This window comes from Syngnathoides biaculeatus, chromosome 5, assembly GCF_019802595.1.
Source record: "Syngnathoides biaculeatus isolate LvHL_M chromosome 5, ASM1980259v1, whole genome shotgun sequence".
Classification (NCBI taxonomy): domain Eukaryota; kingdom Metazoa; phylum Chordata; class Actinopteri; order Syngnathiformes; family Syngnathidae; genus Syngnathoides; species Syngnathoides biaculeatus.
Window position 1 is genome coordinate 18,607,980 of NC_084644.1, and position 567,091 is coordinate 19,175,070.

At 41.7% G+C, this 567,091-nt stretch overlaps 4 protein-coding genes, 1 long non-coding RNA gene and 3 pseudogenes across 12 annotated transcripts; 3 read left to right on the plus strand and 5 right to left on the minus strand.

Moving 5' to 3' along the window:
- Window positions 1-5,288: 5,288 nt before the first annotated feature.
- sqlea (squalene epoxidase a) lies at window positions 5,289-13,512 on the plus strand. The gene is made up of 11 exons (XM_061820575.1): window positions 5,289-5,784; window positions 6,913-7,177; window positions 7,541-7,718; window positions 8,130-8,226; window positions 8,311-8,424; window positions 8,699-8,870; window positions 9,613-9,708; window positions 11,182-11,324; window positions 11,594-11,690; window positions 11,781-11,868; window positions 11,965-13,512. Exons 1-11 carry the CDS (start codon window positions 5,500-5,502, stop codon window positions 12,155-12,157), a joined length of 1,728 nt encoding a protein of 575 aa, XP_061676559.1. The 5' UTR covers window positions 5,289-5,499; the 3' UTR covers window positions 12,158-13,512.
- A 125-nt stretch (window positions 13,513-13,637) lies between these two features.
- Window positions 13,638-260,415, minus strand: oxr1a (oxidation resistance 1a). 4 transcript variants are annotated; one of them, XM_061820571.1, is made up of 19 exons: window positions 260,296-260,415; window positions 259,627-259,722; window positions 253,034-253,236; window positions 215,666-215,753; window positions 130,402-130,598; window positions 72,788-72,870; window positions 63,216-63,323; window positions 59,932-60,045; window positions 46,259-46,408; window positions 42,323-42,507; window positions 40,565-41,229; window positions 37,143-37,302; window positions 30,328-30,490; window positions 22,398-22,478; window positions 19,904-20,029; window positions 18,545-18,697; window positions 18,371-18,466; window positions 15,489-15,562; window positions 13,638-15,411 (listed from the first exon to the last, which is right to left on the minus strand). In XM_061820571.1, exons 4-19 carry the CDS (start codon window positions 215,680-215,682, stop codon window positions 15,276-15,278), a joined length of 2,508 nt encoding a protein of 835 aa, XP_061676555.1. In that variant the 5' UTR covers window positions 215,683-215,753; window positions 253,034-253,236; window positions 259,627-259,722; window positions 260,296-260,415; the 3' UTR covers window positions 13,638-15,275. The 4 variants fall into 4 exon arrangements, with proteins under 4 accessions (XP_061676555.1, XP_061676557.1, XP_061676556.1 ...); XM_061820573.1 differs by lacking the exon at window positions 22,398-22,478; XM_061820572.1 differs by lacking the exons at window positions 130,402-130,598; window positions 215,666-215,753; window positions 253,034-253,236; window positions 259,627-259,722; window positions 260,296-260,415 and adding an exon at window positions 91,053-91,643.
- Window positions 260,416-260,425: 10 nt separating this feature from the next.
- On the plus strand, window positions 260,426-309,371 carry si:dkey-122a22.2 (uncharacterized). The gene is made up of 11 exons (XM_061820576.1): window positions 260,426-260,601; window positions 273,810-273,969; window positions 274,111-274,182; window positions 274,298-274,374; window positions 274,773-274,873; window positions 279,610-279,726; window positions 286,289-286,363; window positions 306,256-306,391; window positions 308,281-308,363; window positions 308,472-308,568; window positions 308,683-309,371. Exons 1-11 carry the CDS (start codon window positions 260,560-260,562, stop codon window positions 308,848-308,850), a joined length of 1,128 nt encoding a protein of 375 aa, XP_061676560.1. The 5' UTR covers window positions 260,426-260,559; the 3' UTR covers window positions 308,851-309,371.
- On the minus strand, window positions 276,815-276,933 carry LOC133501552 (5S ribosomal RNA; annotated as a pseudogene).
- A 3,311-nt stretch (window positions 309,372-312,682) lies between the features above and the next one.
- On the minus strand, window positions 312,683-458,393 carry zfpm2a (zinc finger protein, FOG family member 2a). Of its 2 annotated transcripts, XM_061820568.1 has the most exons (8): window positions 458,004-458,393; window positions 417,079-417,237; window positions 409,488-409,586; window positions 387,648-387,772; window positions 358,436-358,547; window positions 319,620-319,826; window positions 317,057-317,284; window positions 312,683-316,751 (listed from the first exon to the last, which is right to left on the minus strand). In XM_061820568.1, the coding sequence occupies exons 1-8, from the start codon at window positions 458,041-458,043 to the stop codon at window positions 314,224-314,226; spliced, it is 3,498 nt and encodes a 1,165-aa protein (XP_061676552.1). In that variant the 5' UTR covers window positions 458,044-458,393; the 3' UTR covers window positions 312,683-314,223. The 2 variants fall into 2 exon arrangements, with proteins under 2 accessions (XP_061676552.1, XP_061676553.1); XM_061820569.1 differs by lacking the exons at window positions 358,436-358,547; window positions 387,648-387,772; window positions 409,488-409,586; window positions 417,079-417,237; window positions 458,004-458,393 and adding an exon at window positions 345,462-345,601.
- On the plus strand, window positions 320,465-320,582 carry LOC133501560 (5S ribosomal RNA; annotated as a pseudogene).
- On the minus strand, window positions 425,516-425,634 carry LOC133501561 (5S ribosomal RNA; annotated as a pseudogene).
- Window positions 458,394-476,697: 18,304 nt separating the features above from the next.
- On the minus strand, window positions 476,698-481,550 carry LOC133501021 (uncharacterized). 4 transcript variants are annotated; one of them, XR_009795073.1, is made up of 10 exons: window positions 481,503-481,550; window positions 480,458-480,546; window positions 480,106-480,367; window positions 478,140-480,031; window positions 477,947-478,049; window positions 477,679-477,750; window positions 477,429-477,571; window positions 477,202-477,308; window positions 477,023-477,087; window positions 476,698-476,875 (listed from the first exon to the last, which is right to left on the minus strand). It is a non-coding gene; the product is annotated as an uncharacterized LOC133501021 (long non-coding RNA). The 4 variants fall into 4 exon arrangements; XR_009795075.1 differs by having other exon boundaries at window positions 477,169-477,308; XR_009795074.1 differs by having other exon boundaries at window positions 477,202-477,343.
- Between the last annotated feature and the right edge of the window lie 85,541 nt (window positions 481,551-567,091).

Genomic DNA, 567,091 nt, shown 5'->3' on the forward strand with positions numbered 1-567,091 from the left:
TGGCACATTTTCTGCGGAACCGGAACAGTAACAATTGCAGTTGTCGAGCAAAGTGCAAAAAAAATGCCGCAACACTGCCACATGTTTGCAATCCAATCTAATCCAATTTAAAAAAAAAAAAACTCAGACCAGCAGAGTCAAATTCAGCTGTTCCCAAACTTTTGTTTCTTCTCAACATGTTGAACAATTTTGTCCACGAGTACTCCCTTACGGTTACCTGTTGATGAGCCCTCACAACGTCACTTAACATTACTGATTATTGACTGAAAATAATTTAATGTAATCTCCACGACCTCAACAATTATTATACATTTTCTTTTCAACTGAAATTAAACATGAATAATAGTAAAAGTAAAGCAATGAGTGACAGCTTGCAAGATTCTTTCAGCAGCTGTCTGAATGACTGACAGCTGTCTTTTTTTTTTTTTATTAATGAAAACGTCCTCCATGCATACCGTCCAGAGTACCCGTCCCATCGTTGGCTTTGAAACAAGTCGCTTTTAGGAAGCAGAAGTGGCTGTGGTCGCTTGGACCGTTTAGACCTTGATTGAACCATGGCACACCGTTTACAAATCTCACAGTACACCACCAAACAAAAAAAATCCACAAAAAAAAACCTTACATTGTGAAATCATGATGATTTCTTCTCAATTGGCTGAGAAATGTACTTGGTGTGTAGTCTGGCCTTTTTAAATACAACAAAAAGCTATTCTATTGCATTTCTGTGGAAAAAAAGGTGGTTACACAGGTTAATTGTATTTTTACCATCTAGTGACTGACAGCGATGCAAAGATTTCAAAGATGTCATCTGTGTTTTTAGGGACATGGCACCTGAGGGCTACACCCTGGAAGAGTCCAACAAGACTGGAATCAAGGTCCTGTGGGTGACCTGCAACCTCTTTGCCCATCCACGGTCTGTGCAGTACACATTTAGACTGTATTTTATTATTTGGGTTGACACTGGGTCATGAAACCTCCGAGCAAATGTGTCTTAAACAGTATAAAAAATATCCTCGCCATAGCATTACGTTATGTTACGTTTATGTGGCTAAACCTTTAGCGTGTGATTTTTTCGGAGGAAGTTTATCCGATAACAAATCTATAGGATGACCGGCACAACATTGGATATAGCCGACCAATCACTCTTTCCTGGATAAATTGAGATGAAAAACAAAACTTTATTTTACATTTGGATTGTAAAAAAGATAAACGTTCTCTGAGGGCAGAATATTGACATTGATTTAACTTCACAACTTGTGAAAATATAATGCTGTATCATGATGTTGTTGCAGCAATAATGCTGTCAGCGTCAGGCCAGTCTCGTGATAAAGTGGAAAGTGACACTGCCAAGATGTGCGTATAAAACTGGTTCAAACGGGAAGCTATCATCCATCCCTCCATTTTCTGTACTGCTTCCCGTTAAGAAGGGTGGAGGCGCGTTGCTGCCAATGCCAGTTGACGAGTGTCGTTGAGAATGGATGGTTGATAGGCTTTTTGAGTTTTGAAGCAGGCAATTTCGTTTTTGCCGCTGTGGTGAACGTACGGTGTATGGCGAACGAGGGGCTGTTTTCACTTCTCCACATCCTACATCAGTTGTCAATATGGTGAAGTGGTGAACGGGCAGTGCAAACTGTGTATTTGTAATGTACAGTGAAGAAAACAAGTATTTGAACAGCCTGCTATATTGCAAGTTCTCCCACTTAGAAATCATGGAGGGTTCTGAAATTATCATCGTAGGTGCATGTCCACTGTGAGAAAAATAATCTAAAAAGAAAAATCAAGAAATCAAATTTGTATGATTTTTTTTTTTAACAAGTTATCCATGTGTATGATTTTTTAACAATTTATTTGTGTGATACAGCTGTAAATATGTATTTGAACACCTGAGAAAACCAATGTTAATATTTGGTACAGGAGCCTTTGTTTGCAATTACAGAGGTCAAATGTTTCCTGTAGTTGTTCACCAGGTTTGCACACACTGCAGGAGGAGAAACACGGAGTTTCAGCCCCCTTCAAAGATTTTCTATTGGGTTTAGGTCTAGACACTGGCTAGGCCACGCCAGAACCTTGATATACTTCTTACGGAGCCACTCCTTGGTTTTCCTGGCTGTGTGCTTCGGGTCATTGTCATGTTCAAAGACCCAGCCACAACCCATCTTCAATGTTCTGACTGAGGGAAAGAGGTTGCTCCCCAAAATCTCACAATAAATGGCCGTGGTCATCCTCTCCTTAATACAGTGCAGTTGTTCTGTCACATGTGCAGAATAAAACACTCTGAAAGCCTGATGCTACCACCTCCATGCTTTACAGTAGGGATGGTGTTCTTGGGGTGGAACTCATCATTCGTCTTCCTCCAAACACAGTTAGTGGAATTATTACCAAAAGGTTCAGTTTTGGTCTCATCAGACCACAAAATTTTCTCCCATGACTCCTCTGTATCATCCAAATGGTCATTGGCAAACTTAAGACGGGCCTTGACATGTGCTGGTCTAAGCAGGGGAACCTTCCGTGTCATGCATGATTTCGAACCATGACGTCTTCGTGTATTACTAACAGTTACCTTGGAAACGGTGGTCCCAGCTCTTTTCAGGTCATTGACCAAGTCCTGTCGTGTAGTCCTGGTCTGATTCCTCCCCTTTCTAAGGATCATTGAGACCCCCCACGAGGTGATATCTTCCATGAGGCTCCACTCCGATTGAGATTGACTGTCATGTTTAGTTTCTTCCATTTAAGACCCCTTGATGATTTCTAAAGTGGGAGAACTTGCAATAAAGCAGGGTGTTCAAATACTTATTTTCTTCACTGTATTTTTGACTACTTTAAAGGTGTGGTAATGGCACATCATGTATGACATACACAGGAAATTTGTCTGTGCTGTGTTTTCATTTCTGCTTGAAACTGTGAAGTAAGCCACTGAAAAACATGCTTCTGAAAATGTATTTTTATTCATGCTGCCATTTGCTTCAGTATTAGCTCCAGTAATCCCTCATTATTTTGCAGTTCAGTTATTGCCAATTTAGTGCATCTTTTTTAAGTATCAGTGTAGCGTAGTTATCCACCTGGACATCTTTGAGTCAGTTAGCATTGCTGACTACGTATTTGACAATAATGTGGCAGCAGTGACTCCTGTGATAAGCGAGCAATTAGTGTAGAAATTGTGCTTGAATGACACGAACATTATTTTGGTTGTCCTCTTGATAATTAGAGAAGTGACATAAAGTGGGTGGGCTGAATTCTGTGGATATAATTTCCTCAAGTATACAAAAACATACAAATAAACCAAATATGTATTGTGTAATTCCATCTATTTACTTACTGTATGTTACTTTCATCCGTTAGACTTTGGACAAGGACAAATTTTGCTCTTTTCCAGAGCCCTTCCTTTCATTTTTACTGGTTAGATTTTGGAAGATCCTGAATTAGATCATTTTCATGTCTGTGTTGCTGTTTGTAATCGCATGTGGCAGGTACATGAACGGAGCAGCCACCAACCCAGATTGTCATGCTCTGGCCTATGCTGGTGCTCAGGTCAAGAAGGGCTTGGATGTTGCCAAGAAGTTGGGGGCAGAAAATTTTGGTAACTGCCCCAGTGTGTGGATGAATTTTTATAATTGCTCAAATAGACAATCTGACAATTTGAATATGAAATTGATACACTACTGTCCGTTTTCTCATTTTGAGCTGTGATCCACTTTGTTTCAGTGAGTTTGGAAGCGCTTGGGTTTTGCTTCCTTTGGGTACTATTTGTAAATAAGATTTGATGATTAGGAATCATTGCTGACAACATAAAAAATATTTTAGCATTATCGAACTCATAATCATTTTGATTGTTTGGACTTTTTTTCGGACTGCTGGAGAATCCTTGTAGGCCATTTCATCCACTTGGTACCATTTGCGCATTGTAACTCCTCCAAATCAACACTTTTCTGCTTTTTTTCAAACTCTAAATTTAATAATGCACATACAGAAGTATTAACAATATGTATTCACCTATATCCTTTGATCCATTTTCCAAGCCGCTTATCCTCTCAAGGATTGGGGGAGTGCCCGAGCCTATCCAGGCTAATTTCTGACGAAAGGCAGACTGCACACTGACCTGGTCACCATATCAAGCAACTTATTGTTCTTATTATTTATTATTATATTTTATTTTTTTGTGTGTTACAACTCTTCATTTGAGTAACAGGAATGACAGTAACATGAGTTTAGCATAGAATTACCGCACATGAAATATAGCCACATAATGTTATGCCGATACCAAGTTGGTACAAGTCATCATCTATCCAGCCATTTTCTTTGCCGCTTATCCTCACGAGGGTCGCAGGGAGTGCTGGAGCCTATCCCAGCTGTCTACGGGCAGGAGCAGGGGTACACCCTGAACTGTTGGCCAGTCAATCGCAGGGCACACAGAGACAAACAGCCACACTCACAATCACACCAAGGGGCAATTTAGAGTGTCCAATTAATTTTGCATGTTTTTGGAATGTGGAAGGAAACCGGAGCGCCCGGAGGAAACCCACGCAGGCACGTGGAGAACATGCAAACTCCACACAGGGATAGAAACCAGGACGTCAGAACTGTGAGGCCAACCAACGCTTTAACAGCTGCTCTACCGTGACGCCTACAAGGCATCAAATATTGAGAAAAATAAATTAGTCAACTAACTTTTGACCTGCAGAAGATGAGAACGTTGCAACTTCCTCTGTACTACGTGACTGGTGTACTATTTAATATATTTATTTAGAGGGGGCTTCGTATTAGCGCAACAGCACTGAGTGAAAACCCAGTGTTTCTTTGAACCACCTTTCCCCATTTTTAAAATTAATACTTTGGTTAAGGAGTTACACAAGTATGTAAAAAAAACGCAACATTTCCACAGACTGCAATCGTTACATAAAAGTTGTTAGGAAGCAGGGGCAGTATTTTTCCAGAGTTCGAAGTAGTTCCATCTTAAATTGTATTTATTAAATATGCGGGCCACTCCGCTTGATTATAATAAATTATGTATTTCAACATTTTATTTGGTGGGGCGGGCGCCTTGGTGCTGCTACTTCGCCGCTCTTTGACGTCCTATTCGGTTTTACTGTAGTTTTGCCACTGAAGGCAACGCTCACCATCTTTCCTGACATCACATCATACTACTCACCCTGCCGGTCTGCTGTCCAATCAGCAAGCTACGTTCCCACCGCTGTCCAGTCATCGCATAGCGTGAGCTCTGCTCACTCATGCGTCTGATCGGATTGGTGGCGTTGGTGGAGCTCTGTGAAAGCAGCCAATCCGAAACGTCAGCGTCTATTTCATTGTTGATGAGCCTCCCTCGTTTTAGTACGCTCGCAAATTGTAAAACAAGTTAAAAACAAAATACTATAAGTGACCTTTTGCGTTGGAGCACCTTCATTGAACATCGGAAGGGGATTAATTCGGTCAAACTATCGTTTCAATTTGTTTCTTCATATCTTTTTTCTTTATTATTATTATTATTTTGAATCTATCTCCGAGATGTGGACCTTTTTGGGACTAGTCAGCTTCACGTATGTGTACAAAAAATATGGAGCATTTTGGACTTTGGCTCAGAGGGAGCTCGTCACAGCTCTCGTCTTATTTGTGTCCGCGGGGCTGCTTCTGTTGTTTTATTTCCGATATTTCCATGGCCACAAGCTCACTTCGGCCTCTCGGGTGTTCCGTTCACCTCTGAGCCTTTTGTCCCTCCTGCCTGCCATCAACCTGCACATCCTTCAAAATTCACCAAAGAGGAGTCAGAATGCAGACAACACGTGTCGAAAGGTAAGATTTGCCAAAACAAACTAAAAAAAAAAAAACAAAAAACAACATATAGGTGACGCGTTCAAAGATGCGAACTACGTCTTGCTCCAAAAGTGTTACGGTTGCAAACACGGAATGTTTATTTCTGCGGGACAAATGATATCTAAATTGAAAAGTGCTCCATTCCAGTGTAAAAGTTTAGAAGTACTGGAGTAACTTGCATTTAAAATACACTGCAAGAACTCAAAATTTCACCTCTCATTCCAGTCAAAACTAATCTGACTATCATAAAACTAAAACACAAAAACAAAACTGGATTTGACCCCATTTTGACCTGTTTCACGCCGCTGTTTGAATGTAGGAGTATATTAATATAGGACAATATAAGAAATGAAAACTAAGTAGAAGTTACTTTTTTTAAAGGGGGAATATTACGTTAGATGTAATCAGATTAGTTGAGACTAAAAAGCAAGCAAATATTATCGGTAAATTTTGAGTTTTTGCAGTGCTCACACGTGGCCCATAAACAAAAAATGCTGCTAGGCTTCTCCTTGCTAAAATTGCTACCTCGGTGTTAAAACACACACACACACACACACACACACACACACACCACACACACACACACACACACACACACACACACACACACACACACACACACACACACACACACGCACAAAATAATAGGGCAGTGCAATGGCAACTTCCAGCATAATTTAAACGGCCTAATGAGTCAACATAATAGTTCATATTATGCCTGTTGTACTTGTCTGCAGCCTTCATTAGTGTAAATGGAGACACTGTTAATTTTGCACTTATGTAAAAATGTCAAATTCCAACAACTTGAGGTGTTAAATCTGCTACTGTTGACACATGACAAGTTGTTTTGTATTTTGTTTGCTGACTTTACCCACCCAGTGTGTACTGAACCATAACCTTAAAGCAGAGGTATGTACTGAACTGCAATGTTTAGACATATTGTTACATCCTATGTGATTAAAATATTCTAATGGTCCCCTGCAAGCAACAACTACCACGTGGTCCAAAAGAAAAGTTTCAGATGGAAATGTTCTTGTATCAAAGCAAATACTGCAAGTATTTATCCTTTCCCCTCATATGTTATGTCTTCCCTCACTTCCCCCGTAGAGGACAAGAAGAAGGAAACAAGCAGGCTGTGGATCTTGCACATCCACCTCACCAAACAGCTGCTCCGCTGGCCTTGGGACAGATGCCGAGCCAGACGTGGTGATCGTGGGGGCCGGCGTCCTGGGCTCGGCGTTAGCGGCCGTACTCGCGCGGGATGGCCGGAGGGTGACGGTGGTTGAGAGGGACCTGAAGGAACCTGACAGGATAGTGGGCGAGTTACTGCAACCCGGAGGCTATCTAGCGCTCAAGGAACTGGGCCTGGAAGGTCAGTGACTTGCAAGGGCTTCATACTGAGCACCAACCCAGGCTTGGTGTCCACGGAGTTATCATATGAGTATAAGGATTATTTTCATGTAATTTGATCAAAAATGGATGAAAAAAATCAAATGTAGCTTTTTTTTGTAATGGGACCTTGGTTTTAATCCAATCACGGATGGTATACTTTGTACTGAAGTTATGACAATTGAACATCAATAATGTTCACATGGAAGATATTTTCAGGACCAAATATTGCAGAAATTATTGCTGCTTTCATCATAGCAATCCATCAAGCAGCTAACATGGCTCACATGATCACGCATTATTCACCTGAAACCTCCACATTGTCTCCCCCCCCCCCCCCCCCCAGGGTCGGTGGAGGGTCTGGACGCCCATCTGGTACACGGTTACGTGATCCATGACATGGAGAGCAGCTCCGAGGTGGAGATCCCCTACCCCCAGGCCGAGGAGAACGTCCAATGCGGACGTGCGTTCCATCACGGCCGATTCATCATGGGGCTGCGAAGGGCCGCCCAAGAGGAGCCAAAGTAAGTACTGAGAGAAAATGCAAATGGTCACAGTACATTCTTTGGGCTGTATATATTTAAGTGTGCAGATTTTTAGAATGCCATTCATTGTAGTGGTTCTGCTAGTGTCCCCTAGCCCTGCTGCTGAGTTGTCTTACTCGCATGGACAAACAATTTAACAGTAGTGGATCATAAGCCGCTAACGGCTTTTTCCATACATACAGTACTAGAAGGCTGTTGTGGTAAAATTGCTACCATTAAGACACGCTCATTCTGCTATTGTGGAGAGAAAGCTGTACTAGTGGCCCTAAAGCTGCATACCAAAGAAATGCTCAAAGGGCGTGTCATTGCATCTCCAAACAAACGAATAATATCACCCTATATCCCTTCATTCGCCTCTTGCCCCCTCTGCCCGCTGCTTGCGCCCCCTAGTGTCACATTTATAGAAGGCAACGTGACAAGTTTGGAGGAGGAGGATGGCTGTGTAACCGGAATTCAATACAAGGACAAAAACAGCGGGGAAGTGAAGGTGAGGAGAGAAAATGATGATTATCGCACGTGTATTTTTGGGTGGAAGTGAGGATGAAGTTTCTGATGAGAATTGCTCCTGCAGGAAGTGCATGCAGCTTTGACAGTGGTGGCTGATGGCTGTTTCTCCAAATTCAGGAAGAATCTGGTCTCAGGGAAAGCTCACATTTCTTCTCACTTTGTTGGATGCCTCATGAAGGTGCCTGTTTTTTCTTATTTTCACCCAAACTCCAGCACACACATGCACGCACGAAGACTGCCGCTCAGTTGATCGGAAGACGGAGGAATACTTCCATACACAGCCGTGAGTGACTCGGCCGCTTGGTTGATCGGTGCTGCTCACGGCTGTGGAAGGAAGTATTCCTCCGTCTTCCCGATCAACCGAAAGGCGTTTTTTTCTCACTGTTCGATCCGTATCGGACGTTTATCAACATTTAGAAGAGACCTGATTCCGTTCTGATATCCAATTGTAGGACTGCCCCCAGTTTAAAGCGAACCACGCGGAATTGGTGCTGGCCAACCCAAGCCCCGTGCTCATCTATCAGGTCTCCTCCAGCCACACCAGAGTGCTCGTGGATATAAGAGGAGAGATGCCGCGTGACCTTCCGCAGTATTTGGCGGAGAAAATACACCCTCAGCTGCCAGGTAAAGGCATGGCATGCACTTTACATACACAAACGGAACTTGACAAAAAGCTACAATGAAAATCCAAGACAACATTCCAAAACCCTTTCCCAAAATAATTTAGTTTTTGATGAGTAGATTAGGAAGAAGTTTCATGATCCAGCTAGCAAACAAATTGCAACAACAATGTATTCATTGGTGGATAGAATAGTGAGAAAATAATACACATCTCAAAGAATGAAATCATGGGTCTTGTTGAAAAGCATTGTTGAATGTTGAAAACAGCAAAGAATCAGTGGAAAAATAAAATTAATGAGGATTGAATTTAGATTTAAATGGCACCTACAAGTGAAAAAAAAACCCAGCTCAAACAATGACATTTCTACAAAACAAGGCATGATGAGGTTGGGGGGTTCCTACTTGAGAGGAGCTTATCACTCAAGTGCATTCCACATTTTGGAGGCAATGGATCGCAAGGAAGATTTTATTCTTTTTTTCTGTCTCCTTATATTTGATGTGAAGTCAATGGTCAATAATGTCCATAACGTGCAAATGTAGGACTATATATGATAATGTCTTCTTGTGCGGGAAGGGAAGGTGGAAGTTGCAAGATGCAACATATTAGGTGCACTCTGAAAGCTGCGTAACCCTTCAGGGCTCAGCCTGGCTCGAATGTTGCCATCGCTCACTTTTCGACATTATGCACATTTAGTTGGTGTTTCTGCCAAGGTTGCTGTGTAATGTTGCCCCCTCCTCTCCTCAGTGCATTTAAAGGAACCTTTCATGGAGGCGCTGCAGAACGACCGTGTCAGGTCCATGCCGGCCAGCTTCCTCCCTCCCTCTCCTGTCAACAAGTCAGGTACCGACTCACGTGGAGTTGTCGCTTTCTGATTGTTGCTCAGAGAGAACAACGGTTGGTCAAACAGAAAGAAATGGGAAAGAGCACATTGAATAGCGTGTCAAACTCAAGGCCTGGGGGAATGCATCCGGCCCATCACATCATGTTATGTGCTAACTTGAACTATTATCCTTGATTTACGATTTGAAAACTAGTTATTTATACATTTGTTTTGTTTATAATACTACGATGAGGTGAAAAAACATACACAGTATATGGTTTCATAGTCAATGTGGCCCATGAAAAAACAAGTTGAACATCTGTCTCCTAATATAGAAAACAAACATTAAAAAATTGCTAATCACACTTTTATCAGATTCTTCTTTCTTCCTTAGCCCATGCACAATCATTTTCCAACATTTTGTGGAAATCTGATAAATGTGCAACATCAAGTGAGAAAACCTGAAAAATAGCAAAGTTGACTTCCTGTGTATGCTACTCTAATGAGCATGACAACAGTGATGTGGTTGTTTGAAGCCGAGCTTTTGTTTCTTTTCTTTTCTTTGTAATGCCTGGTGTCTTCAGACAAAAGTTAAATACAGTTCTCGTTCTTTTCATTTTTTTCCTCTCAGTAGCAGTTCAGTCCTGCTTAGTCAACAACCATAAATAATATTTAAAAAAAAAATCAGTCCAATAATAAGTGTTATCCACAGATTTTCGTCAATCGCGGGGGTTGTGGACCGGGTAGGACCACAAATAGCAAAAACTCATCCATGACTCCATCCTTATACAAAACCACATAACCTGTTTCAGTTCAGGGGATGTTGGAGCATATCCCAGCTGACACACTGAACTGGTCGCCAGTCAGTTGCATTCACTGTAGGTCTACTGTACATCATATGTACTAAGAATTTATATATATTATACTGTATATGTAAACAAAAATTAAACAAACATTGTCATCTTTGGTTCAACAAAAGTTAAAGTTTCTACAAGGTGCTTTGTCACTGTCCCCTTATTCATTTTGCCAAATTTGGAAGCAGGTTGCAGATATACCGTACCTTTTTTTTTTTTTTTTGCACATATCTGTATCTGTTCTGGTATTTATGATAGATCGTGGTTTGCAGCATATTTTCCTTCAACTGGAACTCAGGCCTTAGTCATGGTGAAAGGAATTTGGAACAGTTCCAAGTACCAGTGTGAGTGGAAAGGGGCAGGGGAAGGGCTATAGGCTTCTGTTCCAAACAAACAATGTTTGGGAAAAGCTTAGTTAGAACAATGGAACTATTTGTGGCCTATCAGTGGTGTTTTAAATGGTGGCAGGTGTGTTGGATCCCACTGAACAGAGAGCCATATCCCCAGTTATCAGGGTGTGCCCACTTGTGCAAACAAAATTTTGTCCACTCTCAAAAAGGTTCTACATCCATTGTATGTACTAAAGGACATTAACAAAGGATGACGATGAGGAGCTTGATTGTGATTGGTGGTGTGCAGGCGTGTTGCTGCTGGGTGACGCTTACAACATGAGGCACCCCTTGACCGGGGGAGGGATGAGTGTCGCTCTCAACGATGTCCGCATCTGGAGGAGCCTGCTCCGGAACATTCCAGACCTGTGTGACGACAGAGCCCTGCTGCAGGTGAAAGTGGACGCCGCAGCCCTATAGTAACCAACTGGCATTTTATGTTCATCCGCAAGTCGATGGATCGCCTGGATGACAAATTCATATGATGTTATACGTACATCGTAGACGTAGACCAAGTATTCACCTTCATGTGTCAGTCTTGTTGTCTTGCAAAGGTGCAAACTAACAGTAAAACCCACCGCAAGCATAACATCAAGGAGATTCTCAATTCAGTATTGTGTACGTTTTCCATGTCGTCAGTCTTTTTTCTCTCCACCAAATAGGCAAAGAAAAAATTTCACTGGGAGCGCAAGTCATCACATTCTTTTGTCGTGAACGTGTTGGCCCAGGCCCTGTACGAGCTGTTTGCAGCCACAGACGGTGACTATCTCCAGCCCGCAATCATTAGCAGCTTGCACGTAATGTACATGGATGTCAAATATTTGTTATTTTGGTGTCTTTTGACTTAAGAGTCACTACATGAGCTGAGGAAAGCCTGCTTTCACTACTTCAGACTTGGAGGAGAGTGCATCGCTGGACCAATTGGACTCCTCTCAGTGTATGTACAATATTACACAATGTGCAGAAAAAGTTTGTCCCAGTTGTATTACACTTATTGCATACTGATACTTGTCAAAATGCCCGCCCCCCCCAGTTTGTCACCCAAACCAATGATTCTCATTGGGCACTTCTTTGCTGTGGCCTTGTACGCTGTCTACTTCAACTTCAAGTCCGAGTCTTGGCACAGCAAGCACAAAGCTTTATTTAAAAGTGGAGCAATCCTCTTCCGAGCCTGCACGGTCATGTTTCCCCTCATCTACTCTGAGCTCAAGTACCTGGTCTACTGAACTGCGGGTGCACAGAGACAAGACCAAACATCGTCGATAGCAAGACTTTACAAAGATTTGTTTTTGTCAGATGTCTTAACATTGGACTGCCTTCAGCATTAACAAGGGTTTAGTGAATTTTACACCCGATGACTTTGCCTTCATGATTACATTACTTGTGTAGAGAAAAACACAGTTGTTGTGCTTCCCTACTTTTTGTTGTACTGTGCAACGGTTTTAGAGTCATGAACCATCCAATGGACAAAAAAAATACATATATCCTGAAGTTGTCCTCCATAAAATTAAACACTTTCCCCTTTTGTGAAAATTGTTTTCATTTTGTTACAATCACAACGCTTATAATACTTAACATGTCTATAGGAGCAAGGCCCTCTTTCATATTGGAAATTTGGATGTGACAGTATTGAAAATTTTTACTTTGGATGAACCACTTAACTAACAAAACAACTATTTGAGCGCGTTTCCAAAACATTAAAGTCCATTCTGAAAATGTTAACATTAATATGAACCTGTTAAAAGAAATACCTGTATGTTCAATAAATGGCAATTGATGTTAGTCTCAAATTGAAATACATGGCATTATTAAGAATCTGCTTTATTGACCAAGTGTGTAAAAAAACATGCAAGGAATTTTCTCTGGCAGTCAATGCTGCCCTGGTACAACATTCAGAACAGACAACAACAAACAAAGAACAGGACTTTTGTTCATAGGAACTATTCCTTATAAGAGTCGTGCAAGATGTAAAATCTTCATTTAGAATAGGTAAAGAGATAAGTGTGTTAACATCTCACATTGTGTTAAGCTTTATATATACATATAATTTATTTTATAAAAATTACATTAATATCAAATTATTATTAAAATTATAGATCATTTGTAAATTTGGCTTTTAATCTTGTTTTGCAAAAGTGCTCTTTGTGGACAGTTTGTACATCGATGCGTGATACAGAAAGTGAACATGCCCGTTTTTCCAAGGTAAACCCCCCCCCAGATTAAATCACTAAAAATGACCTGTAACCAGTGCAAATGAAATGACAAAATCACAAATCTCGGTCCATAATGAAGGTACACTTGGTTTTGTTGCACAACCTTTTGAGGCAATCACTGCAATCAAACTACTATAGCTTTGAGACCTCTATACCTCTCAGCAGCTATTTTGGCCCCACTCAATGATACATGTGATTAGTTACTCCTTAACACTGCATATAGTTAATAATAGACAGTGTTTAAGTACTGTACTCAACACTATTTTTTTAAAACTAATAATCCAATTTAGCATTATATGAAAGTTGGAGCCGATCCCAAAAAATCTGAGTCAAGAGGTGGCGTAGACCATTAACACTAGTGTTTTGGTAGCCAACCAACCATTTTCATCTATCAAGTAGCCCAATGGCTAAATTTCAGATATTCCAAAAGTCTATAAGAGAGGCCTCAAAAAGTGATAAAAATGCAGAGAATGATGACGAATACAGACATATCCCTGGTTATGACCATTAAATTATCTTTATTAATTTGTACATCACTGATACATGGTATTCTGGTGGAATAATTATTCATATTATTCTTTGTGACTCTCCACAAGGACACAAATACTGGTGTGGAAGACCAGAATGGGGTGGTGTTGGGGACAAGGGTCCTTATGATGAGGTTTAGGTAGTGTCCCAGGTCAGTTTGCCAGCATACCTACCTGTCTGAGACTCACCTAGCAGGCCAACGAGCAGATAAAATGTTCCCTCACCACGCCACCAAACCACAATCCCCCCACTTCCGATCTCAGCGGGACCCTCGTTTTAGACAGAGAGCATTAGGGCATAACCTTTTTGATATTGGTAGCAGCAAGCTTTCTACTAACAGTTACCATCTTATGGACCTAAACAAAAAGGTACTGTACAGCTACAGCGAATAGAATCCCAATAACCTGCTTTATAATAATATAAATAATAATAATATAAGCTTTTACACCAGATTAAAGTGCTAGAAGCAAACCCATCAATCCACACTTCCTCATATATATTTATACAGCATCATTTACAGGGTAATATACATTATATTGTAACAGCTGAAATGTCAGCACAAATAGATCACCGTCACACTTAACAGCAAAATATATATGATTATATACACATCTCTATATAATCATACATACTAGTATATAATTGTCATACTGTATATGCATGTAAAACAGTTTACCATGTCTCAGGCTCTTCAGCAGATAGCCAGAAAAGCAATTGTGGATCAAGAAGATCCAAAAGCTTTTCACGCTCTGCTCTTGAAAGCGCCACAGGCGGCAGCCAAAGTGCCACGGGCCCTGGCGGGGCTATTTGAGGTCACAGGACAGTTATTTGCATATTCCACAAAATCTATTGCAACACGTTACTGTCTACTAACAGTACAGTACAGCCGGTGTTAGCTGGACTCACACGTACACCAACTGAACAGAACATTACGACGATGGCTGATCTGGTTATAGCTATGTGCTTTCAGATGATGTGCAAGGACAGTGAACGACATGAGGACGACCACACACACAATTTACTCAGTTAGTTTAGTCTCAAGCGGAGAAGGACCAGGAATTGGACTGAGGGAGGGAAAACAAAACGAAAATAAATCAACAAGCCAAATCTCTCACCTCAGTATTACTGTACCCTTTCCTGTTTTACCACTATTCTCACTTGATTTGGACACGATGTCATCATGGATAGGAATGTGTTTTTCTTCTTTCGTCCTCCCTGATGCACTGAATGGACAAAGAGGGTGCTGGAGAGACGCGTCTGGACCAGTAGGGCAGCACAGTCCCCTTGGATATCCCTTTTAAACGGACTTTGAACTGAGATCCCGAAGCTTGACTCCCCCCCACCCACACACTGCAAAGATGCTGCACGAGGCCGTAACAATGTACACACAAATGTAGTTTTTCACAAAAAAAATAAAAAATAAAAAAAAATAATAAAAAAGCCTCCAGAGTAATTGTGGTAGTAATGCGCAACAAATATCCGATAGCTGGCCCCCAGTGATGTGCAGTTAGGGTTAGGACATTGCCATAGTTCTAAGGAGGACCATTCCTCTCGCTGCCTGAATGCGGGGCTTGTCTGTATCCCCTGTACTGTACGTGTGCAGTTACTCAAAAGCCCAGATCTCTATGTCCTGCACATAGAAATCCTCCTTTTTAGACAGCATGGGGTTCCCGAATGTTTTGCATGAGTGACTCCTGCCGTGGTAAAGGTCTCCATCCAGCCATAGACCGAACTCGCCGCTACAAGAGCAGAAACATTAAGGTGAGTGCCTCTACAAATGTTTCCCACTGCTGTAAACTTCCCAGTGTGACCTCACCTTCCACCACCAAAAGCTAAGGAGTCCATATCGCCTTTGATGAAGAACATGTTGTCACCCGTCCATTTGTACACCTGTTGTAGACACAATTGTGTGGATATCAGATGATACTGCTTGACGTTTATTATTATTCAATAACAATACAATGTGCCAGCTGGATAAACATCCGATCATTTAGACCCTACTAAAGTTAAAGTAAAGCTCTTTCCTTAAAGTGTTCCTTTCCCAAGATGTGGGCGCTCAATGGCTTATCGGTCGACCCATGTCAATGTTGTTGGTAGCCAAGAAGCCAGATTCTAAACACTAAACCAGGAACATGGTCAAACTATTTCGCCTTGAGAACTATTTTTCAAATGACAGACTCAAACTTGTCTACCCACCCTCAAAATGGTAATACAGTGGACCAAACCGTTGATTGGTCAATGCTTTGCTTAGCCTAAACTTGAGAAATGAGCGCTGAGTGGCAGCACAGGCTCCAATAACTTGATAACATCGATATAATGACTAAATATTCTTTGAAAAAAGGGCTGTCAAGCTGTCCATTGCCACTACCAGTTGGAATTTACTTGGAAACTATAAAACAAAGAGAATGATGCACTACGTATTTGAAACAACCATACCCTCCATCAATTTTAAAAAGTCACTCAACGCTCCCTATAACATTTGAACAAAGCATCCCCGCTCCTGTGCGTTTCACTTAGGTCTGTCAAAATTGGGTGGCACATTTAAATGCCCAAGACCTCCAAAAATGGTCTTTTGGAGCCGTACCCTAAACCCAAAAGAAAGACTGCCATTTTTAATTAACTTTCAAATTCTCACCCATGTTTCCCTCTTTTGCAGCAGTCCTATTTTTCCGATCTGAAATAGACTTACTCTGATTGACTTCAAATTTTGGGTGTCGAATCTAAACAAAAACTCGAACTAAAACTATTAAAGCTTTTCCTCGTGTGTAATGCGGTTCTGTTGGCGTTATGCAGTTTGCAGTGCTGTGTTGCATACAATTGTGAAGTGAAATTAAAATTTGATGATTATTTATGATGACATTATTTTCGAGAAAATACTCGGAAAACTGTACTGAGCATTTCTATGAATGAATGGATCTTCAATGTGCCAGTTCCCCAATATGGCCACAGGTACACGGACCCTTAATAGATGCTTGCAGCTCTAGTTATTAATATGGAAATACAAATCACTCTGGCGTTGCATTGTTGCCATATAAAACATTTTATGCATGCTTTCAGTAGATGTTACACTGATATCAGTTTGATCTGATCGGCTGATAACTGGCCTTTTTTGCTGATCGGCCGATTGGTTTTGTGATAATTTGCCGATCCGATCACTGAGAAAGACCTTTACGCTGCATGGGTCTTGCAGAGTATATCTGATTACAAAAGCTAGTTTATTTTTATATAGTAGTATTTATATAGTCTTGTGTCTTTTGAGGTCGTACTGTGAATATCTGATGGCCAATTAAGCTATTAAAAAATATAGAGGTGCAGTAGGAGGGACAAAATGGTTGAGAGATGACGTCACGTAATGCGTGGATCAGACTACATGACAAATTTGCTTTCACGACTGCACATGGTCAGACGACTGCAAAAAAAATCTTGTATTCCCATAACAACGTATCGTCCTGTTTTTTTTTTTTTTTAACAATCATTGGGCTTTATCTATTTAACGCAAATGCGACTGGATACACTTGTTACCATGGGGAGGACAACATGAATTGATTTCACTGACTATTTTAACAAGAAAGTGGGGTTAACAACACGTGTTGGTACTCAGGATAGGTGAGGACGTTCATGTAAGGATTGCTCAAGGTATGTTCACATACTTTTAATACATTACGGCTCGGAAACTATTGACAAAATGTCACGTAGGTGAACAAGATCACGCTACCACTCCTGCTTGTGTGTAACATGCTGCCATTCTGTTGAGCACATGATCTGACCAGAGCAGCGATTTCCAACGTTTTTGGAGCCAAGTGAAATAAATTACAATTGAAAAATCTCACAGCACACCAACAAACACAGATGCCTGCCATATAATAGAATACCATTCATTTTGTCACCATACCCCACTTTTATGAATAGATTAACAAAGACACATTTATTGTAAATATATCTATTTTTGAGCATTTAAGTCCACTAGTATATACAGTATACGAACAGTTCATTTCAATAGACTCACAGATCTATCTTGTGAGGAGATAGGTGATTGGTTTTAAACTTGGTGATTGGGCCAAAAAAAATCCTGATTATGTAATGACCAATTAATTGCAGTTTCCCAAATTAAAAATTTAAGGTCATAAAAATTTTCTATTGCTTATGTCTCTTTGAAGACAATTGGCTTCATTCCTTAACCATGCTCATGCAGAAATAATTTCATCTAATTTTGTAATCAGATCAGTTACCTTTTTTTTTTTTTTTTAAAACCCGCCGATTGGTCCCAAAAATCCTGATCATGCAAAGCTTAGTTTTAAATAGGATTATAACAGTCTTAATGGTCACATTGTAAAATTAAGTCAATCACTGTTAATAATTAAAAAAATCTTTGACAAATGAGAGGGAGGAATGGGAATATCACATTGTAATGTGCCTTGCCTATCTTTCTGTGACATTCATGTTTGACAAGTGTGTAATTGATCACCCGTACCACTAAATATATAAACAGTCTTCCTTATAATCTCCTTGTTCCTTCGGGGCGGGGTTTAGAACAATTGTGGGTCAGAGAAAATCAAGAATTTGGGCCTACCCAATGTTGAAAACAAATGCTTGAACACGGAGTAGCACAGTGTTGCTTGTCAGAGCTTGGGTTTAGAAGGCGAGACGACATAGCCAATTTGCAAGCTAGAAAGCTTATGATTAAAGAAGAACGTGTACCTCAAACGCTGGATTGAAGGTGAAGAGGAAGGTCTCTCCTGTGCCATAAAAACCATCGCTAACTTTAAAGGGCTCTGATGCAAGGGCACCAAAAACCTTGGAGAGAGAAAAAAAAAAGTCTTCCAATTATAGGTAATACAATCTGGCAGTGTAGTAAAACTGTTAAAAGTGTACCTGTCCGTCACTGTCCTTAATGACCATGAGCACTGGGGTGTCCTGTCCTTGCATGGCTCTGTACAGAGTCTTGATGCTCATGCCATGTTTCGATGTGCCAAAGGCTAGCGTCCATGGGTAACCGATGGTCCGCGGTGGCAGATTCCTTGCAAGCTACGCAATAGAAAAGGGAATGAAACGCTAAAAACGCAACAACGACCAATGCGCAATTAAATCTGCAGCGACCTTTCAACACCATTTGACATTTTGAGAGGGAGAAGCATGGCTGCTAACAGCCACAGATGTCACGAGCATCACGAGAGCGCCCGCTGCCAACAGTTAAGGCTTAACAACAACTTTGTTACTTAGCGAAAAAAGGCTAACTGAGGAATGCATGGATCAAGCAGCTTTCTTTTAAAGATTGGCTAAATACTAAAAATGTACTTTTTGCAGTATACTGCAGCGCATGTACTGTATAGTACAACAGCCTTCAAACATTGTGTTCACTCTCTTGTAGCATCAGCCTCTGGCCTCTTCTTGTTGGTTCAGCACATTCGGCCTGAAAATAATGTCACATGCTGACGAGGCTCCCCTTGGCTACCAGAGTTATGTCCTTGGTGTGGTTATCGGAAGTCACATATTGGCAATCCATTGTCAATGTGCCATCTGGGACTCATTTGGAGGTGTGTTAAAAAGCAAAATCCCTGTGGCGTCTAAAACACACATGGAGCAACACTCAGGGTTGGTGACCCAGATATGTACAAGACTAACTCCGGCTACCAGCTTTTTCCTGGTGATTTGGATGTTCTGCTAAAATAAATTCATTTTAACCATTTTGTAAATGATTAGAAAAGTCACCAATTCTCTCAGTAGGTGGCAAAATTAGCACGTAAAAAGCATTCAGTCACATTGCTCATGTTAAATATACGATGCTCAGAGCTCCATGGAGACACTCGCATCTGGTGATTGCGTGAGGGGTGACTAATTAACAAAGATAATGTTTTTTTTTTTTGTTTTAGCTTTCATACAGCATGTCTTGAGCATTCACACATTTTTAGCTGTCTGTCAACTGTCATGTCAGAGAGAACTGTCAGTACAGCAGTGTTTTGTTATTGTTAAAATGTCTTCTCTTTTTCTGCACTTGGCCAGGGAAGTCAAGAAAGTCAAAAAATGCCTTGATAGTTAATAATGGTCTTACAATGACATTGAATTGAGCCTCGAATAGATAATTGCTATTACTTCCCATGTAAAAAATTGTTTTAAATCCCAAGTACAGTAGACAAGCTTTCTCCAAAAACAATGTTAGTTGGAAGTTTAACTGTAGTCTGGTTAACAGTTAAAAACTGTCGATGATGTATGTGAAGACGCAGTAGACAATACCTTCTCAATCTGATCGGCCTCCAGGAGATCACTTGGCTCTCTGAGGTTTGGCTTGAATGTTTCGGGCTCCAGTTCAGTTTTGATGGCCATGTCATGCTTGGAGTTCAAGTCCTCTTTGGTTGTGATCTACAACAATGATCATCAGTCACTGCATTGCACATCACGAATACGTATGAAATTCCCAGATTCCAGAGAGCACTTGGGAGATGGATGGGACAGCTCACTGTTGTTTTAAGACCACCACAGTTACTTCGGCTATAGCTAAGTTCTTATATTTTTGTAGCTTCCCCACTTTAATTTTAAAGGTCAAACACATATTTGTGTTTAAATCAAAGAAATTGTAGAAAATACAACCCAAGTGATCTAAAAAATGCTGTTTTTATATGGTGATTCTAAAACAAAAAGGGGGACGGGACTATTCAACTTTACCTGGCCTTGTGTGATGAAAGTAATTACAGCCTTTAAATCATGAATGAATTTTGGCTAATCAGAATTTTTGGTTCATTTTCACTAGTCTGATTGCAGACAGACGATCAATCCAGAAACGTCTTTCACAGAATCTGCCCTGAAAATATCAAGTCAAATAAAAAGATTTTAAAAAGCTGCAACAAAATTACAGGAAGCAAAGAAATTCCAAAACAGTCAAGAAACAAAAACACTGAAATCTATTGGTTTGGAAAGGGTTAAAAAAAAGCCATATCCAAATTTTTAGGATTTCAACAAACCATCGAGAGAGCCATTATCCTCACGTGGAGTAAACATGGAACCGTGGCAAACCATCGCAGGAGTGGGTGGCCAACAAAGATTACCCGAGAGAACAGCAATGACTCCTTGAAGAAGTCACAAAGGAACTCAGGACAACTTCCAAAGCACTGCAGCCCTCCCTTAGTTCTTAGCTCTTAGTTCCCTCAGTTAATGTGTGTTCATGACACAATGATAAGGAGGAGACTGGGCAAAAAATGGGATCCATGTAAAAGTTCCAAGGTGAAAAACTACTGCTGACCAAAGAGATCACAAAGGCTCATCTTTTGCGAAAAAATATCTGTATGATTCCCAAGATCTTTGGGAGAATATTATATGGGCTGATCAGATGAAAGTTGGAAGGTGTGTGTCATTACTTCAAATGCTACATAAATGTAGCACCACATTTAAGAAAAAGAACGTCATACCAAGAGTAAAACATGGTGGTGATAGTGAGAGGGTTTTGGGCTGCTTTGCTTCTTCAGGACCTGGACAACTTGCTGTGATTTATGGAGTCATGAATCTTGCTGCTTAACATAAAATCTTGAAGGAGAATGTTTAGCCATCACTTTGTGGTCTCAACCATAATCGTACTTGGGTTCTGCAGCAGGATAATGATCCACAACTCACCAGCAAGACAACTGAAGGGCTAAAAAAAAAAAAAAGAAGGCTTTGGCGTGGCTTAGTCAAAGTTCAGACCTGAATCAGACCAGTGGCATGATGATTGAAAAGATACCAGTTTTGGTGAATTCAAACATTTCTGCAAGAAAAAGTGGGCCAAATTATGTCCATAGAGATATGAAAGACTCATTGCCAGATATAGAAAATGCTTGATTTCAGTTGTTGATGCTGATGATGGCCCAAGCATTATATAGGTTTAGGTGGCCATTACATTTTCCAAAAAGGTCATGCAGTTTTTTTCCTTATTAAATGCAATAATTTAAAACAGCATTTTAAGTTTACTTGGTTTATACTGGTACAATACTGTTGTTATTGAAAACTCTAAATTGCTTTTTGTTGTGATGAGTGTGAACGGTTGTTTCTATGTGCCCTGTGATTGGCTGGCAACCAGTTCAGGGTATACCCCGCCTCCTGCCTGAAAATAGCTATGACAGGCTCCAGCACCCCTGACACGCTTGCGCTAAACGGCTCAGAGAATGGATGGATGGATATTTTAAATCATGGAAATGATGCAAGAATAAAAGAATTTGAGAAAAGTATGTGTGTGTGATGGTGGTGGGGGGAAATACTTTTCAATGCACTTATTTACAAGGAGGTAATCTTGATGGTTTTAGGTACGGCTCATTTGATCATCCAAAAGTAGAATTTCAATGGGATTTCCATAAACACAGTTATTTGTATATCAAAAATAAAACCCACATATAAAGTAAAAAAAAAAAACAAAAACAAAAAAAAACCTAGTTATCTTCTATCCAGATTGCTTGGGAACATTAGGAAGAAAAGTCTGACATAAGACTGCAGTCTTGACAAAACAAGCAAACCTCTCTGCACAGAAGTGATAAAATGTTTGCAGGCTACTACTTGGGAAGTTATTTTATGTTTTGGATACGTTTCAAGCTACTTAATCTTACTGAAATATTCTTTTAATTAAGTAGTGACAGAATTTGGTTTCCAAAAGCCTGTGTGCAACAGCTGCAACCGCTGAAGTGTTCAGTCTGCTGCAGCCTAAAGAAGACTTGTCAGGCCTGGGCACAGTATAGAGTGGATGGGCAGACAGGGTTGGTCTAAGCACCTGAAGTCTTTTGCAGAGTGAGCGCAGATCTTCGCTGTTTAGAGCATCGATCCGACGGTGGTACTCAGTCATAGACACTACCTGGTAGTACAAAGACAGGAACAGGTAGAACATATAATTCTGCCACGTCTATTACTGGCAGTGATGAAGACCTTGTGAAGTCCCATATGTGCATGAACCATTGCGACGCAAGAGGCCTCGACTTCATTGCAACAAAGCGAGGAGACATTTTATTGGTTCATTTTGCATGTTTGTGTGATAGATTTAAAAGGATCCCTTAAATAAATCTTTAAAGAAAAAAAAATGGCCAAATTATTAAGCAAAATACTCTTACAGCAGAAAGGCCCACTAATCAAACAAAAAAATGCAAGGAAAACGTCACCCCACCCGAATAAGTAAAAGAACTAGGCAATATTGATACAGGAAAGTAACGTGGATAAGGCTGTATTTATATTCTATCTTCAAATAGCCAGTTATGTTTGAATGCCTATAACCAATTTACTTAAGTGTGTGCCCTCATATTGAATCAATTAGAAAAACTGCCTTTTACCATTGGAAGAACCTATGCAGAGTCAAGAATTGCATGACAAGCAAACGAGAAGCTCATTCATGCTTTTATCTGAAGCAGACTTGACCTTTGTAATGGTCTTTTGACTAGACTCCGCCCAAAAAGAGCATTAAACAGCTGTAGCGCATTCAGAATGCTGCAGCTTGGCTTCTGACCAGAACAAAGAGTTCAGAGCATATCACTCGAAATCAAGTCTTTACATTAGCTTCAAGTCAGCTTTATATTTTGTGAGTCCATTTTTAAATTCTTTCATTGCACGCCATTTTACTTGTACTTTTTTTTTATTTACCCTTCAATTTTCTTTTTAATACATTTAATAACTACCTAACTAGGACAACTCAAAATGAAAAATGAAAAAAAAGTCAAGAAAAAACTGAGAATGTGGTTGCACACATGTGCACACACTCATAACTGGGGATGGAGTTCATCAGAGGGGTCTCATTGTTCAAAGGTATCAATCAGGAGAATGATATAGAATAATTTAAAAAGACAGACGACGTCAAGACTTAAGATTTGGACATCCCTCCAAAATTCACAAAAAGACAATGAGAAAACAGGTTAGGGAGGCTCCCGAGAAGGCGACAGCAGCAGTCAACAATGCTTCAACTGACAGGAATTTCCAACAGAAGCTGGCTGCCTAAACACAATCTCCACCCCTCATATCTTGGGGTTACAGGGCAGTGTGGCAAGACGGACTTATCTTCTAAAGAAAAACATCCAAGCCCAACTATATTTGGTGCAACCAAATTCATGTGGAAAAATGTGTTTTGGTCCTTCTTAACTAAGGTAGAACTTTTTTGGATATAACTCCAAAAGGTATGTTCGGCACAAATGTGACACTGCATATGACCAAAACACCACCATAGCTAAGATGAGCCATGGTGGTGGCAACATTATGCTTTGGAGCTGTTTTTCTTCATTTGTAGTCCACACAAGGTGGCGGGATTAATAAACATTTTGAATAAGCAGTAAATATTTGGGAAAAAAAAGACTTCTGCTTAAAGGCAAAACAAGTGTGAGGTGAACTATGCACAGGAGATGCCCTCACAATCTTGACATATTTTGAGCACTTATGGAAAGAAGAGTGTGCAAATACTTCCACAGTGATAGCTCCCACCCAAAAAAACAGTGGTCATGAGCCATAAGTGCTACAACCAAGTATAAAGTTGAGGATGTGCATATTTATGAAACCAGGTTAATGTATATTGTTTTATTTCTGCGACACAAAGTTTCATCCCCCCCAAATAGAGTTGTACAGGTTATATTAATGGTGTAAAAAAGTTTTGTAATGATTCTTGCGCTCTCTCTTTTACATCCCCAAAACCTAGCATTTGAAGAGGAGGGGTAGAGTTATATCCACCATACATCCAATCTGTGTAAGATGAAGTGGCATTGACAGATAGGATAGGATCCAGCACTCTCCGTGACCCTTGTGAGGATAAGCGGCAAAGAAAATGGATGGATGAATGGATTACACATGTATACGCTAAGGTTTGGGTGTAGATCCCAATCAAACAAAACTCTATTCCATACATTTTAACCCTGTGTATGCTGCCAGAATGTTTATCACGCTGGGTATATAGAGCTCGTGCACGTGATGTCACCATTTTCACGGCCCCATATTGCCGGTCAAAAGGAGCTGCTCAGCAGTGTGGGGGACATTGAACCGGACCAGAATATACACAATGCCGGAGACTTGTGCTGTTGGTTGTTACAACAGACGAGACACATATTCAAAGAGATCAATCTATGGAATACCAGCTGAAAAGACGAGAAAAGATCGATGGATTTCAGCAAATTAAAGGTGATGGATGGTGCCCAAACAAATATACATGACTGTGTAGCGATCACTTCAGCTATGAATTATCCTTCTTAATTCCAAATTCCCAAGAAGTATTTATAATACCAAGTTGGCTCATTTGAGAACAATGCGTTTTAAAAAAGCAAAACAAAAAAATGACGGAGTTGTCTCCATCGTACACGAAGCGTGTTGCGGCCACACGTTAATCTTCGGTAAACCTCTCCCCAACAGACTTTTTTTTTTTTTTTTAAATATGCATTGTTCTCAAACGAGTCCAATGTGTATTTTAAAAAAGAAAATAAACCATCAGTCACACACGTTTACCAAAGTTCAATGTGTGGCCACAACCCGCTTCCGTATACATAGGCTGAAGCCTATCCCAGCGGTTTATTTTCTTTTTAAAATATGCATTGGACCCATTTGAGAACAATGCATATTTTAAAAAAAAAATTAAAAAAATGGCCACAACACGCTTCGTGTACAGAGGAGCCTACTTGCTTGTCTTCCCCCCCCCCCCAATCATAGTTAATTAATGAGTTAGTGGAAAACCAGGAGTCATTTATTTAAATACTGGTATTTGTATTGAAAAAAATCTGAGTGGCTCCTTCACTATGCGGGATTTATTCTTGATTGAGAGCACATCCAGCAACGAAGGATTTGTATGCATCCAGACTTTTCTACGCTTTCAAACTCTTTTGGGTAAATGTCGATGACTTACTCACCAGATACATGTGTATATCCAAATGTCCAAGACAAGCGGAAACTGGTTAATAGTCCAATTTCTTATCGCCGAAAACATCGACTTCGGCATTAAATATGGCTCCTCTATGCCAAGTGTCTCTCATTTTTCCACATAGCTTTGTTTATTATCACCCTCTAAATGTTTAACGGTATTGATCAAAACTCTGGGCGCCGTGCTATAAGACACATTTTCGCGTCGTCGCCAACCGACTTAGCATTAAAGAAGAGTTTGTTTGACCAGCACTTCCAGCCAGTGACTTCATTTGATAACATAGGTGCACAGGCTCTATTGAAAAGTGTGGTAAATCCAGCCAAATATTAGAACAACGTACCAATTTATTTTTGCAGGTATTAAGTAATTCAGGTTTTTGGCTGGATAGACACTAAATTGTTCAAGTTAAATGTAATTTTTTCCCCCACTTTGTTTCAATTTGGGAAAAGGACAATGTGTTAGAAACATTGGGCAGGGGGGAGACCTCCACAAAGCATCAGATACCCTCATTAGAACCAGACCTTGATCTGTGTACAGAATACAAATCAGATAAAAATCTGACATGAATTGGATATCAGCCAACATAAGTAGACGGATATATCGTCCAAACCCTGCCAGGGCAAGCCTAATGTCATTGAATTACTGATATCCTCGAAATACATGGAAATACTGATTAATGATGTGTGTACACACTCACCAAACACTCACGATAAAGACTAAAAAAAAAAAAAAACAAAACAGCAAGAGATAGAGTTGTATGGATTAAAGAAAGAAAAGATTTGTGGAATAATGCAAGGCTTACCAGTATTTAAACAATTATATAAAATAGTCACTGAAATGTAGATGTAAATAAAATTGTAAATTTCAGTACAAACTACTGATTGAGAAGTGGACATGCAGTCTTAATTTCTATTTTTTTTTTTGTGTACTCGAGAACAAAAAAAATAGTAATATTCAGTAAAAATCTAAATGCAATTTTCCATCACTTTACTGACCAGACAAAAAATGGTTGGTCTGCATCAACAGACCAAACTTTAGTCCTGAAACAAAAGTATTTTATGTCTGACCGATTTTATCCCCCTCAGCGCCCAGCCAATAAAGCGTACAATCCAGGGTCCAGACAAATCAACATTGTGACCTTTTAGGTATGGCTTTAGTCCAACAAAGTTACACCCCATGTGGCCAATGCCACCAGGACTCACAGCCTCTGTTTGACCACAGAACAATTGTGAGCAGAAAAAAAAACATCCCACATTATGGAACTTTACAGCCCAGTGAATTGGAGAAAAACAAACACACACAACACGCACACATATACTGCGTCTAGTTCCCAAAAGAAACTTCTGTTTATTGCCAATGAGTAATTTCTTTTTGGGTGGCAAGCTGTCTCATTACGGATGTCAACAATGCAGTGGAGGGACTTAAATACAATTCTCTTAAAAAATGCATCTGGGCCTCATTTCATGTCCAGTTGAAGGCACTTTAGTAATCTTGACAACAACCCTGGTCAAATCTCTCCTGAGTTACCGTAATTTCTCAAAAATTTGCAAATTTTTCCCAAAATATTTTTTAAAAGTTAATAGAGCGCATTTAGGTATGGATGATAAATAAGAAAGACAATCACATTGTATAGTCGTATACAGGGCCATAGAGTCTATAAAAAAAGTGTATACATTTCAATATGATATTTGATGTCTTATTCTACACATTTATATACATTACGGTTATGAGTGCCCCCAACCTGAGCTTGCTGAGTTCCTCAAGGAGCTTGCATTTTACGATCGTTAGTGTACCATGTTTGTTTCTACTGAAGCAAAGATCAGAAATGACTGCCCGTGAGTTTGTTTTAACTTAAACTAAGACAAAAAATGTCGACTACAACTGCTAGTTGTGCAGCTGCTTTTAAAACAAATGCATCATCACTCGTGCTGATTATGCCACTAACCCGGAAGTAGCGTGACAGTCCGAAATAATGATAGCTCACATTAATGGCTTCAGGTGGGAATCATAACAACGTGAGGTCAAACTACGCAACACGAGCATCATGGGCGCATAAAAAAAAACAAACAAAAAAAAAACGAGCGTGTGCACACAATAGAAATGGTTGCTTTTTTTGTTTCCGGGGCCATAAAAATAATTGATAAGCACTGCTTTAGGGGTATTTCCCTGCAAAGTTCAACTTCACTACATCAAGTTAAATATGAAGTTGAACCTTGTCCCATGAAATCCAACCACCCCCTCTAAACCAGAAAACTTAAAATGGATCGTGGATGGGGCTTCCGCATCAAAGACGCCCCAAAGCACACACAGCCAAGGAAATTAAAAGAGTGGCTAAAGCAGAACATTCAGTTAACGAAGTGGCCAAGCCAGTCCGCAAGCTGTTATTTTAAAGTTCATAATTACACTTCCATCAATGCTCAAAATAAAATTTGATCATTTATGGATTTTTTCCTCTACAATAAACAGGACGTTACTGTAACTTTTTAATGCAATTAAGCAAAAACACTTTACATACAAGCGCGCGCGCGCGCACACACACACACACACACACACACACACACACACACATATATATTATATAACAGTATAATGCATATATAAAACAGGGATTGAACACCTCCGTAAATCCTTGTTTGTAAGAGACCAAACACTTTCTATCCCCCCAAAAAAATTCCATTAAAAAAAAATGTATGTATGTTTTCTGAAATCGATAGCACTTCAAAAATTAGAGGTTTGAGACGTATTAACAGGGGAAATGAACACCGATTAAATGATTCTGATGCAGAAATGTTTGCGCTACCACGAGGAAAGTTTTATGGTAGCTGAAAGTGAAGACGAGACAATGTATCACAAGCTTCCACTGCGTAAAAAAAAAAAAAACCAACAACAACCAGGAATCACGAATAGAATACAGCAGTGTGTGGCACACTTCGCGAAAAAACCGCACAGCGGCAAAGTTTAGCCTCGACTTACTCTGCATTTTTTTTCCAGTTTGCACTCTATATAATTCAGAACACTGTTCAGGGAAGTTCATAATTAATTGTACTTTAGGGACACCCAATGACTTGAGTGAGTCAGTATCCTCAATAACAAACCAGACAACTTCCAAGCCCCCCGGGCAACATCCTAGCATAATTAATGGTATCAAAATGCCGTAACTGGCAGATTGCTCATCTTATTTTCTGATTGCTCTCGCGTCGGTAGTCGCTGTGATAACTCAACGAACAACGCAGCCACGAAACACGAGCGGGGACTTACTCTATGAAAGTGACAGAAAAGAACCCGACTCAATGCTAGCGAGCAAGTTAGCTTTGCTAGCAAGCTAGCGTGGCTCGCTAACCACAACGACAGCAGTAGACCGTCCTCTCCACACGTAGAATGTTCATCGCAAATACATGAAGTAACAACAAGGAACATACACATGTATACTTAGGTGCCAGTCGTTTTCCATGGCCCTTTGCCCTCCTAGAAAACATGACTCGCTTCCCAGGGCCAGGTTGAAAAACAGAAAGTCACAGCACAGCTCATCGAATTCCCTGTATTGAGTTGGGATACCCGAGAGAGGTATTGAGGGGTTGAACCATGGCAACCTTACTGTCTGGATTTAAATAGATTTTGCGTGTGTGTGTGTGCGTGTGCCACGCAATGCCCTCAGATTGACACCGCTGAAAGCCAATTACAACGTGCGGTAAGAATAGAACCCCGACCCCATCGGTGCGATATACTGAAACGCCGTCTCGATACTGGAAAAATGTAAGTTCTCGGAACACTTGTGAGTCAGACATAGTTTATGCACATTGCATACCAATATTCATGTTCACTTCGTCTATTTGCAAAACAAGAGATGCATCAAAACGATTTTCTTCTAATTACCCATTAGGTATAATTTATATTTCCACAATATTCGGTCCCTGTGCAGCTGTCTGCCTTTATGTCAAAAAAAAAAAAAAAAATTGAAAAAGCACAACCATTAACATTCTAATTAATTTCTTTTCCGATCTTAAACAGTTCCCCACAGTATCTCTTTTGTATTATCCTGGGTTAAATTTTCACAATTTGATTGAATTAATTTCAATTTCACTCGCAGAGCTACAACTATTAAAATACAACCAAGGTTTTTCTGCCTTGCAATATTCAACAGTAGGAAAACAAAATGTTGAAATGAGCATACTATGGCCTTTATAGCCCAAATACAGTTAGTTTTTTTCCCACTGCATTTTGTAAAGCTCATGTAAAATTGAGAATTCTCAAAAGAGGGTACTTTCCATTGTATAAGCCAGGGCTTTTAGCTCAAGTGACAGCGCAGGTGTGAGCCTGCATGGCGCCGGATCGCCACAGTTACATATAAGCATGTTAGCTGATGTCCATTCAACAAAATAGGTTGTCGAATGTTGACTGACAAAGACGATTTTCACGCAACACTTAATGGTTCAAAAATACACAGACTGAGAAAAGTAAACAATTACACAAACATGCAAAACACTTTGGTTGGAAGTTCAGAATGTGGAATTCCAAGCAAAGAAAGTATCCACAAGGCATACATAAAGTTCACAGAAATTTACAATAAAACCAATAAATAATGTGGCTCACACAAATGCAAAAATACAGAAGCAGTTTACAAAAGTATACATTTACACTGAGCATTGCATAATGAAAGCGAAATAACTGACATGTTGAACATTTAATATGACACGCACATTGTAGTTAAAGCAGTACAACACGAGGAGAGAAAGGAGATGATGGATTAATGAACAGTGAAGAACTAAACGGTATTTTGTAAGCCTGGATCAATAAAACAACAAACACAATTTAGCTGGGAAGACCCTACCTCCCATTCTTTGACATTGAGGCCAGTGATGAACTCGTCCACAGCATTTTCTGACACTAACTTCTTGACAACCATAAATCCAGGTTCTTGTCCCATCCCTCTGACACCCTCACCGTACATATCTGGGCTCCACTGCATGAAGAACACATATAGGTGGTCTGACCTAGGAGGAGTAAATGCAGAAAATTAATTACAAGGCCAATTTGTTTTCTCCAAACACCTAGAAATTAAGACTAAATATCTCTCATCTTTTCATGACTTAAACATTTTAGCATACTGTATGAGACATACAAGATACAACCATGATTACATAACATATTTCTAATAGGATATTTAATAAGGTTTATTCAAAGATATACAATGGTTGTTAGAAATCCCTTCTGTTCTAAAATCTTTGAAAACCAATATTTTGCTTACATGACAAGTTGGCTCGTGTCATATACGTAATCTAATGATCGATCTGCTGTTACATTGTGGATGAATTCAAATGTCACTGACAATAATTCCAGTTCTTTATTACAGTCAAACATTTACATTTTCTAAAGATTTAAAATGGGATTAAGTGTGAAACAGGAAAACAAATGCAATTAGAACTACAAAACAGATAACCCCCTTTGATAATCCAGATTCTTCGAATACATGTCGATATCAAACAGCCCAGTGCCCTCTTTAATCATGTTCAATTCACAAATGGTGCTGCACTAAAGTGGACTCAAATTTGCGGTGATAGGAACTGGCGCCGACCACAAATAATGATAATTTAGTATTCCAAATCTGAGAAAAAGTTCGTTTGGTGAAATTTGGGACCTTCAACCAAAAATCAACATTGCTAAAAACGTAGGAAATAGTAGAGCAGTGTGGCAGTTCGATGTGATCGAATCAATGGTAAGATTGTGGATAGCAGTAAATCAATGGTGCGCATTACACACAGGTAGAGCAATTCTCCAGATTTTTTTTTAGGTCATTTATTGGGGTTCACATTATACTTGAGAGCGGGGGCCCCATAGCTCAGTGGTTAGAGCATTGGTTTGGTAAACCAGGAGTCGTGAGTTTGTTTCTTACTGGGGCCCCCACTCACCAAGAGGGGTTGCGTCAGGACGGGCATCCAGCGTAAAAACCATGCAAAACAAAAATGAGCGTCCATCTGAGATCACACGCTGTGGCGACCCCTAACGGGACAAGCCGAAAGAAACACACACACATTATACTTGAGAGCGTATATTATACATGAGAAATTACGGGAAGTAAAATATGTAAATATCATGTATAGCCCACAAGATTTTACAAACAATGAAATCAATAAATTGAGCTGTATTCAGTGTTTTGGTAGTGTATGGGTCATTCATAAGCTCCCATTTCTTCCTACATCATTCCGAAGTTACTTAAAGAAACATAATACGCATCGCTTCTCATCTAGGTCAAAATCAAGAGAGTCTATTGCTGTCTGGTGAAAAACCTTATGAACTGTTCAGTTGGTCCATTAATTTACGTCAGCAGCAGTCTTCTAACATTCTAGCTGAAGTGCAAAAAAAAGCTAAATAAGTAGTAACAGCTTTAAGCCCCTCTTTTTCTTTGAATCTGACATGTTCCTTAGCTCTTTCTGTACCTGTACGAGCAGCACAATGGAAAACTGCTTGCCAAGTAGGGAATGCTGTAGCTCAGGGGTGCTCAATGTGTCGAACGTAATCGGGAGTTTTGGTCGAGCGCATGACGGCGCGCACCCCCCCCCCCCCCAAAAAAAAAAACCACATTAAAATAAATAAATAAATAAAAGACAGCCTATCATCCATCTCGTCGGTTGATTCAGGTGTGGCCAATAGGTCGATCGCATGCTCATAAAGGCACCTTCTGAGAAGCAGGCCTCCAATTCTTTCTTTTGCTTTCTTCACGGCAGTTGTGGCAATGCGTGCGCGTACCCCCCCCCCCTCATTATTAGATCGCGAAAGGCTGACTGCTTGAAAAGTAGATCTTGGGGTAAAAAAGTCTGGGCACCCCTGCTTTAGCTAAACAACCTGTGGAGCAGAAGAACAAGACCAGGGTAAAATTCTCAAATTCATAATTAAAAGTGGGCTGAATTTAGTCTACTCTGTCTCTAAAATCTTGTACTTAAACACCGCTTCAAAAAGCCCAACATCAAACATGTGTAATGATTCACTTCTAATAGACATTTATGCATGAACTATGCACCTTGAGGCTTAAGAGGCGGGACCCAGTAGACAAAAATATTGGTTGTGCTCTATCAGGAAATATGTCTCCAGATTGTGACAACAAATTCACCCGGAGGTCGCTGATATTGACTTGTATATAGTGTATACTTGCAATGTACAGCTGCCGAAATAAGTATGTAACACGTTGCCATTTTTTCACTATACATACATTCAAAAGAGCTATTGACCTGGAAATTTGACCGGAGGTTGGGGACAACCCAGGTAACCCATACATACAAAGAAACAAGAACAAACAAGAACAGAAATTAAGTTGTGTGTAATGACAGGAGAAAAGTATTAAACACATGAAGGGAGGTGCAAAAAGGCACAGAAAGCCAAGAGACTTAAACTATCAATAATCAAACAGCAATTCAGCCCCTTGGTAGTTGATGGCCTACAAAAAGGTCTCATTGCCAAGGTGTGAGCAAGACACATCTCATGATGGGTCAGAGCAAAGAGCTGTTTGAACACCATTGCCAAAGGAATTTTTGCAAAACATAATGATGGCACTTTGTTACAGGTGCATATCGAAGCTTCAAAATGTTCCAATAAGCACCGGGCATAATATGTAAGTGGAAAGCCCATTGTAACACCACAAATTTGCCTCATTTAGGTGCCGCTTGCAAGATGTCTGACCGGCAGGTGCAAAGAATAATCAGAAAAGTTGTACAAAAGCCAAAGACTACCCGTGAAGAGCGTCAAAAAGACCTGGAATTAGCAGGTTCACTTGTCACAAGGAAAACACTGAGTAATGTACTCCACTGCCATGGACTGTATGCATGCTTATCATGCAAGACCCCCTGAAAAAAAAAAAGCATGTCAAAGCTTGTTTAAAGTTTGCTGAACTACATTTGGAAAAGCCAGTTAAATACTCAGAAATATAGACTGTTCAGTTGAGAGCAACAGTAAAAATTTAGATGTCATAATGGAGACCACGTTTGAAGTAAAAATGGCACGAATGAAACAAGTGGTAAGCTTCACATTGTTAAAGGAAAGATGATTGGTACCGAGAAAGTTTTGACCAAAATCTACTAGCATTTTTGAGGATGGTAAAACTGAGGGTGGAAATTTCAGCAGGATAATGACCCAAATCATATTGCCAAAGTAACTCTCAATTTGTTAAAATAAATACATAAATAAATATGCGAGAATAGCCCAGCCACTCACATGACTTGAATCCAACTGAAGATCTATGGCGAGAACGGAAACTCAAGATCGATCAAAGAACCCCACAGTACCTTCAAGAATGTAACACTACTCTTGTGGAGAAATGGGCCAAAATCACAATGGAACAATACCCAATACTATTTTCTCCACACACGAGGTATCTTAAAGCTGTCATTGCAAACAAAGGCTTTTCTACAAAGTATTACATAAATACCAGTTCAATACTTTTTGCCTGTGTCATTTCACATTACACACAAGTTAATGTCTGATCTTATATGTTCTACTTTCTTTGTGTGTATGGATTATTTGAATTGTTCCAAACTTCTGGTTAACTTTTCAGGTCCATAGCACCTTTGGAAGTATATTTAGTGAGAAACATGGTTAAATGTTAACCTCTCATTTCAGCCGGTGTATATTATTTAAATAAATGTATGATATAAAGCCAGAAATTTACTTACACTGCTTTTTTTCCCCCTCAGTCTGAAATGAAATCAGACTAAACCTCTCCTGTTTCAGGTCAGTGAGAATCACTAATATTAATTTTGTTAAATGACACAATATAAAGAGAGATAATTTGTTGGAGAATTTTATACTGCCCACAAATTTTCAAAGGGATTCAGATCAAGGCTTTGTTATGATTACTCCAAGACATTAAATTTATTATCCTCAAGGCATTTTTTTAACCATTTATGACAGTATACTTAGGGGTCATTCTTTCTTCCAATTCTTGCAGGAGTGAAACAACCCCACAACATGTTGCCATCTTCCTGCTTCACAGTTACTGTGGTGTTCTATGGTCTACAAGCTTCCCTTTTTCCTCCAGATGTAACGTTGGTCATTATGGCCCAACAGCTTCACTTTAGCTTCATCAGACTACAGGACATGTCTCCAGAAGTTAATATCTTTGTTTTGGTGTCTTTTTGCAAACTGTAAACTGGGTTTTTCATGTTTATTTAGGAGTAATGGATTCATTCTCGGTGAGTGGCCATTCACCCCATGTCAGTGCAGGACATGTTTCACTGTGGATAATGACACTTCCTTATCGGCTTCAACCAGCATCTTCACAGTCTTTAGCTTTTGTTCTGGGGTTGATTTGCACATTTCGGATCAAGACACGTTCTTCTCTGTGACACAGAGCCCATATCTTTCCCGAGCGGTGTGATGGCCTGACATTTCCATGATGTTTATACTTGTGTATGAAGGTAGCGCTTTCAAGCATCTGGAAATTTCACCTAAGGATGAGACAGACTTCTAGGGCTCTATGAGTTTTTTCTCAGATTTTCTGATGATTTCTTTTGATTTTTCCCATGATTTCACACAAGGAAGCAGAGTGTTTGAGGTGTGCCGTCAAGTAACTCACGTTAGAGAACCTATCAGGAGCTTCGAAAGCCATGACCTCACCATCTGGGGTTCCCCAAGCTCTTTGAAGACAGCACATTTTGTGTATGTAAAATTTGACCTAAAAGAAAATAAGATAAAATTCTCCCAGAAATTCTCTCTCATTATTGTGGTATTTAACAAATGGAAATAATTTTGATGATCCTGTCTGACCTGAAAGAGGAGAGGTTTAGTTTCATTTGGCCTCAGAAAGTGGGACAAAAAAATTGGTTTTGCACAGTTTAAATAACCTTCTGGTTTTAACTGTATACATCACATGCATTTGTGTCCTCCATGCTCTGCTGGTGGAGCATGGATACAAGGACAACCCTCTGATGAGGAAAACACACTAACATCTATAAAATCCAAAGTATTAGGGCGATCGTTCTGATATTTGATCAAGAGATGTCCACATACATTTGTGACAAATACCTATTTTAATTTAACCCTATTTCATTTTTTTTAAACAAACCAGTGTTATACGTCATTTTCTAAATAGTGAGCATTGTTATGTGTGAATTTTAAAATCCCCTTTAGTCAAACCAGCAAAATGTGACAAAGTAGTTGTATTGTGTTTAAGACAATCTAATCACACACACAACAATATAACACAGACACGATAAAACAACGAACACAAAATAGAAGTTCAAAGACAGAGTAGTCAAACCAAAGGGTGAATAGTCACCAACGCTAAACGAATGTTCCCAAACAGGCAAATGTTCTTTCCAGCGAATATTCTAAGTGAGCGAATGTTCCAGAAATGTCCAAAGATGAAAGGCAGAAGATGTCCGTGTATTTGTCCCAAGCAGTGGTGCCCGTCGATGGTCTTTCTCGTCCTTATATAGGCACTCCTTGGAACATTCCAGAATCCCGCATCACAAAAGATCAACGTCATACTAACGTAAAACTATGAAAGGAAACTGCATCGCAAAAGACTGCATCATAATAAATAGTAAGTTTCTTTCGAATTGTCCGTTAGGGGTCGCCACAGCGTGACATCTCAGATGAATGGTCATATTTGTATGGCACCGTTTTTACGCTGGATGCCCTTCCTGATGCAACCCCTCTTGGAGAGTAGAGACCCCAGTGAGATACAAACTTACGACCCCTGGTTTATCAAACCAATGCTCTAACCACTGAGCTATGGGGCCTCCTGCATCATAATAACTAAGCATATAAACAATAAATACATTATTATTAATAATAATGATAAATAAATAAAAGCATGAAAGGAAAATAAAGAGAATAATACGTGGGGAAAAAGTTTCCTAGATGGCGGGCGCACATTTTTAGCATGGATGAAAAAGGCCTTTTTTTGGAAGAAGAAAGCTACGCGTGCTTCTTCAAGGACCGTGTTTACAATCGTCATGTTGCAATGCTGCAGGTGAGTGAACTTAAAGCTTCTACCAGCCTCTCCTTCGCTGTGTGTGCGTGTGTGTCCTTACAACTACCCTGCCTTTCCAACAACAGTCAGGCGCCTGTTTTAGGAAAGATTAACAAAGGTTTTATAATTAAAGATTTAAGTAAATACAGTACATGTACTGTTGTAATCTTGGTCTCAAATAAAGTATAAATACTGTTTACATGTTTTAATCATTCTGGTACCCAGATACACATCCATGAAAATTCCCAGATTGTGTGTGTCTGGGGTGAGCGGTGGTTGGTGGTGGTGTGTGGGGGCAGTCCTACTTCTCAGTTTTTCACATTTCGCGGGGGGTTCTGGTCCCCATTAACCGGGAAAAATGAGGGATTACTGTACTGGGGTGATCTGATATTTTCAGAGGTTGAAGTGGACATACGTAAAGATGCCGAGATACATTATAAATAACATTTAGCTAATTTAATGTTTTTCTAAATCATGGCTGTATTGAGTTCCCGAAAGTGTAATGAAATGGAATATGTTAAATTTCAGTGCGATTCCCTAGAAACTCGGCTAGTCTCCAGGAGACTGGAAATGTCACAGAGATGTCTACGCAACCAGCGGAGACTAACGTCGTCATGTTGCCCAGTAGTCTCTAGGATAGTGAGATCGGGTTGTTTAGAGAATGTTGCTGAATGACTGACCTCTCCTGTGGCACAGCAAACCAGTACTCGTGCTTCTTGCCCTGTTGGGCATACTGCTGCATGGATGCGCTAGCATTGGAAACAAATGTCTTCTTCATTGGCTTCCCTACCCGCAGACAAAGGAACTTGAGTGAGTGGCTCTTCCTCCACTCTCCAGATCCTAGACCAGGAAAAACAGTCATTAAAAAAATCACAAAGAGGTCATGTTGAGCTAAAATAGTTAATTTTAGTATAGCAGCGAATTTAATTGCAAAGATATACAAGATGTATTTTAAGTACTAGTAGTATCTAGATAAACCATGACTCTTATATAGTAAATTCTTCCATTCACTGGTCAATTCATTGGCATTGGTCATTCTGTGGCATAAATTCAAAAGGAGCAAAAATAAAGGACGAGCCCACAATTTATAGTAGGACAGTCTTCTGTTCATATTATGCTACGTTAATACAATATTATGGTAAGTTATCATGAACATCAGCTCAATGTCAGAAACATTACACTGGCACATATGCTGTGCTATTAGTAGATTATGTCATCACGGACAGATAAAAAACAATTTGGCAATACATTTTTTTTGTATGTACACGTAGTTTATTTTCTGAGGTTGCTGCTGTTACTTGTACGGGTTGTGCTAATGTGTGGGGGATGGAACGACACTGTTGCAAAAAAGTATTTCGCCACCAATTGTGCATGATCTCCTTCTCATAAAGATGAGAGATGCCTGTAGTCTACAACATAGCTATACCATAACTACGAGAGACAAAATCAGGTATGAAAAAAAAAAATTATTAAAAAAATGGTTTTTAAGCTAATCGCAAATTATGGTGGAACCTGAGAATTTGGTCAATAACAAAAGTTCATCTCAATACATCACTATATACACTTTGTTGGCACTGACAGGTCAAACGTTTTCTGTAAGTCTTCACACTGTTGCTGGTATTTTGACCCGTTCTCCATGCACATCTCCTCTAGAGCAGTGATGCTTTGGGGCTGTCGCTGGGCAACACAAACTTTCATCTCCCTCCAAAGATTTTATGTGGTGTTGAGATCAGGAGACTGGCTACGGCACTCCAGTACCTTGAAATCCTCCTTATGAAGCCACTACTTATTTGCCCAGGTGGTGTGCTTGGGATCATTGCCATGGTGAAAGACCCAGCCACCTTTCATCTTCAATGCCCTTGCTGACAAAAAGAAGTTTACACTTAAAGTCTCACAATACATGGCCTAGTTCATTCTTTCCTCTAGACAGATCACTCGTCCTGCATAAAAACAGCAGCAAGCATGATGGGCCTACCCCCATGCTTCACAGTAAGGATACAACTCAACATCATTTCTCCTCCAGACACAATAAATTGACTTTTAACCAAAGTTATATTTTGGATTCATCTGAACAAATAATATTCTCCCAATCCTCATCATCCAAACGTTCTTTGGCAAACTTCAGACAGGCCTAAAACAGGGGGACATGTATGACACTGCAGGATTTGAATCCCCGCTGGCGTAGCGTATTACTGATTGTAGCCTTTTTTTTATTTTGATCCCAGCGCTCTGAAGGTCATTCACTAGGTTTCCCCTGTGTGTTTCTGTAATTTTTGCTCATTGTTCTTGTGATCATTTTGACCCTTGTGAGATCTTGTGTGGAGCCCCAGATCGAGGGAGATTATCAGTGGTCTTGTATGTCTTCCATTTTCTCATAATTGGTCCCACAGTTGATTTCGTTACACCAAGCAACTTACTTATTGCTGACTCAGTCATCTTAGCCTTGTGCAGGTCTATAACTTTATTTCTGGTTTCCTTTGCCAGATTGTTAGTCTTGGCCATAGTGGAGTATGAAATTTGACTGAGGTTGTGGACCAGTGTCCTTAATCCTGATGAGTTCAAACAGGTGTCATTAATACAGGTAACGAGTGGAGGACAGAAAAGGTCTGTGAGAGCCAGAAATCTTGCCTGTTTTTCCACTATCATTTGAAAATACATTCTTTAAAAATCAGACAACGTAATTTTCTGGATTTTTTTTCCCTTTTCATTTTGCCTCTCATTGGCGAAGAACACCTATGATGAAAATTACAGATCTCTCATCTTTTTAAGTGGGAGGACTGCCACAACTGGTGGTTTTTTTGCCCCACTCAATATGTCATTAAACTGTAAACTGCTTTTAGAGTATAATTGCAAGGCAGAGTGAAAATTAAAAAAAAAATTCCTGCTGCTGTCTTGGTTTGTTTCTACTTAGCAAGGAAAAAATTGTTAAGATCTCTGTTGAGCACCATACAGCTAAAGAGGGTGATACAGCACCAACTGAGTCACCGTGAGGCTCTGCTCCATCGTGGCATAGATTATTTGTGATTTTTTTCCTCAAGCAGACATATTAAGTTACACCAGTTCACAGTTTCATCAGAATAAATTAAATGAAAGTAGTGTCCCATTTCAGCATGTATCGCACGCACACACACACACACACACACAACACACACACACACACACCACACACACACACACACACACACACTGGATGGAAAACAATACACTAGCTATGCCTCATCAAATTGACCAGGACCAATCTGATGCAATAACACAAGTAGCTCCACGAAGGTAGAAGTGAAATAAAAACTGCATCCTTCCCTTATCCAATCCCTCTCTGGTGGTGCCTGCTACCTACTATCATGACTGGGCAATGTCTCAAGAAGATCTGGGGTCAAACTTCCATCCAAAGTTAAAAGCCTTATGAATATTGTCCATTAAGTTATGCACTTTGGTTGTATGACTTTTGTTTTTCATGGCATGGTTTAATACAAATGTTTGAATGATTATAAAATTATTAAAACCATATAATAAACTAAATTGCTCTCAACACAATATTTTTCTTTTGCAAATGATAGAACTATCAATGTAAAATACTACATGTATTATAATTTGCTTTATTCTACTGATTTAAGTACTGTAGTGGATGTTTACAGGCTTTGCCCAGTGGTCAATATAAATTAATTGAAAATATGTGCACAAGAAATAAAAAAAAAGTAAATAATTGGATTACTTTCTCAGAAAGTATATGGACGTTGTAATTGTGACTGTGTTCGCTCTCTGGTAATTCCGAGGATTGATTTTGATTCTGGGGTTGATTTGCACAACCAACAGGCACACAAACTATGATGTCTATGTTTACCAAATTAACATCCCCAAACACCAATATTAATTAATATCACCAGAGTGCAAAAGAAATGGCAAAAAACACCAAAAGTCCCTATTGCTGATTAGGACAAAAAGGTGCATTCAAAACATTTTCATCGCACATTCAAAAAGAATCAACAGTCCACCCCAGAAAAAGAAAAAAATCACGTAGAGACTTAAAGAGTAACTCTGCATCACACTTCAGGTATTTTTTTTTTCTTGGGGGGGGGGGGGGGGTGAGAGAAGAGATGTTTACCCTGTGAATTCGGTGTGTTGGCCTTTTGCCCCTGTTCTACATCATAGTTCTCCTCTGTCACTTGTTGCATAGAGTCTGTTTTGGAGACTTCAGTCCCCTTGTTGGCATCTTCCAATAGACTGGCTATGACAGAAAGAGTCTCTGTGGCAAGTGGGGTAGGTGCACTTTCAGACCCTGGACGAGCGGTGCTGCTGTGGCGCTGGGCCTGGCTAGTTGTGGTGCTGGTAGTGGATGTGCTTGGTGGCTTCTCTTCACTGTGCTGTTTGGATCCCAAAGGTGACTCAATATTCTTTTTGGCAGTAGTGTCTGGAGGATTGTCCACTGCTGTGATGGAGGCCTTCGCCACTGGAAGCTCCTCAGGATGACTGACTGACCTGCGGGCACTGCCTAGGGTCTGTGAGCCAGTAGGCTCCTCCTGTGTCACAGTTTGCACAGACTCTGTAGAGGCGCCAGAGGACTTATCCAGACAAACATCCCCACTGGATACTTGCTCTTCCTCCCTTATGGGAGACAGCTCAGACTCTGTGAAGACATCTTCTGAAATTGAGCCCTCTGTGCTGCGTGGGGCAGTGTTGCCACTGTCATTGGCCCCGGGCTCCCGCAGGAGCTGCTCTGAGTCCTTCTGATGGGAAGGATGTCTCTCTGATGGCAGAGGTTCCAGGTCACTGGAAAGACAGTGTAAAATGAGATAAGAAATTCTATCCACCATCAAGAAATAAGACACTTGTGACTAAAGATGTTTTTGTCCACCCAGCAGCAGTGTAGTCCTGTAGTTTTTCAAAGCATCTATGAATCCAGTACACTTAGCTTTGTCATACTGGACAGAATCACACTATGTATAAAAGGAGTGAGAGTGAAAGAGACAGATTGCCAGTACAATAACTGCTCCATGGGGGAGCAACTCCCAACAAGCGAAATGCGGCACTGGTTAGACCATGCTGCCAGCAAAGGAAACCACCCACACCCCCAAAAAAGAAAAAAGACACTAAAAGGCTCCAACACTATTTATCCTTGCATAAATCAGGGTCAGACAGGCTTGTAACTTAAAAACAATCCAACTGACGCAAAAGAGAAACAGACGATTCTGTGGGAGGAAACAAATGATTCCACAGAGGTAGCTAATTCCTTCCGGATACAGAGCAGCAACCACACCGTAGGAAGGTGAAGACATACTTCATTAACCCTGGTATAATTGCATTTTCATTCTTATTTTGGTAAACATGGGAAAAAAATTAAACTGTCAATGGGTTGGTGATGCAATCAGACCATGGGTGCAGCTAGAGAACTGCACTCATTAGAAGAATTTAGCTATATTTCCAAGCAGGTCTGAGATGGGGGGTGGTGTGAAACCATCAGAATAAGCACTGTCACATTTTAGGGGCCGAATTAGTTTGGATAGATGCATCTTTTAATTTAGACCTTGCAAAAAAAAACAGGTGAGATGTATAGCAAATCCATTTAAAAAGATGACCTTTCACCGCATTCACATCACGCACGTTATTATGAGCAAGCCTTTTGCTCTGATGAAGATAAATGCCAGCAGATTTTGAAGAAAAAATAAGTAATAGAGAAAATTAACATTCGATCCACGCTACCTCAGAAATTGTTTAAAGATGTCCTTTAGAAAACTTGGGAAATAAAATAATAATCATTCCCGAGGGAAGAAAAGCAATTAAATTAGCAGAAGGAAGCCACTGAGTGCATGCACATCTTCTTCCTCGTATAATCGATTCAGATTGCGTCTATTAGCTCTCTTACTCAGGCACAGCCTCTCTGATTTTTGGGTCAGTGACCTCTTTAAAGATGGCAGCAGATTGGACCTCTTCCAGAGGACACATGATACCATACTCCTCGCACCCATGGGCCTGAACCAGAGGGTCCATCCGATGAGGATCAAACATGATGTTGTTGGGTGTCACCAGCAACACCCCACTTACTGAACCCTGAAACGAAACAAAAGAAAGAAAGAGAGGGATTGGTATGCTGTTTCAAGATGGGGGTTATGCTTCTATTATCCAACGCTGTTTTCTGTGTCCTGCTGCTTCAGACAGAAAAGCGTAGCCTCACTTTCACAGGGCGCAATCATATCTAAATGTTTCAATACATAGAAAGTAACAGTTGAGATTTTATGGAACACAGGATAATCAAACCCCATTGTAACATAACTTGAAACCACTACTGTTGTAAATCAAGTAGAAGCTACTGACTGCTGGTGTCAACCAGTTAAATGAATTCATTTGGAAGCCTAAAGTGAATCAGCAATGGTTCAACACCGTTGATGGTTGTATGTATTTGTCCAGGAACGCCATCTCAATACAATCATGCTTACAGGCATCCAGTGATGGACAGATGATGGCTGAAGTCTATATAATTCATTCAAATAATGACAGGTTGGTGCCTTTACAGGGGACACACACTGTATTATGAAAAGTTGGCCTTTAGTGTTTGTCTACATATAGTTTGGTTTCCTGAGTGCCTGCCCACCAATCAGTGTCTGTGAATGGAAACAAAGTAAACCTGAAGTTATCTGCCTAGTTTTTAAAATTTGGCTGTGAGCAAACAATTCAGCAAATCCGCCCTAATGTTATGTAACAATGAGGGTAATTAACAAAATAACCACACACAAAACCAGTTTCTGAGCCAGTGACTTGGCAGCCTGGCTGGATGAAGTTCTAGAGTAAAAGAACAACTTTGACACTATGGCCAAAGCACTATCGCGTGAGAGCTAAAAGTAAAGCAGATATGAAATGTTGGTGCAGATGAATGTTGCCTAACAGTGTTACAGGCATTACTGTATAATAACAATGTGAAAATAATAATACAGGTGTCGACGTGGGGGCTGTGGGAAATTTGTGTTTGCTTCTGTGACGTGCTGTGCCACTACATTAATTTACTACTGTAATTAGGCAGTTTGGTGTGTTTACAAATAATAATGCAGTAGGATCTCCGCCTGTGTGTGGGAAGGGATATGGCTAAATTAGCCAGTGTTTGGTTGACTTTGTGCAAGGTAAACAGAAATGTACATTGGCCAACTCTTGGTTCACCACTGTCTACCACCAGCAACGGTTTGTCCCCATAGATGGCTATAACTTAACCTCAGCATCAATAAGTCATTGTGTTCCTCAAGGGTCTGTGCTTAGACCAACTCTCTTCACTGTCTACAAGCTCCCACTTGGACAAATTGTCCATCATGAGAACCTCAATTTCCACTACTACGCTGGTGACACCCATTTATCTCTTTCCACCAAATCATCTTTCCCAAAGCCCTTGTCAACTGCATCTGTGACATAAAAACCGAGATGTCATCAAACCTAAAACGCAACAGTAACAAGACTGAGCTTGTGGTTGTGTCTCCTACAAACTTGTTTTGGAAATTGGAGCTATTCCATCTCTTGATCCACTGAAGTTAAAAACCTGAGACCTCTCTCTCTCTCTCTCTCTCTTCTCTCTCTCTCTCTCTCTCTCCTCTCTCTCTCTCTCTCTCTCTCTCTCTCTCTCTCTCTCTCTCTCTCTCTCTCTCTCTCTTCTCTCTCTCTCTCTCTCTCCTCTCTCTCTCTTCTCTCTCTCTCTCTCTCTCTCTCTCTCTCTCTCTCTCTCTCTCTCTCTCTCTCTCTCTCTCTCTCTCTCTCAAAATCTGTCTTCTTCCACCTTAAAAATATAGTGACTGAAATAATATGTTGGAAACGACCCGAGTAATCTATACATACAATGAAAGTACAAATAAGAACACAAAATAAGTTGTGTGTAATAGTATGAAATGACACAGGGGAAAGGTATTGACCACATGAAGGAAGGGAAGTGTAAAAAGGCATGAAAAGCCAAGACACCACCTAAAATTGATCAAGAATCAAACCGCAATCTAGGCACTTGTCAGTGCACATGAATCTCAGCTGTTTCAGTCTTAAATGATGGTTTACAAAAAGGTTTCATTCCCAATGTGTGAGTCAAGACACATCTTATGTTGTGTAAAAGCACAAAGCTGTCTCAACCATCCCCAAAATATTGTTGCGAAATGTTGGTTGCAGCAGGGTTGAGGCCATAATATGTAAGTGGAAAGCCAATCATACCACCATAAATTTGTCTCAGGTCCTCCCACACAAGATTTCCGATAGAGTAATGCAAAGAAAAATGTCCAAGAACCAATGACCACCTGTGGAGAGTTTTAAAAAGACCTGGAACTTATCAGGTACTGTTGTCACAAGGTAAACAGTGAGTAACGTACTCCACTGCCATGGCCTATATGCACGCTCACCCTGCAAGACCCCATTACAAAAATCACTTAAAGTTTGCTGAACAACATTTGGACAAGTCAGTTAAATACTGGAAGAATACACTGTGGTCAGATGAGGGCAAATTTGAACCTTCTTAGTATGTGACGTCACGTGACGAAGAAAGCGTAACTGCGAATGGCTGGGTGTTCGGTTCTGACCTGAAGTAACCCTGCCTGGTGGCACAGACGGTGAATTTTAGACGGCGAATTGTTGTCAGTTGAATGTCAGACAGCGAATTGTAGCCAGTTGAAGTGTTAACATTGAAAACTTACACTGAAATACAACTATTGAAAATGTGATCAATTTACATTTCAAATTCAAATCCTGTTTTCTGTGGCAATTCAAAATTCAAATCCTGGTGGCACATATTTACTTCCACATAAGATAGACTATCTCAAGCGTCACATTCAACACAAGTCATTTGAAAGCAAAATTGTATGAATATGAAAGATGGGGATCGGTACCTTGCTGGGGTAGAACGGCAAAGACAGACAGGAGGAACAAGCTGACACTGGTAAACAAATCAAACCCAGAGCAAGTTGATATTTTCTGACAATATTCTTCTACCCATCAACATGAATGCATCTCTGCTTTCATTCATCCACACATCCATCCATCTTCAAAGCTGCTTATCCTCACAAGGGTCTTGGGAGTGATGGAGCCTATCCCAGAAGTTTAACAAATTCACAATCACATGGCAAAGTACCTGAGTATACCAAAAAGCTGTCAAAACAAAGATTATACCTCAGATTTCTTTAACTCAATCAATCAATCAATAGTGCAGAATGTGTGTTATGTTAAAATTCTACCTTGGCACACACATCCTGAATGAAAGCACAGACAATACAGTGCACAAAAAGCTAGTTTGCATCATTCTGCTTCCAGCATACACTGCTAAAGATATTGTGTAGGGCGTGTAGGCAATAATTCAGTTTTACACCAAGAAAGACGGATATGAATCTGAATAAAAAAATACATTTCTCAGCGGGCTTTCAAATTTATAGTACATAGTTGTCTTTGTTTGGTTAGCAATGCATTTTTTTCTGTAGTTAAAAGTACAGAAATTTGTTGACATTTTCATACGTTTGCAAAGACAAAATTGGTATGAATAAAAGTGTTGTGGCAGGAAATTTAAATGCTGTTGTCTGCATCTTTTCATAAGCCATGTAACTTCAATGGATGACACTGACTTGACCACAGTGCACATGTCTGATGTTGTTCACAGTGGTCAAAGGGACGGGTCAGGGGCTTAATGTGTTTGCTCAGACATTTAAAAAAAAAAAAAAATAAGAGGGAACACATTGGCTGCGGCTCTATTTTTCTTTTGTTTCTTTACAAAAATGGATGTAAAAGTAAAGCGCTTAGGGTTTAGTCCTGAAATTTTTAAATTTTTGTATCTTTGTTTAACATCAATACGTCTTACCTTTCCATCAGTTATGTACTTGCAGTTGATCTTAAGGAACTTCTCTGTAAGGGCCTCTTCCTCCTCAGATGTGGATGACACCACTCGAGATTGACGTAGGGCAGAAAACAGCGGGGGAACTGCCTCTGGTCTGGAGATCCCATCTGAATCCTGTGAGCAGTGTGAGTGGAGGAAGCACATCGGTGGATTTATGGGTAGAAAGAGAAAAGAAGGCATTTGAGTTATTAGTGAACTAGGTATAACCAATTGAATTCGCAAGTGAGGGCAAATGTCCGAAAAAATTGAATCCTGGTTAAAAAAAAACAAAAAAAAAATCATTCACAAAATAAATTAATACGATAATACACACTGAAAAACATGGAAAGTTTGTTCCACTTGAAAACACGTGGTGTAACTAATTTGTGTGTTATTTGGACAAACTAATGCAATTGAATCTCCAAATATATTAACTATGTATCAAGCATTTGAAACATTGCAAGTGTAATTTCTCATGATTACAGCTGTTGCAATAAAGAAAAGATGATTGTCTTTACGTATATACAGTTACACTACATCTTGACACAAATTGGAAGCAATAACTGTTGCTATATTTTTATTGATGACATGGAACAGTAATTATGCATTCCAGCACAACCGTCTGTTGGAACTAGTAGCCCAATGACACCATTTGGAGGATGGAAATGAAGAACGAAACAAGTGTTTCGAAGAATACTCCCCAAAAACTGGAAAGTGACAGATTGGCAATGGATAGGTTTCCAATGATGTCACCACCACCCTTAGACCAATCAGATGAATTAATGAATAAAATAATAAATAAATTAATTTCTCAATATGGAGTAGGGGCTGCATTGCGTTTTTCCATCTATCTAGTTTGCCAAAAAAAAAAAAAAGGAAAAAAGTTAGATATATGAGAACATAACTAGATGGATTAACTGATGGAGAGCCCCAGAAACGATACAGCAAGGTGAGGATCCAAGGCGGGGTATATCCCCATCTCCTTGCACCGAACAACCGCGGGGTGGGGTGTGGGGCAGGAGTCAAGACAAGTGAAATGTGAAGACCCACAACCTACCATACTACTAAGGCTACAAGGTGCTCGACTTGACCATGTCCACATGTGGTGGAGTGTCATACATTAAAATTGGGGAGACTGACGGACAAGATGCTTAACGGGTCAATGATGACATTCAAACGTTACCCCCAACTGGGCCAGTGAACTCCCCAAAGGATGTGCGAATGTACCTTGGAGCTAATGGGCTACTATCGGCTGAAACATTTCAAAACTTTTAGTGCGTCAATAGTATTTAGAACTGGCAGTGTATCTAACGAAAAACCTAATGTCCTCGGTGGAAGTAACAAATCAGACACAGCAAACGGATGATGTTTGGAGAGCAAGAGTGAGAGATTCAGAATGAGAAAATGAGAGTGCTCAGAGTGATGAACAAAATGTAAAAGGAGGACTGAAAGGAGTGCGTAAGAGTTCTCGTCGAGGGGGATTTGGACCAGGAGCGGAGGGCATCAACGGCCAGAAGAGAAGATCTGAAGAGTCATAGGCGTTAGCAACTGTCTGCTGTTCCACTGGCACCAACCCACACAAATCCCCCACATTATCTCTTGGTGCATTTGACAAAAAGCCTGCAGCTACTGACCCACACAGACAGTGCAACTCAGACTAGGACATATGCCGTCAGATTTGTGAAACAATTACTTAGTTGTAACTGGAAATATTGAGCACAAAAGTGAGATGTGTGTGCACAAGAATGTTTTTTTTTTGTAAGAACTCAGAATTATATCCATCCATTCATTCATTTTTTCATACCCTGGATTCGCACAAGGTTCGCAGGCATGCTGGATCCTATCCAAGCTATCTTTGGGGTAAAGGTTGGAGTAATGACTTACAATTAAATTAAAAATTACAATTGCAGGCCACATATAATCAGATAACCTTGAAGATGTTGAGGTTCTCTCAAGGAGTGAGCAGGTTGGATAGGATTAGAAATAAGATCATTAGAGGGAAAGCCAAAGTTAGATGTTTTGGAGACAAGGTTCAAGAGAGCAGACTTCAATGGTTTGGACATGTCCAGATGCGAGAGCGTGAGTATATTGGTAGAAGAGTGCTTAGGATGGAGTTGCCAGGAAAAAGAGGAAGACCAAAGAGAAGGTTGATGGATGTTGTGAGGGAAGGCAGTGTTAGAGAGGAGGATGCCGGAGATAGGTACACATTGAAAAAGATGACGCTCTGTGGCGACCCCTAACGGGATAAGCTGAAAGGAGAAGACGACGATATAATCAGAAAACCATTTGCACACATATTCACACCTAATGGGTGATTTAGAGTCTTAAAACAACCTACCATGCATGTTTTTGTGATCTGGGAGGAAACTGGAGTACCCGGAGAAAACCCACACAGGCACGGGGGGAACATGCAAACTCCACATAGGCGAACCCTGTATGTTAGTATGTTACATTTGGAAAGGTGTCAGGAATCACAAGTGCAAGGGGCAGTGTTGAGAAGAAGCAAGGCAAAGTACAAGTGTGGAAAAAAAATACCGTTGAGGGAGAAAAACTGTGGAAAAATATAACATTCAGACAAAATATAATATTGAATTCTTATAAAAATCATGGTTTGATGCACAAAAATGTTTTTCGTGTGCGAAATATGCACAAGTGCTCAATATTTCCAGTTTCGTAATGTAATTGTGGCACTAATGTGATGCCATAATGGCAGCCAGTGGAAGACTGGGCACCATATAGAACTACCACAAGTTTTCTGTGAACAGTGTTTAAAAGAAAAATAAATCTATTCAAATCCTACAAAGACAACTACACCTAAATTGAGAACTGTGGGAATTTGTCTGTTTGACTGACTTGTCACCCACTTATAGTAAACTCATCTCACCTACACAACTGCAATTCTTGGCTCCACTTCATGATGAAGTCACTTACCAATGACTCATTCAAGCTCAAAGGTTATATATAAAAGGGAGCAAATTATTCCACATCACACCCAAGATTTAAAATGTGACAGACACACATGACAGCAGAAAAAAAAAATCATTGAAAGTAGAAATGACTAAGAATACACCCGGGATGAAAAAGGCCTGTGGAGATGTCAAAACATGTCTTTGCTTATGGGCATGATTAACCAACACAGACTCACGGCCTCTGTATTTAAACCAGACAAAGCTCAGAAGAGGTGTGTACGGCGCTATGAAAAGGTATTGCCCCCCTTTTTAAATTACTATATTGCTACATAGTTTTTCAACAAATATATAATCAGATAAGTATAATACATTCATTCCTGCGTGAGTTTTCTTCGGGCACTCCAGTTTCCTCCCACATCCCAAAAACATGCATCAACTGGACACTCTAAATTGCCTCTAAGTGTGATTGTGAGCGTGACTATTTTCTGTCTCCATGTGCCCTGCAACCAGTTCAGGGTGTCCCGTGCCTCCTACCCGTTGACAGCTGGGAAAGGCTCCAGCACTCCACTGAAACCTCGTGAGGATAAGCAGCTAAGAAAATGGATGGATGGATGGATGGATGGATACTCCATTCATCCATCTTTTTCTTCTCCTTTTAATTTTGGCTTTTCCTGTTTGGGGTCACCACATTGTGTCATCTTTTTCCATGTGCACCTACAGTATTTCCTACATCTTCCTCTCTAACACCAACTGCCCTTATGTCTTCCCTCACAACATCCATCAACCTTCTCTTTGGTCTTCCTCGCGCTCTTTTGCCTGGCAGTTCCATCCTCAGCAACCTTCTACCAATATACTCACTCTCTTGCCTTTGGACATGTCCAAATCATCGAAGTCTACTCTCTGGGCCATTGTATCCAACACATCTATTTTGGCAGTCCCTCTCATGAGCTAATTTCTAATCCTATTCAACCAGCTAAATCCTAAAAAGAACCGCAACATCTTCATTTCCGCCACCTCCAGCTCTGCTTCCTGTTGTCTCTTCAGTGCCACCATCTCGAATCCGTACATCATGGCCGGCCTCACCACAGTTTTATGAACTTTGCCCTTCATCCAAGCAGAAACTCTGTCACATAACACGGCAGACACCTTTTGCCAGCTGTTCCAACTTGCTTGGACTAGTTTCTTCACTTCCTTACCACTCACCATTCCTCTGAACTGTTGACCCCAAGTACAGTGAAGAAAATAAGTATTTGAACACCCTGGAATATTGCAAGTTCTCCCACTTAGAAATCATGGAGGGGTCTGACATTTTCATCGTAGGTGTATGTCCACAGTGAGAGAGATAGTCTAAAAAGAAAAACCCAGAAATCACATTGTATGATTTTTTTAACGTTTTATTTGTGTGATACAGCTGCAAATAAGTATATGAACACCTGAGAAAACCAATTTTAATATTTGGTACAGTAGCCTTTGTTTGCCAATACAGAGGTCAAACGTTTCCTGTAGTTGTTCACTAGGTTTGCACACACTGCAGGAGGGATTTTGGCCCACTCTTCCACACAGACCTTCTCTAAATCAGACAAGTTGCTGTCTGTCGCAAAGAAATACAGAGTTTTGACTCCCTCCAAAGATTTTCTATAGGGTTTAGGTCTTTAGACTGGTTGGGCCACACCAGAACCTTGGTATGCTTCTTATGGAGCCACTCCTTGGTTTTCCTGGCTGTGTGCTTCGGGTCATTGTCCTGTTGAAAGACCCAGCCACAACCCATCTTCAATGCTCTGACTGAGGGAAAGAGGTTGTTCCCCAAAATCTCACAATACATGGCCGTGGTCATCCTCTCCTTAATACAGTGCAGTGGTCCTGTCCTGTGTCCAGAAAAACACCTCCAAAGCATGATGCTACCACCCCCATGCTTTACAGTAGGGATGGTGTTCTTGGGATGGAACTCATCATCTGTCTTCCTCCAAACACAGTTAGTGGAATTATGACCAAAAAGTTCCATTTTGGCCTCATCTGACCACAAAACGTTCTCCCATGACTCCTCTGTATCATCCAAATGGTCATTGGCAAAGTTAAGACGGGCCTTGACATGTGCTGGTTTAAGCAGGAGAACCTTGCCATGCATGATTTCGAACCATGACGTCTTAGTGTATTATCAACAGTCATCTTGGAAACGATGGTCCGAGCTCTTTTGAGGTCATTGACCAAGTCTTGTCATTTAGTCCTGGGTCTGATTCCTCACCTTTCTAAGGATCATTGAGACCCCACGAGGTGATATTTTGCATGGGGCTCCACTCCGATTGAGATTGACCGTCATGTTTAGTTTCTTCCATTTTCAAATGATTCCTGCAACAGTGGACCTTTTTTCACCAAGCTGCTTGGCAATTTCTCCCTAGCCCTTTCCAGCCATGTGGAGTTGTACAATTTTGTCTCTAGTATCTTTGGACAGCTCTTTGGTCTTGGCCATGTTACTAGTTTGAGTCTTACTGATTGTATGGGGTGGACAGGTGTCTTTATGCAGCCAACGACCTCATACAAGTGCAACTGATTCAGGATAATACATGGAGTGGAGGTGGACTTTTAAAGGCAGACTAACAGGTCTTTGAGGGTCAGAATTCTAGCTGATTGACAGGTGTTCAAATACTTATTTGCAGCTGTATCACACAAATCGTTAAAATAAAAAATCATACATTGTGATTTCTGGATTTTTCTTTTTAGATTATCTCTCTCTCACAGTGGAACTACGATGAAAATTTCAGACCCCTCCATGATTTCTAAGTGGGAGAACCTCCAATATAGCAGGGTGTACAAATACTTATTTTCTTCACTGTATATGAAGTTGTCCTCCCTCGGCATCTCTTCTCCCTGGAGCCTCACTCTTCGCTCCTCTCATTCACACACATATACAGTATTTGGTTTTACTTCGGCTCATCTTCATTCCTCTCCTTCCCAGCGCATGCCTCTATCTTTGTAATTGTTCCTTCACCTGCTCCCTACTTTCACTAAAGATCACAATGTAATCTCCGAACATCACGGTCCAAGGAGATTCCAATCTATCAAACTGTCAGCTTATCCATTACCACAGCAAACAGGAAAGGGCTCAGAGCTGATGCCTGACGCTGTCCCAGCTCCACCTTAAATTTTTCTGTCACACCTACGGCACACCTCACCACTGTTCTGCTGCCTTCATACATGTCCTGTACTATTCTGACAAAATTCTCCGCCACACCAGATTTACGCATGCAGTACCACAGTTGCTCCTTTGGTATTCTGTCATAGCATTTCTCTAGATCTACAAAGACATAATGTAGCTCCTTCTGACCTTCTCTGTAGTTTTCCACGAGCATTCTCAAGGTAAATAATGCATCTGTGATACTCTTTCTTGGCTTGAAACCATACTGTTGCTCACAGATACTTCTGTCCTGAGTCTAGCCTCCACTACTCTTTCCCATTGTGTGGCTCATCAACTTTATTCCTCTGTAGTTTCCACAGCTCTGCAAATCACCTTTGTTCCTAAAATGGGAACTAGCATACTTTTCGTGAATTCATCAAGCATCTTCTTGTCCGCTAGTATTCTGTTGAATAAGTTGGTCAAAAACTCCATAGCCACCTCTCCTGATTGGTTCCATACCTCCACAGGAATGTCATCAGGACCAACTGCCTTTCCGTTTTCTAACTTCCCCCTTATTAATCATTGCCACTTCCTGGTCCTTCACACTTGCCTCTTCTACACTTTCCTCTCTCCCACTTTCTTCATTCATCAACTCGTCATAGTATTCTTTCCATCTATTAAGCACTCTACTGGCAACAGTCAACACATTTCCATCTCTATCTTTAATCACCCTGACTTGCTGCACATCCTTCCCATCTCTACCCCTGTCTGGCCAACCTTTTCTCCTTTTGTGTCCAACCTGGTGTACATGTCATCATATGCCGCTTGTTTAGCGTTCACCACCTCTACCTTTGCCCTAAGTCGCATTTCAATGTATTCCTTTCACCTCTACTCAGTCCTCTGAGTGTCCTAATTTTTTTTCCGCTAATCTCTTTCCTTGCATAACTTCCTGTATCTTGGGGTTCCACCACCAAGTCTCCTTCTCCCCTTTCCTACCAGAAGACACCGCAAGTACTCTCTTGCCTGTCACTCTGATCACCTTGGCTGTTTTAGTCCAGCTTCCAGGAGTTCCTCCTAGCCAGTGAGAGCCTGTCTCAACCCCTTTCTGAAAGGCCGCACAGCATTCTTCCTTTCTCAGCTTCCACCACATGGTTCTCTGTTCTACCTTTGTCTTCTTGATCCTCCTCCCCACCACCAGAGTCATCCTACACACCACCATCTTATGCTGTTGAGCTACACTCTCCCCTACCACTACCTTACAGTCAGTAACCTTTAGATTATATCGTCTGCACAAGATAATCCACCTGCATGCTTCTACCTCTGCTCTTGAAGATCACCCTATGTTTGTACCCAGAATGAGCGTGTTCAATTTTGTTCATCAGGCAGAAATGAACTAAGTTCATTTCACATTCACACAAAATATGAACTACTGTAAGACAGTATTTCATGAATGGTTTGTTCATTGAATGGGTACAAAGGTACAAAACTGTTTACATGAACAATTTATTTTCACATTTTTTTGTGTGCAAAGATTTAAATCAGTTCTTTTGTCTCTTATTTGGAGAACTGAAACAAAAACCATAAACTGTAGAGAATAATATCAAAGTAGAGAGAGCACAAAGTAATACAGAAGCAAAATACCTGTAATGTCACAGTATAATATGGGTGATAAAAATAAATGAATTATGATTCAGATGCTTGATTGGCTTTTTCAGTGAACAGATCTACTTCCTTCAACTTGAAGGCTCCATCATAGGCATTAGCTTGATGAGGGGTTGTGCATGAGCAGAGAACTTGACCACTCATCTGAATGCTTCAACATCTGTACAACTTGACTACAAAAGTTAATTGAAAAATAAAATTCATGAACAGTAAGTACAAACATGGTCCTCCTGGGATCAAGAAAAAAAAAAATCTGTAAATAAACATGTTGCATTGTTGAAGCCGCAGGGTTAAAAGCTGAGGGGGAAAAAAGGCAGAGCATCTGCAGTACTTGTCTCATATTCATCATTTGATGTGAAAATTTTTCACGAACAAAAACGTGATCATTTCCTCTCCGTTTCAACTATTTAAATGTTAGCTTTCACAAACTCAAACATTTACAAAGTGGACTAAACATTTAGAATCTCAATGTTAGCTGTTTTCTGAGAAACCCTTTGGCAATGCACTATGCTCTCAGGCGCACTTAATAAATTGGTGCTTAGAGGAGATTTACAGAGAGCCAATTCCACAGGCTGTTTAAATAAAAAAATATGTCTTTTTTTATATGGATTGTATTCCAAATTCAAACACTTAAAGAGGAATTTTTCAGATGTAGAATGGACTTATGTCTGTCGGCTTGCTTGGGAAATCCCCCTTGGAAGAGCTGGAGGAAGTGGCTTGTAGAGAGGAAAGTCTGGGATTCCCTGATAAAGTTACAGCCTCCGCAACCCGACCTTAGATAAGCAGAAGAAAATGGATGGAATGACATCCAGAAGTAAGTTTAAGTGACTAGTGTTGTGCGTGTGACAGCAACTTTCAGACATTCGTACAGCCCGAAAATAGCGCAACCTTCCTGATTTTTGGCATAAAGCTAAACTTCTGTTTGTCTGTCTTGCACAAGATGACAACCCTCTTTAATAAAAGGATGAATACATGATGGATGAAATGATTAATAAATGAAAAATCATCATGAACAACACACCCACATTGAGCTTGCGTGTTTGTGCATGACAAAGTCCACGAGGGCTACTCAACGGCACAACACTGACTACAAGTGTTCACTTGTAGTGCTGAATCACTTAGCATTCACGTGGATTATCTAAACATATTCAAGGAATTTTAATACCAAATAGGATCTCCGAAACCACTGCTGTCAGATGCGACTATTTTTACACTGACAACTAAATAAAATGCATCTGAAAATTATTTTGTAGAGCAGTTGAATTCGTTTGCATTGTATGATTTTTGCTGGTTGCACCTGTACTACACATTTTAAAGCAACAGATTATTATAAACAGCACGGCCCAAAAGCCTTATAATTAAAATGTGGGAGGAGTAACAGAAATTAGTGAGGTTATTAAGTTTCTTCCTGAAATCATACGAATGCTTCGACTGACAAACACACAAACCATCAAATGGAGAAACACTTTCTTTTTCAAGTACACTTCCTTAGCGTGGAATAATTGCTGCTCATAGGAGAGCAAGCTCTACCATTTATCGGTTGGTCTAACTATCTGACATGGGATTATTTTAAGTTGTAATTTCTTAGCATTTACAGTTGTTCAGTCTGTCCCACCCCCATACCCTATTGAGAGCTGCAGAATGTGCTCCTGTTCTGATATAGGGATGACCCAAATAGATATGTTGTAACTCAACAGGTTGTATTTTCCTTTTCAAAGCCACTGAGAAATTAACACAGTTGAGACCACAAAAAGATACAAATGGAGGAACGGACATACTGGGAAAGTGTCAAAACTCAAGTTGAGCAGTGGAGGAGACAGTGATGGTGGAGACAACAGTGCCCATTTTTTGATACAAAGATGGGAAAAAAGACTATCCTTTTGCATTGTGAACAGCAAAAAGGAGGAGCTCATGGGAGACAAGTGATCTTTGATGGCAGACTACCCTAAGAGATGGTTCACTCCAGGTTTTATAGCTAACAAAGAACCAAAAAAGGCATTTGTTATTGAAGAAAAAAAAAGTCTTTCAGTCCTGGACCCGAAGGTGACTGTAACACATGGTTTGAAACAATTTTCCTTCTTTGAGGAACAGTTTTGGGAATAATTTATTCATTTGAGGAGGAAATTTCTAATTTTGAGGAGCATTTTTTGCCCCAGGTTAATTTCACAAGGACCTAAACCAAGGGTTTTCTTAAAAAATTAAGATACGACAATATAACGAGAGAGGTGAATGTAGGGCTGCATTGAACAAATATTTTCATACTGGAGTATCCTAAAAGAAAAATAGAATTAAACAATCTGTTTTTGGATAAACTATATTTTTGTTTCGTTAAAGAGGAATTGTGCAGCACTGTGGATGACTGTTTAGCACATTTGCCTATGTGGGTTTTCTCCAGGTACTCCGGTTTCCTCCCATGTCCCCAAAACATGCAAGTTAGGTAGATTGAAGAATCTAAATTGTCCGCGAATGTGACTGTGAATAGTTGTTTGTTTCTGTGTGCCTGTGATTGGCTGGTGACCAGTTCAAGGTGTACCCCACCTATTGCCTGGAGTCAGCTGGGATGGGCTCCAGCGTGTCCATTACCTTGGTGAGGATAAGTAGTAAAGATGAATGAATGAATGAATGAAGAGCCTCTACATTATCAAAAGAGAAAAATTTGAACTTTCATGGAATGACATAAGCCCAATTGGTTTCCTTTTTTTAATCTAATCAACAGTTTTTACTTCTTAAATTTTTGTGCATAAGATTAATTAAAAAAAACGAACAACCTTTGGGTATCTTCACTTCAGCAGTATTGTATCATTGCGTGACATACAGTAATACATTAGGTTCATGTGTATGCAGATGACTAGGAATAAACATTCTTTCTTTATTCTTCAGGTTTTGGAAATTTACAATTTGTTCAAATTAAAATTAACCCTTGAGACAAGACAAACACTTCCAACATCTGACTTCACTAAAATCCTCCTCTGATTGGGTATGTGATTTACTTGACTTCTATTCCTCTCTGGCAACATACAGTATGCCAAGTTTTTCACCTATTTGACTCATAGTTTTGCTATCTACAGATTAACAGATGGGAGTAAACTATACTGTCCAGGGGTCACACAGTGACTACACTTTGCAAAAGTGCCCGGGAGTAATTTTATCATTGTTAAATGGTCGCACACTTAGTTGTCAGCTTCGTAATAAGCAGAGCCACACAATCAACTGTACTCAAAATTAACAGTGACGCTCTACAAGGATATCATTATGTTAGTCTGTGATTGGAGCTACCTTTGTCTCTCAGGTCCTGTGATGCGGCGTCTTCAGCGGAGAAAAGGGTCCTTGTTATAACTGACGGCTGCCCGCCTTGCATTTCACTATGAAATGCTCCCACATTGTTACCGTGTCTTCTTTTCTTCTCTCAATTGCATTGCATCTTCCTGCTGATCCAACCAAATAGCTTCACTTCGGAATTCTACTTCCCACGCATGTGACGCAAGCACGTTGTGTCACACAGTTTCCGTTACCGTCTCGGTGATTAAACTACGTTTCGCAGTTCTGCTTTTCAATGTATTTTTTTGAGATGCAAAATGCAAATTTCAACTCGCACACTGTGATGCAAGACTGCTAAATTACAGCCTTGCAATAGTTTCCAGGTAATTGTTAACCCTTAATGGGATGAGATAAATGGCGACTGGACGGACAAAGCACTTGACACACACAGAAACCAGCCGAGGTATTAGGTCAGCATGTCAGTAACCCCAGCTGACCAGTTGTAAGAAATAATATATAGTGGCCGATGTGTTTACCAATTGAAAAGAATCCCTAGAAGGTTCCAAGTGGAAAGGAGGTACCATGCATTCCAAAAGGGGTGCAACAGTGTAAAAACTATCAAGAAAGCTTTTAAAGTACATTCATTCATAGAAGACTGACTTTGAAAGGCCTTTTAGAAATAAAATTCATTATTATTCATTCATATCCATTATTTAGTTTTCTCTTTTTAAAAAAATTAGGTAAAAGCAAAAGAAGAACATATTCAGTCTTCCACTGAATGCAAGGACAACCAGACTTTTTTTCTGCAAACAATGAATACTGAATATTAGACACGCACTCCCTCCAGTCCTTGAAAAAACATAACCTCCACTTTATAGTTTTATCTGCCTTTGGAATTATAGGCACCTATCTTTTTCTGTCCTTGAGAACATGATGTAATTTTGAATTTTGATATTTATGATCAGGGGCGGCACAGTGACTCACCTGGAAAGATTGGCCTCACAGTTCTGAGGTCCCTGAGTTAAATCCCGGACCCGGCTGTGTGGAGTTTACATGTTTTCCCCGTGCCTGCGTTGGTTTTCTCCAAGCACTCTGGTTTCCTCCCCCATTCCAAAAACATGCAACATTAATTGAGCACTCTAAATTGCCCCTAGGTGTGATTGTAAGTGCATTTGTTTGTCTCGATGTGCCCAGGGGCAATTTAGAGACTCAAATTAAAGCATGTTTTTGGGATGTGGAAAGAAACCGGAGTGCCCGGAGAAAACCCACGCAGGCACAGGGAGAACATGCAAACTCCACCCAGGCGGGGCCGGGATTTGAACCCCAGTCCTCAGAACTCTGAGGCCAACACTCTACAGCTGCACCACTGTGCCGCCCTAGGAATGTTTTATGTTACCGGTAATTAAATTCTCTCTCCCTCTGTGGTATTTTAAATAAATGTTGTGGGTCAGTGGTTAGAGCATTGGTTTGGTAAACCAGGAGTTGTGGGTTCGTATCCCACCAGGGTCTCCACTCCCTGAGAAGGGTTGCATCAGGAAGGGGATCTGGCGTAAAACCTGTGCCAGACAAATATGTGCGTTCATCTGAGATGACACGCTGTGGCGACCCCGAAAGGGACAAGCCGAAAGAAATTTACTTTTTTGTGGGATCTTGGATGCAAGAACATTTTTTTGGTTCCTGTTCTTTACAATTTTTAATAAAGAAAAAGTCCATGGGGTTGTTGATTTTAGGTTTTCGTATTCACAATAAATCCTGTTGCAATCTTTTCAGTTTGGTTATTCTTTTTATTTTATTTAGGCTACATAACGATCTCTGCCTTTAACGAGTCCGTTTTCGTGTATTGAACTACGTTCATAGAGCCTGACTTCTGGCTGGTTGAAGTCCTGGACCCGAAGGTGTGTGGACAACTGTAGGTGCACATGCACTGCCTGTACTGGTGCTTGGTCGATCCCTACTACTGGCTGAAGTTGATGCTTCACTATCTTGATATTTTGACAGAAACAGATTCATACTGATAGAAGATGAGACCCTCTTCGCCAAATCAGCGTGTCTTGTGTTTTTCTGGTGCGACTCCAGTTCTTAGACACCCATCTTTCCAAGCTAGTAACTCTGTTTGCACAGAGGACAGAACATGTGCCGAACTTTGGGATCTCGACGAACCCAGAGCCCAAACTCTTTACTTCCAACCCAAGCATCTTGAAAAATGCACTCCCCCATGATACAAGCATCTTATTGGATCAATCAAAGAACTGCGCTACGAAGACGAAGTGAAATGCCTACTCACAAAAACAAACAATGGAATATCAACAAGATGGCGACTATAAGAAAAAGTTGTGAACACAGAGTGACTTCGCTTGGCAATTTCCGGCTGTTTTGGACGCCAGACGGATCTCGATTTTTTTAAAATAAAAGATACATTTTTTTAGGGAGAATTTTGGCGGTAGAGATCCTCCCTTTGAATTCGGTGAATTTTAAGGACTTTTAGGGGCCCCTAAATGGACCCTCAGAAATGTAGGGTTTTTTAGGGACTTTTAGGGGCGCGTGCGAACCCTGTTAGCTCTATTTTAGCAATATTGGAATATTAATATGCTTGATAGTTTTGGAGACTATAATCAATTAGTGATATGACTATTTCTTAGTGTTTCATCCATACATTTTTAATGATGACTAATACTAATTATGGGTGGGATTGTGCAATAGAGGTGTAGTCAACCTACCGTCACCTTCTCTAAATCAGCTTCTGAGGAGGTGGGGGACAAAGGGCTGATGGGACTGAGGGAAGGGGAGCTTCCAACACTGGAGACGTACTCAGGATCAGGAACATACAAAACCTGCAAACACAATACATGTCTGTGTTTACACAGACATTGCCTTTGCACAGACATGCATGAACAAGTACATGCCCAAGGATAGAGCAGGAACAACATCTGCCACCTGTCAACACAGCCTAACAACACCTTGTACAAGATGGGAATGCAAAAGATAAGCAGAAAGGATTAGTTCAGTGGTCTTTCCTGTTCAGGTCACTTGTCAGAATAAGTTATGGCTGGAATCTCTGTGTAGATTCTCATCCATCTAAGACATAGAACTTTGCAAACTTTCAATTGAGACAACTGGAATCTCCATTTGTTGAAGATTTCATATGTAGTGCTTATAAGGTGGCACTTAAAAAAATTAGTTGCCAAATCCACCTCACAGTTTGGAGGTTGCATATTCAAATCCGGGCTCTGGCCTTCCTGTGTGGAATTTGGATGTTCTTGAATCCCTGTATAGGTTTTCTCGAAGTACTCAGGTTTCCTCCAAAGCCCAAAAACACTTATGATACAGTATATTTCATTGACTCTAAATTGTCTATACCCGTTCAGTGGAGTGTGAATGGTTTGTCGTCAATATTACAACTGAGACTGGCATTAAACAGCTTGAAGCCTCTTTTTAATTTAACTGTTTACTTTTGTCAAACTGCTGCTTACAGTAAAGTGTGTTGAGTTCAATGCCAAGTTAAAGTGCTCATATCTCAAGTCGGTGCTTACAAGTTAAAGCAACAAATATCTCTATTTATGTGTGTGTGTGTGTACATAGCCATAAAGTTCAAAGTTACTCATTATTTGCTAAAAACAAAGTTAATTAGTTTGAACATGAAGTACAGTGGTACCGCTTCTGAACATCTCCAGTTACGAAGGAAATTCAGGATACGGAAGAAATAAATAGGTGCTGGATTCGCAGCCCCCAAATTCCACCAAACGTAGACATCGTGTATTTTGGTTTGCCCGGTGTGATAGAGCTGCTCTCCCATTGGCTATCGCCGTAACATCTTCCTACTATCCCAATGGCTAGGAGGAACATGAATCTATACCCATGATGCTTTTCACTCGACTATCATGGAATCACGCTAGCGGTGTCACACGTTGTCAAGCTTGTTGTTGTCACTTTTTCATGAGATTTTTTCGTTTATGTTTTTTGCAAGATTTATTCATATTTCTTCACAATGGGCCCCAAGAAACTTCACTGGAATTAGGTTGTATGCGTGCGTATGTTCATACATAAGCTTTCTCTTGTCTATAAAACGTTTGCCTTTTCCGCCGTCTCCCACGATGCCCTTTTCCTCGCCACACACTCAACGCCAAAGGTAAAGGAACATATTGTATTATTCTTTACATTATGTACTTTGAATGTTTATTCTTGGCAGGGGCGGGGGTGGATTAGGTTATTCACATGTAAAATGCGCTTCTACCTAGGAAAATTTCACGTTACGAAACAATTTCCGGACTGGATTAGGTTCGTAGGAAGAGGTACACCCGTATTTTGTCTTTTAGGTGTATTCAGTTAAATATAGGTTGAACATGATTTTCAGATCATTGTACACAGTTTTTATGTTTAACACAACATTCCAACATTGGAATTGGGTTTGCAATTACTGTAGGTTGGGGGGGGGTGGGGGGGGGTTGGCATTATAATTTTCACAGAGGGGCAGGTAACATTGAATATGTTTCTTCCTTAACAAATGAAATAATCTAAAAACAGCATTGAAGCAGACTTTGGTTGTGACTGTCCAATATTTTGTTTCATGATCTTGAACTAAAAATTTAAGAAGGCTACCCAGAACCTTTTCATAGCACTGTGGTATTTCTCTCTCTCTCTTTCTCTCTCTCTAAGCATTTCATGCTGGCACAGAACTCAACTTAACACTTTCCAAAAAGCAGCAGTTTGGGAAATAGTGAACAATTCATTTAAAAAGAGGCTTTAAGCTTTTTAATGCCAGTCCCACCTGAAATGGAGGGGGATAAACATATTTACACTGCTCATTTTCACTTGAGACTGAGTTCTAGGATGCAGATATCATGGAAACAATAACTCTCATCCCCAGAACATTAAGTCCCTGCAATCCATCATCACTGAATACAGATACAGTAATCTTCCGCTACATCACAACTCTTGCTTCATGATCCAGCTGTATACTCTAGTAGTATTTTATTACTGCTGTTATCTTTTGTAATGTTGGTACAATATTTTTATCCATTGCACTAAACTGTTTTTGAGGTTATGCATTTTCAAAATCTTGTTTTTATTCATAAAGGCTCACAGGGACAGTTTTAACAAGTGCTCCCAGTGGGAACTACCCACAAAGAAGACGAAACAAAAATGGCACTGACTGTTCCATTCTAAGGACCATTTATTCCAAATGTTTTATTTCTTTATCGTTAATATTCTGATCCGTCTTTCACTAAACTTACACACACATACACCCCCCCCCCACTTTGTTTCTCATTCTCTTTGTGTGAGCTGCGTGCAACCAGTGAATTTGGCCCAAGATGCAGCTTTTACAAGGTGTTGACTTAACTCGCATGTGATTGGTTGGTGCGTTTTATCACTATTGTAAAGTCTGTAATATGTTGAGATGCCCCTTATTTCTTGAAACATATCCTCTCTTTTGGGCTATAATATTGTTACGTACGGGAATGCTTCTGGTTCCAGAATTGGTCCATCGGTTAGTGACTTATCTATGTCACCTTGATCAAGTGAGACAGCAACTGTTTCAGCTCCTTAGCTCAACTAGCTAGTTAGGTCATGGCCTTTTTAAACGTAATATACAGTAAACTTTCCCTAAAGCGTCCAAAGTGTCTGCCAACACCTCGCTGCATCATGAGCTGTGTGCCAGGTATTACTGAAAATGTAACGCTGAACACTGAAAATGTATCGAGTTTAAAAAAAAAGTATTATGTCCACTGTAGTCATGGAAATATAACCCACCCTACTCTGCCTCTGATTGGCTAGTGCCAAGAAAGGACTCATACATGTAGTGGATAATGATTCCCTCAAACACTTCAGTAACACACACGCATTGCATTTGTGGATGCAGATTCACCATGCTTGATGCATCCCTATTCATTTTTGTGCTATCATGAAAAAAAAAAGAGAGAATGGCTGTAGTCACGTGGCTGATTTAGAAGAGTCAAAGGGATGGTGCTAAAGACAATGGTGAGGCGTACACGGCGGTTCACACCTGGCCAGGCACAACTGCCCTGGAGAACAGCTTGTTCAGCTGAACCAGCTCGTTGGGTGTGGTGTCAAACTTGAGTGCAATGCTGTTCAATGTGTCCCGAGATTCCACCTGGACCAAGAGAGAGCACAGGAAATCATGCACTTGCTTCTTTTAGGGGTTTCCCATAAAGATGGTCAGACTTTATGTAACACGGTTTAGAAAAGAAGCAGAGGGAATACTTCAAACATCACTCTTGCACAGCAAAATGGTTCCAGCACAAAAAAATACAGAGGCACCATTCTCCAAGGCCATGCAGCTGAACAGGATAGGTTAAAAAAAAAAAAAAGAAGTAATGGCTATGAGAGGCAAATGGGAAAACAATGTTTGCAATCATCACTGTGCAGATGTTAGTATGGTTTGCTTTCTTTTGTGAGCTTGAGTTTGTTGAGTTCTGCAAGTTACAACTCCAACGGAAGAATATTTTCCATGGAATGCAAAATTATTGGCAAAAATATGAATTGACTTGAGTACACATCGCGAGGCATCATGATTCTAAATAAAATAAAATAGCGTTAAGGATACATATGAGAAAAAAAAATTGAGTGGTCTATGTTCTCCTGTGAATGCTAGCTTGCCGTGACAGCTGGAACTTGCCCTAGCTGACTTCGGCAATTATTTAGCAGTCAGCTGAATCTTTGTTGGCTGATTAATCATAGGTTTTTCATATTTTTGTTTTCTTTTCATTTACAAAATAATATGTCTACAGCAACATATTCCATAAGACATACCACAAAGGACTGCGATTAGGTTTGGCACTAGAAAGACAGATCATGGTTATGGCAAGTGGTACGTGTATATTTTAGTATGGATGTACAGTACATGCACTTCATGTAATGCCCAGTGCTGCAAAAAAGTATTCTTATCAAATTCTTGTTTTTGCACAGTTTTCACACTTTAAGATCATCATACAAACGTAAATATCAGATTGAATAATATTTATATTGTGTCTGTCCCATACCGACACCCCCCCCAACTTTATTGACCATCAGATATTTACAGTACAAGATCAAAAGAAACGCGACAAGGCTAAAAATAATCAAGCTGTTCAGTTAAACTATATCATGCAAGATGACAATGAGGAATAAATATCTTTTGACGAGCCAGCTAATGAAGTCATTGATCGGATTGGCGAATCCCGATAAATCTGAGCAGCATAAATTGCTAAATATCGGCCATTACCAAAAAGGCAGATTAGATCGATCTAAAGTCTATTTATGTATTATTTGCGCAATGTGTCTTGCCGTCGGCAGCCATGCCATATCTCAATTCTTGACCATTTGGAAGCCTGACGTTTGAAGTATCTGGCAATTTTTAAAAAGTTCATTATTTAACGTAATTTCGTATAACGCGTCCTGAAGTATAATCCGCACCCTTAAAGTTGACCCATTTAAAAAAAAAAAAAAAAAAAAAAATCAGGAAAACCCTCCTACCATTGTACAATGCGCACCACCAATTTGAATTATCTGTATTTATATTTTGTTTTTAAAAAATCTGTCTGTACAACAATCATGAATTATAATCATTGTGCACGTGCTGTAATATAATCTCGGGACAGGACATAGGACACGCTTGTCCTGGTACCCGCAACTGTCGGAACAGAATCCCTCAACCAACTAAAATAAATGCTTTATAATGGCATAACATTTTATTAACATTGTTGATAACACATATTACAGTCTTAAATAAATATTTAACACTGTTTGACGTAAAGATTTTTTGCATTAAATATTTGTGCATAAACGTTTGCGCATAGTGCAGTTTATGCTCTACATTACACATCCTTGGCCATTACTTCAAAAGCAACATCTGGCTCATCTCCAATCTGAAAAATATCCATCGTAGCTACCTTCGGTGACTTGGTACAGTTCTGGTGCCTCCTGAATTCATGAACAGTGATCTTATTTTGCTCCCACAGCATGTAATCCTCTGTGCCATCCATGACGTTTGTGGGGAATTTTTTTTTTTTTTAATCTGCCCATGACGCTCGTATTACGTAGTTTGAGCTCACGTTGTCTTTGTACCTACCTGAAGATCTCCTGAAGCTATATTTGTTTCTGACTGCAGTGCGACTTCCGGGTTGCCGGCATCATCGGCACGAGTGATGACACATTTCTTTTAAAAGCGGCTGCACAACTAGCCGTTTTAGTCAACATTTTTTGTCTTGGTTTAAGTAAAAACAAACTCACGGCAGTCATTTCTGATCTTTATGCAGTAGTAAAAAACATGCTACATTAACTATCGTAAAATGCAAGCTCCCCGAGGAAGTCATAGAGTTCAGGTTGGGGGGGCACATTACCGTAATAAATATAAATGTGTAACATAAGACATCAAATATCATATCAAAATGTATATGTATACCTTTTTTTTTAACCACTCTATGTACCTGTATGTAACGATACAATGTGAATGTATTTTTTATTTTTTAACCATACCTAAATATAATTCACTCTATTAACTTTTTGAAAATATTTTGGGACAAATTTCCGCATTATTTGTGTAATTACGTTTATTGTTAGGCTTGGTAACAATAATAGTAACTGTCAATAACTTTTCCTGTTTGGGTGAGGATAAGCAGCTTGGAAAACGGATGGATGGTTGCACTATAACTGAGTATTTCTTCTCTGATTCTTCCTTTTACTCCCTACATTTGAAAACAAATAACTGTACTTTCTAGTGTTAACTGGGTAAAAATAGACGTGATTTTAGTTTTTACACTCCTCGAGGTCAGATCCACCGTATATGAGGTTTACTGATTGAAATCTTGGGGTCTAATAAGGCAGACAAAACCAGGGACAAGGAGGGATAGAGGTGAACCAGGGAGCAATAAATGGCAACAGATTAAGCGAAGCAAGATATTCCCCATCCATGGCCTTATTTAAGAGTATTGTTTTATGTTGTTGGCTACAGCAAGGAGCTCAGTCAATCAATAAAAAATAGTGGATGTGAAGCAAAGTCAATGTGGAAAAAGCCAGTAAATGGGGCATTTTTGATGACTCTGCTGTAATAAAATAAAAAGCAGTAATGTACAGTAATAGTAAGACTTAGGGCTGTCATGCAAGAACATCTTATAAATGGATTATTTCATCAATGCACTGAATATTTGGATAAAAATCATTGCATTGAGGTTTAAAACAATTTGGCAATGTTACACATGAAGGAGACGTGACGACTCTTTGAAACTGAACAACTTCTTGGGTACTGATTAATGCAAATGGCTACTTGTTTGATAGACATCTTAGGTTGCTTCAGGTTCAGCCGTAGTACATCAATTACAGGCTAGTCATGCTACGGCTGCAAAAAAAAAAAAAAAAAAAAAGAAATAAACTTTTTTTTTCATAAATGGATGATGATTCAGTTAATGTTAGATAGAATATAGGGGAAACAGTGAAAGCAGATGGTTACAAATAGTTTACCTTTGGCTTAAGAAATAAAGGTTTAGGATCTTGGCAAACTGGCTCCATGTTTCAAACCCCTGCTAATAAGATGGTTATGGGCCTGTTAGAATTGGGCAATCGATTGAATTGCAACTATATCCATCTATCTCAATTAATGAGAAGAGGTCATGGGACATACAAATGTGACCAGTTATTGACCTACTGACAGGGGAATAAGAGAGGGGGAAAAGTGGAAAAGAGAAAACCACTATCACTATCATAGTATATACCAAAAGGAGCCTATGGGTTTACACTGGATCAATAATGAGCCTCTGGGTTTACACTCTGGATCGATAATAGGCATTGTTCATGATATATATATATATAAGAATAAAATGGGACACGATTGTGAAGTGGAATGAAATTCATTGGATATTTTAAACTTTTTTTTTAACAAATAAAAACCTTAAAAGTGTGGCATGCAATATTATTCGGCCCATTTGCATTAATACTTTGTCGTGCCAGCTTTTGCTGCAATGAACCTTTCAGACTGCCGATCTTAAGCTCCCCCCCCCCCCGCTACAGTTGCCATGTCCCACAAGCTTCAAAAATGGGAATTGAACAGAACAGTTTTGAAGTCGATTCTCTATCGCATATTCCAGATAATACTGCGGTATGGTTTTTGCTAAATGCGTCAGACTTGTCCAAGGGGGTTCTACAGAGGTCTCAACTATTTCACGCAAGGATACGTAGACGGAATTATGATTTTGGATGGAGCAGGACGCAATGTCAGAGTTACAGCGAAATGTTGACGATCGATGCAAAAAAGTTTGACGCCTCACAAACTTCATATTGAAGTCCAACAGGATGAAATAGTGGAATCATACTGCACATGTAAAGCAGGATGAGTACTTTTTACTTGGAAAGATCATGAGTAATATCATTGTAGTCTTTATAAGTGAGTTAGGTTTGATTTTCTCAAAGTGCATTTAAACAATAGGGATTAACTTAGTCAGTATCATAGTCACCAGATGAAAAAGTTTGACTTGCTCGTAATCGAACCCAGTGCTCGGTCTTAAAAGTCTGATGTGATACAAATGGGCAAATAGACATTTCTCTTGCATGACATCGCGCATTTACATATCACTAATCCGACTCTTCGGCATAAAACATTACACACTTCATTCAGCAGGTCAGTGATATACTAACAAAGTAAAAGTTGTTCTGCAATGTATAAAGCACTGATAATAGTTAAATCAAACTCAGAGAAGATACTTCTCTCTCACTTACTTTCGAACATACAGCCTTGTGTTTGTTGATATTGGTCACATTTAGTCGTACGTGCGGTCTTCCGCAAGCCTTATTCCATCATAGAAACATGGTCAACTGTGTTTTAGGCTTTGGAAAATGAATCAACCGGGCCTTGTAACCTAGCAGGGTACCTTTGATCAGAATTGCACGTTCCCCAAGCACATTTGAGGACCATTTTCTTCGTAACCTTAACTTTTCCAAGCGCACGCTACTGACAACCAGTATTGCTTGTGGGACAACATAACGGCAGGGGTGTGTCAAGCCAGGGGTTAAGACAATCCGGCTATCTGATTGCCTATTATTGTACGAGTGACTGAAAGGAAAGGTCCATTACAGCTGCATGTCGCTTGGGGTATGTCTCGATGAGTTTTGCACATTGAGAGACTGAAATTCTTGCCCATTCTTCATTGCAAAACAGCTCGAGCTCAGTGAGGTTGGAACAGCAGTCTTCAGCTGTATCCACAGATTCTCGATTGGATTCAGGTCTGGACTTTGACTTGGCCATTCTAACACCTGGATGCGTTTATTTGTGAACCATTCCATTGTAGATTTATGTTTTGGATCATTGTCCTGTTGGAAGATAAATCTCCATCCCAGTCTCAGGTATTTTGCAGACCCCAAAAGGGTTTCTTCCAGAATGGTGCTGTATTTGGCACCATTCATCTTCCCATCAATTTTAACCATCTTCCCTGTCCCTGCTGAAGAAAAGCAGGCTCAAACCATGAGGCTGCCACCACCATGTTTGACAGTGGGGATTGTGTGTTCAGGGTGATGAGCTGTGTTGGTTTTATGCCAAACATATCGTTTTGCATTGTGGCCAAAAAGTTCGATTTTGCTTTCATCTGACCAGAGCACCTTTTTCCATGTATGGTGTGTCTCCCAGGTGGCTTATGGCAAACTTTAAACGAGACTTTTTATCATTGAGAAATTGCTTTCTTCTTGCCATTCTTCCATAAAGGCCAGATGTGTGAAGCGTACGACTGATTGTTGTCCTATTGACAGACGCTCCCACCTCAGCTGTAGATTTCTGAAGTTCATCCATAGTGATCATGGGCCTCTTGGTTGCATCTCTGATCAGTCTTCTTGTTCGAGGTGAAAGTTTAGAGAGACGGCTGAGTCTTAGTAGATTTGAAGTGGTCTGATACTAATTCCATTTCAATATGATTTCTTGCAGAGTGCTCCTTGAGATGTTTAAAGCTTGGGAAATCTTTTTGTATCCAAATTCAGCTTTAAACTTCTCCCCAACAGTGTCTCGGACCTGCCTGGTGTGTTCCTTGGTCTTCATGATGCTCTCTGCACTTTAAACAGAACCCTGAGAATATCACAGACCAGGTGCATTTATACAGAGACTTGATTACACACAGGTGGATTCCATTTATCATCATCAGTCAACATTGGATCATTCAGAGATCTTTACTGAACCTCTGAGTGAGTTTGCGGCACTGAAAATAAAGGGGCCGACTAATGATGCACGCCCCACTTTTCAGTTTATTTGTTTAAAAAGTATAAAATATCCAATAAATTTTGTTCCACTTCAAGATAGTGTCCAAATTGTTGTTGATTCTTGACAAAAAAAAAATGGAAATTTTACATCTTTATGTTTGAACCCTGAAATGTGGCGAAAGGTTGAAAAGTTCAAGAGGGCCAAATACATTCACAAGGCACTGTGTATATATTATATTAAATTAAACATGAAGACGGATGGCTGGCAACAGACTCTGTTGGCATTTTTGTAGAACATTAAGTTGCATTATGAGAGGAAGGAAAGCAAGGACAAAACCAAAAACAATCTGTGAAGTAAGATGGAAATGGCTTTGAATGTACAATTTAACTGCACATATTGGTTAGATATCATCAGCCGTTGCTTTTAATCTTATGACTGGTGAGTCCAAACATTGGGATGACGGTTGGCATGGTGAATTTGTCATTACTCTCCAACAACTACATCAAGTGTTTTGGTCTAATTTTAGAGCCTCTATATGTCACAAAATTGTGTGCTTTTCAAGGGAATTCCTTCATAGATTTCTCTGTGTGTCAGATTAAAAGCCCTGTCTGTGCTTTGATAGTCCTCAGAATGAATTATTAGAACAAAGAAAGACACACCAAGCAGAGAGAAACAGCAATCAAGTGACAACGCAAGCAGCTGTTTTAATTTCAAATGCCATCTTGCTTGTGTTACAATTATAGTTTATCCATTAAGTGCACAACTTAGAATCCCCATATTTTGAATTCTTTCTGTCTGCAATCAAGTAGCTCATTCAATATGCAGCAAGGCTCTTGACAGCCATCAGCCTGTGAAGGTCAAATGTGGAACCTAATCTGGTATCAAAATTTGGAATAAACTGTGGCTGTGATAAAAAAAAAAAAAAGTGTGTGACCCAGAATGGTTACTGAAGTAGTTATTAGTTGGTACTGAAAGGGGAACTCAGATGTACATAACTTCTAGATTTATGTTGTATTTAGAATTCAAACATACAGTAGTGTTAGTTTCTCCTTATGCTGTGTCTAGCATTAGTAGGTGAATGAGGAAACCGTGATGAAGCACATGAGTACGATGAATGTAAAAACATTCTAACTATGCAAGTAAAAGCCTATTTACCATGCATATACTTTTTAGAGTATAAGCAATAAATTATTCAGACAACAGTATATGATTTGACAAGCTTTAATATGCTGAATACAATAAATGTTTAATCTCACTCAGCAAAATATTAATAATTAGACCCATGTTGTTACTGTTGATACCACAGTGATACTGTCAAGGAAAAAAAATGACCATGACCAATGGCATCAGTTCAAATTAAGTGATTCAATTACAAATTTCTGTTTTGATGCCACCGTGTTACGCTTGGACAATGCAGGTAAGAATAGCTTCAGCCACAAATAAATGTAGAGCTGTAAAAAAAATTGAACTCTCTTTCCAGGCTATTATTTGACCGTCAAGGCAGATTCTAATTTTACAGTATTTAAATGCAACGTGGCAGCCAACCTGCACGGCTTATGGAAGGACTATAGTGACATGACATACAGGAGATGTCCTTTCAAAGCTTCATTTACTTTGACTTTGAGAGGGCTTCATCTCTGCCAGATGATGGCTAGATCGAGAACCTCCCTTGAGAGGCTCATGTCTGAGTTACTTTTAATTTTCTTCTGCCTTCATCTTTGTGTGTCCTCATCAATCCCTGTTGTTCTTACAGAGTTCAACCAATTTATAATTGGATGCAGGTCACGCAATAGGTGGACAAGACTGATGGACTGGTGTTATCAGTGCCGAGGCAGATGGGTTATAGCTGTTTAGGTTTTTTTTTCCAACAAGAACAAATGCAGGTAGTGAAAGAGGCCCATGTGTGAAGTACAGGGTGAGTGAGGGGGAAGAAGATGACATTGATAAGGAGGCATAAGAGGAAACCCACCATTTTCCTGTAGAAGCTGGGAGAAAGATAATAAAGTTATCTACTTTAGTGCAAAAGAGGTAAATACGGCCGACTGACCTCTCGGCACAGGTGATAAGTTTAAGATAAAGTTGTTCCTCAAACATTGTCATAGCTGGCAAGGTCTCCATCACAATGCAAGCGAGGCTGTATGACATTGCCTTGGTTATGTCTTTTTTTGTAACATTTTCTTGCCACGAGAATCCCCGCTAGGGGCAATGCTGGATGTCAGGCTGCAGGAAACAATCATTATGCTAATTCATTACATTATCAGCAAAGTGGAATAGTGGTAATAATGCAGAATGTGCAGAAAAGTGTGATTGCTGACAAAAATAATATGGCATCTGCTGGGCTTCAGTATAAAGTGGTTTCTTACCCAAAATTCACCACTACATGTATCCCTTTTAGCTTTACCACCAGTACAGCTATATGTAGGTATTTTTGTGTTGGCGCTCATAGCAAGACAATGACAGTATTTTTAGAAAGAAACTGGTGTACAATCCTTTGTGAGTTAAACAAGGGCATTGTCAATCAGCAGATGTGGAATGACTGATAGATTAGGGAGGTCGTTGTGGAGATGGGCAAGGGTAGAGGATGCCCACTGGCTCAAGAACCCTATTCAAGCAGCCAGAGCAAAACTAGGGACTGGAAAAGTAAGAGAAAACAAACTGGAGTAGACCAGGCTTTTGATCCTCAGCAGACAGACACACAGAATGAGCAGAGCCAGAGTCATCCTACTCCTCACTGTTGCCACGGAGAGGGGTGAGGAAAAGACATCTGACTGCAGATGCATTTGAGGGTCATTTCAAGAACACCCAGCAAAGTAGTACCAAGCTCTATTTTCAGTTAATGCAACTAGAATAAGAGATCCCCCAAAACACTTCACTGGCCTTCTCCTAAACAACAGCTAAATCAATAGACATTACGATGCAATTGGAAGGTCATTCGCAAGCACAGCTAGCTCTGTGGTGGAATGCTGCCGATATGTGGCACAGAGCTGAATGGAAAAACAAATATTCTGCCTTTAATCCACTTACAGAACCACACAAAACTATAAATACCTTCCCCTGCTTTTTATTTATGATGATATAGCTGTACAGTAAGTCCTTCAACACATTTTCCACATTTCAGTCTGCTTTCCCCCCCAAAATGTCAGCACATAAACACACACAAGTAGTTTGAGGCTTTGGTACACGTGTTGCACATGCAAAAACTGAAATAAAATTTTGTTGTCACTAATAAGCTACCAAGCATGGTTAGACCGTCCACACAAACATCCCCTGAAAAGCAAATCAGAACAAGAGATGACTACCAGCTGACGCACACGCAGAGCAGTTGCAGCACCATGCAAGCAGGAGATGGTCAGACACACTAAACAACATTACACAAACAGCTTATTTGCTCGTGTGTTACTCACAGAATATTCAATGGTCCCTTTGGGTCTCTGGAACGACATACGTCTCCCATCCTTCTTCTCTGGGGTCTTCTTCTGGCCAGTATCTGTAAGCAGGCGAGGCAAGGTACGCATTACATTCATGTTCCTCTCTCCCCAGATTGTCACAAGCTGCCGTTTCCCAGCCCTGTGGGTAGACCGCTCATTCGTCAACAGTGAGGGAGCTGGCCAGCCAGCGATGTGAGCTGTGAGCGCCGGACAGCTTTCTCTCTCGCACTCTCTCTCTTTGCTTCCTGCTGCTTCTACACTCTTGCTATTACACGTTCTCTCACGTTGTCCTCGTCTGCCACTCACCCCCACCCCCTCCTCATAGATCACCGTGCAGACCAATGACAGCTGTTGAAAAGAGTTCACATTGTAGTCTTCCCAGGACTGCCTCTCACACCAGAGACCAGGCTGACCTCCATCAGAACGTTGCTCTGGATGAGAAGCTGAGAGGTCTTAAAGGAAAAAAAAGATAAGAAGTGTGACAGTCAAGATAAAGATAGAGAGTTAGGACTGAGGGTGGATAGTAAGAGATGAGAGGGCTTAGCGCTGTATCTTTATTGACTAATGGGTGATATGTGGAATAGTGGTACACGCGGGTTGGTGATGATATAAGCGCATAGTTTGGTAGTGTTGTTTGGGGATTTGGGAGACGCACCACCAAATGTGCTGGGAAGAGAGAAATTATGCTGTATTACTGGCAATTTAATGAAAAATAAAGATGCAGTGATTAGAAATTACATCTGGATATAGCAGCATAAATGTGTGGAGAAATGTAGTGTCAATGTTGACAAGCAACTGAAGAAGGAAAAAGAAGGGGGTGTTGGAGGAACAGTGTTGAAGGAATGAGAGTGGATGAAATACTAAGGGATTAGATGAACGAGTATAACAAAGACTAAAGAAGCTGGAACAAAAGTATTAAGACAGGGGTGCCCAGACTTTTTTTACCCCAAGATCTACTTCTCAAGCATCTAGCCTCTCATGATCACCAGAAACAATGGTGGTGGCTTTCACCGTTGAACTTTTTGCATGAAAAATTTTAGTTCGTTTACTTTTCTCATTCTGAGCTTGCTTTTCGGCGGAATATCAGTGTCGTATTTTCCATAAACTGTTTGAAGATGCCGTTCCATATTTCACTACACTGGCAGATGAGGCGGACGCACTTCGAAAATGACGTGAAAAAAAAAGTCCGCCTAACATTCCGTATGAAAGTGATACATTTTTGTTTTCTTTACTGCAGCATCCATACTCATGTTTGTTATGATTTCTTAAGCGAGAGCTTAAAACAGGGAAGGAACTCCCTAACAGCGTGTTTTCCTGTACTGTCGTTATTTGCACATGCACGGACGGTGAGCTAAAGTAAAAAAAAAATACGGCTGATGTCTGTTTTTTTTTTTTCCTCCTCGCCACACCGTCGCGATCGACCAAAACTGCCTCGCGATCGACGCATTGAGCACCCCTGTATTAAGATATCCAATGAAAAAAATGGCCAACATTCATCTCAGGTCTTACAACAAGAATAATGGGAAAAATAAGATTGAAATATCACTCCTAAATCCTAAAAACTAATGGCCACCTTATCACTATCTGGTTGAAAACGTCCGTTTTGAGGCAATTTTGAAGTTTGATCCTCTCTCGTCTCCTTTGTGTAGTGTCAATCATATGTGTCTGAATGGTCAATAGAAATATGTTACATTGTGCATTTAAAATACCACATCTGATTGCTATGTGTCTTTCAAACTATGTAGTCACTCATTCCGTCATTCATAATTGTTAATCTGCTTCAATACAGCGGTCCCGATCAAATGTGTTGGGAGAGGGACTCCCTGAAAGCACTGCCTCCAAGGATTTAAAAAAATGTGGGTACTCAGTTATCAACAGACAAGACCTGTCCACCCCACATGGCAATGGAGAGAGGATACACTCTCTTTCATCCCAACATACAGGAAGTGAGCCCCAGGGCAACAAATATGCATACACCTACTTGGTCTACTTATCTACTAATATCCCTACACCTACTATCTCCCACAGAGGCCACATCCAGATTGGAAGACTCCAACTCCTCCCAAGAGGACTAGTTTTGGAGCCAAAGGCCCGCATCGAGGCGAGCCCGACTGTATCTAGTCAGAACCTTTTAACCTCACATTACAGATTGGGATCCTTCCAATCATAGAGGTGACATTTCACATCTCCCGAGAGCCAGTTTCTGTTGTTGACACTTTTGTTGTTGTTGTTGTCCACAAAATACAGATCCTGATTCCCAACTTACATCTGCGTAAAACTCTAATTGCTTTCAAATGACTTGTGCGTAATGTGACACTTGAGGAAGTCCAAACCTCTTTCCCTCAATCAGACCATTGAAGATGGGTGGTGGCTGGGTCTTTCAACATGACAATGACCCAAAGCACACAGGCCAGAAAACTAAGGAGTGGCTCCAAAAGAAGCATATCAGGGTTCTGGTGTGGCCTAGCCAGTCTCCAGAAATAAATCCAATAGAAAATCTTTAGAGGGAGCTGAAACTCCTTGTTTCTCAGTGACAGCCCAGAAACCTGTCTGATCTAGAGAAGATCTGTGGGCCAAAATCCCTCCTGCAGTATGTGCAAACCTGATGAACAACTACAGGAAACGTTTGACCACTGTAACTGCAAACAAAGGCTACTGTACCGAATATTAACATTGGTTTTCTCAGGTGTTCAAATACTTATCTGCAGCTGTATAACATTAATAAAAAAATCATAAATTGTGATTTCTGGATTTTTCTTTTTAGATTATCTCTCTCACCGTGGACATGCACCGTGGTAGAACTTGCTATATATTCAAATACTGTATGTATGATCTGTTCAAATACTTATTTTCTTCACTGTATTGTGCATCCAAGAGAGCAGGTGGAAAGGTAATAAGGATAGAACTTTAGGAGCAGGGTTTAAATTATTTTACCATGGCGTAGATGGGATGAAAAATGGAGCAGGAGTTATTTCAAAGGAAGACCTGACTAAGAATGTTTTGGAGGTGAAAAGAGTAACAGATTGAGTGATAAGGCTGAAATTTGAAATTGAGGGTGTTATTTCTAATGTGATCAGAGGCGAAGTCCCACAGGCAGGATGTGACTGAGAGTGGAAGGAGAAATTCTGGAAGGGACTAGACGAAGTAGTCCTGAGCATCCCAGACAGAAAGAGAATTTTGATTGGTGCAGATTTCAATGGACATGTTGGCATAGGAAACAGGGGCGATGAAGTGATGGGTAAGTATGGCATCCAGGAAAGGAACTTTGAGGACAGATGGTGGTGGACTTTGCAAAAAGGATGGAAATGGCAGTAGTGAACACTTTTTTCCAGAAGAGGCAGGAACATACAGTGACCTACAAGAACGCATGTAGAAGCACGCAGGTGGATTATATTTTGTAGAGGTGATGTAATCTGAAGTAAGTGACGGACAGTAAGGTAGTGGTAGGGGACAGTGTAGCTTGACAGCATAGGATGGTGGTGTGTAAGATGACTTGAGTGGTAGGTAGGAAGTTTAATAATACAAAGGTAGAGCAGAGAACCATGTGGTGGAAGCTGAGAAAGGAAGAAAGTTGTGCAGACAGGAGGAGGCCCTGGAAGACTGGACTACGACAGCCAAGGTGATCAGAGAGACAGGCAGGAGAGTACATGCTGTCTTATGAGAGGAAAGGGGAGAACGAGACTTGGTGGAGGAACCCCAAAATACAGGAAGTCATACAAGGAAAGAAATCACTGAAGAAGTGGGACACTGAGGATCGAGGAGAGGTAAAATTAATACATTGACAGTCACTCACATTTGACGAGCAAATCTGCACAGTCGAGCTCGAAAAATCACACAGAAGATTGAAAGACGTTGCTTATTTTGTGTAGTCTTGACATTAATTTACGTTTATTTCATAAATGTTGTTAACTAAACAACTCTGCTCCTAAAAATTCAGTGTTCACCCTGAAACAGGAAATGCAAGCATGTTCGGAAGTTACTGGGCCCTTGCCATATGCGAACACATACAGAGTCTGGCAAGTAAAGTTTTAAAATGGCGAAAAAAATTGGCGGACGTATAAATTAGTTGTTTGTCCTGGCATACGATTCTGTACTGTTACAGACTTTTATGCATATTACAAGAATTCGTATTTGATTCCTGGCTTTAGCGTGACGAAGGTTTTGTCGCAAGCTACACCGGAAGTTGAGCGAATAATTGTTTACATTGGAGACAACTGCGTCCGGGTTCCGCGTCAAACCCATGCTTTCTTTCCATCAATTCATACTGCAGAAAATGTATAAACCTTTGGGATTATCTTCCGAAAAACAAAGGATGGCAGTGTTACAAGTGCAGCTTGTCAGTTGCCAACTTTGACGGATGCCCATTACGCGGGAAAGACGCCCAACACAACTTTGTCTGCTGTCAGAAAATCTACTCCGCATGCAGGGCAGAGACAAAAGATTCGCCAGGAATGGTTTTCTAAATTCAAGTGGCTCAAATTGAGGGACTCAAATTTTTTTCTGCCAATGTTGTATTGACAGTGGAAGAAAAAAATTTTCAGACACGCTGAAAATCATCGGTGGCACCGAGGTTGGATGACTTCGTGAAGCATCAGCAGACAGGTGATCACAAGTTTGCTGCAACTGCAAAGACGTAGTTGACATCGAACGTGGCTTCAGCAGGCATAATATTGTAGAGATGTCCTTCAGGAACTGTCTCAAAACAGAATGTGTAAATGAACTGAAAATTGAAGGCCCTGAAGAAAATGTAAAATGAAACTGTAGAAAATAACATCACTGTTCAACTGTTTTTGCATGATTCCTGCCTGCCTCGAGAGGAGAATCTTTCTGGCAGGAATCTTGCAAAAACTTGGTGTTGAACAGTGATCTTATTTTCTTCAGTCAAGAGTATAGAAGAGGGTTGAGAAACTTTTTTATTTTTATGACACACCTCTGTCATTCTTAATGTTTATTAGAGTCAGTTACCGATAAAAATATAATTCCTTGTATCACAATTACGTCTGAAAGTTATTTGTATGCAAGTAACCTGTAGAACAAGAAATAGTATTAGGCATGTGCATTCATGCATTTTATGTAAGACCGACATTTTAAGAGTACAATAAGTCTCTAAATTCATTTAAATAACATTTTGCTGTTGCTAACCAATGATGACAAATGTACTTTTTACCATTAATGCGACTTCTTTGCCAATGGCTTAGTCGTTTGTTTCATATGTCATAAAATTAAATGTCGTGCAGCCTTTGAGACTGCCATCCGTTATTCATGAACGTAGGTTGGTCTTAATATTGTTTTTAAATGTGAGAAAGACTTTTCATATGCATAGGTAAAACCAAACATGGTCAGTACAGCAATATTCACACGTCGCAGTGTGTGGTATGTGACGAGAAGTGCGTTCCAAGTTTTCCCCAATCAGCTGGTCTGCAGAATGATTTTTTTTCATTAGTCCCCACTTATGTGCGCTCGCCAACAATGCTTGCTGACAGAAGCATGTCTATGTAAAACAAAATTTCCAGTGGTGGGCAGCGTATAAGCACTCTGTCATTATAAACTACATTGATAGGCCGCGTAAGGACTGTAATTTTTGTAATTATGAGTGTACCCCTTTAAGAACGGAGGAGGGGCGGTGCAAGGTAAACGAGGAAGAAGAGTGTGTGGCTGTCATTGGCGGCAGTGTAGCAGGTCGTTTTAAGATAAAGTTACATGTGGTGCCAAAATGTGAAAAAAAAAAGACGTCAAGATGACGTCTTCTTTTTTTTTTGGCTACGCAGTCAAGCGATCAACCAGAACTTCGATTGCGATGGACACATTGAGCACCCCTGCTGTATACAGTATGTCATTATGAGGGCTCTGCGTGGGTGACTCACCCCCTGGAAGTTCTTTTCTTTTCCCAAAGAACTTATCTAGTGTCGCTTCTTTGGAGCCATTATTGGGGGTTAATAGTCCTCAATAGGAAGAAAAAACAGTTAGTAAATATAGCTACTGGGAAACGTCTGCGTAGCGAGGGTGCGTTTTACACAAAGCGCGTCGTGGATCAGCTGATTGGGCAGCGCGTGTTATGTTACAGTCTTTCCATTTTTTTATTCAGTGGCATTGGAATTCACAATAACAGCGCGTCGTGGGTCAGTTGGTCGGGCGGCGGGCGTTATGGAATCTCCGGGTTTTTCGGCAGCGTGGGAATTCACAACAAAGCGCGTCGTGGGTCAGCTCGTCGGGCCACATGCGTTATGTTATTTCTAGGTTTTTTCGGCGGCATGGGAATTCACAAGAGAGCATGTCGTGGGTCAGCTGGTTGGGCTGCGTGCGTTATGTTATTTCCGGGTTTTGACGGGGGCGTTCAAGTACCTATTTTAGTTCGAAAACAGAAACCAATAAAACCTCAAAATTTTCGTTCGAAAACCGATTTGATTGAGAATGTGGGCATTCGAGAACCAAGTATTCACTGTATATCTGCATGAATGAGAGGGATAGGGGGGAAGATTGAGGCTTCAGGGAGATGACATTGTGAGGGTGGACTACTTCAAATACTTGGGGTCAACAATCCAGAGCAATGGTGAGTGTGGTAAGGAAGTGAAGAAATGAGTCCAAGCAGATTGGAACAGCTGGCGTAAGGTATCTGGTGCGTTATGTGACAGAAGAGCCTCTGCTAGGATGAAGGGCAAAGTTTACAAAACAGTGGTGAGGCCGGCCATGATGTACGAATTAGAAACGGTGGCACTGAAGAGACAACAGGAAGCAGAGCTAGAAGTGGCAGAAATGAAAGATGTTAAGGTTCACTCTAGGAGTGAGCAGGTTGGATAGGATTAGAAATGAGCTCATTCGAGGGACAGCCAAAGTTGGATGTTTTGGAGACAAGGCTCGAGAGAGCAGACTTCGATGGTTTGGACATGTCCAGAGGCGAGAGAGTGAGTACATTGGTAGAAGGGTGCTGAGAATGGAGCTGCCAGGCAAAAGAGCGAGACGTAGAACAAAGAGAAGGTTGATGGATGTTTTGAGGGAAGAAATGAGGGGAAGTTGGTGTTAGAGAGGAAGATGCAGGAGATGGGTACACATGAAAAAAGATGACACGCTGTGGCGACCCCTAACGGGACAAGCTGAAAGGTAAAGAACAACAACAACAAATGGAAGTTGAACGCTTTTGAGCATGGCTGGAAATCAAAGCAGATGGGAGACAATATTGTTCCAAAAAATAATTACATTATTTTGTCATTAAAGGGGCAGGACAGTGGCTCAGCTGGTAAAGCGTTGGCCTCACAATTCTGAGGTCCCTAGTTCAATCCCGGACCTGCCTGTGTGCGGTTTGCATGTTCTCCCCGTGGCTGCGTGGGTTTTTTCCGGGCACTCCGGTTTACTCCCACATCCCAAAAACATGCAACATTAATTGGAAACTCTAAATTGCCCCTAGGTGTGATTGCGAGTGCGGCTGTTTGTCTCCATGTGCCCTGCGACTGGCTGGAAACCAGTTCAGGGTGTACCCCGGCTCCTGCCCATTGACAGCTGGGATAGGCTTCAGCACTCCCCGCAACCCTTGTGAGGATAAGTGGCGAAGAAAATGGAAGGGTGTCATTAAAGGTTGTGCTCCATGAAAATAGATGACAGAAGAAATGGAGAAGCTACTGGAGAAATACCCAGTCAAATCATGGAGGGTGACTATAACAATTCCCTCCTTCCCCTTTGCCACATCCATCCTCTGATCCCATTACACTGTGACTCAAAAGGTAAATGATGCACATTTAAAATGCTTTAAATTCATGTATTTTTTTTGGGGGGGGGGGTTAAATACAGGGTGTACATGTTTTTACAAAAATAGGAATTAAAATGAGAATTTACTATTTGAAGGTTGGGAACGCATTAAACTCATTTACATCATTTCCCATGGAAAAAATGTTTCGGAGGTTGAACATATTGGACTTTGGACACTTCGTAAGAATAAATTATGTTCAAACTCCAAGGTTCCACTGTATGAATTCAATGCACTTATCGATCACAAAATGGGAAAAACACCTCTCATTGTCTGCTGACAATGAATCTTCTTCTTCTTTTCGTTTCGGCTTGTCCCATTAGGGGTCGCCACAGCGTGTCATCTCAGATGAACGCACATTTGTTTGGCAGGGAAAAAATCAGGTGAAATGTATTTCAATGACAAAAAGAAACCTCCATTTACCGATCATCCAGTTCAAACTAATCTACAGATCACACATTACGCCATCTAGTGTGTGTAGTGTGTATTCGGCCCCCTTGAACTTTTCAAACTTTTGCCACATTTCAGGCTTCAAATATAAAGATATAAAATTAAAAAACCTGAAAAGTGGGGCATGCAATATCACTCGGCCCCCTTGCATTCATACTTTGTAGCGGTACCTTTTGCTGCAATTACAGCTGCAAGTCACTTGGGGTATGTCTCGATCAGTTTTGCACATCGGGAGACTGAAATTCTTGCCCATTCTTCCTTGCAAAACAGCTCGAGCTCAGTGAGGTTGCATGGAGAGCATTAGTGAACAGCAGTCTTCAGCTCTGCTCATAGATTGATTGGATTGAGGTCTGAACTTTGACTTGGCCATTCTAACACCTGGATACGTTTATTTGTGAACCATTCCATTGTAGATTTGACTTTTTGTTTTGGATCATTGTCCTGTTGGAAGATAAATCTCCATCCCAGTCTCAGGTCTTTTGCAGACTCCAAAAGGGTTCCTTCCAGAATGGTCCTGTATTTGGCTCCATTCATCTTCCCATCAATTTTAACTATCTTCCCTGTCCCTGCTGAAGAAAAGCAGGCCCAAACCATGAGGCTACCACCAGCATGTTTGACGGTGGGGATGGTGTGTTCAGGGTGATGAGCTGTGTTGCTTTTAGGCCAAACATATCGTTTTGCATTGTGGCCAAAAAGTTCGATTTTGGTTTCATCTGACCAGAGCACCTTTTTTCCATGTATGGTGTGTCTCCCAGGTGGCTTATGGCAAACTTTAAACAAGACTTTTTTTGGATATCTTTGAGAAATCGGTTTCCTCTTGCCACTCTTCCATAAAGGCCAGATGTGTGCAGTGTACGACTGATTGTTGTCCTATGGACAGACTCCCACCTCAGCTGTAGATCCCTGCAGTTCATCTAGAGTGATCATAGGCCTCTTGGCTGCATCTTTGATCAGTCGTCTCCTTGTTTCAGGTGAAAGTTTAGAGGGACAGCCGGGTCTTGGTAGATTTGAAGTGGTCTGATACTCCTTCTATTTCAATATTGATTGCTTGTGCAGTGCTCAATGAGATGTTTAAAGCTAGGGAAATCTTTTTGTATCCAAATCCGGCTTTAAACTTCTCCACAACAGTATCTCAGACCTGCCTGGTGTGTTCCCTGGTCTTCATGATGCTATCTGCACTTTAAACAGAACCCTGAGACTATCGCAGAGCAGATGCATTTATAAGGAGACTTGATTACGCACAGGTGGATTCTATTGATCATCATTAGTCAACATTGGATCATTCAGAGATCTTTACTGAACCTCTGAGTGAGTTTGCTGAACTGAAAGTAAAGGGGCCAAATAATATTGCAGGCCCCCCTTTTCAGTTTTTTATTTATTAAAAAAAGTATAAAATATCCCATAGATTTCGTTCCATTTACGATTGTCTCCCACTTGTTATTGATTCTTGTGAAAAAAAAAAAAAATTATAGCTTGAAGCCTGAAATGTAGCGAAAGGTTGAAAAGTTCTAGGGGGCCGAATACTTTCACAAGGCACTCGATTCATCACTTTAAACTGCTTCCTTTGTACAATTCACTTATCCATATAGATTTTACATCTTGCACGTCGTATAAGGAATAGTTCCTATCAACAGAAATGTTTCTTGTTCTTTGTTCTTGTTGCCTATGTTGTTCCTTATTCTTTGTTCTGATTGGCGTACCACGGTAGAACCGACTGCCGGAGAAAAATTCCTTGTGTGTGGTGTGTGGCCATTAAAGCTGATTCTGATTCCTGGTAAGCTCTGCTCTCGGTTCCCTGGGTGCCATGGACGTGCCAGCTGGCCCCACTCCCAGGGCCACTCTCGCTCGGACTGTCTGGGGTCCTCAGCTGACTTGGGGCCTATTGTAAGGTGTCTGCGCCTTCCACCTTTGACAGGCCCCTTGTGTACCTTGTTCTGTTTGCTGGGTAGTAGGATTAGCTGTGGGATGAGGAGGGGCTCCCCCATGCCCCCATTTCTCTGTGGTCTTTCAGGTAATCGGGCCAAGCCTCCAGGAGTCTAGCCTTTTACTTCACATACATTTTGCATACATTTCATTCAGGGTCCACTGGGGGCCTAGCACGAAGCATGATGAGGCAGACACCAGGACGGGTCCTGGCACATCCGTTTTGAGGAGTTGGTTGGCCCAGGTGCTGGTGATGGTTGCGGGTCATCATTTCTTTGTGACCATCTTGTCAGTCTTCCCAATTTTAATGCACGACACCCAACCCTCCATGATCATAGTACAGGGGTAATGGTTGCCTATTGGGGACTTGGTAACCAGAGTAATAGGGTGGATAGTGGGTATTCACATTTTTCTTGGCTTGGCTACAGTGGGGTATGTTGTGTGTGTACATTTGAGATGAATGGAGGAGCTGCCAGGCAAAAGAGCCGCAGGAAAACCAAAGAAAACGTTGATGGATGTTGTGAGGGAGGACATGAGGACAGTGGGTGTTTGAGAGAAGGAATCATGAGAAAGGCTTAGATGGAAAAAGATGACACGCTGTGGCGACCCCTAATGGGAGAAGCCGAAAGAAAAAGAAGAAATTGCGCCGAGGCCTCAGCAAGACTCCTGCCTCCAGCAGCTCCAAGGGAAACTGAGTTTGAGACCCCTGTATTAATATATACTCAAGTTCTTACAGGTGTTTAGACACTATAAGAGCATCCCTATTGGTTAGTTGTTGAACGTCCTCATTGCCCCCCCCACAAAAAAAAAAAAAATCACAAACATAAACACAATATGACTTTTGTAACATTATATGTGTTCAGATATCTAACTATTGTTCTGCTGTGGTTCGCACCCCTACGCTTCTGTCTCTCTGTCGGTCTCTTAAAACCTCTCTCTGTTCTGTATTTCAAACTTTCCTGTTGCATAGCAATACTGTTCCAGCAAAAAAAGACATACAGATCCACCTTTCTGCATATGGCCATGGAGTTGAAGGGGAGAGCTTCAAAAACACTCCAACCAAAAAAAGGTTTACCTTATTAGTCACTTCACAGGGTCACATGTAAACGTGTACTCGGCCAAATGTTCCACAAAGGCCAGAGGTTTCATATTAGAGGAACATTTCAATAAATTTGAATTACAAAACTCAATTCACAAAATGATGTTTAAGGACACAGTGTCAGGATTTGTTATTGTTTTGGTGATTTTGGCTTACAGCTAACAAAGCCCCACATTTTACCATCTGAACAAAAAGAGAATGTTACATACATCATGCAAAAGATTTAAATCTGGAAATGAAGTTGGAATTTGCCATCTGAAAAGTATTTTATACTTTCTCAAAAAAGAATTCAGTTTTGGAATTGCAGTGTTGAAATAAATTGATTCTTCTACACCAGTGTTACCCAAACATTTACTGGAGTGCCCCCCATTTGGAGATTAATTTATTTTCAGATGAGACCCCCCCCCCCACACACACACACACACAGTTTTTCTATAAATACGCATAGGCCTAGCTTGCAATTCTTGGGTTGCAATCACGTGATAATCGCTGCCATTTCTACAGACAAGCTACGCGTTGCAGAGGACATCACCATGGGAATGTCAACAGGCCCATGTGTAAGCGGCGAGCGGCGGATGTTTTCTGTCTACTTTAATTCACTCAATGATGTCGACAAAGCTAGAAATGTACAGAAGATCAAACTCTGAGGATATCAATCCATACACTCTCGACAACGACATACTTTCAAAGGATCTGAAAGACTTCCCTGACGTAGAATATTCGGACAATGGAAATACACATGCTTACCTCTTACAAAATGATCAGAACAGACTTTCAAATAACCATTTGCCTTGTGTAGGAATAATTGTGATCATAATTATCATACATCTGCTTCCAATAAAGAAATGCTTTGCTCTGCTCTAGATAACGTGGCAGCCTCCTAGCAGGAGATAGCAAGAACAAAAACATCTAATCATCAGAACTGTTAGAACTGCTCCCTGTTAAACAAATGATGACCACACATGTATTCAGCAATCTTCCACACATGCACACACCAATGAACAAACATGTACACCTTGTTTCAAATTGTTTTGCTTGTCGTCTCCTTTTTGTAACATCCATGTAAATAAGTGGCGTCTTAAAATTAAATAAATAGAGGTGTTGAGGAGAAGATAATCAGAGAGTGCAGTGGTGAATTGTAAGACAGTTCCTCTCCTCTCTCCTCGCGAGACTTGAACTGGTGTCTTTGCTTCCTTTTTCGTCCTGTTTAATGAATGTCTGATTGGTGAACCTGACATTTACTTGGTCCTTTGAGCTGGATCTCAAGATACCTGAGGTTTCCAGGGGCTGAGTTGATGTCCAGGCAGTACATATATGATGGCAGCAGAACAATGGTGAGGTGTGCCTTAGGTGTGACAAAAGAATTTAAGGTGGAGGTGGGACTGCATCAGGGATCAGCTCTTGGTGGAAGGTGTCCGTTGTTCTATGTGACAGAAGAGTCTATTTTGTATATTGGTGGAAGGGTGCTGAGATGGAGCTGACAGGCAAAAGAGCGAGAGGAAGACCAAAGAGAAGGTTTATGGATGTGGTGAGGGAAGACATGAGGGCAGTTGGGGTTACAGAGGAAGATGTAGGAGATAGGCTAACATGGAAAAAGATGACACGCTGTGGTGACCCATAACGGGACAGGCCGAAAGGAAAAGAAGAAGAAGAAGAAGATGAGAGAGACTGATTACGTGGTCCGCCCCAAACTTTTTTTTTTTTTAGTAGCTGCATACACACTTATTTGGAACCCACGAAGCTCTCGTCCTCTGCACCCGTGCAATCCATTTTTCACAACGAACGGGGTGGGTCTCTTTCAAATTTATGAAGGGTAATTCCATTCTTGAGTGTTCAAGCAATGTCCAGCAATGAAATGAGTCGTCATTTTGGCTAACACGAAGGAACAACGAGCTACCTTCCCGGAGGTAAAACTAATGGAAGCAAAGGAGTCCACGAGGGGGCACCGCTGTCTTTTACGTCACTTCCTGCTTCTTCTCGAAAACAAATCCCTGAGAGGATTTTAATGGCGGGAGTTACAAAAAGCTGTATACATAAAAATCATGTTTTGTGGTGAAAAAACACATGGGACCATATTGGCTGTGGGTTTTTCATTAATAATATACCAAAAGTCATCCATTTCATGACAGGCCCACTTTTGAACATTTTGCAAAATAAACAATAATACTGCTAGTTAGCTAATTTTCTGTTCATCCAAATAAAACAGATACAACAGAGTAATCCATTTTAATGTGGTTTATTGTAGAGAGTAATTTTATTTGCTCATTAATGGCAATAACACATGGTCAAATGTGAAAGGAACAATCAGTAGGAATGCATCCACAGACAATGAAAAAAGGTTTGTGCGTACCACAAAAATAAGGCTACCAATGTATGACCACAGGCTTGTGAGTGTGTGTGCATGTGTGGATTCAACATAAAAAAAAAACCTCTAATACAATATATGGGACAGTATTTAATTTATACTTAAATATTGTGATGATGTTGAGCTACATAACAGTAAAACAAATGTTTTTTTTTTTTCTTTCTTTAAATACTGTTAGGCATGTCGTACTCAAGTCTCCTCAATATGAATCACGTCTGCAATATTTACATTTCCTTTACTTTGGACATAGCAATGAAAAAAAAAACAAGGGGGGAGATATGAGAGTAAATACCAATGTGACTAACATTGGTCTGATATAATGTAAAAGCATCAGATTTTCCTCTGCTCCCTTTTTTTTCCCCTCCCTGCTGGTTCTGTATCCTATCCCTGCTGTTATTTTTAGATTAGCAGTTGGGGAGTCAAAAGCTCTCGGCCACAGGCACAGCGCACAGGTGTTGTACTAATACTGGTTAACACTTTTTCATGGCTAAATTTCATGTTGCCTTTCAACTATTTTATATTGTTAAAGATTGTACTTTAGTAGCCAATGGAAACCGGTTGTGAACTGAAACACAAATTTGTCTTTTTACACATCTGATACTAAAATTATCATTACTACCATTACTTCCAGTGAAGAAAATAAGTATTTGAACACCTTGCTGTATTGCAAGTTCTCCCACTTAGAAATTATGGAGGGGTCTGAAATTTTCATCATAAGTGCATGTCCACTGTGAGAGAAAAAAATCTAAAATGAAAAATCCGGAAATCACAATGTATGATTTTTTAACAATTTATTTGAGTGATACAGCTGCAAATGAGTATTTGAACACCTATCTATCAGCTAGAATTCTGAGCCTCAAAGACCCGTTAGTCTGCCTTCAAAAGTCCACCTGTATTATATATTAAGTATTATCCTGAATCAGATGCACCAGTGTGAGGTCGTTAGCAGCATAAAGACACCTGTCCACCACATGCAATCAGTAAGACTCAAACTTGTAACATGGCCAAGACCAAAGAGCTGTCCAAAGCCACCAGAGACAAAATTGTACAACTCCACACGGCTGGAAAGGGCTACAGAGAAATTGACAAGCCGCTTGGTGAAAAAAGTTCCACTGTTGGAGGAATCATTACAAAATGGATGAAGCTAAACGTAACTGTCAATCTCAATCGGAATGGAGTCCCATGCAAGATATCACCTTGTGGGGTCTCAATGACCCTTAGAAAGGTGAGGAATCAGACCCAGGACTAAATGACAAGACTTGGTCAATGACCTCAAAAGAGCTCGGACCATCGTTTCCAAGATGACTGTTGATAATACACTAAGACGTCATGGTTCGAAATCATGCATGGCAAGGTTCTCCTGCTTAAACCAGCACATGTCAAGGCCCGTCTTAACTTTGCCAATGACCATTTGGATGATACAGAGGAGTCATGGGAGAACGTTTTGTGGTCAGATGAGGCCAAAATGGAACTTTTTGGTCATAATTCCACTAACTGTGTTTGGAGGAAGACAGATGATGAGTTCCATCCCAAGAACACCATCCCTACTGTAAAGCATGGGGGTGGTAGAATCATGCTTTGGGGGTGTTTTTCTGCACATGGGACAGGACCACTGCACTGTATTAAGGAGAGGATGACCACGGCCATGTATTGTGAGATTTTGGGGAACAACCTCTTTCCCTCAGTCAGAGCATTGAAGATGGGTTGTGGCTGGGTCTTTCAACAGGACAATGACCCGAAGCACACAGCCAGGAAAACCAAGGAGTGGCTCCATAAGAAGCATACCAAGGTTCTGGTGTGGCCCAACCAGTCTAAAGACCTAAACCCTATAGAAAATCTTTGGAGGGAGTCAAAACTCTGTATTTCTTTGCGACAGCTCAGATACCTGTCTGATCTAGAGAAGATCGGTGTGGAGGAGTGGGCCAAAATCCCTCCTACAGTGTGTGCAAACCTGGTGAACAACTACAGGAAACGTTTGACCTCTGTAATTGCAAACAAAGGCTACTGTACCAAATAACCAATAACCAAATTTTTCTCAGGTGTTCAAATACTTATTTGCAGCTGGATCACACAAATAAATCGTTAAAAAAAAAAATCATAAATTGTGATTTCTGGATTTTTCTTTTTCGAATATCTCTCTGACAGTGGGCATGCACCTACGATGAAAATTCCAGACCCCTCCATAATATCTAAGTGGGAGACTTTGCAATATAGCAGGGTGTTCAAATACTTATTTTCTTATTTTAAGGTTTTGAGATTCCATCCCTGATCACACCCGCAACTTTATCTGGAGGCATGACTGACCACAACTGTACATTTTTCAAATGTGAGTGACTGATTATATATTTGTACACGTACGCGCACACCCACACACACATATATCTGGTCTGTGAGAAAAATTACTACTCTAAACCGGTCCAAAGTGAAGAATAGGATGGGGAACACTGCACTAACACGGGGCGCCATCTTTACGAAATATGGCCTCTCACCTAGGTCTCCTTATGATGCATTTGTGGCAATTTCAATGATTTTGTGCAATCAGAGCCAGGATTCCTTTATATTTACCAGTTCTACAACTTTTTTTTTTTCCACCATTGACTATTTTTTATTGCTCCGTCTATCTTTGTGCAGGAGGTGGGGTAGACCCTGAAATGGTTGCCAGACAATCGCACGGCACATAGAACCAAACACCTATTCACACTACAATCACACCTAAGGGCAATTTAGAATCTCCAGTGAGTGCATGTTTTTGGGATGTGGGAGCAAACCGGAGTGCCTGTAGAAAACCCACCCAGCCATGAATAGAAGATTCAAACGGCACAAAGGCGGGGCTGGGATTTGAACCCCAGTCGTCAGAATTGTGAGGCAGATGCTCTCACCAGTCAAACACCATGCAAACAATGTGATACAGTGTCATTAAAAAAAGTATTGGCTCCCATTTTCAAATGATTATACCTTTGCATTGTTACGCTATTTTAGTGTTCAAAATAATCCACCAAATGCAAATATTAGACAGATAGTGCAAGTGAACCAATAATTGTTTTGAAATGATTTAATAAGGAAAAAAATACTGTTCAAAGCGACCTGCCAATGTGTTACCCGAACCCCCCTTGTAAAAGCATGAATAAACTGGCTCATCACAATTTTTCACAAACCTGATTACCTCCAGACCTGTTCAATCCAAAAAAAAAATCACTTAAATAGAACCCAAGACTTAATGAAGTCAGCAAAGAGGTCTCAAAAAAATCTGCAACAGAACGCCATGATCCAAAGTAATTCAAGAACAGATGACAAATAAAGTAAGTGACATCTACAGTATCAGTAAGGAAATGTTGCAAAGTCATTTCAAAAACTTTGGAATTCCAGCAAACCACAGTGAGACCCATTCGGAGGAAGGCTGGAAAAGGAGTATCCAAAAATTACCCCAAGAGCACAGCGATGACTTATCCAGGAGGTCACAAAGGAAGCCAGGAAAACATCTAAAGAACGAGGGACCTTTTTTTGATTCAGTTAGCATTCGTGTTCATGACCAGAAATGGCTATTGCTTGAATTCAACTGGAGTTTAACCAAATGACTCTCAATTCCAATTGTTTTAGCGGACTGGGTCATAAAAGTTTGCATGCTATAAATAAATAGTGTCCAAATTATGAACACCGATTTTCTTAGCAGGCTGCAGCATAAGCTAAAATCATATAAAACACCTTGAGTTACCTTGTGCACGAAATGCACAAGATAAATACATTTGCCTTGCGTAAAATTAACAGAGTATGCGTTCTTTTTAACCCCCTATAACTAAAAGGCAATGTGTGTGCAAGCTTTTTTTTTTTTTTTTTTTAAATTTGAATGATCCCAGGAAAATCAGAATGTTCATCTTGGTTCTTGATTCTCAATGCCTGCTTCTTTTAATAGAAAGTGTGGAGAACTGAGCTGGTACCTCTGTGACTATTGAAACTCTTTTGCAGTTGTGATTGCGTGTACATTCTGTTTTTTTTGTGGAACATTTAATGACTCAAATTGCAATTAATTGGTCGAGAAACGAATTCACTGTCATAGTTTGTGTACCCCCTGAAATAGCCTTGGCCTCCCCGAGGATAAAAGTCTAGCTCCGTCACTGCCACCAAAGCAAACAGCAGAATTCCTAAAGAGCAAATATTTGATTTGTAATAATGTTTCAATGACAAAGTCTGGATGAGGAGTGTATTGTTATCATACCGACATGGATGGCTACGATTATGCCATGGCACAGATAAGAGAACTCATCGAAACTGTCAGCTTCAATTGAAGTTTCTTAAAGACACATTGTGTCTTCCAATTTAAAACCCCACGTGTCTCTAGCTCGTGGGAACAGAGCATTGTGCACAATACAGTACAGTAGTTCCGCATTGAAGTACTTCTCAAATATTGGAGTGAAACATTCTGGCGGAAACAACTGTCAACAAGTTGTAATGCTTGCCACCGCAAACGGCAGATGACGCAGGGTACAGCTGCGAATCATAAATATGCTCAACGAAAAGTTCACTGTGTCCAGTTTGAAAGTTATTCGTGGAAACAATGTTATGGGACTGAGACCATGAAAAGGGAGTTATTGCACATACATAGCGCGTTGTCGCACAGCACACGTCAACAAGCTAGTCTGCGTCCTCAAAAGCGACGTCTCTCACCGACCTGTTTTGGAGTGAACGCTGCTGCTACTCAGTATGGTCGCAGCATAGTGCGGGTCGAAGCCGACGTCGTCGTCCTGGCCGAATCCAGACCACAGTCTGTGGATGACCATGTCCCTGACAGCCCTGGCGCCGCTTCCCGTCACAGAAAGTATGGAGCGGTAGTCCATAACTTCAGCGAAACTTCGCAAAAACTACTTGGAATTGGTGCCAACTGTGTGCTCAGTCTGCAGTTAGCACTGGGGGGCGTGAAAACTCTCAACAGTCCACACATTCCTAAACAGGAACTACATACGTCAACACAGACGCATTCTTTTTGTTGTTGTTGCCCCGAGTGTAGTCCGGCTGTGCTACGCATTTTAGCTGCAGGTCGACGTTGCAAGCCTTGAAAACTTGCACATTTCAATAAAATACGGGAGAAGTGTTCATATTTTTTGTGCAACGAGTGCGATAAATCTATTGGCAAACACAACACAGGTCTAGGAAGTGAACCGCTGGAGAGGGTGGTTAAATAATGTCACAGTTTTTTCTCGAAAAAATATTTATTCATGTCATTTAAGATCAGAAATGCCCTAACTTTTTTTTTTTTTTAAAGTGAGATTTGCGATCGACTCAGGGACAAGTTCATCATTAAATGTGCTCTATCTACTGGTGACCGTGAGTAATGAAGCCTTTATTGCTCGTCAACTGAAAGTTTGATGTGATTTTATGCATTTTTTAAGAACAGAAAAACGGAAAGAACTCGTGGTTTTCATTTCATAACATATGTGTGGCATGCTTATATGATAGTGAAACTGTGTATATTTCTCAAGATGTAAAATGTCTGTTGACATTTCCCTCGTTTATTTTCTATCCATCCATTTTCTGAGCCACTTATCCTCACGAGTTTCGTGGGAGTGCTGGAGCCAATTCCAGTTGTCATCGGGGAGGAGGCGGGATACACCCTGAACTTGTTGCCAGCCAATCGCAGGGCACACGGAGACAGACAGTCACACTCACAATAACACTTTAGGGGCAATTTAGAGTCTCAAATGAAGGCCAGGATTTGAACCCCAGTCCTCAGAACTGTGACGCCAACGCTCTCCAGCTACGTCACCGTGCTGCCATTTATTTTCTATTACTAAAATTGTGCAAAATACTTTTACAATCAATACTTTGAGGGATCCAAAAACTATGCCTTATGTAAGACTCCAACAAATCCACTATAGGATAAATGTGTGTGCACTCTCGATTGATTCATTTAATTTGTCCAAAATGTTTAGTTTTGATGGATACCATGATGACTCTTCCCACAAGCACCCACCCAGTGACACAATTGCCTCGAAAAACTACAACTGTTGGGTTTACGTTTTTCTAATAGAAAACATTTGTAATAACACAAACTCAAAATTGCAAAGAGAATTTGTCACAAAACAAGGGCAATTTATTTTACATATCTGTTACCTGGTTTGATTAGATCCATTAAATTAGATGCTCATGGGTAAGTAGCATTTACCGTATAACAGAGTTTTGAACTGTTCGGGCCAGTCAGGTTTACATCACAACATAATAAATGAACTTCTACGGGGGGCCCACTGGTACATTTAGGAATAGGACGGTGTAATCAGATGAGCATCGCACCGTCTCCACGGTAGCCCACAATGACTTGTAGCTGCATGATATTAGCCCATTGTGTTGCTCATCAAATTATCCATAATATCCCCTCTGTTTTAACCGCATAGGATTTAAGATACAGGATTCCATTTTCTTCTAGCTACGGTAAAATACCATGCCGATTCTACAGTACTGCAGGTATGCACTTTTTTTTTTAATGTAGTTATATCCTCCATTCTCCACTGGTTTGACCAAATCAGGCAAAAATTGAGGAACTGCCAAACAGCATTGCCAGGAGTTTTCAAGTCACAAAGACATCAAAGCAAATTTGAAAGAGCATCTATTAAAGCCCCAGTTCAGGGTGTAGTCCGCTTTTTGCCCTAAGATAGCTGGGATAGGCTCCAGCTTTACCGCAACCCTTCTGAGGATAAGCGGCTTGGATAGTGACATGACATCTATTAAAGGCAGTCATTGGTTTCCGAAAATTGACATTTTAATGAAACAGTCATAAACCAATGACCCGCTTTATTTTATTATTTATTGGGCATTCCCGTGACTCTTGTGAGGATAAGCGGCTTGGAAAATGGATGGATGGATGTCACAGAACAGTTTGTGACCAGCAGACACTTTTTCTTTCCACAAATCTGTCATATCAATTAAATATGATCATTAATTACTTACTTGTGATATAGTGTAATCTTTCTATGTGGTCAAAAATGACACAGTTCCTGATGCACCAGTCAATTTTTAACACAAGCGGTAAGAATGCAAATTCGTGCAAGGGCTTCCTATCGGCTGTAACTTAAACACAGACACTCAACACACACACTCTCCCCGACTTGAACCAAAATTTAAGCAGAGCTCGGTAGGGACATGCTACATTCCTCCAGTAAAATTTTGGATAAATTGTCAGACTACCTTTGATCCATCATACTTTTTACTTTTGAGTATTTATCTGAAGAATAAATTATACTTTTATTCCACTATCTTTCAACAAAAATTTTGTGTGTGATCTATTTTCAGACTTTTGTTTGCAACTTCACATCGGGCAACATTGCTACTATTCAACGTTACCACAGTGATGTCTGACCCAAGTTCAAGTTGATCAAATGACACAAAAAAATTCTTCTATTGGGCTTCAGTGGCCAATCAAAGTGACTCGCAACAGCTGTGTGGGACTCCTGTTTAGATTACAAATGACCCAAAAAAAAAAAAAACAGCTTTAATGTAGTGTAGTTTCTTTACACTGCCAAACTTGGATATTTCAGCTCACTCCTGACTTGAGATAACATCATGTAGTAAACCGCAAATGTTTCTTTCTGTTGCTTCGGCTGTGCAAATGGCAACATGAGCCGCATTTTATAGTTATAAGTAACTGTTAAACATACATCGTCTGGAGGAACCTCTGTTCTCTTTCTCTCTCTCTCTCTACCCCTCACTCTCTCTCTTGCCCACTTTCTCACACACACACACACACACACCACACACACACACACACACACACAACACACACACACACACACACACACACACACACCACACACACACACACACGCACGCACACACACTTTTTTCCTTCCTTATTTTTTTGTCCTGTTCGGCTGTCAGGTCAAATACAAGGGAGGGTTTTGTATCCTTTTTCAACCAGTACAAATTTTATTGTGTCACATTCGCGTTTCAAGGTTTCCTCTGTGATTTTTTTTTCAAAATATTATCATTAATATTTATTGAGAGTCGATCAGTCAAACAGAACAAGGTTTCTACAGTGCTAGTTTAGTTAGAAACAGCATGAATGAAAAAATAAAAATAAAATTATATATCTACAACCACGCAACATTAAATGGAAATATTGCCTAGGGCTGTAGTGCTACAAGGGAAGGACAGGACCAAGTTAGGACAGAACAGGGAAAGGTAAAGAAGCATGCAGGACAAGAGTCGTTAACTAGGATATACATGTGAAATTTGTTGGAACTAATGAAGTAAATTGTAGTAGTCTATAGAACAAAAGTTTAAGTGGGGGATACACAAACATTTCGCATATTCAGAAGCTACATTGAAAGAATCCCAGTGATGTGTGCTTTTGGACACGGTTTACATGCACAAAGACTGACAGTAATGTCCCATAATTGCTGTGCCTGCCCCCGTGGAGGGTGAGGACCCCACCCAAGCAATCGGGTCCAGGGATGCGTCTCACAGACCCAGGGTTCCCAGATACAAGCAGCCAAAATTAGTTTCTCCCACAGGGTGTCCGGGCTCTTCATTATATAGATGGGGTGAAAAGTTCAGTCTACTGCAAGGTGCTCAGAAGAGAGCTGCTGCTTCTCCACATTAAAAGGACACAGATGTGGTGGCTCAGGGTGGTGATTACTGACTTCCCAGAGACCTCCCTGGAGAGGTTTTTCTGGGCACGTTCTACCGCAAGGAGACCCCATGGACGAACCATGACACACAGGAGAGACTATGTCTACCAGCTGGCCCGGCAAATCTCAAGATTCACCCTGAAGAGGTGGATGAGGTGGCTGGAGAAAGAGAGGTCTGTTTTTTCCTGCTAAATAGAGATGATAGTGGACTTTCGTGAAAATTCCTGAAAATACAAATGCGAGCACAGAAGGTATGAAGTCTTGCTAGGGGGGTCCTGGGGCATGCCCCCAGGGAAATTTTTTGAAAAAAAAATGGATGGCTGTGGTGCATTCTGGCGATATCTGTGAACAAAATTCAGACAAAAATTGAAAGTAAAATTTCTAAGTCCTGACCAAAAAAAAAAAAAATTGGGCAGAAGTTCCCCAAGTGCCAAGCCCAGATTTTTTTGCCCCCATCCCCTTATCACTAGATAGCACAAAATCACATTTGTCATCAAAATATACTTAAAATATGCCATCTTATCTCAAGACAAATTAATTCAGTGAACTATTCAGTAAAAAGACAATATAAATACTAATACTAGTACTAATACTAATAGTATAATGAATTGCCTTATTTATTTTGGGATATATATTTATATATTCATATATTACGGGTGTGGTCAGTCATGCTCGCAGATAAATTTGAGGGTGGGATTAGGGATGGCCTTAAAATAACTTACTGGATTAGTATAACATAACTGTGAATTAAAAATAAAATAAACAAATACATAACTAAAATAGAAAACCAACATTTTAAACTCCGAAATAATAATTTCCAATTGCAACTGCTATTAGGGGTGGCACGGTGGCTCAGATGGAAAAGCATTGGCCTCACAGTTCTGAGGTCCCTGGTTCAATCCCGAACCTGCCTGTGTGCGGTTTGGATGTTCTCCCCGTGGCTGCGTGGGTTTTTCTGGGCACATCCACATCCCAAAAACATGCACCATTAATGAATGAATGGTCTATACCTGCAATGTTTTGAAAAAGCTGAAAGTTTACTTCAACATAATCGGCGTACGTGGCAACAAGGTAGCGATAAATTGTAACAAACAAACATTCCTGTGGCCAATCGTGATGTGTTGTTGTGGGGGCAAGCATCGCCGCGACTGCCGTAAATAGGAGGCTGGCTTGCTCGAACGCGCCTTTATGTGCATGTTCTTGACGTATTGGCCACACCTGAATCAAGTGCCGAGGTGGATGATAGTCTAATGTGTTTTTTGGGGGGGGGCGGGCACGCCGTCACACTGCCTTGCGATCGACGCAATGAGCACCCCTGGTGTAACTGAATTTCTTTGACATGGCTCATGATGTTGATGACTTTCGTAAATGCGCTCACAATACATAAAGCAGTTCTGAACATGCGCTTTCGGCCGAACTTCCGTACATGCTCAATACGGTTAACTTGCATTTCCGAATGAATACCGGCTGTTTTGGAGCAGGCTTGTTTAGTTAACAACGTTTATGAAAATAAACACGTAAATTAATGTCAAGACTACGCAAAATAAGCGACGTCTTGAGAGAATGCGAGGGGAGGGGCGTTACTCTTACTCGTGTTAGTGCAAAACAACGAACGAACTCAAACGCATGTTTGTTAAATGTTGTCAACTAATATCCGGATTAAGTTTAGGCAATTTTCCGGACGAATTTTCATGAAAACTTGAAAATCCGTAATTCCAGGAAAATCTGGAGGACTTTCATCACTGTGCTAAAGTTACTGTTCCTGTGACCCAACCTCAGACAAGCAGAAGAAAATGCACGGATGGATTAATGGAAGTTCAGGAAATTGGAACTTGCATTGTTGTATCTAAGAAAAAGAGACAATTGGGATGGTTTACTCAGTAGTGATGGACCTCAGGTGGCATTTGTTCAAAAAGAGGACCACAAAAACTCCCATGTTTCACAAGCATTCTGTTCTATTATCCTTCTAGCCTATATAGGAGTAATTAACAAGCTGATTTTTTTTTTTCTTCTGGCTTCCAGTTCCCGAACTGGTGACAACAAGTTGAGTAGGCTCTGACCTGCACAACGGTACAATAAATAAATTGTGCTGAATTTGGATCGTATGTTGTGAATTCTCGACATGGGATGCCCTTGGTGACAACGTCAGTGGACTAAAATCATCATCTCTGTAATCTTAGTACACAAATTGGAGCCATATTCATTTGCATTGAAGCTGAAGGGCCTAGCCTAGTCTAGCATAGCCTACCTCGATAACATCAAACGCTAGTACTTACACGACCTGCAAAACCTACATATTGTATACATCAAGGACCGTGAGTACTTACTGGAAAGTTGGGCAAGTGAAAACGTCAACTTCAACTTATAGGCCTAGACTACCTTCTTAGCTGACTAACAACGAGACTCGTTTGTGATCAAACCGTCCTGATGAAGAAACATCGAACGTGAGTAACTTCATAACTTGTACGACCTAAACAACTTGTACAACGAGGGCCGTGAGGACTTATAGGAAATTTAACAAGTCCTATCTTCGTACATGTTAGTACCCAAATTGGAGCCGTATTGTTCACATTGAAGCTGCTCGGCCCAAGTTAGCCTAGCCCAGCGTGCTAACAACATTACCTACGTAGCATATAAATCGAGGACCAAACATCGAACGTACACTCAACCTTCAACTACTAGAGTGAGGGCCACTGTGGTGTGAATCCTTCCCATCCACATATCCTTTAAATCGCCATATCCTTTTTATTTTCACACAGGTAGTATGTGATTTGTGTATCTTATGTGGTGACTTTGTTTATTTGATTGCTTTTTTTGACTATCTGCTGCCCGAATGGGGGCACAATTTCTGTGCAACCTGTAGGCCGGTCCCAAGCCCGGATAAATGCAGAGGGTTGCGGCAGGAAGGGCATCCGGCGTAAAACAGTGCCAAACATATTTGAGCGTTCATCAAACGAATTCCATAATGGATAGGTCATGGCCCGGGCTAACTACGCTCACCCCAAGCACTGTTAATCTGCCAGGGATAGGTAGAAATTCAGATAATGTAGGTCGAAGACAAAAAAAGAGGAAAGCGGCTGAGTCGTCAGAAAAAGAAGAGCCATGCACAGACCCTACAACTGTGTGTAGGGACTTTGAATATTGGGAGTATGACGACGTATGACGAGTATGATGATTAGGAGAAAGGTTGATATATTGTGTATCCAAAAGAACAAGTGGAAAGGGAGCGAGGCTAGATGTTTGGGAGCAGGGTTTAAATTATTTTACCACGGAGTAGATGGGAAGAGAAATGGAGTAGAGGTTATTTTAAAGGAAGAGCTGGCTAGGAATGTCTTGGAGTTGATAAGAGTTTCAGATCGAGTGATGAGGATGACATTTGAAATTAAGGGTATTATGTATAATGTGATTAGCGGCTATGCCCCACAGGTAGGATGTTACCTCGATTTGAAAGAGAAATTCTGGAAGGAACTAGACGAAGTAGTCCTGAGCATCCCACAGAGAGAGAGTTGTTGCACATTTCAATGGACATGTTAGCATAGGAAACAGGGGCGATGAAGAAGTGATGGGTAAGTACGGTATTCAGCAAAATAACTCTGAGGGTCAGATGGTGGTGGACTTCGCAAAAACGATGTAATTAGCAGTACTCCGCCAGCGAAGTACGAATACGTCCCGAACACGACCCGTCCGGCTCCTCATATTCTTCTGGACTCTGACTTTTCGGAATATGAGGAGGACCGTGATTTGTATGCCGGGCTGCCTGAGTACGACTCCGACGACTTTGATTTTGAGTCTCTTTGCCCGGCTTTTGATCCCAGTCAGTTTGCCCCACCTTCCCGCGTTTCCAGCACACGAGTGACTTCGCCCGGTAGACCCAAGTGCACCTATCGGTACGAGGGAACCCGCTTGGCCATCTACCCGGCACCTCCGCGTGGCGGTCAGAGGAGACGCCCCGGCCGGGCGCTCCCTGGTGTCTCTTACTGCGCGGCAACGAAGACACCGTCCTCCCACTCCTCGATTTGAAAGAGAAATTCTGGAAGGAACTAGACGAAGTAGTCCTGAGCATCCCACAGAGAGAGAGTTGTTGCACATTTCAATGGACATGTTAGCATAGGAAACAGGGGCGATGAAGAAGTGATGGGTAAGTACGGTATTCAGCAAAATAACTCTGAGGGTCAGATGGTGGTGGACTTCGCAAAAACGATGTAATTAGCAGTGGTGAACACTTATTCCCAGAGCAAGAGAAGACCAAAGAAAAGGTTGATGGATGTTGTAAGGGAGGAAATGAGGACAATGGGTGTTAGAGAAGAAGATGCACGAGATAGGCTTAGATGGAAAAAGATGACACGCTATGGCGACCCCTAACAGGACAAGCCAAAAGGAAAAGAAGAAGAAAAAGAACAAGATGATGACAAATGAAGACATCTTCATGGTACAGGAAGCAGGCTTTGGAATCCAGACAATGGGAGCAATTATAGTTGTTTAACTGCACTTGTCAGAGGATGCCACCCTCTTGCGGACTCTTTTCAGAGATGTGAAAATCCCCCTCTCAAAAGCTGTTAGTGCTATAGCAGCTGAGCATGTTTTTCACTTTAACAGCAGGACACAAATATTCATGAATAAATAAAATTATCAAACGTCGTGTACTGCTAGTGACAATGATTCACCAGATCATCTGGGGGATAATTATTCAACACTTTGGTTGTATAGGTGTAAATGGTGTCACAAAAATGACGGGCAGAAATGTTTGTCAATTTTCCTATTGTATGATGCATCCAAATACCATAAAAAGAAATTATGCATGCAAACATTCTTCATCTAAACTGATGGAGGTGTGACTAAAAAAAACAACAAAAAGACTGTACCAGATGGTGAATGTTTCATCAAATGCAGGGCAAAGAATCATGGCAAGTGTTTTTCTTTTTTGTTCCATTTAAATTCGTACTAAAGGTTCGGTTCTTCTCAATACTTAACCCTAAACTACAATAGTGTAAAATTATAAAAGGTAGGTTAAGTTAGCCCTAACTTTAGGGTTAGGGCTAACACAACACAACATTTTTTTCAAGAAAATTCCACCCTAATTTCTAAATTACTTAAAAAAAAAAAGATTATTTTTTTTTAAATAAATATTCAGCTACAAATTTCACTTTGTGTGTAGTAAATCTATATTAGTTTCACTTTTTTAATTGATCTACTGAAATATATTAGATTTTCCACAATATTTTGATGCACATTTATAGCCTTTATACTCTTTTTGGTCAGCAGTGGTTTTTGCTTTGGAACTCTGCAGTGGATTCCAATTTCCCCCACTCTCTTCTTCGATGTCATGTCATGACCTTAATTGAGGCAAGGGAGGCATGCAGTTCTTTAGATGTTGTCCAGAGTTCGTTGTGACCTAGATGAGTCGGGGCTCTTGGGGTAATTTGTGTTTGCTGGCCACTCCTCGAAAGCTTTAGAAATGGATTTTGAATCCTTTGCTGCCTGATAAATGTTAATGTACTATATTTCCGTGACCATAAGGCGCACCGTATTAAAAGGGGGCAGTCTCAGTTATGGGTGCAATTTCTGTATTTACATTAACATAAATAAAGTATTATTGGGTTCAGGCAGGGTAAAACATATGCCATCTTAAACATAAGGTAGTATGCATGCATGCTAAAACATAAGATAGCATGCATCGACATGACTCCCATGTGCACCAAAGCTCCATCCCGCTTGGCCAGCCGGTACCCATCAGCTGCCTCAGGAGTCCCACAGCCCAAAATGGCCCGATGGGACTCCTTCTGCTCGATGGCATCCCTCACCTTGTCAGGGCAAGGGAAACCTTGATCCATTCTTTTTACTCATCATAAGGGTTTATGGAGCTGTGTTTTGTCTGGTCCCTCACCTAGCACCTCTTTGCCATGGGAGACCGTTCATGGGGTGTGAAGACAACTTTGCTCCTCGGATCATTGAGACACACAAACCTGTCCACCATGATAAGGTGATGCCTTAAGGAGGAACACTTACCTGTTATTACATTTATAGCATAATAATTGACATTTCAATATAATTTAATGGTTGTGTAAAATTATGGGCTTACCTATTTTTTGGTACTTGTCTTTTTTTCAATTAAATTCCAAAGACCTCTTTGAAGACACTTTTTAAATAAGTTGGACTTTTTAAAATAAATGTTAACGTTTTTTCAAAATTAACATATTTATTGATTTATTTCTTTTAATTTAGAATACCTTACATAAATTTGAATGAATTACGGGCTTTAACATGGAACCAGAAATAAAAACTAATTTTACTCAAATCACAAAAAAATATCTGCTATTGTGTTAGAATGCTTCAGATGTTGCTGTAAGATATGTGGGCTGCATTGTGTCTGGGACAATGTCGTTGTGCTGTCCGCTATTTCTAAAGATAACTATGACTCAAACACTCCAAAGTGGGTCATAGACAGATGTCAAACGTATGAGACTGAGCATGTTTAAATAGTACTTAAACACGCAAACTGTCATGATCCTGCCGCTTCAGCACGAGCTGTGCGGCTGCGCTGATTGGGAGGCACACACCTGTGCCTCATGCGGCCTGATCATCCCCCGTATATATAGGACCCGGTGACGACTGGTCCTCCGCCAGTTCGTTGAGCTTTATGTCCCGTTCCAGCGCTCTCGTATTCCTGACTGAACCTGTGTGTACCGACCTTCATCCGTTCTCCGACCAACCCTGTGAGCCTGACTCCTTGACACTTCTGCCTGCGTTGATTGTTTCCCCGTGTACCGACTCCTGCCTGTCCGCTCATCCGTTCTCTTCGCCTGACGTCACAACTACCGCTGCTGCACCGGACTGCCTGTTCGATCCCCGACCTCTGCACACAATAAACGTGTCTCTTCTTGAACTACCTTGCGTCTTCCGAGTTCCTGCATTTGGGTCCTACTCTCGTTTCTGATGGGACGTGACAGAACGAACTGGCCATCACAGGACCCAGCAGGAAAGACCCGGCGTCGCCGGGACCGACGCAAAGTAGACAGTCTGCCGGAGGACCAAGCCTGTCCGATCCGGGTAGGCTCCCTGATGTCCTCCGATTCCGTGTCTTACGCTCCGCCAGCGAAGTACGAATACGTCCCGAACACGACCCGTCCGGCTCCTCATATTCTTCTGGACTCTGACTTTTCGGAATATGAGGAGGACCGTGATTTGTATGCCGGGCTGCCTGAGTACGACTCCGACGACTTTGATTTTGAGTCTCTTTGCCCGGCTTTTGATCCCAGTCAGTTTGCCCCACCTTCCCGCGTTTCCAGCACACGAGTGACTTCGCCCGGTAGACCCAAGTGCACCTATCGGTACGAGGGAACCCGCTTGGCCATCTACCCGGCACCTCCGCGTGGCGGTCAGAGGAGACGCCCCGGCCGGGCGCTCCCTGGTGTCTCTTACTGCGCGGCAACGAAGACACCGTCCTCCCACTCCTCGCCGGCAACGGTGAGACCGGCAGACCCGCAGCTGGTGGCGAGGCTTCCAGCCCAGAGGGAGGAGGTGCCGCCAAATCACAAGGCATTCTGTCACGAAATGCGGGCGCAGTTAGAGAGGCAGAGCGCCGAATTGGCTGCTCTCACGGCCCAGGTCCGGCAAGGATTGGCGATCCAGCCGAGCTACGCTGACGTCGCAACGGTGACGGACTCGCTGCTGACTCAGGTTCACGTTGCCGTGGAGACCGACCCGCCCCCTTGTCAAGTGCACGCCACAGTGGGAACAGACTCGCCACCTCAAGTGCACGTCGCAGTGTTGGCGGTTCCGAGCAGAGGTCACGCGGCAGTCGGAACTGACCCGCTCCCGAGACACGCCCACGTGTCAGTTTCGACTGACTCTCCGCCTACTCAGGTTCACGTTGCCCTGGAAACGGATTCGCCACCGCGCCACGCCCACGTTGCCGTTTCAACAGATGCAGTGCAAGCTCACGTGGCAGTGGGGACCGACCCGACGCCGCCTCACGTTGCTGTCCAGGAGGTGGCGACGTCTCCACAGCCGCTTCTCGTCCGTGCTCTGGAGTGGCAGTGGCAACTGGCCCGCGGTCGCTCCACACTCCTGCTCTGTCGGCGACCGGCCCGCGGTCGCTCCCCGTTCCTGCTCTGTCGGCGACGGGCACGCCCTCACGTTCCTGTCCAGGAGGCGGCGGCGATGGGGTCGCTGCCTTCTCTCGTTCCTGTCCAGGAGGCGGCGGCGACGGGGTCACTGCCTTCTCTCGTTCCTGTCCAGGAGGCGGCGGCGACGGGGTCGCTGCCTTCTCTCGTTGCTGTCCAGGAGGCGGCGGCGACGGGGTCGCTGCCTTCTCACGTTGCTGTCCAGGAGGGGGCGGTACTGGCGCCGCCTTCTCAAGTTGCTGTCCAGGAGGGTGCGGTACTGGCGCCGCCTTCTCTCGTTCCTATCCAGGAGGCGGCGGCGACGGGGTCGCTGCCTTCTCTCGTTCCTGTCCAGGAGGCGGCGGCGACGGGGTTGCTGCCTTCTCTCGTTCCTGTCCAGGAGACGGCGGCGACGGGGTCACTGCCTTCTCTCGTTCCTGTCCAGGAGGCGGCGGCGACGGGGTCGCTGCCTTCTCTCGTTGCTGTCCAGGAGGCGGCGGCCACGGGGTCGCTGCCTTCTCACGTTGCTGTCCAGGAGGGGGCGGTACTGGCGCCGCCTTCTCAAGTTGCTGTCCAGGAGGGGTGGTACTGGCGCCGCCTTCTCAAGTTGCTGTCCAGGAGGGGGCGGTACTGGCGCCGCCGCCTTCTCACGTCCCTGTCCAGCAGGAGCTGGGGAGTTCTGTGGAGCCACCCAGGAGCTGGAGAGACTTCGAGGTGGCGGTCATGGCTCTGGTCCTGCTCTCCATCATCTTCTTCACTCCTGAGTTCGCCCAGCCACTTCAGGACCTGGCCTCATTGGCGACCAATCCCTGGTCGTCTTGCAACGACGGCGTGGGAGGTTCTCGTCCGGAGCAGTGGCCTGCCTCGTTCTGGTTCCTGCTTCGCAGTTTTGTTCCTCATAGAGGTCGTCCACCCGAATCGCCCCATGGGGACCCTGGTGCTTGGCGTCCGGGTCGTCCTCCTGACCTGTCCACCCGGACGCCTCGTGTTTGGTGGCCTGGATGGCCACCAGTCTGGGGTTCGGGGGGGGGGGGGGCGTGCCCTCCTCCGGACCCCCTTCCGCCCACCCCTGCCTGTCTTAATTAGTGTCTGTTTTTTTTCGTTTAGGCACGTCTGGGAGCCGTGCCTTTGAGGGGGGGGGGGTACTGTCATGATCCTGCCGCTTCAGCACGAGCTGTGCGGCTGCGCTGATTGGGAGGCACACACCTGTGCCTCATGCGGCCTGATCATCCCCCGTATATATAGGACCCGGTGACGACTGGTCCTCCGCCAGTTCGTTGAGCTTTATATCCCGTTCCAGCACTCTCGTATTCCTGACTGAACCTGTGTGTACCGACCTTCATCCGTTCTCCGACCAACCCTGTGAGCCTGACTCCTTGACACTTCTGCCTGCGTTGATTGTTTCCCCGTGTACCGACTCCTGCCTGTCCGCTCATCCGTTCTCTTCGCCTGACGTCACAACTACCGCTGCTGCACCGGACTGCCTGTTCGATCCCCGACCTCTGCACACAATAAACGTGTCTCTTCTTGAACTACCTTGCGTCTTCCGAGTTCCTGCATTTGGGTCCTACTCTCGTTTCCGATGGGACGTGACAGAACGAACTGGCCATCACAGGACCCAGCAGGAAAGACCCGGCGTCGCCGGGACCGACGCAAAGTAGACCGTCTGCCGGAGGACCAAGCCTGTCCGATCCGGGTAGGCTCCCTGATGTCCTCCGATTCCGTGTCTTACGCTCCGCCAGCGAAGTACGAATACGTCCCGAACACGACCCGTCCGGCTCCTCATATTCTTCTGGACTCTGACTTTTCGGAATATGAGGAGGACCGTGATTTGTATGCCGGGCTGCCTGAGTACGACTCCGACGACTTTGATTTTGAGTCTCTTTGCCCGGCTTTTGATCCCAGTCAGTTTGCCCCACCTTCCCGCGTTTCCAGCACACGAGTGACTTCGCCCGGTAGACCCAAGTGCACCTATCGGTACGAGGGAACCCGCTTGGCCATCTACCCGGCACCTCCGCGTGGCGGCCAGAGGAGACGCCCCGGCCGGGCGCTCCCTGGTGTCTCTTACTGCGCGGCAACGAAGACACCGTCCTCCCACTCCTCGCCGGCAACGGTGAGACCGGCAGACCCGCAGCTGGTGGCGAGGCTTCCAGCCCAGAGGGAGGAGGTGCCGCCAAATCACAAGGCGTTCTGTCGCGAAATGCGGGCGCAGTTAGAGAGGCAGAGCGCCGAATTGGCTGCTCTCACGGCCCAGGTCCGGCAAGGATTGGCGATCCAGCCGAGCTACGCTGACGTCGCAACGGTGACGGACTCGCTGCTGACTCAGGTTCACGTTGCCCTGGAAACGGATTCGCCACCGCGCCACGCCCACATTGCCGTTTCAACAGATGCAGTGCAAGATCACGTGGCAGTGGGGACCGGCCCGACGCCGCCTCACGTTGCTGTCCAGGAGGTGGCGACGTCTCCACAGCCGCTTCTCGTCCGTGCTCTGGAGTGGCAGTGGCAACTGGCCCTCGGTCGCTCCCCGTTCCTGCTCTGTCGGCGACGGGCACGCCCTCACGTTCCTGTCCAGGAGGCGCGGCGACGGGGTCGCTGCCTTCTCACGTTGCTGTCCAGGAGGCGGCGGCCACGGGGTCGCTGCCTTCTCACGTTGCTGTCCAGGAGGCGGCGGCGATGGGGTCGCTGCCTTCTCACGTTGCTGTCCAGGAGGGGGCGGTACTGGCGCCGCCGCCTTCTCAAGTTGCTGTCCAGGAGGTGGCGACGTCTCCACAGCCGCTTCTCGTCCGTGCTCTGGAGTGGCAGTGGCAACTGGCCCGCGGTCGCTCCACACTCCTGCTCTGTCGGCGACCGGCCCGCGGTCGCTCCCCGTTCCTGCTCTGTCGGCGACGGGCACGCCCTCACGTTCCTGTCCAGGAGGCGGCGGCGATGGGGTCGCTGCCTTCTCTCGTTCCTGTCCAGGAGGCGGCGGCGACGGGGTCACTGCCTTCTCTCGTTCCTGTCCAGGAGGCGGCGGCGACGGGGTCGCTGCCTTCTCTCGTTGCTGTCCAGGAGGCGGCGGCGACGGGGTCGCTGCCTTCTCACGTTGCTGTCCAGGAGGGGGCGGTACTGGCGCCGCCTTCTCAAGTTGCTGTCCAGGAGGGTGCGGTACTGGCGCCGCCTTCTCTCGTTCCTATCCAGGAGGCGGCGGCGACGGGGTCGCTGCCTTCTCTCGTTCCTGTCCAGGAGGCGGCGGCGACGGGGTCGCTGCCTTCTCTCGTTCCTGTCCAGGAGACGGCGGCGACGGGGTCACTGCCTTCTCTCGTTCCTGTCCAGGAGGCGGCGGCGACGGGGTCGCTGCCTTCTCTCGTTGCTGTCCAGGAGGCGGCGGCCACGGGGTCGCTGCCTTCTCACGTTGCTGTCCAGGAGGGGGCGGTACTGGCGCCGCCTTCTCAAGTTGCTGTCCAGGAGGGGTGGTACTGGCGCCGCCTTCTCAAGTTGCTGTCCAGGAGGGGGCGGTACTGGCGCCGCCGCCTTCTCACGTCCCTGTCCAGCAGGAGCTGGGGAGTTCTGTGGAGCCACCCAGGAGCTGGAGAGACTTCGAGGTGGCGGTCATGGCTCTGGTCCTGCTCTCCATCATCTTCTTCACTCCTGAGTTCGCCCAGCCACTTCAGGACCTGGCCTCGTTGGCGACCAATCCCTGGTCGTCTTGCAACGACGGCGTGGGAGGTTCTCGTCCGGAGCAGTGGCCTGCCTCGTTCTGGTTCCTGCTTCGCAGTTTTGTTCCTCATAGAGGTCGTCCACCCGAATCGCCCCATGGGGACCCTGGTGCTTGGCGTCCGGGTCGTCCTCCTGACCTGTCCACCCGGACGCCTCGTGTTTGGTGGCCTGGATGGCCACCAGTCTGGGGTTCGGGGGGGGGGGGGGGGCGTGCCCTCCTCCGGACCCCCTTCCGCCCACCCCTGCCTGTCTTAATTAGTGTCTGTTTTTTTTCGTTTAGGCACGTCTGGGAGCCGTGCCTTTGAGGGGGGGGGGGTACTGTCATGATCCTGCCGCTTCAGCACGAGCTGTGCGGCTGCGCTGATTGGGAGGCACACACCTGTGCCTCATGCGGCCTGATCATCCCCCGTATATATAGGACCCGGTGACGACTGGTCCTCCGCCAGTTCGTTGAGCTTTATGTCCCGTTCCAGCACTCTCGTATTCCTGACTGAACCTGTGTGTACCGACCTTCGTCCATTCTCCGACCAACCCTGTAAACCTGACTCCTTGACACTGCCTGCGTTGATTGTTTCCCCGTGTACGACTCCTGCCTGTCCGCTCATCCGTTCTCTTCGCCCGACGTCACAACTACCGCTGCTGCACCGGACTGCCTGTTCGATCCCCGACCTCTGCACACAATAAACGTGTCTCTTCTTGAACTACCTTGCGTCTTCCGAGTTCCTGCATTTGGGTCCTACTCTCGTTTCCGATGGGACGTGACACAAACAAGAACATAACATTGGCCACAGTCTTATTTTTTTAATCAAGTATCTCAACTTAGTGTACAAAGTATAAACCCCAATTCCAATGAACCTGGGCTGTTGTGTAAAATGAAAATAAAACTAGAATACAGTGATTTGCAAATCCTTTTAAATGTATATTCCATTGAAATCACAAGAAAAATAATATTTTTAAATATTAAAAATCATGACTTATTTTTTGGTGAAAATATTCTCCCATTTTTCCGAGAGCCATCACTATGCTGAATTCTCATATTTCTTCTAGCTCCGCTTTTAATGTGTCAGCTTGCTCATTTCAACATCTTGAGAAATACTTTTTATGCATTCCATTTTACACCTCTATTTGTTTTTTTGTGATATATTTCTCATTTTTATTTTTTTAATCTTGCTTATATGTATGCACTCTTACAGGAGAAGATCTCTAATTTCATTGTACAGACTATAATGACAATAAATGGCATTCATTCATTCATTCATTTTGAATTTGCTGCCTGCAACATTTTCGCAAAAAAGCTGAGATGGGCAACAAAACACTCGTGTAGTTGAAGAATGCTTGAAAAACACCAACACAGATGGATTAATTGGAAATGGAGGAGTGTCACGAATGGGTATAAAAGGAACAACCTCAAAATAGATCCCCAAAGTTGTTCACATACAAGGATGGGGATCACCAAGGAATCACATGTTTCAAAACCAGCATCATTGTGTCAAGTGCGTACAGTATATTGCCACACGGGCTAAGGAAAACTTCCACTGTCATTTAGCACAGTTTGTCGCGAATGTAGATGCATCTACAAATGCCTGTTAAAACCTGATATGCCAAGCAAAAGCTGTATATCAAGAACACCCACAGATGCTGGCAGCTTCTCTGGGCCCGAGCTTATTGCAGATGGACTAACGAAAAGTGGAAACGTGCTATGGTCTGATGAGTCAACATTTCAGAATCAGAATAAGCTTTAATGGCCAAGTATCTAATAACACAAAAGGAATTTGTCTCCGGCAGTCAGTGCCACACTGGTACGACATTCATGTTGAGTATGGAGAAGAAGAACTAAACAAAAACCTTGTGAATTAAATTAATTTGTCCACACACTACACATAAGACTCCTTTTTTTTGTTCAATGTTGTATCAGTCACTGAAAAGTCTGCTAACAAAAATATAGTCAGACTGTGCCAAAAGCCATGACTTGCACAGCAACTCCAGTCATAGCAAGAGGAACAATAAGTGCCGGCTGAGTAAATGGAATGCCAGACAATTCTAAACTGCCAGCAGGACGCTCTTTAAAGGTCACTAAAAGTGGACATTTATGGAGAAAATATCATAAACCCAAGGTTTAAAAATGCATTGTCACACTAATCTGATTGTAATGGCTATACTATTCTGAACTACAGTAGAGTAACGTGTTCCTTTTCTGCATTCCAGCAAAAAAACAAAAATGATAAAAATCCATCCATCTTCTACCGCTTCTCTGGTAGAAAATGAATTGATGAATCCGACCCACAGCCCGTGACCATAGGTGAGGGTAGGATCGTAAATTGACTGGTAAATTGAGAGCTTCGCCTTTCAATTTAGCTCCCTCTTTACCACATTGGACTGACACAAAGTCCGCAACGACAAAAATAAAATTACATAATAGGTCTGTGCTTCAAAGTTGGGTGTATTATTTTTGTCAATATAACAGGTACAAAGTGCAAAGACCCAGTGCATCTTCTAAGTCAGAAAAAGAAGTTCCATATTTCATTTTTACTAACAAGTAGGTGTGTCTCTTGCATATTGTGCTTGTGTTAAGAGACTACAGACCACAAGAGAATGATGGCTGACAAGTTGTGCCATCAGGTCTGACAACGTCCTTCTCCTGCAACAATTTAATTCAACATTGTTGCCCATGTTTCCCTCTCGGGATTTGTTCTGCAGAGTGCCTTAGTGGTGATCGATGACTTGTGGCTTCCGAGCAAGCAACAGTATCTTTCACCACCACTTCCACAGCCCCCGCTCATGGTCATCTGTCTTCTGTGGTTGTCTGTGCTGTCTCAAGCCACCTCGATGAATGATGACCACTGGCTTTGGAGAAAGAATACATGCATAGGCAGAACCTCCCACCTCCAATCTTCAGTCAACAGAAGCAACATATTTTTGAGTAGAAGAGAATGATAGTATGAGAGAGAATGTTAGGACAGTATATTTCTGGTAGACAATGTGAGCAGTGGAGGAGGAAACACACATCAGCCAGTGGTCCAAGTTCTATTGAAAAGAATTTATTGAAAGGAATAAAGGACAGAATTACAGTAAAGGCTTGACAATAACCCTGACAAGAGAGACAGAAAGAGTTGCAATGTGACCAAGGCATAGTCACAAATGCAAACAAATGCTCCATTATGTCCGTGTCCACTTTATCTACATTGAACTCTTGGGACAAAGTTAATTGCTTTCTTTTAAACTCAGACATCATCATATATTTCATCATTACCCTAAAAATCCTTGCATGAATCACTAAGCTACATGAAGAGCACAAAAGCACATTGACTGCACAACATAAGCCTCTTCACCCTTCATTCCCCCAAAGGCAATACAATTCAAGTACACTGTGGGAGCAGAGCAAATTATAGCCAAACAGACAGGTGGCAAGAGGTTCTGCACTCTCTTTGTCTGTTGTAAAACTGTCCTACTGTCCTCACTCTGGACACTCCTCATCAATCACCTGATAGTGTTGGCTCCACAAGTACACTAAATTGGATAATGAATCTCAGCCACAAGGAGACACAGTAAATGGATAATTTGGTGGTTAAATTATTAGCTAGGGGCATATTGCATCATCCAAGGTGTTATCGAATGATACCCTCAATTGGATGCTGCCTTTTTGAGGTGCTCAGGGTGGGCCCATTATCATGAATCATGGCTCTATCAAATGTAAATGGGCTATTTTTTGGGGGAAAAAAAACAACAACAAAAAAACCCCAAAAACCAATAAACAAATGTTTAAACTATTTTTCCCTTGGAATAACCAAAACAACAGTATTAGTATTAGCAGTTTTTAAATGTTCATTTTATTTATTAAGGGGGGGGGGGGAATCAACTATTCAAAACTACCTGGCCCTGTGTAAAAATCTATTTACTCCCCTTGTTAAATCATTAATTAACTGTGGGTAAACACAAAACCTTTAATTTCCCTGACCTCATCCACACCTGATTAGCCCGATGTCATGATCCTGCCGCTTCAGCACGAGCTGTGCAGGTGTCCGCGCAGGTGCGCTGATTGGAAGGTGCACACCTGCGCCTCATGCAGCCTGATTATCCTGTGGATTTATATGACCGCGATGACAACTGGCCGGCGCCAGTTCGTATGATCTTCATGTCCCGTTCGTGTGCTCCGGTATCCCTGATTGAACCTGTGTGTACCGACCTTCGCCTGTTCTCCGACCAACCGACTCCTGCCTGTCCGCTCACCTGCTCTCTTCGCCCGACGTCCCAACTACCGCTGCTGCACCGGACTGCCTGCTCGATCCCCGACCTCACCATATAATAAACGTGTCTCTTCTTGAACTACCTTGCGTCTTCCGAGTTCCTGCATTTGGGTCCTACTCTCATTCCGATGGGACGTGACAGAACGAACTGGCCAATACAGGACCCAGCAGGAAAGACTCGGCGTCGCCGGGACCGACGCAAGGTAGATCGTCTGCCGGAGGACCAAGCCTGTCCAATCCGGTTAGGCTCCCTGACGTCCTTCCGCTTCCGTGTCTTACGCTCCGCCAGCGAGGTATGAATACGTCCCGAACACAACCCGTCCGGCTCCTCATATTCTTCTGGACTCTGACTTTTCGGAATATGAGGAGGACTGTGATTTGTATGACCAGCTGCCTGAGTATGACTACGATGACTTTGATTTTGAATCTCTTTGCCCGGCTTTTCATCCCAGTCAGTTTGTTTCACCTCCCCGCGTTTCCAGCACCCGAGCGACTTCGCCCTGTAGGTCCAAGTACACCAATCTGTACGAGGGAACCCGCTTGGCCATCTACCCGGGACCTCCGCGTGGTGGCCCGAGGAGACGCCCCGGCCGGGCGCTCCCTTGTGCCTCCCGCTGCCCGGCAACTAAGACACAGTCCTCCCACTCCTCGCCGGCAACGGCGAAGCCCGCAGACCCGCAGCTGGTGGCGAAGCTTCCAGCCCAGAGGGAGGAGGAGCCGCCAAATCACGAGGCGTTCTACCGTGAAATGCGGGCGGAGATAGAGCGGGAGAGCGTCGAATTGGCAGCTCTCACGGACCAGGTCCGGCAAGGATTGGCGAACCAGCCGAGCTACTCTGACGTCGCAACGGCGACGGACTCGCTGCTGATGCAGGTTCATGTGGCAGTTGGAACTGACCCGCTCCCGAGACACGCCCACGTGTCAGTTTCGACTGACTCTCCGCCTGCTCAGGTTCACGTTGTCGTGGAAACCGACCCGCCCCCTTGCCAAGTGCACGCCGCAGTGGGAACGGACTCGCCACCTCAAGTGCACGTCGCAGTGGGTACGGACTCGCCACCTCGCCAAGCGCACATAGCTGTGGAAACTGACCCGCCTCCTCGCCATTCCTACGTCGAGGTTTTGGCTGTTCCGAGCAGAGTTCACGCGGCAGTCGGAACTGACCCACTCCCGAGACACGCCCACGTGTCAGTTTCGACTGACTCTCTGCCGACTCTCGTTCACGTATCCCTGGAAACGGATTCGCCACCGCGCCACACCCACGTTGCTGTTTCAACGGATGCACTGCAAGCTCACGTGGCAGTGGGGACCGACCCGATGCCGCCTCACGTTGCTGTCCAGGAGGTGGCGACGTCTCCACAGCCGCTTCTCGTCCGTGCTCTGGAGTGCCAATGGCGACCGGCCCGCGGACGCTCCACACTCCTGCTCTGTCGGCCACCGGCCCGCGGTCGCTCCCCGTTCCTGCTCTGTCGGCGACGGGCACGCCCATACGTTCCCGTCCAGGAGGTGGCGAAGGTGACACTGACTCTGCCTTCTCACGTTCCTGTCCAGGAGGTGGCGACAGTTCCCCAGCCGGCTCATGTTCCCGCCCAGGAGGAGGTGGAGTTGCTGATACTGCCTCCGCCTTCTCACGTTCCTGTCCAGGAGGTGGCGACAGTTCCCCAGCCGCCTCACGCTCCCGTCCAGGAGGAGGTGGAGTTGGTGATGGTGTCGCGGCCTTCTCACGTTGCTGTCCAGGAGGGGGCGATGGTGTCGGCGCCTTCTCATGTTGCTGTCCAGGAGGGGGCGATGGTGTCGCTGCCTTCTCACGTTGCTGTCCAGGAGGGGGCGATGGTGTCGCCGCCTTCTCACGTTGCTGTCCAGGAGGGGGCGATGGTGTCGCCGCCTTCTCACGTTGCTGTCCAGGAGGGGGCGATGGTGTCGCCGCCTTCTCACGTTGCTGTCCAGGAGGAGGCGATGGTGTCGCCGCCTTCTCACGTTGCTGTCCAGGAGGAGGCGATGGTGTCGCCGCCTTCTCACGTTGCTGTCCAGGAGGAGGCGATGGTGTCGCCGCCTTCTCACGTTGTTGTCCAGGAGGAGCTGGGGAGTTCTGTGGAGCCACCCTGGAGCTGGAGAGACTTCGGGATGGCGGTCATGGCTCTGGTCCTTCTCTCCATCATCCTATTCACTCCAGGACACTCTGGACACCCCTTCCGCCCACCCCTGCCTGTGTTAATTATTGTCTGTTTTTTCGTTTAGGCACGTCTGGGAGCCGTGCCTTTGAGGGGGGGGGGGTACTGTCATGATCCTGCCGCTTCAGCACGAGCTGTGCGGGTGTCCGCGCAGGTGCGCTGATTGGAAGGTGCACACCTGCGCCTCATGTCATATAAATCCACAGCATAATCAGGCTGATTATGCTGTGGATTTATATGACCGCAATGACAACTGGCCGGCACCAGTTCGTATGATCTTCATGTCCTGTTCGTGTGCTCCGGTATCCCTTATTGAACCTGTGTGTACCGACCTTCGTCCGTTCTCCGACCAACCTTGTAAGCCTGACTCCTTCGTTACTTCTGCCTGTTTTGATTGTTTTCCTGTGTACCGACTCCTGCCTGTCCGCTCACCTGCTCTCTTCGCCCGACGTCCCAACTACCGCTGCTGCACCGGACTGCCTGCTCGATCCCCTACCTCTGCATATAATAAACGTGTCTCTTCTTGAACTACCTTGCGTCTTCCGAGTTCATGCATTTGGGTCCTACTCTCGTTCCGATGGGACGTGACACCCGAGACCTATCCAATCAAGAAATCATAGAAATAGAACTTGATAAAATTTAATTGGCAAAATGATCTGAAAAGATTTGAACAAAATGCCACAATCCAAAGAAACGTAAGCATAGACGATAAATAAATTGACATCCATCAGTCTAGAAAGGGTTACAAAGCCATTTCTAAAGCTTAGTCCTCTGGGGAACCACGGTGAGAGCCATTATTCACAAATGGGGAAAATGTGGAACAGTACTGATCCTTCCCAGGAGTGGCCACCACACAAAGAGCACAAAGATGACTCATCCAGAATATCATCAAGGAGCCCAGGACTACTTCTAAAGAATTGCAGGCCTTTCTTGTCACTGGTAAGGTTAGTGGTCATGACTCAATAATAAAGGAGAGCCCAGGAAAAAATAGCAACCATGGGAGTGTTCCAAGACAAACAACAAAATGTTCATCTTCCAGCCATCCATTTTCAACACCGCTTATCCTGGGTAAGGTCACAGGGTGCTGGAGCCTATCCCAGATGACTTTGGGCAAAAGGCAGATTACACCCTGGATTGGTCGCCAGTCAGTCGCAGGGCACATATAGACACGGACAACCATTCACAGTCACTGAGTAGGCACTAAACCACCATTCAAACATGGTGGCGATCGTGTGATAGTCTGTGCTGCTGTGTTAATTCAGGACCTCGACGACTAGCTTTGATTAATTGAACCAGGAATTCTGCCCTGGAGCAGAACATTTTGAAAGAGAATGAGGGCAACAATCTAAATACCAGTGAGTCAAATGCTGAATGTCTTTAAAAGAAAGAGGAAAAAAAAGGTTCTCTCAGTACATACTCATATCTAATTGAAAATGCTGTTGCATGACCTTAAAAAGGCCGTTCATGTTCAAAAATCCTCCAATGTTGCTGAATTAAAAAAACTCTGCAAGACAGAGTAGTCTGAAATATCTCCAGACAAATGTAAAAGAATTTGTAGAAATGTCTTGATTTCAGTTGTTGCTGCTAAGTATGGGCCGACCTTTTATTAGGTTTAGAGGGGCATTACTATTTCACGCACAGGCAGGTACCATTGAATATTTTTCCCCTAACCCTAATAAATAAAATGTTATAAAATTAACTGCATTTTATTTAGATTTGGGTTATGTACCCTATGGATATTTAAATTTGTTTGATGATCTTAAACATGAACATGAGAAGTGGGCAAATACTGTTGCAGGCCACTGTGGTTCAGCCTGTGGCTCACACTACATGACAAACATTTGAACACATATTTCCTGATATTTATATTTCCAAGATGCCTAACATCATACAGTATAGCACCTGGGAATTTCAATTACAGTACCAAGTTATTCTGTAAATTAGGGCAATCAAGGAGAATGCATTTACTGTAACTCGCAATATCCTCACAATTCTGCCAGATAAACACTGATGTGCACAATAGTGGTCAGGTTTTCTATTCAGTCGTGGGAGACAGACGCATCACTGAGCGGAGTTTTATATTCAGTCGTGGGAGAGAGACTCATTACTGAGCGCAGTTTTAGCACCCCGCCCCTAAAAAAAACGAAAACAAATACAAATCAGGAAAACTGAATTGGTGCAAATCAGTTTCATGCTATTTCTGCACAATTCAGAACTAAAATGTCCTCAATCATTTATGTTTTTATAAAAACATGTAACAAGGCTCTAGAGTACATCGTCTTTATAAAAAGCTAGCAGGGTGAGTCTTAAAAAATATGACTCCAGATAACGATCTTGAAATGCCACATCTTTGCCTTCAAATCTAACACAATTCGATGTTCTTTTTTTTATATCCAGTTTATCGTGCTTGTTCCTGTAGGGTATGTCCATTGTCAGCATATTTGCTAATAACTAACAGCATATAAATTCAAAATAATTTCAAAGCAATTTGAATGAAGGGATGTAATTGTCATCTTACTCAGTTGTCAGTGGACACTCTTTTGTTTAATGGATGCATGAATACTGAAGCGTAAAAGTCCAATTCCACTGATGGGAGTTTTGTTTAGATCATGAGGGGTACTTCACTATCGTCCTGTCGAAAGTACTGTTTCCCTTCACAGTCAGTCATAAGGTAAGAAGCTCATCATCATATTATCCATCTTCGGTACCTTCCAAGGGTCATGCATGGTCGTAAGCTGTCAGGACAGCCAATTAAATGTGGCATAAATCCCCAGAGCGTGTACACGGCCTGCTTGTCTGCCTGATACACAAGTCCCTAAATGCAAACTGTCAAGAAATTCGGGGCAGCAGTCATGACCTTACATTCAGCACACATCAATGCTGAATATTGTCTCTGCAACAACGCAATATAATAAATGTGACACATTTCAAAGACAGAACTGGAAGAACAACAAGAGAACTTTCCAATGTAAAATGTGTATGTTGTTCATTAATGGCAGTTTAATTTCCGCACTGCTGTACTTGCATTACGCATGCTTGTTAGTGATTCGAACAAGAGGGAACCATTCAAAGCTGATGAATGTTTCTTTCGCCATTGTGCTTCTTTCTCACAGTTTTCCAATTTTCCCATCCAGTGAATGTCCAAAGCAATGACCCGTATGAGAAGACAGCATACCACTCTTGACGGCTAAATCCTGTCCTCCAGCTATACTTCCTCTTGGATAAACCAGCGCATACCAAATGTGGCCCCGAAGCATGTACAATACAAAGCTTGGGACATTCAAATAATGGGATGCTAGAAGAAAATGAGGAACGAGCAAAACAGAGCACAAGGAGCTTGTGGCTGAGTCATACTGTAAGTTTGGTCTCTTTGAAGCTTGACTTTTTAGCCACTTGAACTGGTGAAAATATTTGTTTAACAGGAATATCTGAACAAAAGATACACATTTACTTAAAGGGCACAGCTCCATAATTTGCTTCTCAGGACATAATGTAACCTCAGTGAATATTCAGTTGAGTAAATCTTTCTTTCAATAACTTTGCAATTCTGCTGTATTTCCTCAGTGTCAAGAACGGCTTTCCTTATTAACCTAACTGTAGAGAATAAATTACTTTATTTTAAAGGGCTACTGTCATGAAATGGATGATTTTTTATTTATTAATGAAAAAAAATTAGCCAATATGTGCCCATGTGTTTTTTTCCACCATAAAACATGATTTTGACGTATACAGCTTTTTGTAACTCCTGCCATGAAAATCCTCTCGAGGGATTTGTTTTCGAGAAGAAGCAGGAAGTGGCGTAAAGGACAGTGGCGCCCCCAAGTGGACTCGTTTGTTTCCATTAGTTTTACCTCCGGGAAGGTAGCTCGTTGTTCCTTCGTGTTAGCCAAAATGCCGGCTCATTGCATTGCTGGACATTGCTTGAACACCCGGGAGAATGGATTTACCCTTCATAAGTTTGCAAAAGACTCAGTTCATTGTGAAAAATGGATTGCACGGGTGCAGAGGACGAGAAAAGATCCACGTACGAAGTATGTCGATGTGCACGTCGGACGGTGTCGGGCTGCTGCGCGGACGACGGCGAATCTGAAGAACCCAGCCAAGAATGCCTTACTCAGCCGCGTGCGCGCAGTAATACACCCTGGCTCGACGGCGTTCATTGAGTACTGCGGCGTTTATGAACATCCCCCTAAAAGCAGCACGGCTCGGCTCCATTATATGCCACCACGGCCCCTGAAATTAGCCACACCGGCTGAGGCGCCGCGTTCGGTGGTCACTGCTTCCGCGAAGGCTGTGCGTTGGGCTTTGAGGACCGGGGGGGGCTCTGAAGAACCCAGCCAAGAATGCTTCACTCAGCTGCGTGTGCACAGTAAAGCGCCCCGGCTCCATTGTGTTGTTCATCGCTACTGCGGCGTCTATGAACAACCCCCTAAAGCAGCACCACTCAGCTCTGTCTTAAGCCACACCGGCCGGCTGCGATGAGCCACGATGGCTCATTTCTGCCACGAAAGTGGATTGGAAGGGAATGGGGTTTGGGCGTGATTGCATAACATCTGAATATGGCTCGAAACAATGGTGTAATATTGCCCCGAGGGCTCGAAACAATAGTGTAATATTGTCCCGGTAACTTCACTCGGTTGTGTGGTATTCTCCTTTTCAAAAAGAGCTACCGTGTCAGAAGGGGCGCGTTTGTCTCCCATAGTTAGGGTGCACCGCGTGTTTTCATTGGCGAATGTCCGTGTGACGTCACGGACGGAGGATGCAGCCAATATGGCGACCACTTTGATATCGTAGAATGACACTTCTGCAACTCCCCAAGATAAGAGATGCCGAGCAGGTGTGGGTATACTTATTTCCCCCCGGCTCGGGCCTGTATGTTGGGGCTTAGTAGCCTCCCTCTGCCTCCGTATTCATCCATCTTTCATTGCTTATACTGTAGGGTCACAAGGAAACTGGAGCCCTTCATACCTGACTTTGCGTAAAGGGCAGAGTATACTGTATCCTGGACTCAACACTTGGCATGCATGCATGCATGCATGCATATCTATCTATCTATCTGAAACCTACCAAATTTGACAGGGAATACCCACTTTTTAAGGTTGCCTCACCCAAGGTGTTTAAGGCATGAGGATGTGTAAATGGAAGATTTGATTGGATGGAAGAATCTGTGCCTCCAGAAATGCGCAGAGCTCCACATCCATCTATCTATCTATCTATCTATCTATCTATCTATCTATATCTATCTATCTATCTATCTATCTATCTATCTATCTATCTATCTATCTATCTATCTATCTATCTATCTATCTATCTATCTATTCATCCATCCATCCATCCTCTAGCGCTTATCTGAGGTCATATCGCAGAAGCAGTAGCCTTGGCAGGCAGGCACAGACTTCTCTCTCTACAGCCACTTCAGCAAGCTCTTCCAGGGACATCCCAAGGAGTTCTCAAGCCAGCTGAGAGACGTACTGTATTTTAACGACTATAAAGAGCATTTGAAAGTCTTATATTTCTTCCAAAATGCATGGGGCGCCCTTTAATGTGGTTGTGTATGCCCTGAGTTCCAAAATTGGTAAATTTTGTTGTCTGACTACTCCAATGAAGTACAACTCAATAGACTGGTTACATTGTTAGCATGCATGCTAGCATATGTTTTAGCATGCAAGCAGCTACCACATGATGGCGCTCACAAGACAGCGAGGAACAATAGCACTTTTATTTTTGTAAGCAGAAGAACAAGCTTTCATTCCCCCACACAATGACACCTTTAGACAAGTCATTAGTCGACATCCATTCTCTAAGTTGCTTCTCCTCACAAGTGTCGCAAGAGTGCTGGAGCCTATCCCAGCTATGATCGGGCAAGAGGTGGGGTACACCCTGACCCTGTTGACAGCCAATCGCAGGACACATAGAGACAATCAGTCACATTCGCAGTTACAGCTAAGGGCAATTTCGAATCTCCAATTAATTAATTAATTAATTAATTAATTAATTAATTAATTAATCATGTCCTGCACAATCACGAAGTTGAAACTAAAATTATTATACCACAGCAAATGGAATAGCATAACTAAGAAATTATAAAAACTAAAACAATGACTGAAGAAATAATTGACACAATCTTGCACTTTAAACACTATTTACATCCTTACTGCCACAAAGCATGGTGGGAGCGCCTCTAGCCTTCCAGCGATGTTACAGTATTTTACATCCCCAGAACACCTCGCCAGGGAAGTGCTCACCAGGGAGGTATTCCGGGGACCACAACACACCAATACAAAGTCTACATCAGAGGAGACACTGTACTGATCCGTCTGTCGAGCTCACATTTGATTCTTCCCTCACTCATGAACAAGACCCCAAGATACTTGAAGTCCTCCACTTGAGGCAGAGTCTCACACTACCCTTTTCCGACAGAGGACCATGGTCTCAGAATTGAAGGTGCTCATTCTCATCTCAGCCGCTTCACACTTGGCTATGAATGGCTTCAGTGAGAGTTGGAAATCATGACTTGATGAACCCAACAGAACTACATCTGCAAAAAGCAGAAATGCAATACTGAGGCCACCAAAACCGCTTCAGCTGTGCCTTGAATTTCTGTCTGTAAAAGTTATGAACAGATTCTATGACAAAGGGCAGCCTTGGCGGAATCCAACCCTCACTGTTAATGAGTCCGACTTACTCCCGGCAATGCAGACCAAACTGACACCGGTCGCACAGGGACCCAACAATTCCTATCAGGGGGTTCGGTACCCCATACTCCCAACAGAACCCCTCCCTCAGGACTCCCTGAGTGACATGGTCAAACAGCCTCTCCAAGTCCACAAAACATATCTAGACTTGTTGGGGGACCTCCCATCCACCCTCAAGGACCCTGCCAAGGATGTGAAGCTGGTCCACTGTTCCACACTGCTTGAGTTGTGTCCAGTAAGAGAGACGTAGCTACAATACAGTAAAGTGCTAGGTTTCTGATTTTACCTATGTTGATAAAATCACCACGATGTGCATTTGCAAGCAACTTTATAATAGTTCTCTACAGGTGCTTTAAAAGCTAGCAAGAACAGCATGACAATAGAGAGAACCCATAAATTCATAAATTTAGAATAACAGAAACAAATATTGACAGTGATAAGAAGTGACAGATGTTATTTTCTTTCCGCTGCAAAATGAATCAATACAAGTGCTGCACCTTACGCTTGATTGTGGAAAACTGCTGACTCTTCATTTGAGGTATGGCATATGTAATCAATCCTTGGGAAGGGATGGTGAGAGCCTCTTTCAAACTAAGTGGGGAAACAGTGAAATTACTAGCTGTGTGGCATTTATAAATTGAACCCATCAAGAAGAGATTGAGCAGAAGCAGACCAATATACTATATTAATCTTTCTTTTTCTATAACACTACAGGGAATTCAGTTGCAGGCTTCTTTCTTTCTTTGTTTTCACAACTGAAGATTAAATTTGTTGTTGTCCAAATGGGGGAAAATGTAGCTGTAAATCTTAGTATTCTTTTTCCGGGTATTTCCAGGGAGGGATTTAAATCAACAAAAGATTTTATTTACATACGACAGTTTGCTTTGTTGTAGATAAGAATCAGCATTTAACCTCAGAATAGGTGAACGTGGAACATTTTAACAGGGTGGCCAAAACTACTCCCTTTTGAAAGCATGAAGGTTACAGGAGCTGCTTAAAACCCCCAGAATTGATTTAAGGGCTACATGGATGATAGATGTCTCGAAACATTTACAAATGACAAAGGTCAGGCAATATCTAAAGGATATTTGTTGCAGCACTGACATCATAGAGATGGTAGTGACATTGAGGAAGCCTGAGGATAAGTGGTCCTTTTTATTCCAGGTGTGCGTGTGTGTGTGTGTGTGTGTGTGTGTGTGTGTGTGTGTGCGTGCCTGTGTAGCTGGCGAGAGCTTGCTCATACCAGTTTGAGCATTCAATTACAGTATAAAATGTAACTTCAACAAATATTTACATAAACTAAATGCTCACCAAAAATCTGCCTTCCCTTAAATGTAATGGCTGTTTGTTTTGCCCTCCTTGGAGGCAACAACATGACCAGCAAAATTCAGCAGCAAAGGTGTTATATTTTACAGAACCATTTCAAAATAGACTGAATCTGCATTGAATTTTTTTCTCCAGATATGTTTGAAAAAGCCAAACTTTAAGAAGCCATATCAATTGAGTTACTTTGTCTGGATAATAACATCAAAGATGCTGAGGGAATAATAAGGGAAGTTGAAACAGAAAAAAAAAAGTGAAGATTTCTGCCTGTAACCAAGTGTGGTTTACACCTACTCGACTGCTATCTCGGAAAGACAAAGTATACAATTAACCCTTAAAGGTCAGATGACAAAAATGTTATGGGGTCATTTAAAAATCATTATTGCATTGTTTATGTGTTATGTAATACATGCACATAACCTCTAACAAGTTTTCAATATCAATATCAAACCTTTCGGCTTGTCCCATTAGGGGTCACCACAGCATGTCATCATTTTTCATCAAAACCTATCTCGTGCATCTCCCTCTCTAATACCCACTGTCCTCATGTCTTCCCTCACAAAATCCATCAACCTCTTCTTTAGTCTTCCTCTCATTCTTTTTTTCTTTCCTCTCCATGCTCAGCACCCTTCTACCAACATGGTCACTTTCTCACCTCTGGACATGTCCAAACTATTGAAGTCTGCTCTCTCAAACCCTGTCTCCAATAGATCCAACTTTGGCTGTCCCTTGAATGAGCTCTTTTATAATCCTATCCAACCTGCTCACTCCGAGTGAGGACCTCAACATCTTCATTTCTGACACCTCCAGTTCTGCTTCACGTTGTCTCTTCAGTGCCACTGTCTCTAATCCGTACATCATAGCCGGCCTCACCACTGTTTTGTAAACTTTGCCCATCATCCTACCACAGACTCTTCTGTCACATAACACACCAGACACCTTCCGCCAGCTGTTCCAATCTGCTTGGACCCATATCTTCACTTCCTCACCACACTCACCTTTGCTCTGGATTGTTGACCCCAAGTATTTGAATTCGTCCATATTCGCTATCTCTTCTTACTCTTAGCCTCACTCTTCCCCCTCCACCCCTCTCATTCACGCACATATATTTTGTTTTACTTCAGCTAATCTTGCCTCCATCAATGCCTCCATCTTTCCAATTGTTGTTCCACATGCTCTCTGCTTTCACTGCATATCACAATATCATCTGTGAACAAGGGGGTTCCAGTCTAACCTTATCTGTCAGCCTATCCATTATCACATTGAATAGGAAAGGGCTCAGAGCTGATCCCTGATACAATCCCACCATAACCTTAAATTCTTCCATTACACCTATGGCACACCTCACCACTGTTCTGCTGCCCTATTACATGTCCTGTACAATTCTAACATATTTCTCCGCCACACGACAATTCCGCATGCAGTACCACAGTTCCTCCCTTAGTATTCCATCATAGGCTTTCTCTAGATCCACAAAGACACAATGTAGCTCCTTCTGACATTCTCTGTACTTTTCAATTTGCATCCTCAAGGCAAATAATGCATATGTGGAACTCTTTTTAGGCGTGAAACCATACTGTTGTTCGCAGATACTTTTGTCCAGAGTCTACCCTTCACTACTCTTTCCCATAACTTCATTGTGTGGCTCATCATCACTTTATTTTTCTATAGTTGCCACAACCAGCACACTCTTCAGGCATCTTCTCGCCCACTAGAATTCTGTTGAATAAGTTGGTCAAAAACTCCTCACCGACCTCTCCAAATTGCTTCCATACCTCCACCGGTATGTCATCAGGACCAACTGGCTTTCCATTTTTTATCCTTTGTAGTCCCTTTTGAACCTCCCCCTTGCTAATCATTGTCACTTCCTCGTCCTTCACACTTGCCTCTTCTACTCTTCTTTCTCTCTCTTCTTGTTAACCCGGGCCACAATCGATCCGGTATGAGATTTGTTTGATGAAGACTCGTGTGTTTGGCACAGTTTTATGCCAGATGTCATGTCCCATCGGAACGGGAGTAGGACCCAAATGCAGGACTCGGAAGATGCAAGGTAGTTCAAGGAGAAACGTTTATTATATGCAGAGGTAGGGGATCGAGCAGGCAGTCCAGTGCAGCAGCGGTAGTTGGGACGTCGGGCGAAGAGAGCAGGTGAGCGGGCAGGCAGGAGTCGTTACACAGGAGAACAATCAAAGCAGGCAGAAGTAACGAAGGAGTCAGGCTTACAAGGTTGGTCGGAGAACAGGCGAAGGTCGGTACACACAGGTTCGATCAGGGATACCGGAGCACACGAACGGGACATGAGGCTCAACGAACTGGCAGGGACCAATTGTCATCGGGGTGATATAAATACACAGACTAATCAGCCTGCATGAGACGCAGGTGTACGCCCCAATCAGCGCACCCGCGCAGGCACCCGCACAGCTCGTGCTGGAGTGGCAGGATCATGACACCAGATGCCCTTCCTGACACAACTCCCTCCATTTATCCGGGCTTGGGACCAGTCTACAGATTGCACTGGCTTGTGTCCCCCATAGGCCTGCAGAAACTCAAATAAATACGATTAAATAAAAAAAGTCAACACACAAGGTACACAATTCACATACTACCTAGGCTGAGTTAATGTAAGGATCCGAACACATATGAAGATAGAAGAAAGAGAGATAAACGAGATTCAAACCACAATGTCCCTGCCGTGTTTCACACGGCAGGAGTGAAGAAAGTTGAAGTTGAGGGTTGTGTCCCCTTGTCCAGCGTCCTCTAAGTCTTCATGATCCTCGTTGTAGTCTTCCTTCTTGTGGTCCAATGTAGCTAGCCTTAGCACGTCGCTAGCCTTAGCTCGTTGTTGGTTATTTAATTGGATAAGTTTTCAATATAGTTTTGCTAGAAAATTTTTTTTTCTGACGTATATTGAGCCCTCCCCTTATGTACACAAAGCTCAAGACACTGGGGTGTAGTCACCCTATCCAACGCAAGGGCTGTGTATCCAATGCTATCTGCTAAGTCTTTCTAAAAACACCAGCACAGTTTGCAATACTGTACTTGCTAGCCAAGCATAACTGAATGTTTCTTCTGGTGTCGGTTGACTTTCCTTATGCACTGGTTCCATATTGCTTTTTCAGTTGGAAACCCCAGAAAAGAAAAACAATCAAACAAACAAATAAAAATATGCTCTGTTCATTTTAAAAAGTGATTTGTGGTTATCAGTGTTGTTGTTTTTTCCCCCATGTGGATGACAGCCCAAAGGGCTCTTTAAATATTTAAGGTTAAGGTTGCTCATCCCCGTTCTAGACAGAAATATTGCATGTCACTCATTATGATGAACTGCAATTTTACACCATTCAAAGCTACAATGACAATAATTAAATTCCTAAATCAGCTTTCGGTTAGAATACATACCTCTTACTATTTTGCTGGCTGCTTGGAAGAGTCAAGTATTGTGAACATGGACAATTACTGTAACTAGATGCAAAAATGTGAGGGGAATAATGGGAAGCTGGAAAAAAAAGCAGGAGACGAAGAACAGATGTCGACCTAAAAGAAAATGGTGCACGGTTGGGAGAAGCCTGAGCAGGTGAGGATAAAAGAAAAGGCCCTTCATTGGATCACGTTGTGAAGCTAAGCTGTTTTGTGGGGCTACGTGACCAGCCTGTAGCACCAAGGCAAGAGAGCTCAGGCTTATCTCTCTGCACACATGTAGCTCTGCTGGCAAAAGGCACTGTGGCATGGCTGAGGGTGCTGCTGACGGAGAACCACAAATAGCTTTTACTCCAGTCCTCCCTTGTGTTCATTCCATCAACGAGGAGCAGCACGCTAAGGGTTGATGGTGTTCGTCAACATGAGGAAAATTCAATTCATTATTTGATTGCAGTCATTTCCAATTGACAAGTGCAGTTCAAGAAGCAGAATTGATTGTGTGTGTTATTAGATATAGCTATTTACGTAAAGGGTAAACAACAAAAAAATTACATTTTGTTAAAAACTGTTTACAAAAGAAAAACATTTGAAAAAATACCTTGTGGTGCTGCTGCTTCTGTTCCTTCTTCTTTTCCTCAAAAATTAAAAAAATTTCAAATGCAGAAAGATCTGTTGACGTGGACTGATGACTAGTAAGATATGCTCATGGAACACAGTTACAGTTACAGTACAAGTACAAAAAAATCTCTTAATTTTGGTCAGGCTCAATACTTTATAACCTTAAAGCATTTGACCTTTGTGTACCAAAGTATGTGAGATGCTTTTAATAAACGAGCTGCCTCGGTGTGACATAATTGGGACCTCTGGCTACTATCTGGATGTGTAAACAAGAGAAGAGCCACCTGGGAAAACAACCAACCAATGAGAAACATAAACACTGCCTGGCCTCTAGTGTTGGCTATAACTGTCCAACATCCCACTGATTAGAATTCTTATGTCATATTGTGGAGGGAACACTTATCACAACAACTGGACCTTCCTGTGCTCCAACTCACACCAAACTACTAATGGAACTAAAGGGGGAACAGAAGTGCAAATTAATGTCGAGCCTTACAATCCCAATATATTGATATTAATATATTGAAAAGTTGTTGATTTAATTCCGACCTCTGAGTCCTACTCATGAAACTGCAAATCAAGAATGAAACTTTGATGGCAGCCTCCAGCAAGTTAGTGTACTGTATTGCTCCCCCAGCACCGGCACCTCCCTTCTTCGACCCTGCGGTGAAAATTCAATGAATAACTAACATCAGTCTCATGGCTGCCATAGTACAACCACTCTTGACGAGTAAAGGGTAAGCCATACTTGTCTTTTTTATAAGCCTTTGCACTGTCAAGTGTTGAAGAGATGCACTGTTGAATATGCACATTCCGCTAAGCAGTACTTGCATCAGTTTAGCTCAATACAACACATTAGTCTTCTAAAAGGTTATTTATGCAGTTTTTAAAACAAAAAAAGGTATTAAAATTTGGTAGTGGCTCCAAACCAAATTCCAAACAGAAATTGCAACCATTAAATTCAACAGAGATTGCCACAGTACTACCATTCCAGATGAGCTTTTTCCAAAATAATTTTAAGCATTACATCTGCAGCGGTTCTATAGGCATCAGAATTATTATTATTTTTAAAACAAGTAATGTTTATGCATAGCAGCTCGATCCAACATGTTCATTTCAATGTGTAATGAAATAAAAGCTACATTCAGACTGCATTCCTGGTAAATCTCGACATTATATGCATCACAGTATACCGGGGACTTATATGGCTATGCCTTCCAGACAGGACTCACCAAAGCTGGACATTACCAAGTTCAAAGTTTGCGTTCATAGCGCGCATGCAGTTTTTCACATGAATATTACATTCAAATGCATGGTGATATCAGCATGTGCAAGTGGTTTCAACACAAGGAAAAACAGTCCTAAGTATAAAACAGTGTTCGCATGTGGTGGCTGGCAGTGGCAGTCCTGGATCGAATGATGCCCTGTGCAACACCCCAAGATTGCGCTCCCCAAATGACGATTGGCCAGGGGGTGTTTTCTGAAAATTTATTGTGCCATTCTTCCAAATTGTGCACCACTGGACAGGGTAGGGGGCTATTGTGGAATGTGGGGGGTGGGGTGGGGAGTGTAGATGGAGGGCCGCTGCCCGGAGAGTACAAAGTGTCTAGGTTGGGCTGGGGAATCAAGAAAACGGGGCTCTGCTCACTATTTCAACTATAGATTAGGATCAACCAGTCATCAATTGTTCATTACGTGACACAAAACTATGATGCATTGCATATGGGGTATATCTGTCAGCAGTGTGCACTGCACAGGGCAGGCATTGAACTTGCTGAATTTTATCTAGGCCAACATTAGCCATACCAAATGATTAACTGCTGTGGCTCATGCTTTAGAAAAGCTTGTACAATTTGTGCCTATGCAGTTAAAACTTGTAGAGGGAAAAAATTGCCACATTTCATTTAATGGCTGAATTACTGTACTGTTACTACCGTAATCTTTTTTTTTAACAGCCTGCGTATGGCATTGAACAGAAAATGGATGATGAGAGAAGATAAAATGTCAGCAGTGGGCCCATTATATCATCTTTATCCTACAGTTTCCTTCAACTGATTATTGTTGACTGGACTGACAGATATGAAGGCAGATCAATCCACTATAACAACAGAGCCTTCCCAAGGCAGCAGAGTTGTTACATTATGACTCTGTATGTAGTGCTTTTAAAGAGTGAGACATTAGCAGAATGACACATCTCTCTCTCTCTCCTCTCTCTCTCTCTCTCTCTTCTCTCTCTCTCTCTCTCTCTCTCTCTCTCTCTCTCTCTCTCTCTCTCTCTCTCTCTCTCTCTCCTCTCGCTCTCTCTCTCTCTCTCTCTCTCTCTCTCTCTCTCTCTCTCTCTCTCTCTCTCTCCTCTCTTCTCTCTCTCTCTCTCTCTCTCTCTCTCTCTCCTTTGTACTTATAAGAGGCATATTAATAAGAATGTCTGACCAAGGACCTTTGGCGCCGTGCAAACTGTGACATCACGTGGCTGAGCACTATAGAAATTAAATGGATACACTACTGTATGTTCCCCTGCACGTTTGCGATCCGTGAGTAAGAAATTTATCCAGTTGTTGATTTTTTGGGCAACCCATCATCTGTTACTTACTGTTTTCTGCCCAAGCCAAAGCACTGTCTAATCAAAAAGTAGTCTTTTGGCACCATAATGAGAAATACTGTACAGTAATCCCCAACTACTTGTGAGGAATCAACACCCCAGACATAAGTCCCCCCCCCCCCCACGCCCAACACCACCACCACCACCTAAAAATTCTTCAACATAATTCTAAAGCAGCTAATTATGACTAGGTGGGGGAAACAGTCTTATCATAGAGGTAAGTTCATAGAATAGTGATGGGAAGCAATTATAAGGTCTTGTGAAGTTAATATCAATGAGAGTGAGAATCAGATTGCTAGTAATGTTAGCGCAACAGTTCCCATATCCACAGTAGTTATGCAGCCGTTTTTAATGATACAGTCCTCTCTTAATATATTGCAAAATATTTTTTGGAGACCCAACAATGGCTTGTAAGCAGATTCCCCTTTCGTTACAAAATAATCGCTAGTGGAGGCAGACCTGCTGCTTCTCGGTTTTGGCTTGAGTGTTTGTTGGACATACACACAAGAATGCATGCTCATATGTATGGGCTCGTCTTGAGGCATTTCATTTTTATATTATGTAATGATGAATCAAATAAAACTAGTATCGTTATTATAGTGGAAAATATGATATGGCTTATTACACAAACTACAGTGCTGTAAATGTTAGTAATAGTATTCCCTTGTTTAAAGTTGGCAATACCCTCAATAAAAAACTAGATACAATTTGTACAAAATGTAATGAATTATATTGGATTTACAATTAAAATCGAATGATAAAGATCATCATTATTAGTGGGGCAACATGGCAATTAGAAGATTGCTGGTTACACTATAGTTCATCCAGATACCTGGTTAATTTACTGATTTGTTGACATGTTCAAATGTATAAATGATTAAGCTTGATCAGTAAAAATACGATATAGCATTTATCGCACATTTATTTGAGTTTTAATTGGCTTGTTCAGGTGTAAATGTCCTTGGGGTGGGGCTCGTAAGCTTTGCTATCACTTGCCCATCACTATTCACTTTTTATTTAGATGTTTGGGCTTTTCCTGAGGAAGCACAATGTCGTTGATGCAGGGAAATGAATCCTTTTGGGAAATAAAAACATTTTTGATCTTACTGCACTTCTGCTTCCCCGCACTTGGGCCCTCCACGTTTTCCTTTCACTTCCTTGGCCCCAAAACGCCCATTGTGACCCAACGGGAATAAGACGGGATCACTTTGCGTGCCAGCAGTCTGCCACCAGTGGCCTCGTCTGCCGGGTAATTTAAATTTTGAGGAATTTAAAACTTCTTGTTGCACTTGGGACCTCACCATTTTGCCTTGGCTCCAAAACTCAAAACCTTGACAGGCTGTTTGCTTTCAAGAAAAGATTCTCCCCAGCTCTTGCTCGAAGTCACTGGAGATGCATGGGCGACCCCAAGGAGGATAAGCGCTTCCAAGAGAAGCTGGCACACACCGGTACTCTTTTGAGAAAGCCACCACTTCATGGATCGTAATACTGTGGTCCAATGGTTAAGGTCATCACCTGGGACCCAGGTTCAAGACCATGACTGGACCATCCCGGAACTCACGGCTGTGGTGTCCTTGACCAAGACACTGATACACTGAACTGCTCCCCGGGCACTTCAATTGCTCCTTGCTTCAGTGTGTTCCACTAACAAGTGTGTGTGTTCAGGTAAAATGCAGAGAACACGTTTCATGCGCATGCAAGTATGTTTATGACAAAAATTTGTCTTCTTCTTTTTGGTCAAACACAGAGACAACTATTGTTCTAAGACTAGAGTCATTGTTAGGGTTGTTAACTAAATTCGAATTGGCATTGTAGTCAAGATACAGCTGACATAAACAAATTCTGAGGCTAATCATTATGTTCAAGGAATAAGATCGATCCAGTATAATGAAATTATTGAATTCTTTGTTGCACCCAATTTGATCAATTCAGACACAATCCTCTCATCTCTATTATACATTTGACAAAATACCAAGATAACCGGCCTGCTTGCATGGTGACATAAGAGCCATATGACAGCCTTCTGGGAACTGCAGTATATATTCCATACGGAGCCATGCTGTCATAATAATACTGTCTATCAGGAGGAGAGGAGGCATATACAGACCCACCATTATGATAACTGCCACAATGGCACGTGGCCGAATACAAGAGTTGCATCAAATATTCTGCAATATGCCCACTATTTACAAAGATAATAATGCTCAGTGTGTTGACACTAACACGGTTTATTATTATGCATTTAGTTTGGATACATGTCTAACTACAGTGTTTGTTATCTTTGTGTTAAGGAATTTAAAAAAAATCAGCTTTTCCTCCTTTTTATTATTTTGTTAGGCAGATTTTCTCTGATTTAGCAGCTTATATTGAATTGTATAAATCACCATTATTGTCTGGCTATTCAGTTGTATATTTAGATACTATGTGGCACCATTTATTGTAATGCTGCTACACGTGGAGTTCAAAGGTTTTGCTTTCTGGTCTCTTCCATCACATTGAAACATTCAGTTAATACAGAAGCAGACAAAACAAATCACCTACCAATGGTGTAGCCTCTCTTCAGTTCTCCACACCGTGGGCTGCAGCGCTGGGAGTTAGTGGTGTTGTTTTCTTGTACCGCGAGGACGGTGGTTGTCTTGGCAACAGATGATGCAGCTTTATTGAGGGGTGAGGATGGCACCAGAGTCTGGGAGAATCCTTGGCTGGCAATGTCCACTGACTGAGACTTCTTTTTCAATCTGTAGAGAAAGCAGACCACAGAGAACAATGTTTAGATTGATATGTTGTTTGAAACACTTAAGTGTTTTAAGAAGACACTGTAAATTGGGAATTTGACTTTAAGCAACTATTCACTGATCCGGGGCGAACATCTCAAAGCATATTTGCATTTGAGTTTGTTGATTTTAATGGTTTGTCACCAAAATTAGATCATGTACTCTATGTCATTTTTCAGCGGCATGGAAATTTGTAGAAAGAATTGCTAAGCTAATTGTGGCCTTGTAGAAGTGGAATATATTAGCCACACTGCTTGCAAAACATGCAGAGTCTCAGCAGAAACACTGCAGGATACCACAAAAACAACTAGGTTTCAGAGACTATATCACAAAAGTTAAATGGCAACATGTCCATAATCCGTAGTCATTGTATATTTCCTTACTTCAGGTAAGCGCTATCCATCCATTTACTATACATTTTATCTTCACTAGAGTTGCGGGAATGCTGGAGCCTAGCCAAGCTAATTGTGACAAGGCAGGCTTTCCTCCTGAACTCCCAGCCAATTGAAAATCACAAATGAAAAACAAGAAATTACGCAACTCTTTATTCAAGCATCTGCTCCTTCGTTGGACCACCCACTCAACACAAATTTACATGCTTTGCAACAGCCCTCGGTGTTGAGAGTACACGTAGTGTTCTGGAGATGTTGAACATAAATATGAACAATAAAATGATCGTCACTATATGTGGGTTATTGGAACTTATTTATAACTGGCAGGTCTGGACAATAAAGAGTGAGGAAGTAGGTACAAAAAAACAGCAGCGATAGACAATAGCGGGGAAGTTGGTTTGACTTGTTTAAAGAGATCGGGAGTACTTTATTGGTGAAAAAAACTAGCAACAGCATTAGCCACACTCACGGAGGCGCTCAAACCAGTAGTGCAACCGTCTCACCCTCAGGCATCTTGGACCAACTACAATAGCTTGAAAAAGGGCCTCCTGGACATTTCCAATTATATTGCAAACCTGATGAAAGGACATCAAAGAATATGGCCCTTGTTAGGATGTTATAGGTTTTCACAAATTGTTGAGTTGACAAATTGGAGTTTGTATATATGTTGCACCTCAGAATAGCTTCTGCTGGGGTTTAGACTAGGCCTCTTATTTCTCTGCAATTATTCCTCACACACCACACAGTTGGAGGTTAATGATGACTGCTGAGGAAGAACTTGACTGGCGTGACCTCAACCCCATCAAACATCTTTGGGATGAACTATAACGGAAATTCTAAAGCAAGCACTTTCCCACTTCACATTATTAAATAAAAATAGATATACACCATCCTCTTGTAGAAAAAAATACACAGAATAGTGGTCATTACAGCTGCAAGACACTGTAGGTAAAATGATCACACGAATAAATAATATTATATTGTGCAATATCTATGTAAACAAGCATGCTGTTTGAAGGGAATTGCCGGTAATGCAAGAGAATACAAGATTATTTTCAGAAAATATAAAGCAAAACAAAAATATGATCTACAAAGTGAATAAAATGAAACACAAATTATCTGTAGTCTCAAAATGTCCTGAAACAGCAATACAGGGTTTCCAGAACTCACTTTTTCACTCCACACTTTCAATCATTCTAGCAAAACTGCTGAAGCAAACAGTCTTTTTGGCCATTTCACCCAATTGCTCATCTTCTGATGGACCAAGAAAGCAGTGCATATGGCATATTGTCTAACTGTATTATGAAAATGCATAATCTTCATGGAAATGCTCTCCATCACAGCACGTGTTCTTTGGAAATTAAACCCAAATGGTCCAGTTGAGCCAAATTAGGCAGACAGAAGAAAATAATGTCTGTCTCACAGAACTGTTGCCCTTAGAGAAAACACCTACTTCTTGACCATTTTCTATATAATTTTAAATGGAAATTGCATAGTAAAATGTTTCATTTGATGATTATTGTCGACCTTTCATTTTTTGGAAGTTTAATACAAAATAAAAAAAAAACAAAGCCAGTCAATTTTAAGTTTATAGCCGCTACCATTAATGACCATTTTGTTTAAATGGAGCTTAATGACGATGTTGAAGGAGTGAAAAGTAGACACCTGCAGTTTTTGCCTGCAGACGACAAAATAGAGATAGTGCCAAGCTAAGTGAAGTTTATCTCCACTCCCTCAGGAGTTGGTACTAATTACTCTCGCATAAGTAGAGCGGAAGTCCTTATTTCATAGCTTGTTTTATGTGTTCATTGAGCCAAGGCTAACTGGTATCAAAATAGTTGTGTGTGTGTGCGTGTATGCGGGGATGCGTGAACATGTGTTTTTGAGCTTTAGAGATGAATTAGAAGGCGTAAAAAAATTAACATGGTGACTCTGTGTGCATGTGTAGAGATGGCCATGTCCTAAGTTTATTTAGCCACTATTCAAGACAGCACAGTCCTACAAAGTAATGTGTTATTCATACATATCTTCTCAGGAAGACCACAGTTCAAGTTTCAGGAATGAAGCAAATAACATTGATGGATTTTTTGGGAATTCAAAGTGTGAGACAATGAACCTAATCCTAAAGAACATGAAACCATTGGGAATGCCTCAACTAATTTGTTCCCATATAGCCATCCATCCATCTATGTACTGCTTATCCTCACTGGCGTGACCTGGAACCTCACCCAGCAGACTTTTGGGAGAGAGACAGGACACACTTTGAACTGGTTGCCAGTAAATCACAGGAGACATATACTGTATAACCAACTACCCACACTGAGGTTCACATATACAGACAACAGAAGTGGGACCAAGTCATTGCTTTGCAAGAGACAAGTCTCCAATCTTTTCCCTCAAGCCCGAGTCAAGTCCCAGGTCAAGACCGTCAAATCCCGACTCAAGTTGCAAGTCTTATACAGTACTTCAATTTTCTAGTCCTTTGGAGTCTTTTTTTCAAGAAAATGTTCCCATTTTATTTGTTAAGTGACATTAAACAGATGTGTATCCAAAAATAATTTGCATCAAGTAGTCTTGCAATTAGCAAGAGGCCCCATAGCTCAGTGGTTAGAGCATTGGTTTGGTAAACCAGGGGTTGTGAATTCGTATCTCACTGGGCCCTCTACTACCCCAAGAGGGGTTGTGCCAGGAAGGGGATCCGGCATAAAAACTGTGCCAAACAAATGTGAGCGTTCATCTGAGATGTCACGCTGTGGCCACCCCTAACGGGACAAGCTGAAAGAAACTCAGTCTTGCATACCGGTATTGTACTGACAATTCTATCAGAATAATAAAGTACAAGGATACAATATATTTTTGCTTGGTTAAAGCAAGCAATTATGAAAATGAGACTTTTCCCTTGATAATGACTGAGTGGTTTCCTCTTTTAGATAATCAACAGTATTGTTCTTAAATTCACATCGTGCATTAAGCAGGAGACTGCATTTCTTTGTCGACATTGTGAGGCAAATTCAAACAACGATGATTTCAGTTTAAACTTGTTAATTCTCGTGAGCATAAAAAACACAGTATTCATTTGTGATGTTGTCATTATGGTACAATTTTATCCAACTGTGGTATCCTAGGCGGCACATGTTTGGACATCTGCGCCACAGTTCTGAGGGCCAGGGTTCCAATCCCACATCCCCCTCGCACAGAGTTCGCATGTTCTCTCCATGCCCATGTGGGTTTTCTCCAGGTTCTCCAGTTTTGTTCCCACATTCTAAAATAATCCATGGCATGTTGATTGAATACTCCAAATTGCCTGTAGGTGTGAACGTGAGTACAAATGTTTGTTTATATGTGCCCTGCGATTGTCTGGCAACCAGTTACGGATTTACCCCGCCTAACACCAAAAGACAGCCAGGATAGGTTTCAGCACACCAGCAACCCCGACTAAGAATAAGCGGTGAAGAAAATGGATGAATTGATGGCTGTGTTACTGTATCTCAGTCAGAACACTTGGGAGAAATATGTAAAAATATTTAGTCAAAAAGAGACAAAGTAAAGGACACAAAGAAGAATGTAATTTCATGTTGAATAGATGCAAGTATCTTGGGGTCTCATTAACAAGTGAAGGAGAATGGAATGAGAGATAAACAGGTGGATGAGTACAGCGTCAGCACTGATGAGGACTTTGTATCAGTCTGTTGTGGTAAAGAAGGAGTTAAGTTGAAAGGCGAAGCTCTGAGTCTACCACTCACTCTATGTTCCTATCCTCACCTACATTATGGTCACCAGCTATGGGTCATGACCGAAAGAACAAGAACAAGTGGCCTAAATGAGTTTCCTCCGCAGGGTGTCTGGGCTCTGTTTTAGAGATAATGTGAGAAGCTCAGTCAACCAGAAGGGGTTCAGATTAGAGCTGCTGCTCCTACATATTGAGAGGATCCAGATGAGGTAGCTGGGTATCTAATTCAGATGCCTCTCAGATACCTCCCTGGTGAAGTGTTCCAGGTACGTCCCACCAGAAAGAGACCTCAGGGACAACTCAGGACACGCTGGAGAGATGACATCTATCGGCTGGCCTGGGAACCCTTCTGGATCCCCCTTGAAGAGCTGGATGAAATGACGTGGGAAAGGGAAGTCTGGGTGTCCCTGCTAAAGCTACTGCCCCCGTGACTCGACCTTGGGTAAGCGGTAGAAGATGTATGGATGGATAGATGCTTTCTGTGTGCTGATTGACTGGTAAATAAATTGAATAAAAAAGAAATACAAGACTGATTCTTGAGGACACTACTTTGACTAAACCAGACTGTAAAATAAAGGAAGTCCAGCTTCATAATCGTGTGTAAAGGTAGCTGCTAACGTTGACGTAAACAACATACGTGAGCAAAGTTTAGTAATTCCCACAATGTAATTTGGGTTTTGTTTTTCACAATATAATGTCCTTAATTTGTACATCAAATGTCATTGTCATGGCTGTCTATATAAAGAGTGGTTCTTCAAATGTATATGTACCTTATTTAGGTGAGAATACTTTGAAGACCTGAATTTCACTGAAACTCCTTCCCATGAGGAAGCAGAGTCAAGGTTCTCTGAGATGGCCTCTCCTATCTCTAGGGTTGAAGACACCGAGGTGTAACAAAGCTTCTTGTGGCAAGGCCCAAAGTTGGATGAGATTCACCCAAGCATTCCTAAAGGCTCTAGATATTTTGGGGCTGTCCGGGTTAACACGCCCCTGGTAACATCGCATGGACATCGGGGACAGTGCCTGTGGATTGGCAGACTGGGGTGGTGGTCGCACTTTTTAAGAAGGTAGACCGGAGGTTGCCCACCCAGTCTATAGTGGATCGGTGCAGTGTCTCTGTGTCGACCCATTGTGGTAAAGGAGGAACCAAGTTAAAAGGTGAAGCTTTCAATTTACCAGTCGATCTACATTCTTACCCTCATCGATGGTCATGAGGTATGGGTCATGACCAAAAGAACTCGATCCCAGATACAGGCGGCTGAAATGAGTTTCCTCCGCAGCGTGTCCGAGCTCTGCCTTAGAGATAGGGTGAGAAGCTCGATCAGCTGGGAGGGGGTCAGAGTAGAGCCACTACTCTTCCACATTGAGAGCAGCCAAATGAGATGCCTCGGGCATCTCATTTGGATGCCTCTTGGACGACTCTCTGGTGAGTTGTTTTGGGCACGTACCACAGGAAAGAGACCCCGGAGACAACCCAGGACACCCTGGAGAAACTACATCTCACAGCTGGTTTGGGAAAATCTCAGGATCCCCCCCCCCGAAGAGCTGGATGGGGAGGCTGGGGAAAGGGAAGTCTGTTCCCGCAACCCGACCTCAAATAAGTGTTAGATGGATGGATGGATGGATGGATGAATGCTTCCCAAAAAATATCTCTATCCTTTCTTTAGTTCAAAGAAACACAGCAATAAGAAAGTAGTTTTTGTAAACATAAAATTATTCTGCCAAAATTAGTAATGAATACCTATCTATCTAGTTACACCTTTAATGAATTCTAATAGTGGTGCATGTTAGTATCTTAGATTATGTTGAGCAGTTTTTTAGAATTGTTGCTGTCAAGGTGATTAATGACATGCATGAGCCTTATCCATTAATGTTGAGCATTAATGTTTTTTTTTTTCATTTTAAACAATGACAACCTTCAACATGAAATGAAAATACAGAATATCTTGCTATTTTAGATACAGTTTACATAACCATACCTTTGTAAAAGCATGAATTAACACATTTAATTGAATTACAGTATGACTACCTTGGCCACAGGAATGGTTGTAGTAGAAGTGGGTATTCAATTCAGAAAGCCTAATTCAATATATAAGGTCAACTACTACAATAATACTGTCCTTAAATGTTAAAATATCCCAAAACATAAAGCATATAAGGAGCTATAATTGTATGTGAGGTATTTTATGATAAGGAGGAAATGATTTCTACCAATATCATCATCATCTCCATCTATCTCCCATGCATCAAAGTGGTTATTTAAAATGGATTGAAGGGATTTATATTCTTGCTACCTGTAATGGAAGTAATCATTATAAAACTATTGGAAAACTATGACTGTCTTAAGCTCAATGTGATCAAAAGGAAGCTCTGTTCTGCTCCTGACACCCAGAGAACGAGGGCAACAACAACCTGTGGCCATGCATGTTAATGAGGCCTTCAGTTGCATCAGGGAGCATAATGAAGTACGGCTGAACCTCGACACTTTTTGCTCTGCTTTCGGACACCTCCGCATAATGATGTATAGAGCACATTTCACTCATCTGCCCTTGCTAAATGCCACAGCTGCGATTCTCTGTTGAGGGGTTATTGGGCAGTTTTGAGGAATGAGGCTTTTAACCTTCATGTGAATGTAATAGGAGCTAAAGGCGAGCAATCACAAGCTACACAGAAGAAGCTTTTTGGTTCTAAAAGAGTGGTGTCTGAAATAGAAGTGATGACTTATTTTTTTTTTTTAGATGGGAGCCATCATTTGTTTTATTTTGTTTTATTTTATTTTACTTGCGATATGAGCAGTGTATGGTGGCACTGACTCAGTTCATTTCACAACAAGCAGCATTTTGGAAGGTATAACTAAAGCAAAGCCAATCTAAGCAAATTTATTTGTATAGCGCATTTCATACACGAGGTAACTCATTGTGCTTTACATGATTAAAAGCATTTGAAAACAAAGAGATAAAACATTTAAAACGGCATGAAAACAATAAAAATGACAAAATATATCTGAAAAACAAACAAGACAATTAAAACCACGTACAGTGCAAGTAATATAATTAAAGAGTGGATATACTCTACCACCCCCCCCCCTTTCGGGATGTCCTGTTAGGGTCGCCACAGTGTGTCATCTTTTTCCATCTAAGCCTATCTTGTGCATCATCCTCTCTTGACACCCACTGTCCTCATGTCTTCCCTCACAACATCCATCAACCTTTTCTTTGGTCTTCCTCTCGCTCTTTTGCCTGGCAATTCCATCCTCAGCACCCTTCTACCAATATACTACCTCTCTCGCCTGTGAACATGTCCAAAACCATTGAAGTCTGCTCTCACTAACCTCGTCTCCAAAACATCCAACTTTGGCTGTCCCTCTAATGAGCTCATTTCTAATCCTATCCAACCTGCTCACTCCAAGCGAAAAACTCAGCATCTTCATTTTTGGTACCTCCAGTTCTGCCTCCTGTTGTTTCTTGAGAGCTACCGTCTCTAATCCGTACATCATGGCCGGCCTCACCACTGTTTTAGAAACTTTGCCCTTCATCCTAGCCGATAGTTTTCTGTTACATGGAACACCAGACACCTTCCGCCAACTGTTCCATCCCGCTTGGACCCGTTTCTTCACTTCCTTACTACACTCACCATTGCTCTATATTGTTGACCCCAGGTATTTGAAGTCATCGACCCTCGTTATCTTGTCTCCCTGGAGGTTCACTCCTCCTCCTCCACCCCTCTCATTCACGCACATATATTCTGTTTTATTTCGGCTAATCTTCATTCCTCTCCTTTACAGTGCATATCTCCATATTTCTAATTGTTCCTCCGCCTGCACCCTGCTTTCACTGCAGATCACAATATCATCTGCGAACATCATGGTCCAAGAGGATTCCAGTCTAACCTCGTCTGTCATCCAATCCAATACTACCGTAAAAAGGAAGGGGCTCAGCGTGGAACCCTGATGCAGTACCACCTCCACCTTAAATTCTTCTGACACACCAACGGCACAACTCACCATTGTTCTGCTGCCCTCATACATGTTCTGTACTATTCTAACATATTTGTCCGCCACACCAGATTTGCGCATGCAGTACCACAGTTACTCTCTTGGTACTTTGTCATGGGCTTTCTCTAAGTCTACAAAGACAATGTAGCTCCTTTTAACCTTCTCTGTACTTTTCCATGAGCATCCTCAAGGCAAATAGTGCATCTGTAGTACTCTTTCTAGGCATGTAACCATACTCTTGCTCGCAGATACTTACTCCTGTCCTGAGACTAGCCTCCACTACTATTTCCCATAACTTCATTTTGTGGCTCATTATCTTTATTCCTCTGTAGTTTCTAGAGGTTGTTAAAATGGGGGCTAGCACAATTTTTCACCATTCTTCTGGCATCTTCTTTGCCGCGAGTATTCTATTGAATAAGTTGGTCAAAAACTCCACAGCCACCTCATCAAATTCCATCCATACCTCCACTAGTCTGTCATCGGGACCAACTGTCTTTCCATTTTTCATTCTGTTCAGCGCCTCTGTTACTTCTCCCTAACTAATCAATGCCACTTCTTGGTCATTCACACTTGCCTCTTCAACTGTACCTTTTCTCCCATTCTCTTCATTCATTAGCTTCTCGAAGTACTCTTTCCATCTATTTAGCACACGACTGGCACCAGTCAACATATTTCCATCGCTATCGTCAATCATCTTTACTTGCTGCACATCCTTCCCATCTCTATCCCTCTGTCTGGCCAACCTGTAGAGATTATTTTCTCCTTCTTTCGTATCCAACCCGGAATACATGTCATCATATGCCTCGTTTAGTCTTCGCCACCTCTATCTTTGCCCTCCGTCGCATCTCAATGTATGCCTCTCCTCAGTAGTCTTCGTGTCCCACTTCCTCTTCACTAATTAATCTTTCCTTGGATGACTTCCTTTTTTAGGGGGGTTCCACCACCAAGTCTCCTTCTCCCCTTTCCTACCAGAAGACAACCCAAGTAGTCTCTTGCCTGCCTCTCTGAATGCCTTGGCAGGAGTATTCCAGTCTTCTGTGTGCTCTTCCTGTCCATCTGGAGCCTGTGTCACCTATTTCCGAAAGGCCACAGAACATTCTTCCTTCCTCAACTTCCACCACCTGATTCTCTGCTCTACCTTTTTCTTCTTAATCTTTCTACCCACTGCCAGGGTCATCCGACACACCACCATCCTATGTTGTCGAGCTACACCCTATCCCACCACAACCTTACAATCAGTAACCTTCAGATTACATTGTCTGCTCAAAATATCCTTTGTTCCTGTCTCTTCTGGAAATAAGTGTTCACCACTGCCAAGTCCATCTTTTTTGTGAAGTCCACCACCATCTGACCCTCAAAGTTCCTTTGCTGAATGCCTTACTTACCCATCACTTCTTCAACGCCCCTGTTTCCTTTGCCAACATGTCCATTGAAATCTACACCTATCAGAACTCTCTCTGGGATGCTCAGGACTACTTCGTCTAGTTCCTTCCAGAATTTCTCTTTCAACTCAAGGTCACATCCTTCCTGTGGGGCATAGCCGACGACCACATTATACATAACACCCCCAATTTCAAGTTCCATAATCATCACTCAATCTGATACTCTTTTCACCTCCAAGACATTCTTAGCCAGCTCTTCCTTTAAAATAAACCCTACTCCATTTTTCTTCCCATCTACTCCATGATAAAATAATTTAAACCCTACACCTAAACTTCTAGCCTTACTCTCTTTCCACTTGCTCTCTTGGATGCACAATATATGAACCTTTCTCCTAATCATCACGCCAACTAACTCCTGAGCTTTTCCTGTCATAGTCCCAACATTCAAATTCCCTACACAGAGCTGTATGGTCTGTGCATTCCTCTTCTTCTTCTGCCGATTAAGCCGCTTTCCTCCTCTTTTTTTGTCTTCGAGCTACATTACATGAATTTCTACCTACACCTTCCAGATTAACATTTCTGGGGGCTGGCGTAGGAATCCCGGGCCAAAACCTAACTGTGATGGAATTTGTTTGATGAACGCTCATATATGTTTAGCACAGTTTTACACCAGATGCCCTTACTGACGCAACGCTCTCCATTTATCCGGGTTTGGGACCAGCCGACAGGTAGCACAATATTGTCCTGCCCAATGGGCTGCAGATAGTCAAAAAGAAGAATCAATCAAATAAACAAAGTCAGCACATAACATACACAATTCACATACTACCTAATCTATGTTAAAGTTAAGATCAAATGAAAGCAATCACATAAACACAATCAGCACATAAGGTACACAAATCACATACTACCTGTGCGAAAATATAAAGGATATGGCGATGATGTTGATGTATGATTGTTTAAAGTCAAGTCAGAATCAATCAGAACACCAAGGTTTCAGACTTGGTCTTTGGTTTTTAAAGATAGAGAGTCCGGGTGTTTACTAACAGCAATTCTCTCTTTTTTATTGCCTTAAACAATTGTCTGTTTTGTTGTGATTTTGTTGAAGAAAATCTGTTCAGCAGTATATTATGATCTACCGTATCAAAAGCCACGCTGAGATCCAACAAGACCAAAATTGACACCTTTCCTGAGTCAGTATTGATCCTTATATCATTTACCACTTTGATAAGAGCCGATTCTGTTCTGTGATGAGTTAAGAAACTTGATTGAAATTTGTCAAAAAAGTCCATTTAAATTCAAGAAATTACTGAGTTGATTAAAAAATAACTTTCTTAAGAATCTTGGCCATGAACGGGAGATTTGATATGGGTCTATAGCTTGCTTAACATGGAATTCTCCAGTGCTCTGTTTTTTTAAGAGTCTTTACAGCAGCTACTTTAAGAGCTTTGAAAAACTCACGAGATTGAAATGAGTAATTGATTATTTGCTCCAAATCAGGTACGTACTTCACAATAGTTTTGAAAAAGTCAGATGGTATTGAGTCGAGACAGTTCATTGATGATTTCAACTGTTGAACAGTTTAGTTTTTTGGTCAACTGTATCAAATTCTGACAAGTTAAATTGGTTTTCTCTGGGTCTATTTCTCTTTGTGTTGATCTTTGCTGACATTTTACCTTATTGGTTTTTATTTTTTCCACTAAAATAACAGGCAAACTCATTGCATTTGTCAGCTGTTACGAGTTCTGAACCTATGTGATTCGGGGGGGTTGTAAGATTGTCAATCACAGCAAACAGCTTGAGTATTGTTGAGGTTCTTACTGAAGATTTCAGACAAGTGTTGCTGTCTAGCCCTAACTAACTCTTGGTTAAAATTACAAAGACACTGTAGAGGTCATAGTCAATTTGGAGTTTAGTTTTTCTCCACTTGTGTTCTGCTTTCCTTTCCTTTTCCAATATAGATCTCTTGACCACCATTGTGCTCCTCCATGGTGTTCTAGGTCGCCTCAGGATGGTCTTAGTTTTAACAGGATCGACAGCATTCGTGGCATTTGTGATTTTCGAGGTGAACTTGTCCAAATATTCATCAACTGTCTCAGCCACAGCCACAGTCTCTATAGAGCTCGCGCACCTACGTCACCGAAGTCATGTGACTGGCCATATTGCCGGTCAAACAAAACATTGTTCAATGCTAAATCCGTTGAGTTGAAGCGAAAATATGTCTTATACCCAGACAGCCAGAGTTTTGCCCGATACGGTTAAACATTTAGAAGGTGATAATAAATGAAGGTACGTGGAAAAATGAGACACTTGGCATAGAGGACCCATATTTTTAATGCCGAAGTCGATGTTTTCACCGATAAGAAAGTGGACTGTTATCCCGCTTCCGCTTGACTTGGACATCTGGATATACACGAGTCTGGTGAGTAAGTCGTCAACATTTACACGGAAGAGTTTGAAAGCGTAGAAAAGTCTGGACCCAAACAAATTATTCGTTGCTGGATCTGTTCTCAATCAAGAATAAATCCTACATAGTGATGGAGCTACTCAGATTTTTTTCAATCCAAATACCAATATTTAAATAAATGACCCCTGGTTTTACCCAAACTGGCATTCATTAACCATGATTGATGAAGAATGACAGCGAGTCGGGTCCTTTCTACACGGAAGCGTGTTGCAGCCACAGGTTAAACCGTTAAACTTCGATTAACCTCTCTGTGATAGACTTTTTTTTTTTTTAAATATGCATTGTTCTCAAATGAGTCCAATACATACTTAAAAATATATATATATTTCTTGGTAATCACCTGGTGCTGTTGTGTCTTCCTTTTTAAATGTCCCATATTTTTGGGCTTTGATCTGTAACACAACCACTTAGCTTAGCCTTTAAACCTACTAGCTTAATGCTAAATCACAGTGGGATGTAGACACAATCTAGCTGTATGACCCAGAATCATCCTTTGCAACAAAAACAAATCTTTGTGCCATACAGATGAACACTGAGAGGACCTGAGACATCTTAATAAGCAGTCTTGCCGTCTGTATGTCTTTTAAGAATGGGACTCCTGCCAGGGAGTTCAGTGTCTTGACCAAGGAGACTTCGACAGGCCGACATTCCAGGCAGACATTCCGCCCTATACGCACGCACGCACGCACACGCGCACACGCACACACACACACACACACACACACACACACACACACACACACACACACACACACACACACTTTTCTGTCGTCCTAATGGAACTTTCTAATTTTACTTTGTTAGTTATTTGCAAGACAGCATGGTGCATTAATGGTTTGAGCATCTGCCTCACAGTTCTGAGGACAGGGTTTCAAAACCCGCCTATGTGGACTTTGCATGCTCTCGTGCCTGTGTGAGTTTTCTCTGGGCACTCCGGTTTCCTCACTCTTCTTAGAAACATGTATGGTAGGTTAACTGAAGACTCTAAATCACCTATAGGTGTGAGTGGGAATGGTTGTTTATATGATTATACATTTGTTTGTTGGCTGGCACCCACTTCAGGGTGTAACTCCTATCCAAAGAAAGCTGGGAAATTGATGGATGGATGGACTGATAGTTATTTGGAGGCAATGTAATGATGATGTAAATCTGGTGCGTTTATCTTAAATTTTAAGTAACTGTGGTTTGGAGGAGGGGAGGGGGGCAGTAGTTTGCACACCTAAATCATGCCTTTGTGGTGTTTACATAATTCACCCGCGGGACCTCGAGCTGGGGTGCGGGGTTCCGCACGGACTGTTTTTGTTGTTGCGCTTTCGGAGAAAAGGTGAACAGAGTTCCCGCTGTTTTGTGAGTAGTGTTTTTGATGTCGAACAATAAAGCAAGTTCTGTTCCTGTGTCCAACACTCCGCCTCCGACTCCTTTTCTCCGGCGCTACACCTTAATATCATAGCATTTCCCTCAAAACAATATCAGACGGACACTAGCAAAAATTGTAGTCTCACCACACAACCAATTTTTTTATTATTCTCCAATCACTTGGTACTATTTTCCAACAACAATGGCAAACGGAGGGAAAAGTCTGCTCTTCATTTGTGAAAATGTACTGATGCAACATTAGAGGAAAACTCCCATTGGCCAAAGCTTTTTACACGACTGGATGGAGGGAGTAGAGATGGTGGGGGAACCTGATTATTTGACTCCAGGGCATACTTTTTGCACTCTTACCTTCTGGGTATCTGTGTATCACTTGGGTAACGAAATATAGACATGCACAAGAAAGGGGGGAAAAATACAGGAAAACGTGTTTTTTATGTCCTCATCTTGAAAACAAACACCCTGTCCGAGTCAGTTGCTTAATCACACAGCCTCCAGTGCTTGATTCACTCAGTACCGATGGGGATTTTGAGACTGCTACTGCATTCTGCTATTGTCCCACTTTGCTTTTTCCCCTCTACTCCTCATTGCTAGCCTCAATCTTTCTCTTGCCCCCTCATTGGCTGTATGAAGACAACAGCCAGTGAAATGATTGGTCTGCGTAAGGGGCAGATATATCATCACAATGGTGTGGCTTGCGGTAGTGCAGGAATCAATCATGCGTTGTTTCAAATGACCATTTGCAGCAGCGTGTTAATAATATCATGTGAGTTCATTATGGCTTCCAGAGAAAGAAGGGAGACACAGCTGTACAATTAGACTTCACAGTGTCACATTATATTTAAATGCTTGGGAAGAACATTATGTTTACAATTGACACTTCATTGGAATCGCATGACATAAATGAACATTATAGGGATCGAATGAGTCAAATTATATTATAAATTATAAGCATAAATTATCAATCCATCCATTTTATGAGCTTCTTATCCTCACAAGGATAATGGTAGTGCTGGAGCTTATCCCAGCTATCATCAGGCAAGAGGCGGGGTACACCCTGAAGTTTGCCAGGCAATCGCAGGGGAACATAGAAAAAAAACAACCATTTTCACTCACAATCACACCAATTAATGCATGGTATTTTGGGATGTGGGAGGAAACTGGAGTGCCCAGAGAAAACCCATGCTGGCAACCTTTAATGTTTGTGTAACTTGAGTCACTAAGTTGCATGTTTTTCTTGCTTTTGGCAGAAGCCTGGATAATTTAAACAGCTGTGGGAAACACCATCCTAATTATTTTACCATAACCGTGTTAATACTGAAAATGTGCACCATAACTGCTGTAAAGAACCTAAAGTCGTTTCTATCAAGTGCTAAATTTAAATTCAGTTCACAATAGTTTTAAAGTAAACACTGATAAAAGTTGTTTCCATTGCAGATTGTGTAGGCAAGATGAATAAAGATGTATCAACTAAAAAAAACCCACATTGTATGAGCATAGACTGACGTGTGTAGCTCCACCAAAGCAAAGCATACTCTATTACTTTAATCACTACTCCACCGTCCCCCCAAAAAATTCAAACAAAAAGGCACTGTATAAAAAGTTTTAAATTTCCAAATCCTAAATGGACCAACAAACCATACAGCTTGATGAAAACTGTGATTTAGATATGCACAAAATACTGTCTTTTGAAAAGCAAATGTTTATAGTACATTTTAGATACACTTGAACATGAGCTATTCCATGCTCACAAAGTGAAACTTTGCAGCTATAAGTTTCCACTCTTCTGTGATGACTTTCTACAAGATTTTAAGTGTCTCTTTGGGAATTTTTATCATGTCATTTTTCCATTGCTGCAACTGGCCGGTAACCAGCTCAGGGTATACCCCACAACACTCGCCCGATGAGAGCTGGGATAGACTCCAGCATACCCTAGATCCTAGTGAGGATAATCAGTTAAACAAAAATCTGATGGATTTTGCCATTTATTCAGTAGAGCATTTGTAAGGTCACTGGTGCAAGGGTCTGGCTCACAATATTCCTTCTAATCCAGTTCAAAAAGGTTTGATGGGATTGAACCCAGTTAAAATCATTCCACAAAAAAAATATCCAAGGATTCCTTCATGGAACCACCTTGAAACACTCAGGCACGGTGATGCTGAGACGTTAGATCATGGTATACTGAATAATTAAACTCATTGCTGAGACAAGTCTGCCTTATGATTCAACACGTGTGTGTATAGGGGGTGTATAGTGTATATGTATACCATTGTATAAAAAGTATGTGAAGTATTTGATTGGATTTCTACATATAGTCATAGACAGTGATCAGATCATCTTATTTGCAACAATAAATAAAAACAATCTCCTGAAAAAAAAACACACAAACATAAATCTTTATGTTTTTATTGGACATACTATGGAAACCTTCATAGTGCAGACATCTCAGGGATTATTTCCGGGCGCAAGTGTTGCCAACCAGTCCCAATTTTCCTGACACCTAAAATTATGAGTGCATCAGAGGTCCTTGCTTAGCTCCGACAGCCAGGTGGAGTTCTTGAGGAGAACTATTAAAACCTTACAAGACTAAGAGCCATTCAACACATTCAAAAGGCCTCAGTGGCCATTCAGTATTTTGTGGTGGAAGGTCTGTCATGTCATCCACCAGCACCACAAGTATGCAGCTATGAATGAGGACTATGCTGAAAATGACAGGCATAGAGAGATGAGATGGAAACATTATTTAGACAGGACATACAAGTTGATAGTGAATTCTATCATCAAGTCCACAAAATGACTATGCAGCTTGTTCAGTTTTGATATCACTGAAACAAGGACAGCATAGTTTCAGTGGAAGAAATTGGATAAGGCAAATACATACAGATGGCGGGTCATTTTATTTGAATTTGTACTATTTATTTTTACTTTGAACTGGTCCCATGGAAAAGGTTGTTGAGAGGTGATGAGGGATTGTGGTCCATGGTGAACGCAGCCGTGGTGTCATGTTTCCTACTGCTTAACCTCACGGGTGTGTTGGAACCTATCCCACCTGACTCTGGGTGAAAGGCATGGTACACCCTGAACTGGTTGCCAGCCATTTGCAGTGCACATATAAACAAACAACCATTCCCATATCCTGGGTAATTTTGAGCCATGATGCTCCTATTATACCTAATCATGACACTCACCCATTCATGGGTTTGAACAATAGGTATCTTGTCTCTGTGACATATTCATCTGAAGATAGGTTCAAAAGGTTGTGCAAATCATTGTATTCTGTTTTTATTTACATTTTATGTGTCTCAAGTCCCAACTTCATTAGAATTTAGGTTTGTAGACAATGTAATGATACAATTAACTCAAGAATGCTTGGTGAATGTTTGAGGAAGAAAGTGTCAAAGAAAGCCCAGACAATCACAGTGAGAAAATGCAAATTCCACACAGGAAGGCTAGAAACAAGATTTGAACCCCTAACCCTCGAAGTGTGAGGCGGATGAAACCCGTGCCAGACCCTTTACTCGTTAATCTGTGTGATATCTTTGAGTGCATGCTTTTAGTTTGACTGACAGACTCCACAAATGAATAGTGCTATAATTCATCACTGGGAAAAACTTATGGCAGGCTAAGTGTTTTGCGTTTCATATTTTGCAGAGCATAAATAGCATGGAAATGTTGAACTACACACATCAACCACAGCATTAGATACAACTGGATACATTTCTTTCAGTATGTGGTGATGCAACAATCCACTGCATCTCACTTGGCGGTTTTTAAATGTACCCTCTTGTTTAGCCAAAGAAGGAAACCAAAAACCAGAAAAGCCTTTCAGTATTTTTTCACTGCAGTTGTACACCACTGCAAACAACAGCCACAATTATGTTGTCAAATTAAAACCTCGTGACAAAACTAGTGTAATCCTTATAAAAGGAAGAATTAGCCCTCTTTGGATCGTACAGAAATATGAAATGTACACTAAGTGTAATGTATGTACAGGACCATGCATTAGTCTGTTACATGAATTTTCATTCTATAACAGAAGTCCTCAACAAATGTGCAGTTTGTAATTTAAAAAAATGTCAGAGTTGCAAGTCTTGAAGTATTGAAGGATCACCACATATTTATTTCAACCCATTTGTGAACAGAGGACTAAATGGTGACTCTTGTACTTGAAGTTTTGAAATTAGTGTGTCAATGTAGTCTCTAATCATAAGAAAAAATATTACAGACATACAAATTGGCACCCTCAGTTACAATTGGGGTATTAATGTGGTGGGAACATCATTCCCGTTTGCCAAATGTTAATGAATGTTCATATTTTCTCGGCCAACGTTCTCACTTGCACATCTGCCATTTGCGAAAAAACCACTGACTGGCTGATGGCATCATCATCTGCCACTACTGGAGTCAATGCCACAAGCTGATCAGGTGGCATATCCATGCGCCCTCCTTTTAGGTCAACTGGAAGTTAATGTGTGTAGTCATGCCATTATTTGCAGGTTGCATGATGAATCTAATAATGCCAGCTACTTTTTCTGTCTGTCTGATTTCAAAATTCAACACCTCCTTTCTACTTCTATTTCTCCACCATCCACGTCATCCTCCCTCCTGTCTACAGTCAGTTGGCAGCCTGTTTGGCTCAGGCTGGTCAACCCAATGCCCCCCTGTAGCAGGCACATTTGGCAGCAGTTGGCAATTTCTACAACTTTCTCAAATACACAGTGCATATTAGCTTACTCTTGTGTGACACTGACACTTAAGGAAATATCTGACAGAAAATGTAAGCTTTTCCTCTTTATGAAATGAAATGCCAGTTTACAAATAAAAAACAATTTAACATGACAACAGCATTTTGATACACAAAAACATTTCAATTTTTTTTAAAGACACCATTAGAGTTTGTCTAAATTCTGACAACAGTCGATGAAATTACATCCTTTTAGGGGCTATATTTGGATTTTAACATCACAACCAAAGCAACATTTGTTGCATTTGCGTTAGTCAAAACCTCAAGTTTTACAACACTTTGAAAAGAGCACTGCGATAACAAGTAGCGGGGAAACATTTCTAATAGATTCCATCTTTAATTCAGAAACAGGCTTACTAATATTATAAACAAAATAAATATTTGGCTAAGACAGGTATTCTTGAACATCTCTCTTCTTTATAAAGTGACTTCAACTACTGGTGAGGCAAAGATGATACACTGTTTCAACAGTCCTTTTGTCAGGTCATTTTGTGGTGACTATATTTTCAGTTGTATGTGAAACTTACATTGCTTTGAGGCAGTTCCAAAATAGTATTGCCTCAATAGTTAAAAGACTGAAGAAATCTGTCCGGCATGCTGATTTTTTGGCACATGGCCGTTGGCTTCAGTGAGGAGAAATTTTATTTGAGAAGACACTGCTGAAGCTAGTAAACAGAGCGCCACAGTAAAGTAGATATTGGATAAATATATAGTTACCGATTTTGTTCATAACTTTTAAGGACAGAGTTTCTAGGCGCAGCTGAGGCACAGAGGGTGTCCGGTTTGGTGGCCTCAGCATTGCATTTGTGGTCTTTGCAGATGATATGGCTCTGTTGGCTTCATCAAGCCGGGATTTCAAACGTACATTGGAGCAGTTCGCAGATGAGTGTGAAGTGGCTCGGATGAGGATCAGCACCTCCAAATCTGAGACAATGGTCCACCGTCGGAAAATGGTGGCATGCCCTTTTTGGGTTGGGAATGAGATCCTGCCCCAAGTGGAGGAGTTCAAGTATCTTGGGGTCTTGTTCATGAGTGAGGGAAGAAAGGAGCAGGAGATCGACGGGCAGATCCATTTAGCGTCTGCGGTGATGTGGACTTTGTATCAGTCTGTTGTGGTAAAGAGGAAGCTAAGACGAAAGGCAAAGCTATCGATTTACTGGTCAATCTACATTCCTCCCCTCACCTTTGGTCATAAGATGTGGGTGACCGAAAGAACAAGATCACAGATACAACCGGCCGGAATTAATTTCCTTCCCAGGTTGTAAGGGCTCTCCCTTAGAGATAGCGTAAGGAGCTTGGTCATCCGGAAGGGGCTCACAGTCAAGCAGCTGCTCCTCCACATTGAGAGGAGCCAGATGAGGTGCTTTGGGCAGCTGATTTGGATGCCTCCTGGACAACTCCGTGAGCTGTTCTGGGTACGTCCCACCGTAAAGAGACCCTGGGGATGACCCAGAACACGCTAGAGAGACTATATCTCCGGGAACACCATTTGGATCCCCCCGAAGAGCTGAAGTGGCTTGGGAAAAAGGAAGTCTGGACATCCCTGGTAAAGCTACTGCTCCTGCAACCAAACCCCAATAACAGTTACAAGATGGATGGATGGATGGATGGATGGATGGATGAATGGACAAACAAGTATCTTTTCCAAATGAACAACAAGCAGGAATTTTGAATCAGCTGTATTTTAACCGCTCAGCAACCATGAAACCCAAAAGATCAGGCACTAGAAGAAGTACTTGGCAGTAGAGTACCATTACTTGAGTTTAATTTATTTTGTGATCAAGTTCGTAACTCAATCTACTCATATAACAAATATTTTTTCCGGTTAAAATGAAATTAACTCTATCATATGTTTCAGCCCTCCCCAACACCATTTTTTTGTTCCATGTTTTTAATCAAGAAAAATAGTGGTGCTTTGCAAAGGATAAAACAAAACAATAAAACAGAGAATGTACAGAAATAATAAAGGTTTTATGGAGGTGAATTCAGCCCAATGTCAATATTAAATTAAAATTGTTTGTGTGTATGTGTGCAAACTAAGATATCAGTAAGGTGAGACGTGGTGAAGCGGAACATAGAAAGATTTGTGACCCCTTCCTCTTATGAGATGAATGAGACAAAAGGTGTGAAGATGTTGTCAAAAGAAGACTTTCTGAAAGGAGAGTGACACATGCGATGAGCATGGATAAAACAAACTACACAGGATGGAAGAAGAGTCGCACGATAAATGAACTGCAGCAGAAAAACTGTGATCTCTGATCAGGCTTTGAGAGTTATTTTTTTTTAATTATTATTAAACAAAAAAAAATGTGTATGATTGCTAAGGTAGATGCCAGTGTCCATAAAGAAGAGAAAACAAAGACTTACCAATGATCAGTCACCTCATTCACGAACTGCACCCATAAATTTAGGCGACATATATATATATATATATATATATATATATATATATATATATATTATATATATATATATATAGTATAGTATAGCTTGGGTGCAGGGTTTAAATTATTTTACCATGGAGTAGATAGGAAGAGAAATGGAGTAGGGGTTATTTTAAAGGAAGAGCTGGCTAAGAATGTCTTAGAATTGAAAAGAGTTTCAGATTGAGTGATGAGGCTGAAATTTGAGATTGAGGGTATTGTGTATAATGTGATTGGCGGCTATGCCACACAAGTAGGATGTGACCTTGAGTTGAAAGAGAAATTTTGGAAGGAACTAGACGAGGTAGTCCTGAGCATCCCAGAGGGAGATAGAGAGAGAGAGAGATAGTTGTGATTGGTGCAGATTTCAATGGACATGTTGGCGAAGGAAACAGGGGCGATGAAGAAGTGATGGGTAAGCATGACATTCAGCATAGGAACTTTGAGGGTCAGATGGTGGTGGACTTTGCAAAAAAGATGGAATTGGAAGTGGTGAACACTTATTTCCAGAAGAGACAGTAACATAGAGCGACCTACAAGAGCGGAGGTAGGAGCACGCAGGTGGATTATATTTTGTGCAGATTATGTAATCTGAAGGAGGTTACCGATTGTAAGGTAGTGGTGGGGGATAGTGTAACTCGACAGCATAGGATGGGGGTGTAGGATGACTCTGGTAGTGGGTAGGAAGATTAAGAAGACAAAGGTAGAGCAGAGACTCAGGTGGTTGAAGTTGAGGAAGGAAGAATGTTGTGTGGCCTTTTGGAAAGAGGTGGGACAAGCTCTAGATGGACAGGAAGAGGTCCCGGTAGAGTGGAATACTACTGCCAAGGTACCCAAGGTGATTAAAGAGACAGGCAGGAGAGTACTTGGGTTGTTTTCTGGTAGGAAAGGGGAGAAGGAGACTTGGTGGTGGAACCCCAAAATACAGAAAATCATCCAAGGAAAGAGATTAGCGAAGAAGAAGTGGGACATGAACATGACTGAGGAGAGGGGAAGGAATACATTGAGATGCGACGTAGGGCAAAGGTAGAGGTGGCGAAGACTAAACAAGAGGCATATGATGACATGCACACCAAGTTGGATACAAAAGAGGGAGAAAAGGATCTCTACAGGTTGGCCAGACAGAGAGATAGAGATGGGAAGGATGTGGAGCAAGTAAAGGTGATTAAGGATAGTGATGGAAATATCTTGACTGGTGCCAGTAGGGTGCTAAGTAGATGGAAAGAGAACTTTGAGAAGTTATTGAATCAAAAGAATTGGAGAGAAGGTAGAGTTGAAGAAGCAAGCGTGAATGACCAGAAAGTGGAAATGACACCAACGGTATATATATTTCTAACTTGGGGGGGGGGGAGATCGAACGCAGGACCTCGGATCTGTAAGGCCAACACTTTCCAGCTGCGCCACCGTGCCGCCCAGATGCAACTTCTTCCTGCTTAAAGTGCGGGTGACATCCCTATAAACATTCTAAAATAGATATTGTAATGAAAAATACATATAACAGTATTTACTTCAATGTCTATATGAAAAAAAAAAAAGTGAGCGGAGAGCGCGTCATCCATGCACAAAGTTGCACAATTGAGTGTCCCTCGACATTCAAGTGGTCGCCATATTAAACGCGTCATCTGTCCTTGACGTCATCGTCACTTCCGCCGTTGAAAACGCGCAGTGCCTGCTACTACGGAAGCCGAACAACAGAGATATTCGGATTTTTCCAACGCCCCTTCTAACACGGAAGCTCTTTTCAAAAAGGAATACACCACACAACCGAGTGAAGTTACTGGGGCAATATTACACTATTGTTTCGAGCTCTCAGGGCAATATTACACGATTGTTTCGAGTCATATTCAGATGATATCCGATCACGGCCAAACTGTGGTGTTTACATAATTCACCCGCGGGACCTTGAGCTGGGGTGCGGGGTTCCACATGGACTGTTTTTGTTGTTGCGCTTCCGGAGTAAAGGTTAATAGAGTTCCCGCCGTTTTGCGAGTTGTGTTTTTGATGTCGAACAATAAAGCAAGTTCTGTTCCTGTGTTCGACACTCCGCCTCCGACTCCTTTTCTACGGCGCTACACTGCTGACCCCGACGTCAGTCCCGGCGTTTTCGAGACTGAAACGAACATGGCAACCGCCATCCTCAAATTGCCGGAGTTTTGGGAGACGTCCGCGGCAGCATGGTTCGCGCAGACGGAGGCTCAGTTCGCCCTCCGCGGGATCTCAGATGATTCCACGCGTTACTACCACGTTGTCTCAGCACTCGGGAGCTCAACGGCGGCCAGAGCAGTGAACTTCATCACCTCTCCCCCGGCCCGAGATAAGTATGCTGGGATCAAGGCTCACCTTCTCAAGGTTTTTGAGCTTTCACGGCCGGAGCGTGCCCGACGTCTGTTGGCTATTAATGGACTGGGGGACAGCAAACCTTCCGAACTCATGGAAATGATGGTAAACCTGCTGGGCACGGAAGAGCCCAATTTCATTTTCATGGAACTGTTTCTCAGGCATATGCCACCGCATGTTCAGACAGCGCTCGCGAACAGCACTGTCGCTGAGCCCCGGGCCCTGGCCGAGGAGGCCGACCGTTTCTTCCTGGCCACCCAGCGGTTCTCCCCTGAGACGCTGGCCGCGACACGCAGTTACTTGCCTCCGGGCGCGGGGGCGGCATCCAGCAGGGGCCCCATCGCCACCGACGGCCGTGCTGGCATAGGCTTGTGCTACTTCCATGCCCGTTTCGGTGCGAAAGCGAAGACGTGCCGCGCCCCTTGCAACTACGACGCGTCGGGAAACGCCAAAGCCCACGCTTCGCAGCGGCCGTGAGCGTGGGCGCGAAGAGCTGGCTGCTGTTCGTCAAGGACAACCTTTCCGGGCGCAAATTCCTTTGCGACACCGGCGCCCAGAGGAGCGTCCTGACGGCCACTGCGGAGGACGCCGCTGGCGGGACTCATGGGCCACCCCTACTGTCCGCTAATGGCTCCCCTATCCGCTCTTATGGCATGAGGACTGTGGACTTGTGTTTTGGGAGTCAGCGCTTCACATGGGACTTTGTCACTGCGGATGTCTCATTCCCTCTCCTCGGCGCTGATATTTTTTGTGCACACGGGCTGCTGGTGGATGTTAAGAGGGGCCGTCTGGTGGATGCACTGACTTTTTCCACGGTCGCCTGCGTCCGCAATGAGGCGACTTATGGTGGTCTCTCCAGTTCGCTATCGGACGGCACCAAGTACCAACTCCTCCTTGGTGAGTTCCCTGGCTTGACACGGCCCACTTTCTCCTCTGCCACGACTAAACATGGGGTCGAGCACCACATTGAGACCAAGGGCCCCCCGATTCACGCGAGGGCCCGACGGCTTGACCCCGAGAAGCTAGCAGTCGCTAAGTCCGAGTTTGCCAACATGGAGCATCTGGGCATCGTCCGCCGCTTGGATATCCTGTGGGCCTCGCCACTACACATCGTCCCTAAACCGAGTGGCGGGTGGCGACCGTGTGGTGACTACCGCCACTACGCCCGACCGCTACCCTGTTCCACACATTCAGAACTTCTCAGCCCACCTGGCAGGCAAAATCTTGTTCTCCAAGGTCGACCTGGTGTGCGGGTATCACCAGGTTCCCGTGCACCCCTCAGACGTTCCCAAGACAGCTGTAATCACTCCGTTTGGACTGTTCGAGTTTCTGAGGATGCCGTTTGGTCTTAAAAACGCGGCACAATCTTTCCAGTGTTTAATGGATTCTGTGCTCAGGGACTTGCCATTTGTGTTCGTCTATTTGGATGACATCCTCGTCGCCAGCTCCTCGGAGGATGAACATCTGATGCACCTCCGCGATCTCTTCGCAAGACTTGAGCAGCATGGCCAGCCACTGCGGGTCCCCGGCGAATTCATCCCAGACGCCACAGCGCCCTGGTCCGCAGCCAGGCAACGGTCCTCCCTGGTGGAGGCCGCAAAAGGGTTCGCGCCGGTTCCCACGTCGCAACATGGCACCCCAGCTGCCCGGCTGCCCCGTCACCTGCGCTCTGCGGATTTTGTGTTTGTTCGTCATGACGCCCACCATGGACCTCTGCGCCCCCCATACGACGGGCCGTTCAGGGTCCTGGAGCACAGGGATAAGAGCCTGGTCGTGGACATTGGCGGCAGACCCGAGACTGTTTCCGTGGACAGGGTCAAACCCGCGCACCTGGACATTGCCCAGCCTTTGGGGTCGTCCCCCTTTGCCCTGTGCCCCTGCACCTGCCGGGGTGCCCTTGACCCCGCCTGAGCCCTTGTCCCGTGACTCAATGGACAGTGTGGCCCCGCCCCCCTCGGCCCCTACAGTGCACACCCGCCGGGGTCGGGTCATCATCCCTCCACGGCACAAGGATTTTGACTATGGGTGAATTCTGGGGGGGCTTGTGTGGTGTTTACATAATTCACCCGCGGGACCTCGAGCTGGGGAGCGGGGTTCCGCACGGACTGTTTTTGTTGTTGCGCTTCCGGAGTAAAGGTTAATAGAGTTCCCGCCGTTTTGCGAGTTGTGTTTTTGATGTCGAACAATAAAGCAAGTTCTGTTCCTGTGTCCGACAGTCCGCCTCAGACTCCTTTCCTCCGGCGCTACAAAACCACATCCCGTCCGATCCACTCCCGTGGCGGAGATGAGCCAACACGGCTCATCGCAGCCGGCCGGTGTGGCTTATGACAGAGCCGAGCAGTTCTGCTTTAGTCACGGTCGAGCCGGAGCGCTTTATGCGCGCACGCGACTGAGTAACGCATTTTCGGCTGGGTTCTTCAGAGCCGCCCCCGTCGCAAAGCTCGATGCGCAGCCTTCGCGGAAGATGTGACCGCTGAACGCGGCGCCTCAGCCGGTGTGGCTGAGTTTCGGCCCGCCTTGCTGTATAAGGCAGGGGTGGAGCCGAGCTCTGTTGCAGGCTGAGACATTTCATACGCGGATCTTTTGTTACGTTATGAGAGAGACCGATTATGTGGTCTGCCCCAAACTATTATTTTTTTAGTAGCTGTATGCGCACATCAACACATTTCTTACGCGGATCTTTTGCTACGTCATGAGAGAGACCGATTACGTGGTCTGCCCCAAACTATTTTTTTTTTTTTTAGTTGCTGTATACACACCTACCTGTTATTTGGATCCCACGAAGCTCTCATCCTCTGTACCCGTGCAATCTATTTTACAAGACAAACCGGGTCTCTTTCAAACTTATGAAGGGTAATTCCATTCTCCCGAGTGTTCAAGCAATGTCCAGCAATGCAATGAGCCGGCATTTTGGGGAACACGAAGGAACAATGAGCTTCCAACACGGAGGTAAAACTAATGGAAACAAACGAGTCCACGAGGGGGCACCGCTGTCCTTTACATCACTTCCTGCTTCTTCTCGAAAACAAATCCCTGAGAGGATTTTCATGGCGGGAGTTACAAAAAGCTGTATACGTCAAAATCATGTTTTGTGGTGAAAAAACACATGGGACCATATTGGCTGTGGGTATTTCCATTAATAATATACCAAAAATCATCCGTCTGACGACACTTGAGCTTTAAAGATGAATAAAGGTGCTTTGTTGATCCTTACGTCATTGGGACTACCCCCCAAATATATATATATATATATATATATATATATATATATATATATACATTTTTTTATGTTGGTAATAAAACAAGAATGTTTGGCATTGTAACTACTACTGCATTCATTATGCAGCATTTTTTAAGAACATGAAGAGCACATGCAGAACCAGTGAAATGTTTGGATGCCTATTCTTATTAAATTGAATAAAAGATTTGTGTCCAAATGTTGGACCGGTAACATATATCAGACCACTGAGTTAGTGACGATAATGTTTGTTGATGATGTGAGAATGTTCGAGCCCTATTTCAAATTTTACCGTAGCAACTTGTGTTTCAAAATAGTTTAAAATAAATTGAGAATATTTTTTTTCTGTCATGCACCAAAAAAAGGACAGCACTTGATTCACCACGTGGGCACGAATGCTCCCTTTAAATGCTGGTGTGATTAATCTAAAAGTAAATCAGGTGCGAAATTTTAATCAATGCTTCCTGAAGGCAGATCTGATAAAAGGGTTGATGAATAGTGCTGGTTTTGCTCAGATCCAGACTAAACGAAGCCTTATTATCCTGCCTGTATCCTTTTTCATTTCAGAGAAGATGCCATTAATGACTCTATTAGAAGCAAAGCTGTGAAAAGTATGAAAAGCAAAGATGTAACTGAGTGATTAGAGTTACTGGTCGCCAGTAATTAAATCAGTACAGTGATGAGATATTAAAGTCCTTCACTCACATCAGGTTGCAAATGGTTCACGTAACAAAGGCGGTGTTATGTAATGCAAGGACGAAACTTAATCAAATGTGACATAAAATGTTTTGACAGTTGCATGTGGTCTCAGCTCCATAACTGAGATAAAACTACTGCAGGCAATATTATTTGCATATCACTTAAGATTATTCCTTTTTTTTCTTGTCAGCAAGGTATGTTCTGCTCGTTAGTATGATGCAAGACGCAATTGTATTTGCTGAAATATGTGCCACCAGGAATTAAATTTGAATTAGATTTTAATTTGAATTGCTAAACTTGAATAATTGTATTAAAAACTGAAGTTCAAAAACAATTTGAATGTGTATTGTTGAGTTTGAAACACTGCATTGAAAAACAGAATTTGAATAGGATTATTTGAAATAAAATGTATTAGTTTGGAACTTAAGTCCAATAAACTAGAAAGTGAAACTAGGAATATTTTATCCACAATGAAAATTAAAATGATTGGTTTGCACATCTGCCTCACAGTTTTGAGGACCCTGTTTCAAATGTGTCTGCGTGGGTTTTTCCCGCAAACTACAATTTCTTCTCACATCTCAAAAACATGCATGGTTGGGTATTTGAAGACTTTAAAGGGCCTGTGGTGTGAATTTGAGTGGGAGTGTTTGTTTAGATATGCTATGTGATTGGCTGGTGACCAGTTCAGTGTGTACCTGGACTCTTGCCCAGATAGACTTCACCAACTTGTGTGAAAAAGCGGAATTAAAGATGAATGATGTATTTTTGTTCACACTCAGTTTTATCATTTGCGATTCAGCGCAGCAAATTGAATTTCAAATTAGCTATGACAGACATCGAGTAGTGGAGGAATAACAGTCGATCTGCAATACACAGTTCTCCTCTTCGGCCAATCAGCGACGTTATTTTTGATCATATGACACGGACAAGGACTCTACAGAATGTCAACTCTTCTAATCAGCTACATTATTTTAACTTTATACCGCTGTCCCTGATGTCCATGCGATGTTGCAGAGTCGGGTCAACCAGGACAGCTCCACAACATCCAGAGCCTTTAGGAATTCCAGGCTACTCTCATCCACCCCCGGACCCCTGCCACAGAGGAGCTTTTTAACAACCTCGGTGATCTCATTTAAGAAGAGCCCACCTCAGAGAACCCACACTCTGCTTCCTCATGGCAAGGTATGTCAGTGGAATTGAGGAGAACTTCAAAGTATTCGCCCCACCAACTCACAACGTCCCGAATTGAATTCACCAGTGCTTCATCCTCACTATAACACAGTGTTGACGGTGCACTGCTTCTCCCTGCTGAGATGGCGATAGACCAGAATTTCCTCAAAGCCATCTTGAAGTCATTCTCCATGGCCTCATTAAACTCCTCCCACAGCCGGGTTTTTTCCTCCGCGACCACCAAAGCTGCATTCTGCTTGGCCAGTCAGTACCTCTCAGCTGCCTCAGAAGTCAAACAGGCCAGAAATGCCCGATTGGACTCCTTCTTCAGCTTGACTGCATCCCTCACTGTTGGTGTCCACCAACGTGTTTGGAGGTTGCCCACTGACCACCTTACAACCATAGCTCCGGTCGGCCGTCCCACCAATGGAGACGTGGAACATCGTCCATGTGGACTCAATGTCCCCTGCTTCCCCCAGAACATGACCAAAGTTCTTTTGGAGATGGGAGTTGAAATTCCTTCTGACAGGTGTCAAGTATGTTGCCATACCAAAAATAGCAATGGAGCGAATTGATAACAATTGGCTTGTATGGCTTGGGTTCATGTGTTGAGCTGAGCCCTAGCATCAACTCTCAAATTGAACACCAGATGTCGCCAAACAAAATTATACTCGATTGGGTCACCAGCACGGCAAAGATCTCTCTGATAACCGTAGCCTACCCACTTAGCATCTCATTGCGTTGCATACATATATCAAAGTCAGTTCCCTTATATAAACCTGATTATTTTTCATATCTTTGTATTGCATACATATATCAAGGTTAGCAACCTTAAGAACCCAATTATTGTCATATCTTTGTATTCACATCTTATTTTTGACATAAAGACATGATAAAGACATATTACTATGTTAGTTATCATGATAAAAGTATATCATGACTACTATAGTTGCTGTTGGGATTGTTTTATCATGCGTTTGTTTCTGGTAGTCTTAGTCTGAATTGCTCTTATTGTGAGCTGCGTGCGTGTCTTGAAGTGTGACCCAGTGACACCTGGGAGGCTATGCCCCCCTGCCGACCTCAAGCTGATGCCCCTGAACACTGGGAAGCGATGTCTCCATACTGACCTCAGCATGTTTCCTTTCTGATCTTAAGCAGATACTCCTCAACACCGGGAGGAGATAACGCCCTTCTACCGCAGGAGGATACCCCCAAATGCCATAAACATGTCTTTAAACAATGCCCTGCTTTTTCTCTTGTGGGTTTATCAGGACACTCTTGCAGCCTTGAAGAAACATGTACCTTAGTGTTCGTGTGCTGTTGGTGTAGCCATCTGTGTCAGCATTTTCACTGTGTAACCATGTAACCCTTTGACCTGAGAATGCAATAAAAAAGAGCAGACAGGGACTACCACTTTGGCAGTCTGAGGTAGCGCACTCTCACAGTGTGTCCTCCGTCTGTGCACGAAAAGACAATCTTGGTTGGTTTGAGTTCACTCTCTACAGTTCTCAGGCTTGTCTTAGGTGTTTTTCTAGGAACATCTCTGACAAGACATCAAAAGGATGCAGCTGCCGGGTCACACCCAACGCTTTTTCAAGACGTCACTGAACAGGAAGCCCGTCACACTCGAATCACCATGCAGGATGTCTGCAAGCAGAAATAGATTTAAACTATTTTTCCATAAAATTTTTAGCAGAAAATATGATGCTTTGAAACTGCTCTGTGAAAAGAATATAAATTGTGTATGACTGTCTCTCTCAGACAAGGCAACACATGATGAGCAACCAGCTAAAACAAGCCTGAGAATGCATGAGAGAATTGTATTCACAAGAATGTTGATACATTTATGCTGTTGCTCAAAACTAGGGTGAAACCGAACGCGAGTTTGTGGTTACATTTTTAAACATGCATTTATTGATTAAAGGGAAAATGACAAAATTGAGTGAAGCTAAGAAGGACGTGACAAGTCAAGCCAGGAATGGCGAAAGGGGCCTAATAGGATGAACCAAGTGGACTCTTCCCACTAGGCTTGGATTCAGCGAACATTTTCCAGAATGTTCCACCAAAAAGCTGTAAAAACCTTGGATACGGAAGTTCGGGGCTTTTTGTTCGGTTCTCACTGACAAAGAGACAAGGTATTTCTATAGGTGTAATAGTCGTGTGGCAAGCTGGCGGGGAGAAAGTTTCTGGCAACTTGGAATGCTTAATTTTTAACAACTCCTTTTAAGATTGGGTGCAAGTAAAACTACTATAATAAGGTAATGGCAGGATAATACCAGCGATATTACGTGGTTACCTATGAAGGACAAGTTGGTTTGAGAATTTATCCTTCATCCCGAAAACCCTTATTACTAAATGACTAAAGCTATATAGGACTTGATCACCCCTAAAAGGCTCACTCAAAATGTCTATTTTCCCCAATTTCTGATGCTTTTAAATGCTTTGAATCTCACTTCATTTATTTTGCTTTTTACTATTTTTATCATTTATCTCATCCTGCTTACCATCTGTATTATCATTATAATAATTTATACTTTTATTGATTTAAGTTCAATTAACATCGAATTTTCCTTAACATCACAACCATACCCCGCGTCTGGCGGGAATGACTGTCGAGTAAAGAATGTTATCTAAACAATTTTCATCATTTTATTAAATTCTTAAAATTTCCATCTTCATCTATCTTTGTCATTCTTATATTGAGTTATCTCATTATTACCATTCTACCTCATTAAAGATCAATCGTCAACGACATTAACATCATTTAGTTGTAAAATTCTATTTTAATCTGTCACTCATTGATAATCTCCGTCTTAAAATAAAACAAATCTGTACGATCCTAACAAGGATTGTTAAATTTACTACGTCAATGACAAGTGCAATCGATTCATAAGAGATGAAGCTTCTGTAAAAGCGGTGCGAACACTTTGTCACCTTGTTACTCTGAAAGGTTACTCGACAAAGGCTTATAAGTGGGGGCAGACCGGATTGGTTCTGAAAAACTAAAGGCAGCTAGTACACCTCGGCGAATTCATCTCGACCGCGACTTAAGAAGCTCCCATCCTCCTGCACGCACGGCGTTAAGAGTCGGCTGGGGTAAAGGGGTAGCTTAACCCTTTAACTGGAGAGTCGGTCAGGACATTTCTCCGGATTAGTCCTGCGGATAAGCGGAATCTGACACAGGGCAATCTGCCAAATGTTCCTAGAAGACCCTTACAACAAGTTTGAGCCATTCATGTCGGACCGGCATGTTGCCCTACCATTGTGCTAACGTGTGACAGCGCTAGTGTGATTTCGTGACAGTCAAGTGTCCAAGGGAAACGAAAATCATCATGGGTAAAGACTGAAAATGCTACGGCAATAGCCAATGGGAGAGCAGTGCCACACAGACCAAGATACAGCATGTTTACATTTGGTGGAATTTGGGGCAACAAATCCAGTGCCTATGTTTTCCTTTGGTATCCCGAATTTTCCTTTGTAACTAGAAAGAATATTTTTCCGAGGAGGTGCTTCCTAATCAGAATTTTTTGTTACTAGAGATGTTCATAAGTAGAGGTACCACTGTATTTGAGGTTGTATTTAATTATATTCCGTGTGATTGACTATCGACCAGTCCAGGTTGTACCACACCCAGTTGAGATTGCTTCCCGTGATTAATATTATGACATTTGGAATAGAAAATGGATGGATGTGCACACTTAATCACATTTAAAGGAATAATTTAAGATTAGAATCTGTTGAATTGGAGTAACATCAATGATCCACAGGCAATGATTCCAGATGAACTCAGGGTGTTCTCACAGTTAATAAAGAAAAAATAATGTTGACTGTCGAGCCCCAGACCCAAATTCCATTGCCGTGCAATAGTCGTGAAGACACGTTAAACCGAGAGTCATCTCTTTGCTCCTTCAGTGACCACCGCTGATGATCGTAGTGTGCTGATGTAAAAAGCTGCTGACATAAAACGTATGACGTCAGCTCAAGGACTTCACCCTCCACCAAACATGCACGCACACACTGTTGAAAAAAAACAAACAAAAAAAAACAAGCAGGCGAATGTCCCATCTTTGTTTTGTCCTTGTCATGTTGCCTCTTCCTCCCCACTTTTCTCAGCGCCTGATCCTATCCACTGAGTACCAACCACAGCTGTGTTTTTTTTTTTTTTTTAGATGCATGGAGATGAACACAGCCGGATGAAGAAACTTCTCTTTATTCAGTCTCTCTCTCGCTGCCCCCAAGAGCATCTTCTGCACCACTACTCTGCCACCATGATTTCATCAGTACAAACCTCCCATAAACTTCCCAAACAAATGTGAGTTCTGCTCCAAACTTGGTTGATAAATGTTGGCTCTTTTCTGTACAGTACTGTGTAAATTTGCAGGAGCTAATGGCAATTATGAGTGTTTATATTTGCTTCAAATGTTATATAAAAACATGCATGCGGTAATCCCCCACTATTTGGGGAAAGGTATCGTCACCTATCATAAATAGTAAAAAAAAAAAAAAAAAAAAAAAAAAAAAGTGAGAAACTGACTGCTCACTAAAATTCTCTACAATTGCCTAGGTTAATGTCATGCTCCTGGATTCCAGCCAGGGCTGGGCGTGGCCAGCTAATCTGAAGGTGCACACCTGCGCCTCATGACCTTTGATTAGACCCAGTACATATAGGACCCGGGGGACGACTATTACTCTGCTAGATCATTGCTCTTCATGCCTCGTTCCCGCACTCCTGCTTTCTCGACTTCTGACCTCCGTGCACCGACCCACGCCTGTTCATTGACCACCCTCGTAAGCCCATTCGTATTGGTACTACGGATTGTTTGGACTGTCTACCTGATCTCAGACCTCGGACCGAATAAAGGTTACCTCTGTACTGTCTCCTGTCTCTGGAGTCGTGCATTTGGGTCCACCCTTGAGCCCTGCATCGTGACAGTTAATAGTTTGAACCACAAATATGCCATTCAATATTATGCCAAATTGCTGTCATTGCCATCTCTTGCAAATATCCTTCAACATTGATGCATCTTAAAAAAAAAAAAAACAAATCTTACAGCTAAGCATGTTTACCACAGTTTATGGACAACAATGCTCACAACCTTATTACAGTGCTAATACGTAATAAGGAGAATTTTAAGACAGTATTCCATTACGATCGAGGTGATGATGATGATGATTATGGTAAAGTCACGATACTGTCTGACGAATAAGAGTAAAGATATGACTGCAAAGCAAAGGACAGGAATTATATTTGACCAGTGTGACTAAAATTGGAAGTTCTAAATACAGAGGTTCCACAATCAATGTCGGTCATCCAGCAGCACATGATGGCACGCTCATATACCTCAGCCCTAAACTGTATTTCATTTGATTGCTTTACAATTACAGTCAAATATTGTTTTTCAAAAAATAGATATTTACTGTCATTGTGACTAAAGTACTCCATTTCAATTGAAATACAAATGCCCCAAATTATGATGTAGTAATTGCATTTGTTGAGGAGTATTTTGGTAGCTCGGTGATGAAATTCTGCCTCCATGAGTGAGAATCACAGGTAGCATCAAATAGTAATGGGTTTTCGTCAGTATATTTACTGCTCTGACTGTGGCAGGAAAAGTCACAGAAAGTCGACAATAATGGCATACACAGAAGGTAGACTGGTTCCAAGCTGATATTTTTGAAAAACGTTCCTTGAGAGGCCTATACTAAATCATTTTTTTTAAAATATTTGAGGTATTTGACAAAAGCAAGTGACAGTAATGTTAAGAGACACCTGGGAACTATTTGAAATTATTGTTAAAGGTCTAATGGAGAGGACCAATATTTGATTTATATATCACACAAATGTAGCTAATTTTTCATTAAAAAATATTATATTTATATTATATTATTATTATTATTATATATATTATATAAACACAACAGAAATGAAATAAACTAGAGCCAAAGTGCACATTTTCTTTGTAATCCGAATGCCTCCGATGTCTGTTTCAATCCGAAGCTCTGTTGAAGCTGCTGGCGTGTGACGTCACACCAAGACAACCCCAGTAAAGAAAATGGCTTCCTACACAGACAATCATACATGCTGCAAGTGGGATCTCGAGGAGTGATGATGACGTTTTTATGGAATGCTCTGCGGAAGAGATAGGAGTTGAAGTGGAAGAATTTTCTTCTTCTTACCGTGTTCGAAAAACATCCCATGCAAGTGTAATTCAACCATACCGTATATGTTCGAACCTGAGTTGACGAATGCAACAAGGACAGGGTTCGGCGAGACCTGACGTAGTTGACATGGAACTTCACATCCAAAACACAGACTGGTAGGTGCCTCAAGAAATCTACATACACCAAGTTGATGAAATAATCAAATTCAAACATGTTTAAACGTCTGATGCTGCTTGCACACAACAGTGAGTCGTTTGTTATTGTTGTTGTAATAGCAACTGAGTTGGTGTAAAACAAAAATCAAAACCTTCGGTATCGTTCTGCGATTAAAAATCACGTTTATAGGCCATTCTTCACGTTATTTACATGCATTCAGCCCGTATTTTAAATAATGCACCTAACACTTGAGAGCACACACTGCCGTAGCCGAATTTCAGGAAGACCTCAGCGTCAACAGTACACTAACTTTATACAGTGTCCAAATTTCTTCACATCCTAAACATCACATGGATACAGATATTAACTGACATATATATGTGTATTGGTATTGTACTTACATTTAAAACGAGGTTGATACTTGTCAATACGAAACAATTGAACACGTACATACTTACTTGCTAGTAGTTTTCAAAGCAGTCCTCCGTGAAATGCTTGGAACACTTACTTGCTGTTCACTTTGATTTGTAAGTCCAATGCACCCGCTTTGTCTTCACAAACCTGGTCCATAACCTGCCTATCTGTTCATCTATCAGCTATTCATGTAACACTGAACACATTTCCTCAACATCTTTGCTAGCTTTTTCACTCCCTGGAGAAATGTTCTCGTGACATGACGTTACATTCCGAGGAGTTACGGAACTTGCCAAATCTAAGTGACATTTCAAACAAAATCTTGAGACTGACTTTGACACCAATTTATTTCAATTCTGTCGTCTTGAGAATTTTAAAAACATTTTAAAATGAAATTTTAGCTATATTTGTATGATAGACACATAAAATACATTTGCTCTGGATTAGATCTTTAAAATGGATAACAGACCTCATTTTAAAAAAGGATTTGTGATAACTAACTCTTGATTGTATCAATTCTAATATCTCTAATTAGAAAAAAAAATACACCTTGAAAGGTTCTCATTCAGTTTTCTTGTCTCCCTCCCATACATGTGTAAAAATGACTGTTTGCAGATCTCTTTAAGGCAAAGCACCATTTTACCAGTTGCTTTCATTACTGAGATGGCTTCAATCAAATGTACACAAGGTGAGGATAGGCAAATGTCGCAGCCACAAATGGGATTGAACACATTTCTGTAAATGTGCTTGGAAAGGCACGTCAGATTCGGCAAGTGAATAGATTCACTGTGGTGATCTTTAGCATCATCAGAATTTATGAGCCCCCCTTGTTGACTCAATGAAAGCAAGCGTTGGTCACAACATGTATTTATCTCCACCCAACTAAAGATAACGTTTGTTAAATAACATTATGTACTTTTCTAGGTGACATGAAAACATCTGCTTCCAGATACAACTGCAAGTGGAGTAAGACAAGGTACATAGCTGTCCGGTTAAAGTGAAAGCAGCTACAACGGTCCAGGTTCCGCCCCTATGCGCACTTGCCTATTTCTGCAGGATTATCAGATTGTGTATGGGCCAACACTTTTTATTGGATTAAAGTGGATTAAAGGGACATTAGTTAACATTGAAAGCATGTCACACACTGCAATGGTTGGTTTCAGTGTGTACAGATAAGAAATGAAACCTGTCCATAACAAAACCCTGATAGACAAAAAGATGGATGATAATTCGATTTGTGTAATAATGTGGATTCACAGAAGTTACCTGTACATGCATTTCAGTTAGTCATTGAGATATTATGCAAAAGCAACAAAGAGAGAAAAGTATGTTGACGCTGACACTTCCCCAAATGTGTTCGACTGCTGAGTTCACTAAGTTTAAAGAATTGCACAGACAGTTGCCCGCAGCAACAGAGTTGTTTCACAACATGCTTGTTTGAGAGCACAGAAGAATGTGGCAAGGTATCACAAAAATGATTTTACTTAAACACTGTGTCCTGTAAACAGATTTTGTTTTTTGAGATTTTAAATTTCATTTCTGGTATCTTCATTGCTTTTGAATGGCATTATGAAAATAATGTGCTTTTATTAGAGAGTATTTCTCCAAATACCTAAGAAGTGATTGCAGACCAATTCTTGACCAAACATGCGTCATGATAAAAGCTTTTATGTGACATGATGTGGTGTGAAACAAAATAATGATAAATACCATGGTTAAAGGGTTATGGTTTTTTTTTTTTTTTTTTTTAAATCGTCTTTTACACCTCTCAGTGCTCCATTGAGGTCTTAATTATGCGATCAGAAACAGCAGCGAAAGAGTCAAAAGTTTGTCAACCAAGACCACTATATCCACTGCTCAACATCGACCAGTGTCTGGTCTTTGATTAATGTCTTCAAAACATACCTGTGACAAATCTAATTGTTTCCTGTACAGGCACAGTAAGCCTCTCCTAACCCTCCATTTTGTCTGTGCCTAAGGGACATGCTTCTGTGTTCAGCTCCAAAGACGCCTTTTCATTTGGACATAAAACTTGTTTTACAATGCCCAAACGGAACTGATTAAAAAAAGTTTCTAAATGGTCGATGATACATTTGAGGAAAATCAGGTACAGGCATTCAATTGTAAAAAGTTGAAGCTTTTGTCATAGCACTTAAGTATATGAGAAAACATTGGCAGCAGTTCCTTTCAGATTTAATTGAGAGACCACCGATACATCTAAAGGGCTTTGAGTATTTTTCTATTAATAGTTCATATTTGAACTGCAAAATGCATTATGCTTCCAAATTTCATGACTGCAAAGCTTGTTTTTCCTTTATTTTAAAGTCATTTTCTAAATGCCACTAGCAAGATAAATTCCTTTGCAGTATGATGGGAGGAACCAGTGAAAAGACCTGGTACATACCTAGCAGGTTTCTGAGCAGATTCCATTGAGTCTTGTCCAGAAAAGATATACTGCACCCGGAGAACCAATCACTCAAACTGCTGAACTAAACCACAGAAAAGGACCGTCATGTGACCATGTCCTCATTCGGAGATAGGGCATTGTGCTATTTTTTTACCCAGTATAACCCAGACAAGCAAGGAGGTCGCAGATGAGACAAGGAGTTGACCTGGCTAAGCCTATAAACAGTGAGCCTGTTACTGATGCCTGAGCCAAGAATAAGGTCGAAGAGAGGATGTGTGATTACGTGCTTGAGAGAAGGTAAACTAGAAGGAAGGTAAGAGATGGACCATCTAAAAGGAAAGTTTAGAATTTGGAATCAAACCAGATTTGGAGATAAATATACCTGAACTGGTCAAAAAACCATTTTGCACGATGTCACACAAGAAGTCACCAAATCTCATGAAATTTAATCTTAGGGAGGCTCGGAGGGTTTACCTTCACCGGTGGCATGTGTTTTTTTTTTTTTTAGCCTGTGTGTATGTTGTGATGCCAACACAGAAGAGAAATATGATAAAGAAGGATAGAGATGGCCTGATTTACTAAGATCCCAAAAAGCCGGTGGTAAATTGCGTGTTCACTCACTCCAACAGACTAAACACTTTTAGCAACAGGTTTTTCGTTTCAGGTACAGTTGCTATGATGTCCCCCCAACTTTGGAAAGTTTGGGAAAGCACTCCTCTCCTCAAAGGTGCAAAATTAACTCAATTTAAAGGGCCACTGTCAGGAAATGCATGATACATTAACTGAAGAACTCAAATTGCTTATAGGTGTGAACGTGAATCCGAATGGCTGTTTACATGTGCCCTGCGATTGCCTGGAAACCAGTTCAGGGTGTGTACCCCGCCTCATGCTAGAAGATGGCTGGGATAGGCTCCAGCCCCCTTGTGAGGATAAGCGGCTCATACAATGACTAGATGGATAGACAGCTGCAATGTTCACCTAAAAGTGAACTGATCATGACGCAACATACATCCTTCCTCAGTATATACTGTATTATTGAAAGTTCTTATAGTTATATTTACACACGTATGACAGTGAAGAAGATTAAAAACTCTTAAAAGGGAATGGAAAGACCCCAATGCACCTTGTTGATAATATTATAGTTTTTATGCTGAATATGAATCTTAAATACGTTATGAAGGAAACATTTGTATTTTTCAATTATTTGCAACAAATGATCGCACATTGCTGTATCCGCCGGAAAAGGACGGAAACGTGGCAAAGGAAGTCGATCAGGGGTGTAATGTAGGACATTGTGACAACAGCATGGATCTCGTAGGAAGACACCATAAGAATGCCGATGAATTTTCCGATAATTCTAGCGATGAACATTGTTTTGAAGGGTCCCCTGGAAGACTGTGAAGAATACGAGCTTTATGAAGGCATTAAAGGTTATCAATTTGAGCCAGTTCGACAGCACACACGTTCGAATTCAGGCGAAGTAGCTGGCGATGAAGATGCCGACACAACAGTCAGACTTATCGTGGAGGATATGCCTTGTGTTGGAAAAATCGACTGGTCAGCATTTGTGAAGTTCTTGCTTGGTTTAGTTCCTCATTAGTAAAGGCTTCGATATCCTGAATGTATATATGAAGTTTTCGGCCTTGTTGTTAAATTCTGCAAACGCCGTGTATTTAGTGATTTGGTATGCAACAACCGAGACTACTATTTTGCTTGTATAATGCTTATTATTGCACCAATACCCACAGAAGCCGATAACGGAGTCTAAGTTGGTCTATTTTCACAAATAAGTAATATAATGCTGCTTTCTTTTGGCTTGTCCCGTTCGGGGTCACCACAGCGTGTCATCTCAGATGAACGCTCATATTTGGCGCGGTTTTATTCATAATAATAAAAAAAAAAATAATAAATCACAGATTGGTTTTAGCTTATTCTCAAAACGAATGGATTTTTCTTCGGGGTGAATACAAATGACTCCCAGTTTATCATTGTTCCAAAAATGCCCATCTCAGAATTTGTGACGTCAGAGGTCCATCCACGAAATGAGTCGTTTTGCAGGTAAGACAAACTGGGTCATAGTTTGCGGACTTTAATTTATAAACGCTTGTATTTTTTGGTAAAAACATCAAACAGGATATGCATTTCATGGAACATTTCAACATATAGTTTCCTCTAGAGAAGATAATTTGACTTAGAACTTAGACATTCCATACACTCTAAAATTCTTCCTGTACATTTAAATGTTCTTATATGTGCAATGGTTTGATTTTGCAATACAATTTGAAATGAGACAATATGAGAGGTCGATAAGGATTAGGTTTGGCTTTGGACATCCTACTGTAGAAGAGGAAAAACAGAAGCTTGGCAATCGTGTTATGGTGTGTGGTTCTTGAGGCATACATCCTGAGTGGCCACCCTCCAGGGCCATGTCACTTTGGGTGTTGTCCAGGTGGTAAAAGCATAAGGGCCCCTGGTGGCAGGGGTATGCAACACTCAGCCATCTGGTGATGAGTCACTCTGTCACTGCTCTTGTGCGCTCTGACTGGGTGCGAGATTACAGTCCATCACAGTTTGTGTGAATACGCGCATGCATGGGAGTATGTGACAAAGAAAGATGCTACAATGCATTAGTGTTCGATGTAATGCGATAATTCAGCAGTAGCGTAATCTTTTGAAGTCGGAAAACACAAACTGAATTTAGATTCAATTTGTTATAATGCTGAGATGAATATCTTGGCAAGTCATTTAATGTAGATACATGGAAAACAGTGAATCACAAAAGACGTACAAAGTTACAGGATGACATGGTGATAAAAAAAATGTTTGCCATCCAAGGTAACATGTATATCCACGTCGCCGGAAATGAAACTGAATATGGGGGGATGAGCTGGGGTGAATGCATACAGTCCGGTAGGCCAAATACTGCTTCCTAGATTTCATAGGCCAAATAAAAGTCTTGGTTCAGTGAGACAGCTCCACTCCTTTAGGGCATGACTAACACAAACGTTGTTTTTTTGTGTGAGGGTGGACTGAGGGTGGAATAATTTTCTCGCTCAAATCCCCAAGCTGGGGTTTATACAATTATGATGGTAGCATATACAGTACAGCTTTAATGGTCATGCTTCTACTGCCTCCTACCCACCAACGTGTTACTGTACGGAACTGCACAGGAAATGTGCTGTCCACTATTAATGCGCTAGCCTCCACAACAGACTCAAGGTTTTTGAATGACAAATTGTGTCCAAGAGAGAGTCGCTTGCTTCACAAGGAATGTGTTTTCATCTTGACAAATAATGAGCAAGAAAGGCCGCCACACTTCAAACCACTGAAGATTTAAAACAGCACTTAGTTACAGAGTTTTAAAGGTTAAGTAAACATGCATTCTCAGACGCTGAAGATTTTGCCTTTTTACAAAACATTTGTGGAATAGAATAACTAAACTGAAGCAATTAATATTAATTGTGAATGAATGGATTAATATTAAACAGAATTAGAACTGTGTAATGGCCTCAAAATGAAATCACAGGGAGTCCTCAGGTTAAAGCGGTCTCAACCTACAACATTTTGACTTTATGATGCCCGTGTCTCATCTGCCATTTTGTCCCCAGCGCCAGTGTTTCTTCTTAGCTAATACATATTCCTCATATGTGTTTGTGCGTCAGAAGTATAGATGCCTTTTGGCTCAGCTTTTTTACACATTATGGCCCAAAAGAAGAAAGATGTTTTTTAGCAATGCGTCCAGCTGAAAGAAATGCAATGACAATGGAAATGAAACTGAACATCATAAAAAGATCAGAAAAACGAGTAACACAGACAAAAATCGATAGACTTGGGCTTCAGTCAGTTCACCTTGGCAATTATTATTAAGGACAAAGCCGATATTTTAGCGCACGTGAAGGGTTTCGCCCTTATGAGGGATACAGTGATCACGAAGTGACTTTTCGAGAAGAAAAAAAAAATGAAGCAACATTCTTTGATTGTTGCCGAGATGGAAAAATTACTTACGTTATGGATTGAGTATCAGAATCAACGTAGGCTTAAGATCATCCTAATGTTTATTAAGGGTGAAGGCACGGAGTATTTTCCTAACTTTGAAAGAGCAGAAAGGCAAGGATGCTGAAGAGGAATTTATCGCTCGCAAGGGCTACCTGCACTTGCTTCCTTAGCAATAGCTAAGCCCAGCTTCCCTTCCTTCTTCGTCATCTAGCAATGGTAAGTACAGCAACTTTTTTTTTTTTCCTAATTTGAGTGTATTTTAGTTTTTTTTATACAAAGTACATACATCCACCCATTTTCTGAGCCACTTTTCCTCACGTGGGCCGTGGGAGTGCTTGATCTAATCCGAGCTGTCATTGGAAATTTCGACTTTAATGGTGAAATCTGATTTACATGGAAATTCAAGTTTTGTCACCAGTGCAGGAACGGATTTCGGTCGTAAACCGAGGACTGCCTGTATAGATTTTGGGTAAATATTGTGATAACGCTCCTTGAGCATTTACCCTCTTATGATACAAGTGTTTGTGTGTCCCAATGATTTAAGGGCTTATGACTCTGGTAGTGTCATCCATGGCATGGAAGTCAAAGGTGAGAGACCAGACAAAGCACGGCCAATGATCCCCAATCAGAATCAGAATCATTATTAATTAGATTATTATTATGTATTAATGTTAAAAACCTACAGGGAATTTGTCTCCCGTAGTCAGAGCCACTCTTGTACGACAACAGACCTTTAATTGAAGGAATAATTTTAAAAGATAAAAACATCTAAAAATGCACTCAGCAATAAAAGTTTATCAGTAATGTTGTAATGCCAATCAATTTTTTTGACCATGTACTAAAAGATTCAGGGTCCTCTAGAAATTACAGCAGTTTGAAAAGACTAATAATGATCTTGAGCACCAACTCTGTTTTTCATTGTGTACGGAGCCACAGCAATCAAATAGTGGACCGTTTTTGGTCCACTTGGATAGCAAGTAGTTTTCCTTTTACATTCAATTGGATTTTTTTCTACTCAAATTCTTCAATTTCCAGAGTGGTCTCTGATGAAAAGTGTATTCTGTATGTTGCTGGCAGCACTCCAACCTGGGCTTCCATGCGCACCAGTGCTAAGTTGTCCCATGCTTTGGATCGCTTACTGGTAACACTGGCTCTAGAGTGGATAGAATGCAGCGTTTCCCTAGGCACATAGGACCATTCACTGCATATAACACAGACTTTTGTCACATAGCTTCGTGAGTTTAGGACTCAACGCTAATGTGCTCATATGTCTACAAATTACTGGTAGTAAAAAAAAAAAAATGATACTGTGGTATGTTTTACGTCAAAATACCTCAGTACAGTACTGGTTTCTGCACTTGGTCCAGCACAAATATGGACCTAGTCCTTCTTTCCCTGGCTCTGTATGTTATGGGCCCGTCTTGGTTGACAAGCCAGTGCAACATCATGGGGACAGCACTACTGAATTGACAGATGGTGCTCCCTATTTTTAAGAAGTGGAAACAGAGTATCCCAACTCAAAGTGGATCACACGCCCCAGCCTACCTGGGAATGTCGATCCGGGGGTTCCTGAGAAAATGGTGAAATGCAAAAACCAACCTCTAATTGATGACAAGTAGCGTGGTTATCTTCCATCCTATGAAACAGTTGCCAGCCCTACACGCTCATCAGGGTCCTTTCGGGTACATGTTCGTCCAACCAGTCAACATGTGCTTTATGGACTTTGAGAAACCATTTGACTGTGTTCCTAGGGGTCCTGTGGTTGGTGCTCTGACAGTATTAGGTATCGGACCCTATACTATTGGTGTCAAAAGTCAGAATTGTTTCCAGTGACAGGCTTTACTCTGCCAAGGCTTCCCTCTGTCACCGATTTTGTTAATCACCTTTATGGACAGAGTTTGCAGGCGCAGCCCGGGTGTTAATGGTGTGTAGTATGGCGTCCTCAATATTGCCTCATTTGTGTTTTGCAGATGAGTCAAGTCATGGTCTTCCAATCTCAATAGAGAAATTTGCAGCTATTTGCAAAGTGGTTAGAATGAGGATTTTTCTGATGCGCAGGAAAAAAAGCAATGAGTGTGTAGTTCTCTTTGTGGCCTTGAAAGCAATCCAAGGTATGGTTATGTTATAGAATACAGCAAAATGCTGTCTGGAAAAATAACTGCTGTAAAATGACACTTAAAACATACAATAAAGCAATGCCCCCAAAAAACAACTAGCTATCAGTGCTTTAAAGTAAGCCATCAATTTTATCTTGCCCGTGTTAAAAGGTAGTATCAGGCATTAAATATTTATGGCCCACTGAAAGTCCATCTCTGGACATCCACTGACCAATCATTAATTTGGCACTTCCTGGTACAATATATGCAGAGTGCTTTTGGTTGATGTTTTTGTTCTCTTTTGAAAAGTGCTCTTATTTCAAGATAACCTAACGTGATCCAAAAAAACCCTTTTATTGGCAACAAAATACAGATGCATTTATTTAGATAAATATAAATACAGGCAAACTTGAACTTTGCCTAAATCCACCTAAGGATACAAAAAAAATCTAACTTGTAGGTAAATGGACAGTAAATAATAATTCATTGCATAAATGTGCTTATTGTTTTAAACATTCAGTACCTATGGATATTATATTGTATATAGAGCTATGTATACATTAGAGCCAGTCATTAAGACTCCCTGCATATGGCATTTTCTTAACATCCAATAACTAATAATAATACAAATAAAACTTTATCTTTTAGGATTGTTGCAGTCACGAAAAATAAAAATAGATGTGCATATGTATTTAAAGCCTTTTCCATGAAGCGCAAACTTGAGCCCAGGTGGACCCTTTTGACAACTGCTCTTCGTTGATATGTTTCTTCACTTTAATTGAAGCTGACCTGTTCTTAATGAAGTTGATTGTAATTTGACTGGACATGATTTGGAAAGCAAAACACCTGTCTATAGTGTATCAGAGCTGACAGTGCATATCAGAGCAAAAGGAAAAAAAAAAGCATGAAGTCAAAGGATTGTCTTGAGGCAAACATCTGCTGTGGTGAATGTCCCAATGAGCAGAGTGGCCTTCATCAAACTCAAGGATGTTTTAGCTGGCTGCCTGAATTGAGCAATCAACGAAGTAGGGCTTTTGTTAGGGAGGTGATCAAGAACCCAATGGTCACTCTGTCAGAGCTCCACCGTTCTGGGGAAAGAGAAACTTCCAGAACGACAACCATCGGTGTATTCCACCCATCATGCCTGTACAGTAGAGTAGCCAGAGGGTAGGTAATCCTTTTGGGGTTTATCTCACTGGCAGAAACCTCACAAAGACTGCAGAAGTTGATCAGGCGCCGTGAATCCCAGAGGGAAAAATATTGCTTCTGCTCCTAATCAGGAAGCTGTATGGGGGACGTTTTTCCAGAATCGATAAAATTGTCATTATTCAAAAGCTGCCACGTGGATCAGAGTAAGCAAGTTGGATGGCTGTGTCATTAGCCGCTAGTGGGCCCATGGAACGCCAACGGACTGGTACACTCTTGCCATTGTTGGCTCTGTCCAATCCTCCATAGCCTTGCTCCATGTGCAACACCTAGATTCACATAACAGAGGCACTTAAGGGAAAACTAACGGTTTGTTGGGTTTACAATTTAATGAGTTACCTCTTAAGCTAATGACTAGAATGTGACATGAATGGCAATTTTGTTTAAAACAGAGGTGCGTTCCACGTTATTGTTAACTTAGTTATTATTAACTAAGCATGACCTCAATGCCATCTTATTCAGCCAATAGTTGACTACAGCGAACGCTAACACATATTTGATTGGCAAGTGAAGGACATGTCTTCAGGGGACAAACCACACAGTAGCTAAGTTTAAATAATGGTCTGTAGTCTATGCAGTAATGTTGTTGGGAATATTTTCATGTTTATTAAAAAAAACTCTTAAAAAAAGCAACTTACAAGTAGTTAAAAACAAGATATCTGTCACATACAAGCAATGTAACGAGCTATCTTTACGCAATGGCGAAATGAGGTCACCGCGCATTTATGTCAAAATGAGGCATAGACAGAGTGCTTCCCGGCTCTGTGTCGAATGACGGCATACATAGTAAAAATTTACTTCTGAGCCATGTGGCAAAAGAAACATTTCACCCTTTGTTAAACCTAATGAAACTTCATTTGGATTCAGCTTGCTTAACTGATTGATGTGTATGTGGAGCAGTTTCATTCGGTTTGGGCTTCTAAAGCCATGAGGACAATGTGAATAGAAGGCATCAAGTAAACCAGGCTGGTCTTTAAGCCTTTATATTTGTTATTTCAGACCCAAGGCTTCATCCATAGTACAGCATAAAATAATAATAATGCGTCCATTTTCTTCGCTGCTTATCCTCAAAGGTCATGGGAGTTCTGGAGCCTACCCCAGCTGTCAACGGACCCTGAACTGGTTGCCAGCCAATTGCAGTGAGGCCAACGCTTTCCAGCTGTGCCACCGTGCCGCCAATAATAATAATAATAATAATAATAATAATAATAATAATAATAAGGCGGCACGGTGCAGCAACTGGCTAGGTTCAATTCCCGGCCCAGCCTGTATGGAGTTTGCATGTTCTCCTCATGCCTGCGTGGGTTTTCTCCGGGCACTCCGTTTTCCTACCACATCCCAAAAATATGCAACAATAATTGAAAACTCTAAATTGCCCCTTCGTGTGATTGTGAGTTCGACTGTTGTCTGTTTCCATGTGCCCTGCGATTGGCTGGCAACCAGGTCAGGGTGGACACCCCCTCCTCCCCTTTGATTGCTACGATAGGCTCCAGCAACCCCATGACCATTGTGAGGATAAACGGCCTGTTAAATGAATGAGTGAATGAATAATGATATAACAAGAAAGGAAACAATAATAATAATGATCTAAAAAAAAAAAAATAAGGGAAGGATTTATTTTTCATAATTTTGGAGACATTAAAAAAATACGATTCATTGGTTTCGGGCCACTGTATCATCTGATCATGACAGGCTGAGGTGCAAGGCTGTACTTCTGACAGTGGCAATGCAAGTCTTTCAGTATGATGGAAAAAAAAGGCTCAAAAAAGAAAATTGAAAATGCCCAAGGAAATATTTTTTCTTGTTTTGACAATTCTCCAACTGGTTAATTGTCCCTACCCTAATTTGTAAATAAATTGACTTTATAATTCATAAAATAGTAGATATTAGTCAGGTTTAAAAATAACTTGGTTTAATCAAATACATACATTTTGTCATGGTGAGTAGGAGTGAGAAAAATTGTCTGCACAAATGTGATTTATTGAGTAAAGCCTGTGACAAGGAAACATCTGAGAACGGGCTTTTAATCAGGGAGACCAAGTGCCGCAAGGATTGTGTGCAAGGATGGGGGGGGGGCAGCACAACTGTTACATAAATGGATTTATGCTGCATCAAAATTCATTATCAGGGCAGACCATCTTTCAGAATTATATTTAGAAATGGCTTACATCATGATGGCAAAACCAGTTTCACATCTTGCAAAGTGTGCAACAGATTTTTAGGAACGCAACAAGAGAGACAACCACTGTAATGAAGTATACATATATGACTGCCCTACTGGCCCCTTTTGGTGAACAGTATGACGTGCATCGTGAAAACCCTAGACAGTACAGTATTTGCAGATTCCTGCCAAGCATGCTGTACGACTAAGTAGATGTCCTCTCACAAGTATGAGCATAGTTGAGAGCAACTGTAAGTGTGATTTTCCTTTGACAGTCTCTTTGTCTCACAGCTTCTCACAGTTTCACCAAAAATGCACTCATTACCAATGTGAATCACTATATAATTAGTATGTATGCATGCTTGTGCACACACAAAATAGCTTTTTAGGCACCACCACTTCAATGGTGCAAAATTCGGCTGCATTGTCACTATTACAGGCATGTGATTTGACTGAATGAAAAAAGACTGAAAAATAGCCGTGGGCCTGGGGGCTGCAAGCATGATCAAAGAATGATCACCAATTTTAACCTGCAAGTTTTATAAATTGTATTATGAATGAAATATCAAGTAGATCTATAAATAAATGCTATTCTGTTTTCAAAATGTACAGAATATGATCGTTCATTATTTAGGTCCATACTGTAACTTTACCTGAAAAAATTAAAGTAAAATAAAAGTAAAGTAAATTACTAGAAGTGAAACTAAATTGAATTCAGATTTGAATCGTGGCACAAAAGCGTGCTTTCATAGCCTGTATATTGTATCCATTCAAAAACCTTTTAATAACTTGTTTTTGTAATGACTGAAACACATGAATTTGACAATTATTAACATCATGTTTCGTTATCAGTAAATAATAGACATTTTTACAAGTATTTCCTTCTGATCTCTCACCACTAAGCCCATGAGTGCTCCCTTTGACCACTGTGAGCAACATCAGACGTATGCACTGTGGTCAGATCATTGAAGCTACATGGCTCATTCAAAGATTCAGATTACAGCGTTTACATTCCCATCAGAATATTTTTAAGAACAATTTGGTGTTTTTTTTCAAACTCACAATGAAAATGTCAAACAAAAAAATACATTGCTAACTAAACCAAGCCAAATATGAACTATAAATTTGAAAGGTCGCTAGCAACTTTGTTTCTTTTTTTTTTTGTAACCCACAATGATATCCCTGTCTGTTTTTCTTGGTGTAAAACTGAATTGTTGCTTGCAGAATATCTTTAGCAATGCATATTGAAAGGTAAATGATGCTCCCAAACAGTTTTAAGGTTAATGTTATGTTGCCTCCAATATTTAAAATACAGAATTAGTTTTTTGTGCACTGTATTATCTGTGCTTTCATCCTCAATCAGGCTGTACCAAGGTGGGATTTTAACATTAGCCACCATGTCATCCTGTACTTTCTACTTTGGCTTCAGACCAGACCTTTTTTTACTCAAAAAAAAAATCTCATCTAGTTTCACCACTTTTTCTTCTATTATTCACGTACCCCGACATTCATTAAAGCAACAGCACTTCTTTTTTTTTGTTTTTTTACTTTTACCATTATTATCGAGAGTAAATATAAGCAGCATGTCGAACTCTTTGTTCTATGTTGCCCAGACTGTGTTGCTAACTAAAGCATTGGTGGTGGACGGTGTTTGTAATTATTAGTGTACCCCTTTAAGAGTCGAGGGGTGGGGGTTGGGGGGGGATTTTGAGGCAAACTCTGAAGTAGAAGTAGGCTGAGAAGCAGACAGTGTGCTTCAGTGTTAAAAAAAAAAAAAAAAAGTCATCAGGCTGTGGTTATTTGACTAGACTGACAACACAAAATAAGCGACGTTTGCAATTTAAAAAGACAGAATTCCGCCAATAAACGGAAAAATCTCATCTACTATTACTCCCCATTATGATAGGCACAGACATACAGTACTGTAAACAGTGAACTTGCATTTCCAATATGACATGTTGCATGTGGTCTCAATACAATAAAAAAAATCTCATGATACTCATTCTCTTCATTTTTTCTTGGGGGGGGCACCATACACTAAAAAGAGAGCTTGACACTGACTACAATGTCTAACTCCTAGTACTGCACATCAGAACAGCATTGGCTTATTTCTTCTTGGAGCATGAATCAGAAAATGATCTAAGGCAACATTTAGTTGTAATGGCTGGAGGTGAAAACTGAGGCTTAAATGTTGTTAATGCCGGCAATCAAGCTTTTTACAAGTGTAGCTCTGACTACGTGGAGAGAACGAGAGATGATTTGTGAACCCAGCGTCTAATCATATTTAGAACTTCATTTAGTGCATTTCGGTATATAGTCACAACTCCTAGATGCTGAGTGTACAAGAATATATGTACTATCCCTGAGCTCATTCCACTGATTTGTGTACAAAATGGAGGGCATCCTCCATATTCTGACTACATGCCCTTTTGGTAGTCATTGTGCCCCTGTGGCCTTAGGGTGGAAGTGGATATTATGCAACTTGACTTTGTTGGACTATATGTTAGCTTCAAATGTCAAACATGAAGGGTAAATCTTAAGTAAATCACATGACGAATACTACACTGAATGCATGCAGTGCACAGCAAAAAAACAAAAAAAAAAAACCACCAGCCATGTCATCATATTGCGCTATCTAACTGCAACCCCAAGAAAAATAGGTATGGAGAAAATACAGTTTATTCAACATTAGATTGTCCACAAGTGCAGACGGCTGCTAAGTCAAAATTTTACTTTTTAGATTTACTCCACCACATTTAAAACAAGATGATACAAAAACAATATAAATCAATTATTACCATTCAACATACATATACATAGAACATATAGTAACTTACTTTCGTGACCAAATTTTTTATGCATTTCTCATGGAGGATTTTGGAGGAGTAAGTACTCATTCCGAGGAGCCAAGCAGATATGGGTATACTTATTTCCCCCCACTTGGCGCCTGTACGTTGGGGTTCACCCCAGTGGATGAGAAGGTAGCCTCCCTCCGCCTTCGGGTGGGGGGACAGGTCGTGACTGTTGTTTGTGCCTATGCATCAAACAGCAGTTCAGAGTACTGACCCTTTTTGGAGTCCGAAGAGGGAGTACAGGAGAGCGCCCCATCTGGGGACCCATCATTCTGCTGGGGGACTTCAATGCTCATGTGGTCAATGACAGTGAGACCTGGAGGGGCGTGATTGGGAAGAACGCCCCCCGATCACAACCCGAGCAGCGTTCGGTTACTGGACTTCTGTGTTCACAACGGATTGTGAATAACGAACACCATGTTAAGCCATAAGGGTGTCCCACATGTGCACTTGGGACCAGGACACCCTCGGTTGCAGTTTGATGATTGACTTTGTGGCTGTGTCATCAGACTTGTGGCTGCATGTCTTGAACACTCTGGTCAAGAGAGGGGTGGAGCTGTAAACTGATCATGACCTAGAGGTGAGTAGGCTCCGATGGAGGGGGAAAATGTCGGTCTAATGTGGCAGGCCCAAAATATTGTTTGAATTCATATTCCACGTTTACTGAGGCAAGATATAGCCAGTACACACACACACCACACACACACACACACACACACACACACACACACACACACACACCACACACACACACACACACACACCACACACACACACACAGTGTTCCCTCGTTTAACACGGGGGTTATGTAACAAATCATCCCAGCGTTAGTGAAATCTAGAGCCAGTGAAATCTATGAAACAGATTTTTTTTCACTTTTTGTTTATTCTATCTCTCTCTCTCTCTCTCTCTCTCTCCTCTCTCTCTCTCTCCTCTCTCTCTCTCTCCTCTCTCTCTCTCTCCTCTCTCTCTCTCTCTCTCTCTCTCTGTTACTCACATTTGAAAAATGTACGGGTGTGGTCAGTCATGCCTGCAGATATAAAGTTGCGGGTGTGATTAGGCATGGAATCTCAAGACCTTAAAATAACTTACCGAGTTGTTATACCCGAGTATGTAATTGTTATCCAATACCATAATCATAATTTATTGACACTGGAATGGAGGAAGAGAGCTAATGCAGCCCTATGGGGGGCACAAACCAGTGCAATCTGTAGGCCGGTCCCAAGCCCGGATAAATGCAGAGGGTTGCGTCAGGAAGGGCATCCGGCGTAAAAACTGTGCCAAACAAATATGAGCGTTCATCTAAATAATCCCATACCGGATCGGTCGTGGCCCGGGTTAACAACGCCCGCCCCCGGCACTGCTAACCTGCAGGGCGTCGGTGGAAATTCAGCTACTGTGGGTCGAAGACAAAGAAGAGGAGGAAACCGGATCCAGCATCAGAAGAAAAAGAGGAATGCACAGAGCCTACAACTGAGTGTAGGGACTTTGAATGTTGGGACTATGACAGGAAAGGCTCAGGAGTTGGTTGACATGATGATTAGGAGAAAGGTTGATATTCTGTGCATCCAAGAGAGCAGGTGGAAAGGTAGTAAGGCTAGAAGTTTGGGAGCAGGGTTTAAATTATTCTACCACGGAGTAGATGGGAAGAGAAATGGAGTAGGGGTTATTTTAAAGGAAGAGCTGGCTAAGAATGTCTTGGAGGTGAAAAGAGTATCAGATCGAGTGATGAGACTAAAATTTGAAATAGAGGGTGTTATGTATAATGTGGTTAGCGGCTATGCACCACAGGTAGGATGTGACCTAGAGTTGAAAGAGAAATTCTGGAAGGAACTAGATGAAGTAGTTCTGAGCATCCCAGACAGCGAGAGAGTTGTGATTGGTGCAGATTGTAATGGACATATTGGTAAAGGAAACAGGGGCGATGAAGAAGTGATGGGTAAGTACGGCATCCAGGAAAGGAACTTTGAAGGGCAGATGGTGGTGGACTTTGCAAAAAGGATGGAGATGGCTGTAGTGAACACTTATTTCCAGAAGAGGGAGGAGCATATAGTGACCTACAAGAGCGGAGGTAGAACCACGCAGGTAGATTATATTTTGTGCAGACGATGTAATCTGAAGGAGGTTACTGACTGTAAAGTAGTGGTAGGGGAGAGTGTAGCTCGACAGTATAGGATGGTAGTATGTAGGATAATTCTGGTGGTGGGTAGGAAGATTAAGAAGACAAAGTTAGAGCAGAGAACCATGTGGTGGAAGCTGAGAAAGGAAGAATGTTGTGTGGCCTTCCGGAAAGAGGTGAGACTGGCTCTCGATGGACAACCGAAGCTCCCGGAAGACTGGACGACGACAGCCAAGGTGATCAGAGAGACAGGCAGGAGAGTACTTGGTGTGTCATCTGGTAGGAAAGGGGAGAAGGAGACTTGGTGGTGGAACCCCAAAATTCAGGGAGTCATACAAGGAAAGAGATTAGCGAAGAAGAAGTGGGATACTGAGAGGACTGAGGAGAGGCGAAAGGAGTACATCGAGATGCGAAGTAGGGCAAAGGTAGAGGTGGCAAAGGCTAAACAAGAGGCACATGAAGACATGTACACCAGGTTGGACACGAAAGAAGGAGAAAAGGATCTCTACAGGTTGGCCAGACAGAGGGATAGAGATGGGAAGGATGTGCAGCAGGTCAGGGTGATTAAGGATAGAGATGGAAATTTGTTGACTGGTGCCGGTAGTGTACTAAATAGATGGAAAGAATACTTTGAGAAGTTGATGAATGAAGAAAATGAGAGAGAAGGAAGAGTTGAAAAGGCAAGAGTGAAGGACCAGGAAGTGGAAATGATTACTAAGGGGGAAGTCAGAAAGGCACTACAAAGGATGAAAAATGGAAAGGCAGTTGGTCCTGATGACATACCGGTAGAGGTATGGAAGCAATTTGGAGAGATGGCTGTGGAGTTTTTGACTAACTTATTCAACAGAATACTAGCGGGTGAAAAGATGCCTGAAGAATGGAGGAAAAGTGTTCTAGTTCCCATTTTTAAGAACAAAGGGGATGTTCAGAGCTGTGGGAACTATAGAGGAATAAAGTTGATGAGCCACACAATGAAGTTATGGGAAAGAGTAGTGGAGGCTAGACTCAGGACAGAAGTAAGTATCTGCGAGCAACAGTATGGTTTCATGCCTAGAAAGAGTACCACAGATGCATTATTTGCCTTGAGGATGCTTGTGGAAAAGTACAGAGAAGGTCAGACGGAGCTACATTGTGTCTTTGTGGATCTAGAGAAAGCCTATGACAGAGTACCAAGAGAGGAACTGTGGTACTGCATGCGTAAGTCTGGTGTGGCAGAGAAGTATGTTAAAATAGTACAGGACATGTATGATGACAGCAGAACAATGGTGAGGTGTGCCTTAGGTGTGACAGAGGAATTTAAGGTGGAGGTGGGACTGCATCAGGGATCAGCTCTGAGCCCCTTCCTGTTTGGAGTGGTAATGGATAGGCTGAGATGAGGTTAGACTGGAATCCCCTTGGACCATGATGTTCGCAGATGATATTGTGATATGCAGTGAAAGCAGGGAGCATGCAGAGGAACAATTGGAAAGATGGAGACATGCACTGGAAAGGAGAGGAATGAAGATTAGCCGAAGTAAAACAGAATATATGTGCGTGAATGAGAAAAGTAGAGGGGGAAGAGTGAGGCTACAGGGAGAAGAGATAGCGAGGGTGGACGACTTCAAATACTTGGGGTCAACAATACAGAGCAATGGAGAGTGTGGTCAGGAAGTGAAGAAACGGGTCCAAGCAGGTTGGAACAGCTGGCGAAAGGTGTCTGGTGTGTTATGTGACAGAAGAGTCTCTGCTAGGATGAAGGGCAAAGTTTACAAAACAGTGGTGAGGCCGGGCATGATGTACGGATTAGAGACGGTGGCACTGAAGAAACAACAGGAAGCTGAACTGGAGGTGGCAGAAATGAAGATGTTGAGGTTCTCGCTCGGAGTGACCAGGTTGGATAGGATTAGAAATGAGCTCATTAGAGGGACAGCCAAAGCTGGATGTTTTGGAGACAAGATTCGAGAGAGCAGACTTCGATGGTTTGGACATGTTCAGAGGCGAGAGAGTGAGTATATTGGTAGAAGGATGCTGAGGATGGAGCTCCCAGGCAAAAGAGCGAGAGGAAGACCAAAGAGAAGGTTTATGGATGTGGTGAGGGAAGACATGAGGGCAGTTGGGGTTAGAGAGGAAGATGCAGGAGATAGGCTAAGATGGCAAAAGATGACACGCTGTGGCGACCCCTAACGGGACAAGCCGAAAGGAAAAAAAGAAGAAGAGAGCACAGACTGAGATAGACATTTTTAAAGAGGTCAATCGACATTCAATTTCAAAACTAAATATTCATAATCAAATCATTTTATTTCATAATGATGTATTATAATCTATCGTAATTTATGCTGGTATCTATTGTCAATCCATTGATGAAAGCTAGCAGTAGATGATCTATATCTTCCTAAACCATGTTGAGGGGAAAAGTTTTCAACTTCAAGATAATGCGGTACCAAGGGGGAAAATGAACGTTTGCATTTAGATATATGGACAGACTAGTCTAGAGGTCGGGAACCTTTAAGGCTGAGAGAGCCATAAGCGTCAAATATTTTAAAATGGAATTCCAAAAGAGCCATACAATATTTTTAAAACTAAATACATGTGTATTTGTCACTTTTATGTTAGACCAACACTTTAAGAGTACAATAAGTCTCTAAATTCATTTAAATAACATTATACTATTGCTAACCAATGATGAGACTTCCATCTGTTATTTGTGAATGTAGGTTGGTCGTTTTTTTTTTTTTGTTTGTTTTTTTAAATGAGACGACTTTTGCAAATTGATGCATCGGTAGAACCAAACATTGTCAGTACAGCAATACTCACACGGGAAGTGCGTTCCAAGTTTTCACAATCAGCTGGTCTGCAGGTTTAATTTTTTTCATTTCTCCCCACTTATGTGCGCTCCTCAACAATGCTTGCTGACAGACGCATGTCTTTATGTAAAAAAAAAAAATTCCGGGTGTGGGCGGCGCATAAGCACTGTGTCATTATAAACCACATTGATAGGCTGTGTAAGGACTGTAACATTTGTAATTGTGAGTGTACCCCTTTAAGAGGGGAGGGGGGCGGTGCAAGGTAAACTACGAAGAAGAGTCAGGCTGGCGTTTTATGTTTTGATTTTTTTTTTTTTTTTATGGGCACGCCGTCACGCGATCAACCAAAACTGCCTCGCGATCGACACGTTGAACACTCCTGCTGTATACACTATGTCGTTCTGAGGGCTCTGCGAGCCATACGCAACCATCAAAAGAGCCAGTTTTGGCTCGCGAGCCATAGGTTCTTGACCCTTGGACTAGTCTAATGTTACAACTTAGATCAAGTCAAAGTAAATCACAACCTCATCCTTATTATAGTTATAGTAGATACTGAAACATTACCTGTGTTATATCCAAGAAATGTTTTCATTGTAAATGAATTTCCTTTGACATGGCTCATGATGTTGATGACTTTCGACGTAAATGTGCACACAGTACGTGAAGAAGCTTTGAACATGTTCTTTTGGAATTACTTCAAACATGGTCAGTACGGTTAACTTGCATTACCTGTTACACAAAATAAGCAAATAAGCAATGTCTTTCAATATCCATGTATTTCTACTCATAACAAATTTTACGTGCGTGATTTTTTATTGCTCAACTGTGCAGATTTGAGAGTGTAATGGCATGCGGGCATGATTGCGACAATTCACAGTGACTGTTTAATATATATATATATATATATATATATATATATATATATTTTTTTTTTTTTTTCAGTTGCAGAATGTCTTTTTCATTTATAGTGCATGTTATTTTGGTTACAGGTTGTTTTTCTTTGCATTTACAGTTCTGTATTCTTATCTTTTACACTGTTTTTATTGATATCTCATATGTTAAGGATGTTAAACCCCTGATCACACAATTTATAACATTTTATCAGACAGGCATTCACATTCTCTCACATTTCTCTTGTTTAAACACTGTCATAGTTTAAAAAAAAAGAAAAAAAAGACATGACTGTATTGCAGAATGAAACCAAAGATTAAAACATGTTTGAGGCCAAAATATTTGAGAAATAAATATCTAAACGCCATGTCATCCATTTTCCTTCACTTTACCCAGGAGAAATGTTTTCCTATAAAAAGAAAAACATAATTTTTAGAAATAAATTTTAATGATCACTCTATGAGATTGGCTTCTGCTTCCGGTTCCCAAACAGTGACAACAAATCGACGAGGCTCCGACCAGCAAGATTGTACAATAAATAAACGCTGCTGAATTTGGACCAAATGTTGTGAATACTCCATGTGGGACGAAGCTGGTGAGGACTTTAGTGGACTAAAGTCATTATTTGTGTAATTTTAGTTCCCAAATTGGAGCCATATTCATTCGTGTTGAAGCTCCGCGGCCTAGCCCAGCCTAGTTTGCTAACAACAAGATGGGTATGTTCTCAAATATTTGCTGAGGTGGTAAACATCAAATGCTAGTACCTGGATGTCCTGAAAAACCTACGTATCGTATACAATGAGGACCGTGAGTAATTATTAGGAAGTTGGGCAAGTGGAAACATCAACTTAAACTTTCTTACAGGCCCAGACTACCTTAGCTTAGCTAACTAACAACAAGAAGCGTTTTGTGATCAAACAGTGCTGTTGAAGAAACATATCGAACATCAGTAACTTCATAACTTGTACAACCTAAACAGCTTGTACAACGAGGGCTGTGAGGACTTATTGGAAATTTAAACACGTCTTATCTTAGTACCGAAATTGGAGCCGTATCGTTCGCGTTGAAGCTGCTAGGCCTAAGTTAGCCTAGCCTAACTTGCTAAAAACAAGACGCATCTCCAATCAAATATTGACTGAGGAAGAAAACAAACGATAGTACCTACACGACCTGCAAAACCCAAGTATTTGTATATAATGAGGACCTTGAGTACTTATAAGAAGTTGGGCAAGTGGAAATGTCAACTTAAACTTGCTTCTCGGGCTAGTCTACCTTAGCTTAGCCTGCTAACAAGAAGACGTTTGTGATCAAATCGTTACTGTAAAAAAAACATTCAATGTGGACTCAACCGTCAACCACTAGAGTGAGAGCCATTGTGGTTTCCATATCCTTTATATTTTTACACAGGTAGTATGTCATTTGTGTACCTTACGTGCTGACTGTGTGTATTTGATTGCTTTTATTCGACTAACTTTAACATAGGTTAGATAATATGTGAATTGTGTCTCTTGTGTGCTGACTTTATTTGATTGCTTGTATTGACTATCTGCAGCCCAAAGGGGGGCACAATTCCTGTGCAAGCTGTAGGCCAGTCCCAACCCCGGCAAAATCCAGAGGGTTGCGGCAGGAAGGGTATCCGACGTAAAACTTTGCCAAACATATATGAGCATTCATCACACGTATTCTATAATGGATAGGTCGTGGCCCGGGGTAACTACGCCCAAGCCCCAGCACTGTTAGTCTCCAAGGCGTAAGCAGAAATTCAGATAATGTGGGCCAAAGACAAAAAAGAGGAGGAAAGCGGCTTCGTCGGCAGAAGAAGAAAAGGAATACACAGACCCTACAACTCTGTGTAGGGACTTTGAATTTTGGGACTATGACAGGAAAAGTTCACGAGTTAATTGACATGATGATTAGGAGAAAGGTTGATATATTGTGCATCCAAGAGAGCAAGTGGAAAGGGAGTAAGGCTAGAAGTTTAGGAACAGGGTTTAAATTATTTTACCATGGAGTAGATGAGAAGAGAAATGGAGTAGGGGTTATTTTAAAGGAGGAGCTGGCTAAGAATGTCTTGGAGGTGAAAAGAGTATCAGATCGAGTGATGAAAAGAAGAAGCAGGAACATAGAGTGACCAACAAGAGCAGAGGTAGAAGGACGCAGGTGGATTACCTTTTCTCAGATGGGTTTGGACGAGAGGCCAGGCACACCCTGAACTGATCAGCCAATCACAGATGAAGAGAGTCAAAGAACCGATCAAATCTGAGAGGTTCCACTGTAGTTGATATTGAATGATTTGCATTGATTAAGACTGGGTGCATTTATAATGTATTAGATGATTAACAAGTTATTGCAATAACCTATTTATAAGACCCATGGGTTATTAGGCTTTATACAGTATTACATAACCAGGAAATTGTCAACATAATAAATAAACCACTGGAAATTATTTATTTTGATTTTGGACCAACTCATCTATGCTCATTACCACAGTTGTGCTGCATAGCGGGCTCAGCTCATGTTCATTCACATCAAGTACACCGACGGTAGTCATTGAACTTGACCTTGTTTCCATACGCTACTGAGCAATTTATATGATGCAATTTTTTTACATGCATGCCGTAAAGCATAGTGAACAGGACACCACCATGTTACTCAATGCCCTCTCCTCCCTTTTTGATGAGTCACAAGTCCAATCTGAGGCAACTGTATGGAAGTAAATATGTGCCACCAGGATTTGATTTTGAAATGCCACAGAAAACAGTATTTGAATTTGAAATGTAGACCGAACACCCAGCCAATCGCAGTGACGGTTTCTTAGTCACATGAAATCACATACTAAGACAATGTAACTGGATTGGCTGGCTGTTTGGTTCTGACCTGAAGGAACCTTGCCTGGTGGCACAGACGGTGAAATTTAGACGGCAAATTTTAGCTGGTTGAATTTCAGACAGCAAATTCTAGCCAGTTCAATTGTTACCATTGAAAAGTTACACTGAAATACAACTATTGAAAATGTGATCACTTTACATTTCAAATTCAAATCCTGTTTTCTGTGGCATGTCAAATTGAAATCCTGGTGGCACATATTTACTTCCATACAATTGAGCTCAGGGTACAGATGCAACAACAGTCTGGGTGAGGAGGAAAAAAAAAAGTTTATTTTAAGATGTCTCTGTTCTACGTGCTAGATTTGTTAAGCATTATGTGACATTTCAGTTGAACCTGAAAATACATTTCAAATATTGTAATGTCTTTTGGTTTACTTTTCTGTGCCCAAGTTATAACAATGCTCCCAAAGATTTTGAATTACACTCAGGTATTGGCAGGGGGGTTGAACATATCTGCTACATTCTGTCCCCTGTTGCTGCATTATTTTCTGCAAAGAATGCTTGTTAATCCTCTGAAGCTACACACTTTTATTCTTTTCTTATTTTTATTCAAAAGGCCGTGAAAAAATAGTCAATGGTTAATGTGTAACAGTATTTTGTTGGGCCACCGCCACCCAAAATCATGTCACAGCTCTTGCTTGCAGTCTTGCTATAAACTGTTGACATTTTATGCTTGGGGACCAAAATGGACTTGTTTTGGGGAAGGTTGGTCTTTCTAAGAGAGGCAGATATGCTTTATTTTCCTGGATAATTTTCCATCTTCTTTCAGCCTCTTTTAAAAAACTGAGCACTGGACACATCCGTGTTAGCAAGCTATAGAGCCATCTCTAATCTTCGTTTCATCGCCAAGATTGTCAAGTGCTTTTTAATCAACTGAGCAATTATTTTGATAAATTTTCACCAGGTTTCCAAACTTATTGCACACAGAATAGAATCTGCTCTTATCAAGGTGCTAAATGATATAAGATTGAATACTGACTCATGAAAGGTAATGCAGGCATAATGGGGCACAAGCCAGTGCAATCTGTAGGCCGGTCCCAAGCCCGGATAAATGCAGAGGGTTATCAGGAAGGGGATCCGGCATAAAACTGCATCAAAGAAATATGAGCGTTCATCGAAAGAATACCATTGATCTATTGTGGCCCGGGTTAAGAACTGCTGCCCCCATTACCGTTAACCTGCAGGGCGTCGGTGGAAATTCAGCTACTGTGGGTCGAAGATAAAGAAGAGGAGGAAAGTGGATTCATTAGCAGAAGAAGTGTGATGACATGATGATGAGGAGAAAGGTTGATATCTTGTGCATCCAAGAGAGCAGGTGTAAAGATAGTAAGGTGAGAAGTTTAGGGGCGGGGTTTAAATCATTTTACCATGGAATAGATGAGAAGAGAAAGTGAGTAGGGTTTATTTTAAAGGAAGAGCTAGCTAAGAATGTCTTGGAGAGGAAAAGAGTATCAGATCAAGTAGCTGAAATTTGAAATTGAGGATTTGTCTAATGTGATTAGCGGCTATGCCCTAGAGGTAGGATATGACCTAGAGTTGAAAGAGAAATTGTGGAAGGAACTAGATGAAGTAGTTCTGAGCATCCCAGAGAAAGAGAGACAGAGAGAGGTGTGATTGGTGCAGATTGTAATGCATATGATGGTGAAGAAAACGGGGGGGTTAGTACGGTATCCAGGAAAGGAACTTTGAGGGACAGATGGTGGTGGACTTTGCAAAAAGGACGGAAATGGCTGTCGTGAACACTTTTTTCCAGGAGAGGCAGGAACATAGAGTGACCTACAAGAGCGGAGGTAGAAGCACGCAGGTGGATTATATTTTGTGCAGACGTTGTAATCTGAAGGAGGTTATGACTGTAAGGTAGTGGTAGGGGAGAGTGTAACTCGACAGCACAGGATGGTGGTGTGTAGGATGACTCTGGTGGTGGGTAGAAAGATTAAGAAGACAAAGGTAGAGGACAGAACCATGTGGTGGAAGATGAGAAAGGAAGAATGCTGTGTGGCCTTTCAGAAAGAGGTGAGACAGGCTCTTGACAGACAGGAGGAGCTCCTGGAAGACTGGACTACGACAGCCAAGGTAATCAGAGAGACAGACAGGAGAGTACTTGGAGTGTCTTCTGGTAGGAAAGGGCAGAAGGAGACTTGGTGGTGGAACCCCAAAATACAGGAAGTCATACAAGGAAAGAGATAACTGAGGAAGAAGTGGGAGACAGAGGACTGAGGCGAAGTGAAAGGAATACATTGAGATGCAGGGTAGGAAAAAAGTAGAGGGGGCGAAGGCTGAACAAGAGTCATATGACAACATGTACACCAGGTTGGACACAAAAGAAGGAGAAAAGGATCTCTACAGGTTGGCCAGACAGAGGGATAGAGATGGGAAGGATGTGCAGTAGGCAAGGATGATTAAAGATAGAGATAGAAATGTGTTGACTGATGCCAGTAGTGTGCTAAATAGATGGAAAGAATACTTCAAGAAGTTGATGAATGAAGAAAATGAGAGAGAAGGAAGAGTAGAAGAGGCAAGTGTGAAGGACGTGGCCATGATGAGAAAGGAAGTTCGAAAGGCACTAAAGAGGATGAAAAATGGAAAGGCAGTTGGTCCCGATGACATACCTGTGGAGGAATGGATGCAATTTTGAGAGGTGACTGTGGAGTTTTTAACTTATTCAACAGAATACTTGCGGGCGAGAAGATGCCTGAAGAATGGAGGAAAAGTGTGCTAGTTCCCATTTTCAGAACAAAGGCAATTTGCAAAGCTGTGGGAACTATAGAGCAATAAAGTTGATGAGCCACACAATGGGAAAGAGTAGTGGAGTCTAGACTCAGGACAGAAGTAAGTATCTGTGAGGAACAGTATGGTTTCATGCCTAGAAAGAGTACCACAGATGTATTATTTGCCTTGAGGATGCTAGTGGAAAAGTACAGAGAAGGTCAGAAGGAGCTACATTGTGTCTTTGTGGATCTCGAGAAAGCCTATGACAGAATACCAAGGTAGGAACTGTGGTAGTGCATGCATGAGTCTTGTGTAGTGGACAAAATATGTCAGAATAGTACAGGGTATGTATGAGCGCAACAGAACAGTGGTAAGGTGTGCCATAGGTATGACAGAAGAATTTAAGGTGGAGATGGGATTGCATCAGGGATCAGCTCTGAGCCTCTTCCTGTGGTCATGGATAGGCTGACAGATGAGGTTAGACTGGAATCCCCTTGGACCATGATTTTCACAGATGACTGTGATATGCAGTGAAAGCCGGTATCAGGTGGAGGAACAATTACAAAAATGGAGGCACACAATGGAAAGGAGACTAATGAAGATGAGCTGAAGTAAAACAGAGTATATCTGCGTGAATGTGAGGGGTGGAGGGAAAAGAGATAGCCAGGGTGGACGACTTCAAATCCCTGGGGTCAACAATCCAGAGCAATGGTAAGTGTAGTAAGGAAGTGAAGAAACGGTTTCAAGCAGGTTGGAACAGCTGGCGGAAGCTGTCTGGTGTGTTATATGACAGGAGAGCCTCTGCTCAAATGAAGGGCAAAGTTTACAAAACAGTGGTGAGGCCGGCCATGATGAACAGATTTGAGATAGTGCCACTGAAGAGACAACAGGAAGCAGAACTTGAGGTGGCGGAAATGAAGATGTTGAGGTTCGCTCTAGGAGTGAGCAGGTGAGACAGGGTTATAAATGAGCTCATTAGAGGGACAGCTAAAGTTGCATGTTTTGGACAAAATGTTCGAGAGAGCAGACTTCGATGGTTTGGATACAGGAAGATGCAGGAGATGGGCTTAGATGGAAAAAGATTACATGCTGTGGTGACCCCTAACGGGACAAGCCGAAAGGAGAAGAAGAGAAGACTGATTCATGAAAGGTGTCAGTTTTGGTCTTGTTGGATCTCAGTGCTGCTTTTGATACTGTAGATCACATACTGTTAAACAGGTTGGAAATATGGGAAGGAGTAAATGGAACGGTCCTTAAATAGTTCAAGGTCTAATTGGAGGAAAGGAGCTACTTTGTAACCACTGGAAGTGCACAACAAATGGCAATGACCTATGGGTTCTCTCAATGGTCCGTTCTTGGACCCCACCCCCACACCCTCTGTCCAACATAACAAACCGGTTTGGGGAGCATAACGTCATTCTCCCGCCACCTCCACCCCACCCCCGGTAGCTCGTGAGAGGCTGGCTGCTTGAAAAGTAGATCTCGGGATAAAAAAGTCTGGGCACCCCTGCAATAGAGCATGCATAATATTGCTTGCTGAAGAGGAAAGTGAAGGGACATACCCGCAGAAAACAGCAACAACCGAGAAGAGGCTGCAGTAAAGATCTAAAAAAATATTTGAAAGGAGGATTGCAACAATCTGGTGAAATCAATAGGTCACGGTTTTGATGCAGTCATTGCAAATAAGGGTTATGCCATTAAATATTAAATGTTATTCACTTGAAGTCAATTTAATTACGTTTGCGGAACAAGTTTTGCTCCTCTGAAAAGTGGGTGGCCTAAAAAAAGTGGTTTGTCTTTTATTGAACACATCTACAGTAAATGCCAATTTGCCAATGCCGAATGTAAATGCCATTTAAAAAAAGCTGGTATTCCGACCTTTTGTCTCATATCCATCTTTTGTTCTGAAACCAAAATGTATTCAAAGTGGAACAAAAGCAAATGAACGGACCTTGCCATTCCAATACTTTTGGAAAGGACTGTAGACGTTGTAAAACGGTATGCAGGAAGAAGCTTTCAAACAGCAAATGCACTTTTGTGAATTTTCAAAGAACTGAACATTGTTTGTTTGTGTAATCAGCTTTAGTAGAAAGTCTCGTAAAAAGGGCAAGTACTAGTATTTTCCAAGGCCAGGTGGGGATGAGGAATCATGTGCAGGTGAAACAGTGCAAATAATTATAGGTAGTTGAAAAGTTATAATTTGTGTTACTGATGAAATGTGATAATTTGTCAAGTCTCAATATTGAAACCCTTGTGAAACTGTTGGAGAGTGTTCCAGCCAAGGCATGGAGACAAAGCAAATTTATGCAGCTGAGAGGTAACTCCTTGATTTTAAAGCAAATCAGACATGACTAAAATGAAATTAAAATCACAGAGACTTGTGCTTATTTAAAGTGGAACATAAAATTGGTTTATATTAACTTCATTTTCATTTTTAGGTTTTCCCCAAAACAAGGAGCCAGTGGTTTTGAACTGCTTTGGCTGGACAAATTGTCCGGTTCAGATGCTCAGGAAGGCATGGTTGAAGCTGATTCTGATTGTGATGCTTGCAGGACAATATATACTAGATGCATTGTGGGCACCATACAGCCTGCACTGAGTAATGCTTTTGTGTGACAGCTATCCACAAATTACGACATACTGGATCCGTTAAGTGTCATGAGATGAATTCTTGCCATAACTGAACAATAAAAAAAAAAGAACAATTCATGAATGTATCTTTGTTTGAATGGATGTGGCCTCCTTCCTTTTGGTATGGTCTATCAAATTGCAGTTGGGGGATGACTCACTACTGTATGCCATGTATTTCTTCTTCTTCTTCTTCTTTTCCTTTCGGCTTGTCCCGTTAGGGGTCGCCACAGCGTGTCATCTTTTGCCATCTTAGCCTATCTCCTGCATCTTCCTCTCTAACCGCAACTGCCCTCATGTCTTCCCTCACCACATCCATAAACCTTCTCTTTGGTCTTCCTCTCGCTCTTTTGCCTGGGAGCGCCATCCTCAGCATCCTTCTACCAATATACTCACTCTCTCGCCTCTGAACATGTCCAAACCATCGAAGTCTGCTCTCTCGAATCTTGTCTCCAAAACATCCAGCTTTGGCCGTCCCTCGAATGAGCTCATTTCTAATCCTATCCAACCTGGTCACTCCGAGCGAGAACCTCAACATCTTCATTTCTGCCACCTCCAGTTCAGCTTCCTGTTGTTTCTTCAGTGCCACCGTCTCTAATCCGTACATCATGGCCGGCCTCACCACTGTTTTGTAAACTTTGCCCTTCATCCTAGCAGACACTCTTCTGTCACATAACACACCAGACACCTTTCGCCAGCTGTTCCAACCTGCTTGGACCCGTTTCTTCACTTCCTGACCACACTCTCCATTGCTCTGTATTGTTGACCCCAAGTATTTGAAGTCGTCCACCCTCGCTATCTCTTCTCCCTGTAGCCTCACTCTTCCCCCTCTACTTTTCTCATTCACGCACATATATTCTGTTTTACTTCGGCTAATCTTCATTCCTCTCCTTTCCAGTGCATGTCTCCATCTTTCCAATTGTTCCTTTACAACAAATTTCAGTTTAACAATTAATGCAGAAATTTCATTGTTTTTTTTTTCTTTTTCTTCTTTCTACAGTAGGTACGTGTCCTCATTAGCTACTTTGTGACGCCAACTAAAAATGTCTTTTTTTTTTTTTCCTCTCTTCAATTCCATATCTCCAGGGCCACAGCATTATGGCATGCAAATAGCTTAGCCAGCCGTAGCCTGAAAGTGACTGAACTAAAGAGAGAGCACCTCAGGGTGGTTTGCTCTTTGATAAGCATGGTAGTTCAATGGGAATGCATCAAAGCTGGTCTGCTTCCTTATCTGTTCACTCTTTGACAATAGTTTTGTCATTTTAGCAAATAATGTCTTATACAAGGACAGATTAAAAAGGGGAAAAAAGTATCTCAAAAGCAGTCTTCTCGCTGTGCTCGGGTTTTCTCTGAATCTCCGGTTTCAGCTCGCGTCGCAAAAACAACCCTTTCCAGCCGTGTGGAGTTGTACAATTTAGTCTCTGGTGTCTTTGGACAGCTCTTTGGTTTTGGTCATGTTACAAGTTTGAGTCTTACTTATTGTATGGGGTGGACATGTGTCTTTATGCAGTTAACAACCTCACGCAGGTGCATCTGATTTAGGATAATGCATGGAGTGGAGGTGGACTTTTAAAGGCGGACGAACAAGGTCTTTGAGGGTCAGAATTCTAGCTGATAGACAGGTGTTCAAATACTTATTTGCAGCTGTACCACAAAAATAAATTGTTAAAAAATCATACATTATAATATCTGGATTTTTCATTTTAGATTAGCTCTCTCACAGTGGACATGCACCTACGATGAAAATTTCAGACCCCTCCATGATTTCTAAGTGGGAGAACTTGCAACATAGCAATGATCAAATGCTTGTTTTCTTCACTGTAGCTGGGATATGTTCCAGCCCACCCGTGACCCTAGTGACGATAAGCAGCACGAAAAATTAATAAATTAATGAAAACAAACAAAATAAACTAAAATTGGAAAAATAATTCATTAATCTAATAAAATAAAAACTAACTATAAACTTAACCAAAACATTTTACGTCTCCAAAACTTAATACAAACAATAATTATAGTGAAAATGTTCTCCATTTTTATCTTTTGTCCATCCATCCATACCATCTATTTTCTGAGCCGCTTATCCTCACAAGGGTCGTGTGAGTGCTGGAGCCAAATCCAAGCTGTCACCAGGCAGCAGGCAGGGTATGTTTTTTTAGATGTGGGAGGAAACGGGAGTGCCCAGAGAAATTCTACCCAGGCACAGGGAGAACATGCAAGTATCACACAGGAGGGGCTGGGATTGAACCCTTATCCTCAGAAGAAATAAATCTAAACATTCAACATTTCAGCTCCTCCTTTGAAAAATTAAATACTTTTACTTTCAATTCTTTAAAATTCAAGTAAACCAAATCATATTACTTTCACGCAAGTAATATTCTACTTCTTCTTCTTCTTCTTTTCCTTTCGGCTTGTCCCGTTAGGGGTCGCCACAGCGTGTCATCTTTTGCCATCTTAGCCTATCTCCTGCATCTTCCTCTCTAACCCCAACTGCCCTCATGTCTTCCCTCACCACATCCATCAACCTTCTCTTTGGTCTTTCTCTCTCGCTCTTTTGCCTGGGAGCTCCTTCCTCAGCATCCTTCTACCAATATACTCACTCTCTCGCCTCTGAACATGTCCAAACCATCGAAGTCTGTTCTCTCGAATCTTGTCTCCAAAACATCCAGCTTTGGCTGTCCCTCTAATGAGCTCATTTCTAATCCTATCCAACTTGGTCACTCCGAGTGAGAACCTCAACATCTTCATTTCTGCCACCTCCAGTTCAGATTCCTGTTGTTTATTCAGTGCCACTGTCTCTAATCCGTACATCATGGCCGGCCTCACCACTGTTTTGTAAACTTTGCCCTTCATCCTAGCAGACACTCTTCTGTCACATAACACACCAGACACCTTTCGCCCGTTAGGGGTCGCCACAGCGTGTCATCTTTTGCCATCTTAGCCTATCTCCTGCATCTTCCTCTCTAACCCCAACAGCCAAGTACTCCCACCATATCATAGAATTAGGTTTTAATGGTGTCTGCTCTGCCTCTTCTGCACACGTAGAGTTGTGCCCATTAAACAACACAGCTTTGGGTTTTTGTTGGTGTATGCGACGTGCATCCATCTTGGAGCATAACTAGTTGGGTTTCCACACGAAAACTGTGGCTAGTGCTATCCTAGCTAGCCTTGTGCATGAACTGATGCAGCCTGCCCAGATGAAAGAGATTGTTTTCTAAGACAACCAGAACAGTTCAGTTGTGATTGATTCACCGACCTGAGAACTCAACTTTGGTTTCACCTATACCCAGAATGGTTAGCAAGTAGCACTGTATAAAAACCAGGTGTTCATATGCAAAGCTCTCGCGATGTTTTATGGACAGTAACTGCTTCCTCGATAGTGACTTCAAAGACAGCCATTCTGTTTTATTATCGTAGATTGAGAGGTCTTTAGCTGACACATTAGGATTCTAGATACCAGAGGAAAACTGGTGAACTACACAACAAACAATCTGTTTTATTATGGACTAGTGAACATCAAGGCTTTTAGAGGTACACTTGTAACCCTTTTCAGCTTCACGCAAGTTAACTCTTCATTGTAGGTGTTCTGAGAGTCCTTTTGAAAGAGGCACCGTTTGCATCACGCATCAATTTTGAAGATACCACTCGATACTGGTGTTTTTTTCTTATGGAGCATGGCAGACATTTTTAATCTTGAAACATTGATTGGACTCTAGGTTTGTTATCTGCTAACTCTGATTAGCTCTTCAAAAAGTCATTAGCCAAGAGGTTCACATACTTGTAGTGAATATACACCCTATGGGACACATCTTCGACACACTCCCGACAAAAAGCGATGGCTTTTGTATTCCTGCTTCCTGACCTCAGCCAGGTTGCCTGGTCTCAAAAGACAAAGGAAACCTGGTTTATATCATTTGGAGACATAAATTGATTGAAAGTCTCCTCATGACTGGCATAGCATGATTTTGGGGTGGGAAGAGTGATTGATGACTGCTGAACAATGTTGAACATTAAAATGACATTGAAGAATTCCCCCGTTTGTAACAAAACAAACCTTTTAACCTCATGAACATTTTTTTTAAAAAATTCCACCTTGATGTCTGTATCAATGTGTCAGTTTTACAGGTTCTGCTACAGGATCTTAAGGCAAACTGTACGAAATGATGTATTTGCTCTCTGCTACTCTGGCAAACATCTCTTCAGCTACGAGACAGCTTCACCCCCCACCCCCTGCCTTTTCTTTTTTCCTTTGTTGTGTCACCACATGGTACAAGAGACCCCAGACCATGACACCGGTGCTGTTCAGGCTTCGATCTGTTTTGCAACCTTGATCTGTCCGTGGGGCCCCCAGGATCAATCACTGCTGGCCTTCTAAGATACACCCACAGTGGAGCGCAAGAGCGGGGCCGGCGCGAGCTCAAACGGGAGGAAAAATTGAGATCGCAGAGCAGACATGACAACTTTTTGCATCTCGTTTTTGCTTTTTATGCATCTTCGTTCCTCTTGAGACAGTTGAGGACAAGACTCAGTGACCTACGTGGTTAGTAAAACATTGCAGTGATTACTGGAAAGTATATACTAGTGCATAGTAATCAGGGGTTCAAGTTGGCGAGCTCACACGAGTACCAGTTTTACTCTCGCTCTCTCTCTTGCCCTATTTATGATTCAAACTAATTTCACACGTTATGAGTTCAGTCATTCATCCTACATCTTATTGTTTACAAATGTTTATCTGTACCTTATGTTTGTAGAAAAGTCCCTCTCCATTGTTCCCTGTAGTTCCCCGTGGATTTAATTAAATTTCCAATAAAATTCCATATTCCTCTTGTTCTTTGTGTGTTTCTCTAAAAACTGCTGTAATCCAAAACTTATTTTATCCATGCAGCAGCCTTCTAGAAAAGATAGATTTATAGAGGTTATCCGTCGCTTTTTGTAAAATTTACACATAAAAAAAAAGACAGGTGGTGCCCCATTTCAAGATAAAGTGTTTAATTATAACCTGAAACGTCTGACTACAGCGGGAGTAAATGTAGACATGTGACTTATTTCTTTGCCAAATTAATTATATTTTTATCCAAAACCAAAATACGCTAAATATGTTTCCCCATCCTGCACTGTGAGTAATTTAATGGGATGTCAAGTAAAACGATAACTGTGATAAGTACAAGCAAGCTGTGTTTGTCTGTGTTTGAGACTTAAATGAAGATTAGATCATAATTAATGACCAATTTGGAAATCTAAATCATTCCACAAGGTGTACATGCTTATTAATTTATCTATGTATGTATTTATTTATTTATGTAAGTATCAATTTACCTATTTATTTATTTCAATCAGGCATATCATAGGTGTTAATTTGCTCTCAGTCTATTTTTCCAGGCAATATATTTGCCAGAAGGAGCATTTTAAATGCTAATTCTTCTTTTCCTTTTGGCTTGTCCCGTTAGGGGTCGCCACAGCCAGTCATCTTTTTCCATGTAAATCTATTTCCTGCATCTTCCTCTCCAACACAAACTGCCATCATGTCTTCCCTGATTACATCTATCAACCTTTTTGGTCTTCACCTCGCTCTTTTGCCATCCTCACAACGCTTCTACCAATATACTCACTCTCTTTCCTCTGGACGTGTCCAAACCATCTAAGTCTGCTCTCTCTAACTTTGTCTGCAAAACATCTAACTTTGGCTGTACCTCTAATGAACAAAGACACAATGTAGTTACTTTTTACCTTCTCTGTACTTTTTCATTAGCATATTGAGTGCAAATAATGTATCTGTGGTACTCTTTCTAGGCATGAAGCCAAGCTGTTGCTTGCATATACTTACTTCTGTCCTACGTGTAGCCTCCACTACTCTTTCCCATCACTTCATTGTGTGGCTTATCAACTTTATTACTCTATAGTTCCCACAGCTCTGCACGTCACCTTTGTTCTTAAAAATGGGAACTAATATACTTTTCCTCCATTCTTCAGGCATATTCTCACATGTTAGTATTTTTTTTAATAAGTTGGTGAAAAACTCACCCATCTGTCCAAATTGTTTCCATACCTCCACAGTCATCAGGACCAACTGCCTTTCCATTTTCCACCCTCTTTAGTGCCTTTCTAACTTCTCCCTTACTAATCATTGCCACTTTCTGGTCCTTTACACTTGCCTCTTCCTTCTCTCTCATTTTCTTCTCTCATCAACATCTCAAAGTATTCTTTCCATCTACTTAGCATACAACTGACACCAGTCAACATTTCCATCTCAATGCTGAATCACCCTTATCTCCTGCACATCTTTCCTATCCCTATCCCTCTGTCTGGCCAACCTGTAGAGATCCTTTTCTCCCTCTTTCTTATCCAACCTGGTGTACATGTCATCATATGCCTCTTGTTCAGTCTTCGCCACCTCTACCATTGCCCTACGTCGCATCTCAATGTATTACTTCCCCCTGTCCTCAGTCCTCTCCATGTCCCACTTCTTCGTTAATCTCTTTCCTTGGATGATTTCCTGTATTTTGGGGTTCCACCATCAAGTTTCCTTCTGCCCTTTCCTACCAGAAGGCACCCCAAGTACTTTCCTGCCTGCCCCTCTGAGTACCTTGCAATTGAGGATAGAATTCAATTATATGTTGTTTAATTTTAAACAATAAATTTGGCTTTACTAACCTTTGATTTAAAAAAAAAAATCATCATTGCCTCCATAAAATAGACACTTTACTGCTGCTGAATAGAGAAAAATATATTTGGTTATCAGCCCTGAAAAATAATCCTGATTAATGGCTAGAAACAGTCCTTAGTTGGGATAAGCATGATACATTGGGATTGGCAATAGATATGTCATTATGTATCGTGCCAGTTGTGTAAATTTACTTTTACTTCGTGAAAATGTACTTTCACTTCTGTACCTTCAAATTATTTTGCAGGAAAACATTTTCTATATATTTTATACAACTATTACCAGCAAAACTGAATTAATTGAAGCTGCATGTTCCGAAATGGCGTGGGAAGTGCCATGCTATTCAATACGAAATCATTTGTGCTGTACCCACTATGAATCGTAATTTAGTTTTTCACATTCCAAACAGTACACATAATCATGGTAAAAAAAATGAACTAAGCAGTTTTAATATAAAGAAACATTTCTACCTTCTAAAATGGTTAAAAACAATCCCTTGGCTGACCTAAATCCTTTTCATTATCCCAGTACAAAAATGGCTCTTGCAATATAACCCATAAAAGGTTTGAGAAACATTTTTGTGAAATTTGATTACGGCATACAAATTGGCTTCCTAACATCTCTTTCTTCTCTCCTTGTAGGCAGTTAATGAGAGAAAGATTTCTTGTTCATGGTGTGAATGGGTTGCTGATGTGAGCTCTGTCAATGCTCACTGTAACATGTTTTGCAATAAAGTAACACAGACTTTAAATGCTTCCGTGAAGGTAAGTTTTCATGCACTAATTGTACCAGCCTCATCCCCAAAATTCCAGTCTAGAAGTCTTGTTTTATTTTTTAATATTCATCCACCATGCCAAGAAACACGGTCTCATCTTACATCATAACGTCAGCCTAATTTTCTCGTGTATTGATATCACTCAATGCATCTGTGTTATCGGAGTGTCAGGAACTAGGACACTGATGAAAGTTTGAGCGTCATCTGGAGTGCAGCAAATATAAACGTACAATTCCATTGGGCCATTGTGTAAAACAAAACAGAGTACAATGATTTACAAATCCTTTCCCACCTATAGTAAATTGAAAACATAAAAAGATGTTTAAGGTCACTTATGGTGTAGTGGTACAGACGCCTGACTCTGGTCCAGGCAGCGTGGGATCAATTGCCGCTCAGTGATTGTGTTGGATTGTGCAACCATTCTGAGGATAAGCAGCTAAGAAAATGGATAGATGAATAAATAAATCAGGAGAAATTTCAATCTTTCCACAAAAGCGGAAAATCTGAAAACCAACATTGAATACCTGTGACCTTCAATGCCTCAGGCAGCACTGCATTAAAGAACGGTACCATTGTGTAAAGGAACTCTCACAAGGGGTCATGAACACTTAAAAAAAAAAAAAAAAAAAACATTGTCAGTTAAAACAGTTCATCGCTATAGCTCTAAATGCAAGAAAAACTCTACCACACAAAGCCAAAGCCATACATCAACAACACCCAGAAACAGCATTGGCTTCTCTGGGCCTAACCTCATCTGAGATACAAAGTGCTGTGCCCTGACAAATCCACATTTCAAATTGGTTTTGGAAGTAATTGGCGTTGCGTCCTCTGATCCAAAAAGGAAAAAGAACATACAAATTGTTACCAGCATAAAGTTCAGAAGTCTGCATCTCTGATAGTATGGGTGTGTGTTAGTGCTTATGGCGGGGATAACTTGCACATCCGCAAAGGCACCATTAATGCCGAAAGGTACATACAGGTTTTGGAGTGACTTATGCTGCTATCCAAGCAATGTCTTTTTTAGTGACGTCACTACTTATTTTAGCTCATCTCTGAACTTTGCAAATCCAACCTGGCCTTCTGATTCTTTTTGCTGATTAGTGGTTTCCATCTTGTGGCTTGGCCTGTATATTTCTTCTCTTGACATCTTCTTCAAACAGTGGATAGTGATGCCTTTACCCTCACCCTGTGGAAGTTGGCAGTGATGTCACTGACTGTTGTCTTTGAGTGTTTCTTCACCGCTCCTACAATGTTTCAGTCATCAATTCCTGTTGATACCCTTAGCTGACAAAAAAAAAAAAAAACAAACAAAACAACGAAAATATGCAAGATCATCGGTTCCTCGCCCACTCAGATGAAAATTTGAATGGTGACCACACTAATCTGAACATGAAAGTCACACAGAAACTCTCCATATGACATTTTGTGGATTAAGAGATTGATTTGCGAGGGATAAACAATAATGTAAACCCGATTAGCTGTGACCATTTGGAAAGCCTCATCATGCCGGGGGTTTGAGAAAAAAAAAAAAAAAAAAAACAGCATACATTACTACTGTTTCAAAACTAAAACATACCCATGGCTTGAAGGCTTTTCACCAGTTTCACACATGTGACACTGAACCATGGTACAATGACCTAATGCGTGATCCAATACATTTCGACATTTACTCTTGTAATCAGGTTCTTGAGGGTAGGTAAAACTATTTTCCAACACCAACATAATCTCGTTTTAAGGTTCTTTGGTGTATAATATTAAAGGACCTCCACAAAAAAGCAAAAAACAACAACAAAGTGCACAACAGGAGAATGCAGTAATAATTAGACCATTTAAGGTTCCCAAGAGCACAGTTCAAGACAATTGCAATGACCATAAAACAAACAAAACAAAATCAGGGCTATTCTGATATATTTGTCTCATCTTGTATCATGACTTAGCTGTGGCACCAGCATGGACCATGTCAGCAGAAAATGTCTGCAAAATTTCACATTCTCGGGCTGATTGGTGTCACTTGCTATTTTTTTACTGGCTCATCAAATTCTGTCTTGCACAGCGGTTCTTTCTGGGATATACTACAAACAGACATTTGAAGCAGTAAAATTAATCATATTAAATATGCCCAAGGGTGACTGTCATCATAAAAGGGCAATGGAACTAACAGCACAAGGTCAATGCCATTGCATTGTTGTTGTTGTTTATTTTTTGCTTCCAATGAGTCATCAACTGTGTCAACTTATCAGTTCAGCTACACTATTTAAAAGAGTAGGCATAGATTGTACCCTAGCCCATTCGCGGCCCCACATATTTGCGGACTTTGCCCTGCAGGTTTTTTTGTTTTTAATTTTATTGAATGTATTTTCATGATCATAGAGGTCTTAAAATCTCTTCCAACTAGATGAGGTGCCACATTAGACATGGTGCCTTACAATGTGGTGCAATTTATATGCACAGTGAGTTCCAACATTTGCAAATGTCTGTCCAATAAAGTACACTTAAACACACTGGTTACACTGTTAGCATGTATGCCAGCAAGTGTTTTAGAATGTATTTCAGCTACCATATGATGGTGCTCACGAGGCAGTGATGAACAATTACATTTTACATGCTGTCAGGTTCACCAATCAGACATTCATTAAACAGGACAAAAAAAGGAAGCAAAGACACCAGTTCAAGTCTCGCGAGGAGAGAGGAGAGGAACTGTCTCTCTAACCACTGCACTCTCTGATTATCCTCTCCTCAGCACCTCTATTTATTTAGTTTTAAGACGCCCCTTATTTACATGGATGTTACAAAAAGGAGACGACAACCAAAACAGTTTGAAACAAGGTGTACATGTTTGTTCATGTGCGTGTGCATGTGTGGAAGATTGCTGAATACATGTGTGGTTATCATTTCTTTAACAGGCAGCAGTTCCAACAGTTCTGATGATTAGACGTTTTTGTTCTTGCTATCTCCTGCTAGGAGGCTGCCACGTTATCTAGAGCAGAGCAAAGCATTTCTTTATTGGAACCAGATGTATGATAATTATAATCACAATTATTCCTACACATGTGTAAGCAGAAGAAGCTCAAAAAGCCTGACTGACAATGTTGTGCACACTCCTGGTGTCACATCGAAACAACTTGGAGCAGGTAAATAGCGTTGTGCATGTTTTGTGTCAATGATTTTGTGAGTCATTCTTTTATATTATAATTTTAGTTTCGATGTGAAGCCGTGGGTATGTAAAACATTGCCAGTAATGACCTGCCTACACAGGCAGTGTGTGGGCCAATGTTAGCTTGTCCTTACAGATGTGAAATGCAATTGTTCCTCACTGCCTCATGATCGTCGTCATATGGTAGCTTAAATACACGCCAAAGCACGTACTGGCATGCATGCTAACAGTGTAATCAGTGCGTTCAGCTGTACTTCATTATACAAGTCACACAACAATTGTGCACACAAGGTATGCTGTCCATTTTGGAGAAAATTTAAGACTTTTAAGTGCATCTTATGGTTGCAAAAACATTGTACATATTATACATAGGTATGTTAATACTGGATCCATTATTCACCGATTTTTGTTATTCGCAGCGGTTTAAGGAACATAACTCCTGCAAATAACAGGGAACACTTACCTGTGTTAATTGTATCATCAAAAATAATATTAAAATATTAATAAAATAATTTACAGGATTAGTAAATTTACTTTGTGAAACAGACTGCCACAATATAGCAAAGCCTGAAAGGTCAGCCAAAGGAGTCATTGTACAGCATTCGGGTGACAGCTTGTTAATAATGATTGGATCAGCAGGCTTCCCAGCACGCAGTCTGGTCCCCCGATACCACTTGCTTCCCTTGGCATACATAAGTAATCAAGTAGAAAGGCCCTTGATGTCAATTAACAGCTGAGAGGCACAAGCAGTTAAATGTTCAAGTACTTTAAATGAAAGTTGTGATAGGTACGTGTCTGTTGTGTGTATGTGAATGTGTATGTGTGTGTGGGGGGAAGGGGGGAGCAGGGGGTTCAATGTCAGGGCTGATAATTTAAGGTTGTAATTACTATGTGTCATTATAGTATGATGAGTATATGACTTATCGATCATTATATATGTACGCGAGTGAATGTGCATTTGAAGTACTGTATAATGTCATAAGGGTACAAGACTATGCCAAGGACATAATGAATATTGTATGGAGTAAGTGACAGAACAGGGTTTGTTATTATTTGGATGAGTCAGACAAATTTGAAAGGCTCCTTGACGGGAAGGCACCTTGCCAGCTTTATGCATGTATGTAAAGTACAGTACACATTCATTTGTGGCAGGCCACTTTGTCCCATTTGACATAATGAGGCGGATCGAACATTTTCAGGGGCACTTATACCACTCCGAGGGCACTCCTTGGCACACACATGGGGCACATGCAGTAAAAAAAAAAAAGAGGCACTTAGGGTAAAAATGATCCTCTAAATAGGTAATATTAATCTAAATAGTCTTTACATGTGCACTCTCGCTACAATTTATCCTGTTGTTGAAAAACCTCTTGTGTTTATCTCCTCTATGCATCCTGTTGCTCTGTGTTTTTGTTTTTTGTAACCATTTTCCATGAGCGACATGGAGTTACTGGATGGCATGAGAGTCATCGCGCTCATATTGTTCAGTGGCTTCTTATGACGACCGTGATCATCCTCAAACATCCAAGATCTCTATCATATTTTTTTCCACATTCCACTACTAAAGTCGTCACCTCAGCGTGGTGAAGGGGTTTGTGTGTACCAATGATCCTAGGAGCTAAGTTGTCTGGGGGTTCACACTCCTGGCTGGGACAAAAAGGTTCTTGGTGAGGGACCAGACAAAGCACGGCTCCATAAACGCCTATGATGAGTAAAAAAAAAAAAAAAAAAAAACTTCTGTGGTCATCATGGATTGTCCATCACGAACACCATGTTCAGGCATAAGGATATCTTAGGTCTTAATGAAAACAGCCCTGTTGCCTTGACATTTGTGATCATGAAGTGCTTTGAATGCCTTGTGCTAAACCCCTTCAAGAGTGTCACGGATACCAAGCTGGACCCACTGCAGTTTGCCTATCGAGCTAACAGGTATGGGCATGGTGCCGCAAAAATATGTCTGCACTTCATCCTTGAACATCTCGACAGCGAGGGAACATATGCAAGGATCCTGTTCGTGGACTTGTGTTTAATATCATCATCCCTGAACTCCTCTCCTCTTAAATTCTCCAGCTCAGCATCTCACCAACTATCTCCCAGTGGACCTACAACTTCTTGACGGGCAAGCAACACAGCAGGTGAGGCTGAGGGACACCACCTAATCCACGTGCAATATCAGCACCGGGGCACCCCAAGGTGGTGCCTTCTCCCCTCTGCTTTTCTCACTTGACACAAACGACTGCACCTTGAGGCACCCTACTTTCAAACTCCTCAAGTTTGCAGAAGACACCACAGTCATTGGCCTCATCAAAGATGGTTATGAGTGCAATATCAGCACCGGGGCACCCCAAGGTGGTGCCTTCTCCCCTCTGCTTTTCTCGCTTGACACAAACGACTGCACCTTGAGGCACCTGGCTTTCAAACTCCTGAAGTTTGCAGAAGACACCACAGTCATTGGCCTCATCAAAGATGGTGATGAGTATTCTTATCAACAAGAAAAGGCAAGACTGGAGCTTTGGTGTGGCCAACACAAACTGGCATTGAACACTCAAGATTGTAGAGATGATCGTGGACTTCAGGAGAAATCCTTCACCACAGCTGCCTCTCACACTATCCAACTGTCTTGTGTCAACCATCAAGGCCTTCAAGTTCTTGGGAATTACAGTCTCACAGCACCTAAAGTGGGAGATGAACATCAACTCCATCCTCAAAAAAAACCCCAGCAAAGGATTTATTTCTTACGGCTTCTTAGGAAGTACGCCCTGTCACAAGAGCTGCTGAGACAGTTCTACACAGAGATTATTATTATGTACCTCCATCACAGTCTAGATTGAAGCTGCCACAAAAAAGGACAAACTCCGACTGCAACGGACAATCAAAACCACTGAATGGATTGTCGCCAACACCTTAGCCACCCTTGAAGACTTGCAGGCCACTCGAATTAGGTCCAGAGCAGGAGGATCCTTTCGGAACCTCCCCATCCTGGCCACCAGCTCTTTCAGCTTCTTTCGTCGGGTAAGCGCTACCAATCAATGCAAGTCGAAACTAGCAGGCATCCAAACAGTTTTTGCCTCTTGCAATTAAGTGATTAAAATCTTGATCAGCGAACCTACTATTTTCTGCATTTCAACGTTGTTGGACACACCCTCAAATCCAGCTGGTCCAATCAATATTAGTATTTCAAATATATACTGTGGACTATCGCATGATTCGTCACTTTAAACTTCTCCCTTTGCACAATTGTCATTGCACTGGTCTATAACGGTGAGTCGCAAATGGGTGAGGGCACTCTGTATTTGCCTATCATTGATGCCCCCTTAACTGCTCTAAATGAAGATGACTCGGCATCTTGCACATCTGTGACTCTTATAATAGTTCTTATGAACTGAATGTCTCTTGTTCTTTGTTCTTGCTGGTTTGTTCTGAAAATCTTACCAGGGTGGCACCGACTGCCGGAGACAAATTCCTTGTGTTGTGCTACATACTTGGCCATTAAAGCCGATTCTGACACATCCACTTGGCACCAGGACACTCTAGGTTGTAGTTCGATAATCGACTTTGTGGTTGTGTCATCAAAGTTGCGACTGCATGTCTTGGACACTCGGGTGAAGTGGGGTGGAGCTGACAACTGATGACAACCTGGTGGTGAGTTGGCTCCAATGGTGGTGGAGGATGCTGGTCCAACGTGGCAGGCCCAAATATATTGTGAGGGTCTGCTGTGTACATCTGCCAGAATCCCCTGTAAGTAAGAGTTTCAACTCCCACCTCCAAAAGAACTTTGCACATGTTCAGGGGGACGCGGGGTAAATTGAATTCGAGTGAACCATGTTTCGCACCTCCATTGCGGCAATGCCCGAACCCGTTGGTGCACATCAACAGTGAGGGATGCAGTTAAGCTGAAGAAGGAGTTCGATTGGCCATTTTTGGGCTGTGGGACTCCTGAGCCAGCTGATTGGTACGAGCTGGCAAAGTGGAATGCAGCTTTGGTGGCTTTGGTGACTCAAAACTCGGGCATTATAGGAGTTCGCTGAATCCATGGAGAAAGACTGCCAAACGGCTTTGAGGAAATTCTGGTCCACCAGTCTAAGGAGGGGGGAACAGTGCACACTCAACACTGTGTATGGTAAGGATAGAACTCTGCTGATCTCAACTTGGGATGTTGTGAATTGACGGGAAGAATACTTTTAAGACCTCAATTCCACTGACATGTCTTCACATGAGGAACCAGAGTCTGGGTTCTCTGAGGCGGGCTCTCCTATTTGTGGGGACGAGATCACTGAGGTGGTTAAAAAGCTCCTCAATGGGTATTCTCCAGGTATGGATGAGATCTACCCTGAGTTCCTAAAGGCTCTGGATGTTGCAGGGATGTCCTGGTTGACACATCTCTGCAACATCGTGTTGACATTGGAGACAGTGCCTCTGGATTGGCAGACTAGGGTGTTCATCCCCATTTTTATGAGGATGGACCAGAGGGTGTGTTCCAACTACAGGGGGATCACACTCCTCAGCCTCCCTGGTAAGGTCTATTCAGTGTCGCTGGACAGGAGGGTCTGTCAGGAAGTCAAATCTTAGATTAAGGAGGCGCAACATGGTTTTTGTCCTGGCCGTAGAATAGGCAGTTTGTTCCCTGAATGACTGGTGTACGAGTTTGGTCTGCATTGCTGTCAGTAAGTTGGACTTGTTTCTGGTGAGAGTTGGACTAGTTTCTGATGAGAGTTGGACTTTGTCACCGATTCTGTTCATAACTTTATGGATAGAATCTCTAGGCAAAGCCGAGGCTTAGAGGGACTCTTATCTTAATCAAAATTTTAAATATTTTGATACTTTTAAAGACAAACCCTTTATCCAGGTGAGGCAATTGAGAACTGATTCACATGTTCAATGCTAACATGTCTTTAGACAGTCTTGGGGTATGGATTAAATTATATCAATTAGAATATATATTTTTCCTGTTCGCCCGTTAGGTCAAGCAGAATGGAAGATCGGGATCTGTTTAATGCTGGTGGAAAAGAGATTTTAAGATGCTGTTGCGTTTGTTTTTTTTTTTTTTTTTTAAGAATTAGAATGGATATCTCCTGAGAAATCTTCAGGAGTATGGGGTACGAAACCCTCTGATACAAGCTGTTTGGTCCCTGTACGACCAGTGTCAGAGTTTGATCCCCATTCCCAGCAGTAAGTCGAGAGGGTCCTGTTTGGTGGCCGCAGTACTGCATCTCTGCTTTTGGCAGATAATGTGGTTCTGGTGGCTTCATCAAGCCATGATCAACACTCACTGGAGTGGTTTGCAGCAGAGCGTGAAGCAGCTGGGATGAGAATCACCACTCCCAAATCAGAGACCATGGTCCTCAGTAGGAAAAGAGTGGCATGCCCTCTCTAGGTCGGGGATGAGCTCCTGCCCCAAGTGGAGGAGTTCAAGTTTCTTGGGGTCTTGTTCACGAGTGAGGAAGGATGGAACTTCAGCCGGATCAGTGCAGCTTCTGTAGTGATGTAGACTTTGTATTGGTCCAATGTGAAGTTGAAAGATGCAGCTCTCAATTTACCAGTCGAGTCATGTTCCTATCCTCACTCACGGTCACGAGCCATGGGTCATCACCGAAAGAACAAGATCCGGGATAAAAGCGGCCAAAACAAATTTCCTCCACAGAATGTCTCAGCTGTCCCCTCGAGATAGGGTGTGATTTTTGTTCTTCCTGTAGGGTCTCAGAGTAAGAGCTGCTGCTCCTCCACACTGAAAGAACGGTGTACCTGAAGTTTGGATGGATGGATGGAATTTTTCACATCCAAGACACCCATATTATAATTAAATGCCATGTTCACTTTGTTGCTGTTTTACTGGTGGTTTAAACCACTGACAGGTGTAATGTGTTGAACTGATGGGATACTGATAATGATCAGGAGAACTGAGGTCTTGACCAGTTACAGTTCACAGAGAAGCTTGTGTGGGAGCCTAAACAAGTGAGTTGCAACAACGTAGTCTGGTGGCTATAATGGCATGGTCAAGGATTGCTGTGCTGCTACAGATTGAGATGAGGGGAGAGGTTTCATATAACAGAGGTGAAAATGGGTTCATCTGAAAACCTGTGCCTCAGTTGCATGCGTCTACAGTTCTGTAAACCAAACGAAGTTTAGATATATCCATAGTTGCTTTTTTGCCATCTGAACTAAGTTTCTTCAATACACACTCTAAAAAGACAGAAAGAAAACATGATAAACCGGTAGTGTAGGGGATGCTATTAAATTATACTTATGCTGTAGCAGCACAGCAATATTCTGTTGGATTTGTGTCTTCTTTTATAATGACGGAAATTTATGCAACCATGCAACAAGAGCAGCCATTTAAAGGGCGACTCAGATGAATAACCAAAAATCACAGCTGTGGTGGCGTCACTTCATAAATGTTCTAGAATAAAAGCGTTGTTTAACAGCACTCAAGTTACATTTTAATGAGGAATTGTAGGCAGGCACAAACAATTTGTAGAAATGTTGCACTCTCCAGTTTAGTTCATTAGAGTGAAATAGATTACGTTTGGAGGCTCGAAGACTGTCAGAAGGACACAATATGCTGTGAAATATCCAGACCTCTGCTCTATCATTTGTTCTATTCAAATTACAACATAATTAGCAACCTCGAGATTACATTTTAATGGAAATGTTAATTACACTGAATACATTGTGTGGTATACAAATGTTTGATATGCTCTGAGGGAATCATGAGGAAACTCAATATTAACAATTCACATATAAAGCTACAACAGCAAATACATACCCCTGACAGTTACATTGATTTCCTACAACTTTTTATGGTTCCATCAGCAGTTCAGAAGAAAAATGACGAGTTTCATATTCAGCAAAAATATGAATGTGATTAAGCGGCTTTGATTTTCCAGATAGCAACCCATTATAGTCATGTTGACCATATCCGTGTCATCTGCTGTGCTGACACAGCTCCCATAAAACTAGCTGCTGGCTTGGTTTAATCATCTTCTCACCCACACTATGATGATCAGACACTGTGGGGAGACAGGTGGATGCTGAATGCAGCATTGTGATGGCACTCAGTCCTCATTACCACAAGACATTTGTGTTCTCTGTGACATGTAATCACGTCTCGTACCAATTCCTGCGAAATTGCTTTATTTCACCAGCAATGGGTAGAATATATTTGACCTTTTAGCACCAACACCCCACAATCATTAAGAGAGGTGACAGTCACTAAATCTGGAGCCTTGCCTGTGATTTTTTTTCCCAAGCTTTGTCCAAAACTACTAGCTTCTTTTTTTTTTGTATATATTAATTCATCATGTTTTCAACCCGTAGTTCACATCATACAAAGAGAGCCAGCTCTCCTGATTTCCAGGTTTGCTCATGTGACGTTCGTAAAGCAAGTGCTAGCGTACTTGTGATGTTTATTTCAGTCAACAGTGGAGGGTGATATTGCCCTACATAGCAATTGATAAACTTGTTAGTTTGATTCTTATTTCATGATCGCAATACTAATCAGTATATTGTGTTAAGACTAGTAGGGGCATATATATTTTTCACTTTTTTTCCCGTTTCTCCTTCCCCGTTAAGGCCGTTTATACAGAACTTAGTTGTTTACATTACCTCACATTATTGGACAGTTTCACTGATGAAAGAAAAGAGCAATGGCACTCAGTCATACTACTTCTGGTAGCCAGACTCTCTATTGCAAAGGTGTCAAACTAATTTTTGTTGTGGGCCACATTGTAGTTATGGTTTACCTCAGAGGGCCCTTGTGACACTGAAATCACATAAGGACCTCATTATATTCCTACTGATTCACAACAAATTGAAAATAAGAAGTCAAGGAAAATAGATCAATCACCTTTTAAAAATGAGGTTTGATAGAAAAAAATGCAGCATCACATTTATAAATGTAATCAGCATAACATTAAAAAAAGTGATGAAATTTGTAATTTCAGTACAGATTTTTCTTTTTTTAGCAAGACATGAACAAGGATAAAACGAATGATGTGGTGAGTCAGATGACACCTGTGCTCTACAGGGTTGTGAAATTTTTGGGAACCCTATCTACTGGCCAAGGCTACGGAATTTTCCTGATGGAACATGAAAATATTCAAATTTCAGCAATCAAAAGCCACTACTTATGTGTAAGTTTGTCAGGCTACTAGAAAGTACTAGCGCATATGAATGAATTACTGAAGTAACCCATCAGGACACAGACACGCGTTTCAGTTCATACCTACTGCATAGTTTTTGTTCATATAAGGTGTTATATTTTAATTAAAAAAAGAATATAAAGAAAATTGTTTTCTTTACTGCAGTTCTATTTCAGAAATGAAACTAACTGTTTTTGTCTATAATGTAGTCGTTCTCCATGACCTCACCGAACTCCTCCCACACCTGTGTTTTCGCCTTAGCGACCACCAACCCTGCATTCCGCCTGACCAGCCAGTACCTATGAGCTGCCTCGGGACTCCCTCTTCAGCTTGATGGCATCCCTCACTGTTGGTGTCCACCAACGTGTTCGGGGGTTTCCGCCAAGGACAGGCACCAACCACCTTACGGCCCACAGCTCCACTCAGCTACCTCAGCAATGGAGGCGTGGAACACCATCCACTCGGACTCAATATCCCCTGTCTCCCCCGGAACATGAGCAAAGTTCTTTCGGAGGTGGGAGTTGAAAGTTCTTTAGGCAAAGGAATCTGCCAGCCATTCCCAACAGACCCTCACAATACGTTGGACCGGCATCTTCCCTCACGGAGCCAACTCACCACCAGGTGGTGATCAGTTGAGAGCTCCACCTCACTCGTCACCAGAGTGTCTAAGACATGCAGCCACATGTCCAATGACATGACCACCAAGTCGATGATCAGACTGCGACCAAGGGTGTCCTGGTGCCAAGTGCACATGTGGACGCCCTTCTGCCTGAACATGGTGTTTGCTATAGACAATCAGTGATGAGCACAGAAGTCCTGTTACAGAACACAACTCAGGTAATGGGGAGGGGGTTCTCCCAATCACGCCTCTCGGTCTCACTGTCATTCGCCATGTGAGCATTTAAGTCCCCCAGCAGAACAATGGAATCCCTGGAGGGAGAGCTCTCAAGGGCTCCCTCTAAGGACTCCAAAAAGGATGGGTATTCTGAACTGTTGTTCGGTGCATAGGAGAAACAACAGTCAAGACCCGTTCTCTACCCGAAGGTAGAGGGATGCTATCCTCTCATCCACTGCGGTGAACCCCAACATACAGGCGCCGAGCCAGGGATGCAATAAGTATACCTACACCTGCTTGGCGCCTCTCACTGTGGGGAATGCCAAAGTGGAACAGAGTCCAACCTCTCTCAAGAGGACTGGTACACATATCCGAGGTCGTGTGTAGAGGAGAGTCCGACTACTGTATATCTAGTTGGAACTTCTCAGCCTCACACAACAGCTTGGGCTCCTCCGATGCCTTAGAGATTAGATTCCATGTCCTTAGAGCCAGTTTTGTAGTCGGGTTTCAGATTGCCAAGGTCCCCACCTTTGGCTACCGCTCAGCTCATATTGCACCTGACCCGTATGGCCCCAGTCACTGGTAGTGAGGCTATGGGAAGGGGGACCCACGTTACCCTTTCGGGCTGTCAGGCCAAGCTCCATGGGTCCAGGCCCGGCCACCAGGCACTCGCCTTCAAGCCCCTCCTCCAGAGGTGGGCCCCGGTGACCAATGCCCTGGGAAGGGAACCCTGAATCCATTTGTGTATATCATCATGGGGGTCTTTTGGCCATGGTTTGTCTGGTGCCTCACCTAAAACATGTTTGCCATAGGTGACCTGACTAGGAGTGTGAAGCCCCACAGAACTTAGCTCCTTGGATCATGAGGACACACAAACCCCTCCACCACCATAAGGTGACGGGTCAAGGCTCTGGATGTTCTGGAGCTGTCTGGGCTGACACAATTCTGAAACATCACATGGACATTGGGGGCAGTTCCTCTGAATAGGTAGGCAAGGGTGGTGGTCCCCCTTTTTAAGAAGGGGGACCAGAGGGTATGTTCCAACTACAGGGGGATCACACTCCTCAGCGTCACTGTTGAGGTCTATTCAAAGATGCTGTGCAGGAGGATCTGTCAGGGAATTCAGTGGGGGCGTCCTTCGGGAGTATGGAATACCGAACCCCCTGATACGGGCTGTTCGGTCTTTTTATGACCGGTGTCAGAGTTTGGTCCACATTTGCAGCAGTAAGTCGGACTCGTTCCTGGTGAGTTGGACTCCCCCCAGGCTGTCCTTTGTCACTGATTTTGTTCATAAGATTTATGGAAAGAATCTTAAGACGCAGCCGAGGCATAGAGGGGTTCTGGTTTGGTGGCCTCAGCATTGCAGCTCTGCTCTTTGCAGATGATGTGGTTCTATTGGCTTCATCAAACAGTGATCAACACTCACTGGAACAGTTTGCAGAAGAGTGTGAATCGACTGGAATGAGAATCAGCACCGCCAAATCTGAGACCATGGTCCTAAGTCAGAAAAAGGTGGCGTGCCCTCTTCAGGTTGGGGATATGATCCTGTCCTAAGTGGAGGAGTTTAATATCTTTGTGTCTTGTTCATGAGTGAGGGAAGAATGGAGCGGGAGATAGACAGGTGGATGGGTGCACCATCTGCAGTGATGCGGACTTTTTATCGGTTCTTAGTGGTAAAGAGGGAGCTAAGTCCAAAGGCGAAGCTCTCAATTTAACAGTCGATCTACATTCCTACCCCCACCAATAGTCACGAGCTCTGGGTCATGACCGAAAGAACAAGATCCCTGATAAAAGCAGCTGAAATGAGTTTCCTTCGCAGGGTGTCCAGAAATGACAGATGAGGACATCGGACCATAACGAGTCTTATTAAATGTGTCTGAAAGATGTGTTACTACACAATTCAAGGATTGTCAAATGTAGATGCTGTAGCTATAAATATATTGTAGCATGGATGCAGAGTTTGTTTATGCTTTGGATTAAATCACCAGGTCTCAACTCCATTTACTGGAGAGGGTCGACTTTACCGATGTAAGAAAAGTGACATTGCACTGACCTTTTGGTGTTGAACATGGTGCTGGCAGTGTCTTCTTTCTCTTTCCCAGAGCTTCCAAGGTGGTCAACACTTTGTTGTCTTTTCAAACCTGCAGGATACGCACATGGTCAGATGGACACACAGACACACACACACGCACAACCATAGGAGAGAAGAATATAGCTGTGAGATTCCCACCATCACAGCCATGACACACTAAGGTTTTCTGCATGACTGTCATGCTGACCTCAGTACACTCTATTGAAATTGACTGACCATAACATAAGGCTCATAACGCTACATGTAGATCAAAAGGTACAGTATTACAGTAGGAGTCAACATTGTAATTTTTGAGAACAGTTACATCAGCAGAGATTATTAACAAAATACAAACAGTTGACAACCTCTGGGGAAAAAAAGGTAAAATTAAATTTCAAAATACAGTATATCTGCTTATTTCAGAATCATGCATGCTATTAGGTAGCACACTCTTTCAAGCTAAGCAATCATTTGCCATTTCTCTAAGTGTATACAGTAATAGCCACAAGTTAGCCTGTGTTCATTTATGTGAAGGTTATCAGAGACCTCAGATGAGAAGCTGGGGTAAAAGAAGACAGGATTCAATAATTAATGGGGAGGAATACACGAGCCTCACTTCTCACCTTCTCCTGTGTATAATGACATGAGTAGATGGCCAGGGGGAAGGTATTGGAGAATTTGTGTGATTAAAGCGCCCATCTTAACCCAATCTAACTTCATCTTGACTCATGCATTGGATAGACATGCCTGCATGTGCATACACATGATCTAATTTTCTCCACCTAGCACATTTCCTTACACTTGCATACAGGCTATGAGCAGAGCCAAGTGGAATGAAGGCAAAAAGTTATGTAGTTTGACATGGGGGGGGGGGGGATGGGCGGGGGACATCGGGTGACAAGAAAATTACGTGATGAAAAAAAGGTACAGTTTCAGCAAATGTGTGGCTATGATGATTATTTACACTGGATATAAAAGCTTGTAATAATAATAATAAAGTGTAATATAAAGAGAGCCTGTTAAGATTAAGTGTTCCGACACTACATTGCTTTATGTAATTATGTATATAATAATTAGTAGGATTTGGGATTTTGATGCCAAACTCCCTAATAAAAAGGAAACTAAATGTTGTACCAAAACACCAAACAACAGTTCAGAGTATCCACCCTTCTTAGAGTCCTTAAAAGGAGTGCAAGTGAGCGCTCCCTCGTGGGACTCCAATGTTCTGGTGGGGTACTTCAATGCTCACGTGGGAACTGACAGTAAGACCTGGAAGGGTGTGATTGGGAAGAACAGCCCCCCCCCCCCCCCCCACATAAGAGCCCTGGATTGTCCGTAACGAACACCATGTTCAGGCATAAGGGAGTCCGTATGAGAACTGGGCACCAGTTCAATGATTGACTTTGTGGTACGTGTCATTGGACTTGCAGCCGCTTGTTTTGGACAAACAGGCCAAGAGAGGGGCGGAGCTCTCAACTGATCACCACCTGTTGGTGAGGTGGCTCCCATGGTCGAGGAAGATGCCGATCCAATGTGACAGGCCCAAACATATAGTAAGGGTCTACTGGGAACAGCTGGCAGATTCCCCTCTCAGAAGGCATTTCACTTCCCACCTCCGACAGAATTTTGCTCATGTTGCAGGGTTGGTGGGGGAGATTTATTCTGAGTGGACTATGATAAGCGTGTCCATTGCTGAGGCGGCTGAGTGGAGCAGTGGCCGTAAAGTGGTTGGTTCCTGTCGTGGCGGCAATCCCTATAAGACTCCAACAGTGAGGGATGCCGTCAAGCTGTAGGAGGAGTCCTATTGGGCCTTTTTAGCCTTTGGGACTCCCGAAGCATCTGATTGGTACTGGTTGGCCAGGCGGAATAACAGCTTTGGTGGTCAGTGAGGCAAAAACCTGTGTGGGAGGAAATTCAGTGAGGCTATGGAGAACAATTTCAAGACTACTTCGTCAAAACTCTTGCCCACTGTCCAGTATCTCAGGTGGATGAAGCAGTGCACCGTAAACACTTTGTATAATGAGGATAGGGTGCTGCAGACCACTACTCAGGATATTGTGAGTCGGTGGGGAGAATACGACAAAGATCTCCTCAATTACACTGACATGCCTTCCAATGAGGAAGCAGAGTCTTGGTTCTCTGAAGTGGTTAAAAAGCTCCTTGGTGGGAAGGCCCCCGGGGTGGATGAAGTTCGCTCAGAATTCCTCAAGGCTCTGGCTGTTGTGGGGCTGTCCTGGTTGACAAGCATATGCAACATCGCATGGACATCGGGGACAGTGCCTTTGGATTAACTGACTGGGGTGGTGGTTCCCCTTTTTAAGAATATGGACCAGAGGGTGTGTTCCAACTACAGGGGGAAATCACACTCCTCAACCTCCCTGGTAAGGTCTATTCAGTCCTGCTGGAGAGGAGGGTCTGTCAGGAAGTCAAATCTCAGATTTAGGAGGCACAACGTGGTTTTTGTCCTGGGCGTAGAATAGTGGAACAGCTCTGCACCCTTGGCAAGATCCTCGAGCGTGCATGGGAGTTCTCCCAACCAGTCTACATGTGTTTTGTGGACTTGGAGAAAGCATTCGACAGTGTGCCTCAGAGAGTCTGTTGAGGCCGCGGAGGAGGGGGTCCTTAGGAAGTATAATGTACCGAACCCCGTGATACAGGGTGTTTGTTCCCTGAATGACTAGTGTACGAGTTTGGTCCACATTGCCATCAGTAAGTTGGACTTGTTTCTGATGAGAGTTGGAATTTGTCACTGATTCTGTTCATAACTTTATGGATAGAATCTCTAGGCAAAGCCGAGGCTTAGAGGGACTCTTATCTTAATCAAAATTTTCAATATTTTGATACTTTAAGACAAACCCTAAACTCTATTTGGCATTTATGTTTCCCTCAGCCTAAAAGGTTCTTGACCACTGCTATAGAACAAGCATGTGAGTGAGGGGATAACCAAACAATTCACACATTCATGAGTAATTTGTCGCAATAGTGATATACCTGTGGAGGAATGGAAGCTATTTGGAGAGGTGGCGGTTGAATTGTTGACCAACTTACTCAACAGAATACTAGCAGGTGATAAGATGCCTGAAGAATGGAGGAAAGGTGTACTAGTTCCCATTCTTAAGAACTAGGACGATTTGCAGAGATGTGGCAACTATAGAGGAATAAAAAGTTGATGAACCATACAATGAAGTGATGGGAAAGAGTAGTGGAGAACAGACTCAGGACTGAAGTAAGTATCTGCAAGCAACAGTATGGTTTCATGCCTAGAAAGAGTACCACAGATGCATTATTTGCCTTGAGGATGCTCGTGGAAAAGTACAGAGAAGGTCAGAAGGCGCTACATTGTGTCTTTGTGAATCTAGAGAAAGCCTATGGCAGAGTACCTAGAGAGGAACTGTGGTACTGCATGCGTACGTCTGGTGTAGTGGAGAAATATGTTAGAATAGTACAGGACATGTATGAGGGCAGCAGAACAGTGGTAAGGTGTACCATAGGTGTGTGAGAAGAATTTAAGGTGAAGATGGAACTGCATCAAGGATCAGATCTGAGCCCCTTACTGTGGTAATGGATAGGCTGACAGATGATGTTAGACTGGAATCCCCTTGGACCATGATGTTCACAGATGATATTGTGATATGCAGTGAAAGTAGGGAGCAAGTGGAGAAACAATTAGAAAAATGGAGGCATGCACTGGAAAAGAGAGGAATGAAGATTAGCCAAAGTAAAATATTGTATATGTGCTTGAATGAGAGGGGTGCAGCGGGAAGAGTGAGGCTCCAGGGAGAAGAATAAGATATCAGATAAGGTCAGTGTTCATAACTCTACCATAAGAAAGACACCGGCCAAATATTTCCCAGGCAAAAACCCTTGCCGTCAGCAAAGAATACAAAGGCTTTTCTCACATTTGGCAAACAACAACATGAGGACCCTCAAGATTTTTGGAGAAACATTCTGTGCACTGATGAGACAAAAATTCAACTTTTTGGAAGGTGTGCGGATCGTTACATCAGTCGTTTAAATGGCACAACATTTGATAAGAACATTATACCAACAGTGAAGCATGGTGGTGGCATTGTGATAGTCCAGGGCTGCTTTGCTGCCTCAGGACCAGGAAATCTTTCTGTGATTGACAGAACAATGAACTATGCTGTGTATCAGAAAATCCTGAAGGAGAACTCAAGGTTATTAGTTCGTGGCCTCAAACTGAAGTGCTTTTGGATCATGCAGCATGACAATGATCCGAAACACACCAGCAAGTCCACCTCTGAATGGCTTAAAAAAATAAAATAAGGTTTTGAAGGGGACAAGTCAAAGTCCGGATTTAAATCCTATTGAAATGCTGTGGTATGACCTTAACCCAAGAGAACCCAAGACATCCAAATCCTCTTTTAAAATTTTATGCACCAACTAAATTAATCAATAAGCATCAAAGGAACACAAAAACATCACATTTGGAAAATGTCATTAATTTACCAGTACTTCCGGTTTAGATATTGGGTCACATATGACTGAGTGGGCCTTAACTACCAAAAAACAATGCATTTAATGCAGACACATGGGGAAACGTTGGGCTTTGAGCATAAAAAGAGGAACAATGGTGCATTGTGTTTGAACAGTGGGCCCTTAATTACACTGGATCTTATGTGACCCCATGGGTTATCTACGGTTAAAAGGGGGAGTTCATGATAGAAACCCTCTAATATGGCAGAGTTGAAACAATTCTGCTAAAAAGATTGAGACAAAATTCCTCCAGAGCAATGTGAAAGACTCACCACCAATTATCGCAAACGCTTTTTTTTTGCTACCAAGGCTGTCACAACCTGTTTTGAGGTTCAGGGGACAATTACTCTTTCACATTGGGTCAAAAAGGTTTGGATTTTTTTTGTACCGTAGTAATTTGAATTGTCATTTGAAAACTACATTTTATATTTCCTTGGGTTCTCTCTGAGTGATAATGGTTTGATGATTTGCAATTTGGCTGCATGGTGGCGGAACTGGTTAGGGCGTTGACCTCACAGTTCTGAGATTCAATGCTCAGCCCCACCTGTGTGGAGTTTACATGTTCTCCCCCTGCCTGTGTGGGTATTCTCCAGGCACTCTGGTTTCCTCCCATATCCCAAAAACATCCATTAATTGGAAAATCTAAATTGCCCTTAGGTGTGAGACTGTTGTTTGTCTCTTTGTGCCTTACAATTGGCTGGCCGTTCAAGGTGTACCCTGCCTCCTGCCCTATGATAGCTGGGATAGGCTCCGACACTCGCATGACTCTTGTGAAGATAAGCGGCTTGGAAAATGGATGGTTTTGAAACATGTGTGATAGATATGTGGAAAAAAAAACTTGTTTTTCCATTTTTCAGCAAATATTTTTTTCACACTGCACCATATAATCAACACTGTTACACTTAAATGTCAAACCCATCCTGTTCTAGACCCCTCAACCCCATGGCACATACTGCATTAAAAATAGATATCTTTGCAAATATATATAACACGTTATGTGGCAAATGTATTAAAGACTAGAACCAAAAAAAAAGCTGCCTTTTTTTGTTTATGTGCATGAATGCATTTGACAAAATGACAGCCTCATTACTACACAATCCTGTGCCTAACAGAGCACACTGATTTAAAAACGATGCCCACTCTGTGAGGAGAGGTTTTCATACATTAGCTACACCGGACTGACTATAGACCGCGGATATATAAATAAGTTATCAAATTAGATACTTTGTAAATATTTATTTACAGACTTTCTTTCCAAACAGTGACTCTAACACATCAGTAAAATGGCTCTAACATAACAGAAAAGTCCTTTTTATTCATCCTCTTCCTATTCACTGAAACCACTAAATTTGTCTAAAGAATCAGTGATGAAGAATTTCAGATTACACCATATACTTCAGGACGCATTATACTCAAGAAATTACGGTAACTATTTCATTTGACATTCTGCTATACTCACAATCTAACTGGTGCATGTCAGTTTTAAACGTCTCCATCCAGGAGCTCTATTCCACCTAGCCCTTGGAGGGTCTTTGATGCTCGATCCTTGCTCCTCCATTCACGTTTAAGACACTTGCAAAGCACCTTACTATGGCAGTGGCAACTTTTTAGGTCATATTCAATGTTTTGTGGAATGAGTATCTAGGAACGTTACATTGAAAGGACTTGAGATACACCCAGTGTAGCTGCAGTGCTGCCTAATTTTCTATGTCAATTGTGTTAGTGTTTACACAAAGGACTACAGTCTTGTTTTTGCTGTATTCGTCATATAAAAAAAGATTCAAACCATTCGAGAATTATGTTTTTGTGTCTCTAGCTAGCTACTAGTCTAGAATGAATGGGTGGCAACCAATGTTCCCTCTAAACTGTGCAACTGTGCATTTGCGCACTTGTCGCACACACTCAGCGCAGAGGAAAACAGATCCACCGCAGTGAACCACAGCCTGACGTCTTTTTTTTTTTTTTAAACACGGCAGCACACTGCTTCTCACAAAGAGCTGCTGCTCGGCCACACTGAGCCACAAACTTTATTTCCTAGTTTACCGGACACTGACTCCTCCATTTTAAAGGGGTACACTCATAATTACAAACACCAGGGTATGTGAATAAAAGAAGAAAAAATAGTGAAACTGGACGAGATTGAAGATTGATTACACTAAAGCCAGAGTAGAAAGTGTGGGATGAGATGGTGTGTAATGTTAAAATTTCACCTTGGCACAGCTAAAAGCTAATTCTGTATTTTATATATAGGAGGCAGCATAACGTTAACCCTAAAACTGTTTGGGAGCCTCATTCAGCTTTCAACATACATTGCAAAATATATTCTGCAAGCAATAATTCAGTTTTACACCTGGAAAAACAGACAGGGATATCATTGTGGGTTAAAAAAAACAAACAAAGTTGGAAGCGACATTTCAAATTTATTAATAGTTGGCTTGGTATGTATTTGTATTGTAATGTATTTTTGTTGACATTTTCAAAGTAAGTTTGCAAAAACAAAATTGTTCTTAAATATGTTCTGATGGGAATGTAATCTGAACATTTTAATGAGCCATGTAACTTCAATGGATGATACTGATTAACCACAGTGCATACGTCTGATGTTGCTCACAGTGGTCAAAGGGGGCGCTCACGGCCTTAGTGCGTTTGCTCAGACATGTAAAAAATTAAAGGGAACATTAGTGGCAACAGTGCGTATATCCCGCAGCAACATATTGAGTAAAACTATGAAGTAGGTAATTATTATTTTTATTATTTTTAACTGTGAACTTTGCTCTTTTCTATTGTACCAGTTCAACTCCCAACTAGCCTGGTTAGGGTTAGGTCATTTTTCAATTGCAATTTTTTCGAGCCTGGACTGTGACAATATCACCAATCTTCAGAACGTCTTCCTTTGTTTGTGTGTCCTGTTCGGCTGTTAGATAAACCAGAATGGAAAATCTGGATCACCTTTATGCCGTAACAATTTCACTGTGTCACAGTGGAGTTTTTGAGCTTCCCCTGTGGTTTTGTCATATTTTAATTGAAGATTTGAGGATCAATCGATCAGACAAACAGTACAGATTGTCTAGAAGAATGAGACAAAAAAGAAAGCACTAAAACATTAACAGAATAAGAAAACTAAATCATTTCATATCTCCAACAAAGAACCAAATATGGATATTGCATGAGACTGTAGAGCTACACCCTTTGAAGGAAGAACAGCACAAGATAGGACAGGAGAAGAAGCATGCAAGACAAGAATTGTGAACTCGGCTGTACAACTGGAATGTGGTGGGAGAGCGTAAGTGAATTATAGATTTCTATAGAATAGGAATATAACTTGGTGTCGTGTATACATTAGTTATTTGTTGCAATAAGTGAGTAGACTCACAGGCAATGAAAAAATCCCAGGGGTGTGAGCCTATGCAAGTAAATTAAAAAATGTGCATGCAAAAAGACTGGAAGAAATGTCGTATAATTGCTCTGTCTCCATCACAGAGGCGAAGGACCTCACCCAATCAATCAAGGCCAGAACCAGGACCAGGGAACTACCCAAGAACAACCCTATGGACAGGACACGTCCCACGCCAAAGGACCCAGGGTGGTTCACCGGCCTCTACGAAGCGCCCAGACAACTGGGCACCGAGTGGTGGCTGGAGGGACCCCATGCCACACCCACCTCTCATCCTGTTCCGTCAAGTCACAACCTCCGAGTTATCACTGTCATCCCCCTCATGAGCATTAAAGTCTCTCAGGAGAACAACAAAGTACCCTGCGGGAGCACTCTCCGACACCTCCTCTAAGAACATCAAAAAAGTGTGGGTATGGTGAACTGCTGTTTGGTGCAACAAACAACAGTTGGGACCCATCCTCTCCACTTCCGCCACTCCCACCCCCAAAGGTGGAGGGAGGCTAACCTCGTCCACCGGGATGAACTGCAACGTACAGGCACTGAGCTGAGGGGCAATATATCTACCCACCTCGCACTGTGGGCAACTCCAGAGTAAGAGAGAGAGTCCAGCTACTCTCAAGAGGACTGGTACTTGATTATTTGCTTGGGGGTTCTCCTGTGCCGGGCCCCCTCCCAAAATGGATGACTGGAGCTACCCTCTCACGCCTGCAGCTTCTCCACCCCCCCCCCCTTATTATTTTTCTCTTGTTGAGTGCCCCGGTTTTATGTCATGTTAGAATCAGAATCAGCTTTATTGGCCAAGTGTGGGTGGGGCACATCAATTATGTGACATTTCTGTCAGTGTTTGGGGACGTAAAATAGCTTCAATTCAGTTGCATGTGTCCATAGGCACACACCATTGGGACTCACTCACTTATTGCCAAGTATATGCGAACTGCTAGTGTATCACCTCACTTATACTCTCATTTTATAGACTTCTAGAATTCTCTTGGCCAGTCCCACCACACTTCTGTTGTATAGTCAGTTTCACGACGCTAGTCCTGCATGCTCCTACTATCTTGCCCTGTCCTTTCCTCACAGGGGACTAAAATCTAATGCAGGGGTGTTCAGTGTGTCGATCTTGATCGACTGTAGTATTGGGAGATCGGATGACATCGCCTGACGCACAAAAAAAAAAAAAAAAAAGACGACAGCCAGCCTCAAGCACACTTCAAAATGTTCATCAGTCAGGGTGGAAAGGTACATTACTCCTTCTCTCAACTACACACACACACACACACACATGCACGCACACCAGCTAAAACAATAAACAGGTTTCTCAACTATTATTAACATTGATTAAACAAGGTTTGAAACAGCTGAATGTCAATCTGCAACACTATCAATTTCAGCAATCTTCTGCAACATTCACAGGAAATCACAATGTCGACCACTGGTTGGATTTTTTTTTTTTTTTTTTTTAAGAACAAGCTCACAGGCTACATGCTGGTGTTCCAGAGCAATATCCGCAATGAAACTCAAGATGACCAAACACTTACTTATGTCACAGTGTGCAAGTAGCTCCAGATTTACAAATTACAAAGTCAATTGGTAACCTATGATGAAGACCATTATCGTTATATTGTAACAAAAAAAAAATCCATTCATGTTAACATCAAATCAACTCATAATTAAAACTATTATGGAGGAACATTCACACTACGTGTGCGTAAAACCTAAACAATGCACCTGTAAAGTCACATGGTTCCTCCTGACACGATTACATTGGACTTTGCCAACTTCTATCTGTATGATAAAACAACCTTGTTTGAGGATGTTTTTTCCCCCTGGGCTTCATTAAGTGAGCCTTGTGATTCATCTTAATTGTCTCTGGGAATGCAGCGCATGCTGAGAGATCCCATCAGCATTCAAGCATTTAATGGCTTGAGGCAAATCATTCCGACAGACAGAGGGACAGTCGGTAGATTCTGCTGGAAGCTGCCAACCCTAAAACATCAATGACACAGAGGTGGTGAGCTCAGACTTAAGACGAGGCAGATTTAAACTGAAGGCTGACTGTGTGATTACATATCAGAATAAGATGTGCGTAACAGGTGCTCATATGACAAAAACACACACAATGTCTCAGTGAATATATTATTTCGTTTTCTTTGCAGCAAAGTTTTCAATCCCCCCCCCCACAAAAACACACACACACACCGACACACGCACACACACACACACACTGACTTTGTAAATGATAAGGGAAACAAGAGATCTGCTGAGCTGTTTGCTTGGAGGGATGCAAATTGTGAGCTGTAGAAGAGAAGTTATTGATCAGGGGTCGGATTGCCTGGCTGAGCAAACAGAACAAAGCAATGAAAGTTGGTATACCTTGAGTACTATCTTCCAAGAGAAGGACCATTCTTTTTCTGTTTGCATCTGTGGTGGTAAAGCAATACATGTTTTTTTTTGTTTCTGACAAATTACCAAAAAAGAAAAAGAAATTGTAGGTATAGCTGAGGGAGGATTTTCAAGATAAGCTTTTCATAGAGGGCAGTCATTGTAATACAAACAAGATGACCTCAAAAGAGCTTTAAAAAGATCCATCCATCCATTTTCTGAACCACTTATTCTCCGTAGGGCCGCAGGCGTGCCGGAGCCTATCCCAGCTATCTTCACCAGAGAGCCAGGGTACACCTTGAACTGGTCCCCACCCAGTTCAGTAAAATAAAACCAATAAAATTCAATTAAAAAATGAATAAAAGTTGCTTATTGAATATATTATAGATGTATAGCAAATATGTAGATAATAAATAATTGAATGTAAATAAATGTGTAAAAAATACTTAATTAAAAAAAATACTTAATATGATGACTATTTAATCCAGCCAAAAATTATCTGCTCATTCACCAACTGCAGTGATATGTCAATCTGTGCAGCGCTGCAGTAAAATGACTCATCTGCTCTCCACTGGTGTCTCCGTGGTCTATCCTTTGTCAGCACCTACCCATTGTTGATGTCTGACTTTAGTCTCTGATCTCTGTTTTCTCTACTATTAATTTCCTTGGCTATGTCTGATAGCACACAAAGCCTGATTCTGAACTACATCTGCTGTAGTAGAGGTCATTTTATCTTTAAAGGAATTGCAAGGCCATTTTTAAAACAGCCAGTCAACGACTAGGCATAGATTAAACACCCTCAGCCATTGATATTTACATGTGATGGATGAGTAATTTCTACATGGCATTTTATCTACAATTACTGCACAAAATATGTCGAGATAACAAAATCACAAATCTTGGATTGCTGGATTCCTTTGGATTTAATATCTCAAATATAAAACATTCTGAAGCACAATTTAGACAAAGATGATCATGCTCAGAGTCCAAATGTCAATTTGTTTCATCTTATTTACAGATTCATCCCAAAAGTCTTAAAAGATTATTGATCAATCATCATCATCATCATTGTCGCCATCATTTTCTACAAAATATTGATCTGCCTTCATTATTTATTGGCTAATTTATTGTTTGATCTATTTTGTACTTTAAATACTTTATATTTATCCTGTTAATATATTCTTCCCGATTTGACTGGATGTCGTTAAGAGGCAATAATGTAGATCTTTTGGATAATGCAGGAATAAGTATATTAATGCTTACTTGAGGAATGGCCTCAATTGCCCTATGCAAGTAATGTGATTTGATTGGTAACCAGCTAAAGATAGAATTTAACTCTTCCGAAATAACTTTGAATGCCATTCTTTTGTGAACAGACTACTCTTAAGTATGCACTGTGCCAATATACCAGTTTAAATTTTATTTCCATTTCACTGATACATGACAACCATCTTTGTGAGAAAAATAAAGAAAAAAAAATCCTGCGCTCCTGTGGCAGATGGATTCCAACAGTGAAGTGTGTTGTCATGGTTGCTTCAGTTCTTCAATTTGCTCCAAATACCACACCTTAGTGTTTTTTTTTTAACAAGTTGTACATCATTGTATATCACATAGCTAGGAGAATAGAAAGGAAGAGAGCGAAAAGAGAAAAAAATAAAAATGAAAGGAAAGTGTAAAATTAATTTACATTCATTAAAATGAAATAACAGTACCTTTATGAAAGTCAGCCAAGGAGGATTTCTCTCTCCTCCTTAAGTAAACCCTTACCGAATCTGATCTAGTAGATAATCCTCAACCAAGGTCATATCCAGTAAGTGAGCAAAGAAATTAACTTTAAAAGGAAAATAATAATAGTAATCATAGTAGTTAAAGAAAATAAAATGACATCTCAAAGCACTTTACAAAAAATGTTCCAGAAATAATTTAAATGATCTATATATTCACTTCAAATAAATTCTTTGAGTTTCAAATTTTCTTAATATCCAAACCTTTGGATGACACCTGCTCTGACAATAATAAAACAAAATGTAACGCATTGCATACAAGTACTGGATAACATAGTAGGGGAAAAAAGGATAATAATAACAACAACAACAAGAGTAATAATAACTGATGGGAACCGATGAAAAAAATTAAGCTATAATTGATTTCACATTATGTAGTGAGATATTTTAATGTTGTGGTTAACTTTGTCTAGTTTTCCCAATGTCTCTCAAACTTGTCTTGCCTCAAAATGAAAGTTAACTTTTCCATTTTAAAGATATCTTGGACCACTTTAATCCAAACCTCAATATCTTAACCATACACATTAGTTTGTGATTCCTGTTTTTTCATTACTTTCTCAAGGTAATGTCTCAGTTCCAAGAATCTATAAAAGTCTTGGTTAGCTAGTCTAAACTGATTCTTTAGCCCCTGGAATTGTCGAATTGTGCCCCGTTCTTTCGTGAAGATCGGTGTGGATAATGAGCCCCTTTTCGGCCCATTGTTTGAATCTTAAATCAATCAAACCCATTGGGTGGGTAATCTGAGAGAGGAGACTTCGATGGTTCGGACATGTTCAGAGGCGAGAGAGTGAGTATATTGGTAGAAGGGTGCTGAGGATGGAGCTACCAGTGAAAAGAGCGAGAGGAAGACCAAAGAGAAGGTTTATGGATGTGGTGAGGGAAGACATGAGGGCAGTTGGGGTTAGAGAGGAAGATGCAGGAGATAGGCTATGATGGAAAAAGATGACACGCTGTGGTGACCCCTAACGGGACAAGCCGAAAGGAAAAGAAGAAGATGGTCTTAGTAAAATAACTATGGAACTGGAATCTCTCTAGTATCCTATATAAGAAATGCCAATCGACAGAATCAAACGATTCCTCTGTGGCAAGCCCTAATAGGACAGTTTCTAATTTGTTCTTGTTTATGTGGTTAATTACATGTAGCGTTCTCATGACATTGTCTTGTGTTTGCCTTTGTTTGATAAAACCTGTTTGATCCAACTTTATAATACGTGGGAGTATTGTTTCAAGCTGTTTTGCTAAAATTGAAGTGAAGAGTTTGTAGTCCACATTCAACAAGCTGATTGTCCGATAGTTTGAGCAGTCTGTGTATCTTTCCCTCCTTTTGGTATTACTGCAATAATTCTTTCTCTCCAGGATGCAGGGATTTCTCCCTTCCTCAAGACCCAATTAAATGTTCTGAGCAACAGTCGGGATAACAAATCTTTAAAAGTCTTATACCACTCTCCTGTAAACTCATCAGAACCTGGGGTCTTGTTGGGTTTTAATCTAGAGATTGCCTTTTGAAGTTAATCTATGGCAGGGGGTGCCCAGACTAACCCTTTTTTACCCCAAGATCTACTTTTCAAGAAGCCAGCCTCTCACAAGCTACCGACGACAGGGAGGGTGATGCTCCCAATGTTATGTCATTAATGTTATGTGGCATACTATACTATATATAAATATATATATTTAAAATACAGAATTAGCTTTTAGCTGTGCCAAGGTGGAATTTTAAAATTACACACCATCTCATCCTGCACTTTCTACTTTGGCTCGAGACCTTTCCCACTCGAAAATACTCTTGTCCAGTTTAACCACTTTTTCTTTGATTATTCTGTCGGATCCGACAGTCATCTTAAAACAACAGCATTTCTTCCTTAACTTTCTCCATTAATATCGAAAGTAAATATGAGCAGCATGTCTAGCTTGTTTTTGCTCTACATTGCCCAGACTGTGTTGCGATCTGAAGTAGCTGTGGTGGACGCTGTCATGAAAAAAAAAAACACATTGATGGGCTGTGTAAGAACTGTAACAGTCGTAATTATGATTCTATGTATTTAAGAGGGCGGATGGGGGGGCGGTAGGGTATGGATGAAAATAAAAAATACAATCACATTGTATAGTTGTATACAGGTACATAGAGTCGTAAAAGACATGATATCCGATGTCTTGTTACACATTTATATATAATACAGTTATGTACGCCCCCAACCTGAACTCTATGACCTCCTCGGGGAGCTTTCATTTTACGATCATTAGCGTAGCATGTTTGTTGCTACTGCACTAAAGATCAGAAACGACTGCCCGTGAGTTTATTTTAACTTAAACCAAGACAAAAATTGTCGACTACAACAGCTAGTTGTGCAGCTGTCTTTAAAAGAAATGTGTCATGACTCGTGCTGATGACGCCGCCAACCCGGAAGAAGCACAGCCGTCCAAAACAACAATAGCTCGCCTCAATGGCTTCAGTTGGCTGTTAAAACAACGTGAGGTCAAACTACGTAATATGAGCATCATGGGCACATAAAAAAAAACAAACAAAAAAAACAGGAGAACACACAATTCAAATGCTCTTTTTTTTTTTTTTTTTTTTTTTTTTAATGTGCCCATTACCCTCGTTTCTACGTAGATTGCGTTCATGTTGATTTAAGGCCCACCTGATGCTATAGGAAAGCTATGGCATCAGGTGGGCGAGAGGCTGCGCTGCGGAACCAAAATTCTTGGGATTAAAAAAAATGTTTGCCCATAAATCCCAAGGATGGCACAGGAGATGACATGCTGTGGGAGTAAAAAAGGATCACTGTTCATGAATTCAGGAGTCACCAGAAATGGACCAAGTCACCAAAGGTAGCTACGATGGATATTTTTCAGATTGGAAATGAGCCAGATGTCGGTTTTGAAGTCTTGGCCAAGGATGTGAAATGCAGAGGATAAACTGCACTATGCACAAACATTTTATGCGCAAATATTTAATGCAAAAAATATTTACCTCAAACAGTTTTTCAAGTCAAACAGTTAAATATTTATTTAAGACTGTAATATATGTTATCAACAGCATTAATAAAATGTTGGCATCGTTGAGCATTTATTTTAATTGGTTGAAGTTCTGACAATTGCAGGGACCAGGACAGGCGTGTCCTGTGGCCTGTCCTGAGATTATATTATGGCTACATCACCATGTGCAAAATGATTATTATTCATGATTGCTGTACAGACTTCTTCTTTTCCTTTCGCCTTGTCCCGTTAGGGGTCGCCACAGCGTGTCATCTTAGCCTATCTCCTGCATCTTCCTCTCTAACCCCAACTACCCTCATGTCTTCCCTCACCACATCCATAAACCTTCTCTTTGGTCTTCCTCTCGCTCTTTTGCCTGGGAGCTCCATCCTCAGCATCCTTCTACCAATATGCTCACTCTGTCGCCTCTGAACATGTCCAAACCATCGAAGTCTGCTCTCTCGAATCTTGTCTCCAAAACATTCAACTTTGGCTGTCCCTCTAATGAGCTCATTTCTAATCTTATCCAACCTTGTCACTCCGAGCGAGAACCTCAACATCTTCATTTCTGCCACCTCCAGTTCTGCTTCCTGTTGTTTCTTCAGTGCCACCGTCTCTAATCCGTACATCATGGCCTGCCTCACCACTGTTTTGTAAACTTTGCCCTTCATCCGAGCAGAGACTCTTCTGTCACATAACACACCAGACACCTTTCGCCAGCTGTTCCAACCTGCTTGGACCCGTTTTTTTCACTTCCTTACCACACTCACCATTGCTCTGGATTGTTGACCCTAAATATTTGAAGTCGTCCACCCTCGCTATCTCTTCTCCCTGGAGTCTCACTCTTCCCCCTCCACTTTTCTCATTCACGCACATATATTCTGTTTTACTTTGGCTAATCTTCATTCCTCTCCTTTCCAGTGCATGTCTCCATCTTTCTAATTGTTCCTCTGCATGCTCCCTGCTTTCACTGCATATCACAATATCATCTGCGAACATCATGGTCCAGGGGATTCCAGTCTCACCTCATCTGTCAGCATATCCATTACCACTGCAAACAGGAAGGGGCTCAGAGCTGATCCCTGATGCAGTCCCACCTCCACCTTAAATTCCTCTGTCACACCTAAGGCACACCACACCATTGTTCTGCTGCCATCATACATGTCCTGTACTATTTTAACATACTTCTCTGCCACACCAGACTTACGCATGCAGTACCACAGTTCCTCTCTTGGTACTCTGTCATAGGCTTTCTCTAGATCCACAAAGACACAATGTAGCTCCTTCTGACCTTCTCTGTACTTTTCCACTAGCATCCTCAAGGCAAATAATGCATCTGTGGTACTCTTTCTAGGCCATAAACCATACTGTTGCTCGCAGATACTTACTTTTGTCCTGAGTCGAGCCTCCACTACTCTTTCCCATAACTTCATTGCGTGGCTCATCAACTTTATTCCTCTATAGTTCCCACAGCTCTGAACATCCCCTTTGTTCTTAAAAATGGGAACTAAAACACTTTTCCTCCATTTTTCAGGCATCTTTTCGCCCGCTAGTATTCTGTTGAATAAGTTGGTCAAAAACTCCACAGCCATCTCTCCAAATTGCTTCCATACCTCTTCCGGTATGTCATCAGGACCAACTGCCTTTCCATTTTTCATTCTGTTCAGTCCCTTTCTATCTTCCCCCTTACTAATCATTGCCACTTCCTGGTCCTTCACACTTGCCTCTTCAACTCTTCCTTCTCTCTCATTTTCTTCATTCATCAACTTGTCAAAGTATTCTTTCCATCTATTTAGCACACTACTGGCACCAGTCAACACATTTCCATCTCTATCCTTAATCACCCTTACCTGCTGCACATCCTTCCCATCTCTATCCCTCTGTCTGGCCAACCTGAAGAGATCCTTTTCTCCTTCTTTCGTGTCCAACCTGGTGTACATGTCTTCATATGCCTCTTGTTTAGCCTTTGCCACTTCTACCTTTGCCCTACGTCGCATCCAGATATAGTCCTTTCGCCTCTCCTCAGTCCTCTCAGTATCCCACTTCTTCTTCGCTAATCTCTTTCCTTGTATGACTCCTTGTACTTTGGGGTTCCACCACCAAGTCTCCTTCTCCCCTTTCCTACCAAAAGACACACCAAGTCCTCTCCTCCCTGTCTCTCTGATTACCTTAGCTGCCATTGTCCAGTCTTCCGGGAGCTTCTGCTGTCCATCGAGAGCCTGTCTCACCTCTTTCCGAAAGGCCGCACAACATTCTTCCTTTCTCAGCTTCCACCACATGGTTCTCTGCTCTACCTTTGTCTCCTTAATCTTCCTCCCACCACCAGAGTCATCCTACACACTACCATGCTATGCTGTCGAGCTACACTCTACCCTACCACTACTTTACAGTCAGTAATCTCCTTCAGATTACATCGTCTGCAGAAAATATAATCCACCTGCGTGCTTCTACCTACGCTCTTGTAGGTCACTATATGAAGAGTTTGTTTTCAAAACGAGGTATAGGCATTTTTTTCAGATTTACGAAACTCTCGCCAAAATTATCCAGCTCCGAAATGCCTATGTCTCGTTTTGAAAACAAACTCTTCATATATTCCTCCCTCTTCTGGAAATAAGTGTTCACTACAGCCATCTCCATCCTTTTTGCAAAGTCCAGCACCATCTGTCCCTCCAAGTTCCTTTCCTGGATGCCGTACTTACCCATCACTTCTTCATTGCCCCTTTTTCCTTTTCCAATATGTCCATTACAATCTGCACCAATCACAACTCTCTCGCTGTCTGGGATGCTCAGAACTACTTCATCTAGTTCCTTCCCAAATTTCTCTTTCAATTCGAGGTCACATGCTACCTGTGGGGCATAGCCGCTAACCACGTTATACATAACACCCTCAATTTCAAATTTCAGTCTCAATACTCAATCTGATACTCTTTTCACCTCCAAGACATTCTTAGCCAGCTCTTCCTTTAAAATAACCCCTACTCCATTTCTCTTCCCATCTACTCCGTGGTAGAATAATTTAAACCCTGCTCCTAAACTTCTAGCCTTACTACCTTTCCACCTGCTCTCTTGAATGCACAGAATATATACCTTTCTCCTAATCATCATGCCAACCATCTCCTGAGCTTTTCCTGTCATAGTCCCAACATTCAAAGTCCCTACACTCAGTTGTAGGCTCTGTGCATTCCTCTTTTTCTTCTGACGATGGATCCGGTTTCCTCCTCTTCTTTGTCTTCGACCCACAGTAGCTGAATTTCCACCGACGCCCTGCAGGTAGGGCGGGCGTTGTTAACCTGGGCCACGACCGATCCGGTATGGGATTCTTTAGATGAACGCTCATATTTGTTTGGCACAGTTTTTACGCCGGATGCCCTTCCTGACGCAACCCTCTGCATTTATCCGGGCTTGGGACCGGCCTACAGATTGCACTGGTTTGTGCCCCCATAGGGCTGCATTGATTGCTGTATAGACAGTTTTTTGAAAAAAACAATACAAGTTCAAACCAAGCAAAATATAAATTCAGATAATTCCCAATATTTTGAGCATATGGGTAGCAGCAAATTGGTGGTGCGCATTGTACATTGGAAGAAATGTTTTCCTGATTTTTTTTTGTTCAACTTTGAGGGTGTGCGTTATACTTGAGAAATTACTCTATATATATATATATATATATATATATATATATATAGTAACAATAATGTTTAGAATATAATAGGGTCGCAAGTGAGCAGGAGCCTATCCCAGATGAGAGTACAACCTGTACTGATGACCAGTGATGGATTTATGGCTTTTTTTTGTTTTTGTTTTTTTTGGGGGGGGGAAGAAGCCCTTTAGAGTTAATGACATTTACATACAATGTTATTTTAATATTGTTATGCTTTAAAAAAATATTGGATAGCTAATTCAATCAAAAAACTTGAGCAAAAGACTTCAATTATTCTTTTATGATAAATAAACCTCATTCCTCTTTCCTTCATTTGCATCTTACCTTTGTTAAAAGTAAGACCACAGAAGAACATCTGATAATTAAATAGAAGTGTACAGCACAATGCTAATACTGTTTACCACAGTTGTCTAATGACTGAAGTATTTTTATTATTATTATTAAAACATGCTTTGCTTCTGATTCGTTAAAGTGAGATTGTGAAGGCTGACTGTAACACACTATCAATAGCAGAGTGACTTGCCTTTTTTAAGTGAATACAAATATAGTTAATAAAAAGATGGTAATGTCGTGCTCAAGTTCTTTAACATAAAGAGGGCAAAATGATTTTATTCATCTTAGAACATTTACTTTGTAAGGAAACCTGATTGAAAAGAAATCTTGAGAATTGGGATCTTAAAGTGCTGATGATTTTTTATGTTGGAGATGAAAACACCCACTCCATAACCCAACATGGGATTTGGTTGTATGAGGACTGACTAGACACATTTACAGAAGTCTTTGCTATGGATTTTAAACTGCACCAACATGAGGTAAAAAAAAAAATTAAAAAAAATACCCGATCCTGATCATCTTTTCACACAAAACATTCCAATGTTATCACTTTTTGTTTTAATAATTACCATGGCCTAACAAAATTATTAGTCCATATTTTAAAAATGTTTTTATGCATTATTTTTGATAGATGGATTATGCAGAATTGCTCAGGCATTACCATCTTTAAAATGTATTTTCTGATTATCCAAACTTTTCTAAATGGGTATGTTTTCCTTCCACTGTTTAATGTTTGAAACATTGCCTTCTTTCAGGTGAGCATGTATTAATTGCCTTGTGAGTTCAAGTATGGTGTAGTACAATGAGAATAATTTTTAATTTTGCCAACTATGTCAAGAACACAGAAGGGCATAATGGTGGCAAATTGTGCAAAAAGATAAAGTTCTCTAGCAATTACATCAGTTTCAAGTTCAAACCTAACAAAATATAAATTCAGATAATTCCCAATATTTTGAGCTTATGGGTAGCAGCAAATTGGTGGTGCGCATTGTACATTGGAAGAAATGTTTTCCTGATTTTTTTTTGTTCAACTTTGGGGGTGTGCATTATACTTCAGGACGCATTATACCCGAGAAATTACTGTATATGCAGACAACTCTGCGAAGGGCGTTGTATGCCGTTAAATAATGCTATAATTTGGAACAATGTTGACGATGCAAATATTGCAGATACTCCTCGGTCAGTTGTGTAAGTGGTGCAGATGCTACTCATGCACATGAGAAGCCAGTATTGTCACCAGATATGCAAATAGTGCAGTGTGGTGAGACGACTACAGTGAATGCACGGGAAATTACCTTCTAAAAGTCTGTTTGAGCACTAATAACTCCTCTCAAAACTCTTTTCTCTCTTTTTTCTGTGTGCATGGAGCCTGCATTTGAATGTGAGTTGTGGGGGAATGAATCCTTATCCTTCAGTAGTGGAGAATAGCTCATGGCAAGGTATACAGGGGACCTGGGACACTGTCACATCATGTTAAAAGACATGAACAAAAGAGGAATGGGGATTTTCCTCTGCAGACTCTTTGTGGCACAGTATTAGGCTGACTGAAGCAAATGTCGAAAGTACCCCCCGCACCCCCGGCCCGACCCAAAAAACAAAAAAACAAGTCTTCCCATTACTTGGAGGTATCTTTAGAGCTCTGTCCTAAAATGAAAACTAAATGGAAAATGAAAAAAAAAGGGTAAAGATCAGAGATGGCCCTCTCCTGTTTTGTAATACAAATAATCAGGAGGACTCTTTCAAACTGTAGAGGGACGTGTACTCTACCTGCCCTTAGTTATTTGATAGCTCAGTGACTGCCCCCCACCCTTGTATTCCTGCAAATAGTGACAGCTAATAGACTCCATGCTCCAATTAGTTGATATGTGAGTCACGTAAATATATTAAGTGCCACAAACCACATACAAGGAGTCTTCAGTGTACGACTGAGATCCGTTCCAAGCGTAGCGACTTAACTCGAATTCGAAATCAAAATACTTTGTAAAAAAAAAAAACAAATACATTTAAAATAAACAAGATGATTTACTTGGAATTACTGCTGAGAGGTGGATGGAGAAGAAGAAGGGGAGGCTGTGCTTAGCTATTGCGAAGGAACATGGTCCTCAAGCCTCTCCATCTCAACAAGTATCAAAGAACCTGTCATGCTCCTGGCATCCTGCCCAGGCTGGGCGTGGTCAGCCAATTAGTCGGCACACACCTGCACCCTGTTTCGGCTGATTACGCCCGGTACTTATTGGACACGGGGGACAACTAGTCCTCCGCCAGATCGTTGACCTGACCTATCGTGTACCGACCCTCGCCTGTTCCCTGACCATCCTAGTAAGCCTGCCTCTTCTGATACTGCTGCTTTTCCTGACTGGAGCGCTGATCATTGACCACGGACCGAATAAAGGCTTTCTGTACACTACCTGCTTGCCTCTGGAGTTATGCATTTGGGTCCGCCCTCGAGCCTCGTTCATGACAGAACGATCTGGCCACAATATGAACCCAGCCGACTCCGAAGCCATCCACCGCTCGTTACAGTTAAAGAGCAGACGCCTGGCTGAGCAGGACGCTGCTCTTCAGGTAACGAATCAACGTCTCCATGAGATCTGTGCCCAGCTGGAGCCGTGGCTGGCATCCCAAGTGAACGCAGCTGCTACGCCGACGATGGTCACTCCACCTGTCGCTCCGAGTCTACCCGTTCTGCCTGTTACAGAGCCCTCCCTTGCCAGCATAACTCCGCTCTCTGGACCGGAAGTCAAACCCTTCCTTGCGCAGTGCGACCTCCATTTCAAACTGCAGGTGTCAGCTTTCCCCACGGACCGCTGCCGGATCGCCTTCGTCATTACCCACATGATGGGAAGGGCGGAGATGTGGGCCACAGCAGAATGGAGTCGCAACTCGGAGATCTGCCGTTCATGGATGATGTTCGTCTGCGCGCTCACCCAAGTATTCCAGTACGCGGCTCCGGAATGCAAGGTGGCGGCCTCACTCATGACAATTCGCCAAGGCCGTCGCAGCGTGTCAGACTACGGTGGAACGAGGAGGCTCTCCATGACACCTTCTACCAGGGACTTTCCCCACAGATCCGTGGTCACCTCATTGCCGTGGATCTTCCTTTCGCTGGACACCCTCATCGCACTGGCCCTCAAGGTGGATCAGCGCTTGGCCATGCAGAAGCAGATGGACGGCATGACAGAGGAGGAGACGAAGAGTCTCAGCCCGGTCGCTTCCCGGCCTCCCACGCTGCTTACTACATCGGAACCCATGCAAGTGGAGGGGCTCGGCAGCTCAGCGGAGGAGCGCTTACGCCAGCGACAAGAAAGGCGTGGTTTCTACTGTGGTCGTCTTGGACCCTTAATCGCCCGCTGCCCGGTTCGACCGAAGCGCTCCGACCTTAGGATCTCTACGCCAGTGAGTGTGCGGTATACTGTCGCTGAGTCAGGGCGGTCGCTTTTGCACCTCACTGTAGGAACGGACTCTCACTCATGCCTAGTGACCAGGTTCATTGACTCCGGTTCAGACGGCAACCTAATAAATCCTCGTGTGGTCGAAGCGTTGCGTGCGGCGTCCTTCCCCCACACAGCGTCTTCGTATTGGTTACGCCGCCAACGGCAAGTTCCTCTGCCGGGTTACACACCGTACACAAACTTTACCTATGGACTTTCCGGACATGCACACGGAGCGCATTTGTTTCCACGTTTTTAACTCTAGCAGCAGTGATATAATCCTAGGGAGTCCGTGGCTCAAGAGACAGAAGCCCCACATTGACTGGGTCACGGGTCGGATAATGGCATGGGGTGAGGACTGTCACAAGCAGTGTCTCGGCGCTCGGGAGGACGGAGGGATTCAAGTTGCTGAACTGAGTACCGCTTCCGAATTAGCCATGGTGCCCTCTTGATACCATGATTTAAAGTTTTTTTCCGAGTCCAAAGCAAAATCTCTGCCGCCGCATCGGCCTTATGACTGTGCTATCGAACTCCTCCCCGGCACCTCACCTCCCAGAAGGAGACTGTTCTCTTTGACAGGACAGGAGCACCAGGCAATGAGGGATTACGTCTAGGAGTCGCTGGCAACTGGACTCATTCGCCAGTCGTCCTCACCAGCCGGTGCAGGGTTTTTTTTTTTTTCATTAAGAAGAAGGATTCCACTTTATGACCCTGCATCGACTACCGAGGATTGAATGACATCACGGTCAAGAACAGGTACCCTTTGCCCTTAATCGCTACGGCATTTGAACTCCTCCAGGGAGCCCGGATCTTCACCAAGCTGGACTTGCGCAGCATGGATCATCTGGTGCAGATCCGGGAGGGCGACGAATGGAAGACTGCTTTCAACACTCCCACGGGGCATTACGAGTATCTTGTGATGCCCTTCGGACTGAGCAATGCCCCGGCCGTCTTCCAAAACTTTATTAATGACCTGCTTCGGGAGTTCCTGAACAAAAACGTATTTGTATATCTTGACGGCATTCTTATCTTTTCAGCAGACCTGACCTCCTATATCTGGTAGGTCAGAGAGGTGCTCCAGCGTCTCTTGCAGCACCAGCTGTTCGTGAAGTTAGAGAAGTGCGAGTTCCACCGAGCATCCGTGTCCTTTCTGAGCTTCATCCTGGCAGAAGGGGAGATACGGATGGATCCCGGGAAGATCAACGCGGTGCTTCGGTGGCACACCCCCGCCAGCAGGAGGGACGTGCAGAGGTTCATTGGCTTCGCAAATTTCTACAGAAAGTTCATTCGGTACTTCAGTGCCGTGGTCACCCCTCTGCACGCCCTCAACTCTCTGCACAACGTTTTCGAATGGTCCAGGACCTTCCAGGAGGCCTTCAATAAACTTAAGGCAAGTTTCACTACTGTACCCATCCTCATTATCCCGGATCCAGATCGCCAGTTCGTGGTGGAGGTGGACGCGTCGGACACGGGAATCAGAGCCATTTTGTCGCAGAGGAGTCCCAAAGATGGAAGGATCCACCCGTGTGCGTTCCTGTCTAGGAAGCTAACCCCGGCAGAGAGAAACTACGACATGGGGGATCGTGAACTGCTGGTGGTCAAGACGTCTATGGAGGAGTGGTGGCATTGGCTGGAGGGGTCACGGGTACCGTTTGTGGTCCTCACCGACCACAAATACCTAGAGTACCTGAGGACCGCGAAGCGGTTGAACGCCCACCAGGCCAGGTGGGCTCTCTTTTTCACCCGCTTCCGCTTCACTCTGTCCTTCCACCCAGGTTCCAAGAACGGCAAGCCAGACGCCCTCTCATGGATCCACGAGGGGGAGCGCACGGAGTTATTAGTGGCTCCTATACTGCCAGAGGCGTGCTTTGTGTCTGGCTCCACCTGGGGGGTCGAGTCGCGGGTGAAGTAGGCCCTGGGAGAAACGCCGCCGCCCGCAGATTGTCCGTCTGATCACCTGTTCATTGTTCCATCACTTCGGGGAGACGTCGTCAATTGGGCCCATTCAAACAAGACTGTCTGCCAACCGGGTATGGCAAAAACTCGTTCTGTAGTCGAACAGAAATTCTGGTGGCCCAACCTCAGCAAAGACGTGAAGGAATTCGTCAATGTCTGCCTGGTATGTGCGGCCAATAAAACATCCCGTTTACGATTGATGGGTGACTTGCAGCCTCTGTCCATCCCTTTCCGCCCGTGGTCACACATCGCGTTGGACTTCGTCACCGGCCTACCGCCCTCTCAGGGAAACACAGTTGTGCTGTCTGTAGTGGACCGATTCTCCAAGATGGTTCACTTCGTGCCACTTCCGAAGATCCCGTCGGCCATGCAGACAGCCCAGCTGGTGTTGGACGAGGTCGTCCGCTACCACAGGTTCCCCCGGGACATCGTCTCGGACAGAGGCCCGCAATTCAGCGCCCACTTCTGGAAGGAATTCTGCACCCTCATCACCGCTTCGGCTAGTCTAACCTCGGGCCATCATCCGGAGTCTAACGGCCAAACAGAGAGGGTAAATCAGGAATTAGAGGCCGGACTTCGATGCTTGGCATCTATGGACCTGAGCACGTGGAACAAGCATCTGAAATGGGTTGAGTATGCTCACAACTCCCTACCCTCCACCTCAACAGACTTTCCTGTGCTGTCAGCCCTGGCAGTGGTACGGCGCTGTAAACGGACCTGGGAGGCAGCCCGGAGGACACTGCTGCACATGGGCAACATCTACAAGTCCGCAGCGGACCGCAAGAGGAGAGTCGCACTGGAACTCATGGTGGGGCAGCTCTCCACCAAGGATCTCCCACTGCAGATGGAATCCCGCAAACTTGCTCCCAGGTTTGTTGGTCCATTCCCGGTCGCCGTATCACTTAGACTACCCAGGTCGATGAGGGTGCACCCTACGTTCAACGTCGGCAGACTACGCCCGGATCGTCCTTCGCCCCTGGCTCCTCCGGCCTCATGCCTCGTTCCCGCACTCCCGTATACCTGACCTACCGTGTACCGACCCTCGCCTGTTCCCTGACCATCCTAGTAAGCCTGCCTCTTCTGATACTGCTGCTTTTCCTGACTGACTCGCTGATCATTGACCACGGACCGAATAAAGGCTTTCTGTACACTGCCTGCTTGCCTCTGGAGTCATGCATTTGGGTCTGCCCTCAAGCCTCGTTTGTGACAGAACCTTGTTTTGTGATCATTGTATCGGACATAGGAAGGATCTTCTTTCCTATATTCTCCATACGTGTAAGCAAATATGCTTTTTAAAAAACAATGATGAGAAAATTGGAAGTCATTAATGTGTAATTGAAATAGATAAACACCCATGTAAAAATGGTCATAATAAATAATCATTTGTGATTTTTGTGAATAATTTATAAAACACTTAAAATACTGACAATTTCTATTCATAACAGGCAATGACTAAAGATAATTCAGTTCCAACAGCATATACCGGCAATTGTAATTTTTTCTTGAACTTTGTACTCTATTGTCAAGGTTGGATTTGTGAGACTTGCACCAATGATCCTCCTCGCCACAAATAAATAAATAAATAAATAAACGCCCTCTGTAAGACTGTCAATTTTGTTCATATTGCTCTTGATTTGGTTACGAATGTGGTAATGTGATTCTTCTGCTGTTCAGTACCGGGATATACAGGACCACTGAATATTCCAAAATCCTAAAACATCTGAAATTCTTTGCCTTATCTCCTTCAAAGAAGACAAATTATGGAAATGGGACTTTTTATCGTTTGTATAGTTATAATAGTTGCGTCTCCACAGTTCCAGCTCAAAATGTATTTGTGCAGGAGGTGTTTGTATGTTTGCTGTTTCCTGTAAACATGTTCACTGTTACGAAACAGTGGGACCAATTAACATAAGCACCCTCACACAACTTTGAAACAGAGCACACACAAAAAAGAGGAGTTAGCACCAACTAGCATTAGCTAACAGCGTTACAAGTACTGTAATGTGTTACTTAATGTGTGATCAATGAGTGATAACTTGGTCATTCAGTCATGAATGCATTGTGCCATTAAGGAATGACCTATCGAACGCTCTTGATCCAACTATTATACAAGTACAGTTTTTTGTTCATGTTTTTAATGTGTTATACATATTGTATATTACTGCATTAAAATGTACAAATAGTTGAAGGATAAAATTATGTTTAGTATTTGAAGGAGTTGTTTAAAGAAATGGTCAACTTGATATACTGGAATATTCAGTACACTACAAAAGTTATTTTTTTTCCTGACAAGCAAAACTCAAGAAATATTGTTAAAAAATGAAAATGTTCTCTATGTAGAAAACCAGGGTGCTAGAGTTTCCACAATTTTGAAGCCTCTTTTTAATACTTGATTTTTGGCCAGGCTAATAAAATTACTTTTTTTTTCTGTGGTGTTTCACATTTAGCAGGCATTCATTTGCACTTTACATGGAATTTATTTATCTTTTGGAAAGTTAGATCTCAGTCTGTCTCCTGTTCAACATGAACAAAATACGAGGAAGGAGAAGAGAAGGGCAGTTTGTTGTTCTGATCAAAGGAGGGGGAGGAGACACGAAGAGGGTCACTGGACTGGGTTCCTGGAGCTTAGTGTTGCAAATCCTCAGTAATCCTCCATCTAGTTCCATGGCTACATTTACTGTAGTATACGTAGGTAACGGCAATAAACAACAAGCTTGCTTCACGAAACTATATGATAAAATCCCATTTTTCTTTCCTTCAAATACTTCACCTGTACAGTATTTAAGAGGACAACTGAGGATACTTTACGTTCTTAAGCGATCATGATCAGTAAACAGAATAACAGTGATAGAGAGAAGAAAAAACAGTAAAGACTGGAAAAAGGCGAGAAAAACAATCATTCCACAAGGTATTAGTACGTAAGAACTGCCTGGAGAGAATCACTTCACTGTCTGATTACACAAGCACAACCTCTTTGAATACAATGCAAAATGTACATGAGGCTCTGTGGTGATCACCTAAACACTGTGCTATCGAAATCGAATGTTCTGGAATTCCTGATAAATATTCACCGATATCCTAAGTTAAATCTTTGAGGTATAATGTGAAGGATGCATTTCCTGAAAGCAGTAACATTTATTTACAGCTTGATTCCCGGGATCACATAATAATATGTTAGTAAATCACACCACCACAGCCTGTTTTATGATCTTATTGGAGTCTTTTTGATCCTTCCTTTCCCTCTGTGCCTTTTCATCAAAATGGTTTAAGACAGCCAGGAATTTGGTGGGCATAACAACAAATGCATATAACGAACATAAATACACTCTGCTATGTACCGCAACATGACTACAGATACAAATGCACAAGTACTTTTTAGAAATAGCACTAGCACTCGAAAATTCTAATTCTTTTGAAGTCTAATTACTGATCAAAACATTTAATAATAATAATAATGAATGTACGGAGCATGGCTGACTCACAGTTCTGAGGACAAGGGTTTAAATCCCTGTTCCATCTGTGTGGAGTTTATTTGTTCTCCCCACGCCTGCCTCGGTTTTCTCCAGGTACTCTGGTTTCCTCCCACATCACAAAATCATGCATTATAGGTTTATGAAAACTCTAAATTTCCAAGTTGTGAATATGAGTGCAAATTGTAGTTTTTTTTTTCTTTGTGCCCTGCGATTGCGCGGCAACCAGCACAGGGTCAGCTGGGAAAGACTCCAGCACGCCTAAAACCCTAATGAGTATAAGCAGTATGGAAACAATAATAATAATAATGATTTGGCCGCAGCACTCCTGCGAACTTTGTGTGGATAAGTGGCTCAGAAAATTCATAAATGGATAGATAAAAATAATACAATGGGTGCCACAGTGGAAGGTGGTACAGACACTTCTCTCGCAGTTCTGAGCACCGGGGTTAAAATCTTGGGGCCCCACCTGTGTGGAGTTTGCATGTTGTTCACGTGCTTGCGTGGGTTTTCTCCTGGTACGTCGATTTCTTCTCACATCCCAAAACATGTGTAGTAGGTTGATTGCAGACTCCAAATTGTCCATAGATGTGAACATGAGTGGTTGGTTGTGTATGTACTCTGTGATTTGCTCGTGACGCTGTTTCGAGTGTACCCCAACTCTTCCCACAGACAGCTGGGATAGACTCCAGCATGCCCAGAACCCTGGTGACAGTATGTGGAGTAGAAAATGGATGGATGATCATGATATAATAAGAATAAGAAGAATAAGAACAAGAATAATAATAAGAAGAAATCTGACCATGAAATTAAAAAATAAAATTTAATTTCAGTAAATCAATTAGTAATTTCCAACATCTATTTTATCTTAGAGCCACAAAGATCTTAATAGTCAAGGGGAACAAAATGGATGTCCCCGGTGACGATAGCTATATTTCTCTATTGGCCAATAAACATGTCTGTGCACACCATAATTGGGTCAGGTTTTGGTCTCATTTTTCAGTTTTGTTTGCAATTTTTCTTATGAAATATCATCTGATATCACCTGGCATGTTGGATTGCCGTTAACATCTGAGGTTTCGCATTGTGTCCCAGAAACCTGAATTTGAAACGCAAAATTGCAGTCAGTCAAACTAGTTTACTGTACAAACATTGCACAAAGCCACTAAACATCTTTTGTTCGCCTCGTCCCTACCTATGGTGGCCTTTACAATAGTTAAAAAAAAGAACAGCCTAATTTGAGGTTCTTGGTTTGCATCTTGGTTTACATTTGAAAAACAAAATACTTTCGTAGTGATTATTGGACAGTGATTCTGGTTTACTCATTTACATACTTCTTTCCCCCTCTTCTTCTTTTCCTTCTGGCTTGCCCTATTAGGGGCTGCCACGGCATGTTATCTTTTTCTATCGCCTGCATCTTCTTCTCTAACATCAACTGACCGCACGTCTTCCATCAATACATCCATCAGCCTTCCCTTAAGGTTTCCTATATTTCTTTGGATGTCAGCTCCATCCTCATCACCATTCTGCCTTGAGACTCACTCTCTCTCCTCTGGACATGTCCAACCATCGAAATCTGCTCTCTTTAACTTTGTCTCCAAAACATCTCAGCTTGGCTGTTGGTCTTATAAGATCATTTCTACTCCTATCCAACCTGCTGACTCTGAGAAAGAACCTTAAATACATTTGTCCAAAAAATATTAAGGTTAATAATGTACAATCTTCAAATGCAAAAAAATAGTTGAACAAAATCCAAAAATCCTTGAATTTTATTAATTTGTTTAATTAATGTGTAGTTTATGTAGACATGAAAGCCTCCATGTAATGAGCTTTGAACAAGGCTATGCAGTTACTGTAGTTATTATTAAACACAATGGGTGGGTCCTTCAGCCCTGATAGACCTCAGACTGAAGCACATGCAATGCCTTGTGGAGGTATTCGCCCCCCTTGATCTTTTCAACCTTTTTCCACATTTCAGGCTTCAAACAAAGAATTTTTTTCATTTTATTTATTTATTTTTTTTTTAAATCAAGAATCAACAAGTGGGACATATTCGTGAAGTGGAATGAAATTTATTGGATTTGAAAATTTTTAACAAACAAATACCTGAAAAGTGGGGTGTGCAATATTATTCGGCCCCCTTGTATTAATATTTTGCAACGCCACCTTTTGCTGCAATTACAGCTGCAAGTCGCTTGGAGTATGTCTCTATCAGTTTAGCACATTGAGTGACTGAAATTTTTACCCATTCTTCCTTGCAAAACAGCTCGAGGTCAGTGAGGTTGGATGGAGACCATTTGTGAACAGTAGTCTTCAGCTCTGCCCACAGATTCTCAATTGGATTCAGGTCTGGACTTTGACTTGGCCATTCTAACACCTGGATCAGTTTATTTGTGAACCATTCCATTGTAGATTTGGCTTTATGTTTTCGATCATTATCCTGTTGGAAGATAGATCTCCGTCCCAGTCGCAGGTCTTTTGCAGACTCCGACAGGTTTTCTTCCACAATGGTCCTGTATTTGGCTCCATTCATCTTCCCATCAATTTTAACCATCTTACCCGTCTCTGCTGAAGAAAAGCAGGCCCAAACCATGAGGCTGCCACCACCATGTTTGACAGTGTTCTTGTGTGTTCAGGGTGATGAGCTGTGTTGCTTTTATGCCAAACATATCGTTTTGCATTGTGGCCAAAAAGTTCGATTTGGTTTCATCTGACCAGAGCACATCTTGCACATGTTTGGTGTGTCTCCCAGGTGGCTTGTGGCAAACTTTAAATTAACTTTTTATGGATATCTTTGAGAAAAGGCTCTTCTTGCAATTCTTTTATAAAGGCCAGATTTGTGCAGGGTACGACCTATGTCCTATGGACAGACTCTCCCACCTCAGCTGTAGATCTCTGCAGTTCATTCAGAGTGATCATGGGCCTCTTGGCTGCATCTCTGATCAGTCTTCTCCTTGTTTGAGGTAAAAGTTTAGAGGGACGGCCGGGTCTTGGTAGATTTGCAGTGGTCTGATACTCCTTCTATTTCAATATTGATTGCTTGTGGAGTGCTCAATGAGATGTTTAAAGCTAGGGAAATGTTTTTGTATCCAAATCCGGCTTTAAACTTCTCCACAACAGTATCTCAGACCTGCCTGGTGTATTCCTTGGTCTTCATGATTCTCTCTGCACTCTAAACAGAACCCTGAGACTATCACAGAGCAGGTACATTTGTACGGAGACTTGATAACACACAGGTGGATTCTATTTATCATCATCAGTCAACATTGAATCATTCAGAGATCCTCACTGAACTTCTGGCGTGAGTTTTCTGCACTGAAAGTAAAGGGACCGAATAATATTACACCACACTTTTCAGTTTTTTAATTTTAAAAAAAGTATAAAAATCCAATAAACAATTGTTTCCCACTTGTTGTTGATTCTTGACAAAAAAAAGAAAAGGTTATATCTTTATGTTAGAAGTCTGAAATCTGGCAAAAGGTTGAAAAGTTCTAGGGGGATGAATACGTTCACAAGGCACAGTAATTGTAAAAATACACGCCTCACTGCTAGACAAAGCACAAAGAATAACAAATGTATCACTCAGAGGGTTTATTATTCCCACAAAAGGCCACACCGTTAGAACTAAACTACTTCCAAACTAAATAATTTCCTTGGTGACTCCTTTTGCTCACAAGCAATCTTTGACCCTTATTGAGAGGTGAAACTACAATAACGTTAACCAAATTTCTTCATTACTTATTACTGAAAAATTAGGTTGTCCGGAAACAAGTCACCTGTGTGTATGCGCGCATGGGCGTAATAGTTGTTACAAACATAAATGTAATGCTGGCAGTTGTTTATACTCAATATTCGACAGATGACAGAAAGATGTAAATTTAAAAACAAAGATTACTGGATGTAGCTACAGTAGGGTTAGCCCTAACCCTAAAGACAGTCGAGCAGCTTGAGCTGGTCACAACAAGAGTTAGCGATCCATCACACAACAGCATTGTTAGTATTCAAGCTAAGTACAAACCCAATTCCAATGAAGTTGGGACATTGTGTTTAAAAAAAAAAAAAAAAAAAAGAATACAATGATTTTCCAAATCACAGTCTGGTTTCCTCCCACGTTCCAAAAACATGAATTAATTGGAGACTCTAAATTTCCCCTAGGTGTGATTGCGAGTGCAACGATTGTCTGTCTCCATGTGCCATGCGATTGGCCGGCAACTAGTTCAGGGTGTACCCTGCCTCCGCCTCAATGATAGCTGGGATAGGCTCCGGCGCTCCAGTGACCCTTGTGAGGATAAGTGGCTCAGAAAATGGATGGATTTGCAAATCATATTCAACCTATACAGTATTTAATAAAATACACTACAAATAAATATTTAAATGTTCAAAGTGATACACTTTGTTTTTTGCAAATCATGAACTTGGAATTTTAGGGCTACAACATATTCCCAAAAATCTGAGACAGGGTCATGTTTGTGTGTCATCTTTTCTTTTAACAACATTCAATAAACGTTTGGCAATAAAGGACAGCAATGGTTGAAGCTTTGTAGGAGGAACTCTTTCCCATTCTTGCTTGATGAACAGCATGGGTTGTGCAAGAGTCCAGGGTCTCCGTGTCATATTTTATGGTTCATATTCCACCACACATTTTCCAATGGGAGACATGTCTGGACTGCAGGGAGGACAGTCTAGTCACTCTTTTAAGACGAAGCCAAGCTGTTGTAACACGTACAGAATGTGCTTTGGGATTGTCTTGCTGAAATAAGAAGGGGCATCCATGAAAAAGGCATTGCTTGAATGGCAGCATATGTTTCTCCAAAATTTGTATGTACCTTTTACCATTAATGATGCCATCTCATTGGCAATAATACAGCCCTATACCATAACAGATGCTGGCTTTTGAACTTTGTATCCATAACAGTGATGTTTCCTCTTTGGCCCAGAGTACATGTCAACCACAATTTCTGGAAACAATTTGAAATGTGAACTTGTCAGACCACAGAACACTTTACCACTTTGCATTAGTCCATCTTAGATGGGCCCAAGGCACGAGAAGCCCCCAGCCTCTCTGGGTGTTGTTGATAAATTTTGCTATCCATATAAGAGTTTTAAGTTACACTAACGGATGTAGCGCGAAACTTTATTGATTGACATTGTTTTTCTGAAGTTTTCCTGAGCCCATGTGATGATATCCTTTTCATATTGATGCCAGTTCTTGAAGCAATGCCGCCTGAGGGATCGCAGGTCATGGTAATGTTGGTTTTCGGTTCTCTGAAACTTTTGATATTATGGACTGTAGATGATGAAACTGTAAATTCCTTGCAAGTGCACATTAAGGAACATGGCCCTTCAACTCTTCCAACTATTTTCTCACGCACTTGTTCACAAAGGGATGAACCTCGCCCCATCTTTGAATACAAATGACTCTGCAATTCAGTGTAGCTCCTTTTATACCCAATCATGAAACCCACGTGTTCCCAATTAGCCTGTTGTGTTCTGTTTGATGAGGATTCCTCAACCTTCTCGTCTTTTTGTCACCTGTCCCACCTTTTTTGTAAAGTGTTACAACCATAAAATTCAAAATTAACGATTGCAATACTTGCTAAAAAATAAAGTGTATCAGTTTGAACATTAAATATCTTGTCTTTGTAGTGAATTCAATTAAATATGGTTGAACATGAATCATCACCGACTGCCGGAGAAAAGTTCCCTGTGTTTTTTTACACACTTGGCCAATGAAGCTGATTCTGATCAATCAACAAAACATTGTAGAGTACAGTATTCTGCTTTTGTATGTTTAACACAATGTCCCAACTTCATTGGAGTTGCGTTTAAAGATACGCTGGTAACTTGATACTTTTGGTATATCAATGTTCTGCCACAGCGACATGTTAATCTTCTTGACAATATGGAATACTGACTTCGATAGTTTAATACGCTAATGAATGTGTCCATACACTACTGTCTCAGTGTAGCAACATGGTATATCAACACTTTACCAATTACACATGGGCAAAATTGCCCTTTTTTGTAACATGCACTCAAAGTTTAAAATACTATTCAAATATTGTTTACTGCTATCATACAATTGATTTTTTTGGAATATATTATTTGTTTAGGATTGAGCAGTATACATCAGGAGGCAAGTACTACATTAAGCTGTTACTTTGTTATGGTGTCATTTTTATTATTTCCACTGCTAAATATATTGCAAGTAAGGAAAATGTTTGATCACACTCCATCACTCTGGTTGACTGTTTTTATTTTGTCCAAATTGTAAAATAATATTTTCCATATTCTTCAAATGCTGCCCTTTTTCTTTAAAACATACACTGTTTCAATAGAAGCATTCACTACATCTTAAATGTTCTGAAGACATGAATTTGTACATTTTTTGGGAGAAAACACAAGTGTAAAAAGTACTTCCGGCTGTAATCGTTACACTCTGAATACTAATCAAATCAGAAGCCAGCTAGCGATTGCAAAACAACTGCTCACATTGAAACATGGAGTCTGACTGTCCATTTTATTAAGTTAATTTGGAAATGATCATATTTACAAACATGTTTTGACCAAAAGGACATTTTCCTCAAGGAAGCCCTTTTTTCCCCACCACATTATCTGGAAAGAAAAAAAATCATTATTAAGTTAATTAGTTAACGAAGTCCCTCAAGGATAAAGAAAAACTCATCTGCGTTATTGGCAATTAGATATTGGCGAATATATATCCACTCCCTGGGAAGGGTTGCGTCAGGAAGGGCATCCGGCGTAAAAATTGTGCCAAACATATATGTGCATTCATCTGAGATGACACGCTGTAGCGACCCTAAAGGGACAAGCCGAAAGAAACTTACAAGTGTGAAGGACAAACCCCAATTTAAAGGAAGTTGAGATTCTGTTTTAAAAAAAAAAAAACTGAGAAAAAAAAAAAAAAAGAATACAACCGGCAACTTCACACACTATATTCAATTGAATCCATTACTGAGACAAGATATTTACCGTTCAATCTGATAAACTTTGGTTTATGTGTATTACCAAATGGTCACCCCATTTGAATTCAAGCAAGAAAAAACATTCCCAAAAGGTTGTTACACCATTGTATTAAATTACTTTTCCTTTTAGTGTTTGGGAAATGAGAACACTAATTGTTGAAACTTTGTTGGGAAAATTCTTTCCCATTCTTGCTTGATGTACAACTTCAGTTGCTCAACAGTTTGGGGTCTCCGTGGTCGTATTTTGCACTTCATATTGGGCCACACATACTCACTGGGTGGCAGGTCTGGACTGCTGGTAGGTCAGTCTAGTACTCAACACTTAAGGTAAAACTTTTTATTCACATTTTACACACTGTCCTAACTTCATTGAAAGTGGAGTTTGTAATTGTATGGATGCATGTACCATCTGTATTTTGTTGGTTGCACAATGACCTACCGGGTGGTTGTATCTTAGGAAGACGCAGTGAGTGGGCAGAAACCCATGTCAGCTCAGCAACCTGCTCAGACCAGCACTTGATTTTTTTTGTCAGGATGTGCAACAAGCGATTAAGGAGACAATATAGCGGCTTCCTTCATCTTCCCCATGAGGCGGCTCACTGTACACCTTATGGGTCGATACATGATTGCATTATGTAATAGAGTAATAAATAGGCTTAGCAACTCCATGAGGGAATTTTGGGTGGACCCTGATGACTCAGTTTATTAAATCTCCCTTCCTCAGAGCTTTCCAGCTGCTGAGGAGTCAAGTTTTTGCACTCCCACATAAAGTCATACTGACTCCTATATGAAGTTATATTAAAAAGTAACAAAAATAAATGAATAAAAAATATATATCCCCTGCCCTAATTGTAATCTGTAAAGGTTCGAAGAAGTAGCCGCAGGCTGGAAATGATACAAGAAAATGGCAAAAGACTAAACCGTGTTGAAGATATAGAAGTTATTTGAAATATTTTACTGCAAGAGCTGACCTTTGTCAAATTACACATTGCCATATAGTTCATGGAATAAAATACTATAGCTCATGTTTCAAGAGACCAGAATAATTTAGAATGGTGTTACTTTTTGATCAGGATTTGGTCATGGATAGGAATACTTTGAAAAATCCATCCATCTATTTTTCAAGCTGCTTATCCTCTCAAAACGTTGTGGGCGAACTGGAGCCTATCCCAGCTAGGCGTTAGGCGAAAGGCAGACTACACCCCGAAATGGATCAATTTTTTTGGATGGGGGGGAAATATATGTCCACCCAGTTTAAAAAAAAAAAAAAAAAAAAAAACTTTATAATTTTTATTTTATTTTTTTAACCGACACAGTAATCAGAATTCTCTTACTTTTCCAAAGACTGAATTCATTTACTTGTTTTTAACCTAATGTTTATATTTACTGTGTTGCGCTTCACTCCTATTATGTTGCTGATCAAAGTGTGTCATTATAAAAAAAAATAATGTTTTTCACATTGAGGTCTTTGTTCTTTTATTTTTTTTTAATTTGCAAACACCCTACCATATTTGGTATAGAAATGTAAAATAGATCAAAAGATACCATATCTGTACCAAAAAGCACAACATATATAAATAAACAAAATATAAACATTATTAGGTTAAAAAAAAAATGGATGACTAGCTTTTTTTTCCTTTTATGATGGTTGAACATGACTGATTGTAGAGCGTTGGCTGCACAGTTTTGAGGACTGGGGTTCAAATCCCGGCCCCACCTGTGTGGAGTTTGCATGTTCTCCCCGTGCCAGCGTGGGTTTTCTCCGGGAAGTCCAGTTTCCTCCCACATCCCCAAAACATGCATTAATTGGAGACTCTAAATTGCCCCGAGGTGTGATTGTGACTGCAACTGTTGTCTGTATTCATGTTCCCTGAGATTGGCTGGCATCCAGTTCACGGTGTACCGTACCTCCTGCCCGTTTACAGCAAGGACAGGCTCCAGCAATTCCACGACCCTTGTGAGGATAAGAGACTAAGAAAATGTATGTATGTATGTATGGATGGATGATTGGATGCTTGGATGGATGGATTGATTGATTGATTGATGGTTATACTAAAGAAACCACCGTGAGATGAAATGTATATTTATGTTTAGGATGCATTTAAGATTTTAGGCTAACACGCCGTAAAAAAAAAAAAAAAAAAGTCTCAATATTATTGCTACAAAGGCTAACAGGGAGTAGAATTTTGTTGTATTTGCACCCAAGATCACATTATAATAAATAATAAGGCAGCACATGAAAAAACGAGTTATTTTTCTTTCCTTTGGCACAACTACATTTGACTTGGAGACTTAAACATCCAGTTACTTACAATCATTTGGGCCGGTGAGCTCACGGAGCTGCGGACCGGCCGCCTGCACGAGAATACAACACTTTCGAAATATGAAATCTTTATTAGAAAACCGGGCATGACAACAGTAGCCAGTGAAACGCTTGGGAGACACCGAAGAGTGGCGGTGGATAGGAGTACTGTACTTACTTTCAGCGCGATGTCAAATGTCCGTGGACGAAAAATCATCGGCGTTCAAAACGTTGTCTTCGTCATTCGCGGGGCATGTCAGGAATGTACACAGTACCACACGCACCCTCAAACATGCGGAGTCATTTGACCTTCGACCAACAGAAAGTACCATCGCCGACAAGCAGGATGGGGGAGGAGCGGAGCATACCAAAAAGGCTGTCCTGGGAAGGAAAGGGGGTACTGATGTACTGTACCATTGAATAATCATGTACAGGTAAATAATAATAATGAGATTTAAAAAAAAAATAATATCAATAAAATAACTTCACATTTCAAAATAATGCGAAATGATTTCAAAAGAAAAAAATACTTACAGGGATACAATATTTGATGGAATTAAATATATAAATAGCATGCAATTAAAGTTAAGAGCAGAACAGGACAGGAATAAATTCAAGGGAAAAAAAATGTGCAATCTATTTTATTGATTGAGCGATTGATTTAATTTTAGGAATCGACGGCATGGTGGCACAGCTGTAGAGCATTGGCCTCACAGCTCTGAGGACTTGGGTTCAGGGTGCACCCCGCCTCCTGCCCAATGACAGCTGGGATAGGCTCCAGTACTCCCGGAACCCTTGTGAGGATAAGTGGCTCAGAGGTGGATGTCACACCATACACCCCACCGCGATTAGTAGGTTCATCAGCTCCTCACATAACACTGTAAAACTGTAAGTCATCGAAAACTTGAGGGCCACACTAACATTAAACTTTCAGAGTAAGGTGAGGGCCACAAAATATCATCATGGGGGCCACAAATGGCCTGTTTGCTGACAGTTTGAGACCACTATCCTAACTTAGTGTGAATGGGTGTATAAATGTTTTTTCGTATGCGTGTGTGCCCTGCATTTGGCTGTGTACCCTGCCACTAGCCCAAAGGCAACAACATGGGACCCACTCAGACCTACCCCATAGGAGGCTCAGCTAGAAAGCGTTGGCCTCACAGTTCTGAGGTTCTAGGTTCAATCCCGGACACGCCTGTGTGGAGTTTGCATGTTCTCCCCGTGCCTGTGTGGATTTTCTCTGGGCACTCCGGTTTCCTCCCACATCCCAAAAACACGCAACATTAATTGGACACTTTGTCCCCGCCAGTTCGTTGAGCTTCATGTCCCGTTCCAGCACACTCGTATCCCTGATCGACAACCTGTGTGTACCGACCTTCGCCTGTTCTCCGACCAACCTTGTAAGCCTGACTCCTTCGTTACTTCTGCCTGCTTTGATTGTTCTCCTGTGTACCGACTCCTGCCTGCCCGCTCACCTGCTCTCTTCGCCCGACGTCCCAACTACCGCTGCTGCACCGGACTGCCTGCTCGATCCCCTACCTCTGCAGATAATAAACATTTCTCCCTGAACTACCTTGCATCGTCCGAGTCCTGCATTTGGGTCCTACCCCCGTTCCGATGGGACGTGACATAATGCACTTATACCTACTGAAAGGATGGGCATCCATACAAATACTGATGATTTGATGATGGTGTTGAAGATCTCCTCTGCCACTGTGAGGTGTTGGTTTGGATTGGAGATTACAGAGGCTACAGCATACAGTATGATTTGCTTTATTTTCATTATGTACAATATTCAGTGGTGCATGGTGCTGCTTTTCATGGAGACAGTATGAATTCAATGCCCAAGCCAGGTGAATTAAAGAAAATTGTGTGGTATTGTGGGTAGTTTAAAAGTCTTCCACCAACATGCCTTCCCATGAGGAAGCTGAGTCTGGTACTGTGAGGAGGGCTCTTCAATCTCTGGGGTTGAAGTCACAAAGGTGGTTTAAAAGCTTCTTGGTGGCAGGACCCCAGGGGTGAATGAGATTTGCCTAGAGTTCCTAAAAGCTCTGGAGATGTCATGATCCTGCCGCTTCAGCACGAGCTGTGCGGGTGCCCGCGCGGCTGCGCTAATTGGGAGGCACACACCTGCGCCTCATGCGGGCTGATCATCCCCTGTATATATAGGACCCGGTGACGACTGGTCCTCCGCCAGTTCGTTGAGCTTTATGTCCCGTTCCAGCACTCTCGTATCCCTGATTGAACCTGTGTGTACCGACCTTCGTCCGTTCTCCGACCAACCCCGTAAGCCTGACTCCTTGTTACTTCTGCCTGCGTTGATTGTTTCCCCATGTACCGACTCCTGCCTGTCCGCTCATCTGCTCTCTTCGCCCGACGTCACAACTACCGCTGCTGCACCGGACTGCCTGCTCGATCCCCGACCTCTGCATACAATAAACCTGTCTCTTCTTGAACTACCTTACGTCTTCTGAGTTCCTGCATTTGGGTCCTACTCTCGTTTCCGATGGGACGTGACAGGAGGTTGTGTGGCTGTCCTGGTTGACACACCTCTGCAACATCGCATGGACATCCAGGACAGTGACTCTGGATTGGCTGACTGGGGTGGTGGTACCCCTTTTTAAGAAGGGTGTCTGGAGGGTGTGTTCCAACTACAGTGAGGAAAATAAGTATTTGAACACCCTGCTATATTGCAAGTTCTCCCACTTAGAAATCATGGAGGGGTCTGAAATTTTCACTGTAGATGCATGTCCACTGTGAGAGAAATTATCTAAAAAGAAAAATCTGGAAATCACAATATATGATTTTTTTTAACAATTTATTTGTGTGTTGTCCACCTCCACTCCATGTATTGTACTGAATCAGATCCACCTGTGTGGGGTCGTTAGCTGCATAAAGACACCTGTCCACCCCATACAATCAGTAAGACTAAAACTTCTAACATGGCCAAGTCCAAAGACACCAGACACAAAATTGTACAACTCCACACGGCTGGAAAGGGCTACGGGGAAATTGCCAAGCAGCTTGGTGAAAAAAGGTTCACTGTTGGAGCAATCATTTGAAAAAGGAAGAAGCTAAACATGACGGTCAATCTCAATCGGAGTGCAGCCCCATGCAAGATATCACCTCGTGGGGTCACAATGATCCTTAGAAAGGTGAGGAATCAGCCCCAGTACTACACGACAAGACTTGGTCAATGACCTGAAAAGAGCTGGGTGGGTCTTTTAACATGACAATGACCCGAAGCATAAAGCCAGAAAAACCAAGGAGTGGCTCCGTGAGAAGCATATCAAGGTTCTGGCGTGGCCTAGCCAGTCTCCAGACCTAAACCCAAGGTAGGGAGCTGAAACTCCGTGTTTCTCATCAACAGCCCAGAAACCTATTTGATCTAGAGAAGATCTGTGTGGAAGAGTGGGCCAAAATCCCTCCTGCAGTGTGTGCAAACCTGATGAACAACTACAGGAAATGTTTGACCTCTGTAATTGCAAACAAAGGCTACTATACCAAATATTAACATTGGTTTTCTCAGGTGTTCAATTATTTATTTGCAGCTGTATCACACAAATAAATCATTAAAAGAATCATACATTGGGATTTCTGGATTTTTCTTTTTCTCTCTCATATTGGACATGCTTCAATGAAAATTTTAGACCCCTCCATGATTTCTAAGTGGGAGAACGTGCAATATAGCAGGGTATTCAAATCCTGATTTTCTCCACTGTTACAACAGACTCCCAGATAGTGTGTATGGCAGTATGTAGCGTACTCAGGAGGACCCATGCCGAGCGAAACACCGGTTGCCGGTGGAGGGGAGAGCTCCTTTCTCCCGCCCGATCCACCACTGGCCCGCGCACCTAAACACATTTAGGACCCCTGACTTACGTACTGTATTCAGTTATTATGACGTGGGTCTTTTGTTACTTCTGAGAGGATTATGTCACCCCCCAACTATTATTTTTTTTTATAGTTATATACACGCTTACCTGTGATTTGGAACCCACGAAGCTCTAGTCCTTTGCACGTGTGCAATCCATTTTTCATGACAAACGGAGTCTTTTGGAAATGTGAAAGGGTGAATCCATCCTCCCGAATGTTCGAGCAATCTCCAGCAATACTACGAGATGGCATTTTAGCTAACACGCAGGAAAAAACAGCTACTTTCCCGCTGGTAAAACTTTGTATAAACAAATAAAAAACAGATGGGTCCATTCCGGTAGCCTTTTTTAAAATTAAAAACAGACTAAAAATCATGCCATACATGTCGGCAGACCTTTCAAGAAAAGGCTCCTCGTAGAAACTAGCAAACGAATTATTTTGTGATTCACTGTGCTGACTACAATGGGACAAGCCAAAAGTTGTAACATTTCATGATGTCCATCCAATTTCCGAGCCGCTTGTCCTGACAATGGTTGTGGGAGTGCTCAAGCACTAACCCAGCTCACTTTGGGCAAAAGTTAGACTACTGGTACACCCTGAACTGGTCGTCACTCAGTCACAGGACAAATGTCGACACCATCACTGAGTAGGAATCCATCCCCCACTGCTCACCTTAGTCAGGCGTGTGTAGCATGACACCATCAGTCACTTTTCATGTCTATTTTTTAAATGAGTCTCTAATTTTTAGGGAACACAAGTCAAGTCAAATATCCATTCCTGTTTTGTCACACGTGAACTCTAGTATGTCTGAGTAAAGAAAAATGTAATCCTTCAGTTTTAGTGACCTTTTTCCAGCATAATAAATGTAATGCAGCGTATAGACTAATTTTACATGACCTAATTTTACATTGAGAGTTATTTTACTAATTTGAAGCAAAAAACAGATATGGCACAAATGGTGTCAGGGTGACTTGGTACTAAAAAAAAAAATCCTCTTTGCTGTATGTGCACCATATGTAAGCATGTTACACATAGCCTGAAGGATGATTAGCTGTTCTATTATTTATTAAAGATGACCTAATTAAGAAACTAGAAAAATACAGATATAGAAATGGCAGCACAGTGGCACAACTAGTTAGAGCAATGGCCTCACAATTTTGAGGACTGGTGTTGAAATCCTAGCCCCGCCTGTGTGGAATATGCATGTTCTCCCTGTGCCTGCATGTGTACCCCGCCTCCTGCCCGTTGATAGCTGGGATAAGATCCAGCACTGCTGCAACTCTCCTAAGGATAAGCGGCCTGGAAAATGAAAAAATATAAAGTCATTTAATACAAAGAGCGTTCTCTTCTTTTCTGTTTGTTCTATTAGGGATTATGCAGAATAATAATGTTGCAGATTGCGAAATGGGTACTGTAAATGCAAATGATACCATATCAAAAATAACATCTTCCAGTAAATTTAGCTGCAATCTTTTTGGATAAATTTTGATTTTGTTTTTGATGTAACAAGTGGGTGGCACTGTGGCGCAGCTGTAGATTGTTGGCCTCACAGTTCTGAGGACCGGTGATTAATTGGAGACTAAATTGCCCCTAGGAGTGCGACTGTTGTCTGTCTCCATGTGCCCTGTGATTGGCTGGCAACCAGTTCAGGGTGTACCTTGCCTCCTGCCCCATGACAGGTGGGATTGGCTCCAGTACTCTCGCGACCCTCATGAGGATAAGCGGCTCAGAAAATGGATGGATGGAACACGCCGTCTTTGATTTCCCAAAGTTTAATTTTTTTTTTTTCAAAATCAATTGTCTCTGGCTCGGAGAAGATATGACTCATTATCCCATCTTCTTGCGGTTCCAAATACAGTATCTACAGATGGAAGAATACCAAAAAAGAGACACGCTTCATCAAACACATTTATCTCTTCTTAGTACTGTACTCTAAATCAAAAAACACCCACATACTTATAAATGGCTGATCTGATGGTGTGTCAATGCCTGACATTCATATTTTCTATGCCTTTTTAATGACTGAAGAATTCTCAGTATGTGGTGGAATAGTCATTATTTGTGGATTGCAGCAACTGAATGGCACAAACCATACTATTTGGCGAATCACGAATGTATGAATAAATAAATTGGTGATTTTTCATGGTATGCTTCATTTTTATATTTGTGTATTTAGAGGTGACGTCTCGACAAACAAATCTAGTTTTGTCTCTTCTGTGCATCTGACATTCTACCAGAATCTTAGTGACTTGTGAACATGCAGTTTGGCAAATTCTAGTCATGCTTTTTTTTATGATTTCTTTTCACCACTGTTATCCCCCTTGACTATCTGCCATGAAGTCCACTTTGGCTCAAACAATGACAGATGATGCAATTTGTCACTGATGTAAATTGACCTTGGTTATCACCTTTAATTTCATCTGAAGTTGTTCTGGACTCTTTTGTTACAATTTGTATCATCTGTCTCTTCAATTTATCGTCAATTTATTTCCACGTCGAGAGATTATCTCCTGAAGCAACCCTCTCCCTCACTTCCCCTGATCCATGTTTCGTGTGGTACACACCATGTCACCAAACAGCACAATTTGGTGTCGATTACTTGTCACATTTTAAATAGGCCAAGTGACTGGTTGATAGAAGTTTGAATACACCGATGATTCTAATTAGAGAACACGCCTTGTTTGAACATGTAGCTATGGTCAATTTTTTCTTTTCTTTTCTAGGAGTATACTAGTATTTTTATTGAGGCCTGTTACCTTATTTTTTTAATGCAGTGATTGAACCACAGTTCCAAAACGATGTCTGATTTTTTTTAATTCATTTTCATTAATTTTTTTATTATTACATTTGTGAGATTCAAGTTATTAACAGAATGGTACCAAAAATGTTACGCACCTGTAGTTATTGGAGATATGCTAGTTTGCTTCCTAGCTGCTGTTGCAGTGCGCTTCAGCAGGGCACTGTCAAAATGTGCCCAGCTCACAATGGTCACTGGTTGAGAATGAGAGATCGAAAGAGACCTGTTCAAGTTGACGTCGTGATGTAACAATGCAACTACTTGAGTTTGTGGAATACAGAGACCTCTGCAGGCCAAAATTGCAATATTGTTCAGTACTGTATATACATCTGTACTCCTGTTTTCCACAGCGTCATCAGGGCGCTACTGTGACAACTACTACCACTGCTACTATTACTACTACTACTACTACTACTACTACGACTACTACTACTACTACTACTACTACTACTACTACTACTACTACTACCACTACTACTACTAGCATCATAAATTTGTTTGTTTGACATCTAAATTAAAGCAAACAAATGATGACAAAAAGCAAGTAATTGAGTATGGTAAGATAATATTATTTCCACGGATTTACCATGGACCCATACATATAAAAACTTTGTGTTACTGGGCGGCTTTTGTCTTCTTTGTCTATCCTGCCAGAAGACTCACCTCTCGTGTGCGGCAGATACCTAGATAAGACCCGGACGTCTGTATTGCACATTCCTTCGTAATAAATACATTTGCTGTTAACGTTTTCTAATCATTGGTCATACCTTCCTCGATTCGTGAACACGCGTAGGGTCCAAACTCACAAATCCCTACATTGTCCATAAAATGTATTACATTCAGGCTAATTAAGACATTCTACCCGATATGAATGGTATTGTTTTCGGCAGCAATACAACGCGTTGTCGTGGGGTATGTTCTTTGTCAGTTTCCGTAGCACCACTAGGAAACTACGGATACGGTTTTCAATTCATATTCTCAGTTTACTTCTCGCCTGCTGAATTGCTTGGATTTCAAGGACTTTATTCAAAATGGAGACAAGACCTGGAGCCAAAGCTGGTGCTGCTAGAAAGGTAATTTAACGCAGAATTCCAATCAGCCAAATACTGAACATTCAATTTACAATAGGCGACTGAAATACAAATGTCAATAAAAACAAAACTTTAATGCTAATATCTACTAGCATTAAAGTTTTGTACATTAAAACAATACAATACATATTAAATATGTATTTGAAAGTACTCTATTTTTTCGATACGAGAAATTCCTAATAAATCAAAGTAAATAAAACGAACGGATAACAATGGTTCTTCAATTAGTGATTATGGGGACTATTAATTGCCTGAATTCTTATAGATTGCTTCATCCACAATCTGTGTACCAAGAATATTTACTTCAGAAATATTTTTATATATTATATATATATATATATATATATATATAAAGGCAGCCTGCGCCACCGTTAACGGCGGCCCGTGCACATCGACACATTGAGCACCCGTGACTTACGTAATTTATTAAATTATTAGGAGGCGGATCTTTTGTTACGTTCTGAGAGAAAGACTCCGTTACGTCGTCGGACGCGGATCTCTGCAACGTTCGGGAGGATGGCTGTCGACGGAGCTTCTTTAATACCACTGCTGCTTTTAGACAAGTACACAAGTACATGGACACCACACTGTCTTCTGGCTTTCGTCTTTTAGACATATCCGGAACATTTGCTGGAAATAACATTTGCCTATTTGGAACATTGGTTCGACTTTGGTGACTATAAGTTGTTTGGCTCGTTAGCTTCATGACAAATCGGGTCTTTTGGAAATGTCTGAAGAGTGAATCCATCCTCCTGAGTATTAGAGGAAAATCCAGCAACACAACGAGCCGGCATTTTGGCAAAAATGCAGAAGAAAACACCTAATTTCTCGCCAAGTGGTAAATACACTCGATCCTGCAGCTGAAGTTGTCTGCAAAATACGTCACTTCCAGCTTCTTCAACTCCACACAGTCCACAGATTTTTCATGGCGTGAGAGTAAAAAATCAATATATGGCAAAAGTCGGACGTGCTGTAAACAAATGGATGATTCCAGTACGACTAGGTATTTTTGGGTTAACAACATACTAAAGTTCATGTTTTTCGTGTCAGTGGCACTTTACTATCCTGGTGAGATGCATGGCCATGCAGAATGGCAGATCTGTTTGCCTTTTTTTCTGGAACAATTTCGCTGTGTAATAGCGATTGAAATACTTATTCTGCTTATTATTACTATTTTTTGTATTATTCTGTTGTTGAAAATGCAGCGAGACAGAAAACATGGGACAGACTGAGGGAAAGAACGCACAAGAGAAATAGGGGTTCTCACACCGGCATAACAATTGTTAGACACTAGATATTTAACGACAACTAACATAAAATCAAATCACATGCCTATTTGTGGATGGGGGGCTCATCAGATGAAGATATGTTACAACGACCCAATAGGTTGAGATGAGAGTGGACAGAAAAGGACTGTATTGAACAGGGTGTGAGAAGTAAGCAACATACCGGAAATGCTACTGATGAATGTTTGTGGTGGAATGAGTGGATATCCTCATACAATGTGTGTTGTTGTTAGGTGTCTTACAACAAGCAATTAAACCCTATAGCGTCTCTATGGACCCTATTAGTGAATGAACACCATGTCACATGCATGTTAGTCAACTGGTGAACGGCGTTGCTGTCCTGGCATATCAAGGAAGGTGCGGACCTGGCCCCCACCACTTGGATGGTTGGGCCGAGCCAATGCGCCATCCCAAATGAAACACCCTGAGCAGTCCCCAAGTGAGTGGCAAGGGGACTGGACCACCACACCCCACGCCTAATCTCCCGCACCCAGCGTTGTTGTCTGTTGTCACCAGCCCCGCCAATCCTGGAGAGCATGGGGGCCGCACCCAGCAACAGGGTCAAACATAGGAGCCAACTACCATTCGAAAACGCCATAACCCACCAACAGTGAGCTCATGTTAAGTGCCTGGTGTGAACAATAGTGGTCAAGGGTGCCAGGCGAGAGGAGAGGGAGGCAGGGATGAGTAGGGGTAGGACACCAATCTCCCCGTGGGCCGACAATTGAATGGGGACGTTGGTGCAAACCCCAGGATGTCAATCAAAAGACGTGAATATCCACCTCCCACCCCATTATTATGATTACCAGGTCCTCAACTGACGCAAGCATTGTCCCTGAACCATGATTATGGGTGATGGAGGGTAGTTCATTAAAATTGGGGAGACTGATGAGGGGAGGCGAGATGGACACAGGGCGGTTACGACTTGCATCCTGTCACAGGCACCCAGACCAACCTGCTCCCCAGAGGATGTCTGAATGTACAACCCCACTTTGAATGAAGTTGGGACTTTGTTAAAGAATACAATGATTTAGAAATCATATTCAACCTATAGTTATTTGAATACACTACAAAGACAAGATATTTAATGTTCATATTGATAAACTATTGTTTTTATTATCATTAACTTACAATTTTATGGCTGTAACACGTTCCAAAAAAGCTGGGACAGTTGGCAAAAAAGACTGATAAAGTTGTGAAATTCTCATCAGTTACCTGTTTGGAACATCCCGTAGGTGGACAGGCTTATTGGGAACAGGTGGCTGCCATGATTGAGTGTAATAGGTCCCTCCCTAAATTACTGTCATTCACAAGCAAACATGGGGTGAAGTTCACCTCTTTGTGAACAAGTGTGTGAGAAAATAGTCGAGTAGTTTAAGGGCAATGTTCCTCAATGTATTACTGCAAATAATTTAGAAATTTCATCTACGGTCCATAATATCATCAAAAGGTTAAGAGAATCTGGAGAAATCACTGCATGTACAGTGAAGAAAATAAGTATTTGAACACCCTGCTATATTGCAAGTTCTCCCACTTAGAAATCATGGAGGAGTCTGACATTTTTGTCGTAGGTGCATGTCCAATGTGAGAGAGATAACTCTCTAGAAAGAAAAATCCAGAAATCACAATGTATGATTTTTATCATGATTTGTTTATGTGACACAGCTGCAAATAAGTATTTGAACACCTGAGAAAACTAATGTTATTATTTGGTACAGTAGTCTTTGTTTGCAATTACAGAGGTCAAACATTTCCTGTAGTTGTTCACCAAGTTTGCACACACTGCAGGAGGGATTTTGGCCCACTCCTCCACACAGATCTTCTCTAGATCAGACAGGTTTCTGGGCTGTCGCTGAGAAACACGGACTTTCAGCTCCCTCCAAAGATTTCCTATTGGGTTTAGGTCTGGAGACTGGCTAGGCCACGCCAGAACCTTGATATGCTTCTCACTGAGCCACTCCTTGGTTTTCCTGGCTGTGTGCTTCGGGTCATTGTCATGTTGAAAGACCCGGCTACGACCCATCTTCAATGCTCTACCTGAGGGAAAGAGGTTGTCCCCAAAATCTCACAATACATGGCCGTGGTTATCCTCTTCTTAGTACAGTGCAGTCATCCTGTCCCATGTGCAGATAAAGACGCCCAAAGCATGATGCTTCCACCCCCATGCTTTACAGTAAGGATGGTGTCCTTGGGATGGAACTCATCATTCGTCTTCCTCCAAACACAGTTTGTGCAATTATGACCCAAAAGTTCAATTTTGGTCTCATCTGACCACAAAACCTCCTCCCATGACTCCTCTATATCATGCAAATGGTCATTGGCAAACTCAAGACTTAAAATGTGCTGGTTTAAGCAGGGGAACCGTCCGTGCCATGCATGATTTCAAACCATGACGTCTTAGTGTATTACCTTGGAAACGGTAGTCCCAGCTCTTTTCAGGTCATTGACCAAGTCCTGTTGTGTAGTCCTGGGCTAATTCCTCACCTTTCTAAGGATTATTCAGACCCCATGAGGTGATATCTTGCATGGGGCTCCACTCCGATTGAGATTGACCGTCATGTTTAGCTTCTTCCATTTTCTAATGATTGCTCCAACAGTGGACTTTTTTTTGACCAAGCCGCTTGGCAATTTCTCCGTAGCCCTTTCCAGCCATGTGGAGTTGTACAATTTTGTTTCTGGTGTCTTTGGACAGCTCTTTGGTCTTAGCCATGTTAGGGGTAGACAGATGTCTTTATGCAGCTAACGACCCCACACAGGTCCATCTAATTCAGGATAATACATGGAGTAGAGGTGGATTTTTAAAGGCAGACTAACAGGTCTTATGAGGGTTAAAATTCTAGCTGATAGACAAGTGTTCAAATATTTTTTTGCAGCTGTATCACACAAATAAATTGTTAAAAAAATCATACATTGTGATTTCTGGATTGTTCTTTTTAGATTATCTCTCTCACCGTGGACATCCACCTATGATGAAAATTTCAGACCCCTCCATGATTTCTAAGTGGGTGAACTTGCAATATAGCAGGGTTTTCAAATTCTTATGTTATTCACTGTAACTGCCAAGGTCGAAAACTAACATTGAATGCCCATGAACCTGGATCCTTCAGGCGCCACTGAACCCAAAACCAACATCAATGTGTAAAGGAGGCCACCACGTAGGCTCAGGAACACTTCAGAAAACCAATGGCAGTAAACACAGTTTGGTGCTGCATCCGTAAGTGCAACTTGAAACTCTCAGATGCAAGCCATTGATCAACAACACCCAGGAATACTGCTGGCTTCTATACCCCTGAGCTCTTCTGAGATGGACAGATGCAAAGTGGAAAAGTGTGTTGTCTGACGATTGCACATTTCAAATTGTTTTTGGAAATTGTGGAGGTCGTGTCTTTCGGGCCTTAGAGGAAAAGAACTATATCTGGTCTATTTTGGATGCAAAGTTCAAAAGCCAGGATCTGTGATGATATGCGGCTGTGTTAGTGCCAATCCCATTTATACTGAAAGGTACTTACCGGTTTTGAAGAAAGCTGCTATCCAGGCAGTGTCTTTTTCATGGATGCCCCTGCTAATTTCAAAAAGACAATGCCAAACTAGATTCTGCACATGTTCCAACAGTGTGGCTTTGTAGTAAAAAATTGTAGGTACTGGACTGTCCTCCCTGTATTCCAGACCTGTCTCCTATTGAAAATGTGTGGTGCATTATGAAGTATAAAATACGACAAGGGAGACTCCTGACTAGTGAACACTTGAAGCTGTACATCAATCAACAATGGGAAAGAATTCCACCTACAAAGCTTCAACAATTCTTGTCCTCAGTGCCCAAACATTTATTAAATGTTGTTAAAAGAGTAGGTAGTGTAACACAGTGGTAAAAGAGAAGATAATGTAACACAGTGGTAAACATGACCCTGTCCCAGGTTTTTCAGAACATTTTGCAGCCTTGAAATTCTAAATTAATGATTTGCTAAAAACAATAACATTTATCAGTTTGAACATTAAATATCTTGTCTTTGTTGTGTATTCAATTAAATATAGGCTAAACATAATTCGCGGATCTTATCAGTCTGTTTTTATTCATGTTTAACACAACATCCCAATTTCATTGGAATTGGGGTTGTATATCTTGCATAAAAAATAACTGGGGGGAAAGGGACACCGTAAGTTGAGTGGAGGAAAACCTGGCTGAGTGTCTTACCCAGCCCGACACTGCCCTCCCTTCACTGATTAGTGTGTGTGTGTGTGTGTGTGTGTGTGTGTGTGTTGTATTAAAATTAGAGGACTGGCTAAGCAGATAACGATAGTGACCAGACCGGAGACCAGCACAAATGTGCTAGGACCTGGCCCAGCATTCACATCATCCATTTCTTGTGCTAGAGGATCTTGAATGAGATGTGAATTTGGCCAATGTGCAAAATACAGTTCCCCCAAAACTATTGGAACGACAAGGTCAGTTCCTTATTTTTTGTTGTATAGACATTTGGGTTTCAGATAATATGGGGCTATTAGTAGTTATGTTTCAAACATAAAAAAACCAAAACGCTAAAACACTGCAGTCTCATAGTAAATTATAAGATAAAGTATAAAAATTTGCTTTAAGATTTGTTTAAAAGATGTACAGTGTGGGAGGCTTTCTTAATATCTCAGGAGAGGTTATTCTTTAGCGATGGACCAGCAAAAGAAAAATATGTTTTACCTCTGAGCCTTTGTTTCATCTTCAGCTCTTAATCTCCATACGCGTCTAGTCCAGAGATCGGCAACCTTCAATTTTTGAACAAATTTGTCGAGCATGAGGCTGCTCTCCAGGTAACTAATCAACGTATCTATGAGATCTGTGCCCGGCTGGAACCGTGGCTAGCATCCCAAGCTAGCGCGGTTGCTATACCGACGATGGTCACTCCGCCAGTCGCTCCGAGTCTACCCGTTCCGCCTGTTACAGAGCCCTCCCGTGCCGGCATAACTCCGCTCTCCCGACCAGAATGTTTCTCAGGTGACTCCGGCAACGTTAAGCCCTTCCTGGCGCAGTGCGAGCTCCATTTCAAACTGCAGGCGTCTGCTTTCCCCACGGACTGCTGCCGGATCGCCTTCGTCATTACCCACATGACGGGAAGGGCGGAGGCGTGAGCCACTGCAGAGTGGAGTCGCAACTCTGAGATCTGCCGTTCATGGACGACGTTCGTCTGCGCGCTCACCCAAGTATTCCAGTACGCAACTCCGGAACGCAAGGCGGCGGCCTCACTCATGACAATTCGCCAAAGCCGTCGCCGCGTGTCGTACTACGCCATTGAATTCCGGATCTGGGCTGCCGAGAGCCGGTGGAACAAGGAGGCCCTCCATGGCGCCTTCTACAAGGGACTTTCCCCACAGATCCGTGGCCACCTCGTTGCCGTGGATCTTCTGCCTTCGCTGGACGCCCTCATCGCACTGGCCCTCAAGGTGGCTCAACGGGTGACCGTGGAGGGGCAGATGGACGGCATGATGGAGGAGGAGACGGAGAGGGGCAGTCCGGTCGCTTCCTGGCCGCCCACGTTGCCTTCTACGTCAGAACCCATGCAAGTGGAGGGGCTCTGCAGCCCAGCGGAGGAACGCTTACGCCGGCGACGAGAAGGTTGCTGTTTCTATTGTGGTCGTCTGGGACACTTAATCGCCCGCTGTCCGGCTCGGCCGAAGCGCACCGACTTTGGGATCTCGACGACGGTGAGTGTGCGGTATACTGTTGCTAAGTCGGGGCGGTCGCTTTTGCACCTCACCGTAGGGACAGACTCTCACTCGTGCTTACTGACCACGTTCATTGACTCCGGTTCAGATGCTAACCTTATAAATCCTTGGGTGGTCGAAGCGTTGCGTGCTGCGACCTTCCCCACACAGCATCCTCTTATTGCTTACGCCGCCAACGGCAAGTTCCTCTGCCGGGTTACACACCGCACACAAACCTTACGCATGGACTTTCCAGACACACACGAGGAGTGCATTAGTTTCCACGTATTTAACTCTAGCAGCAGTGATATAATTCTGTGGAGCCCGTGGCTCAAGAGACACAACCCCCACGTTGACTGGGTCACGGGTCGGATAATGGCATGGAGTGAGGACTGTCACAACCAGTGTCTCGCCGCCGGGGAGGACGTACGGATTCAAGTTGCTGAACTTAGTACCGCCTACGAATTAGCCATGGTGCCCTCTTGCTACCATGATTTAAAGAAGGTTTTTTCTGAGTCCAAGGCAAAATCTCTGCCGCCGCATCGGCCTTATGACTGTGCCATCGAACTCCTCCCGGGTACCTCACCCCCCCAGAGGGAAACTGTTCTCTTTGACAGGGCCAGAGCACCAGGCAATGAGGGAATACGTCGAGAAGTCCCGGGCAACCGGACTCATTCGCCCGTCATCATCACCAGCCGGTGCAGGGTTGTTTTTCATTAAGAAGAAGGATTCCACTTTGCGACCCTGCATCGACTACCGAGGACTGAATGACATCACGGTCAGGAACAGGTACCCCTTGCCCCTGATCGCTACGGCTTTTGAACTCCTCCAAGGAGCCCAGATCTTCACCAAACTGGACTTGCGGAGTGCTTATCATCTGGTGCGGATTCGGGAGGGTGACGAATGGAAGACGGCTTTCAACACTCCCACGGGGCATCACTCGTAATGCCCTTCGGACTGACCAATGCCCCGGCCGTCTTTCAAAACTTCATTAATGACATGCTTCGCGAGTTCCTGAACAAAACTGTATTCGTATACCTTGATGACATTCTCATCTTTTCAGCAGACCTGACCTCTCACATCCAACAGGTCAGAGAGATGCTCCGGCGTCTGTTGCAGCACCAGCTGTTCATAAATATAGAAAAGTGTGAGTTCCACCGAGCATCCGTGTCCTTCCTGGGCTTTGTCCTGGCAGAGGGAGAGATACGTACGGACCCCGGGAAGGTCGACGCGGTGCTGCGGTGGCCTACCCCCGCCAGCAGGAAGGATGTATAGAGGTTCTTAGGTTTCGCTAATTTCTACAGGAAGTTCATAAGGAACTTCAGCTCCGTGGCCGCTCCTCTGCATGCGCTCACCTCGCCACACACAGTCTTCGTGTGGTCCAGGGCCTGCCAGGAGGCCTTCAGCAGGCTTAAGGCAAGTTTCACCGCCGCGCCCATTCTCATTGTTCCGGACCCAGATAACCAGTGTAGGGTGGAGGTTGACGCATCTAATTCGGGAATCGGAGCCATCTTGTCTCAGAGGAGTCCCAAGGATGGAAGGATCCACCCGTGCGCGTTCCTGTCCAGGAAGTTGACCCCGGCAGAAAGAAAGTACGACGTGGGAGATCGGGAACTGCTGGCGGTCAAGACTGCGTTGGAGGAGTGGCGGCACTGGCTGGAGGGCTCGCAAGTGCCGTTCGTGGTCTTCACTGACCACAAGAACCTTGAGTACCTGAAGTCCGCAAAGCGGTTGAACGCCCGCCAGGCCAGGTGGGCCCTGTTCTTCACCCGCTTCTACTTTACTCTATCCTTCCGCCCAGGCTCCAAGAATGGCAAACCGGACGCACTCTCACGGATCCATGAGGGAGGGTGCATGGAATCAGAGGCCGCTCCTATCCTGCCAGAGGCGTGTTTCGTGTCCGGCTTCACCTGGGCGGTCGAGTCGTGGGTGAAGGAGGCCCTGGGAGAGACTCCGGCACCAGTGGATTGTCCGTCGGACCGCCTTTTCATCGTTCCGTCGCTGCGGGGAGACGTCGTCAACTGGGCCCACACCAACAAGACAGTCTGCCACCCGGTATGGCAAAAACGCGTTCAGTGGTCGAACAGAGGTTCTGGTGGCCCAACCTCAGCAAGGACGTGAAGGACTTCGTCAATGCCTATCCGGTATGTGGGGCCAATAAGTCGTCCCGTTTACGACCGGTAGGAGAGTTGCGGCCTCTGTCCATCCCTTTCCGCCCGTGGTCACACATCGTGTTGGACTTCGTCACCGGCCTGCCGCTCTCTCAGAGTAACACTGTTGTGCTGTCTGTGGTGGACCGATTCTCCAAGATGGTTCACTTCGTGCCACTTCCGAAGATCCCGTCAGCCAAGCAGACAGCCCAGCTGGTATTGGACGAGGTCGTCCGCTATCACGGGTTCCCCCAGGACATCGTCTCGGACAGAGGCCCACATTTCAGCGCCCGCTTCTGGAAGGAATTCTGCACCCTCATCGGGGCTTCGGCCAGTCTAACTTCGGGCCATCATCCGGAGTCTAACGGCCAAACAGAGAGGGTAAATCAGGAATTAGAGACCGGGCTTCGATGCTGGGCGTCCAGGGACCAGAGCACGTGGAGCCAGCACCTCAAATGGGTAGAGTACGCCCACAACTCTCTGCCCTCCGCTTCAACAGGTATGGCTCCACTCCACGTTGTGCACGGCTATCCCCCCTCTCTGTTTCCCCCCTTGGCCACAGACTCCGTGGTGCCGTCGGCCCTGGCAGTGGTGCGGCGCTGCAAACGGACCTGGGAGGCGGCCCGGAGGACGCTGCTGCGCATGGGCAACATCTACAAGTCCGCAGCAGACCGCAAGAGGAGAGCGCACCAGAACTCAGGGTGGGGCAGAGGATGTGGCTCTTCACTAAGGATCTTCCGCTGCGGATGGAATCCCGCAAACTCGCCCCCAGGTTCGTTGGTCTGTTCCCAATCATCAAAATCATTAACCCGGTCGCTGTATCACTTAGATTACCCAGGTCGATGAGGGTGCACCCTACATTCCACATCAGCAGACTACGCCCCGATCGTCCTTCGCCGCTGGCCCCTCCGTCTAAACACCCCCCCGCCCTCGTATGGTGAACGGCAAGCCGGTGTACACAGTACCTGGTGGATTGGGAGGGATACGGGCCGGAGGAGCGCTCTTGGATCCTCTCGCGCTTCATTGAGGACCCCTCCCTCGTCGAGGACTTCTACACGGCCCATCCAGAAGCTCCTGGGCTGTCGGGAGCCGGTCGTTGAGGGGTGGGTACTGTCATGCTTCTGGCATCCTCCCCAGGCTGGGTGTGGTCAGCCAATTAGTCGACACACACCTGCACCCTGGTTTGGGCTGAGTACACCCGGTACTTATAGGACATGGGGGACAACTAGTCCACCGCCAGATCGTTGAGCTTCATGTCCCGTTCCAGCACTCTCGTATCCCTGATCGACAACCTGTGTGTACCGACCTTCGCCTGTTCTCCGACTCACCCCGTAAGCCTGACTCCCTCGACACTTCTGCCTGCTTTGAACGTTTTCCTGTATACCTGACCTGCCGTGTACCGACCCTCGGTTATCCCCGGACCATCCAAGTAAGCCTGCCTCTTCTGCTACTGCTGCTCTTACGGACTGACTTGCTGATCATAGACCTCAGACTGAATAAAGGCTTTTGTACTCTACCTGCTTGCCTCTGGAGTCGTGCATTTGGGTCCGCCCTCGAGCCTCGTCGTGACAAATCCATTGATGAAAGCTCGTAATAGATGATCTATATCTTCCTAAACCATGGAGAGGGGAAAAGTTTTCTACTTAAAGATAACGGACCGTTAGAACTTAGAGCAAGTCAAAGTAAATTACAATCTTACACGTATTACAGTTAGAGGTGTGTGTGTGTGTGGGGGGGGGGGGGGGGATGCACGCGCGCTACGCCACGACTGCTGTAAATAGGAGGTCGGCTTGGAAGGACGCGCCTTTATGTGTTTGCGCTCGACGTATTGGCCACACCTGAATCAAGCGACGAGGTTGATGATAATCGAACGTATTTTTTATTTTATTTTTTTTTGGGCACGCCGTCACATGTTCAATCAAATTGCTTTACGATCGACGCATTTACCACGCATGGTGTAACTGAATTTCTTTTGACATGTCTCATTATGTTGATGACTTATAACGTACATGCGCTCGCAGTACACTAAACAGCTTTTGGCATCACTTCCGTACATGCTCAGTGTGGTTAACTTGCATTTCCTGTTTCTGGGTGAAGACTGATTGTTTAGGAGCAGGCTTGTTTAGTTAACAATGTTTATGAAATAAATATGTAAATTAATGTCAAGACTACACAAAATCATCGACGTCTTTACGTGTGTGATTTTTCATGCTCGACTGTGTAGAATTGAGCGCGGTTGCGCTCGTGAAGTGTGAGTGACTTACTAAACCAAGCCAACTATGAACTATAAATTTGAAAGGTCGCTTGCAGCTTTGTTTCATTTTTTTTTTAATCCCTCAATGATTTCCCTGTCTGTTTTTCTTGCTGTAAAACTGAATTATTGCTTGCAGAATTCCTTTAGCAATGCATGTTGAAAGCTAAATAATGCTCCCAAACAGTTTTAAGGTTAATGTTATGTTGCCTCCGATATTTAAAATAGAGAATTAACTTTTTGTGCATCTCATTGTCTGTGCTTTCATCCTTACTGGCTGTCCCAAGGTGGGATTTTAACATTAAACACCATCTGATCCTGTACTTTCTACTTTGGCTTCCGACCAGACCTTTTTTACTCAAAAAGAGAAAATCTCGTCCAGTTTCACCACTTTTTCTTAAATTATTCACACACCCCGACATTCATTAAAGCAACAGCACCTCTTTTTTTTTTTTTTACTTTTACCATTATTATTGAGAGTAAACACAAGCAGCATGCTCCACGTAGACCAGACTGTGTGGGTGGATGGTTGTAATTATGAGTGTATCCCTTTAAGAGCCCAAGGGCGTGGCGGAGTCAGTTAAACGCAGGAGACTGTGTGCTTACGTGTTAAAAATATAAAAAGTGTCAGGCTGGGGTTCACTGTGCTGGATTGGTTTTCATGTGCGCTGAGAATGTCTGCGTATTTCTACTCATAACAAATTTTACGTCGTTATTTTTCGTGCTTGACTGTGCACATTTGCGAGCGCGTCAATTGACAGTGACTGCATGCTGTAGGACCAAAATAGGATCACTATTCATGAATTCAGGAGACACCAGAATTGGACCAAGTCACCAAAGTTAGCTACGATGGATATTCTTCAGATTGGAGATGAACCAGATGTTGCTTTTGATGTCTTGGCCAAGGATGTGTAATGTAGAGGATAAACTTCGCTATGCACAGTAGTTTATGCACAAATATTTAATGCAAAAAATGTTTGTCAAACAGTGTTAAATATTTATTTAAGACAGCCCTATGTGTTATCAACAGTGTTAATAAAATGTTATGCCATCATTGAGCATTTATTTTAGTTGGTTGAGGGATTTTGTTATGACAATTTCAGCGACCAGGACAAGCGTGTCCTGGGCCTGCCCCAAAATTATTATGGCAGCACATGCACAATGATTATTATTAATGATTGTTGTACGGACAGTTTTTCAAAACAATACAAGTACAAACCTAACAAAATATAAATACAGATAATTCCCAATATTTTGAACGTATGGGTAGCTGCAAATTGGTGGTGCGGATTGTACATTGGTCGAAGGGTTTTCCTGATTTTTTTTTTTTTTTAGGTCAACTTTGGTGGTGCGCATTATACTTGAGGATGCATTATTCTCAAGAAATTACATTGGTTAGGAGGTCAGTTGCAGCGCTCTGAACCAACTGGAGATCTCTGAGGGAGGACTGACTAACTCCAAAATAAAGTGCTTTAAAGTAATCCCTCTGAAACTTAATGAAGAATTACTGTTTGAAAGTGGTCTTGTAAAAGAAGAGGCTTGACTTTAGCCACCTGCCTAAAATGAAAAATCTGGCCTTGACAACATAACTAATTTGCGGATTTAGTTTAAAATCACTGTTGAGTTTAATAACCAAGTTCAGGCGTTTATGTTTTGATAATGTGTCAAGAGGCTCAACTCAAAAGGTGATTTACAATGGGCACTGAGACCATATACCATACCATAATTTCCGTTTTCGTATCATTAAAATAATGTAATTTCTATTATACTTTGATTTAATTCTGTAGCTGTTTCTCCACCTTTAAAATTCAGGAAGCAGAAGATGGACAACCCAGAAGAGCTGTGGTTAAAAGCCAACTTTCTCACAGTTCTGTGCTCATGAACATTGGAAAGTGTTTGCTTTTAATCATCATCCCTCCATTCCTCAACTATGCATCACTGCAAAGAGAAGGACAGATGCTGCTGCCAAAAGGTCTTCAATTAAAAATTTCACATTTCCTCATGATTTCAAGTTTGCTTTCAATAAAGTCAGCACATTAAATTCAACAATGATATTTCTCAGCAATAAATGGTTTTGTAAAGTTCAAACTTTTTGCTTTGTGATCTTATCTAGATGGCCAGATTGTAGATGTTGGCTTGGGTCAAAGAATGCATCTTTTATGTAAAGGACAGGGAAAACCAGTTGGTAATCCATCATGTTTTTCATATTTAAATGAATAATATATATCTGTTACAATTTAGTGCCATATCTCTGTATGTGCCTATTTTATATCATAAGCCTAATTTATCCCTATTTTTAGTTGTACTCGATGCACCAACTGGAATGTCATCAGACATTTGGTTTTATATCCAAGAGAGTGTTGCCACATTAACAAAGGTGAGAAATGAATTCAGTATATTAGATATGTTGTTTGTCATAACATTGTAATGTGCACATAGTCGGAGAGTTTTATTTATCATTCCCATTTGTCTTTTTTTTTTTTTTTTTTTTTAAATTGCATGGCAATTTTATGATAGGGCTGAGTAAATTCACTGTGACAATAGGTCATTCTGTGAAGGGGCTTCTAATTATCAGGGCATGATTTTTCTTTTTCCTGTCTGCTCCAACCACTTCTTACACCAAAATGTTGGGGCTGACAGTTTGCCACATGTTATTTATCCAAAGTACACTATGATCAAAGTTAGGTTGCAGGCTCGCTTGGTAGGATTTTATGATCTAATTTTCAAGACCAATGAAAAATCCATTTACCCATTTCTTCCCTGTACACTGTCCAGGTCTGTACCTATGACCGAATAGGGCTGGGATTTAGCAAGCGTCTGATGCAGAATGAAACCACAGGAACTGAGAAGGTTTGGGGGATTTCCACAACTGGACGGTGATTATCCAAATTCTACAATCCAAATAAGATAAACCTATCCATTATTTTAAGATTATCTGCACAAAAAGATCATTTTTCTTCACAATGTTTGTATTTAGCACATTTGGTCACGTTTTCAATAGGACAAGTTATCATAATGACCCTCAAGCAGGCATGGCTTGGTAGAAGTCTTTTTGATTCTTAAGTCTTTTATGTACCACACTGGAAAAAGGTATTTTACCCTTTGCTGATATTTTTTTCCCCAATATAACTTTAATTCTCTGTGCCTGTGTGGGATTTCTCTGGTTACACCTGTTTCCTCCCACATAGCAAAAACATGTATGGTTGGTTCATTGAAGACTAAATTGCCCGTAGGTGTGAATGTTAGTGTGAATGGCTGTTTGTTTCGATGTGCCATGCAAATGGGCTGAGCTCCGCCAAGCCAGGAGCTTGCTCAGCCGCTTGTCAGACTCCGCGTCATTCCGACCGAAGGACCATCCGAATATTCAACATTATTTTCAACCGAGCGGCGGAGCTCGCTGATGGTGGAGCGAGCTCACGGCTCCACCGCTCTGTATGGAAGTATTCCTCAGTCTTCCTGATCAAACGATACTGCTATTTCTTCATCAGATGAGGATAAATCTAAGAAATCGGCACTGGGCATAATGGTGTCCGATGTAATCGAGTGTTTGGAACAGCACGTAACATGTCACATACTCCCACGTAGGTCATGTGACTCGCAAAAATGGCAGCAACCCTGAAAATGTGTAATTGTAGATAAAAATCTTCTCAAAACACTATTAAATGAGAGAGGATTTGACATCACATTGTCAAGATAGAGTACATATTACATGACTTATTTGATACATTGTTAATGCAAACCACTGGATTTCCCCTGTAACTGAGGTAAGGAGTGCTGCATTTCTTTTGTCCTGGGTTCTTTCGTGGCCTTTGGAATGAGTTATTGCTGTTCTCCCGGGGTAATCTTTGTATCCCAGCTACTCCTGGGAAGGTTCACAACTGTTCCGTAATTTTCTCTTTAGAGGTGAATGGCTTTCCATATGGATCGCTGGAATCCTAAAGCTTTATAACTGAGTTTCGAAACCCTTTCTAGATGGAGAGATGCCAAATACTTTAATTTCTCACGTTTAATACACATTTTCTAGTCCCCCAAAATTGCCTAATGGCAATAGTGCACATTATAGGGAAAATGGGGAAAAAAAGTTCACATTATATAAATGTATGTCATCATTTTGTGGTTATGGAAAAACCTTTCACTTTAATTCCAATATGCGACCTCCCCCAAGCGGTTTTGAAAAAGGTGTGCACTTTCATCGTAATATGTCACCCCCATGTAGTGTTTATGAAAAACTTGAAGCCAAAACTTTCAATCCAATATGACAAACGTACATACGTCACTGCATTTCTGTGCAGTTGTGCTCATACATTTACATTCCCTCGCAGAATTTATTTTTTTTAATGACTGAACAACACCCACCATTAATTTCTTTGTTTTGTTTAATGATAATCCTTTTCTGAAATGGTTGACAGTTTAACATGAATCCCATTAAAATAAAATTTCATCTGTTTCGCTTGGACCTTCACCTTTAAAGAATTTTACCCATCTTACAAATTCTGCCTGGGTAATTAAAAATATCACAACTGTGTTTTCTCATTTCTTAAATATAGGGTTGTGAATTTTAAAATAAGAACAGTGAAGAAAATAAGTATTTGAACATCCTGCTATATTGCAAGTTCTCCCACTTAGAAATCATGGAGTGTTCTGAAATTTTCATCGTAGGTGCATGTCCACTGCAAGAGACTTCTTCTTTTCCTTTCGGCTTGTCCGGTTAAGGGTCGCCAGAGTGTGTCATCTTAGATGAACGCATATTTGTTTGGCACAGTTTTACGCCGGATGCCCTTCCTGACGCAACCCCTCTGCATCAAGCTGGGGAGAGAAGGTTACAGCACCTGGTATTCCCAGGCAATCTCCCATCCAAGTACTAACCAGGGCCAAACCCGCTTAGCTTCCGAGATCTGAGGAGATCAGGTGTTCTCAGGGTAGCATGGCCATAAGCGGTCCACTGCGAGAGAGATAATCAAAAAAGTAAAATCCAGAAATCACAATGTATGATTTTTTTAACGAATTATTTGTGTGATACAGCTGCAAATAAGTATTTGATCACCTGTCCATCTGCTAGAATTATGACCCTCAAAGACCTGTTAGTCTGCCTTTAAAAGTCCATCTCCACTCCATGTATTATCCTGAATTAGATGGACCTGTGTGAGCTCGTTCGCTGCATAAAAACACCTGTTCACCCCATACAATCAGTAAGACTCAAACTTGTAACATGGCCAAGACCAAAGAGCTGTCCAAAGACACCAGAGACAAAATTTTACAACTCCACACGGCTGGAAAGGGCTATGGAGAAAATGCCAAGCAGCTTGGTGAAAAAAGGTCCACTGTTTGAGCAATCATTTGAAAATGGAAGAAGCTAAACATGACGGTCATTCTCATTCGGAGTGGAGCCCAATGCAAGATATCACCCCATGGGGTCTCAATGATCCTTAGAAAGGTCAGGAATCAGCCCAGGACTACACGACAGGACTTGCTCAATGACCTGACAAGAGCTGGGACCACCGTTTCCAAGGTGACTTTTGGTAATACACTAAGACGTTATAGTTTGAAATCATGCATGGCACAGAAAGTTCCCCTGCTCAAACCAGCACATGTCAAGGCCTGTCTTAAGTTTCCCATTGACCATTTGGATGATACAGAGGAGTCATGGGAGTTTTATGATCAGATGAGACCAAAATGGAACTTTTTGGTCATAATTCCACTAACCATGTTTGGAGGAAGACGAATGATGAGTTCCATCCCAAGAACACCATCCCTACTGAGAAGCATGGGGGTGGTAGCATCATGCTTTGGGAGTATTTTTGTGCACATGGTACAGGACAACTGCAATGTATTAAGAAGAGGATGACCAAGTATTATGAGATTTTGGAGAACAACCTCTTTCCCTCAGTCAGAGCGTTGAAGATGGGTCGTGCCTGTGTCTTTCAACATGACAATGACCTGAAGCACACAGCCAGGAAAACCAAGGAGTGGCTTTGTAAGAAGCATATCAAGGTTCTGGTGTAGCCTAGCCAGTCTCCATACCCAAACCCAATAGGAAATCTTTGGAGGCAGCTTAAACTCCGTGTTTCTCAGCGACAGCCCAGAAACCTGTCTGATCTAGATCAGATCTGTGTGTGGAGGAGCGGGTCAAAATCCCTCCTGTAGTGTGTGCAAACCTGGTGAACAACTACAGAAAACGTTTAAACTCTGTAATTGCAAAGGCTACTGTACCAAATATTAACATTGGTTTTCACAGGTGTTCAAATACTTATTTGCAGCGGTATCACACAAATAGATCATTAAAAAAATCATACATTGTGATTTCAGGATTTTTCTTTTTAGATTGTCTCTCACAGTGGACATGCACCTACGATGAAAATTTCTGACCCCTCCACGTTTTCAAAGGGGGAGAACTTGCAATATAGCACAGTGTTCATATACTCATTTATTATTTTCTTCACTGTACCAGTAAATAGAATAACGAAAACAAAGTAGTGCATGTTCATATAAAGTGCGTAAATTCAGACTGATTCTTTGAAAACTAACAGAATACAGATACTTCATGTTTTTATCATAAAGGTAGAGGCAAAATCATGCATTGTAAAATGGATTATACATGGGTAGAGGGGTTATTCAGAATTTCTAGGTCACCTTTGGGGGTGGGTATTATACATGAGAAATTGTACTTCATTTCTCAATTTTGAATTTTGTTGAAGGTTTCTTAAATCTGGCTTACTTTATTTTGTCAGATTGATTATGTTGAATTTATTAGGTGATTGAACTGTTCTGGAAGTAATTAAGTTTGGGTGTGATCAGTAAAAATTAGCATTACCTTTTTTTAAACAGGCCCTGGTAAATTGGATTTTTTCCTCCTAAATAAATTAAATCACTCAAATACAGCATATTAAGGTCATATGGGTTAAAATTGTCTATATTTGTTTGATGATCTTAAACTAGGGAGACTGCAAAAATATAAGCATTTGTCAAGGGACCAATACATTTTCGCTGCACTGTACATTTGCTCCCAATTTTTTTTCAACACTTTGGATTGGTTAATACCATGTAGTAAAATAAAAGAAAAAACAAAAAAAAAAATGGGGACTGACCATTCGTATCGATTTGTGAAAAAATATCAAACTGACCATATTTTTCCATACAAAGTTTCTGACCAAATGTGACAAAACGGATGTGCAAGACATTGCCTAGTTCAGTGGTTGTCAATCATCAGGTACCACCTCAAAATATATTTAGCTCTCCTATAAACCTATTATAACCATAAAATACAGTACAAAAATGCAAAGACCGTGGTTTTAGTGATAATAGCATATTTTCTGTACTTAAGTAAAAATTTAAAATTAAAAAATATACTCCACATAATGAGTACCATAAAAAGAAAAATGATTCTACTGGAAGAAAAAATATTTAAATAAAATCTTGCATATTTAAAAACTTAACTCTATTATTTTTGATTGTGTTTGGTTTTAAAAATATTTTATTAATTCAGTGATTCTTTCGCATACAACTAGTGAGCCTACGTATCACACTTTGATAATCACCAGCCTAGATTGATAAATAACCCCTTACTCAGACCTTATTTTTAATCACAGACTTTCTGCGTTGTGTTGTCTTAAAGGATGGTGGATGATCTGCACCGTCTGTTGCTGGCTGCTGGGATTGCTGTGCCCTTCATTTTGGTCGGCTCAGAGATAGGCACACTCAACACCAGGTTCTACAGTCACATTCATGATGCGTAAGTGTCGAGTTGGGAAAATCTTCGATTATCCGTCCATGCTCACTAGGGTTGCAGGTATGGTGGAGCTCATTACATATAACTGCAGGTGCGAGGTGTCACACACCCAAAACTGGTTACCAGCTGATCGCAGGACAGATTTAAACAGTTATTAAGTTAGTCTCATTCACACCTAAGGGGAATTTAGATTCATCACTTAACCTGGCATGCATATACACTGTGTGTGTATTTATAGTGTTCCCTCGCTACGACATGGTTTATTTTACGGGGCCTCACTATTACACTGATTTATTTTTTTGTGTCATTTTTTTCAGTGTAGCTGGCTTTTACAAAAGGAGGAAGGAAAAGGAAAACCTTGCATCGTGTTTTGTGTCCCGATTGACTCACGGACTGTGATCCATTTTGATAGTTGTGTTGCGTTTTCTGACACGTGTTTTTGGTTTTGCTCTCGATTTTATGGCATCAGAGATGATTTCAGCAGTATAGCCTATAATTTTTTGCACATCTTTATAAGGTTTCCCCTCTCCAATCAAACTTAATCAAAGTACGCTGATCCTCTGAACAATGTGTTGAACAACCCATTTTCCTCAAGCATTCAAGGAGAAATGCATGTTCAACAGGTGCGGGGCTCATCCTTAAATGGGGGCCAACTGATTCACCCCTGTTTTTCACAGAATGGGACAAAACTGCCATTTTTTAACACCCTTTTTTCAACAAATTGACCAGTTGCACAGCCTTATGAGTGTGTATATCATGTATGCTGAGAAAACATTTAATAATCACATTTTACCCACTCAATGTGACACCTGGGCCTGTTTGGATCAACACAGAGCTGATATTTTTGCACGAATTGATTAAAGACATACTGTACATGAAGCTCTTCCTCAACACCTCTCAGCCTCTCTATAATTTTCCTTTCGTAGTAGTCAGGCTTAAAACGCTCACATCACATAGATATATCATGGAAATGGTTGCACTGTCAAAATAGCTTTGCTTACCCGAATGGACTATTACTTGCCAGTAGCCAACCTAAAGGGTATATAGCTAATCAAAGCTTAGCTATAAACTATGATATTGTCTCAGTCAAGTTAGTTCCTCCTGTTCCTGTAAAATTGTGTCCTTTCCACCACCCACTGCTGAACTGTATGGGTCCCTCACCCACCCAAGGTATTGAATGGAGGCTGAAGAAGAAAGAAAATATCTTCTCCTCAAGTGTTTTTACAGTAAATGTTGCACTATTATCTCACATAATGCTGTTGTGTTTACATTTTGCCATTGCTTGGTAAGAACATTTCAAGATTTCCATTTTCCACACGTTTCCAGAATTGCATCTTTTTGCATCTGTGCTTGAATCAGGTTTTCATTTTGGCCAAGTATTTGTGTGTTCATTCAGGTGATGAAAATTGACAGCCAGGTACAGTCATCTTCAATTGCAGTTTCACCAGTTTTGCATAATCTGACCTCTCATTTGTCAGAAACATTCTTATTTCCTCCCACAGTTCATAAACATGGGCTAATACCCTGCCACGGGACAACCAGCAAACCGCTGTATGAAACATTAAGGCTCCATTTACTCACATAGAGATGCAAATGTGTGACTTTTCACGTGTCATTATTTTACAACATTTATCATGCACAGAGCATCATCCAACACAGGAACAGGAAGTGTGCAGGTAAAGTCTTTGCTACGATCACCTCCTGGCTTAAAAAGCAAAGCATAACAATCACATCTGGGTTTGTTTCTTTCACTTTGCTTACAAAGCCTTTGGTGCATCCGAGCATATCTGCCACACCATCAGTGCACAAACCTGTGCAGTTTTCCCATTTACCGTATTTTCTGCACCATAAAGTGGACCGGAATATTAGGCACATTCTCAAACACGGTCTATTCCTGTACTTAGGCCATACATAAAATGCACCGCATTATTAATTGCATGCTAAAACAAGGTAAGAGAAGCAAAACAGTAAATTTGGTCGAACTTTATTGAAATCAATTTTTTAAAATAATGTTTTTGTCCCAAATCAATCAAGTCCTCATCTTCCATATCTGAATTGAACAATTGGGCAAGTTACCCATCAGACATGCTGGGTTGCCTTTGTGATTACTTCATATTTTAATTGAAGTATTATTGAGGGTCCGTCAATCAGTTACATAGAACAGAATTTCAAGAGTAATGAGAGAAAAAGTGCTAACTGTAAACAGAACGAGAAAAACAAATCATTCCATAGCTGCAACAAAGAAGCATTAAATATGGATGTTGCATGAGACTGTAGCGCTCCATCCTCTGAAGGAAGAACAGGACAAGATAGGACAGGACAAGGACAGAAGAAGAAGCATGCAAGACAAGACAAGACATCCGGTCTCTAAATATGCCTCTCTCAGCAACTCACTTTGTTTTCATCCATCCAGCCCTTCTGATTGCCCTTAACAATGACTCCCGCTGGAAACTTCTCTTTGGGCAGTGTCTTCCTCTTGAAAAAAGACCATATGTGCTAGTTTCTGTCCATTAGTGTGACAACCAAAATGTTTTGCAGCTAACCCTAGTACACTATACTGCCAGAGGCGAGGCGGAAGTACATACTGTACGTAGCTTTACCTAATGTTCTCTAATTGGTTTATCACTGCCAGCAAATAGTCTACATATGTCCCTATGGGAAATGGTTTGAGAGTGTGCGTGCTTACCAAAATTGCTCAACATTTTCATTTGTTTTGGAACTCACTGCACACACAAGGCATACCAGGTTAAAAGAATCACCATTGATTTTTGAAAATTAAAGGCTTCTATGTGCACCATATATTGCAGAAAATGCGGTAAGTCGACTTTGTTCAAGATATTCAGAAATGACCTGAAAATTTCAACTGTTGTTTTTTCTGGAAAGAAGGAAGTTTTCTGTTATTGGAACTCCATCCACAAAAGCTGAATATTGGCCAAGTGTTGGGCATGTCCACTAATATCTAGACTCATCAAGTTGCCATGCAAACATACTATTGATACGGACCTTTTCCAAAACTGAAACTTTCGATGTCTGCAGACTTCATGAATATGTCTGGAAATTATGTTGTCTGAGAGCGGGGCTTTGGATATTTCTTTAGCTGCTTAAGGTCCGAGTATCCATTTAAAATGGCTTTGCAGCCGGAAAGTATGAATGAAAGCTATGCCACAATGTGGGATGTTTAATATTCCTACAAGTTCAGCAACGTGATTGCTAACATTATGGGCTTTCTCATTTATCTTTGGAGTTTTTATCATCAACGTTGCCTGTTTTTCCACATGTGCACAAAGGTGAACAAAATACTCTCCATTCTTGTTCTGAAGTGAAGAGTTTCGTTTGAAGATGCCGTTTAAGCTTACTTGGGAACATAGTAGTGTTTCATGGCTTTTAACAACACACCAAGCAAAACAAAGTCAATATTGTTGCATCCAGAGCACGCGTAAGTCCAAATGAAAGATAGCTTTCGCTATATTGCCTCATGCCAAAAGCAAAGCATTTTTGATTTTTAGTATATATATGGTTGCATACACACAGTGTGTATGTGTGTGTGTGTGTGTGGGTGGGTGTGCGTGTATGTGTATCGGCACGGGGGTTTGCATGTTCTCCCCGTGCCTGTGGGGGTTTTCTCCAGGCACTCTGATTTCCTCCCACACTTCAAAAACATGAATTACTTGGCGACTCTAAATTGCCCTTAGGTTTGATTGTGAGTATGAATGGTTGTTTTTTTTTTTCCAATGTGCCCTGTGATTGGGTGGCAACCACTTCAGAGTGTACCCCGTCTTCTGCCCGAAGATACCTGGGATAGGCTCCACCACTTCTGCGACTGATGAGGACAAGCGGTTCAGATAATGATGGAGGGGTTTTACAATGAAGAAAATAAGTATTTGAACACCCTGCTATATTGCAAGTTCTCCCACTTACAAATCTTGAAGGGGTCTGAAATTTTCATCGTAGGTGCATGTCCACTGTGAGAGAGATAATCTAAAAAAAAAATAAAAAAATCACAATGTTTGATTTTTTTTTTAAACTATTTATTTGTGTAATACAGCTGTACATAAGTATTTGAACACCTGAGAAAACCAATGTTAATATTTTGTACAGTAGCCTTGGTTTGCAATTACAGAGGTCAAACTTTTCCTATAGTTGTTCACAAGGTTTGCACGCACTGCAGGAGGGATTTTTGCCCACTCCTCCACACAGATCTACTCTTGATCAGACAGGTTTCTGGGCTGTCTCTGAGAAACACGGACTTTCAGCTCTCCAAATATTTTTGATTGGGTTTAGGTCTGGAGACTGACTAGGCCATGCCAGAACCTTGATATGCTTCTTACAGAGTCACTTCTTGGTTTTTCTGGCTGTGTGCTTCAGGTCATTGTCATGTTGAAAGGCCCAGCCATGACCCATCTTCAATGCTCTGACTGAGGGAAAGAGGTTGTTCCCCAAAATCTCACAATACATGGCCGCGGTCATCCTCTCCTTAATACAGTGCAGGTGTTCTGTCACATGTGCAGAAAAAAACACTCTGAAAGCCTGATGCTACCACCCCCATGCTTCACAATAAGGATGGTGTTCTTGGAATGGAACTCATCATTTGTGTTCCTCCAAACAGGATTAGTGGAATTATGACCAAAAAGTTCAATTTTGCTCTCATCTGACCACCAAACATTCTCCCATGACTCCTCTGTTATCATCCAATGGTCATTGGCAAAGATAAGACGGGCCTTGTCATGTACTGCTTTAAGCAGGGGAACCTTCCATGCCATGCATGATTTCAAACCATGACGTCTTAGTGTATTACTAACAGTCACTTTGGAAACGGTCCCAGCTCTTTTCAGGTCATTGACCAAGCCCTGTCCTGTAGTCCTCGGCTGATTCCTCACCTTTCTAAGCATCATTGAGACCCCACGAGGTGATATCATATATTTTGATCCATGCTCTTGACCATTCCCATCATCTCCAATGACTCAGCCAACTGGAGATTTAAAGATTTAGTGTTAGAGTTAGAGGGGCACGGGAGTGCTGGAGCCACTCCCAGCTGTCTCCGGGCAAGAAGCGGGGGACACCCTGGACTGGTTGTCAGCCAATTGCAGGGCGCATAGAGACGGACAACAGTCCCACACACCATCACACCTAAGGCCAATCTAGAATCTCCAATTAATGTATGTTTCTGGGATGTGGAAGGAAACTGGAGTGCCTGGAGAAAATCTATGCAGGCATGGAGAGAACATGCAAACTCCACACAGTTGGGGGCGGGATTTCAACCCTGGTCTTCAGAACTGTGAGGCCAATGCTTTATAGCTGCGACACCATGCCGCCACTTTTCCTGATCGTAGTTTAAATTACCTTGTTGCACAGAAAAAGGACCTCCACATCCAGCAATTTCAGGCCACAATTTGATCAGCTGTTTGTGAAGATGTATTGCACTTCATGGTCACACCAGATCCTGACTGGTTTTCTGCCCCCGAAACTCCCTAATACACTATAATTGCACAATTTAAAGTGGCCTTTTTGGGGGGGGGGCAACCCAAGGCCGGCCGCACACAGCACTATATAGTCGACCCAATTCAACTGGAATATTGTGTAAAAATGAGAGTTGCTGACTGACCACCGTACATTGAGCGATAGGACAACACTTGGTCCCTGAACAGCAAGTTTCTATAGGCATTCAATATTTTACATATAGTATATTTTATCACATTTATTAACCCATTAAAAGATTGATTGATTGATAGTTACAGAAGAAGCTGGTCGCGAAAGAGATTGGAGGAGACGAGAATAGTAGGAATTGCTGGGATATTTTAACATCTCGTTCACTACCAAGTGCGATATGTAGTTCATGAGTACATTTTGAGGACAAGCTTCACTTTTTCTTTCATAGGCACATTAGAATTTTTAAATATTTTAACATGTTAATGAAACACGTTTTATGCTTTATATACAATATTAATTTGGCCTAAGGGTGATATGGCGGCTGTTTGGTGTCTTCCACGCTTAAACATGAAAATATATTCAGTTCAATCTTATTTGCATTTTGATTTACTGTATGGTACAATGTTGTGATGCTGTACGCCTCTGATGAATCTCTGCATAACCAGCGACAAACTGTTTGGCTGTTCATCAAAAAGATTCCCAAATCACGCACATTGCACAACAGTTCAGCCGGCTTCAGCTCCGTTATTTGGTGTGAGCTGACTTAAGACACACCTGTGCAATAATGATGCTGTCTAATCAACATCTTAACTTGACACACTGATGAGGTGTGTGGATTATCTCTGCAAAGGGGAAGTGCTCACTAGCAAATTTATACAGTACAGATTTATAATCGATGTTTGAGTGAAATAGGGCTTTTGTGTGCATCGCAAGTCTTAGAACGTTGAGTACAGCTCATGCTCATGCTCATGGGAGCTAAACGTGTTGCATTTTATGTTTTTATTTAGTGTGAATAGGAGAACTGTCCACATACGATTTAGAACTGAAGATGACTTTCTAATTACAGATGAAAGACCAAGACCTGGATGACTGAGAATTGACATTGATACACTTTCATATGCACCCTCTTTATTAACAGGTATGTGACAGACCTAGTGTTGATTGATCCTATCCCAGACGACATTTTTGAAGAGGAGCAGTGGAAAGAGTACTGGTGAGTTTATTTTTCATGTATACCATGTGAATGACACGTTTTTAGCTAACTGTCGTACATTTGTGCTCACTGGTATTGGCGTCCCTTTCATTTTATGAGACTTGTGTAACAGGGTTCGCACGTGGCCCTAAAAGTCCCTAAAAACCCCTACATTTTCGAAGGTGCATTTAGGGGCTCCTAAAAGTCCTTAAAATCCGCGAAAACCGGTCAAGCCCCTAAAAAGGCCTTAAATTAAAAAAATATCAAAGGGAGGACCTCTACCGCCCAAATTCTCCCTAAAAAATAAATTAATCTTTTATGTAAAAAAAAAAAATAGCGATCCGTCTGGCGTCCAAATCAGTCGGAAATTGTCAACGGAAGTCACCGTGTTGACAACTAGTCGCCATCTTGTCGATATTCCATTGTTTGTTTCCGTGAGTAGGCATTTCACTTCGTCTTCGTTACGACGTAGCGTAGTTCTTTCATCGATCCAACTTGTATCACGGGGGAGTGCATTTTTCAAGAAGCTTGGGCTGAAAGTAAGGAGTTTGGGAACTGGGTTCGTCAAGATCCAAAAGATCGGCACATGTTTTACTGCCATCTGTACAAGCAGAGTTACCAGCTTGAAAAGATGGGCGTCAAAGCGCTGGAGTCGCACCAGAAAAACAGGAGACACGCTAATTTGTCGAAGACTCTCTCATCTTCCGTTGGTATGAATCTGTTTGTAAAATATCAAGATAGTGAAGCATCAACTTCAGGCAGTGGTACTACCAGTGCATGCGCACTAGGGATCGCATTAAACCACTTACTTTCATAACCGGTTTTAACCGAACAGTTGTAGCAAAAAACGGATTAACCGGTTTTAAAACCGGTACCATAGTGGTGTTTACATAATTCACCCGCGGGACCTAACTCAGAACCATTGTTTGGTACATAGGAATAACCAATAGTCAGGACTCCACCCTATCCAAAGGCCGAGGGAGGCTACCCTCTTGTCCACTTGGGTGAACTCCAACGTAGAGACGCCGAGCCGGAGGGCAATAAGTATACCCACACCTCTTCGGTGCCTTTCACCATGGGCAAATCCTGAGTGGAACAGAGTCCAACCCCTCTCAAGGACTAGTACCCACGCTGTGTGTGAAGGCAACCCTCACAGTATCTAGTCGGAAGTTCTTGACCTCACGCACCAACTCGGGCACGTTCCCTGCCAGAGAGGTGACATTCCATGTCCCTAGAGCAAGCTTCTGTAGCTGGGGATTGGATTGCCAGGGTCGCTGCTTCTGGCATCGCCCAGCTCACACTGCACCCGACGTTTATGGCCCCTCCTACAGGTGGTGAGCCCTCATTCGAGTGTCCAAGGGAAACGAAACGCATCATCGGTAAAGATTGCCATACCTCCTAGCGAATCGGAATTAGCCTTATTGACACAAGGAATTTTTCTCCGGCAGTCGGTGCTGCCCTGGTATGACATTCAGAACAAAGCAACAACAACAAAGAACAAGAGACATTTCTGTTTATAGGAACAATTCCTTCTTGTCATGTGCCAGCCTGGACCACGGCCAAGAAGGGCGTGGGCTGGCCACTGCTCTGAGCGGTTTCATCTATGACACCTGTCGTCGGTCACAGCTGTTTCACATGAGGCACTGTGATTAGACCTTGTATTTAAGTTGGAGTTTTGTCACTGTCATTTGCCAGCTCATTGAGTATGTCTTACCGCATCCTGGGTTACTCCCCCACAGCGCCATTATTGTCCAGTCACGCTTTTGTTATGCTCTTTAGTTGTCTCATAGTTATCGTACCTTGTTTCTTGTTTTTTGGATTCTGCCTTCTTGGACTGTGTTGTTGTCCACAACTTTAGTTTATAATAAGCCCCACTGAACATCATGCCTTTGCCTGGGAGTCCTGCATTTGGGTCCGCCTACACACCGGTGGTTCATGACGGAACGAACTGACCAGAACAGGACCCAGCAGGGAAGACGTGGCGTCGCCGGGCATGTCGACGTGGACGCCGCCTGCCTGAGGTTCAAGTATCTCCTATCCGGGTGGGCTCCGTTATGTCATCCTCTCCTACCTTGCTACCTGCACCACCTGTGTTCCATGATTACGTCCCACCCACGACCCACTCACCACCACATCTCGTTTTGAATTCAGGGATTTAGGATTATGAGGAAGACTTAAACTTAGATGACCGAAGTCCTGATTCTGACTCGGACAATGAACTTGAAATTTCCCTCCCGGTGATGAGTCTCGAAGAGTTTGTTGCGCGGTCCCACACTTCCCGCTCCGGTGTGTCCAAGTCCTCTTCCTCTAATAGTTTTTTTGGAACCTGTTTGGCCATCTATCCGGGCCCTCCGCGTGGCGGCCAGAGACGCCCAAGCAGGGTGCCGCCTGCCGCCTCCTGCTGCGCGGTGACCGCGACAGCCAAGCCACTGCAGACTATCGCCCACTCCGCGCCAACAACCATGCCACAGCAGCATCCCGCTTCAGCGACGGCCGAGCCTCAGCCGACCTTTGCCGGCGCCTCACCGACCACCAAGCCACAGCAGTATCCTGCTTCCGCTCCAGCGACGGCCGAGCCTCAGGCGACTTCCCCCGACGCTTTGCCGGTGACTGAGCCAGCGGGCTCCAAGTCAATGATCTTTGAAATTGCGCATCTTATGGATGGGATTCATCGGCAATTGGACATTCTTGTCCCGGGATGGCAACAGTTGTTTTGAGCACATGCGGTGGGGACGAACGACCCTCGGTCTAGCCAAGCCCGGGCCGCAATGGTGACTGACCCGCTCCCGAGCTTTGCCCACTTCGCTGTAGCAACCAACCCGCTACTGAGCTAAGCTCATGTCGCGGTGGCGACAGATTTCCTGGTGGACCACGCTCACGTTCTTGTCCAGGCGGCAGCGACAGGTCTGTGACCGCCGCACGGTACTGTCTCGACGGCGATGACAATCCTTCCTCGGCCATCCCACGTTCCTGTTTCAGCAGCGACGATTCTTCGACCGCCTCACGTATCTGTCCCGGCGGCGACGAATCCTCGGCCGTCCCACGTTCCTGTCTTGATGGCGACCGGTCTACGGTTGTCTCACATCCCTGTCTCGACGGCGACCCATCCACGGCCGCCTCAGTTCCTTTCTCGTCGGCGACAGTTATACTATATTCTTACGTTCCTCTCTCGACATACGCCAGCAGATAAACAACCGCCTCCCGCTCCTGTCTCGATGGCGACGGGCCGGTGGCTGCCTCACGCTCCTCCCTTGATGGAGACAGAGCCGTTGCGTCCACGCCTCAATGTTGACCGATCCTCGGCCGCCCGATGCTGACATTCCTGTCTAGACGGTGACCAGCCAGCGGCTGCCTCCCGCTCCTGTCTTGATGGCAACCGGCATGGGGCTGCCTCACACTCCTGTCTCAATGGTGACTGGCACGTGGCCGCCTCACGGTGCTATCTCGATGGCGACCGGCACGAGCCCACCTCACGCTCCTGTCTCGCCAGCGGCAGGTATTCTACAGTCTCACGTTCCTGTCTCGACGGCGATAGGTAAATGGGCGCCTCACGCCCTTCCCTCGACGGAGACCGTCCTGCGCCCTGCTCACGCCATTGTCTTGATGGCGGCCACATCCCTCTCCTGGTTTGATGACGACCGGTTCGCGGCCACCTGATGACCACGTATTAAAGGGCGACTGATTCCCGGCTGTCTGATGGCCAAGCCACAGCGGCGACCGATCTTCGGCTGCCCCCCAACCAAGCCTTGACTGCGACCGATCCCCGGCTGCCTCACGACCAAAACTCAGCGGCGACCGATCCCCGGCCGCCTCCCAACCTAGCCTCGGGAAGGGCATCCGTCTAAAAACTTTGCCAAACGAATATGAACGTTCATCTAAAGAATACCATACTGGATTGGTCATGGCACGGGTTAACAACGACTTTGAATGTTGGGACTATGACACGAAAAGCTCAAGAGTGTGTTGACATGATGATTAGGAGAAAGGTTGATATTTTGTGCATCCAAGAGAGCAGGTGGAATGGTAGTAAGACTAGAAGTTTAGGGGCAGGGTTTAAAATATTTTACCATGGAGTAGATGGGAAGAGAAATTGAGTAAGGTTTATTTTAAAGGGAGAGCTGGTTAAAAATGTCTTGGAGGAGTATCAGATCAAGTGATGATGCTGAAACTTGACATTGAGGGTGTTATGGAAAATGTGATTAGTGGCTATGCCCCACAGGTAGGATGTGGCCTAGAGTTGAAAGAGAAATTCTGGAAGGAACTAGATGAAGTAGATCTGAGCATCCCAGACAGAGAGTGAGTTGTTATTGGTGGAGATTGCAATTGACATGTTGGTGAAGGAAACATGGACAATAAAGAAATGGTGGGTAAGTACGGCATCCAGGAAAGGAACTTTGAGGGACAGGTGGAGGTGGACTTTGCAACAAGAATGGTAATGGAAGAACTGAACACCTTTTTTTCCAGAAGAGGCAGGAACATTGGGTAACCTCCAGGAGTGGAGGTAGAAGCTTGCAGGTGGATTACATTTTGTGCAGACAATGTAATCAGAAAGAGGTTACAGACCTTAAGGTAGTGGTAGGGGAGAATGTAGCTCAACAGCATTGGATGGTTGTGGGTAAGACGCCTCTAGTGGTGGGGAGGAAGATTAAGAAGACAAAGTTAAAGTACAGAAACTTGTTGTGGAAGCTGAGAAAGGAAGAATGTTGTGTGGCTTTTCGGAAAGAGGTGAGACAGGCTCTAGATGGACAGGAAGAGCTCCCGGAAGACTGGACTACTACAGCCAAGGTAATCAAACAGACAGGGAGGAGACTACATGGTGTATCTTCTGGTAGAAAAGGGGAGAAGGAGACTTGGTGTGGAACCCCAAAGTACAGGAAGTCATACTAGGAAAGAGGTTAGCGAAGAAGTGTTGACACTGAGAGAACTGAGGAGAGGTGAAATAAGCACAATGAGATGCGATGTAGGCTGAATTTCCACTGACGCCCTGCAGGTAAACTGTGGGCGTTGTTAACCCAGGCCACGACCAATCCAGTATGGTATTCTTTAGATGAACGGTCATATTTGTTTGGCACAGTTATACACCAGATGGCCTACCTGATGCGACCCTCTGCTTTTATCTGGGCTTGAGACCGGTCTACAGACTGCACTGGCTTGTGCTCCCATAGGGCTGCATTCCTTATTCACATCAATACTCAAGTAAAAGTAAAGTGCAGTGCTTTTAAAGTACTTTGACAAGTGCAGTTTATCTAAAATGTGACAAGTAAATGTAACCAAATTAATGTGGCATGTTACTGACCACCTCTGTCTTTTTCAAGCAACTCGAAGTTTTGACTTTACAGGACTTCAAGTTCGTCTGCCAATCCCTCATCCTGGTCCATTGTGTTTGGGTTGTATTTGCTATGCCTCGCTGGTATAAATAGGTAAACAAAGATACATTATTTATTGTGAATATATATTTTTTGAACAATTAAGTACAGAAGTATATAAATGCCTGGAAATCTTAGATACAATGTTGATTTTGATCATCAATCCTTTTATATACAACTAAAATATTTTTCAACTGCAAAAATAAAGGAATTTTTTTCACTGTACCAATACTTTTTGAGGGGAGTGTACTTCTCTCGTGGTTTTGTGCCCCATTACCCATTACTTCTGTGCAGATTATATATGCATGACCCAAGTCTGATAAATAAATATCCTGGCAAAAGGGATGAGACTAAAAGTGGAGCAGCACCATTTATAAGCTGTAAGTGTCCAATTATGTTTTGATTAATATGCATTCGTCGACATGAATAGTACATGGCAGTCCTGCCAGAATCCAATTGCTGTGTAGAGACGCAATAGATGAAGGAAATAAAGCAAAGACTTTTTATTTACTCAAACATTGCATCATTATTGTCTGATTTGCATGGTGGAATTAAAATAGAAAGAGGAGTAGGATAAGCAGTAAGATATTGTAGTAATGCAGCACAGATCTTTACATCACATCATTACTGTGCCATTGGCCTGGCATTAGCCAGCTTTATTTAATTCCGTTATTTGTCTCTATGGCTCACCGAAGTCTTCATGTGAGTGTATATCTCTTTTCGTAAGCTATTTTTTGTTATTCAGAGGCAAGACATAATGCTATAGGTTGCAGGCCTACACCCGAGAAATAACCTGGGAAGACTAACTCATCTCTGGAGAACTGGAGGATTTACACATCAAAAGTCTGCTTATTAACAGAGGCTCACTGACAAAATTAGTTCTGCTGCCTCTACAAAATGAATCGCTGCCATCTCTCAGATGGTATTTCTGTGCGTGGGCGTGCATTTGTGTGGGTTCACTTATTTGGATGTATACTATGTACTATATAAGGGGTCAGTGTTCCGATGTAGAATTTTCTCAGCATGTCACATTTCCTTCTTGAAATGCAGATTGCTTCTTGATGAGAAAAAAAGACTGTGGTCTAGCGTCACAGATCAGTACAAACCCAAGTGTGTGTCTGGACAAATTGCATTCAGGACAAGAGAATGATTTGAGATAGTCAGTGCTGTGCCACATTCTTTATGTAGTGGAAGACCTGCTTATACCTCTAAGGGCAGACTGCCTTTGATTTTGCTGCAGATTCCATCATATGATTGACAGTTGGAAAATGACAGATCACGAGCTACAAGCAACATGTTAAATGAAGACATGCTGCCTTTTACACACACGCACATATGCACACACATACACTGTACATATGCCAAGATTTGGGCTTAATCTCTTTGTTAAATCTCTAGGCTAGCAAAGTGCTTTGTGTACAATTGCAATAAAAGCAATTATGCTGTCCAGAGTAAAGAATGACCATTATTGCAAAGACTCTAGAAGAAATTATGGAAATGCTGTCACAGTGTATTGTAAATTGCAGTTCAGGAATTACATTGATAATTTAGTAATTTTGTTTTGGGAAGAATTAATTTTGCACTCAGGCGTGTCTCTTCTCTGCCAAGTGTGCGTGGACCGTAAAACTAATTTACCCCATGGGGAATATATTTGCTCAGAAAGCAGACAATTGGGAACACTCTTGTCTGATAAGTTGGTCCTAACAAATTAATGAATGCTGATTGATTGGAAAAATCTTCAAATTTATTGCACCATAATTGTGTTGAGTGAAACTTACCAGAGCTCCACTTGGGTTTCTTTTCCTTGTCTCTCTGTTTAGTTTTCTTTCATTTCTATCCCCTTGAACTATTTCAGTTTTATGATGGGGCAATTTTGTACTCACAAGTATCCGCGCACATGCACACAAATGCACACACACAGACACAGAAATATAGGCCATTTACTCTTTGTAGACTAATTTCACGTTTATATGAACACCAGGTGTCAACTTTCCCACAATAGTTCAAGCTGTTACACCTGCAAAGGGTAGAACAAGATCATATTAAATCATATAGATTTAGAAAAGGATATCACTTATCAATACAACATATGAGTCAAGGCACGGGAGCAAATACTTTGGGCAATATAATGTTTTCAAATGGCGGTGGCTTGATCAGTAATGGTTTGCAAATCGTCAGACCTCACGGTGTTGAGGTCCTGAATTTAAATCCCGCATTATTGTGTGTGGAGTTTATGTTCTCCCAATGGGTGCATTGTGCACTGCAGGAGAATACCCATTCTCCTGTTACTCCGGTTTCCGCCCACCTTCCAAAACATGCATGGTAGGTTAACTGAAGACTTTAAATTCTTCGTAGGTGTGAATATGACTGTGTGTGATCGTTTATCTATATGTGACCTGATGTTGACTGGCGACCAATTCAGAGTTTACCTAACCTCCCAGCCAAACTCAAGTTGGATAGAACACAACATTCTTGCGACCCAAGTGAGAATAAGTGATGTAGAAAATATATGGATTGATCAGAAAAACACTGAGGGAAAGATATCTGAAAAGTATTTGCAATTTGTTGCTTCCCATCACTGACATCATTTGTGAGGGTAGCGACAACAATTTCACACTTTCTAGTTTAATTCTTTGTTCCAAACAAAGCAGAAAATTGCAAAATCATTAGTTTTGGGGAACTTTTTTTTTTGGGGGGGGGGTTATTGTTTCCCAGTTGCAGTTTTACGAGCCCAACAAAAAAATTGCTATTCTCCTGCAAAGCTGCATACATGGAAGAGACTTTTTTTTGTTTCCCAGCATCTGTATTAAAATTATTATTTCATGATTTACGTTTTATGCTGTTATTTTAACACTGCTGTTTTTGGCCCATGTGTCATTTGATCACTCTCATAGGACCCTCAAACTTGTTGCATTTTTCCGTTTTATCAAACCCGTGAAATCTCCCCAAGAAGGGTTGCGTCAGGAAGGGCATCCGGCGTAAAAACTGTGTCAAACAAATATGAGCGTTCATCTGAGATGACACACTGTGGCGACCCCTTACAGGACAAGCCGAAGGAAAGTTGCACCAAACCCTTGAAATGTGAACACTGCTTAAAGAAAAGCTGTTACAATGTAACATTATGATTATTCTATTTTATTATAATAACCACGAGGCATAACAGTATTCTAGATTGCACAAAGAACAAGTGTACTAAAAAAATGATCAATGTATATTGAGGGCAAACGTAAACGACTAATTAACAAGACAATTTATTTCTTCATTGAAACGTGTCCTTTTTCTAGCACCTATACAGTACAAACAATTGGATGATGCCTGTCATCTACAGGAGTATTCAAAATAATAGCAGTACAATGTGACTAATCAAATTAATCCACATTTCCAGTATTTTTTTGTTGGTAAAACAAACAAGTTTCCATTAGGTGCAGTGGATTCTCAGAAAACCAACAAGACCAAACATTCATGATCTTCTTCTTTTCCTTTCGGCATGTTCCGTAAAGGGTCGCCACAGCGTCTCATCTTTTTCCATCTAAGCCCATCTCGTGCATCTTCCTCTTGAACACCCAATGTCCTCATGTCCTCCCTCACAACATCCATCAACCTTTTCTTTGGTCTTCCTCTCGCTCTCTAGCCTGGCAGCTCCATCCTCAGCACCTTTCTACCAATATATTCATTCTCTTGCCTCTGAAGATGTCCAAACCATCGAAGTCTCTTCTCTCTAACTGTCTCCAAAACATCCAACTTTGGCTGTCCCTCTAATGAGCTCATTTGTAATCCTTGTAATTCTGTTTCTTCAGTGCCACCATCTCTAATCCATACATCATGGCCGCCTCACCACTGTTTTATAAACTTTGCCCTTCATCCTAGCGGATACTCTTCTGTCACATAGAACACCAGACATCTTCCGCCAACTGTTCCACCCCACTTGGACACGTTTCTTCACTTCCTTACCACGGTCTCCATTGCTCTGTACTGTTACCCCCAAGTATTTGAAGTCGTCCACGCTCAGTATCTCTTCTCCCTGGAGTTCCACTCTTCCTCCTCAGCCCCTCACATTCATGCACATATATTGTGTTTTACTTCAGCTAATCTTCATTCCTCTCCTTTCCAGTGCATGCCTCCATCTTTCTAATTGTTCCTCCCCCTTCTCCCTGCTTTCACTGCAGATCACAACATCTACCGCGAACATCATACTCCAAGGGCATTCCAGTCTAACCTCATCTGTCAGCCTATCCATTACTACTGCAAACAGGAATGGGCTCAGCACAGATCCCTGATGCAGTCCCACCTCCACCTTAAATTCTTCTGACACACCTAGAGCACATCTCACCGCTGTTCTGCTGCCAACATACTTGTCCTGCACTTTTCTAACATATTTCTTCGCCACACCAGACTTGCGCATGCAGTACCACAGTTCCTCTCTTAGTACTCTGTCATAGGCTTTCTCTAGGTCTAAAAGACACAATTTAGCTCCTTCTGACCTTCTCTGTACTTTTCCACGAGCATCCTCAAGGCAAATAGTGCATCTGTGGTACTCTTACTTGGCATGAAACCATATTGTTGCTCGCAGTTACTTACTTCTGTCCCGAGTCCTGCCTCCACTACTCTTTCCCATAACTTCATTGTGTGGCTCATCATCTTTATCTCTGCACATCCCCTTTGTTCTTAAAAATGGGGACTAGCACACTTTTCCTCCATTATTCTGGTATCTTCACTCCTGCTAGTATTCTATTGAATAAGTTGGTCAAAAACTCCACAAACCACCTCTCCAAATTGCTTCCATACCTCCACTGGTATATCATCACGACCAACTGTCTTTCCATTTTTCATTCTGTTCAGTCCCTTTCTATCTTCCCCCTTACTAATCATTGCCACTTCCTGGTCATTCACACTTGCCTCTTCTACTCTACCTTCTGTCCCATTTTCTTCATCCATTAACTTCTCAAAGTACTCTTTCCATCAATGTAGCACACTACTCGCACCACTCAACAAATGAGTCCATCGCTATCCTTAATCATGTTTGCTTGCTCCACATCCTTCCCATCTCTATTCCTCGGTCTGAGCAACCTGTAGAGATCCTTTTCTCCTTCTTTTGTATCCAACCTGGTATACATGTTGTCATATGCCTCTTGTTTAGCCTTCGCCACCTCTACCTTTGCCCTACATCACATCTCAATGTATTCCTTCCGCCTCTTCTCAGTCCTCTCCATGTCACACTTCTTCTTCGCTAATCTCTTTCCTTGGATGACTTCCTGCATTTTGGGGTTCCACCACCAAGTCTCTTTCTCTCCTTTCCTACCAGAAGGCACCCCAAGTACTCTCCTGCCCGCCTTTCTGAGTACTTTGGCAGTAGTATTCCAGTCTTCCAGGAGCTCTTCCTGTCCATCTGGAGCCTGTCTCACCTCTTTCCGAAAGGCCACGCAACATTCTTCCTTTCTCAACTTCCACCACCTGATTCTCTGCTCTACCTTTGTCTTCTTAATCTTCCTACCCACTACCAGAGTCATCCTACACACCACCTGAGGTTAAAGAACGACAAATTTGGGTGTGTTTTCTCAGTTTTGTTGCCGTTTGGTGCCCAACACGTCCGCATCTTGGCCGAGCTGGAACGAATGGTCTGTAATGCTAAGCACTGCCAATGTCACGGGTTGGGGTCAAGGACGTTTCTTCCGCTCTGGGTGTGAAAGTTGGCACATATCCAGATAATGCGTGGATTTAAAAAATGTTCTTTATTTTCAATTTTTGTTCGATTAATGTCCAAAATATATGTAATAATAATATTACTTCAGATTGGGGGGTTTACTGTATATATGAATTTTGGACAAAGTCCTCCTTTAAGCAAACCAATCCATGATCCCTGGTTTGCGATCAATAGGCCCATCGTAGGAGAAACATGCCCACATCATGATGCTTCCCCCACCATGCTTCACTGTCTTTACTGTGTACTGTAGCTTGAATTCAGAGTTTGGGGTTCGTCTCACAAACTGTCTGCGGCCCCTGGACCCATAAAGAACAATTTTACTCTCATCAGTCCACAAACTGTTCCTCCCTTTCACTTTAGGCCAGGTGATGTGTTCTTTGGGAAATTGTCACCTTTTCTGCACATTCCTTTTTTTTAACTGAGGGATTTTGCAGGGATTCTTGTAAATAGATTAGCTTAACACAGATGTCTTCTCACTATCACAGTCCTTACAGGAAAATCCAGACTAACTTTGATGTTCCTGGAGCTGATCATTGTCTGAGCCTTTGCCATTCTGGTTGTTCTGCGATCCATTTTGATGGTTGTCTTCCATTTTATGCCACGTGTCTCTGGTTTTGTTCTTCATTTTAATCCATTAGAGATGGTTTTAGCTGAACGACGCATCATTATTTTTTTTGCCTTTTTCAGGTTTCCCCTCTCCAATCAAACTTTTAATTGAAGTATGCTATTCTTTGGAAGAATGTGTTGAACGACCCATTTTCCTCAGGCTTTCAAGGATTAATGCATGTTCTACAGGTGCTGGCTTTATTCTTAAATAGTGTCCACCTGATTCACCCCTGTTTTTCACAAAATTAATGACCTCATTGATTGAATGCCACACTGTATTGCCCAATTGCACAGCCATAAGAGTGTTTATATCATGAATGATGAGTCTTGTTGATTTTCTGAGAATCTACTGCACTTACTGGTAACTTGTTTGACATGTAGCAATAAAAAATATTCTGAAAACGTGGATTAATCTGGTTAGTCACATTGGACTACTATTATTTTGAACACCACTGTATGACCACTCTTTCCTGGTTTGTCAAATTTGAGTTTAACACATTTATTAGACCCCCTGTAATGAACAGGACGAGACCACCCAGTATCATGGTGCATTTCATCTTTAATTTAACTCATTAGAGGCATTTTGAAATCACTTTTACTTTTTTTTTCAATGTTTCATTCTGCCTTCATTGGCAAACAATAGTAGCAAGTCATGGCATATGCTGTTAGAGCCTGCACTCTCTGGGGATCTTTCGCTGAGATTGGCAGCAATAATGTAGCCATGGGTAGAAAGTGGGACAAAGATGATGGCATTCTCGAGTGGTACAAACTGGGAGTCCATACAAACCTGTTTTAAATGCAGCTTGAAACAAAGGGAGCATTTCCATTCATAAAGGTTTGTTTGGATTGTTATTCTTGTACATTTTTGACAAAAGACCATTCAGTCAATTCTACATAGTGAAGTGTTACTTCAAATATGAGCAATTGTCATCCTACAGTTGCAGTTTATTGTATGGTACTGTAATTGCTCTCCCATTGAATTGGCTGATTTGCCTGACTCAAGCTGATTCTCACCCCCAGCGAGAGACAGCCAGATCAGTACGTTGCAACATGCTGCTACGGCATTTAGACTAGTTCCTATCCATAAAGATTGACGTTGCAGGAACAGCATCATTTATTTGGTTGTGGTGCAAGAAGGACACCTTGTGCTCACTGCAGTTACTACACACTGTTTTCTTTCATTGAGCACTTTTTATTTCTATAAATCATGTTTTCATTTTGACTCCACAACTGTGTGGTCAGCTATATCTCATCATCCATGTTACAGATTTTTAGTTATTCTTTTAGCCTACAAGTGGTTTTGAACATTGGATGAGGTGTCAGAGGCGTAAGGCGGGTTGGAGGAATCTGTTCTTTTTTCTAATGAATTTATTTTGAATTAACGAATCTAACTAACCCTATTGACCACTTTGAGTGAGTACTTTATCGGTTATTGATTGATTAATTAATTGGATCATTTAAGTATAGTATTACAATTTGCCGTTTCAATTACTGTAATCATATATTACATGTAGCTAACATTGTTCACTGTGCAGTGACAAAGATTGTCCTTTTAATTCTAAATTATATTTCTCAGCTTGCTGAAAAAAAAAAAAAAGGTTTATCTGTTTATCTTTGGAAACAAATTAAATTAAAGAACACCAATGCTAGTGTTGTTTTCTTATCAGTAACTTAATCAACCCTCATACTACTGGTCTGAAGGTGACAACACATTCTGAAATTTTTGCTTAAAAGACCACCTTACTAGTTCTTAACGCAACCAAGTGCTTTTCTTCAAACCATTTTTTGACTACTGAATGTATGGAGCAGCTCATCCACCGAGTGTAAGTTTTGTGTCCATTTATTAAAATGTTCTTCAGTGAGACAGTGTTTCCCATCTCGTTCCAGAACACTTTGCAATAATCACTTTAGTATTCCTTATGCATAATAGTTAGTTGATCCCATGTAATAGACTATGTTTAAATGTTCTCTACTCATTGTAATAGTTGGCAGAAGCTCATGTAATAGTTCGTGTTTTTTGTGCGAGCAAGCTCTCAGGTAAGGGAGGCCCTGCATAGGAAATGAGATGGTAATGAGGGGAGAGGGGAGGCAGAGGAAGGAGGCTTATCACTACAGGGCCAAATTCCAACAGTGAATTGCGCAGTTGTAACAAAAGTAACAGAGCGTCCATTCAGCCTGCACTAATCCAGATGGGAAAGTCAAACAGCAGAAAGTCCACGGCACAAACTCATTTCATCACTTTATTAATTTAGATATTGCCTGCTCGCTCCTGTTGGGAGGGGGAAAAAGCCCATCTAAAATGACCAACAACGGCAAGGCGTTTTACTCTACATTGCTCCCCACTTCGTCTCCTCACGTTATCTGTTTAATTCATCCCGCCAATCTTGGCTGTCTTTACCCACTAAATTTCCCTTTGACACGCATGCCTTGCTTCGCTTAATCCTTACTCCAGGGCAGAATTAAAAATGGGTGCGGGGAACAGGAAGAAATTGGACAGGTGGCTGGAGAATCCTTGAAATAAGGTTCAATGCCAGACCCTGGAATGATTGGAACAGATTTAAACTGAGGGCTGATAGAAGTTTTTCTTCCTTGTTATTTTTGGAATGAAAAAAAGAAAAAAAAGGGGTGACAGGTGGAAAATGCTCAGCCACTTTAAACTCTCTTTAGAGTCATGTCTAAATTTTACTGCCAGAATTACTTCAGGGAAAAACTGTGGCAAGGAAGATGAAAATGTCAAAGTGTCATTCTTCAGGGGTCTGATTTAAAAAGTTTGGAAATTACAATAGTCAACTTGCTTTATTTCATGCTTGTGCCATTACTGAAAGGATGCAAAGAGTTTGCTGTACCATGACCAAAACAGCTATAGTGTCTTTGAACAGCATTATCTGCAGCAACTGAACATCAGTGCTTATTTGATCCATCTTTATGCTGTAAACAACAAGTACGATATTATTTTGAGCATGTTGTGTGTGTCCCTCTGATAAGGAGATGCAATAATCTTTTAAAATCTGTGCACCTGTAGAATGTCGTTCATAGTGGTACGATCCTCTGACTGCAGATAATGTAACTAAGTCATCAATAATTTAAACTAAATAACCAACAGTGAAGCAATAACCCATGAGAGGGAGTGATGTACTCCCAACCTTTTTGAAACTGAAGGCTTCTTCCCACATCCCCAAAACCTCCATGGTGGGTTAATTGCAGCCTCTAAATTTCCCGTAGGTGTGAATGTGGTGTCAAATTATTGCTTTTCTACAGTGAAGAAAATAAGTATTTGAACACCCTGCTTTATTACAAGTTCTCCCATTTAGAAATCATGGACGGGTCTGAAATTTTTGTCACAGGTGCATGTCCACTGTGAGAGAGATAATCTAAAAAGAAAAATCCAGAAATCACTATGTATGATTTTTTTTTTAATGATCTATTTGTGTGATACCACTGCAAATAAGTATTTGAACACCTGTCTATCCACTAGAATCCTGACCCTCAAAGACCTGTTAGTCCGCCTTTGAAAGTCCATCTCCACCCCATGTATTATCCAGAATCAGATCCACCTGTGTGAGGTCGTTAACTGCATAAAGACTCCTGTCCACTCCGTACAATCAGTAAGACTCAAACTTGACCAAGACCAAAGAGCTGGAAAGGGCTACGGAGAAATTGCCAAGCAGCATGGTGAAAAAAGGTCCACTGTTGGAGCAATCATTAGAAAATGGAAGAAGCTAAACATGACAGTCAATCTCAATCGAAGTGGATCCCCATGCGAGGTGATATCTTACCTCGTGGGGTCTCAGTGATCCTTAGAAAGGTCAGGAATCAGCCAAGGACTACACAACAGGACTTGATCAATGACCATGAAGAGAGCTGGACCACCGTTTCCAAAGTGACTGTTGGTAATACACTAAGACGTCATGGTTTGAAATCCTGCATGGCACGGAAGGTTCCCCTGCTTAAACCAGCACGTTAAGTTTGCCAATAACCATTTGGATGATCCAGAGGAGTCATGGGAGATGGTTTGTGGTCAGATGAGACCAAAATGGAACTTTTTGGTCATAATTCCACGAACTGTGTTTGGATGAAGACGAATGATGAGTTCCATCCCAAGAACACCATCCCTACTGTAAAGCATGAGGAGGTAGCATCATACTTTGGGGGTGATTTTCTGCACATGGGACAGGACGACTGCACTGTATTAAGGAGAGGATGACTGTGGCCATGCATTGTGAAATTTTGGGGAACAAACTCTTTCCCTCAGTCAGAGCATTGAAAATGGGTCGTGGCTGTGACTTTCAACATGACAATGACCCAAAGCACACTGCCAGGAAAACTAAGGAGTGGCTCCGTAAGAAGCATATCAAGGTTTTGGCGTGGCCTAGCCAGTCTCCACACCTAAACGCGACAGAAAATCTTTGGAGGGAGTCGAAACTCTGTGTTCCTCAGCCACAGCCCAGAAACCTGTTTGATCTAGAGAATATCTGTGTGGAGGAGCGGGCCAAAATCCCTCCTGCAGTGTATGCAAACCCGGTGAACAGCTACAGGAAAATGTTTGACCGCTGTAATTGCAAACAAAGGCTACTGTACCAAATGTTAACATATTTTTTTCTCAGGTGTTCAAATACTTATTTGCAGCTGTATCACACAAATAAATCGTTAAAAAAAATCATACATTGTGATTTCTGGATTTTTCTTTTTAGATTACCTCTCTCACAGTGGACATGCACTTAAAATTTCAGACCCTGCCATGATTTCTACGTGGGAGAACTTGCAATATACCAGGGTGTTCAAATACTTATTTTCTTCACTGTATATGTGTCCTGTGATTGGCTGGCAACCAGTTCAGTGTGCACCCCACCCGTTGCCTAGAACATACCTAGGGTAAGATAGCTCCAACACGCCCACAAGCCTAATGAGGATAAACGGTACAGAAAATAGATGGAGAGATGATTCCGATTCTGTTACTGGTTTGGTTGGTAATGTCATAAAATAGGGAAAATTGTTTTACAAAAATGCTTTTCCAAAGGAAAAGCAAATGTTTGCAAATATCTTATTTTGATTAAATACAAATGATAATCAGTCCACATTCATGAAGGATGACAGAAATCCAGGAATATTCAATGTTGAGAGGCTGAAATCAGACAATTTGGACTATTTGAATTGATTATCAAAATAGCTGTTTAAAAATTAATCATTATTAGTTGTAATAATAATTTGATGATGATGTCGATTATTATATCATCACACCTCTACTCGCAACATAAATCTCAACACAACTATGTTTGTCTGGAACAGCCTGGACAAAGATGCAAACCTACCGTTCTTTTATTGTTTCTTGAGTGATTGAGTTGAAATTTGACTGCTACTGTATCCATTTAATTTTGAGTATTCCATTCTGACATTATTTTGTAATTGTTTTTCTACACAATAAGACAGGAGTGCATCCATTTGTTTAGATTAGCAAAACAAGTAGTCTTGTTTATTGTCAAGAAATTTAGGAGCCTTAGCTTTGCATGTCTGTCTGACGACTGAAGCCAGTCTGCCTTGACGTGTGAAAGCCAGTTGCAATCTGCTGTAGCCTGCTTCGGCTTCTGGTTCCACGAGGTGGATCTTATCTTACATGATGCTTAACATAGGGCAGGCGAGAGTGCAGAGAGGCATGACAATGACATCATCACGTTACAAAAGAAGTGTACTGGGTGTCCACACGGAGACACTCTGAAGTGGTTTACAGATTTATTCACTCCGGGATCTGTTTAGAAAAAAAAATACTGGTTTCGGGCTCACAAAACAGTCTCCATTTGGAGACAACGTTGAGATAACAATGAACAATTATTATGTTGATTGTCTCATTCTTGTATCGACGGACACCATGAAAGCACGGGGAGAAAGGTTGAGTTTAAAACAACATTTTAAAATGATTATTTTTTAAATGAAAGGTTGTTTAAACAGATGTCGGGGAAAACCTTTTCGCCCTTTAATCAGAATTTTTCAAGACTACTCAACGTACAACCTGCAAGAAGATATTTAGCGGATACAATTACTTCCCTCATAAATAAGGCATTTAATTGTTAACAAACTTGGATCTTAAGTGTGGAAAGTCTGGCCCAGTTCAGGAAGAAGACAGGGCGAGTGTCCCCTGGTGCTTGGTGGATGATCTACGGTGTGTTGGCAGCATTTAGGGGCAGACTGTGCCGTTTGGCACGCCGTTGGTGACAGAGAGCGCATGGTACTATTGACTGGGCTCCACCGGCTGAGACCGGCCAATTCAGAGCACCAGTGAGCTAAGACCGATTAGGTCTCCCGAGTTACAAAATTGCAGTGCTCCTCTTCTTTCATCATCCAGAAAAAGGATTTTTCAATCCCCAGTCAAATGTTTTTGTTTTTTTTTTAAACAAAGTTTTGCATTTCAGACTGAAAAACCTGAACAACTATTGCCTTCGCATCGCAAGCGAAACTATTTTCTCCTCCGTAATATGGCTTTGCCCCAGTCAATCATACCTGGATCATAAATGTAATTTGTCCAATGTCCAATTAGTTTGAACTCTTCAGTGAAACAAACAATGTAGACTGTTGCATTATTAGTTGGTCTTAAATATTTTTTTTATGTTTATTCATTAAGTTAATACAGTATTTAATAATTCTTATTTGGAGTAAGACTTCAAGGCTCTAAACATGAAACCACTTTCACTTATGCAATCTTTTTTGCCTGATTATTTTAACTAACTGTATTAAAATAGGTGTAAGTAAATACTCTGCCACACACATAAACAAAAACTGTCTGATATGGGAAGTAAGGATGAGCTAAATAATTGATAATTTGGAATTCTGTTGAATATGTGGATTTCATTCTAATCAAGTTTTGAAGAAAACTGAAGAAATCCTACCCTTGATTCAGTTTTGACTAGAACCGTTCATCCCATTCAAAGTTAGTCTAGTAAACATTCAACTTAAATTATTCTCCATTAGTGATGCTGTCAAAAATTCACATCATGATTGGCACGACCAAAATTGTTACGATTAATGGTATAATCACAAATTAGTCAAAGAAGTAGCAATAATATTTTGAACATAACAAATGGAAAAAGCCAATCTATAATGGTTGTGACATTAAAAATGATAACCCCAACCCCGCAAAAAAAGTTAATTTTCATGCATGCAAAAAGGATTCCTCAAGTGATAATTTTACTGTGAGATTATTCAAAACATTAATATAATTGAGAGGCTTTGTAATTATTCTATTTGGAATAAAACATACTTGACCTGATGAGTTTTTTTTTTCATTATTAATTTTATGGTTGATGCTTTGACATATGTGACCATAAACAACAAGTCTAAAATAGTTTGTGTGTGTGTGTGTGTGTGTGTGTGTGTGTGTGTGTGTGTGTATGTACACTGTAATACCCACACCGACACACTAATTACTGTTGTGCCATTTTTAACTTCAGTGCAGTAATAGGTGTCTTTTCTGACTCTTTTGACCAGCATGTAGCCTTTAAATTTAAGATTGCTGTTTTTAATTTTAACATAGCGTTTTTTAAACTCTAGCACTTGATGCTTCTTGAGGTTCAAGATGGAGCTCTCAGCTTTCTGAAGCCAGGGATACATGATTAAACTGATAGTTCCGTGTTATCCCTCCACTGCATGGGGTGAAAATGAGTTGGAAACATGCTCTACTCGTGTTTTTTCTCAGTGTATCCATCTTATTTATTGCTTAGGTGTAATTAAAACTAATAAGTGACAACTCTGAGCAGGCACAATCCACTTGCAGTCTGACATCTTCCACACTGACCAAACACGGGGCAAAGTTACTAGATTTGTCGTCAGTTGCTATTTTTTGTTTGAGGGTTCAGAATACTCAAGTTGCTAAATTGGCAAGACTGTATGAAAGGGCTGCGCACACATTCTAATTTATTACACATGTTATGTTATAACCCTTCATCTATGTTTACAGTAAACTGTTTAATATATGTTCCCCATGGACAGCAGATAAGCAAAAGGAAATATTGTTGTGTATATTTATTTTATTTATTTGCTTAAGTACAGATGCAAAAAAAAAAAAATCCAAAAAGTGTTGTCAAGAACAGAAATTTTTAGATTTTTGTGATTTTAAGATTTTTGTCTTTTGTGTGTGTGTGTGTGCGTGTGTGTGCGTGTGTGTGCGTGTGTGTGCGTGTGCGTGTGCGTGTGTGTGTGTGTGTGTGGTGTGTGTGTGTGTGTGTGTGTGTGTGTGTGCGTACATGTGCCAGGTATGGTAAGATGGTGCCGTCCCTTCAAGCCAAGCAGTTTTCCGCAGCTTCTGGGCTGAGCCGCTTGCTGATTATCCTGGGAGCCATTGAAGCAACTATCAAAGAAAATGTCTCTGAGGAGATCATCCAGAGGCAGGTCAGGCTAATGCACACTCTTGAACACACACTACAACACAAGCCACATAAGAACATTTCCCACAGGACATGGTATTGATTATTCAAACTCAGGGAGAAAAGGCTTGAAAATAGATTACGAGGTATTTTGGGCACGTACATGAAACTGAATGCAATTTATGTAGAAATGAATATGACACAGTACTGTGTCTTGGTCGCCTCTGCTTAGGTTGTTTTATTAACTAGTTTAAATGATTGCAGGCAGGCATGTTTGTGTTTGAAATGTATTCAGTCTGCCACAAGGTGGTGCTGTTGCAAGAATGATCACCAATTCGCTTCTCCACAGGATGATGAGAGGCCTTTTGTTTTCCATGCGCTCCAAAAATGAATTTGGAACAATGACAATGCCACATGTTATTTTTAAAAAGCATGTTCCTGCCACGATGTACTCTTGTGTTTTAAAGTTCTGTGGTTTGTAGGGAAGTGACAGTTAATATAAAACAGTCTTTGAAGGGTACGGCAGATTGGGTTTAATGCATATGAAGGTTCCCATTGTCAGCTCGTTCATCGTTAGATATACTGTCTTTCAAAAACAAAAGTAATAAAATTTTTGCATTAATGAGGTCCTAAACGAAATGATTTATGGTGTTCAACAGCAAGGCTTTGTGCTGATACCCGATATTTTCTTTTAATTTGATGTTTGTGCTGATACCCAAACATTTAGTGTATATCATGCAAAGCAAGGATATACATTGACTGGCCACAACATTCAATATTACACTTTCACAATGTACACTACACAATAATGGCACAAAACAAAGAAAAATATATATATATTTTTGAATGGACATCTATTACTGTGTTAACTGTTCATCATCATTCTAGCAAGGGTTTTGATTAGAGGTGCAACAATTAATTGATTAATCAATGAAAAATTGGCTATCAAATTTCTTGATTTGATTGATTAATGGGTTAGAGACCTTGTTTCACCTAAAATTCTTCAAATCCTCAGAATTTCAACTTCCCAAGAATAAATATTCTTAGATTTCTGTAGTACTCTAAGAACGAGGAGTGATTACCATTGCTCAATCAAAATAAGATATTTGCAAACTCCTGCCAAGCAAAACCAGTAACTGCATCATCATCTATTCTATCAATTTAAATTGTTCTGGTTTTTAAAGGGATTGACATTAGTTTTTGTTTCTTAAATCCGATTAATTGAAAAACATATCAAAAGCTGAATCAATTATTATAATAATCAATAGTTGCAGCTCCTGTTTACTCATTTTCTAATAGATCTTATATGTGCAGTTCATGAATGAATGTTTTTTTTCTTTTCTTGAATTAATTTCTTTGTAATTCATTTATTGAATCATTTACTTGAATTCATGACTCCGATTCTACGCACAATTTTGTAAAACGTCAACATCTATGCCATATCACCATTTTCGGCCACGGTCTTTATGATGCAATGATGGCTGCTCGTGGGTGAATGCGAGCAGTTCATTTCGTCTGCTGCCAACCTCCCACCCACAATTTGATGGCAGTCGCGATGTGGGACCATTTCAGCTTTTCATGTATTACAGTTGTTGCCAAGGAGATAAGGACATCTTTGTGCTTGAATTTTCCAAGGACGAAGAAAAGATTTTGTAGAAAAGCCAGTGAAGGTTATAATATGCACACAAGCTTGCCAAACTCAGCAGAGCATGCAGTTCATATCTCAAGGGCAAGTTCTGTACCACTGTTGAACTGAAACTGAGCTCAATTGTTTGTTGCTACGTTATTAACACCAAATCTGACAGTATTATTTTTTTTTTTGCGATAGGCATTTTTATTTACGACGCACACCCGTTCTGCCATTTTCATTTACTGTATGTTTCTGACTCCCACCCCCCCTACAATCTTCACTAGAAATACCTTTTAAGTAACCCTGCCCATCAGAGTAGTGCTGTGGATGAACATTACTTTCTGAATGAAAGTGCAGCTCAAGTAAGGTAAACTTTGTGACAAAGATGTTTTAAATTTTACCAGTGTGTTGAAAAAAAAATCTCCCTCTACATGTATATAAATATATTTTAAACACTTTGTATTTGTTTTTAAAGAGACATCACACGATATAAGCCCCTCTCCAGCAGGACCTCAGTCAGCGTATTCACCGGGGATTCCTTTGACCAGCAAATCCCACATCAGCTCAATCAAGTGAGTCTGTTTACTGGGAACTTCCGTGTTGCATTCTGTTGAGTATTGTATGATAAGATTAATGTTGGGACAATAATGTAAAACCTACAATAAATCATCCTTTTTCTTGACCAGATGGTATCCAAGCTTCAAAGGAAGTTTCTGGAGGAGTCCTATCCATCAGTCCATCACATTCACATAAAAGGAGTAGACCGTCGAATGATCTACAAGAAGCCATCTGCCATCAGCCAGTACCTCAGGAAGCTAGTCAACCTGCGACAAGCCAAACAGTACAGCCAGTGACCCGTGGCCAAGATAAATAGGAAATATACTTGGGCAGGACCGTAGATAAAAATTTTATATAATTACCCTGTAAAACATGCAAGATATCTTTTTTTTTTTCTTTTCCCTCCAGCATCCGGTAGAGATTATCTATAAAACCAGTGAGGTTCATCATGTAGTCAATTTCACATTTGCTTCAACTGTTTTGCTCTATTGCAAGTTGTCAATTGAGGATAGCTGGAGGCTGTTCAGCTTGATAAAATATTTGCCGTCTTGGACTCAGAAAATCTCATCACATAGGTTGTCATTTCAGACTCTACCTGGTTGGCCACTACCAAAGATGAGGATTTTTTGTCATCAGTGGAAAGGCCACTCTCCTCATCGCTAAACCTGATCGTTTTATTTCATGCAGCGGGCTTAATATTCAATAATGTCATAACCAACGTTCGTCATCGATGTGTATAAAAAGTCGACACACCTGTTCAAATCCCTGGTTATATACTGTAAAAAAATGTAGCCAAAATAAATCCTTTAAAAGAAAACCTACCATTAATGGGAAGAACATCTTTTTCGAGATGGAGAAACAAAGTAAACAAATGAGATTTTGTTGGATAAGTGTAAACACCCGCTTCTAACCTACCTCATTTTAAATAGGAGCCAGCACAGCCATTTAAAGTGACTCTGACTTAGGGCTGCTTTGGAAAAAAAAAAAAAACAATTACATTACAATTTTTATTCATCCAATTTTTTTTAAACCTGCGATCTATATTGCAATATGAAATAATACAAGATCAGTGTTGGGGAAGTTCATTTTTTGCGCAAACTAGTTCATAGTTGGCAGCACGGAGGTGCAACCTGTTTGGAGGTTGGCCTCACAGTTCTGAGGACCGGGGTTCAATGTGTGGACTTTGCATGTTCTCTTGGTGCCTACGTGGGTTTTCTCTGGGGACTCTGGATTCTCATCAAAAACATTTATTAATTGGATACTTTAAATTGTCCCTGAGTGTTATTTTGACTGTCTGTCTCCATGTGCCTGCGATAGGCTGGCAACCACTTCAGTGTGTACCCTGCCTCCTGCATGAGGAGAGCTGGGATAGGCTACAGCACTGATGTGACGCTCGTGAGGATAAGCGGCTCAGAAAATTGATGGATGGATAGTTCAGTTCATCGTTCAAAAAATTAACTACTTCAGTACATAGTTCTTAATTCATCATTTTGAACTCAGGTTTAAAACCAGGTTAAAAATTGCTACCACCTTTATTATACTGCCATTTCATATTCCCGTTGTTGCCATGCATTCAGTCAACATTAGTAGCCAACTGTAGCTTTCAATCTACAACCTCAAAAACAAGATTTTTTTTTTGCTTGAATGGTGTTTTAGGGTTAAAACAAAAAAAGTCTTTTGTCCTTAATTTGTAAAGAAAACAAGCAAACAGTAGGACAGGAATGATGGTGAAAGGGCATTGATAATTGCATTCCTTGCAGCCCTGGCTGGCTATAGTAACAAAATAATGTACCCCAAATAAAGTTTAGTTATCATACTAGGTGCTTCCTTACATTTTTGGAGTCACATTTTACAGCACAAGACATGGTTCTCAAAGAGCCTCCAGAGCATCTTGGTTCTGATGAGCTGGCAATTATTACAAAATGTCTGTATTTTGTCACGGAAATTATTGAACTTTGACCTGTTACGGTAGTAACAACTGATTGTTTCAGATGTTGCAAAAAAAAAAAAAGAAAATCCAGCATTTGACATTACCAGCACAACGGCATTGAATAGCGGCGCAATGTGTGCTATTTTTTAAATCCTCTTTGTGCTGATGTAAATGCATTGTATGTCATGGTCCGGCCGGTCCCAGCCCTGGCTGTGCAGGTCCCCTACACACCTGCGTTGAGTAGGAGGCGCACACCTGCGCTCCATCGTTGATAATTAACCACAGCATATATAGGACGCAGCGGATGGTCTGGCTTTGCCAGATCCTCGCCATCCGTGCCTCGTTTCTGATCCTGAACCCTTGTGTACCGACCTCCTCCTGTCCTACGACCAACCCCGTAAGCTTAACCCCCTTGACACTCCTGCTCTCTCTGACTGATCTCCCGTGTACCTATCCCTGCTTGCCCGCTGACCTGCCTTCTGCGCCTTACATCCGGGTTACCGCTGCTCCAGTTGACTGTCTGCCTGATCCCCGACCTTGGAACGAATAAACACTTTTCCCAAACTGCCTCTGCCTCATCTCCGGAGTACTGCATTTCGGTCCTCTCCCGCACCGATAGGTCGTGACAGAACGATCTGGCCATTACAGGACCCAGCAAGAAAGACTCTGCGTCGCCGGGAACAACACCAGGCAAAACGCCTGCCGGAGGACCAAGCATATCCTATCCAGGTAGGCTCCATGATGTCGTTCTCCTCTTCCTTGTCACACGCACCGCCTGTGTGTCATGATTACGTCCCGATCACGACCGGCTCACCACCTTATATTTTCTTGGACTCAGATTTTCCGGACTTTGAGAAAGCGCAGGAACGAGGCATGGATGGCGACGATCTGGCAAAGCCGGACCGTCCAGTGGGTCCTATGTATACTGGGGTTAATTCTCAACAATGGGGCGCAGGTGTGTAGGGGACCTGCACAGCCAGGGCTGGGACGGGCTGGACCATGACATTGTATGTCACTGATCATGGTAGCAAATAAGCTACACTTCTTAAAATGCTTCTTGTAAGCATCACAAAGGGAAGGCGAGGAGTGGATAGGAAAACACAATGTCAAAGTCATGCTAATTGCTAAACTATCGTTATGCAGGCACAAAACATTGAAATAAGTAATTTAATGATACAGCACACGGTTTACATGGTTGCCAGCCATCCGCAGGGCACATATAAACAACCATTCACAATCACATTCAGTCACATCTTTTGAGATGTGTGAGGACAAAGAAGTACCGAGAGAAAACCCATGCAGGTCCAGAGTGAGCATGCAAAGTCCACACAGGCGGGGCTTGGATTTGAATCCCAGTTCTCAGAAGTGTGGGACAGTTGCGCTTAACCAGTTGATCACAGCCCCCCCCCCCCCAAAGTATATCACTATTCTATTATTCTTAATAAATATTTGTAAAACAAAATATTTATAGCAACTGGCTAGCATTGGCTTCACAGTTGTGAGGACTGCGGTTCAAATCCTGGCCCACCTATGTGGGGTTTGCATGTTCTCCCGGTGCCTGGGTGGGGTTTCTCTGGGCACTCTGGTCTCCTCCCACGTCCCAAAAACATGCGTTAATTGGATACTCTTAATTGCCCATAGGTGTGATTCTGAGTGCCACTGTTGTCTGTCTCCATGTCCCCTGGGATTGGTTAGCAAACAGTTCAGCATGTACTCTCCCACATGCTCGATGGCAGCTGGGATTGACTCCAGCACACCTGCAACCCTTGTGAGGATAAGTGGCTCAGAAAATGGATGGATGGAATATATTTATACCTATTTGTCCCACAATGGGGAAATGTGCATAATTTCAACAGCAATTGTGGGTATAGGAAATCTAAAATATGCATAAATAGCTTGCAAGAGACGATGTACAAGAAGTATATTGCACAGAAAAGAAAGCAAAACTATTGTCTGTACGTAAATCTATCGGCAACATGATTTGTTTATTTGCACAATAGTGTGTTGTGTTTTGATTTTGCTTTTGAGATCTGATTAATCTGCTTTAAAAGACTTTTGGCGCTAGTGTTGAAGACAGAATTGGGAATTAATCCATCGGCATATTTTTGATGACGGAAGGTCGACATCTCATATAGTGTGTGTGTGTGTGTGTGTGTGTGTGTGTGTGTGTGTGTGGTGTGTGTGTGTGTGTGGTGTGTGTGTGTGTGTGTATTCCTAACTTCGGGTTAATTGGAGCCATTTTTAATTGGTGGCAGGTGTGTGTGAAACACGAGTTTGAAAGTGAACCCAGCCACATCCCCAATCATAAGAGGGTGTGCACAAATGTGCAATCACATAATGTCATTTTTTTTTGTTGAATTTGCCCTCGAAAACATTTTTTTTACACTGATTTATACAGGTAATAAGCCATGTTAATTGTGAAAAAAGCATTGATTTATCTTGGTGTAATGTTTTTTATATCACAAAGATGTAGCATTTGAACAGTGCTGTTGACTTTTAATACCCAGTATATCGAATTCCTCTTGTTTGCATTAGTTTTTACATCTGTCATTTCCCTAGAAATTAATCTGACGGCAGCCAGACAGATGTCTCAAATACATAATCGAATTCTATAATTTAACTGACATAAATCAAGAATAAATATTTTGCATTACAACTGTTGAGGAAAACGGGAACTGAATGGTTTGGTTGGTGTAAAATAAAAAGCTCACATCAGTGGTTTATCCTGAGGATTTAAGTTTAATTATGACACCACATCAAAATAAAAATTTCCAACAGATTTGGAATTTAATTCCATCCATATACATGCATAGCAACAACATTTTAAGAAACATGTTCTCCCATTATCAGGACACTGGAATGATAATCAGTATTCGCACTGACCTCCCACCCACCTTGTTTATTAGCAATGAACCTAGTCCCCCCCCCCCTCCAGAGTTACAAATAATTATATGCACAGACCGCATTTCTTAATACTGCTTTCAGTAATGTTCCCTCATTTACAAAGTATTGCATTGAGAGCAAATTTTCAAAAAGGGAGAGCAAAGTATCATGAAACAGAAATACGAGTACTATACAAGAATGCTGCCATCCTTATGAAAACATCCAGATCTGGTTTGAAGAAAAAGACAGACAAACAGCCACATAGGAATGCAAAGCCATGTATACATGCCAAAATGAGAAATGCAGCTTTGTGCCTGTCGGTCACCACCAAGTGGCTACATCAGTAGCAAGTCTGCAATCTACATTTGGGGCATATACGGAATTTGCAATAGCAAATAAGAATACATGAGTGCCTCAGTAGCTATTTTTGTGTCTAAATTGAATCTTGTTTTTGTATTGTCTATTGTTTCATTGAGTCTACATTACAATGTAAACAATATGAGTGCTACACAAGAATGACTATACAATAACATTACAAACAACTCTGATATAAATTTCATTTGAATTTAAATTAAAGTCACTACTCATTAATACTGATTGTAAAATAAATTAATGTGAAAGTGGCACCAATATTATTCTTGATTCATTTTCTTCTTTCTTTTTTAACCAATGGTTTTTGCATGTTTATTTCATAAAACGACAGGAGGAGCCTCTCTTGATTGTCCACAAGCAGTTTTTAGCACTGCATGATGCACTATTCCAGACACAAACAGTGTACCAAAACAAATTAGGAAAGGAAGGGAATTAAGATGGGGATAAAAGGAGGAAAGAGGTTTGAGTGGAAGAATCTGTCTTCTCATTTAACATGCTCTGCAGCATGTGACGAACAGTAAAACTTCTTATGGGTAATAAAGTTTGACAGGTTGTTGAACTGGATATCGCAGAGGCGACAGTACTTGCTACTTCCGGAGCCATTCATCCCTTTATTGGCTGGGGGTGTCGCATCCTCGTTTGGGGACTTGGAGGAAGGTGACATGTTCTCATTGGAGTCTGCTAGGTTCTCCGCGGCCCATGTTGGGGAGGGATTAGTGGTTTGGCCATCTGGTTGGGGCTGGTTCTCCTGTTGCGGTACTGCGCCTGAGCGTTCTTCCGGCTTATGTCCCCCCCCGTTGACGATGACCATGCCTCGGTTTTTGGGCAGTAGAGGGAGAGGTTCCTTACCAGCATGGGGGCAGCCATTAGCAGCGGGCTGTTGTGTCGCCTCCCTCATTGTTGCTGGCTCACCCCCGCCGTTAACACTTGGCTCCTGTTCGCTGGCCTCTCCCTGCATCACTGGTCCTCCACTCACATAGTCGGTCGGCTTTATCCCAAAATACGGCGATATTTGCTCGGAGCCTTTCATCTTCTTTATTGCTCCTGGATAAAGGCAATGGGGCAGATACAGGTTTTTGTTCTCATCTTTTGATGGGATAAGCTGGGGTTCAGCAAAAGGCTTGAGACCTGGCACAGGCCCCAGGTGAGGTGGAAACATTCCTCCATTCTGCGCCATCACGTTTTCATTGGCATTTTTTTCACATTTGCTTGAACTCTTATCGTAGGTCTCACCAGTGTTGTTATTGCCTTCGTTCTTCACATCTGGGAACATCGTAGTGTCTAGGCTTCCCGTATCATTATGTTGCTGCTGTTGATGTGGTTGTTGTGCCTTCTGAGCAGTCGCGGCAGCAGTAGCTGGGCAAAAGTTCTGTTTGTGTGCCAAGTAGTTCTCCACTTTATTAAAACTTATTTTACACACTGCACATTCGTGGTAGTCCAACAGTCTTTTTGGAGAGCTACAAGTCTTATCGGAGAGTGCTGAACACTTTTTGCTTAGATCAATTGGGGCATCCAGCTCATGTGGCTCCGCTGTATTGCATTTGGGGGTCAAAATAGGTTTTGTGACAGTCAGAGAGGCCTCCAGGTGTTTAGGGACCATACCTGGAAAGATGTCGCAGCGGGGGTGGAAACGGTCTCCGAGGGCGTCCACAACTTCTTGGGACGAACAAGGATTCATAGGATGAATACCAAGGAAACCCGGCTGTCCCATGGGGGCCCTTTGATGGTCCGAATCTGGTAGGCACAACTCGTACATCTTTCTTCGCTTACGAGTTCTCATGGTTCTCTGCATGGAGGGCACCTTGTTGGTGGACATGCGCTTCATGGGCGGATCATGACGAGTGGCGCAGTAGTACTGCTTGTGTACCATGTAGGTCTCATGGCGGCTGAAGGTGATATTACAGGCATCGCAGGTCGTCTTGCTCGGGTCGTTGTCGCTCTCCACTAGACCGGTACTCAGGCATTTCCCCTCGATTTGTTTTCCATTGAGCCTCTCCTCACCACCAGTTGGTGTTGAGACCTTCTTCACCTGCCCTACCAGATCCTTATCAGATCCTTTGGCTCCAGCATTCATCATGTCCAACATACTGGAGTTCAGGCAGGCTGACTGCATGAGGTGACTGTCACCTTCAGCAGGGTGGCATCCAGTCAACATGCTAACAGAGGTGTGCCCGCTGTTAGGACTCACTGACTCAGGAACCTTGTCAGAAAGGACAGAAAAGTCGGGTGACTTTGCCATGTGTTGCCAGCGGCTGTTGCAGTAGTGCTTTTTGTGGACTAAATAATTGTCCAAGTTGCTGAAAGTGATATTGCATTCAAAACAGGTGGCTCCTTTGGGCATAAGCGGGCTGTAGATGACTGGGGGGTAGTTGTTCCCTCCGTGACGTAGTCTCCTGTGAACGAGCTCTGACATTTTAGCTAAAATCTCAGAAGCCTGGGGGACCACTGAAATGTCTTGGGAGAAAGCAAACTGAGACAAGAAGGGGCCCATGGGAAATGTAGGCATGTTGTGCTGCACGGGGGAAGAGGCCAGACGGGGGCTTGAGGGCTCCGATTTGATCCGAGTGTAAGAAAAACTTGCTTTGCTGCCTGGGTGGGCGTCTCCCTTCGGAGCAGACAGCATGGGTTTTTTCTCAGGCTTGTCGGCCTCTCCGTCTCCGCCGGCCTCCTTGTTGAGGGCCCCTTTGGGACTTCCCAGTAGAGCATCCTTCCTGTTGGCTAGCTCGGTGCAGGTCTGCTGCTGCTGTTGGAGGCTCTCCTCGGACCCCCGGGGGGAATGCTCGGTAGCGTCGCTTTCCCTGTGAAGTTTGTTACCATGTCCATGTAAGTCCTGATGCTGTAAGAGTTCCCTGTGGCTCTGAAAGCTGATATGGCAGTGATTGCATCTGAAGGCCGCCTGTGACAGGTGAGACATGATGTGATGCTGGAATGTAATAAGAGAATCTGCCGTGTAGTTACAGATTGTGCATTTCAAGCTGGTGCCAGGAGGGAGGCTCTCTTCCATTTTGACACCTGTTAAAGAGATAAAAGGAGCGACCTCAGAATCTCGCCTCCCAGTTCTCCTTTACAGTTAACTGCACAGACCATCAAATAGTCACGCATTATGCCAAGGATATCCCCCACTCACTTGATTTTTATTTGCTGAGGGATTTATTGTCCAAGATGCTATCTGACAGCAGATAAGTATATTCTTAAATCCTGCCACTTTCTCACTTGAAATTCTACATTATTAAAAGTTGAAAGCTTGCCATCTCTTCAAGACTACGATTACAAACTCAAAATACTATGTATTGTCTTTCATTCTTAATGTGACTCACCACTGTGTGAGGTGGTCAGGTGCATCTCCAGCGCCCTGGCCCCTGAAAAGGTCCTGTTGCATTGTGGGAAGGGGCACATACTGGAGGTCTGGTGGGGTGCAGTGTCACTGTCCTCAACAACCGTCTCAGGTTCCCTTTGGCGCCCACTGCAGTAATACATCAGATGGGCCTGTAGATTCCTCTCACTTCGAAACCAGATCCCACAAGCTTTGCAAGGGAAGATGTCCTCTAGAGGTGCACAAACAGGAAGAATGTCACCTATGAGGATACATACAGTTCTTACATGCATCCATCCATTTTATAAGCCACTTATCCTCACAAGGGTTGTTGGAGTGCTGGAGTATATCCCAGCTATAATCGGGCAGGAGGTGGGGTAAACCCGGAACTGGTTGCCAGCCAATTGCAGGGCACATGGAGACAGACAACAGTCACACTCACAATCAGAATATGGAAACTCCACACAGGCGAGCATTGGCCTCACAGTTCTGAGGACCCGGGTTCAATCCCGTCCCCATCTGTGTGGAGTTTGGATGTTCTCCCCTTCTCCCCGTGCCTGCGTGGGTTTCCTCCAGGCACTCCGGTTTCCTCCCACATTCCAAAAACATGCAACATTAATTGGACACTCTACATTGCCCCTAGCTGTGATTGTGAGTGCGGCTGTTTGTCTCAATGTGCCCTGCGATTGGCTGGCAACCAGTTCAGAGTGTACCCTGCCTCCTGCCTGTTGACAGCTGGGATAGGCTCCAGCACATCTCGTGACCCTCGTGAGGATAAGCGGCAAAGAAAATGGATAGATGGATATATATATTTTTTTATATATAAAAAAATCCAGAAATCACAATGTATGATTTTTTTAAACGATTTATTTGTGTGATACAGCTGCAAATAAGTATTTGAACACCTGTCTATCTGCTAGAATTCTGACACTCAAAGACCTGTCTGCCTTTAAAAGTCCACCTCCATTCCATGTATTATACTGAATCAGATGCACCTGTGTGAGGTCGTTCGCTTCACAAAGACACCTACCCACCTCATACAATCAGTAAGACTCAAACTTGTAACATGGCCAAGATCAAAGAGCTGTCCAAAGACGCCAGAGACAAAATTCTACAACTCCACACGACTGGAAAGGGCTACGGAGAAATTGCCAAGCAGCTTGGTGAACAAAAGGTCCACTGTTGGAGCAATCAGAAACTGGAAGAAGCTAAACATGATGGCCAATCTCAATCGCAGTGGAGCCCCATGAAAGATATAACCTCGTGGGGTCTCAATGATTCTTAGAAATGTGAGGAATCAGCCCAGGACTACATGACAAGACTTGGTCAATGACCTGAAAAGAGCTGGGACCACCGTTTACAACATGACTGTTGGTAAAACACTAAGACATCATGGTTTGAAATCATGCATGGCACAGAAGGTTCCCCTGCTTAAACCAGCACGTTATGTTTGCCAGTGACCTTTTGGATGATCTAGAGGAGTCATGGGAGAAGGTTTGTGGTCAGATGAGACCAAAATGGAACTTTTTGGTCAAACTTTCACTAACTGTGTTTGGATAAAGACAAATGATGAGTTCCATCCCAAGAACACCATCCCTGTGAAGCATGGGGGTGGTAGCATTATGCTTTGGGCGTCTTTATCTGCACATGGGACAGGACGACTGCACTGTATTAAGGAGAGGATTCAATAAATTCAATAGAAAATCTTTGGAGGGAGGTGAAACTCTGTGTTTCTCAACGACAGCCCACAACCCTGTCTGATCTAGAGAAGATCTATGTGTGAGGTGTGGGCCAAAATCCCTCCTGCAGTGTGCGCAAACCTGGTGAACAACTACAAGAAATGTTTCTTCTTTTTGTTTTGGCTTGTCCCACTAGGGGCTAGTGTACCAAATCTTAACATTGGTTTTCTCAGGTGTTCAAATACTTATTTCCAGCTGTATTACACAAATAAATCGTGAAAAAAATCATACATTGTGATTTCTGGATTTTTATTTTTAGATTATCTCTCATGGTGGACCTGCACCTACGATGAAAATTCCAGACCCCTCCATGATATATATATATATATATATATATATATATATATATATATATATATACACACATCAGAAAGGAGTATCATTCCATTTCTACGATCCGGCTTCCCATTTTTTTCCTCCAAATTCTAAGCTGCTATATACGACTAGGTTTGTGACCTTTCTCAAGGGCAAACAAGAACACTGGACCATCTGCTTACCTCCCTGTTGAGCTGAACCCAGATAGCCCTTGTTAAGTAAACAAACACACTATTTGCATGAGGCCTGTATTTTGCAATTAACACGTTCGTCCGATCCTCCGGGTGTTGATGTGAACCCAAAACTTGAAGGTCGTTGGTTCTTATCTCCAATACAGAGACTCATCTGGGTTAATCTACGCCTTGTGGAGATGACGGTCTTTGTTAAGCAGGTGACTATGAGCGAGCTGTGTTTGTGTACAAGTGGAAGCCCATGTTTGTGCGCGTCAAAACAAAAGCACATCTCATCTCATTGCAGTGCAGTGTACATGAGGGATGGCGCACAGACACTTACTGTTGACAATTGCAGTAGGTAGGATGGAAGCCATTGCAGCCTGCTGCGGCAAGAGCTGGATGCTGTCCAGCAGCCTGGCAGGATACATGCCCTCGCTCAAAGACATGTGGTTCACTGCCTGCAGACGGGAGTCAAAGTCGACTGCAAATGCCACCAGCTCTTCACCCTCCATCATGTTCTTTGTGGTGGTGCACCACAGTTGACCACCTGGACAAAACAGAGGAAGAGAGGATGTTTAAGTGCTTGCTGTGTGAGTAGCTTCATTGCATGCACAAACTTTAAAAATTAACAAAATTAACTCCAGGTGTAAATGCCAGGGCAGTTATGCAACATTCCATCAAGTTTGCATGTTGGTTTTGTAAGGCATGTAGTTGAAAAAGAAATGTAAATTTTTTTTAAATTCATGTTGATAATTTATGGCCATACTATTCTGAAAATGTCTCATCTCATGTTGGAAGCTAAGAGGGTCAGATCCACGAGAGGGTTGGAATCAGGGAATAATTAAAATTTGGGTAAAGATGTTATCTTAAATGGCAACACCAAACAGGAAAAAAAGCTGAGGAGAAGGATATTGAAAATATTTTTAGAACAATTTCAAAGGTTACTTTAAGGGGGAGGGGTTAGTTTAAAAATACTGTTAGTATGACCTGACAGTAGAACATTAATTCAAATTATCTTTTGAAAAATCATCCCTCTCTGCCCTCATCTTCTGTCTTTAATTGTATTTGAATCATTGCTTTTAAACTAGTCTTGCTGTGATGGATTCAGCTTAATATATAAAACACTGTAGCGACAGAAGGCATGACTAACTTATGTATATGCGCCCTATAATGTGCACCTTGTGGGCTTACGGCCATGCTATCCTAGAACGCCCGATCTCGTCAGATCTCGGAAGCTAAACAGGTTTGGCTCTGGTTAGTACTTGGATGGTAGACCACCTGGGAATACCAGGTGCTGTAGGGTTCTCTCCACGGCTAAATGCAGATTGGCTGCGTTAGGACGGGCATCCAGCATAAAACTGTGAAAACCCTCATGGGACAAGCCAAAAGGAAAAGAAGAAGAAGAATGTGCACCTTCTGTGCACACCAAGTTCCAAAATCTGTAAACATTGCATGACTACCTCCAATGAAGTACAACCTAACACATACACATCATGTTGTTTGCATGTATTTCAGCATGCTTGAAAATTACCATGTTATGGTACTCATGAGGCAGTGAGGAAACTTTTGCACTCAGAAGATCACGTTGACCCACACAATGACAATGTAGGCAAGTCATTAGTCAACATGTTGTTGACACTCATGGCATCACATCAAAACTAAAATTATCACGCCACAGCAAACAGAACATAACTAGCAAATAAAACAAAACAATGATTGAAGAAATAATGGACAGAAAACATGGAATTTAAACATTATTTACATCCTTAGTAGTGTCGCAAAGCATGCTGGGAGTGATGATATGCAAACAGAAACAAATCCTGTTTACACACAAGTAAACTAAAAGTCAGAATTTGGAGAAACAAAATCAGAGGTCGTTACCAAGAGCCAAGCAAAATCGGCAAACTGGGCTGTTTTCATGAAGAACACTGAAATAAGACCTCCATATTATTTGATTGTTATGTTTTGGTTTTATGCATTCATCTTCAAATCTTCTGAACATATTCATTAAGTCTAAAGGAAGAGGGAGTTGGGGGGGTGAATGAGTGGAGGTGGAAGAAGCAAACGTAGGGTTTAGCTTAGATAATATTTATCTCAGCACATGACAGGATTTTCAACGGCATTTAATTTCCCATTGAAAAGATTAAAGTTTTTAATATGACTATTTACAAAAATCTGGCTGCAGAGATAACAACAAACTATGATACGCTCCCACTAAATGGCAGAATTAGGACATTGTTTCTGTGGAAAGCTGGACAATTAATTAAAGCACGCTGTTGGCTTTCAAAGATGTGCAAACATACCATCACAGTGACAGGCTGAGAGGGGACGTGATTTGAGTCATAGCTGATGTGAAATAAAAAGAGTCCTGAGGAGAGGCGTGAAGGTGGGGGATGGACTGAGAAAGCCCTCATACATGTGTAACACTGATTACTCATGTTTACATAAACCCTATAAAACACTGGGTTTAATGTCACCTCGTAAACAGCACGGAGGAGCTCCAAATGAAGACAGTCCACTTCATTTAGGTGACTTTAGAAGAAATGGAACATTTCAACATTGTGCCATATCAATAACTCATGACACGTTTCAAGAAAAACTGGCCTCATTATAATTTTGACATAAAATTGAAGGTTTCACATTGCTGTTTTGATTTAAACCCTCGGTATCTGTAGCATTGAAAATTAGAGCATCACAAATGTGTCATAGAAGTGAAATGGTATTAAAATATTCCACCCTTGCGTGCGGGTTTATTCCTTTTGTGTGTGTGTGTGTGTGTGTGTGTGTGCATGTGCAGGCGAGTGTGTTCACATCCCACGTTTAAATAGCAGTGCTTATCTGTCGGCCAATCAACTGTGACGAGACACACTTCAGGGTGCTTCACTTCATCGTTTTGATTCTGTCATACCGCACACTGCCTGGAGAGGTCCTTTGAATTTTTATCTCCTAATTAAAATAACAAAACTCCTCTCTACTGTCTGCCCAAGTTACAATCAAGGTAGATACAAACGACGACTGACAATGAAGGGGACTATATCACAGCCGTAGCTACAAAAGTTTCTCTCCTCTGCATGGATCTCGTTAGTTACGACATGCACATACCATACAAAGAGAATTATGAAAAAGGGCCCGCACGCTGAGATACAAATCGGTGTTTTTGGATCAATGGCGATCAAAGACTCTGCTCAGCTAAAGGGAGACAGATTATGCGGAGTGTGTAGAAATGTTTTACTGCTTTTGACAGCAGAATATGCAGTCAGATTGCACCCCTTCAGCCAAGGATGCGACAGATCCATCTGTTGTGTGCACAAATGCTGGAGATGGGTATCAGAGCTGCATGTACCGCTTGTACTCTGTTAAGCAAAACATGGAGGCAGGATTCTGTTGGTATTCAGTCACTTGCCGTACGCAGTATGTATTGGAACTGCTGGATTATGGGTTAAAGTTATACAGCACATAGCTGGCTAGAATCATAGCTGCAGTACATTGACCACCGGACTGCCACATTATGACCACTTGCATTCAATATAAGATCCATTACAAAATCCTCCTTTTTTAAAAGTAAAACAAAATATTTTGGTTGAAGGTAATTTATTTATTAAACAATATAGAATGATGTTTTAAAATTTCTATTGTGGACGTAGTTTGCATTGGTGTCCATCTTCATTATACTGTATATTTACTCAATAAGGACAAAAGAAAGACATCCATCCATTTTCTGAACCGCTTATGCTCACTAGGGTCACGGGTGTGCTTGGAGCACAGCGTTGATGAAAAACAATGGCGTACCACCTGTAAAGTGTGAAAACAGTTTTCCATCAAGGTGCAACGTCATCATTACTAATGTGCTCATCATATCTTGTTTCCAAAGATGGCAATTTGAATCACAAAAACAGGTGAGCCACTCACAATAATGGCATAATTTGTGTGAATGAGGAGCGAGGTCAAGAGTTAGCATGAAAGAGCAAACATAAGTCAAGAAACTGGGCGAAAAAGCTGGGAAAAGTGCAGCTTGTGATTTTCACTTGTTTGCCTCCTAACTGTCTGCACTGAGCTGCCTTTGTGCAGTAGCCAATGCAGTTGGAATGAAGGCTATTGTCTAAATCCTCCTGCAGAGCACCTGATAAAAGAATAAAGAACTATGACATATTCTAAAAACAATGGAGGAATTAAGGAGAGACAATAGGCCAGCTGCCTCATTAAAACAATCAAAACGGCATCCTGTACATGGTCCAGATAATTAAAAACCACTGCTTCCTAAAGTCTCTCAATACCATATCCACCAGCTCACTGAGGCCCTGAGACTATAGCTCTGCTGGCTAAATGCCCTCTTCCCTTTTTCTTTTTGATTAATACTTCATTTGAACACACACTGGAAGATGAGCATATGAGGGAAATTCATGAAACAAATTTACAATGCAAACCCTTTCCCCCCTCCGTAAGTACTTACAAACTAATCAAACGTCTCAGGATGAATCACTTGGGGCATGTGCCACAAGAGATTTCAAAGTGCACACATCACAGGGCATTTTGTTATAATTTCCTCCATTTAAATGACTTTAGAAGAAAACGGTTAAATAGCACAGAATAGGTACAGTATCTATGGGGGAGGCAGGGCAGAGTGAGATACATGAGCTGGATGTTTTTTTTTTTTTTTTTTTTGCTTTCTGCAAACAGCTCGGCGCCACCGTATCTTAATGAAGTCGCAAACAAATCTCATGCCTTGTGCAAAGCTGCGAGACAACAAAGCTGCAGAAATAACAGAAGGGCTCGGATAATTAAACTGGCCTGAAGACAGGTATTCAAATGTTGGTGTGTAAACAGCAAAACTCTTTAATAGTTTAGCTGTAAAATGCGTAGTTAAGCACATCAGCACTCGCCTCTCCCATCTGTCCAAACACATTAACATTGCAGAGGCCATTCCAGATCTGGAGTACAGTCGTACATATGACAGCACGGGCTCAATGAAGCTCATGGGAAAAGTAACACATTGCGTCATCTATACAAAGGTACTAGCTGCTGTGAACCTCGAAAAATTAGTTTGAGCGTGCAAGTCAAATAAACCTGGAGTTGCACAGTTTGGAATGTGACCAACATTTGGTGAAGGAGACAAATGCCTCTAAAATTGTACAAAACAAGAGAGGTCATATTAGATGAGGCCTTGGCAAACCTCGCAAGCGACAATAGAATCTGCATTTTTGTTTGACTCGTTTATAACAATTCAGCTTCACTCAGCAGGAGGGAGCCCATTAGGCTTTCTTTCTTTTTTTTTCAACACGGGCCACTGAACTGAAGAAGACCAAAAGTTATGTTCGTAATTATCACATTTACAATACAAATTAACATTGGATAAATTGCAGCCTGGCTATTCTTCATAGCTAAAGTTCAATAATTCTACATTTGATTATGAGTGGTAACTTACTTCAAGTGTAATAAAATGCTAGCTGTAAAAAATCTTTATATTAAATCAAGGTTTTGTAATGGTGACAGATTGACACTCAACCGAATTATTTCCTAAATTGTAAAAAGAGAAATACACAATTTTCTTTTTGTTGGCTATTTCCAGGCAGGAGCAGCTCTGAGTTCTCATCTCTATTGGCTATGTGCTTCCGGCCGGTCTTAATTGCGACGCGAGGCCTGTGGGGGGCTGTAATTAATGACCTGACTCTTGTCCTCAAATCAGCTTCGACTCCTCCTGGTCAAATGGAAACAAGCTTCACACACCAACAAATATCACGTATCTGCATCACTGTGAAATAGCTCTTTATTTATTTCAAACAAAAGGAGGTCAAGTAAACACGTGGGTTGTCACTGTCACGCCAGGCAGAGCAAGCGGAAAGAATGTGAGACCACTTGGTGAGAGAAAAAAATGACAGTCACAGACTTGAACCTGTTCACTGTTTGTGACTAGTGTTAAATTGTTCACTACGGCCCTGAGATTGAACTCCGTCCTTGTTATGTACATGACGGCCACTAGGCGACACTGTTCTCATGTGGATGTTGATGCCGTGAGCATCACAGTGCACATGCAATATCAGCTCGTTTTTTTCTTTTTTAAAAATCTTTGCTTGGAGTTTGACTTTATAAAGATCTGTTTGTCATGGGTACTGTATCTGGATCAAAAAGCGTCAAACTGGAGACTACATACATATAACGAGGTCAGAAACCATGAGATTTAATTGCCGTTTATTTTTTTCAAATTAATCTAACTGAATTCCTAAACAGATGCATGGCTCACGTTTCAATTTTGATTCCAAATTAAAGCAGACACCAACACACACACGTGCACATACAAACATGCACATGCAAATTATTATTGTTAAATATGTTTACAGACGTGCAGCTTGACATGACACCTCAAATACCCATTCCAGAGTAATTTTAGCATCAAGGATATATGTACACTTTGTTAGTACTGAGAGCTACTAGATGCCTTTTTGTGCAAATGACATGCAAGCCACAACCTGCAAATTCAAGTTATGGTGAAGACACAGACACATGGCTCTTTATATTATAGACTCATAAACAAGTCACACTTTCTAAAACCAAAATATGTCTGCAAAAACATTGTTATTAAGTTATTAAAGGAAGACAATTGAGCATGGCTGTGATTTGGTAAACGTGAAATTGAAATCTGAAAGTGAAACCTAAACGCGTTTTTTAGTCTCTTCTCTGGAATTTTTTTGTACAGCCTGAACGATTGCCTGCTTGCTAATATTTTTCTCGTAATCCTGAAGAATATTTAAATCGATTTTGCTCTGCTAGACTGCAAATGACTCAAGTGTTTCTAGTCTAGTGTGTCATTTAAAAATATGATTTTTACCCATTATGACATTTAATTGAAAATGGAGTATTTCACACTTTAAGCATTCTTGATTTCTGATGATCTCAAGAAGAAAGCTTTTAAGGATGCTACTTGCTGGATTTATTACAATTATTTTCCTGTTATATTTTTCAAAGCAAATGCCTTGTTCTCGCTCAACTTGTGATAAAAGACGACACTTTAAACGGTGTGTTAAAAAGGATACTGTGCTGTCACTCAAACAATACAAGTTACACTGAACTGTTTTCTCTCTCTCTCTCTCTCTCTCTCTCTCTCTCTCTCTCTCTCTCTCTCTCTCTCAGTCTCTCTCTCTCACACACACACACACACACACATACAAACACACACACATACACACAAACAAAGCAGAAATCAGTTGAAGCAAAGCGCTGGCTGGCTCCTCCACCACGCTCATTTTTGCATTCTTCTTTTTTGGACAGGTCCGTCCCATTGAGAACTCTATTAAGCATCCCTCTCTGCAGGTAGTTCTGTTTGTGTCCCGGTTGCGGCTAGTCGACATGTGTTTACCGCGGCTCCTGCTGGGCCGGTAGACTCGTCGGAAACGTGTCCAGACCAAACCACACTAATGGGACAAAAGGACCCCTCATTGACAGGAGACGATTTGATTGACTACCGATGTAGACGCTCCCTTACGCTCCAGCTGTGGCCCCCATCAAGCCCACTCTTCCACCCCCCAACCCTTTTCCATCATGGCTCGGTTGAAGCATGTGAAGTGCTCATGTAGGCATTTTTTCTTTTATTTCTGGGAGAGCAGCAAAGCCACTGCCACATGCCTTAGTGTCCTCTCCAACATGGCTCCAGCCCTGCACCACATGGGCTGGCTGGCCATTCTGCGTTTGTGTTCGGGGGGTATGTGTGGGGGTGTATGGTGGATGCCAGCCTAATGCAAATGCTCGCCGTTTAAAAACTGGGAGCCTTTTTCTTGCCTTGTCTGTCCCCTTTGGAGAGGTGTACTTTTGGCCTTCTGGTGCTGGCATTAATTTTCTTACTCCCCAAAAGGACTGCGCCACAAAGATGCACCTGTCATCCACTTTGGAATTCAAGCATTATTGTTTCTGGTTGTGAAGATTGGAATTAACTTCTTGAATGTGTTAATTCATGTTGATTTGGGCTTTCAAATAACATTTACAACTGTTTATTTTCTATTCAAAAGCACAGCCATTTTAATATATTAGAATGTCCTTTATATCTGCCCCATTCTGTAATTCTACTGTACATATTGCTTGGTATGTGATCATTATAGTTCTCTATCAGTTTGTAGGGAAAGGAAATAATTTGGGGCTAAAAGGCCTAATTGCGTCCATCACAATGTGTCTCGGTAGCTGCTGTAATGGGGAGCGCAATCGGTGCCCTAGCTCATTGCCATTCAGTCGTCCTGGCAAGCCCCCACACTGCCCCAGGTATCACCGCGCGGCCATCTGGAGCCGACATCTGTCTCTCTATTGATCACAAGGGTTTAGCACTTGATCAAACAGACTGCGACAGGAAATTGCTCTTTTCCCCATAGAAAAGGCCAAACGCTTGTGTGAGGGTAATCGTCTGGAACTCTGATGCAGTAGCAGGGAGGTGGGCACGTGGGTGGGCACGGCCCCACCACGGCGGTGTTCGGATCTAATGCATCGTCGCTGACATCCTGGAGTATGTCTGCGTGCGTGTGTGTGTGTGTGTAAATATATATATATATATATATATATAAGATATATAAGAGCTCAGCTGTTAATGCGTTGGCCTCACAGTTCTGAGGACCCGGGTTCAATCCGAGCCCCACCTGTGTGGAGTTTGCATGTTCTCCCCTTCTCCCCGTGCCTGCATGGGTTTCCTCCCACATTACAAAGGCATGCAACATTAATTGGACGTTCTAAATACCCCCTAAGTGTGATTGTGAGTGTGGCTATTTGTCTCTATGTGGCCTGTGATTGACTGGCAACCAGTTCAGGGTGTACCCCGCCTCCTGCCCGTTGACAGTTGCGTTAAGCGTGAGGATAAGCGGCAAAAGAAAATGGATGGATGGATAAACACGCATGCACACACACACACACACACCACACACACACACACACACACACACACACACACACACACACACACACACACACAGAGATGCACATACCCATCCATTATCTGAGGCACTTATCCTCACAAGGGTCACGGGAGCCTATCCCAGCTATCTTTGGGTGCATGAGGCACTGAACTTGGTTGGCAGCCAATCTCAAGGTACATAGAAACGAACAAGTATCCGCACTCACAAACACACTTAAGGGAAATTTAGAGTTATCAATGAATGCATGTTTTGGGGATGTGGGAGGAAAATGGAGTTCCTAGAGAAAAACACACAGGGATGGGGAGAACATGGAAACCCCACACAGGCGGGCGCGGGATTTGAACCCCAGAACTCAGAACTGTGAGGCACACACTCTAACCAGTCGTCGTAACAACACACACACGCACATATATATGTGTGTATATAGAAATATATATATAGTTTTAATGAACAATTCAAAACACACCATATATTTTCCCAGAACTGTGAATTATTCATTCAGATAGTTACAATATCAAATTAAATGGAATAACAAAAATATACAGTTTTGAATTTTAGGTATCCACAGTAAGCATATTTTCACATGTAATCCTTATTGATGGAACAAATGTTGGTGGCCATTTGAAATACAGTACACTTCCTTTTGATAACGGTAAAATTACATATGTTGCCCTTCAAACTGTGACTACAAGTGCATCAATGATCCTAATTAATAATTAAACCCATTACAGGCTTGGCTTTGTCTGTAAAAATAGTAAATCCATGCAACGATCACAAGACTCTTAAATTTATATATATTAATTCATACCACAGAAATAATACCACCTATTTTTGAATTGTGTGAATGCAAAATCGCTGCCTTATTCTGGTACCTCTGCTCACACATCCCTCTGGTGCATTGCAACAACATAATGAGACTGTCTCCAGTGGCATCCGTTGTAGAGACCTTTGTAAAAGAACACCCTCTCCCAAAAAAAAAGGAAAATTTGAAGACACTAAGATAAATTTTCTTCATGGCAAAGGGAAAACTTGTTTTTATTTCACACCACCTATTGCTTGACATTTTGAACAGTTTTCAAAATAAGAATTTCTAAATGCCCCCCTCAGTTTTAAAACGCTAAATTGCCTGTATGTATGAATGTGAGTTTAATTGGTTGTTTTTTCTATGTGTGCCCTGCAAATGGCTGGTGACCAGTTCAAGGTGTACCCCGGCTATCGCCCAGAGTCAGCTGTGATAGGCTCCAGTGCATCCGTGACCCTCGTGAGGATAAGAAGTACGGAAAATAAAAAGGATGGGTTCCTAGCACTAGACTTCCCTGAAATCAAGCTAAATTTTTTGGTGTAGTGCCGTCGGAGTTCCACACACTATCGATGCCTGAATGTTTATCCCACTCAGTAGTGGCTCTCTGCGCTCCGGCATGCTTTCCAGGAATTCAGTATAACATCATGTTTAGCAAGTAGGCACCATTTCATACCGAAGGTGACATTTATTCAGCATTGTAGAACATATTTAATTGTTGCTGCATAAAGAAAGATATATTTCCTGTTGCCTACAGTGGTGGGATTGTCCTTTGGAATATGATGCAAATTTTGGATGAAGAAACTAATTCCTTCCTTGCACCTCTGAACGCCCCCTCCACCTCCTTCCCTCAATCCTCCGCCAGCCTCCATCCTCCCCAGACACGAGGATTCTGATTAATCGTGTGACCGCCCCTCGTTTTGCATTTTACACAATCTCGCAGCGCCACGGTAAGATGCGGGAGGTGTTTCGCCACTTTTGGCAAGCTGAAAAAATGTAGCCCAAGGAAGAACCAGTTGAAAGTGTAAGGGGAAAAAAAAATGTGACCAGGGGACGTGATAAAAAATTATCAGCGAGTGTGTTTTCCTGTTTGGTTTTAATCTACATTTAATTAAATTCTTATCTACTCTGTGCTTATGGCTGCATTTGAATGGCGAGGCTGCATTCATTATGAATGGTAAAATTGAACTTGCTACTTTGCGTGTGGCCCAATAAAGGAAGCGGGCCCTTCTTGCAGTGCATGCACAAACTCCGACAGACGTGTCGAAAAAAACAAGTCAATTAAGATCATTTTTTAAATGACTACAGTATCAAAACAAGAGGTGGGAGCATGCGCCATAATAGAATCCCAACAGGGGAGAGAACACATCTGACTACTGTTATTAAATATCCCACCGCCAACTATACGTATTAGCCTGTTTATGCAATGAGCTATGTTACTACACAATCAATTTTTTAAAGTGTCATGATAGTTCCTAATACATAGTAAAGGGGTCAACGATTACAGAGGTCACTGATAGGTCAATGGCAGAGGATATGTGCAACATAGTAAAAAGATACATTCTTGCAGACAAGAACATTCTCCTACATTCTGTAATGATATTGACAAAAGGCATCTTAGTACAGGCAGGAGGCACTTGGTGAGTTAAGAACAATATCTCGTAGGTAGCACCCCCCGAAAACCATTGAAAACCACCCCTGAGCTGATACAACAAAGTTGGGTGGCTGCAACAATCCCTAAATCTTCCCGTTTGCTTTTTCTGAGCAGTGTCGGGAGAGGAGAAGCTCCATGTTGCCTGCCCATGTTTACAGAGCTGTTCTCTTCTCTAGGCCTTACACATCCAACGGTGTCGACAACATTAGGGGCCCGCTTCTGCGTGGAGTTGTGAGTGTGTGTGTATGTGTTGGGGAGGGGCCATTGAGGATCGGCAGATGAATGACTTTGGTGCATCACAGAGGGATCACAGTAGATAATCGCTCCCGACTGCTGTGCTGCTGCTGCGCATGAATCTGGTCTTTAAAATAATGTTGGCTTTTCACATGTTATCTTCAGCATTTTATGTTCGCTGTTTAAATCTTAACGGGGACACAAGTGGCTCGGGTGAACAAATATGTCTGGAGTCGGGTGAAGCGGACTGGAAATGTCATCGTGAGGGGTTAAGATTAGCCATTGCTAGGCAGGGAGATGGAATGCTTCAAAATGAACAGCATTCATTGGCAGAACGTCGTATTTAACCTTAGCGGGCTGGATTTCCTTTAGAGGGAATGTAGCGTCATCAAACTGACCTCTCGTTATCCGCAGACATTAACTCAAACACAAGACAAATACAAAATCTCTCCGAGCAGATTTAAATACGCACCACTACTCAGACATGGACAGTGTGAGTACGGCGCGACATAAATTCCAATATCATAAATACTACTATCACACAAACAGCGAGGCCATAAAGTACTGCTGCCTGTGTCTGGGACTATAAACCTCTGGCGTTACTCACCGGGAATAAACACACATGCACAATTTACTGCGGTAGATCCCCTCTTTGTTTATCTTTTAAATAAGCACACTTTATCACCCCTCTGCATAAGCAAATTGCATGCAATGTGTGTTGTTTTAACATTTGATATGCTGTCCAGAAGATTCATTCCTCCACATGAATTCAATTGTCTTTGCAATGTCCCGCTGCCATAGGCATCAGGCCCCATCACCTGTTCGTTATCACTGGCCATCCTGTTTGGGAGCCCTTGAAACGGTGCCACTGCATTGACTCGCTGTTAACAGCAGCTTGACGGCAGCGGCGGTGGTGGCTGGAAATTACGCTAACAACTAATTAACATCATAAAGCACGTTTAAAGGGAAGGACGACACCTGCAACCTTCATTTGCACGTACTAAAATTATCTGTACTGTTATTTTGGCAGGTAACGTGGATTTAGAAAAAATATATATTATTATTATTTTTTCTGTCGAATTGCTGCCAAGAGGTGTCATTTAGTGTGTTGTGCAAAATGCGACAGGACGAAATAATAATAATTGTCAAAACAGGGAGCTGGCTAAATTCCTAAAGCTGTCCCCCCCTTGATTTTCCTTTACAAGAAGGTTTGCGTGAACCTTGAAAGAGTGCACAGCCATTTACTGGGCCTGAAATAACACATTCCATTTCTAATTTATATTTGAATATAAAATACTTCCAGGCATACAGCGGACATGGACTTCCAGTTACTGGTCCGAATAACAAAGTGCTGCCTGGCAATCCGAGACACTTTGCTGGCTGGCTGAACTAAGCTGGTTTAGAGTGACAAGAAGGAGGAAGCGTCCCTCTCTGGAGTTTTCCATGAGTCCCCCAAGCTCCTTGCCACTGAGCCTTGCAGCCCGAGAAGATGACCACGATATCGTTAAGAGTCCCCCGTTCTTTGAAAGTGTGTCTGAAGCAGCAGACAACCTTCGCGGGCAAGACGCTAATACACTCCCCGCTCATTACACAGCCACATTAATGGCTATACCAGTAATACCACTTTAATCTTCTCCAAATCATTATAAATGTCAAGTTGGGGCCAGGGACCTCCTATATGCACTACTCCAATGGCTGAGCCTGCTCGCCCTATTTGCTGAATTTTACCGTACGTTTGCTGCCAGATCCCCTGAAACCTTCCCTCCTTTTGTTTCAACACTCAATGCAACATTAACATAGCCTTTGAAATCGTCTCCATTCCCTTCCCCCCAAAAAGCCCCAAACAGCTAAATATGAGAACAGATGATACCAGTACACTTGTACATAGCCCACCCATAGCTCCCCCTTCTTTTCCTTTGGCTCCCTTAATGAGACGCAACATCCCTGTCTCACCACTGAAGGATCCAGACATTCTGTGTGATAGAGAGACTGCGGCTGTTTATTAATAATGAATTTGGGTGTTTGCATGTGGAATGTTATCAGCTCCCACCCAATCCCACCAATAGTTTGCCCTGATGGGGTAGCTGGGTTGCTCATTAGCAGAACATATTTAATCCAGAAGTTTCTTATCAAATGTCACACCTGCATCTCTAAATGGCATTTTCACATTCATTCGACTGTATTTGGGAGATGTGGCTCCAAGGTGCTTTGCAGAGATTAAGAAGGAGAGAGAGTGCAAGCTTATTTTATCATTTAGCGGGTCTGGAAGGAATCCAAGGAGTTTTTGTCTTGTTGTTGTAATTAGAAAGCCTTTTAAGTGATAACGCCTGCAACGGAATATGAATATGTAGCGATCAGGCCAGTCCCCCCCGTCTCACTTCTCTTCTCTTGGCTTTTTCTAAATTGTTGAATGCAGAGTTTTTGTTCTCTGTACACCAAGGATTAACTCAGAAGCTTCTGAAGTTGAATGAACAATTTGAAAGTACACACTTTTCGTGGGTCTCACCCTGACTTGTTTTGTTTGCCGCATGTGTGGGGATGGACATTGCTTAAGTGCCATTTTTGATCTTAAACCATCAGCAAAATGGATTTGGTACATTATGTTCTAGCTCCAAAATGACATTCACAATAACCAAACAAAGAGCTGTCATGATATAACACTGGTCTTTGATGAATAAAAGTCATTGTCTGGATGAACTGCAGAGATCTACAGCTGAGGTGGGAGAGTCATAGGACAACAATCAATCGTACAGTGCACAAAGCTGGCCTTTATGGAAGAGTGGCAAGAAGAAAGCCATTTCTCAAAGATATCCATAAAATGTCTCGTTTAAAGCCACAAACCACCTGGGAGACACACCAAACATGTGGAAGAAGGTGCTCTGGTCAGATGAAACCAAAATCAAACTTTTTGGCCATAATGCAAAATGATATGTTTAGTGTAAAAGCAACACAGCTCATCACCCTGAACACACCATCCCCACTGTCAAACATGGTGGTGGCAGCCTCATGGTTTCGGCCTGCTTTTCTTCATCAGGGACAGAGAAGATGGTTCAAATTGATGGGAAGATGAATGGAGCCAAATACAGGACCATTCTGGAAAAAATCTATTGGAGTCTGCAAAAGACCTTAAACTTTGACAGAGATTTATCTTCCAACAGGGGAATGATCCAAAACATAAATCCAAATCTACAATGGAAAGGTTCACAAATTAACGTATCCAGGTGTTAGAATGGCCAAGTCAAACTCCAGACCTGAATCCATTCGAGAATCTGTGGGCAGAGCTGAAGACTGCTGTTCACAAATGCTCTCCATCCAACCTCACTGAGCTCGAGCTGTTTTGCAAGGAAGAATGGGCAAGAATTTCAGTCTCTCGATGTGCAAAACTGATAGAGACATACCCAAGCGACTTGCAGATGTAATTCCAGCAAAAGGTGCTGCTACAAAGGATTAATGCAAGGGGGGCGAATAATATTGCACACCCCACTTTTCAGGATTTTATTTGTTTAAAAAGTTTAAAATATCCAATAAATTTCGTTCCACTTCACAATTGTGTCCGACTTGTTGTTGATTCTAGACAAAAATTTTTAATTTTATATCTTTATGTTTGAAGCCTGAAATGTGGCGAAAGATTGAAAAGTTCAAGGGTGCTGAATACAAGGCACTGTATATAGGGGTAAATAGAGGTAAAAAGGGGCATGCTTGTTTAAAAATGGGGTGAGCCGTGCCCCCCAGGCACCCCCATTTCCACCACCTGGAGTGTGCTTGAGGTTGAGATCACAAACTGATTACCAAACATTCTCCTTTAGATAATCTTTTTTTGGGGGGGATGATCTTAAACAGGCAATGCAGTGGAGTAACTGGTTACGGCATTGGCCTCACAACTGACGAGGGGGTTCAAATCCCGGCCCCGCCTGTGTGGAGTTTGCATGTTCTCCCCATGCCTGCATGGGTTTTTGACGGGCACTCCTGTTTCCTCCCACATCTCCAAAACATGCAACATTAATTGGACACTCTAAATTGCTCCTATGTGTGATTGTGAGTGTGACTGTTGTTTGTCTCCTCGCCCCCTGCGATTGGCTGGCAATCAGTTCAGGGTGGACCCCACCTCCCGCCTAAAGATAGCCAGATCAGGCTCGAGCACTCCTGTGACAATTGTGAGGATAAGTGGTTCATAAGATGGATGGATGGATGATCTTAAACAATAAAACAGGGAAGCTACTGTATTAAAAAAAAAAATAATAATTTGAGAAGGGTGCATACACTTTAGAGTACCTTTTCACAATGGTGTTGTTTCTTTTCAGTATAGAAAATAGAGAAAGTATTCAGTCTTTCTCTCAGCTGTCATACGTAGTACTAGCGTGTAACCAGAAATACAGCTCACCATCAGGCCAGATAAGTACAAAACTGAGAAGTATTGATCCAGTAATAGTGGTTCCCGCTTTGACTCTGACACCTTAACCCTGCAGACATAATGTCATAGCCTCTTATCCTTTCCTCTTAACACAACCTGCTTATCTGGCACAGGCTGTCACCTCTAGTAATACGCTTCTCAAAAGCTCCCCTAAATCACAGAAATCATTGCACTTTCAGACATTATTTATTTTTCTTCTTCTTAAAAGTGAATCATGATGTACAGTTCGGTTAAAGGTTGTTGCTTTGTCCCTGCTACCCTCCACACCGCCCTCTTCCATCCAGACCTTTAAGAACTTTCCGTCAAGGTAATTCCATTTTATAACCTTAGGAGAACTACTACACAGCAATTACTATGTTCGGTCTGTGTAATTGTGTCGGCTTACAGCGCATGACAAATATCGTCAAGCTAGACCCAGCACAGTGATCGCACCTGCACTCCGCTTTAGACATTTTCATTAATTGAAATCGTCACTGTGTAACCGTTCAGTACTACACTCTGGCAGGTATGAATGAAGGCTGCAAGAGCTTAATTACTCTGCAGCTAAATATGCATTGTCGAAACTCCAAATGTCAAGCTTTATATCTGCCACAAATCACTAGTTTAATAAAGTGGGAGTGATAATTAGTGAGCACCAAAGCATCAAAATATTAATGAAAACCACAAGCATGAATCTAAACATTCATGTCAAATACAAAAGGCTGTAAATGATCAGATAAGTTGCAAAGTTTCTGAGAGCAGCCAAGCCATTGCTTACGTTGATATTCTATGCAAATTGTGTTTATTATCTTGGAGGTGGTACAGATCCTGCCTCTGTTTGGCTGATGCAGCCCACAGCAACTTCCAAGCAAAGTTTGAGCACAAGGGGTTCTAATTAGCTCTCTGAGGGCTGCAGTTCGTGGTGCACCTTTCACAACTGCCGTTGGGAAGTTGGAAACTAAACTTGGAGGCCTCCATATGTTGCCCGGGAGGGTTTGGAGACAGAGATTGTGTGCATTCTGAGACACTTTCGAAAAGCAAGACTGAGTGTTTTCATAACAATCAAATGTCTAAGATTCCAGGTTGTTAGCTGCAATTAAAAAAAAAAAAAAAAGTAGACCTGATTGTGGACATTCAGCTCAAAACCTGCTGACCTTCAAAAATTTGATTCCTTCTAAATGTCATGATTTGTTTTTGTTGACTGGGTTTTCATCTAGATTTAATTTGTTTCATGTTTTTTAAAGTTTTCCCATGTAATATTTTGTCTGCTTGTTGGCTTTTCATCCCCACCTTATGTTAGGCATGGATCAGAATAGAAGACAAATCTGGTATTTCACGACTGCACAGTCAGTGTTAGCACTAATGTTTATAAATATCTCAACATTCTGTCAAATCATGCTCAAAAGCTCTGGTAAACAGTACGAGTGAATAAATGTTATCAACGCCGACCATGTACAATATGTTGACAACGGCAAAGACAGGAGATGAAGTAAACGTTTCTTTCGGCTTGTCCCGTTAGGGGTCGCCACAGCATGACATCTCAGAATAACGCTCATATTTGTTTGCCAGAGTTTTTATGACAGATGCCATTCCTGACACAACCCCTCTTGGGGAGAAAGTATTGCTCCGAGTGAGGATCAAACTCACGACCTTCAGATTATGAGATTGATGCGCTGTTTACTGTGCTATCAAGGCACAAAGGCAGGAGATTAAGTGCTGATCACAATCACAATCCTATTGGTTGATGCCCAGGTGTGCTATTGGAGAGTTGATATTTCACATGTATGTACGATTTGACAAAATGATCTGGAAATGGCCCACGATAGCAAAACAGGCCAATGTCAGGGCTAAAATCTTGTTGTCTCATCCATGTATTGACCAATCAGCTCCTTCCTGTCTTGCCCATTTGTGCCTCGTTGTCTAATCAATTTATTTTTAGGAGTATTTAGTTCTGTGTGTTTGTCCAGTTGGTTTGGATAATTTTTTCCCTAGTCATGTTACTAGTATAGTCAAGTTTCTTGTTGTGATGAGTATTTTGTTTCTTTGTGTTTCTTTGTTACTTTGAATCTGGATTTTTCGTTGGGGGACTTTATTACTTCAGTTATTTAGATTTCTCCACATTCTTTGTTTGGATTTTGGATAATAAATCCATCAAGTGAGAGTTATCCTGCCTTGCCTCTTTGCCTTCCTGTGCTGGGGTCCTCATCTATTTCCCCATCACCACTAAGCCATGACACTAGAGTGTAATGTACGAGATATAAAATTGTTCTATGGACGAGAATGCACACCTACGGTATGTAGTTACAGTATGTATCCTTGTATACAGGGTATGCATCAATATGTATAGTTCCTAACAATCTTTAATGTTGCAATTTGAGTGTAATGAGAATGTGCAATTAATTACTGCAACCAGCATATCACAGCAGTTACAAAAAAAGTTCACATTTAGAAATTTAGTTCATTATTCTGGTTTCAGAAGATCAAACCTAGAAAGATATTTACTCTAAAGTTTAATGACAGGGGGCATAACAAAGTGTATAGTCGACTCATTAGCGAAGTTGCACCCACATTGCTGATAGTTGTCCTTAAATTACTCATACAATTAGTGAATCATTAAATGGTCATTGAATGTTTTCTTTTTTTAGACTGATTAATGCAATTATTGTTTCAGCACCACACCGTCTCACTACAGTGGTGCAAGTCCAAGCCAATTAAAGATGAACACAATGTTTTTACAACGATTTACAATCCTGATCTTCATGAGCCTGCATTTCACTATTTTGCTCTTTCTCTTTTTTTCCTTTATAATTTCCATCACAGTGTAGCACTTCCCCTCTTCTGTCATCATATTAAATTTTGCTTTTGACCCTGGAGCTGCCAAAATATGATCTGCCTCATTAACTAACGTGTCGCTTGCTCTCCTCTTCAACTTATTGTCTCTTGTGCACTATGCAATCTTTCATCTTAAGCTTGGAGTAATTTAGGGCAACAATCACTGCGTTCATGCCATTAGAGACAAATGAAGCAGTTAACCATAAAAGAGCGTGAAGCTGTTATCTGCTCCGGAATTTTACCAGTGAGGACAGATTGTTGCGAACCAGTGCAAAGATGGAACCTTATTACTGAATCACTGCCTTCGACTCTCTATCCTCATGCCTCATGGAAGACCAGATGGAAAAATATTCACGGAGACATTATTCTTTGTACAAATACTACAGATAACATAGGGGCCACTGAAATCTATTTACTTTTAATTTACACATTCAATTGGGACATTTTATACAATTTTAACAGAGCCTACAAACATTATTGGACAAATGACAGTCTTGAGTAAATAGGAGGAAGGATAGGGTGGTTATGGTGAGAAGCTCAGTCATCCGGGAGGGGCTCAACGTTGATCTGCTGCTCTTATTCTTATTGTATTGAGAGGAGCCAGAGGTGGCTCAGGCATCTGATTCAGATGCCTCCCGGGTGCATCCCTGGTGAGGTGTTCCGGGCACATCCTACTAGAAAGAGAACCTGGGGACAACCCAGGACACGCTGGAGAGACTATGTCTCTCGGCTGGCCTGGGAATGCCTCGGGATCACCTTGGAAGAGCTGGAAAAGATGTATCTATGTATGGATAGGATGGTTGTCTGGATAAGAAAATATTTATGGTTTTAGTATAGGTTCAAACGGCTGTAAATCTGTGTCCTCTGGTGGCTAGCAAGTTTCTTTTGTTCTCAGATTGGCTGTCTTCTCTATAAAGTATTCGGTCATGGCATCACAGTTCCCCATACAACATTAGATTTTCCAGCAAAGAATCACGCATTGCATTCGCAACATGCCAAAGTGCCGTCCTTGCTATCGGTAGACGACAACATCGCGGATTGGAGGTCTCCTGAATCCAGGCTGTTGCTGGGGCTAAGGGAGCTCTTGTAATGTGCACAACAGAATCCATGGAGCAGGCATAAGGGAATAAGTTGGAAGGGGAAGAAGACAGAGAACAAACCTGGCAGCCATGTTGAGGCCATGCCAGTGCTGCCTGCGCCACACAGTGTGGCAGAGGGGCAGTGCCAGAAAATGTGGCAAGAGTAGGAAAGATCAAACAACAAGGGCTGCAGATCTCCACCAATCTGCTCTGTATTAATGCCAGAGCCAAGGAGCAGCTGAACCAGACGTGATTCTCAATGTGTGTGTCTGTATGACCATTTGCGGCTCACTGGATCAAATTAACAATGGCCTGGTGACACAATAGACTCCTCAAAACTGTTAAATGGAAGGAAATTTTCATTCTCAGCGTCTGAAACTTGAGAATAATAGTTGTTGAGCTAAGTTTGCAAAGTTTCCTTCCTTAATGATTTATTTGTAATATGACAATCGTGTTATTTTACATTTCGCATGTATGCCTGGATGGGGAAATGTGGTAGTACGGACATCGTCGTCACCTCCAGCAGGTTGTGTCCTGCTCCAAAAATCATGTTCCATATACAGTAAATGCAATCGAGCAAGCAGACGGAAAATGAGCTCATTGCTGCCATCCAGACAGATGGTCAAATTTATCAATATGCTTTCCAAAATTATGTGCAAATCACATGGTCTAGGAATCTGTCTGCTTGTCTATAACTGTCTATCTATGCTCCCATATCATTACAGTCGTCTTTATCGGTGTATTCGGAGAGGAAAAGAAGATGAAGAAGGCAGAATCCATTTGGGTGTTGTTGACTTGGATGAAGGGCCAGAGAGAGCATTTGAAGTTGAAGTTGGCATGACATGGCAAAGTGCGTGGTAGCTGTACATGGTATTGCATTCCTATAGGGTGCGAGTAGCTGGGACAAGTCAAGAGCCTGTATGATGAATGATCTGCTGTTTGGAGTAAATCTACAGAAGACAGTTTGTAATGCCGTGCCCTTTGGAAAACGCGGGAGGAGGGTCAATGTTTGAGGAGCAGATGCTGCACATGCTGAATCTCCCATTGGCTCGTGTACTTTGGGGTATGACACCGAGCGTCTTATGACAATATTAAGCCCGTATCCCTCCTTGGCTTTTTTAATAGAATCTTGAACTACGGGCTGATAATGGTATCTCTGCTGATATAAGTCTTTCTGCAGCAAAGCGAGAAAGGCCCGCTGTGATGGAAAAAAATCTCTGCTCAAAATCTTTTCAGAAGAAAATTGCGTGATTCCTCTCGTCGTATTCACAATGTGAGATAAAATTGCAGTAGTTGGGAGCATGACTATCTTGTCATGTAAATAATTCAACAGAGGACTCCTCCATCTTTTGTGTAAAAAAATGCACTTCTGTGGGACCAAAATCTAGATTTTTGAGACACTTATTTTAAAAGTAATAGAAAATGGAAAATCAGTAGCACATGAATCACAATATTTGTGGGTATTTTTAAGAAAGTGCTGGCAGCTCACTTCATTCTGCAGTGATTAGAAATTATTTCCAGTCATTAAAACAAATGAAAAAAAATATGATTACTGGAGTGAAAGTGGTACTGCAGATGGCAGAACAGTCTGATTCTGGGCTGAGCCATGCACACAGTGGCCAGAAAAATGCATGCATACATTTGGAAGCTGCACTGCATAATGATCACAACTAAAGTCCACTGAGGGGGCTCGGCCCCCTCTGTGAAGACACTGGCTCGCTCTTTGTGCATTGCTCGAGCAATTATGCCCACCTCTAAGCTTTCATATGGGGACGGGTGGGGGGTGTCTTGCGAAAAAGTCATTTTGGCGCTGAACTCTTCAGTTACAGTCATGCTCTGTACCGCCGCAAATTAGAACTCTCCAGTAGCCTATGTAAATATGGTGCCTACACGGCTGCGCTTTAATGAGCCATGATATGAAAAACATCGACGACCAATGGAAAATAACTGCTCACTTAAAGGTGGGGTGAATCTGACAGGTGACTGGTAGAGGCAGGTTGAAGACTGGGTTGAGTGCCAGGGATGAGCAGACTACATCTGTCATATAGGAATAATCTTGGCCTCCATTCTCCAAAACGCTTATCCTGACCAGTTTTCCAGCATTTTCAAAAATTCTGGCTGGAAGGGAGGAAACCATTTTGATTTTTTTTTTTTTTTTACTCGTGTGAGCTGCAGTTTGGTGCATTGAAAGGAGCTAGCTATATGTCAAGCTTCAAATACCTCTGATTGTCAGAACCATAAAAATCATGGACACACAACCAACCTCAATCCTCCAAAAGCTTACACTGATTTTGTGATCAGGGCATCTGCATTTCTTTTTTCCAGAAGACGTGCACATAAGAGCTGAAGAAGGGTTTTGGAAAAAGCGGGACAGAGAACATCCCCACAGGCTGATTAATTTGAAACTTTCAGAGGAAAATCAAAGCATTTGCAACATCAGTTTATCCATAGTCAAGATTCTCTGACAGACACAGAATTTTGCTGAATTTGTTCAATGAGTGCTGGTGGCATGTCAAATTTCATGATGGATACATATAAGGCCATGTTTAAAACCGGCAGGAAAAAAATAATACTTTCAACATATATATATTCAATGACATTGTGGCAACCACATAATTGCCTGTTCATACATTCAAGTGTGTTGTTTAGAAACATCCTCTGGATCTAAGTACGAACCTCTAATTGGATAAATCCCCGTGTATGTATTACATTAATGAGGTTGATCATGTTTATTGTTAAGATTAGGGGTTTATTTGTGCTCACATGTGAATTACAACAAAGATGCGATTGGACTCTTAGTGAGAGGAGTCTAATTTAAAATGTCACACTTACAAATGTGAACAAAGAGCAAACAAATGTGCGCATTTACAATCTGCAGGGTAGTTTATTGCTGTTAAGTTTGCAAATCCATGCTAATTTTGTTTCTAAGACAACACAGTCTGCGATAAATGGTCGAAACTGGCTTCCTGGCTGGTGAGCGCCACTGTAGTCTGGCCATCTGACAGACTAGGGACGAAACAGAGGAACACGACAATGGGGTGCCTCTCGAATTTAGACTAAGTTGAGATTCATCATTTGGCTGAACACACTCTCCAGTGAACTATCAGCAGAGCAGTACCTTTGTTTCTCTTTGCAAGCTGTCATTTGGTTATTGTGTTCGCCCCTGTGTCCTAAAATCATACAACTAAAGTGAAAAAACCAACAAACAAACAAACAAAAAAAACCCCAGAAACAATAATAATAATTAAAAAGGGAAAATATCTACATGCATTACTTTATCGAAAATGATTGGTGGAATAGTCAGTCAAAGGTGTAGCTTTTTGGAGTTTTAGAGCGTGTGATTCAACCCTGATTACAATATTAGACAGACAGATAACAAATAACAGTAAAAGGTGTCAAATTACAGTGGACTTGCTGGAGGAGACCCATTTTAGTGTGAGACAATCCAGTGAACCTAGCAGTTTAGGTTACTTTGTAAACTTTCATTGAGCTAAATGATGGCGACAATCCAAGTTAACTTTTTTATTTCATGGACCAACGACCTCACTTCTCCTACTGTCTATAGTTTCCTCAGCAACAAAACACTGCTGATAATTCAATAGTCGAAAGGCGATCGAATTTCTGGATTTTGGACCTGAAGCAGTAAGAGAAAATAGATTTATCCAGAAGCATGACTAACATTACGCCAGGTTGCATAGCGTGAACAGCAAATTGAGAAAAATAACATTTCTGGCGATTCCATCCGTGCTGTGACTTCACTGCATTGATGTCGGAGGGGTGGGGGTGGGGGTGGGGACAACCTTCATGGTAGCTGCTATGAGAAGATGCTGATAAATCTGTCTGACCAGTTTGGGTTTCTCTCTGTTCTGCTCTTCCAGCTCAGATAGCGGAGACACTTTACAAGAAGCCATCTCTCGCCCTGGCAACTTTGTGTGACCTTGTGGGGCTGAATTAGACTGTAAAATTGATTCAGCTCCTGTAATAAAAGAGCATACACATTATCAGCATTCTAATTATAATTAATACAAGCACCAGCAGAAGACCCGTTATTTATGATAGTGGCTCATAGTAAGCAAACAATAATAATAATCAGCTGCGTATTTTTATTGATATGATGATGAACGACTTTCTTTCTTGCACACAAAATGAAAGGATGTGGCCAATCACATGAGCACTGCTTCTTTCATTGCCACATTCTTTCAGCCCACCTCTTCTCTTGCCCCCCTCCCTTCCTTCTTTCATTAACATCACAGTAAGTCCCTGACACCAAACCTCATTACAGAGCGCTACAACACTCTTGGGTCAGGTGACACCAAGAGCTAACTTACATGGCAGGGAGTGAAATCACAAGTAAAAAAAAAAACAAACCCAGTTTGGGACTTCATATGGTTGTCAAAACAATTTGTTTTACATTGATATCAGAAGCCTGTTTTTTTTTTCAAATCTCTGATACTAGAACCCAAAATGAATAATTTTTTAAAGGAAAAATCAAAGGAAATAAATAAACGAGTAATACATTAATAAAGACAACCAATAAGTGATAATATTCCTACCAGTTCAGTTACTGGAAGTGTAAGGGTGTGAAAAAACTGTTTAAAAGACAGCTCAGACATTTTAGTCAGTTAAAGAGAATTTTCACAAAATAAAAACAAATACTTTGGGAGGTTATAAGAGATCAATCAGTGTGTAACATATCGAATAACTACTGCATCTAATTTATCAAGCATAAAAGACTATGCTGCATCACAGTCAATATGTAAAACAAAAGGACTGTAACCTTTATGCGGTATCTTGGTTATCATTTATAATTAGGCATTTATGTAGCTTATGCCATTTCCCCTGTTTGATAATTATAGTCCACCCTGCCTAATTTTCAAGAGTCCCCACCACCCCCCAAAAATGCTTATTTGTGCCTATCTTCCTTATTAATTCTCCTCACAAATCCTTGATTATTTTCCAATTCTATCCTCTGATATCTTTGGCTGTGTTTGTTTGACTCGCTCCGCCACTGAGCAGTCTGCCTTCCCTCTCAATCGCCTGTTTTGTTTCCCATTTTAATGAACAGTTGGATTCTTTTATTTCTCTACAAGTGCTGGATTTGCCTTATCACCCTCTGTCCCTTTGAGGGTTGCCAATTGGTTTTATCCAGGGTTGTATCATTTCTTCGGCTTCCTCTTTTTTTTCCCACAAAGAGAAAGAACCACTTCGTCAACATGCCTCTCTGGAGCCAAAGATTAAAAACCCCAACATCACCTACCTTCCAGCGCTACTCCCAACTGGTTTGTGTAAAACTCAATTAAACTTGTCCCCACTGAATTTCACATTACAGTACATAAAAAGGAAATTCTTCAAGCATGATGACAAAGCCCCGACGTAGCTTCAGAGCAGCTATTGAGGAGCCCCACAAAATGTTGGACTCTTCGGGGTTTTAGCCTCATGCTTAAAGGCGCTTGACAATAAACAAAGAAAAGGGTTCAGGAGTAAAAACAACAACAAAAACTGTGATTTATTTATGCATTTTGCAGACACTGTGAAGTCCAAACCTGTGCTGGATGGGGTCCATACAAGCAACAAGGTTTCAGTCTTATCAATTAGCTCCCCCTAGTACCTTTTCATGTTTAAAGGTAAACAGTCTTAACAGTAACCAAGGCAAGCATAATGGTGATTGTCAAGCATGTGACATCTTTGTGAAATGCAGATTTTAATCTTGAGGGATTTGTAGATGTGTGATCTCTCTCTCAGAGCCTCTTTGAGTCAATAACAAATGACTCCTCTCTGCCTGTGTATCGTTTGCCTGGGTGAAAAGGCAGTGTTCAGTCAAGCATCGCCGGTCGATGTGCGCGTTAACTTAATTTATATGTGATCATGTGCTTTTGACGACATGACAGTCGACCTGAGAATCTGAGATCGAGGAGGATGGCGGGCTTTGGGTTGTGTCTCTTAAAAGAGTGGGAAAGAACAAACACGGTGAGAGTTTTTGCTCTAATGCAGAACAGGACGAAAAAATAGGACTTGGCTTCGCTTCAGCCAGGTCTGCTTTACAAGATGACAATCCTTCCCTCCCCCTCACTCCTTTCCTTGTTCTTCCCACACGCCTGTCTCTCCCCAACAGCACAAGAATTTAAGGCTAGCTTTGAAGCCTCTCGGTGTTCTTCAACATTGTAAAATGTGCATGTTCTCGTCAGGCTGTCAGCCCCAGGAAGGTGTTTTCGTGCTGAGATTAGTGGACAAGGTGCAGTCTGTGTTTTTGGCCAAACATGCCCATGCTTTGACACAAGGGGGGACTCTGACTCTAACTGGGCAACGCACCAAGATCACTCCCTCTTGTCTCCTCTTCTTCTTCCTCTTCAATCCTCTCCAACACATGACATGTGTCCATGCCACAGATCTGCACTGGAAGATACAACCAGTTCAAGGTCAGGGCAAATCCCCATTGTGGGGAAGAGAGAGACGAGCGTATGTAGACCCTTCTTTTCCTTTTATAATGATGAACAATGTAAAAGTTCCATTTCCTGAAATGCTTTGCATATTTCATGGTGTTGTAATGTCGCTGCTATAAAGTGAATTAGACAGAGTTGGGCACTCTGTATGTGTTCACTTTCTTGTTCAGGGGACTTTATTTGTTCGGCTTTAAACCTCATGTAATATTCATATTTTGGATTTCACAGGACAATAACCAGTGATGAACAAGAGTGATTACACATCGCTGGAGTCTATTTCACTGTAATATAGCAACAGAGGGAAAGCAGGACGCAGACACTCTGGAACCATTATTTCCCCAATGACTGGAATCCCAGGCTATCTAGTATTTCAATTATTTCACATGGAAATATGCCTAAAATGCTATCATGTGTCCACATGAAATTTACTACATTTGTAGTTCCAGGGTTTCGGTAAAAACTTCCCTGCAGGATTTCACCAACATATTCATACCAAATGGAGTTCTGAATCCAGGTGAGCTAAAAAAGGAGGGAAGAAGGGGCACTGTAATTATTTGGCACTTACAATGTCCTACACTTCAGACTTGGGAGTATGGTGAGCAGAAAATCTGTTTACTATGGTGCTGAGTTCCTCTCTCTTCTGTGCGGATGAAGCGTTTGAATAATTCATACAGAGTGCCATCGGCATATGCAAAGGAAAAGTGTCTCAAGAATATCTCGCCAAAGATGGCATTCTCCATTATGTGCTTGCTGTGCCCACCTGACATAATGTAATTGGATAAAAGTCAGATGGTGAATGTTGAGAAGCTAAAGAAGCCAAAGAGTCCGGGCGATGTGCTAATTAAATCAAACGTAGCTAAAGGAAAATAATTTACTGTTTCTCTTTATTGTGTATATCTGCAACACCTCATTACATTTTTTTGTGCCGCGAAAAGAAATTGTGAAAGAGATCCATTTCTAACTTTGTGTTCAATATGCAGGACCTCTCCCAACTATAAGAATGCATAAAAAGTGGATCTTGAATTAGAACGCTATTATTCTGGTTGGGTTCAGCGATGATGTTTTTGTTGTCATTGTACTCCTAGTGACAACTTGTCTCACCGGGATGTGGCTGACTGAAACAGTGTGACATGTGCTTTCCATATCAAAACGGCGGTGCCTTTCATTTAGATGCTTCTTCTTCTCAAGAAAACATTTGTATTGACAGGTAAACCCCTGGAGATTACACACGATGGTCTAATTAGTCAGCCCCTGCGTTTCAGTATTTACACATCCCAGCCAATGGGTGTAAGGAAGAGGAGCCATGCAAACAAAGCCAACACTGGAGAGAGGGAGAGGCAACGGTGATGGATGTGTCGGCCACGTAGCTGTAGAGAGCAGTCGGAAGGTTGCTTAATTCCTGACATGAAATATTACCTGCAGCCCTGGAGTGAACAGACCTGCGTCGACGGCAAGAGAAGAATAGCCTCTATCGCTCCGCAAGAGGAAACAAACAAACAAACAAACAAGCAAATAAACAAACCCTTGGCCTGACAAAAGAAGTGCAAATGATAAGTTAGCGCACGTTTTATCCTCTTCTGTGTCTCACTCAATCATGTTTTCTTGCCTTTGGCCTCAGTTTCACCTTGTTACATCTACGCCGTTCTATTAAAGGTAATGGTTGCCAACTTCCCGTAGGCATTCTTTTTAAAATTTGTCACTCTTTCAAGAAAAAGCAGAGTAAGGGAGTCTATGATAAATCTTATTTTTGCCAGCTAAGGGCGTCTATCCCCTGAACAGAATAAAATTCTGTCCAAAACACTGCTGCACGCATTAGGTAGCTTTGGGTTTAAGCCTTGTCCGCCGTGATCAAACCAGGATTTATGAAGCATCATAACTTCCGACAACATCCAGCGGCTTATTAATTTTATATATTTCTGTCCATTCCCTGATATTCCGAGCCTTGACAGTCACTCAAGATAAGCCAAAAGCGTTCTGACAGGATGGAGTGTGTATATATTTTTCACTGCTCTGCCACTACCCTCCATTTGAATAGCTTTAGAAAGAAAGAAAGAAACCTGAGCTGCAATTTGTCTGTTGCTTTTGTCTTCACTTGCAACCTTCCCACTTGTATATTCTGCTGTGGCACACAATTTGACCAACAATTTGGGGACATGGAAGGAAGTTGAGATGTTTACAGTATTTGTTTATATCTATATTATGTGTATGTAAATTATTAATAATAGAACTTTATTTGTACAGCATCTTTAAAAACACATTTATAAAAGTATTTTGACAGACCAAGAACATGAAACATAAACAAAAAACCCTTAAGGTACAAATGTTGCAATCATTTAACAATAACAACAGCGATGACGGTGAAGCCCGAGGGAGTGCAGCAAACCAACAAGCCAAACACATCAAGAGGGTTGATCTGGAATGATAAAACTATCCTAACGGAAATACATTTTAAAACACCACAAAACCTTAAAAAATGAGGTACACTAAAAAAGAAAGAATCAGAATAAAAATGATACAAGTTATTATAGTGTAGTGCAAAGACTAAGCTAACTCTATGGGTTGATGCCATGATGGTTGAAACAAAATTTCAGCAAGTTTGGGTTCAAACTGTCATGTCATCAACTACTAGTTATGCTAGTAATTGAAGCAAACACAGAGAGTCTGCTAATCTGCATTTGGGGTACCTATAATTCTAATTTCAGTTGACAGCAGAGGGCGATATTTCCCAGCATGGCAGCTCCCTCATATTGAAGAATTTTTCTGTTGAACTCTTATTCCATGAATGTCATATTAATCAGAATAGTACGTTTTGATTGGTGCTGGCACATAGTTACCACAAAACAACAACATAAAATGGGGGCTTGGTTCTCGTTTAAAAAGATGGCGTCCCCAAATGGAGGACCCGAAGGCCACAAGCATGTGATGCTCTTCCGATTCTACAGCCCTCACATATCGTGCCCTCCTAACTCCTTGGCCAAATGATCTGTAAGTATGGCTTCCATACCAGCTAAATAACTGGCCCGCAGTGGCTATCACACCCAGCAGTCTCTGACAAAGACCCTGGCCAGCCATGGTGACTGAAGCAAGCAGTGGTGAGGAAGCAAGCAGGATGTAATCTCTAGGAGCTGTTGATAAAGGGAAACGCACAGGGTGAGGGTCAAAGGGATTAAAATGGTGGAGGTGCCGGGCATAAGAAGGAGAGGGGCTGTGCAATCGTAGTGGGAGCAGCGGCGAGCCACCCCATAACAGTGAGTAGTGTGGAGATTACAGGGGAAATGGTGCAAGGGGGATTCCTGTGAGGATATGGAAAGAAATAACTCTATATGGCATTGGAACACAGCATTAGTAGGCGCCATTCAACACTATGCGGGCTTAGTATTCTCAGGGCATCAGGCAGTCATGCATTCCTGGTCAGGTGACGCACGGATGCTGCAGGTGACAAGTAAAAGCAAAACTGTGCTTGTAACAGCAAAGGAAGTTCTTCTGATTGGAGACACACTCGTGGGCTTTGTTTCAGCGCTTGCTCCCTGCGTGACTGTGATTGTCTAAATATTGTCCTGAATAGAAATTACATTTTACACTAAGAGGGCCGACCACGCTGCGTGAAATCGAGCGGGGGGTGTCTGCGCTTTTAACCGAGCCCTTCATGCCTATGCAACGCTCATGTGGTTTGGATAAAGTTCCTTCAACAAAACACGCCATTTGCCTCTCTGTGAAAATAGGGCAGATATGAGGCTGAAAACTATCTCCAGCAGACCCAAATACTGTACCCAGGTCTTCCATTTCACAGTCAGTGGAAGACCGGAGTTCATAACTCTTACATAATTTTTCTTTCAAGAAGCTTTCCAAAGTTACCTTTCAAATCGAATAGACTGTTTCTAGCATCCTAGTATTCTGGCCAGTGGAGCGATGAAAGATTGGTGACTCGTCACTGCTCCAGGGAGCACAAATGACAGGGTTAAGAGAAAGACTGCATCAGTACCCCACCATCTCCCTTTTTACCTCCACACTTTTTTTTCTTTCTTTTGTCCGTCCCATCCTCCCTCTGTCTCTCTGGCTTCCCTCGGGCCTCCAAGATGGATGGCCCCGTCTGACCGGGGCGACACTGATGTCTGCTCTTCCACACTTCTCTCCCTACAGCACGCCTGTCGTCCTGCTCAGTGCTATGTCCACTCACCTTCTCTTCACCCATCTCTGTCGACCACTGACAAGCACCAGAGTTCAAAACTACATGACAGATTACCGCCACCAAGCAGGTTATGTTTTTACCACTTGCCTCATTCACCAATTGCAAGCACGATGATGCAAAACCTTTTACACACTGTAACATTGTTGGAGACGAGGAAACACTCATGTATTTATCACTCGAAATGTGAATAATTTGTTGCTGATCCAAATTAGAATTGATTGAGCTTGGCAGGGGTCTCTACTTCACCGATGGTGCTTCTATTTATGTCGTCATACTCAACAAAAAAGTCAAACCTCGAAGTACCTCGACACATTTAGGCTACAAGGCTACAGGTGGCATGTTAATTTGGCAGATAAAATAATTTTCACATGACCAATAAGCATATCTTTGCTTTTTTTTTGTTCTTCTAATTCATCGCAACCCTCATCTGTTCACTTCAATAAATTGAACTCACAGCAAACAGATGCACTGATTTTTAGACAGACTTTAATTTGTTGCAACACTTACACCAATAGTGGCCCTTGAAAATTGTCCTCCATTAAATTCAGCAAATGTAATGCAGACTAATAACAGTTTCATTATATCTTATTGTTAAAGATGACATTAAATTATTTTCTTTGATTTCTGTGGCATTAATGAATTTTCTCTGGTTTTTATTCAATGCTGATTCCAAGACAAAAACATCACTACATGTAGACTACAAATATATTATGTTTCTAGAACAAACTATGTAAAACTCCAGTTTCCCCAATGTAATCCAATGGTTAACTTATTTATGCACCTGTGTGTTGTGCGATCACATTTGTTCAGGGCAATTAAGAATATTACAATGGTAGTCAAAACATTCCCTATTGTGTTAATAAAAAAGATTTATGAGGAGGGTGTAGCCTTTCACTCTTGAATAGATAATTTCTCTATTATTTTCCTCGTGGAAGAGTTGGAATCATTGAAAACATCAGAGGTGAAGCAGTGTTTAGGCACAACCATAGAGCTGTTTCACTATCAGTTTCAAACAATAGAAGAGGTTTTATTGGAGGATTATTCAAATGTTACATAGTGTATGTGTCAAAAGTAGTTGCCACCACCCTTTTAAAGGCATTGCCATTTGTCACTGTATCCAGTGCATTAGGCTTTAACAGGGGTCCAATTGCTAAGATCCTTTGACCAGAGATCGCCTGATAAACTGAGTCTAAGATAAGGTACTAATGTTAGAGGTGGCGGAGAGAATACAAACTGTGATCTCACACTGATACGCTTCTTTAAAGTCTATGCTGTTTTTCAAGCAGGTGGCTGTGCAATCAATAAAATGGATTAACTGTAAAGCTATCTATAAAGGTTATCGAAAAAGTTGAACGCTCTGGCAACCCCACAAAACAATTTTTGTCATGTGTTGAGCTATTTCTCTGGGGGAAATCTGATTATGATTTTCCCTACCTGAGGATTAATTTTCAGAGATAGATGTTATCAGAAGAAAAATAGAAACTGTATGTGAACCTTAAATGTCTTGAATAGAATGGCTGCAATTCTATCTATCCTTTTAACTGTCTCACATATTAACAGTCTCCATCATATTAATGCTGCATAATGTTGTTCCTTATCGACACCCCCCCCAACCCCACCATATGCCTAATCTTCTGCCTGCTGTACCTGTATCAACCCCCACAGAGGCTCAAAGCATTTGATTTACCATCAGCGACTGACCATCGAAAAACATGTTCTTCCCAGTCAGTCTTTGATCACTTTCTCTATTTTTTCTAAACACAGAGACAAATTTACACTTCGCCAAAAAAGCAGTTTGGGTGTGCAGAAATGCGACTTTCCTTTGTACTTTGTCTCTCATTAAAAAAGCATTGACATATATTCACAGCTCAGCCTTGTATGTGTATGTACGTGCGCACGTGTGCTTGTGTGTGTGTGTGTGTGTGTGTGTGTGTGTGTAAGAATAGGCGGTTGCCCTTGTATCAGTGCCATTGAAGGTGTCAGGCTAATGAGCATGGGCTGTCCTTAGAGCAGGAGGGTTTGGGTTGTGCCATTCACTCTGCATATTTAAATGTCTTGTAGAGCTTAAGTAGGCCCACTTTTCCATGTCAGGGCAGCGTTCATTCCTGCTGCGGCCATTAATTATAATACCTTTGTGCTCCAGTGTGGCTAATAAGAGTGATGTATTGCACCCTCGTGGCATTATAATCATCTGAGTAAAGTACCTGGACTGTGCTGAACTTCCTTTCGGCACCAAATTTAAGGCAAAAATACTGGCAACAAAAACAGGTGGCTTCCTCCTTTGGTCTTCCTGGCTGCGGTGGTTAATGTTCCCGCATGATAGTGTGTCACGCATTTAATGTGTCCATAATGTTATAATCAATTATCTGAAATGCTTGGGTATTGATCAGTCAGGAAGGCTCATTGTGTGCCTGAGAGGGAAGGCAGCAAAGCCATACACAAAGGTTAAAAGGACATATTAGTTAGTCATTGTTTTGCTGCTCATCCCTCCGTGTTCACAATCTGCATAAGGATTTACTACATTACTTTGTTATTACTTTCTCTGTCTTATAACAGCGGACTGGTGAACTGGATTTTGAGGAGCTGCTTCTTAATATTTGAAGCATGTCTCTTTGGTATTGAATCTGTTCGTTACAGATGGGGTTTAAAAGATCACATTTTATTACATTAATCACCACAAGTTAATGTGATGATATGTGCTTTATATTTCCTCCTCCTAACGGCATAATCAATGACCATTTTTATATTCATTGAAAAATCCTGCAGATATGAAAATGAGTCCCGGCACGGCTTTTAATCGACTTTGGGATCTTGAGTCAGTAATTAAAGAGTTCCTTCAGTGTATATCTTCTAAAAGCCCTTAGCCTGGTTTTCAGGCCTGGTTATGATCCAGCTCGCCGCCCCCATCTCTGCTGTGCTAAGTAGGTGTGAAAACCATTGTCGCTGAGCTTTAGGATAAAGGCCTGCTGTTGGATGCAACTGGTCAGGCACACACACACACACACACACGCACACGCACACCCCCACACACACAAACACACACTCACAAGATGATCACAAGCACGTCCTCCAAAAATTTAAGAGCACAGACAACGGTGAAAAAAATATCCTGTTATTATCTCAGAAAAAACTGTTTAGTACTCATCAGCGCCCATCACTCCCTTTACATGCTCTCTCACTATTGTTGTTTTTGTCTGGGGGTTTAGCCTGCGGTGAATGCAGATGGACATTTATGTGTCAGCAGCCATTATGCGAATGTTCAGTAATGGCGTCTAGCGTGTGTTTGTGGCAAATGTGGGTGCATTGGAAGAGCATGTCGTCTGGTGCCAGCGCGCTATACAGTCTAGCAGAGAAACAGCCTGCCCAGCGGGAGAACAATGCACATAAAAGGCTGCTGGAGGAAGCGTCTGGCTCTGACGGCTTCCACGTGGCTCTGAATTGAGCAGTGACAAAGTGCGACTGTGTGCGTATGGACATGTAATATAGACCCAAGATGAAAAAAGAAATAAAAAAAACAAAAAAATAAAAAAACCTTGGCTATATTAATGAGTTGACAATGAATGTTTAAACGGTATATTAAAGCCCACAGTGATTGGTATTTCATCTGTGTTTTGTCACCCTCCACAGTGCGTCCCCTCCTTCTCTCGTGCTCCTTTTGTCTCCGTACAGCCTGTTTTACAACTTCTCTATTACAAATGTGCAAGCTTTAGCCTCAGAAGCAGCCACTCCTCTCTACCCAGCTCCAGATTGAGCCTGACCGCACCGAGTTATCGCGTGGCTCAGCGCAATCAATTATTGTTGCAGCGGAATCATTAATAATTTCCTAATGAAAATTATTCTGTTGATCTCTGTTGTCTTTTAATTAAACGTAATTAGTCGGCTGCTCTAAGCTGTGGTGGGGACTCCTTTAGGGTACAATTTTGTTTTAACACAGTGATAATAAATTTCTACATTGTGCCACTTGTTTAGTTATTATTCAGTCACGCCATTTTGCTATGTTACAAGATAACAGATTATAAACCCTGACATGCCCTGTTTGCTGCAGTTTTTTGTAAAAGCAGAGGGTTTCATGTTCAACTCTCTTTGCAGCAGCATGTCACATATGTCTATGTTCTCAAGCAGCCTTTTACATTATAGAAACAAAAGTATGCGTTGCGTGTCCACGTCAGTTCATCTTTCACATCACAAGAGGGCTTCAGTGGGCCAGCATCGTTAATGAAATGGCGGCATGAAAGGGATCTGAGATTGAGGACTTTTAGTGACTATGAAAAAATACAAAGACTCAAAGTGAGTTAGCTTATTCTTATCTGTTTGGGTTTATGTAAAACATGCTAGGAACATTGGTCAATTTCTGCATGAACAATGAGCTACGTTTTATTGTGAAGACTGGATCGGAATGTGGCCTGACTTAAGAGGCTTACAGTTGAAATATTCAGGTGACCTGAATAATGCCACATAATATGGTTACGTTGAGGGTGTATCAGATAACAATGGGGCAAAAGCACAATGACGGATCCTGAAGGCAGTGAATGCAATTCTGAAAACATGTTGCCACTTTAATAAATATTAGCAGTCTAATGTTAGGCTTCTAAGAGGGCCAAAGGAAGGAATGACTTGACCTACTGTTGACAGTAAGGCAGAATTGCCCAATGGGTATGGCTGTGAGTATTTGGGGAACAGACGGTCAACTGTTTGCCACTTGCGACCAGAGTGTGGAATCTGCATTCAGAAATTCTAGTTGCTTAAAAGACGTGTTGAAGTTCCCATGTGCACAACACTAAACCCACAGTTGCCATGTACACTACACAACTGTGTTTATTTTATGTAATATTGACACTGCATGAGCATTCTTCTATACACACAGTATGTCCAAGAAATGTACAGTAAATATACACATGGAATAAAATGGAAAATGGCAAAGATCACAGATGAATATGAATATGCATGTTAGCGTAGTTAGAGTGCCAGGTAGTACCGTGATTCACAGTCGGGTGATATAAAATAATTTTGTGGATAAAGAATTATGCCAGTCGTATCTTTAACAGCTTCACACAGCTAAGAAGATTCACATAAGGATGTGTATTCACTGAGCATTTGTTAGATGTCCTCTATTTTTAGTGAGTTTATCAATCTGTTTATCTGCACAGAAAATTCCCAACTGGTTCCTATCTTTGTCTCCGGGTCCCTGTCTGTCATCCTGGTGCGCTCCTGGTGTTCCACTCTTACTGTAACACGTAATTACTCTGCAGACTTTCTGCCTGTTTCTAGAAGTTCTGTGCTTCAAAGAAATTGTCAGAGTGTGGAGAAGAGCATTGTGGGAGTTCCAGGTGGATTTCTTGATAATGAGAGCACAGTGGTAGAGTTGAGCACTTTAGTAATGGCTGGCTGCTAAGGCTCTTCATGGGAGTTTAATGTAAAACAAACAGGGCCACAGTGACGGCCTGAGAAAAGCAGATATTGCATTTGCCACAATGACACTTCAGGGCTATTGCCACCTCTTTTTTTTCTTTTTTTTTACAAGTGAAAATTAGTCACAAATAATTTGTATTTGTATTCATGCATATAGTATTGCATTCCAATGCCTCGAGCCTTGACAGTTTTTGCCTTCAACATTTTGGGTTAAAACTTTCCCATCAAATAACTATCAAACCAAAGCAACAAAGCGGAAAATGTACCATACATCTGATGTACCTACAATATATTTACTAAATATTATCCACACTATATGAGTGTCGCCTCAATATGAATGCTGGAGCATACTTGAATTTTAAACTGCATGTAAAGGTGAAATGGAGGAATACACACAGAGCATATAAGTGCCTTCTCAGTAGTCCTGCAATGAGTACTGCGCTGTCTGCAAGGGACCAGGAGCAACGCAGTACAATTCCTTGCATGTTCAAATCAATTTGCACACAACCCGGTAGTTTTAATCACAATTGTGCTGATATTTGTTTTAATTACAGGGGCAGATTTTGCACATTTCAATTTCCTTCGCATAATTTGATACACATGACCTCTGATCCTTTTTAAAAAAAAACAAAAACACGTGGACTCAAGTCAAAACCTACACACAATTCTCTAGAACTTCATACGACAGTTTTGTAATTCTTCAACAAGTAAAACAAAAAATTAAAACAACTACAAGCACAAAAAAATGGACTGGATATTTTGTTATTTTTTTCATTGTGCCGGTCAGTGGGAATGCATCACGGGCGATCTCACCAAACCATCCTTCTGCTTCCACTCTCCATTTCATACATTAGACATAAAATATTGCTACAGTGCAACAAATGAGATTCTTTCGAATGAAATCCAGTCACTCCCACTATGCATGTTTCGCTGACTTCAGAAAGTATTGGGGACAGATGATGAGCAGTTATGTCAAGTGTAAAGTAGAAATCACAGGATACGACAGTACTCGGTATCCACTCAAACCAATCAACAGTCAGATCGATCCCCATCGATTCATATGACCAGACATCCAAAGTGAACGGTTACTATCTTTGCAGGCAACCATGAAGAAAGTCAAGACCACCCAAACGAGAGCCAAAACGTACTCCGCGAGCATACAGCGCAGTGAGATATTCCCTGTTTTCAATAAGTAACACATCTGAAGGAGCAACGAAGCAGACCACAGAGGGGAAACAGCAAAGATAGAAACAATCTGGGCCACAGCTTTTCAAGGTGGGAGTAAAGTTGCAGCTGGACTCCAAAGAGAAGAAGGGAAGAGCCTTTGATCAATCAACGCTATAGTTGTGACACTTCTAAATTCCATTTCCCAAACTGGTGCCAAAAGCCCCATATTCTCCATTGAAATTATTTTTCAAACATTTTTTTAATGTCAGTGTCCTCCACCAGAGGCTGCAGACAGACCACGTCTCTGAAGTAGTACATATTCAACTTCTGCCACTAGATTTAAATTAATTCGTTGTATCCTGTTATCACACATCAGAGTTTAATGATTCGCTTGGAGGATTTCCCAATAATGAACTTAATACAGTACAATCCAGAACAACTGTCACAGGGGGGACGTGTGGAGATGTCATGTTTAATTTAATAAGGTTGAAAAGAAAGTAACAAACAAAGCAATTGTGACCAACACAGCGATGTGTGAGTGGTAATGTGGTGCATGTGATGTTTGTCATACATGGACGTATGCCTCACGTATGCTATCTTTTCATAAATGTATGAAGAGTGGCAAAGCAAATTTTCCACCCCCCACCAAAAAAAAAAAAAAAAATGGCAAATCCTGTTACTGGAGCCTCATTTTTGTTTTGTACAGTAAGTCCACAAGCAAAAAGATTGAATTTTAAAGAACTGTGTAATCTTCTTGAACAGCTTATCAAAACTTTAATGATCTGGTGATAAAGAGCACAAAGTTAAGTATCCGGTTAAGAGGATAACTCCCGAGTGCAGTCTAGTGATTAGTAAATGAGAATTGGGAGACTGAAAATCCTGATTGCAAATCCCACTCCTGGCATTTATTCACTTTAAGGCAGAAGACTCTCCATTTCAGTTTTTGGGGTATTGTCATGGGGTAATCATTTTTAAAAAGTCTCTTCCCTTCACCCCGTGCAATGTTAAACACAAATATTGTTTTCATGTATTCATTTTGTACCTCTCCATGTAACACACGTCAAGACGTAATTATGGTTGCGGAAACCTCACATTTTGATTAAAAGCTTTAGTCTCAGTGAGAGACACTTTGAGGCATCCTTGTGTCCAATGTGCAACACACTAGAGTGTTTGCCCGTTGTATTGAAGATTTTTCTGTGACAATCTTACAGGCTGAAGAGTTAATGATACTGTACGTGGACGTGAGTTGATCCTTTTATGGTTGTCTCAACTTTGAACATTTCCAGGGTACAAAATAATCACAAGTGTAAAAGTAAAACCAAATGAAGAAAAACCAAATCTTTTTTGGTTGTGTTTTCATTTGAAGATTTAAGAGTTGGCCGAGAAGTTTTTCACTGACGTCACATGACAATGAATTCCAACAAGCTCACTTTTATCCAGATCCTCACCGTAATTGTTAATAATTGTTATAATTACTCCTTGGCCTACGTGCCACCCCTCTACAAAGTTTTATACCATATTTGGAGTTGTTGTTTTTTTGCACAATTCTGTGAAAAAGAATATATCATGTCAAAATAACTACTTTAAAATTCAAACAACAAAGCACATGGTGACCGTCTTACAGCATTATTGTATTTAACCATACACAGTAGAAGAAACTGCACAAATGAAGTAGTGGTCTCAATTCCTACATTGTTCTTTATCTCCTCTAAGAGTCAGTATAATAAGAGAGGGGCGGTATTATTTACGGGGGAGAAATCTAAAGACGATTAACTTTCTGTGTCAAGTGATGTTTCTCCGTTCTTAATCACAGTTTTAATGATACAAATGACCTGCTGGATGAGAAAAGCATATAACAAGTGAGTGTGTGTCCGTAATGTTGAGTTTGCTCATCCTTGCAACCATCGGATAGCCTGTGGCTCAGAGAAGCACGAAGCGCAAAAGGGAAGAAGGCCAGGAGACAGGCAGGTGGGAGTTGAGTGGATGGAGGATGGTTTGTGTTGTGTCTTTGCGGCGACGTTGTGCTGTGTTGTGTTGCAGTGCGAAGAGATAACACGATTCCACAGTTGCTTTCTTACCTTTGCTGTACACCACACAGTTGTTTTTGTTGTCCTCTGCTCCCTGCCAAGTCACATCCAGCAGCCACTTGGGGCCGGCGCTTAGCACCACCGGGACCGTGCTCTTCGTCTTCTGGAAGGGCCCAGATAACAAACATTAATCATTTTCCCATTTTGGTGATTAGAGAAACACTAATAACCAACGTTTTCCGTGTACGCTGTTCTGAATGGTCAGTCAAATACAGATAATTTGAGAAACTATACAGCGATCCCTCTCCTTTTTCTAAATATTGCTGAGATGTGTATGTATTTAGTCATGGTCTAATGAAAAAGGGCTCAAGCTGTGGTTGGAAAAGAGAAAAATTTTGCATAAGCAAAAACAAGTCATCCAGCATTGACAATCGAGGATGTCGAGAGACTGTAGGGTTCCTCTGAAGTGAAGAAAGTATTCAGAAAAGGCTGATGACTTTCAGAAGGAAGGAAGGGAGAGTTCTATAGACAACTTTGGGCACACTGTACCACATTATCGGCATGATCTCACTAATTTCTGAAACAAGTAGGGAGGAATTTAAAGATTCAATATCTATTTCACAGGCCGATTGAGGTTAGAGCTTTTGCAATATGTTGAAAAATTATACCAAATGTGTAGTCATTTTTCTTCTTGGTCAGAGGTGAAACAGGGGGTTTTTGAGAGGAAAATGAAAAGAAACAGATAGAGTACAACATACTCTTAATAGGCTTGCGTGCTCGAGTGCCACAGTATGCGCTTGTGGTATTTATTCATTTATCGTAAGCTTCCTTTTTCCACGTTGATTTCGAGTGTTGTGTTGTTGATTGTGTGCTACTGCACCTGAGTACAGAAGTCTATGACTGCCTTCAAGGAAAACTGTCAGTATTTCAATAGCATTACTTTTTTTTAACCCTGAGGCCCTTCTTCATTTGGGTGGTACAGAACTACGAGCGAAAATGGGGTTGCCGTGCAATCTCAACTCTGTCCATCTGCATAATGCAATGGAAAATAAATCGTCTTTTTTTTCATGCTTTTTACTTATTTCTGAGCATGGCAACAACCTTCAAGGATGAATGCAAATGTCACTAGAGCATGCTAAAGGTCTGAATTGGCACAGACATGCACATAAGATGAGTGTGGTGCTGGGGCAGTGTGTTCCCTTGCCCCCCCCCCACATCCCCATCTTCCTCCTCATCCTCCTCTTCCTCAGCCCCCCACCCATTTCTCTTTTCATGAATTATATCTAGTCACAGGCTAGAGGACAAAGTGATTTTTTGGGAGTGCAAAACACGAGAACATCTCGGAGAGATGATGAAAATCTGTTTGTGATTTTGGCTCCAAATGTAAAACAAATATAGACTCCAAATGAACATGTTATATTTATCCAGCATTCAGATACAGTATTTTGCTCTGCGCAAATTGCACCACCAAAATGATAAAAAACAGAGGGTGAATTGCAAGCTTGATACTCTTATTTCTTCTCTTGGCATCGTCTTATCCCACCTTGGCAGCAGATGAGAGAAAGACGACCTCTGTAATTTAAGTCATCCTGGAATTCACACTACAAATTAGCCTCACAATAAAGTCTTCTATCTGCCGAACCTGAAAATCTCAGATGCCTGTCAAAGAAGCAGAGCAGACTGGCCGATGGTTGCTAGGACGACTATCTGAAATGGGAATCAGATTAACCCTTTCTTAGATCTCTAGACTGGAGCCATCTCTTATTCAGCTATGAGAGGTCTTTCTGCCATCCCCCAGAGCCTTTGGGAATTTATGATATTCCAGCTGCTCTCGATGTTACCGACATAGACGGAACACCAACCCAAGTTGACATCTTCATGTGGGACATTATTCCCACAACTCTTTCCGATTTATTGCTTTCATTTTGTCACAGTGGGTATTACATATTACTTTGTGGCAACTGTCAATTCCAGTTTACTTTGCTTTACCCTTGTAGCAAAGAAGTGATGACACTTTCTTACTGCAGATTTACATAGATCATCCACAGTGACAAAAGTGTTCATGTAGCAGCCGCCACAAAGACAAAGAGATGCAAAAGAGCAAGTATGGGCAACATATTTAGGATTAAGATAGTCTGGCGTCACTGCGGGCAGGAGTGTTTGAAAATGCAAATGAAAACATTTGTACAACCACATCACTTGGCCTAAGTGGCTACTATGCAGAGAAATGAAGATTGACAGGCAGAAAATTACAATTTCCCTCAAGCGCGGGACAATATGATGAACTGGTTTGTGATAAACAAACTCATCCTTTATCCAGCACATAATGTACAGTATATACAGTACACAGTGTCTACGCTCAGTGTTGGGGAGTAACGAATTACATGCAACATTATTCAGAAATTTAATTGCAAATTTTACATACTTGTAAGGTCTTACATTAGTGGGAGGAAATGTGGAAGTAAATTACTCCTGCTTTTGAAAATTTCTATGTTGACATTTTTACTCACATTTCCCTGCAAAAACTCAAATTTTTTTTCATGTCAACCGATGTTTCATAAACATCTTCCGCCCCCACCCCAAATATGACCTTAAAGTGCCATTAGTTCATCTGATATATTGAAAAGGTAAAACTCATAATGTGCAGTTAAACTTTTGAAACATAAAATAATATTGACTTTTGAATTGTTTCAGTTTTTATGGAACATTTATTTATTTGGTTTGTCACATGCAGCACAATTGTATAAATCATACAAAATGGATAAAAACACGTTTTTTTCCCACATGCAGTACACATATAGTGCAAGAAAAAATTTCTATTGTGTATTTACATCATAATTCTTTTGTTATGAGTTTATTATATATGTATGTGTGAACACATACATGGTTAACTCCAAAATAATGAGCTATGGTGTTAATCCACTTTTTTAGTGAAAACATCCAAGGGTCATGTCAATGCATTCATTCAAAATTAAGAAAAGTACATCATCAACAATAATTACTTTGGGAATGTAATTGAAAAAGTTATAATACTTTTACATTTTCAACAGAGTAACCTAATAAAATTCATATAACAGTGATGCTAACTAAAATAATGTAGGAGGGTTGATATAATTTCTAATTACAAGTCAAATAAAAAAGACACACTTGACGATAGAACCTGTCCAGCCCCCAAGACGCCCACACACAAGTTGTGTGTAACAGTTTTTCCGCCTTCTGCCTTTACCTCAATGGTTTCAATACTCGCTTGGTTTTTCCCTGAGCTCTGTTACCTTTCCTGGTGTAAGAGATACAGTGACACAAACAGTGTAGTCAGCGAAGAGATGATTGCAAACTGATGTGCCAAATTCCCTATAAAATGAAAATCAATATTTCCACAAGTTGCTGAAACAGAAAAGATAACCTTCATTGATTTTTGTGGGACTTAGCCGTCTGTGATAAGATCTAATATAAATTTTCAGCCACGCGGATTTGGATCAGAGTAGAGCACGGGTTGAACGATAAGTTCCGTACACATCTCTCAGAGTTGGAGTTTTTTCTTCCTCCCCTTCCATCTTCCAAGGCTGGGCTGCACTATTTATAATTGGCCCTGTGTGTGCAAAAGCTTCTATCAGGAATCTGTTCTAATTTTTATTACGGAGAAGCTAAAGCCTGTTCCAGATAATTTGGAAATTTCAGGGGAATTGTGATAGAGCTGATGGCACAGCCGGACTGACTCCAGAAAGGAGCTAACCTGTAATAGCCTCTGTGGCTGCGCTGATTAAATGTTGCCATAGATGAAAGACCTGCCATCCCCGCAATAAATTAACCAATCACACAAATCCCAAGTCGCTACTAATCCCTCCCTGATACCGTGATCCTCTGATCAGCTGAAGGAGGTAAAGAAGAAAGTGTCTTGTGACACTCTAACTCCCAGCTTCCCTGTGTAAACAACAAGCTAATGATATCACCACTGACCATTTCACCACCAGTGGCTGCTCTTAACCTGCTCCGTGGTCGGGGCAGGTGAAATCGATACAAATCTTGGTGGGAATGATTATTTTCCTCACGGCTTTTTTCTTGCTCCCTCCACCAAGGTCGCTAGCCCTGGATCCGTCTTCTCTTTCCAGAGCTGCAGGATTATTTTGGACAACTGAGAGTTCAAAACTGCTCGGACTGAATATCTCATGTCATTCAATGACTTTACAGGGGATATTCCGGAAAATTTAATTTTTAATTTCTTTTATAGGTTTATGGAGTGCCTGCCCACCCATCTAGTGTGAAATAAACTTTGCCTCCACCTGAAAAGGTGTCTGTGAGTGAGCCGTTCTAAATTCTGGCCAATCTACACAAAAGACATACTCACAATGATTTTATGTACTCAAGACTCGGTAGTTAGGTTTGGCAAAGATCCATCACTTACAAGGCACGGCTAAAAAAGACTGGCTGAAACAATGAATCTATATCAGGTAGGTATGCAGACTATGTAGTTTTATAGGATGCACAGATATGCATTGGCTGACAGTGTTAGCTTCAGATAAGTGACACTTATTTTATTGCTCAGTTGTAGACGTAGTGGTGATGGGACAATGTGAGCATTTGTGTGAACCGTTGTGTTTCCTGCAAGCACCATGTCTCATTTTATATTGTAGCATATACTTGTTGTTTTTCAGACTTCTGGCTTTTCCTACCATAACAAGTCACTCTCATGATTTGTTTGGTATAGTTTTTACGCTGGTTGCTTTTCCTGATACAACTAACTCATCAGTTCGGCAGTTTGTTGAGAAAGTGTTGACTTGGCAAGGGAAAATGAAAATAATGTTGTCTTTGTGAGTACTAGTTCTTTTGTGCTTCACAGTTTGTATTCACATCTGTTTTATTACACTCTGAGCTCAACATGCAGACACACCTAGCTCAGGTCAAAGCAATGAATGTATACTTTGGTACAGTCTGGTCAAATCCTGGTTCATTGGTAGAATAAGTTAATTTTGTCTCCATTTGAGATTTCCTGTTTTATTAGCCGTTGCTTAGTCCATCTCGTGCACCGTCAAACATGAAACTAAAATTGAAAGCATGCTATTGTTTTCTCACAGTGATGCTACAAATAAACTGTGGTCCGCCTTGCAGTTACAATTGTCCTGTACTCCTGAACAGTAATTGTTGTGAGTATATGATGAAAACGTGTGTTAAATGATGTAATACTTTTTCTATAAAGTGTGAGAGCACTATTTGGTTTGTCTATGTGTGCCCTCATAACAGTTTGTGCAATCTCGTTAACTAGGCTAGTACATATGCCAGCTAATACTATTTGATGAGCCTCATGTGAATATGGTCTGTTTTGGTGGAAGAATCTAACTTTCATTTCATTCATGTAACATAGATGCATGATTCTGTACTTTACCACCATCTTGTAGCATCTATATGCAATTACAAACCTTTAGATGCAAGGCAGCAATTATTAATCGATTTTTGCTATTTGCTTGGTTCTTATTCACCATAATTTTAGGAGGCAGGACTGTCTGCAAATAAATCAGATCCACATTTTTCTGGGGCAATGACTATGAGGATGTTCCTACAATAATGTTTAGAGATGGAGATAGGGCTAATTACGCAGCAACCTAGCCAAATTCACAGGGTAAGAAAGTGAGTGCAAAATGCGAAATGTGAAACACACATGAGCCCCTCATATTGTTTTTTCCTTGTGAAGTTGTTGCTTTATCACCAAGCTGCCAAATAAGAGTCATAATTAGCTGGCCTTGTACACCAGCAATTTAAAGAAGTAAATTTTGCAAAATATCTCATACAAAGTCTTTAAAAGCAGCCCTATGGCCGGTCCCAAGCCCAGACAAATGCAGAGGATTGTGTCAGGGAGGGCATCCGTCTTAAAACTTTACCAAACGAATATGAGGATTCATCTAAAGAATTCCATACTGCATCAGTCACGGACTGGGTAGACAACATCCACCCCAGGCACCATTAACATGCAGGATGCTGGTGGAAATTCAGCTACCGTAGGTCGTAAACGAAGGAGTGATGGAAAGCAGATTCTTCGGCAGAAAGAAAAGAGGAGAAAAAGAAGGAAAGCACAGAATCTAGAATACAAAGTGAATGTTGGGACTATGATAGGAAAATCTCGAGTGCTGGTTGACATGATGATGAGGAGAAAGTTTGATACAGTATATTCTGCTTCCAGGAGGGTGGGACAGTAGTGCATCTGGTTAGATCACCGGCCTCTAGCTTCTGAGGACTGGGGTTCAAATTCCGGCCCTGCCTGTGTGAAGTTTACATGTTCTCCCTGTGCCTGCGTGGTTTTCTTTGGGCACTCTGGGTTCCTCATACATCCCAAAAAACATGCAGACTCTAAATTGCCATGAGGCGTGTGATACTGAGTGTGACTGTTGTCTGTGTCTCTGTGTCAGTGATAGCTAGAATATGCTCCAGCACTCCCTCAATCAGAAAATGGATGGATGGATGGATGGATCCAGTAGAGCAGGTGGAAAGGCAGTCAGGCTAGAGGTTTAGCAGCAGTATTGCATTATTTTACCAAGGTGTAGATGAGAAGAGAACTGGAGTAGAGGTTATGGTAAAGGAAGAGTTAGCTAAGGATGTCTTAGAAGTGAAAATACTATCAGATGGAGTGATAGGGCTGAAATTCAAAATTGCTGATATGTTCAATGTGATTAGCAGTGATCCCCCACTTGAAGGATGCGACGTAGAGGTGAAAGGGAAATTCTGGAAGGCGGTACACGAGCTAGTTCTGAGCACCAGAGAGAGCGAGAGAGAGAGAGAGAGAGAGAGAGAGAGAGACTCCTGATTAGTACAGATTGGATGGACATGTTGGTGAAGGAAACAGGGGTAATAAAGAGGTGATAGGTATGACATCCAAGAAAGCATCTTGGAGGAACAGAAGGTGGTAGGCTTTACAAGAAAGATGGAAATAGCGGTAGTGAACACATTTTTATGGAAACATGCAGGTGGATTACATCTTGTGAAGACGATGTAATCTGAAGGAGGTTTACTGACTGTAGGTTAGTGGTAGAGGAGAATGTGGTTAAACAGCATAGGAAGGTGGTGTGTAGGATGACTTTGGTGTTGGGGAGGAAGATAAAGAAGAAAAATGCAGGGCAGAGACTCATGTGAGAGACTCGAGTGTTGTGAGGCCTTTCTGGAAGAATTGAGAAAGGCTCCCGGTGGGTAGGAGGAGCTTCTAAAAGACTGGACCACTACAGCCAAGGGGATCAAAGAAACTGCCTGGAGAATACTCGGTTTATCTTCTGGCAGCAAAATAGAGAAAGAGACTTGGTGGAGGAACGTCACAGTATAGGAAATCATATTAGGGAAGAGGTTAGCTAAAATGAAGTGGGACACTGAGAAGACCATTGAGAGACAAAATGAATAAACTGAGATGCTAAGTAGGACAAAGGTAGAGGTAGCAAAGCCCAAGCAAGAGGTATAAGATGACATGTTTACCAGGTTGGAGATGAATGAATGATGGAGATAGGAAGGATGTGCAGCAGGCTAGGGTGATAAAGGATAGAGATGGAAATGTGTTGACTGGTTTCAGTAGTGTACTTGACAGATGGAACGAATATTTTGTGGAGTTGATGAATGAGGAAAAGAGAGAAGGAAGAGTAGAGGAGGCAAGTGTGGTACACCAGGAAATGGGAATGATTAGTAAGTGGAATGTTAGAAAGGCATTAAAGTAAAAAAAAATAAGTGAAAATGGAAAACCAGTTGGTACTGATGACATTCCAATGGTGGTATGGAAGCACCTCGGAGAGCTGGTTCGGAAGTTTTTGACCAGCTTCTTCAACAGAATTTTACCAGATGAGACAATGCCCGAGGAAAGGCAGAAATGTGTCGTACCCATTTTTAATAATAAGGGTGATGTGCAGAGAATTATAGAGGAATAAAGTTAATGAGCCACACAATGAAGTTATGGGAAAGAGCAGAGGAGGCTAAATAGAAAAGAGTATTGCAAGCAACAGTATAGTTTCATACCAAGAAGAAGAACCACATATGGATTATTCACCTGAAGGATGTTGATGGAAATATACAGTGATGGTCAGAAGGAGATACATTGTGTCTTTGTGGAGCTAGAGAAAGCCTATGACAGAGTAATCAGAGATGTACTGAGATACAGTACAGAACACCATGCTATATTGCAAGTTCTCCCACTAAGAAATCATGGAAGGGTCTGAAATTTTCATCTTAAGTGCATGTCCACTGCGAGAGAGATAATGTAAAAAGAAAAATCCAGAAATCACAATGGATGATTTTTTAACAATTTAATTGTGATAAAGATGCGAATAAGTATTTCAACACCTGAGAAAACCAATGTTAATATTTGGTACAGTAGCCTTTGTTTGCAATTACAGAGGCCAAACATTTCCTGTAGTTGTTCACAAGGTTTGCACACACTGCAGGAGGGATTTTGGCCCACTCCTCCACATAGATCTTCTCTAGATCAGACAGGTTTCTAGGCTGTCGCTGAGAAACATGGAGTTTCAGCTCCCTCCAAAGATTTTCTATTGGGTTTAGGTCTGAAGACTGGTGAGGCCACAACAGGCCCTTGATATGCTTCTTACGGTCTTTGGTTTTCCTGGCTGTGTGCTTCGGGTCATTGTCATGTTGAAAGTCACAGCCACGACCCATCTTCTATGCTCTGACTGAGGGAAAGAGGTTGTTCCTCAAAATCTCACAATACATGGCCGTGGTCATCCTCTCTTTAATACAGTGCAGTCGTCTTGTCCCATGTGCAGAAAAACACCCCCAAAGCATAATGCTACCACCCCCATGCTTCACCGTAGGGTTGGTGTTCTAGGGATGGAACTCATCATTCGTCTTCCTCCAAACACGGTTAGTGAAATTATGACCAAAATGTTCCATTTTAGTCTCATCTGACTACAAAACCTTCGCCCATGACTCCTCTGTATCATACAAATGGTCATTGGCAAACTTAAGATGGGCCTTGACATGTACTGGTGTAAGCAGGTAACCTTCGGTGCCATGCATGATTTCAAACCATGACGTCTTAGTGTATTACCAACAGTCACCCTGGAAACGGTCCAAGCTCTTTTCAGGTCATTGACCAAGTCCTTTTGTGTAGTCCTGGGCTGATTCCTCACCTTTCTAAGGATCATTGAAACCCCAAGAGGTGATATCTTGCATGGGGCTCCATTCCGATTGAGATTGACCGTCATGTTTAGCTTCTTCCATTTTCTAATGATTGCTCCAACAATGAACATTTTTTCAGCAAGCTGTTTGGCAATTTCTCCGTAGCCCTTTCCAACCATGTGGAGTTGTAGAATTTTGTCTCTGCTGTCTTCGGACAGCTCTTTGGTCTTGGCCATGTTACAAGTTTGAGTCTTACTGATTGTATGGGGTGGACAGGTGTCTTTATGCAGCTAACGAGCTCACACAGGTGCATTTGATTCAGGATAACACATGGAGTGGAGGTGGACTTTTAAAGGCGGACTAACAGGTTTTTGAGGGTCAGAATTCTAGCTGATAGGTTTTCAAATACTTATTTCCAGCTGTATAACACAAATCATTAAAAAAAAATCACACAGTCATTTCTGCATTTTTCTTTTTAGATTATCTTTCTCACAGTGGACATGCACCTACGATGAAAATTTCAGACCCCTCCATGATTTCTAAGTGGGAGAACTTGTAATATAGTAGGGTGTTCAAATACTCATTTTCTTCACTGTATGTGGAAGACTGGAGTGGCAAAGGAGTATGTTAGAATAATACAGAACATGTGGGAGGAAAGAAGAACAGTGGTGAGATCTGCTGTAGACGTGACAAAGGAGTTTAGGTAGTAGTGGGACTTCATCATGGATCAGCCCTGAATCCCTTTCCATTTGCAGTGGTGATGAATAGGCTGACAGATGAGATTAGACTTGAATCCCGGTTGACCATGATGTTTGAAGTTGACATTGTGATCGTCAGTGAAAGCAGGGAGAAGTTGAGAGGGTGCAGGCATGAACTGGAAATGAGAGGAATCAAGATTAGTTGAAGTAGGACAGAATATATGTGCATGAATGCATGGGGAAAGTGTGAGGCTGCATGGGGAAGAGATAGCAAGGGTGGAGGACTTGTGGTCGACGATCCAGCGCAAAGGTGAGTGTGGTAAGGAAGTGAAGAAAAGGGTCTGTACAGATGTTGGCACTGAAGAGCGAACAGGAAGCAGAGCTGGAAGATGTTTAGGTTCATACTAGGAATGAGGAGGTTGGATAAAATTAGAAATGACCTCATAGGAGGGACAGCCAAAGTCAGCTGTTTTAGACAAAGACTTTGAATGTTTGGGGATCTCCAGAGGAGAGAGAGCGAGTATATTGGTAAAGGGTGATGAGGATTGAGGTGCCTGGCAAAAATGCTCAGGGACGACCAAAAAAAAGGTTGATGGATGTCATGAGGAAATGCACGAGAGCAGTTGGTGTTCAAGCAGAGGATGCAGGAGACACGGTTGCATGGAAAATCTGTGGCGACACTGAATGGGACAAGCCGAAAGGAAAAGATGTCATATGTTTTTTTAAAGTTTTAGCTTTTATCAACCACTCCCGAGTTTATTTGCAATAAGACACAAATATCACCCAAAATACAAAATAATACAATTGTTTCTATTAATTCAGTCAACTTTCTCATTTCACAAATGCGCCATTTCGCCTAGATCACATTAGCAGCACAAATAAGAGAAATAATCTTAAATTGTGGATGGCAGGTTTGTTTCCAACATGGGAGTAAGGATTTGTACCTGTTTTACCAGTCAGTTTACAGCAGACAGTTCACTCACACCTTCATATCATCCTTTGCAATTAGTTGTTCACTGCGATGAAACAAATTGCATGTGGTCAACTGGAAATTTCATTAAGAGAGATTTTCCTCTAGCCCATGTTATCGCCGCACATTTTAACATTTTCTTAGCCTCAAGGATGAATGGGTTGCAATGGTCTTTTTTTCCTCTTTTTTTTTCAAATAATTGGCCAAATCTAACCTCGCTGCCTGTATCTCGCAACCATTCATGCTCCAAAAAAGCTGCGTATATTTCTATGCGTAGTTAAGTGCACTATATTTTTCTCATTTTTTTTTTTGTACTGGTCCCAGAAATAAGGTTCTCTGTCAAGACTGCACACAAAATAGGAAATACCTCAGATAAATGGCAATGGTTAAATCTGGCTGAGATGAAAAGATACCTATGTAATGGTTCAATTTCTTTTACACCTCCTCTCCAAGGCTACAGCATTTGCTGCTGTGAGACTAAATAACAGAAATATGCAGGAATTGCACACTAATTCCCTTTAGAGATAGATCTTGCCTGGTGCCCTGTCATAAATCAGAGAATTTCGATATGAAATGAGGCAAGCTGCTCTAATCATTTCTGCATTTCAAATTGGATCACTGGCTCAATCGCTTGGCTTTTAAACTGCTTGCCTAAGAGCAAATGTGAGGTGGGAGATAATTCAGCTGAAATCTCTGGCTGCTCTGTGCGGCAGTTAGTTTACTGGTTGAGTGCGAGAGAATGCTACCCCCGCCCTTCCCTTCGCCCATCGTTCTCTTTTCAACTTTTTTAAATTGACTTTTCATTTTAAAATCGATTAAATTGCCAGAGTCACTGCTGTCCCCAGAATCTTTGAAGGGACACACATGCTTTTGCAGTTGCTATCATGGCCGCGTTAGTAGGAATAAATATTTCCTCATTTAATTCACCTTTTATCCCATTGGCTAGACTATAAGCATCAAAGTACAAATGCAGCAATAAGCTATTGCTTATTTCACCCTCGTTTAAATGCTCACACAGGGTTGTGTTTATATTGACCACGGGTGGCAAGGCATGCTGTTCACTTGGATTCAGACATATTGTAAGTGCTAATAAAGATGACAAATGAGCGCTTACCCACATTTCTGCTTACACAAGGACAAATCATCAACAAGCCATCTCAAAATTAGATCATGAACATTCAACATAAAAATACATTAAAATAGAAAAGACTGACATATTTCTTTATTTCTTTATTATATAACCAATCCAAAATAAGGCAAAGGTTAAATACATGAATAAAATCCAAGAATGCAGATGGGCCACAAGGCGCTACTTTGATGACACACTACAGAAACAGTGAAGTGCTCTTCTCCAGTCGAAAAGATATTCCTTTCATTTCTACCTCCACAACCATCATTCCTCCGTCGATGGAATTATTCCATAATACCGCAAATGTAGCAGCGAAATGTTCAATTTAAATTTACTACCTAGTTCTGCTGTGCAGAACATGTATTTCATGAGATACTTTTTGAAATGTTAAACAAGAGACAGATACATTTGTAATGCCTGTGCTGCAGGTTTTAGTCATGTCTTGGAGGGACATGTTCAAACACGCACTTCTGGTGTATTGCTCTAGTCAGAGAACATCCTCGTCGCTTCACTACTCACTGTTTGAATTACAAGAAATTTCCCATTTGAATTCAATTGACAAGGTTGTTTGATCTTTTGCATGTACTGCCGGAGCACGTCGGGAGAAGTTGTGTGAGGGACCATAATAGGAAACTCTGAGCCAGTAATGTTCATGTGTATGGATATTAAGGCAGTCCCTGGGGGTCAGGGTGGCAGGTGACATATTTTCAAGACAAATCTACTCTTTCCCTGTTGGGAATAAATGTGCAGATATACCCAGAGAGGATGAAAGGGAGCTCTGGGGTCAATCAGTCAACGGGGTCATAATAAATCCCTACCCTCATAGCTGCACAGATCAGTCGGATGCTGTAAATATAGACAAAAATAAAATGGTGGGCTTGATTCTTAAATAAAGTCCTTGACTTTAGATAAATCTCTCTGCCCCCTTTACATTTAATATTCTTTTGAACTCCATCCTTTCTCTGGATGACTCACAAATTTCACAATGCATTAGAATTGCATCCCTCTCTGTGTGCTTTTGAATTTCAGGAGACTCTGTGTGCAGCCAATCTTACTTTTTCAATTCATGAATTGAGTTCTATAGTTACATAATATTAGTTAGACCTAACAGAAAATCCCTAGAAACAATGGAGTAACATGGAATGCATTGCAAACTAAATTTTCTGAACTGTGACTGATTTGCATATCGTACAGTCCTGGTTGATCATCTTGCGTTCTGCAACGTTCTATAGTTTCATCATTGGGTGCATTTTAGGCAAATTGCGTCTTACTTAATCCACTGTAAAAGACCATCAATATTTACACTAAGTTAAGTAAATAAGATAAAGACCTTGCCCCTCACTAAATGCATTAGGCATGAACTCTCTTATCAGAGTCTCAGCACATTGACTGTTAAAAGATGGGATCCCTGGGTTGAATATGACCCAATTAGTTTGCTGACGAAGCAGCGGTGTGATATTCTACTTTGACAGCCTTATATTCATCCCTCTAATGAGATTCAGCTGGACCACTAGGGAGTGAATGAACAAAATCCATCCATCCATCCATTCTCTACACCACTTATCTAATTTAGTGTCACAGGGTGTTGGCCAGTATTCCAGTTTACTTCGGGCGAAAGGCAGACAAACCCCTGAACTGGTCGCGAGTCAGTTGCATATTCACATTTGCTGAGGGGAAATTGAACCCACGCTGCCTGCACCAAAGTCAGGCAAATTTACTTCTACACCGTCAATGACTCCAACAACCATCTTTAATCTCATCAGCCAAGATAAGTTTCTTTTTTCTGGGTTAACAGTATTTGGAGTTATTTGCCCATCTCCATGGACGGTCCTGGGCCAATGATGTTTGGGTTATGAGGGCTAAGGCCAGGACAGAGGACAAACAAGACTTACAGTTTACTTGGTCTCTCCATTTGTTGCAAGTAAAGCTCCCACATTGCTCCACTTCCCATGCCAGGGTGACCAAGACTGGATTCAAAAATAAAAAAGCTTCAGTAAGTGTGATGACTGAGCTCAAAGCCACTATTCTATGTAACCTTTTCCAACCTTCAATATATTCATACAGTTTTAAGTCATCTCACCTCATTCACAAAAAGATTAGAAGCTATGGTAAGTGGCATCCTGGCAGAGTTGATTCCCTATTTGGAGTCATCGCAATTCAATATCTTGCTAAAATATTTCTATAGAACTGTGGTAGTACCAGGGATTTGAACCTTCTAGTTGCAAGATGATAGATTATTGAAAAGATTTTACAATTAAAAACTATTTCTAACCATTGACTTTTTTTATCATTGTTGCAGAATATCGTTTTCGTATATGGTGAAGTTTCATTATTTTTCATTAGATACATTTTCCAGCTACTGATTCATGTGAGGCAGCATGATCAGTAGTTTTTAGTATATCAGCCTCACAGTTGAGAGGTTCTATGTTTGATTTTCAGATCAAGCCTTTGTTTGTATGTTCTCCCTAAGCTTAAGTGAGTTTTCTCCCGGAACTCCATTTCCTTTTCACATTGCAAAACATGCTTCAGTTCTGAGGTTAATTGAAGACCAATTATCCATAGGTGTGTACGTGTGAGTGTGAATGGCTTTTTGCCTGTATTGTTTGTGTACTGTGACTGACTGGGAACCCATCCAAGGCCTACCCTGACTCTCACCCAAAGTCAGCTGGAATGGGCTCCGGCAAATCTGGAACCCTAATGAGAACAAGTGGTAAATAAATGATGATCGATAGATGACCAATGTAAGTTATTGGATAAACTGTACCATGGATAGCTGACCAGTAATCATAGGACAGACAAAGACTGATAAGAGGCAAGCCGGAGTCTCCTATAAACACACTCCATGCTTTCTGCAGTGTGACAGGAAACCAAGCACTTGGAAAGAACACACACAGGTACACAAAGATCCTGCATGCCCACACTACACAACTCTTGCCGTGAGTCGACAACTGCATCATGGCACTACCCACGAGAAAATTTACAAATGTTAACAATCAAGAATTATCTGCAGCACTTGTTAGGGAAGTTGCCTTAACATATCACAAGAAAATCCATAATAGCGACAGATGGAACGGCAGCTGGCACCACTCAAACTCGCTCGTTTCACTCTTCTCGTGCCTCTGCTTAACTGGAGGTCTGTTGTGTACTGAAGTGTTGAATAATCATTCATTGGGGGAAACATACAGCAGTTATTTCCAACCTTTATGAAGCCAAGGTATATATTTTACAAATGAAAAATCTCGTGGCACACCAACAAAGAAAACTGTCACAACAAGTGAAAACATTAATTACTCAGTAATGTACTACCAGCTATATAACAAAAGAGAATTTCTTTGTTCTGTCTGTTACTATGCCACTCTGGCATAAATAGATGAATAACGATACAATATTTCTTGGAAATATACATATTTTTGGAGTGATCAGATAAAACTGGATAACTTTCCATGTCATACCTGAATAGCACTCACGGGACACTAATGGACCCCAGCACACCAGTTGAGAATCGTTGACATACAGTATTGCATACTGTCCAACCGAGTAAGGTTGAGTTCTATGAATGAATTACAAGAACATTAGATATACATGGACTCCCACAAAATTCTGTTTCAGGTATTTATAAAGGTGAGAATCCTTTTAATAGACACTATTAGGGAACTATTAATTGAACAGTATGTTTGTTATTGGTGAGGTTAGTTAGGCACTTTATTGAGTATCTGATTTATAAAGTTATTGTTGTGGTTATGCATATGGGTGGGTGACATATTTTCCAATATATTATTGATAAAAAAATCCAAGGACAAAATATATAAAGAATTTCACATTTCAGTTTGTAGAAACATCTTTCAATACAGCTTGGGTCTAATTATTAGATTTTCCAAGTGCACCTACGGCAATGTTGAAATTAGTTCATATACATGGGGTACACATAACATTTGAACATATTCTTCACAAGTCAACATTCTATCTCTGTCTCTCTCTCGCACTCTCTCTCCTTCTCTCTTTGTCTCAATCTTGTTCTCTCACACTTAAATTCCAACATTCTTGCAATTGTTTGTTTCATTTTCATAGAGCGACACGAGTACAACAAAACAAATCAATGTATCTAACGGTGATCCATATCATTTATGGTAAGCTTGAATTTTATGTTAGGCCAGCAAAATGTCAGATTCACTTTTGGATCAGACCAACCATTATTACATCTTAGAAAGTGGAGCTCCGTAATAGTCTCCGGCTCAAACCAGCTGACTGACTGCTTGGCAGCGAATATGTGGCGCTGTGGCCAGTAATGAACTGTAGCCATGCATGGACACTCACCACGGTAAAGTAGTAACAGAAATGATAATTAAAAACCAAAAGAGACCCGTCTCTGTCTGACAAAGCTGCATCCTCCATCTCATCTTTATCTAACACATAAAATACAAGACCACTTGTCTTAAGAACATTACACCATTAATAACTTTACGCTTATACACCGTATAAAGGCGAGTGACCATTGAACAGTAATAATAATAATAATAATAATAATAGATTTGAATTACATAGCACCTTTCAAGGGACTCAAGAACGCTAATGGGAAAGCATGCCAAATAATTACAATCATACCCTTCTGAAGAGACCTCAACCCCGACATTGGTTTAAGCCCAAGAAATAATTGATGCATGCATTCACATAATGGTTCTCTGCTGAAAATTTGGACCCAGTATTTCATTAGACGAAACCACATTATGGGTGCCAAAAATGTTGGTGCGCACCACAGAAATTCAAATCCTGTTAGTCCTGATAACGTCTGATGTTTGTAAACCAGATGGAAGCGTGTATGACTGCCACACGAGAAAGAAATACACCAACACAAATTACAGTTTGTACTTCCACATTTGTATTTCTTTGAGCAGAATTTGAGTATATATTTGTCAATGTATATATGACTTTATGTCCTTTTAGGCTTGTGCTCCATAGGGACTAACCTGGGGGGCCTTCTTGCATTTGTAATTGGTTGTTACTGTAAATAATTGCCTGTGGATTTGCCAGTGTGATGATGGCAATGATTTGTGTCCTGTCTCATGTGTGTATATCTGTGTAGAAAATGTGTGTATCCCTCTGTATGTTTGTGTACATCTGTACATACAGTATACGGGTGTGAGTGTGTGTGTGTGTGTGAGCGAATGAGTGCATCTGCCCCATCCATACTCCACTCTCAAGTCCCACTGATTCTCCTTTCCAGCCATGTTGAATCCTCTTTTCCTTATCAGGCGAGCCCAGGCCTGCATCAGGCTCTCCTTGCTATGACAGAGGCTACAACAATAGGCCTGCGATACCGCTGCTTAGCGCTGCGTTTCGGAGGGGAAACCTGCCACGGGCGCAGATTAACTACAACACACACATGCACACAAAATAGATTGCAGCCACCAAAACAAAACATTTTTCAGAATGCCTCCTCTTGATTAATGAAGCAATGACAAGAAGAAAAATATAATTTCTAAAACAGAAAAATCCGCTGCCACTTGTTAAAGTTTAGGGGTAGCTAACAATAAACATATTGGATGGAGAGGGTGGGCAAAAAGGGGTGAGATAAATGGCTTGAGTGATGGGCTGAATAATTTCTCGAGCTTTTTTTTTTTTTTTTTTGGTTATACATGCCTGTATTCCTATCCTTGTAGTGAATTGTAAAATCATCACACTCCAATGGGTGATAGTCCCCACATCTTTCTATATCCCAGAAGAAAATTAGGACAGTATCTTGACATTTTTGCTCTTCTGTTGTTGACAAGCGAAAGCTTTCTGTTCACAACACACACACACACACACACACACACCACACACACACACACACACACACACACACACACACACGCACACACACACACACACGCACACGCACACCACACACACACACACACACACACACACACACACACCACACACACACACACACACACACAGACTCATTCTGAAGTACCAGAATGTCACACATGACTCCACTTTGTCCTAACATTGGCTACCAATTGTTGTCTCCAAATAAAAACTGCTCTAAATAGTTACATGCACAGATACAAAAAAAAAATATGTTAAAGTCGACAATATTGTCATGAGAGTCATATTGTACTGACAAATCATCAAAATGAAAATGAGGATCTTTTTTTGGTGAGCCTTGCTTCCTGAACATTCTTGTGATTGTTAATTGCATTTCTTTATATTTAATTTAATAATAAATTGATGCTCACTGAATTTTTTTCCTGATATGTAACAATTGTATTAAAAATGATGATGAGCTATCAAGATTTTAATTCATATTCAAGCATGCCTTATACATTTAATTGCTATGTAATTTACTCGAGAAGGCCCTCAAAACACATCAGGACTGGAATTCTATAGACTCATTACAGTGCACCTTGACTAAGCTCTTGTAATTAGCATTGGTGAGGCATTACAAGAGACAGCAACACCCTCATCAACACATTTATAAGAGAGCTGGAAATCTGTCTCTCATTAATAGCTTGCCCCCAAATCAATTATTAACACCTACAACAGAAGCCAGGCCTCTTACTTCAGGCAAATTGTGGGCTACTTTCTCCTCAGACTTCTGTCCAGTGTAGGTAATTGTCACTTTAAAAGACACCTGCTACTCAATAACTTCGACCCAGACTTTTCATTTAGCTCCGCGATTGGGGACATTTATGTCCGAGTGTTACTATTAATTTGGGCTAATTTGGAGAGTGTGAGGAGCTGTGCGGAGGTGTTGTCTATGGGCCCGTGAATGCGCTTGTCGCTCACCTGCACCATGACTACTGCTGTAATTGCTGTCTAATGGTCTGATTGATCAGAGAGGGAACTGAAGGATGAGACGCTGCTCTGGCAGCCTGATCATTCAGACCAAAAACAGAGCAGGAGGAAGAGAAACGGGAAAGAAGTAATGCAAAAAAAGATTTGTTTTCTCTCTCTCTCTCTATATATATATATATATATTTATATATTTCTCTCTCTCTCTCTCTCTCTCTCTCTCTATATATATATATATATATATATATATATATATATATATATTATCCATCCATCCATTCATCCATCCATCCATCCATCTACTCTGGTCTTTTCAGATGGTATGCTATAGAATGATCTCTTTGAGTATCTGTCTCGTCTGTTGTGACAACTAACAGCACAACATGTCTCAGGTATTGTAAATATTGTCTCCGGTACAATGTCTCCGTCAATGTTGAGGAGCTCTGTTTGACCGGCAATATGGTGCTTTAAAAATGGTGATGTCATATATCATAGCAATATAAAGAATAACAGCAATTTAAATGAAGGTGTGAATGGTAAATCAAACAAAATCACATTTAAAAAATAGTTTCTCCTGAAAGTCATAGTTTTGGTAAATACAAGTGCAGTATTCGGCTTGACAGTTCCATAATAATGGATCCATAATGGTGGATGTTAAATATAAAAATCTAATCAATCAAAGGTAACAGTCAATGTGAGTTGTTCAACATGTCTGAAACAGCAGTGAGTATAATCCCAAACTCAGTTTCTGACCGCTGCGGACCGACGGCAGGCAACCTATCAGCTGTGAAATCTGCGTTTCCTCTTTGATGAACGGTATATATGTGACCCTATCATTGTCTTGCAGATGATGAGATTTTCTATTTTAGTTTTGGTTTTCCTGAATCATCTCTTGCTCACCCTGACACATTATTGTTTCATTACCACCTTTTCAGGCTTTATATGTCTCTTTTCAGGCCCGTCTACACATTTCATTCAACACTCTGCACCTTGGATTTTTTTCGAAGGTTCATCCATCACTCAGATCTGGTCAGCCATTGAGGTCTGTCATCCACTTGGAGCCAGGACAAATTGGCTTCCAACCCATTGCGCTTGTAGCGACAGGCTAGCTCTCATTCATGCAAACATTTTCTGCCTCTAATGCTACCTTTACACTATGTTCCCGACAGGCATGGGAACCTTGTTTCAGTCCATCCTGGACAAAACTGGATGGACGTGATGGGACAAACCTTCATTATCATGGATTCCTGGGCAGGCTTTAAACAGTCTAAAAATGTGCTGTGGCTGTCACAGTGGTGATCAGAAACATTGTCAGTGGGTGTAAAAGTGATGAACGCAACAAAACCTGGCACTACATAAAAAGACTTAAAGAAGCAATGGTCTGACGTGATATATTAATAATATAATACAAGACCTTTGCCTTGCCTAAATCTTCTCCTGATGATGCTGTTCACCACAGCAAAAATTACCTACATCTTCAACTGAACAAATTGAGCACTAGTGCCACTTAAATTATTATTATTATGAATTAATAAAACAAAATAACAAAAAAAAAAAAAACTACTGGCTTTCGGTTTCAACAAATCAACAAATCGAAGAGGCTCCGACCTGCACGACCATTCAATAACTAAATCCTGCCGAATTTAGACTGAATGTTGTGAGTACTCGACGTGGGACCCCCCTGGTGACGACTTCAGTGGACTAAAATCATCATCTGTATAATCTTAGTACCCAAATTGCAGCCGTATTTGTTCGCGTTGAAGCTGTGTGGCCTAGCCTAGAATAGCTCGGGAACATCAAGCAACATATGTAAACAAATATTTGTAAACGTTCAATAGTGAGTACTTGTAAGACCTGCAAAACCTACATTTCGTATACAACGTGGACCGTGAGTACTTAATACTTACTGTACTTCCTCATACCAATTTAAACTTGCTTATAGGCCCAGACCACCTAAGCTTAGCTGGCTAACAATGGGTAGCATTTGCAATCAAACTGTGATGATGAAGAAACAATCGAATGTGTGTAACTTCATAACGTGTACGACCTAAACAACAGGTACAATGACGGATGTGAGGACTTAAAGGAAATTTAACAAGCGTTATGTCAGTACCCAAATACGAGCCGTATCGTTTGTGTAGAAACTGCTCGGCCCAAGTTTAGCCTAGTGCGCTAACAACCTTACCTAATCCCTTACATCCACATATCCTTTGAATCATCATATCCACTATATTTTCACACAGGTAGTATGTGATTTGTGTACCTTATGTGCTGACTGTGTTTATTTGATAGCTTTTATCTAACTTAATATTTAATGTAGATTAAGTAGTATGTAAATTGTGTATTTTATGTGTTGACTTTGTATATTTGATTGTTTTTCTCTGTCTTTAAATTTAACATAGATGAGGTAGTATGTGAATTGTGTATCTTATGTGCTGACTTTGTTTATTTGATTGCGTGTTTTTGTCTATCTGCAGCCCAAAGGGGTGCACAATTCCTGTGCGTCCTGTAGGCCGGTCCCAAGCCCGGATAAATGCAGGGCATTGTGGCAGGAAGGGCATCTGGTGTAAAACTGTGCCAAAGATATGAGTGTTCATCAAATGACTTCCATAAGTAATAGGTCGTGGCCCTGGCTAACTACGCCCACCCCCAGCACTGTTATTTTGCAAGAGAGTAGAAATTCAGGTAATGTAGGTCGAAGACAAAAAAGAGGAGGGAAGTGACTTAGTCAGCAGAAGAAGAGGCATGCATAGTCGCTACAACTGTGTGTAGGGACTTTGAATGTTGGGACTATGACAGGGAAAGCGCAGGAGTTAGTTGACATGATGATTAGGAGAAAGGTTGATGTATTGTGCATCCAAGAGAGCAAGTGGAAAGGGAGTAAGGCTAGAAGCTTAGCTGCAGGGTTTAAATTATTTTACCATGAAGTAAATGGCAAGAGAAATGGAGTAGGGATTATTTTAAAGGAAGAGCTGGCTAAGAATGTCTTGGAGGTGAAAAGAGTATCAGATCGAGTGATGAGGCTGAAATTTGAAATTGAGGGTATTGTGTATAATGTGATTAGCGGCTATGCCCCACAAGTCGGATGTGACCTTAAGTTGAAATAGAAATTTTGGAAGGAACAAGACAGAGTAGTCCTGAGCATCCCAGAGAGAGAGAGGAAGAGTTGGGATTGGTGCAGATTTCAATGGACATGTTGGTGTAGGAAACAGGGGTGATGAAGAAGTGATGGGTAAGTACGGCATTCAGCAAAGGAACTTTGAGGGTCAGATGGTGGTAGACTTCACAAAAAGGATGGAATTGGCAGTGGTGAACACTTATTTCCAGAAGAGACAGGAACATAGAGTGACCTACAAGAGCAGAGGTAGAAGCACACAGGTGGATTATATTTTGCGCGGACGATGTAATCTGAAGGAGGTTACCGACTGTAAGGTAGTGATGGGGGAGAGTGTGGCTCGACAGCATAGGATGGTGGTGTGTAGGATGACTCTGGTAGCGGGTAGGAAGATTAAGAAGACAAAGGTAGAACAGAGAATCAGGTGGTGGAAGTTGAGAAAAGAAGAATGTCACGTGGCCTTTCGGAAAGAGGTGAGACAGGCTCTAGATGGACAGGAAGACCTCCCGGAAGACTGGAATACTGCTGCCAAGGTACTTCGAGAGGCAGGCAGGAGAGTACTTGGGGTGCCTTCTGGTAGGAAAGGGGAGGAGACTTGGTGGTGGAACCGGAAAATACAGGAAGTCATCCAAGGAAAGAGAAAAAGAAATGGGACATGGAGAGGACTGAGGAGAGGCGGAAGGAATACATTGAGATGCGACGTAGGACAAAGGTAGAGGTGGCTAAGGCTAAACAAGAGGCATATGACGACATGTACACCAGGTTGGATACAAAAGAGGGAGAAAATATTCTCTACAAATTGACCAGACAGAGAATAGAGATGGGAAGGATGTGCAGGAAGTAAAGGTGATTAAGGATAGCGATAGAAATATGTTGATTGGTGCCAGTTGTGTGGTAAGTAGATGGAAAGAGTACTTTGAGAATTTAATAAATGAAGAGATTGGGGGAGAAGGTAGAGTCGAAGAGACAAGCGTGAATGACCAGGAAGTGGCAATGATTAGTAAGAGGGAAGTTAGAAAGGCACTGAACAGAATGAAAAATGGAAAGACAGTTGGTCCTGATGACATACCAGTGGAGGTATGGAACCAATATGGAGAGGTGGCTGTGGAGTTTTTGACCAACTTATTCAATAGAATACTAGCAGGCGACAAGGATGCCAGGAGAATGGTGGACAAGTGTGCTCGTCCCTATTTTTAAGAACAAAGGCGATGTTCAGAGCTCTGGAAACTATTGAGGAATATAGATGATGAGCCACAGAATGAAGTTATGGGAAAGAGTAGTGGAGGATAGACGCAAGACAGAAGTAAGTATCTGCGAGCAACAGTATGGTTTCATGCCTAGAAAGAGCACCACAGACGCATTATTTGCCTTGAGGATGCTCGTGGAAAAGTACAGAGAATGTCAGAAGGAGCTACACTGTGTCTTTGTAGACCTAGAGAAAACCTATGACAAAGTACCAAGAGAGGAACTGTGGTACTGCATGCGTAAGTCTGGTGTGGCAGAGAAGTATGTTAAAATAGTACAGGACATGTATGATGGTAGCAGAACAATGGTGAGGTGTGCCTTAGGTGTGACAGAGGAATTTAAGGTGGAGGTGGGACTGCATCAGGGATCAGCTCTGAGCCCCTTCCTGTTTGCAGTGGTAATGGATAGGCTGACAGATGAGGTTAGACTGGAATCCCCTTGGACCATGATGTTCGCAGATGATATTGTGATATGCAGTGAAAGCAGGGAGCATGCAGAGGAACAATTAGAAAGATGGAGACATGCACTGGAAAGGAGAGGAATGAAGATTAGCCGAAGTAAAACAGAATATATGTGCGTGAATGAGAAAAGTGGAGGGGGAAGAGTGAGACTCCAGGGAGAAGAGATAGCGAGGGTGGACGACTTCAAATATTTAGGGTCAACAATCCAGAGCAATGGTGAGTGTGGTAAGGAAGTGAAAAAAACGGGTCCAAGCAGGTTGGAACAGCTGGCGAAAGGTGTCTGGTGTGTTATGTGACAGAAGAGTGTCTGCTAGGATGAAGGGCAAAGTTTATAAAACAGTGGTGACGTCGGCCATCTTTTACGGGTTACGGTGGCGCTGAAGAAACAACAGGAAGCAGAACTGGAGGTAGCAGAAATGAAGATGGGAAAAGGATAGGAAAAGAAGAAGATGATGAATCAATAAAATATTCCATGTTTGGTACATTTATTGATTGATTGCTGCCTAAAAAAAAATAAATAAATAAAAAGATGACGATGCTTTTGAGAACTGATTTTTATTCCCCAGCATCACATGGTCTTTTCAAGTTTTGTTATGTTCTGCCCTGGTGTACATTTTCACAGCAATCTTGACTGTACAGTTGCTGTTTTGTCATGTTTCATCACAACGCCGGCGTGTGATGGCATGTTGCATTTTACTGTGGTCTGGGAGAGCCTGTGAAATATAGGAAAGCCCTTACACTGTGTCTTTACTTGTATGAGAGTGAAACGAGAGAGAGCATGAGTAAACACTGTCCAGTCTTTATGTGAACAATAGGCTCTTTTTCATGCTTTAGTGCCACAGATTGATAAGTTAATTAGTTGCTAATAGAAAAGTAATATAGCTGGGAGAGAACAATTTGGCATTCATGGTAGATTAAAGGCAAAACTGCAGTATGCCTCTGAGCCTACAGAACTCAGCAGCCATTTTCTCCCCATAGTTCATCACAGACCATGAGAAAAGTTACCAAGACCAAACACATTTTTAAACAGAAACGGACAAAATTCATAGGTGCAATTATTCGGACAAACGGGGCTCCTGTGTCCATCGGCAACATACATTCGTGTAAACACAAACATCTGACCACCATTATTCTCAACCGACTGAAAGCATTTCTACAGGATTCACATCATTTTGAACTGACATTCTATGAGCTTTAATTCATAAGTGTAGTGCAGTTTATGGCAAAAGTGGCTTAACTTGGACAGCAAATTCATTGTCATCACATGGTAATATCAGAGCTGTTTCACTGTGTGTACTGCAGACATACATAGTTTGGTTTTAAAAAAAATGTTCATCACAAAATAACACGTTGATAAACATAATTTAAGAGATGGTACTGTATATACTGTAAGTATATCAACGGTAGGTGATGAGTTTCGAATATGACGTGTGACTCACGAGTTTTAGCCAACCATTTAAAGGCTATTTATGCACTATTGCATTATCAAACAAATAAAACTTTAAGCGGTATAGGCAACATCTCATGAATTACTATGTGTTCCTTGTTGGTATACATGGGGTCAATAAAGCAATGGGCTTTTATTTCTACACTAAATACTTGATACTACCTTACGACCGTACTCTCGACTGCAGTGACATGCATGTCTCATCAACAGAAATATCCAGGTTTAAAACAAACCACCTTTTAGTGAGCATATCTATATCCTGACTGCTACACCACCATGAGTTTCTTTACCTTTTGTGAGAAATTTTGCACAATGTACATAACTTTATGGTGCTGCCAATATAGCACATGCTGCTCAGTTGATTACTCTTTGATAAAAGAGCAATTCATTAAGTTTAAACTTGCAAAATTAGAATGGCATTGATAACATAAAAACGTTAAATTAGGCTTAATAAAGCAGATGTGTTTGGTTGTGTTAGGTAGGTAAGGTACAAAATTTTTTGATTTTCATTATAAAAAAAAATTATCTGTACTGTATTGCTTTTGGGTACCATCTTTTAGGGTACTGACCAGAATGGTTAAAGGTCCCATATTTTATCAAACTAAATGTATTTCTGTTAAAACAAAAGTCACATCCCAAATAGGAATAATTAAAATAAACTCACTCACTGACATCAGAACTGTTGAAATGTTTATTTTCGCTGCAGACTAAGACGTACAGTGGTACCTTAACGTATGAGTGTTCCCACTTCTGAGTTTTTCAAGTTACAAGCCATTGTTTTAAAAAGTTTTTTTTTTTGCTTTTTGTGACAAACAAAAATTTAATGCAGGAGTAAATTTTTTTCCAACCATATCGAGTCTGCGCTCTCTGAGTCTGCCATTTACAGTATGGCAGATAGAAAACAGTTCTTCAAAAAAAGACACTAAGTATGGTTGATTTAAGATCTTTATTTTCACTACCAGTTCAATCCGTCCAACCATCCATCCATTTTCTACCGCTTATCCAGGTCTGGTCGGGAAGTAGCTTCAGCATGGATACCCAGACTTTCCTTTCCCCCGCCACTACTTCCAGCTCTTCCAGAGTGATACCGAGGCGTTCCCAGGCCAGCCGAGATACATAGTCTCTCCAGCATGTCCTGGGTTGTCCCCGGGGTCTCTTTCCGGTGGGACATGCCCGGAACACCTCACTAGGGAGGTGTCTGGATCAGATGCCCCAGCCAACTCATCTGGGTCCTCTCAATGCTGAGGAGAAGTGGCTCGACACTGAGCCCATCGCGGATGATCAAGCTTCTCACCCTATCTCTCTCTCTCTCTCTCTCTCTCTCTCTCTCTCTCTCTCTCTCTCTCTCTCTATATATATATATATATATATATATATATATATATATATATAATTTTTATATTTATAGTATTCAGTTCCATAATTATATAAAAATCAGAAACATTTTATAAATTGTATTCATATAGTTCAAATAATAATAAATATAAAAAAAATTATATATATATATATATATATATATATAAAATATAATAATATATATATTGTTAGCTTTGAGGTTAACAAGTTCTTACCTCTTTCGCGACTATTGGAACTCAGGGGATGATGATCTGCCAATCTCAGATGCTTCGGATGGACAAAAGTCTCTTGAAGAATCTGGTTCAAGGTCACTTATCTCCAAGTCTGAGTCAAAATTTGGCAGTTGTTGTTTCCGGGGAATTGTCCAAAGGCAAGTGGTCACAGGATGCGTTGCTGTGTCTATTCCCTTTCTTTTCAGACAAGGATGACGATGGGTCGTTGTCATCTTTTTTTTTTATTTAAAAGCTCTGTTGTGGAGTTAGCTGTTGGTATTTCTACATTTTCTCTCCCCCACACTTCTTTCTCACACTTACTCACCAGATGGGGTGTCACCGGAAATAGGACATGGGAGGTGGGCTTGCTCGACTGCAGTCAAAGATCTGAGCAAAGCCACTCCTGCCATCTGGTGTTGGTTTTATTTACTGAAATAATTCCCAAACACTCGGTAATTACTCAGACGTGCGCAAAGCCCTTTATTATACTGTAAATTGAAATTAAAAAAAAACACTGGAAACGTAACTTTACATACATGACATCAAACGATTAGGTTTTTGTAAAGGTAATTTCGTGTCTGTGGGAAATGAAATTATGGTTTTGGAATTAAATAGGTTGAATATAAAAAAAATCTTGGGGCGTCCCAATGTCGCTTTGTGATCGGAATTGAGTCCGATGCCAGCAAAAAAAGTGTTTTACTGTAGCAGGTAAAACACATGCTCTATAGGGTTTCAGTGTGGAGACCGACTTGGCCTGTCTAAACCCAACTACGTTTCACCCATAATGAACATTTAAGTAGTGCCACTGTTGTGATGCAGAGCTATTTCTGTTAGAAAATGTCTGCTATTGCCATTCTGAGGAAACACAAGCCACCAGCTCACGATTTTAAACTGTATCATGGTGAATTGCAATGTGGTTGAGACAAGCCTCTTGTCGTACCAAATTCTAGCAACCGATGTAAAGCTGGAAAACCCCCCAAAAATTGCATTAAACCTTGGGAAGCTCACTAAGACAATGCTGCAAGTTGTACTGACCTATCCTTTAATGAGACATACTGAGGAGCTGCTAACAGCCTGTATTCTTATGAGAGATCGAACCCAGGAAAAGAGGAGGGCAAGAAGCAAAGCACTGAAAGGGTCCCGTGAGAGTAGCCACACCAGAGATCCTTAAAGGCAAGATGCTGAAGGTTCTTCCTTTGCTTTTAATTGCAAGGAAGCTTTGGCATATTCTGTAACCCCATGCAGCCAATTAAAGTGTATGACCAGAAGTTGCTCACAAAATAATAGACTAGAATGAGGATCTGCTAGGTAGTGATGAATTCCTTGGAGGGCACTTAGTTAAGAAGACCTCACTCTTGCCAGGAGCAGGAATCAACAATTAACTGAAGCATTTTATCCAGTAAGCTGATAATAGTGGTGCTTATTTTAAGTTTTCACACAGTGAGAAAAGTCATAAATGTAATCTTTTGATATGTGTTAGGGACTGCTGAAGGTTGGCTTTCGATACCTTTAAGGGGAATTAATCTTGCGCTTGGAATGTTGTACTTTGAAAGTCTACTTGAGGTGTTCGGTGACTGAGTTTAGCCTGAAGACAGCCATATTTCAAGGCTATATTAGGGCTTAAAACTACCTAAAGCCATTAATGACTTAAAAACAATGGGGACATCTTAGAAAACATTTGAAACCTCTCTGAAAATAGTTTAATAAAGTTGTGTGGTTAAAGCAATCTGGGGAATCGAGCAGATGGGAGATGGGCATCCCAAATCCTCATGGGTTGCCTTATGTGTATTTGCAAAGGGAATGTGAGACTGGTTACAGTTTTAATAGGAATTTGTTAATTACTCCAAATGTAGAACAGCGTATCAAATCCGTGGAGGACTCTTCACTCCACCAGAGCAACAGGTCAACACTCAGTTTTGTTGGATCTTGGTGGCCAAAGATTCTTCTCTAGCATTCTTTTTTTTTTTTTATTATTGAATTGACATTAAGTGTGTTGCCATATAAATTGCAGATTTGTCTGTTTGTTTGTCAGCCACATTGCTTAAGTGCATCCCACAAATAACAACAAATTGTAATAAATATACATTTTCATGTCCAGATTGGCCAGTTGCACTTAATGTTGTGGCTAGTTAGTGGTGAGTCAGATTAAAATGGTTAAAATATTCATATTTATTGCTATTATTTGAACTATATGAATACAATTTATAAAATGTTTCTGATTTTTATAGAATTATGGAACTGAATACTACAAACCCCAATTCCACTGAAGTTGGGAAATTATGTAAAACATAAATGAACAAAGAATAGAAATGATTAACATTTATTTACTTGGAATTGGAGTTTTTAGTAATAAATTACATCGGAAACAAGAACCAACATGGACGACCCTCACAACACTTAATTATATTAACGTCTACAATTGACTTCTAAATCTGTCATTGCTCAGATATTTTTTTTCTACACGGCCATTATAAAACTTCATGTAACGTAAGGTAAAAGTAAAGAATTCCAGTGTGTTAAGGACGGACTTCAAACTCACTTCTGAAATGGCATGAGATTGTTTTTACCCCCCTCCTCGCCCACACAGACAGAGCCACACACACACACACACACACACACACACACACACACACACACACACACACACACACACACACACACACACACATCAAAATTTATTTTACATTTCATGCTAGGTTTGAATCTGTGTTTCCTGTGATATGTGGAGCAATTTAATGTAACGCAACAGGAACATACCAGTGTGCTGTTCTCGGTACCCATCTCAATCTTCCCTTCGAAGGGTCCCCACGTTGTTCCCACAGGCAGCTGCTGACGGCTGTGGATTCGGCGCTCGCTATCTTTGAGAAAGGCATCAAGCTCTCCTTAAAACACAACAACCACAACAGTTAACCACACAGCTCAATTCAGCCCACGACTTCTACAGCCAATCACAGTGACACTCAGTCATTGTTCTTTCTCCTAAACCCGACAGTCGCCATCATATGATTATCTCCAAGCCCTGCGGTATAAACATTGAAAGGTTAAAGCTTAGCAGTTTCAAAATAGATAAACAAATCAAGGAAGCAGCCATCTGATGGTGTGTCTCAGATGCATCGTGCAATAACGTTACTTGAAAGGTGTCTTCTGTTGAGATAATCTGGATGAGACATTGCAGGCGGCAGACTGGATAGTGGCAGGACTATTTTTGCAATTCCAGGAAGGTAGGGCCCTCGTTATTTATTTATTTACTTTACAGCGCTCCACTTAATTAACAGTGAAACCGGATAGCGCTGTTGGTACTACGGTGCTCACCTCCCTGACACCGACAGCTATCTTATCTATCAGATGAAGTGTACATTTTAGGAATGGTGTTTAATCAAAGAGTTATGATGAACTCCAAGGCAGGCTGCTGCACGGTGTACTAAGTCGGATGTTTCCCCGAGGGGGCTGGTTTGTTTGCGTATCGTACAAAGAGAGAACACAACTCACAACTGTGAAAAAGATTTGGTCTTCTCCTGGCAGACTCACACTTGATGCCACGAACTCTGTTAGACAAAGTTTGACAAATTCTGACCAAAAGCAGATCCAAGGAATACCCTAGCCTTAGTTGGATTACTGAATTAGTTGAACTGGATTTGAGAGAGCAGTGGTCACCGTTCTTAGTCAAGCATCATCACCATTCCGCGACAACTGTAGCTCATTCAAATGTGAAAAAAAAAAGTAAGGACAAAAAAGTACACTCCCTTGCTGTTTGATCTATTGCCGTTTTTAACAAAATCAATGCTATGTTTGATTTCTTGCAACAATATGGCCCTGAATGACACAGAGAACAAAGTAATTACTAAACTGAAATATAAATGCAGCTACATGGCTGGCACAGAGATCCGAAAGCAGAGCAGGACATCCACTGACCAAAAGGTTGTTGGTTCTAATTCTTGCTTCGACTATCTGCTGTCAAAATGTCCTTGGGCAAGACACTGGACCCTACATTTGGCATTATGTTGGCATTGTGAATGATAAGTTGTTGTCACATGGATTACCTGGTTTAACAAAGGAAATAAAATTAATTGCAATAATGGCACAAGCCAGTGACACCCACTGTTTTATTGGTGAACAGATAGGTGCCAGGAAAAGGAAATCAGAAAGTGACACGGCAGAGGAATGACTAAAAACCGTAATGGAAATATTATCATGTGCATACATTGGCTTTGAGACAGAATCACTGCTGTGAATTTAATGTAATGGAAATGTTCCCTAATGTAGAGTCATTGCTGGTTTGATGTCATTTGAACTTTCCAACCGTTGCGTGGTACAATGGACTATTCAGGCCTCCAGTACTTTTTAAATACCAGATGTGTATCTGCAGCACACTATTGTATTTGCTTGGTATGATGCTATTGAAAATAGACTGTTGTGCTTCCTACTTGCATGAAAATAATCTGAACATTAGATCGCCTTCTTCATCAGCAGTGCTGATGTATCACTTGTGATCATTCCTATAACAGGGAAATACTAAATGTCACGGATAGTTTGCTGCAGTCTTTGTCTTTGTATCTGCAAATAGATAAGTATGCATCCACATTAAGTGATTTATAAGTCATCCCTTTTTCTTTCGCCTCTCACGTCCCTGCTGCTGCAATGGAAGGTGAGTAAGCTCATTATGGAGAAATAATTAAACACTGGTGCACAGCTGGTCATCATCAGTGAGATCAACGGCCACCGCTTGATGCATTCTGTTTGTCCTCAGATAAGACCCACGGCCTTTAACCACTTCGATGAATGTTGCTGTTTAGCGCCACTTGACACGCAGCTCAACCAACCTCCAGCCAGCTTTTCCTTTTCTTTTCTTTGGTCTTGCCTATCCTTTTTTTTTTTGGGTGGGGGGGCACTGCTTATGGTCAGAAAGGATGAGTGCTGGTGCATGTGAGTAGAGGAGGGGGAAGTGGGGGTTTAAGGAGCAATTTGTGTGGTTTGTGGTTCAGTTGTGTGCATCTCACAACAAATGTTGCCTGAGGACCTCAGTGCACAGATGGCTGGCCACATCTGTTGCAGGTACACATGGACTCCACAAAAAATAAAAAATAAAAATAAAATGAATGGATGAAAAATGAGTTGCCTTCTTGAACTGTCTAGATGTTCCATGTTCATTTTTATAGGTTTCTAAAAGTGAAACACGTCTAGACTCACTCTCCTGACAATGGCCCCTCATGCTTTTGAGTTGGCTTATAGTATATTCATATAATGTACCCTTTAAGTATAAATTGTAATTTTTTTAGAGTACCTACAAAGTGCTATATGATTTCAATGAATGACAAAATCATTCAGTTCCTTCGATGCAATAAAAGTTGTTGTGATTTTTACGCTCCATGAAGAAACAACACAAACCCAAGAAGAAATATCATTACTATTAGTCAGAGATGGGTGAGTTGAGTCAATTGTCTTGACTTACTGTAAATTGACCCGAGTTGCCATTTTTATGACTTTTGACTGGTCTACCAAAATGTTAAGAAAAATTTGACTTGACTTTAGACTTGGTAGCCAAGAGACTTGACTTTAAATGAAAGAAACAATTTGGAAGGGTCATTCGTGCCAACCTGGCAACCCAGGCTGCACTGTTGCGCAATTGCCAGTGTGATGTAGACCGCTGCATGACCAATAATGGAAGGAGCTTCAAAGATAATAACATTTGGATTCAAGGATAATGTGGTTGATGAAGTCTGTAAAAAGAAGATGGCAACCTGCCCGGGCACATGGAGACAGACAACAGTCACCCTCAAAATTGGGTAATCTAGAGTGTCCAATGAATGCATGTTTTTGGGATGTGGGAAGAAACTGGATTGCCCAAAGAAAACCCAAACAGGCACGGGGGAGAACATGCAGACTCTTCGCAGGCGGGGCTGAGATTTGGACCCTGATACTTAGAACTGTGAGCCTCTAACTAATCACTCACCGTACCGTCTGAAGATACACAAAACAAATAAAAAAAAGTTGCGAAGATGTTTGTTGCCATGATGAAACAGACACCACTCGAAGATGCCAGCTGCGCTATAAGTCTGGTGTATCGGATAAACTTGCATTATGGTCACACCAATAAAAATGAAATGTCAATGACAAACGTCTATTCCAGTATTAGTCAGTAGAGTACAATATGTAGGTAACCACGTGTGAATACAATATTCATACTACTGAACATGTTTACTGAAGTGTCTCTGTGACAAAGATGTCTGCACTTTGTTTTCAATATTGAGACCGAAAAACAACCTTTAATCCAATGACAATTGTCAATTGTCCAGAGTTTCTGCTTCTTAATAATTCTTAACAGAGCCGCCCTAGTTATGACAGCATGTGCAGACATAAGCATCGCACATTAATCTCTCATTTATTTTTATTGGTCTTGAAATTATGGAAATATTTTCAAACGAGTTACAGAGATCATGCGTCACAAAAAAATCTGTGAATTTATTTTTTATATAAAGCTTTTTTTTGGGGGGATTGTGTCCTCTTAAGAACCACAGCAGTCACTGTATAAGACTGTAATCACCTGTAATTGCACAGGATAGTTTGTTTGGAAATAAAGTGGAGTTTGAAATACGACACTAAAACAATTCAGTGCAATAAATTCTATCAATCATAATCTCAGTTGTTGTTCATTTAATTTTTATAAGGTGTCAATATTTTTTTTCGTGTCATCATTTTTGAACAAACACTTTATTAACACTCCAATATACAGTATATTACAACTGGAGCAAAATTGTATGACCACTTGCAATTTGCTTAATCCAAGTAATGATGTGACTCGACTAGCTTGAAATTTAGTGATGACTTAATTTCCTCGTTTTTTTTTCCTTCTCTCGCTCTCACAATGACTTGGGCTTGAGACTTGAAGCTTATGACTTGAGTCTTGCATAAATGTAAGTCCCACTTCTGCTATTAGGGCACTCAATCCATGTGTTGGCTCTTGTCTTTATCCAGTGTCCTGGCGAAAATACAATAATGAGGCTTTATTCTAATTTCAAAGCAGCGCGTCCCTGCCACCTTCAGCCTCTCCACCTCCCAACTCCACCGACTTCCCACCTGCCCCCCTCATACACACCCCACTGGACCTCACTCGATAAGATCATCATCTGTCGCTAGACTCCAGGGCCTGTTCCTGCACTTCACAGATACTTGGCAGACCAATGAATGTCCCTTTGTGTGAAGAGATCCTCCTCAGATAGCACCCAAGATGCTCAAAGCTGGCATCTATTTGTTTTTGGGTGTCCATTTTTGTTATGGTACTGGAAAATAGGATGCCTCCTCTCACACTTCAGTGGCATATGGCATACTAATAAGTTCCACAGTGGCACAGTGCCAGCCTGCTTTGGTTCAAAGAACAAACAGTTTTAGGGTTACTACTTTACTACCTAGCTTACTACCATCTCAGTTGAATACAGCTAGTTTAGATCTGTTTTTTGTTGGTAATCTTTTTTTTTTATACTGAAGTGTATTATATTCATATTTATATTTGACGTTTCCCACATTGCATAGATCCGTAGAAGTGAATTCTTGAAATGTAATTTCTGACCTTGACCAATGGCCCTGCTGATGATTTCAATGTATTAATCAAATACCTTCGCTAGACCTTTTATTTTATTTTTTTTTATTGCAGTGGAGCTGTTTCAGATATTTTTCACATTAAGTTTAAAATTTCCATCCATCTTTGACACCACTTATCCTAGTTAGGGTCACGAGTTGACTTCAGGTGAAAGGCGGCTTACACCCTGAACTGGTCGCCAGTCAGTCGCACACTTTGTCCCACTAGTTAAAAGAACCATCTTGCAGGTGGGAAAATCACCTGTGACAGTAAAACATCCACAAAAAGATTTCCAGGGTCACTTGTCTTGGTTATACTGTAGGAAAGGGCAGCTGGAACTGTAAATCAAAGACAGACACTTGATTTTAAGCTGTAGTTTTGAATTCAAGGTAATAAATGGCTGTTGCTCCAAGTTCAACTTGTGTGGGTCAGTTGTGTTGCTCCTACTGAATCAATCTGTGCTGATAGGCAGTGCTATAGAAGCTGCAAATGGGTAATAAATTAATATAGCACAGGAGAGGCATACGGGGTGAAATAAAATGCACTGTATCGGTTCAACAAGAGGAGTCCCATCTTTATAGCAGATAGGCCTATGTGATATGAAATTTTACAGCTGAAGGAGAAATGTCACAGCGCTTTGATAAGAGAGCGATGAACTTTCTCCTTCCCCTTACCCAAACTGCTATTATCGAGTCTCACTGAGCAAAACGCAACATTTATAACCCACAGCTCACACTATTATCTCCTGGGAGAGGCACTTGCTTTAAAACACCTCTCAGCCACCACACAGTACATCTCCTCCTCCTCCCCACTCGCGGCACCCACCTCTATTATCCCCCCAAAAGCCTGAAGGGTGCTGCACCCGTCTCCGTTCCTTTTGAACAGCAAGAAGAAGGAGCTGATCGATTGTTCCCAGGCAGCAGCGTGAGTCTGCTCACGTGTGTAAAGAAAAAAAAACAATAACGAAGTGGAACACTGCCCACATAGGGTCAGACTTGTTTTCAGGTGATGTACAGTTAATAGGGAGCCTTTACTATACAAAGAAAATGAGACCTTGTTTTTTTAATATCATTGTTTTTACTGGGTGGATCGTGGCAGACAAAAGTGAAAAAAACAGTCATACAATTAAGAATATAACAAATTCATTATATTTCATTCATTATAATATTTACTATATATCTTAGATGCACTATTTAGGATGCTGTGACATCGAAAGTGTGACTGCAACAGTAAGCCAGTGCCTGTGCTGATTTTGCAATCACATTCCCATCCATCAAAACAGAAACCGTGGATGAGGTGAAGGCGCAGATTCATTTATTTCCACCGGAACTGCTTCTTTTGATTGTCAGTAACCCTCAGTAACTTTGCTAGTCAATAACAGAGAGTTTCAGTCAATCCTATGTGTGAATTTGTTGTATTTTGGTCAGATTTCGGATTTTACTTGTGTGGGCTTGTTGCTGCTTTGTTCATTGGGCCACCGTGTTGCAGGTCGGGCTGCACAATATTAGCCTCATTTTTTTTTTTAATCTGAAATATATTGTATTTTGCAATGTGAAATAATACAGGATAAGTTTTAGGAAAGTTCATTTCCTAGGCAAACTAGTTGAAAGTTCTGTTCAACATTTCAAAAATGGCTTACCTCAGTTCATAGTTCAAACTTGAAAATTTTAAACGAAGTTCATCGGTACTATTCATTGTGCTCTATCTGTTTTTTTTTTTTCTTGTTGGAGGGCAGATGAGGCACTGAATATCACCGCATCATGTTGGACACAGCCTGAAAAAAAAAGATCTGCACAAGTCTTCTTCTTCTTTTTCTTTCACCCTGTCCCGTTAGGGGTCGCCACATCATGTCATCTTTTTCCATATTAGCCCATCTCCTGCATCTTCCTCTCTAACCCCAACTGCCCTCATGTCTTCCCTCACCACATCCATCAACCTTCTCTTTGGTCTTCCTCTCGCTCTTTTGCCTGGCAGCTCCATCCTCAGCACCCAACTACCAATATACTCAGTCTCTTGCCTCTGAACACGTCTAAACCGACAAGAGTCTACCCCACATTACTGCAAATAGTAAATTAGGTCTTAGTGGCCTAAGGCACGATATGTGACTGTAGAAAATGCATGGCTGAGGTGAGGAAAGTAAAACTGCTTTCAAACCATTTGCCGTCAGTCATCTAATTGCAGCACCAAATCGATTCCCTTGAGACTTTAGAATTGAAATAAGTATGATGCTGTCACCACGTGCCAGTATAAAGTTAATGGAAGATAATCCAAATTCAGGCTATTAATGTAGTTTGAAAATGATAAAATAATAGATGATCACTAAAATCAAACGTTCTTGTCGTTAAACAAATGAAAAATGAAATTACACCAGAAGAGAAATTGTTGCTTCCATCAAAAAGGTTAGCTGCCATCCTGCTGACAACAGTCTGCAGGATAGTCACTGTAGGGGGAGCACTGCAATTTCGACTGATTGCATGTAAAGGGAGGCAGAAAAACTTAAAGAGTGATTGTCCTCACACAAAGATATGTCCCATATCACCACCGACATCTAGAGGACACACACCACTCCTGCTGCAAGCCAATTCTTTTAAATGCTTTCCTCCAAATTTCCAACCCATCAAAAGGACATTATCCCTTCTAACTAGGGCTGAATTTTCAGGAGCAAGAGGAAGTTGCATTCTTCTCTTTAATCACCATTTTCATAAATTAAGTGTGTAAAACATTGCATGGCAAATGGTTGATCTTAAAACCAATGATTTCACCATGTAGTGGGGTGCTGTCCTGTTTGCCAGCCAATCGCAGGGCACATAGAGACAGACAACAGTCGCACTTACAATCACACCTCAGGGCGATTTAGAGTGTCCAATCAACGTTGCATGTTTTTGGGATGTGGGAGGAAAAAGGAGTGCCTGGAGAAAACCCATGCAGGGATGGAGAGAACATGCAAACTCCACACAGATGGGGCTGGGATTTGAACCCCTGTCCTCAGAACTGTACAGCCAACGCTTTACAGCTGTGCCATCGTGTTGCCCCAAAGGAATCACAATACGAAAATGTGCAAAAACTTACATCACTGGAGATATCCTGAGAAAAGGGAAACTAAGCTACAGTATATAACAACAGCGTTTTTTGTTTGTTTTTTTGAGAGAGAAAAATAAAGTATTCTTTTGGGATAATTTTGTATCCCATCATCTCCAGATGGGACAGTCATGGAGGGTTCCCACTCATTCTACATCACGCTGTATGTTGTATGACAGTCAACATATTATATCATCAACGTGTAACACTTCATATTTAAAGCCCAAGTGTCATCACTATAAACATTCTAAAATAGATATTGTAATGAAAAATACATAAAACATTATTCACTTCAATGTCTATACGAAAAAATAAATGTGAGCGGAGAGTGCGTCATCCATGCACAAAGTTGCAGAAGTCTCATTCTAAAATATCCAAGTGGTCGCCATATTGGCTGCATCCTCCATCCGTGACGTCACCCGGACATTCGCCAATGAACGGGGGCAATATTCCACTTTTGTTTCGAGCCCTCGGGGCAATATTACACTATTGTTTCGAGCCATATTCAGATGATATGCGATCACGGCCAAACCGCATCCGCATCTGAGCCACTTCCGCGGCAGAGATGAGCCATCGCGGCGGAGATGAGCTGGCCGGTGTGGCTTATGACAGAGCCGAGCCATCCTTCTTTAGGGGGGTGTTCACAGACGCCACAGTACTGAGCAACACAGTCGAGCCGGGGCGCTTTATGCGCGCATGCGGCTGAGTGTGGCATTCTTGGCTGGGTTCTTCAGAGCGTCTCCCATCCCCAAAGGCCGACGCGCAGCCTTCGCAGAAGCAGTGACCGCCGAACGCGGCGCCTCAGCCGGTGTGGCTGATTTTTGGCGCCGTGATGGCATATAATGGAGCCGAGCCGTGCTGTTTTTAGGGGGATGTTCAAAGCTGCCGCAGTACTTGTTGAAAACCGTCGAGCCAGGGCGCATTACTGCCTACCTGTTATTTGGAACCCACGAAGCTCTCGTCCTCTGCACCCATGCAATCCATTTTTTCACAACGAACCGGGTCTCTTGCAAACTTATGAAAGTTAAATCCATTCTCCCGAGTGTTCAAGCAATGTCCAGAAATGCAATGAGCCTGTCATGATCCTGCCTTCCAGTCCTGGCTGGGCGTGGCCAGCATACCGGCTCTGATTAGGAAGCGCACACCTGCGCCTCATCCGGACTGATTAACCTCGTATTCATAGGACTCTGGGGACGACTAGATGTTCGCCAGATCGTTGCCTCGCATGCCTCGTTCCCGCACTTCCGTACTTCTGACGGCAACCTCCCGTGTACTGACCAACGCCTGTCTCCTGTCCTACCCCATAATAAAGGCTTATTCCTCACTGCTTACCTGTCACCTGAGTCATGCATTTGGGTCCGCCCTCGAGTCTCGTTCTTGACAGAACGATCTGGCCATAACATGGACCCAGCCAACTCTGAAGCCATCCGCCGCTCAAATCCAGGGCAGATGGCTGGTTGAGCAGGAGGCTGCCCTCCAGGGGAATAATCAGATGATCCATGAGATCTGTGCCCGGCTGGAGCCATGACTAGCCTTCCAAGCTAGCGCTGCTACGACGACGACGGCGGCCATTCTGGCTGCTGCCCTGGTTCACCTCGCTCCATCTGCTCCGCCGGCCGTGGAGATCTAGCGTATCGGCATAAATACTCTCTCCCGACCAGAGCGTTTCTCGGGCGACTCGGGGAACATCAAGCTCTCTCTCTCCCACTGCGACCTCCATTTCGAACTACAGTGATCCCCCTTCCCTACGGACCACTCCTGGATGGCCTTCGTCATGTCTCACATGACGGGAAGGGTGAAGGCGTGGGCCACGGTGGAATGGAGTCGCAACTCAGAGACGTGTCGTTCCTGGACGGGCTTCGTCTGTACCTTGACACAGGTGTTCCAGTACGTGGCGCCGGAACGCAGAGCAGCGGCTTCGCTGATGATGCTACACCAGGGTCAACGCCGTGTTTCCAAATACACCATCGAGTTCCGCACCCGGGCAGCCGAGAGCTGATGGCAAAAGGACGCCCCCCATGATGCCTTCTTCCAGGGGCTCTCCCCGCAGATCCGCGGTCTCCTCATTGCTGTGGATCTCCCTCCCTCGTTGGATGCACTCATCACGCTGGCACTCAAGGTCGACCAAAGACTTTTGTCCAGGGACAAATCGACGCGCTGGCCGTAGGAGAGATGGGGCTGTCCATTCCGGCTGCTTCCCTGCCACCTACTCTCCCTTCTGCGGCGGAGCTCATGCAGGTGGAGGGCCTCGACGGGCCGGCAGAGGAGCTCCAACATCATTGAGGGGAGGGGCGCTGTTTTTTCTGCGGACTCTTGGGACACCTAATCATTCATTCGCCCGTCGTCCTCACCAGCCAGGCCAGGGTTCTTCTTCGTTAAGAAGAGCTATTCTATCTCAGAGGAGCACCAAGGATGGGAGAGTCCACCCGTGCGCCTTCCTGTCGAGGAGACTGACCCCGACGGAGCGTAACTACGACGTGGGAGACCGCGAGCTGCTGGCGGTCAAGACGGCGATGGAGGAGTGGGGGCATTGGTTGGAGGGGTCGCAAGTTCTGTTCATGGTCCTCACCGATCATAAGAACCTGGAATATCCTCTTCTTAATACAGTGCAGTCATCCTGTCCAATGTGCAGAAAAACACACCCAAAGCATGATTCTACCAGCTCCATGCTTCACAGTAGGTATGGTGTTCTTGGGATGGAACTCATCATTCGTCTTCCTCCAAACACGGTTCGTCGAATTATGACCAAGAAGTTCCATTTTGGTCTCATCTGACCACAAAACTTTCTCCCATGACTCCTGTATATCATCCAAATGGTCATTAGGAAACTTAAGACGAGCATTGACATGTTGTGCTGGTTTCAGCAGGGAAACCTTCGGTGCCATGCATGATTTCAAACAATGATGTCTTAGTGTATCACCAACAGTCACCTTGGAAACAGTGGTCCCAGCTCTTTTCAGGTCATTGACAAAGTCCTGTTGTGTAGTCCTGGGCTGATTCCTGACCTTTCTAAGGATCATTGAGACCCCACGAGGTGATATTTTACATGGGGCTCCACTCCAATTGAGATTGACTGTCATGTTTAGCTTCTTCCATTTTCTAATGATTGAGTCTTACCGATTGTATGGGGTGGACAGGTGTCTTTATGCAGCTAACGACCACACACAGGTGCATCTGATTCAGGATAATACATGGCGTGGAGGTGGAGTTTTAAAGGCGGACTAACAGGTCTTTGATGGTCAGAATTCTAGCTGATAAATAGGTGTTCAAAAATCTATTTGCAGATGTATCACAAATAAATCAATAAAAAAAATCATACATTTTGATTTCTGGATTTTTCTTTTTAGATTATCTCTCTCATAGTGGATCTGCACCTTCGATGAAAATTTCAGACCCCACCATGATTTCTAAGTGGGATTACTTGCAATATAGCAGGGTGTCCAAATACTTATTTTCTTCATTGTATATTTGTTACTGGTATAGTTGCATTCTGATAAACAATATTCAGCATAATGAAATACTTTATATTGTTTTTCTATGCATGGATTATCAAAGCATAACTACCCTAAAGAACAAAATGAAGTGTATGCTTCATTTTGAGCTTTCTTTATCACTTTGATCTTTCATCTTCACACGGGCTTGTGAAATGATTGGTTTGTGTCCGATTCAAGAAAGGTTGGGAACTGTTGCATTAAACTTCAAGAAGCCAAATGACATCCCTTACCCAAAGGTACAGTACTATATCTTTATTTTGAGATTGTAGTTAACGATATATATGATATTCTGTAGTTAATTCAGAATATGACTATTTTAAGAGATCCAAAATCTACTCTCAAGTCAATTACCAGGCTTCAACTTCCCCTGGGTAACGTGGAATTTTTTTCATTTATTTTTTTTTCCTTGGGTGACCTAGTTGTCTTTTGTGAGTAGGTTTTAGCAGAAGCAGTTTGACAGCTAACAGATAAGATGGATTAAGCTTTTTTTCATCCAGTTTTGATGTGAACAGCGTAAAAGCGGGTTAAATCATTGAGTTTCAGGAGTATTTTTAAATGCCTGGAGATAGTGTGATAAAGGAGCTAAACCTAAGACATGGGCTCGGAAGGTCAAGGTCGCAGCTTTGGAGTGCAGTTACCCCATGACAGGCCAGCTCCCTTCTCCTCTCAGAGCGAGCTGAGCACCGTAGTCAAGCCAACCTCTCATCACTCCTAGAAAAGATACACGGAAGGAGTGAAACTAAATCCAGCTAGAGCGCAAAGAGCAGCGCACCCTCGCCTTGTGTGGGTGCGCATGTGTCTGAGAGAGAGAAAGAGAGCGTCAGGGAGTGATTTCGTCCCCTCTTGTCCCAATATGTGTGCATGCAGCGATGTGCGTGCACGCCTGCACGCGTGTGCTCGTGTGTGTGTTTGTATACTGTAAAAATTCACTCATGAGCAACTTGCGCCATAATTAGGTTTTGATTATTTGCGAGGACTGAAATAAACCAGCAATTAATCTGTTGATATTAAACAGCAAATGAAGAATGGTGTACAAATTGAGCATTGCCTTTGAGAGTGTCATGCAACGTCTAAAAAAAGAAAAATCACATTGGTGGATATAATTTGTGCATCAATTCCCCTTTTTTTGCCTCCCCCAAACCTGATTTGAGGCATGCTTAACACACACATAGAAGTTGACAGCCATACAATCACATGACACTGCTCAGCCAATCTGTAATTCATTTGAATTTTAAGCCGCAAAACGATGAAACCACTTGAGCAAAAGAAAAGGTGAAGAGGCGGCAAGGAGGATAAACAAGTCGATGATGCTACGTAGGGTCAAACTCCAACATGTTTACTTATCAGATGTCACATCAAGCCAACACTGAGAGGTTTGTGCTCCAAAACCTTTCCATTGGGACATATTTAGACACATTTCGTGGACATCTTTTCACTCACTGCTCCTCATGTCAGTGACAGGGGAGAGTAATCCTATACACAGGCTGCTATTGTGAAATGAGAAACTAGCCTCCTTCACTACCAGGGACCAGATGCACCTCTCTCTCTGTCCTAATCTGTAAACGACTTAAAGGAGCCTTATCTCCGGGCTCTTCTGCTTCATTTCATGCTTGATTTACTTTAATTTGTCTGATAGGGCACAAGGATTTCGAAATGGTCCATCTTTCGGTGGAAAATGTTCAGATTTTTCTATGGTATTGTTATGTGGAGGTTTTTGACTTTTCTGCCCCGTCCCTCGCTTTCATTCCTTCATCTCCATCTCTCTCCCGCTCACTCTCTCCTCTTTCTCTTCTCCTCTTTACTTCTGTTGCCACCATCTCTCCTTTTTCTCAAAAAGGGTATATTGGGAGCAGGGGTCAGTCCAGCGCAACAGTCTGTTTGAGTGCATTTGGATTTAAACTGACATAGCAGTAACTTCTCCACAAGGGGTGATTTTTCTGATGGGCAACCGCAACACTCGAGTGATATTTGCTTCCAGATCCACGCTGGGTGTGGAGCAGCCAAGCGCTTCAAACCGCAAAGATCTTATGTTTAAGTTAAGGGGTAACCGGCCCTCCACTTCACCCAGTGGGTGAACGGCTTGAGCTGATAATGTAGCTTCACAGTGCAGGACACGAATGAATACTTGCATGGGTGCCTGACTGCTCTCGTCACCAAGACATTTTCTCACTTGTGCTGAATGACAGCACAGGAAAGGAGTTATGATTAGAGAAGCCCAGATCCTGAATAATCTCCATCCCCTTCCATCAATGAGCAAGGCAGGGAAGCAACAGGGAAAAAAAAAGTCACTGAAGGAGACAGGGAGGAGAAAAAAAGATACGCGCCCTGTGTACAGAGATGTCATATGGCTCTGCCAGCTTCCTTTACCCACTTGAATCTAAATCCACACATCTTTAATCTGAATAGTCTGAATGACGCTTTTTCAAAATATTAACATTTGAGAAGTATGGGGGGAAAAAGATGATGACAGACTCCATCATTAATTCAAGGTCTCTACGCTTACATGCTTTCAACAGTCACACATACACAAACTGTTGTGAAACGTCACTACGTTCAAACACGACAAGAAAGAAGTGATTTACAACACACACACACACACACACACACACACACACACCACACACACACACACACACACACACACACACACCACACACACACACACAGGAGGAACGATTGAAATTCATCACAGGGCCTGAATTTACTTAACTGCGGGTCTGTACGTGGTGATAAACGGAGTGATGATCCGGCAACACGTCTTTATCCATGCTTTGCTTTAATTAACAGTGGGTTGTTTGTTGAAAAGATGATTAATATGCCATTGAAAACTGCATAATTGAATACTGCAACACTGGGGCAATCAGGGAGGAACATGCATTTTTTATGAACTTCTGATTATTGTTATCATATACAATTATTATGTATTTTAATTCCCCTTGACAAGTTGTTTCTGCCTCTTCCATACTTGAATGGAAAAAAAACAAAACCAAAAAAAAAGAAGAAGAGGATTGACCTGTGGGCTTCGCTGTACATCAGCCTTGACATTAAAGAGCAGCCAATGATATCAACACCCATCAAGTCCATGGGCATGGGCATTAAATAGAGCAGGTCTCAACGGGGGCTGGGTTATGGGATTTTAATGACTGCATCGAGTGGGACTGTCTTTCAGTGTTGGAGACGAATACTGATATATTGTCAATACAGTATTGTGACTTACATGATGGAAATATCTCAACAAAAAAAAGCACCACAAATTCATGCATGAAAAATAACTAAAGACCAGCCGCCCAATCCATTCATTTAAAAGCCCCTCCAAAAAAGGCAGAACATTTCTACAAGCAAGTCCAATTCAATTGAGCAATCGGGTTTACCCAGTATCTTTTCCCCTCACACAGCTTGCACTGTCTCCATCTTAATACTAAATACACACATCAAGTATTCAACCAATTATAATGATACCTCTTGAATGTGCCTGCAAGGGTACGCATTGCAGAACAGTCACATTCAAAGAGTTCAAGGAAAGATGCAATTGGTGACTGGCCCCCGGGGCTGAAACTGCATCACCAGCCATGTTGTAAGTCAGCTTTATATTTAGTGACAACGCTCCTTTTCTATCTGGATTCTTGTAGAATTGCTCATGTGGAATCCCAGTGAAAAGATTGCAATGTGAGTTTTGTCTTCTAAGTGAACATAATTTCAGTTGATATGCAGACAAAATGATTGGGACTAAATTATCTTTTGAAAGGCATTCTTACTGGGCTACATCCCACACATATGTATAAAACTAGAACTGAATGTGGTGACATCTTCCTTAGATGATAAGAACATTGATTACATTATGGCCTATTTTCGATTATATAACTAACAACCGTGAAGTTCCTCCATAAAGCCTCTTAGTATTGCGGATCAGTGACTACATTTGCATGGAACGATACAGCACAGGAGTACAGTGATTTGTCTAATCTCTTGTTGCATATTTCATCATTAGAACCACACACTGTAGATGTGTCTATGTGTGGCTGTGGGAAATGAGGGCATTTTCTCACACAGGTGATGCCTTCAACAACAAACACATGTTGAGAATTTTTGTGGACAGATGTTTCACTTTGATGCAAACTTGTTTTCGAACCCAACAGAGCAAGTTTTAGCTACGCTGATGCTGGAGTTGCATAATAAGCATCAGAAATCTGCAGCATTCAACTTTTATGAGACTTGTCAGAAGGTGTTTGAATAAAAATCCTTTACGTGCAAGATAAAACCTTTCTCTTCCCAGACAAAACTGCTGTTATGCACATCCAAATTTCTCGATTACAAGACAGTGGCGGTGCTGGGAAATAGGGTGAGGGGTGTGGGGTAGGGTTTGGTGGCGTCGTGCAAACAAAGTTTATAGTTTGCTGATATAACAGTCAAGTGTGTCTATACGTCGACTTAAAACGCTTAGGTATCAGACGAGACAGCTGTGACACCCTCGTCTTAAGATTCTGTCGCAACAGTACACTATCAAACCTTTCATACAGTTCCCAAGCTACATTTCTGGTGACAAAAGCTTTGCGAAAGCCTCCTGAAGGATTCATCTATATCCTAATATTTCCACTCCAATTTAAGTGGACCAGCCAGAGTGGTCTGTGCACTAGTTTACCAATCTTTGCTTTCTAAGACTCCGTATGCTGAAGGCTTGAGGGGTTCAATCAATGGTGCTTTGATCTCGACTGGAACCATAATTATTTAACATTGTTACAACGAGTTCTCTAATCCATCCTACCATTAAATCCCTTTTACAACCTCATCTTCTGCAGCCTAATCTGCATCTGGGTGCTCCGTTTGTCTCTCTCCCCTCATTTTGCTGTATCCCTCACTCCCATGACTGCACCCGGACTTTCCAAAAGAGTAAAGGGGCAAGTTGGAAAGTGGCTTGTTTGGAACGAGCAACCTTGCTGTGTTTCGCTCTCTATCATTAGCACCAATTTCACTTTGACTTTCACAAGTCAATTTGGAAAGACAATACATAGCTTCATGTTGTTAGCAGAAATTTACCTCTACTTTAGACCTTGCTGGACTCATCATTCAACAGTCAGTGGCTATATTTACATTCTACATTTACTCAATAACAGCACTAATTAAAATATAAGCTGCATTTTCTGGTTGACCATGAGTTTTTATTCAGGGGAAAAAAAGAACACTACATCTGATTATTTTTATTAAGATGTATGTATTTCTCTTGGCTTGTCCTGTTAGGGGTCACCACAGCGTGTCACCTCAGATGAACACTCATATTTGTTTAGCACAGTTTTTACGCTGGATGCCCTTCCTGACGCTCATGATGGTATGGGCATGACTCCGTGTTCATGAGATGCAACATGTAGAACAAGAAACATGACTGGAACTAGACAAGCAATCTTAAGTAGTCATTATAGTCTTTGCAATCCATTAAATTGAAATCAGAACTCAGAACAGTCTTTTCCACAATTTCAACATAAGTAAGTGGTTTCTCTACATGTACTAAGGGAATTCAAAGTTCATCTGACTGATTGAAGAGCTCAGGTTTCATCCATTGGTTTATATTAGTGATCACTGTGAGTTACAACAAAAGGTCCCACCGTCCTTTAGCAAATATTTGCGTGTCTTTGTTTCCTGTGGCATAAATAGCTGCATGGGCAACCACAAACATTTGTTAAGCCACCTGCCAAAGTATCGTGGCCATCTGGTCCTCCTGTTCTCCTCGTATGACATATGTGCATAAAACCTGAAATGTTTGGGAGGTGTGCAGGGAGTGGTGGGGTGCAGAAAGCGGATTGGCCACAGAGTCTTCTGAGTTGGAAGAGTCACAAATGAGACTTTTTACATCTGAATAAAGCTACGTTTTCACCATGTGCATCTTTGATGTCTTGAAAATAGAAGGAATTCTGTGAATTTCCACTGGCTGACCCCTTGGTCAATGGCCAACAGGCAGCGGGGGCTGAGCAAGGAGGCCATCCTGGCCATCGGGGACAGCCAAGAGAAACCATTTTTGGACAAAATGGCCTCATTGCTCTTGTTCTATTCTGTTAGACATTGCTTCTGCTACACGACACAGAAACAGATTTCTACAGAAGCAGCTTGAATGAAAGTATTCAGTCAATTTATCCCGTGTTTTGGATTGCATGAACTGAGACTATCAAATGAGTCAAAGTATTGATTTGTCATGAAATTATTGTTAACTGATAAAGCAAAGTGGTGTGCACAGTAGGAATTCTGGGCTACCACTGTGGAATAAAACAAACAAAAAAACATGTCTTTGCCCAGTGCTCGGACTTCTCAATGGAAGATAATTACTCGAGCACTTCTTGCTGCTGCTGACTGGGAAGATTGCAGTTCGACTGCGATCATCATTACAATGTTTAATTCAACTAACTTGTGTGAATTATTCACTGTGGATTCCTTTCTCTTTAAATTTCCTTCCAAACACTCCAAAATGTTTGAAATTTTTACTTATTCATTTATTTTTATGATCATCACCACAGGTAATGAATGACACTATGCAGATGCACAATTCAGAATTTATACTCCCTCACATATGATTGCCACAAATACTTTTGTTCATCCACAAAACAATCCATCCACTGCAAGATAGGCCTTTACCCCATACTTTACATTAGTAGCTTTAATAGTAGTTTTAATAGTAGCTTCATATTTTCTCAAAGGAGTAAGATATCTTAAGTTCCCACTCACTGATGGTGTCAATATTTGGTGAGTAGTTGTGTGTATATGTCTATATGCGCCCTGTCATTGACAAGTCCAGAGAATCAGTTCACCGACCACCCAAACTCAACTGGAATAGGCTCAGGTTCGGTGAAGCCGGGGCAGATGAATCGTTTTTTCCATTTAACACCAACTTACTTCTTATTGTAGTATGGTATAAAGAAGCAGATGAAAATGCAAAAGAAGCATGTAGGGACAAACCATTACGGTTAACTGAATTTGGTTGTCATAAATGTTACTTGTGACGATTCCAAAATTTTATGAAAGTAAATGCGAAATCATAGGTGTAACAATTTCAGAAGTACTGTTATTACAATCTCCCTGCTTCATTTTAAAGGGGGTGTGGCTTACATAGACGAGCATTTAGATAAGGCCATGAACACGTTCATTAGCAAAGTTTGATAGTTGAAACACACCTTTCCCAATTAGCCTTGAGCTGAGCAAGTGAAGGAGGATGAGAGACACCAAGACAGATCCCTATCAGTACTCGTCCATGAAAATTACAAGAATAGCATGGCACACTATCTCCCAAATCAGCGCCTGATTGCAAAAGTGCCATGACAAGAAATGAACACGAGACAGAAGATCAGCGTGCAGATTTGCTTAAGGACATACTTGTAAAGACAAGGGGAGAGAAAGGCAGCTCGCTGGGTGTTCCACATCAGAGACTCGGCACTCGGAACAACAGAGGCAGCTATCAGATTAATATTGAATCGTCGTGCATGGTTCTCTGCTGCTGCAGACTGAGAACCAATCAGAGAACAAAGGCCAATCACGGACAGTCACTTGATATATGCTCAGTGTAGATGAAAAGCAGCGACAAAAAAAAGGAAGAAATGTTCAATTACAGGATGTAGTCTTTTGTTGTTACTCAGCAAAAGGGAAAGTGTACAAAGGTGTTTCAATAGAATCACCAAAGCAGGTGGGCATGTTCCGAGTTAACCCGCCTCATTAAAAGGGTTGTCTCTCTTTTTATGGGGCGGCCATTGCACATCCTATTCAGATGCACACGTGGAGTGATGAAAAATATCTGAGCGTGATAATAATCACACCTGCTTTCAGGGATGAGAATGTCCAATTTGGAAAAAAATCTGAAATCTCTGCCTTCGGGGGGGGTGGGTGGGGGGAATGGGGGGGTTGTTGAGTTGGCTGTATTCAAAGGGGGGTACGCCCTGCTTTGGGGACAAATTTTTTTTATAAAACACACTGTTAAATGGTGACCTCTGGTTACTTCTAACAGTGTAAATACAGGGCAATCAAATATTTAGAAAACCTAAAATATGAGTCCAAACAACCAAAATAATTTTGCCAAACTTCAGAGAGAGATCACAAAATATAAAAGTGAGCGACAAAATGCGTGATCTACCGGGCCAGTGCTACAGATGGGCCAAATCATATTAACAGCTGTCAATAATATAATATTTGAGAAATTTACGTCCAACTTACCTTTCCTGGTTTGGAGATGCTCTTGGATATTTTTTGCTCCTATCGGAACACAGAGTGCACACCACTTTGCCGGGAACGTCCACTTTTTGTATGTGTTCGATTAGACATGATGATACAGTTTTCATTCCTATCTGCACAGTTACACTTTTTTCAAGCCATGCCCATAAGAAACAGTTTTATACCCCATGGTTTTATCAATTTCCCAGACACGATCTTCATCTTTTTGCTCTTTCGCCATAATGGAAAACATGCAGACCGCTCGATAACATATGCATACGTATGTCTATAAGTTATAACTATGCCGTTGTAAACAGAACGCTTCTCTACAAAATGTTAACATCAGAGTGAAAATACCGACGAAATACTGCGAAAATGCTACTGGAAATCGGAATGTTGTCGTTTTAATGCAAACATTATTGATGCAAAATTTAATGCAAACAGATAGCAATGGCGTAAACAGATAGCAATGCCGTTTTCCGCCATCACAACTGTGATTAATGTCATGATGAACGTTGCCGATAGATGCTGGCAGCCAGTCTTGATCACAGCCTCACCCCACGTCAAGCCGTACCCCCACCCACCCAAAATTTTCTCAACGAATCTTCACGTTTCACAACAATGACATTTTCAGCTGAAAAACCCCGGAATTCCGCAAATCTGTGGAAAATTCTCATCCCTGTGATTTAACTTTAGCCACTCACTGACAAAGACCTATTTCATTGTGGGGCTATCTCTACATGTACAGCGATTAAAAGGGAGACAATCACAAACTAAATAAATTTTCTTTTAATCACTTTGAACAGGAAGTCATGTCTTTTCAAATGGTGCTCACTGATTTTATGATTTGCCTCTTTATTCAAATTATAACAAGCCCATCTGACTTTTGGAGTACAATGGGAAAAATTAAAAAGGGAAATGACCTTTCATGGCAGCCTTGATGGCAGAGTGAATGACATTATTATGCCGCAAGATTAATTTCTGCCTACTCTGTACTGCCCAACGTGAAAGCACAGGGTCACTAGCTAATATGGTGGCATAAGCTTGGTATTTGTGGCACCATATTGATTTAAACAGTTTTTTTTCCAAGCCTTGCTGTCAAGAGGATGCTAGAGCAAGCAGGGTGTATAAGAGCTGGACACAGCTATTTTTTTAGGATGTAATACAGCAGAGATTAGGGCACTGTGTGGAATAGACAAACACAAGGCCGCTTGATCGCTGAGAACCACTCAGCCTGCGCTTTAGTAAAAAATGAAATGTGCAATGCACACAACCTCCTCCATAGTTCTACTGTGTAGTGTATGCAAGAGACTCAGTCCTGTGTGTCTCTGCTGCCAGTCGAGTTGTGTGTTTCTTATCCTCTAAGTCCATTCTGACGAGTAAGTAGAAGCCTAGCAATAATTACAGTCAGTCATGCATCTGACCATACCACTGTACATCCATTCCTCCTTGCCAAAGTCATATTCATAAGCTCAGCATTTCTTGGCCCAAACTGTCTTTTCTCTGTGATGTCGTCTTTTTGTCATGGCCCCTATAGTTCTGAGCTGACCCCCTCAGTCCTGTCTCCTGACTGATCACAGTGATGGGTTATTACTGTCATCCCAGCATGCTTATCTTTAGCCAGCAATGCTCATTTCCTTCACCAGATTTAAATGCAAATGTGAAATTTAATGATAAATGCATTATCTGATTGGTGTGATAACGCTGATTCACTGTCAGTATAAAATACACACCCCAGGGGGCTTTGATAGAGCAAGCACAACTTGCCCAAATCCACTTTTTCTCTCACGCTATTCTTTTTTTCTGTCACTATGATTTTGCAAATGTCTGTACCTGCAATACTTTATTGAGGTCATTTTGTACATTAAATGGAATCATGTTTGGATTCTTCAGCAGTTGCTACGCAGGCTGTTCAATGTAATACCCATCACTGTGATGAAGTCACCTTTGCTAAAGGGCAAAATGTGAGTTACTTAAAAAAAACACACATACCTTTACAGTTAAACCGACCCTCTGCCTTTTAGGGACTTAGGAAGACTTACGAGAAAAAGTCCTGTTCATGCAGGTAATTCTAACTCAATGTTGTTTCTCCATCTTGTTACATTGCATGCAAACTTCTGACAAATTAAGCCATCATGGCATCTTATCCATTTTTACTTTGGTTATTCTATTCACTACATAGAGAGTATGAAATACATTGCATTGTTATTAATAACTTGCATGGGCCTAAAGGTTTTTTTCTAGGAGCGCTTGTGTGAAATGTTTGCTTACTTGGGCCATCCCATTCATCCGGCCCCACTGAAGCAAGCCTCGTCTTCTCAGACTTCCTGTCCACCTCTGGCTCTCCAGCCTCGCGGTTTCCATCCCCCTCTGGTGAAAGAATGGGGAAAAAAATCCAACATAATTCACACAACTAATACAAACTGAGCAGTGCAGCTCAAACACAACAAAAATCTCATGTGTGTACAGAAAGTGTACAATAATAACCTGATATGATGTGATTGAGTACGTGTGTGTGTGTACATTAGCATATTAACAGTGAGCCCACAAGGTGCAGCTGCACACTTTTATGTAAAAGGATTTCCCATGTGTTCTTGCAGGAAAAGGAGGAAGTGCCATTGAACAGGAAGGAAAGCAATGTGTGGGGGTAGAGATGACTATTTATTACTGTTTGATCTATTGTGGTGCAAGCCAGAATGTGTCTTATAGGATGTAGATCTGATTTTCAGTGTTTGGATTCACACAGACTGTGATTTGGGATATTTGGCTATCTCATGCCAGGAAGTAAGTGCTTAAAGCCCTTGTTAAATATCCATCACCTCCAAATGCACAGCCGTGACAGTGATGAGACTATTTGGTGAAGAAAGCTTCCATCCATGCATTTTTTTAGCCACTTATCCTAACAAGGTTGCAGGAGTGCTGGAGCCTATCCCAGTTGTCAACGGCCAGGAGGAAGGGTACACCCTGAACTGGTTGCCTGCCAATTGCAGGACACATGGAGATCGTTGCCCTCACAATCACACATGGGGGCAATTTAGAGTGTCCAATTAATGTTGGATGTTTTGGGGATGTGGGAGGAAAATGGGGATGCCCGGAGAAAACCCACGGTAGCATGGGGAGAACATGCAAACTCCACACTGGGAGGCCCGGGATTGAACTCGGGTTGTCAGAACTGTGAGGCCAACGCTTTACAGCTTCGCCATTGTGCTGCCTGTGAGCAAAACTTCATTTGAATATTTGCATGCTCAGATATAAGGATCTGTGGTCAGCAGAGATGGGTGAGGTATAAATCTTCATCATGAGGAGTTCAAAATAAATGATTAAATAGTAAAGGAAACCAAAGCAAATGTATTTGTATAGCTCATTTCATACATGAAGTAGCTCAATGTGCTTTACATGATTAAAGGTATTTGAAAACAAAGAGATGAAACATTTAAAACGGGATAAAAACAATAAAAATGACAAACTATTAAAAAAAGACAATTACAACCACATACAGTGCAAGTAATATGATCTAAAAGTGGATATAGCACGTAAAGCATGAGAAAAAAGAAGAGTTTTCAACCTGGATTTAAAAACAGTCACACTTGGGGCTGAGCTCACCCCTGTTGGCAACTTATTCCATTTGTGTGCAGCATAATAGCTAAATGCTGCTTCACCATGTTTGCTTTGGACTCTGTGTTCCACCTGAGTCAGTCGATCTCAGAGCTCGACTGGGTTTGTATTCCGTAAGCATTTCTTTCATGTCTTTAGAACTGAAATCATTTAGTGATTTATAGACCAGTAGTAGAACTTTAAAATCTATTTTAAAGCTGACTGGAAGCCATTGGAAGGACTTCAGGATTGGGGTTATATACTCTGACCGCTTTGTTTTGGTCAGAATGTGAGCTGCAGCTGTTTAATACTCTTTTTGCGAGTCCAGTCAGAAGACCATTACAGTAGTCAAGTCTACTTGAGATAAAAGCTTGGATGAGCTTTTCCTGGTCTGCTTGACACATATAAGACTTGACTCTGGATATGTTTTTCAGATGGTAGAAGGCAGTTTTTGTGATTGATTCGATATGATTGTGGAAAGTCAGGTAGGAATCAATCAGAACACCAAGGTTTCGGACTTGGTCTTTCCTTTTTAAAGATAGAGAGTCCAGGTGTTTACTAACAGCACTTCTCTTTTCTTTATTGCCAAAAACAATGCTCTCAGTTTTGTTGTGATTGATTCCATTTTCTGTACTCCTTATCCTCAATAGGGTCACTGGTGAGGTGGAGCCTGAGTTTGGGTGAAAGGCAGGTTACACCCTAAACTTGTCATCAGACAATCGCAGGGTATATATGGATAGACAACCATTTACACTCACATTTACACCTATGGAAAATGTAAAATCTTCATTTAACCCAAGAAACATTTGTGAGATCTGGGAGAATGCTGGAGTACTCAGAGGAAACCAACCCAAGCATGGAGAAAAGGTGCAATTTCCACACTTAAAGGCCGCAGCCAGGATTTTAACCCCGAACATAAGAACTGTGAGCAGGTATGCTAAAAACCGTGAATTGGGAAACCAAATTTTTTTCTATATAAAAAAGTAGTCAATATGAATTGATTATGAAAAAAAGACAGTTCTTAAAATATTAATATTATTGAACAAATCATGTGTGTGTTTACTACAGATAAATAACTACACTATATACCTTATCACATGGTGCTTCTTTTTAGCCTTGGAAGTTGTTATTTGCTATATATGTATTAAACTCTCATAATGGTTTGAAAGTGTGTATGTGAATTGTTGGCTCTCATCACTGTCATGCAAATGTTTTGGCACTTAAAGCACACCCGCAGTCCCTGCACATCACTTGATTCAGAAATTTCAGAACAGCCACACCTACAGTATCACTTTGTAAGAAATACTGCACCTCACACATTGAGTGGATGGGGATCTGCATTTCAGCACCATGGCTCAAGGTATGAAAAATTATCATTTGGGTATCAGAAAATTCACATGTTTATGGCACTATTACTCATTTTCCCTACTGTTGCATGCGCAGGTGATCGTTATCAATTATGAAATGACAGCTGACAAAAGACATCACTGTCCTTCCTTGGTGAAGTTAATCTTTCCATCTAGCACAGACACAAACACACACACACACGCATACACATTTGTTTATATTTTTTGGACATGGTTCAGTTCAAAGAAGGAGGCAAACACTGCCAGAAGGATCAGCTGTCATCCTCCCTCCTACTTGAGTAGATGTTAAAGAGAGAAAAGTAATATTGTACTGAAGTCTTCAGCTATTTTCTACTTTGAGCACATGAGGTCATTACGACCCAGTTTTATTTATACGAGTGTCTACTTGGGAAAGCATCTCTCTCCGCCCACTTTAGAACCCTCCCTCTATGGTATAGGAGAGCACACTAAACTCAAGTCTTCACTATTTATTGTTGAGACTGAAGAACCTCTTTTGCATACTGGGCCTCTTATTATGATGGGGATGACAAAAGGCCCATATCGACAGTTCCTTGCAATGGAGCGTAATTTAAGAAAAAAAAAAGCTGACGAGATAACATTAAAGGCACTACCTTGATCACAGGCGAACATGCTAAGCCCTGTAACTAAATGTATTGGAAGTGTTTAATTACAGCCTGGGAAATGAAGCTACAAGATGATTCCTTAATTAAGGAGTGATTAAGGATTTTCTGCCTTCTATCTAACACAGTTTGCAATGCATTTTAAACAATGGTCCAGGCAGCTGCACAGGGAACAATGTAACAGGGCTTTGATGAAGTTTCCTGCACAAATGTCATGAAGAAAAACCACAGCAGATGGAGGAAGTGCTTCTTACAGCACAGTCACCAGAAACAGGCAGAAATTCCATTTATGGTATTGTAACCCGTCATGTTTAGGAATATATTTATTGAGATGCTCAGTTTTATCCACAGAGGTCTACGCGAAGTCATAACGACAATGTCCGCTTTCATTATTCAAACTGAGACCTGCTGAAGCCTTCTCAAGGGAGAAAGATTGTCAATGATCATCTTCTACTGTCGCCTTCATTATAATTTGCATTTGGGCAAGGTTTCATTCCCAGCAGACTCAAGCAGAGATACTTCAGGCTGAGAGAGAGAGGGCTTACCAGAATGGAAAGGAAGGGAAGCGAAGTGGTCTGACGGTTGCAGGGTTGGCGAGCATGCATGAGGACCCAGTGAGCTGTTCACATCAGCCCTATCACCGCTTTATCAAAGGACAGCACTCAAGCCAAATCACAGTCACACACAGTGTGACACACATTCAGGTCAATAAGCTTAAAGATAATTTACACAAACAATTCCTCGAGCAAGGTAGCAACAAAGTCGTATTGGCTTTTTCTGTGCCTTTTAGCATTGTCTCTGCTAAAGAAGCCCTTGAAAATGTCAATCTATGTATGGGAGCTGAAGGAGCTCAGAGCCACCTGATCCTGACCACTGAGGCTGGGCACAGGGCACAATTTCAGCAGTATTAAATATAAGCACTTTAAAGTCTTCATGGATGATTGTCCTTCATCATATGTTAGTGAAATTCAACTTTTGGTACTTTGACCCAGTGCCCATTTTGGGAGCCATCGCAAAAATTGAGTCATCCTAACATGGTTCAGAATGCAATGTTATGAGAGTTACCTGGCAAGTAGTCATGGTAGTCAGTTGACAGTGCACATTTAGTAGTAGTCGATGATGGCTATTATGCAGCAACACTTTATATTTTCATGTAAAGCAAAACCCCTTTCTTCTAAGCCAAAAGTAGCTCTAAGTTTTCTCTGCAGTCAGAAAAAATGGGCTAAAAATGTATTCAGTTTGTGGCAGCGAGACCGCTTCAATGGAGGGAGGCTATTCGTGAAATTCTCAGCCACTGTCTCTTTAAATGGCAATAAATTCCAATCATTACAGAATCTGGCAGTTTTCCTCCTTGTCTGTAGCCTGAGTCTTTATCTCGCTCTGCCTCAGTCTCTGAGCATGTAGATCTGGCCCAGTTAGATTGTCATACTTAACAAACATTAATGATTAATTTCCTCCACTGAGTCAAATGGGGCTAAAGGGATGAGTTGATTCATCTTATCGCACTGCAAATTAGCATTTCCCCATATTCTCTTGCATAAACTGTGCATTAAAATTCCACAATTGCCATTCTGGGCACTAGCGGCTGTGGCAAAAGAGCCAAGAAGACCTTTCGGGTGCACTGTGAGAGATTCAGAATCCGGTGATTCATTGCTGATTCTGCTACTTTGCGTGTCATTTGGTCAACATATATATATTGGCTAAGGTTAGCATTAAACTGTTTTTTTCACTCCATTAATTGATTGTAAAAAGTGGAACATGGGTACACATCTAATGTGACCAAAAATTGTAATCTAGCTCTTAAGATCATTTTTCATCATCAGGCAGCATTTGGAGGACACATAAGGGAGCATATGGGAGTAAAAACTGATTTTCAACTCCGCTTCAAAAGACGTAACACAGTATGTACTGTGCACAAATGTATTATTTCTTATGGAGGGAGTGTAATGGCTATTAGCAGCAGAAACGCTTTCATTTAAGATCAATTCTTGTTCTGTAACTAGGAAAAGGCACGGCTATTTCATTACATTTCTATCATTCCGCCCCTGCAGAAACCTTGGTTGGTAGAGATACTATTAGTCTGATCGTGTTAATTTATGGTGTTAGGCTGTGTGTCCAATAGGCAAAGCAGTCAAGGCACGTCACCATTAGCCAAACAGGTTGTGAAGTCATCCATCACCTCATGTACGCATCTCCAAGTCCTTAACTGAGATGGGACATGAAGGTGCTCTCTGCACTTATCTGGGGAGTCTCTTTTCTGCTAGGGTAAGGCAAATGACTGAGGCTTTGGTGGCATTCAACTTCCTGACCTTTGCGCCTTTAAGCAGCTTTAATATTTCACCGCACTCTGATCAAAGTTAATAAGTGCTTCATATGTTAATGAAAATTGGTACGCTTCTTTGTGTTCCAACAGCTTTTTAATACCTATTATAGACTGAAACTTTTAATGGAGGTTTTAGGTCCCCCTGACAAGCCCATTTCATAGAGTGACTACACAGATACAAGGCTAAGCTAAGACCAGAGAGTCGCTGCTCAGTGGAGGAACCTTACACGAGAGACCTTATTCTCCAGAAAGCAGCGCAAGATAAAGGGCATGGGATGAGTGGCTGCTTTAAAACCCACGTTCAAGTCCGCACAGGCCTAATTACAGTACGCCATCGCATTTGAGAGGGTTTAGTTAATCAAGGGGTCCTTTTTCCTCCTATAGTCGAGTAATAACACACTTAAACCATTTAATGCTGCCTGAAATGCCTCTTTCTTAAATCACGGCAGTTTCACACAAATGGGGTAAATTTAAGCCACCGCTGACATTGGCTTTAAATAGATCTAATTGAGAAAAGGATCATGAAGGCTACACCTGATGATGGCGTAAAACTTGCCACGATGAAAAAAATAAATGTGGATAAAGCATCACTTGGGTCTTAGGAGGCAAAGGAGACTTAGCCACTGAAAATGCAGACAGAGAAGTAACACAAAAATCTGACATGTGGGGCTTGTGTATGACAAGGAACAGATTAACAATTTCCACCATGAAAACCAGCACGTCAAATTTTACTTTTTAGTGTTAACTTTATTCACAGACGCGGGACATGAAAATGAGATTTGAGGCCAAGTTTTTCCACGGTTTTATCCAATACAATGGAAAAATCAGTGGCTTTGAAGATAGACTGAAGCAGAATTTTTGTTTTTTTTTCTTTCTTGCAGTGGCAGCAGCCTCCAATGTGTTCGGCACCATCTATATCATAGCTACGAGGCAATTACAAGCCTATATACACAACACTTTGAAGTTTAAGGACACATCGTGTCAGAGACAAAAGCCACAAGCAGACACAGTGTTGCCGGTAATTGCAATTTCTAAACAAATGTACTGTTCAACTTTTCCCAGAGAACAAAAGAAAGATATTGATACAATTACTGGGGCATAACCTACCTGAAACATGAAAGTTTCATTTTGCCTCTTTAATGTAATCCCACGAGGCACATCAGTTTAGAGGTGTGAAAAAATAATTCTAAGCAATTTTCATTTGAAAGGAGAAACAAGGCCATTTCATTCAAAGAGCCGTCACTTCATTAAAAACTAAAATATATGGCATCTGTGGAGGGGCCACCTGGGGTAGCAAAGACATGCAACCTACGGGTAAGAAAAAATGGGTGGAGGGGTTGGGGGGGAGGGTTGTGTTGGTGTTATGAGGTTGGCCAACTCTGTCATCTTTTCACTGTAACCTGGAGAAGACCACAAATTAGTTCATGTGATGGCACAGTGTGACCAAAATGAAACGAACGCACAAAGAAGGATTCTAATTGAATTTCAGTTCAAAGAAGAATGGGCCCTGCCTGGTGAAGCTCTTTCTAGTGTTGGACCTCCAAGCAGTAGCAGGTGCTGCTTAGTGTAGTCACAAGGCTTCCGCACCACCTCAAAAGGAACTGTCACGCTCTCCAGTGCATTGGTGCACCGTTAACGCACCTTCACAGCACTATCAGTCTGCCAATCTTTCAGATCAAACCACTGTTCTTAGGTGGATTGTGGGAATAAAATATCAAAATGAACCATTTCCCCTGTAGATAATGATGCTGGAAAAGTAAAAGAAAAAAATATTTATGCCAGGCTTGATTTGAACAGGACTTTTATTAAAAGCCTTTGGCACGAGTTCCTCGTATTTTTGATGTCTTGGCACAAGGGTTTCCCAACATATTGTCAGGCATTAAGCATCAAAAAGAGCACTGCACACACCTTGTGGAGACTAACGAGGGCTTGGTTTCAAATAAGTAAACGATCTTAACCTTTGGTGCAGAAGTACTCCATGTCCTCGCAGCTCATGTTCTCGGTATCAAACTCGGCAGGGAAGTTTTCTTCTGCTGAGAACTCATCTTTGGCCACGAGCTCGTTCTCCTCGGAGACACACTCCTCATCCTCTTCCTCCAGGCCATCCTCCAGAGGACCTGAGGGAACACAAGGACACACACACACACACACACGCACACACACACACACACACACACACACGCACACACACGTGCTGATATTAAGCAGTTTCATCCGTCAGGGTTTCAAGAAAAAAAAAAGTATCACCTTGTGTCGTTTTCATAGCTAATACAAAAGCAGATTTGATTCTGCACATTCTTTTGTTGGCCTGTCAATAAAAAATATTATTCTCTTATTATTTCTGTAAGGAAGCTCTAATGCAGCCATGGTCAGTGACGATGTTAATTACAGCTCTTGAAAAACAAACATCACATAGAAAACGAAAAACTTCCATTCCAGAGTTTTTATACGGGCATCAGTATGGGAGCAAGAATAAAATACTTTTATTAATTTGTTAGCCTTATCACAGGGTACAATGTAGGTTTTCCATTTACATTCCATGCCTCCAGGTAATACACCAGTGCAATCTTAAAGCAGACACTTTTCTCTGTGATTAATAACCCCCCACACCTCCTCCTCCTGTGCAGTATTATTTCTTTAAATCTAAATGATTTCAGAGTTTTGCTTGTAGCTGTACATCTATTTTGGAATTTGCATATTACCATTTTGCTTCAATCAAGGCTGTTGATGGAATTACTCTTTTGCTACCTGAATTGTATTAGCTGTGAAAAAAAAACATCTCACCCAGCCTTTGAATGTCATTAAGATAATCTCTCACACTTTTCCTTCACTCCACAACATACCTCCAGAGCTAGAATGCCAAACACACAGTGACTGTGAAGTTTGAAAGGATACAGTTCAAAGAAGAAAACTGCATTATTTATTTCATTTGATTTTTTTTTTTTGGGAGGGGGATGGAAATCCCTCTTGAGCTTAGGGTAATCATCATTTCAAGTGTTGTCATTGCTCGCTGCCTGCAACATTTGGCTGCTGTATCAGTTTCTCCTTCTCACGTGAGTTGAGTTCTAGCCTGTTGTGGATCATTTGGAAGCTCAAACACAGAGCACCGATATCCTCTCCGCACCTTTCAATATGTTTCTTCTATTGTGAATTGAAGTGAATACTTCAGGTTTCTTAACACAGTGATTTAAGTTTGGTTCAGTGGCACTTAAGAGCCTCTCATATTTCCCTCTATCTGAGCCACAGAATAAAAACCCCTGATGTCCATAAACTGATTGCTCTTTTCATTAGTCCGATAAATGACTCCTTTGTAGAGGTCTACATCTGCAGGAGCCCTGGTCATGAAAAGAATTAGCACACATCCCTAAAAGACAGTGCAGAAGTAGGCGTGCCGAGCTTAAATTGGGATGCAGTTTTATGATCTTATGAGATGCCTTTTGCTGAGTCGCTGAGAAGTGAAGTGAAGCGTCACGTGACTCAAGTATCACTTAAGATGATACGGAGAGATAAACAAGGCAGTATCAAGGGGAGATTGTATGACTGGCATTAAATGCAAGGCATGAGGTGATTGGAGATAGAAGGTGAAAGAAAAGAGGAAAATACATCTCGATAAACATACCCTCTACACATTCTATTACACAGCTGAATAAGAGCAAAAGTATTCTTCCTGGGTTGCAGACAAATACAGAAGCACTCGTGCAAACCGTAGAAAATGGACCCACAGTGTTGTGTGATAATAAGGGTGAAAAGCGATTAAAGATAAACTTCATGGTCAATAAGACACAAAGATTAGGTAGATAAGATGAGATAGAATTGCAGTTTAATAGACTCTGAATAAGGGCATCTCACTTCCCCACTCGAAAAGATAAAAACTAAATGGAGCATTATCAAACTGATAGCGATACGGAAGGATTATCTGAATATATATATATATATATATATATATATATATTATATATATATATATTATATATATAAAGAAAAATCCAGCAGCACAGTCTGGGGCCCGTCAACACATATGCCTCACAATTCTAAGGAACCCGGGCTCGTTCGGCCTGCATGGTTTTTTTATGGGTACTCTAGGTTCCACCCACATTCCCAAACCATGTGTTAATTGAAGACTCTAAATTCCCTGTAATATGGGAATGTGTGTGCAAATGATTATTAGTATGTTCCCAGCAATTAGATGGCGACCAGTTTAGGGTATACCCCGCCTCTTGGCTAAAGATCTTTGTGAGAGGCTCCATCACTCCCGTGATGCTAGTGAGGATTACCGGAATGGAAAATTAATGGATGGCGGGATGAAGTACTCCATACAGTCCAAGCCATTGCAGGGGCCAGATGGCAACTTCTTGCGGACTACGTAGATTAGTTAAGTTTGTTCATATTCTCATGTTTAGTTTATTATAGTATTCATTGCATGGAGAAACCTGAAATTATTTCCGAGACAGCAATGATAAGAATAATGACTTTCTAAACGACTAGCAGCACACTCCTAACTCATTTTCTGATAGTGGTGTCCCTGCTATATTTAGTCATGTACTGTTTAAAATCCTGTCACATTCCGTGTGATCCATGCTTGTTTGATGCATTTCTGTAGGCTTTGCAGGCTAGAGCAACGTCTTCTGTTTCACTCACGTATTATGTCTCCTCCTGAGTTCAAATGTACATTCACACCAAAGAGACAACTGTTGCGTTTTTTTTTTATTTTACCAAAGAAAAAGCACAATCAGTTTGCGATGCGTTAGCATTATAACAGGCACAAAATTGAGAGATTATCAGAAATCAAGCAGCAAAGAATTTACTATGAATTATATTAGATATAGTTATATAAAATGTATATATTATTATCTATATACATACAATTATACTATTACTATGACTAATTTTGTCCCTTTTTTTGCCATTTTATTTATTGATTCAGTCAGATGAGGGAAAAATCCCACCATGAAAGAGACTTGAATTTAGAAAAAAAAAAAGTGCTCACTGTCCACTGTTGAATTCTTGCCCTTCTTCAAGGTAAGTGTTCCGATCTGTTTTTTCTTTTTTTGGGCATGCTCCCTGCACTGTATCATCTACATTCATCAGACAATTCCACTGACTTGGAAGTGGAAATATCTGACCTGTTCTTCATTCATGCAGTGGGAGCAGCAATCTTAATAGAGACATTGGTCGCTGAATGCAGGCTTGATCACAGTGGTTCTTTTGTTCGTGGCATGGCCTCCGTCTGATACAGATCGCCCATGCAGAGTAGCGCTCCAGCATGGGCTACCCTAATGGCCCCACTGAGTTTACAAAAAAGGGTGATACATGCGGACCCCATGATGGACAGAGGATTAATGAGTCACAGTGGAAGGGGATACTAGTAAAAGGAGTCTGAAGACAGAGGAGGATATTTTTCACGGGAAACTTTAAAGCAGGAAATGTAAAACAAAACAAAACAAAAAAAATAATGAGAACACATGTATGTCAACTTTGCAGATGATATGTACACCTTGAAATAAGAAGGCTTCTCAACAAATTCATGTGTGACATGAGTGACTATTAATTTCCTGGCATACTTTTTCGCCAGCCTGCAATGTGGGAAGGTTTTGGCCACGCTCTTGATGGCCAGACCTTACATTATCAGCAGGCTTCCCAGTGTGATGTGTGTCCCAGCCCCCTCTATAGCTCCCCAATTAGAGGTGAGGTAATTGAATCTGACAGAAGAAAGCAATCAATCTCTATAAGCATGGAAATCACTTGTGCTCCCACATATACTAATTTACATCAAGAGGGTCGACTAAAATGTGTAAATGAATTAATAAATAAAACAAAAACAACAGCAGCAGCAGCAGCAAAAATGTAGTACCTCAATGCAAAGCTCTACTCTCAGTGCGCTGCAGCAAAGTTCTACATAACTGCAAACTACAACCACAGTCACAAACATATTGTCAAATTTATTCCTCTTTGCTACTGTCAAAGGTGAACATTATTGTCTTTTGAAAAGTAATGCACTGATGAGTTGCACTTTTCTTCCCACCAAAAAGCATAAAAGCATAATTGAGTTATTTTACCTCATATTGCATGAGGCTTTGAGCCATGTGAGCAAAAGAGAAAGTGAAGGAGGAGAAATGTAAGAGAAGACTTGAGGCCATATTCTTTGCTCAGCTCTAATGACCTTTGGGAAGCAGAGGGCTTCCTCGGCCTTGGAGCATACTTAGTGTATATGTTACAGGGCTCAGGCCTCTAATTTAATCCTTGATCACTCTAATGAAACAGATATGATATATGCTACTCTTAATAGGTTAATATGTTACAGGAACCCCCTGAGGAATTGACCGATCCCCATAAGCCTTACATATTACAAAAAAAGAGCCCTTTCTTTAAATGTTATAGTTGGACCCTCTGATCACAATAAATGTGAAACGTAAATCGCCACTTGGACATAATTGACTGAACATAAATATGTACGCACTGGATTAATTTGTTGTTCTTAATGTTGCAGTCTGTGACTGTGAATTAACAATGATATTGTTTAACTTGATTTTTCAGTGGCTTAGCAATTTAATTCCCATGATTAGAAATGGCTTCCTTCCTAAATTGAGGCACCTTCAAACAACAGTCAACAAACTGTTTGGAAACTCACTAGCCAGGATTCTTGCCTGTAAATTGCGACAAAAAAGAAGATGGGAAAGTGAGGAATCGATTGTTGAATTTATTCACTGTCTTGTAAAACACGGGGTGAAGATTATGTTCATATTTGTGCAACACAGAGTGAAACACTTTCCTTTTGATAGTGAGGCCACTCTGAACATGAAGGTGTTACCCAGATGTAGAAGAATACTATTTCAAAGAAATGGATGATCTGTCTCAAATGGTATCTCCCAAATTCTTTTTAGTATCAGACCCAGCATTGGATCCTGTGGTGTTTCCGACTTGCGAGGTCGTCTGTTGTCGCGCCCAGTACGGTCTATTGAAGAAGAATAACACGAGCTTGCTTCCTTATCCAGTGAATTGGAATTGGACTGGCTTGAAAACATGCTGGCATTTGACTATGCCATTAAAATGCTGGAGGCACCTCTGAGGGTGCCCAAAGGCTTAAGCAGATGCCAGGCAGCTCCTCTGTGGAGTTAGCTGGGTCCTGCCCTCCTCTCCCGCCTGTACTTGTTTTTCTGCAATTTACACATTCAAGTGTAAGTGGACTTTCTACACTGATTGTGCCCGGAAAGTCACAGAGATTGTAATTTGGTGCAATGTACTTAGTTAAGTCCAGTTTTAAAGGACTTGCATTCCCCTTCTCAAAGGTGGTAATGCATTTAATTGCTTTTTAAGTGGCCAATATGCTTTCAGTGTTCTTCTTGGTGCCATAGTGCTGGCTGGATGATTTAATTCTACTCCTTCTGCTTTTTATATCAAAATAAAAGTCAAGCATGTGCCATACACCTAGCATGACAGCTGAAACAAAGCGGGTAAAATATATTTGCCTTTAATTACGGCTTTTTAAGCAAGCTTTTCACAAACGTTGACTTTTAATGAAGCTATTGAGTGCAGTTCCTCCGGGGAGCTATCATGGCTAAGTGGGAGCATCCATCTTTAGCCATCAGCTCATCTACAGACGAGTGGAGACACTATTGAAAGCAGGCTCACCTCATTCGGGCTCACTTCATCTCCACTAAGTCGAGTCAGTTGGGTAATGCTAACAGTGGGGAAAATATATAGCTGTTCACCAGTTGCAAATTGTCCAGGTCATTTTTACCCGGAAGACGGCAAAATAATTACAATATATGCCTATATAGTTGCTTTTTAGTTTGGGAAAAATCACCGTTACAACAATATTAATGGGAATATAAAAAAAGAAGTGTCAAATAATGTTGATAAAACAATATTTTCCATCAAGTCATGGCAAAGAAATGAATAAATCTCCGATGCCAATGTCATTCCATCATGAAGGATGGGTTTTTTCTCAAGCAATAAATTCTTCATTAATTTAATTCTAATTTGCCTCTGGTTCCTAATTCTGCAATTGATAGTTCTACTTCTTAATGCTTGGGATAAGGGAGAGCAAATCATTGCAATAACTCAGCAGAGACTTTGAGCCGCGCAGATACGATCAAAATATTACCAATGCCAAAAGAAGTGGGAAGTCTGATGAACATTTCAAAAGAACAATTCTTTATGGATCAGCTAAATCTTTTCCACTTTTTAATTAAAAGTAAAGAAAATAGAAGTTAATTATCCTGTTAAGATTAGCTGCTGGGCATCTTCCTGTAAATTAGTTCTAATTAAAAGGAAATTGTCAAATGACATTCAAAGCAAGCGCTGTCCTTTAAAACAGAGAGTAAGATGGGCTTTTCTCTCTACATCTCCCCCTACCCCCCTCTATCCCACCCGCAGACTCTCCTAATTCTTCATCTGGCCTTGTGAAACTTCTTGCTGGAAGATTATGACTGCGCTGGCGCTTCACTCACTCACATACACACACACACACACACACACACACACACACACACACATACACTCGCGCAGACACACACAGATTCGCACATGCAGACACAAATTCCCTGGATAGTGAGGCTGCCTCCATGCACTCAATAAAATTCATTGTGAACTGAAGTTGTTATTGGAGATAAAAACTAGGGAAAAAAAGGAAAAACACATGTTGTTTTGAAATGATAGCTGATGCAACTCTAGATATAGGAAGATAAATATGAGCATTTATTAATAAGCCAACCAAAAAGCCAACATCATTTTCCATTATCTGTTATATTTCCACATGATTTGATTTGAATATAATGACTGCATGAATATCCACATCATTTATACACAATACTAATACTGATACAAATGTGGCATACTTTAACAAAACTTTGGTGATGATAGTTTTTGTATTTATTTTCAATTGAATTGGAAAGAAAACTGTAACTGTTGTAAGAGTTAATATAGTTAAACGCCAAATCTTGTCTTGTCTGTATTAAAGTGAAATGCCTGAATTGCAACAACCTGTAACACAGCACCCATGAATGTAAGTACACTCAAAATAAGTGGGTGTAAATATTGATAATGAGAAAATCTTATCCTTGCAATAATATTCTTCCAACACATACACACGATTAGCTAATCCTGACAATAGTTAGATAAGAATTTAGAAGCCCTTTGTTTGGGCTTTGCTATTGTTCTGCCTTGTTATCTGATTTCAACTGGATTTAATCATTCTTGCTTCCATTGCAATGCATTTTATCATACAGTACAAGATTCTAGTATCAATCTACCGGAAGAGAGAGAAATCCCTCGGTGAAGCACCTCCATCTGCTGTAGCTAATGATGGTGCTCTCTGTGGCCTGGAGCAGAACTGTATGGGGGAGATTTACACCCATAACCCTCCTGGGTCCTCAGAACTGCACCACTCTCTAAAGCACCATCACTCCATCACTTTCCATACAAGAGCCCGGTAACAATGGGGCAGCAGCAATGTCTTTTGTACAAGTGACAAGTACCTTTTTTGGTTGACATAACCTGTCGCCATGTCTGAGTAGTGCCACTAAGCGTGCTGGAAGTGGATGACAGTTACACCAATGCGACAGCAACAATCATACCTGACTTTACTTGAAAAGATAGTTGGTAATGAGCATGACATGCAGCTAAGTGAGAAGGGTGGCTGTCTTTGCAATGCTTTAATTAGAGTGATGGCAAGACAGGAAATAAGGAACCAATTCAAGAAAAACTCCACAGAGCTGCTCCCCCCCCCCATGTAGTTCTTTCTTAAGGTTTATTCCTTGTAATTGCTCTTCAATTTTTTTGTGAACCCATCATGCTCCATCTGGCATAATGTAACATTCAACAATGTCTTGAGAGACAATATATGGCTTGTAATAAGCGGAGTAAATTTAGTGAGATGCAGGAACAAACCATGTGTGTGTGTATGAGTGTTTGAGAGGGGAGAGAGCGCCAATCCTCAGGGATTGAAAGCTCATAGTAAATCGAAGTGGCATGGCTCTGACCTTTGAGCTGCACCATATGAGTAAAGTGAAGGAACTGTCAAAATATTGCTTGAAAAATGACAATCCACTATGCCTGTTCCAAGTCTTGACATGGCATGCAAGTGGAGAGCAGTAACCTGCTGATCTTGACATTATAAATGAGGGGATTATCATGACAACAAACTGCTGCCTGACACATTGCGTCCCCTAAAGATATTCTGGCTACTGCCAATGTCCCACACAATGGTCTCAGCAATATCGAGGGGCCAGTTGGAATTTTATTAAATACAGTCTTCTTCTTCTTCTTTTCCTTTCGGCTTGTCCCATTAGGGATCGCCACAGCGTGTCATCTCAGATGAACGCATATTTGTTTGCCACAGTTTTACGCCGGATGTCCTTCCTGACGCAACCCCTCTGTATTTTAGCCAGGGAGAGTAGCATACAGCACCTGGTATTCCCAGGCGGTTTCCCATCCAAGTACTAACCAGGGCCAAACGTGCTTAGCTTCCGAGTTCTGACAAGATCGGGCATTCTGAGGGTAGCGTGGCCGTAAGCCAATTTTCTTAAATACAGTAATTCATGGCATTTACACTTGACAAATATTGTACGCCGCTCAGCATCATCTTCTTGTCTTGACATTTAGGTTGTTTCTCACCTTTATATTTAACAGCAGGGTAGCTGATGTTGCGCCTTCATTTTTACCCATGTAATACTCAAGTCCACAGAGAATAACTCAATAATAAAACCAAATATCAGAAGGAAATTACTCATGCTCAAAGAAGAGAAACTTGGTGTGAACAAAGACAGGCAGCCATAATTATTTCTTGGCGAGGCTAGCATGTCAATGGGCTGCCTTCTTTCTGATGGCCCATTCCCTGGGTCTCACATGCATCAAAATTTAAATTATTTTGTGTTATATTACAGTATAGTATCGCAAACATCCTATTTACTGGTCGTGCATTATAGCAACATTGATACTTACACCTGTCTACATGAGGCATCAAGGTTTATAATACTCAGTAATTTAGTAAATGTACACTATGCATGAGCTGGATGGCAAGGATTTAAATTAGGTCAAAAATGGAATACATCAATAGCAAACCATATGTGCATCTTGTTTTTCTTTTTTCCCCCGACCCCCACTCCTCAGCCATCTTTGCTTAGAAGCTTGGCGATGAAGCAGCTTGAAGACTGCACAAGTGTGATATGTGAAAATCACATTTGCAGATGAGCTTGAAACTCCCTTTTAATATTCAGATATCAGACATTCTGCACTGAGAAGCTCACTAAGACGATTGGGGATGGGGGGGGCAAGATCCACGTCATTAAGGGAATCGTCGGAGGCTTGGTTTACATTTTACATATTTCACAAAAATGTACAACAAAGTAAAACATCACCAGTTATCTCCGATAACAATGCAAATTTTTTTTCAGAGAGCGCAGGAAGATTCTGTCAAAACCCAAAGTCGCTCAATTTTTCCCCCCTCTGTGGCTTAACACCCTCAGCTTATTGGGGCTTTGATTTCTTTCATTTTTCACTGAGAAATCACACAAGCATGTGGGGTAAGAGACGGTAAAAGGTACGTTTGCTATGAGGCATGCACTGTATAAACGTCCTCACAGCTTGCCAATAGCGCATCCTACGCACAAGCCTGTGGATGGATTATCACATTAAACATACCTGCCCGTGGATGGATGGATGGATGGATGGATGGAAGCCCGGAAGCCCGGAAGCCCAGCAGCCTTTAAGGATCTCTAAACAGTACCGGCTCTGCCACAAAACTCATCGATAACCATTGTTCACTTGCTTAGGTCAGTACCACAAAAAATAAAAGAATCCAGTTTGATGACCTTTTCTACAATTTTAACACATCGGGAGCACAACAACACCGCCACAACATTGTTTTCCTCTCTCATACTTCCTCCTATAAGGGTATGGAAGCACTTTGACAAGAATTTTGCTGCTTCATAACCTAAACCTACTCAATGAGAATCTAGACTACAAACCGTGCAATTCCACTCACTCACTTTTACTGTCATAGCTGTGTGCCAAATTTGTCTCTGTGCCATTTTAATTACATACAATCTTGATGATGGCATTCAGTAAAAACACCAATCTGCAAAAAAGGTGATACGTAGAAACACCATGGAGCTTTGTTATCAGTCGTAAACAGACAGTTAATTGAATTATTTGACCTAAAAGGCTGATGCAGGGAAATGGCCTGTCAATATATTAAATTACAGTACAGTACTTGCAATATTAAATACAGTTTAGAGTTTTCCATGGTGACAGCAAAACACAGTGGATTTAACTGGTTACCCGCCAGTTGAGCTATAGGGTGAGTTTTTGCAGTCTTGATAAGCCTTTGGTAGCCCACTAGCACACAGATGTGTGTTTTAATTTTTGTCAGAGGAACATTGGGTAAAGACAAAGTATGTGCGTGTTTGTATGTCCACGGAGGAGAGGGAAGAGAGCCAACTCTGCCATCGTCCACACGGAAACTGCCCCCCGTGCTCCCCTGCCGCAAACATTCACACATACTTATGAACACACATGCAAAAAGTTTTTCCACATAGGCTTTGAGACAATGGCCCTCGATTCCTTCTTGAGAGGATGACATTTTGAATGCCACACCGCAGCAGGTTGGCACAGAGCTCTTATAAAAAGATCAAAATCCTGATTGTTCATCTTCTCTGGTGCTCCTGCTCACTGTCTGTTCACAGCTCAAAGACTGGTTTAACTACTAGCAATTTTGCAGAAGAGACCATTTGCAGATGCAGCAGTTATCAATGCGAACAGACACGCAATCTGGGTCCAATGTCACTTCTCCTCATTATGTTAATGGTTAATACATGCAAATGAAAACATTCTAGCAATTTGATTTCTTTGAAGATAGTTTGGGATATTGTCTTAGTGATGATAATGATGGTACACTTTTCTCCACAGCTTCCATTTATGCAGAGCCAGTTTGCTAATTTTTATCAGCTCTGAGTTCATTTCTAGGGCTACTGGTATGTGTTTTTCACCTTCCCCTTACGACTGAACTAATTACAATTCAGGTACCATAAGCAGATTTTTCACGCTATTGGTGTTTTTCTTAATTAAGAAACAAATGAATTCTCCCCAGCAAAATAGATGGAACAACGGGATAGGGTGCCAGAGGCCAGATGCGCCGCTACTTAATTAGAAGTCACCCCATTGTCTGAGGTTTTTAATGAAGCTCCAATCTAAATGGATATCAAAAAAGCTTCTAGTGAAGAAGAAAAAAATGCGCAGAGGATGGCCATTTAAAATAATAAGGAAATAAAGATAATGAAAGACAAAAGACGTGTACTGGCAGCCCGTGCTCCCACCTTCAGTTCAATCCAAGCGCTGCTCCCTTCACCTCTGGATGAGCCCTATTAAAGCAGTGCGATGCCTCGCCTGCCCCACCTGGCTGAAGCCATGTTTAATGTTCTGCCAAACCAACATGGAAACACCCTTTTCAACTTCTCATCAAAGTGGAAGTTTCATTACCCTGTGGATGCTTATCAACTAACTGAGGCAGCCGTTCACTTCCTGTCACGACTGGAAAAAGAGCTGAGGCGAGCGGAATCCATGTTTGTGATATCACTGTAATTTGTGATAGGCCGGTGTTTTGTTCTGGGAAGACCAACACAAACTTCCAATTAGCTGGAGCAAATTGTCACCTGAGTGCAATATACACGCGAGAAATGGTGGTAGACAAACGGGGTCGGCCCTGTGAAGCCCAATTATCAGCCTCGGTGACGCTGGCATCCTGGCCAGTGAAGATGATAACATCGGGACTGCTTTGACTGGAATAAAAACCCATAGTATGCCCATATGTACTGCCAAACTCATCAGTCCTTCTTCAGGCAGCATGGCTTAGGAGCTCCCAAAGGATGGGCCAGTGCCCACTGATACAAGCCCGGCAACCATCTTGTCCAAGCCAAGTATCCCTGCACCCAGGGGCTGTGCCATCAATGCCATGACTTGTGCCAGAGTGGACCCCAACATCCCCCAACCCTCCCAGGAATCCATTTCAAAGGGTTTTTGTTTGGATTAGGTATAGAGTGGGATTTTTCTGTCACTTTCTAATGTGCTGCACAAAAGGCTGATGGAGGCTGACATTGATTGATTTTAGATCAAAGAAATAAGGAACAAAATCACACACGAAAATCAACCAAAGATGCAATATTATTGGTTTGGATGGTAGTCATATATAAATTGGTATATCATTTGGCAAGAGTGTCCAACTGGATATATAGAGCACATATTTATCTAGATATAAACTGAGATATGGTTAACTGGCTTTGACAACATATTTCACTGCATGTGCAAAGGTGGACAAAACCTTTTAACTATGTTTATAAATTAAATAACCAGTTATTTAATTCTAAAGGAGAAATGGTGGAAAAAGCTGGTAAAACTGGTTAGAGCATTGGCCTCACAGTTCTAAGGTCCAGGGTTCAAATCCCAACCTCACGTGTGTGGAGTTTGCATGTTCTGCTCGTGCCTGCATGGGATTTCTCTGGGAACTCTAGTTTATTCCCACATCCCCAAAAACATGCATTTATTGGAGATTTTAAATTGCCTGTAGGTGTTATTGTGAGTGTGACTGTTGTGTGCCCTGCGATTGGCCGGCAACCAGTCCAGGGTGTTCCCTTCCTCCTGAACCAATGATAGCTGGGATAGGCTCCAGCATTCTGCTGACCCATGTGAGGATACGCAGCTCAGAAAACTGATGGATGGATGGGGAAGCTTCTTTTTTTTTTACATTTCTTATCATTAATTACCATAATCCTCTGTTCACTTGTGCTTTCCTCATTTACATCATTACTTGTTTATTTATATCTTTGAATGCGATTAGAGGGGAGATTACTAAACACAGACACATGAATAGCGTTCAAAGACTGGAGGATAATGTAAGTCTTTTGGTGATTCCTCAGTTCCTTACAAATCTACCTCAGGAGTATTACAACAATACAAGTAGATGTGCTCCATATAGTATGACAACAACAAAACAAAATCCGAAGGGAGCGAGCCCATGTAAACACCCTGGATCATCACGCACTTCCACGCAGTGTCCTTATATGTCAGAGAAATTATCTTAGATCTGATGATGGCTCAGGGAAGCTGCAGTTCAGAGAACCTTTCTAGGTTACTAACTCAGAGAGGGTCAAATATCTCCACAATGTGTTTTGGAGTCCTCACCGTTTCTGGAAGCACTTTTGCGGAACATCAGCCATGAGTTAACAAGAAACATTGTACCCTGATTATATGAAGCAAAATTGTGGATACAAATATGATGTTCACTCCTCCAGATGATAGAAATAGCAGGTAGGTACTATATGTTTGGTTTAGTTTGCTGAGGTTTGATGGTTCACGGCTGATTTTGTTTTATTATTGAATAGAGGTGTTTTTCATAAATGTAAGTTAACATTGCTTATTATTTTTCCAACGTAAACTCTTGTTTTAGATGACATTTGCATTGGACTGCAATAAAATTATTGATTGTCTTTACTATTATGGCGTAAAAACATTTTTTTTCATAAATACATTTTTGAAAATTGGACTTCAACCAAGCATGAAAGACACTTATTCATATGAAACAAAGGCGGCATTTAGAAAATGCTGAAATTTTTGAGAAATTAGACGTTTTTCCCCTTGTTTTCATCATTATTAATTGAGTTAGAGGAAAATGACTCGTTCTTATTTTTACTTCTTTTTTTTCTCTGAACGGTTTAGCCCGCAGAGAGCAATGTGAGAAGAATTATCAAGAGTTAAATATGTGTTTTTCTTTTCTCTAAAGCAACAATGGTATTGCTGAGCTGGTGGCTGTCACCTGACTGTTTGAAGTCAGCACAAGTTGACAATATTTGCTTTGCACCAACTCCCACCCACTGCGTCTAACTGCTGCGTTTGAAAGTGCAACCTGTGTGGAGCCTCTATCGGCACACTGCCTTGAAGAAATTGTTCAAATTTGTCATTTGGTTTGTCGTGCACTGACAATGTGGTTGTTAAAGTGAAGGTTTTTGCAGTTATGGTAGGATGAGGTAAATGTGATGCACAGCTAGAGGAGAGAGAGTGGCCAAGCGTGATGGGGGTTGCAGTGAGCCTGATTCTGCCAATGGGAAATGCCGAATAGGGTGCGACCGCTTGAAAGTACCAAATTGGGCCCGTTTCTGACTGCTGGAAAGAAAGGACAAGACAGGCAATGATGAAGAGAGACAAATCACAAGGACAACCAGCACTGCTCTTGCTACAATTAAAAAAACAAAACAATCTCAGGAATAAAATCAATTGCTTACTTGATGAATACATTTTAGTTAACTGAAATGATCATAGGTATTATTTCATTAATATTATGGATTCAACTTCTATAGGGTACTTAATGAAAAAAGTTAACGTAGATGATTGCAATACATAAGATTTTTCTTTGTTCATTAACTTTTTCACATGTACTATTTATCAATCATTGTATACCAGTACATACATAGAGCAACATATATAGTGTCGTAACTTAGATTTCTATTACTGCCATTACCTTTCTCCAATGACTGGTGAGGAGAAATCACAAAAACTACAACAAAAATTAATTAATTCATTTGAACTGAAATATGTAAAGACAGATGCACCACCACATATTTAAAATAAATATTTTTTTCCTCGTTTTTTCCTCATTTGCTATCTAAAGTAGTATTTCAAATCCTATCATCCAGAAAATGTACAGTGTATGAAAGGTTATTTTCTCAAGTACAAGTGTGTTTTGAGGGAAGACTGAGAAGGGGCTGCTGAGACCCCAGCGTTATCAGCACCAGATGCAGGTTGACTTCAGACTTTCAATTGAAAGTAAAGAAAGAGAGGGAGGAAATTAATGAGCTCTATAAATCCAGCAGGATAAATAATTAGCCAACTGCTCCTTAGATCCGTCTCTTCATTTGGAGCAGCAAATAAATCCTCCATGCAAGTTTATTCATCAAAACTCACACAAATTTCTTTTGCACATGTTTCTTATTCTTCTATTGCTATTTCTGTGTTCTTGCCCTCTTTATTTGTCATATAACCTCCTGGATGTCCAAATGACAGGCTACAACAAGGCACCACTGGCTACAATCTTTCTATGGTATATGTCGGTCTCGATAGATAGATAGATAGATAGATAGATAGATAGATAGATAGATAGATAGATAGATAGATAGATAGATAGATAGATAGATAGATAGATAGATAGATAGATAGAGATAGATAGATAGATAGATAGATAGATAGATAGATAGATAGATAGATAGATAGATAGATAGATAGATAGATAGATAGATAGATAGATAGATAGATAGATAGATAGACACACAATCCACTTTACTCCCACACCCCAAAAACATGTATGGTTAATGGCAGGCTCGTTAAAAACTGTTTTTTTTTTTGTTTTTTTGCTCGTGGATGTAAATGTGAGTAGGAATGGTTCTTTGTTTATTTGTACACTGCGATTGGCTAGAGACCAGTTCAGAGTGTAATTAGCTTCTCGCCCAGAGTTAGCTGGGATTGGCTCCAGCATGCCCGCAACTTAGTGCAGAAAAGTAGCATGTAAAACAGCTGGACATACGACAAATTTTAAGATTACAATGAATGGAACATGTTGTGAAATATCACCACAAAAGATAGTAGAAGAGAATGTTAAGATATTAACTGCTTTCATGAAGGGTAATCTACGGTGTCTGACAGGGGCAGATGCACTGCAAACGGCTGCAAGGTCCAGAGGAACACCCAAGAGCTAAAAAAAATAGCAAAAGAAAAATGCTGCAGGTTCAAAATGCTGCAATCACAAAAAACAAACAAAAAAAACAACAGTTAGAGGAAAATGCTGCATGATAAAAATGCTGCGATCACACAAAACAACAGTCCAAGAAAAATCCAGCAAGTTAAAAACATTACAATCACAAAAAAATTTATCATCAAAAGAAATTTATTTTCAGATAAAAATACCGCAATATAAAAAAACTAAAAAATAAAACTGCTGTCAGTTCTAAATGATGCAATCACAGAAAACAAATGCATTAGAAAAATACTGGAAACACAAACACAGCAGCAAACGATTGCAATATTGTAATAAACTAAAAATGACAACAGCAAGAGAAAAATGCTGTCAGTTAAAAAAGCTGTAGCCACAGAAAACAACTGCATAACAAAAGTGCCGCAAACGTAACAAAGCACACACCCCAAGACAACAGCCAGAGTGAAATACTGTACATTCCCAGCACACGGCGGAAGTTCGCCAGACCACTAGGGAGCACGACCTCTGGGGCGGACAAGTTGTATGTGAGACGAGAGGGGCCACTGGTATGTATTTATAGATATGACACAGCCATTTTTAACTCCATGGCGATGCTAAACTAGGTAATTTAAAATCTTTAAAATCGTAAAAATGTGTGGACTGCTCCCCCAAAAAAGACCAAGTAGAAGGATACCGGCTGCATACTACTGATTGCCGTACAATTACGAAAAACGTTCTGGGAGACCATTTCACATATGATTGGCATTGACAAAAGAGTAAACTTCATTAAAACCGATTGAGAAATCAGCACGTTACGACAAATTTCAATATCCATGAATTGCCTTCTCTCGGAACAAAGACCTCCCTAACCTGGCAGGCACGTTAGTCAGTTATGCTCCTTTCAGGCGCTGGCGTATCTAGTATTTATGATCGGCACCGCCTGGTCTCACAGGACTAGGACATCCCAGAGGTTGTGCGTACGAAGCATGTTGTATTTTTCTGCTTTCTGTAATTTCAGTGTTTTTTAAATTGCAGCATTTCTCTTTTGCTGTTGTTTTATGTTCTTTGTGTTTTTATGTTCTTTGTGTTTTTGTGGTCATTCCTCCATTTGCGGCATATGGCCATTTGTCAGTGTGAGCCATAGTGTTAATTAAGTCAATGGTCTCGCACATGCACACATACTAAGGTTTCATTTGTCTGCCTGTACTTTTAAATATGCCATCTTTCTCTCTCTCTCTCTCTCTCTCTCTCTCTCTCCCTCTCTCTTGCTTTTTTTTACATTTTTTAATAAAACTAAAACTAAATAAAAAACTCGCAGTCAACATTATGGTATTGTGTGCAAACAGTAATAAAATTTCAAAGTTTCAAACTTCAACAACTTGAAGCCTCTTTTTTGAAAGATTATTTACTTAAATTCTGAGTGCCAAGTCCCAAGTGCTGCATGATTTTGAGTGATTGGAGCCTCCTGCCGGCACACAGCACTTTTTTCAGGTTAAAGCTGACAAATCAAAGCAAAACTCGGCCAATTGATGGCTTGTATCACGGAAAACTCAGAAGTCATATGACTCGTATCTCAAGGCACCACTGTATGTCTATGACTCCACACACTGTAGTGTAGGACTTGTACATACATACCGTAAATGAACCTCTGTTACGTTTAAATCCTTACTGAATGAATTCACATAAAAAAAATCAGTGAGCCATCCAAATTCGTTACGTCACAATACTCCAATGGCAACACCAAGGTAGAGGAAGAATATTTGTGTTAATGGTCTAAACTGTCCACAAGCTGCTGTAGAATATGATGAATTAAAAGGTCAATTAATTCTGTGGCTCTTCCTGGCTGTTTAGTACAACTGGAAGAAGTTGTTTCGCAGGGTTACATGAAACTCAAATCAAAATAACCTCCATTTTACAATGGCCATGTGGATGCTCTGAGGGTATTCCAGCAAGCAATTCATGTGAAATCTTGAAGGAAGTTGACCCTGAGATGAGGGAAAGCTAATCAATCCAATTCAAAGAGCCAAGTAAAAACCCAATTCCAATGAAGTTGGGACGTTTTGTTAAATATAGATAAAAACAATACAATGAACAATACAATGTCGGCACCACGCTACCCACAATCGAGGACTTACATGGAGCACGAACTACATCTAGAGCAGGCAGGATCCTTTCGGACCCACCACATCCCGGCCACCAGTTCTTCCAGCTCCTTCTGATGGGAAAGCGCTACAGATCAATGAAAGTCAAATGTAACAGGCATTCGAACAGTTTTTTTTTTCCCCTCTGGCAATTAAGTCATTCAATTCTTGAATAGCGAACCTACAATTTTCTGCCTAGTGACATTGTTGGGACACACCCTCACATCCTGCTGGTCCAATCAGTATTAGTATTAGTAATATATATTTTTTTTTTAATATTTTGTAGACCGCACGATTCGTCACGTTAAACTGCTCCTGTTGCACAATTGACATTGTTAACACTTAACTTATCTATATAGATTTTACGTTCTTGCACGTCTTATAAGGAATAGTTCATATCAACACAAATGTCTCTTGTTTTTGTTGCTACGTTGTTCCTTGTTCTTTGTTCTGAATGTTGTACCAGGACAGGACCGACTGCCGGAGAAAAATACTTTGTGTATTTTTACACACTTGGCCAATAAAGCTGGTTCTGATTCTGATTCTCTAAATCATGTTCAGCCTATATTTAATGGAATACACTACAAAGACTTCATATTTAATGTTTAAAAATAAAATGTATTACTTTTAGCAGATAATCATTAACTTTAAATATTATGGCTGCAACAATTTCCCCCAAAAAACTGGGACAAGGTCACATTTTCCACTGTTTTACATCACCTTTTCTTTGAACAAAATGTTTGGGAAGTGAGGATACCAATCGTAAGTGGAATTCTGTTCCATTCTTTATTGATGTACATGTTCAGCTGTTGAACAGTCTGGGGTCTCTGTTGTCGTATTTTATGCCTCATAATGTACCACAAATTTTTAATGGGAGACAGGTCTGGACTGCAGGCAGGCCAGTTTGCTACCCACACTCTTTTACGGCGAAGCCTTGCTTTTGGATAATGTCCAGATTGTATTTTGGCAGAGTCTTGCTGAAATAAGCAGTGGCATTCATGAAAAAGACGTGGCTTGGATGGCAGCATATGTTTCTTCAAAACCTGTATATACATTTCATCATTAATGGTGCCTTCATAGATGCACAAGGTACCCATGGCATTGGCTCTAGCACAGCCCCATACCATCACAGATGGTGGATTTTGAACTTTGTGTTCATAACAGTCCGGACGGTTCTTTTCTTCTTTGGCTAGGAGAAGACAACGTCCACAATTTCCAAAAGCAATTTGAAATGTGGACTCGTCGGACCACACTTTTCCACTTGACATGACATTTTATTTAATTTTAAGAAATTGCATTGTTTTATCACGACCCCACTCTTCAACAAGTCGGCTCAAAAATGACCCCAAGCAGTTCCGATCGAAAGCTTTCATTCTGAGAAACTCTGACTCACACTTACACATCTGATGTTATCGCTCACATCTGATGCAACTATGACTCAATGGTGTCCCACTTCCACTCTGAAGTAAGTAGTCTCACCACCCAGGAGTTCATTTTTACACAGAAACATACATCTACCTACAGTCATTGTGATTTGACAGGCGTGTATGCGGCCGCGCACCATCGCACACGCAAATCTGCACAGTCGAGCACGAAAAATTATGTGCGTAAGATTTGTTACGAATACATAGATATTGAAAGATGTCGCTTATTTTGTGTAGTCTTGACCAATGTTGCCTCTAAGCTTCGCCAGTGCACAACTGCGCACTTGTCACACACTGTTAGCGCATGAAAACCGATCCAGCACAGTGAACCATAGCCTGACATCTTTTTTTTTTTTTTCAACACGGAAGCACACAGTCTCTAACAATGAGCTGCTGCTCAGCCAACTTCTACTTCCTAGTTTACCTGACACCACCCTCCTCCGTTCTTAATTTCAAACAGAAAACACACCCACAACTTTATATTTGCAGGCATGACTGGTGGACCACACCCGTAACTTTATATCTGTGGGCATGGCTGACCACACCCGTACATTTTTCAAATGTGAGTGAGTGAAGTATTATCTATATTTATTAAATTATTTTTCATTGACAGGTTATAATGTGTCATAATTGTTTTGATTAACTATGTGAAACGTGTGATCAGTTTAGCTTATTTTGTATTTTGCTAATTGTAATGTATTCAGGTAGGGAACACGGTATTGTATCAGCAAACAGTAGCTCCGATCATGAAGGCTGTCAGGTTCAGAGAGGTCTCAAACACTAAACTGTATTCAATGACAGCATGATCATGATCAGCTATTTGAGAAAAAGGATGCAGAATGCAATGCGGAAGTGATTGTCTTCTAGAAACAGTCCAATGAATGAGTAGATACTATTGATCAGATGTCTGGCAACCAACCTCCAAATGCCAGATGCAGAGGAGGACCCATGGTGCTTTGCTACAACATGACTGATGTCCACGCACTGAAGGCCTATTCCTTTTTCAGGGCTCAGCACCCGGAATTTTACACAGGCATCATCAATGAATGTCAACACTTCTTCACAGAGCCCTCAATGGAGCTTGTTACAACTCACATTAAAAGTCAACTGGAAGGTACCTCGACCCTACCAACCTACTTCAATGAAGCAATGGGGAGGTGTGGAGTGACAAAAGCTGCTCCGATCCACCTACAAGAAGAACACCGAGCTAGCAGAAGAGAACTATATGCCAGTTTTGTCCAAGGAGAAAACATTGCATAGCCACTTTTTGCAATTGGAAATGCATTTCTCTTGTGTGCAATGGTCACAGCCAGGAGTGAGCAGTTTGTGACAGCTGCACAAAGTGAGAGACAATAAGAAGATTGTGTGTGTCCATATGCGTGGAGAGTGTTATTGTCAACAGTCCTGATGAATATTCTCTGTTCGTCCTTCAGTCATAGGACACACATATGTTTTGACACATAATTGACCTGAACCTTAAGTGCTAAAATATGAATGAAAAGAAAAATATGTATATGTCAAAAAAGAAATGACTGTTTTGTTTTTTTTTTAAACAAAATATATCATCCTAACCTAATGCAGCCCGATGGGGGCACGAGTCAGTACAATCTGTAGGCCGGTCCCAAGTCCGGATAAATGCAAAGGGTTGTGGCAGGAAGGGCATCCGGTGTAAAAACTGTGCCAAACAAATATGAGCATTCATCTAAAGAATCCCATACCTGATCGGTCGTGACCTGGGTTAACAACACCCGCCCCCGGCACCACTAACCTTCAGGGCGTTGGTGGAAATTCACCTACTGTGGGTCGAAGACAAAAAAGAGGAGGAGGCCAAATTCGTCGTTAGAAGAAGAAGAGGAATGCACAGAGCCTACAACTGAGTATAGTGACTTTGAATGTTGGGACTATGAAAGGAAAAGTTCAGTAGTTAGTTGACATGATGATTAGAAGAAAGGTTGAGATATTGTGCATCCAAGAGAGCAGGTGGAAAGGTAGCAAGGCTAGAAGTTTAGGAGCAGGGTTTAAATTATTCTACCACAGATTAGATGGGAGGAGAAATGGAGTATCGATTATTTTAAAGGAAGAGCTGGCTAAAAATGTCTGGGAGGTGAAAAGAGTATCAGATCAAGTGATGAGAATTTGGAATTGAGGGTGTTATGTATAATGTGGCTACTGGCTATGCTCCACAGGTAGGATGTGACCTAGAGTATAAAAAGAAATTCTAGATGAAATAGTTCTGAACATCCTAGACAGAGAGAGAGTTGTGATTGGTGCAGATTGGAATGGACATATTGGTGAAGGAAACAGGGGCGATGATGAAGTGATGGGTAAGTACGGCATCCAGTAAAGGAACTTTGAAATGACTGATGAGATGAGATGAGTTTGAGGACAGATGATGGTGGACTTTGAAAAAGGATGGAAATGGCTATCATGAACACTTATTTCCAGAAGAGGCAGTCACATAGAGTGACCTACAAGAGTGGAGGTAGAAACACGCAGGTGGATTATATTTTGTGCAGACAATGTAATCTGAAGGAGGTTACTGACTTTAAGGTATTGCTAGGGCTGAGTGTCGCTCGACAGCAATGCAGCCCTATGGGGGCACGGATAAATGCAATCTGTAGGCCGGTCCCAAGCCCTGATAAATGCAGAGGGTTGCGTCAGGAAGGGCATCCGGCATAAAAACTGTGCCAAACAAATTTGAGCATTCATATAAAGAATCCCATACCGGATCGGTCCTGGCCCGGGTTAACAACGCCCGCCCCCCGCACTGCTAACTTGCAGGGCTTCGGTGGAAATTCAGCAACTGTGGGTCAAAGACAAAGAAGAGGAGGAAACCGGCTCCGCCGTCAGAAGAAAAAGAGGAATGCACAGACCCTACAACTGAGTGTAGGGACTTTGAATGTTGGGACTATGACAGGAAAAGCACAGGAGTTGGTTGACATGATGATGAGGAGAAAGGTTGATATACTGTGCATCCAAGAGAGCAGGTGGAAAGGGAGTAAGAAGGTAGTAGAAGTTTGGGAGCAGGAGGCCCCGTAGCTCAGTGGTTAGAGCACTGGTTTGGTAAACCAGGGGTTGTGGGTTCGTATCCCACTGGGGCCTCCACTTCCCGAGAAGGGTTGCGTCAGGAAGGGCATCCGGCGTAAAAATTGTGCCAAACATATATTTGCGTTCATCTGAGATGATACGCTGTGGCGACCCCGAAAGGGACAAGCCGAAAGGAAAACAACAACAGAAGTTTGGGAGCAGGGTTTAAATTATTCTATCATGGAGTAGATGGGAAGAGAAATGGAGTAGGGGTTATTTTAAAGGAAGAGCTGGCTAAGAATGTCTTGGAGGTGAAAAGAGTATCAGATCGAGTGATGAGACTAAAATTTGAAATTGAGGGTGTTATGTAAAATGTGGTTAGTGGCTATGCCCCACAGGTAGGATGTGACCTAAAGTTGAAAGAGAAATTCTGGAAGGAACTAGATGAAGTAGTTCTGAGCATCCCAGACAGCGAGAGAGTTGTGATTGGTGCAGATTGTAATGGACATATTGGAAAAGGAAAAAGGGGCAATGAAGAAGTGATGGGTAAGTACGGCATCCAGGAAAGGAACTTGGAGGGACAGATGGTGCTGGACTTTGCAAAAAGGATGGAGATGGCTGTAGTGAACACTTATTTCCAGAAGAGGGAGGAATATATGAAGAGTTTGTTTTCAAAACGAGACATAGGCATTTCGGAGCTGGATAATTTTGGCGCGAGTTTCGTAAATCTGAAAAAAATGCCTATGCCTCGTTTTGAAAACAAACTCTTCATATAGTGACCTACAAGAGCGTAGGTAGAAGCACGCAGGTGGATTATATTTTCTGCAGACGATGTAATCTGAAGGAGATTACTGACTGTAAAGTCGTGGTAGGGCAGAGTGTAGCTCGACAGCATAGGATGGTGGTGTGTAGGATGACTCTGGTGGTGGGTAGGAAGATTAAGAAGACAAAAGTAGAGCAGAGAACCATGTGGTGGAAGCTGAAAAAGGAAGAATGTTGTGCGGCCTTTTGGGAAGAGGTGAAACAGGCTCTCTATGGACAGCAGAAGCTCCCGGAAGACTGGACTACGACAGCCAAGGTAATCAGAGAGACAGGCAGGAGAGTACTTGGTGTGTCTTCTGGTAGGAAAGGGGAGAAAGAGACTTTGTGGTGGAACCCCAAAATACAGGGAGTCATAGAAGGAAAGAGATTAGCGAACAAGATTTGGGACACTGAGAGGACTGAGGAGAGGCGAAAGGAGTACATCGAGATGCGTTGTAGGGCAAAGGTACAGGTGGCAAAGGCTAAACAAGAGGCATATGAAGATATGTACATCGGGTTGACACAAAAGAAGGAGAAAAGGATCTCTACAGGTTGGCCAGACAGAGGGATAGAGATGGGAAGGATGTGCAGCAGGTATGGATAGAGATGGAAATGTGTTGACTGGTGCCAATAGTGTGCTAAATAGATGGAAAGAATACTTCGAGAAGTTGATGAATGAAGACAATGAGAGAGACGGAAGAGTAGAAGAGGCATGTGTAAAGGACCAGGAAGAGCCAATGATTAGCAAGGGGGAAGTTAGAAACCCACTACAAAGGATGAAAAATGGAAAGACAGTTGGTCCTGATGACATACAGGTGGAGGTATCGAAGCAATTTTGAGAGATGCCTGTGGAGTTTTTGACCAACTTATTCAACAGAATACTAGTGGGCGAAAAGATGCCTGAAGAATGTAGGAAAATTGTAGTAATTACCATTTTTAAGAACAAAACAATGTTCAGAGCTGTGGGAATTATAGAGGAATAAAGTTGATGAGCCACACAATGTAGTTATGGCAAAGAGTAGTGGAGGCTAGACTCAGGACAGAAGATCTGCAAACAAAAGTATGGTTTCATGGTGAGAAAGAGTACCACAGATGCGCTATTTGCCTTGAGGATGCTAGTGGAAAAGTACAGAGAAGGTCAGAAGGAGCTACATTGTGTCTTTGTGGATCTCGAGAAAGCCTATGACAGAGTACCAAGAGAGGAACAGTGGTACTCCATGTGTTAGTCCGGTGTAGCGTAAAAATATGTTAGAGTAGTCCAGGACATGTATGATGGCAGCAAAACAATGGTGAGGTGTGCCGTAGGTGTGACAGAAGAATTTAAGGTGGAGGTAGGACCGCATAAGGGATCAGCTCTGAGCCCCTTCCTCTTTGCAGTGGTTATGGATAGGCTGACAGATTAGGTTAGACTAGAATTCCCTTGGACCATGATGTTCCCAGATTATATTGTGATAAGCAGTGAAAGCAGGGAGTAAGTGGAGGAACAATTAGAAAGATGGAGACATGCACTGGAAAGTAGAGGTACGAAGATTAGCCGAAGTAAAACAGAATGTAAGAAGAAGGTGTCTGGTGTGTTATGTGACAGAGGAGTCTCTGCTCGGATGAAGGGCAGAGTTTATAAAACAGTTGTGAGGCTGGTCATAATGTACGGATTAGAGACGGTGGCACTGAAGAAACAACAGGAAGCAGAGCTTGAGGTAGCAGAAATGAAGATGTTGATGTTCTCGGTCAGAGTGAGGAGGTTGGATAGGAATAGAAATGAGCTCATAAGAGGGACACCCAAAGTTGTCTCCACAAGGTGAGAGAGAGCAGACTTAGTTTGTTTGGACATGTTCAGAGGCGAGAGAGTGATTATATTGATAGAAGGGTGCTGCGGATGGAGCTGCCAGGCAAAAGGACGAGAGGAACACCAAAGAGAAGGTTGATGGATGTGGTGAGGGAAGACATGAGGGCAGTTGGGGTTAGAGAGGATGATCCAGGAGATAGGCTAAGATAAAAAAGATGACAGGCTGTGGCAACCCCGAACTGGAAAAGCCGGAAGGAAAAGAAGAAGAAGAACATCCTAACCAAAAATTATACCTTTTAGTTTATTGCAAAAATGCATTAATTGGGGTCATGTGGAAGAGTAGGCTAGTCATAGAAAAAACTGACATTCATTAAAATTCATGAAAAAATAAATGAAAATTAAAATGGTCACATGTCACAAACATATTTTTTAAGGAATACATGGTAAATGAAAACATTGCAACTCAGTCATGATCCAGTGTACTTCAAAAACATCTTGATTTTAATTGAAATAATTGTTGACCCCACTCGTGGACGACTGTAAGTATTGGAAGGTTGTGCATCCAAGTGTTAAACAGACTATTTTCTCACACTGTTGTTCACAAAGTAGTGAACCTCGCCCCATGTTTGCTTGTGAATAACTGAGCAATTTAGGGACATTCCTTTTTGACCAAGTCATGGCACCCACCTATTCCGAATTAGCCTCTTCACCTGTGGGATGTTCCAAACAGGTGTTTGATGAGCGTTCCTCAACTTTCTTTTTTGCCACCTGCACTAGTTTTTTTGTGACGTGTTGCAGTAAGAGAGTAAATGATTACTGTATGTGCTAAAAACAAAGTTTATCCAGCCATCCATTTTATTTGGCCTCAGAACTGTGAGGCCAACGCTTTACCAGCAAATCCACCTTGCCACCCAATAAATTCCATCAGTTTCAACATTAAATATCTTGTCTTTGTACTGCATTCAATAAAATATAGCTTGATCATGATGTGCAAATCATTGTATTCTGTTTTTAATTTGTTTAACACAATGTACCAACTTCATTGGAAATGGGTTTTTCTATGTAACTCCCTAATGTAAACTAAATGAGTGGCACGGTGACCGACTGGTTAGCACGTCTGCCTGAGAGTTCTAATCCGTTCTTGCCTCTGTGGAGTTTGAATGTTCTCCCCGTGGCTGCGAAGACTTTCTGCAGATACTCAGATTTCTTCCCATATCCCCAAAACATTAATTGTAATTTAATTGACTCAAAATTTCTTTAGGTGTGAATGTTCGTGCGAATGATTGTTTATATGTGGCTTGCGATTGGCTGGCGTCCAGTTCAGGGTGAACCTTACTTCTCACTAGAAGGCAACTGCGGCAGGCTATAGCTAAATGATGGATTTGCTTTTTATCTTCCTTTAGTTTGATTTGCACAATTCAGATGAATGCATGAAATTCTAACAGGGTCCTCCCTGACAGTGATATTTTAAATACTCGGGTCAATGTTGACTGGCAACAAAAAGGGCTGCTCTCAATATTCATTGTTACATGACACAAATCAGTATTTAGCATTTCCACATCTAAATTGTGCACTGAATCTGAATCTGAATTGAGCTGGTCAATATATATCAGTCCTCCACCAAATTATTACAGTGCTTATCTAAATTGATATTCGATAAACTATGACCACAGAAGTATGAAATGGAGTGTTCCTGCTCACATCTGACTTGTGCTGTGGATATTGGAGTTGAGATCCAAGTAAAGATTACTTGCAGAAAAAGCAGTAAGATGCCAGTTCTACGGCAACATTCACCTCTTCATTCTAGGCTTCTTGGGGAGCAGACCACAATGTCTTATTTCCTACAAGCCATCGGGGTGTAACAGAATACCTTTATGAAATATATTGGGATTCTACAGTTCTGCGCGGACATCGGGGACAGCGCCTCTGGATTGCCAAACTGAGGTGGTGGTCCCCCTTTTTAAAAAGGGCGACCGGAGGGTGTGTTCCAACTAGAGGGGGATCACACTTTTCAGCCTCCCTGGTAAGGTCTATTCAGGGGTACTCGAGAGGAGGGGCCGTCGGGAAGTCAAATCTCAGATTTAGGAGGAGCAATGTGGTTTTTGTCCTGGCTGCAGAACTGTGGACCAGCTCTACACCGTCGGCAGAATCCACGAGGATGCATGGGAGTTCGCCCAAGCAGTCTACATGTATTTTGTGGAGTCCTGTAGGGGGTTCTTCGCAGGGTCTCCGGGCTCTCCCTTAGAGATACGGTGAGACGCTCGGTCATCCGGGAGGGGCACAGTGTCGAGCCGCTGCTCCTCTGCATTGAGAGGAGCCAGATGAGGTGGCTGGGGCATCTGATTCGGATGCCTACCGGATGCCTCCCTGTTGAGGTGTTCCGGGCATGTCCCACCGGAAAGAGACCCCGGGCACGACCCAGGACACACTGGAGAGACTACATCTCTTGGCTCACTTGGGATTGCCTCGGGATCTCTCCGGAAGAGCTGGAAGAAGTGGCTGGGGAAAGGGAAGTCTGGGTATCCCTGCTGAAGCTACTTCCCCCGCGTCCTGACCTGGAAAAGTGGTAGAAATTGGATGGATGGATGGATGGACAGTCACCTATAGTGAACCTTACGTGTAGACAGTAAGTAGCTCAGTAGATTAAGAAATGAAACTACAATGTTTTGGCCAAATTAGCAGTGGAGTATTTCCGTAGTCCACTAACTAAGCAACCAACAAATAAAACACCACCTTTGAGTATTCATGTTTTACAATCCTTTCACCAAGCACGCATGCATGCACATCGTGCACGCACACACAGACGCAATGCTAACTGTGCTGCACATTGTATAGCCTTTCTTGTCAAGCAGTGAGTGTGGTTAGAGCACTTGGACTGAGTATCTGACGAGAAGTGTGGGGTCTGTCATACACACTGTAAGTACATGCTAATTAACTGATGTATGCAGGACCTCATCCATGTTGGAGGGGGATCAAAAAGCAATCAACGCCCCATCCGTGATGAGCCACAGAGATCCACATTGTCTCTGGAAAGATGTCACTGGACCCCGACTCAGCTTTCAAAGCTACCATAATGCAGTGCAGTCACAAGACATTCTGCATTAATGCTAACCCCAAAGCCACAAAGGATAGAAAAAAAGCAGAGGAAATTTTGAGTTTATCATATGAAAATCATCTGCTGATTTTGACAGAACTCTTCTGAAAGGGCTACTTTGAAGTGGCAGAAGTAGGAGAATTGCTACAAATTTAAAATTAAAAATAACATCGATGCATAAGAGATCACGTGGATGAATCTCCAATGTTAGGAGGTGGAGTAAATACACTGTAAATGTAAATAAGGCTTTTGGTGACATTAAAATGCAAGAAAGGGCTGGTGGCTGAATTGAAAAAAATACATAATGCAAGAGACCCACATGTGTCAAAAAAAACTTAATCGATTGGATTCGTAAAAAATGCCAAATATAACGTGGGACATTGTTAAAGACCTACTGCCTCTGTTGTTCATCAAATATTTTATTTATTTATATAACTTTAGGCATCTATCCATTCATTTTCTGAGCCACACGAGGGTCAGAAGAGTGCTCGAGCTTATCCCAGCTGTCGTCAGGCAGAAGGCAGGGTACACCCTGAACTAGTTGCCAGCCAATCGGAGGGCACATGGAGACAGACAACAGTTGCACTCAAAATCACACCAAGGGGCAATTTGGAGGATACAATTAATTCATGTTTTTGGCATATGGGACAATACCGAAATGCCCGGAGAAAAACTGATGCAGGTACAGGGAGAACATGCAAACTCCACACAGGTGGGCCGGGATTTGAACCTGGGAGGCCAACGCTCTCCAGCTGCACCACCGTGTCGCCTGACTTCAGGCATTGGTTTTAAAAGTCTAGTTGAGTACATACAATACAGTAAATACAATACAGAAACATCCATCCATCCATTTTCTTTGCTGCGTATGCTCACGAGGTTCGTGGGAGTGCTGGATCCTATCCCAGCTGTCAATGGGCAGGAGGCAGACTGAAGTGGTTGCCAGCCAATCACCGGGCACATAGAGACAAACAGCCACATTCAAAATCACACCTAGGGGCAATTTAGAGTGTCCAATTAATGTAGCATGTTTTTGGGATGTGGGAGGAAACCAGAGTGCTCAGAGAAAACCCACGCAGCCACAGGGAGAACATCAAACTCCACACAGGCGGGTGCGGGATTTGAACCCCAGTCCTTAAACTGTGAGGCCAAGGCTTTCCAGCTGATCACCGTGCCGCTCTATATAGATAATGCCCAGCATTATCATCAATCAATGAACAATATTCAGTGTACAATAAAGCTACTCATGTACAAAATAAGTACACATGCTACTAAATTTAGATCCATGTACCTTGATCCGAATGACCAACTTTTTGGCATCTATTTGTAAACAGCAGCTAATTTTACTGATTAAAAGTCTAGGTGCTTCAACCAAACACCAAGTAGCAAAATATGTCGGTCGTACAGAACAGACCCAATACATCCAAATCACTGGATGCAGTCGGGTTTTCATAAGGATCCAAATTATGGTGCTTTTTTTTTTTTTGCCAGATATCAGTTTCTGGCCTCACAATCTAAATTTCCATGTTCTTTTTTACATTTTAATGTCTTTCACAACAGAGTCATGTTAATGTTTATCCATTGATCCATTTTCTAGACTGCTTATCCTCACTATGGTCGTGGGCATGCTGGAGCCTATCGCAGCTGAGTCTGGGTGAGCAGTTGGGTACACACTGAACTGGTTGCCAATTCACGATAGTTATTTGCTTGTGTTTAATGTGGCTGCCACACCCAACAACAACAGGGTTCCAAAAGGGTTTCTTACCACTAGCGGAGATTAATAATTAGCAAGGATGAATTGACAAGTGGTTAATCAGCAAATTAAAAAAAAAAATTAAGATGGCAGCGCACATGGAAACAAAACTAACAGCAGGTATTGAAGAATCAGCATAAAATAATGAAGAAAAAACAGACATCTGAAGCACAATCACTAGCATTTAGCTTCCCTGTCGTAATCTAATTTGACCGAAGGCCATACAGCCAATTCATTTCAGTAAAGACCATAGGTCTTTTAGCTACAGGCTCCAGTGGAGAGAGGCATGTCATACAAAGACCATCAGTTAGCAACGTACCGAAAGGGACTCTGTATCACCATCTTATCTTCAAAGGACTGGGCAGGGGCTCAGGGAAGCTGTGCCACCACCTCGCATCGACACAGACACACACAGAGGGAGGATTTGGACCTGCTCGTAGGAACCAGAGATCTCTCGGCTAGCGCCCAGGCCTGGACCCGCCTCCAACTTACCCGCGGAGAACAGGCAAGGTTCCTGCACACGCGGCACAACATCAGTGAGCTCATCGCCCTCCCTCCCCGTCTTCATCTTTTGCTTTCCCTCCCACCTTCTTCTCTGCAACCGCCCTTTACCGAGTGGCTGCCCATTTGATTCCTGGCTGCAGCTTGGTGGAGGGGATGGGATCTGAATTCAACTTAGACACAGAGTTTCCACATTTCACAGATGGCAGTGAGAGGCTTTCCATGGAGGTGAGGAAACAGCAAGAGGAGAATGAAAAAAGGGAGCGCGAGGAAGCTGCATCACCGGCACCGAAGCGAGGCCGATTTCACACTGTGGCAGAGTGCACTAAAGCAGGCCGCCGTTAATCCACTCACTGAGGGAAAGGCCTGGAGCGATTCCACCGCCCAACCGCCATCTCCATCCACAAAGCCATAAATGGTGCATTATACAACGGGGCTTCAGAGACACTGTTGATATGCTGATAGGTGATGGACAAAGACCAAAGCAGCCACAGGAGCCAAGCCGCATATACCACTGAAGGCTTTAGCGCTGGACAGAAGAGCCCACACATATTCAAGCATGATACCTGTATCCGGTGAGGTGCAAACAGTTTGAGCACTTAAATCTGCATTGCGCATCAAGGTAAGCTCAGGATTGAGTCTGAGAACAGTGAGGGATGTCAAACATACTAACAGTAGTACTTGTGCTCTCCAATAAAGCAGTTTTTTTTCTCACCACCATCCCCACTGTGAATTCATATCTGTAAAGTTACCAAAAGTCTGAGAAGATGAGTCTTTAAACTTATGAAAGGCAATCATTATGAATGAAAGAAGACAAGAAATATATAAACATGAGGGAATTTAAATAAATTGCCACAAAGAAAATCCCAGAGAGTTCAGTGAATTGTGTAACGATAAGACAGCGACCAGGCTGAGCCACAAAATGAGATGTTTTACATGAAGCGAGCAGCGGTCTAGATTAGAGGGCCATCCTGTTTGGATATGAAGCCAATTGGGTTACTATCACATGTAGAGAAAATTTGAAAGATAAGTGAGAACTATGAGAATTGTTCTAATCCAACTGTAACAAAAAAACTGAAGTATATTGGCTTTTCCCCAAAGAGGCACTGTATGATAAGCATCTTTGATGAAAGAAGTTCATTAGTTGTGCACAGTGTAATGTAACATGCTGTATTATGAGCCTAAGCCAACCTACAGCGAAGCAGTCTCTAAATGAAGCCTTGGGCATTAAACGGACATTATTAGTTGAAAACATATAAGAGATAATTATGGTCATTACAAACCCATTTGATTCACCCTGAGTCTTTGACAAGAATATTGTCATATCAACCACTGGGGAAAAAAAAAAAAAAAAGAGTTGTCTCCTCACATAAACCAGTTCTATTGGGATTGGAACATTATGATTTGTTTGGTTTGGCTGGTGGCTTTGAATGGATTCTACATTTTGTAAACTTGATTAAAACAAGATACATACTTGTTGAATTTTACTTCCATTTGAGAGGCACTTCATCGGAAGTGAGACCTGGATGTTGAAAGCAGCTCCATACAAAGTTAATTAATGTGTCAATTATATCCATGGTCTCACACTGAGGCCAACATTTTCTTTAAATATCAGTCACCACATTGGCCACATGAAGCTCCACTTTGATGTTTTAAACGGTGACAAAAGACCAAATGTTGAATGGTCCAGAGACGCTGAGGGTAAGAGGGCACCAATGAATACTTGGGTGTTTCTTTACGATATGCATCCAATCATCTTTTGTCACAATTCCATATTGGTTTTGCTCCAAAATCACAGAACAATGCTCACTGCAGATTGTTTTTCCTACTTTGGCCTCTTTGCTTAACTAACACATAATATGGGGGTGCCGTCTTATCAGATTCTGCTTACAATAACAGATCGTTTCCAGTCAAAGCTGTTGTTTAAGTTACTCCGTCCCCTGGGTACATTCAGTTCAAACAAGTCAAGAGACATCTGTCACTCGACTGCAGCTGATGATGTCAACGGGTCTCTGTTGGTACCACGTTCCTCCACCACTTTCAATCATTCCCTGTGCGATTACTGCAATAGGATATTACTGTACAAACTATGACCATGTGTCCTGCAGCCACAAAGCTTGGCAACATATTACACTTTGTCAAGCCGGTTATTGCCAGGGACAGACGGATACAGAAAGGAGAGACGCCGTTGACCTTTGTGTCCTTCATATTTGCCTAGCTTCTCCTCGACCCCAATCTTGAGAGAAAAATCATCTGATCCCAAACTAACTGTCAACGAGCTTGTGATGGTGGCAAAGACGGCGGACATCAATCAATCAGATTTTCTCCTCGTCAATCAGAGAAGGATTTTTTTCCCCCTGTTTTTCTCAAGCTTATCAAGTGACCCTGTTTCTGAAGCTTAAAAAGACCATTATGGTCAAATGTACGACTCAGAGATTCACAGCCACTTCCTGGACTAAGCGTCATAAGTGATGATTGTAGCTTTTCAAAATCGGCCACTTGCTTCTGCTGTCATTCTGGAAATCGTGAGTTTGAGCCCGTTATCCTTGGGTTTCAGGAATGCATGAACCTCAGATAAAAATCCAATCTGTTAAACAAAATTCCATTTTAGCTGGCTTACACTTGCTCGGTGTCAACAGTTTGCAGTAATTACTAGATAAGCGTTCTCTCAAATCACAAAGAAAATTGGCTAATTCTGAAATAATACTTACTGCTTTCTGGATGTGTTCTTACTTAACCACTTTGCAAGGCCTGCCTAGCGATAATAAGTGGCAGGAGATGTGCAGCTTGCATTGTTTCACTTCTTTTGTGACACGAACTGTTTGATCTGATACGCATAGTTCAAAGAAAGAACAATCAAGTCCTAAACCATTTCTGACTGCATTACGACTATTTACGTACGAACACTTTCTACTAATCACGTGCAGAAAGATGTGGCCTCTGATCACATGAGGTGTAAGCTGCGCAGTCAACAGCTTTAATAGCTTTGAAATGGTGGAAATCAAAACACAGCTTTTTGAAAGTATTTGTCACGACCCATCGGAACGGAGGTAGGACCCAAATGCAGGAGGACACGGACGATGCAAGGTAGTTCGGGTAGAAACGTTTATTATTCCGTGGTCGGGGATCGAGCAGGCAGTCAGGTGCAGCAGCGGTAGTTGGGACGTCGGGCGAAGAGAGCAGGTGAGCGGGCAGGCAGGAGTCGGTACACAGAAGAACGATCAAAGCAGGCAGGAGTGTCAAAGGAGTCAGGCTTACGGGGTCGGTCGGAGAACAGGGGAAGGTCGATACACACAGGTTGACGATCAGGGATACGAGAGTCCTGGAACGGGACATGAACCTCAATGATCTGGCGGACCACCAGTCGTCATCGGGGTCCTATATATACAGGGAATAATCAGCCCGCATGAGGCGCAGGTGTGTGCCTCCCAATTAGCGCGGCCGCGTGGGCACCCGCACAGGCCGGGCTGGAGCAGCAGGATCATGACAGTATTAAAATGTTTTGAAGTTTGTTTTATAGTTTAAGCACATTTGACATAAATTGTTTATCTGTTTACAAAGTCTTGTCATTAGTGATTTTCCACTGAACCCTTAAGATGCTTTGCGTTTTATGCCATTCGTCTGGCAGAAAATGCTGATGTACAAATGGAACTGAAAGGCTTGTTGCCTTAATCCTCTGTTGCCACCTATGTCTTGACTATCCTTAGAGCCTGTCACATTTTATCCAATGTAAAGTTCTGCAATGCGCTGTACCCCCCCGTCCCCCTTCCCACAAAAAAGAAAAATGTAAAACATCTCCAATAATTCTTACCAAGCTATAGATCTGGCCTGGACATCTATTCGGGTGTTAAGCTGTCATATGCAAACTATTATCCTGCTTTGGAAATGGCGTTCACTAAATTATCCCCTTTATCACTGTGTTATTGTTTACTACAGTATATAATATATTTTCCAAAATTCAGTCAAAACAAAAATATCTGCGTAGTATTGCTTTGATTACATTAAATTAATGAAACACAACTAATCAAAATGACCTTAGCGTTGCCACACGATGTCAGAAACATGCATGCTTTGCTGGCACGTCTACAGTCTACTGGAACTACTGTGGTGTGGCCCGTGGAGAAACGTGATGAATCAACCATATCCATAATATAGAACATCAAAACCATTTGGCCGCATAAAAACAACGGCGATACCCCTGAACCCCTTAATTGTGCATTGGCTTCATTCCTAATCCATATGCATCACCAAGGTGAAAGGAACAGTGCTAGTTAAATGAAAGAAGAATTCATGATGTGTGGCAGCCTCTCCTACTCAGTCTCACTATTTCCTCTCTTGGCTGGGATAGAGAATGTTAAATGAGGCAATTGTGTGCCCGAGGCAAGAAGACGATGAAAAAAAGCAGGCATTTCCCTTGCTCCAACCCTGAGGAACATTCTGCAGCAGGATGAGGTACATCCAAGCACCCTCGCCTGTCGTTCTACCTAAATAGCTCAGAATGGAGTGCACATCTGATGAAAGTGCTTGCACTTACGCATGAAACACGTGAAGACCTGACACCAAGATCTCTATTAAAGCTAACATACAAGCTTCTTAGTTATTCTAACAGTGGGAAACCATTGTGTCTTTTTTTTTTGTTTAAATGATGTTGATAAGCAGCTCAGATAATGGGTGGATGGATAATCATTTTTTTGGTTATGGTTGGGTATTATTAGTAAAAGTGAAAGAAAAACAACGTCATATGACAGTGCAAACTGAAATCCTACAACAAACATGATGATTTCAGGATAATTGAAAAAAAAAAAAAAATCCAGGCAATGCATTGCATGCACTTTGAGTATAGGTAGAGGAAAGTAGACACGTTGGTAGCTGACCTATCCAAAGAGACATATTTGTATTTTTGTTTAATGATAAATGTTTAAATATACTAGATTTCCATATTACATCCAGGTAGTAATGACATAAAGGACAGTATGGATTGGTAATATCGATATTTACTATGACAAAGATTACTTATTTCATTGCCTACTGCACTTATAATGGTTTTCTATTTACAAATGTTTTATAGTTTTACATTACCTGTCTATCTTATGTTATAACATAGCTGCAATTACTTTTTTTTTTTTAACTTTATCAATGTACTGCATGATCCGTAACAGCAATCGGTAAACGTAGTAAGACACTGAGGAGGACGTTTTAATATGCTGTGGATGTATTTGCAAGAAACTGATCCCCCCTGCAGTCCCACACTGTCAGCTATACAGACACACTCCACAGTGACACCTCTGATAATCAAAGCTTTGTCTGGGTCTTAAAAGGACGTACTTGAACAACAGCAAGACCAGAGGCCCTTTTTGCTTGTATTGGCCTTTGGACATCAATATTTAAATCTTACATCTCTGTTGTGATTGCAATGTTGCCTTTCACTCACCCCCCACGTCCTGTCCTGAGACAACAAGGTGGGGGTAAAAGAAAGCCTAAATCAATAATCTTTGAGTCCAAACTAGATTCCTAAGCAGTTTGCCACTCTCAGCAGCAAGATAAGATAAACACTCTTTGACCTTAGAGATGAAGTTGCCATGACAATCAGGGAGTCCACTTCTTTATTGATATTTTCCTGATGTAACAACAAATGGAACTAGATCCCGTGCTTGATAATGATGATTAATTATTACCCATATTGATCCCTACAAGCAAGAGACAAGGCTATTAACTTAAAGTAGGCTGAAAGTCATTGTTACCTGGGGGCTCAATGGGCATCCCTGATATCAAATCTGAATAAACAGAAAGCTACACAGTCAGGTCAATTGGAAACACACACACACACTTATTATTTTCCTTTCGGCTTGTCCCGTTAGGGGTCGCCACAACGTGTCATCTTTTTCCATCCAAGCCTATCACGTGCATCATCCTCTCTAACACACACACACACACACACACACACACACACAAGGAAAATGAAAACATTACAAGACATTAACTACAGAAGTAATATTGAAAATACCTCTACATGTTATTTAGGATACATTTACAAAATTAATGTTTTTTCAACAATACAATGACACAAATAACACCCAGATAATGATAGCCTGCCAAGCAGTCATTGGAATAATAGAAGAATCCAGGAAAGAGGAAGATAAAGAGGAAACTGTGCGAGGAAGTGACCCTGCACCTTGGTTGCAACCCTTCCCACATATCACATCACTGTCTTGGCTTTGCAGGCTGCAGGACCACCAAGGAAAACTTTAGGCACTGTCATTCTGTCGGCCCCCGAGCACAAGCCCATCCAACGTGCCATACAGCTCTTTATAACAAAGAAAAAGACAGCTGCTGTCCATCGTTTCCCATAGCTGCAGATGACAGCCGTTAAGATCAGTGTTTCAAGTGCAAAATTATTCTGCATCCATTTTTTTTAACAAATAAAAATATGACTTGTTATTTTGCTACAAAGGTAATGAGGCACTTAAGGTATCCTTATATATAAGACAAGAAAACAACACATGCTGTTATTGACAGGGAACAGATGTTAGCATGAAAGTTGGCATTCAGCAACCATTCTGCTTCTGAATCAAATCACCCCTCCCCCACAAAAAAAAAAAAAAACAGGCGACAAAATGACTGTCACCTAATGAAAGACAGACCCTTAAACCCACAGTGAGGCAGACACACGGGCATTTTTTTTATTTCCCCATGTGACAGCTGTAGTTGCCAGTATTCGTGGGCAAGGGTGAGAGGCAACAAGATTCACCTCTTTCTGTCTACAGCAATCTCTGCAAGAACACTGCGTTGCGAAAAATTTGGACTATTTTCAAGTTCCACAAAAATACATACTTCAATACAGTCACAGCTCAGATCCTTCCGCTAAAACCCACGGGCACATGCTTGCCGCACTGTACTGTACAGTATATGTGCTAATGTATACATAAGCACACACACACACACACACACACACAAAACGCACACACACCCACACACACAAAGATTGTTGGCAGACAATTCAGTAAACACTCCTTATCATTTATTACTGTCATCTACTTCTGATAAATGCCCCTCAAAGATAGAAATGTCACCTCATATGATAACACTTTGCTGGCGCTCCATAAGTGGCCATATGCAAAGGCTGGGTAGATTAACAGTAGAGCAAAGGAAATTTTTGAAAGAAAAAAAATATCCTTGTTGTACTATATAGTGTCTCTTGAAATTAAGCTCATCAAGAAATATGTATAGTGTATGTAGTTAATAGGAATTTACTGTAGTATGCAAAACAACAAGGGCCTAAAATAAAGGATCACTTGTAATATTATTCATCATTGTCAAAATCAAGATTAGGCTTTTTTTTTCAACTTTTGTGTAGTGTGTATAAAAAAATAACCATCAGTAATATGACTGTACACTCGAGAGGATCATCTTTTTGAATGTGAGATCACTATCACGGAAGTAGATTAGGCATAATGACAGTATGACATAGTATTAAACCCTGAAAAATGTAGGCACTGTAATCGCTACAGCTTGCTACTTCATTCTGATTGGATAATGTGAATTAAAAGGACAAAAAAGAAGCTGCAAGAATTCTCAGGTGGTCCATAAAAAGATGACAACAGTTAAGGCTGCAGCACTAAGTCAGTTTAATAAGCACATTTGACATGAGATGCCGGAGCTTGGCCTCAGAGGGCTGCTTCAATATGTTCCCATAAACACTAGTGGAGGCGTACCCCCTACATCATCCAGATTCCCCTTTATGCTGTGAAACTTTTGGGGGCAATTTTACAGAAAAATTACTCCGAGGGGCCTGGTTTCAATTCTGCCTGTTCATATCTTTCCTTCCTAATAAGCATCAAAATGTTCTGCTCTCAGTACCAATAGAGGTATGGACACCACAGCTGTGTGGAAGAAGGGAGGGAGAGATGGAGGAAACGGTGAGGATGAGAAGAGCGGCTACACAGAACTTGGTGGGATTCGCACATCATATTACAGCGCGAGCTAATCGCAATCCGCAGAGCATTACCGATATTTTCATCACTCCCGTCCAATTCTACTGACCTACCTAACAATCTGGGCAATTTATTGGCATATTGTCAAGGGGTGATAAGGCTAAAAACAACAGCAGTGAGCAGCTGGGCCAGGGAGATGATCTGATAACATTGATATGTGTTACCACACAAAACACCTCCACCACTATCTCCTCCTTCTATCAAACTTCTATTACAATAAAAGTGTATGGCTTTTCGCTTTCTTGAAAAAGGGGTGGGTGTTGCAGAAAATGGGGCAAAAAAATATATGTAACATTACACAAGGAAAAATAAAACCAAGGGGGAAAATACATAATTTATCACTGTATTATCGGGATATCCAGGCAGCCTAATCAAGAGTACTGAGTGACTATTTCTTACCTTATCATCCAAAGTGGTGGAAACGGAGAAGGAATTATCAGGCAACTGCAGATTGCTCGGCTGGAATTTTAATGGTAATAATCGGGTTTCTGATGGTATATCTTCCCCGCTTATCTTTCCCATTATCTGGCCTTATCTCGCCAGTCATCGGACCAAATTAATGGTGCTCTTTCAGCATTGCCTTTTTATCACCGCTCAGAGAGCACCCAAGGGGAAAGAATAAGCAAAATATTAAAATACTGCATAAATCACAATTTTAGATAACAGTCCAATGTATGCAGGAGGGGATGGGGTGGCAGTGGCGCTGGTGGGGGCATTGCCGCCCAACAACCTTTTTGTCCTTTAGAATGACTTTCTACGCTGACTTTCTATGCAATGCCTTTTCCCCGGAGTTCCCAGGGTGGGAGTGAGGATCGAGGCTCCTCCTGACCTTTCCGGTGGCAACTAGAGCTTGATTATACAGCCACACACGGACTGCGCATTAACATGATCTTACACATGACATATTCATTCACACACGGCCGGGTCACAATGATGAAACAGCAACACAAATGTTAGACTTTCCTTCTTTTGACAACAATATTTGGATGCTGCAATGGGATTGGCTCAAAAATGAGAAGGGCCACCACGTCATATGCTGGCTGGCTTTGCTATGTTCAGCTAACTGTTAAAAATAATAATAATAATAATAATAATAATAATAAATAAATAAATAAATAAATGCATGTTTCCCTGACTGTTACCTGACTTTTTCTTTTTTCATCTTATGGAACTTTGAGTGAAATTCAAAATTATTGGAGGCCTCTCTACACAATCTGTTATTATTATTTATGATGAATTATTTCAGTAAAGGACTAAAGTTATGAATAAAAATGTTGAATGGAAAAATAAAATGTCACAAACTTTTTCAATATTGAATCTGTATTCCCACTGTTGACAAATTATCAAGTATGTAAGTGGATGATCTATAACATGGACTGATAAAAAATAATAAATTCATAAAATGTAAAGAAGATAGGGAATCACAAATAGCTTGGAATTAAAAATGTAATAAAGCCCTCTGAGGCTCAACTATCTGCTACAGAAGTAATACACACGTTCAATAAATGCAATAAAGACGTGCTACTTAAGTGCCCCCCCCCCCTCGTCCTTCACTCAAAATTGTTTTAATTCATGAAAAAATGTGGAATACAAATTATTTCCTGTGGAATTTTTATATTGTCACCAGTCTGCCAAACTCCTACAGCAGTCAATCGCTGAAAGAAACACCAACAATAAACGCATTTATTAAACACACACTGTCGACTTGATTTGAGACTGAACAATGTCAATATGCTGATGTGCCAGTATGTGGCTGTGAAATTCCCTAATTTGGCTAAATCTTCAATACAAAGGATTTATAAAAGTGACAAAATAATAAAATGAAAAAAAACAACTTTGATAGATTGATCCGTCATATTATAACTCCAGAGCTTGTAAGCCGTGCATTTATGTCCTTGGACACACCATAAAATAAAATAATATGAAATAAAAGAATAGTAATGAGGTCATCTAACTTCGTAGGTTGCATTAAAATTTCAGTTATAACACTAAAAAAATATTATAAATAAAGAATAAATATGCTATAAGTTACTGGTGATGTGCATCTGATGTTTTCAAATAACGTTCATTAAAAAAAAAAAAAAAAAACGACTGCCACCAAACGTGTCAGGTGCACACCTGTATGTGAAGGTCACTAACTATGGATGTGTGTGAGTGTGTGTTTTTGCATGTCTGCTCGTGTTTGTGTGTGCGTGCGTGTGTCCGCGTGGCAATTAAATCATCTAATAGTACAATTCAACACAAACTGTAGTGCACTACGGTCGACTGAAAGCCCTCATTTCGAATACTTTTCAGTGTATATATGAGAGCAATTTCACAGCAATTCCAAAATGAGGATGCACTGAAGTAATGCATTCACACAGTCCGCACGTTTGCGGATGGAAACTAAATGAAAGTTGGGCCAGAGCACCCACAGTAAAGCTGTTTCCACGCTCACTTTGCACCTTTGGTCAAACTTTGGAGGACCGCGAGCTTTGGAGCGCAAACGAGCCCCCAACACGAAGCGCGTTGACCGTTACGTGGACTGCGACATTTTTGGCTGATTTGGCGTTTTGCGGACATGGCGTTGACGATTTTTGGGCAATCTCTACGAATTGGGCAACCAGCATGGAAGGAAAGAACGCAAGTACTCACGTTTGATCTGCCTAGGGTTGCTCTGCTTCCTTCGGGACATGCCTGCCGCGTGGCCGCTCAGTCAATCCAGGTGGAGTGCTGACAGATCGATAGGTTTTGCTTCATCCAAGCAGCTTTGAATTCTTTCTTTCTTTCTTTCTTTCTTTCTTTCTTTCTTTCTTTCTTTCTTTCTTCTTTCTTTCTTTCTTTTTCTTTTTTTTTTTGCTGGTAACTGAGAAGGAAACGAAGAAGAAAAGGCGGCTATTTAAGTACTTTTTTTTTAAACGTCTATGGTTCCGTCTGCTTTGGCTTTATCTTTCTGTCCTCCCTGGCTTTGCTTTGGCTTTGCCGCTCTCTCTTTTCGCTCTCTCTCTTCTTCTCACATGCTCGCACGCTCTCTCGCTCGCTCTCCTTTCTCTTTCTCTCTCGCTCTCTTTCTCCTCGGCTGTGGAGGTGAAGGCGTTTCGCGCTTTTGTTTGAAGATAAGCTTTGGCTCTCATCGGCCACTGTAGCAGCGACTCTGTGAACTTCACATTCAATTGACAGTTTGCCCTAAAACGCTATTGCAAATCCATCTTGTCTATATAAACGCCACTATGGCATATTGCACACGAAAACATTTACAATAATGATATTAATAATAATAAAATAATAATAATACAATAATATTAATAAAATAATAATAATACAATAATATTAATAAAATAATAATAAGAATGGTATTAAATTCCATCCAACCCATCCAAATAGAAAATATAGTATGTCACAAACCAGCTAAAATGAAATCGTCCTGAAACCCCACCTATTTGTTATTCTTTTAATCCACACACAGGGAATTATATATATATATACATATATTTATACACACACACAAGTTACAAAACAAGAAAATTACCAAGAAATATTTCTTGGTACGTTTTGGCACTTGTTTCCACAATGCCCTCTTGTGAGTTTGACCAAACTTGACATTCAGATTTAATTGCAAATTGGGAATGCTCTACTCGGAGCTATGACATTTTACTCCCCCAAATGTTTACCAATATTTCATAATTTTTACCAATATTTAATAAGGGTCACTGCAAGCGATAGACGTTTTTCTCTGAATATATACAGTCTACCTATAAAATGTATTTTAAAAATAAAAGGGATTATTAAAAACATACCCCTCAATATTCAGGGATTGACTTCACATGTTCTGACAGGTGGAAATCACTGTCTTCAATTAGCGTGATGGACTGCAAGGGAAGATGAGCAAGTGGCCTGTGAAATTACCTCATAACCCAATTCCAGAACTTTGGAATGGGGTCTAAAACTACGGAATAATTCATATGGCAGACGGTCAGTGGTGGTTCACCTCCATAAGAGCATCTGCTTTGCAAGCCTTCTCATCCTGTGCTCGCCTTCTATCCTCTGGTGGCTCCAGTTTAAAGTAAAAGCTTTTCGTCATTCTTTCCTTGCATGTACCGCTTTAATGTGCCAAATGGCAGTGGTGGCAGTCATGAACACTAAATTCTTGCTGTCAAAACCCTGAAAGTTATTTTACATTGAAATAGCCTGTGGAATGGATGAACTCAAATCATTAAAAAAAAATCAATTCATTTGCAAATACTGTATTGAAGAGCCCCAAACTGTTGAACTTGAATTTATGATCACTCTCTTGGGAGTTTTTGACTGTGAAAAACTTACCAAATGTACTAACGCTATTACAAACACAATCTTTGAACCATTTAATAAGGTTACAAACTGGACAGTCAACCAATAAATAGCATACTGTCTACTGACCATGTTCATACTCCCCCGCGCCTAAATCAATAATATTTGGTTAGAACAAAACATTTTTGCATGAGAGGGAGCAGAATTGCCCGCTGAGGATTAATTTAACGCCACTCCTAAATCCTTTGACTGCAGCATGGTTGTTCTCTGCTGTTCCCGAGGCTCAGTGACTTGTTTGAAGCGGTATGTGATTGTCAGGTAAAAATCTGCAGCAGTAAGAGACTTTTTTTTTTTTTTGTCCTCACTGCCCAGACCAGATGGTTGTGATAATTAACGTGATACTGTTTCTATCACAGGGGAAATCACTGACACAAGGTTGGTCATAGTAATAGGTTAAGGTATACTGTATGCTGTTGGGATGTTGCACAGTGTAACCACATAATCAGATTATTAGGGGAAAGGTTGATTTCATGTGCTAAATCATTTGATTACAGGTGCCAAATCACATCTGGGGACTGTCATTCAGTGTGGTTGCAGGGTAGGTGTGTTGTCTGTGGCTTCATCATGCTCAGTATTTGACAAATGTTTCAGTGGCTCACAGAGAGCAGTTTGATTCTGCCATGTTTGCATTTATTGACATAGTTTAATACCGTAATGTGATTATTCACACCACAAATGACGAGCTTTAAAAAACCTACTACTGTATTTATTTACTTCAGTGTGCTTTACAATGGATGAGACTGACTAACTTATACAATTACACAGTCACATCTCAGCCAATGTTTTTCTTTTTTTTTTATTACTGTTGTAACACTTTTACTGGCTTAATTTACTGAATGGTTTCATTGAGGAAACACGTTATGAAACTCTAATACCTGGAGAAAAACAAAACTATGGTCTAACTGTCGTGAATCTAAATATTTTAGTACTATTTATGCATTTTGAAATTTACTCCAATTGTGTTAATGCATGTATTTTGTTTCAGAATGAAACAAACACAAAAACAAACACTAATACTTTCTGAAAGGGTGACAGCAGTGAAGAGGCCATTCATTCTAACGCCATAATCCTTACTGAGACACAATATTCAAACCTCTTTTCACTCATAATATTACACGTCCATTATATCATAATATTGTATGATAAATAATAACACACATATTCTCACATTTTAGTTACTATCCATAGAGACAAAATTGTTTCTTGGGAATGTGACTTGTGATGGGAATATGGGGAACAGCTTGTTCTTCAAAAAAAAAAAAAAAAAAAAAATTAAATTGGACAGATATTTTCTCCAGGTAATTTAAAATAACCTCTTCAATGTACAATTGTGTTATGACAAAGATAAAATTACAAAGATTAGGTTTTATTTAGGTTAACCTTTATATTAAACAGCTCTACCGAATGGTGAAAAAAAAAATCATACAAATTAAAACTGTATCGTTCAGAGTGAATTTGTCCTGAAGGAAATGTTATATTTCATGCTTCCAGCTGTATGCATCTCCCTCTAACGCTGCAAGTGAGCAGTTGTGCTGCATATACTGCACGTATGTCACAGTGTCAGCCATGACAAATTACTAGCTTGATTTCTTTGAGATCACACGTGTCTGGTGGCGCTGGGAATGACAGCTCCCCCTTGGACAGGAATGGCATCCTTAAAAGAGCCGCCTCAGCAACGCAAGTTGGACACCAGTTTTATGATTTTGCTTGCTTCGGTGACACCCTCTGGCTGTTGAGGATTGGTTTGTCTCCAAAGGAAAGCGTGTTCATGCGTGTCTCCCTGTGTGTGTGTGTGTGTGTGTGTTTGTGTGTGTATCTACATGCATCCATCTGGGCCTGTGCCACTGATCTCGAGGTTTACGATATGATCTACGCTATTGAATAGTTCTTTTAAATTCGATGTTGTCCTGTTGCAAGTTGTGGCTGAACCTATCCATCCATCCATCCATCCATCCATCCAGGCAGCCAGCAGCTGCAGTAGCAACAAGCAAACAGATGTCTGAGAGAGTGCCCACTCTGCTGGCTAAACTGCTAAAACCACCCACGGGCCTGGAGACCTCAGTGGGACTTCTTTCCATTAGGGTTTATTCTCGGCATCACCGTCTAGCACCCATCGTATCTATCTCTTTCCCCAAATCATCTCAGCTAAAATATAGATTGGTGAAAAGCACCAGATATATGTTTTTTTTTAAGTCACTAATCGAGTTAGCCAAGCTCACACCAGAAGAAAGTAGTTGAATCTCACTCTCTTGTGGTAGGACTAAAATACAAAGAATGAAGTGGGAGGAACAGAGTGTGTTCCTCCCATTAGGAATCCAAGTAAAGCTGTAAATAAATGAGGGAGGAGGGAGAAAGAAACAGGATAGCATATTCTAATACTGCTAATCTCAGTGTGCTATTATTTGGTCAAATCTGAGATTGCAACACCTCCAGGGGATAACAACTGCCTTTTAACGGATTAAATTCCTAAATACCTCAGTTCAGTTTCAAGGGCATAATTAGTTTGAATAAGTGCTGCTCTATTAGGAGAGAAGAACATTGATCAGACAGTTGAAAGTGAGGGAATGCAGCCTGTCGTGTAATCAACACTTAACTGAATGCTGGAACGGCCACGCTTCTTAAGACATCTGATAAGAGAGCTGTATATGCCACTCATACGTTTCTTTTTCATCTTTCAGAGCTTTGAGATCCCAGTTCAAATTTAACTGGAAAATTTGGTGTTATATGACAAAATGGAGGCAAAGTTCCATTTAGGGGCAATTCCAGGGTCAGAGCTTCAGGAGTGTTTGATCCCGGGGAGGCAAAATACATCTCACTTTTTTTGTACATTTAATACAATTTCATTCTCACATTTAAGGGGAAAAAAATCACAACAAATTTTGGGGGAAGGTCAAATCAAAGAAAGGTTATTTGAATATTGGGCCACGGCAAAAGACAAAATAACGACATTTTAGAGCAAATTCCTGGGGAAAGACAACTCATTTTGAAACAGCACCGCTGCGACATACACATTAACAAAAGGCATTTTTTTCTCTGGAGCAAACCAGTACCCTATGACCTTAGCAAAAAAATATAAAACATAAATCAAAGTTGAGTTTTCTAAATACTTTGAATCTAATATTTGAACAGCCCTCTCTCTCTCTCTCTCTCTCTCTCTCTCTCTCTCTCTCTCTCTCTCTCTCTCTCTCTCTCGCTGTCTCATTTTCTGTCTGTCTCTCTCTCTACCCTTGCTTTTCCATTTTATGTCCGGGGCTTTTGTCCACAACAATTAACTTCTCACATTTGGAAGCCAGCGTATTTCTTTCTTAAGATGGTGCGCTCATATCATCAGTCGAGTGGCGGTGGGAGGGATTGGGCAAAACACACCCTTTTTGAGCCAACGGGGGCTGCTGCGCACATTTTAGTTGTTAGAATATTATGCGACAGCCAGGTACTGTCATGATCCTGGCGCTCCAGCCCGGGCTGTGCGGGTGTCCGCGGTTGCTCTGATTGGGTGGTGCACACCTGCGCCTCATTTAGCCTGATTATGCTATGTATTTATATGACCCCGATGACAACTGGCCGGCGCCAGTTGGTTGAGCTTCATGTCCCGTTACAGCACACTCGTATCCCTGATCGACAACCTGTGTGTACCGACCTTTGCCTATTCTCCGACCAACCTTGTAAGCCTGACTCCTTCGTTACTTCTGCCTGGTTTGATTGTTCTCCTGTGTACCGACTCCTGCCTGCCTGCTCACCTGCACTCTTCGCCCGACGTCCCAACTACCGCTGCTGCACCGGACTGCCTTCTTGATCCCCGACCTCGGCATATAATAAACGTTTCTCCTTGAACTACCTTGCATCGTCCAAGTCCTGCATTTGGGTCCTACCCCCTTTCCGATGGGACGTGACAGAACGAACTGGCCACAACAGGACCCAACAGGAAAGACCCAGCGTCGCCGGGACCGACGCAAGGTAGACCGTCTGCCGGAGGACCAAGCCTGTCCGATACGGGTAGGCTCCTCGACGTCCCCCGCTTCCGTGTCTTACGGTCCGCCAGCGAGGTATGAATACGTCCCGAACACGACCCGTCCGGCTCCTCATACGGACGACTCCGATGACTTTGATTTTGAATCTCTTGCCCAGCTTTTCATCCCAGTCAGTTTGCTCCACCTCCCCGCATTCCCAGCACCCGAACGTCTTCGCCCGGTGGATACAAATACACCAATCCGTTTGAGGGAACCCGCTTGGCCATCTACCTGGGACCTCCCCGTGGCGGCTAGAGGAGACGCCCTGGCCGGGCACTCCCCGGTGACTCCCGCTGCGCAGCAACTAAGACATCGTCCTCCCACTCCTCGCCAGCAACGGTGAAACCGGCAGACCTGCAGCTGGTGGCGAAGCTTCCAGCCCTGAGGGAGGAGGAGCCGAGGCAAAATCACAAGGCGTTCTGCCGCGAAATGCAGGCGCAGATAGAGCGGCAGAGCGTCGAATTGGCGGCTCTCACGGCCCAGGTCCGGCAAGGATTGGCGAACCAGCCGAGCTACGCTGACGTCAGAACTGCGACGGACTAGCTTCTTATGCAGGTTCATGTGGCAGTTGGAACTGACCCGCTCCCGAGACACGCCCACGTGTCAGTTTCGACTGACTCTCTGCCAACTCTCGTTCACGTTACCGTGCAAACAGACCCGCCCCCTTGCCAAGTGCACGTCGCAGTGGGAACGGATTCGCCACCTTGCCAAGTGCACGTCGCAGTGGGAACGGACTCACCCCCTCGCAAAGCGCACGTAGCTGTGGAAACTGGCCCGCCTCCTCGTCCCAGTCCCACGTCGAGGTTTTGGCTGTTCCAAGCAGAGCTCACGCGGGAGTTGGAACTGACCCGCTCCCGAGACAGGCCCACGTGTCAGTTTCGACTGACTCTCTGCCGACGCTCATTCATGTTGCCCTGGAAACGGATTCGCCACCGCGCCACGCCCACGTTGCTGTTTCAACGAATGCACTGCAAGCTCACATGGCACTGGGGACCGACCCGATGCTGCCTCACATTGCTGTCCAGGAGGTGGCGACGTCTCCACAGCCGCTTCTCGTCCGTGCCCTGGAGTACCAGTGGCGACCGATCCGCGGTCACTCCCCGTTCTTGCTCTGTCGGCGACCGGTCCGCGGTCGTCCCCTGTTCCTGCTCCGACGGCGACGGGCACGTCCATATGTTCCCGTCCAGGAGGTGGCGATGGTGCCACCACCTTCTCACGTTCCTGTCCAGGAGGGGGTGGCTCTGGCGCCGCCTTCTCACGTTCCTGTCCAGGAGGAGGTGGCACTGGCGCCGCCTTCTCACGTTCCTGTCCAGGAGGAGGTGGCAGCGATGGTGTCGCCGCCTTCTCACGTTGCTGTCCGGGAGGTGGCATCAGTTCCCCAGCCGCCTCACGTTGCCGTCCAAGAGGGGGCGATGGCACCACGGCCTCTTCACGTTCCCGTCCAGGAGGAGGTGGAGTTGGTGATGCTGCCTCCGCCTTCTCACGTTCCTGTCCAGGAGGTGGCGACTGTTCCCCAGCCGCCTCACGTTCCTGTCCATGAGTACTAGCGGCGACCGGTCTGCGGCCGTCCCACGCCCTTGTCTCGACGGCGACAAGAGCTGGGGAGTTCTGATGAGCCACCCCGGAGCTGGAGAGACTTCGGGATGGCTGTGATGGTTATGTTGGCGGTCATGGCTCTGGTCCTTCTCACCATCATGCTATGCGCTCCTGATGGCTCCCAGCCGCTTCTGGACCTGGCCTCATTGGTGACCAATCAATGGCTGCCTCCTGACCAAGCGTCGGTGGCGACCAGTCCCTGGTCGTCTCGCAACCACGGCGTGGGAGGTTCTCGTCCGGAGCAGTTGCCTGCCTCGGCCTGGTTCCTGCTTCGTCGTTTGGTTCCTCACAGAGGTCGTCTTCCCGAATCGCTCCGTGGGGACCCTGGTGCTTGGCGTCCAGGTCGTCCTCCTGACCTGTCCACCCGGACGCCTTGCGTTTGGTGGCTTGGATGGCCACCAGACTGGGGATCGGGGGAGTGGGGGGGCGTGCCCTCCTCCGGACCCCCCTTCCTCCCACCCCTGCCTGTGTTAATTATTGTCTGTTTCTTTCGTTTAGGCACGTCTGGGAGCCGTGCCTTTGAGGGGGGGTACTGTCATGATCCTGCCGCTCCAGCCTGGGGTGTGCGGGTGTCCGCGGTTGCTCTGATTGGGAGGTGCACACCTCCGCCTCATTTAGCCTGATTATGCTATGTATTTATATGACCCTGATGACAACTGGCCGGCGCCAGTTCGTTGAGCTTCATGTCCCGTTCCAGCACACTCGTATCCCTGATCGACAACCTGTGTGTACCGACCTTCGCCTGTTCTCCGACCAACCTTGTAAGCCTGACTCCTTCGTTACTTCTGCCTGCTTTGATTCTTCTCCTGTGTACCAACTCCTGCCTGGCCGCTCACCTGCTCTCTTCGCCTGACGTCCCAACTACCGCTGCTGCACCGGACTGCCTGCTCGATCCCCGACCTCGGCATATAATAAACGTTTCTCCTTGAACTACCTTGCATCGTCCAAGTCCTGCATTTGGGTCCTACTCCCGTTCCGATGGGACGTGACAGGTACTGCATGATTGTACATGTCCATGTGTTGTTTAAAAACACTACACTTTAAAAAAAAATGTTTTTGTTCTTAGGGCTGTTGGGATTCATTTTAGAGATGCTTCAGCACCCCCAAATGTGCAGTAGAAATTCCCATGGTTTCAGTATAAAAGGGTAAATTTGGGAATTTTGGAACTCTTCAAAGGTGGACACATTCATAATAATATAGTAATAACAGTCTTCCTAAAGATTTCTTCATATAAAATTGGTGCATTGGTTAAATGATAAAAACAAGATACATTAATATGGTGCTAATGCCGTAGGATACAGGATTTTAGAAATGATTAAAGAAATGTGACAGTACGATGAAAGAATTCACACCGCATGCAGTGGGAGAAGCCAAGAGTGTGGCCTCAGTGGCCTTACAAAAGGTACTGCAGTATGTTGTGGCAATCAGGGGTGAACACAAAAAATGTCACAATTGAGTACCTATGTAACATAAATTATTTGCATGAAATTGTTTTAAACCATGATTTTACTGTTCATTTCCAGAGAGAATCTCAATGTTGAAAATTTCAAGAATTCTCTAAACTTTTCTCAGCAACGTTAATAAGAATTAAGAAGAACATTGATTTGCAGGTACTGATTAAAATAAACATGTTCTTTAATTGATTATTCAATTGAAATGATCCACATATCTTATATGCGAGAATGTGTTTAAACGTGAACTCTTTTAAATCATTACATTTTTTAAATCATGGAGTCATTTTTTGAATTGAATAATACATTAAAGGGTGATTTTTCCTCCCCCAAACTTTATAATGGAAATGCTATTTAAAAACAAACTTCTTATTGTTTTTAGTACTGTATTTACACCTATGTACGTATTATGTTTTAACACTAAATTTACATAAAATTAATCATCCATTGTTGTCCTGCCAGCTGTTCTTCACCAGGCATGACTAAAAAGGTCCATGACACACTTCTGTATTGTCACTTAGTGGTCATCCCCCCATCACCTCCATCACTGCTGTCATGTCACATAAACAATTTTATTGTAGCCTTGGAACAATACATTGGTTGATTTTGATTTATTTGACCCAAATGTTTGTGTTTTTAGCATCCTGTTATCTTCTATTATTAATTTATGAAGGGTCAAGTGTATTACATATGGATTCTATATAGATTATGATTCGTTCCCTGATTCCTATTCTCATATGGGAGACCCACACTGGAAAACACCACGGTAATAAAATCTGTTGATGTATTTTATAAGTGTGTCTCCCAGTTTATTGCATATGCAGAGGCATCAGTGCACTGTAAAATGGAAAAACGCAATGCATTCAGAGAAAGGCAGGCCGTAGACAGCTCAGAAAATAAATCTACATCTGCCAAGCTCTGTGCAAACTGCATAGCCATCCTTAATGGTGAAACCATTGATGAAAACAGATAAACATTTTAAATATTCAGACATTCCTTTCACCCAGTATCAAAAGCGTCCAGATGTGGGAAGCTGAAGTTGTTATCACAAAACCAAAGACAGCCATTGAAAGGAATTCCTCTGAATTTTCAACAATATAAAAGTATATTATGGCATGCAAATAAATGGTAATTTTACACTAGAAATAAAAACATGCCATTAAACCCTATCATTTTGGGCTAAAACTCCACAAACAGGAGACACTTTCAATTTGCTTTACCACTCTCACAGTGAGATGCCTTCGATTGCCGCGAAATTAATCCATTTAACAATCTGTGGCTTAAATTTGGGGATTTACATTTTTTTTTTTTTAGAATATCAATAAGTTCCAATTGAAGAGAGGATTCTTTTGCAATTCAGGCATGTGCAGGCGATAACGCCAGAGTTGGCATGAAGAGAGAGCAAAGATGGATTAATTATGCAGAGAACATGGAAATTCTGCTTATCACCGCTTAGCAAAGGAGCCCAGCTCACATAATCAGAAAACGATGGTGAAAAAAACTAACAATGCAATGGCACCTTCCAGCCCATCATCTACAAGTTAGATTTTCCCTGTAATTAAAAAGTAACATACAATTATATTCATATCTCATATGCAGACTTGAAGTGGCTGTATATTAAATAATTGCAGTTGGATACATGGGTGGGAGTGAAACATCAATGGAAAAGGGAGTTTTGCAATATTTATAGGACAGAGTTAAAGGTCTATCCAGTGTTTGCTTTAACTACTTAGAAAGAGGAAACAATTGAATCACCTTAGACGAAGGCAAAAAAAAAAGAGATGACAAATAAAGAAGTCAAATGCACACATTTCTATTTTTTGTAAATTGAGTAAAATTAATTCTTCAAATTTCTCGTTCCAGTTTAAAGTTAATACAATTCATGTATGCAGCACGGAGAATAAGCTGGTAAAGCGTTGGCTCCACAGTTCTGAGGTCCTGGGTTCAATCCTGGACTAGCCTGTGTGGAGTTTGTATGTTCTCCTCATGCCCGCATGGGTTTTCTCGGGGCACTCCGTTTCCTCCCATATCCAAAAAACATGCAACATTAATTGGAAACACTAAATTGCCCCTAGGTGTGATTGTGAGTGTGGCTGTTTGTCTCTATGTGCCCTGTAATTTTTGGCCAAACAGTCCAACCTGTCGAGCTACACTCTCCCCCACCACTACCTTAGAGTCAGTAACCTCCTTCAGATTACATCGTCTGTACAAAATTGAACATGCTCGTGGAAAAGTACAGAGAAGGTCAGAAGGAGCTACATTATGTCTTTGTAGACCTAGAGAAAGCCCATGACAGAGTACCAAGAGAGGAACTGTGGTACTGCATGCGTAAGTCCGGTGTCGCAGAGAAATATGTTAGAATTATACAGGACATGTATGATGGCAGCAGAACAGGGGTGGGATGTGCCATTGGTGTGTCAGAAGAATTTAAGGTGGAGGTGGGACTGCATCAGGGTTTCTGTGCGTTTGTGGAGAATGGAGATGGATCCTTGAGGTGTATTTGTGGGTTGTTGAGACAGGGATCTTGTGCCAGTCAATGGCATGAGCTGGTGGATGGCTTGGTGACATTGTAGAAGAGGTCAGCAAGGCGGGGAACATGGAAGGAGCACTGAGGACAAGGAAGAACATGGAGGTCAGAACAATTGCAAGGACAGGTGTAACATATGTGTAAGTCAAGAGCCGTTGTATCACAAGTGAACGTTAATACTCTGGATGTGATGTCCTGGATCTGGCAGGCTTGATTGCAGGTGACCATGAAGGCTGATTTACAATAGGTGTGCGGCTGAGGTAGTGCTTATCACTGGGAAGAGGAGATAGACCGAGATGAGAAAAGATGAGAGGGGTGCAAAGCACCACCCAAGCTCCAACAAAGTCAATGCAAGGGACAGCTCTTGACAGTTATCTTTCTTAAAACCTTAATTGTGTTTCTTATACGTGTGCAATTTAAGAAGGGCTCCCATTGGAAGTGCAAAAAAAAAAAAAAAAAACTCTTCCATTGCATTTCAATACTAGAAAACCCAGGGTGTGGTTCCAAATCTTTTCCTTTGTCAGTCATTTTCTGATCTCTCTCTCTCTCTCTCTCTCTCTCTCTCTCTCTCTCTCTCTCTCCTCTCTCTCTCTCTCTCTCTCTCTCTCTCTTCTCTCTCTCTCTCTCTCTCTCTCTCCTCTCTCTCTCTCCCCCTCTCTCTTTTTCTACATATTATATATATTCATATCCCTGTCTCTGTCTGGTCTACATACAGTCAGTGATTTCAGTGATTGTCAGAGGTTGTCCTCAAGTCTAGTGTTAAGTCCCAAGTCCAGACAGGGAAGTCCCAAGTCAAGTCTCAAGTCAAGACATGGAAAACCAGAGTTAACTCACAAATCCTACACTTTGAGGTTCGAGCCCTTTCAAGTTATTTTACGATAAAATATAATCTTTTTAATATGTACAGCATTAAAAATAAGTTTTGTATTTATTAAACACATACTCTCACTAAATATACTTGTAAAAGTGCTGTTGACCTGAAAACCAGATCATCACCAGATCACAAGATGTTGCGATCAATCAAAGTACTCCATAAATATGAAGAAAGTAGAACAAATAAGATCAAAAATAAGACATGACTCGTGATGGGTAAGAGGAGAGAACTATCTAAAGACAATTGCAAGGTAATTTTTGCAAAACATAACGATAGCATTGGTTATCTATCCTTCTTCTTCTTCTTCTTTTCCTTTCGGCTTGTCCCGTTAGGGGTCGCCACAGCGTGTCATCTTTTGCCATCTTAGCCTATCTCCTGCATCTTCCTCTCTAACCCCAACTGCCCTCATGTCTTCCCTCACCACATCCATCAACCTTCTCTTTGGTCTTTCTCTCTCGCTCTTTTGCCTGGGAGCTCCTTCCTCAGCATCCTTCTACCAATATACTCACTCTCTCGCCTCTGGACATGTCCAAACCATCGAAGTCTGCTCTCTCGAATCTTGTCTCCAACACATCCAACTTTGGCTGTCCCTCTAATGAGCTCATTTCTAATCCTATCCAACCTGGTCACTCCAAGCGAGAACCTCAACATCTTCATTTCTGCCACCTCCATTTCTGGTTCCTGTTGTTTCTTCATTGCCACCGTCTCTAATCCGTACATCATGGCCGGCCTCACCACTGTTTTGTAAACTTTGCCCTTCATCCTAGCAGAGACTCTTCTGTCACATAACACACCAGACACCTTTCGCCAGCTGTTCCAACCTGCTTGGACCCGTTTCTTCACTTCCTTACCACACTCACCATTGCTCTGGATTGTTGACCCTAAATATTTGAAGTCGTCCACCCTCGCTATCTCTTCTCCCTGTAGCCTCACTCTCCCCCCTCCACTTTTCTCATTCACGCACATATATTCTGTTTTACTTCGGCTAATCTTCATTCCTCTCCTTTCCAGTGTATGTCTCCATCTTTCTAATTGTTCCTCTGCATGCTCCCTGCTTTAACTGCATTATCACAATATCATCTGTGAACATCATGGTCCAAGGGGATTCCAGTCTAACCTCATCTGTCAGCCTATCCATTACTACTGCAAACAGGAAGGGGCTCAGGGCTGATCCCTGATGCAGTCCCACCTCCACCTTAAATTCCTCTGTCACACCTAAGGCACATCTTAGGACTACTTCATCTAGTTCCTTCCAGAATTTCTCTTTCAACTCTAGGTCACATCCTACCTGTGGGGCATAGCCGCTAACCACATTATACATAACACCCTCAATTTCAAATTTTTGTCTCATCACTCGATCTGATACACTTTTCACCTCCAAGACATTCTTAGCCAGCTCTTCCTTTAAAATCACCCCTACTCCATTTCTCTTCCCATCTACTCCGTGGTAGAATAATTTAAACCCTGCTCCCAAACTTCTAGCCTTACTACCTTTCCACCTGCTCTCTTGGATGCACAGAATATCAACCTTTCTCCTAATCATCATGTCAACCAACCTTTTCGTGTCATAGTCCCAACATTCAAAGTCCCTACACTCAGTTGTAGGCTCTGTGCATTCCTCTTTTTCTTTTGACGCTGGATCCGGTTTCCTCCTCTTCTTTGTCTTCGACCCACAGTAGCTAAATTTCCACCGAGGCCCTGCAGGTTAGCAGTGCCGGGGGTGGGCGTTGTTAACCCGGGCCACGACCGATCCGGTATGGGATTTTTTAGATGAACGCTCATATTTGTTTGGCACAGTTTTTACGCCGGATGCCCTTCCTGACACAACCCTCTGCATTTATCCGGGCTTGGGACCGGCCTACAGATTGCACTGGTTTGTGCCCCCATAGGGCTGCATTTTGGTTATCTATCCTATATAAGCATATCTAAGCTTCTGTATGTTCCAGTGAGCATAGTTGGGCCTATAACACATACATGGCAAGCCAATCATGCCATCATAAATTTGCCTTGATCAGGTGCTCCTTGCAAGATTTCTGACAGAGGAGTGCATAGAAAAAACAAAGAGTTGTCTAAGAGTTAAAGACCACGTGTGCAGAGCTTCACAAAAACTTTGAATTAGCAGGCACTTTTGTCACAAATAAAACATTGAACAATGTACGCTCACCATGCAAGACTTCATTGCAGAAAAAAATAAAACACTTGTTTAAAGTTTGCCTCACAACACTTGGACAAACAAGATAAATACTGGGAGAATATAGTCTGGTAGGATGAGAGCAAATTTAATTGTTTGAATGCCATAATGCAGACCACCTTTAGAGGAGTAATTGCACTGCACATAAACCTAAAACCACCAGAACAACAGTCAGGTTCGTAGGTGGGAACATAATAGTGAGGAGCAGCTTTTGAGCAAATGGTAATGGTAAACTTCACATTATTAAAGGAAGAATGAATGGGTAAATGAACTGAGACATTCTTGACAAAAATCTGTTGCCATCCACAAGGAGGATGAAAATAAAACATGGGTGGACATTTCAGCAGGATAATGATCCAAAAAATACTGCCAAGTAAACTCACAATTGATTTCTAAGGGAAAAAAAAGCTGCTTGAATGGTCAAGCCAATCATCTTACTCAAACCCAGTTGTAAATCTATGCAAAGAAATATAATTGAAAACTGGAAGTACTCAAACACATGGAAAAAATAAGCATTTTTAACCTGGATTTAAAAACATTCACACTTGGGGCTGGTATCATCTCTGTTGCCAACCTATTCCATTTGTGCGCAGCATAATAGCTAAATGCTGCTTCACCATGTTCCATGTTCTGTGCTACTATTTAATCTTAGCGTGTCGATCTCAGAGCCTTGCTGGGTTTGTAGTCCATTAACATTTCTTTCATGTCATTCAAGACCTGAACCCATCCATCCATCCATTTTCTTTGCCGCTTGTCCTCACGAAGGTTGAGAGGAGTGCTGTAGCCTATCCCAACTGTCAACAGGCAGGAGGCGGGGCACACCCTCAACTGGTTGCCAACCAATTGCAGGGCACATTGAGACAAACAGCCACACTCAGAATCACACCTAGGGGCAATTTAGAGCCTCCAATTAATGTTGCATGCTTTTGGGATGTGGGAGGAAACCGGAGTGCCCGGAGGAAACTCAAGCAGGTACGGGGAGAATATGCAAACTCCACACAGGCGGGGCTGGGATCGAACCCGGGTCCTCAGAACTGTGAGGCCAATGCTTTACCAGCTGATCCACCGTCCCACCAAGACCTAAACCAGTAACTGATTTATAGACCAGGAGCAAAACTTTAAAATGTATTTTAAAGCTGTCTGGAATCCAGTGTAAAATCTCTAATATTGGAGTTATACGCATTGACCTTTTTGTTCAGTCAAAACCAGAGCTGCAGCATTCTGAAAGAGCTGCAACTATTTAATGCTCTTCGGGGGAGTCCAGTCAGAAGACAGACAAGTCTAGTTAAGTTAAAAGCATGGATGAGCTTCTCCTAGTCTTCTTGACATGTGGAAACCTTCATTCTGGATATGTTCTTCAGGTGATAAAAGGCAGTTTAGTAATAGATTTAATGGTACTATTGAAGGTTAGTTTGAAATCCATCAGAACACCGAGGTTTCAGATTTGGTCTTTGTTTTTTAAAGATACTGCGTCCAGGTATACAAACAGCAATGCTCTTTTCTTCATTGCCAAAACTCTTATCTCAGTTTTTGTGGTTTGGTTAAGAAAAAATTGGCTCATCCAGTTATTTATCTGCTTTAGACAGTGGCACAAGACCTCAATTGAACTGTAGGCATCTGGAAACATTGTTCAAGATAACTTTGTAATCTATGTAACTATGATAGTCAAAATTAAAGTTCTGAATAATTTGACCCAAGGGTAGCATATACAGGCTGAACAGGAGGGGGTCCAAGAACTGACACTTGATGGACCCCATAGGTCATTGCAATTTGTTGAGATTGAGCAGTTGCTTCATTCCATCCATCCCTCCATCCATCCATTTTCTGAGCAGCTTATCTTCACGAGGGTCGCGAGAGTGCGGGAGCCTATCCCAGCTGTTATCGGACAGGAGGCAGAGGACACCCTGAACTGGTTACCAGCAAATCACAGTGCACATAGAGACAAACAACCATTCACACTCACAATCACACATAAGGGAAATTTTGAGTCACCCATTAACACATGCTTTTGGGATGTGGGAGGAAACCAGAGTACCAGGAGAAAACCCACACCGGCACGGAGAAAACATGCAAACTCCACCCAGTCCTGAGAACTGTGAGGTCAACGCTCTAACCAGATGCTCCACTGTCCCCCCTGAGCTAACACAGAGACTGTGTAATTAATGACAGCAGTGCAGTGATACAGGGAAATGGTTGGGAAAGAGGTGTAGTTGGCATTTGGGTTAGCTTTTAACTTCGTTCTACAAGTATGGTTGTAGGCAAGAAAATAAAGAGGTAGGAGATGGGGAATATGGAGAGCAGATGGGGAAAACAATCTCCCAATGAGTACACAAAATATTGATTTTTGTGGAGGTGTGAAGATGCAAAATACATGCACTGGCATTGGCATTAAGTGAAAATTGGCTTGTAACATGCATTTGGATGGACAGTAGGTAGCACATACTAAAGTGTGGTAGAGAGTGATAGAGTAGAGACTCACTGTAACCACACATTTCCATCAGAAATAAACGGTTTCCCTTTTATTTTTGTGAGGGCACAGTAATTTCATTTGAAGAGATGGCTACAATAGGCACGTGTGAGTTGGAAGTCAAGTTCCGCTTTACAGGGAAGTGGTAGGCGGCTTAATGGTTATGTTTATCCATGAACAGGGGACCGTCCGGTCTACATATGCTATTGGCATATAGAGTCCTGCATCAGAAGGACCAGGAGTGTTCAGAGTAAATAGTAGCCAACCAGGACTGTGAGTGGTGGCCAGGGACATACAGCATATGACCCATTAACATGGTTCTCATTATATCTCCACTATATATCCTCAGCACACCAGTATTAACGAAGACTTAGAATCAGTTAGCACATGGTGAATGAAGGTGCAATGCATCACCATTGGGCCTATAACAGATATTTGGTCGTGGTAGGAAGACCGAGACAAATTACAAAAGACACTCCATCACAAAAGTTGTAAAAAAAACCTACCCCAAATTGCCTTGTGTGTGCGTAAGCTGAACTGCTCATTCTCTGTAAGGCAAAGGGTAATGCTGGAGGACATGTCTCATCTCACACTGTAACTATGAAGAAGGCAATGAAGTGGTTACAGGGACAGTGAATAATTTAGCATGCTGCACTTCCCCTCAAATTCATTGCAACACAATCAAAAAGTTTATAGAAAAGACAGTTGTTACTAATTCTATCAGGGTTCATCCAGGTCTGGAGAAATCTCATTGAGGCACCATCCTTGAGGCTAAACAAAGGTAAGCAACAAGTCTCAGTCAGTATATTGCGCATTTGCCACTTGTTGTCTAGTTTGAGTCAGGGTTCTTTCAATTTAGTTGTTCGCAAGCACAACTGGCAAATACCTGGGTATTAATGGATCCAGGTACCTAATCTGTCGACTGAGAGTCAGACATAAAAAGCAGAGGAATGTTACGTCTGCCACTTTGTGGAGATCCAACTAATAGGGTTGAACCCAATAGAATTTGAAGGTTTTTCTCAAAATGTATTGGCCCAGTGAAAAGCTGGAAAAGCTCTCCGCTAACTGTTCCTTTGTGAGAATGTTGAGCACCTGTTGATAAATACATCTAGGTACCCATATCAGTCCTGTATCTGAATAGGTTGTTACAACCCCCTCTGTTGATTCTATTCATTCTCTTCTATAATCCTGTGAATGGTAGGCAGCCTCAAGTTAATGAATGATACCCATTTGTTTTAAATATCTTTTACAGTAGGTTGTTGGTAAAATGAGAGTCATTATCTCATCTAATCTGAGCTGGGTATCCAAAATGTGGAATTAGTTCCCTCAAGAGCCATTTTACAACTGTTTTTGGTAATTCCTAGTGGGAATGGCTTCTCCACATCTGGAAAAAAAGTATCAATAAACATTTAAATGTACTTCTTCCCTTCACATCTGCTTCTTTCCCCCATGTCTGTAAAATCAAGCACAATTTATTTCCAAGGCAGGGCAGGTACTGTGAAGGGCCCCGTGGCAGCTTTTTTTGGTTCCCAGATACCCACGAGCTTTCCAGCGGGCACAATATGTTGATTTAACGTTGAAACAACGTCCAGGTCCAACGTCGAAAATACATTGTTTTTACATTGTATTTATAAATTGTGACAATGTCACAATCCAACCTACAATCCACGTTGGTTTACAATATTGAAACCACATTGCTTTTACATTATATTCGTAAATTGCATTGACGTGACAATCCAACATACAATCAATGTTGCCATGCTACATGGAAATTGAGCCATTAAAACATTTGAACCTTTATTATGCAGTGTGAAACCACTGTTTTTCAATCAAACTACAAACAATTACTAACAATTAAGGTTAAACAGCCCACAGTAATACATGTATGTTTAACATTTAGAACAAATAACTTTTTTCAAAAAAAATTGAAAAAATTACTTTTTTCTTAAAGTATGTTACAAACAAAAGAAAATAAAGTGTAATGTTCCACTATTTGAACTTTGACTATGTGTCTCTCATATTTACTGTCCATCTGAGTTCCTCCTGTCCTGTTTCCTGCCACTGCATCTGTCAGGAAAACAGCACACAAATTACTTTCAATTGTATTAATAAATGTAATATTGTTTGAAAATTAAAACAAGTACAAAATCTTCATCTAATTCTCAACTCTATATTACTGGTAAAAAAATACATTCTGTACAAAATATATATTACCTCTTCAGGATCAGTTTGATATATTCTTTGAGGGTTACCCCTACACCTTTCAAGATTTGGGATTTCTGCAATTGAAGGAGGATGGCAAAATTCTGAATTAGTTTGTTGTGAAAATTAAACTCAACTTTTTCCATACTTAACCATACCAGTTTTGCAGAAGTAAAAGGGTCTTCAATCACCTTCTGTTCAAGGACAATGAAGTCGGCCAAAGATTTTATCTAGACAATGTCCATGTCCTCTTCTTGTGCTGGCCTATGGTCTTGATGCCTGGCGGTGTCCCTTATCTCTGTAAGCAGCAGAAATTCAGCATTTTCTGAAACCCTGAACAACAACACACGCACAATCCAAAAGATATAAATATGACACAAATGTCTGAAGACGAGTTATTGGTAGAGATTTGGCTTACTTTCTTCTGACGTGGGCCAACTCTCTTAGAAGAATGGGAGAGGCTCGTGGTTGGTGGTGGATGGCTTGAGGTTGATGGGAGATGGCTTTGTTTTGAATGTCTCAGGGTTCTTCATGGTGACAGTGAACCATCTGATCCACTGCCTAAAACAGTATGAATAAAGCAGAGTATCAGAGTACCCATTTTTTTATTGTGCTTTTTGGGCCAGATTTATTCTTATAAAAGCGCTTTAAACAGAACATGTATTTACTTTGATGGTCTTGCAGGGCAATTACAGGATAAGCATCACTTTGTGAATCTTCCACTTAGGAGGTTTTTGGTGCTGTAAAGAAAATAAACCATGACCTGCAATATCACATCACTGACATGTCGACAAATATAGTCATGACATCAATTGATTGAATTCCTGGACTCTTTTAAAAATTATCATATATATCAAAATTTAAAAACAAAACTTCTCAAGTTATACATTTACATAAAAAAATACTACATCAATGCTGGGGAGGGAGGATAAAAACCTGTTGTACAATCTTTAAAGGTTCTCTTTTTGATCTTCCGCTTCAGATACATCTTCACCCTCCACAGTAGTTATATCGTAGTCGTCACATTCATCATAGATCACTGGAATGAAAAAATATTCACGTTTGTAGAATTGATTCTAGCTAGAGAAAAGGACATTTGTGAATGAAACGTAACATTTTCTATCAATACCTGATGTGAACTTCATTTTAAGGAGTTTTAACTCCCACCATTTGTAGCCCTTTACAGACTTCTGTTTCTTCTTCAGAGCAGTTCGCTCATTTAACTTTGGCCAGTACAAGATATCTTCTGATGCATCAATCCAACACAATAGCACAACTCCCTTTTCTTCCACCTTTCCTTCAATCCACACACCTCTGGCCCACATCTTGATGTAACACTGACACACACACAAACACAACATGTCAAAATAAATCAAATCAATGAGTAAAGCAGTCACTGTGATTTGACGGGCACTTATGTGCCCGCGCGGCATCGCAATCACAAATCTGTACAGTCGAGCTCGAAAAATCACGCGCGTAAAATTTGTTACGAGTAGAAATACATAGCTATTGAAAGACGTCGTTTATTATGTGTAGTCTTGACCAATGTTCCCTCTAAGATGTGCCACTGTGCATAAAAAATAAACACTAGATTATAGCAATACACCATGACTAAATAAAATGATTTGATTATATGAATATATAGTTTAGAATTCAAATGTCTTTTGACCTCTTTAAAAATTTCTGTCTCTGTCTGTGCAGATTCAATAAATTAAGATTATGGTGTTAGGTAACAACTACATACTCGGGTTATTTACAGTTTATTACAGTTATTTTAAGGTCTTGAGATTCCATCCCTAATGTAGCATCCTATTTTTTCTGTGGTTATGAGCATATTTCTATAAATTGCAGGTGCTCCATCTGTTTGTCTCCGTGTGCCCTGCGATTGAGTGGCAACCAGTTCAGGGTGCCTGGTGATACAGTAGCTCCAGCACTCCTGCGACCCTCATGAGGAAAAGCAGCTTATATAATGGATAGATGTGTAAAAATTTACACTTCTATATGTTGTTTCTCACTTACATCGGACTTGTTGCCACAGAAGATTCTGCTCCAACTGACCAATCCATATCCTAAATGACTAAAGGGTGCTTGTTGGTGTTTGCATTTGAAGTCTTGACATGTATACACACTTGTGTAGTGGCCAGGTTTGAGTGGGCTCTTCACAAAAATACATTTTACAAAAAAGAAATGATATTCCAATTTGTTTTATTTTGAAAATATAACTAGAACAAGCCTTTGGTATTTTAGAGGTTGAAATGCTTCACTTCTGATTGATGAGTGATAATTCCAGGGTATAGGATAATACAACCAAAGGTAGATGGGATAAGCTCCAGCTTCCAGTGACCCTGAAAAGAATAAATATGCTAGAAAATTAATGCATGAACATCGACATCACGTACAGAGAATTGAAAATATGTTAGAACTGCTCAATCTTTTCCGCAGTTCATGGATATATTGCACATCGACATTCTCTGATAAATTCCAGTTCCACTTTTCTTTTTTGTGACACTATACATAATTTTCTTTGTGTAAAAATGCATTTATTGTATTTTTTAAAAATATTTAAGTAACTTACCAATAAGAATTATGTCAAATTCTACTAATGTCACATTACTGGTAAATTACCACGATTGCATAATTCTGAAGTGAGGAAACACAAGAAAATCATATGGCGAGGTCATATTTTGCCAGTCTGCTCACTGGTCTGTTAATAGTTAGAGAAGTTAAAACTAGTCACAGTAGGGTCAGCATGGCAAAGTATAGTGTTAAAGTAAGGAAAATTATTCTATCAATAGAGATTTGTTGCTTGTAATAAATTGTACAGCATGTTAGTCCACACCAACTTTCTCAAAAGACCCCGTGGAACAGGTCCCTTGAAACTTATTGGCTCATTCTTGTCATCCAAGATAGCTTTCCAGTACACTTGAAGAGTGCCAGCCTTTCAGAATGTGCACCTGTTGCCACAGCCTTGATTTTGCTTTTTGATCAGAGGGCACTTTGACAAAAGCAGGGCAGACAAGGCTGAAGAAGAAGAGGAGGCAAGAGAAAAGATCGTTATCGAATGTTCTCCACCGGACAATGAATTTTCCCCTCACCATTCAAATATATCTGTGGAATGCTTGAGTGATTCATTACAGCAGATTCTGAAGTGTGACAATAGACCTCAGAAATGAGTGATGGTATCTTTTTGCTGATTTCATTTCCCTGATCCTCCTTATCCCTCTGGCCTGTGTACCTCTATTAATTAGAAAGGAGGGATTTCCACTCGTCAACTGATGGGTTTCATGCCTTGGTCTGTCACAAATCTCCTGTCTATGCTATCTCATTTCCCAACCGATGACTCCTTTGGAACTGAAGCTGCAAGTCAGGGTGTCTTTGGTAAATCATATAAATATTTATAAAGTGATTAAGAAAGAATAATAAAGTTATAAGACGTTGGTTGGTTACCCTTGAACAGTGCACTGGATGACTCCACAGGAAGTGGAATGTATCCGACTGTGGCTGAATCCTTCTTTGTTTCTTGCAGTACTCTTTCACTAAAGAGAAAACATTCAGTTTCCAAGTTGGTTGAGATAATATTAAAATACAATATGCATGACTAAAAACGTTCATACGCTTCAACTTCTGAGTACTGTATTTTTTAGCCATTCAACAATTATAAGCAATGATAGGACAAACCAAAATTGGGAACAACTCATTGCTTTGCAAATCACAGGTACAGTAAGTCTTGAGTCTTTGTCCTCAAGTACCGAGTCAAGTTCCAAGTCGAGACAAACAAGTCCCGAATCAAGTCAGAAGTCCTACACTTTGAGTTTCGAGTCCTTTTGAGTTATTTTACCAACAAAATAAAAATATCTTTCAATGTGCAGAGGGCAGGAAATGACATTTTCTTGCCTACAAACAGTTCTCGAGTGTTGTTTAATTCAATTATGAATAGACCTCCATTAAACATTGGTATTTATGTATAAAAAAACATGACACATTAATTTGAAAAAAAGCGGAACTTGTTTGTAATCTTGTAAAAAGGTACCATTTTATCCATCTGTCATATCTTAGAGAACTCAGGAGAAAAATGTAAAATATTACATTAAAAAGAGGTGAAGAAAATGATGAAAAGAAGGCTGTAGTTTCATGTTAAATAGTCTGTGTTCTGATCAAATGTGAAAATGAGTGAAATTAAAAAAATACAGTATAAGACTGATTCTTGAGAATACAACGCTGACTAAAACAGACTGTAATGTACAGGATGCCCAGACAGTGGCCCACTGTGTGACTATTTTTGTGAATGATGACAAAGCTAGCTGCTAATACTGACACAAGCATATGTGACATCAGATCATGCGATTCCCACAACGCAATGGGGATTTTGGAGTGTGCCTACAACACTAGACCAGGAAGAAAAACCAATCTAGATGCCAGAGTTCTCTACTCTCACTCTGTCTGTAAGGCGATTTAATCAGACCATCGCATGGAATAAAAGTTGTGAACATACCCTCGCACAATGCATGGTTGGATCTATGACCAGCGAGGCTATATAGGCATTTGATGGTGTATATGGTAAATAGTAAATGGACTGCGCTTATATAACACTTGATCTACACCATCAAAGTGCCCGAAATGCTTTGTGATGCCTCACATTCACCCATTCACACACACCAATAGGAAACACCTACCAGGCCCACTGGGAGCAAAATTGGGTTCTGTGTCTTTCCCAAGGACACTTCGACATGTGGACAGTCCTAGAACCTGACATACTGAGTCACAGCCACCCAGCCTATCGTACTTCATCACCTTACTTAAACTACAAAAAACAAAGATGAACAGAAGGTTGCTAAAGGGAGTAGAGATGGGCGAAAATAAAACTGACAGTGTTGATTTTTTTAAGGAGTCTCACTGACTCTTTCGATTTGAATAAACCAAGTAAAGTATGCACCATTCGCATGCAGGTCACAAGCTTCATTTTTTCATGCACAGACACATTACAGATTATTATTATAATTAAGTATTTATGTCAAACAATACATTTATATACTCCAGTTATTTGGCTTCTGACGACATGGCAAACATTTGGTGTCTTGATTGCTTAAAAACACGTAAATGTATATTTAGCATTACTTACATAAATATCGCCAAACTCCTCCCATGCCTTAGTTCTTGATCAAAACAAAACAAGGATCAAAAACATCTCTGTCGCTAAATGGATCTGGTAGGAAGCCACCATGTTTTCAAAGGCATAAAACAATGACATCGCAGTGTGATTGCCTCAAGACGGAGCATATGCAGACGGAGTGCAGAGTGCACATTTCCAATTCACTATTTCCCAAAAAAATTACTTCTGATTGGTCTCACAAATAGAATATTCCACCCAGTGAATCAGAAGGAAATTCCATTTGGATTTGGCCCGTCTATTCAGACTGGTTGTTTATATGGCACATTCTCATTCAGTTTATAAACCAATTATATTGGGAATATGAGGCTTCATCTAAACCCGGCTTAGAGTATGTCCCTTGTCTCTCCCAAGACCTTGTCATAATTGTTGGAACAAGACACAAAGCCAATAGGACTGTGGTCTACAGTGTCTTTCTGCCAAGTGCATGTATGGGTACCATTATCCTTGAACATGGTTTGTGTTTTGGACCTTCCCTGATGTGCACACACAGGTCCAATAATAACGCACCAATGTCATGGTTCATGTCGTGATGGGGCTCATTTCTTGCAATCATATCCTTTTAAGTTTGACTGTCCCTAATGAGCTCTCCAGAACCCTCACCATGGACTCCAAAATAATTTGGTCATCAGGTGCCATGCCACCACCAATAGGCAAAGGAAGGTTACTATATCGTGTCTTATTGGGTGAACCTATTAAGCATAACCACACCAGCTGCGCACCTCTAATGGTGGGCAACTCCATAGAGGAAGAAAGTCTAAACCCTCTCATCAGAACCCATATTGTATGCCAAGGGAAGCCAGAATTTATCTACTCTGAATCTCACAACCTCAGACACCAGCTAGGTTTTCCATCCCGAGAAACAGCTTCTGCAGCTGGGGATCGGACCCAAACGTCCCCACCTTTGGCTGCAACCCAGCTCACATTGAACTCAGTCCAATGAACCCTGCTGACAGGTGCTGAGCATGGGAACAGGCCCAGCCACCAGGCTTTTTCCAAAGAGACCAACTCACAGACCTGCGGCTACAGAAGGGTGCAGGATCCATTTGTTATACTCATTTTAGTGATTCTGAGTCATGCTTTATCTGGTCACTCGGCTTGGATTTGCTTCTCCTGGGTGATCGTTCTTGGGGCAAAAAGGCCTCAAATTGGCTCTTTGGATCATTGGGAAACAAAACCCCTCCACCATAAGGTGATGATTCAAGGAGAAGATTTTATTATTTTACACAATATACTTAAAATTCACTGCACTGATAATGCAAAATCTTAATTTATAATACACTTCAACAATGTAAAAAAAAGTACAACTATACTGTACATACGCATGTACCATATGAAGTTATACAGTACAAATAGAACTGTATCAAATATAATACTGACTAACAGTAGTCAAACGACAACCTCCAAGCAGACGACACATTGCATAACACTCAGAACAACTCTTACTAAGGTTTTTGGGGACAGTTAAGTGTTGACAAAAGTGCCATTTATTATTAATGACACCCATGAAAGAAGAAATGGCCAATTTCCCTGTTGTCTCTCTGACTTGGAGGGTGCTCAGGGGTTAAGTCCAACAATTAGCTGTTGTATGAGGGTGGCCATTCAAGGCAGAATAAACTCTTGTTACTGGCATGACTGCAGAGGAAATGAGAGTGAACCGCCCAACTAATTATCATTCCCCACTTCCTTCAATATTAAGACATTAATGTTGATTAGTCTTTCTAATTAGGTTGTGCTTTTTGATACAACTTGGGTTTTTTCCTTCTGGCTTTTAAGTATGATCATCTCTTTTTTGCCTATTAGCCTTCAAAGTTTTTTTCTTCATAATGACACACAATTGGTAATCATACAAACTGGAGAAGTGCATTTATGTATGTATGTAGAGAATATAATGTGATATATATTTTTCAAAATAACTTTTGGTGGTCTTCAGTGCGATGCTAGTCACCCAGATGAATAAAATTTCTTGTGAAATAATCAGAACAGCGAGTCAACTTGGATGTGGCATTTACAGTGAATTAAAATAAAAGAATCAGCTAAATCACAGTTGTGCTTTCAAATAACAGGTACATCTGATACAGTCCGCTCCCTTTTTGCAACACACAGAGATATGACTATGGAGAAAAAAAAAACAAGAAAAAAAACAAAGGTCTTCTGTAAGATTGGCCTGGAGTAAATTATCATGAGATTCTCTTCAGCGATGACAGATAGAATCTGTCTGTTAGGGCTTGATGTGGAGCTGCAGGTGATACATGTTATGTGATAAGATGATGATGTCAGAGGCGCAGGTGCCTCATGAATACAGTATTATCCGACACCAAACCACCCCCACATCATTCCACCTCGCCCCTACGATCCCTCCACTTGTGTAGAAAATGGTAGCATTGTGAGAGGCTGACAAAATATTCTGGCCTCCATTGCTTTTAAATATCTGAAGAGTCAACCACAAATAAGAAATTACTTACAAGAAAAGGAAGTTTTTGAAAATTAAACTTATGTTATTGTAGGGCACTTCACATTTGGAAAAGATCAAGAACCAGGGTGGACAACCTGTGGCTTCGAAGTTGCTTGTAGTGCTTTTCATCTTCTGCTGTAGCTCAACAGTATGTCTTTTCAAAAGAAATAATGAGCATTCAGTTTAATGTTTTATTTTAGTTTTTCAAATACCGCTCTAAATTTGAAAATGTTGGATAAAATAAAACATTGACATTATTTTGTTGCACAAAATATATGCGACAACTGCTGTTAACTTGCACCAATATTTATTGAGGCAATCTCGGTAATTCATGTATAATTAAAGTAAAAAAGTTAATGACTAAAACAGAACACTTAAAGCAATGTGCCACATGAAAATGCTACATAAAAGGGAAATTCCGGTGGTTTGGATGAACAATGTATTCAATGTCATGTAATATGTACTCTATCTTGATAATGTGATGTTAAATCCATTTAGAGAAGATTTGTATCGACAATTCCGAATTTTCAGGTGCGGCGCCATTATACTTCCATAGAGATTTGAACCTGTGGCTGTAAATGTTGAATATTCGGATGGTTCTCCGGCCGGAATGACGCGAAGTCTGATGAGCGAGCTCCACTGAGCGGCGAAATCGTGAGCTCGCTTCCCCGCCAAGCTCTGGAGCGAGCTCCCTGCCGAGTCCCGAAGCGAGCTCGCCGACCCCCGGAGCGAGCTCCCTGCCAAGGGAGTCAGGGAGCTCACTCACGGCTCCACTGCTTGGCAGAGCTTGCTCGTCAGACTCCGTGTCAATCTGCTCGAAGAACCATCCGAATATTCAACATGATTTACAGCCACAGGTTTAAATCTCTATGAAAGTATTCCTCCATTTTCCCAATCAACCAATATTGCTATTTCTTCATCAGATGAGGATAAATCCAAGAAATCAGCACTTGGCATAATGGTGTCCCATGAAATGGAGCATTTGGAACGGCGCGTAACACGTCACATTCGCGCATGTAGGTCATGTGAGTCGCGAAAATGGCGGCGGACCTGAAAATTAGTAATTGTCGATAAAATCTTTTCAAAACACTATTAAATGAGAGAGGATTTAACATCACATTATCAAGATAGAGTACATACTACATGACCTATTGGATACATTGTTAATCCAAACCACCGGAATTTCCCTTTAAAAAGAAACTTTGCTCACCTCACAAAAACTGTCCCTCGGTGTGATTGTGAGTGCAACTGTTGTCTGTGTCTGTGTGCTCTGTGATTGGCTGGCAACCAGTTCTGGGTGTAGTCTGCCACCTGCTCGTTGACAGCTGCAATAGGCTCAGAAAATGGATAGATGGCTTTACTATTTGGAGGCTGGGAACAGATGAAATTCATTTACATTATTTATAATAATGCACCAGACACCTTCCGCCAGCTGTTCCAACCTGCTTGGACCCGTTTCTTCACTTCCTTACCACACTCGCCATTGCTCCGGATTATTAACCCTAAATATTTGAAGTCTTTCACCCTTGCTATCTCTTCCACCTGAAGCCTCACTCTTGCCCCATCCAACACTCTCGTTCACGCACATATATTCTGTTTTACGTCAGCGAATCTTGATTCCTCCCCTTTCCAGTGCATGTCTCCATCTTTCTAATTGTTCCTCTGCCTACTTCCTGCTTTCACTGCATATCACAATATCATCTGCGAACATCATATCCAAGGGGATTCCAGTCTAACCTCATCTGTCAGCCTATCCATGACCACTGCAAACAGGAAGGGGCTCAGAGCTGATCCCTGATGCAGTCCTACCTCCAACTTAAATTCTTCTGTCACACCTATGACACACCTCACCATTGTTCTGCTGCCATCATACATGTTCTGTACTATTCTAACATATTTCTCCGCGACACCGGACTTATGAATGCAGTACCACAGTTCCTCTCTTGGTACTTTGTCATAGGCTTTCTCTCGATCCACAAAGACACAATGTAGCTTCTTCTGACCTTCTCTGTACTTTTTCCACTTGCATCCTCAAGGCAAATCATGCATCTGTGGTACTCTTTCTAGGCGTGAAACCATACTGTTGCTCACAGTTACTTCTGTCCTGAGTCGAGCCTCTACTACTCTTTCCCATAACTTAATTGTGCGACTCATCAATAGTTCAATCTATAGTTCCCATAGCTATGAACATTGTTTTTGTTCTTAAAAATGGGAACTAGCACACCTTTCCACTATTCTTCAGGCATCTTCTCAGCCACTAGTATTCTGTTGAATAAGTTGTTCAAAAACTCTACAGGCACCTCTTCAAATTGCTTCAATACCTCCACAGGTATATCTTCAGGACCATCTGCCTTTCCATTTTTCATCCTTTCGAGTCCCTTTCTAACTTCCCCCTTGCTAATCATTGGCTCTTCCTGGTCCTTCACACTTGCCTCTTCTACTCTTCCTTCTCTCTCATTTTCTTCATTCATCAACTTCTCGAAGAATCCTTTCCATCTATTTAGCACACTAATGGCACCGGTCAACACATTTCCATCTCCATCCTTAACACCCTTACCTGCTTCACATCCTTCCCATCTCTATCCCTCTATCTGGCCAACCTGTAGAGATCATTTTTTCCTTCTTTCACGTTCAACCTGGTATACATGTCTCTTGTTTAGCCTTTGCCACCCCTAGTTTTTCCCTACATTGCATCTCAATGCACTCCTTTCACCTCTCCTCATTCATCTCGGTGTCCCACTTCTTCTTCGCTACCAAGTCTCCTTCTCCAGCTGTCTACCAGAAGACACACCAAGTACTCTCCTGCCTGTCCCTCTGATCACCTTGGCTGTAGTAGTCCAGTCTTCTGGGAGCTCCCCTTGTCCATCGAGAGCCTGTCTTAATTCTTTCTGATAGGCTGCACAACATTCTTCCTTTCTCAGTTTCTACCACATGGTTCTCTGCTCTACCTTTGTCTTCTTACTCTTCCTACCCACCACTAGAGTCATCCGACACACCATCATCCTATGCTGTCGAGCTACACTCTCACCTACCACTACCTTACAGTCGTAACCTACTTCATTTTACATCATCTGCACAAAATATAATCCACCTGCGTGCTTCTACCTCCGCTCTTGTAGGTCACTCTATGTTCCCACCTCTTCTAGAAAATAGTGTTCACTACAGGTATTTCCATCCTTTTTGCAAAGTCCACCAACATCTGTCCCTCAAAGTTCCTTTCCTGGATGCCGTACTTACCCATCACTTCTTCCTTGGCCCTGTTTCCTTCACCAACATGCCCATTACAATATGCATCAATCACAACTGTCTCACTGTCTGGGATGCTCAGAACTACTTCATCTAGTTTCTTCCAGAATTTCTCTTTCATATCTCGGTCACATTCTACCTGTGGGGCATAGGCGTTAATCACATTATACACAACACCCTCAATTTCAAATTTCAGCCTCATCACTCAATCTGATACTCTTTTCACCTCCAAGACATTCTTAGCCAGCTCTTCCTTTAAATTAACCCCTGCTCCATTTCTCTTCCCATCTACTCCATGGTAGAATAATTTAAACGTTGCTCCTCAACTTCCAGCCCTGCTACCTTTCCACCTGCTCTCTTGGATGCACAATATATTAATCATTCTCCTAATCATTATGTCAACCAACTCCTGAGCTTTTCCTGTCATAGTCTCAACATTCAAAATCCCTACACTCAGTTGTAGGCTCTGTGCATTCCTCTTCTTCTCCTGCCGATGAAACCGCTTTCCTCCTCTTCTTTGTCTTCAACCCACACAAGCTGAATTTCCACGGATGCCCAGCAGGTTAGCGGTGCCAGAGGTGGGCGTTGTTAACCCGGGCCACGACCGATCCGATATGGGATTATTTAAATGAACGCTCATATTTGTTTGGGATAGTTTTACATCGGATCCCCTTCCTGACACAACCGTCTGCATTTATCTAGGCTTGGGACCGCCATACAGATTGCACTGGCTTGTGCCCCCATCGTGCTGCATTTTACCATTTTATTTGATCATAAACAAAATAAAATTTCCCTGTTTACTGGAGAAGTAAACTCCAACTATCCATTTTTCAAACCACTTCTCCTTGTAGCAGTTAACTGATTCCATAAAGGGACAACACAATAGTTTTTATGCATACCAGGAAAAATGCAGTTTTATCCTCACATTCAATGTTGAAAGGGTTTTTTGGCTCCCAGCGTTATTTTCTTTTTCTTGGTGGGAGATGGTGCAAATGGCTCCTTGAGTATCTAGGTTTGGCAAAGGCCTGATCGATGAACACACTTTTCACAGATTAAAGAAAACCAACTGAGAAACCAGGCGACCGAGACAAGGAAAAATTCCAACTTCACAATAATATCAGTATGTAGTAGTATGGATGGAGCAACACTTTCCATACTGATTAATTGCATCACTGCTACTAAAATAATTACAGCAGACATAATAGATTTAAAGTTCTCTCCCCAGCTATGCAGAGGGGTTACGTCAGGAAGGGCGTCCAGCGTTAAAACTGTGCCAAACAAATATCCGCTCATCTAAGATGTCCAAACTGTGTTGACCCCAAATGGGACAAGCTGAAAGGGAAAAAAGAACAAAAATAGAGTTGAAGTTGTTGTCTGCAGAATAGAAATAACGCATACAGAGGTTAGTGACAGTACTGTCAGTAAACGATCAGCAAAGAGTGTACATACAGTCATGAAAGGTGTAACTGTGTGGCATTTTAGGTGTAATATCAAAAGGGCCATTGGTATTTCAGTACTTACAGAGAATATAAAATGTTTACAGACCCCTGTTCAAATGTCAGGTTATTATAGAAATGGAAAAAAATGGCCAATACAAATCACAATTTTTGGCACCTTTAAATCATACAATTAAATTACAAGAAAATGAATTGTTTCAGAGACAAAAAAAAGTAAAAATAAATAAATAAATGAGATAATGTGGTGCACATCCGCTTTCAACTGGAAATGTGGCTGTATTCAGAAATAGTCAACGAAATGCATGTTAAATTGGAAATGTCAAACAACTACCACCTCTTTAAGTATCTCTAACCCCAAGTTAACTTCAGCAGGTTTAGTAGGTGTTCCCCTTTTTTTTCTTAATAGCATAAGGCAGAAAGTCTTTGAAAAACACAGAGTGATATGTGAAATGATATATGAATGTGGACAGATAGAGGAATAGAGAGGGGCTCAGTTCATCATAGATCTCCAGGAAACTAGGCCTACAGCAGCTTAGTTGAGAGATGACCCAGGACAAGCCTGAGTCAGCTCTGACTATATGACTCTATGATCACAGAGAAATTTTTTAAGTCTGTTCTTAGAGTGAAAGTATCCACCAGACCAAAATTGTTCCAAAAGGCATATTGCACAATGGAAAAATGTAATATGGCACTAATGTAGTAGTTTATCAGGTCCTCCCAGAGAGTCAGTGATAAAATGATCATTTTTGTCTCTTGAATTTGTTTGTGTATGTGTGTGTGTGTGTGTGTGTGTATGTCTGTAAATCTGCTCCTATGTCAGAAAATCAGAAAATACATATTACAAATGGTTTCAATAAAAAGGGCACAGACTTACTTAAAGAAAGTAAACGTGGAAGAGTTGAAACTGGATTCTCAGTTTCTGATACAGTGGTGCCTCTACTTACGAACGTCTCTAGTAACAAAAAAATTCAAGTTATGAAACGCCTTCTCGGAAAAATATTGTTCTTTAGTTACGAAGGAAATTTGTGATAGGAAAGGAAAAAGCAGGTGCTGGTGTGTGTGGCGTGATAGAGCTGCTCTCTCATTGGCTATTGCCGTAGAATCTTCCGAGCATCCTCTTGGCTAAGAGGGGCGTCAATTTTAACATGCAATGCGTTCTGATCACTGGGGTTTAAATCCCAATATCGGCTGTGTGGGGTTTCTCTGCCAGCATGTGTTTTCTCCAGGCACTCCAGTTTCCTCCCAGATCCCAAAAACATGCATGCTAATATAATTAAAGACTTGAAATTGTTTGTAGGCGTGAATGTGAGTTTGAATAATTGTTTTTCTGTCTGCCCTACAATTGGCTGGCAACCAGATCTGGGTGTGCCTCGTGAAGGTAGTTGGGATAGGCTCCAGCACTCCCACAACACTTGTGAGGATAAGCGGCTCTGAAAATGAATGGATTAATTATTCTGCAAATATTGATTTGATTATAAGTAAACCTCAAGCTATCATGCGCTACACCCTGTAGTTTCTTGGAGCTTGCCCCTCACACTCCCTCTCTCCCTCCCCCTTCTCCCTCACCTCCTTTCCAAAAAGCTGCACTAAGTTAGCCACACACCTGTCAAACAGCCTTTCTTATCACCTGCATTTAAACCTACCAGATTTGGGACTCCTCTGCCAGAGTATTAACGTTCATCTGTGGCTCTTTAGTCAGCACTTAAGTTGCGCTTTACAATTGTTCTGACCTGTTCTTCCTCATCCTCACTGCGCCTTCCCTGTTCTCCACATTGTTGCTGGTGCTCACGCCACCGCCTTCTGCATGTTTGCTGTCTCGTTGACCCACCATTACGCTTCAAAAGGTTTAACACCAATTCCTGCAACTGCCCTCATTGACTCCAGCACATTCGTCCATGAGGGATTGGCACATCAGCTCCAACTTCTTGTTGAACCACTCCAGTCACCGAAAAAATGTCACTGCCCTGGATGGGAGACTAATCTCCTCTGTAACTCATGAAATCTGTTTACCTTACTTATCTCAATAAATTACAGTCAGGACAATACATTATGCTATCATAAGCACGAGGCAAGGAATTGGATCCAACTGCAGTACTCCGAGGAAAGGGCATGATGTTGAAGGTCATAACCCTACCCGAGGTCATATACAGGTAAGCAGGCCAAGAAGGCAGAGGCACAAAAAAACGCAAGGCAAAAGGCAAGGTCCAAAAATGTGAAACAAGGTCTTATGACTATGAGGCAAAACTTAGAAACGTGAACAAGTCGTAACAAGACTATAGTGGCACAGGAATGCTGTGACGAAGGAAGCACTACTCACTGCTTGCATATTTACGCACGATAGTGGAATATCCAATACACTGTAGCACAACAAAATGGCAAATATACAAGACAGTCAAGGATTAAAGTGCCATTGACACCCAAATATTCATTTTAAAATAGATATCGTAATGAAAACTAAAAATAATATTATTCACTTTAATGTTTATATGGAAAACAAAATGAGTGTGTCATTAATGCGCAAAGTTGCGAAAATCTCACTCGGCAGCCATATGGCTTGTAGAGTCATTTGCAGATGTCACACTGGGACAGTCGCCCTTGACAACATGCTGTTCCACCTGCTATGGCAGACAAACAAGAGAGATTTCTGGATTTTTCTGATGCCCCTTCTAAGACTGAAGCTCTTTTTTGAAGAAGAGAACATTTTTGAAGCAACTGAAGTGACCGAGGCCATATTACCTTATTGTTTTGCGCCATATTAGATAATCACTTCTAACTGACAACACTCCCTGACGGACAGGCAAGGAACCCGATCAAATATTCAAAATTACTTGTGTATGTAGCGTACTCAGGAGGACCCATGCCGGGTGAAGTAAGTACGTCAGTGGTGCCCAGACACCAGTCGAGGCGAGAGCTCCTTTCTTCTCCCCGCACGGGGATGCCCACCTCCCTGCCGACCCGCCTCCGCGGCCACCCGCCGAGGAAGCTAGTGGCGGGCAGTTTTGCACACACAGCAGGAGGGATTTTGTGTCCTCCCAGTGTGGAGGAGTGGGCCAAAGTTTCTGGGTTGTCGCTGAGAAACACGGAGTTTCAGCTCCCTCCAAAGATTTTCTATTGGGTTTAGGTCTGGAGACTGTTTAGACCATGCCAGAACCTTGATATGTTTCTTACGGAGCCATTCCTTTGTTTTCCTAGCTGTGTGCTTCGGGTCATTGTTATGTTGAAAGACCCAGCCACCATCCATCTTCAATGCTCTGATTGAGGGAAAGAAGTTGTTCCCCAAAATCTCACAATACATGGCCGCAGTCATCCTCTCCTTAACACAGTGAATTCATCCTGTCCCATGTGCAGAAAAACACCCCCAAAGCATGATGCTACCACCCCCATGCTTCACAGTAGGGAGGGATTTTTGGGATGGAACTCATTATTTGTCTTCCTCCAAACACGGTGAGTGGAATTATGACCAAAAACTTCAATTTTGGGCTCATCTGACTACAAAACTTTCTCCCATTACGCCTCTGTATAATCATTGGCAAATTTAAGACGGCCCTTGACATATGCTGGTTTAAGCAGGGGAATCTTCCGTGCCATGCATGATTTCAAACCATCACGTCTTAGTGTATTACCAACAGTCACCTTGGAATGACAATGGTCTCAGCTCTTTACAGTCCCGCCGTGTAGTCCTCGGCTGATTTCTCCCCTTTCAAAGGATCATTGAGACCCCACAAGGTGATATCTTGCATAGGGCTCAACTCCGATTGAGAATGACTGTCATGTTTAGCTTCTTCCATTTTCTCATGATTGCTACAACAGTAGACTTTTTTTTCACCAAGCTGCTTGGCAATTTCTCAGTAGTCCTTTCCAGCCGTGTGAAGTTGAATAATTTTGTCTCTGGTGTCTTTGGACAGCTCACTGGTCTTGGTCATGTTACAACTTTGAGTCTTACTGATCGTATGGGGTGGACAGGTGTCTTTATTCAGCTAAAAACCTCACACAGCCGCGTCTGATTCAGGATAATACATGGAGTAGAGGTGGACTTTTAAAGGCGGACTAACAGGTCTTTTAGGGTCAGAACTGTAGCTGATAGACCGGAGTTCAAATACTTATTTGCAGCTGTATCACACAAATAAATCGTTAAAAAAAATCATACATTGTGATTTCTGGATTTTTCTTTTTAGATGATCTCTCTCACAGTGGACATGCACCTATGATGAAAATTCCAGAACCCTCCATGATTTCTAAGTGGGAGAATTTGCATATAGCAGGGTGTTCAAATACTTAATTTCTTCACTGTATTATTTTTTTAAATAGCTCTATACACACCTACCTGTCATTTGGAACACACAAAGCTCTCGTTCTTTGCACCTGTGCAATCCATTTTCACGACGATCCGGGTCTTTTGGAAATGTGTAAAGAGTGAATCCATTCTCCCAAGTGTTCGAGTAAAATCCAGCAATATAATGAGTAATCATTTTGGCTAACACGCAGAAAAAACAGCTAATTTCTTGGCGGTAAAACAGATATAAACACACAAACCTGCCAGTGTGGGGGTCTGCAAAAAACATCACTTTCTGGTTCTTCTCCACAACAAATGCCTTGAGAGGATTTTCATTGCGGGAGATGGAAAAATCCATATATGGCAACATTCTGACGTGCTGTGAACACACCGACGGGTCTATTCCGGCTGATTTTTTTTATTAACAACATACTAAAAATTATGTTTTACACATAAGTGGGCCTTTAAATGCCTCGTGTAATTAGTGTCCATGCAGCTCAGGTGTTGGACTGCTGCCAGAGGCAGCTTTGCCCAGGGAAGTGGCTTGCCCATGGCCCTGACATATGCATTATCCTTTCCCTGAGCCTCTGTTAGTCTTTGGAATTCCATGGGTCAGAAAGTACAACCCTACAATTGGGTGGCCCAATCTATCTCACTGCCATTCACTGCCAGTCAGCTTTCTGCCATGCCACCCTCCAGCTAAACTCAACCACCTGTCTGTGACGCCCAGTTATCCTCTCCCAGGTCCTGGCAGAATATTATGATCTTTCCCCATTTTTCAGAAAGGATTTTACCATTTTTCTCCCTTCCCTCTCTGCCAACCGCCCTTATGACTTGATCTTCTGCTGGGAGCTACTCTCCCTCCAGCTATCTCATCAACCTTTCCTGCCCTGACAAAAAGGCAATGGAAGACTATATCCATGAGCCCTTGGTTTCTGGACTAATTCAGGATTCTTCTTTTCCCAGAGGGACTGGCTTTTTCTTTTTTGAGGAAAAAGACACCACCCTCCACCCCTTTCGACTACTGTGGACTCAATGACATCATTGCAAAAATCAAATCTCCACTAGCCCTCATTGGCCTTCATTTGAATCTCTTTCTGATGCCCATATAGTCACCTGATACGACCTACGCAATGCCGACAATCTCATCTGTATCAGAGAGGGGGATGATTGAAAAGCTGCTTAGTCATCTACTGAGACAACATTCTCATATGCTCAGGCTCCTCCCAAAGAACACTGCCGTCATGTCTGCCAAGTCCTCCAGTGTCTCCTTGAGAGCCACCTTTATGTAAAATCTGAAAAGTATGAATTCCACCTCTCCTCTGCATACTTCCTGGGCTATATAATTGCCAAAAGTCAATTACAAACAGACCAAATGAAGAGCCAAGCTGTTATCAACTACCAACAATGTTTCCTGGGATTCGCCAATTTCTATTGCTGCTTCATACACAATTACAGTCAAGTGCCAATTTCTCTTACTATCTTCACCTCCACCAGCTCCCCCTTCCAGTACACCCCTGCTGCATCCCAAGGCTTCAACTAGCTAAAGACCCTGTTCACCATTCCTCTAATAGCCTGGTTTGGGGGCTTTCTCTTCTTCCGTCTTCCCTTTGCCTTTTTATCCCATAGTCTGTCCCCTGGCAAATGAAATGATGATGTTAACAAAGAAGAACTCCTAGCTATCATCTAGTCATTGAAGGAGTGGAGCGACTGGCTGGAGGGAACTGAGTTTCTGTTTGTCATTTGGACCAATTACAGAAATGTTGCATACCACCGTCCCGTCTAAACCCTCAACTAGTTCGCTAGGCTGTCTTCCTGAGAAGATTCAAATTCAGGCTTGACTTCCGTCCTAGTTCCCGGAACAGCAAGCCTGCCCACCAGCATGTCTGATGCCCTTTAATGCATGTAATCACCTGCCTACTCCTTTCCTTCTGATCCGTTGTGACAGCCAACTGTGACATCAAACAGATTGTTAAAGATGCTCAACAAATCTAACCTGATTCCCAAGACTCGACCTCCTCATCTGTTCATATCTCACTTGACATAATCTAATGTCCTTCAGTGGGCCCACCTTATATAACTCACCTCTAACCCCACTCTCACCCGCATCATCCAATTATTTCAACAACATTTCTGGTGGCCCAGCTTGGTAAAAGACACCTGGGTGTTCAAGCAAGCCTGCTTCATCTGTGCCAGTGGAAAGACTTCACTTGTGCCCCCAGCTGGTCTGCTGTGACTCTTTCCTATCCCAAGGTCCTCTTGGTCCCACATCACCTGGATTTAACTACCTGCCTTCCTCTGAAGGTAAATGTATCATTCTCTCTCTTATTGGTCGATTCTCGAAATATGTCCATTAAATACTCCACCCCAAGCAACCCTCTGCCTTTGAAACTGCTAACCTCCTTGCAATCATATCTTTAAATTCCATGGAATCCCCATCGACATCATCTCAGATCAATAGTAGGTAGTTCTCCTACCACCTATGATAAGAATTCTGTGAAAGTGGTGGGCACAAAAGCCAGCCTATCTTCAGAATACCATCCACAGTCCAACGGCCAGATGGAGCAGGGAACTCAGTCCCTAGAATCGGCCCTTCTAGGCATTGCCACACTCAACCCCACCTATTGGAGCATGTTTCTACCCTGGATTGAATGTGGCCACAAGTTTCTTACAAACTCCACCGTTGGTATGTGCCCTTTCATAGCCTGTTATGGTTTCAAACCTCTGTTGTCCAGGGAACAAGGGCATACGGTGACAGTCCCCATGGTGAGAGATGACCTGTGCAGGTTCCAGTCCATTTGGAAGGACTTCAGAGCAGATTTAACTCAGTCTGATGAGAGGGATAAACAGCTCATGCACATTTGTCGCTCCTATAAGTCTGACTACAGAGTAAGGCAAACTTATTTCTTCTTCTTCTTTTTCTTTCGGCTTGCCCCGTTAGGGGTCGCCACAGCGTAACATCTTTTTCCATCTAAGCCTATCTCGTACATCCTCCTCTCTAACACCCAATGTCCTCATGTCCTCCTTCCCATCCATCAAACTTTTCTTTGGTCTTCCTCTTGCTCTTTTGCCTGGCAGCTCCATCCTCAGCAGCCTTCTACCAATATACTCACTCTCTTGCCTCTGAACATGTCAAAACCATCGAAGTCTGCTCTCTCTAACCTTGTCTCCAAAACATCCAATTTTGGCTGTCCCTCTAATGAGCTCATTTCTAATCCTATCCAAACTGTTCACATCAAGCGAGAACCTCAGCATCTTCATTTCTGCTACCTCCAGTTCTGGTTCCTGTTGTTTCTTCAGAGCCATTGTCTCTAATCCGTACATCATGGCCTGCCTCACCACATATTTATAAACTTTGCCCTTCATCCTAGTGGAGACTCTTCTGTGACATAGAACAAATAGTACAGCAAACTTATTTATAGAGCACATTTTATACACAAGGTATCACAATGTGCTTTACAAGATTAAAAGCATTTAAAAACAAAGACATAAACACTTAAAACAAAAAAAAATGAAAATTTAAAGAGCGTACAGTGCAAGAAATATTTAAGAATCGAAATATTCTAAAAACCATGCGAAAAAAAGTTTTTAACCTGTATTTAAAAACAATCGTACTTGGAGCTGACGTCACTTCTGTTGGGAAGTCATTCCATTTGTGTGCTGCATAATAGTTAAATGCTGCTTCACCATATCATATTTTCTGGATGACAAGCTGCAACTTTTTCCTGGCGCAGGATTCATCCTGCGGCATATTTAACTATGCGGCTAAAATACTTCACTTCAAAATACGGCTATGACTAAAAGTACAACAAAAACTTGTTCGAATGAAATAGTTAAAACATTGCCATTCCCTATTACTGTCTGCACTCGGGTTTGGGCACGTGCTGATGCCTCCAATATATAGAAGAAGATGACTTTATTTTCAGTGCACGTAGAACATTACCTCAATTGTGCGTAGAGGAAGTAGAAGAATGAACCCCAATCGCCCATAGAAGATGAATCTACCTCTGTTATGTGTAGAAGAAGAATCTACCTCAATTGCCCATAGAAGAACATGAAGCTATTTCTAGCGTGTGTAGAAGAAGAATCTCCTTCAGTTGCAAGTAGAAGAAGAATCTACTTCAATTCCCCGTAGAAGGCAAAGCTTCCTCTAGCGCAGGGGTTGGGAACCTATGGCTCGTGAGCAATCCCTTGCTCTTTGGTGGTTGCATAAGTGCGCAATTGCATAACCCTTTCAATATCTATGTATTTCTACTCTAAACAAATTTTATGCACGTAATTTTTTTGTACTCCACTGTGCGGATTTGCGAGTGCAATGGCGTGTGGGTGCATCCACGCCCGTCAAATCACAGTGACTGCAAATGCCCCCATAAACAGCCTCGTATACAACAAGCGTTTTCATTCAATCAACAGACACATATCAAATTTTCTGCCTCGCTTGCTAAAGTCAGATCGGAAAATGAACGAGTGTGGATTCTAGCACGGGTCACAGACAGATATTGCTGGTTAGTCACATTGGACTGTTATTACTTTGAACACTATTGAAGATCCGTCCAATATCTGAGCTTGTTTTCCTCACAAGGGTTCCTTTCCTATCCCAGCTAACTTCGGGCACCTGAACTGGTTGCCTGCCAGTTGCAGGCCACATAGAGACAAACAACAGTAGCACTTGCAATCACACTTAAGGGCAATTAAGAGTCCTCATTTATTGCATGTATTTATTATTATTCTGAATTATTATTATTATTATTATGAAATTCAAAAGGCGTGTGAAGGTCTTTTTATGCTAAATCTTGACGCTCACCTGTTTCCAATTAACCTGTTCACCTATGGAATGTTCCAAACAGGTGTTTTGTGAACATTTCTTTACCAGTCTTTCATATCCCCAGCTTTTGAGAAAGTATGCAGGCATAAAATTCAAAAGCAGTTACCTGCAAATAGTCATGTTTTTATCAAGTTGAACATGAAATGTTTCATCTTTTCAGTGTATTGATGTTAGAAATAATTTGAAAATTTTTGTATTCCATTTTTATTTGTTGTATATATCCCAACTTTCTTGGAATTGGGGTTTCTAGTAAAATGGGCTCTTTTAACTGAACACATTCATAAATTAGTAATCAGGCATGCTTGACTTGAGGGCCCAATTCTAAAATGGGCAAATTTTTTTTGTCCAGGTCCAGCCCTGAAACATTAATTACAAAATATAAAAACATTTTGTTTTGTTGTTTTTGTACAGTGGTGTTTTTCTTCATATAAAATAAAATGAAAACAATCATGGAGGTTTTTGAGCATGTAAATTGACTTACAAGCTTAGTCACGAATTAAAACTCTAAAACAACTACTAAATATTCTAAAAACAACAGTAAAACTAGAAAAAAGAAGCAATACACCTACAATTTATGAACTATATAAGTCAAGACAAGGGAAGCATAGTGGCTCAGCTGGAAAGCGTTGGCCTCACAGTTTTGAGGACCCGGGTGCAAGATCAGCCCTCCCTGTGTGGAGTTTCCATGATCTCCTCGTGCCTGTATGGGTTTTCTCCGGGCACTCTAGTTTCCTCGCACATCCTCAAAACATGCAGACATGGAGACGCCAAATTGCCCGTAAGTGTGATTGGGAGTGCTAATGGTTGTTTGTTTCTCCGATTGGCTGGCATCCAATTCACGTTGTACCCTGCCTCCTGCCCGTTGACAGCCGGGATAGACTCCAGCACTCCCGCAACCCTTGTGAGGATAAGCAGCTAAGAAAATGGATGGATAGAAGTCAAGTCCAGTTCGTTAATACAGTATCTCCTCCGTGTGCTAGAATGGGAAGCAGCACCTTTGGTTGGCAAACCCTTGCAAACAAACAGGTACTGTATGTCTGTCATTTTTGATATGGACATCTTCACACTGCAGACAGTGAGTGGGGATTGAATGGGTTATCATTTTGAAATGTGGAAAAGTAAATATATGTTGCTTGTCAATAATTATAAATGCCTTGCATTTTGTTTCTACACAGCAGCAATGTAAGTTGTTGTCACTGTGCCATTTCAGGCTCAGCTGCTTTTGTAAGATACAGCGAGTGGCCATGTGTTTTTCCCGCTGTATTGTGATATTGCAGCTTGGCACTTCTTTCATGTTACTGGATAAACACTGACTAACAGTGTATCGACTCTCAAGTTGTGTGTGTTTATACATAGAAATGTCTTTCAGAGGGGCTATGACACCAAAGATTGTTTTAATGTTATTCAATGCTGTAATGTTCGAGTTGTATTTAATTCTATGGTGTTGTCTGGAAATGGAACAGAAGGGAAGTATTGAACTAAAAAGCATTGAACTACAGATAGTTTCCCTTAATTAAACCAGATTCCAAATTGTTTAATCAATATCAGAGCACCAGACAGTGAAATCCACAGTACATGGTCAGTGCGAATACATACTCTAAATGCATCGATGTGAGTGTAGTGTGCAAAGGTCTTGTCATAAAAAGATAATACATTTGTATTTTGAAACACTACCAATAGTAATTGCACATACAGTCTCACTAATTAACCCACACACTGATAATATATTTAATGACTTTATTTTGTGATTTTTTTTTCCCTTCAAAAGGTTATTCTGCTTTTGAGATTGTAAAAATAATCTTACATATCTCAAAGGTGTTTAGCTGCAAATAAAATGTCCCAGTGAAACCACAGAGCAAGAAGGCATCTTTGAGAATTCAAATTAAATAAATTTAAAAAAGGCACAACTTGGTATAAATTTGTGTGCACATCATACTAGCTGTGGGTCTACTCAGCCACAGGACCTCTCATCACTTTTACATTTCTCTAGCCTTGCGAAAGGGCATGGTCTAATGGAAAAAAAATACTGAAAAAAATGTTGCCATCATAAAATGAGGTGAAAGTAGCCCATGATTCATTGTCTTTTGATTTATGATCAAGTGACCAGTGCAACAACTTAACCGTCAGTTAATATTTGTATTATAAAATTAGACTTGGAGAAAAGGCAAAATGAAAGTGGATCATCCATCCACCCATTTCTTATTTATTTTTTTTTTTACTGCTTGTCATCATTACGATTGCAGTTAACTGGAGTCTATCCTAGCTGCGGTCAGGCAAGGGCCGTGGTACACACTGGATCAGTGGTTCCCAACCTTTACTGAGCCAGGTGGACATTTTCCATCAGAAAAATATTCTCGCAGCACACCTCTGAACTAAAAATGTCTCAGAAACTGGATACACAGGTTAATGAGGTACCTTCTGCTATGTAGTGGAAGAGGATCGAATTGTGCTTGTCGCGATACGTCATGGGACTAGTTCGATAAACAAAGATACATTCCATCCATCAATCCATCCGTTTTCTGAGCTTCTTATCCACATGAGGGTCATGGAGGTGGTGGAGGCGCCGCCTATGTGGGGCACCTAGGGGCAATTTAGAGTGTCCAATAATGTTGCATGTTTTTGGGAAGTAGGAGAAAACCGGAATGACCGGACAAAACCCATAGAGGCATGGGGAGATAATGCAAACAGAATTTTAGTATTAATTTATACAAACGTGCATGATTTTGGACTGTGGGATGAAGCTGGTGAATGCGGATAAAGTGGAACATGCAAACTCCACACACAACGGGTTCAATTGAGTTTCAAGCACAAATCTCTTGCCTGTAAGGCATATCTGCTAACTCTCGCACCATACTGCCCTGAAAGTGGCACATTTTATTGAAAATTAGTAATGACACAACCTTGCATCTTGTAGACAGAACAGTTATGCGAGTATTTTAAAAATATTTATGTTGATAAAGGCGGCATGGTGGATCAGATGGAAAGCGTTCTGAGGTCCCAGGTTCAATCCCGGACCCGCCTGTGTGGAGTTTGTAAGTTCTCCCCATGCCTGCGAGGGTTTTCTCTGGGTACGCCGCTGTTTCCTCCCACATCAGCAGTTGAGATAGGCCCCAGCGCTCCCACGACCCTTGTGAGGATAAGCGGCTAAGAAAATGGATGGATGGATGGATATTTTGATATAGTACAAACAGCAGAACAATGTAGCCAGGAACTAAGAATGACTCAATTTGTGGTTAAATGACAACTTGCATTTAAAAACATGTTAGTTTATCAGCGTCCATTTATGGAACAATACACTATGAATTAGTGCAAAAGCTGAGAACATCAGCAAAATACAATTTCTCTTGGTAATGACTTGGGATTGTTCACAGATAAGAGCACACACCTGCATTTACCCTCTCTTCTTAACATTATTCATCACACACACACACAGATTTACTTGGTCCTACGGTTTTATCGACAATGAGGATAATAGCTGCCTCTTCGCACCCAGTGGTCTTTTTCATTTATGGCTCAAACCATTTAAAGACTTTTTACAATTTGCTTAATTTCTGATGTCATTTCTACTCAGTAATTACAGTTATCTCCCACTTTATTTAGCAGATGATGTACCTGCAAGGTAAAAATAGGGCCTTGACACCACTTTTACGGAATCAAAATAGTTTTTAATTTGACATCTTCAGCCGTCAAACAACATTGTCCGAGGGATGTAATTAGGAAACATTTTTTCATTTTTCATTTTGTGGATATTGCCAGGACATGTGGGACTTTTATGATAAGAAGAGGTACAGAATGTTTGAACAATGGATTCCAACATTTCATAGTTGTTGTGAATGGCTTTCACAGTGAAATAAATTGTGTGACTGAGATTGCAATGTGGCCAAGTTAAAACAGGATGCATATATGCCAAGAGGTCTTAGAGGTAAGGAAGTGGTTATTTCCTGAGCACAGCATGGATACACTCAGGTGCAAGTCCAAACCCAATTCTCATGAAGTTGGGAAGTTTTGTTAAAGGAATAGTCCACTGAACAATGAAAAGCCTTAATCCGATAGGTCATATCAATTAAAATTAGAGGTGAATCTGATATCATTTAATGGTATTTTTATTGGCAAATACGAATTTTCATGGGCGCTGCCATTTTGGTGAGCTACATGACCTATTTCCTGTGACGTATTCTGTGCGTAACCAAAGACGTCATGGCCAATTTGTAGTGTAATCACATGCAGTACCACCACCATCGGACACGTGAAAATGCCCGACTGTATCGCAAAATTTTTCCATAATTTGGGTAGAAATCATCAGAGGAAGGCTCAGTGGCATATTCTGCCCAGTAAGAAAAAGAAACATTTAAGGACCCAGTGGCTACCAAAGTGTGGTCACCCTGAGCCATAAGACACATGTACAAGTGTATTTGCGCATTTATTTAAGACCAAGACTTTTAGAATACAAAAAGTCTCTGAATTCTTTTAAATAACATTGTTATGATGTTGCTAACCAATGATGACAAAAGTACTTCTTACCATTAATGCGACTTCTTGTGCTTTCATACGTCATGCAGGTATTGAGACTTCCATCTGTTCATCGTGACCGTAATTCAATTTGATTTGCCATCATGATGGTATGATGGTGAACAGTTTTTGCCGACAAATTCATGTTTTTTATACGTTTGATTATCTTGTCTTTATGCGAAATTGGCAAAATCTTGATTGGCAGCGTCGAGTTCGAATGCTTTGGCATACTCCCCATCTGTGAATTTAAACACACAGCAGAACCCTCTCTCTCCACAAAGGCTGTCCATTCTTGTTAAAAACTTTGGTACTCCTCTGACTTTTTTTCTTTGAGCGACCTCTGTCAAAATTTTCCATAATTATTGTTCCACGCAATCGGCATTCGACCGCCTGGGGTTAGTTAGCGAGTCAAACTCCACGTTATTCCCGTCCGAAAATCCATCCAAATATTCACCAGTATTTACAGACAGAGGTTCAAATCTGTATGGGCGTATTCCTTCGTCTTCCTAATCAGACGATGCTACTATTTCTTCAGCAGATGAGGATAAATCCGAGAAATCAGCGCTGTCCGTGATTTTGTTTGCGCAGAGGAGGCGCGCATGAGACGTCACTTATTGTTTTTTAAATCATGTGACTCGCCAAAATGGCGGTGTCTGTGAAAATTTGTAATTACAGATAAAACCACCAATAAATGATATTGGATTAACCTCAAATTTTCAACCTCCAGTACATATGACATGACCTATCGGATTAAGGCTTTTCATTGTTCGTCGGACTATTCCTTTAAACATAAATAAAAACAGAATACAATGATTTGCAAATTATGTTTAACCTATTTTTAATTGAATACAATATAAAGACAAGATATGTAATGTTCAAACTGGTAAACTATTGTTTTTTGCAAATAATCATTAACTTTGAATCTTATGGCAACAACATGTTCCAAAAAATGTGGGACTTTTTAATGAGAAACCGAGCTGGATTGCAGGCAGTCTAGTCACTCTTTTAATACCTAGGATGTTGTAACACGTGCAGAATGTGCTTTGGCATTGTCTTGTTGAAATAGGCAGGAGTATCCATGAGAAACATGTTGCTTGGAGGGGAGCATATACTTCTCCAAAACCTGTATGTATCTTTCAGCATTAATTGTGCCTTCGTAGATATGTAAGTTACCCATGTCATTGGCACTAACACAACCCCATACCAACACAGATGCTGGATTTTTAATTTTGTGTCCATAACAGTAAACATAAACTGTTTGATGATTTTCTCATGCATTTGTTCACAAAGATGTGAACTTCACCCAGTCTTTGCTTGGAAATGAGAATTCAGGGAAGCCCCCTTTACACCCAATCATGGCATCCACCTATTCCCAATTAGCATGTTCACCTGGATGTTCCAAACAGGAGTTGGATTAACATTCCTCAACTTTCTCAGTCTTTTTTGCCACCTGTTCCAGCTTTTTTGGAATGTCTTGCAGCCATAAAATTAAAAGCTAATGATTATTTGCTAAAAACAATAAAGTTAATCAGTTTGAACTGTAAATATCTTGTGTTTGTATTCTATTCAATTAAATGTAGGTTGAACATTCTTTGGAAATCATTGTATTCTGTTTTTATTTACATTTCACACAATATCCCAACTAAACAGGATTTGGGCTTGTAGGTTTTTGTCTCACTGTCACTATTAGTCCGTCACTTTTGTCACATATTGCCCTTTAACATGGAGTCTGTATTTTTTTTTAGCACCAAAGGCTTAAGTAGCTTCTTAGGCTATCTAACATGAGCATTTTCTTTCAACAGTTCAAAAAAAGTATTTTTGAGTAATAAATATACATTTTTACTCCTATGAGAAAACTGAAAGTCATTAAATGAAACAAAGCAAAAAAAAAAAAGATACATTTGTAACTTTTTGTTGCATTATGTAGAGTCAATCTCAATGAGAATTCCAAAATGGACAAACTGATTAGTAGGAAAAGGAGACAAATGTTTTTATTAGAGTGAACAATTACTATTGGGGAGAATCATATTTTTGGAAGGTCGTTCAACCAGATTTTCTGCTCTCAAACTCTTATATTTGATATTGTCAAGTTTAAGATTTTCTTCTCAGAGGAAAAAAAAATGCGGTGAGGGTCGAGAATTTATTTTCAAACTGGCTTTGTGGAGTCCGTTGCCAGAATGGTTCAGGACTGCTGTAGCGGAAGGCTAGCCAACCCGCTGCCTCTCCAATCCCTAACTGCACAAACTGTGGAACAAAAAATAGCCTCCAGGAATACTGGGCCCGGGGAGCCGTACTTTTTCTTCAGCCTGTCACAAGCCAACAACGTTCACACTTTGAAGATCTCCATCACTGTTTAGTCACGATCAGGAAATTAGTCAGTGGCTTGCAAATATGGTCTCAACCACACTCACTAAGGTACTGAAATTGCACACAAACACTCTCTGTTAATGTGCTTCAATGGCTCGCAACAACAAATAAGGTCAAGCATGTTGTAAGTGATTCTGGCTTTTCTCAATCTGCGTGTGCTCTCACTGTACAAGACTGTCAGGGCTGAGCCAGGAGAGATGGGGATGATAGTGCAGGCTGAGGTAGGAACCATTTTCACACTCTACAATTACAGGAACTGTCATTACATTGCTCACTCTTACACAAATACAGATAGACCAGCACCCCCACCCTAAAAAAATTATGCGCAGCCTAGGAGAAAGTGGCTCACTTCTGTTTGCTAAATTAATCGCTTCCTAAATGGCTCCAGGCCAGGCAAAGTTAACATTTGCAGTTTCAAAGGTTTTCAGCGCTTGCAATGAGCCATGAAATTACTGCATGCCGTCGAAAATGGCAGCTGATGAAAAGCCTAAGGACCAGGTCCCACAGGCAGAGTGAGCTCAGAAGTGAAATCTTAAGCACAAAGTCACATTTCTGATTTCGAATCATGGACAAATCCACAACGAACCTCCCTCTCTCTAAGCTCAGAGTCCGGAGTGGGACATTTTTTCCACCGGACAAAGATGAAGATTGTGCTGGGGAAAAAAAGAACAGCATAATCTTCATCTTTGTCTTTGCAAGGTGAAAGCAGCATGGCCTTAATGATGATGTTGAGGTGCTCAGCTGCAAGCCAAAATGGTCTGACCCAAATTGCATGATTAAATCAGGATTGACTTTGCAGTTCTGCACCACTTTTCACCATCAGAATAATTAGGGTGAAGCAGTTTGGCTCAGCCTGGCAAAACCAGTTCACACTAACACACGAATACAGGACTTCTCATATTTGCATATTGACTGAATTATCCCACATCTGCAGTAGGGAAGCAACTTTAACCTCAACACTCAGAAATGTTGCATTCTGGATGGATCTTTGGATTGGATTGGATTGGTTAAGACAACTTTCATGTCAAATGATAGCACATTTCTCTGATGGCAAAAAATAAAACATACCTGAGATCATCATTTATCGCTTGCTTGGGATCCCAGTTCCTTCCTGAAGTATGAATCAGAAATTATAGAACCTAATTGACTCTGAAATTGAAGAAACGCTGACCTATTTTTCCAACGATTAGTTATAGTGTTGAAAATGACCAGCTAATTTCTGGGCATTTTTTTTAAATTAGGACTGAGTCACAAAAGGCTTACAGCCATGCTCCCCTGAGAATGCCCGATCTCCGTCAGATCTCGGAAGCTAAGCTTGGCATTGGTTAGTACTTGAATGGGAGACCGCCTGGGAATACCAGGTGCTGTAAGCTTCTCTCCCCAGCTCAATGCAGAGGGGTTGCATCAGGAAGGGCATCCAGTGTTAAAACTGTCCCAAAAAAATATGCATTCATCTATGATCACACATTGTCGACCCCTAACGGGACAAGCCAAGAGGAAAAGAAGAAGAAGACTGAGTCACAAAAATGAAATTCTTACATAGGTGAGATCCGAAAAAAGGATACTTGCTGCTGGGAATCAGTTAATCATGATGGGATATCATTTCCTACTTGTAAAAAAACAGAGTGTGTTTATCCATCTGTTGTACTTAATCACATTTTATATGTCATGTTCTGCCCTTCCACCATAAAACATTTAATGTTTGTTTGGAGGGACAAATTTGGAGTAAAATACGAGTACCAGGTCTTTATAAATGAGAGATTAATTAACTAAAAAATGCATTAGATTTTAATGGTGAAATGTTAACTCTAGTCACAGCCTCATTGCGAAAGACTCCATGGGGAATTCATCAACATCATCTCGGCAGCAACCGAGAGGTCTTGTGGCCATCTCAATGTTTTGTAGATTGATAGTTGACAAAGCAATTCATCATAGAGGGGAATGGCCATCTCCTGTTTCCCTATTTTGTTTTGTACTATTTCAATAAGCAAAGAATATTTGATTTCACTGCTGTGAAGGAAAAGGAAAATGAAGGAGTTCCATAGAATAAAATTTGGAAGTGTGAAGATATAATACGTGACACCCCAAACAAAGAATTCCGAATTTCAGTGCTAAATCAACATGTTTAAATCAACATGATTCATACTAATCACTTTAACATTAACAATCATTTCACAAGTACCTTACTATGCTGTAATTGCCTCATAGAGGAAACCAATTATTTCCACCATGATAAGTTTTGTACTACAAAAAACTGACACTGCGGGGAAAACCTCACAGCATGTGAAAGCATGTTAACATGAACACAACAATGGCATGTTGAGTGGACAAAGGCCATGAGAGTCCCTGTGCCACTTGAATACTGTTGTTTAAAGCATCTCCCTGAACTCAACCACCATTTTCTCTCCTTTCTCTCCTAATTGCCATAGCCTCTTCAGAAGGTCTTCTGTTGCTCCATCTGTCCCCTCAGCCACTGACAGAAATGCTGTAATCACCTCACATGGCAGGCCTCACATGGGAAAAGACTACACAACAGCCATACTGTCTCAGATAAAGAGCCGTTACTGGATGCCAGCACCTCACAGGGGGTAAGCTATAAACACTGGCCACAGCTTTGTATTGGATATGTTCAGTGATGTGCACTGAAATTGAGCCATTTCATGTTATATATCACCAACAAAGACCGAAAACAGTCCTGCCAAGTCAGAGTTTGGTATTGAATGTATGCGACATATGCTGTGTCCGTCTGAAAGTTCATCATTAGCTTACATCGAAACGGGATCAAACTCTGTTTTGGACAAAGGCTACAGGTTTACATTAGGGAGCGTTGTGAAAGTGGGCATCAAGTGTAACAGCAGAAGGGCCACTGGGAGGAAAGCATGTTTCAATGTTCAAGAAGATTTAAAATTGAGGGAGCGAGAGAGAGAGAGAGAGAGAGAGAGAGAGAGAGAGAGAGACAGAGAGAGACAGAGAGAAAGAGAGAGAGAGAGCAATGTATAATTTAAAAGAAATATCACTTGACAATATTTAATCTTTTCAGGTGTGCCCTACAGCAGTGCTGCCATTCCTCTAGTTCATATTTCTCTATTTCTCTTCTCAACCGAGTTGACAAGTTCTGACTTCAATTTTGTTTTACCCTCTTTGTGATAACTTTAATGTGTTACCCTGTGGGCCACTCCAAGTTCTCCCAAACTTTTCTCCTGAAGCATATAGAGGAACTTTCCATTTTTGTCAGAAAGCTTTCTCATCTTGGCAGAGGAGCAGCTGAGGGATCTCTCAAATGATGACAGCCATCCTAAAAGGGCAGATAAGCCCGTGTGACTTTGCCTGTGATTGTATGTTCATCTCATTCTGATACAGCCATGATTCTAAGCCCTTGTCTTGCAGTCCTCTCTCTCCCAACCGTTGATCTTCTGCACGTCATTGAAATCGTCTTATAGCTGATCTGATCCAGGAGACATGAGGGAAAGTGACTGTTTTTCACCCAAATTCAAGCTTGGCAAGTAAGATTAGTTCTGCCTTTTATGTACAATTTCAACTGACTGACTGACTGACCATTTAACTTTCATGGGTGGTGTTGTCTTTACTCTGGCTTTACAATGTTTTGAGATTATGAATGGCACATAATGAACTAGTTTGTGCAATGCTGTAGTAATATGATATGTACTTAATCTGGCACAAGATGGCACCCTCAGTAAATACTGTACATACTTTTTTTATTTAGATCCTTTCATCAAGTGCTTTGTGCAACCGTGAGTTTTGATTTCAATTCCAATTTCTTAATAAGATGCCCTCTGGCACTTTGAACAAGTAAGCACAAGTTGCGATACTTACAAATATATGCATATTTTTCAGAGGTCATTTTAGAGAAATTTCTTCTCTTTATTGTGCTTCACTTCTGTAAAAGTGGACTGTGACTTGGCAATAGGAAATTTGAGTTAAAACAGCTATGGCAGTACTGCATGACTGGCAACATGTCCAGAGTCTCGGCTCCCTTGCTGAACCCCCCAACAAAGATATTATGTGTTAATGTTGGAGTTGTATTGTCTTTGCCCCTGTTAAACTAATCTTCAGCCCAACAGAATAAATTGGGCTTTCCACAAAACAAAATGAAACTCTGCTCAACAAAAAGTAACTCAGCACTTAGCATCATTCCTGGTAAACTCGAGTCTTTTCGGTACAATATTTTTTTGTTTGTTTTCTTTATTTAAAATATTATTTTTAAACCAGTGATGCCCCTGAACTAGAACAAACCTGGCAGTTTACAGAAAAATACATCCAAACTAATTGGTACAAGCTGCATCATGCAACAGAAATGACCCAAAACACACTGCCGACTCAACAAAGGACTTTATCTGAGGAAAAAGTGGAAGGTGTTAAACTGGTCAATAAAATCACAGGACATTAACCCAATGGAGCATGCATTTTAGAAACCCATATGTCTTTGATATACACCCATCCATCCATTTTCTAAGCCACTTATCTCCTCACAAAGATCCCGGGAGTGCTAGGGCCAATCCCATCTGACATCAGGCAGGAGGCAAGGTACACCCTGGACTGGTTGGGAGCCAATTGCAGGGCACATGGCGACATACAAAAGTCGCACTCACAATCATAGCCAGGAGCAACTTAGAGTCTCTAATTAATTCAAGTTCTTGGGATGTGGGAGGAAACCGAAATGCTTGGAGAAAACTCACGCAGGAATGGGGAGAACATGCAAACTCCACACAGATGGGGCCAGGATTTGAACCCCGATCCTCAATACTGTGAGGCCAATGCTCTACAGCTGCCCCACCGTTCCACTATATATATATAATGTGTCCAACATCACAGATCAATGATAATATAAGCCAAGAGGAGTAAAGAAGAGAAAAAGCGATTTAAAACTGCTGAGTCTCATGTGAAGAAATACAAACTACAAAATTTAATTTCTGAAATAATTTCACCATTTGTCATGAAAAACACAGTTTCATCGATGTAGAAGCGACAGAGCAATGCTTCGGGACTGTCACACTCCCACATGTCTGCGCCATGGGGAGTTCCGTTCACTGCTCGCTAGAGTGTGGAGTGAGCAAGGAGCTCCTTTCACGTAACTTGACATTTCCAGCTCCAATGTCTGCCGTGGTTCTTGCATGGTGTCACATGTATGGCCCGCTACAGTATGCACTGCTGAACGCCGCGGGCCTTAAATGAGATCCCTAAAGGACCAAACTTAGAGTGTAGAAGGAGAAGCGAGGTATTATCTTAGCCACTAATGACCAATTGTATAATTTCTATCAATAGTAGGCCTTTCCTTATACTATCTCGTCTAAATACTGTCATGATAAAAGGGCCTTTAAAATTAGAGGGCAGGAGACGCTTGGAGCCGTCAAGAGGGGCCACCATGCTCAGGAGGAGTGCAAGAAAGGAAAGCCTGCCCGCCTTTATCTGCTATTTCCTGCTCTCTTCCCTTCCAACATGAATAATCTCTTAGAGCAGACAATCACGCATAGCCATGAGAGATAAAACAGGGGTGACAAAATATCAACTTCCTGCTACAAAACTCAAAGCCGTTATTAGAATATCAGGCACAGAGGATAATTAATTTCGACTTTAATTACTTCCACTGTTCCTGCAGATTAGATCACAGGTTTGAGATGGGTTATTAAAACAACTGGGGAAATCTGCCAACATAAAAAAAGTTAATTTTCTTCAACCTTGTCTCTTAACCTGCTTGTTGAGTGTTGCAATTACATGTGTGTGGTGCAGACAAGGGTTGATAGGATGTAGATGAAAAAGACACTTGATCACTGGAAGCTGGAAGGGTTTTTCTAACGACACTTACACATACCAAAAAGACGTGGGTACCATTTTATCATGAGGTTATAAAACAGGTATCATCCACAGAATATGAGGTTTGGCTAAAGCCAATAATTACAATAATGGGAAATTTAGAAACATATGGATCCAGATTGTCCAGCTCGTGCATACCACCTTTTTAAGGTTGCCTCACCCAAGGTGCTTAAGGCATGATGATGTGTAAATGGAAGATTTGATTGCATGGAAGAATCTGCGCATCCAGAAATGCGCAGAGCTCCACATCTATCTATCTATCTATCTATCTATCTATCTATCTATCTATCTATCTATCTATCTATCTATCATCTATCTATCTATCTATCTATCTATCTATCTATCTATCTATCTATCTATCTATCTATCTATCTATCTATCTATCTATCTATCTATCTATCTATCTATCTATCTATATCTATCTATCTATCTATCTATCTATCTATCTATCTATCTATCTATCTATCTATCTATCTATCTATCTATCTATCTATCTATCTATCTATCTATCTATCTATCTATCTATCTATCTATCTATCTTTTTGAATGAGGTCCAGTGTTCTGGGAAGATGGGTTTGTGAAATTATCATATGGTCTGGCATTAGCTATAATGTCTTTAATGTATAATGTGTTGTATCTGGGATCTTGTTCTTTCGGCCATGTTATTAATGGCAAATAGAGTTTGTGATGTAATCGTGACATTCAGACACCATGCATTGCAGCATGATTATCCGAGTTCCCATGTTGCATTGATCTCAATACAGCAATACTGGAAACATATTACATTCATTGCCTTTGCTCAGTGGACGAGAAACAAAACTTTGAGGCCAATCTCAGATTGAAACCCTTATACCATTTTTAAAAAGTCCGAGATGACACCCTGTGGCGACCCCTAACGGGAGAAGTCGAAAGGAAGAGAAGAAGACAAGAAATACATTCATGAGTCCATCGGCCCATCTATCTTCTATCGCTTTTCCACATCAAGTCACAGAGGCAGTAGCTTTAGCAGATATGTCCAGACTTCACTTAAGCCATCTCTTCCAGGAGGCTTCCGAGGCATTCCAAGGCTAGCCGAAAGACCTAGTCTCTTCTGGCCCATCTCCAGGGCGTCTTTCCGGTGGAATTGGCCTAGAACACCTCTCCGGGGAGGCATCTGAATCAGTTTCCCCAGCCACCTTATCTGGCTCCTCTCAATGCGGAGGGGCAGTGGCTCGACACTGAGCCCTTCCCAAAAGATCAAGCTTCTCACCCTATCTCTAAGGGGGAGCACAGGCACCCTGCAGAGGAAACTCATTTCAACTACTTGTATCTGGGATCTTGTTCTTTCAGCCATGTGCCACAGCTCATGACCATAGATGAAGGTATGAACGTTGATCGACTGGTAAATGGAGAGCTTCGCCTTCACTCTTCGCTCCCACTTTTCCACAATTGAGCGAAACAAAGACCACATCCAAATAGATGCCCCACCGATTCGCCTGTCGTTCTCCAGCTCCATTCTTCCCTCACTCGTGAACAAGACCCCAAGATACCTGAACTCCTCCACTTGGGGCAGGCTCTTATCCCCAAACTGGAGAAGGCACACCACCCTTTTCTGACTGAGGAACATGGAGATCCAAGACTCTTCTATCTCATGGGAAGGTGAATTCATGTAGTTAAGGAAGTCTTCTCCCCACCCAACTCACAACATCCCAAGTTAAGTTCACGACCGGCCCAACCCCACTTTATACAGTGTTGAAGGTGCACAAGATGCAAGTTGGTGGAGCTGAATTTCCTCGAAGCCGTCCAAACATTTTTCCACGTGGCTTCACCGAACTCTACCTATGCCTGAGTTTTTGCCTCAATGCCCATCAAGGCTGCATTCCACTTGGCCAGCTGGTACCCATCAGGTGCCTTAGGAGTCCCACGGGTTAATAATGCCCGATAGGACTCATTCTTCAGCTTGATGGCATCCTTCCTTGCTCTTTTCCACCAATGTGTTTTAGGGTTACCCCCATGACAGGGACCGACCACCCTATACCCAGTTGACGGCCTCAGCAATGTAGGCGTGGAACATGGTCCATTCAGACTCAATGTCCCGCGACTCCCCTGGAACATGAGCAAAGTTCTGTCAGAGGTGGAAGTTGAGACTCCTTCTGAAAAGGGAACTCTGCAAAGTCTTCCCAGCAGACACTTACAATACATTTGAGCCTGCCAGATAGGACTGCCATCTTCCCCACCATCAGAGCCAACTCTCCAACAGGTGGGGAACTCTAACACCGTGCGTGCAGGAGGACATGAGCTTCTTAAGTCGGTGTCGAGATGAATTCGCCTAGGTATGCTAACTGCCTTTAGTTTTGCAGAGCCAATCCGGTCTGCCTTCACTTATCAGCCCTTGTCGAGTAACCTTAGAGAGTAACAGGGTGACAAAGTGATCGCTCCGCTTTTACAGCAACTTCATCTCTTATGAATCGATTACACTTGTCATTGACCTAGTACATTTAACAATCCTTCTTAGGATCGTACGGATTTGTTTTATCTTAAGACGGAGATTATCAATGAGTGACTGACTAAAATAGAATTTTACAACTAAATTATGTTAATGTCGGTGACGCTCGATCTTTAATGAGGTTGAATGGTAATAATGAGACAACTAAATATAAGAATGACAAAGATAGATGAAGATTGAAGTTTTAAGAATTTAATAAAATGATAAACATTGTTCAGATAACATTCATTACTCGGCAGTCATTCCCGCCAGACGCGGGGTACGGTTGCGATGTTCAGGCAAAATTCGATATTAATTGAACATAAACGAATAAAAGGAAAAATGATTAAAATTATAATACTGATTGTAAGTAGGATGAGATAAATGATAAAAATAGTAAAAAGTAATATAAATGAAGTAAGATTCAAAGCATTCAAAAGCATCAGAAATTCAGGAAAATAGACATTTTTGAGTGAGCCTGTTAGGGGTGATCAAGTCCTACATAGCTCGAAGCCTAATTTAGTAATAAGGATTTTCAGGATTAAGGATAAATTCTCAAGACAATTTGTCCTTCATAGGGAACCACGTAACATCGCTGGTATTATCCTGCCATTACCTTATTGTAGTAGTTATTTTACTTCTGCCCAATCTTAAATGGAGTAGTCAAAAATAAGCATCCCAAGTTGCTCGAAGACTTCTCCCCGCCAGCTTGCCACACGACTATTACACCTATAGAAGGACTTTGTCTCTTTGTCAGTGAGAAACGAACAAAAAAGCCCCGGACATCCGTATCCAAGGTTTTAATAGCTTTGGTGGAACATTCTGGAAAATGTTGGCTGAATCTACGCCCACTGGGAAGGGCTCACATTGTTATCCTATTGGGCCCCTTTCGCCATCCATGGGTTGACTTGTCACGGCCCTCTTAGCTTGACTCAATTTTGGGCCAGGTGCCCGCAAACTCAACTGTCATTTTCCCTTTTATCAATAAGTGCATCTTTAAAAATGTAACCACAAACTTGCATTCAGTTTCACCCTAGTTTTTGAGTAATAGCATAAATGCATCAACATTCTTGTGAATAGAATTCTCTCATCCATTCTCAGGCTTGTTTTAGTTAGTTGCTCATCTTGTGTTGCTTTCTCTGGGAGAGACACTCATACACAATTTATATTCTTTTCACAAAGCCGTTTCAAAGCATCATATTTTCTGCTAAAGGTTTAATGGAAAAAAATGTTAAAATCAATCGCTTGCAAACATCCTGTGTGGTGATTCAAGTGTGACGGGCTTCCTGTTCAGCAACCCAATGATGCTGCAAACATCTTGCAGGCACGTGTGCTTGAAAAACCGTTGGAAACCGCAGGTTGTGAGCAGCTGCATCCTGTTGATGTCTTTATGTCAAAAACAAGATGTGACTACAAAGATATGACAATAATTGGGTTCTTAAGGTTGCTGACCTTGATATATGTATGTAATACAAAGATATGAAAAATAATCAGGTTTATATAAGGTAACTGACTTTGGTATTTTTTGCCATTTCAAATAAAACACCATGCATCTTTTAGATGACCTACTTGAGTTAATAGTGACCATTATTTTGGCCAATATCTAGTTCATCAAGCCTCACTTATAAGAAACTGTGTCATTGGGTGTTAGAGAACGACTGATCTTAAAATACATGCCCCACAATAACCAGTGACAAACCGAAAGGGTTTATGAGATTTCTCAAAAAGAAGAGGGAAGCATGTAATATGTACATGCCCATGCGTGTGTGTCTGCGTGTGTTTGTTGGGGGTGTTTAAAATCAGTTCAAGAGCAAAGATAAACCTCAAGGATGATGTTATCTGAGGGAATGAAGAAAGCATTTCAGTAAGAGATTGGTCACAATAACTTAATCAGCTCAACTCCACCGTGCACTGTTCATGTCTTCCATCATATACTATTTCCACTGACCCACACAGTCAATTTGCCCTTTGTATGTGTGTGTGTGTTTGTGCGTGTGTGTGTGTGCGTGTGTGGGGGTGTGTGTGACCATCAGAATAAAAAGTTTAGAGAATATAATGATGTGTTTGTCATGGTTTGAGATGGTTTTGCATTACCAAGTCACAGCTTGTGTGACTAATTCAAGAGATGCTTTAAAAATAAGCATAACAGAATAATGCAGCATTTTAGTGGTCATATTACCATGCGTATTGGAATTGGGTAGAAACGGTTTTTTAAATGCATTGTATTGCTGATTGCAATGATTCTGGATCAATTTATTTCAATAATCAGACAATAGGTTGAATGTGGAATTGCTTTGACATTTGATGCAGGAGTTGGACCCAAAAGCAGGCACTGACACCAAAGTATCAAATAAAACTTCAATGAAAAAGTTATAAACCAAACGAGGACCAAGTGAAAAAGAACAAAAAGATATCAATTCAATCGAAAAAAAAGTCACTGGCAAAAAACTCTCAAACTCTTGAATCCTCAACAAAGACATGAACTGAAAATCATCAATGGCACCTACTAGGAGTAAGATCAAAAGTTCAAAAAGGTCTTATAACTGCGAGCAAGTGGTGTGAACAACTATCAAGCATAACTAACAAGAAAGTGAAAAGGACTGACACTGTCACAAACCAACAGTGCACGGGCAGACTCAAATGCAGGACTCCAAGATGAGGACATGATGTTCAGTGGGTTTTATTCTCAACGAAAGTTGTGCATGACAACACGGTCCAAGAAGGCAGCATCCAAAACACAAGAAATAATGTCCGATAACTATGAGTCAACTAAAGAGCATATCCAAAAGCGTGACTGGACTATAATGGCACAGTGTCGGAGTAACCCTGGATGCGGGAAAACACACTCAATGAACTGTTTAATGCCATTGACAAAACTCCAACTTAAATACATTGTCTAATCACAGTGCCTCATGTGACGCAGCTGTGACCGGCGACAGATGTCAGAGATTAAACCGCTCGGAGCGGTGGCCAGGCCACGCCCATCTTGGCCGCTGTCCAGCCTTGCTCATGACAGATACTATATAAGTGTTGACATATTCTGACGAGGAGTGAAAGTTTGACCGGCACAATGATTTTAAAATCAAACCGAACCAAAAATGACTTGAAATAATTCCAGTCAGTGTGGCGTACCTGCATGTTTCCAGAGATTTTTGGGGGCAGGAACTCAAGACAAAATAAAAAGCGTACCCATTGCTTAAAAAGTTAGTACAATTTAAATTAAAAAAAAAAACACAGGATACAGGATAGGAGATGCTTACCTAAAATGTTTATTTTTATTTACACAATCAGGATGGTATGATAAAATCAGGTAACTCAAATCATCAAATTGAATAAATATGAAAAAAAAACTGTCAAATATCCCGTAGTATATTACTAGACTCCACTACGTTCTTACTATATACTAAAAGTTCTGAATAAATGACAAATCCAATATATTTGAATCTATAAAATACAAGTACAGTGGAACCGCAATAGAATGGAATAATAGGGGCGGGGTCATTGGATATAGGGGGTTCTCCATGAAATTGAAGTCACTTTTTTAGGCCATATACACCCATAATGTTATTCGGTGCAAAATTATTGGGTTTTATTTTAGGATTTTTTTTATTTTGTTGCCTAAAATGCGTACTACAGAACTAAATCATTTTCAACACATAATTTTAAAAAAAGCTTGAACATGTTTGAAAGTTTCACATTTCATCCAAACTGAGGTACAGTACTCATCAGAGGCAATTCCGTCATAAGCCGTGTGCTTCCTAGTTACAAATCTGTTGTCAAAGGCCAACGGCTTGACAGAAAAAAAAAAAAAACTATATATATATATATATAATATATATATATATATATATATATATATATATATATATATATATATATATTATATATATATATATATATATACATACATGTACCAAAAATAGCATCCTAGAGACTCCAACGACTTGTGTTTTGTATTCCTCACAGCCATGCTGCTCTCTCTCTGCCACAGTCTTTACACAACAGACACCAGCAGAGGTGTGTAGAGTACCCAAATATTCTACTCAAATAAGAGTATTGTTACGTTAGGACAGTAATTCCCAACCAGTGCTGTGGCACATTAGTGTGCAGTGAGTGCTCTTCAGGTGTGTCGTAGGAAATAATAGAATGTACCTTAATTCCTCCCCAAAATTATATTTATGATAAATAATGTATCTTTGTTCATCTATTTATAACATTGAGGCATAGTGACTGACAGAACAAATAAATATTCGTCTATTAGATGGGAGGAAGTACATTCAGAATAAGAGTACAAAATTTTGCAGTAAAAAATACACCAAAATGAGTAACTCGTGAGTACCTTCTCATTCTCAGTACATTCTCTCTCGCTCTCATACAGTGCAGACACTTTTTTTCTTTGCTCTTGCTCTGCTTGCTTTGCCTCTGTTGACACTTTTTTTTTTCTTGCTGATAAGATCGTTTTTCTTGTAAAATTGTTTTTTTCGAGGCAGCGACTCCTGGATACTTTTAAATCTGAGGGACTATATTTTTCTTTTTTGTGGATAATCATTTGTTTCATCATTACGTGAGCGTGGCCTGCTAATTAGCAAAAGGCTGGTGTCAGCAACAAGAGCAGTCGTCAAGTTGCCTCCCTTTTCTACTGAGGGCTATCATGGACTACTGCAGACGGTGTCAATTCTGGAATCGAAAATCGCCGTCTTGAAGTCTATGTGGATGTCAATGGACAGTTGGGGAATGAAACCACTCTACAGATTTCTCAAAATGGTGAGCAGAGGTGTGCTAAGGGACAGCCACCTAGCTCAACAATGAGGACTGACGTGAACTGTGGAAAGGATAATGGACACCACAGCAGTTTTCCCTGGAATTTACTGGGAGCAAAGCTCAAACATATAGAACATTTAAAAAGGAAGACTCAACAGAACCAGGAGATTATCGAAGAATCTGGTTGGCCGGTGTTGCGGGCCGCCTCAACACCAAGTGAGCGGGCATGGACGGTCGTCACAGCGAAGACCAAGAAAAAAGAATGTAAGTTAGTGCAAAATATTGACGTGAGACGTACAAATAGATTTGAGGCACTCTTACAAGACCCAGGCCAAAAATACTCATCCTCCACAACCACTGAAAGGTATGAAATTAAATCATCCAAGAAAAAATTAGGACCCCAAACATTATTAGTTTGTGATCGAGCCATCAAGGATGTGAAACGTTTTTGCAGTGTGAAAAACACCAAAGTATTGTGTTTTACTAATGACATGGTGTCTGATATCTCTCAAAAAATCCTGTTCAGCACCCAACTGTGAAATTTGTCATACACACAGGGGCCCTAGATGTTCTCAAGCAGCAATCAGAGGTACTGAAATGAGGTTTCATTGATCTCCACACAAAAGTGCCAGGGATGGATGCTGAGGTATTTAGAAGCAGACCTCTCCTACTTATACGATCTGGAGGAACATTTCTTGAGGCTCCATCAATTGAATAGGTGGTTAGGCAAGATGTGCACTGCACTATCCGTGAGTTTCATTGACAATTTCTGCCTTTTTTCGGAGAGTAAAAATCTTTACAAAGCAGATGGTGTCATGGCCCTGCCAGTCCCTGTCCTGGCCGTACCGGTCCCCTAGGCGGCACGCACCTGCCGCAATCAGCGGAGGCGCACACCTGTGCCTCATCTCTAGTGATTACATCCCACTTATATAGAAACATGCATACGGTCTGGCTTTTGCCAAATCGTTGCATAATGCCTCATTCCCGCACTCTCGCAATCCTGTTCCTGATCTCCTGTCTACCGATCCCTGCCTGCCCGCTGACCTGCCTTCTACGCCTGACATCCTGGTTACTGCTGCTCCCGATGACTGCCTGATGCCAGACCTTGGACTGAATAAACACTTTTCGCGAACTGCCTCTACGCCTCCCGAGTCTTGCAATTGGGTCCAAGCCCGTGTTCTGACCGTGACGGAACAATCTGAACGCATACCACCTGGTGCGCATTAGGGAGGAAGATGAATGGAAAACTGCCTTTAACACTCCCACGGGGAACTATGAGTATCTGGTGATGCCTTTTGGATTGATGATTGCACCAGCGGTGTTCCAGAATTTCGTCAATGACGTTCTGCACGAGAAGCTCAATAGGCATGTTTTTGTATATCTTGATGACAGTCTGATTTTTTCTGCGGACGAAGGTTCACATATCAGGCACGTTCAGGCCGTGCTGCAGCAACTGTTGCGGCACGATCTGTATGTGAAGGCATAAAAGTGCGAATTCCACCGACCCTCCGACTCATTCCTGGGGTTTGTCCTGGCAGAGGGGGATATCCGCATTGATCCCGGCAAGGTTGAGGCCATCCTTCAGTGGCCGACTCCTACGAATCGCAAGGAGGTACAGAGATTCATTGGATTTGCCAACATTTATCGCAAATTTATTTGGAATTTTAGCACCATAGCTGCTCCCTTACATGGACTCACCACAAGCTGCAGTGCCTTCGACTGGGATCCGGCCTGCCAGGCGCCTTTCAACAAGCTCAGGGCCGGCTTCACGTCAGCTCCGGTCCTGATTCTGCCTGACCCTGACAGGCAGTTTGTGGTTGAGGTGGAAACATCCGATTCCGGGATAAGGGCAGTACACTCTCAGAAGAGTTCCAGGGATGAGAGACTACACCCCTGCGTGTTCCTCTCTAAGAGGTTGACGCCGGCAGAACGTATCAATGACATCAGAGATCGAGAGTTACTCGCCATCAAGACTGCTTTGGCGGAGTGAAGACACTGGTTAGAGGGGAGCCAGGTCCCATTTCTGGTGCTGATAGACCATAAGAACCTAAAATATCTAAAATCCCCCGAGAGGCTGAACGCACTGCAAGCTAGGTGGGCCCTCTTTTTTACCCGGTTCCACTTCATTATGTCCTACGGACCGGGGTCCAAGAATGGGAAATTCGATGCGCTATCGCACAGATACAAGGGGGAAAAGCCCGAACCTGATCAAGCCCTGATCGCTTTTGGTGGCTGAACATCAAAAAAGACGTCTGAGAATATATCAATGCGTGCCCGCGTTGCACTGTCAACAAACCCTCCCAGCAACGGCCCGCGGGAGAGCTTCGTCTGCTGCCATGGTCCCACATCTCTCTAGATTTCGTGGGCGGCCTTCCGACTTCACATGGTCACACTGCCGTGCTTTCAGTGGTGGATCAGTTTTCGAAGATGGTTCATTTCATCCCGGTGCTCAAAATCCCCTCTGCCAAGCAAACCGCCGAGCTCCTATTGGATAAAGTGTTCCGGTACCACGGTTTGCCAACCGATGTGGTCTCTGACAGGGGACCCCAATTCTTCTTCTTCTTCTTTTCCTTTCGGCTTGTCCCGTCATCTTTTTCCATCTAAGCCTCTCGTGCACCTTCTTTAACCCCCACTGTCCTCATGTCCTCCCTCACAGCAGCCATCAACCTTTTCTTTGGTCTTCCTCTCGCTCTTTTGCCTGACATCTCCATCCTCAGCACCCTTCCACCAATATACTCACTCTCTCGCCTCTGAACATGTCCAAACCATCAAAGTTTGCTCTCTCGAATCTTGTCTCCAAAACATCCAACTTTGGCTGTCCGTCTAATGAGCTCATTTCTAATCCTATCCAAACTGTTCACATCAAGCGAGAACCTCAGCATCTTCATTTCTGCTACCTCCAGTTCTGCTTTCTGTTATTTCTTCAGTTCCACTATATCTGATCCGTACATCATCGCCGGCCTCACCACTGTTTTGTAAACTTTTCCCTTCATCCTAGCAGAGACTCTTCTGTCACATAAAACACCAGACACCTTCTGCCAACTGTTCCACTCAGCTTGGACCAGTTTCTTCACTTCTTTACCTTCTTCTTCTTTTCCTTTTGGCTTGTCCCGTTAGGGTTCGCCAGAGCATGTCATCTTTTGCCATCTTAGCCTATCTCCTGCATCTTCCTCTCTAACCCCAACTGCCCTCATGTCTTCCCTCACCACATCCATAAACCTTCTCTTTGGTCTTCCTCTCGCTCTTTTGCCTGGGAGCTCCATCCTCAGCATCCTTCTACCAATATACTCACTCTCTCGCCTCTGAACATGTCCAAACCATCGAAGTCTGGTCTCTCGAATCTTGTCTCCAAAACATCCAGCTTTGGCTGTCCCTCTAATGAGCTCATTTCTAATTCTATCCAACCTGGTCACTCCGAGCGAGAACCTCAACATCTTCATTTCTGCCACCTCCAGTTCAGATTCCTGTTGTTTCTTCAGTGCCACTGTCTCTAATCCGTACATCATGGCCGGCCTCACCACTGTTTTGTAAACTTTGCCCTTCATCCTAGCAGACACTCTTCTGTCACATAACACACCAGACACCTTTCGCCAGCTGTTCCAACCTGCTTGGACCCGTTTCTTCACTTCCTGACCACACTCTCCATTGCTCTGTATTGTTGACCCCAAGTATTTGAAGTCGTCCACCCTCGCTATCTCTTCCACCTGAAGCCTCACTCTTGCCCCATCCAACACTCTCGTTCACGCACATATATTCTGTTTTACGTCAGCGAATCTTGATTCCTCCCCTTTCCAGTGCATGTCTCCATCTTTCTAATTGTTCCTCTGCCTGCTTCCTGCTTTCACTGCATATCACAATATCATCTGCGAACATCATATCCAAGGGGATTCCAGTCTAACCTCATCTGTCAGCCTATCCATGACCACTGCAAACAGGAAGGGGCTCAGATCTGATCCCTGATGCAGTCCTACCTCCAACTTAAATTCTTCTGTCACACCTATGACACACCTCATCATTGTTCTGCTGCCATCATACATGTCCTGTACTATTTTAACATACTTCTCTGCCACACCAGACTTACGCATGCGGTACCACAGTTCCTCTCTTGGTACTCTGTCATAGGCTTTCTCTAGGTCCACAAAGACGCAATGTAGCTCCTTCTGACCTTCTCTGTACTTTTCCACGAGCATCCTCAAGGCAAATAATGCATCTGTGGTACTCTTTCTAGGCATGAAACCATACTGTTGCTCGCAGATACTTACTTCTGTCCTGAGTCTAGCCTCCACTACTCTTTCCCATAACTTCATTGTGTGGCTCATCAACTTTATTCCTCTATAGTTCCCACAGCTCTGAACATCCCCTTTGTTCTTAAAAATGGGAACTAGAACACTTTTCCTCCATTCTTCAGGCATCTTTTCGCCCGCTAGTATTCTGTTGAATAAGTTGGTCAAAAACTCCACAGCCATCTCTCCAAATTGCTTCCATACCTCTACCGGTATGTCATCAGGACCAACTGCCTTTTCAGTTTTCATCCTTTGTAGTGCCTTTCTGACTTCCCCTTTACTAATCATTGCCATTTCCTGGTCCTTCACACTTGCCTCTTCAACTCTTCCTTCGCTCTCATTTTCTTCATTCATCAACTTCTCAAAGTATTCTTTCCATCTATTTAGCACACTACTGGCACCAGTCAACACATTTCCATCTCTATCCTTAATCACCCTTACCTGCTGCACATCCTTCCCATCTCTATCCCTCTGTCTGGCCAACCTGAAGAGATCCTTTTCTCCTTCTTTCGTGTCCAACCTGGTGTACATATGCCTCTTGTTTAGCCCTCGCCACCTCTACTTTTGCCCTACGTCGCATCTCAATGTATTCCTTCCACCTCTCCTTTGTCCTCTCCATGTCCCACTTCTTCGCTAATCTCTTTCCTTGTAGGACTCGTTGTATTTTGGGGTTCCACCACCAAGTCTCCTTCTCCCCTTTCCTACCAAAAGACACACCAAGTACTCTCCTGCCTGTCTCTCTGATTACCTTAGCTGTCATTGTCCAGTCTTCCGGGAGCTTCTGCTGTCCATCGAGAGCCTGTCTTACCTCTTTCCGAAAGGCCGCACAACATTCTTCCTTTCTCAGCTTCCACCACATGGTTCTCTGCTCTACCTTTGTCTTCTTAATCTTCCTACCCACCACCAGAGTCATCCTACACACTACAATCCTATGCTGTCGAGCTGCACTCTCCCCTACCACTACTTTACAGTCAGTAACCTCCTTCAGATTATATCGTCTGCACAAAATATAATCGACCTGTGTGGTTCTCCCTCCGCTCTTGTAGGTCACTATATGTTCCTCCCTCTTCTGGAAATAAGTGTTCACTACAGCCATCTCCATCTGTTCCTCAAAGTTCCTTTCCTGGATGTCGTACTTACCCATCACTTCTTCATTGCCCCTGTTTCCTTTACCAATATGTACATTACAATCTGCACCAATCACAATTCTCTCACTGTCTGGGGTGCTCAGAACTACTTCATCTAGTTCCTTCCAGAATTTCTCTTTCAACTCTAGGTCACATCCTACCTGTGGGGCACAGCCGCTAACCACATTATACATAACACCCTCAATTTCAAATTTTAGTCTCATCACTCGATCTGATACTCTTTTCACCTCCAAGACATTCTTAGCCAGCTCTTCCTTTAAAATAACCCCTACTCCATTTCTTTTCCCATCTCCTCCGTGATAGAATAATTTAAACCCTGCTCCTAAACTTCTAGCCTTACTACCTTTCCACCTGCTCTCTTGGATGCACAGAATATCAACCTTTTTCCTAATCATCATGTCAACCAACTCCTGAGCTTTTCCTGTCATAGTCCCAACATTCAAAGTCCCAACACACAGTTGTAGGAACTGTGGATGCCTCTTCTTCTTCTGCCGACTAGCTCGCTTTCCTTCTCGTTTTTGTCTTCGACCTACATAACCTCAATTTCTACCTACGCCTTGCAAATTAACAGTGCCGGGGGCGGGCGTAGTTAGCCCGGGCCACGGCCTATCAGTTATGGAAGTCATTCGATGAACGCTCATATATGTTTGGCACAGTTTTACGCCGGATGCCCTTCCTGCCGCAACCCTCTGCATTTATCCGGGCTTGGGACTGGCCGTCAGGTACCACAATAATGTGCTGCCCAATGGGCTGCAGATAGACAAAAACAAGCAATCAAATAAACAAAGTCAGCACATAAGATACACAATTCTCACACTACTTAGTCTATGATACATTTAAAGTCAGATAAAAGCAATCAAATATACAAAGTAAACACAAAGGATGCACAATTGACATACTACTTAAGCTATGTTCAAGTTTAAGTCAGAATAAAAGATATCAAATAAATACAGTCAGCACATAAGATCAAATCACATAATACCTGTGTGAAAATATAATGGGTATAACGATTCAAAGGATATGTTGATTTAAAGTATTAGGTAAAGTTCTTCTCGCTAGGCTAAACTTGGGCCGAGCAACTTCAAAGCGAACAATACAGCTCGTATTTGGGGAGGAACATAACACTTGTTATGTGGCCTTTTCCGATAAGTCCTCACGTCCCTTTTTGTACCGTTGTTTAGGTTGTACACGTTATGAAGTTAAACACGTCCGATCCTTCTTCAAGAGCACTGTTTGATCACAAATGCTAATCGTTTTTAGCCAGCTAATCTAAGGCGGTCTGGGCCTATAGCCACGTTTCAAATTGGTATAAGTAAGTAAGTAAGTACTCACGATCCTCGTTGTAAACGAAACATAAGTTTTGCAGGTCGTGTATGTACTCACTCTTGAATGTTTACCTCCTCAGCAAATATTTTATTACAAAAGTTGCTTGATTTTCCAGAGCTAGTCTAGGCTATGGTGTGCAGCTTCAACACGAACGCAAACTGCTCCAGTGTGGGTACTAAAATTATACAGATGATGATTTTAGTCCACTGAACTCGCCACCAGGGGCGTCCCACATCAAGTGCTCACAACATTCGGTCCAAATTCAGCAGGATTTAGTTATTGAACGGTCTCGCAGGTCAGGGCCTCTTCGAATTGTTCTCACCAGTTCGGAAAAAGGCAAGTCAGATTCTGTACTATGCCTGAAAATTAATTTCCGTCAAATGTTGCCAAGGAGGTGGCGTGTATGGGCCAATGTATAACCCAGGAAATTTTGATGAACATCTTGATAAAGGTGCAGAAACAGGAAAAGATTTTTACTGATTGAGTCAAACAGGAAGTATTGCCCAAATGTTTCCCGATTTTGGAGGGAGTTTTGTCCGTTGATAGGGGCCACTGCGAGTTTGTCCTCGGGTCGGCACCCCGAGACCAATGGCCAGACTGAGCGGTTCAATCAGGACATGGAAACCGGCCGCCGCACTGCACTATCCGTGAGTTTCATTGACAATTTCTGCCTTTTTTTGGAGAGTAAAAATCTTTACAAAGCAGATGGTGTCATGGCCCTGCCAGTCCCTGTCCTGGCCGTACCGGTCCCCGAGGCGGCACGCACCTGCCGCAATCAGTGGAGGCGCACACCTGTGCCTCATCTCTAATAATTACATCCCAGTTATATAGAACCACACATACGGTCTGGCTTTTGCCAGATTGTTGCTTAATGCCTCATTTCCGCACTCTCGCAATCCTGTTCTTGATAACCCATGTACCAATCCCTGCCTGCCCGCTGACATACCTTCTTCGCCTGACGTCGTGGTTACCGCTCCTCCCATTGACTGCCTGCCTGATCCCCAACCTTGGACCAAATAAACACTTTTCCAGAACTGCCTCTACACCTCCTGAGTCGTGCATTTGGGTCCAACCGCGTGTTCTGCCCCTGACAGATGGTTTCTGTCTAAATAGACAAGGGGTTAAATTATCCACCGCCCTGTAAAGAAAATGTTTAAAAAAAAACACGGACAAGAGGATCCAGTTGTTCCCAAACAATGAAGGAAGAGATTAGTTGAGAAAAGGTGGACACATTCATTTGCGTCATCCAAATAATCAGATGAGCAAATGACAACTAGAATGTGCCAGCACTTTAAATCTCCCAAACCTCTCCCTGCCCCATTGGAGCCATCCAGACCTCAGAATCTCCACTCTATGACTACAACAACCATACAATCTGCAGTAGATGTTGGCTCCCCCTCTCCCAGCCTGAATGCAATGTCGGGTCTGATGGATAGGATGACGGCTATTGTCAATGATGGAGTCCAAGATCTTCCTCCCATCCCCCCTCGGCTGAAACCACCGTCCACTAAGAGCTAAAAGCCCCTCCACCACCCATGACTATCTGTAAATCGGACCGATATTTAGCGGGTCATTTCCAGAATAACTCAGACCCTATGGAGATCAGGCATTTTTCATCCCTATAATTAAAAGGGACAAGTTGGCCAAAAGATATGGCACCAAAAAAGTAGACCTTCCAACTTAGTGAGGATAAAATGTGAGTCTATCAAACCAATCTCTCCAGGCTTCTCTGCGAGACCAGCTCTTTTTAATATCAGGTCACTGGGTAAGAAATCAATGTTGATCAATGACATCGTTACAACCTATGGTCTGGACTCTTTGTTATTAAATTAAATGTAACTAGGAAGTAGCTGTATTTTAAATGAGGCAACACCACCAGATTTTAATTTTATGAACAAGTGTCGAACAGGGAAAAAAGGTGGTGGTATTGCTGTTATTTTAAAATCATTATTTCAATGTAAAGAAATGATACTGGGTTATTTTAGCTCTTTTGAATATCTGTGTTTTCTAGTGAAGGGTGACCTAAAGGTTATCATTTTAATAATTTATAGACCTCCAAGATACAATGGAAAATATATGGAGGATTTTTCAGAACTGCTGTCTGTTATTTATACTGAGTACAACTATTTTGTCATAATAGGGGACTTTAACATTCACTCTCTCAACATATTAAGAGTCCAACTCACACTCAAGGTCACATCTTAAACCAGGTCACCTCAAAGGATGTTGAAATTTTATCAATTGACATGAAAGATATGGCTATTTCTGACCATTTATATGTATTTTTTTAATTACAGATTCTTCCAAAAGTTCAGACAACCTCTATCTCTACGAGGAAAAGGTGCATAAATGAGAGTACTGCCACTAAGTTGATGGAGAATGTGGCTGTGCCACGACTGTGAATGCTGAGACAGTTGATGAACTTTTGGACAATTTCACCTCGAAAATCACAAATGCCACGAATGCTGTCGCTCCTGTTAAAACTAAGACCATCCTGAGGCAACCTAGAACACCATGGATGAGTACAATGATGGTCTAAATCTGAGTGTAGGAAAGCAGAACGAAAGTGGAGAAAAACTAATGTCAGGTTCACCAATCAGACATTCATTAAACAGGACAAAAAAAGGAAGCAAAGACAGGAATTCAAGTCTTGCGAAGAGATAGGAGAGGTACTATCTCGTACAATTCACCACTGCACTCTCTGATTATCTTCTCCTTGGCACCTCTATTTATTTAGTTTTAAGACACCCCTTATTTACATGGATGTTACAAAAAGGAGACGACAAGCAAAACAGTTTGAAACAAGTTGTACATGTTTGTTCATGTGCGTGTGCATGTGTGGAAGATTGGTGGAAGCAATAAGGCAATAAAGCCTGCTTCTGTATAATTACCCAGTTTTTGTAATGTATGTAGTTGATTCTGTCAACGTTTTTATTCAGAGTTATCTATAACAAGATAGATTCCCTTCCTGCAGCAATCTCGTTAACCAATTTATACTCATCTGGTACGCCGTTGGGATGCCATTTGCGTCAATGTATGTGGGATCTCCATCTTTCCAAGAGGACCTTTGCCTTCGGGAGAACCCAAGGGGAGGTTCAAAGATGGATGTGGCCAATTGTATATCCTGGAAACACAGTCACAGATAAGAGCAGTGATACCAGTGAATACGTTCCTGCTGCATTTATCAGTGTGTCATACAACTTTTGACCAACACACCACCACAACAAATCGATGCATGGGAGCAGTGGGGCAGTTTGCAGATGGATAACATGACACCATGTTTTGTTGAGACTTTAAAATCTTAAAATCTGTCCCTGTAAAGCTAACACAGGAGAAATTAGCCAATGCAACATTAGTAGAAAATATCACTTTATCATTTACTGCCTTAGTTGTTGGATAAACACTTTTCCATTTCTGGCAAGCGGTATTAGGAGTTGTTCTAGTCATTACCTCCAGGGTACATTGTGTTGGGATTTCTGTTGGAATGACACACATTAGTGGCCCAGGGCCCATGCATGTGATGGAACTATAGCTTACCTTGTTAGCTCCATTCTACATTAATAACAACCAGTTTTGTTTCCTATTTGTAAAAAAGATAATCATAATAATTAAAAAATGTTCCTCAGGCTTTTTCAGTTAAAATACTCCCTCCATAGTATACGTACTCTTTTGTAAGGCATTCGGGTTTAAGGTAGCATTAAATTGGCAAATGGTGAGAAGAAAGTGAGGGTTTCATTTAGCATAAGCCCAAAGATGGAATCCCCAGCAATTAGACTCAGCCAAAGAATTGAAAAAGTGCTGAACTGATTCACTGGGAGGCATACATGTAGTCCTCCTCTCATGCATCGGTGACTCCCGCATAGTTGTTTACCAATGTTATTTGAAATGAGGTTGCACCTCTTTATCTTATGTGTGGTAGGCATAGTTGACTGAGTATAATTATTGGTTCTGTTGTTATGTATTTTTGTCAGCTTTACAGGTGTCCAAAAGTAGCATATGAACAAAAATGTCATTACGGCTGTCAATGTTGAAGCCCAACATGCTATCATATTATTTAGTCATTTTGAACTCATGTCGACCAAGTCACCCCGAAATGAGTTAAAATATCTTTTAAATCTTCACAAGCCTTCAGGTATTTTCAGATACTATAAATCTGCACCCACCGTATGCTGGACATTGCTCATCTTTCCCCTTGGGTGACTCAGCTGAGATAACCTTTTACAGTGTGTAAGGTGTATCCACGTGTTTCTTTCTGCTATTCTGTCCATGTCATTCAGCTCTTGCTCAGTCTATGCCAGTGTTCGGGTGAAACTGCATGTACTGTCGATGTTAATTCATAAACAGACAGGATGAATAGACAAATGGCAGTAATAAGGTTATTAAAGCACAGTAACTTGTTACATTTTTTTTTTTTCTGATGGTGTAGTGCAGAGATGTCAAACTCATTTCTCTTGCGGGCCAAGTTGTAGTTTGGGTTTCTCTCAGAGGGACATTTCAAGTGAAGGCAGCGTGGGATCGATTCCCGCTCAGTGATGGTGTCGACATCTGCACAGCGACTGGCTGGCGATCAGTTCGGGGTGTAGTCTGCCGCTGCCTGAAGTTAGCTGGGATTGGCTCCAGCTCTCTCTCCGAATAAATGCAGAAGGGTTGCATCAGGAAAGGGATCCGGTGTAAAAAAATCAAAAAGACAGCACCACCATGACAATGGCACAAAAATGGCTTTACACATCAATGTTGATAAAATTCCCAATTTGTTTCTAGTAGTATCAAATTGATGCATGTGAAATTTCCTAGTGACACGCCATTAGAAAACAATGTTTTTTTTTGTTTTTCAAAAGAAGTTAACGGATACACAGAATCTCCCAACTTTCTTTTTTTTTTTTGCATTTGTTATCAATTAATAGCATTGGTATTATCTCTGGATCTGTGCAAACAACACAATCTTTTGGACACGTTTTTTGTATGTAGTTACCCAATTTTTTTTGTTTTTATTTTATTTTATTAATTTTTTGGGGGTGGAATCTTGAGTGGTTCCCACAGGTACCACTCGAACAGAAAAATGAAAATAACGGGTAGCGTTTTCATCCAACACCTAACAGCAAAATTTAACTGTTTAGTTACCATTATGACAGCAGTCTCACTCCCATGTGTAACTGGACTACAGCATCCTTGGCAGTGGGAATGAGAACAGCTATCTTACAAGTGGCCAATAAAAACAAATTAGTTTTGTTTGTGTTAACAATGGTTTCAAAAGCAATAACTTTCCTACAATCAACAAATGAACTCAAGTACCCCTTTTTGCAATTTTTTAAGCTGTTTGGGGTTGTTAATAACTCCTGAAAGGGACCCACATGTGTGTTTTTTTTCTTTTTCCTTCATCATTCGTCTATCTCTCATTGTGTGGAAAATATTGGTAATTTGTATGGTCTCCCAAACAGTGTTTTGAATGGAATGAGACCCTTACGTGCTTGTAATGTATGTATAGTCAGACTAAATCTATCATTGTGTCCAAATTGCCCCTGCGTGTGATTGTGAGTGTGGCTGTTTGTCTCCATGTGACCTGCAATTGGCTGGCAACCAGGTCAGGGTGTACCTTGCCTCCTGCCCGTTGACAGCTGGGATAGGCTCCAGCCCTCCCCACGACCCTTGTGAGGATAAGCGGCTAAGAAAATGGTTGGAGGGATGAATGGATGTGTAGCCTGAGGAAACTGACCACATTTTGGTTGTACATTTAATTGTGGATTATGTCGCACACAGATCAAACAACCCCTACAAAAAAAGTTTTTTTGCATGTAAGTTAAATCCATGGATCATGTAATGCCTTTCTACCAGGGCTACCATTCTCCCTGTTGAGACCTGAGACTTCCCATGATTCAAGATTGCCGCCCACTTAAAAAATTTTTGGGTAGAATTTTTTTTTGTATCTGTGCTGACATAATTCCCATTTTGTAATGTAGTACCTTATTTTTTCCAGATTTTTAGTTCTGCTGGTAAACTTTGTTGTTGCATTTTGTTTAACACATCATCTCAAAGTATGTCTTCATTTGTTACATAGTCAGCTAATCCCATAACGGTTTTGGCTGCTGCTTCTTTTGCTGTTTTATCTGTAAATCCATTTCCTAATGATTCTTTATCTGTATTTGATGTGTGTACTGCACATTTACATATGGCTATTTCTCTTGGTAATTGAACTGCTATGAGCAAATTTTGTCGTAGTTCTGCATGTGTCACTGTGTTCCCTCTAGTTGTCACTATTCCTCTATTTTTCCAGTATTGTCTGTGTAGATTGTGATACCACCGTGAATACAGCAGCTTCTGGTCTGTGATTGTTTAAGACTGTCCAATAAGATATTGTCTGTACAGTTCAGTCGTCCCAATCCAAATCTGGTTCCTTTTCTGTCCAATCAGGAACATTTCGTACTACCAAAACAAATGATCCCAAACTCTTCCCCTCCCGTTGTAATGACGTGTGTGGTGGTGTCCATTCCTTGTGTAGTGCATTTAGTTTGTCAGTCAGTCTTGTTCCTGCCACCATGACTGATATACCGTCTGAGTGCAGATAATCATGATCTTGTCTGGTGTGGGCTGTTATAGGTTTACAGTATCTTATACTACATAGTCACGTGCAATGAGTCACTTCCTCTGACATTTTGTGGTTGTTCAATCATGTCTTGAGCTGTTTGCAGCAAGAATTCTCCTGTTCTTGTGGGAGGTTTGTTTGGAATATCTAAGGTGTAATAATAGTGTGCTGGATTCCTATTTTGTGAGATATTTAACTAACCTCCAAGTAATTCCTTTTTGTCTTTTTACTTCTATTTTTCCTGTCAGAGAGGGAATTAAGCCCAGTCCTAGTTTCAGGGGCAAATTAAAAAGTTGCATTTTGGGAGCATTAGTTGTGACATTTTTGATGGGGAGATAGCTGCTCTCTTCCTCATCTGCGGCCACAATTATTAAATGTTTCACATAAAGCTCCATAAATTTCTCCTTCCTCTGTCGGAAAGGTGTAAACTTTCTTTTCTTATTTTGTAGCACTCTTTCTGCGTGTAGTGCTTGGTTAACGTAATGTTACAGGCTGCCAGTCGGTTTGTCTACCCAATGTTTTTCATTCTTTTGTTTTGTATGATTATTTGAATTTGCATGAAGAGCATTTTTTAATTGCCCTTGATACACACTCCCTGGAGTGTGATCTTCAGGAATGCCACTGTTTGCATTAAAACATGCAGTCATTCCAATTCTATATTCTTCAAATGGGTCATTGTTATTTTATTTTGCTCTTCCAATGGCAGAACAATTTGCTTTTTTTCTAAATCTAGCAGAGGTGCGTGATATTAACCCTCGAACTCCCTGCTGCTGTGAGAAAGTACTTTGCTGTCATCCATATTTATTGTACTTCCACACCATTTAAGTGGTAAGATTTTCTCAAGTCTTGCGTTCCCTGGACGGATTATGTTACATCAACTTTATGAGATGTGATACCTTTTATGGCCATTTTCACATCATCGTGAGTCTAGCTTTTTTGTTGTTGTTGTTTTTATTGGCTCTGTGTGTGTGTTTCTCTTATTTTATCCTGCAGGTTAACTATATCTATTTTTTGGGTGTATGTTGAGCTGGCCAGCAAAGTCATATTGTGTTATCCACAAATTTAGATGTTTTATTTTAGTAGGACATTTGCTTTCTACAAACTTCTAGTCCTTACACATCATTATTATAATTTTTTTCAGATGTTCTGTTTCAACTATTTTGCTATTTATCAACTATTTTGCTATTTTTTCCCCCTGTTGGAGTCAATGGTTCACATAGGGTGACTATACTGACTTCCCCCTGAACAGGGTGACAATTACGTTCTGTTTGAGGTAATTCTCAAGTTTCTACCACAAGTGGCGGAGAATTCTTACCTCTGCATCCTCAAACAGTTGTCACTCAATTTCCTGTTCAAATGAGGTAGCAAACCTCCACTCACACTTTTACACATGCACACGTTTCACGGAGCTCACGTACAGGACACACCTTGCCCTTTTCTCAGTTTTATAGACTAATTAGTCTACTCGATAGGGACTAGTATTCTCGAGGTTTGGTTCTGCCGCAGTCACCCAGACGCTCATTCACTCATTCCTCATGAGTGTGGGAGTTTCCTACTCACCAGAGATGCCTTTACTTCCTTCGGCTTCTCGTCAACCCTCAGCCTCTAGATGCAAAGTCGAGGCCCAGTCCTGGAAAGGGTCTCAAGTGCCGTGGCCACGGTCTTTGCCTGAACGTCAACTCAGCCCCTGGAAACCTCAGGTATCTTGAGATCCGGCTCGAAGGACCACGTAAATGTCAGGTTCACCAATCAGACATTCATTAAACAGGACAAAAAAAGGAAGCAAAGAGACCAGTTCAAGTCTCGTGAGGAGAGAGGAGAGGAACTGTCTCGTACAATTCACCACTGCACTCTCTGATTATCTTCTCCTCAGCACCTCTATTTATTTAGTTTTAAGACGCCCCTAACTTACATGGATGTTACAAAAAGGAGACGACAAGCAAAACAGTTTGAAACAAGTTGTACATGTTTGTTCATGTGCGTGTGCATGTGTGGAAGATTGTTGAATACATGTGTGGTTATCATTTCTTTAACAGGCAGCAGTTCTAACAGTTCTGATGATTAGATGTATTTGTTCTTGCTATCTCCTGCTAGGAGGCTGCGACGTTATCTAGAGCAGAGCAAAGCATTTCTTTATTGGAAGCAGATGTATGATAATTATGATCAAAATTATTCCTACAACTAAACTCCGAATTGACTATGACCTCTACAGTGTCTTTGTAATTTTAACCAAGAGTTAGTTAGCGCTAGACAGCAACACTTTTCTGAAATCATCAGTAAGAACCTCAACAATACCCGTGCTCTATTTGGTGTGGTTGACAAGCTTATTCCCACCTCCCGCCCAACGAATCAGATAGATCCAGAACTCGTAACAGCTGACAAATGCAATGAGTTTGACTGTTATTTTATTGAAAAAATACAATCCAACAGGTCAAATGTCAGCACAAATCAGCAAAAAGATAGAATGATCTCAAATATGATGCCAACCAGAGAAAACTCTATTAACTTGTCAGAATTTGATACAGTTGACCAAAAAACTGCAGAGAAAACTGTTCAGCAGTTGAAACCATCAACGAGCTGTATCAACTCAAAACCATCTGACTTTTTCAAAACTATTGTGACGTCAGTGCTCCCTGATTTGCAGAAAATAATCAATTGCTCACTTCTTTCTGGCGAGTTTCCCAAAGCTCTTAAAGTAGCTGCTGTTAAACCTCTTCTAAAAATAGAGCACTGAACGATTCCATGTTAGCAAGCTACAGACCCATCTCAAACCTCCCGTTCATAGCCAGGATTCTCGAGAAAGTTATTTTTATCAACTCAGCAATTTCTCTTTTAATTTAAATTGACTTTTTGTCAAATTTCAATCAGGTTTCCGAACTCATCACAGTACAGAATCCGCTGTTATCAAACTGCTAAATTATATCAGGTTGAATACTGACTCAGGAAAGGTGACAATTTTGGTCTTGTTGGATCTCAGTGCGGCTTTTCATACGGTGCATCACAATATACTGCTAAACAGGTTGTAAACGTGGCAAGAATTAAATGGAATGGTCCTTAAATGGTTCAAGTCCTACCTAGAGGAAAGAAGCTATTTTGTGACCATTGGAGGTGCTCGGTCTCAGCGAAAGGCAGTGACCTATGGGGTCCCTCAAGGGTCAGTTCTTGGACCTCTCCTGTTCAGCCTGTATATGCTACCCTTGGGCCAAATTCTTCAAAAGTTTAATTTTGAACACCATGCTATGGCCAACTATGCTGCTGCTGACACACAGTTATATTTAACAGTGTTTCCAGATGACTACAGGTTAATTGACCCCTCCGTAGAAATTGCGCAATCCGCGTCACTGACCAATCAGGGGCCAGAGATCTATATAAACCACGCCCCTTTTGGACCCGCAGTTTTCTCAGACAACGCTGGATGGTCCAGTATAGCTTCTGTTGGCATTTTATCGCGTATTTGGGTTCTTTAACAATAGATATGGTTAAGAGGTGTAGTCACAGACTTTATAATAGTGACGACAGGTATCCTGAATGGCTAATTGGTGGAGTTCAATTCGTACCCTTTCCAAAACCGAAGACCCAGTACGAAAAATGTCTTTGTGGAAGACCGCATCATCAACTGAATCCATCTAAAATCAACCGGAACAGAAGACCGAGTACGAAAAATGTCTTTGATGGCTAAAACTTTGTGGAAGACCGCATGATCAACTGAATCCATCAACCGGAACAGATATGTTTGCACGAAGGTAAGTCCTATATTTGATTTTCAATACATGTCTCATATAAATGAATTAGCAGTTCTTCGCTTGCATAATATAGCGACGTGTGAATGATTGACACACTTGATCTGTGTTAAGCGATATTTTGCGATGATCTCACTGCACAAACGTTTCTCTGTTCAGCGGTGAGCTAAGGTAAAGCGGACTAGCAGTCCTAAAAGCCTTCGACGTGCACCGAGACACCAAGACTGAAGGAAGGATGTTTGAGGACACTAAAGTAGTGATTGTCGTACTCTGTCGGGACTTGTGTAGGTTCGGCACTAATTCAAGAATAATTATTGAGGGGAGCGCGTGACGTTACACAAGAAAACGAGAGAAACAACTCGTAAATCAAGCCTCGCCTTCTTTTCCTTCATACGGTGGTTCACAAACGGCTATACAGATACATATAAAGATTCTCCACACAAGTGTGATATGTAACACAAAAATAGGAAACTGTCAATGACGAATTTGTCTTTGGGTTATAATATATTATATTATGTGGCTTCTCGGTCTTCCTCTGACTCTGGAAAGATCTCGCACTAATATCAATGGTTTCTCCGTCGATATGCATGTAAATACCATTGAAATACCACTCGCTGAAATACTTGAAGCCCTGCTGTCTGCTTTTCAATGACATTTCACTGTTAGCTAAGAATGCGAGTGAGAAATCAGCCGGTAAATCGGACAGTTTCGCTCTATTCTTTTCGTGCTGCACCGATATTTTTAGTAATTGTTTGTCTGACGTCAGCGCACATGGGGTGACATCACTTCAGGAGGCGTGGTTAAGTGCGCTGTACGGAGGGGTCAATTGAGCTATTGTGCCACTGTCTAAATCGGATAAATAACTGGATGAGCCAAAATTTTCTTCAACTAAATCACAACAAATCTGAGACAATTGGTTTTGGCAATAAAGAAAAGAATTGCTGTTATTAAACACCTGGACTCTCTATCTTTAAAAACCATAGACCAAGTCCGAAACCTTGGTGTTCTGATGGATTCTGACCTGATATTCAACAATCATATCAAATCAATCACAAAAAGTGCCTTCTACCATCTGAAGGACATATATAGAGTGAAGTCTTGTATGTATCAAGCAGACCAGGAAAAGTTCATCCATGCTTTTATCTCAAGTAGACTTGACTGCTGTAATGGACATTTGACTGAACTCCCGAAAAAGAGTATGAAACAGCTGCAGGTCATTCAGAATCCTGCAGCTTGTGATGCGGATACTTCTGATAGTATAAGAATGCTGCAAGTGCTCTGTAGCTTTGCACTTGTGATCTGCTACAGCCATTGTCTGTCACTCATTTGTACCCAGAATATTCTGTAAGTAAAATCTTTGAAGAAACTGTTCATCGTCTCCAGCCTGTATTTGGATAACCAACATTATCACGAGCCGAAATTAAACGAACATGCGGAGGAAAAAGCTCTTCCAACTATTGGTGACCCCGACGTGATTTTGGACGAGGTGTTGGTTGACAGACAGAACATCGGCCGGCCAACAATTAACAAGGTGATAGGACATTTATCCTCCAAAAGTGATGTTCTATTTGTTAACTGGTGTTGAGGTCCGTGTCACATTTGAATTTGTGACAGTTTGAAATTAGTTTCTGGCTGGTTGAACAGTGGGGAAATTATGGGTGGTATAGCCCTGGGTTAGAGGCCCTGGTGGGACACCGTTGCGTCCCACCTAAATGGTTGAAAAGCTGTACAGTGTGTGGGCGTACCACTCTAAAAAGTGTTTAGAAGTGCCCTGTGATCGGAGGTTGTAGTTGAAGGTTGTAAATCCCGTGATTGGCAGACAGACCAGTGGGTTGAAGCCAGTCCAAAACTTTTTGAACCGAGAGGTTGTCTCGTTCTTTTCGGAGAATCCTAGAGACAAGAATTTCTCATTCAAAATCAAAGGACGAAGTGTGCACGATAAAAAGTTGAGAAGAATAACCCAGATGAACAGAAGTTGAAAAGAATAACCCGGATGAACAGTGAAATGCGCAATTGTAATTTTATTTTAGGAGAGGTTGTTTAGTTTTTTCAAGAATCCTCGAAACTAGAATTCCTCAAATAAAATAAGATTTTAAGAGTACTTTTGAGAAAAAAAATCAAGTGCTTTTGCTAAATTAACGTTTGAATACTTTTGTTTTTTGGTATCGAGTGCTTTTGAGAAAATAAATAGGTTTGAGCAATTTTGATAAAAGATGATTTAAACCAAAATGCAGGGAGTTTGATAGGGAAAGTGAAAGGTCCGATTTGCAGTAAAAACCAAACCATTCCAAACAAGTGGTGCTAAGTGAACACGTGAGGAATGTATCTAATGTGTGTTTTTTCATTTATTTGTCTAATATGAATTTAATGAGTATTTTTTTTCTTTTGTATATAATTCTGATGACATACGTGGCGTATTGTGGCATCAAGGCATCAAAGCATGCCCGAAAAAGAACCAGAGAATGAGAAAGAACAATTGAAAGAATGGATGAGGAAAAACTGTGAGAATGGATGGTTTCCTCCAATGTCTTTAACTGGGTGTTTTGTGGCATTAATGAGGGAAACAGAAAAAGCTTGTGCTAAAAGAGCGGCAGCTCTCAAATTGGAAGTGGAAAAAACTAACAGGTTGTCTCCAAAAGGTAGAAAGGTGAGAGAGAATGCTGAGAAAGTTGTGGAAATGAAAGCGAGAGCAAGGATGATGGCGATGGGATTGTGCGTTAAAGTTGTCCCGTTTGGCTGTCAAGGAAGAGAGTGTTGGTCTGGGACCGTCAACACCCAAAGTGCCCTCCGCGCCGCCTCCTTACTTGGAGGAGAAACATTTTTCGGCGTTGTCTCCAAATAACCCATGTGTACCGTCACCTTAACATGGAGTCAGGAAAGCTTTAGGTGAATTTCAGGCTCCAGTGTCGAATGGAACTGCCGGTCGACTTGAAGTGAATGTAGACGATCAAACGTTAACTCTGGCTGCTGGAGTGACTGCTGCCATTAGGGAATTAAAAGGAAAATTGGACAAAGTTGCAGATTTGAGAGTCGACCCATTCACACGTTAGAATCAGCTAGGAATGTGTAAGGCGCAATGAAATCGACACCAAGAGGTTCCACAAAATATTAGAGATCAACTTGAGAGAATCACCACTGAACATGAAGACAAAGCGAACACTCAAGTGGGAGAAGAGAAACATGCCCTCCGAGCTGAACAAAAGCAACCCGACGCAAGACAAGAACAGGAATTTGCTGTCTACGCTGGTAGAGGCCCTTCAAGTGGGAAAGTGGAAAACAGGTTGTACATTGATAAGTTACAGAACCAAGGAACAGAATTCAAGTGTCATTTTTCAGGGCCCACCCTCACTCTGTTCTTGACCGAAGAAATCTTCCAGAGGTCCAGCTTCTCCTCCTCATCGGCCTATGACTTGTTCCCAAATCTTACAGGCTCTGGTAACTCTGCAATGTTTTACCTTTCTCTCCCACTGATGTGAGTGTGGTGATGCAGAAACTGCCACCAATGCAATCTGGTGGTATCAATTGGCTTCAAGCAGTGCAGAGAGCAGTTACAGGACAAATGTTAGCAGGTGATATCCGTGTCCTTCTTACACAATCATGTGCGCACTGTTGAATATCCAGACCTTCCCGATGCTGAGGTTGACCAGTGGTTGTGACATCTTAAACCTCATTTGAGGAGACATGCTAAAGAAGCTTAAGGTAGACAAAGGGTAACTCTAACCCTAACCCTAACCGAAAGTACAGAAACACAACTCGCTATGTTGCAGTGGCAATATCTGAAAAATCAGAAAGAAGCCACTCATGCTGTGATCTCATCTCCCTCTGTTGGTTCCGAATGCATGATGTATCAAGCAGGTTCATTTATAGGTCAAGGTCCCCCCCCCTTGTGGCTGTGACATGTGCTTCAATTGTGGACGGCCTGGTCATTTCCACTTCGTCTACACGACCCGCCAGGTCCGCCTCAGGCTCAGCAATCCCTCCACCTGACAACAACTAGAAAATGGTGTCTCCAGTCCTGGCTGGCACCCATTGATGACATCATTCTACTAAGGTTGATTTCACTGTACATGGGCAGAATAATCCCGGTGAATCTACCTGGGACCAGGTAGTCTAACCCCAAGGTCCTGAAGAAGCCGACTGCACCCCAGCTCGACTCATCCCAGAGGAAAAGATCCCTGTGTCAGCGATTGATTACTGTGGCCATTGAGAATGGATGAATTGCTCCCCCTTCAGGCCCAATGCACCAGCCGCTCCCGGACGATGACGCTGCTGGTACCTTTATTTATTTCAGGTGTCGGACTCGAAAGAGTCCGAAAGGGGGATTGAAGTGTGTTGTTAGTGGCCAGTTGAGTAAATTGAATGAACCATTCATGTTCTGGGGTGATCCGCAAGCTGATTACCTGTGCTGACTGCCACACCTGTGTTGGTTTGCCATACTTACCTGGGTGATCACACAGAGAGGAGGTTACATGGAGGACAGCAGAGAAGCAGAGGAAGTCTAAATGTTTGACAATGTTTGATATTTTAATTTGGTCCATTTCTATGCATATAAGCATGACAGTGGTGTGAAATGTTTTTTTTTTTTTTTTGTTGTTATTCAAATGCAGTTTGGGCTAGGCGTTTGTGGTCTTCATTATTATGTCATTGAAGAGTTTACACCCTTGGTAGGCGGAGCGAGGTTGGCTCATTCTCTTGATATTTGTGTGTGTTATTTTGATTAATTGTTGTTTAGTTATATACAAAAATGGATGATGATATTGGGAGTTTTATGGTTGGATGTATAATGAAGTGTGTTTTTAGTGAAAACTGAACTTTGTACCTAATAATATTGTTGTGTGTTTTTTAGTTTCACGGTGCTTGAAGATGCAATAAAGTTTGCACCGGTTGAACTCTACACTGTCTCATTGATGCCAAGGGCTGCTGCAGTGAAACTCGACCACTGATTGGAGCCATCTTCTATCAAGTACCATCCCCCATCTGTGGCTTCCCAATGCTACACCTGCAGTGAGAGACCTTTGGGAGCTGAGGGTAAAGTCACTCACAGAGACACTGAACTGTTTAAGTAAAGATTGAACAGCTCTGTGCTTTTGCCTACGGTATGAGATAATGGTCATTTTAAGACTTTCTATGACATGACCTAAACAATTTATAAATGCTCTGAAGGTGTGATTCTTCCCTTCGTTTGTTTTGAAATGAAATTGCTGGTTAAAGGGGGACTTTGATGGTAAATTTCAGAATTTTAAAAATTTCATATGTTGTGGTATTTATCAGCTTTTGTGTTCACAAGGTGTAAACTGATTTATGGTTTACAGTATTTTAAAATCTGCACAGAAACAATTTAAAACCTCTACTTATAAGATTGAGCCCAGATAAAACAGCCATTTTTTGATAAAAGTGGGTTAAGCAATATAAAAATGGCAACAGGTTCTGAAAACTCAAAAGTCAAAACTCAACAGTTAAGGTCCAGCACCCGTGAGCGAACCTTAACAGCAAAAGATCAAGAGTTGCAAATGCAGGAACAAAGGATAAGTGGAAAGCTTTCAACAGAGCATGCGAGGCTTGGAGACTTGAAGCTAAGGAGATAAGAGCCAAATTGAAGACTTTCTGCTTAGAAGAGGATCTTGAGGAAATGCAAAGAAATATTAAAGCGAAACAGGACAAAGTGTACTAGCATTATGAGTCAATCAAACTCAATCTCACAAGCACTCCAGACGTCAAGAAAATGGATGCATGCAGTACCTTATCATCTGAGATTTGTGGCCTTGTTAATAAACGAATGGAGAGTGTTGGACAAGCAGTTACTTTCAATGATTGTCTTGAGAAGGAAAAAGTAAGGATGCAGCTAAATAAAAGAGAATATGGATCTGTTTTTGGAAGAACCAACACAGAAACAGAGGTTTCATCGTTTAAAGTAGGGGATGATCAAGTGAGCGCCATCGCCAGGTCTTCCAGTAAACGAGCTGTTGCAGACGCTGACCTTGCTGCCAAAGTGGAACAATTAAAAGCTATCCAAACATTACATGTTCAACAAGCAAAGCTGGAGAAACAGGAGACTGACTGGAAACTAAAGGAAACAGAAATGCTGGCAGAATTCAAACAAAAGGAGGCCGACATGAAATCAAAGGTGGATAAGGAGAAATCAAAGTTACAGCAGCTGCAAGCTGACAGTGAAGTCAAGGTGGCAGAGGCATGTGTGAAACCTTACAACCAGTTTGATGCATCTGGAGACTTTATTGAAGTGACTGAGAAGGTTCCATTCTGCAGTCTTAACACAGAGTACAAACCTTTTCTAAGTCCACTTGCTACGTCTTTTGTGCCTCAACATGAAAGGCCAACTCATGGAGATGCCAGTGTTGCTCAAGAAGCCATTTTGACTCAAGCAATGACAAATGCCTTCAGTTTATGCCGTTTACCTGTCCCAGAGCCATCGATTTTTACAGGCGACGCCTTAAAGTTCATAGACTGGAAGGTATCTTTTAAGGCCCTGATCGATCAGAAGCCCCTCCCAGTGAGTGAGAAAATGCTCTATATGAAGAGTTATTTAGCAGGAGAGGCACGCAAGGCTGTGGAAGGTTTCTTTTACCGCAACTCAGAGGATGCATACTGTGGTGCCTGGGCTGTTTTAGAGGACCGGTATGGCAGTTCTTTTATAGTCCATTCAGAGAAAGACTCATTAATTGGCCTAAGATAGCCCACAACAACCCAAGAGCACAAAGAGTGTTTGTAGATTTTCTTCAAGGCTGCGCTGAAGCTATTCCACATGTTAAAGGCTTGTCCATCCTCAACGACTGTGAAGAAAATCACAAACTTCTCAAGAAACTGCCTGAGTGGCTGGTGCACAGATGGAGTCGAAGTGTTGTTGAGGAGTTGGATCGATCCCGTAATTATCCAAGCTTCCTACAATTCACAAAATTCAAGCAAAAGGAAGCCAGAATTGTTTGTAATCCAATCGCTTCCCCTTTTATGGTGCATATAAGAACAGGTGACAAAGGGTTACCAAATAAGGCCAAAACATTCAACACCAACACTCAAATGAAAGGCTCCAATTCAGCAACACGAGAAAGCTCTAAATCAAAGCTGTCATGTTTAGTCTGTAAAAGTGAAGTACATGGTATTTCTGACTGCCCAGACTTTGCATCAAAAACCATGGATGACAAAAAAGCCTTCATTTATGAACATCATTTATGCTTTGGATGCTTACGGATTGGGCACAATGCCAGGGATCTTAGAAGACGACAAACTTGTAGCACATGTGGTCGACGTCATCCCACCTGCTTGCATCAAGAAAATGTGAGATCTGCAGAAATGACAAGTAATGACTCTGTTGCCACAGGGGGCCATGTAGACAAAGAAGTCCATAAAGTTATGTCCCATGCCTTGTCTCAACATGCATTCGCCACATCCAGTATCGTTGCTGTCTTTGTGTCCTCAGCAACTGTACCAGGGAGAGAAATACTCACCTATGCTCTTCTCGACACACAGAGCGACTCCACATTTATTCTGGAAGATTTACTTCGAGAACTGAATGTGGAAAAGCAGATGGTCCAGCTTAAACTAAGCACAATGACAGCTGTCAATACCATCATAGCCAGTAACACCACTAGTGGTTTTCAAGTACGGGGATTTAACTCTGAAGTACATGCCCAAATACAACAGGCTTATACACATAACTTCATAATAGTGGAAAAATCCCACATCCCTGTCAAAACCACTGCACTTCAGTGGCCTCACCTCAGCCATCAAGATAACAAGTTACCACCGCTTCAAGATTGTGAGGTGGGACTCCTTATCGGCTATGATTGCCCATCGGCTTTAGCTCCCCTTGAGGTTATTATGGGTGGTGGAAATGAACCCTTTGCTCAACGGACTATTCTTGGCTGGAGCCTCATAGGGTCAGCCAACCCTCACCTGGATAGACGAGGGAGCCGTAGTTTTGTGCATCGTGTTTCAGTTAAAGAACAGCCTGTGCCTGTTATGGATGTGTTAAAAGTTCTGGAGTCAGACTTCAATGAAAAGAGCCATGAGGACAAGTATGTGTCTCAAGACGATGTTTGGTTCATACATCTTCTGAGTGATAATATCAAGCACTATCAGATGCCCCTCCCTTTTAGAAATAACAGCCCACCAACTCTGCCAAACAATAAAAGGCTAGCTGCTGTTAGGCTGCAACAAATGAAAAGGACGTTAACTGGCAATTAGCACTATCATGACTAATACACTGCCTTCATGGATGAGATAATTAGCAGAGGTGATTCAGAGCCAGCCCCTGCAGTTTTGGCGGGAGAAACTGCATGGTACATTCCCCACCATGGGGTGTACCACCCAAGGAAGCCAAATAAGCTAGGAGTTGTGTTCGATTGCTCAGCAAAGTTTAAAGGCATTTCTCTAAATGACACCTTACTTACGGGCCCTGATTTAATTAATTCACTGGTGGGAGTTCTGTGTCGCTTCAGAAGAGAGGAGGTTGCTGTAATCTGTGACATTGAAAAGATGTTTCATCAATTCTGTTTGTCCAGAAGCTCGCAACTATTTGCGCTTCCTTTGGTGGGAAAGTGGGAGGTTGGAAAGTCAACCACGAGAATATTGGCTGACCGTTCATCTCTTTGGAGCCGCCTCCTCACTTGGATGTGCCAACTTTGGTCTGAAGTATTTGGCACAGCAGTTCAAGTCCCTCCATCCTGCAGCATCTACCTTTGTTGAAACAAATTTCTATGTTGATGACGGGTTAATTCGTGTTCCAACTGTCCAAGAGCCCAAAGAACTGATTGTCGAGACACAGGAACTGTGTAATTATGCTGGTCTAAGAATGCATAAGTTCAACTCAAACTATAAGGACGTTCTCGACTGTGTGGCTCCTCCAGAAAGAGCAGAAACAATGGACCCTCTCAGACTGAATCCAGAGGTAACATCACAAGGACAGGTACTTGGCATTCAGTGGTCAAAGAGAAGCGACTCCTTTTGGGTTTAACAGGATGAGTGCCATGCTGAAGGAAGAGCTTCAGCTGGAAATAAAAAGGGAATGCTTTTGGACTGACTCTCAATTTGTGTTGGCATACATAAATAACGAAGCACGAAGGTTCCACATGTTTGTCTCATCAGAGAGAAAACTGATCCAAATAATTGGCACTATGTCGATACAACCCAAAACACTGCTGACTTCGTGCTGCAGATATCTTGTCATCTGGCTGGTTGTGTGGTCCTAAGTTTCTATGGGAACCAGAGGTACTTCAAACATCCAAACCCTCTATTGAGCTCTTGGTTGGTGACCCCGAGGTCAAGTCTGTTCATGTGTCTGCAACTCAAGTAAATACACAGACAGATATCCTGGGTCGAATGGAGAGGTTTTCTTCCTGGACCACATTTCTTAAAGTGGTCGCAAGAATAAAGAGGCTTGGGTCAAAGCTAAAGCATGTCGATCTTGTAACTGTAGTAGAGCACAAGAAAGCTGCTGGGGAAGTTTTAAGTCTACTGCAACAACAAGCATTCCCTTCTGAGATGGGGCTTCTTCAAGGAAAGCCGCAGGGATCAAGTCTTCCAAAGTCAAGTCTGCTCTTTAAGGTCAATCCCATTGTGGAGGAAGGACTTCTTCGTGTTGGGGGAAGACTTAAAGGATCAATCCTCAGTGAAGAGCAAAAGCACCCCATTATTCTCCCAAAAGACATCCATATCACCAAGCTGATCTTGTCACACTTTCACAGTCAAGTATGCCATCAAGGTCGAAATCGATCCTTGATGGAGTTGCAGGCAAATGGATTTTGGGTAATAGGTGGGAGCAAAACAATTGCAAGGTTGATATTCAAATGTGTTCAGTGCCATAAGCAAAGAAGACCAGTGGAAGAACGAAGAATGTCCGATCTTCCAAAAGAACGCTGTGATATCTCAACTCCGTTTACATTCAGTGGAATGGATTGTTTTGGCCCTTTTGTTGTAAAGAATGGTTGCAAGGAGATCAAGAGATATGGACTACTCCCCACGTTTATCCTCACGTGCAGTTCATGTTGAGATGCTTGATGACTTATCCACTGATGCCTTTGTCAATGCTCTGAGATGCTTTATTAGTGTGAGAGGAGCAGTTTCTCAACTTCGCTGTGATCAAGGCACAAATTTTGTTGGCACCAACAATGAGTTCAAAGCAGCTCTTAAGCAGTGCGGCTTTAAGGCACTTGACACATTCCTAGCAGACAAACAGTGTGAGTTTGTTTAATGCCCCATCAGCTAGTCATGCAGGTGGCATCTGGGAGCGGCAAATGTGTGCCATACGCAGTGTTATAAATGTTACTGTTGCTCAGAGTGCAGGAAGGCTGGATGATGCATCACTCAGAACTTTGTTCTATGAAGCAATGGCGATCGTAAACAGCCGCCCACTCAGCGTTGTTGGAATCAATGATCCAAAGTTGCTTGAACCCTTAACTCCAAACCATCTTTTCCTGATGAAACCTACAATTGCTATACCACCCCCGGAGAACTTTATGAAGGAGGATTTGTATGCCTCCAAAAAATGGCGTCGTGTGCAATATTTAACAGAACAGTTCTGGGGCAGATGGAGAAAGGAATACCTCCTGAACCTCACCTTGAGACAAAAATGGCACGTTCCTCGGCGCAACCTAAAGGTTAATGACATTGTCATTCTCACGTAGGATACTGTCCCAAGAAATGAATGGCTCTTGCCTTGAGTGGTTGAAACTATAGTTGGGCCTGATGGATTGGTGCGTCAGGTCAAGGTTAGAGTTGGAGAGCGCAAGTCAGCCATAGAAAAGCACTCGCCCTCAAAGCCCTCAATCGTTGAACGGCCTATTCAAAAAGGTTTTTGATGAGGTATAAACTCCTATCAGACCTAATATTGACGCGTTACATTGTGACCTAAATCAAGTTTGTTGCCATCCGTAAAATCATATATGGTTATTTGTTGGTCTTTGTTTTGTTTAATCATATTGTGATTTGGTGGGAGTGTTAGTGCCCAGTTAAGTAAATTGAATGAACTATTCATGTTCTGGGGTGATCCACAAGCTGATTACCTGTGCTGATTGCCATACCTGTGTTGGTTTCCCATTCTTACCTGGGGGATCACACAGAGAGGAGGTTATGTGGAGCAGAGCAGAGAAGCAGAGTAAGTCTAAATGTATGACATTTTATTTTGGTCCATTTATATGCATATTAGCATGACATTGATGTGAAATGTTTTTTCTCTTTATTCAAATGCAGTTTGGGCCAGACGCTTGTGGCCTTCATTATGTCATTGAAGAGTTTACACCCTTGGTAGGAGGAGCGAGGTTGGCTCATTCTCTTGATATTTGTGTGTGTTGTTTTAATTAATTGTTGTTTAATTATATACAAAAATGGATGATGATATTGGAAGTTTTATGGTTGGAAGTATAATGAAGTGTGTGTTTTTTGAGAAAACTGAGCTTTGTATCTATTAATATTTGTTTGTGTTTTTTAGTTTCACGGTGCTTGAAGATGCAATAAAGTTTGCACCGGTTGAACTCTACGCTGTCTCATTGATGCCAAGGGCTGCTACATGTGTCTTCTGCTCATATTTAGTCATGACTGTATAACTCCTGTTTGAAGCATGCCAACTTATCAGTTAACCTGAAGTGAATCTTGCTGAAATGTTTACTAGAGACCAGGACGTAGGAATGTGCCCGTTATTACCAGATGGATTTGCTTTAGTCATTATGATGCATATATTTTGTGATGCTCTTCATTTTATGATGCAATTCTCTTGTGATGCTCTTTATTTTCCTTTCATACTTTTGTGACGCGGATCCTTCCGATAGTATAAGAATGCTGCAAGTCCTCTGTATCTTTGCACTTGTGATCTGCTACAGCCATTGTCTGTCACTTATTTGTGCCCATAATATTCTGTAAGTAAAAGCTTTGAAGAAACTGTTCATCGTCTCCAGCTTTTATTTGGATAACCAACATTCTCACTACCCGAAATCAAACAAACACATGGAGGAAAAAGCGTCCTCCAACAGCCCCAAGTATGAATGTTTTAAAATCCAGATTTAAAGGTTTCTCATGCTTTTTAAAATATATCCACTTTTTTTTGATCATATTACATGCACTGTATGCAGTTTTAATTGTCTTTTTTAAAATATTTTGTTTGTTATTTTTATTGTTTTTATCCCATTTTAAATATTTTATTTCTATGTTTTCAAATACATTTAATCATGTAAAGCACATTGAGTTACCTCATGTATGAAATGTGCTATACAAATAAATTTGTTTGCTTGCTTGCTTACCTTCAGTTAAAAAAAAAAAAATCAGAACATGAATGTCAAAATAAAGTTACAAGTTAGAAGTGGGCTGAAATTATACAAATTTGGGCAAACACCAACTAAGCCTACGTTGCATGACAAAGCTGTTATTTTTTGGTGACTGTAAAGTAAACGGGCGGCACGGTGAGGCAGCTGTAAAGTGTTAGCCTCACAGTTATGCGGTACAATCCCAGCTCGCCTGTGTGGAGTTTGCATGTTCTCCCCGTGCCTGTGTGGGTTTTCTCAGGGCACTACGGTTTCCTCCCACATTCCAAAACCGTGCACCATTAATTAGAGACTCTAAATTGCCCTTCAGTGTGATTGTGAGTGCGACTATTTGTCTCCATGTGCCTGCGATTGGCTGGCAACCAGTTCAGTGTGTAACCTGCCTCCTGCCCGTTGACAGCTTGGATAGGCTCCACCACTCCAGTGACTCTCGTGAGGATAAGTGGTTAAGAAAATGGGTAGATGGATAACCCAATTCTCAAAGATGTGCCTCCTCGCTTTACATCTACCATGTTGAATGTGGGGCATTGATGTGTGGGTCAAGTGATGATGGTTATACTGTATCTATTGTCTATTTTGGTGTAGAACGCAGCGAGAGAAAGAGAAAATGTGAGAGAGACAGAGAGGGAAGTAGTCCGCCATCCCACCAAGATGTCCTGACAATTGGCCACCTGGTGGAGGCTGCAGTGATAAAGTGCCTTCCACCACCAGCCAATCACTGCCCCACACACACACCCACTACCACCACCCCCTGGAGTGCCAGACGCCACCCCAACCAGCAGGGCAAATTTAAGCATCCAGTCCCCACCCAGCTCGAGGGTGGGAGAATGTGCCTCCACAATTTTACCATGACCAAGCACACTGCCTTGGTAAGTTTGGATAAAATATAAAATTTTAAACATATTCAAGCTTACTCCACAAAATAAACCTATAAAGCTATTTTCTTTCAATTATACTGTAACATGGGCACAGATGGCCTAAAAAAAAGTAATCGGCTATATCAGATGATCACTCTGTGATGGTTTGCTAACAAATGGTATTAGACTGGACCCAAAAGTTGACTGAGAAGGACAAAGCATTTGGAAGGGGATTTATTGATGGTAATGTGGGATCAAGAATTCCAAGGCTTGCGCTCGGGTCGTAGGAGCAGGAAGCATGTTGGAAGCTGGAGAGTGAACAGGGGAATGAGCTAGGCAGTGTGGTTGGGGCAGGCATCGTGGCTGGAGGCACTGGTAGGCTCTGGAGAAGGAATAGAAAAACAAATAACTACAGGCTCAAGTAGAAAAGAAATAACAGGAAGCAGAACTGAAGGTAGCAGAAATGGAGATGTTGAGGTTCTTGCTGAGAGTGAGGAGGTTGGATAGGATTAGAAATGAGCTCATTAGAGGGACAGCTAAAGTTGGATATTTTGGAGACAAGGTTTGAGAGAGCAGATTTCGACGGTTTGGACATGTCCAGATTGGTGGATCGCTACACTTAATACACACTTGGGACCCCTGACGAGGAAAAGTGTTTAGAAGATGTGCCCATGCTCCACACCGGGCTAAATTTAAAAGAGAATGGCCACATATTAGGGTTCCTCCATTTCAAGTGCATACCTTGCACAAGGGTGCGCAAATAATAGATTTGAGGGGACCAGAGAACCAGATGCAAGCCTTTTCCAACTTGCAAATACAGTAGAATATATCTAAGAGTCACCATTGTTGGGTTTTCAGACTCCCAGGGATCTGCAAGATCATTTACATTACACGAACTAGATTAACATAAGAAGCTATTTGAGTAATTATCACCTACATCTCTTGAGATCATCCTTGTAGTGCCCTTTGCTCACAGATTGAATAAATATTTAGTTCTATCAATTACATTATATGACCTACACCCAAAACTGGTCAAACTGCAAGTTAGGAAGACATTCATCTTGAGTTTGGTCTCTCTGTGGTTCAAAGAAAGGTGAGTACCTCCAGAGTCTGACTTCATACTGGGGTGCAAGACTAAATATATAATACCTTTGTTATTGGTGTGAGTTCTGTAAATGATAAACCTAATGCAAATATTCATCACAATAATCCTAACCACAGTGTTATGGTATTTTCTAATACAATTGTTTCATTGCATACAATTGTAAGTGATGCTGGAGTGGTTGCCAATCAATCACAGGAACATAATGAGACGCATTCCAATTGATAGAGCCCTTCTATTTTGTTTTAATAAAGTGAAAGCATCTGTAATGTATTTTAATCATGGACATATGGTTTTAATGTTTTTAAAAAATAGTAAGAAAATATGGTTATAAAAGGCCACAGTTTTTCACATTCAATTGCTTATGAAATGCTGTGATGTTGTGCGCTATAATAGGAACAGGATGTGGAAGTGCACTTTTATTTTGAAAGGCAGCACTTTCTCTGTAATTTATTCTTTTTTGTTCTTTTCAACATCATTGATGGGATAAGGAATTGTGTGTTAAAAATGCTCATTGTATATAGGGAAATGTTGGTGGAAGGTCTGAGAAACACAGGAAGTGGGATGCATGCTTTATTTTGAAGCCACACTTATCGTGTGGGGCGAAGAACTACTTCCTCTTGTTTGTGAGACTTCTGAGTGTAAGGTATGTATTTTGTTGTCCTGCACATGTTTTCATCGTTTTCTTGTAGAGTCTGAATATAAGTTAGTTTAAAATGTTTGCAAAGCAGGTGTAGTCAAAGAGGTGCAGTGTTGAATACGTTTCATTGATTTTAAGCATGAACTTGCTAGTTGGAGGAGGAATGGAGAGGTTGCCATGTGTATGTTGCTGAGGACCATGTGGTTTGTTTGGTGTGAATAAGTGTTAGCAGAAGCCGCGTAGTGACTGTGTTCTTGATGTTCCAGAGTTTTGAGAGTAATTGTGAAGAGAAATCTGTGAACATCTGTGAATGTGTCTCCTTTATAATACAGGTAAGTGAGTTTATGTATGTTTTTTTATGTTATTTTCATCTGTTGCGATGTAAATCATATATTATTTGTTTTTGTGATATATTTTGTCTTGTTTGTGAGACTTCTTAGTGTAAGAGTTTTGAGAGTAATTGTGAAGCGAAATCTGTGAACATCCGTAAATGTGTCTCCTTTATAATACAGAGTCACTGATGGTGTAGTGGTACACACGCCTGGCTTTAGTGCGGGTAGCGTGGGATCGATTCCCGCTCAGTGATGGTGTCCATATCTGCCCTGTGACTGACTGGCGGCCAGTTCAGGGTGGAGTCCGCCTTTCGCCCGAAGGTAGCTGAGAAAGGCTCCAGCTTTCCCACAACACTTGTAAGGATAAGCGCCTTGGATCATGACATGAAATAATACAGAGAGAGGATTAACCCAAGTTGAGACCAGCCAACGTGTGTGTCTTCTCATTCATCCATCATTAAAAAAGACCCACTACACTTAACCTACAATGTGTTAGGGATGAATGTTAAACAGTTTTTCAACAGTCCAAAAAACCTAGTCATGATGTTACATTCATGGCGTTCACATTGTTCACAGCGAGAGAAATTAAATGTTTTTTTAAATTTTTTTTTTTTTTGTGGGTGTGGGGGAATCATCACGTCACATTGTCTTATACCTGTACTGTTACTGGTTTTTATCTTCTAAGGTTTTGTTGGAATAATACAGTGGTTTGTTATTTACGAGTCCACATTTTATAGTAGATGTCCAATGGAAGATTTTAATTTGCCACTGGGAACTGTTTTGTACCTCCCAAAAAGTGGGCGTGATCTGTCGATACGTGCTCAAAATCCATTGCAACGTGCATTCCTCAGATTGCAATGGCTATATCATATCGTTGGAGAAATACTGACGTCTTTCATTACTGCATCGTGAGTTAAAATAGATGCGAACTGGACAGTAATTGCATTACTAAGATGTGTGGGGAGCTTAATTGTAAAGGAATTTTCTTTTGACAGATGTGAGACTGCACAAAACCTTGCTTGATTATGACTGAGACTTTGTAACATCAGAAAATATATAGAGTAGATATGACTTGAGATTTCACCAGCACACAAGATGGACTAGAGTAGTCAAGTTTACAGTTCAGATGGCTTCTATTTACTTAGCTTTCTTTGGGTGGCCAATAATCAATTGATTTTCTTTGTTTTATTCATTTGATTTCACTGGAGTCTGGTTAAATATGTAGTCAGAAAAGTGTAATGTACATAGCCCTAATCAAGCTACTGTATTCAGTCATTATTGCTGAATAGAACATTTTGTATTCAAGAGACGAGCCACTTTGCTTGTTAGTTCCATTACAATCCGATACTGAACTGTACTACGCCCTCTCCAAAACAAGCTTATTTCTAAAAGCTGCTAAAGCTTTTTTCAAATCCTTTGGATCTAAATCCCTGCTGAGATCCCCACAAAAACACTGGCCCGTAACATTTGATTTGGATGACGCCCGTCCACCACACTCTGCAAGGACCTCTCTGCACTCATTTGTGAAGCCTTTAGCTTTTCATGAGTTTTGGATTAGCAGCTCTTTGGTTTGGACGCAGCTCACCAGTTGTAAATGTCAGCATGGACACTGCACCCCCTCTCAGAGCCCTCGTTAACATGGCCCCAAAGTACCGACCCCACATGCATGATTCATAATCATGCTCAAAGGACCAGGCACTACAATATTGCATCTTACATAAAGAAAAACATGGCAAATTTGGCAAACAATTAGGGTAAACGTGCATGTATAGACACCTAGAATTCAGTGTTCATTTAAAACAAGAATCTATAAAGTAACTGTGCAACTGACTGGTGACCAGTCCTTGGTGTAGCCTTTCGCACGTAGCTAGCTGGGATAGGCTCCGGTTCTCCTGTAAACCTTGTGAAGATAACCGGCTTGGATAATGCAATCTATAAAGTAATGTCTGTAATCTATAAATGTAATATCTGTCTCCAAATGTTATATCCAACTACCATAAGAGAAACCAACTGGATTGTGAAACATATTAAAAATAGAAAAATGAAAATATCGAATACAGTGTAGCGTACTTGAATTGGTCGAAAGCACAATTTGCGTGAATCTTCCAGATTAGTGTTTGTCTCAAAAGAAGCTACACTGTGTTCCTTTTTTTGGATGTATGACATTTAGGAAAAAGGAACAACAAACTTTCTATTAATTGGTTTTAAAAAATCATAAGGTTGCTACACATTAAATATAAGAGTTCCCGATTACAGAGGCAGTACTCAATATACTAGACACACATGCAGCGAAATTTTAGATGTAATTTAATGTAATCTACATCAAACACAGCTATGACTACAAACTACAAAAAAAAAAAAAAAAAATCAGGCCTACAGAAATAGAAAAAAAGGGACGTATTAGAAAAAAAAGGGACGTATGTGTGTGTGGCTGCTGGGTTAGAATAAATGTGTACTGGCGTGGTATCCATATAATCCAGCCCGATGGCGGCACAAACCAGTGCAATCTGTAGGCTGGTCCCAAGCTTGGATAACTGCAGAGGGTTGCGTCAGGAAGGGTATCTGGCTTAAAACTTTGACAAACAAATATAAGCCTTCATCTAAATAATCCCATCCCGGACCAGTCGCGGTCCGGGTTTACAGCGTCAGCGGCACCCTTAACCTGCAGGGCTTTGATGGAAATTCAGATACTGTGGTCGAATACAAAGAAGAGGAGGAAAATGGATTTGTCAGCAAAAGAAGACTCCACAGAGCCTACAACTGACTGTTGGGAATTTGACGGGAAAAGCTCAGGATTTGGTTGACATGATGATTAGCAGAAAGGTTGATATATTTTGCATCCAAGAGAACAGGTGGAAAGGTAGTAAGGCTAGACATTTAGGGGCACGGTTTAAATTATTTTACCATGGAGTAGATGGAAAGAGAAATGGAGTAGGGATCGTTTTAAAAAAAGAGCTGGCTAAGAATGTCTTTTAGGTGAAAAGAGAATCAGATCAAGTGATGAGGCTGAAACATGAAACTGAGGGTGTTATTCATAATGTGATTTGCAGCTATGTCCCACATTTGGATGTGACCTAGAGTTGAAAGAGAAATTCTGGAACACAGAATGGACATGTTGGTGAAGGGTAAGTATGGCATCCAGGAAAGGAACTTTGAGGGACTGATGGTGGTGGACTTTGCGAAAAAGATGCAAATGGGAGTAGTGAATACTTTTTTTCCAGAAGAGGGAAGAACATGGGTGACGTATAAGAGTGGAGGTAGAAGCACACAGTTGGATTACATTTTGTGCAGATGTTGTAATCTGTTGGAGGTTACTGACTGTAAGGTAGTGGTAGGGGAGAGTGGAGCTCGACAGCATAGGATGTGTGTAGGATTATTCTGGCGGTGGGGAGGAAGATTAATAAAACAAAGGTAGAGCAGAAAACCATGTAGTGGAAGCTGAGAAAGGAAGAATGTTGCGCGGCCTTTCGGATGAGGAGAGACAGGCTCTCGATGGACTGGAGGAGCTCCTGGAAGACTGGACTACTACGGACAAGGTAATCAGAGAGACAGGAAGGAGAGTACTTGGAGGAACCCCAAACGACAGGAAGTCGTACAATTAAAAAGGTGACCAAAAAAGAGGTGGGTCCCTCAGAGGACTGAGGACAGGCGAAAGGAATACAATGAGATGCAATGTAGGCTAAAGGTAGAGGTGGAAAAGGCTAAACAAGAGGTATATGACGACATGTATACCAGGTTGGTCATGAAAGAAGGAGAAAAAGATCTCTACAGGTTAGCCAGACAAAGGGATAGAGATGAGAAAGATGTGCAGCAGGTAAGGGTGATTAAGAATAGATTTGGAAATGTGTTGACTGGTGCCATTAGCGTGCTAAATAGATGGAAAGAATACTTTGAGAAGTTGATGAATGAAGAAAATGAGAGAGAAGGAAGAGTAGAAGAGGCAAGTGTGATGGACCAGGAAGTGGCAATGATTAATCAGGGGCATGTTAAAAAGACACTAAAGAGGATGAAAAATGGAAAGGCAGTTGGTCCTGATGACATACAGTACCTTTGGATTCTTCTTCTTCTTCTTCTTCTTTTCCTTTCGGCTTGTCCCGTTAGGGGTCGCCACAGCGTGTCATCTTTTGCCATCTTAGCCTATCTCCTGCATCTTCCTCTCTAACCCCAACTGCCCTCATGTCTTCCCTCACCACATCCATAAACCTTCTCTTTGGTCTTCCTCTCGCTCTTTTGCCTGGGAGCGCCATCCTCAGCATCCTTCTACCAATATACTCACTCTCTCTCGCCTCTGAACATGTCCAAACCATCGAAGTCTGCTCTCTCGAATCTTGTCTCCAAAACATCCAGCTTTGGCCGTCCCTCGAATGAGCTCATTTCTAATCCTATCCAACCTGGTCACTCCGAGCGAGAACCTCAACATCTTCATTTCTGCCACCTCCAGTTCAGCTTCCTGTTGTTTCTTCAGTGCCACCGTCTCTAATCCGTACATCATGGCCGGCCTCACCACTGTTTTGTAAACTTTGCCCTTCATCCTAGCAGACACTCTTCTGTCACATAACACACCAGACACCTTTCGCCAGCTGTTCCAACCTGCTTGGACCCGTTTCTTCTTCACTTCCTGACCACACTCTCCATTGCTCTGTATTGTTGACCCCAAGTATTTGAAGTCGTCCACCCTCGCTATCTCTTCTCCCTGTAGCCTCACTCTTCCCCCTCTACTTTTCTCATTTACGCACATATATTCTGTTTTACTTCGGCTAATCTTCATTCCTCTCCTTTCCAGTGCATGTCTCCATCTTTCCAATTGTTCCTCTGCATGCTCCCTGCTTTCATTGCATATGACAATATCATCTGCGAACATCATGGTCCAAGGGGATTCCAGTCTAACCTCATCTGTCAGCCTATCCATTACCACTCCAAACAGGAAGGGGCTCAGAGCTGATCCCTGATGCAGTCCCACCTCCACCTTAAATTCCTCTGTCACACCTAAGGCACACCTCACCATTGTTCTGCTACCATCATACATGTCCTGTACTATTTTAACATACTTCTCTGCCACACCAGACTTACGCATGCAGTACCACACAGTTCCTCTCTTGGTACTCTGTCATAGGCTTTCTCTAGATCCACAAAGACACAATGTAGCTCCTTCTGACCTTCTCTGTACTTTTCCACGAGCATCCTCAAGGCAAATAATGCATCTGTGGTACTCTTTCTAGGCATGAAACCATACTGTTGCTTGCAGATACTTACTTCTGTCCTGAGTCTAGCCTCCACTACTCTTTCCCATAACTTCATTGTGTGGCTCATCAACTTTATCCTCTATAGTTCCCACAGCTCTGAACATCCCCTTTGTTCTTAAAAATGGGAACTAGAACACTTTTCCTCCATTCTTCAGGCATATTTTCGCCCGCTAGTATTCTGTTGAATAAGTTGGTCAAAAACTCCACAGCCATCTCTCCAAATTGCTTCCATACCTCTACCGGTATGTCATCAGGACCAACTGCCTTTCCATTTTTCATCCTTTGTAGTGCCTTTCTGACTTCCCCCTTAGTAATCATTTCCACTTCCTGGTCCTTCACTCTTGCCTCTTCAACTCTTCCTTCTCTCTCATTTTCTTCATTCATCAACTTCTCAAAGTATTCTTTCCATCTATTTAGTACACTACCAGCACCAGTCAACACATTTCCATCTCTATCCTTAATCACCCTTACCTGCTGCACATCCTTCCCATCTCTATCTCTATCCCTCTGTCTGGCCAACCTGTAGAGATCCTTTTCTCCTTCTTTCGTGTCCAACCTGGTGTACATGTCTTCATATGCCTCTTGTTTAGCCTTTGCCACCTCTACCTTTGCCCTACGTCGCATCTCGATGTACTCCTTTCGCCTCTCCTCAGTCCTCTCAGTATCCCACTTCTTTTTCGCTAATCTCTTCCTTGTATGACTCCCTGTATTTTGGGGTTCCACCACCAAGTCTCCTTCTCCCCTTTCCTACCAGATGACACACCAAGTACTCTCCTGCCTGTCTCTCTGATCACCTTGGCTGTCGTCGTCCAGTCTTCGGGAGCTTCGGTTGTCCATCGAGAGCCTGTCTCACCTCTTTCCGGAAGGCCGCACAACATTCTTCCTTTCTCAGCTTCCACCACATGGTTCTCTGCTCTACCTTTGTCTTCTTAATCTTCCTACCCACCACCAGAATCATCCTACATACTACCATCCTATGCTGTCGAGCTACACTCTCCCCTACCACTACTTTACAGTCAGTAACCTCCTTCAGATTACATCGTCTGCACAAAATATAATCTACCTGCGTGGTGTTCTACCTCCGCTCTTGTGGGTCACTATATGTTCTCCTCCTCTTCTGGAAATAAGTGTTCACTACAGCCATCTCCATCCTTTTTGCAAAGTCCACCACCATCTGCCCTTCAAAGTTCCTTTCATGGATGCCGTACTTACCCATCACTTCTTCATCGCCCCTGTTTCCTTTACCAATATGTCCATTACAATCTGCACCAATCACAACTCTCTCGCTGTCTGGGATGCTCAGAACTACTTCATCTAGTTCCTTCCAGAATTCTCTTTCAACTCTAGGTCACATCCTACCTGTGGTGCATAGCCGCTACCACATTATACATAACACCCTCAATTTCAAATTTTAGTCTCATCACTCGATCTGATACTCTTTTCACCTCCAAGACATTCTTAGCCAGCTCTTCCTTTAAAATAACCCCTACTCCATTTCTCTTCCCATCTACTCCGTGGTAGAATAATTTAAACCCTGCTCCCAACTTCTAGCCTTACTACCTTTCCACCTGCTCTCTTGGATGCACAGAATATCAACCTTTCTCCTAATCATCATGTCAACCAACTCCTGTGCTTTTCCTGTCATAGTCCCAACATTCAAAGTCCCTACACTCAGTTGTAGGCTCTGTGCATTCCTCTTTTTCTTCTGACGCTGGATCCGGTTTCCTCCTCTTCTTCTTTCTTCGACCCACAGTAGCTGAATTTCCACCGACGCCCTGCAGGTTAGCAGTGCCGGGGGGGGCGGCGTTGTTAACCCAGGCCACGACCGATCCGGTATGGGATTCTTTATATGAATGCTCAAATTTGTTTGGCACAGTTTTTACGCCGGATGCCCTTCCTGACGCAACCCTCTGCATTTATCCGGGCTTGGGACCGGCCTACAGATTGCACTGGTTTGTGCCCCCATAGGGCTGCATTATACAGTACCTTTGGATGTATTGAATTAATTTGGAGAGGTGGCTGTGGAGTTTTTGACCAACTTGTTCAACAGAATGCAAGTGGGCGAGAAAATGCGTGAAAAATTGAGGAAATGTGTGTTGGTTCTCGTTTTCAAGAACAAAGGCGACTAGAACATTATATCTTCCATAGGCAGCACAGCTGTGCAACTATAGTGTTTGCCTCACAGTTCTGAGGACTGGGGTTGAAACCCCACCTTTGTCGAGTTTGCATGTTCTCTCCCGGCATTCCGGTTTCCTTCCACATCCAAAAAACATGCATTAATTAAACTATAAATCGCCTCTAGGTGTGAATGTGAGTGTGACTGATGTCTATATACGTGTGCCCTGCGATTGGCTAGCAAACCAGTTCAGGGTGTACTCCCCCTCCTACCCGAAATCTCTCAGAAAATGAATGGGTTAACCTTCCATTGACACGGATCACGCTGAGTTTACAGTTCCGGTCAAAACCAGTCGTTGGCGCCTTGTGTCCATGTTCCAGGAATCAAGATTTGACGCAGCTAACAAGCAACTGACACAAAAAAAAGGAAGTTAGAATGGACCCATCGGTTTTTTCACCACACAAAATGATTTTGACGTATATGGCTTTTTGAAACTCTCGCCATGAAAATCCTCTCGAGGGATTTGTTTTGGAGAAAAAGCAGGAAGTGATGTTATTTGCAGACTTGTCTTTATACTAGTTTTACCTGTGGGAAGGTAGCTCTTTGTTCATTTGTGTTAGCCAAAATGCCGGCTCGTATTGCTGGATATTGCTCAAACACTCGGGAGGATGGATTCACTCTTCATACTTTTCCAAAAGACCTGGTTCGTCGTGAAAAATGGATTGCACAGGTGCAAAGGACAAGAGCTTTGTGGTTTCCAAATGACAGGTAGGTGTGTGTATAGACCTATTAAAAAAAATAATAGTTGTGGGGGACAAATTTGTCTCACAGTTTATAGCTTATGTCATGGGGGAATTTAGAATAAATCCCCTTGGTCAAACCAGCAAAATATAACAAAGCATTTGTATCGCATTTAAGACAATTTAATCACACACAATACAACACAAAACAATAAAATAGAAGTACAAAGACAGTTTAGTAGCGTGTAACATGAGCTAACTAGACGTATAGTCACCAAACGACCCGGGGGGGGGGGGGGGGGGTTCATCGCGCCGCCGGGCCGCGGTGGCTCATTGCCTCTTTACAGCGTTGTCGTCGCTCACGGCTGAGTACGCTACATACTATCATTCATACTGTCGGGGAGTTCGTTGTCCGTTAGAAGTGATCTGGATATCATCTAAATATGGCTCGAAATGATAGGGTAACATTGCCCCGGTCACTTCACTCCATTGTGAGATGTTCTCTTTGAAAAGAGCTTCTGTCTCAGAAGCGGCGTCGGAAAAATCTGAAAATCTGTTGTTCCTCTCCCATAGCACGTGTCACTACCTGTTTTCAATGACGAATGTCCCAGTGTGACATCTGCAGGTGATGTTGCAGGCAATATGGCTACCACTTTGATGTCGACTGAGACTTCCGTAACTTTGCGCATGAATGACACGCTCTCCGCTCATATTTATTTTGTCGTATAGACATTGAAGTGAATAATGTTATATATATTATTCATCACAATATCTATTTTTGAATGTTTATTAGGGTGTCAGTTGGACTTTTTAAGTTCCATTTAATGTTTTCTCAGCCTTTTGTTTGGTCCAGATTCATGGCACTTTGGGGAGTCCGGACTTCAAGGGTAGATGTTCATTAATTCAAGAGCCACCAAGACCATGCATCGAAGAATGCAGTTTGTAGAGTCAAGGGAAGTCTGTCTCATGTCCATTGGCAATGTCATGTTTGCTACAACAGTTTGATTTTTTTTGTTTGTTTTTGTTTTCTGGAATGCGTAAATAAAAGTTGAATCATTGTTCAAATTTCAATTCTAAAACAAAAATCAAATCTAGCACGGGACACAAATTGAAAATTACCTATATATTTTTTTGGATTGATGAAGAAAACATCCATCACCAAAAAGAGCGCTCATGCCGGCCAGTAGAGGGGAACAGCATTGTAGCTACACATAATGGGTCGCCATTAACGAGATTCCTTGGCTGTAACCATGGGAGGGAGGGAAGCCAAATGAAGACTATATAATGTTCCATCTCCATTTCAATATCAAAAGTGCTTACTGTGTACCACTAATTTGATTTCTCTCAAAATTGGCTGTTCATTGTGCCGATCCTTCTTCTGTGTTTTCCAATGATTGGCTGTCACCCTCTAATGGCCAGCATGAGCACTGAACGCCCTAACCTCCAGACCTGTTCAATCAAGATACATAGTTCCCACTTTGTGATGATTTGCACGTGTGTGTGAGTGATTGTCTGTTGCTATACAAAACCTGAGGTTGAATGGCGACTAATCAAGGATGTAATCTTCCTTTTGCTTTAAATCAGCCAGGATTGTCTCTAGCCGCAGGATAAGATTAATAGAAAATAGATGATCCTATTATGTGCTATTATAGTGAAACATCTTGGTAATTGCTTGAACTTAAACATATACACAAGTATCCTAAAAGTATTCACATCAATAGAATGACTGTCCACCAGAGTTTAGCTGTCAGATTCAGTAAATATTACGATAGAGCAGGAGGGCTGTATTGAAATCTTGAATGCATTTTTTTTTAACTGATTTACAGAGAATATCTGACATGACGGTTGTTTAAAAACATCCAGAGAACTCAAATGGACTTGAATTATCAGTCCGGTATGGACCTACATTGTCCTATCACTGCCCTTCATTGCAATTGTTGGGCAATTGGGCAACATAAAGAAGCTAAATAGAGTTTCAGTGTTGGGCCTGCTGGAATAATTCCTCCTTTTTTCAGCAAGAAGTCAGATAAGAGATAAGTAGAATATTTAAGGTGATCCAGCTGCCCCCATTCACGCTGCAGTCGGTATCAAGCCATAATGAAGACGGGGAGGGGGTCAACCTCCACAAGGCAAGGCAGCCGCGGGTGAATACATTCACTCTCACATCATATTTCCTCAAAGCTTATTCCATCTTTAAACAATAAGCGAGCCCAAGAGTTGAGAACAGGGGGGCTTTAAGTTTAAGTCTAGCTTTAAGTACTTGTTTACTTATTTCTGTGGGAATCAATTATGTGTAATTGAATGTATACACAACACATATATCAAAACACAGAGATCCTTACAAAATTTTACATTTGCTATGATTTACTCAAGAAAATGTATGTTTCTGATAATGTGGTTAGACTAATTTGCAGGATTTAAACAAAATAATCACATGTGCATAATTGAACACATGCATAATTCTATAAGATCAAAAGAGTAATTAATATTAAGTTGCAAGAAATGCACAATATTTGCAAGACAACACATTTAAATGGACAAGACAGAAATTATCATCGTGGCTAATGCTGTGGATTGCTGTGGATTATTCAGAGATGGACAGAGGCAGAAAGAGAGCGAGGAAATAATTAGCATTGAGGAAAGTACGACACTAATGAGCGAAGAACTTAACTGGGATACTTTACTTGACCCCAGCAAAAGAAAAAAGCCACACTCATAATTACACTCTGAAATGCACCATGAAATTGTTATTGTGGAATGTTCTTTTGAAAGTGTTACATCGCATCAGTTGCTCATGTCTCCTTGAAAATGAGATGCTCAGTCTGTCCGACAACCACTGGTGTTCATGCAGATGAGCTGAGTTTCTTTTCCTCGTTTCCCCCGAGTCCCTGTTCCTCCGGATGCTGTGGAAAATAAAATAATACTCTGATAAAACAGAAATATTTTATGACAGAATGATAATCATTGCAAGCGTACGTGCCACTGATACGAGACTGTTGCAGATGGGGGAGGAGAGGAAATAATCCTTTTTGTGGCCTTTAAAAAAACTGAATCTCAGTTGAATCACATCAGAGGAAAAAAAAATACTCAAAGACAGTTCCAAGATGAGCCAACTCTCGGAGAAAATGACCTCCTCGTTTCGGTGATAAAGTTCTAGCCAAAATATGATATCAGCTTGCGACGTGACTCATTAGAAATGTGTGTATGGCATGGAGGCAGCTCTCTCTATCTGCCAGTGCCTGGCTTGCTGACTGATAAGAGGAAAATGCAAATGTCCTGATAACAACTGAATGCAAATATTTATGATATGATATTCCCTGGGAATTATGCGTGGATAAAACAAAGAGTTTTATTTTCCTGTAGTCCTTTCAGGTTTTCCCAAAATGTTCTCTCAGTTTTCAGTCTTTTTTTACTGTTCCAATTTCCACTCCTTCAAAATTGATTGGGTCTGCGAATTATGTTAAGCTATTTGTTTGCGGAGGATGGTAATTAGTTACTGTAATTACGGAGATGACAGTTGCTAAATTGTTTTTAAAGCATTACAGTGTGCCTGTGCCAGAAGATTGCAGTACTTATTTTAGGATTTAGGCATTTGCTGGAAACACTCCCACTCTAAGGCCAAAGCGGGAATTTTTGAACAACAAAGCAGCAGTTTTCTAAGCAAAGACATTTTTGAAAATTTCTGTTAATTTGCACTAATTGCTAGTTTGACCGTGTAGTGTAGTTTCTTGTCCAATCAGGGACTTGCTACTGATAGGATGTCTCAGGGGATCAGAATGGGTTTGAAATAGTTTAAATATGTTTGTCCACTGGGTACATTCATATAAGTCATACTTTTCATGTTTTCCTTCACCCAAGAAACAAAATATTGTTCAAGGCTCATTTGTAATTGTTGCTCCCAGTGTAGCCTACGCGCTCTTTCAAGTATTGTCAGCGTTAATTAGCGTGGACACAGACAGTTGAAGGGGTGGGCTTGTTGAATGTACAGCGAAAACAAGAATTGTTTGAATCTGCATGGACCTGGACTGCTGGAGCCGCTTTCCTATATTTTCAACCACGTAAAGAAGCTCAGTGTGATTTTCTATAGCTACACATTAGTACTCAGTCTCTTCTCTGGTTTAAAAATCTAGATTAAACCTGATTCAATTACTACTGTATATATTAGTCAGTGTATCCCTACATTGTTTTCATTAACAGAATACACCTAAAATTTCCTCGTTTTATTTCATATCTTGTAGACAGATTTGAAAGTTATTACACAAACAGACAAGTTTGTCTCTCTTTCTTGCTCTCACTCTTTCTCTTGCACATGTGCTGATGCTCAAACACACACACGCACACACACACACACACACACACACAAACACACACAGACACACGGGAGAGCAAACAGCTTCATCATTCAAACATTTAAGTGAATACAGCAAGTAATATTTCTGTAGGTTCTATGGAATAGCTTTTTTAATTTTACTCAAGTCAGATTGTTCTAAATTAATATTACTCTTACTCTAATCACTAGATCACCACGGTGCCCAGTGTTTACCATTATTTCAGAAAATCTGTTATACTGTATGTGGCGGGTCAAAAGAATACATTCCACTTGAATCTGCCCATTCATGTTCTAGACTGCTTATCCTGTTGAGGGTCACCAGGATATGGAGCCTGCACTAGCTGACTTTTTGCAAAATGGGATCTACACTCTTGAGTGCTTACCAGTTCGTCACAGTGCACATCTCAGAAGACAAAACCATTTCCATCCACATTTACACACATCAGTGAGTGGGAACTGGACCAATGCTGTCAAGCACATAAGTCCGATGAGTCGTTAAACTTAAATTACCTTTTTTTGCGAGCTAGTTAAGTCAGCCTCTTTTTACAAATAATATCTATAACTGTCTCTAAATTATGTTTTTTTTATTTTAGTGAAGCCGGTTTTGAAAAGTAAAAGGGTTTTTTTCCCTCCCAATTAATTTACGTACTTGTTTAATTTGATGAGAGTGATGCAAAAAATACTTTGACATTGTGGAAGAAATATCTGTCCTCCATGTCTTTGTGATTACACCATTTTTACAACGTGGCATAGCGTAGTCCCACTGCTGGAGAACCCAAAGGGCAATATGACTAGCTTTCTTTTCAAGTATTATATTTTAAGTGCATAATTGGATTTATGATTAACATAATCAAACAGCGTGCATGTTGACTTTGGTGTTCCCTGGTGGGCTGCACTGTTTCCCTAAACCTCATATGGGGAGGGAAGATGAATGTACCTCTTTGTCCCATGAGTAGCCTGTTGTTTTTCCAACTTCATGTTTATTCAATATTTTTTCTTTGGTCGAAACATTGCCTTTAGGTGATCCAACTTATTGATTTCCTCCTGATGTTCCAGAAAGTTATTGCCTGAATTAAAGCAGTGGTTGTGCAGGGAAGGCAGGTGGTCATGCGGTTAGCACATCTGCTGCAGTCTGATGTCGTATACGTGTTCTCCCAAACCTGCGAGCGTCTTCTCCACTCTGAACTGGTTAACATCCCATTAATTAAAAAAAAAAAAATATATTTTTCGTGTACTTTCATTCGAGAGGAGGAAGTTGTCTGGCTATTGATAATTGCATTAGTATTATTATCGTTATAGAGTGTTTGTTTGTGTTTAGAACGTCTTTTCGGTTTTGTTTTGTGTACAGCATGAAGTGTTATGTTCTGCTCATATTTAGTCATGACTGTACAACTCGTGATTCAAGTATGCCAACTCATCAGATAACCTGAAGTGAACCTTGCTGAAATGTTTACTAGAGACCAGAATGTAGGAATGTGTAATAATGGGAGGAATGTAGTATAAGAATGCTGCAAGTGCTCTGTATCTTTGCACTTGTGATCTGCTACAGCCACTGTCTGTAACTCATTTGTGCCCAGAATATTCTGTCAGTAAAATCTTTGAAGAAACTGTTCATCGTCTCCAACCTGTATTTGGACAACCAACATTATCATGAGCCGAAATTAAACGAACATGCGGAGGAAAAAGCTCTTCCAACAATTGGTGACCCTGACCTGATTTTGGACTGAGGTGTTGGGTGACAGAACATCGGGTGGCCAACAATTGACAAGGTGAGAGGATATTTATCCTCCAAAAGTGATCTGCTGTTTGTTAGCTGGTGTTGAGGTCCGTGTCACGTTTGAATTTGTGACAGTGTGAAATTATAGTTTCTGGCTGGTTGAACAATGGGGAAATTGTGGGTGGTATAGTCATGGGTTAGAGGCCCTGGTGGGAAACCGTCGCGTCCCACCTAAATGGTTGAAAAGCCCTACAGTGTGTGGGTGTACCACTCTAAAAAGGGTTTAGAAGCGCCCTGTGATTGGAGGTTGTGCCGACACAAAAAGGTTGTAAATCCCGTGACTGGCAGACAGACCAGTAGGTTGAAGCCACTCCAAAACTTTCTGAACCGAGAGGTTGTCTCGTTCTTTTCAGAGAATCCTAGAGACTAGATTCCTCAGTCGAAATCAAAGGACAATGTGTACACTATAAAAAAAAAAAAGTTGAGAAGAATAATCAGGATGAACAGTGAAATGCGTAATTGTAATTTTATTTTAAGAGAGGTTGTACTTTTGAAAAAAATTTAAAAACAAGTTCAACTGCTTTTGCTAAATTAAGGTTTGAGTACTTTTGTTTTAGTGGTTTTGAGTACTTTTGAGAAAATAAAGAGGTGTGAGCACTTTTGATAAAAGACTATTTAAATAAAAATGCAGGGAGAGTTTGTTAGGGAAAGTGAATGGTTCGATTCGCGGCAAATACCAAACCAAACAAGTGGTGCTAAGTGAATAAGTGAGGAATGCATGAGATGTTTGTTTGTGTTTTGTCATTTATTTGTGTAATATGAATTTCATGAGTATTTGTTTTGTTTTGTAAATAATTTTGGAATAAAGGCATCAAAGCATGCCTGAAAAAGAAGGAGAGAATGAGAACAATTCAAAGAATGGATGAGGAAAAACTGTGAATGGATGATTTCCTCCAATGTCTTCAACTGCGTGTTTGGTGGCATTAATGAGAGAAACGGAAAAAGCTTGTGCTAAAAGAGCGCGGCTCTAAAATTGAAAGTAGAAAAAAATAGTTGTCTCAAAAAGGTAGAAAGGTGAGAGAGAATACTAAGAAAGTTGTGGAAATGAAAGTGAGAGCAGGGATGATGGCGATGGGATGTGCGTTAAAGTTGTCCCGTTTGGCTCTCAAGGAAGAGAGTGTTGGTCTGGTACCATCTAACCCTGCGCCATCTCCTTACTTGTAGGACAAACGTCTTTTGGCATTGTCTCTAAATAACCCATGTGTACCGTCACCTTACCATGGAGTCAGGAAAGCTTTAGGTGAATTTCAGGCTCCAGTGTTGAATGTAACTGCAGGTCGACTTGAAGTGGATGTAGACGATCAAATGTCTCTCACTCGCTCACAACCACATCAAACATGAATACGGTTGCGGTAACTCTGGCTGCTGGAGTGACCATCGCCATTAGGGAATTAAAAAGAAAATTGGACAAAGTTGCAGATTTGAGAGCTGACCCATTCACACATTTGAATCAGCTAGGAATGTACAAGGTGCAATTAAATAAACACCAAGAGGCTCCACAAAATATTCAAGATCAATTTGAGAGAATCACGACTGAACATGAAAACAGACCGAACGCTGAAGTGGAAGAGCAGAAACGTGCTCTCCGCGCTGAACAAGAAGCAGCCTGACTGAAGAAAGAACAGGAATTTGCTGTCTACGTTGGTAGAGGCCCTTCAAGTGGGGAAGTGTAAAACAGTTTGTACATTGATCAGTTCCAGGAGAAGTAACAGAATTAAAGTGTCATGTCCAGAATCTTTCAGGTACCCACCGCGACTCTGTTCTGGATCAAACCGGAGGTCCTGAAGACCCCAAGAAATCTTCTTAAGATCCAGCTTCTCCTCATCATGCTGTGACTCATTCCCAAATCTTACAGGCTCCCATGTTGGCCAAGTTAATCCGGCTACTGGTAACTCTGCTATGTTTTACAAACCTTTCTCTCCCACTGATGTGAGTGTGCTGATGCAGAAACTTCCACCTATGCGATCTGGTGGTGTCAATTGGCTTCAAGCAGTGCAGAGAGCAATTATGGGATAAATGTTAACAGCAGGTGATAACCGTATCCTTGTAACACAATCATGTCCGCTTTCACAGTTGAATACTCTGATGTAAAAGTCAGGTTTTTCTTCTCACCCCATTCATCAGACTCTTACGTGAGAAAATTATTTGACCTTGTCTACAGCAATGGACGATTTGTTTCCCCGTGTGTGTCATTTCAGATCTGATGTTTGCTCCCAAAGCAGTTGAGGAGTCCAGGGATTTTGTT

Excerpts from the sequence above, each read along its gene's own strand:
- sqlea (XM_061820575.1), top strand. The coding sequence starts at position 5,500 with ATGTGGACCTTTTTGGGACTAGTCAGCTTCACGTATGTGTACAAAAAA. Across the intron at positions 7,719-8,129 it reads GCCGCCCAAGAGGAGCCAAA|TGTCACATTTATAGAAGGCA; the intron begins GTAAGTACTGAG and ends TGCGCCCCCTAG. Across the intron at positions 11,869-11,964 it reads CCAATTGGACTCCTCTCAGT|TTTGTCACCCAAACCAATGA; the intron begins GTATGTACAATA and ends CGCCCCCCCCAG.
- oxr1a (XM_061820571.1), bottom strand. Across the intron at positions 63,324-72,787 it reads AAGGGACCATTGAATATTCT|GTGGAATCTCGGGACACATT; the intron begins GTGAGTAACACA and ends CTCTTGGTCCAG. Across the intron at positions 15,412-15,488 it reads TTAGCTTTTGGTGGTGGAAG|CGGCGAGTTCGGTCTATGGC; the intron begins GTGAGGTCACAC and ends CTGCTCTTGTAG.
- si:dkey-122a22.2 (XM_061820576.1), top strand. The coding sequence starts at position 260,560 with ATGGAGACAAGACCTGGAGCCAAAGCTGGTGCTGCTAGAAAG. Across the intron at positions 274,183-274,297 it reads AGGACAGGGAAAACCAGTTG|TTGTACTCGATGCACCAACT; the intron begins GTAATCCATCAT and ends CCCTATTTTTAG. Across the intron at positions 274,874-279,609 it reads GGGATTTCCACAACTGGACG|GATGGTGGATGATCTGCACC; the intron begins GTGATTATCCAA and ends GTTGTCTTAAAG.
- zfpm2a (XM_061820568.1), bottom strand. The coding sequence starts at position 458,043 with ATGTCCCGAAGGAAGCAGAGCAACCCTAGGCAGATCAAAC. Across the intron at positions 409,587-417,078 it reads GGAGTACTTCTGCACCAAAG|AGGGGGATGGAAACCGCGAG; the intron begins GTTAAGATCGTT and ends TTCTTTCACCAG. Across the intron at positions 316,752-317,056 it reads CCTGACCACCTCACACAGTG|GTGTCAAAATGGAAGAGAGC; the intron begins GTGAGTCACATT and ends TCTCTTTAACAG.